Source organism: Chlamydotis macqueenii, chromosome 3, assembly GCF_036417535.1.
Source record: "Chlamydotis macqueenii isolate bChlMac1 chromosome 3, bChlMac1.mat, whole genome shotgun sequence".
NCBI lineage: Eukaryota > Metazoa > Chordata > Aves > Otidiformes > Otididae > Chlamydotis > Chlamydotis macqueenii.
The window spans coordinates 7,286,260-7,773,846 of record NC_141558.1 but is presented as its reverse complement, the minus strand read 5'-3'; the positions used below and the strand labels follow the sequence as shown (position 1 = coordinate 7,773,846).

The window sequence follows — 487,587 nt, the reverse complement described above, 5'->3', positions numbered from 1 at the left end:
GGCTATTTCTTGTCCAGGGGGAAATCGATATCTAAATATCTCTGTGGATCTGAGTTCAGTGCCTTGCTGGAAAAACTGAGATTCAGACTTCATTTTCTCCTTTATTCATGGTAAAATAACTCTTTCTGGGCTAAATCTTGCTTCAAGTTAATTAAATTGATGTTAATATTCCTGGTGACTTCAGAGGAAGACAGATCCAGCTCAATATGTAATAAAAATGTAAGAGTAATATTTTTTTCTAATACTAATTTGACTCAACTTTATAAAATGTCTAATGCTTTGTGATATTTTTACTTCAAAAATATTTCCATTTAAAGTTACTCACCATGATTTCACCAATTCAAGTCAATGTGTCATTTAGTTGAATACTTTCAAAAAGCTTGAGTAATCTATTTCTTTTTCCACACTGACATTTCTTTGCCTTGAGATCTGATTTTAAAAAATAGTTATCTGTCACAAGCTAACTGGAACAGAATGTAAAAATTATGCACAGTTAATAAAGATACAAAATACGTAATCTGTCAGAGCAGATCTACTGATCATGCTATGTAAATCAGCATTATTTTGACAGTGATGTGTCTGTACGCTGTTGCTGCTCTCAAAAGGGGATTTAACCGACTAGCTAGCACGTTTCTGTATGTATGTCATGTAAAGTGGGAAAAATCTAATGGAAGATTGTATTTTTACATGAATATATTTAAGAAAACTGTTAAGAAGTTTCATTAATTAAAAAACACTTATGTGAATTATTATGTAAAGGTAAGGCCCCGATCTTTTCTATGCAGGCTACATTCAAACTAAAGAGACTTCAGGCAGGAAAGTCAGTTTCTTTCTAAGACTATTTCTTTTATACTTGCAGTGCCATGGTCTTAACCTTCTGGAGTGACTGCCTGGGCCATATGTAACAGGGTAGTTTGATCTGTCATCTGCTCAATAGAGGCATCTAGTATGGAGAAACACATGATGGTGGAGACACTGCTAGAGTACAGACAAAAGTTTTATAGAATCGCAGAATGGTTGGGTTGCAAGGGACATTTAAAGACCATCTAGTCCAAACCCCCTGCAAGGAGCAGGGATCTCCAACCAGATCAGGTTGCTCAGAGCCCTGTCCAACCTGGCCTTGAATGTTTCCAAGGATGGGGCATCCTGGGACAGTGTTCCACCACCCTCATTGTAAAAAATTTATCCCTTATATGTAGTCTGAATCTACCCTCCTTTAGTTTAAAACCATTACCCCTTGTTCTATCGCAACAGGCCCTTTTGCGTCTTCTTGCAGAAGTTCAAAAATTCTGTGAACTCACTTCCACACTCAGTGATATGCTGCTGGATGGCAACTTTCCAAATGTATTAAGTATATGACTGACTGCAGCAAGTCCTCTGACATGTCACCTCCAATACTCTGAAATCCCCTTGGATCTCAGGGAAGCCACCAGAGATGCTCCATCACGTTCTTCCAACCTGAGCTATCCATCAGTCTTGGAGGAACATTGTCAACAGACCTCTTGATGTTTATGTTTCTTGGAACTCCTTCTCTTCTGTAATTGCACATACCATGCAATTCTAACACAGCAGTCCAGCAAGTTTGGGGGAGTGGAGTTAGTGGAGCATTTGTTAATTTCCCAAACCTTCCCTTTTCTGGTTTAGAGTGAGAGCTTTGTGCTGCATTGGGGTGGTGAGAAGAGAACCGAATATTTTCAGAAGGCCACTTCATTCTTGCTCCCAGCAAGGCTGCTGGGCTCAATGTTTTTCTGGCTTTCACAATGCAAAAACAAAATGGTGAGGAATTAGGAAGGAAAGTGCATAAAGGGTGGTTATGCAAACATGGCCACAGAGAATGAGACTCATTTCTTAATTGCAAGGGTGGGATTCATCTCACAAATTAGCATTTCTATGTTGAGGGATACACCTATAGCTGCCTACATGAAAGTAGTATCCAAGCTCCCATTGAGCAACCGAGTTGAGCCTCAGCTCTCTAACATATCTCTGGACATACCTGCTATCGTTGTCCAAGTCAGCTCCTACTTACTGATTTGCTTAAAAGTCAGTGATGAGGAAGATATACTTCTAGGGCATGATTCATTCCATCCTAAAGAACTTAAAACAGATAAATGACTCTTGGTTTATGAGCCTAGCTGAAGTACTCAGATAGGACCTGATTATGGACAGACGAATGCCAAGGGATGGTTGCATAGCCGTTACACACGTCTGTTATAATGAGCACATTTATCAATAATCAGCCCACTGACAGCCCTTTCTAGAGGTACATGCTTCCTACCCATATCCTTCTCACTGCTGAAAGCCCTCTCTGTCTCAAACCACTATTTTGTGACTTAATACTCCCATATGTATATGCCAGTGTCTTGTGCTTGCTTTATAAAGCAATCAAATTTCCAGTGGTGTTCTTCAAAAAGAGTATTTCCTGAGCTTGAGCTGGGTTTGTGTGGAATAGAATCTTAAGGAAAGTGACAGAAACTCCAGTACTTAAGTTATGAAAATTAGACTAGGCAGAAGAGTGTGAAATGTTCTTTAGGAAACATTCCTGTCTTGGCAAAGAGAGGGAATGAATGATCTAATAGGTCTTTCCATCTGTAAGTCAACATTCAGCTTCCAAATTATGCCAGTCTTTTTTTTTTTCCATAGGCATTAAATGTATTTGTTTTTGAAGACATCTCTTTCTTTTTTACATGATGAGGTGAATTTATACTTTTGAGGTGATATTTGTATCATTTGCATCAAACACATCAGATAGCTTAGGAACTTCTTGCATGGCTAAACACTCTTTGCTACATTGTGCATGCTCAGGTGGATTATTCTCCTTTGAAAGCCCATTGTGACTCGAAGAACAAAGGATAGTAATATTTTTAGCAGATATGTATTTATCCTAGCTTGATAATCTGTAAAGGTCACTTCAACTCTGTCTGCACTGGGAAAATAAATTATTATTGTAAAGCAACTCAGGACATTATGAGCTGGACATAACCCTTTATTGAAACTGGTTGGTTAACAGTGTAGACAGAGTCAAACTCTTAACATCTATTCTGGAAGCGCGCTAGAAAGCTGATTTCATAAAGTATATCAGAATCTGTTGCTTGTGAATCACGTGGATTCTAGTATCTATTCAATTAGTTAAACCACAGTTGGGAATATTGATTGAGAAAGATTGTGTGCTCTCTCTCTGAATCTAATTTTGCTTGATGTATGGGCTGTGTATGATGATAACACTTCTGATGGACAGGTTGCATGAATAGTTTTGCTGTTGCTGTCACTGGTATAGCTGTTCTACTTTAGGGTTGATTATGGGACAATTTCAGAAGTATCTGAAGAGAGCTGCCTTCCAGCTGTGTTTGGAAACTCTTGAAACAAGGCACTTCTGACTTGGTCTTCCCTAGAAATGTTCTTGTTAGTTAGACTTAGCAGGATCTCCCTGCCTCTCCCACCATGACATAGACAAATATATTGGTCAATGTGTTCTAACACAAACCACAAAACCTGATAATTAAAATGAAACAGTGGGAACACTGTGCTACTGTCCACTTGCTTTTTAAAGTAGTTAGAATCATAGAATCATAGAACGGTTTGGGTTGGAAAGCACTTTTAAAGGCCATCCAGTCCAACCCCCCTGCAAGGAGCAGGGACATCTCCAACCACATCAGGTTGCTCAGAGCCTCATCCAACCTGGCCTTGAACGTTTCCAGGGATGGGGCTTCCACCACCTCTCTGGGCAATCTGTGCCATTGTTCTACAACCCTCACTGTAAAAATTTTTTTCCTAATATCTAATCTAAATCTACCTCCCTCTATTTTAAAACCATTACCCCTCATCCTATCACAACAGGTCCTACTGAACAGTCTCTCCCCTCTTTCTTGTAGTTCACCTATAACTTTCTGTGTAGGCTGAAACAGAGCTATAGTGGATGACTATTTTAATCCATAACCCTTAAGCTAGTTGAAGTGTTAGGTAGAATTTTATTGAAGGTCCTGTGGTGTCTACATTTTTCCTGAAAGGCTGCAATGGTTCTGTTTTGGCCTTCTGTTTTGTCTCAGATAAGGCTTTAACTTAGAAAAAAAAACAAACATACTGTCCTACTTCACTAGTAGGAAGGATTAGAAATTTTTCCACTGAAGGGTCAATTTAAGCCTAATACCTATTGTCCAGGTTTCAGCCACGCTGGCTCCATGGGTGCAAAACCCGGGACAGCTGACTCAGCCTTGCCTTTCTGTAGGAGAGCTAAAGGCCAAATGCTGGGTCAACCCTGACGAGGAGCTGAATACCACAAAGATTAGTGTTTATGTTTGTCCTAGAAATGAATCAAAAAAGCCTGAGATTTTTGGTGGCTGTTGTTGATCTGTTGACACTTACCTAGAGTTAAAGCTGTCCCTGCAGTATCATGCAAAAAAAAAACCAACAACCAACTTTTTACAGTCTTTTTGTGCTCTGCTATTCATAGCTGTCCTGGTGTGTGTACAGCCTGCCTCTCTGCCTGCTGATCTTTTAGTTGTAACTCCACATCGTTTTGGTCAGGAGGTTCTAGAAACTCATTAAATAGTGTTATAATTGCACATGCAGAATGAAGAAAAACAAATACGGCCTTAATTTTCTGATTCCATTACCCAGCTCCCTTGATTAATTCATCTGGAGGACTGAGAATGCCAGTTAATTTCTTTTCCACAGTTACATTTTCCAAAATCATCGAAAGGCTAATCAGAAGCTTGTAGCTAATATTTGCGGTTTGTTTGGTTTTCTCCTGTTGTTTGAACTGCTTCCAATATGTCTTGCCAGTGACATTTCTTCACCAAGCAGAATAAATACTGAAACTATAGAGAAAATAGTTCTACTGGAGAAAGCAGCAAATGTGTTGCACTGTAAATACAAAGTTTCTCAAAGTCACTGACTTCCTTCTGTAACTTCCATGGCAGGGAAATGACAGAGCTGGAGTAATTAGTCTACTATTTATAGATGTCATTCCAGTTCTGTTTTGTTCAATTGGAAACATAGACTTACTTACATTTTTTTAATCCACATTTTGCTATGAAAGATTGGATGGAAGAGAAAATCTAAACCCCTTGGGCTGTCTGCTTATGATATTGTTATTATTGGAAATTTTATTTGTGAAACCACGCTGCATGACCCTGACTTTAGGCTCTGGGCCCCGAGGTGTTACATTTCTTTATAATAAAAGAGGACCTCTGCCCCTGAATTGTTTGCAATCTAAAGAGACAAGGCAGAATGATTATTCTCATTATATACATGAAATACTGAGGTGCAGAGCAATTCAGAGCGTATCTCCAGTTCAGCAAGCTGGCTTCAAAATGGTGGGCAGTGAAGCAGTATTAGCGCAGCGATCTGCATGCGTGCTAATTAGCCTGGGCGGATGCTGCAATCTCTTAGTCACATTGCATCTGAGATGCTAGCTAGTTTTTATGCATACTTTTGTGCAGTGCCCAGTAGATCTATTAGCCACTTTGGAGCATTATGCATTGCAAACAGAACCAAAGTGATTCAGGGTCACGCAGTCTGTTTCAGAAGTGTTGTTAACCTCACTGCCACTTCTTTCTTTCCTTCTCTTCTTCATTCTGTAGGAAAATCCTACAGACTCATAAAGCAGCTTAGGGGAAGGGATCTTTGGAGGCCATACGGTCCGGCTGCTTGCTTGAAACAGGACTGATTTCAAAGTTTGATCAGGTTCCTCAAGGCTTTCTTTGATAACTCATCTTGTGAATCCTTCTTTCACTACATTTAGTCAGAATTTCCCTTGCTGTGACTTGTGTCCATTGCTTCTTGTCCTTTTGTTGGGCATCTCTGAGAAGAGTGTGGCACCAGCATTTCCATCAGCATTGTAGACAGCAACTGAGATCCTTCCTTAGGTTTGTCTTCTGCACGCTGAACAAACCCAGCTCTCTCACCCTGTCCACATTCTCCAGCCACTAACCACATTGGAGCTGGAGTTGCTCCAACTGGAGTTGCTAGTTGGAGTTGCTCCAGTATGTCAGCGTCTTTTCTTACACTAGGGAGACAAAAGCTTGTGAGAGCACGAGTCCATCTGAAGACATTAATCTAAACCCACAGTTTTTTTGCAAGTGGTAGACAGCATTAATCTCTTCTGGAAGTGAGCTCCATTAGTTAGATCCTGGTCTTGTGGAATTTTTGCCTCCATTGCAGAGCATAAGCCACCAGTTTCATGGCTCTAGCAGCTGGTGATGTATATCCCAATGAGCTGGAGATCTTCCCTGTGCACATCTGACGTGACCTCACCTAGTCCTGAAGATCAGGATGCAGACCTTCATCATGACTCACAGGTATGCACTGTGATAGAGAATAAGTGAATAACTGAATTGGGAAGAGCCTGGTGCAGCAGAAGAGAATGCCAGAGAGAGGTGGCAGCTTTTAAGTCAGTTTTAGTGCTACTGAAAAATTCCAGCTGCAGTTTTCCACTCGTAGCTACAGCTACAAGAGGAAACTACGGATACAGATGTGGATAAGGAGTTCCAAGATGAAAATGAGGATTCAGAATAATTGCTTCAGGAGGAAGCTTTAGGCTGTTTTGGGGTGTTTGGGATAAGTATCAGTTGGGAGGAGGCAACTGTGCTACAGACAAGCAGTGGTGAGAAGAGAGACCACGTTCCTATCATAAGCATGTTGACATTTTTGGTATGTTTTGATCCATTCATCAAATAGCTGTCACTGCGGGTACGCTATCAGAATTGCCCTGGGCACTTGCTTTGATGGAAATCACTGATTCTGGCCTCACTCTTTGTTTTTTTTAATCAAGGCTAGTGATGCACAGGAACATTCGCAGTGACATGACCTGCTGAGCTGTGCAGGCTGGTGTTTATTTTGGTCAGGTTTTTTGTCCAGTGTGATGCTAGTTCTGCATCTCCTGTACACTTTTGGATTAAAATGACTTGATGGTGCATGTTGGTTCAGTGAGGGGAAAGGTCAGTATTTGTAAACTATTTTTGTTCATAGAACAGTGATTGGGTTTCAAAGTATTGCTGAGTCCTTCTCCTTGGATGCTGGTGAGGAAAACATGTATTGTCTGAGCTTTTCTGTAGCCTCCATGAATTTATACATTTGCAGAATCTGTGCTTTCCACTTATGAGCAATTTAGTGCTTTGGCCTTCCAGGGATGTTCTTCGTGTGCATATGGAATCGATTACACATGATTTGTAGATCCTTTGGAGATGTAAAAAACAGTGAAGAATGGGAGTTCACAATATAGGAACTATGAATTAAACTATAAATTAAACTAAAACACCCCAAAAATCTGAAAGCTGTTTGTCTTCCTAAAAGTGTAAATGCATAAATAGTTTGTATACAGTGCAGGCTATAGGGTCCTCTTTGTGACCACTGAGGAATCTTAGACATTGGAGTCACATGGTTCCATCACAACATTTGGGAAGGAGGGCTCAGAGAACCCCTACTTTTCGGGGCCACTATTTTTTCTTGCCAGGATAGAAAGATGTCTTGTGGTATAACGCTGTTCAGGAAGGTGAGCTCTACAGAGCCTTGAAAGCTGAGGCTAATGGACTTCATTCTTGATACACTGGGTCCCAGAGTAGGAGGAGGTGGATGTTGTGCAATAGCTTTCAAAGAGCATTCTTTAAAACACTAGTCTCCTGGTCTGCTTCACTAATTTGGCTTTAGCAATTTCCTTGGTCATGGAAGGACCTTCCCTCTTAGCCCTTTTGTCTCTTTGCCTCTCCTCTGCCAACCCTAACAACCCTAAATCACTTTCCCTTGTATTTCAGAGGCTTTCCTGAAGATACGGAACATTCCTTGTTTCAGTGTTCTCTTCCAAGATCTTCATATGCTGTGTAGTTGTTAACAACAGTGTCTTTGAGGACCTTGATGCCTTCAGTGAGTGCTATAAGGTGAAAAATAACGTTATTTGTTGTTCAATATCCGTGGTGACAAAGATTTTTAAAAATATTGACCCAACAATTTTGAGATAACCTCTAGGGATGCTTTTTTTTCTGTCTTTGAATTTGATCTCATCTTTCTTTCTATGTGCTTGGGTACACAAGTGTAGGGGATCTAATTAGCTCATGCCCAAAAGAAGCGTTTAGGGACCCAGCATGGGGCAAGAGGCCATGGGATAGGATGCTTATAAATGCAATAGATTTAGACCTAGATCACTGCTTGGTCCCTCCTTATCCGTTCTTGTGGCTTGCACATTTTGCTGCTGGTGGGTTTTGGTTTTTTGTTATGGCTGTAAGTCTGCCTGAGGATGCTGGGATCTCTGTTTAAGGCTTGTTATTTGTGATGACATTTGGAACAGATATTCTGTGGCCCCTTCTGAACTTTATCTATTATGTGATTGAGTCCAATCTCCTCCTGTCACAAAATGTGACTTGGGAACAGCTATTCTTCCATCATCATGGAGAGATGTGTAGCCCTGATCAAAGGAAGCATGTACTTACAAAGGCTAAAGGGAACCTAGAAAAGTATAAATTGCTTTTATTCATCAGAGTTATGCCTTCTGACTGGGAGGACATCGACATGTGTCTGGAGCCTGGATGAAAGCAGCCCTTTCTTGTAAAGTCAAGGGCCCTATGAGGACATGGTGTACCTAGAATTTCACTTTGTAACTCCCCTTATGCGCTCAGCATTTGCTGTGCCGTCCTTGTTGCTCTGTAATGACTGAGACACATATGGATTTAGCAATGTTCATGCTTCTTAATACTTCTGTGCCACTTATCTTCTGCTTGGCATTTTCCTATTCCACAAATGCATTTTTATTATCTTTCTACCGAACAGAAGTCAAATGACATTCTGAGATTTCCAATGGAAAAAATCCCTTTTCAGAATTTGCACTGGTACAGACCTGTTCTGATGAACTGAGGTAAGTGCCTGCTTATTCTATAGATGCTACACACAGGTGCTGAATTAACTGGGATGGGAGGCAGGCTAAAGGAGTGAGTCTCTGTTCAGTCCTCATTACAGCTTCTGAACTTGTGTGAACTCATGCTTTTTCCTCACTTGCCCACTTTTGAGGAGCTTCAGCCAGCCAGCCCCAGTCATTTCGGAGATTCTGACTCACAATAAAAGACACATACAATAAAGCACGCGGGTGAACAGGCAGTCTGATCAGAATAGTGCGAAAAGCAGCAGGGAGATGGTTGGTACAGTTCAGAGCGGAGATCCAAGGGCCACGTTATCCCAGTTACAAAACACCACAGTAATTCCCCAGTTTGATCATCCTGACAACTGCCCTGTGTAGATGAAGGATCTTTCTTCCTGAATGGAATCCACGTTGTAACAGAGAAAAATCCTGAAAAAGCAATGTCAGAGAAGTGCAGATTGGAATTAGATGGATACAGACATCTTTCAGTTGGAAAACTGATGATGTGGAGGTTCCATTTTCAGTTTTTAACCCCGAACTCACAGCACCGTAAACAGAAGTATTCCTTTAGAGTCAATGGAAATGGTGAGATCCATGTACACAACAAGTTTATGAGGAAATATTATTTTTTCATCTCTTTCCGGTACACTTGTCAGAAGTAGTTGCAGCTCTTGCGCAGGCTTTTGAATTTATCAGCTCCCATCACGGGAGCACCTGAGCAATACACATCTAGATTTTCTGATTTAAAACACGGGCGAGGACAGCAGGTTATAAATGGTGTTGCGCAGTGAAATTCAAGGTACCTCAAAGCGTGGGGGGCCCCACCGGTGGTTAACGCCGCCCCCGCTGCTGCTCGCCCCCCACGCAAACGGGCGCACATTCGCTGCAGCCCGCACACCTACGGTGCGGGTACGGCTGCTTTCCTCCGCGGTTGTTCGTAACCCTGCCCCTCGCCCCCGCCTGCAGCCCCGTCCTGGGCGCTGGGTGGTTTGAGGAGCGCTGCCCGCTTCACCCCCACCCCCGCCCGGCATGGTGGGGGCACACGGCGGCCAGACCCCCGGGGAAAGGGTCCGCCGGGCACCGCGGCGGGGCCTCCCGTTGGCTCAGGCCAGCCGTGCTGGGGGGGAGGGCAGCAGCAGCAGCAGCACCCCCGCACCCCGGGTCCCAGACACCGGCGGGTGGACCCACCACCACCTCTCCCGCCCCGCAGTCGCGGGCGGCCCCCTAGGCGGGGGGGGGCGCCCCCCCCTCGCTCCCCGCCCCTGCCCCGCATTGGCTGCGGGCGGCTGACGGGCAGCCGGGGAGGCCGCTGTCAGCCGGCCGCGGAGGGGAATGCCTGCACTGGGGGTCCGGCCGCGCCGTGCCGAGCTGTGCCGAGCCCAGCCGCGTCGCGACGGTGCCGCCATGGGGGTGGAGATCGAGACCATCTCTCCGGGAGACGGTACGGGACCGGGGCGGGGAGAGCAGCCCTGCGGCACTGGGGGTGAGGGGCGCCCGGCTGCGACCGGCGACCAGACCCGGCGGGGGTCGCACGGAGGGGAGCCCCCCGGGCAGAGGGAGAGCGCGGAGCCCCGGTGCGGGGAGGCGGCGGGGCTCAGGAGGGAAGGCACGGCCGCCCCCGGCCCCGCGGGCGCTTACCTTTGATGCGGGAGAAGGGGAGCGGGGCGAGGCGGGCGGCAGGGGAAGCCGGCGGTTCCCCGGGCGGCGAGGGGGCTGGGGATTTTTCTCTGGCATCCGCTGACAGCTGCACAAACCCGGACGCGGGGAGCAGGATGCGGGGGGGGGTGCAGCGGCGGGGCCAGGCGGGGAGCGCGCCCAGCCCCAAACTTTGCCCCGGTTCCTCGGCTGGGCTCGCCGCGGGCCGCCGGCCGGTTGTGTCGGCATCCCCCGCCGCCGGCCTCCTCGCCCGGTCAAACCCGTGGTGCCGGTGAGGGCCGAGGGGCAGCCCGGGTGGCGATCACCCCTGCTCGGCGCAGGCTCCCCTTCCCTGAGCCGGGTCACAGAGTCACCGAACGGTTTGGGTTGGAGGCGACCTTAAAAATCATCGAGTTCCAGCCCCCCTGTCGTGCGCAGGGACACCTTCCACTAGACCAGGTCGCTCAAAGCCCCGTCCAGCTGCTCTTCTGCAGCCTTATAATACATTTCGTAAGGTTTTGGGGGTTGTTTTTTGGTGGTGGTGGTTTTTTTTTCTTTTTAAGGGAACATAATTTCTAACATATAGCCATATGCATCTATAAAATATGCCAGATTCATTCTTGGCTGATAGACAACTATAAATAATTTGTTCAAGTCGATCTCAGCTTAACTTTCTTGGCCCAGTATCTTTTCTTTGTGTATGCTTTTAAATTGTCTTCTCAGTGCTCTGTAGTGCTGCGGAGCAAATTCTTCCCTTGGTCGTACAGATGTAAAAGCAGAGCAGTTCTGTGGGCATAAGTAATGTTACTGGGTTGAGACTAGAAAGAAGGGTGGAACTTAACCTCATAACAGTACTTTCTAGCTATTAAATAAATTAAGGCTGTCTTTGTAAGCAATGCGCTATTCCAAATAAGGTTATATGGATTGTTTCTCTTGGTTGCAAGTCTTAATGAAAATCAGCTGACTTTAAACACTGCTTAAAACCACAGCTAGTCAGTGGTCTTGAGAATCTGTGTCTAATTCAGCTTTGATGTGAACTTACGGAGCTTCATTGACTTTGCTGGTGTTACACTCGCACAGCAGAATATGCGTCAGTGAGGTCTGATACTCCTTTTTCTCAGATCTCTGTATAATAGTCCATCATTGGAATAATACCTGTTTCACCAAGGGTAGAATTCATCTCACATAACTTTTCTCAGGTTTGGTGGCTAGTTGAAAGGAGTCTTCTAGGTTTTTTTGGTAGTTGTCTCCTGAGAATAATTTGTCTTGCCTCTCTCTGTGTAGGCTGGGTTTCTCTCAAAGCACTAATTCTCCACTGTCAATAGAGGAAGCCCAGGAGACTTGCATAGAGTAACTGCCTGTGTTTTAGGTGGCTGAAGTTAAATGAGATGAATCCCACTTTAGGGTTACACTGGTGCCCTGACTGGGTACCTACTGTACTGTGCTTTGTGCAACCCACGGCCTGAGATACTGCAGCCAAATCCAAGCTGATGAGCAAGGCTGTTCAGATGACACTTGGAAGCACCGTCTTCTCAATTTCATGTAATAAATCTGAGCCATTTACCGCTCATGGTGGTTTTGGCATATAAGCCCTAAGTACATAGCGTATGTGTTACTTGATATTTTATACCCTGCGATGCGCCCTGTAATGCATAACTTCTTGTGCTAATTCAGACTGAAGAGAGCCAGAAAGCCAACTAAGATACGAGCCTCAGTTTCTATCTGAATCCCCAGTTTCTAGCTTTCTGGCAAGGATATTCCTTAATAATTGGTCTCATTCATACATTTAAGTTCTTCTGAGCCCTGGCCCTCCCCTGGTCAACATTACTTGAGAAATCAAGGTTAGCTGCTTCAATACACCATTGGCATCTAATTGAGCCTGGAAAATCTTCCCCTAGCTTTTAGTTCCTTTGGCAGTACCTAGGCCAGGTAAAATGGAAATGGTAATTTCATTTTCCAGTGGCAAGAAAATAATTTAAGCCTTCTTTTCCTTTCAGTGTGAAAATTTTAGGAGGAGCTACTAGGCTCTTACAAGAACTCAGTATATCACTGCTTTACTGTCACCCGAAGCTACAAAATTAAACTGCCTTTGTATGTGAAAATTTTTAAAGCCCTTCCCAGCTAATTAAAGATGCTCTTATTAGAGCTGTCTTGAGTGAAAGGCATTAGAAATATGAATACAAATGGAATTTTTTTCACAATGTCAAACTAAGACTTTATTTGAAAAAATTATAACAAAAGCATTCTGAGAATTTGAAGGTTGTAATCCATGAAGTTTTGACAGTCCTTTTGCACCTACAGAATGTAAATGCATATATAATGCCTACATATATAGGGAAAATTGTATAAGGAAAATATTATTTGGTCTAACAACTAAGTAGGAGCCAAGCTGGGACCTTCTACCCTACACCATACCCATTCCTGTCTTGTGTATTAGTGATTTGATAACGCATAGTCAATACAAATCTCAGTCTGGCATTTTCCTCTTAAAAGATAAACCTGCCTAGCCACAGAGATTAATCAGAGAAAATAAAAGAATAACCTTTTATAATTTTAACAGGACGGACATTTCCAAAGAAGGGTCAGACGTGTGTGGTGCACTACACAGGTAAGGCATGTTCTGAATATTTTCTCGATACCAACTGCTATGTGTTGAAGAGTGATTTGCCATTTCACACGTGGTTGTTGTATTTTTTCAAACTTTGTTCTGTCAATCATGATCCATTTGATTATGTTCTGATGAGTTTCCTAAATACTTCACTTCTAGCTGAGCAGTTCAGGCTACAGTATCTAGATGTGCATGCTGGTAGATTTGCCAAGTGTAGCATTCAATGGTGAGAGGTTAACAGATGAAGCTGTGGACCTGATTCTTTAAGCCATTATACTAGCTAATGAAATCAAGGATGAAACAGTGAAAATGCTGGGTTCATATTTTTCCAGCCTCTGATCTTGACACAGGCAATTAATGACTGGATATATCTTAAAAGCATATGTCTATGTATTGGCAGTAAAATTAATCCTAGATTGAAGAAATCAATACAAGGTCTATTTAACGCCTGCTTTATGGACTTGCATGAATCTTAAGTGGTGAGCTGGTTAATGGAGCTGTTTATGCTGCACCTTTGTGCGGAGGGAAAATGTCATTTAAACTGGCTTGCAACATTATGTTTTGTGTATAGTTATGTAAATTGTCAAAAGAATGCAAAGACCTCTGCAGTTTGAGTCTTCTCAGCTGGGAAGTTCACATCAAGAGCTGCCATTTTATGTGGTCTTTTCCTTAAGAAAGCAAAACTTGGGTGATGTGGGGATTGACAGCTACTGATCTGGGCCTAGGTCTGTGATGTTTTCCTTTAGTGTTCAGTAACCGTTGCTTTCTTTCAGTTTTGTACTTGCTTCTGTAGCTTACAGCTGGAGCAAGGTGGAACCATTTTCCAGTAAACATAACTAATGAAGTAAACCTGTTTGTATTTTCAAGAAGCTTTTTGCTATAGTTTCAATAATATCTCTCCTCAGAAGTTTTTATGGGAGTTAGTGCACTGGCTTGGGATATAGGATGTCTGGGTTTAAGCTCCTATATGTTTTGTATATCCAGAGCATTTTGATCTGATGAGGATTTCTAGTTTGAATTAGAAAAAGTTAAACACATGGGTCTCCCATGCCAGTTTCAGCTCTTACAGATATTCCTCTGTAACTTAGATCTGAAAATAGATGTTTTGAAACTATTTTTGTGAAGATGCTGGAAGATATGTTTCTGTTCCGGTCCAAACTTCAAAACTTTTTATGAAATAAAATTGTCACCTCCCACCCCCAGTTAGTTTGAGATAAATTTAAATGTCAGAACTGAAAGAGGCAAAAAAATTTGAGGCCAGTGGCTCCCACAAAACACATTTTTGCTGGATAACTTCAGAGATAGTGTGAATGGTAAATGTGGAAAGATAACAAGATGCTGCATACTCTCATTGATATTAGATAACATCTTAGATGAGGGTACCATAAGCTGGCTTTGACATAAAAGACTGTGAAAACTCATTAAAACAATCTCCAGCGTAAACTGTGCTTCCTCCATATATCTTGCTGTTGGTGCTATGCAACCTCTAACTCCCAGATGAGAACAGATATAAGAAGCAGCTTATTTTCTCAGTTCCAATGCTGTTGCAATGTCTAAGCAGTTTTTTGGTGGTATTATTTTTGAAGGGACCCTATGGCTAGTGGATAAAGTGTTTTCTTCTAGTGGTCTGTGAAGTATGTGGGAAAGATGACATATGAATGTCCAGTTTTAAATTAAAACTCTTTTTACCTGAATACTGATGCAATTCTGGATATATCTGGCGTTCATCTTGAAATAATCTCTGTCTTATTTATATGCTCTTACTAGGCCTCGCTGTAGTTGGTGCTTATCCTACCTCACTCCTGTGAGTCCTGCTTTAGGAAGCGGGTAGTAAGTTAGAGAGATGGCTGCAGAGATATCCAGAACATCTGTCTTGTCGCCTAAAATGGGAGTTCAGGAAAAATTAAGACACCTAGGGGCAAGGAAGTGATCCAGAAATCCTGCTTTCCAGAGGTGCTTAATGTTGGAAGCGTGTAAAGCTCACGCATCTCCATGTTTGGCCTACGTGCTGCTCTGGAGCTAGGCACAGATAATTGTAGGGAGACATTGCAGTCTGGGAAGCGAAGGAACCATGTGCTGACTGAACTCCACCAAGATCTAGAGATCGTTTGGATCCCCAGAAAAAGCCTCACTTCACTGGAGTGCTCTGAGCACAGCTCTGGATCCAGCATCGAGCATGGCAGAGACGGCCACTTTCAGTCAAAACGAGGGCCTGTGGGAGCCCACTTCATGTAAAATAACCAGTCACTTCAGACATGACAAACCTATGCTCAGTTGCCTTTTCCAACAGAAGAGGGTCATAGCTCTAGTTTACCACATCCTTAACTGCAACCATTACGTTCTTGGGGAGGAGACAGCTGAAATTTCCTGCTCCCTCCAGTTTATCTGGGGACATCCAGCAGTGAAGACTGCAAGATCCATGGGCAAGAAAAGGAGCAGGCAGGAGGGTGAATAGTTGGTTCAGGCACCTTGAAGGAGTTGTATTCCAGACCTTGTCTTCAGGGATTAATTTTGTACTTTTTTTTTTTTTTTAATCCAGTGATTTTCCTGTACGGTGGTGCTTAGTCTTGACAGCTTGGTAGGCCATGTAACTTCTTGCAGTGGCCCTTCCACTTCTCATGTCAATGCACACACTGTGTGGTGAAACAGCTCCTTAGCACAGACGTGCTTGGTCCCGTGATTCCCCGAAGGGCTAGGGTTTTTGCGCAGGCATAGAAAAAAAACCTTACCTGTCCATTAATTATTAATGTCTCTAGAGTTTCCAGCAAGAAGGAAGAGGAGACCAGAAGGGGCTTGCTTCTGCCAGAGCAAGTTACAAATTTTTAAGGAGACTCAAATGAGGAGTGAGCTGTGGGCTCTTTTTTGTTACTTCCCTATCTTGCCTTCCCTCTCCAGGAGTCTCACAGATGTGCATTTACCATGCGATGGGGAGTGATGGCAGAGAGAGCACGGATGGGAGTGGACTGCTGGCACTACAGCAGTAAAAGGCCTGTAGCTTGCTTCTGAAGCATCTTTGGGAAAAAGGTTTTTAGGAGCAAGCTGTCTGCATGAATTGTCCTGGCAGTCCATGCAGAAAAAGTCCAGAGAGGACCAAAGGCTGGTACCCTGGGTATTTGGCAGAACTTCAGAGTCGTGTCTGCTCATCCTCCAGGATGTTGTGATTCATGCCTCGCCAAGGTAGGGCTTCAGCAGGGTAGTTTCTAGTCTGACGACCCTGCATGTTCCAAAGAAGTGGGAAGTGAGAACTGGAATCTCCTCAAGATGAAGGAGAACTGTGATTGAGTTTTACACTTCTGCTGTCAGCATTCCAGCTATTAGGCTGTTATAAGTGGCAGCTTTCCCTCTTTCTCTCCTTGTTTAGAGAATAACCTCAGGAGCAGACTTGGTGTTCTGATTCCCGAATGCATTGTGAGGCCTTAATGACCAGACCTCGGTTTCAGTGGCAGAAGGAGTTAAGGTGCAGCCTCATGAGGGAACAGTTCAGGAGGAACCTCTTAGTTGAAGAAAATCTTTTTCTTTTTTCTTTTTCTTTTTTTTTTCTAAGGAATAGTTCTTGGCTGCTTTACAATTAGAGCAGAATTTTTGTGTTATCCTTCAGAATTATCTAATTGCCCTTTCTGACTACATCAGATGCCTTAGTTTCTAACTTTGGTACTGTAAACCACCTGCTAATTTTTCAGCTTTGCATAACCTGAGTTAAGTACACAAATAGATGCTCTGCGTCTTTGCAGAAGATTAGCTAGGAGGACTGTGATAGAACATGAAACCAAGTCCCGACCTTAATATATGACTGAAGAATATGGTTGGATTCCTATATGTTTTATCTTTGTTAAGAAATATAAGAAAACCAATAATTTATTCTCATCATCCAGCATCTATGTTGTGTCTCAAAAGTTACCTGACACAATATTAATAGATAGGGTAGTGCATTGGCACCGAAATGCATTTCCAGCAGCAGTGGTTTATGTCATGTTTTTGTCAGAGATTTCATTGAACGTGCTTCTGAAAGCCTTTGGCAATCTGCTTACTCCTTCTGTTTTCCATCTGCAAAACGATAGTTCTACTTTGTCTGCCTCGTGTAGATAGATTATAAGCAATTTGGGATATGAACTGCCTCCTTCTTCATGCCTAACGTAATAGTGTCCTAATCTTGATTAGGTCTTCAGGTTACATCATAGTACTGATAGTAATACAAGTAAACAAATTGCAATGTCGTTAGTTCTGGAGTGTATCAATGAAATTGAGGCATTTTCTGCAGTTTTGTTTCCAATTATTTAAATATATTGACTCTGGCAGCGGGAGTTAGCAGTGCAGAATTTTCTAGTATGTATGAAGGTGATACAAAATGGTAATTGCAGTTAGAAATGCCCCTGAACAAAACCTTTGCTGAGGTTGTGAATGCTCTGTCTAGAGACTGTGGGGTAAAGCCTGCACTCTGGGAAGCTGAGTCCCCATTCCTGGCCTTCTGCTGGGTGATGGTGTGCCCTCAAACAAGCTTTGTGTATACACATCCCAAATCTGCTCTTAATAGTGAGAGGGCAACTTTTTTTACAACTTACTCAGAGCTGACATTCTCTTGTGTTGTCCCATGTAGCTTGTGGCAGAACTCCTCAGCCACCTGGAAATCTGTGATAATAATACAATTACCGTTTTTAAGGAGCTGATGATGGTCAGAATTTGTAGTGTGCTGGAACAGACCTGTTTGAGTGAGACTATAAAGGCACATTAAATCATTAATTACTTATTAAACTGGACTTCCATCAGAGAAGATTTTCTGTAGACTTTTTAGGCTAGGGCAATGGCCATGAGATTGCATCGAATACATTAGTGTAGAATATTTCAGTTGGGAGTGCCCTACAACAATCATCTAGTCCGACTGCCCGACCACTTCAGGGCTGACCAAAAGTTAAAGCGTGTTGTTAAGGGCATTGTCCAAATGCTTCTTAAACACTGGCAGGCTTGGGGCATCCACCACCTCTCTAGGAAGCCTGTTCCAGTGTTTACCACCCTCTCTGTAAAGAAATGCTTCCTAATGTCCAGTCTAAACCTCCCCTGGTGTGACTTTGAACTATTTTCATGCATCCTGTCACTGGATACCAGGGAGAAGAGATCAGCACCTCCTGCTCCACTTCAACGTTTCAATACTGAGAAGTTGATTTAAAATTTTTTTTTTTAAATGCTTAAAGTGAAATTCCCTATTGAAATGCGTGAACACTACTCCATTTCTTTCAGATCAGCTGTACAAATTCGTTCTGTTTTAGGAAGCAGGCCTTTATTTAAAGCAGAACAAATGATTAATTGTTCTTTTCCTAGTGATCTCGGGACAAACTCATATCATATTCTTTTCCGTATATTACCAAAATTGCTTTATATTGTTTCTTTAGCTTTGGCAGTGATGTAGGGTTGAGAGTTATGGTTGTGTCTGAAGCTGAAAGCTTTTTTTTTTTTTTTTTTTTTACTTTTTTCTTTGTAACAAAAGCGAACAGCATAGATGCAGATTAACAGTAATTTATAGAATATGCTTGATTTACTATGATTAAAAAATGCATTTGCCATTTAGCACAATACAAATATAATGCAATTCCCTTGAAATAACTCTTGCCAAAAAGAGAACAGATCTGCCTATTTTTCTTGGATGAAAATCAACCCAGTCTTAAGCGTATGTAGTAATAGCCACAGATTTGTCTATACTGACATACTCTCAAAAAGACTAACGTAAATTCAGAAGAACTTTGCAGAATGTCATATAGTTGTCTGTGTAACTCAGTATCTGCATGACTGGATGTATATTAGCGTTGTGTGAAAGTATTTTGTGCCAGGTGAGTACAAGAGTATGTTATTTCTCCAGTCCCACTTTTAGAAACGTCCATACCACTTCAGTGGGAGCTGTGCGTGTGTATCTGAGAGGAAAATTGAACAAAGTAAGGAATTTAATAAAAATTCTTTGTCTCCAGGAAGCTGTCTAGGTGGATTTGGAAGACGATAGTGAACACTGCAATTAGAGTTATCATTAATAAGAATTGTATTGTAACAGACATTATAATTGAGCCTTGAATTATAGCCAGCTAAATCTTGCTTACCTAGAAAGAACTTAATTGTTTTATCGAGCATGTTCCCAAGACACATTGTAACAGAAGAGTGTGATGTCCGTCCATGTTTTGGGGCCTGCCAATTTTCTGTATTTTTTTACTTAAAGTAACCTCTTCAAATTGCCCTTGTTTGAAAGGATGAAAGCCTTTTACTTCTGCAGAGGTCTTTGTGGCAGCTAAGCACTTAGAAGCATCCTTTTTCTTCAGTGAATCATAATTGCAAAAAGTAGTTTTGACTCCTCAATGAAGAACATGGTCTTTTGGTGCCCCACAGACACAATTTGTAAGTCTTAAAATTCTCTTGATAAAACGAGTAAAATTCTTACATTTGCTTATTTAGTGTAGATTGTCTACCTTTGGAAATATTTTAGTGGCAACTTCAGTTCAATAGTGATCAGAGTCCAGAAGCAAAAGTTCGAGGAGAAGAGACTTTTTCTATGCATTTTCCTGACAGCTTAGCGACTGGTTTCAGGTATATTACTTGCTCTTTCATTTTTTAAATTTAACAGAAAAGGAAGCTGTGCCTCTCAAAATTGTCATGCACAGTTTGCAAGTACTGTGAGACTCTCTGTAAGAAGAGGCTATTGACGTGAAAAAAAAAGATTTGATGGATTAAAAAGGTTCAGAGATTTGTAAGAAAAAAAATGTAGCAGCTTCAGCAGCTGAGTTAGTGAGTTTAAATTGAACATACCAGATTGTTGCCTGATGGAAAAGGATCAGCATAATAAACTGCAGCCTCAAGTTTCCCAGTTGCTCCTCTTTTGCACTGAACACTGTCTTGCTGTCTGCTGTGCCCATCAGTTTCACTGAAATTGCGTATGGTACTAGATGCTATTTAATGTGGGTAAGTGAAATGGAGAAGGAGCTTGAAATTATCCAACAGGATTCTTATTGTCAACCTCAGCTGAGAAGTATTGGTTTGACTAAGAATTGGAAATCTCTTCCTTTAAAGGTGGTCCCCATGGTCCCCAGTGTTATTTGGACAGCTGCTAGTATGATTTGTGCAAAGAAAGGCAAGATTTCAGGATTGCCTGTAAACACTGTCTTACATTCATTTAGGAAAAAGACAAGATGGGCTTCTTGCAAAGCAAAGACGTTTATAAAGAGATTTCTTCCAGATAACATACGCGGGGACTTTCTCCCGAGACTTCTCTGGCAGCACGAAATGTGCTGAATGATTTGGTGACTGCTAGCTGTGATTTTGGAGCACCTACTAACCTCTACAGGATTTCCTTTCACAGAGCAATTGTGGCATCATGCTCCCTTCCTGTTGTGCATAGAAATGAAATTGCTAGCCAATAATTAAACTTCCTACTCCTACCTCACAAAAGCCTTGAAGAAAGGGATTTCAAGATACTAAAATAAAGCTCACAAAGCAGATTATGTGAAGTACCAGAGAACTAATAGCCTCTATTCATCAAGTTTTTAAAAGCTCAGAACCGTTCTAAAACGGTGTCATCCTTTAGAAAAATTAGATTGCTATTTTCAAAGAAAATATTTTTTCTGGGTCCTCTTTGCACTTGTTTTCAGTGATCCCGGTGTGCCACTCTGCCTACTTAAATCTTGTCATAGAATAGATTAATAGAATGGTTTGGGGTGGAAGGGACCGTTAAAGGCCATCCAGTCCAACCCCCCTGCAAGGAGCAGGGACATCTCCTGCCAGATCAGGTTGCTCAGAGCCTCGTCCAACCTGGCCTTGAAGGTTTCCAGGGATGGGGCATCAACCACCTCTCTGGGCAACCTGTGCCAGTGTTCCACCACTCTCAGCGTACACAATTTTTTCCTAATATCTAATCTGAATCTACCTCCCTCTATTTTAAAACTATTACCCCTCGTCCTATTGCAACAGGCCCTGCTGAAGAGTTTCTCCCCGAAACTCTTATACGTATGTTTAAGGAGTAGCACCTGAAAGGTTTGCATAAATTCTTGATCATTAGCATTCCAGGTCCTCACAAGAATGACATCGTTTTCTAAGAATTTATGCCCCCTAAAAATCAAAGAATTGCTGAAACAAGTGTGCAGTGAATAGTATTTGTTAGTGTAAAATGTACAAATGGTTACTGCATGAGCTAAATGGGGACCTCTGTCAGCTGGCACCAGTGATATGCTTGTCTCTCTCTATTGACAAAATAGAACCGACATCACCATATTTGCCTAATTAAGAAGTCTAAATTGAGAGCCTAGTACCTTAGGCTACCTAAATAGTTAGCCTTTGAATACACCTCTCTGTCTATTGATTAGATAAAGAGCTTAATATGGTTCCTAAGTCAGGCAACTCAGCTAGGCAGGGTGTGTGGAAAGGGTAGTATTTCCTTAATTAGACAGCCTGTGGTGTCATCTCTCTGCAGTGGATACACAGCAGCCACGTTTCAGGTGTATTTCCCGAGCAGTTGCCGTGTGGCCAGAGATCTCTGCAGCCTTGTGATCTTCAGAGCTCAGGAGGTTGGTCCTAGTGCCGCAGTGATGTGCGTGGGAGATGCCCCGGGGGGACCATTGCCAAGGAGCTCATGCAGCGCTGGTCAGCAATCAAACATGCGACCTCAGAAGAAACGCATACGGCTGCGGGAAGCAGCGATTCGGCGTTGGCATGCGTTCTGCTGAGTCTGGCTGAACCAGTGCCAGGGGGCTGCTAGGGGGCTTTACATTGAAAGCGACATCTCTCAATTGAGATATATTATTTAGCTTTAATTACTCAAGGGCATTGTAAATCTTACTTAATTTTTTTTTTTTCCACAAGACTGCTGGCTGCACAAGTTTGTATGCATTTGCACAGCAGTCAGTGTGAGGGATCTTAAATGTTGTAGCTGTGGTGTCATCAAGCAGAGCCAGTGCATCTTTGTAGCTGAGACAGCAGCAGAACCATGCAGTCATGCAGTGTAGTCTTTCATGTCCCATCCAACATCCTGCATCTTTGGAAACTCAGTGTTACATCAGTGGTTGTGAGGCACTTTTGTTTTGTAGCTCTCCCTCTATCTCTGCTCATGGTATCCCAAGTCTGGTTTCCCTTTCCAGATCTTTTCCATGTAATCCTGCATGTTTATTGGTTCTTAGTTGTCTCTTGCTGCTCTAAATCACTTCCCTTTGTTCATTTAATGATGCAACTACCTTGATTTAGCAAGATTGTCTCCTTCTCAGTGAGAAATTGAAGACTTTCCTCCTGGACAGAGGAAAGGACCTAACACTTAATTGATTCATTTTCCAATCTATGACTGCTACAAACAGTCCACTCCCTGATGCATTGGTTCTGTCTAGTTTTAAATGACCAAACTGATAATGCTATTTTGCTACTTCCAAACCCATTGAAGTTGCTGCTGTTGCAACATTAAAAGTGGCAGCTTTCTGTTGAAATTCTTTACTCTGCATTAGAGAAAAGAAAAAAAAAAACCAAACCGCAAAACAAACAAGTGGTTGTTTGGAAATCACACTATAATACTATATAGCAATCGTAGTTATGGAAACTCATATTTTTGTTTTCCTCTGTGGGTAAGTTTCTATTTATGCTATAAGCAGGGATTTCCAGGAAGAGAGGAGGGCCTCATAGCTTAGGAGGTGAAATCCAGGGCACGTAAAAGAAAATAGAAGGTGAGTCACGTGGTGGACAAATTCCTGAGGCATCCCCATGAAGTGTTGCCATTTCCAGACTGGAATGTACAATTTTCAGCCTGAAGACTTGAAGTAAATTTTTTTGTTCTGAAAGCTGCAATTTTGGTGGAAAAGCCTTTCCCACAGATTTTATTTTGCAGATTGAGGATCTAAGACTGAAGTACATAGGGTAGCTGCCAACTCTATATTGTAGAATCACAGACTGCTTTGAGTTGGAAAATACCCTTAAAGATCATCTGGTTCCAACCCCTCTGCCATGGCCAAGGATATCTTCCACTAGACCAAGTTGCTCAAAGCCCCATCCAGTCAGACCTTGAACACTTCCAATGATGAGCATCCACAACTCTGGGCAACCTGTTCCAGTGTCTCACCAGCCTCATTGTAAAGAGTTTCTCCTCATATGCAATCTAAAATTACCCTTTTCCGGCTTAAAACTGTTGTCCCTTGTCCTGTCACTACAGAATTGGTAAAAGGTTTCTCTTTGTCTTTCTTGTGTATTTATTTCTATTGAAACACTGCTATAAGGTCTCCCCAGAGCCTTCTCTTCTTCAGGCTGAACAACCCCAACCCTTTCAGCATTTCTTCAAAGGAGAGGTGCTCCAGCCCTCTGATCATTTTTGTGGCCTCCTCTGGACCCACTTTGACAGGTCCATGTCTTTCTTTTACTGGAGACCCCAGAGCTGGATGCAGTACTCCATCCAGGTATGGGTCTCATGGTGCAGAGAGGGAGAATCACCTCCCTCAACCTGCTGGCCACACTTCTTTTAATGTAGCCCAGAGACAGAGCTCTCCACGCCCCCCGTGTCCCACAGCAGCCAGCTGGCAACAGCTCTGGAAAAGCTATGGCTGTGTCTGTCCCACCCTGCCAGGTGAGTTTCTGGAGTGCACAGACAGCCCCATCACTAGCTTTTGTTTTATGCTCTGCTTTGAATTATCTTCTGCTGTCATTTTGCACCTTGTCTTCAGTCAAATGAATAGCAGGGCCAGGTTCACAGCTCTTCCTCAGGTCAGTCAGCAGTGCTTCTGCACAGCACAGCTGAGGGCTATCGTCTAATGTGGGTTGAGCCCATTTTGTCATCTTCTACCTTTTCCTGGCTGGAACTCAAAAGTCGTGACTTTTTATCTCTGAACACTGGGGACTTCCAGAGCCTATAACTGTAAGAAGAGGTGCTGAAAGGGCATTGGAACAGGATTGAAATGCCTCATTAAAAAATGGTCCTTACCTGTGCCATTAAGACTTGTTCTGTGTGAACCCATTTATATGGCTCATCTCCATTTCAACATTTATTCCAGTTCCTGGCTGGGAGTGTGGGGGTTTTAAATGCTTATGAGCCAAATGCAAATTCAGGATTGATACAGTCATGAAGAACTGCCATCATTAATCCCCTGTGGACAGCTTAAAAAGTTGAATCTGATCAAAGTGCTGCACCCTTCATTCATAAATCCCTTTGGAAAGGGAAAAGCATTGTTTACTCCCCTTTAAAAGACAGAGAAATTCAGAAGGGAAATTATTTGTTCAGGGAACACAGCAAGCCTCTGATAAAGCTGAGGGTAGAAATTCATGTGCTTTTAAAGTCCTTATCTATTATATTTACCACTGGCTGTATCAACTCGAGGAAGAGCTGTATCTTTTTTTCCAGACCTCAGGGGTATTTAACTTTTGAGAACAACCTATTTAAATTAAGACGAATGGTGGAAAATCACAAAGTGCTTTAGTTTTTATTGGGTTTTCTGTCTTTCTGTAACCAATCATGATTTGATTGGTTATATAAGCATTGTAAACAGATTAAGGGCTCAGTCCTTCCCTGCTGTACAGAACAATAGGGGATTTGATTGTAACGATTCACTTCATTTCAATAAAGTAACTAAAGCTTGCGATACATCGATTCACTAAAACCGCAGCCATTTCTGAAGTGCTTTCCTAAGACTCGCTATCAGCATATTCAAAGCTCCTCTTCAGCTGCAAAAGTTTCTAAAGGCTTTGGGAACACGATATCAGACAAAGTCGGCTGGACCTGAGAGAGCTTGTAGCTATAAGCACAGGCGCCTCAGGTGATGGAGAGCTGAGAAATGGTTTGCCGTGCCGAAAAAGAACAATGAAATCTTGGGCTGGGATTTTTCCCTGCACGAGTGTGGGAGGAAATGCTGACTGACTGCAGAATTCCTCCATACTTTAACGGAGTTATACAACCTGTAATCTTTCTATTATTCAATCTGTCACTGTAGGACTGGCCCATTTGTAGAGTACAGAACATTTACATGATGACGGCTGTATTAGGCAGTAAGGGACGTGGTTTGCCATTGCGTTTATAGAGGGCAGTGAGATAAGAATAGCTCCCAGTCTTCATGCTTGCCACGTTTACTTTAGATTTCAGACACCTCCGTACATTTTGTGGACAAGTAGCTGCGTTGAAAAAGCAAGGGGTACTAGGGCAATAGTTATCTTAGCTCTTCTTTTTCCCTTGAGAAACTGATGTGCCATACAGGCCAAGAGGGTGTCAGCTGATAAAAGGCAGACATATGCGAAGTGTTGTCTGAATTTGATGTCAAGTAGCGTGCCGTCTGAGAGAAACCGTACATTGTCCAGCAGCACCATGAATGAATGAACGAGTATCTTCACCATGCCCTTCCACTGCACCCTCCTGTTACTCTCTTACTACATACAGGAGCACTCTTCCTTTATTTTTTCTTCTATACTTTAACAAGTTGTAATAGACTCCTAGAAAAAATGTTCTGGACTGTTTAGTCATATGCAAGTTTTATGCAGTTTTCAATGTTAGTCATCATGCAGCTTCTAAGCACGTTCGAGCAGTGCATGAAATGATGGGACTTGTTTTCTGATTGGGTAAAGTAGTGAAGAGTTTTAACACATCCAAAAGAGACGTGAGTGCAGCCTGAATTTGCAAGTATTTCTTCTTCTGCAGCATAACTTCCTTTTCAGAGGCACCAAAGGTATAGGGTTGAAACAGGGGGTGCAGGAACGTCCCCAGCTATTTCCTCCTGCCTTTGCACTGCTCCATCCTGCACACAGAAATGTTGCAGTGTCTGCATTGTAAACTGGGCTGAAAATCTGCCTTGAATGAAAAACAAGTTGGGGAAGCAGGGAAGAAGTGGTTGTGAAGGCCAGCAGGATGGAAGTGCAGGGTGATGGAAAAAGCAACGGCAGTGCTTGTAATCCAACACAGTGTTGCAGGCCCAGAGTTTTGCAGGGATGTGGGGAGCCAAGGTGCTGAGGTGAGAAGAGAGAAGACTTGCCTGTAGGAATGAGGGGGAATATTTATTTCTGTTTCCTTCACATTTATGACCTGTCAGACTGCCCAGGAGTGTACAGCTTGGGGACTCCCCATAGCACACTCTCAATCTCTCTATTGCAATAATGTACTGGGACAAATTTCTCTTTTTAGCATGCTTCGTTTATTTAATACTGCTGTGGTGGGGACTATCTAGTGGTGCCATTATAAAGAAGACAAAAAATTTCCTACTTGAATCTCTGGACTAAAGCACATTTTTGGTGCATAGTTGTTTAGCAGGTGGGTGGACAATGATTTCTGGGCTGAGATTGTGGTTCACAATGAGAGAATTTTACCTTGAGTAGGCAGATGTCTATACATGGGGGAAGAATTCCTGTTATTTATACGTTTATTAATGCAGTGTAGATGACTTTGTTTAAAGGAAGTATTGTTGCCCTTCTGCTGAGTGATTGCAGATTTCAAGCTTTCGTAATTAGCTCCTTATCAGAGAAGAAATCAATGTCACTAGCCAAGGTAACTTCTGAACATGAGTGGCATAAACCTGTCACAGAGCAGGATTCATCAGAGCTGCATTTGTTCCTGACCAAGAAGCGGTAACAACTTGGACATGATAAGCCCTGTCAGGGTGGAGTATTTAAAGACCCCCACCTTACCCTGAAATAGTGGCAGTGCTGTACCAGATGATCCACCTACTTTTCCGTCCCCACAAAAGATTCATGGCTCTTGGATTTGAAAGTCAAGAAACTCTGTTTTGCTGAACCTTTTTTTTTTACTGCTTCTCTTGAAGCAGTGTTTGCTATTATTATACTAAATAATTTCAAACTGTAGTGTGTAGCCCATACAACAGAATATTATATTAGCTCAAATATGGGATCAGCATTTATATATTTAGGTGGATTAGTGTGGATTTTTACAATTTGTTGTTGTGCTCTTAGGTAAGACATCTCTAATATAAATGTATGTGTCTGCATGTACTCTTGAAGTATAAAGATCTTGGATCATAATGTTAAAAACTTCTGGTCAAAGTGGGTGGGTTTTTCTTAGCATTCAGAACATTTTAAAATTAATTCTGATTCCTTGTTTTTACTCAGTATTGGAGTTCTGAAATGTATTATGTTGTATCATATCTTGTTCAGCTGGTTTCTCTCAGCTGTGTTTTTGGTCAGTAATAGTGGCAAAATTCCAATTTATGTGAGGAAATAAGAGAAATAGAATAGAATCATTCAGTTCAGTTGGGAGGGCCCTACAACGATCATCTAGTCCAACTGCCTGACCACTTCATGGCTGACCAAAAGTTAAGCATGTTATTAAGGGCATTGTTCAGACGCCTCTGACAGGCAGTTTTGGGGTTCTGGATAGGAAAGGTTGTCAAGCTGTCTCTCCAGGAGTGGGTATATGGATGACTGGACAATGTCTACAGAGGATCATAGGGTTTTCTGTCATGATCTGCAAGGAATTCTTGATACTTTGAGTAAGAAACTAGAAAAGGTACAAAATAAACGCACCAGTGGATGTAAGATTGGCTTTTTGAATGGAGGACTTTCCAGTGGGCCTTAAAATGGACTGGTGTTAGCCCCACTGCAAGTGACATTTTTATCAGGAGAAAGGTATCAAGGTGATAAAAATTAACAAATAAATCCTAAATAAAGTGTCTCATCCTGTAGGTCTCTGATACAGAGTAATAGGGATCACTATGTAAAATGGTCACGAGTCAATAATACATTTCAGTTTCTATAAAACCCTTTACAAGGTCCTAGGTGGAAGAACAAAGAATGAGGCCTGCGCTTACAGGTAAGAGGACTTTTTCACGCAGAGCAGTGACTCTGAAAAAGATGAGGAGTGGTGGTTGACTATCAAATGAACACGAACTCCGGAGATGTCTTCTGCCAAAAAGCTGACTGCAATCCCTGAATTGGAGCGCTGAGGGACAGAGAGGAGGCCCAGAGGCCTCACACTACTATGGCTGTTTCAAAAATAGTGTGCTCAGTTTTGTAGTCTACAGTGCAGAAAAGAGACACGAGGGTGGCAGAAGTGCTGGGAAACCTTCCTAAACATAAACCACTTAATTTATTCAGCAGAGGTTAAGGGATGGTTTGGTACTTACATGGCGGAAAAAAAAAATGATAGGACAACTCAATAGTTCTATTAGTTCACCAAGATACCTTAAGATATCATAGCTGGAAAGTGAAGTTTTACAAGTTCACCTTAAAAAAAGGAATACACTTGAGCTGATTTATAAGTGAACACCAATCAATAATTGCAGTCAGTTCATCACCCTGAGAAATCTTTAAATCAGCTCTAATTCAAACAGGAATTATTTAGTGAAAATCCTACAGCCTGCATTAAAGTAGGAAGTCAGATGAAGAGATTGCAAGGAACACTTCTGGCACATAAGGGCATTAATTAATAGTTTTGTTGTGTATTTTGGAAGCTTTGGTTGCATTCTCGTTCAATGGTCTTTTCCTCATGTAGACTAGTCCTAGAGGCTTTGGATCTTTCATAGATTCATAGCTTTTAGCGCTGGGCTGGCAATTAGTCTGACTCCCCGAATACCAACATTTGAACTTGAACTTCCCTAGGTTTAATCATGTCAATTATTTTTCTTCTTTTGCATTTCATTTTTTTTGTGTGTCTGTATCTTTGATGTGTTTGCCTGATTAGGTATGGATGACAACTACAAAATGGAATTGAACAAAACGTTATCTGCTTTTAAAACTTTTTTGTTTTATGATGGTCAAATAAATGCTCTGCCACGCGTGGAACTCACTGACATCAGAGGACAGTCAGCGTTTTGTGGGAGATGCTCCAAATTATGAAAAATGAGCTGGTACAGAGCTCTGGAACCATTTGCATCCACTTGCATTCTGATTACCAGCTTGCATTGGGCATCCTTAGAATTGGTCACTCCTTGAAAAAGTAATTGGAGCGTATTAAAAGGTGATTAACAAAATAAGTAATCAATTATGGAATGTAATAGCATGTTTCACTCAAAGTCATTTTCCATACTTAGCCAGAGGCCTTAATTATGTTTTTACACTGCTTTGGTTGATATGATTTTTATTAGCTAATGCTTATTGCATATGAAGAACAAAATAGTTGCGTTAAAGCAGATAGGTATTTGACTCAAGATACGTCTTTGATGTGGAGATTACTGGGCAGAAACCTTTGATTGGAGCTGTGAATCTGACCAGATAGCTGTAATGGCTCTTTCTATAAAAACAGATATCAAAAATCCCTAGCAGAAGACTGCAGTATCTACGAGAAGCGAGGCTTTCTGTCGTGATCTGCAATGCACGGAAATATTTGCAGCTCAGAAAGATTGACAAGCCAGCGTGCTGTTCAGGGTAGCAAAAGCTGTTTGCATAAATCCCCTGGCAGTCATTGCGTCTCATTTAATTGACATTCCACTAGTTTGCCTTTCTCTAAAAACTTTATTTGACTGAATATTCTGGAAAAACCTACTTTATCAATTCATATGGGCAAAGCAAGTTTCTGCAGCAGCTCTTTCCAGGAGCTCATGTTGGCCATTTGAAGCCCTGTCCCGCAGCTCTGCCCTGGTTTGCAGCAGGACTGCTTGACTCTCGTTCTGCTGCGTGCTCCCACTCACGGGACGTGCGGTTCTGTATGTCACACGCATCAGAACTGTATCGTGTTACAGGAAAACCCCACGTTGGCAAGCAGCGTTCGCAGTTTGTGCTTGGAGCATACCTCAAGGACATCTGCGTATAGTAAAAATAAAAATAGCCACACTGGAAAGAACATGGAAAAATTCTCTAGAGTGACTGTAAAATAAAATGATCCCATCTAAAAATATGATTCATACCTAGCACAGGAGTTCACCTTGATTTTAAAGTCCTGCGCACACTGAAGGTGATTTGAGGAGAAATCCCGGGGCCACTGGAGGACCTGCGGTGTGACTGCAGTGAGCAGTGCCGGCAGAGGTGGATGGAGTCACAGCACGGTTGGAGGCTCTGCGGACACACCGGGAGCCTGGGATTGCCTGCGCATCTGCAGGAGTGCAAGTGGCAAGCGGTGCAGCCTGTGCATGACGGTGCTGAGCACCTTGATGTCTTTCCCAGCATAGACCTGCGTCATAGATGTTACAAGAAATAACAGAGGCACGGATGGCTTCGCAGCCTATGTTTTGGTAAAATACAGCCTCATCCCATAGGTGTTTCAGTGTAAGACTTTTTACTTGATTTTGTAATAGTTTTGTTCTGTTTAAGTAGAAAATTGTATCTACTTTGTGTATTTTCTGGACCTAGTGATCAAACCAAATACACAACAAAACCTTTGTGAAAGACTTTAAAATTATCTTCTCTGTTAGCATCACACAGCAATAACTCTCAAATGCAATTCCACCTGTAGCCCTGATTTTGCTGTGCACCAGTCACGATATGAATTTTATTCTTGAACTATATATTCATCATTATTTTCAATACAGCACAACTGTTCTTTCCTTGTGTCACAGTAACCCCTAGGTCCCACTGAGGGTTTCATCATGCTACACATAACTGACATAATGAGGTTAATGTTATTGAGTGTATTTGGTTCCCTGTACCCCCATGTTCATGATTCATCATTTCTTTTGTCAGTAAATAGTGAGATAATGAGATAGCAGGTTCACAAAGGCAGAAATAAATTTAGATTTAAAACGACTGATGTGCCTTGTGAGCAAGTTCAGCCAAGTAGGACCTCAGTCTGTTCCATGGGAATTGCCTGGTCAAAACTGACTCAGAATTAGTATTTATGATACTCTATCAACATGTAAGCATGAATAATTATAAATGTCTTATTAATACACATACTAACTGATATTTTCCGCTACTTAGTATTTCTTAAAATATCTACACACCAAAGTTTAGAAGAACAATACTTTAAATATCATCAGATCAGAATTATGGCTGCCTGTTGTGATGCAGTGTGTGTTCTTCATACCAGATAATAAAAATACATGGGGTTTTTTTTTACTATGTAGGCATGATAAACTTTGCAATGTTCTTGCCTGTCCGTTTCCTCACTTGAAAGAGTTGGGTCTTTCTAAGTGATAAATGTCATGTATGTTTTCACATAACATTGCCACTTAGGAAGTTGAACTTTTTAAATTATATGGTTAGGTTTTGGAGTGATGGTAAGTACTGTAACTTTGTGTTAGTTACACTTTATGTCTGGGGAAAAACTATGAAAATATTTAGAGTTGGAAAGGTTGTAAAATAATTTAGTTGAAATGGAAGGAGTTAGATGCCTAGATGCATTTGAAATGTCCACAGTATGTCTACTGCATCTTTAGACACCTAATTGTCTTCAAATATCTGCCCTTTATGCTGTGTTTACATGCAAAACCTGTGCCATTTGTAGGTAGTGTTGTTTTTTCTGGCATGAATGTGTTGAGATATATATCACGTGAGCATTGCAGAGGTATTGAGAGAAACTTATATCTTCGACCAACGTTTTTATAGACTAGAAAGTGTCTGAGAGACCAGATATTACATTCTTTTATCCTGGTAGGCATGACATTTTTAATCTCATTAATACATACTGCATTTTGTATGTACATTTGCAGTTAGAAGATTGTGTGCTGCTATATAGCAGGCACTGAGTGTTCCTTGGCTTTTACTGGGCTTTTGATGTTATGAGTCATGGAGACAGGGAATTATTAAACATTTCTGGCCACATTAAATGAAGATTGGTCCCATTTGGCTTGCAATTTTAAGTGCTTATTAGTTTATTTAATACAGATTTTGACTGCTTTTTATTATGTATATGTGTGATTCACAGGCTTAGGAGATGTGGCACGTTCAGCCTCTAGCTCGAGAGGATCTGCTATGTTGGAGACAAGCACGTTCTCGTTCTCGAACACCACCCCAGGCCGTGTCTGCATTACATCTGATGAGGGCTGGGAGCGGGACGGTTGTGTGAGCCACCGCTTCTGATCACAGCCTTGCCCTGCAGGCACTCTCCAGACTGCCTGCTCGGGTGGGCTGAGGTGCCTGGCGGAATATTAAACTGCCAGACAGGCTTAGACATAGCGTCCCTTGGGCTGTGCCTGGGGTTGCACTTGTAGTTTCGCTGTCTGAATATAGAGTAAGTCTGATCCCGAGGGCAGCCTTTGGATGACCCTGGCATGAAATACCCATAGTCTCAGAGCATAGCCAGCTCTCTGAGCTGGAAAGTTAGGTCGAAGATACATGGCTGCGAAGGCAAGAGAGAGAGAGAGCAATTTCAGCGGAGGAAACATCCATGACCTCGACATGCCCCGGCCATGATTTTGTAGCTCTCCACTGGTGATAATCCATGTTGGCTCAGACCCCAGCTGGGATCAGACAGGTCAGCTCCCGCTTAGAGATTTCTGACTGGGGAACAGAAACAGATCTCTAAACAGAAGGAAAAGAATGAGAAGTTTTAGGATTAGACTGAGAACGATTACGTTTGGCTTGGCAGTAGCAATGCCACACAGGGATGCAGCGTTTGAGAGCTGCTTCCTCGTGGCAGCATATAAGATGCTTGTGAAGCAACATCCAGGCTGCATATCAGAGCATTCGCTCAGCTTGCTCTGGAGCCAACCACTGAGCTTGCTGCTGGCCTCACTGGGCAGATTATCACTTCTTTTATTTACTCTTACTTTGGGCAAACCAAGAGCCTGATGACAAGAATGTCCAATGCATGATTTAGCTTCTGCAGGTGGTCAGGACATGCTCGTCTAATTTCTTGCATGTAGGGGCCAGAGGGAGAGAAAGCAAGGAATTTCATGGCCACTGTAGAGTAGTCACAAGGAACACCTTCCTGGTACTCTGCAGTGTAATGTGAGAGTCGCACAAGGTGAACAGACTTTTATCTGTGGGGACACCGGGTTGTATTTGCTTTGTAGGTCTCCCTAGGGCTGTGCAGGAAGAATGTTTCTCTGTCTCCTGGAGGCTGCATGTTGCTGCAGTTTGTGAGGTTTTTGGGGTTACATTGTTGATTTTATTTCTTTAGGAGAAAAGGTAAATAGAAAATTATTCATTTGCACAGCCTGGCATGAGTTGGACCTCAGGACTCCTGTGTTAAAGCAGAAGGTGCCTGAGAAACAGAAGATACATCATTATTTAACCTCCCAGTGAAGAGATGTGTTTCATTCTTTATTACATAACTGCTTTTTCAGAAAAATGCTGTATTTTTCCATGCACCTCTGACTCTTGTTTCCAGTTATTCTAGTAAACATGAGTGTGTAGGAAGAAGGGGAATAATTGCTTTTTAAATGGTTGAACATAATGCAGTTAAACTCCTGTAATCAGATGCTGCAGGATGTGGCTATCTATTTCAAGGTCCTTCTTGCTAAAGGTCTGTCCTGCAGTCATCAACCAGTGGCAGTTCGTGGGCTTCAGACATAAATATTCAGGAAGGAGAAGCTGAGGAGATCTTCAGATTGAATTTATCCACCACAATTTTAAGGGTGGAGTGACAAGTTCAGCTCTGGAAAAGTAAGGAATGAGCTAGATAGTTATCACAACTAAACAACCGTTTTAATGGTTTATTTCAATGCAAGTGCTTTTGGACAAAGTTCTGCTCTCAAACACCCCCCTCCTACTATAGATATCCCCACCATTATTTTTTAATAGCATCATCGTCGTTTCTGGGAACAGAGAAGAGAGAATTTGATTATGTTTGTATCACAGCATCGTTCAAGAGCTCCATTGTGCTTAACTGTGCAAAAAACAGATGAAGAGACACTCTCATTCCCAGACAGCTAAGGGAGATGAACAACAAAGAACAGAGGAGGACGGGGCATGGTCAGATACACACATAGATATTACTATTGTATTTACTTTCTGTTTTCAAAGGTAAATAAAATAAGAGACATCTCTCAGCCAAATAATCCATTTAATAACTCCATTTTCTGTAATGTTAGGACACGTTGAGGTGTTGAGGAAAGACGCTTACGGAGGGAGGTGGCTTCAGCATGATGCTCAGAGAGAAAGAGAGCATTCAGGGCATGGAGCACAAGAGTCAACGCCTCCTCCAGGTCTCCAAGACCATTTTGTTTGTTTTGAACATGTTTTAGGCTACTGGCAGCCTTGCCTGCACTCACTTCAGAGAGAGGTGGTTATGCTGTAGTGTGTACAGTATGACTACGCGGCTATTAATACACCCCCAGGGAAAGGGAGGACGGCATGGTACAGTATGTGTGAAAAGACATCTTGTGCTGGCGGCATCGCCGTTGGGTCATTCCATCCCGTCTGCGGCTGTGGGGAGCAGTCGCTTCAGGGCCGTAAGGCCGCCACGGGCTAATCGTTATAATAAGCACTTCAGGCAGAGTCTGGCTCCCCCCATTTAGTCTCCCTCCACTTTAGTTCTGTAAATATTTGTCCTGTCCACATCTATTGTTGGCACAGAGGCATCAGAAGAAGGTTCTCTTAAGCCTTTGCTTGCATATTTTGCTTTGGGCCAGCGAAAGTTAAACCCGATCATCTTAGCCTCTGACTGCTCCTGCTAACTCTTTTTTTTCAGTAGTAAGTGATGACTCTCTTCAAGATGGGCTGGAATTTCCTGGGGGTAGGTCGGCACTTCCCGAAGGCATACACATTTAATGGCATGTGCCGATGCAAGTAAACAGCAGGATAGAGGATTTTTTCTTCCTTTTGTACACACCATCCAATTTGTTCCCTGGCACTTGCCCCACTCGTAGGGAAGGATGGCTGTCTCTGTGTACAAGCCACAGTTTGATTTATTTATTTTTTGCCTTCCTCTATCTGTCCATAGTAGGCACACCAAATTTCCAAAAATGAAGGTGTTAATACAAGTATCGCTTACTGCCCCTCCTGTGACATCTATGCCACTGTTATTTCCAAGTTACCCAAAATGAGAAAAGCAATTTGGATGAGTCAGGGAGTCTGCCCTGACTCAGACTGTTTAATGTAGGATGTCTCAGGATCATGCATGTTTCTATTAATATTGGGTCAAACTTGAGTAGGGAGCTCTGGTTTGATCTGCCTATTTTTGGCAAAGTCACACCAAAGTAGCAAAACCAGCCAAACTAAACCTGGCTTAGTTTGCTTTGATTTTGTGTGAACAAAAAAATACCCCAAAACCAAAACAGCCATTATCTTAACGTAATGAAACGTACTCATTTTATTCCATGCTCAGCCAACACACTGGTCTTTATGTCTGTGAAAATTTGTACAAGGTCCTCCTTTATTCTTGCAGTCCCCGACTGATACAACTATCTAGCATCAGATGTTCTGCTTTTGCAGAGAAAAGTGATGAAATCTGACTATTTTCATGTCTCATACATAGGTTGGTTTTTTTTTTCTTCACACAAATTAAACCACAAAGACCTCTCTTGAATTATGGTCATTTCAAAGTTTGTATGCAGGGACGCAGGGGGGTTGGACTAGATGACCTTTGAAGGTCCCTTCCAACCCAAACCATTCTATGATTCTATGACACTGAGAGAGATTATATTATTTCTCTTTCCTGCCCTCTCAGAAGGCTCCTGATGCAAGGACAAGTGAAGAAATAGTTTGGATCCATGTGTGCTGTTTATTACCGTTAAGAGTAAAAGGAGGTGGTTGGTGACAGCCAGACAGCCAGACAGTTGGTGACAGCCAGAGTAAGAAGGTGGTGGTTGGTGACAGCCAACATGGCTTCACCAAGGGCAGATCGTGCCTGACCAATTTGGTGGCCTTCTATGACGGGGTGACGGCATCGGTGGACAAGGGACGAGCAACTGACATCATCTACCTGGACTTGTGCAAAGCTTTTGACACTGTCCCGCACGACGTCCTTCTCTCTAAACTAGAGAGACATGGGTTTGATGGACGGACCACTCGGTGGATAAGGAGTTGGCTGGATGGCCGCACTCAGAGAGTGGTGGTCAATGGCTCAATGTCCATGTGGAGACCGGTCACGAGTGGCGTCCCCCAGGGGTCCGTGCTGGGCCCGGCCCTGTTCAACATCTTTGTCGGCGACATGGACAGTGGGATAGAGTGCACCCTCAGCAAGTTCGCTGACGACACCAAGTTGTGTGGTGCCGTTGACACGCTGGAAGGGAGGGATGCCATCCAGAGGGACCTTGACAGGCTGGAGAGGTGGGCCCGTGCCAACCTCATGAAATTCAGCCAGGCCAAGTGCAAGGTCCTGCACCTGGGTCATGGCAATCCCAGGCACAAATACAGGCTGGGCGGGGAATGGATTGAGAGCAGCCCTGAGGAGAAGGACTTGGGAGTGCTGGTGGATGAGAAGCTTAACATGAGCAGGCAATGCGCCCTCGCGGCCCAGAAGGCCAACCGCATCCTGGGCTGCATCAAGAGGAGCGTGGCCAGCAGGTCGAGGGAGGTGATTCTCCCCCTCTACTCTGCCCTGGTGAGACCCCACCTGGAGTACTGTGTCCATTTCTAGAGCCCCGAGCACAAGAAGGACATGGACCAGTTGGAGAAGGTCCAGAGGAGGCCACGAAGATGATAAAAGGGCTGGAGCACCTCTCTTATGAGGACAGGCTGAGACAGTTGGGGCTGTTCAGCCTGGAGAAGAGGAGGCTCCGGGGAGACCTTATAGCGGTCTTCCAGTACCTCAAAGGGGCCTACAAGAAAGATGGGGAAAGGCTGTTTAGTAGGGCCTGTTGCGATAGGACGAGAGGTAATGGTTTTAAAATAGAGGGGGGTAGATTTAGATTAGAAATTAGGAAAACATTTTTTATGATGCGAGTTATAGAACACTGGAACAGGTTGCCCAGAAAGGTGGTGGAGGCCCCATCTCTGGAAACGTTCAAGGCCAGGCTGGATGAGGCTCTGAGCAACCTGACCTAGTCAGGGATGTCCCTGCTCCTTGCAGGGGGGTTGGACTAGATGGCCTTTGAAGGTCCCTTCCAACCCAAACCATTCTGTGATTCTATGATTCTAAGAAGTTGTGAGTAAATATTCTCACTGTATCTTTTGTGATCTCACCAAAGTTTACTAACCCTGAGTCCAGCAGAATAAATCCATGTTAGAAAAAGTAACTGGTGCAAGGATTAGAACATATTGATTTTCTGGCTTCCGGGAAGGCAAATTGTCTTTAAATACAGGTAGTGAGAAGAAAAAAAAAAAAAAGTATAGGAAGAAATTGAACAGAATACCTGGGGAGCTAGGTGTCGTAGTTCAGCCCTGATCAGGACCAGACTACGCAGTCTCTCTCTCACTCCCCCCACCTTCCGAGAGAACAGGGAGAGAAAATATAAGGAAAAACGGCTCGAGGTTTGAGATAAGGACAGGGAGAAATCCTTAAAGTTACCGTCATGGGCAAAACAGACTCGACCTGGGGAAAACTATTCATTTATTACTACAAACAGCAGGATAATGAGACAGAGAACAAGATAACCTCCTCCCACCCCTCCCTCTTCCCAAGCTTAACATTATCTCTACCACCTTCCCCCCCTGAGCGGCACAGGGGGGAAGATGGAATGGGGGTCGCGGTCAGTTCATCATACGTTGTTTCACGCCGCTGCTTCATGGTCAGGGGAAGAACTCCTCACATTCCTCTCCTGCTCTGTTGTGGGGTCCCACCCCTACGCCACAGACCTTCGTGGAACTGCTCCGGCGTGGGTCATCTCTTCCACAGGGTACAGTCTCTCCAGAACGGCTGTCCCAGCGGGCCCTCCACGGGCCCCGGCGTGGGGTCGTTCACGGGCTGCAGGTGGATCTCTGCCCCTCCGTGGACCTCCATGGGCTGCAGGGGGACAACCTGCTCCACTATGGTCGTCACCACGAGTTGCAGAGGAATCTTGGCCAGGAGCCGCATTACTCCTCCCCCTCCTTCTGAACTGACCTTGGCGTCTGCAGCCGTTCCTCACAACAGGCTGGTAGATGTCTCTCAGGATCCTTTTTTTACATCTTATTCACTTCTCATCTCCTCTCCACTTCTTGCAGCCGGGCTGGACTGAGTCGGGCCCAGTCGGCTGCCTGGCGAGAGGCCAGAGGGTGAGGCCTGCAAGGCCCATGAGGCCTGCACCTCCCCCTCTGCGCCTCTGCCCCCACTCAGCTTCTTCCCATCTTCTCTTCTCTCTCTTTTTTTTTTCTGTTTTTTCCATTCTTAAATACGTTATCGCAGAGGCGTTATCACGGGACATTCTGCTACCAATCGGCTCGGCCTTGGCCAGCAGTGGGTCCGCCCTAGGCCTGGCCAAGTCCACTGAACAAAGGGGAGCAACTTCTAGCAGTTTCCTACAGAAGCTACTGCCTTAGCCCCCCCCCCCACTAAACAAAACCACGACACTAGGGAAACTGTGCAGGAGATTATAAAATGGTTATAGGGAAGTGTGTGGTGGGAAAACCTCTGTATCCCAAGTCTCATATCTCTGGAATGGCTCAGTGAGAATTTCTCCTCTGCTGGGACAAGCTAGCGTTGCTCTATTGACTTTTTTGAGGCTCAACGGATTTACCCCAGCTTAAAATCTGACCTTTTGTGTCCAGATAGCAAGGTGGCATAGAACTGGGAGAGATCAGAGCAACACTTCCTAATCTCCGTGAAGGCTTCTGAAGCAGATAAAAAGGTAGCGCTCCTGCTTTGCATTCTTTAACACTTTAGCAGAGCAAGCAGGATGTTGAAGTTGCTCTGAACGAGTTCAGAACAAGGTTTAGAAGGTCTTAAAAATGCAGGTGACACTGATTTGTGTTCTGAGAGCTTAAATGATTGAGATATAAGCAACCCAAGTGAGACGTGGCCCAATGCACTGAGTCTGGTAGCACTGTCACCACAAAGACAGAAATGGAGATCATATCTGGGCACCAGCCTAAAAAGGTTCTATGGGCTGTTAAACAAATTAGGGGTCAGATAACATGTTCTCCCGGTCACTGGGACAAAGCCTGTCTGCCTCAGGGTAAAAACATACATTGTGCCATAGCTAGAAATGCTCACTCAACTTCTTGTCGTGTGTGAAAATCTGTGTCATTTTTATGGCTGTGCAAAGCATTAGATCATCTCAAAAAAAAATGACAAAGATTTGTAGTTTAGATTTACCTCCCCTCTTTATTAAGCAATACCAACAGTCAATACAGGCCTTGGAGCTCACCCAGAGGAGGTTTGGTATTTGATTTGAACATGCACAGTGCATCTCTCAAATTCAAACTTGACCAAGACCGATGTGTTCAGACACGCAGCCTGGACCTGCAGTCCGTGTTATGCCACAGCTTGATGTCGTGCTCTTAACCTGGGAAGCGTTTGTAGCAGAGATCATCCTTGCAGCACGGCAAACAAGGCCTTTCTCTTGCTTTTTTTTGCTGCTAGTGCTTCACCTCTAGCCATTATTAGATTACTAAATAGAGAACCTGACACAGAGCTCAAGCTAATGTGAGAAAATAGAATTGTGTGTATCCATGCATGCACCAGTTGTGAAGAATTGATATTGCTTACGTGTTTGTTGGGTATAGGTATCACCCACCTTTAGGCTGTACTACAGCAGTATCGGCAGTATCTGCCTTTCCCAGGGCTATCTGTGATCTTCCTACTTGCAACAGGAAGGCTAAAAAAAATAAACAAAATATAGTATTGTTGGATTTCTAGTCAGCAGTATCCTGGGAGAAGCAGCTTTGGCTGCTCCGCTGAAAAAGTTGCTACGAGATGATGTCACCTGGCAGCAGGCACCAAAACACGACGTGGTATTGCAGCAGCTAAAAATGACAATCTGCAATGCACCAGTACTTGGGTCCTGTAAAGCAGTTCCCTTCAAAGAGACGCAGCTAAACACTCTGAGTTCTGGCTCCTTGCAAGGCGCGCTGTGCCTGTACTATGCACGTAATTTGGTGTAACAGAAGTAGGAAAAGTATTACCCTGAAACAGAAGCAGACTGCCAGGTGTTCAGATCTTTGCAGAAAAGGCTGTTTACTGTAAGGAAACCACCCTGGTACTAACGGCGGATCACAGGAGGGCTTGCTGGTTCATTTGCAAGCTGTGCAAAAATTTAAAGGCGGGTTTTTTTTTCCTAGAGAATTGGCTCCTAAATACCAACCGTACTGAGCTTTGAAACGTGTGACCGCCTCTCGAAGAGGGCCGTGAACAAGTAAAAAAGTGAAGGTCTGTAAGGACAGAAGGCAGTGTGTAATCCTCCTGCTAGTAGGTAAACGGTAGGGCACTTGGTGCAGGAGAAAGGCAGGGTGTTGTTTTGACTTTAAAAGGCGAAGCACCCAAAAATTGCAGATATATGCACGGAACTGAACTACCGGAATTGTTATGGCTGCCTTAGACTTTTGATCCAGCAAATAATATGATAGCTTTAGATACCTCTCCTTCACCAAGTACTCGGGGTGACATTGAGGATGGGGTCCAGGCAGCAGTGCCCTTTATATAAGATATAGAAGATATATAAGATATTCATTCATTACTGCTTACAAAGGCAGAGAAGAGGCTAATATTGCAAACCTGCAGAGAACAGTGGGCTTGTGCTCCATCCATGAAACCTGAGTGGCAGGGCAGACACTGAAGTCACGATTACATGCCACAACCTGCTTGACATGAAGTTCTCCACTGAGCGTTTTCGTAATTGGAAAACTTGCTTGTAGTATAAACAGAGTTTTCCCCAACATACGGGGTGTGATGGACGAGTGAAGTAGCTGTGCAAGACAGCAGAGAGATAGCTTGCGTGGTATTGTTTCAAAGCTGGTGGTCAGGAGGAGCCACAGGTTCATCCTGAGCACCCTCACCACGCCATGATGTCTACGAGAGGAACCACTGATGCCAAACAAGACAAAACCAAAACTCAGCTAAGCCTTTGAGCTTATCGAGAAAATGCAGTCAATGACTGATCTCAGCAAAGGCTCCTGTATCAAAGAAAGACTCAAAAAATTTGAAAGCCATAATTTAGGAGCACATCATAAGCTATAAAGCACAGGTTTATTTGGAGCATTAGCCAAGGTTATGGACATAGAGGAGAAGTCTTCATCTGAATTATATATGGGTGGAGACTGAGTACTGATCATAAAATCATAGAATAGTTTGGGTGGGAAGGGATCTTCAGAGGTCATCTAGTCCAACTCACCTGCAAGGAGCAGGGACATCTCCAACCAGATCAGGTTGCCTAGAGCCTCATCCAACCTGGCCTTGAATGTTTCCAGGAATGGGGTATCCACCACCTCTCTGGGCAACCTGTTCCAGTGTTCTACCACCCTCAGCTTTAAATTTTTTTCCTAATATGAAAAAATGATGATGAGGGGATTCTCATTAATCTAAGTGTCCTGTCTTCAGGGCAGATCATTAAGTTGAAAGCAGTAAAATGATGCCAAAAATGGTAGATGGATTTGGTGAAAGTGGTGTTTTTTACTACACAGTGATACATGTTGTGCTAGGTGGATACTTATAATAGACAAAATAGGAGTGCAGTGTATGGTGCTCTGTGTCTCCAGGATACTGCCTGAGCCCACAGACTGTGCAGAGCACGTGAGATGCGAAATGCGACGCAGAACATGCTTTCATGTGGTTTGGTCCTAAAACGGAGTTGTGGCTTAAGCGTGCCTGGCTGCGTCCTAAGCGGTCTTTGGTCATGTGGGCAGGCAGAAGCTCACAGGTAGACAGTTGTGTTAGAGAACACAGATTAGATATGCCAACAAATTCAAATTCTCTGCATCCTTTTTCTTGAAAAAGCCACAAGTAAACTTGTTCTGCCAGCAGAGAGATTTATACGCATGTCAGTTTTGGGTTGAATCAGCAGAGTTTTTAGAATTTATTTGAAGCTTTGATTGTGTAAGTTCATTGGTTTTATGTGATTTTCCATTTTATTTCCTTTTTTTTTCATGGCAACTGTTTGATGACATGAACAGCCGGAATGCTTACCATTCAGACGAATGATTTCCAGAGACTCAGTAGCCTGGGCGATTGCTGCCCTTGTGAGCGGGACCGCTGAACTCCCTGTGCAGGCAGCCAGTAAATCTGCAGATACGTGTTTGAGCGACAAAATGGTACACAGGACTGAGATAAATTAACTCCCACAAACCTTTTTCTTTGCTGTGCAAAGGGGGAAATGGAAGCAGCAGCCTAAAGGAGTGGAGCTTTTACATGTTCCGTAACATTACGTATTATGGGTTACAGAGTAAGCCGTGTTACCTGGTCAGGGAAAATCTGTTCAACTATTTTTGAAAGTGCTGTAAAATACCTCTGAGTGTCTGGGTGAGTGATTATTTTAGGCCAGATAACTGTATCTCTCTCAATTAAATCTCAGCTTCTTTGATCCAAATTTTAGGTCAGTTCTGCCTTTCTTTTGTCTGGTTTGGTTGTCTGGATACTTGGATTTTATCTGATATGCCTTTGCTTCAGCACACTCCTTATGAATTTTAACTTCTTTCTTTTCCCTTCATGTTTTCTCCTTAATATCTCCAGTGTCTTTTAGTTTGGATGTAGCTAAGGAATACTTGGTGTTAAAGAATTGGAAAGGTGGTAGTGTTCATGAACTCTCTAGACCTCATCAAAGCTGAATTTAAATAGTTAATATTAATATCTGAAATCAAAGCAATGTATTCACAGTAGAATTAAACATATCAGATGGACATAAGGCATATTTTTATTTTCTAAAGCAAAATATTTCACTCTTTTATTCTATTCAACTCTGAATAGTATTTTCCTTAGAATTTTGGATAAAATGGAGCAGAACAATCCTTTATTTGTCAGAAAATATTTTCGTTATTATACAGAAAACCATCCTTTGTTAGTGTGATCATGATGTATGTGTTTTAGCCATTTGATCGTTCGGAACAGATTTTTACTGACTTCATATGTTAAGTTATTCATATAGGATGCTACATTTTCAGTTACAGTTACTGGGATGATAAAAGATAGTGCGACCCGTGACAGAGTTGTCTGGTCTGCAGCAATTCCTCTGAGTTATGCAATGTATTTACTTTTACGGATGATAATATTACACGTTTTACTGTAAAGTCTGAAATCTTCTGGCTTTTTGTTGCTGGTGTAATAATACATTTGTTTATGTAATGCTTCACTGTTTGGTCCACTCTCAGCTTCTGTTATTTTCCACTCTATTGTACTATTGAGGTATTTTTGGCAATGTTTAGCTTTGTTGTTTGTGTCTATGGACTGACTACTATTTCTATTTGCAGTATCTAAACCAGCTTAATTTACAGTGTCTTTGGCTTGCAGCAGTCCTGAGCATGCAAATGCTTTTGCTTTTGGAAAAACATTATGGTCTGTGCAATCCATCCTCAGATTCCTGCTGAAGTCGATGAGGACTTTGTCTAAACAATGCAGGGGCAAACCCTGCACAACATCAGGCACAACTGATCCGACAAATCCTGGGAGCAAGGACTGGGATCCAGGTCTCTGTCCATCCCACTGACCTCCCCAATCACTATGTGCTTAGTTTTCTCCGAACTTCGTCATTCTCCATTTCCAGCTACCATACAGATTCAAGTGGGAGCACAGAGGGTGATGCTGTTGAGTGTTTGGTTGTCCAGTGATGAGAATACCATCAGAAAAGGTGAAGGACATGGGTTTAAATTCAGGCTTGAGGTGGACTTGAACTCCTGGTGCCCTTGGCAAGTGTTTATGATAGAAAAGGTGGGCAGCAGCACCCTCTCTACCAACCACCCTTTAAAAAGGATGAACCTTTCTGAGGCTTGTGTCTGTCCTTAAAATAAGATTCAAAGCTCTACACCCAAAATAGATGATGCTAAATTCTAGGAAGAGATGAAAGAGCCACCTTGTCCTGATGGCTGACTACAGGCTGCACTTGACTCAGTAGAGGCTTTCTGTATCTCACCTTCTGGAAATGCCTGTTCACCTCCATTGCCTCTATAAGAAACTTCTGATTCTTTTTCTGTCTTCCAGTTCAATAAAACTCAAGGGGGAAGTCACTAAGAGGTGATACTCATCTAATTCTCACCTCTTGCTCTGAGATGTTTCTTCTAAAACATTTATTTTGCATTCTCCTTGCTTCTTCCCTTCACTAGTCCAAGACATGAGTGGCTTATTAAGTAGATGAAAATTGATACAGGCACTTGGAAATTCCTATTGTTCTCCAGAGAGACGACTGTCTAACGTCCAGCAGAGCAGTGCCTGAGATCCATCTGTCGAGATAACAGCTGCCACTTTTTCCATAGTTTGTTTATAAGATCACCGAGATCAAAACTCAGAGATGGAAAAGAACTATTTATAATAACAAACTGTGCTGTTAATAACTTCTTTCCACTGTGGCTCTAAGGATACTTTAAAGGCCTACTGAATGAAGCCTTTCAAGGTACCTAAGGTAGAGTATATTAATTAATAATATTATTGCTGGATATGCTGGTGACTCTCTTTCTGACCTTGGTGAAACTGCGGTCTTTGTTTCACAGGGAATAAAATGAAGGTGAGTTATACTTACACAGCTGTCTGGTGACAGAACCTATTCTTTTTGACATCCAGCTTTTTGCTCTGATCACAAATCTATGCTGTTCTGTATTCTTGCAGGATTCTGCTCTGAGGAATAGTCCCGAGTGCATTATTCAACTTAGTTTTAAATTACCGTGATCCAAGTTCTTAAACTGCTACATATATTTTAGTACTTTCATTAGTATCAGGGGGACTGTGCTGGTTTACACCAGTGAGAATCTGCAACACCAGGAACGATGAACAAAAATAAGAAACAAATGTGGCAAAAGAAGAATTTTGTAGCTAATATTATTTTAGAACATGCTCTCAGAGTTTACAGGCAGAGTGATATTTATGACATGGCTAGGGTCTGCCTTGGAGCATGTAAAACACTGTTTACATTGAAAACAATACTGCAAAAATACTCTTTTTTTTTTTTTTTGTGGAAGCAGATGCATTCCTAGTAGGTGGGAAGAACAGACTATACATCTACAGAAAGATTTGTTCCTTTGATGAGAGTATCTCATATATCTTTTAAATAGACAGCCTAGAAAAAATAATGGTATCCAAATAAGACATTCTTCCACTGGAGTGTTGCAGCAAATGATAAAGACCGGTTAGCAAAATGCTGGTTTTATCTGGCCTTAATGGTAGGCTGAACTTCTGACAACATAACTTGTTAATAAACCCTTCTCAGGGTCATTCAGAGACTGGAAGTGGCTTTTATCTGCAGCGTGTTGGCTGTATGTATGACTATACAGTAAGTGACTAGGTAGGATGAGGTAGATCTGTGGTCACTGAGTCTGAAGGACCTTAGGCAACATAATCCACAGGAAGGCATTTGGTACGCAAGTGAAAACCAACTTGGTTTGAAATTGCATTTTTTTTCACTAATCTTTACGGTGATCAAGTCATTTTGGATGGAATTGGTCTCAACTGTCTTGAGCTACCTAGAAGTCTGTGGTCTGTCCCTGTCAATGGAGAGAGCACAGCATCTAGATACCTGTCCTTCTCCACTCTTGAGCAAGGGATTCGTTCCTTGAGTCAAAGAGCAGTGTGCTTCACCTGATTACCCTGGAAACTGTGTGTGGTACACTGAAGTGAGGCCCCCATGGTGGCCCCAAATTGGTGCCAGTGAAGTCATGTCTCATTTTCCCACGTGGAGTCGCAGGCGGGAGGAGACAATTCCGCAGGAATTCTCCAAACGCTTGTGAAGGGAGGGGATATTACATAATGCCGTCTGGGAAGGTTATGCCACGTCTCTAAAATAAGACACGTTACAGGAATGTCTGATCAGTCTGGATCAAAAATTTGGATACCCCGGATAAAAAGCATTTAACTTCTACGTTATGTATGTTGTATGTATGTATGAGATCATGATGGAATGGCAGTGTCTGCCTCTGACTTATTTAGAGTATATGTAATCTTGGCATACTGACTGTGCTTTCTTACATGGCTCAGTCAACACCCATTTTTATAAACCATGTTCTCTGGTTGCATCTTGTATGTGTGTCTCTCTTTTTCGAAGAATGTTTTTCTTTTTCTCCTTATTTGAGAACAGAGTAGTTGTTAAGTCCTTTGCATGATGTTAGACGACTGTTGTGTTTGTCAAGATGAATTTCAGCAAGAACACTCCTCTGCGAAGGAGGAGTGTTTTATGCATTAAAAAAGTTGGATGTGACAAAGGACCGGATAAACAGGGGCCTGTGGGGGAGAGAGAGTATTCATTCACAAGGGATGTGGGAAGAAGTGTTATTTTTCACTTTCAAATGCCCCAAAGGCCAACATACCGTTTTAACATCTTGGTGTGAAGTGGTAACAGGTTAAAAATATACTTTTACATGCTCAAATGTGTTGTCTCTGGGTATGCATAGCCTCCTAATCCAATGCCCTACTAGAAATGGGTAGCTTTATCACAAGACTATTGCTAGCTTAGGCCAAGGGAATCAGAAGTGTTGCCCTGATAAATTAAGATATCCGCACAGATTTTATTCAGAAGGAAATGGAAGCAGTCTAGACAGTTGAAAATCAAAGGATGCCCACTCTGGGAACAGCTCATTATTAAAGCACATCTAACTGCTGATGCACTGTTGTTGTATTGGGTTGGGAAGGTGATTCTTCTGGAGGATCACTCAATATCCCCTTTCCCTGAGCAGAGGAGGAATCAACTACTAGAGAAGCTGGTTCTTTTCTCTCAGCCTCTTTCAGCAAGCACTTGATCCAAAACTCCTCTCTCGTGTGGTCTCAGAGCCATGCTCAGAGAAATGTCTGAAGATCCTTTTCTGCTTTCTGTGGTGTATTTCCTGCACCCAGAACCACCTTGAGAAGCTTTGGTGACCTAGCTTGGGCACTTCTTGTGCCGTACACTGAAAAATAGGTTCACCTAGTTCAGTGGGTTTAACTCCCTACGGAAGTGCGTAACTTCCAGTGGAAGGTCATCTGCGCACTTATATAGTGCTAGAGGCTAAAATGTCAAATCCATACTGCCATTGCATAGGCATCATCAAACAAAAATGGAGGGGAAGGAAATGCATGTGTGCATTGTGGCATAGGATGAGGCTGAGAATGAAACCAAGAACTTAAAAAGTATATTAATTGTGTTGTCCTATTATCTTGGTGCACTAGATGGCCAGAATTCTTTTGTCAAGCTCTGCTGCGTGTGTTCGGGTGGGAAATCTTGCAAGATGACTTCTTTGCATTGCAGCCGTGCTCTTGGTGCTTCTTGGCTGGTACCAGAGGGCAGGGACAGAAAATCCTAGCCCGGTCAGGAGCGCTCCCTCACCCTCTAGAACCTGTGTTACAGGACGTGGTGTTTAGGGGTAGAGATGCAAGAGATGCAAAATATTTCTGTAGTAATACATTCTCTCTAAAATGTTGCTTTAGCCATCTCTTGTCCTGCTCGTTAGCATACCCAGCCTGACCTGATTCTGCCATGCCTATTTAAATGAAATTTGTCTTATACAGAGCATGTATATTTTACAGCTGAACTTTATAATAATAAGAGAATCAAACCCTAAAATAAAACGACTGTTTTAAGGCAACAAGATACCAGAGGAATTGTTTTGGTCTCCTTACAATTCCTGTAGAATATGTTTATTGAGCCTCATATCTGCCTTGAGAGTAAATCTACTTTCTCTTCTCTTTTAAAGATACGCAAATCTATAAATCCGTTAGGACAGAATAATGCCTTTCAGCAGAGTGAACTAGACAATTGCATGTAATTTCCCTGGCTGTGAAGTCAAGCTAAGTGCAGGGCTCTTTCATATTGTCTTGTAGTCGTACACAACGCTGATATATAGTGCGTGGTAATGCATTATTGAATAGTAGTCCGTTGTGTCTTCATTGCATGCTGTCAGCCACGTAATAAATAATTGATTGTGTTGCTCTTACTCCACATTAAAGATATATGAGTAAGTAATACATGAAGAAAATGAAGCGGCAAAGTTGCCTGTGTTGAAAAGATCAACCATTACTGAAGAGCGCTGCGGTAACAGGAACTAAGTGACCACCACCACTATCCATTTCCCATTTCTGTGCTTCGAGGCAGTGATGGTTTGTCATGGCAACAAATGGCACATTCAAATTATTGCTGTTGCTTTTTTAAACAAACAAAAAAAATTGTGGTAAAGAGCTGATATGCTGCAGAGATGCACTCTCCAATCTCTTCAACTATTATCCTTCAAGACTGAAAATTCCCCTAAAAAGATTAATCATTTTTTCCTTAAGTGCCTGTAAACTGGCAGAAAAAATGCAGTCTAAGCCAGAAAGTCCTTTTTTCCTCATAAGGCTATGTTTATATTAAGCAGAGGAAGAGTAAGCAGGGAAAAATTGAGTGGTACTAAACCTCTGTTGATGAACCTTTCCCTTGAAAACCCACTCTTCCCTTCTCGGTTCAGTTGTCAGAGTCCCCGTGCAGGACACAGTGAGATGGCCCACTCTTCAAACATAGAGTAAGGAATGAAAGCATCCTCCAGCTCACGTTCAACACTCTTTATTTCCATTACAAGAATCATCATTTGTGATTGAAACAATTTTCATCCTTAAATTGATGAGCCACCAAATTTCTCACCAAAATAGTTTGCTTTGGAAGTCAAATCAAGGAAATCAAAGAGGGATACGCTACTTACTGCGTGGTTGTTCAGAGGGAGGCTCATGGCCAGGTGTAACTACAGGTTACAGGGAGACATTCTTGTGATGAAAAGGTGTAAAACACTGAACTACATTTTGAGGTAATAATGAAATGGCAAATGAGGCTGTAAGAGGCGTGAGATATCCAGCTTGCGCAGATCTGGATTCTGATGGAATGAACTGGAGAGCTAGAGCCATGTTAGGTCCTCTAGGATTTCCCTGGGAAGAAACATGAGGCACTGACTGTATTTGTCTGGAAAAGTGTTGCTCAGATCTCTCCATTTAACACTAAAACATGTGGGAACTTTTCTTCTTTCTGATGGGAAACTGCAGAGTTTTCAGGTGTGTCAGGCGTGAGGCTCAGCCACGAGCTGGGGAAGAATGCTACTGAATGCAGAGGAGTTGTCCTGCATTACCACAGTCTGTCAGAACTGAGACCTGGAGAGAATGATTCTGTTTTAATGTAAAATGTCGACGAAAAGGCTTTTGTGCAGTTTCTAGAAACTTCCCAATAGTATGTTTTCCAGACTAAAAGTTATATTAGTAATAGTTAGAGGTTATAAAGAGTGGAGGGGAAATCAGAATTTCCAGCCTGTGCGAAATTCTGCCGACAAGCTGCTGACATGTTTTGATAGTAGAAACAATATATTTTAAGGAAAAAAAAGGAAACATTTGAGATCAAAAATTCTTACCCTATAGCAATGCTAGCTGCAGCAAATGCTGCCTCCGAGAGTCCTAGGACCCAAACCAAATGACAAGTCTGTAACAGCACAGATTTATTACAAGGCATAATTGGAAAGGGGATTGCATTAAAGGGCATCAAAATATAGTCCCTGTCCTGATGAACCTCTGGTCTACACAAAATGAAACATGATAGTGTCCTAGAAACACCTTCTGAATATCTGCCCCTTTTTCTGCTGCCAACATATGTTCAGAAGGTAGCTGTCTTCGAGTGTATGTATTGCCTTTATGTTTTGTAGGTAACTACAGTTTGAAAAATAAGGTAATTGAGTACTTTGCAGATGAATGGCACTGGTTTTTGAAAGTCATTCAATTTATCCCCTTGATACTCGTGAAGTGAGTACCATTGTACAGGACAAAAGGAGAGCAACTAGTGAAACCAAGACAAATAATTCAGTAAACACTGAAGCCAGTGAAGCCTAGGATGCAATTTGGTCTACTTCATTTAGGTATGGATGAATGAGTTGATAACTCCTCACTAGGGCCATAAAAAAGCTGGCTGTCTAGCGTTTAAAATTAATGTTGTTAACTTTTTAACTTTTGTAAGTTAGTTAGCTGGGAATGATAAACAATTCTGGGAGGTTATTGCAGTCCTAACATTTAATCTAGGCGGGATGAATCATTCTTGGAGATGCCTCTCTTTCTCCATTAACTGTAGAAATAGCCTAGACAACAGATTGAGACGCAGTTTCCACCTTTGAGGTGGCTAACATTAGCAGTGAAATTTTACAGATAAATTCTCTAGATTCAGGCACGTAAGCTTGACAAGCTATCTGTGAAATGCCATCAGTGTTAGGTCTCTCCATCCATCTTTGGTACAGATAATGGTTTGGGCGTGGGTTGGGGCATGGTTTTACTGGGTCCAGAGGTGTAAGTTAGGTGTCTAAATTGCTGGCTTCTCTGTGGAGTTGTTTTTTGGTTGGTTGAATTCCAAGCTGAATTTTTCTCAGCTGGAAGAACCTCCTTGTAAAAAGAAAACTAGGCTGTGGTCCAGCTGCAGCATTCATGTCTTTCCATTCCTGACCCCTCCTCAGTAATACAGGTTCTCTGATAACAAAGATAGAGCCTTTCTTTTGGTAGAAGTGCTTATGGAGTCTTTTTCCTACACAGATTTCTTTTTGTTAAATGCATAGCGTCTTTATGTCAGTATGAACCCTACTCCTCTGTGAAACTTGGCTGAAATTGGCCAAAAGATCCTGAAGTTGTAAGGCAAGTACAGACAGTGTCGTTAGCCCTCTCCCCTAAGGAAACAGATTTAACTGATGTGATCTTAGCTGAGGTTGACTGACCTCAATTCGGTAATTCATGTTAAAAAAGTAGTGCAGACATACCTGTGTTTTAATAAGAAATAACCACTTGTGTTAAACTAGATCAAAGTTTTGTTTTCACTGCTGGTTTAGCCCAAATGGCGTTGTATTTTTGGCAGTTTGGATGGATCCCTAGTCATGTTCCTTAACAAAATGATTTGTCTACTCTTTGATCTCCAGCTTCAGTGAACTTAACTTCAGTGATTCAGCAGGACCCGTGATCTGAAACGTCTGCTTCCCTACAGCCACCTCATTTTTGACACCTGGTTGTTAACGTAAACACCTTGTAGATCAGAACATTTTCAATTCTGCATAGTAGTCTGATAACTGAGTTTGTACAATTAATTATTTTGATGCAATGGTGGTTATCTTTCAGAATCAAATGTGAGGTTATTATAATGAGTAAGTGCATAGACATCTGGATGTCCGTGCTCAGTCAAATGTCTTATTGATAGTTCTGACTTTGCAAAACAATGCCATTGTTCTGTTACAGATTGTGGTTTTTTTTCCTCCTTGTTAGCTAGACAAATAAAGGTGCTAGCAGGCCAAAGATGGGCATCCATCCTTGTTGAAGAATATTAACCAAATCAATTTTTTCGCAAAAAGAAAATCAATTGATGCATTAGCAAGAGAGAAAACAAAACATTGTGCTGCTTTAGCTCCCAGGAGCCTGAAGAGTCAGCTCTAACTTTCAGAAATAGAGAGATAAAAAGGATCTAAAGTTCAGATCTAAATCCGGATCGGAACTTCTCCAGGGCACACGGGGACTCTGACTCATTTCTAAACTCGATGTGCATTTAAAGGGCAGTCATATAAAAACTGACCCTCTTGCCAGAGCTTCGGCAAGTATGGGCACATCTGACTCTTTGAATCCCAGTTTGTTCTCCAAAACCAGTAAGGTGGGGTGATGACAGTGGAGGTTATATTTCTGAATTCATCGCCTGATGAATTTTCAGCTGGTGCTGAAAATAGGGTGTTGCTGTAAACATAGGAGAAGTCTCTTTTCTTCTACATGGCCTAGCACATCTTTTGTACGCTTTTGATGGACAGTTTTTATCTGATATTTGTCTGATATTTATCTGACTAGCAACCTCATGGGCAGATGGAAACATTATTTTAAATGGGAAACATTGTCCATTAGCTGTTGTCAGGATCTCTGAAGAGTTAATTCTGATTCCGCTGCTGGTTTTGATGTGTGATATTTAGTAAACCATCAGACCTTTTGGCTGAGTATTTTAGTAGGATTTAGTTACAAAATGAAGTGCAAACATACTAAAGTGTTGTGGAACTTTGCATCTGAATCTGAACTTCCAGGCTGAGGTTATTCTGCCTCCTTGGGCTCCTGTGAAGGATGATTAATGTTTGCATATTGCTTTGAACACGCAGATGGTAATGACAGTGCTAAGTTTTAATATTAAAACTATTAAATATTGGGATTCTGTAATAGTCTCCTTCCATTTAATAGAATCATAAGGTTTTATGATGTGTTTAAAAATAAAATTGCTGTGAGGAAGGACTACCATTTAAATTGAAGACCAAATACTTCAAAAAGGATGATATGATATGCCGGAGAGTTCCCCCCGAGCTGCTTCTCCCTGCCTGCCCTCCTCCGTACGCAGGCTCTGGTTGGCTGTAACTGGAAAGCCTTGTGCAGGCCGCTGATCTGACTTCCCAGCCCGCGCGGAGGGGGTTCAGGACATCACTGAGCCGATATGTTGCATAATCTGTGTGCGTACTTGCACTGGAGCATACGTAAAATAATTCACTGTTATACTGTGAAAAACTTCAGGGATATGACAAGCGCTAATGGTGAAGGTTGTGAAACGTACCTTCTGGGCACATTATTCTGTAATTTTCCTCCTAAGGTCTTATACACATGCACACGCGTCTCTGAAGTACCAGCTTGGACAAATGTTGGACTTGATCAACAGCTGATTTGCCTCAATATGGCATTTGGCATTAATGTTGATGGAAAATGTCTAGACACAGAACCCCGCTGGAATGAGCAAATGCTGTGTACTGTGGCCTTGGCACGGTCCCCCACAACATCCTTCACTATAAATTGTAGATATGGATTTGATGGATGGTCTGTTGGGTGGATGAGGAATTGGTTGGATGGTCACATCCAGAGGGCAGTGGTCAAGGGCTCAATGTCCAGATGGAGGTCGGTGACAAGTAGTGCCCCTCAGGGGTCTGTTCTGGGACCAGTACTGTTTAATATCTTCATCAGTGACATGGACAGTGGGATCAAGTGCACCCTCAGCAAGTTTGCAGACAACACCAAGCTGTATGGTGCAGTCGACACACTTGAGGGGCGAGATGCCATCGAGAGGGACCTGAACAAGCTCGAGAAGTGGGCCCATGTGAACCTCATGAGGTTCAACGAGGCCAAGTGCAAGGTCCTGCACATGGGTTGGGCCAGCCCCAGTATCAATACAGGCTGGGGCTGAATGGATTGCGAGCAGCCCTGAGAAGAACTTGATTGTGCTGGTGGATGAGAAACTCAACATGAGCTGGCAGTGTATGCTTGCAGCCCAGAAAGCCAGCTGCATCCTGGGCTGCATCAAGAGAAGCATGGCCAGCAAGTTGAGGAGGGGATTCTGCCCCTCCACTCTGCTCTTGTGAGACCCCACCTGCAGTACTGTGTCCAGCTCTGGTGCCCCCGACATCAGAAGGATGTGGACCTGTTGGAGTGAGTCCAGAGGAGGCCACAAAGATCATCAGAGGGCTGGAGCACCTCTCCTGTGAGGCCAGGCTGAGAGAGTTGGGGCTGTTCAGCCTGGAAAAGAGAAGGCTGTGGGGAAACCTTATAGAGGTCTTCCAGTACCTAAAGTGGGGCTTATAAGAAAGGTGGGGAGAAACTCTTCAGCAGGGCCTGTTGCAATAGGACGAGGGATAACTGTTTTCAAATAGAGAGAGGTAGATTCAGATAGGACATAAGGAAAAAATATTTACGGTCATGGTGGTGGAACACTGGAACAGGTTGCCCAGAGAGGCGGTGGATGCCCCATCCCTGGAAACATTCCAGGCCAGGTTGGACGGGACTCTGAGCAACCTGATCTGGTTGGAGATGGCCCTGCTCCTTGCAGGGGGGTTGGACTAGATGGGCTTTAAAGGTCCCTTCCACCCCAAACCATTCTGTGATTCAGTTCGTTACTAGAAGGCCAGAATGCCATCATTACTGCCTTAACTGCTAATGGATTTGGAGACATCTGTGTCTAAGCTAGTTGTTTGGACTTCCCTTATATTCATTGCGAAGAAATAGGCATTGCTAGGATGCAATTCATTATGTCTTAATGCAGATCCCTAGATTTCATTAGATGAATTTCCCTCTGAAAGTTCATTTTTCTCTGTCTTGATTATAGAGAGGAGCAGAGTAATTAGCTCAAAAGTAGTTGACCACATTTTAGAAGCATAAGGGTTGGTAAGACTGATTCTACCCTTTTAGTCTATGTTTTTCATTCTGGCTCATCTCTTTATACTTACTTTTCATTCATAACACTGACTTTTTAAGCAAGCAAAATACGCCTTTTTTTGTTGTTGTTTGGACAATAACTAATGGTTTTCACTGAAAAATAAAACTTGTGTATCAAGCTGGTCTGTTAATGTATTAACTGGTCTATTCCTTCCAGTGCCTCAAGGGGGCTACAGGAAAGATGGGGAGAGACTCTTCAGCAGGGCCTGTTGTGATAGGACGAGGGGGAATGGTTTCAAAATAGAGGGAGGTAGATTCAGATTGGATATTAGGAAAATATTTTTTACACTGAGGGTGGTGGAACACTGGCACAGGTTGCCCAAAGAGGTGGTGGATGCCCCGTCCCTGGAAACGTTCAAGGCCAGGTTGGAGGAGGCTCTGAGCAACCAGATCTAGTCAGGGATGTCCCTGCCCCTTGCAGGGGGGTTGGACTGGATGGCCTTTAACGGTCCCTTCCAACCCAAACCATTCTGTGATTCTATGAATGTAACTGCTTTTATGAAAATAAACTAGTAAGGCTGTATTTTTCGTGTTCAATCATAAGGAGAATGAGTATTTCTCAGCATTTTCTGTCAAAGCTACGCTTAATAATGTTGTTTTCAACCAGGAACTTCCCCAGGTATTTGCTTATTAATGAACTTTTCTTTGTACAGCACCTTGCACAGGAGAGTCGGGGTATATGCCCAGAACAGTGGCACTACCGCGTTACAAAGAAAGGATTTATTCTGGTATATAAATATCAGCCCCACCTTGCAATATCCTAAGTATAGCATTTTGAAAGAGGAGTTACCAGGTACTTTTAAGTTGAAAGCTACCGTAATTACCCACTGTTCGAAAAGACAATGAGAATACTTAATCACAGAATCACAGAATGGTTTGGGTTGGAAGGGACCTTCAAAGGTCATCTAGTCCTATCGCCCTGCAAGGAGCAGGGACATCCCCAAGCAGATCATGTAGCACTCTGTGAGGTTTTTTCCGTTTGCTGTAGAATCTGGGCGTGTGTTCATAATACATGGGTTGGAACACTCTTGTGCCCACCAGTGAGTAAGCTGTTCTGTGACTGTCTCTTCTGGCTGAGTGAAAATACAAATTAGGATAGTAGATTATTCATACAAATGTCCTTGCTATTTTCATATTTTTGAATGCGGAGTCTTTTCCATTCTGTGTGAGGAGTAGATCCATGCAGTTGTGGTGTTGTGTAGAAGTTTCACACGCGTGGTGTGGAATAGCACGTTATTCTAGTGCTCCTGAGTAAATCAAGGAGGGAAGGTAAACAGTCTAAGGTACCAAATATTCCTTCTCGGTATTCTGGTGTAAATTTGCAGGAATAAGTCAAAGAGCTCCTCTGTACTTGCATACGTAGCAAATTTGCCTCAAGAGTTCCCAAATCTTAATCTACATCTCCACCCAAAGGTGGAAAGCTCCTGACTGTGGTGAGCTTTGGACCACAGGTAGTAGCAGCCCCCGGTTACCTGACGCATACTCGGCAAGGACTGTTCCCTTCAGCTAGTTACACTGTTAAAATAATACCTTAACATAAATGGTAAGTATTTAAAGAGAAGTAAACCTAGTCAAATTTATGTGAAATTTGGTTTCTTTTTCTGTAGGCTTGTTTTAGGGAGCTTTTTGTGTTGAGGAGCAGGCCTGGATCAGGCACCTGTGTTGGGATTCTCTCTTCTGCTGCTTCCCACTTGCTCCTGTCCTGCTTTTATCTCCTTAGCTGGAAAGCTCCAGTGTGTGAGCAACAGCTCTTCTGTACGTCTGTGAAATGTTTGGTGCAATATGAGTTATAACCTGTTGCATTAAGAATAATAAGAATAATGTATTTCCATTTTAGAGCCTAAATCACGAGAAGGCAAAGGTAACAATATGGTACCACTGCGTTTGACTCTCCTGCCTTTTCCGTTTCGAATGAGGCTTCAAAGTGAAAATGGAAATGAGCAGCTGATGGGACCAAGACATTAATTTTTCACTCCTTCCCTCCCCCCCAGCGCCTAAATTTAGATGTACCTCGGATTGAAACTGTGTGTCTTGTTTTGACAGGAATGCTACAGAACGGAAAGAAGTTTGATTCCTCCAGAGACAGAAACAAGCCTTTCAGGTTCAAGATTGGCAGGCAAGAAGTCATTAAAGGATTTGAAGAAGGTGTTACACAGGTACAAATAAATTATTCTGGCTGAACTTCAAGCTGGCTGAAGGGTGTGTGAGCATAGCAATGTCTGGTGCGATGGTGACCAGGCCAAGTGGAAATTACCGTGTAGGATACAGAGTGGTTTTCTGGAGTGGTCCATTCGAGCACAGTATTTCCCTCCGTCCATCCAGGGATCTCCCCTACTCATGATGCTTTCCACATGGCATCGTTTGGGAGGGGAGAGGTGAAGTCCCCTCCCTGGGTGCCAGTGTGCCACATAAGCCCCGTCCCTTTCCCATGGGCAGCTCCACAAATGGACAACAGTGGCCTCTGAAATGTTCCAGGTGGCATTGTTTATGGAGTGGCCTCTGTTCAGCTACTCCATAAAAGTCCAAGCTGCCGTTTTTAATGACATCCATGCCCAAGCTACAGATTTTGACCCTTACTGAATACGGTACCAAGCTGCACTGTTAAACTTTTATGATTTCAGTCTCTTAGCTGTAAAACTTAACATTCACTGACCAACCCTAGGCTGAGAAAAAGGAAACGGCCCTCTATTAATTACAGTTTGAGTGCCAGCACTGTAAAACCCTGACAGAGCCACACAATGCACTTCATGGCCAACTCTTGCTGCTCAGGTAGCCTGATCACACTCCTCGCAGCAATGCAGACAAAAAGCAAGAGTTGGCCGTGAAGCATCAGGCTTCTCAGGTGCAAGAGTGAATGAGATCAGGGTGCAAAGTCCTTGTGACTCCCCATTTCCGGATCCTAGAGCTCAGTGTGGGAGGAACCTTCTCAAAGGAGAAGGAACAACTTATAGGAACAACTGTAACAGGAACAACTTCTTATGCTTAAATAGAGAGAAGGGAAGAATGCAAAATGGGAAACAATCCACTGAGGAATGATGCAACCATGCTTTTCCAGAGAGGGATGTAAGAGAAAATGGTTTCCAGCCCTATGGAGAAGCAATGCAAGCATTCCCTTCTCACCAGCCAAAGAAGTCCATTTGAGGAATCCTACATTCTCTGAAAAATACCCACCTTCCTCTCAAGGATTTAAGCTGGGCTTAAATTTTGCTTTGCAATAAGGGCTAAGAGGAGCTCAGGACCCCAGTGTGCTGTAGAAACCAGAAGCCAGTGCAGATAAAGCAACGACAACAAGTGCTGAGTGAATCAGCTTATCCCTTCCTTGAACGCTCACTCTCCCTGACTCCTGTCCCTCAATTAAAAGTGGCCAAAAGCCATTCCGGTAATCAGCGTGGCAGCACGCTGCCCTCCTGCTCCTGCTAGTGGGTCACTGTCTGAGGTCGAACTTGTGGCTGTATCCTTCCACCTCAGGATTTGCAGGGATTTGGGGAGTGTGGCCCTAACTTGGCTTGATTCTGTAAATCTTCCACATAGTGATTTATTTGTTCTTTATATTCCTCCTAATATTGTTTGGGGTTTTTTTGTCTTCTTTTTTCCTTTCTCCAACATGCTAAACCCAGATGAGCTTAGGACAAAGAGCAAAGTTGACCTGCACGCCTGAGATGGCTTACGGAGCCACAGGCCACCCTGGGGTCATCCCTCCGAATGCTACTCTCCTCTTTGATGTGGAGCTTCTCAGGTTAGAGTGAATCTTCTCGAGGGAGTTGGCTGGAGACATCTGTTAATACCCATCTGTTCTTTCTCGCCTTGCCAGCAGCGGGAGAAATCTTCACTGGAATCCCAATCTTCCCTGCTCAAGCTGTCCTGTCAATAGCGCCTGCCGCGTTCAGTTTCTTACGCCTTCCTTCTCTTTTTTAACTTTGTGGTGTCCGTATTTGCCTTCTGTTAGAAGCTTTGCTTTGGGAAAAATGTCTACGGTTGTAACATTTTCAAGTTGTACATTTTATTTAATTGCATGTAAGAAGAATTCACAGTGATGATTGAAAATATATATAAATATAAATATATATATATATTCCTTATTGAAAAACCACTGCCTTACTGTACACTTAACCAAGAAAAAAAAAAAAAACACAAAAGGTGCTCAAAAAAAATAAATCCAATGTACGCCTTGTACATGAACGGGCATTAGCCAAACAGAGTTACCTGCGCTGCCACTTTTCTCAACTTGTACGTTCTGCTTGCTGCTGTTTTAAAAAATAACTGTCTCATTTAAGAATGAAAAGTATATATATATAAAAAACCCAATAAAATCTTGATACTTTACAGTTTCTGTTTCCTGTTTTTCTGCTTTCCTCTGGCCACTGGAATTCTTTCTGGTGTATAAGAAGTTCTTCAAACAGCCATCAACCCATTTTGTTTATTATTTGTCTTCTTATATGAAATGCACATAATTCCATGCGCTGCTTCTGTTATAGATGGCACAGGGGAAGATCTCTGTGGGACCAGAGGTACCAGGAATGTACAAGTAAGGGCTGCTGTGACGGGGATGTTTCCTGACTCTCCATCTCCCCTGCCCGGCTGGTGGCCCCTCAACTCGGGACAAAATTTGGCTGCTGAAGAGATGGAAAGTGATGCTTCTCAAAGAGATGCACTGCTGGTCCAATTCTATGCCTTTATAATAGTAAAACTCGTGTTGAAGTTTTCTGCTGGAGCTGAGACAGGCTAAAGAAGAGCAGAATTATGTGCCTCCTCCTTACAAAGCAAATCAGACCCGTGGGATGATGTGGCCACTGAACATACTGGGTTTTTTTAGGCTGCATCTTCTGATGCTGTTTACATAACCTGCAAACTTACTTTGCACTGGGCTCCTGGGCACTCAGACCGAGCAGTACTTACTTCATTTGATGGTTGTTTGAATGCAGGAAATGCTGGTTCCTCCCCTGGAGACAGAAGGATGCGTAGACTGTCATTTACCTGGTTTTTAGCAGCAGGACTTGATCAGCAAAGCTGCCTCCATGCTGTTATTTTACTTTGCCTGAATTTGATTTTTCACATTTTGGCTTGCTTTTCCCCTTTGCTGTAGAAAAAAAAGAGCATCATTGGGTCACAGTGTTATTTTTATTTAAATTTACTATAAACTATTTGTATAGTTTTCAACTAATGGATTTTTTGGTGGAAACATTTCGGGCAGGTGGTGAGCTGTCTTGTGTGAGTCTGCGTAAGGAGAACAAACCTAGCAGGAGCAGACAGACCACAAAGCTACACAGGCGTCTCCAAGTGATACCTCCTGCAGATGAGAGAGAAAATGAGCCTGGAAAATCAAGACTGACCATGACTACAGCTCTGGATGGTCGTTTTACCCACAGAGCTGCATTTCAGTTGTTAATTAATAAGCCCATAAACCCCATCTCTCACAGACTTATTCACAGAGGGTTGGTGGAGTAATTTTTTTTCTTGCTCCCCTCTCCATAAAGAAACAAAAGGCTTTTCAGGATTTTTTTTTTTTTGGTGGAAATCTAGGATCACTGCAGCAGCAAGGTTACACATCCACATTTCACTGATAGTTCTTCTGTTTAGGATAGGCTAATTTCCTGTTAATAAATAGAGAATTAGACCTGCTAGGGTTTGATGCCCACTACCTCTCCCAGATTGTGTTAAGTAGTCCTGATCTCCTTTGCCAGTGCCCCGGTCTCTGTCGCTCGTCTTGATTTCAGCAGTGGGTTACAGATGGCAGGGTGTGTTGCAGCAGTTGCAGGTGTGAGCTCCTGTAGACGTCTTGGTTAAACGTAACGTAGCCCTGTCACGCCTGGCAGACGCAGGTCGATTCAGTGCCTGGGTCTAAAGCTGCTCCTACGGATGGCCCAGTTTAAATTAGTTGCTCATTAAAAAAAAAAATTTAAAAAACATAAAGGATCTGGTCTGGAACCTTTCCTGAATGCCTTGAAATTGAACAGCAGTGCGAAGGATTGGCTCATCATACCTGTAAGGGCCGCGTGTTCCCTCCGTCATCTCTTGGTCCTGCCACTGGCAACCTTCTGCTGCGTGTAAAGCAATAGGTAGGGCATCGGTCTGCCCTTCCGCTCCTGCAAGGTTTCTTACCACTGAAAAACACGTTCCTGCTGGGCTTTAAGAGCTGATCACATTCAGTCTTATCGTCTCTATCTGCAGAGCTGCTGTGCCCTTCCCTTTTGCCCTCAGCAGTACAACCCAGCCATTACCGAGTCTGTAAAATCCTTATTACAGCTGGTTGATGAAACTCTCTCCTTCATCACCCTTTCTCTGCAGAGACCTTTGGTGGAAGCAGAGATTATTACATTTTTCATGCCAATTTCATTTAAAAAAATCTGAAAGGAAAACTAATTGTGCTTTGTGATGCTTAGGGAAATAAAGTCTTCAAGGAAATGTAATCTTCAGCTCTTTATTTGACTGCAAATGCGTTAATTTATTTAATTGTATCATCGATCAACACAGTACATATAATTATTACCACTATATAATGGATAGGAAAAAATTACTGTCATTGCCTGTGTAATCAGATATGCTTGTTACTAATTTCTAAACAGCATCGACGGAAAAAAAAAAATGACCTTCCAGGCTTAATTTCATGTCCTACTTCCTGAAAAATTAAATGGGAAGTGAACACACACAAAAACCAGCACAGATGCGGGGTACGAGGCTGGTAACATCTGCCTTATTTGCTGCCCCCTCTGCCATTCATATAACTGAACTAATTTCTCTGTCCTTTGATATTACATTTCAAACAAAATCTTGAGCAGACCTCATCAAAACAATCCTCTGGGCATTCGATTTCCATTCCCTCTGTCTTGCAGGTACAAATTATTATTTCATTTTACATGTGCAGGGACATTGAAAGCCCTGAACAGGCACTAGAATAAGAAGTATGAAATGGAATATTTAATGAAAGGCAGCAGCTGAACTCTCAGAGAAATCAAAAGCTGCTGATCTTGAGGATGCACTGAAGGAATTTTTATTAATCTTATTACCCTAAAGAATTGCTTTTTATATATGTTTTTCAAACAGCATCAAATCCTCATCAAAACAGACACGTAGAGCAAGCACCATGCTCTCCACTATTGACAGAAGCAACACGGTATTTGCGTATGATTTTAAACAAGGCTGGCAGCATATGGCACCGTTATTAGCACTTTGATATTTTATCATCAGTATTCATTATTATTTATTAAAGCATAAATCCAGCATGGTAACAAGCACCTCCAGTTCCTGGTCCAACGAGGGGCCTTCTAAATGCCCAGCAACCGGTGTAAATGGTCGCTGTTACCCTAGTGTTTGACACACATGCATGTATATATAGAGGATATATATATGGGGGCGAGGGGGGCACTTTGTAACCTTTAAAAAGCTATGGATGTTCACATAGAAGCGAGCTCTCCAACAGGATTTCATTCATTTAAACATTTTTTTAAGGAAAGCTGGTTTTTGCCCAAGAAACTTAGGTTTGTATTGATCTGATGGGCAAGACCTGAAAACCAATCTGGTATCGGAGGAGTAACTGCTCAGCTAAGAACAAGGGCAGCAGATCACAGCTGCTTTGTATTTAACGTACATGCATCACAGCTACACCTGATGGTGGGAAAGCTGGCTTCTGTAGTTCAGCGATGCAACCCCAGCTGCTAACAGGCTCGAAGTCTCCCATCGCCTGCTCCTGCCCTCAGGGACGGCTTGCTCTGGCTCCTTGCTGCAAAAAGTAACACCAATTTTAAGGGAAGGGCACAGGTACAGAAGAGCCAGAGTAAGGACAAGGCTTTTTACTTCATGTGCTAAACATCGCTCTTGCTCTTCATGCAGCTACAAGGGACCTCCTATGTTTAAGAGCTGGACACTGGTACCCACAGCTGGGCATCCTGCCCCAGCGCTCACGTGAACGTTCACGTATGGACGGTGACAGATACTCTACAAATTCTTCCCAGTATCACATTCCGGTGACAAATTACTTCTTTTCTAGAGGGAAAGGTTACATGCAGAAGTAGTACAGCATAAAGCAAACCTTGATTTAAAAAAAGCAGAACTATGTAGACACACACTTATTTTTTTACTAAACAGACACAAGAACAGCATGGTTAAGTGACAGATTTCAATGAAAATATAAGGATAAGAAAATTGAAACAGTCCTTTTTGACAGGATAATGCACTGGAAAATAAGTTTAATTTAAATTACAAATGCTCAGGCAAAGTCTGTTTGCATCCACCCACATTCTGCACTGGCTGGAAGCTGTCTGATCAGGGAGTTAAGCATCACATCCAAGCAAATAAATCTCCCGAGGCAGAACTACCACTGTTCACAGGACTTCCAGCTGGTTCAGAACAGAGCTAGAGGTTAATTATTTTCCACTTCCAAAATATACTGGTTATGCATACCCTGTATCACACTAATTTTCATTCATAGGACATAAGTACTGAAAAAAAAAAAAAGACACAGAAAATGTAAATCGGGTTTTCATTCACCAGATGCTACATCTAAAAATGTATGTACATGAAATATGTTACAGCTCAAACACTCTGAGTAGAAAACAACCACACTATGGGTATCTAAAATTGCCACCACCATCTACTGTCTTGTTTTGGTCAGGTGTTCTCTACTTAACATTAGACGGCATGAAGTGCATTCCTGCCGCTCCCACTAACCTCAGCACAAACCTGCTACACATAACAAAGATCTCATCCGACGTTACGTCGGCCCTGTGGCAGTGCACTATTAGAGCGAGGTTATTTTACTGCAGCTTATCTGTTTCGTGTCAATCACCAGGAAAAAAAAGATATTTTGACTGAAGTCACCCAAGGAGTTGGATCATTTTAAAAAAGGCTCTTCATTTTCTATAGTTGGTAAAAGAAACTGTTATAAATATGGATTTGGCCTTGCTTTGTTTCCAGTGAGAAGTAGCCTAACGATCATGTAATGGAGTTAGGCTCCTTCAAACATTCCCAGAGGGAGAAAGGCACAGTAATCTGTGTACAACATACAGGTGGGATGAAGTATCAAGCCATACTTATTTCTTTTTTAAAAGCACAAAACTCCCTGTGGCAGGGGGACTAGTTGCAATACTCCATTTTCAGAAAGCAGCAAGTCAAATTTACCTCCATGGAGGCAGCTCATACAGAGCCCCTTGAGCCCTCTGGATTAACTGGTTGCCGTGCTTAAGATCTGCCCTGGAGACTGGGGGGAACTTCAGGGGGTGTGAAACACTCCATGGGCTCGGTCCCATCATGAAAGGTTCTGTTAGGAAGAGGACTGAGGTTACGCAGCATTTACCAGGTCACCCTTACAACAGAGGGGAGCCACGTCCACTTAGCAGGATTTAATCTTAAAACAGATCTTCCAATGTTTCATATTTATGTAATTCTAATGTGAAGGTCTAAAGAGTCAAATTACAGCTTATCAAATTAAAATGAAAGTTGTACTTCATTAAGAATTCCTACGTTTAGTTCAAGAACTCAACGGCAGGGCTTGAAAACAGTTTAAAAAAAAAAATCAGTTTATTTTGGTGGGTCTGTATTAATTCCGTATTTTTCCTTGAGAAGCTTAAGCTGTTCCTCTTTCTTCTTTGTGTCCATCTTTTGGAATGCCTGTAATTAAGAAAATAAAAGATGTGAGAAGAATTAAAAAAAAAAAAAAAATCTCATATTATGACACTTTATTTCCCAGTAACTGCAACCAACATCACCATGAACTACGTCAACGTCACACACAAACAGCACTGCTTCTCGACCTCAGAGAACGCCACAGGACCCTGGCTACCATCAGTGACAGGCAAATAATCAAGAACGAGATACTTTTGCCTGTAAACAAGATCTCACATCCTGTTGCAACTGTGCAGTTTTAAGGCCCCTGCCTCCTCTTCTCCAAAGTACACTCACCAAAAATGTATTTTTCACACCCTTGGTCCAAAGGTACTTTTTTTTTGCACACAAATTACCAAGTAGAGATGAAATCCTGACAATTTAACCAATCCAGTCCCTCTATTTATTTCTTAAAAGTACCCAAGCAACTGTCTTTTCAAACAGATTTTTTTTTTTTGGTGCTATGCTCACAGGTAACTTAAAAAAACCCCAAGCGCACATACCCTGTTTGCATTATAGTACAAAACAACGAGGTATCTGTTGCAGACGTTGAATCCCGACAGGTGATCACAAGCATTTTTGGCATCAAAGATGTCTTCGTAGACCACATAGGCTGTTCCTCTGGTTTCAGGAGTGTTTCCACTGCACAGCAAGATCAGTTTTAATGTTAAACCAAGTGAACAGGAAATAGTTCTATTAGTCTTTAGCAGTGAGTGAGATTAGAATTATTATTTTTTTTCTAGATGCTAAAATACATCCCTGCTTTCCACACCAACCTCCAGTTACGGTTCAGAGTCAGGGACCACAGAAAAATGTGACAGAGGCTCGTGCTGCATTACGCTCCTTAAGGGAAATTCACGTCTCCACAACAACCATCAGAAGCTGTTGCTGTCAGTAGCTGTCATATTTCTGGAAATACTTTAAAATTTTCATTACAGCCATTAGCTTGTTTTATTTAATATTACAAGACCAGGCTGTCAGTTAACGGCTGTCTGGATCAGACGTCTCCCTAGGATGGAACACAGCTCCTGGCACATCACAAACTCAATTTAAAAAGAGTCAAACCAGCCCTGGTGGTGCAAGAGCCCTTCAGACGCACAGCCATCGCCTATCGGGCCATCAGTTCCATATCCTTCGCCTGAGGGACAGGAGACACGTCCGGGCACATAACGCTAACTAGCCCGGAGAGATTGCAGAGCTTACAAATCCAAAAGATCTCAGCTAAAAGACAGTTATAGCAAACTTAATTATCAGAACAACTGTCTCTAAGGTGCTTGCTTCTAAGAAGATAACTCCCGAGGACAAATGACACCACACGGGGATGCGTACAAAAATGAAGAGAATGAGATAAAAACTTCACAAAGCACAGAAGTCATTACAAAGGGAGTTCCAGGTTATGCCTCGTCGCGTGATGATGCGAGGCTTTCTGTGGAAAACAACGCGAGCCAGGAGTTCTGAGCAATCAGCGGGAATGCTGCCTGCAGCTCCTGCTGGATGCATACGCCAGCGCGTCGCTCTGACGGAAAGCTCCCCTGATTGGGGCACAAAGCATTAAGACCTCTGTCACGCTTTTCCAACCTACACATTTTCAGAAACCTTAAATATTAGTTCTCCTTTGTGGTTATTAGTAAAGAATTCCACCTGTTTAGCCAAGCAGTAAGTTTACGCTGCCCTTTGTTCCTTCAGCCACTTCCCCAGTCCCTGCTGCTGCCCCTCCCCGTATGAGCAGGATCCCACCAGCTACGCCTTTGTCGTAGTTCAGCCCTGATCGGGACCAGACTACGCAGTCTCCCTCTCACTCCCCCCACCTTCCGAGAGAACAGGGAGAGAAAATATAAGGAAAAACGGCTCGAGGTTTGAGATAAGGACAGGGAGAAATCCTTAAAGTTACCGTCATGGGCAAAACAGACTCGACTTGGGGAAAACTATTCATTTATTACTACAAGCAGCAGGATAATGAGACAGAGAACAAGATAACCTCCCCCCACCCCTCCCTCTTCCCAAGCTTAACATTCTCTCTACCACCTTCCCCTCCCTGAGCGGCACAGGGGGGAAGAGGGAACGGGGGTTGCAGTCAGTTCATCACATGTTGTTTCATGCCGCTGCTTCATGGTCAGGGGAAGAACTCCTCGCATTCCTCCCCTGCTCCGTTGTGGGGTCCCACCCCTATGCCACAGTCCTTCGTGGAACTGCTCCGGTGTGGGTCATCTCTTCCACGGGGTGCAGTCTCTCCAGAACAGCTGTCCCAGCGGGCCCTCCACGGGCCACAGCCTCCTTCAGGCATCCACCTCCCCCGGTGTGGGGTCCTTCACGGGCTCCAAGTGGATCTCTGCTCCTCCGTGGACCTCCATGGGCTGCAGGGGACAACCTGCTCCCCCATGGTCGTCACCACAGGCTGCAGGGGAATCTTGGCCAGGAGCCGCATTACTCCTCCCCCTCCTTCTGAACTGACCTTGGCGTCTGCAGCCGTTCCTCACAACAGGCTGGTAGATGTCTCTCAGGATCTTTTTTACATCTTATTCACTTCTCATCTCCTCTCCACTTCTTGCAGCCAGGCCGGACCGAGTCAGGCCCAGTCAGCTGCCTGGCGAGAGGCCAGAGGGTGAGGCCTGCAAGGCCCATGAGGCCTGCACCTCCCCTTCTGCGCCTCTGCCCACGCTCAGCTTCTTCACATCTTCTCTCCTCTCTTTTTTTTTCCCTGTTTTCCCCTTCTTAAATACGTTATCGCAGAGGCGTTATCACGGGACGTTCTGCTACCAATCGGCTTGGCCTTGGCCAGCAGCAGGTCCGCCCTAGGCCCGGCCGAGTCCACTGAACAAAGGGGAGCGACTTCTAGCAGTTTCCTACAGAAGCTGCCACCTTAGGCCCCCCCTCACTAACAAAACCACGACAGCCTTCCAACACAGCACCAGTGCTATGTCCCCCCATCCTCATTTGTTTTCTGAGGGCAACGCTGTATGCAAAACTCACTTTGCTCTAGACACTGAGCAATCATTTTTAATCACTGTGGCTCTGAAATGAGCACTTCTGTTTGGGGTAGTGAAGTTCAGTCTGTTTAACTGTTTACATATTTACACCCCGCATAGTCAAAACAACGAAACGCGATGTGGATTAGTTACACATTCCAGTCTCAGAGCACGGGAAATGGAGAGCGATGTAAATGACAGGGACACATTCTGCCCTACTCCAACAAGCAGCCTAGCTGAGAGCTCAGAGATGCTGCAGGTTATTTTGCCAACATCCAGATAAAAGCAGTACAAAAAAATCTGTATCAAATATAAACTACATTTCCTTTCTACTTGTACATCAATTGAAATGTGACTTGCAACATTTTCTTTTTAAGTATTAAACATTGAGTTTTTCTCCTCTCCCTCAATTTCGTAAATATTTTTCCGAAAAGGAAAAAAAAAACCCCTTTTGATGAGTGCCAGTACTCCAACCAACCTTACCACAGCTGTCAAAAGCTCTTCCTGAATTCCTGCTTCAGCCAACTCTTTCTGCTAGAAACTTAGCAGAACACAGTACTAACCAGATGAAATGGTTTCACCCACGGCACTCAGACAGATCTCAGGATAACAAGAAACATGAGAGCTCAAGTCATCAATATTTGAAATAAATAAAGAAAAGAACTCAGATTTGCTAGAGATAAGAGAAACATCATCACATTCATTTTTGGCACACAAGGATACTGCTAAAGTGCATTTAACTTTTTCAGCTGTAAAATTCAGTTCCTACCTATTGCAATACAAATACTGACACATAACAGATATGCAATAATAATACTGACATATAACAGATATACTAGAGCACATAAAGTCCTGAAGTTTTCAAAGAGAGCTAAAATACTTACACTCTGATTTGTCGAATAGGCCCATATTTGCCAAAAATATCATACATTTCCTCTGCTGTGATTTTATATGGCAGGTTCCTAATATACAGGATCCGATTGACTTCTGGAGGCAGCCGAATCTGATGAAGGAACAAGATACAGTGTGTTAGATCTCGAGTGCTCACCTCAAACCTTAAAACCAGCAGCCTACGTGCTAAATCTTGGGGCTAATATCACTGAGAGAGCCCGTGTGCCTCACTGGTCCTTTTTTAACCCTTCACAGCTACAAATTTGAGGTGTTTCTGTCAAATGAGAGGTTTGCCTGGAGGGGGCCGGGCTGCCGAGGCCGCGGCCGCGGAAGGAGCGCAGGCCGGGTGGGAAGGCCTGCTCCCAGCCCCAGGCCGGGAGATCCTTCCTCACCGCCCCGGGGAGGGCTGAGGCGGGCAGGGGACAGCACTCACGTTGGCTCGTTTCGCCGCTTGCATCGCCATGGCGCCGGTCGGAGGGAAGGGGCTACGGCCTGGCAGAAAAACACCGGCAGGGAACGGGCCGCTTTCCGCAACGCGCCGCTCGCCTCAGCGGAGAACCCGGATGCGATCCCAGCCTGCACCGCGCCGGAAGCGGCAGCCCGCCCTTCCCAGTGCCCGCCACACGTGACCTGCGCGCTGCCCCGCCCATCGCCCCCGGGGCTGCCCCGGGCGGGAGGGGGCGGCGCCGCCGCCGCCATTTTGTTTACGCATTCAAGACACGACGTTAGAGCTGCAACGGGAAGCGTTTTATTACAAGTGCGCTGCAAGGCACAGCTTTACCTCTCCTTTCTGCCATCCCCCTGCAATAAATCATTCCAGATTACGAAGCAGAAATGGCAGATTCTCTGCTTGTCACACACCCCTAACCCTTCTGTCCCTGAAGCAACTACAGCAGGAGGCCTTTCCTCAAGATGAAGCAGGCATTTTGATGACAATTTTGCCAATATTCTTGTTTTCTTCCATCATCCTGTGTGCCTGTGCAATCTCGTGCAGAGGGTAAATGCTGTCCACAAGCGGTTGGAGGTGAGGGGAGGTTCCTCCAGAAAAGTACGGCAGCACATCTTCTGTGAAGGCTTTCACCAGACGTTCCTTATACTGAAGAAAAAAAAAAAGGCATTTTGAAGATGATTTCCAGTCATTTAATTCACAGAGGTATCTCTAAGCACAGTGTACAAAATGTGGACAGTTCTCAAGGAGACACTTTCTGACATTTTCATAGTGAGACAGACATGTAAACACCTGACAGGTGTAAATTACAAACGAGGAAAGCTTTTAGATTTATTCTATTTTATTTGAATTAAATTCTTCAAATGGTGCAAGCTCAGTGCAGAACCACTTAAACTCAAACTGATAAAGTTCCTGAGAATGTTATGTATTAAAACATAGACAGAATCTATTCTAGGGCTCTGCACTGCTGTCTTTTACTGTAGTACTTGAGAATTTTCCGCAGAAATTGATTTTTCCTTGGTAATTTCTGGGTATCCAAATGACCTTGGTCTCCACTTTTAAAAATGATCGAATAGAAGTTTTTCTCCCCGCTGCCCCAGCCCCAACATGATAAAGTTGCCTGATCACTTGAGTTTTGTTTCTTCTTAGGCCAAATCTTTAAATTATGGTACTCATGAAGTACATTAAGAAGTCCTGGGTATCATTCCTCTGATTCAGTAATTCTAAAAGAGAGGCGGCTGATAACAACAGAAAAGGGAAATTAAAACTTAATTTTGCAATGTTTTCCAAAGTATGTAGTAACAGTTCACGGTAGTGCTTTTTTGGTAATATTGTGTTAGATTCTGCTTTAACACTGGTATCAAAAGAAAGCTCTCAAAACTATCATTGTTTCAAGATCAAACTGTATATACGCTGTTGATGGCCATGACTTGCCTCTTTGTCTCGTGATCGTAATAGACTTGTATGGATGCTCCCTCTTTTGGAAAGCAGCCTTGCAAGCAAATCTCCGTGTACTTCACCTCCACTCAGGAGTCCATAAACAATCCACCGGCCATCAGTACTCAGACAGTTGACATTCTTCTCCCAGTATGAGCCACCAACACAATCTAAAATAATATCGACTCCAGAACCTCAAGCAGAAACAGAAAAGTTTTCAGCAACGCAGTTAAGCTGCATTAAAAATAGAATAATTTCAGGAAAAACTAACACCTTGTTCTTCATAGGTACAGAATCAGTCCTGCAATTCTTATTTAAATCTTTCTACTGAAAATAGGAATTGGCACAATGACTTGTAAGGAATTCTAGAATCAGGCACAAGAGAAAAAGAATCATTATAGATATCCAGATGCAGACTCTGTCGTAAACCTTTCCAAAAGCTAAATTTTTCTAACAGTTAGAGAACTAAGTTTTCTTCCCATATTCAGACACTTACAAGTGTGAGGATTTGGTCCCACAGTTCCTTGCAGAGGCAACAGTAACACAGGCACAATATTTATGCCCCAAATGAACACAAAACCACAGAGAGTCCATGCAGAAACCAGCACAATTAAACTAAGGAAAGGTAGATTCTTGGGCTGAACAGGATGTTAGGTTGTGCTAACAGGGTCATTATGGTCTGCTCCTTCACTCTTTAAGGTGACAGTTGAGTTGTGCACATATGTGAGGAGGTACACACTCCTCCTCAGCTGTAACAGGGTCCTTCATATGGATGTTCTTACCTTGGGTGAACGCTAAGACCTTTTCACTAAAATCTTCATTCTTGTAGTTGAACCCTGCAGCTGCTCCGGCATTTGCTGTTGCTTTCAGTTTCTCTTGAGTTCCTGCTGTCACGATGGGAATAGCTTTTGCCAGTTTCACCAGCTGAATGGCCGCCATACCAACTCCGCTAGCTCCAGCGTGGATCAACACCCTCTCGCCCTTCTGTATTTTACCTGAAGGAGGACATAAGGGAGATGTGGGTCCTTCTGGCATCACCTTTGGATTAAAATATGATCAGGGTGGAAAATACTGAAGAGGAAGCTCAAAGAGATGCGCTTGAGTGGACTTTGGTTACATCTTCGTATCCTTCATGAAAGAAACAAATGCAGAAACAACACAGCTCACAGTGTACCGATAGGACTCCATTTTACTGACTTCAGTGGAAAGACTTTAGCTTGGCCCTGTCTAGTTCTGGGCATCCGTGACCAAGCTGCGTAGGTGAGTGCAGTCAGCCTTTTTATATCAGGATTGTCCACTGCTGCCAACAGAAAGCACACTCAGAGGATGTTAATACTGAGAAGTCAGGCACTCAACAATGGAGAAATACCGGAAGTGCTGGGTAAGCAGTTCTGCCTATCATTTTACCATCTACTGGTTGCCCTAACACGTTTGTGTTCCAGTGATTGCTACAGGAAGTAGCACTGAGGCACCGAGTTGTCGCAAGTTGTGGTCCTAATTGACTACAGACCCCCAGGAAGCAACACTGCTTGACATGAGTAACTTTCCTGCAGTGAGAAAAGTTACTTGTGCATAACTCCTGTTCTTTAGTGGAACTTTTAGGTGCTACGGCTGAAGAGGGTAGAAGAAGGATATTTGTCAACTGAGGAAAACCTCGGCAAGTGCTACTGTTCGTGCCTCTGTAACACATTTCAAAATGAAGTTTGAGCTTCTGTCTGTTTTAAATCAGCTCCCAGAGGATTTTACCTGTAATTAGTGTCTCTGTGAAACAAGGTACAAGAAGATGTTGTCTACTGTAGATCCATAGGCAATTAGTGAGAAAGTTTGTTACACAGTTGTGCACGCAGCAAAGTCAAATCTTTAGATTTTATTTTCAGTTGTTTGGAGAACATGTAAATTATTTCAGGGGTTAGGCTTCATAGAAATAGCCATCCAAGCTGAGAAACACAGAAGAAAAGAAAAACTGACCATCTTTCCATATCCATCTTTGTAAATATGCAGTCAGCAGAGTTAAGTTGTGACTGGGGAGATGTGGTCAGGATTTCAGGATTTGGGGCTGGCATAGCAGATTCTGACCCATGTAAATGGAGTGACAGAGAAAAGGCTCTTTGAAGGCAAACAGCATTCAGATAGAGGCAACAGAGAGGATTTCATAACAGAAAGGAAGCTGAGCTGTTTCAGTGTGACAGGTTTGCAAATATGCCTCTCACCTACAAAATGCAGCAGCTGAAAGGCTGTTAACCAGGCTTCGGGAATGGCTGCAGCCTGAATGAAAGTCATACCACTGGGAATGGGCATCAGGTAGCCTTCGGGCACTGTAACGTATTCTGCCTGGCCACCTCCGGAGAGCAGAGCCATCACTGCATCACCGATCTTCCACCAGCCCTTGCAGCCAGGTCCCAGCCCAGCCACACTCCCAGCTGCTTCTAAGCCTAAAATATCACTTGCTCCTTTGGGGGGAGGGTACTTCCCTCTCCTCTAAAACAAAAGAAAAGAGAGGGCAGGGAAGGAAAAGCCACACATCAGTGAGTGTAATGACCTGCAATACTTCATTCACAAGCCTTCAACCTGAATTTCTATTTATTTATTCCTGATTTTGCACTGTGCAAATGTTTCAGTAATTTAAGGATCTTCTATCCTCTGGCAACACTTTTTGTTTCCTAAGTATATTTTATTCTTAAAACACTGTGCAAATTTAATTTGTTGTGAGTCCCCTTTGTCCAGGCCAATCCATGCTGGGGAGGTATTATGGTCTCCTTTTGCAGAGCGTTGCTTTCAGCTCAAATTAAAGCAGCTCAGACGTAACAATTTGAATGTCATTTCTGCAAGCTGGACTTGAGCCAGTGGAACATTTCATGTTCATCTCAAATGCCCAGAGAATGGTCTAAGCATCTAGAAAGACCAGAGCTTTCGTTTTACATCTTTTCTTGAATGGCAGCTGCCTTTCTGTGCCACCTCAGCATTGCAGTGACCCAGATAAAAACATCTATCTGCTGAATCAACAGACATCTCTCCTTTCAGCCCTATGAACTCTCTCATCCAAATGCTCATCAGGACCAATGTCTTTTAACTCTTCAAATTTGTCAAGACTTCAGACAGAGGCTTGAAAAATTGGTGTCATTTTCAGGTGCAGAAATCTGCTGAACATACACATACCTGGAGTAAATCAGCCCTATTCAGAGCGCTGGCAGAGACCTTCACAAGAACTTCTCCCTCTCCTGGATGCGGTTTCATCACTTCTTTCACATAGAGATTTTCTGGGCCTCCTGGGCGATCAAAATAGACTGCCAACATTTTCTCTGAAATAATAAAACAAAACTTAAAAACCCGACATGAATGCAGGCACACCTATGTGCAGCTGGAAAATCTCATAATCGGTAACCGCAGCTCCACAGGCTCCTCTTTATTTCCCTTGCCTCAGCAGGTGATTCCTGTGTGCCTGGTCACTCTGGTAGAGGGTCTCACTGCTGCAGGAGCCTTTCAGGTAACTCGTCAGACACGGTTCCTGGGTTCCTTGCTGTTGGCACCAGCAGTTGTTGAGACGGGCTGAGAAATCAAGCCTCTTTCCACCTGTCAAAATCAAATTTGGAGCAGTCTTCCCTTTGCCCCTGGGTGCTGGGTGGAGGAAGAGGAGAGATTCACAGTGGGAACAATTGTGTTATTTCCCAAGAGCTAGTACTATACTGAACACAGTTTAGGAATGCCACCCAAACACAAGCAAGCCAGAGCCTCTTCCAGTAAACACCACTGTGTGACAAACCACCGTGCCCTCTGTAAAATCACTTGCATTATGGTATCTGCGCAGGAAAAGCTAAGTGCATACTTACTTGTGAGACTGCAAACGTGAAATGATAAACACCTGCAAACCCCAGGAATGTAAATCCCCACGGGGTGGTGCTCTATCGCTATCTACAGTGAATAAACACTTCCATTTATTAATACAAAATGTAACTTGAAGGCTTTTTTTTTCTGAGGTCGGCTGTCTATTTCTTGTTTTCAGCTGAACCATTTAATCCAGTTCCATAAAATTTGTCCGTATTGGCACAAAAATTTAATGGGAAGACCACCAGATACCACCCTGTAACCAAATTTAATCAATTGTAATCCAAATTTAATCAATTAAAAATAAGATACAAAAGAAACTTTTGTCTCTCTTTCAACACAGTTCACGATCTGGCATTTTTATAAATGCTTGTCTTTGTTGCTAGAAGCAGACCCACAAAAATATTTTTAAAAATACAGTGAACATCTGAATGCCTACATTGCTTTCAAACACACAGAAGACCGCAAGAATTGAAAACAAACTTTCCAACCAAGTGCAATAACTTCAAACTGTCAGATCTGCCAGGAGTGGCCCGAAGCAACAATTTAAAGAAGGTATGTGGCTCACGAGCACGATTTGTGGCTCACCTTTGTCCTGTAAAGAAGGGAGGACGTTTTCCGCACCACGAATGAACCCAGCCTGCCAGCGGGAACAGAGTCTGATCCCAATTCCTCCTCTCCCAGCTCTGCCCCTGCTATCAGCCGTTCCCCAGCAAGTCAGGGGGTGGAACAGGATGAGATTGTGTTTTACTTTGGAGGGAAAGACGTAAGCAGAGTCAGAAATGTTAGTACATCTCACCATTTTTTGTACCCACAGACTCGGTTTATTCCACTGATTGAGGCAGAAATCTGCTTTCCGCTTTGGTGTTGAGGAAGAGATCCGCAGCTCCCCCCAAGCATGCAGGGAGGTTTGCTCTAATGCCTTTGCTGAGCCCATCCGCTGGATGCGTGCATATTTGTACGCTCTTAGGCAGAGCAGTGAACTTGTGCCTGTGGATTCTGAACTTTGGGTAGCACAGACCAGATTTGCTTAAGTTGCCTCACGTGAATTGTGACTGTCCTTATGCTATATATCCACCTGAGGAGGCTTTATTGCGCTCTCCTTCCCGTAAGACATCCTGGGTTCACGTCGCTCAGCCTGGTGCGTTTCTACCTGATGTTTTAGCTGCCTGATCGCACCTCTTCCTTGAGTTTTGCTGTTTCCCCCGGAGGAAGAAGGATCAGATCATACCTTTCTCTGTGTCCTAGATACCAGCTCTTGAGTATTTGAGTTGTCAGGGAATAAAACTGGCACTTCAGAGTATTAAAAAAATGATAAATTACATGTCTGTCCGCGTGTGCGATTCTTCTGTGGATTTTTTTCCTATCGATTTTGAGATTTTTGGATTCAGGCTTTTAAACTCTTCTTTGAAACTAAACTAATTTAGAAACAAATATAGCTAAAAATGATTTTGTTCTCCTGTAATTCCAAGAGCTAGTAATTTCTTTGTTTCTTCAGATGAAAAGATCATGGAGCCTAGTCTTCTTGCGCCTGCCCTTCACCTGGTGATGTAGGCGGAGCCTCAGCTGTCCCCTGTACAGTAATGAGTTCACTCAAATGTGGATTCTTTGATGTCTTACAGTCCACACAGTCTTATTGACGCCGGGTAGTGATGTTGTCCCTCCTCGCCAGTCCTCACAGAACTTTGCAATCCACTACAATTTAAAATAACTTTCTGTAGCAGTCAATGACAATGCAAATTGACAGGTTAAAATGTGTTTTATTTGTAATATTCAAAGATGTACAGGATAATCTACAAATCTGTTAATGTAACAGTTTCCTTCATCCCTTGCATCTGTGATGCTACACATAGCTGTAATGCTCTTAGAGAACTTACTTCGCTTAGGGAGAGTAAGAAAATTGGATTAATTAGATGCATAGATTTATTAGATGCATAGAGTGGTCCTCTTCTAAGCAGCAAGCCCGCAAGTGGTTTCGAAAAAACAGAAGGAAACTCAGCAGTTGGGAATGTTCTAAAGCAGCCATTTCTTGCTTAAATTGGATAATGCTTCAAACCTCTATACTTTATTTCCTCCTGAGCAGTCCTGCTGAGGTTGATGAAGTTCAAGTTTTCTGCTGATTCAGCTACCTTTCTCTCTAAAGTAGTCTGCTATAATAACACAAGAAAATAAAAAAGCAAAACAAAACAATTATAAAAACCATATACAGAATTGTTGTAATGGACATGCTTTTTTTTTTCAAGTCAAATCCACCTCAGACTATAGTGTACTCCAAAGAATAAGCAGTTTCTGCTGATTCTGCAGCTGACCTGCGAAGGGCTGGATTTTGCAATATTCCCAAATGGGGAACAAGGAGATGTTACCACAAAGTCTTACAAACACTGAGCCCAAGAGAGAGGAACTTAAAAGGACTCGCACAAAGGAAACTTGTGATGGAGAGGGAAGAAAACGGGCACTTTTGTTAGAGAATAGGTGCTTTGTTGCTGTGAGACAAGGAAACTGGCTTCATGATGTCTCAAGATTCACATGTAGGAAAAGAGACTCCAGGTTTCTTCTAGGGACTAGGCTTTCTAGAGAAAGTTTGAAACCCTTAGAGAGCTCATGTGTCTTGAAGAAGTGGACTGTGAAGCGGAGTATCAAAGCCGGCGCTCTACAAAAGTGTGCTTAAGGCCTCAGCATTAGGTGTATGAGGTCAAGAAAACATGACTGTCAGGTCTGGAGTCCCACAAGGCGGGTAAGCTTCAAACAAGGTCCTGCTCACCCGTGCCTCTTCTCTCCTCCAACCCAGTTACCTGCTTCGGCTACCTCATTCTGGCCTTGGGTGTGCCAGGCCCTCCTGTTACCTGATTAATTCATTAATGTGGCAAGAAATACCCGTCAATGAAACTGAAGTGACAGGTTTTTTTTTGCCGGATTAGGGAAATTAGCTGATTCCAAGGAGAACATAACAAGCCTTGCTGCTGGTGTTAGGGAAATGAGTGGTGTTACCCGTTAAATTTGTATTATACAGCTGGCACTTCTTTGTATTCTGCACCAAAGTCATTCCACTCCTGCTGGGAAGGTGATATGGAGAGAAAGAAAGAAAGAAACGTGAAGGCTTTCTGCTTGTGTTACGGTATTTGCGTAACCAGGCAGCGAGAGATGGAGGTAGGAAGTCTCCAGATTTCTCAGGATGGCCACAGCTCTTATCAGTGTACATTTTGAAGACAGATGGAATGCTCATCTGTGCGGACACACTTATAGTACTTCTCCTTGAAGCAGAGTCCTCCACATTTAAGTTGCAATAAGTTCTTATAGAAAGTGTAGATAAGGTTTAAAGCATTCTCTGGTGGCACCTGTGTTAATACAACACAGTGTTACGGACCAAAAATGGATTTCTTTGCAATGATGAACTGTTTTCCACCCTCCCACTGTCTTTGATAGTTCACTTAAAATTATGATGTTAAAAAAAAAATTAAAAACTCTTCTGGCTTTGAAACTAGACCTAGTTTCTATACAGTCCACTGTATTTTCAAAGTCTCGTTTGAAACAATCTTCTTAGTCTGTGATTACTATCTGTGTAGTCCCATTACTCAGTGACATTTCTCTAGGTAGGCAATACACTCCGTGGTGACTGGACCCTTCTGTTGAAAGGCAGTGTAGGGTAGGACGTAGCCTTCCCTGGGCTTCCGCAGAGCTCACCCAAGGATGACAATTTCAAATATTCTTAGTCTTCAGTGAGGAAGTGTGATTTTTAGCAAGTCCAGACCAGATCATCACACCTCAGTGGAGCAGTCTACACAGGTCACAGATCTGTTCACGTCAATGAGCTCTCGGGCTCCATGTATGTGTGTGTGTGTCACTGGTTTGGCAGATTTATATTCAGCTGGTTGGATGAGATGATTCAGTGATCCCTTCTGGCCCGAAATTCTTTCAAGTTAGTGGAGCTGGTGATAATTTACAGGGGCTGAGGACTTTGCTCTGGACCTCAGCATGTAATCTGCCTTGCTGAAAAGCCAGCAGGCTGGCATGTCTAAAAGCTGTAGCTTTTATTAAAGATCATTTTCACATTGAAGATGATGTCACTATTACCTAGTGGGCTGATGACTCCCTCTGCTGAGCTTCTGCCCCCAGGGATGGGGCTATCTTAACAAGAGCTTCATCTTCTGAACACATTCTTCTGAGAATGCCAATGGTAGCAATATGTACTCCTGGAAAAACTGCTCGGAAATGTTTGAGAGCTCGTATCACGGGGATTAGGAAAGGAAGTGGTATCTCCCGACGACATAAGTATGACTGTAGTGTGGGGAGCGTTTCTGAACTAGAGAGTTCACAGACTGTGTCAGGGAGTGCACATTATCTTTGCCATGTAACAGGATATGAACAGAAGTGCTGTTATTCTGCTCTGTTTATCAGCTGATGGACAATGAAAACAGGTAAGTTACACCTGTACCAGGAAATTTAGGGTGCCAGGGACCACTTCTAGGTTCTGCCACTTTCCCAAACAATTCCCAGGCACAGTTTGCAAAATTAGAATGACCCAGGACTGCTCCCTGTAGGCAACGTGGTACAGCCATTCTGTGGTGGGCATGGGTCCTTCCTCACCAGCACGTCTCAACGGTGGCACCGTTGAGCGCAAAGTGGTTAAAAAAGACTCCTTCAAAATGCTAGTGAAATGGCATCTTTCTTCCAGATATCAAAGCCATGAAATTAGCAGTCAGCTTCACAAGTTAGCCTCCCAGCACAGTAGCTAGGCTGAACCCCTGTAACTCGGGCTCTGAGGCTGAGAGAAGCAAGTGTATTCAGCAGCGTGCAGCGTGCTGGCCATTATCGCTGCTTTGTGCTCTAGATTCCTGCAGTTCCTACCTCTGCTGTCACTTCCCAGGACGCTCTTTGATCACTTACATTAAAGCCAAAGGTTGATGCACAGACTTTTCTTTCCTTTGTGTCAAGGACAGCTGCGTTTTCCACATGCTGTGTTCTGATAAGACTGTCGTTCAGCAAAGCCTGCAGTTGCTTCATTTTTCTTCTGTTCTGTAAAAAGAAATAGATATATAAATGTTCATTCCCCTTCCTTTTTATATGGGGAACCAGATCTTCCATGTGGAATTCAGGAGTTTCAGCAGAAGTAATACCAGCCCTCAGATAAGCAAAATAACAAAATAAAAATCCTAAAAACAAGAGAGGAGTGGAATAGACCAGCAGGAAAATGATTGCCTTTATCAGAAAGGCCATAAAAGTTCAGTTACATTTTTATAGTGTAACTATTTCTGGGTTCTTTTTTTTTTTTCCTGGCATTTAATTTTCCTCTCACTGAGGAAACAGTCCACAGTGAAAACACTAAGAAATGAGACAAAACTCGTCACAACCAGGAGATCAGAGCTGAAATTGGGGTGGAAGGGTGGGAGGGTGTTGCTTTCTGAGGCATATCATACATCAGATTTAGGTTTCAATTTTAGTTTCATGAAGTATTAAACGATAATGTATGAAATCTTGTAATAGAATTTAGTAAACTCACTCTGGATGAACCTTGTGGCTTTATGGCTGCGTAATCTAGAGGGGTTTATTTGACATGAGGGTATTGGAAATGACATTAATATTGCAACTAACTAAAGCTGTCGGGCAGCGTAGTGAACAGCCTGTCGCAGAGCCAGCGGGCTGCAGGCCCGCAGCCCGCTCCGCCCGCTGAGGCGTCTCCACGGCAACCCGCACAGCAGAGAGCCCGACTGCGCCTGCGCGCCGCTCCCGAGCATCCGCTGCCATTCCGAACTACTACTCCCGGCATGCTTTGCCCCAGGAGACGTGCGCGGGGATGCTGGGAGTTGTAGTTTCCTGGCCTCTGCGTCGAGAATGGCGGAAGGCGCTCGGCTCAGTGCTGCCCTGGAGGGTGGCTGTCCTCACTCCTGATTGGCTCACTCACCCAGGCGCTCCCTTTCTGATTGGTGAGAAGACCTTACCCGTGACGTCAGAGCCCGGGGGAGGGTGCCCACGTTCGGGTTGCCACGGCAGCGAGGGACGCTGGTCGGCCGGGCGCGGAGGGATCCGGCCGTGCCTCCGCCGCTCCTCGTCCCGAGAGGCTGGGGGTCGCGGGAGAGGGACTATTTTCTCCAGCGGAAGGACACGCTGTGAGGGGCCTGGAGAAGGGCCGCGATCAGGTTTTGTCATGCGGTGCGGCGGTGGCTTCAACCGCAGCCACTTCCCGCCTTCCCCGCGGCCTCCCGAAGCCTCTCCGGAGCCGGTGAGGGGACCCCAGCGCATGGGTGTGGCGGGAGGGGGGAGCACGGGGCTCTGCTGCCCGCGCTCGCCTCGGGCCCGTGGGGCTGGGCAGGCCCTGAGGGGGCCCGGCAGGCCCTGAGGGGGCCCGGCCTCTCCCTCTGCCTCTCCCCAGTGTTGCCCCCGTCGCTGTCTGCGAGGTGAAGGGGCCAGGCAGGTGCCTGTGGGCCCTCTGGATGTGTGCACCTTATCTGTTAGCTTCACGTTAATGAACTGCCAGGTTCTGTTCACAGAGCTGCCCTGTTTGCCCCGGAGACTGGTTCTCTCCTTATGCTCTGTCCTGGCAGCTGAGAGAATCGGAGGGGACCAAGCCAGCAGTAAAGGTGCTTGCGAAGGGTGACATCCCTGTCTGCTGGGGAGATGGTGACACCTGAGCCTGCGGGCACGGCCTGCGTGAAGGCTTTTCTCTGCGGCTTTTGAGAAGATTGAGGCATGAGTGAGGATACTTACATTTGTCACAGAGATTATTAAAATCTGTCTTCTCAAAGCTGCTGCTAGGACTCATGTTTGGGCAGAGACTGTGTGTGAATTTGAGCAGATGGGCATTTGGGGGAGAACATTCTGCTTTACTGAACAGGAGTTATGAACCAAGAGGAACCTGTCTTTAAAAAAATTACTGATACAAAGCTATACTGCTGGCAGCCAAGTAGGGTGCAGGTATATCTAGCAAGAAATTTTAGGCAGGGTTATTCTCAGGCTTGGTCTTAATAGAACAAACATCCTAATGCAGAACAGCCAGCCTGCTCACAGCGTTTAGCATTTACAAACCGCAACTGTTAGATTAACTTCAAATGTTGTTTCATCTGTTCAGACTTTGGAAATCCTTCACTGTGTTTCTGTCCCAACACATGATTAAACTTTTAAGACCTCTGAAACAGCTGGTGTTTCATGCAAGTGGGCCTGCCTTTGCCAGCCGTGGAGAGCTGGCATCTCATAGCAAGAGTCCAAACAAAACGGAAAAAGAAAGGATTAAGGTTCAGTGGCAGCTTTAGTTATTAAGATCTGCAGCTAGAGACTTTACCATATGTGATTTCTTTAAGGCAGACTGCTACAGCAGGCGAATTTTCTATGTTCGCTCTGTTTTGTCTCTCCTGGGGTCCCAACCCTCTGTGATGAGAGCAAACATCTGCTTTGCTTTGTGCCCAAGAAAGACTGAGCCTTTCTTTGTAAGATGGATGAAGATGGAGTCTTAATACTAGTTACTGAAAACAGATGGAAAGGAGGCTAGTGGGTTTTTTTTTGTGTGTTTTTTAAGCTTAGAAACTATTAAAATATGTATTTTCCTCATCTTAAGCTTGCCCAGGAATTTACAGCATCCCTATCTCAGAAAAACAAAGCTGCTTTGGGTGGAAGGAAATCTGCAGAAGATGGCCTGAAGCAGGAGCCTGTTGCACCTGTGCAGGTAGGTAGGGTATATTGCTCGTAGGGATGTCTGTTGAGTTGCGTAATACCAAATTTGTAACACCTCAGGTATCTGAATGTTCTTCAGTCCTCACTGTTTGCCTGTTTATTTTATATCAGAAATTAGTTCAGTGCTAATCAGGGTGCGCTTGCTATTATTTATCCATGTACGTAATGCAGTGCACAGCCTCCTTTAATTTGTCGTTGTAGGATGAAGCATAAACTGTGAGACTCCTTCCCCTGCTCTTCAGAGACCATGAGGTCAGATGTGCTTTACAGGGTTACCTGGAGACTTGGGCTCTCTGGAAAAAAGGGAGATGACTTTCAGAGCAGGGGACTTCTCACAGGGAATACATGGCAGGCAGGCACAATGCTGTACAGAAGCATGTGCAGACAAAAAAAAAAACAACCTTAACTTTGAGGTGGAGAGAGGCAGGATACCTGCTTTCCAAGTCATATGGTACTGTCCTAATTGTAAGCCCCATTTTACTCTGCGTCTTTTGTCTCCTCTGTACAGAGAAGGCAGGAAATCATCTTAGAGGAAGTGCCCCGTAGCCTGCGGCAATGCTAAGGCTAGTATATATTTCTGGGTTTGGAAGCTGGCTTAGAGTGGCTGAAAATACAGAAGTGTAGTAGAGGACTGGGATGTTGGGAGCTATTCCACTGAGAATCTTTTAGTTGTCCTTGTGTCTGATGAAAGGAGAGAAATCTTGTAAAGTTATGCAGGAGGGAAGGAAAGTCCTTGATACCACGTGCATTACATTGGCTTTTTTCCGTGCTTTGCTTTGTCCTGGATTACATGGCAGAAGCGAGGATTTTTCTTTCATAGAAGCAGGTGGAGTAAAGGACAGGAGCTTGCAAATTTGAGAAAGGAAATTTTCAAAACTTGACTGGGCAAGGCCCTGACCAAACTTGTCCATGAGGTTAGCTGTTCTTCAAGCAGGCAGTGGGACCAGCTGACCTCCAGAGGTCCCTTCCAGTGCGTGGTTTCCTGTGCTTTCAGACTCTTTCAGTCAAAAAAACAAGAAAGCATTTCCATGAGGAGGCAGCAGTATCCAGGCACATGTGTCTGCCAGTGCATAACAGCAAAGAATGTGAAATGAAACAAAGATATAAAGACTTCACCTTGAACCAGTGGTAAGAGATTTCAATCTGCAGTCTAGAGAGGTCCGTTGAGGGTCAGGTAGTACCACTGAAGTGCTGGGTTGGACAGAGTAAACTCTTAGAAGTTGTCTTGAGATCCTGCCTTTTTTTAAGCTTGTCATGGTTTCCCTGAATTTAACTAGATGTTGCAAAAAATAATTGAAAACCCAGATTTTTTTTTTTTTCATAGCTGAAAGACCTGGCTGAAGAATGTGGAGGTCAGTAAGCTTTTATTTTGGGCCACTCTACATAAATAATCTTGTGAATACATTATTTCCCGGAAGCAATGTATTGAGAGTGAATCTGAAATAGGCAGAGGTTTAAATGGAGATTCCCGTAAAGGGCATTTTGTCTCCGTGGCTCTGCTGTCTCTGTGTTACAAATCGACCTGAATATACTGGTGCACATACAATAGAGGAGATGGAATTTCCTGGCTGGAGCTCAGAGTTAGTGCATCAGCATAAGCTTTGTCTGGTAGAACTAACTTTTAAAACCACTGAAATGCAACCATCCCTATGGTGGAATGTAGCAGTTATTTGAAAGTGGCTTTTATGTAATTGAAAAAAGCACAAAGGAAAGAAGTACAAGTCAGGAGGTGAATTTGATAACTCTGAAATGTTTTCAAAGCTGACAAGCATTCTGGAATAATTTGTGAATCACTTTGTTCTTTGAAACAAAATGTGCTATCCGTTGCTCATGGAGATGAGGACAGACAGTTACTATCAGAGGGATTGCCTGACTGTAAACCTGATAGTTCATCTCTCAGTTTAACTTACTGTGCTACGAAAGTGCTGCTGGTATCAGCAGTTAGAATTCCTTTAGATATTGGTTTCATTGGTTGGTGGGAATTATAGGAAAACTAGGTTTTTGCTGTTTATACAATAGTTTTGTATGGTTTTTTTATGTTTTAGTGTTTCTCCCAGACTAATCCAACAATGCGTTCTGTGAATAGCGCAGAGACTCCCTGGCTACTAAGACTTATGCGTCCAAGACCTGTGAGAGAGTGGCATCAGCAAAGGCCTTGGCAGGTGAGTGACTCTCAACATTCCTTCAGCTGTAGATTCTCCTGCGAAGAACCAAAGTTCAGGACACATGAAACCAGTATTTGTAACTGGGATCCCAGGATGTCATTGAGCTCCTGTCTTGGAACTGGCCACCTAATACCACTGGAGTTCTGGGCAGTGACCCGATCTGTCTGTGCTCTCTGGGACTGCTGTCCCCAGCATGTGCCTGAATTGAGATGGTCTGTGTAAAACAGGTTATGTTTTAGTTTCCTGCATTGCAGCTTGCCTCCTGAAATTTTGCATAATGCTGAAAAGCTGGTAATTTTTTAATAGGGGATTCTTCAAGATAAATTTTGCCATGGACTTAAAATTCTTTGTGAACTTGGTGCATGTAAAAGTTGCTGATTGGCTCATGAAGACAAGATTTCTCTGGTTAACCCACAGAGCTGGTGCTACCTGATCGTAGGGAAGATACCCCAACTGCGTGATCTGATCTTGCCTGGAGGGGCTCCGTCCCCAGATGACAGACTAATTTGGTCTGTATTGCTTGTGCTCCTTGGCTGGAGTGCAGGAGTTGCAGTTTATAAGCCATGTGTTACCAGGAATTACCTGTTTAAAAATCAAATTGACAACAGCAGTGCATTGCAGGGTCTGTTGTTCCTAAATCATGTTTTAGTGCCCTGATATTCACGATGCAGGCAACAGTTTCTCCCGATTCTGATCTTCAGAAAGAGTAGGATCAGGAGGATCCTAGAGGAGAACTTGGCTGATGTCACAACAGTAACTGAGATTTCAAATACAGACAAATTCATGTGCAGAGGCAGCAGCAAGGCAGTTTCATGCTTTGGAGGGGTTTTTCTCATTATCTTTCCTCTTACACTTCACTGTTTTCCTCTGCTTTTCCTTTTATACTTTTATGAATCCCTTGACATAATACCTCATCACGCTTTTAATTTATTTGCGCAAATTATTATTATTATTATTATTATCAAGATTGGAAAAGACCTAAAAGATCATCCAGTCCAACCATCACCAATACTTCTCAGCTAAATCATATCCCTCAACACAACATCCAAACGTTTCTTGAACACCCCCATGGTCGGTGACTCCACCACCTCCCTGGGCAGTGCATTCCAGTGCCTGACTACTCTTTCCGAGAAGTAATATTTCCTAATGTCCAGCCTGAATCTCCCCTGGTGCAGCTTGAAACCATTGCCTCTAGTTCTATCACTGTCTACACTAGAGAAAAGGCCGACCCCTAGCTCACTACAACCTCCCTTCAGGAAGTTATAGAGAGCTATAAGGTCTCCCCTGAGCCTCCTCTTTTCCAGACTGAACAATCCCAGCTCCCTCAGCCGCTCCTCATAAGGCCTGTGCTCCAGACCCCTCACCAGCTTCGTAGCCCTCCTCTGAACGCGTTCCAGGGCCTCAATGTCTTTCTTGCAGTGAGGGGCCCAAAACTGAACACAGTACTCGAGGTGCGGCCTCACCAGTGCTGAGTACAGGGGGACAATTACCTCCCTGTTCCTGCTAGTAACACTGTTTTTGATGCAAGCCAGGATGCCGTTGGCCTTCTTGGCCACCCGGGCACACTGTCGGCTCATGCTCAGCCGAGCATCAATCAGTACCCCCAGGTCCGTTTCCTCCACACAGTCCTCCAGCCACTCCGCCCCAAGCCTATATATATTTGATTGCTATTTGTATGGTGTGGCTCTATCTGTATGGAAAATGAAGGTGTGGAGAGATCCCTCTTGCTACCTTAATCGGGCAGATGTGAGCAACAGTGGCAAGGAGCAAGCGGTGGTGCGGTCACAGTGAGGACAACCTAGGAGGTTTATGGTCCGGTCCCGCTGAACATGTACATTCCAGTTCTTCCAACACTCTTCTGTTGCTACGTTTAACCTAACTGTTCAGAGCAAGTCTCACAAAGGTTTGCCTGCCTGTGCTATTCTGACAGCTGAGTTATGGTATAACGTGTCTTTAATCACCACACAAGTAATTACTTAGAATTCAAAGGTGAGTCTAACTCCTACTGTAAGTCTTGTTTTTACTTCATGTGGGATTTTTTTATGTTTTGTTAGGCAACACCTGATGAAAGTCAAGACGTCCTTGCTTCTGTTCAGTGTGTTTTGGACAGAGAAAATAATTTTGTGGGGGTAAGAAGTGGTATCTCTTCTCTCATTTGCTGTGTGCTTTCCTGCATGTCAATGTTTTTTCTCTCCCTCAGTGATTCATGAGAAAATGTCAGTTGCTTCTATTACTGAAAAACTAAATTTAGAAATACAAGTTTCTGGCCTTCTCAGTCTCCTTGGGATAGGACTGAAGTAGTAACGCTAAACATAAGCTTAGAATCATAGAACAGTTTGGTTTGGAAGGGACCTTCAAAGGCCATCTAGTCCAACCCCCCTGCAAGGAGCAGGGACATCTCCAACCAGATCAGGCTGCTCAGAGCCTCATCCAGCCTGGCCTTGAATGTTTCCAGGGATGGGGCATCCACCACCTCTCTGGACAACTCTGGGCAACCTGGGTCTGTGAATAAAGGGCAGGAGGGCTGATGTGACCTAGCAGGTTGCCACTGCTGCAGGGAGAAGGTTCTTCTGCTGCTTGTCTTTGCACAATCTGGTGTTTCAGACCCCCCACTCTGAAGTGATTTCAGCTCATTAACCAGGTGGAGAAAGTTAATTATTTTCTGCCAGTCTTGCACTACAGCTTAAAAAAATAGAGTCTGAATGCCAGAGCTTGTGCAAGGGGGAGCCTGGGAACAAGTGGTAGGAAGCGGAGAGAGGAAGGGGCAGAAAGAAGGGCTGGGAAACAGGGCCCTTGCAGCAGTGACCAGTCAGATCAGGTCAGCCAAGCTACCTAGCTTCACCAGTGGAATCTTTAATGTGGTTACCCAATAGGTTGTGTGGTTTTTATTTTCCAGTTCTTACTTAGGAGGTGGACAGATATTTGAAGCACAATGATTTATTAAATCTGAGAAGGAAGGAGATTCTGTACAAGAAATGGCTTGAGGATGTTTCAGATCCACTGCTGCAGAGAATTGAGGACAAAATGAGCAGCCAGTCAAGCAAAGAAATAGAGAAAAGGAAAGAAGAACAACTCTCTCTCTATTTAAACTACCGTAACAAGAAGGTATCAAAGAAAAGTAAATTTCTGTCATGGAGAGGGTTGCATACAGAGGGCTGTGGATAAGATCAGTGTTTTAGCTCTTTTTTGCTGTTCACTTGAGCAGCCTAGAGTTCAGATATACCTTACCTGTAACCTGTTCTTCCCCAGGACTTCTGGAACGGTGACATATGTTGTTACAGCTGTTTGTTTACGTTCACCATCAGATACAAACAGCAGCATTGTTTGGTGCAGTGAGCATGTGCTGGGGTCTGAATATGGTGAGACACCATATTGTGGTGGGTTTCCCTCTGTGAGCCAGACTATTTAGAGGGAAAACCTTAATCTCTGGCAGCTGAAACCAAAGGCTGAGTCTGTGACCAGGGAGTGGACCGCACTCTCGTGTCTCAGGAGCTCAGCTAGAGCAGTACTGCAATAATGTTGGCAGAGCATGAGTGAAACAATTTCATGGCCTTGGATGTTACTGATCAAGCTTTATAAAATAAAAAAAAAGGTGGGAACAGGGAGACACAAACAATTTTCTTAAGTCTGCATGCAGGTAAACAGACCCAGCTCATGATTCTGTAGTTCCATGTGTTTCAGTACTCATAAAAATTGCAGTCCCTGTAGGAAGTACTTGCTGGTTTTCTTGATTTTGCTCTGAATTTCACACTGCTGTTGAGTATCAGATCCCACGACTCAACTTTCTGCCTCTCAGGAACGGATATATAGAGTAATAAGAGCAGTTACATCATCTGCCACAAATAGAATAGTATTTTATATAGAACAGGCTTTTGTTGTCAGTGGAAACCACTGCAGAGTGGAGTTATGAGACTGTAAACAGGCTTCCCATCCAGAAGTGAAAATGTCACGGGAGCTGTGTTGTTTTAATGAGAGCAAATGATCTCTTTTTCAAAGGTCTGATGTGAAAAAAACATGCATTTAAATTGCATGTTACAACAAAGAATTGAACCAGTCCTGCTGCTGAAGTCCTGGGATTTAGCAGATGTTGGGTGTGCTGTATGTATCTGGTCTGCATCAGTCCATCTTGCAAGCTTCTGTGTCAGGCCAGGACTTTGCTGGGTGTCCTCCAAAAGCAAGGGCTGGTGTACTGGGATGTGTCCTTCTCCCTGAACAAGCACAGCACCACTGATCAGCCTCTACCTTTTCTCCTTGCTCTGTGGTGTCGGCTGTATCACCAGCATGTCTGAAAAGCAGGCTGAAGCCCTTCAGAGTGACAGGACAATTAATTTGCATAAGTTTGCATTAATTGTGGCAGCATATGATAAATTTTGCAGAACTTAAGACACTTCTGTGGATTGGTTAATATACTGACTTCTGGCTGTGCATTTCCCCCTTCCTGCCCCTTAATTTTGTCCATTTTCTCTTGCTCTTTTCCCTGCAGTTAGGCTTCTCCTCATCCTGTTCCCCGGATCTCCTCACCTTCCTGTGTCTCTGTCACTGGTCCTTTCTCCCTTTCCATATCTATTCTTCCTTCTGTCTCTCCTTTCACTGTCTTTCTCTCTTCCCTTTTATTCCATCCCCAGATCTCCCACTGTTTTGCCCTTCTTTCTTCTGTCAGACTCCTCAGTGCTGTGTCTCCCTCTCCTTGTTGCTTCTGATTATTCCTCCAAGTTCTTCACTGTCCTTTGCTTTCCAAAGCTGTGTTCTCCCGCTTTCCTCCATTCTCCTCCTCCCCTGTAACACTCTGTCTCCTCACTGTCAGGTTCCTCCATCTCAGTCTTTCTGTCAGCTTGCTTTTCTGCCTCCTTTTTCAGGCCATCTGAGCCTTCCTCCTTTACCACCCTTCCTCCTTTACCACCCTTCCTTGACTGTTTATTGTTCCAGTGACCTGCTCATATGTAGGTTTTTTGCCTTAAATCTGTCTCCTTTTCACCCCTATTCTCACATCCTACTCACCCGCAGTCCCAGGGACATGGACAGTAGATGCGTGATGAGATGGTTGGTCATGGTTTGAAGATGGCAGCAGCGCTACTTTTTTTCTAGCATTGGCAGAAATGCCATGCTGCGGCCTGCAAGGAGGGGGAATTTTCACCCATCTGGGTTGCCACTGTGTCCACAACTCAGCTTCTGGTAGTCCAGGGTATTGTAGGCATTGTGTGCTGAAGTGCTGCAGAGTAAGAGACCCTTCCAGCTCATTTTTAAGAGCAGGGTGTTGCTCTGCTTGCTGCCAAGGGGCGTGTGAGTGACAATACATCAACCGCGTGAAGGGATCAAACGCGAGTGTGCTGCACAGCGCCTCACACAATCCACTGAGCTCTCAGCACGTGCTGGAATGGGGTGATATGTAATAATAAACCAAGGGGTGGCACTAAAACTCTGCAAATTCAGAGGAGTCACCAGATGGTGAGGAATCACCAGATGGTGGGGAGTGGAGGCCCCTGCAGAGGCAGCAGTGTTCACGCTCAGCAGTAGCTGAAGCTCTGTGGTGCTAGCTGAGTGTCTCACTCACCCACGTGAGCACCCTCAACCTGTTAAACCTACTGCAGATCACACTTTTTTTTTTTTTTTGTTTGGACTCATCTTGCAATGCTCCTTAACTGTTCAGGTTAAAGTATGGTTTTTCCAACTCTCAAGCTGAAATCACATCCACAAATTGCCAAAAATAACTCTGGAGGGCTGAGATCTAGAAGGTCATGGGCTGAATGTTCCCTTCCTTCCTGGGATCCCTGGAGAATCATCTGCACAAGAAAGCTGAAAAACTTAATTTTCAAGGTCTTGGAAGAATGGGTGAGACTATTAGGGAGAAGTATTTTATATGCTTGCTTTGTTCTTGGTATTCTTAGGGCGTCACTTGTGGCCTCTGGGTTGGTTGGTTTTTTTGTTTTTTTTTTTTGTTGTTTTGTTTTGTTTTGTTCTATATTTTGTTTTCTCCCCTGTACAGTTCTTATTTCATGCAATTTAGGGAAATCTTGGCTTATTGGCCATAAACAGTGCATTAGAATAGAGACAAGTGGTTGTAATTCACCTTTCAGCATCAGGCTTGATCAGTGTGTTGACCTCAGTCTCTGTTCAGCTTCTTGATAGCCTGCGTGATGTGGTGTTCGTTGGTCTTGGTATCAATAGCAAACGCCAAGTGGTGGTACTCGCTGTTCCCCAACTAACTCTGGTCATAGGGAGCTTGAACCGCGGAATATCAAGTTTATTGCAGGCAGAGTTCTTGATGAGATGGAGCTGTGGTCTGGACCATCAGGTGTGGTTCAGGTCTTTACTCCTGTATATAGATAGAAAAGCTTGCTCATGCTCACGACCTGGACTTGGAGCTCGCATCTCGCAAACTAGTGACTGCCTAGGGCTGTGGCTGGTCAGGGCTCAATCACCTCGTTCTCTCTTTCTCTCTCTCTCTCTCTCTCTGTGTGTCTCTCTGTCTCTCTCTCTTTCTCTGTCAAAACATTTTCCCTTGAATGAAATTTCCATTTTCTTGACTGCCTGAGTTGTCATTAGCATTTTAGCCTGTAATTATTTCTGGATGCTTCATGCAGTTATTATAATGTATTTGTGCCTATGATAAATCAAAATGGATGGAGGGATTTTCCTGTTAGACTTCAGTTACCTTTTCTCTGAGATGCAGTGTGTGAAAAATTGGGAGTTCTTTTCTCTCCCACCTCTTGTGCTGTGTGCCTGGCTGTGCAATAACCTAGGCTGGCTGCTCTCTCGCTGTTTTATCAATAGCTTCTGAGACCTGACCTGGTACCTGCTTCTCCCGCAGGGCTATGTGGCTTTGGAAGATTATGACCCATCAGAGTACGATCCGCTCTTCCTGAATACGTGTACGGACTGCTGGAAGGTGTGGTGGTTGTTTGTGCCCTGAGGTTTAGAGGCACCCTCTGACCAAAAGGAAGTAGATGGTCAGAGGAGGCAGAGTGTGTTACTGACTGCTGCTGTGGGGCTGCTGTAGAACAACACATTCTGGTTTTATTAATTGAACAGATACGGGTCCCAGCTCCTGCTGCATTTAAGTCCAAGAGGGTTTGACAATTGTTTTCACCAGGAACATGGTTTGGCTCCATACTAAGCCCAGATTTGGAGGCACAGTAGGCAATGGCAGGGGGGAGGTTTGTTTTCCTCATCTCAAATTCATTGTGGCAGTGTGGGAAGTGTCCTGTCTGAAGAGGGTTGATGAGTTTCCAAGTAAGCTGGGTGCTCTGTAGAAGGAAATATCTAACGGTTTAGATGATCTTTACAGATGCTCACTCAAATGCACCAAAGGCTTTGGTACCTAATAGAAGAGTTAGGTGGGACAAATCCATGAAATGCAATTCTCTAAATCCCTTCTGGATGCTATGAGCCCTCAGTGGCTGTGGGGACTGAGCTGGTATGTCACTGCAGTGTGCCACACAGGGTTTTTCAAAATCAACTGCCTCCAGGAGCTCAGATCTCATGTCTACGGTCTAACTTTGCGGCAGAGTTGCGTTAAGGTCTATCTGAGAAGCTGAGCTGCTCAGCATTTCTCAGGCCACTTGAGTCTGTCTCTCATGTTTTTATTCATGAAAAATTAGGTGGTTGCTTTTTCCCTGCTAACCAACAGTATCTTAACATTCACCTCTAACTTTGGTCTTTTGAGACTCTCTGACAAAGTGCTTGTGTTGGTGTGTGAAATAATTGTCTCTGTCACAGGTTTCAGTACCAACTTTCCATGATCCTCTGTTAAGAGATGTTCAAAGAAAGTTTATTGAGACAAGCATTATCAAGCAGTGTGAGACAGGTACTGTAAAAAATTGCTGTCCCTTGGAAATGTTTTATATTGGAGGGGGCCATCCTTGCTTGTGACAGTAGATGCTCACAGGAAGCACTTGTTACTTTCCTGCCAGGAAGACCGTGGTCTACCAGGGAGCTGAACGAACTCAGTAAAGCAGAACTGCCACTGCTTCCTTTGAGCCGGCAACGTATGGATGCAGTTGAGTGGCTGAAGGTACCACACGACTACATTGCTAGTGAGGTCCACCAAATGACCAGGTAAGAGCTGATGTGTCTACTGAGAGGCAGCACAACAGCTACAGTGGAAGAGGCCTCTCCTGCTTCGTTGTGTAGCAGAGTAGTTGCTAAAACTTAAATTTCATGGTGAATTCTGCTTTATTGTGTATTTCTCCTGAGAAAGGAGTGTTGGTGAAGGGAAAGCCTTCAGGTATGGGCAGCAGGATGTATTACAGTAGAGCACTGATGGTCAGGCTGAGCCTTGAGATAAAGTGTCTTTTGGTGGGAATTTCTCACATTTTCTGCACGCAGCCAGTCAGCCAGCCAGCCATACGGGTCAAGCCATGGAATATCTACTGGCTACTTTACTGGAAGATCTGAAAGGATTTAATATTCATACATACTTTGGGTTTTGGGGCTTTTTAAAATTATTAGTTTACTATTAGTTTCTAGATTTTGGGAGCAGAGTGAGGTCATACATACTTATATCACAGAATGGTTAAGGTTGGAAGGGACCTCTGGAAGTCATTTTTGTACAACCTCATGAGGACCAGGGCTTGTGATTGTGAGGCTGTTCCTGTCTGTCTATAGAAGGACTTGTCCAATCGATCCCCTGACCAGGTGGCCTGTAGCAGACCCCCACTGTAATGTCACCTGTCCCTGCTCTCCCTTTAATCCTGACCTGTAAACTTTCTGTCAGCTCCTCCTCCATCCCCAGGCTGAGCTCCACACACTCCAGCTGGTTGCTGACACAGAGGGCAACATCCCCTCTGCATCTCCCCTGCCTGTCCTTCCTAAAGAGCCTATATCCCTCCATTCCAACGCTTTAGTCGTAGGAGCCATCCCACCACGTCTCTGTGATACCAAAAAGATCATAGCCCTGCAGGCATGCACACATCTCTAACTCCTCTTGTTTGTTCCCCATGCTATGTGTGTTGGCATAGAAGCATTTAAGCTGGGCCCCTGCTGAAGCCAAATTGCTGGCTGGAGCAGCTGGAATTCCCTTGAGCTGCACTTTAGGTGCTCTCGTACTTACTTACCTGTGAGCCTTCCCCAGGCTCTGGGCACCTGTTGCTGGCACTGGCTCCGTACTGCCAGTGGTGGGATGGATTGTGGTTCCCTTCCCCCAGCAACGTTAGTTTAAAGCCCTCTTTACCAGTCTGGCAAGCTTTGGCCAAAGAAGCTCTTCCCCCTCTCAGCCAGGTGGACCCATCAGCCCCAGTAGACCAGGCTTGTCAAAGTGAGTCCCATGGTCTAAATAGCCAGATTTTGTGGCAGGTTTGGACAGGTGCAGATCAGATTCTCCCTGAGCCTTCTCTTCTCCAGGCTAAACTGTCCCAGCTCTCTGGGCCTTTCCTCATATTTGCTCAACCGGTGTCTTTTGGCCTTTGTAATAGGGTGTGCGTCCTGCCTCAGGCCATGAGGCTGGTCTGGTAAAGAAGGGGCCTGCGCTGAGGGAGCTACACACCACTCCAGAAAGCTGCATCCTATAGCTAAGCTTGAGAACAGTTTTTTTTCTGTACAGGCTGGTTGGACTCAGAATGCAGCAAAGCTCACTAATGGTGAACTGAACTGGAGCAGTGATGCAGCTGCTTAAGCTGAGAACATTGGAGAGCCCCAGCTCTGATAGAGAAACATTTGGGATCCTCAGAGTATTTTGTGGTTGTTTTTTTTTTAATGATTTTTTTTTTTTTTTTTAAAGCCTCAGTACTCCAGTTCACTGCTTTTGAAAGCTCTCTGGTTCTGCCACTGCAGTACACAGCACTGAAGGGAACTCCTGCTCCCCAGTGACAAGAATGTCAAAACTGAACTGGGAGCCTGATGTCCCTCTGAACCAGGCCCACTGCCCTCAGGTTTGATGCTCTTTACTGGCCCAAGGTTTTACTCCAGGACAGTTTAACAGTTTACAGCTGTTATGGGATAACAGCACATTCTGGAAAGAAAATTGGTCACAAAGACAAACATTTCCTGGAGTGACTTGGGATGGGAAGGAGCTGGTGCAGGAAGCTGTGCTGGGCTGCAGCAGCCTGTGTTGCAGGGCCTGGCAATATTTTTTTACTTCTGTTTAAAGAAGGCGGAAAATCATCTGCCCCCACAAAAGCAGCAGGAGCCGATGATGTCACCTGTCCTCCAGCTGACCGCAGTGGCAGACACAGCCATCAGAAGGTACCGTTTGCAAAAATACACATTACATCTTCTGCCAAAGCAAGTGATACCAGGCCAGGTCTGGCAAACTGCAATAAACTCCTTGTCTTAATCATGTGGTTCTGAAGTATTGTTACCCAGCAGCCAAAGAAATGTTTGAGATGCTGCTCCTGTTATTTCCAGCTCCAGCTCTACAGGCCAAAACCTATTTTAGGTGGTTTAACTTAGGCTCAGCTCTACAAAGGCAGTGCTGATGTTCTCTGGTTTATAGGGTGATGGAGTCCTTGTATTAAAGGAGATGAACTGGTGAGAAAAGTTAAAGCCTGCTAGGCCCCTCTTCTGCACAGTGCAGAATCTAGACGTCATCCCCAGCGCTGCCACAGCTGCAGCTCTGAGGACGCTGTATTCCGTGTTACAAGAAGTGTGAATGTTAGCAGTGGCACCTACAGCTGTTGCAATTTTGCATGAAGCTGGAAAAAGTTACCTTGAGATTTAAGAACAAACTCTCTCTGAAAGAGAAGGAGGTGCTCCTGGACATGTGGGTCGTTAGCAGGCGTGTATGGAAGAGTGGCTTAGAAAGCACTGATAAGGAAATAGTGATTTGATTTTGTTTGTTCAAATGTTTATCAGAACTCTCATAGTGAATGTCTTGCAAATGAATGTTAGGGTACTACCAGAGTTTAAAGACTTTCTCCTTGTGTAGTGCACAAGCAGTAAATCAGACTTACCCATACATACTGAGTGTTCTAAGGCGGCAGGAAATGATTAGGGGAGAGGAGATGGTAAGTGTTCTTGTAAAAAATGCCCAGTGCTTTTCAGAGTCAGCGCTGAGCAACAAATGCTGTCAGTGGCCTACAGCTTGGTTTCTCCCTTGTTCCTGGTCTCTGTCTCCCTGCTAGTGCGACCGCACAGCAGCTCTGGTGTCAAAGCCCGCAAACAGAATTTTCTCTGTGCTTGTTCAGGAAGCTCCAAACTCCCACTGTACAGACACAATCTCTCCAGGGTTGCCAAGATTTAGTTTTATTGAGGATTAGAAATACTGAACCACAGAAAACTGTTAAAAGTAACAGAGGTTGACTCAGCCCTGTAACAGGAGGGTGCAGAGATGGGTGTGAAACTGTCAGACAGCAGGAGGTATTGCTGCACCCATGGAAAACAGGGGCACGCGCTGCTCAGAATTGCATGCAGTGCTTTTTCAACAAAGCATTTAAGGAGGCAGTAAAATGGTTACAACGTATCAAACCCTTTATAAACAAACTTTTTTTTTTAACCATCCCTGATTTTGGTGCCAAGAGAAAGTTTTTGCTTTCAACCAGTCTCGTTTTACAGACTCGTGCTGGGAACTTGTAATAAACTTTTCTTAATTTAATCCTATAAGCTTTTCTCATTATTTCACATTCCCTTGCACAATAAAATATACTTTTTTAAAAAATCACTATGCATCAATAAACATCTGTAGACAAATTACATTAATAAACTTATATTTTACTCTCTATATACATGTTGGCAATGTCAAAGCTTCAAGGTTCACGTGGAGGTCCGCAAGACCAAGGAAATGTACACAAATAACTTACATTTAGGAAAAAAACCAAAAGCTGAAGAGTATTTTTCCACATTATTGTGGGTCACAGTATTTAAAATATTTTTTTTTTCTAGTTATTCTTCACAACCACATTGTCTCAGCAGAGAATGATGAATCAAACTGAAGCAGAAAGAAAAATTAAGTAGCAGTTACTGATTTCAGTGCAGAACTAACTCAAGTGAGGAACTACGCTTGATTCTTAAAAGAACAGACAATGTATCGGAGACTTCTCCAGTGCTAAGGCTTCTTCAGCATTTAATCTTTAAAACTATCATCCTGAGACGGGAAGATTCCAGTGGATATCACTTTTCAGATTTCAAATGGAATGATTCTAGTGCTGAGCTTAAACCATTCCTCAGTCTATATGTCAGACCAAGTGGTAAAATATACATACATCTTGATGCCACATTTCTACTTAATACTTTTTATGGCCCTGAAAATGGAAACATTGGCATCCAAACCCGAGCTATTCCAACATAATAAAAAGGCACTGAGCTCTAGTACTGTATATACAGTAACATTTGTGTTTGCATAGGTCAACAACAACTTGGAACGCTGCAAGGAACTAAACGCAACCAGTAACTAAGAGGAAATATGGAAGCAGCAGGAAATCTTGCTTAATAAGCAGCGTAGGGCAAGGAATCTTTTACAAAAAAAAATGTTCAAGCTGTCAGCTTCGGTTGTCCTTCATACATTAAAAAAAGCGTTCTTAGAGGAGTGTTTTCTGGTCAAAGAGCTGCAGATCAAACCGGACCCAGACTTCGCCTGTTGGAACTTCATGCAGCAGTAAGCGTTTAGTCGTGGGGCCTTTGCTTTCTTGTTCTGTTCTGATTTTTGCTACTGGAACTTCAGTGCGACCCAAAAAATCTGTTGGGCAAATGGATAAGAAATTTCATTAAGCAAAGACGTTAAGCTCAGAAACTCTGAAAGCATCAGGTTAAGCAGCAATGCTGGGCAGTATGTATTCAGTTCCAGAGCACTGCCTGCAAGCTTCCTGTTTGACCAGCCCTGTGTAAATCAGCTAGCAGTGACAAAAAGGGGTCTTTTTAGAAGACAAAAATGCTACGGAATTAGGATGGAAAACATGCCTTTATGTCACGGTTTGTTCTAAGGGCTTTAAAAATACAGTTCCCTTTCAGAAACACAATTTCAATTGTTCTTCTCTCTTAGAGCTGTAAGGTCAGAGTGAAGTGATGGAACCTGTTTACAAGGCAGCTGCAGTGCTACAAAGACAGTAAAAAAAAAGTCAATTATTTTGTCTCAGTCAACACAAGAACAATGACCTTGAACAATTAATGCCACTAGCAGGTTCACAGTCCTATTCAGGAATTATATACCCTCTTTGTGGCCATTTCACGTACAACATTCTTGTGTGTGTGTGTGTGTGTGCATTAAAAGGTTTACCATGAACTGAAAAACCAACAGACTCAGCTGTCCAATGGGGAGAAGCCGCCTAGCGAAGTCACGTTACCTCACAGGAGAAAAGACTGAGCTATAGTTGCACACAGAGCAACTCAGGTCAAGGCCATACCTTGCAGATCTGCAATAATCAACTCTGTGTCAGAGCCGCGAAAAAGCACTTCACCTTTTCAAGAACACTAGGACCTACTGACTGCCAAAACCATGTTCAGTTTCCAAGCAAAAACAGAAAGCTTATCAAGCTGTTGCTGTGCAAATACAACCTAGTACCTTATTTTCAGGCACCTATAGTGAGAGAAAAACTTCTCATTTCAACTTCTCCGTCTCCCCAGTCTGGCAAAAAAATAATTCTGTGTCTGATACAAAAGCCAGAGTGTGGTCAAACCTGACTGCTCAGAGCTGTTGGCTCTGCAAGGCTATTGAGAACCAGTTGAGTAAGGAGGCATCGCTTTTACGCGACATTTCTCGGGAAGCAATCATACCTACAGGCTCTTGGAACTGCTGGTGAGGAACTGTGTACCCCAAGTTACAAAAAAAAGCATTCTTTTCCTAAAACAAATGTTCACGCTTACCATCAGGTGAGAATTGATCCCTGTCAAACATGGTGATACATAGGACATCCTGATACAGATCCTTAATGAAGAACTGGCAGTTGAAGTTCCACTTGGGGTTCAGGGTGTCCTGCAGGGTCCTCGTAGTGTAGCTCTGAGAGCCCATGCTGATTTCACAATACGGATTGCTCTTTCCTAAACACAGAACAAGCAGTGGAACACCTCTGCAGCACAGAAACCTCCCTCCTCGTCGGGAGGCTGCCTGGTCACACATCGATGCCGCTGTCCAGAAGATGTAGGTCAGGCAATCCCTACATCCTAGCGCAGCACACAGCAGGTTCTTCATTCCATCCTCTGAAGCTAAATAATGGCTAATTCATTCAGAAGCTGCAGCTGAAACCACAATGCTTCCCAAATCCCCAAACTCCTCTCAGCAAGCCTTTCTAAACACTGCAGGAAGTGATTTGACATTATTTCCTTCACTTACCATTGGGCTTACAGGCCTTCAGCTCCGTTGCTTCGATCACATGCACCATCAAGCGTCCTATTCCTGAGGTTTTCTGTGAGCGAGCTGGGAACAAAGAAGTCAGAAATAAATGGATTGGTTGCCATAAAAACTGGCAACAGATCTGAAGAGGGAGATCCTACACCGTGGCATCCTCCAGAAAAGGCCCTGCCCACGTGTCCAGGTGGATGAGAGGGAAATACAGAATACAGGAGGTACCTTGATAGGCCTTCTCGCGTTTCTTCTTCTCAGTTTCGATGTACTGCTCTGATGCTGCTTTGATTTTCTGGACCCAGGCAGTGCTGCAAAAAGCAATCCCTATGGTCACGCTCATAGCACAGGCAGGAAATTCCTCAGGATCAGTGACTCTGCCCCAATCTCTTTTGCTATTTTTTCCTCCCACTGGATTTCAGAAGCATCAGGAATGAAGACAGTTTAAGGACTAAAGCAACAGAGTTTTCAGATTTAATCTTATGCCACATTTCCAAATTAGCCTAAATAAATGGAAGTGGAGCCACTGTTTTATTAAAGACTGCTGAGTCACATTAAAGGCTGACCAGGACTGGGGAAGCATCCTATGGGATGCTGGACTTTGCAGCCCTCAACAATGCTTCTATACAACTGTACCATCAAGGAGCAGTAGATGTGACAGGATTCCACTCCAAGAGATGCCACATAAGCAGAATAAAATGAGAGTAAACTTGCAATTCAAACGAGTCAGACAAGTTTACTTCCCAGCTGGGAGACTACACCTTGTTCTTCAGCTTGGAGACCCCCGTATCAGCTCACTGGAAACAGAGCCCACAGCCATGATCAACAAGTTTAAGCTCAGGTCTGCATTTTCACAACTCACCGCTCATTAATGTTGTCAGTTTTCAGTGTGTAAACTCTGTCAATGTGTGATATGTGGAAAACTGGCTCATCACTTGAAGGGTCTGTGGGCAGTTTCACTAGGACTTCATTGAGGAACACAGGCTGAAAGAAAAGCAAACGTCACTGTGGCAGCGTCACCCTGACAATAAGCAGAAACTCAACAAGGCTGTTCAAATGCATTGTTTTACTGTAGGGAAAATGAAAGGCGTAGGACACGGGACAAAAAATCAAATCACCATGTAAAGGATGTGAGAAAGGACTGAGAGAAAAACTGCTCTGGGGATACACTCCATTCTGTCTTCCTAGATTAAGAGCTTTGTGAAAGGGGCAGGACTGCCTAAGCAGAGCTGCAGTGTGGAGCCTGCAAATCCTGGGAATCTCTCAGGTTCCCTGCTGGAAAGCAGCCCTGATACTTAAACTTTGTCTCCCCAGCTCCAGAATCTTGAGAACATGTTCTGGGTGGACACAGAGACTGAAGTTTTGCACCTTTTACTGTTTTCTAAAGAAGGACAGGTATTTTCTTGTGGATGCAGGAACTTGTGCAGACTCAAGTTAAGGCTCCAGCTTCTGAACATCCCACTCAGTTGCTCAGGCACGATGTTATTTCTGCCCTTTCACTCCAAAGTGGATGGAAGAGTTTATTAAACCGAGACACAGAAGCCTGTCCTTTCCGGGCACTAAGCCAATGGCATTTGTGCACGTTGGCTGCCAGTACGCACCCGTATGACGGCAAATGATCAGATGGGGCCAGACGCTAATCCCAGAAGGGAGAACAGCATTCCTCATCAGAAGTCAGGTCCCACTGTAACAACATGACCAGGGGGCACCTCGATTCACTCACCATTTTGTACATTTTGAACTGGGAGTTGGATTTGGGGCTGAACAGTTTATCGGAGCTGGAGGAGACAAACTGTTTAACCATGTAGGTGAGCAGGAGGAAGTCATTGAAAAGGAAGCCGTACAGCTCCTTACTGCTCTTGGCCTTGTACAGCTTGCCGCTGTGCAGGAGTTTCCGTGGTCCCAAGCAGTTTGTGAGGGAGTTGAATACCGGTTGCTAGGAGAGACAAAACCCATTAGCAGCAGCAAGTTAATGCAGACCTCAGTTCCTGCTCCTCTTCACAGTGGAGATTGCTCAAGTTGTTCAAAATGCTCTTCTGTGTTGTTTAATGAATTTAGTTACACATGAAGAGAAGGGAAACTGTCCTACAATCTGTCACGGTATCAGCACTACTCCTGACTTAAAGGAGATTTAAGCTTTACCAACAAGACACATGGGGGTCTGCCTGGATGAAGGCATTTACCTCATGGCCACTTTGCCATTGTCCAGAAGCTGTGTTTAAGAAAAGTCTGGAGAGTCTGCAGTCAGGACACCTCTTATGGGTGCACAATTAGGTGATGGAACTAGGACAGACCTTCTGGGCCTGTCAAGCCCGGGTTCCTTAGGCAGCCAGTGGAGAACTGTCAACACCTCATTTTGAAGGCTGTCCTGAAAGGTACAGGAGCCTGAACCCCACGTATCTTTGAGGATCTGGTATTGAGGGCTTCTGTGCCATTCCTCCTGCGGAGGAAAGCCCTGGGAAACACACACTAAGTGAAATTCCACATCGTAACACCTGACTTAGCCCAGTGGCAGCAGGAGCAGAACTTCAGAGAGGAGAGTTATTTCTGTTCATTTAACGGTTTAAATGGTATCAGTTTTAAGCTAATAAATCAAGATTTCTCCACTGCCAAAATGATGCAAAAACAAGGGCTCATCCCATTATGGCTGTGAGTGGAATTCAATAAAAGATTCTCTGCCAAGCGCTCAGCTTGGCATGCTCAATAACAGATGTGAGCAAGGACCCCCAGACTCCCATTCCCCTCCCTGGCCTTCCTGAAATGCCTTGGAAAAGTCTCCACCGTACAGCGTATCAACACAGTTACCTCAGCAAGACCTTCGCACTGGACATGGGACTGTATCCATTCCAGCCTGTCTGAGTTCTCTTTCTCACGCACCCCTTCGTTCACCTGAGAGCAGAGCTCCTCCGCACGCTCCAAGGCAAGCTTGAGGTTACTGTGATCGGGGTGATTTTCTGGAGTGTTCTCTAGAATCTGGTATGGATCAAAAAGGAGAGAAAACAAGATCAAAACAGAGGTAAGCACAGGTACTACTTTTCTGTGCTCTCAGAGATCATACTCAAAAGCAATCCCCTACAAAACCTCGCTGAGGGTACTCACACTCTTTATGAGCAGAGGGTAGCGGGTTATTCTTTGCATAGGTTTCAGGAGAAAGCTGGAGAGGGGCATTCCTTTGCAGCGAGGGTCCAAGGCGAGTTTCTGTGGTGCAACCCAGAGATTTAACAGAGAGACAGCATTACTCATCAAGAAACAGGTGCCTCACCACACTGAAAACTGTCTGATCAGATTCATTTTTCCAGGCATTCCAAGAATCTTAGATTTTTCAGTAATCAAACAATACTTGTATCTAGAACAAACAGGAAAGCCAGCGCTGCCATTGTACTCGGATGCTTTGCCAGCGTAAGCCGTAGGATCGTTTCGTGCAGAATCCTTACATTCAAACCTGCTTTTATTGTGACATTATAGGCTCCACTCAGGTTGAAAAAAACCAAAGCAATGAAAGAAACAAACACCTGATGTCAACAGTTCTGGCAGTTCTTTCATGGCCCCAAAGCCACCGCATCAGCTGCAGTACAGCGGCAATTCCTTATTTCCTTCTGCAGCGTGGCTGCCTGTGACGCTCGGGGCACACCTCTGGCCTCAGGTGCAACGCCACCGTTCAGACACGCTGCACGCCCCACTGAGTTACAAACAGAGCAGCTTTTTTATTTCAACTCCACAGACCCTTCCCCCTTCTGACAACATGAATTTTTAGGAAGGGGCAGACACCAGCACCGTAGCTTCGTGGGGGTAGCATTACACTGAAGTAACGAGGAACAGAATGGGAAATAGAGTAATAAATTAGCTAGAAAGACAGGTATAGAAATATAAATAAAAAGCATACACAGTGTTAACCTTGGTCAAAATACACCTTGGAAGGTTCTTAGCTGTTTTTGGAAGATTTTACTCTTCTGGGTTATTTTGATCTGGTTGGGCTCCTGTAATTGAGGAAAGGAGAGGGTACAACAGCTACTGAATAAGATACCTTTAAGTAGTCTTTGAAATCAGCATCTTCATCAGTTTTCTGCTGCAGCAGTGACGCTCCATTAAGCTGGCAGCTGCAGAACCGAATGTAGGCCTGCATGTGAGAGAGCTCTGCTGCTAAGATGTCCCCAATCATCTGCACTGGCATTTTTTCTCCTCCTGTTTTCTTACGCACTCGCAAGGCTCTGAAGAGGAAAGAAATCACCATCCAACTTTGCTGCCAAGTCTGTGAGGCTGAAATCAAGATCCTTACAACACCCACCCCCGAAAGGACGCAAGCCTGTGAGGTGAACTCTCTTACACAGCACGGGTGCTTCCAGGCGGTGCAGGGCCCAGCCTGAACCCCCAGAAGTCACTGGCACAACGCACTGAGCTGAATGATCTGCCTGACGGGGTCTGCAGGACTGAGACTCTCCTTTGAGGTTTCTTGGGACAACTGGCATTAATCTCTACGTTCAAGCAGCACCTAATTTCAATGAATTATTAGCCACTTCGTCTCTCCAAAGTTTATTTTCAGAGAATAGAAGGTTGCTTTGCAGAAAACTGGGAAGAAAGCCTCCCGTGCACATGCTTTTGTGCAGGTTCTATTTTTAAGGTATTGTAGCAAGTGTGCGTCTGTTCTTGCTGTTTATTCCCCTCTCTCTCATAATAACTCCTTCTTTGTAAGGTAGTCTGAATGCATTTAGCTATTCTGAATTCATGCATGCACAGGAAATAATCAGCAAGGACATAAATATTTACTGTAAAACCAGAAAACTTCCTGGGGAAAGGAACAAGAGAATAAAGGGATAGAAGCATAAAAATGTGGGTAAGTACTCACTTCAGTAGCTTTGTATTTGACATGATGAGTTCCTTCCAGTTAACAAAGATCATCCCCATTTCTCCTTCTGTGAGACAGCCTGAATCAGCCATCGGTTTTTGGAAAACCTGCACTCAAAAAAATCAGAAAGGTGGCAATTCTTCAGAGACAAAAGCAGCTCAGCCTCTTGTTCAGCCTAGCAGCGATTTTGCTTTTTTTTTGCATGCTCAGTGTCCAATTTCTCAGAAGTTACAAGCAATTCCTTCCCAGCACCTGCGACAGCTGTCGCTATTTTTCCTAAGTGTGTGACCTCATTCTGGCACTGGCATCACTATTTGCAAAGTGGGAACAAGCACTGGCACCTGCAGGCTGACTGTTCAGCAGAAGAGCATTCCCGTGATTCTGGAGTCAGTGGTTACACAAATTACGCTTACGCATCACATCGATCCCCATAGCCAGAGCACTCAGGCAACCTGCATGCAGAACTACAGCTTCTGTCAGGGGCCCTTGGCACAGTGTCTCTGCATAGCAAAAACCTGTGTAACTCAGTCTGTTTAACATCTTTAACACTTCACCACATAGTTGTTTTATAAAGAAAGATCAAATCAGACTCCCAAGACCACCTAAAGCTGGCCAGTTCCTGCCCTGCTTAGTGAGGTGGCCTTACTTCCAGAAATAAAATCAGAGACAAAGGCAGACAATAAACTTTAACGCTGCTTATACAGCTTCTGTCATGAGCCTGCGCAGCTTTGCAGACACCTCAGCCTAGCCCATCACCTTTACACTGAGCCCAAACACCTAAGAGGAGGATTTGGAAAACAGGAAGGTCCTTGTAAGATGATGGCTTTCACAACATGATGTTTTTGCCTGGTGGACATCACATAACATTCACTAGAAAGGGAGGTGCTCACAACCTCTCTTCCTTTAGCATTTCACAAGAAACCCTTTATTGCTATCATTCGGTAGGACAGAGGTGGTGTTTTTTTCCAGATGCTTTTTCCCATTCAAGACGTCTCACCTCTAGGACAAGCTGAAGATCGTCCATATACCTTTCCTCCGTCTGAATGAGTTCGTGAATGTAGCCCTGCCTCTTCCGTTCCATTGGCTGCATAGTGTCAAGGCTTTGGAGATCAGCACACCCTACAAGAAGTAAGCCAGTAGTTTAGATCCCACTCGGGCCATCAGACCTGATGAATTAATAAAATTGCAATAACATACACCAGCCTACGGTTCAGACCATATCACAGTGGTTCTTAAAAATTCTGTCCACAGCAGCAGTGGGTTTCAAAATTGAGTAATGTAATGACTGACCTCCTCCTCACTTCATTTTTTTTTTTTTCAGTGTGTAACCTTTTTATTTTTTCATATATCCCTTGTTCTTGTGCTGTGAAGCTGAATAAGAATTCCTGCCTTCCTGGCACTCTTATTTGTCTCATGATTTTTCTCATCTCTTCTTCTCGTCTGCCATACCATTTCAAAACTGTCATTTTCTCTTACCTTATGCAATGTCTTCTGTGAGGTGAAGTCATCTAGAATGTGTCTGGTTCTGACTTACGACATTGCATCTTTAATCTCTACCCCATTTGTAAAGAACTCTGCCTTGGTTACGAACTGGTGACACAAACCACCAGTACAAATTTGTAAAGTTATAATGCGTATAATCCTATAGTTGCACAACTTTTTTTTTTTTCTCATGTAGAAACAAAACGAGCCTGAAATATGTTAAATTATTTTCATGCACAAAGTATAAATAATCAAAATAATGCACAGGAACAGACAGACATTCAATGACACAAACCCCGAATTTTCTGTAGTAACATACAGACCCTACAGCTTCACACTGCTGCTTCTTTTCCGTATATATGTTAGTAAGCATGACAACAATCTGAAGTTTAGTAACTGAATCAAAAACTGGTAAAACCAAAGTGGTGCATACATTTAGATGGGTAAAGGAGAGCACAGAAAATCAAACTCTGATCCCTCTGTTAGCCATCACGTGCTAGCAGGGTACTGCAAAGTAGCAGGGTGGGAGAAAATAAAAAGAAACAATTACAGAGCATTTGAGAACATACATCTAGCACTTGATGTGACAGCACCAGATTTTAATACAACATGAATTGTGGATTTTGTGGAATAGCAGAAAGCACATTACAGGGACTCATGTAGATCTGACATTTCTAGAGGAACGATACTTTCTGAAAGTTTACAGATGTCGTGAAAGGCAGCGTGACCTACAGCACGAAGGGCTGTGCCTCCCTGGTCACCCTCACACATATAGGACACTGGAATGTGGCTTTATTCTGTTCACTGCCAATTTACAGATCTGTTTATGGGAAGGTTGCTCTAAATAATGAAGTGAAAATGAGTTTGTAATAAATGTGTGGGGAAAAAAACCCCAAGAAACACTAAACCTTTGGCTAAACTCCCAGGCTTGCACGCTTCCTGCTGGACCGGCATCAAGCTGCTTTGAAGGCACAGCATCCTTCAGCAAAAGAGAAACACTTGTCAAATGAAGTTTTATGATCCCATTTGAAGTATTACAGAATCATAGAGTAGTTTGGGTTGGAAGGGACCTTTAAAGGGCATCTAGTCCAACCCCCTGCAAGCACCAGGGACATCTCCAACTAGATCAGATTGCTCCAACAGGAAAACCCTTTGAACCATGCAAAGAGGTAAAACAGTAAAGGCAGTAGCTAGATTTAAAATCAGGACTCTTCAGTTCTGTTTTGTACCCCTAAGTAGGATCACAGATCTTCAACTTTCTAAAAAGATTTGATAAAATGCTACTTTCTGTGACTAGATCTGGGATTGCAGCTGTTCTGACCATGCAGAACGCTGCCTCTGTCCTTAGTTATTCCCAGAGCTACGATCAGGCCACAATTATACGAGAAAGAGGAGCAAAGTTACTGATGAAAGTGATTCCTATGAAGTTTGGTATCTCAAATCCATCATGATGGACTGCAGCCAAGGTGTGCTACTTCTGGATTCTAGAGTCATTCCTTAATCTACACGGGACCACGTTTAAGCCCAACTGGTTCCTAAGACATGAAATTTTGGGGTAGTCAAGAGCCAGACTTTATTTACCCAGACTTGGAAGTCTCGGCTTTGACCACGTGGTTCTCTTTTCTACGGCAAGGTCCACTCCTGCAACAGAAGCAGGGACAGACTGAAGCTCCTGTTGCTGTTTGCTTGTATCACAGCTGTCAGAACAACCCACACGCTGGGATCTGTGACTGTCTCGTGCTACTTAAAGCTGTAGCTAACACTGGAAGGGAGATAGGCCTTTGTTTATGCACCTAAAATAGATTTGGTTTATAAGCTCATTGTCAGATACAAAAGCGCAGTTAAATTAACTGGCTCCTGCACTAACCTTGTATTTAGTCAGCTTTTGGGATGAATGGATGAGTGCTGTTTTATATTTAAATAAGCACCAGTGAAAACGCCCCAAATTTTGATGTGTCTGACAATACTGGCATAAAAACACAGTACATAATCCACACATCTGATATTAGAGGGTGAATTCAGGCATTTGGATCTGAAGGGAAGAAAGGCAAATGAGAGAGAAGAAAAACTCCCTAGTACCTTTGCTGGTATTTTTCCAAAGTGGTCATAGCAACCCATGGGCTCACTGGTATGGAAAGGGAGGACCTGCATCTCTACTCATTCTCCTCCCACGTTCCTGTTCACTCCTTTCCTTGCATCAATTCTGGCACTCACCTGACTCCCCAGCTCACACCCCAGCAGCAAATGAACCCCAAGGGGGGAAAAGAAAACAGTAGTTTTCTGCTAGTTTAGCGGCCAAGAATGTGCCTGGAAGCCATAAAACTGCCTTTTTTTGGCAGCTGGTTCGGCTTCTGTCTTGTGAAGCTTCATCCCAAGCTCCCCATACAATTAATGAAAAGCAGTGAGATTTTTGGGAGCGCTTACAGAGGGGAAATCTCAGCTGCTCACTCGGGGGGCTCACCTCCCTCTGTTGGTAAGAAGTTTACGGTACCTTTGGAGGGCAATCCAGCCTGCCTCTTCCACCCAGAGCAGGGTACTGCCAGGCTGTTCAGAGAATCTGGGGCATCATCTGCCCAGTTCCCTCCCAGAAACATTGAACGGAGCAAGCAGTGGATGCCTGGTACCTTTGAAACTTAGGGCATAGCAAGAGAGTGATGGCTCCTCCAGATGTGGTACCTTTGGAGATGAATCCTGCTCCCCAAGACGAGGAAGCAGCTGTCTCGCAGGGGCAAGGTAAAACAAGCTGGAGAATTCATAAACAGGAAATCCCAGTCTCTAAAGTTATGGTTAAAATTATGCTATCCTCTCCAAATATACCTGAACAAGAAATACTTTCTTCCTACTAACGTAACTAACCCTGCCTGAAAAACGACTGAGTTTCACGTTGTTAGATGTTCTACTCTGCAGGGGATTCAAATGCCTGAAAAACATGGGGTCTGGCAGAGAAAACCTTTCCAATTACTGACATATTTTGCATTTGAATATGTTCAAGTGGAAGAATGACACTTTCTGAAGAAATCCTCCAATGAAAAAAGGATGAATGAGATGTAGCATCATTTAAAAAAAAAAAATCCATTTTTTTCTTTATTAAAAACAGGGAGTGAATTTAAATTCTTCACTTAAAAGCCAGTATCAGAGAATTGAGGTAAAAACCAGATGGATAAAAGGCTTTCAAAGATGCCCAATTCCACTTGAGCACAAAATGCTTTGTCTCCTTCCTCAACAAACTTCCCCACTCAAGGAACAAAGAAAAAGCCTAGTAAAACTGACAGCTCTGGAAAGACACCTTAAGCCTCAAAGAGGAGCCTAGGCGCTGGCCCTGAAGGATCCATCCGTACCAGAGGCACCAGTAATTTGGGTCACTAGCGAAGGCTATTTGGGGGTAGAGGTGGCCTATATAAATGACATTTGTTTTTTAGGATTGTAGGGGTTTTGGAGGCAGGGGGAGGTGTGGCGTTGTTTTTAAATTGTTTGTTTGTTTGTTTTTAGCTCAAGCCAGTTGATATGGCTGGAAAAAGCGGATAAGGCTTGGGGGTTTTTGCCTGCCTCTATTTTCCCAGGCTACCACAGAAAGGCTACAATCTCACCTGAAGTACCATGGGCTGGCATTAGAAGCGTCCCTTTAGCACAGCCAGAGAACAGACCTATGGTATCGTGGGACATCACCCGTGGCCATTTTGCACTCTCTGCTGGCAGACGCAAGGCTGAGTCGCTTGCAATGCGCTCCTGTCACTGCCTGTAGCTGTCAGTAGCCTCTGAGCAAGGAAAACCCATGCAAGGAACTAATCCAAGAAATGTGCCGCCATGGAAATGTTGGTTTCCATCAGGCTCTGAGAAATATAACTTTTATCCAATCTCCCCTAATCAGTAAATGCAGTATATTCTCTTTGCTACAACAGAAGAAATTTATGGTTCAATTTTCAAGCAAAATTAAGTCATTCTGTAACAGAGCCAGGTAACACAATGCTCATACCAAGCTATTCAGATGGAAAAAAAAAAAATAAAAAATCCTCCCCAGATGGACAAAAAACCACAACAGACAAACTAGATCCTTTTATGTGTCCCTTTAATAAAATACATTTGCATAGTTATCTTACAACTTTGTTTAAAAACAAAGATGAACAATTGCCTCATGCCAAGCATAGCCTGCATTTGCATGTCGTAACAATCACCTCCAAACATCAACGCTCTAGCTTGAAAAGAACAACAGAAGAGATTTTAAGGCAGCACACACCATTACGTAGCAGTTTTATTAGTTCATTACATTAAAGCAGCACGACCCTGTAGCAGCTCCCAACACTGCTCCAGGCCAAGGTCTGTCGGCATTCCTACGAGCAGACTTATTTACAGATGTTTTCAACCCGACTCAAGAAAATCACACAGGGATACGATCTGACAAAGCGTCGAGATGGCATAAATATTCAGTGACTGGGAGGAGACATTTCAGTTATTAGCGTGGAGCTTTTCTGATGGAGCTTTATGCCTTCTGCACTCCTAACAGTAACATTATTAACAGTGACATTACGATAGAGCTGTGTATGCTTTCACAGCCCTTCACCAGCACTGACTACTCACACACCCCAGCCCTGCAACCCAGTCTCCGTGGTGGCACAGGACTTTCCTGCACGGATCCGATTGCCGGATCAGGAACTCAGCTCTGTAAACTAAGCTTTTGTAAAACTACGCTTTTGTATGTCGTTAGTCCATTATGCAAACTAGACAGTTACAAAAAATCAGGACGCGTTTCAGTACTCGTTCTTGTGCATTTACAGCATCGTCTACATTCTTACCCCCAGTTACACCATGGCCCCTATTCTCTGCTGGCCCACAGGAAGCAATATCAAGCAAGTATTACGCTGCAGGCAACAGAACTGCTTTCCTGGTTGGCCTCAGTTTTAACTGTTAACCTTGTGTGGATCTGAGCAACGTTTAGACTCTCAGCTCTTGACTGGGGACCACCAGTTCAACAATTAGCTCTGTTTCCCACCCTGTCCTCAGTTCCAAAGCCAACCTTCTTTACCCAAACAAGGGGTGAACACTTTGACGCTAGTTCTACTCAGCTGGCTTGGATGACAGCTGAACCCAACTCTATGGGATTTTATCAATAGGAGAGTGGATTGCACACACAAGCAGAGAAAAAGTAACATTTTTAAAAGAAAAAGCCTGAATTAAACCTAGGTTTTATTAGCTACACCTCTTCATTGATACAGAACATTATTTTAAAATAATCTTGCCTTAAATACATCCTTGGCATAGTCTTTCCTACCAATGATCTGATGTATATATTCAATTCTTTCTGCACCAGCGTGCGACAGGAGAGCAGAGCTCTCAGGTGATTGTGTTTGAGCTGTGTTCGGCAGACTTTTGCAGTAGAGATAAATACCAAAGGCAGGGACTACGTCTCTTTCAATCTGCATTATAAAGTTGTTATTATCATTATTTTCTTTGTTATTACAGTTAGAGAATTTAGAGCACACTCAGGTAATACTGAAACATGAGAAGGTAACCATGAAAGCCCAAAATGCTTCATTTTAATACTCATCAGTTCAAACTGCGGGGCAGCTGTTTCAGTAATTAATCATCAATGCTTGTATCTACAAACCGAACAACAAGGCTGCCTGTGTGAAACTTTACCTAATGCTATCCTCATCTCCAATTGTATCAGGTAAAAAAATGGGTAGAATGCCAGTTGCTTTTGGAAAATGCCATGTAACTATTTCCTACAACATCCCAGGTAGGATGTGAAGTTGATTTTAATTTTTCAAAGACTACTAGTAGCCATTTGGCTCAAATGCCACAGGTTAACAGCGCCTTTTAGAAATGGGATAATTTATAAGATCACCTAATTATTAGACTATAGTAAGTGACTGCTTGATGCCACTGGTGTAGCACAACACACTTTAGCCTCTATTAAATAGGCTTTAAAAGTCAGAAATTCAGAGAAGGCAATTCAGGGTGATTAGTGTATTTTAGTAGAAATACTGAAAACGCAGTTTCATAAGGAAATCAAGTCAGCTAGAATACTTGAGGAATTATCTAGCACATTATTTGCCCACAATAACATGACTACATTCTATAACAAAATATTGGTTTAGACAAAATACATCCGGAATAAAAATCCTTTTGTAGTTTTACGTAGGCACATTGCTGTAGTCCATATTGCACAAGATATATCTCTGAACTAAAGGGCACACATACATTATTTGATCAAGTATATTAAATACATAACATCCCACTCTTTCTATAGAAATTTTGAAGAAAGGCTTTTAAATCTCTGCAACTGGACTAACCTTTTCCTGATAGTACCTTCACAACATTCATATATATATATATATGTATACAGTAAACAAGCAGTGTTTTGTAAACATTTCTGATTGCATAAGTGACCTTTGCTGTTTCGTAACCAAAATCAGGAAACCAACTAAATGAAATACCATGTCTACTAGATCTCTCCTGTTGTTACAGGAGCACAGAACTATTTGATCAGACAAGTAGTCTGCTCTTAAGATAATCCTTTTTTTTGAAGGGGTATCAAGGTTATAGTCCTGTCATCTTGTTCCCTCCCCCCAAACTCATAAAACGTGGGCACCTTTACTGCACCATGCTGCTGACAGGCCGTACCTGTACCTTTAAGTACCACTTTTGAGCTGAGTATAGTTCCATTTTTAAACGCAAATGCTTTGCCTTCAGCTCCAGGTGTCTGTTAAGTGTTTCTTTCCTGATTAGGCTGCTAATTTATTTAATAGAAAAGAGCAGCAGCTTTCAGATAGCTCTTGCTTTAAGTCACTGCAGGCCACAGCCAGACAAAAACACTGTTCAGTACCGTTAACTCTTTAACGAAGAGAAGGGGCAGGGAAAGGGTCTGGTAGCACAGAGGCTGTACAGGTACTCACTGCAGTAACTGGTACATGTTTGCTGTTTGCTAAAACTGAAAGCAAATATGAATTACCAGAATAAAGTATTTAACGGAAGGAGGTTGTTTAGGGATAGGCCATATCGAGCCAAAACAATCTGAATTCCTGCTGTAGTACTACTGTGAAGGAATAAAAAAATTTAAAGTATCCTCCACTCTATGCTTAATAGTTCTTTCCCTAGTTAAAAAGGGCATTAAAAGGCTGGATGGATTGCACCAGATCCAAATCTTAGATCTTGTAACATGTTTGTAATCACAGTGACTATCAGCAGCAGAGACAGGTAGGGTTTGTTTTCTGGATGAGCCTTGTAGGCTGCCAATTTTAAAAGCTCAGTATGGAGGAGATTAAATCAAGTCCATTAGAACAGTAATCAGCAAACATTTTAATTCTGCAAAGTATGTACATTATGACATTAAAAGAACACAACTGCCCGTTCAAAACAGCTCAGATAAACTGTGCAAATAGTGGGTCTTTGTGTGCCTGCAATCCCACCGTGCAAACGATAACTTGATATGCATGCTAATGATCTACGATTATCAATACCAAAGAAAAATACTAAAGGAAACAAGAATGAACAGCAGTGAAAGCCACACAAAGACCCACTATCCTTTCTGATTTTACAAATCAACTGTAACTGTAGATTATAAGAAAACCCACAAAAACCTAATTTCTTGACTGGATCTAACGTTCAAACGAAGCAAAAGGATTGTGTCAGAGCGAGCAGGCCACCCTGCCTCCACGCTACAGTCAAACTTGGATAGTGGGTCTCTGAGGTGCTTTCACACTGGAAGACAACATTGGGTCCTAAAAAAAACAAAAAAAAAATGAAGGATAAAATGAACATAAATTTGAAGAATGAAACATATGAGTTCTATGGACAAAGACAGAACAACACCAAAAAGGTCAGAAAGGAATGACTGACATTCAACTTTCTGAAAACAGACATCATGAGCTTGTGCAATTTCATATTTATAAACACAAACAGTTTTAAGTACTTGCGACCAGCCATCACTGACTCAGAAAAACACTTGTAGCTGATTCACTTGAAGAAGAAAGTTTCTTCCCAGGAAAGACTTCTGTTATGTAGACTCAACAACACAAGGTCAAGTCCTAAAGGTTTTTTTTAAAGGCAATGGCAAAATTCCCTGAGACTTCCACAAAGCCAGGATTTCTCCTGAGAAACTTGTAATAAGACATTAAAAAAAAATCAGATAAAACTAAACTTGTAAAGTCTCATTGGAGTTTATTCATATTGGCACATAAAAATTAACTTGCTCACCACTGTTCAAAGCTTTAAAGGAAATGAAACCTTGTCTCTAGCAATTTGTGTCCATGAAGTAGGAAGTACCGCACCACTCAATACACCCATCAGAAAGCAAGGTCTACACAGACTAGAAGAGGCACTGCAGTCAGGTTAAAGGCAGATGTACGATGTGTCCTGCAGCTGCACACACCTTGCATGCAATCCAGAGACTATTCCAGAGCCCAGGATTTCAACCTGGAAGCTTTATCAAGCCTGACTGACGTTCACCAAATAGTTTCAGAAATACAAAATTACTGGGTCACCATGAACTAAGGAATTGCTTTCGTATTTGATCCTTGGTTAAAAGGGGTGAAATTCTGGACCTGCTGTGTAAAATCTTAGAATAAATTATTAATCTTCATGTGTTAAAAAAATGAATGTGGACCTGCAACATGCAGCACCTCAAAGCCACCATAATCATAAAGAGAAGTTACCTGGCAATAACTAAAGACACTTCAAAATGTGTTGACCATATAAAGACACAGAAATGCACCTGCCACAAGCATGCCAGTTCAGAAGTTGTTTTTTCACTATGAACACCCTTTTTCACTATGAACACCCTTTTTCACTATGAACACCCTTTTTCACTATGAACACCCTTTAAAATTGGTTTGCTTCATTCATTAGACAGTGGTGGACATGAATTACTAATGATCTTTTGTATATGGAGATAAACTACTGGAAATATAGATCCTTGTTGCAAAGGATGTCCTTGAAAGGACGGGACTTGCTTCTGTCTCTAACGTGTCACATCTATAAGTAAGGTTCAGGGGTGGGAAAATTAGAGAGATGTAGTGGTGTAACTACAAAAATCAAGAAATTTACACCGTCGTCATATGTGTGTCAAGAGGATCTGTTCCCAGTCTAACCAACTTTTGTCACTGCACTGGCAGAAGGCAGCGCAGGCAGGTTTCAATCAGGGGAAGGAAGTGCTTATCAGACTATGAGGACTACCTGGCACTCACACCTAAGCACCAGAAGGAGTAACTTAGGTGCCTGGGGAACTGCAGCAATGCTGGGCTATTAAGAGAAAAAACAGCAAACAGAAACAGTAAGTACCTTAGAGTAGAAAGAACTGGTACAAGTTCAAGTCTATGGAAGATCGGTCTCATAAAGGGAGATAAGATACTTCAGACAAGATACCTCAGCCTGGAGAAGAGAAGGGAGACCTTATAGCGGCCTTCCAGTACCTCAAGGGGGCCTACAGGAAAGATGGGGAGAGGCTGTTCAGTAGGGCCTGCTGTGACAGGACCAGGGGTAATGGTTTTAAAATAGAGGGAGGTAGATTTAGATTAGATATTAGGAAAAAAATTTTCACAGTGAGGGTGGTGGAACACTGGGACAGGTTGCCCAGAGAGGTGGTGGATGCCCCACCCCTGGAAACACTCAAGGCCAGGTTGGATGGGGCTCTGAGCAACCTGATCTAGTCAGGGATGTCCCTGCCCCTTGCAGGGGGGTTGGACTAGATGTCCTTTAAAGGTCCCTTCCAACCCAAACTATTCTGTGATTCTATGATCTTATGAGATGAACTAGAAGCCTTTGCACACTGAGCATAGATGTGTCCAGCTGGCTGAGTTGTCCAGCTCTCAGCAACCATGTCTGAGACGAACAGATCTCTAACACTAAGCGACATCCAGCAACCAAGTACGCAGATGTAGCTGGAGCACCTGTCTTGCCTCCACCTGAGGTACGTGAGGGGAGAAAATCTCAACTGAAGAAAATATAAGAACAAGGCTGAGACTGGTCCAACAGATAAGATGAAAAACTGAAAAAAGTTCTCACTGAAAAAGCCAACAAATAAATAGAGAACAAATTTCTAAGACCACCTGTTTAAGGCAGACAAAGACTGGCTGAAATGACAAAATCATCTCCAGACCAGGCCACTGGGAAAATCTGTAAAGTGCATCGTGCCTACTGCACCTTACATACCCCTTGGGAAGAACAGGAAGAAAACCTCATTGAGGTGTCTAGACAGACACTGACAAACAAAAGACCATACCCCAAAATGGTTGAGCAAGCACTCAACAAAGAATAGACAAAATATCCCAGGAAAGACTGTGGGTACAAAGATGGTCCATATAACAGAGTTTAAATTTGCGGGAAAAGCAGAATTTTCCTAAGCTGCAAACCTACACGAGTAAACCAGATCTGTCTACTCCCCCTCAAATACCATTACACTTGACCATCTAGAAGAGACAGTGGGAGAAACTGCTATTCTTCAACATAAGCATTACAGTACTGAGATTAACGATTCTTTAAAATATTAATGCTGCATTTTAAAAATTATATACTGTCATATGTTTAAGTTGGTCCCTAGAGGGCCACATCATCATTTCTTTGGGACACTTTCTTGGTGATTTCTCAATACTAGTGAGAATTTCTGCTCTGTATATAAATAAGAGCAAAAAAAAAAAATTTTAAGGAAACCCAAGGAAGTTGGAAGTTGAATGAGTACATATTTAAATATTTATCTGCTTACAGAAGAATGGCACAGCGCTAACTTAACGCTAACATAACTTATTAGCTCACGGATTTCACACCATGTGAAAATAGCCCAGCTGAAATCTGTGTAACGATATTTGCACGATACTGCATTTGAGCTAACGAGCCACGCTGGTTTAGAGCGGGCTCTGGACTTTATGCAGGATTTTTTCCTGATGTTTCCAAATTCACGTTTTAATATCACAAAAGAGTGGCAAATCCCAGCACAAAACTGATATACAAGCTACCTTATTTGAAATACTTAGGGAATTAAAAAAAAAAATAAAACCAACATATTCTTCATTCATTAATAGGTATATTTTCTGAGGAAATAGACTACTTCTTAGACAAAACTTTAACTAAGTACAGATGACCTGGTGAACATCTGCTCTTTGCTGACTGCCACTGCCTGATCTTTGCCAATATACTTCTGAAGGAAAATTCTGTTCACACAGCCACAGTTCAATGTGGATGGAAGTATTTTTACTCCTTAACGCTGAAATCTGAGAAAAAGAGAGCCTAACAATTTATCAGCAAACAATGAGAAAATCTTAATCATCACATAAAGTGTTTCCAATTACCAGTTGTTTTTAGTGGTGCTTTTGTTGAAAATCAGTGGTATACGTAGTTGTCTTCCACTTATCGCATTCAGCCACATAACTCTAAATGGCAACACACCTCGTGTGATAAGCTGATATCTCTATCATTTTTGATAATTGAGAAAGTTTTAATACTAAGCCAGAATCTTAATTTTATAAAGCCTTTCTGGATTTAGTTTATGCTACTTCTTAAAAATTGACATTCTTGTCTGTATGTAATAAAAAAATCCCAAAACTTTCAAAGGTTCATTTTAATGATTTAGGGATGCCTATCTGAATGAATGTTAAGTCCAGTCTAAATGCAGAAGTTTTTGACATCACAACCACACTGGTCAGAGGCATTAAAAAAAAAAAAAATGTAAGCACAGCTTACGTCTTACAAATGTAAGCGCAGCTAAAAAGAAAACCTCAATGGTGCATACTGTATTTTGCCCAGGTACCGTAACAAGTTACCCAGGGAAAAATATTTTAACTCTCCAATCCAAGCCGTAACTTCATTACCAAGTTTGTGAATTCTTCTGTAAGAAGATCTACTATGTTGATCAAGTCGTAATTGCAAACTGGTCCTACACACTAGCTATAGGCTATTAAGAGCCCACCTCAACCAGATTTCCAGATGCATGTTTTTATACTGAGAAAACTTAAAATTATGCCTAGGGAAGAAATAGTAAGCGAAAGGAGAAGGCTTGTTATGCTAAAGGAGCAACTTTTACACTAAGATATGCTCCCAAACCCGCTAATGTCACAGGTTGATATAAAAGTTGGTTTAATCACAGTGCCCCAAGGTAAAAGGCTGCAGGAGTGAAAATGGTGGTAATTTTCTCTGGAGAGAGTAGCCAAAAAAGTGGGGTGGGGTGAGGGGAAGACACCTTTACTGTGTTTATGTGCAAAAAAGACAGAAAATTTTCACCCTCGAATATTCACTGTGTATATTCCAGCATTCAGCTCTCAGCCTACTGCTGATCATTTTCAGCTTAATGTCAGTTTGGATATGTATCTTGTCTCTCAGAACGGGATCACTGGGAGCCAGGACGCGTATTTACCACAAGACAGATCACTCTCTAACGCTAGAATCTTTTTCCTAACTTTTCTATGGTTATTTTTACTGAATTGATAAATAGTTTAAACGTAAGTTAAAGGTGACTACAACAGACACATTTTCATATTTTGTAAGACTCAAGCAATTTCTATAATTGAGCATGGTATGCCTGCACTGATTCCCAGTCAGCAGCAGTTATCAAACATCAGCATCTTTAATGGAAGGGGAACACCTACAAAATCTAATATTTTTAGCTCACCCTAGCACTCTTACTATCACACACTGGCTGGTTGGTAATGTGCTGGTTTGTAGGTTAAACAGTAAAGTATTTAAACTGCTTAGTACTGCAGTAAAGTATGTAAAGTACCAATAAATTCAGCTGATGCTTGGAACTCCAAATTTCAAACACAAAGCAGAACAGCAATGCATCTTTGAACAAAAGTAACAAAATTAATTAAAAAAAAAAATTAGAAGTTGCTTACACTGCTGACTTGGATCAGAATCTGTGGTCATTTTCACATAGTTTGAGGGGAAGAGACCTGTCACACCATTGATTTCTCCTTGCCACCAGTCAGCATCATCTTTGTTCAGTACATTAATAAGCTGCCCTTTGGAGAAACTGAGCTCATCTTCATTGTTTGCCATGTAATCATACATCGCTATCACTTGACACACTACAAAGAAAAAACAAAAACAGCAGAACACTGTTACATAAGGGGTTTTTTTGTGTGTGTTTTACATAACCACAGGAAAGAAACAACAATTTCACATACATTGTTACATAAAAAAAATGGCACATGATCTTATCTTGATGTGGAACTGTCCTCCCTTTTATTTTACTTTTTTTTTAAATTGGGCCAGGCAATAATCTTTACAGCAAAGTGTAAAAGTGAGTTTGATTATCTTATAGTTGACATTTGTGAGAAAAATGCGACAAAGGCAGAGGAAATGTGTATTAGCTAACCATGAATTGACAAGCTAATCAAAGGGAAGTTTTGTCCAGTAGTACCCAGGAAGTTGCTGTAAAAGCAAATCATTGCTGTGGAAGACAGCACAATTTAAGCATGCAGAACAAAAAAAAGGGTACTTTTCTGTGAAATAATCTCATTTGTACCTGGCCGTTCAAAGGAAAAAACAAAAACCTAGTGGACATTTGCTGCTTAGTCTCCCTCCTTAGAAGGAGCAGCACATGTAATTACAAACTATCGACAAACACCTTGGAGTTTTCGGTAAAAGTTTTGCTAGCATTTGAAGAACGGGAGTTTTCAAATGAGAAGTGTGGCTCTTCAGTACATACAGCATACAGCAAAACATAAAAGCTCTTGCCATAGAAGGTGTACTGTTGATCTTCACAGATTTCTGGATATAAACATCTTTGTATGACTGAGACTTTCTGTTGTAAGGTACGTAGAGGACAGCATGTGCTAGGGAGGGACCCTATGAAGAACTGTTTTGATTAAGAAGTTGTAAGATTTTACTCTTCTTGGACAGAGATAATAGCTGAATGGACATTACAGCTGTTCATACATTCATAATAGCTAAAAAGACCCAGATGCTGACTAGGACTTTACCTTCCATAATGACACCACAATCCATTAAACATAATATGATGCTAGTTACATAATTCAGACTAGAATCTGAACAACTTAAGCAACTACATAAAATACTCTAAATAAAGGAATTTTTTTTCACCTGAGGGAGCAGTAGATGTGTTTCTTTCACTGCTCGGACCCAGTAATTTCACATGGCTGGCAGGGAACCATCCCTTCTGTCTCTTTTTCCCTCTTGCCTGTAAACATTCAAAATGGTTGTTATACAATTAAGAAACCAAATAGTCTAGAGACTGGAAAAAAAAAATGCAAGAAATATGTCACACAGTTTTCCCAACAGCAGAGAAAAAGTCAGGCTTCCAAACACCAACTAAATACTAAACAGATTTCAAAAGGAAAAAATCTGGCTAAAGGATAAAACAACCCAATTCAAATAAAGCAGCACCATAGTATGTTCTGGCAAATATGTTCATACAAAATTTTCAAGTGCAACTAATGATTCAGGTGCACAATTTAATTGTAGGGCCTAAAATTCACTCTACAAACATTCCACTCATATAAGGAGTCTCCAACAAGATACCCGGAACAGAGGTAACATTTACCATAAGCTACTTTTGAAAATCCTGACCTAAGTATTTGATATCACTTCCAATGTCATACAGCAGGTGAGAGTTTGAAAAAAATTTTCCTCATTTTTTAGTCTTTGCTTTTTTAGTCACTCAAGGAAAGATGATCTCTGCACACACTGAAGAAAGAAATATGCTTCATAGTGCGCAAAAAGTCAGGATGTAAAAGTGAGCATAGATTTTAGAAAGTAGTAACGGCACACTGAGCTCTATTGCAACAGAAAAAGAAATTCAAACTAGCAAGAACTGACAATTACATATCTTAGTGTCCCTTTCACACTTTTAAAATTTTTGTTTGTTTGTTTTTTTAATTCTTTGAGGCTTCTTCCTGAACCAGTACTGGGCCTACTTTTCTCAAAACACCAACTATTAATTGCTTACTGTGGGGTTTTTTTTTTTTTGGCACATACTCAGAATACATTTTCTACTGCTGTTAATCCACAGAAATTCAGTGCAGCAATTTGTCAGCTTGCTCACTGTGATCTCTCCTCCTGTATCTGTAAAGCAGGCTGGTTTTAAAACCAGATGCTGACCAGTGAGATCAGCCCTGTTCTAATTGTTGCAGAAGGAAGATAGGTGTTAAAAAGAGTATTCACTCAGAACAGAGTGCGTGCGGCCGTAGAATACCTTGGGAAAGGCCAACTAAGTGATTATTAAGAGGACAGAGCTTTCTATTTTGCTGTTCAATCTTAATACTGGAAATAGCATTCAGTATTGAAGTAATATGTTTGAATTCAGGCTAACACTGCAGATTCAGCTAAAATTCAGCTAAAGAGAAAGGAAATAAAGAGACATAAGATCATGATTTAACTTTCTGCATCGGTTGTAAAGATGAAGGCTATTATGGACAAGATCCACGGGGCTCCAAAAGTCAAGATATCAACTATGATTTAAGAAGAATGTCATGTAACAGTACTTTTAAGTCTTGACACTAGAAATTCATCACTAGATGGGGAAAGGAGAGAAGTGGGAACAGCAGCCTTCACAATAAACTAACTTCGAACTCCAACTTCCAAGAATTTCTGTTCTTTCATTTGAATAATTTTACAATTCAATGTTTTACCAGTTAAATCCTAACCAATTCATCAACATCCCTCTTCTCCCTCCCATGCACATGTTCATCAACAGTTTTACTATTTTCTGTGACTAAAAAAACCCCTTCAAAAACCAAACAAAAATCCCCAGCAAACCACGGTTTAATTAAAAGCTTTTTTCCCCCAACTATGGTTTATACAAGATGAAATAACTTTTTAGTCAGCTTTTACAACACTCAGTTGTTTTCTCAAACTAAACCCAAGATCAGCTCCTTGCCATTCACGAAGTAACAATTATTTCTGCTTCAGTAATTACCTGCAACTCTCCTTGCCACCATCCACTAGCATTCTTCTTCAGAATAAGAATTAGCTGACCTGGAGCAAGACTAAGCTGTTCAGTTCCTGATGCAGCATAGGCAGTAGTAACCTGAGCAATTTCTGAAAAGATAATATATTAATTGCACTTGTTATTTTTTTATTATAGTAAACGCTAAATCCATACAAGTATCCTGGTACACATCTTGCAGCTAAGCACGTTAGCCACCATTAAAACACTGCTATGAACCTAAATGCTCATAGTCACTTCAGAAATAGTCCTAAATGTTAAAAAGTTATCATACACTTACCAGGTTTCTTATTTATTGTTCCAGTTTTGCCAGCATTACTAGAAGCCTACAAAGACACAACAACCATCTTTTAATGTGCAATAAAAAAAAAAAAATCAGTAGAGTTTACACCAACTTTAAGCATGTGGACAGAAAAGTACATGGAGATTTTGATTTTGAGCCTACATTTAACAAAATACCAGCCTATATGAAGAGGACAGTGTGATACTGTGTGGCTAGAGCACCGATTTAGGACTCAAGCTACCTAAGCTTTTATTTTCTGTTGAGCACATTAACCTCTGCTTAAAATCACTATCTAAGAGCCAGATATCAATACTAGTAACACAATAAAATTGAGAGAAAGTATTGTGCATTAATTCTCAGAGTAAGAACTCACTTCTTGATCCTTTGGTCTGACGTAATTGGAGGGGAAGATTCCAGTTCTGCCATCAATGCTCCCAGTCCACCATTCCCCTTCCTTCTGAGTCACCAGAATTTCCTCACCTTCCATGAAAGTCAAGTCACCAGGCTCAGAGCTTGAATATGAATAGAGCGCAACATACTCTGTGCAAACAGCACATATGAAGAGGGAGACAACAGTTTCAGATAGGATGATAAAAGTATGTCAGAAGCAAGTAAAGCTATCTTTGATATCAGCATTCATCAGTGTGCTCATAACATGGATCGTGTCTTCACAAGTTTGTGAATCAACCTACCTACCTGCTTGATTGTAATCACATCTCGTCTCATACTCACAACTCTGAATCACAGGTACACAACTTTGTACAGAGAGATTAATTTGGCACACTGAGAGTTACTATCCTACGATTCTCCTGCGGATCAGCAGAGGCCTGTAGACCACAGCTTGAAAACGCATCTCTTGCATTAAGCATTCCACCCTACCTCTGTGTTTCACAGCAAGCATGTATATTCCACACCTAAACCTGATTAAAGCCATTCTTATCTGACTAACACAGCAAAAATTAAAAAACCACAAGTGGAATGAAAATATAGTTGGGGAAGCATGGAGATACACTAGATTAAAAGGCTTAGAAAGTGCTTCCCACTAATTTTTCTCCAGTAATGTTTGTTTTCTCTACTCCCTACTGATTGAAAAGAGAATGATCCACACTCAGGAGACTAAAAATCCCTTCTCGTGTCGTTACAGTACAGCATGAGAGAGAAGAGAATAGCAGGAAGAGAACTCAGCTTATGAGCATGAGACAAATAAGTCTTCAGAAATAAATTAATGCTTGGGCAAAAGTTTTAAAAACAAAACCGAAACCCAACCTATGCTTAACCTGAGTTAGTTATAAGCTTTGCGTAAGTTCCTGTTTTAGAATTCTTATAACAGTGGCGCAACATTTGCACCGTATATTCTGGACAAGCACTAAAAGGCCTGCTCAGAAACTCTTCACCTATTTAAGCTCATTCACATGCTGTTAAGTAGAAACAAACCGTTATCATTAAGTAGCATATTTCATGCTGTCTTACCCTCTCCTGCTGCATAAGACTGCGTATTAGGCTTTTTGTTTACAGCTGCGTAAATAGCTTCTGGTCTGCAGAAAGAAAAAAAAAAAAATATTTGAGCAACTAAGGAGGCTGATCAAGAACAAATCTCTTTGTTAGGGTGAGACTAAGCTCACTTTGGTTATCTCAAAGTTAGTATTGTCTCTGAAATTACTTGCAAAGACTTCCCTGTCAAATAGCGACAGGTATTACTGATACTTAAGATATAGATGTCATCTAAGGCATACCACTTAAAAATAACATAATCTATGAAAGACAAGAAGATATAGTCACAAATTATGCTATCCAAAAGAAGAACAAACTAAAGATTTTGTTTAAATTCTCTCATTCTAGAGAATTTCTAAGAACCTTTATCATAATGCATGAAAAGAACAACTCACACACAATGGTACAGCCCATCGCAGCAGAAACCAGACTTTGAATGACTACCTGAACAGTTGCCTTGCAGCCTTAGAATAAACATAATGATCTTCTCAAGCAAAGAAAAATACAGTATTTCTGCAAGACATGCCTTACAAGCTTACAATTCTTTGCAGGTCAAACAGAAACTGGCACCTTCAGAGGCAGAAAGCAACTACACTGCAAGAGAGCTGACTCGATAATGAACCAAAACAAAGTCTGGCACTTGATGAATAATCTGACACCACTGGTTCTTCACAGCACTCAGCCATGGAAGACTGTCTGTACAGGCTCACAGCAGTGAGCCCAGCATTACTTGGCTTGCTAGAATGAAATAATAAAAAGCCTAAAATGGCATGGTGTAAACTGTAAACACTATTTATATTCTACACTTTAAAGCACTGCAAGAATTTTGCACTCTAAATCACATTTTTTTTGGTAAACTGTTCAATAAAACAAAACCAAAAATCATACTTACTCCTCTTTCTTGATTTCACTCCCAGGTAACAGCTTGACATAAGATTTTGGAAACCAGCCCCTTCCTCCATGCACCTCTCCAAACCACCAGTTTTCCTGCTGCTCCAGGACAGTAATGATATCATTTTTAGAAAAATTCAAGTGGTTATCTTTTTTTGCAGTCCAAGAGCAAAGTGCTTGTGCTTTTAAGTTCTCGACAGGCTGTCCCTGTTAAGACAGAAGTGGAGATGTTGACTGACCACACTACCTCAAATTGGTCCAAGTATTAAAAAAACGCAACCAACCAAACAGCGATGTATCTTTAATTGCAGGCTAAGCAATTTCATTCCTAAGTGCTGGTTGAATAATTTGTTGTCCAGTCATCAAGATTTTACATTCCTGTATACAAACTGTTGACGCAGGAACAACCTCTCAACTCTGTTTCTTATTTGCTAAAAATATCTTGTGTCTAATTACAGGTGAAAACTAGTATAGAATTATGAAAAATACCGCATGACTTTTCTTGCTCACTGATCCATGGAAATGCATGGAATTACGTCAATGCACACAAATGGAGAATCCAGCCTAGATTTTTTTTCCTCTAGATAGTTCAGTGCACTCAGCATTAGAAAAACAAAACCCCCACAGATGAAAGCAGAGCTTGTTTGTGTTGTTTTACTTTTTTTGTTTGTTTTGTTTTGTTTTGTTTAAAGCAGTTTCATTAACATCAATCTAAAATACTGCAAGTTCTCCATACCTGCCCATGAATGGGTGAAACAGATCCAGGGGACACAGTGCGAGTAAAAGCCGATTTCTGTTGCCAGGCTGTATTAACATTCAGGCTAGAAAAAGGTATGTTTTGGTAATCAGATTCTTCTGCGGATTTACTTGGTGAAAGTGGTCTGGAAATTGAATACACGCATATTTAAGACATCACAGTTTTTATTTCAAAAGTACCTCTAGCAGAATGACTTTTTTTTTTAAGCATATATAAAACAGATACTCTACACAATGTAAAGTAGACTATCAAATACTTTAAATTTCCAAGCTAAGGCTTTGAAGTAGGCTTTTCAGTAAGTTTTCTGCATTTATATTTTAAAAACAAACACTGAATGACATTATACAGCACATTATGCATTAGCTAAATTTAGAAAAAGCAATTTTAAGACAAATGTAACAAAAAAACTCACTCTGCAGCAGCTGAGGTAGTAGATAAAGATACTGTGGGAGGAAGTAAGGCCTTCTTAGGAGATAAAGACTTTTCTCCTTCTGGTATTTTTTCTACATAGTTGCATGGAAACCAACCAAAATGTCCTTGAAAACTCCCATAAAGCCAACCAGGCTCTCCCACAGTTTTTTCATCAACCTGTGGACAGGAAGACAAATACAAAGAAAACACAATTAGCAGTGTGAAACAAACAGGGCATCTAGTGCATCAACCCCCGCTGGCACTCTGAATTGGACAGTGTCAGCAGCACTCGCACAAGCGTCAGCATTTTTATTCTCTTCCCTTTCAGAATTGAGCTGATTTTGCCCTGTTGAAGAAATAGGGTGATGATGCAATTGCACTGTTTTTAGACACAGGCAGAGACAAGCCTCGAAGACATTATATTCCTTCAAACGGGCCCCAAACACACACATATGGGACCATGTACTATACCTGGAACCTCTCTGGCTTTCCAAAAATCATAGTGCACTGTGTTGTATTTTGCTGAACGCACAGCCAAGAGGCAGCAGCTGGTGAGCCACACACAAAAACAACTGCTGCATTTCTGCTTACAGATACAATTGTGTCTTTTGACTGCATATAAAACACACTCAAAAATTCCATTATTTAGTACATGATTAAGTATGAAATAGAATCGTAGAATTATTTAGGTTGGAAGAGACCTTTAAGGTCATCAAGTCCAATTGTAAACCTTACACTGCCAAATCCACCACTAAACCATGTCCCTAAGCTCCACATCTACATGTCTTTTAAACACCTCCAGGGATAGTGACTCAACCACTTCCCTGGGTAGCTCTTCCAATACTTGACAACCCCTTTCAGTGAAGAAATTTTTCCTAATAGCCAATCTGAACCTCCCCTGGTGCAACCTGAAGGCTGTTTCCTCTCATCGTAGCACTTGTTACTTGGGAAAGAGACCAGCACCCAGCCAAGAGCATCCTTAAACATTCATAGCAATAGTGAAGTCTCCATTGTGCTGCAAATTAGAAAATTTGTCAAAATTAGCAACTCAAATACTATCAGCCAGGTAGCTTAGTTGATGTTTGGTGTTTAAGAGGAGGTGGCAGCCATTAGCCTATTTCTAAAATAAGATTTCATCAGTTAAATGACACAGTTCATTATATCTGAGAAGAAAGCCAAAGCAAAACCTACTTCTCTTGATTTCAGAAAGTTTATGTCTAGTTATACTAAAGATTCTCAACACCTCTCTGATGTGTAAGTTCTAAACAAAGATTTTAGCGGAACTAATCCTAATTTTACCTGTTAAAAACCAACCAAACAAAAAAACCCAATCAACTTTAAACTTTTAGTATGTCTCAAAATAATTAAATAATTCAAAATAATTAAAAAAAAAAAATCAAAATAATGCTTTTGACACTTAAGACTTTGATGTATCTCAAGCCTGGGGAAGTGGGCTTGGGTTTTCCAAGTTAAATGTCAATGGCAAATCTTACCTGAATTATATCTCCGGTATTAAAGCTCATCTCATCGTGATTCCTTGCTTCAAATGGATATAAAGCTCTGTAATTTACCAAGGCAACTGAATTCCTAGACTCTGAGACACTAACTGCATTGCCTGAAAGGATTAAGAGAACTAGTTATCATTCTGATACAGCTGGAAGGCATGCACTTCGTTGGAGCCCTACGTTCTAGGCAACAGGTATGAATATGAGAGAACTGTTCTTGCCCCAAAGACACTATGCAAGTATCGACAGGCTAACAGGGTGCATACAATGCAGGATTTTAACATGCTAATCTTAGTAAACGTAACACTAGCAATAAAATGCATTGTCGTCTGAAGCGAAAAAATAACATATTTGTATTCTCATCTTTCCTTATCAAACCGCTCTGGCTAAGCCAGGGCTTTAATATCACCTTGTTTAATACAATTATAATTTTCCTTGTTGAAAAGACACCACTGCTACAACAATAAGTGTTCCGCAGCAGTCGTGAAGATTTTACTTAGAAACCTACAATTATCAGGATTTCTATTTTCTTTGCACCTCTGCTCTCCAAGCCTGTGACTCATGCTGCTAACAGTGAATGTTTTACAAGGTACAGCTGAGGTGTGTAAATATCTTTCAGCACCGCTCTAATTTGTTTCTTGCTGAACTCAGTGATAAAAGTGGCTAATAAAAGATGACAGGAATTAATGAAGGATGGAACTGCCTTTAGTGACATTACTGTTAAACCAGTATTTTTCAAAGTCCCACAACCAGAGGTAAGTTGAAGTTAGTTCTTTGGTTTTTACAGAGGCATTGAGTAATGCAGAAATAAACTAGATTTCAATGTTAATAAATCACTTCACTGAGTGTTACCTGCCCATCCACTCATCACTGAACAAAACTCCTCCATATTAGCACTCTGCTTCTATCAGTTTTCAGTACCTATGACTGACGACAAATCTTCCAGTGACCATGGCTGACAAATCACAGATGCTGGCAACAGTAATATTTTAGCTTTTTCCTAAGGCTTCCACTTTGTCATTAAAGCAATCTAAGTTAATAGGATGACACATAACTAAAGATATGAAACATTGTTGGGTTTTTTTTAAATAATATTTTAGACAATAAGCCTGCCATAGTGTGACATTAACAACAGTACATTTAAAGAATGAAATAATGCTCAGGAAAATAAGAACCATTACAGCAAAAATCTAACAGACTAAGATTACCTTTATTTTTCCAGGGGGGCTTAAGACTTTTACCCTCTGTTGGTTTCAACATATCTGCAAACTTCTCATTTATGTTTAATTTAGAAGTGCATTTCTCCACTTCTTGAGAGTTGGTTGCTTCTTTTATCTTCTTTATTTCTTCATTCTGCTTACGCCTCTCCTCAGCTGCTTTTGCAATTTGTTCTTGCTTTCTTTTATCTTCTTCCAGTTGCCTCTGCCTTTGTTGTTCCATTTCCCTCAAGACCGTGGCTTGCCTATTTTTCTCCTCCTCTGCATGAAGCTGTTGTCTATTTTCCCTTTCTCTCATCAGGGCAACTGCTTCTTCAGCTTTCAGCTTTTCTTGAACTTTTTCCTGCATTCGTTCTTCCTCCAATCGCTTCTTTTTCTCTTCCTCTTCCCTTCGGATATTTTCCTGCCATCGGTTCTCCTTCTCCCGTTTTGCCTTCCTGAAAGAAAAGAATGAGAAAGGAGTGGGAGAACACCGATATAAAAATTAATGAGAGTTCACCGGGTAATTGACTGCATCTGTGAGTAAAACATAGTCCACTATATCAATCACTCTCCTCTCTGGGCAATAAGCTCTTTTCACAGGAGACCATGCTTTGTCTTAACATGAGTGCCAGTATATTTCACATATAAATAACAAATATAATAAAAATCTTGGTATAGAAACACTGCCATGTGGTTATCTGTGCAGTGCTTCCAGGAGCACTTCTGCTCACCTACATCCTGATGAGCAAGAAGGGATCTGTTCATTGAACAAAGGTGGTTTTAAGCTGTTCACCAAGGTAGTAACCAAAATCTCATGTCTGGAAACTAAGATTTCCAAATAGATTAATAACAAAGTTTCACTCCGGTACATACATTAAAAATACCCTTTGCATACGCATCTTTGTGGCTTTAACTTTCTGCCTTCAGCAGTTGTAATCTATTCAATACACTTATCCCAGCTACTGCCACATGCTTCAGCAGACAGAATCTGGAAATCTGACTATATTCTCTGAAATTATTCGTATTTTATCCTGGGCCTCATCTCTTCAAAGAGGTTATTATCCAATTCAACACCCTTAAAATAATTGTATTTTAGCTGTTGAGACTTTTCTTTTGAAAAGAGCAGACCTATCCTTTTGGGCACTTTCTGAAGAGATTGCTGAGAAGGGACCAAGCGTAAAGGAAACTGTGGGAGGTCCACTGATCTGATGTGCCCATCCACCCTTTCTCTGGCACTGTTTCAGTCCAGGGCTGCTAAACAGGCAGCTGATAGCAGAAGGTCTGGAGAGGGGAAAAACGCAGTGGCACCTTAAGACAGCCAGAATCAAACCCTAGATACAGTTTCTTAATCAGTGAAACAAGAGAAAACAAAACTAGTTGGGAACAAGACCATGAGAAACTCAGAGCTGAAGACAGTAAAATTTTGAGTGCTTGATACAAGGTTGGGCTGAGCGAATTGGGACCATACACACGAAGGGATGGTCCCCCCAGACACATATTTGCATTTTCTCATTGTCCTCCTAAAAAAAGGATCCGAAGTTGAAACTCAAAGCTAGCTCACTCATCCAGCTTTCAAGATCAACACAGGAATTAAGCAGCCAATGCTCCTACTATCGTCCTAAGTATCAATCTTACAACTGTGGACACATGTGACAAAAAATTAGTTCCTACTCAGTAAGAAGTGCTTTTATGGAAACAGGTCAGATCTTTTGAACACCAGCAAAATAAGGCAGAAAATAAGGAATTTTAAATGTATAAGAATTACCCATTAAGGGAGCTAAAAATCTTATCAGCAAAAGTGACTACTTGGTTTATCTGAATTATAAGTTATTTTTTTAAAAAAAGATTAAAGCAGATTGGAAAAAGGAAATTCAAATCGTCTTTTATCAATGGTACTCCATTTTCTCTAAGGCAACTCACTAGGATGTATTTTTACTGATTAGACCACCTGCTTATTACAATCAGTGTCTAAAAGTCACCACATATTATTTTGCTTTAAAAACTACAACACTGGTACACAGAGACACGGCACCTTGCAGCCTCATCTTCCAGTCGCTTTTTCTGTGCAAGTTCAGCTCTTCTTTTTTCTACCTCTCTTATTTTGTCCTGTTTGATCCTGTGGAGCTGCTCCAAGGCTAACTGCTGTGTGCTGTAACTTTCTCTCAGGTCCTAATGAGGAAACACAACAAAGTACATCAAAAGGAATAAAGTCAATGTTTCAAGAAAAGCATCCAAGCATTTTAATGCTTTGTGAACCAAGTTTTAATACAAATGGACAAAGTAATATTAAGTTATTAACAGTCCTTGGAGGTCACTGTAATGAAAGTCAAATAAACATAAGTACAAGAGTAGCTGGCCAGTTTACAAAGCCTTTGACATAACTTAGGCTTTCAAAGAGCCCTTCCAGTCACACACCTGCTGTAAACTGCAAATATAGAGTCACAGAATGACAGAGAAGGGAAGATATAAAATTGAGTGTTCAAACACAACATTATCTAAGAACATAGAAGGCAATGAAGCATATTTTAAATAACTACAAACACATTTGCTAAGGAAGCAGACTTCAACTGAAAGCCAACACAATACCATCAATCTGAGAATGCATCCCTTCATTAGGGTGTTTGCCTTTGCGATGCTGTCTGAATGATCAGTCTCATAGTTAAATCAGAACTTCATAAAAACATCCAGCAAGCTTACCACTGTGGGAAACCATAGCCTAAAGACACTAACTCAGACTGGAGTTTTCCTGTATTTGTAAACTTCACAATTTTACTCTCTTTTGAACACATCCTTCAATTCCTATTCCATCTCCCTCTGATAAACTTTTTCACAGCAGAAATCCAGCATGAATCTTTGGGATAATTACAGAATCACAGAAACAATTAATAAATTTACAGAATAAAAATATATTTAAAAAATCAACAAAAAATCAACAACAGAATTAATTCAGATTGTACTTCACCATGTAACAAACCATCTGTAAGATACATTATGTTTTCTTAGGAATCCTACTGATACAGACTGAGCAATGCAACAGGTATAGCCTGACTTTTTGTATCTGATCTCTAAACGCAAATAAAGCAATCAGGAATGATCTGTTCCCACCACAATACACACGTCTGCCAATAAGCATGTTGCCTAAGAGATACTGTGCAATTTATAGGAAAAGGGCAAGATAGCAAGATTTCTGGTCAGTGGAAGTCTCTGTAGCAACAAACTAAACCAAACAATTGACTACTATTTTCTCCCAATCGTATTCAGCTGAAAATATTTTTTCTTCTCATCTTTCATAGAAACTGAGGATCACTATGGAAACAAACCTGCATTATAAAAACTCTTGTCTCTTTATTTTAAGGACAGAAAAATCCTTATGCAAAATGAAAAGGTTGGTCAAGTAATTCTGAGAATAATTTATGAGGGAAAAAAAGAAGAAATTAAAGTCAGATTTTTGACCCCAGCAGACAAAAGCAGTGTTGAGGAAGAACAGCAAGTAGGTTTTAGTACTGGTTAATCTTGAAGCTTAATAGCATTGTGTTTGCCATGTGTGTCATATTCTGGGCACTGAGGCTATTTCTAGACTCTTAAACTCGAATGAGAATTTTTTAACCTGACTCACAGCTTAAGATACATGGATACAGGCACAGCTAGATAGGTAGAGAGCAACAGATGGAAAGGTGGCAGAAGGCACTGTTTCCATCTAAGACAGTCTTTTTTTGGTTGATGTTACCATAACTAAACATAAAAACATCTGGGTAAAACCACTGAGTGAACATAGTCTGTTAAGAAATAAAATAGATACCAGTATTTTGCAGTTTGGCTTTCTAAACAGGTAAGCAAATTTTAAGAGCTTTTAAAAGCTAGCAGAAAGAAAAAGAGCCTATCAATTTTCTTTTAGGAAAATTTATTTAATAGAAATTGTACATCCAAACAGAAAGGGTAAGCAGAGAAAAATTGCAAAATAATTAAAAACTAAAAGAGCCAAAGATTAGAAAATAACCTTAAGTAAGAGGAAGAGGTTGTTGAGACAGCTTAGCAGAGACAAAAGGCACTGAAGAACAGAATCATCCATATTCTCACACTGTAAGATAAGGCAGATAAAAAGCCAATTAATCTTTGCACTGTATTTTGAAAAACATATTTTAGGGAAGATTAAATGGTAGGTGCAGCCACTGAACACAGCAAGCCATGCAATAAACAAGTAACTAAAAATGCATGTTACATATAGCCAGATTTTAAAAAGAAAATAAACTCCTAACATGTTTACAAATTTTTCTTTGTGTTCTTTTTATTGGAGAGTGCAGCACCCTCACACTGGGCCAAGCATAAATGCATTTCTTAAGAATAAAGTTCACATCAGTGCCAATGGGAGTAAGCTGGTAAATGAAGTTAAGTGGATACATGCTACCCTGCCTGGGAGTTGCATGCGTTTTTAGGCAAGTCAAGAGTTGCCCCTGAAACAAAAATGTCTTCAGGGCTAGCGGTCAGTATTTCTTAACTTCTACACAAAAAAGTGGCTTATGCTTACTTGTAGGACAGTATCTAAGTCTGCTATCACAACTTGTACGATGTACTATGAAACCCTGTATTTCTTTCAAGAAAAGGAAAATGTTCAGCCCACAATTCAAAAATTGTAGCAAATATAACCTCAGTTCCATAAGAATGGAATTTGTCAGGGCCTGAGATACTTCAATTCTAAATCAAAATGAATTCTAAAAGGTGAAAGTTGAGAGTGAGCAACAGTTGATTCATGCAAAGCAATGATTAGCAAGAGATTTGTATTTTAGTACATTAGCAATAGTTTTAAGTGCATTTTATTACATTATTTACTCCAAGACTTCTGGTAATTCTTATTTGACATTGGAAGCTGGGGAAAGCTTTTTGGAAGCCTGATAGAAGTGCCACCGATCTTTAAGATTGGATGGAGAAATAAAGATACTGCTTACTGGTGTAAGACTAATGATTTAGATAATGCATGTACCTTCAGCTGACTGTTAAATGCATCCATTTCAGCAAGTTTAGAAGCAGTTTCTTTCTCAAGGGCATCTAGCTGTTCCTTAAGTCTTTGGCATAATTCTTCCTTTTCTAGGGACTTCTTGTGCACTGAACTGATTCCTGTGCCTGCACAAGGAAAGAAGAGGAATTTTACACAGGGATTCCTTTTTCCACTGATTATTTTATTATTTTCCTAAAATACACACATTCCCAACCTCTTTCATCACAAAAATTCCTTGATTTACCTTTCTATTTGCACACAGCACAAAGAAATGGTCCCAACACCTAACTGAGACATACAGGCATTAGATGTAATATATACAGAATAATTTGCAAGTTGCTTTTTTTAAATAGCACACCAATTCATAGCAAGCTTCTCTAGACAGGGACGTCTAGTGTGATTTGACGTAAAGACTGCTGTGTATTTTACATAAATTAACTCCCTTGAGTTTACACTACAAAAAAAAGACAATATGTAATAGTGTCTGTGGGCTGCACAGTCTGTGTAAAAAAAGTTTCAAGCAAAATCTGTGCTTTCTCACAAAAATGTGTTTGTTTGTCCTTATTTACTACATGAAGGAAATAACGGAATGCAGATGCAACAATGCTAAGATGGCACTACCTGAAAAGATACAAAAAATGAAGGTGTGATTAACACCCCTGCATCCTTCAGCCTTTTTTTACAAGTGATGAAAAGCCAGTAATGCAAATGCAGGCACTTACTCTGAGTGTTTTCCAGTTGAGTGTTTTTAATTCTTTCATTTAGCAATTGCTTTTCAGGAACTAAATAGATGAGTTTATTCTGATACTCCTATAGACATTGAAGAGAACATAATAAATGTTTAATATTGTTTATAAAACAAGTAAAAATGGGTGAGTTTTCAAACATAACTTCAACTCATGTTAATGGGACATAGATGCTTATCTTAATGTAGAAGTTATCATTATGGGGTAGAGGAAAAAGTGACTTCTATACTCTCAGCATAAACACTATTAAAATGGAATGCTTTTTTACCCAAAAACTGCTGGAAGAAAAAATGAACAGACATGCTAAAAGTGTAAACAGTATCATGAGAACATTTAAGTTGACTAACCCAAGCCTAACATAGAACAGTAACTTTCCATGACACACAGGAACATGCAAAGAAGTTTCCCTGACATGCAGCAGCATTACAGAAAACTACAGTAAAGGATGATTTATGGTCGTTGACTGATTTGAAATAAATTGATGTCCTGCTATTCAGAGAGAAAAGAAGAAAAAAAAGAGCAGCAAGGTAATTCAACCCAAAGACCAACTTGCTCTCCATACAGGAAAACATTCTTCATAAAAATCTGAGTCTGGAGCCATAAAAGAATTCATAATTAAAAAGTTCACAAAAGAACAGCTGAGGCTTTGACAACTGTCCTCATTCAACTATCAGCTTGTTGTAGTACATTTCTTTAACACCACAAATAAAACTAAAAACCTCTGCAATGCTGATGGCCTTGCCAATTTCCTCTCTCCACTATAATCAAACTGATTCACTATCCCTCCCTATGGCGATGTATTATCAATAGCATTACATAAACACAGAACAGGAAGTAAAGGAAAACTACAAGCTTACAGAAAGTTATATACCTGAAGCTGTTGCTGTAGCTGCTTCACTTCCATGATTCCTTGGTCATATTTCTTATCTAAAGCCTCCAGTTCAGTTTTTCGAATTTGCTTTTTGCTTCGAATATCTTGCAATCTGCCCGAGATTTGCTGATGTTTGTCCGTCTGAAAAGAAATCAAAGATAAATTTACCACGTACAGCAAAAATCACTTCTACACTAAATCTGCGGGCAGGTTAGTTCATGATCAATTCTTTAAAACAAGCCAAAACATCTGCTTTAGATTCCTCATCTAAAACAGAGTGAAACTCCTAGTCATCCATTAACAGAGCTTCTAAGATTTGCATAGTTTAAAATACTTTATTTCAAGATGTGTAGTGAAATTTGTCTTACCAGGGCTTCTAATTCAAGATTAAGGCTCTTCTTTTTAGAGGTCAACTTGACAATTTCCTCTTGTTCCCTGTTACGCTGATTGAGAAGTTCTTGGCGACGAATTCTCTCCCATTCTAAACGTCGCTGGCGCTCAAGTTCTTGCTTCGCTGCCTGCAGAAAAGTTACACTACCTTAAATTACAGCAGAGATGCAGAACTTGCAGACCACAATTTAATAAACAGTGCTCTATTTCTAAATAGCATTACAGCATCACAACATATTTTATTTTGTAAAGTGCTGTTCAGCATCAATGAATGTAGGAAGTGATCCTGTAAGATTCTTCATGCCATGCTCCTACCTCTGGATGAAGAAAAGCTACATAATTCAGAGACAAAATCTGTTTATCTTGTAATACTGCCCATAACCTCCTTTGAGTATTTCACAGAACTACATAAAATTTGTAAGCCTTATACATGTGCTGAGACACCAAGTCGAAGCAAATGTCAACTGTCTCAAGTTCAACTGTCAAAATATTATCAATTATTAATTCAGTAAAATCTTGTTTCGTACACAGGTTTTTGCATAAATCCAAGATATCTGTCCAAGAAAATCTCATCTCTCCTATGAAGTATCTGAAAATATTCAGCCTATACCAAAACTTGATTCATTTATAACAGACAAAATGTTTTCAGACAGAAATTATATTCTCTCTCAAAGACAACCTGCCAATGGCCATGCGAGGCGACAGAACCAAAGGCAGCATTCAAATCCTGAATGCTGTCAAGTGGATGCTGTATGCATGTACCTATTCCTTAAAGCATTAAAAAAATAAATTTCAAGAAAACAACCTCCCGCCTTTCTATTTCTTTCCTCCTTTCTTCTTCCCTTTGTCTTTCCAGCTCTCGTTGTCTCTCCAGCTGCCTTTCCATTTCGAGTTGTTTTTTTCGTTCCTGTTCCTGACGTTCTCTCTCTCTTCGCTCTTGTTCTTCTCTTTCTTTCTGAGCCTTACGTTCAGCTTCTCTCTGCTGCTGTTCCAGCAGGACCTGACGGCGTTTTTCCAGCTCCATATTTCCCCTCTCATAGTTGGCTTTCCTTTTGTCCTCAAATGTCACTGAAATAAGGAAAGGTAGTTATTTCTCTCCTGTGCAGAACACTGCTCTCAAACAAGTACCTCTGTTATGCCACTAAAGATAGATGCCTTCATACTGGCAAGCTCAGGTTGTTGGGTCATGGATGACATAAGCATCTTGCATTTGTTAAAGTATTATTTTTCTTTCCAAAAATACCTTTAAATTTTCCTAAGTCTATTCCAATTTTTAAAAAAATGTAGTTAAGTTAAAACTGTCCACAAAAATGACTTGAATTTTAGAAGAAACGTTAGAAAATAGCTTTTAAAGCTAGGAGAAGACTATCTTCTGTTAAAAAAAAAAGTTTTCCACTGTGTGAGAAACATTAACACACAGAGAAAGAGCTTAGTTTTTAAGGGTGTTCCGTGTAAGAACTTCTGGAGGTAAAAGCAGCAGAAAACAAAACAGGATCAAGCTCAGTTACTGCAGTATACAACAAAAAGATACACAAAGGAATGGGGGTTAGGCTCCCAGCAACCACTCTTCCAAAAAGAGAGGCAATCTCGCAATGTGCATGTAAGAGACTTTTGCTGGTAGCATCAGGGAGTCAATAGCAGAATCTACGCTACATGCAAATGGCATCTAGTTTTCAGATAATTAAATTACATTGGAACTCCTTGCTTTCAAAATGTCCAGAACAAAATAATGCCAGGAACTTTCAACCGAAAACAAATTTGCAGTAGCATGGCAGTGTTTGGCAATGAAGGATTTATTTTCTAAAATATATTATTAATCAGCACACTTTCCCTTTCTTACAGCTAAAAATAGCCCCTATCTCTGCCTTCTCAGTTCTATTAGTTGTAATAGACTAGACTACATCCACTTAACAAGCATCCTGCCATCCAAGTTAAAAGGGATCTCACTCCCGAAATGAAGCTCCCTAGGAATCTGATTATGTCTTCCACTTTCTAAAGGTTTCAGTGCCCTTCAAAGACAGCCCTATACATCAAGAATGTGAACTCTATTTTACCTGGCTGTTTTTTCTGTGGCTCCTCCTCTTGCACAGGCTGGTAAGATGGCAGAGTTCCATTTATATTCTCAGTATATTTTCCACTCCTGGAAGGGAAAAAAAAACAAACAAACCACCATTGTTAGAGAAATAACACAGATATTTTCTTTGCTTAAAACACTTCCATTGAAAATATATTATGTTTCATTGTCCTCAGTGATACCTGAAAGAAGGCGGTACCAGCTCAAGAGGCAGAGTTAGTGGCAGAGGTTGTCCGGCTTTGGCCATATCGGTTAGGTGCATGGCTAACACAAATTCATCAGCTTTCAGCTGACCATCTCCATCAATATCAGCTAGTGACCTGCACAGTTTTAACAATAATAATAATTAGAACTGAACATCACAATCACTTGGAAATAACAGTTGAAACGATTTACTGTAAAACTAATTTTAAAAATACAGAATTCCTGTGAAATGTTCTAGTACAAAGAATTACAATAAATAACATGAATAGTTGATGAAAGGAGGTATTACTCTGTTTAATAATGCACTGCTATTCAGATGTTTTCTTAAAATTCAGCAAAAAAGATAGGAAAGGTTAAGAGACATCTCTTGATCTATAGCATCAAGAGAAGAACTGGGAAGAGAATGCAGGACTGTTCTTAACCAGCTCAAAATGCTAGAAAGCACTTTTTCAATTATTTTTTAAAGCAAAACAAAACATTATATAAAATTACAACAAATTCTACAACAGGAACCTTTGCACAGAATTCTCTTTTCCCCTTGGATCTCCTTGACAGTGCAGGGAAGATGTGAGCTGCCCCAGGGTACCTCGCAATGGGTAGAAAAAGATCACCTACCCCCTCTACGGAGAAGGCAAACCACACAATTGTATCATTAGCCTACAAAATTCTTCCCACACAACTGGGGCAGGGAGTTGAGGGGTGGGAAACAGTGAAACTTTTCCAGAGATGCAGCCAAGAAAGTAGGAGCCTTTTTCAAAAAACTGTCTATGTAGAGACAATTGCAGAAGTGTGTCCTTAGACTATACTTAAGTGAAATCTTTATTAAAATAGCTCGTTAAAAAAAAAAAAAAAAAAAGGCAGTTAAAAACCCACTAAAACCAAAAAGGAAACAACAAAACAAAACAATCACCCCCCTCCCACACACCACAGTGAAAAACAAAAGCAGGAGATGATGAAATGAGATTTTTATTCTGTTCACAGACCAGCACTACTCCTACATAACACAACAGTACTGTTATTACAGCAATTACCATGAATACAGTATCCCAGTAGAAATACTGGTAACTCTTTATTTTGGGCAAAACAAACTTTGGCTGTTAATCTTCCACATGGGTACACAGACCTCCCTGCACTGGCTACTGGTATCTTCAGGCTAGGCATCCAGAAGGAAAACAGTCACTATATGCCTGCTTTATTTCCCCATGCTCCAGAGTGGGGGAATATAGCCCGACATTCCCCTTTTCACCTCCACAGCATGCAATCAAACAAGCTGAATTCATATGAGGAATATTTCAGCTTGCTGCTGCTAGAGACAAATGATTGCCCTGGGATAAAGAGAAGAAAGGGAATTCAGAAAGAGCTGTAAAGCACCAAGCTATTGTGAATTCTGCTGGGACAGTAAATTTTATGTATAACATCCGAGTTAGGCCTGTAGGCGTAATCCAAACTACCATATCTGGCAGGGTAAAGGCAGATTATTCAAGCCTTCAGACAACTGTAACCATTCCGTCACCACAGTAAGGGCAAGTCTTAACAAGTGCGTAACATGCAGATATTTTTATGGGAAGTAAAACTCTAAAAATATGAAGGGTTACTCCATCTTCAATCTTTCTCCACATTTTAAAACTAACAAGTTGGACTTCAGAATCCCACTTTTAAAATGAATGAGCCCTCATATCAGCTTAACTACTGCATCACTGAATGAGAAACCAAAATCAATGTCTGAACTATTACACAGAGTTTAACACATAAACACAAGGTGAAAAAATGTATTATGTCAAGGTGTCTTTTCCAAATGGGCTAATGAATGAGTACTCTAAGTAGCAGCTTAGTTTCAGTTTATTATTTTAGATCTAGAGTATCCCTTTATAATTTCTTATTAAATAGAAGTACATTTCCTCTCTTAACACCATAAACACACTGAATTAGTAATCAGTAACTACACTTACCAAATAGTAGCCAATTGAGTTTGTGAAAGGTTTGATTGCAGAAGGGCATTCCTGGCTTGAAATCCTTAGCAAAAGTGTAGAAGATTTTAATAAAAATAAACACTTTGAACAAAGATTCACATGTAGCAAAAAATGGGTCATGTATTAATCTAATCTATTTACATCAGTGGCTGACAGTTGGCTTTACTTCCAGGCTTAACAACAGGCAGTACAACCTGAATACAATAAAGATTTAAAGTACTCTTGTGTACTTTTTTTCATTCAGAGCACCTAACAGGAAAATGGATGAAAAATGGATATTTATGGTAATCCCCACAGCTGTTGCAAAAGCACAGCTGACTGTCTACCTACACCTTGGGCCAGCGTGCTGGAAAGTTGTTAGCTTGCTTTTGATAGCAAAGAACCTTTTAAGGTAGGTCAAGGAAACCTTCAGCCCAAAATCAACTGAACAAGATAAAAAGCACTGACTCCCTTTCTTTAAAGAAAGAACAGTCCTCCTTTTTTTGTAGGCTAGGAAACTGAGTCAAAGGCTTGGTAACTGTGTATTCAAAATGAGAAATCTAGTAAACTACAGACATACATACTTGACTTTACATCTACTAACTGCTTGGCCAGCATTCTACCTGTTGCATTACAGCGAGTAATCCAGTTTCATAAGAATTTTCATAAAACTCTACTTCAAGTCATCATAATGCTGTGGCACAACACAAATGTCTCTGAAAGACAACAAGGAATGACTCCCTTAAATTAGTTTTGAAAAATTCCAATCAACAGTTGCAGTACTGCAGTGTCTTTCCTGAACTTTCTTTGAAAAGACAAAGCCCAAATATCTACGTAATTACTAATATATATACACACACATAGGACCACACGGCACAAAAATGACTGTGACATGTCCCCCACTTTACAAAGTCATAAGAAAGAGTCTCAGTTCAAACAGTGATGCTTGAAAAACAACTGCTGACTTTACGGAGCTAACTTCCCCAGCCTTATGGTTCTCAGGCTCTTCTAGTTAGATCCCACCACAGCCACTCCTCTTCTTCCCCTTGACTGCTGCTGTAGCTTCCCCAGTCTACCTGGAGAGACTGCTGCCTCCTCAGGCCCATCCAGGTCTAACACAGAGCTCAAGCTGATAAACTGATGGCTATTTCCATCTCTTCGCTGACTGGAACCAGTAGCTGAAACCCGCTCTCCCCTGCATAGGTGTGAATGTCAATAATTTCAGCTTTCATTTCATATGGAAGTCAAATCCCAAGCTGGGACTCCATCCCTCAGCATGCAATGTGCCAGAATCAGAAAACACTGCTGGTTTTCCCCCTCCATATCAAATGCCATACTCACCTGATAAATATCCACTCATACTTTTATCAAGACTGTTAAATTTCTGTCTGTATTTTAATCTGGAGGCCTGAGGAACTGCCCAGTCTGAGGATACAATCTTTGGTGAATTCCCAGCTAGTGACGCACTGGAGGAAGAATTTGAACTGTAATACAATTAAGAGAGAGAGAGAGAGAGAGAGAGAGAGAGAGAGAGAGAGAGAGAGAGAGAGATAAAGAAAGAACTCAATGGAACAGAAGATATATGGTAACATGAAACAACTTTAATGAAGTTTTACCTCTGCTAACTTGCTACAAATATTTTCATCACTAATATGGAATTTTACTATGCTAGTAGGTACACATATCTAAGAGGAAACTCTAAAATTCAATATACTGTTCCCTTGCTATCACAGGCACTTATGCCACATAATTCCTTCAGTCCACCACTGTGAAATAATACTATAGGAAAACATCTCAATTCCAAGGGCTATGAAGCACTGGGCAGATGTCTAACCAACTTTAAGAGGTATGCAAATGAATAACCACGAGCATAAACATTTATCTGAAAAGTTCAAAACCAAAACCAACTTCAAAAGCTGCTAAAGCCACTATATTCCACCTCTACCTATTATTTTTATTTGTGACAATGGCAGGCTGAATGGAGTTTTCCCAACTCACTCAGTTTCTGCAGGTATTATAGTACTTGATGGAGTGTTTAGTTATAACTATAAAACTTCTGGCTGCAACTCCCAGCATTTTCACAACACCCCATCTTTGAAGATCAGACAAAACCAGGTGCATCCAGTCTGCTTTGTTTAAGGTAATTCCCTACTCTGTCAAGTAAAAAACTATTTGCAGTCTTATCCAAAGCAATAAAGTAAAGAATGCTGATATAAACAAAGCCTTTCAGGCATGATGTTGGATAAGCATCCTTCGCATGGAACTAGATAACATGACAGTGAAAATGCTGTCACTAGTAACACTGAAGAAGAGCTACTCTGCAACACTACAACATCAGGAAAAGAAAGCTTTCCAATAAAAATAAAATAAAATAAAATAAAAGATGATAGACACCACCTGTACAATCATTACAGAACATCTGCTAGCATCAGGTGTCTGCCTGTATAAGGAGCACAAAGTTAGAAATGCTCTCACCCTAGATGCCTTGTATCAGCAGCAAAGATGTGCAAGCACTTCTAAGGCACATTCTGGAACTGAGCTGGGCTGCAATGCTCTCTGGATTGTCTTTTGGGAGACTGTTTCCTGGATGCTGAACTGGATAGATAAGCCTAGTCCCTCATTTTGTGTATGGCAAAGCTCTAAAATCAGTGAAGCAGCTGTTTACGAAGATTCATCATCTTCTATTATTCATAAAACAAATTCACACATGAATATTTATAACAAATACTGTTCTTACATGCCTGGTAATTACATGGTGCCCTCCATAATGAATGAGCACATCAATCCATAAACACTGCTTTTATAACCACTTAGTAAGTTTTACTCCTGTTTACTAATGAGATACATTCTCTTCTTTTTAGCACTGCTTTCTCCCATTTGAGCTCCTCATATTGGATAGTTTTCTCAAATTTACTGAAAATATTATTTATTGTGCATATCAAAACAATTGACTTTCAGACTTGGTAGGTCATATTAGATAGACTAATGTTTAATGAACATACTTTGAAAACAGAAATGCTCCTTTAAGTTTTGGAAGGCTTACTTCTCAAGTTTAAGATACAACCATTTTAAACTTAACTTTCATACCTGCTAGATCCTAAATCGATTAGTGACTGTGCCTTCTGTATACTAGTACCACCGAACCCTCCTGCCATGGGACCTAAAGAACCAGTATGAGGCAGCGCTGAAACAAACAAAACAAAACAAAACCAAGAACTGGGTATAAGGTAATGCTTTGTAATAAACAGTCAAGGGTTTGACAGAAGTAAGAAAAGCTAATCAGTGACTTGCTGTTAACTAGTTAGAACCAATTTGATGAATTTGGAAAAAAAGAATGTGGTGGTTTTTTGTTTTTTGTTTTTTTTTTTTTACCTCACATGCAAATATTGGCACTCCTGTCTGAAATAGGCCATAGAGAAAAATAAGACACACAAGTCCGAAAGAGAGTACTGGGCTGTACTATACTTACTTGAAGAGAAAGGTACGGACAAAGGCTGCAGAAGGCTGGATGTTCCATTTGGCAACGAGGAGGTACTGACAGAAGGCACCAGGGGAGCAGGGATAACCAAAGGAGGAACGGAAGTCATGGAAGTCAGAGACATAGGAGCTAACGGTGTGATCGCAGACATAGACGTTGGCATGGACAGATTTGGCATACTACCCATTCCTAGAGCAAAAACCAACAATTCATGATTTAATATTGCAGAGGTTCCAGCAAGAAATTGGCTCCATTGTGCTAGGCAGAAACTACACAAAGCAACCTGCATCCAGAGATACAATGAATTAAAATAGATGCTTGTGTGTAATATTTACTTTTTCTCTAAAGTGTAGACAAGACAGCTCACAGAAGAAAATACACTGAAGAACATGAATTAAGAAAAAATAAATCCTTACAAGCAATTAATCCTCAAGGTAGATTTAGCTAGTATTTAATAAAATAATATTGAGTTTTCTGTAACTGCAGCTATAACTATTTCTTCAACAAGCCTTTCCACGTGTGGCCCCTGAGACAGACTTATAACGCACCTCAAAATTTGTGACAATCCTCTACAGGGAAAAGCTGATACTGTTTCTGAACTAAGACTCTTCCAAGTGTCGGCCTTGGAAGAACCCATAGGGGTGAAGAGTCCACACTTAGGGACCTATGCCCAGCAAATGGTTTCTTTAAGGCAGTTGCCTGAAGTAAATAAGGGCACTTGAATTCCTGTCTCAGTCTCGTGGAAGACAGCAGTATGGAGATCTTGTGATGGAAATTTAATAGGAAGTAATTGTATGCCCACCACAGCTATCCATAAATGCATCCATTGTATGCAAACACACAAGATTTACTGATGGGCAGATATTTTAAGTCATTAATATATGCATATATTTAATTTCAGCACAGAACTATGCAGTGATTTTGTAATCCAGCTGAAATAGTGATCTATATTTGGTTTCACAAGACAACAAAATAAAAACTAACAGGCATGCAATGAATCCCAAAACAATGTCAGAAAAGGAAAAAAAACTTAAAATAATTATATTCAATTGATCATACCACCAAAACAGGCAATTAATTTCAGAAAAAATATTTAAAATAAGTTTCTACCAAAACTTTGACCTTTACTAAGTTTTATTTTAAAAACCCCAAGTATAAATAGGTGAATGAGTAGGAAGGAGACAAAAAAAAGACCTTCAGTACAAGATGACAGCCTGCAAGTCAGATAGCAGATGTGAATGGCCTTCTTGCACCTCACGTCAAAATTCAATAGAAGTTTCTTCTCTATTATTAAATGCCTTCAAAGAATGAAATTATCAAAAATGTCAAGAAAGTGACTTTGTGAATTTCCTAAATCAGAATATCTTTTTCTTTAACTGATTCTTAAAACTGTAATGATCAAATTAATGCTTGTATTTGGCTGCAATTAACTGTGGATTTTTTACCTCTGAACACTAAGTAATTATATATTCATAAGTACCAAAGCGAGCTGACATTAGTGGTGAAAACACTGGAGTTTGTTTCATGACAGGAGGGAGAACCGTAGGCAAGTGCTGTCCTTGCAATTTTAGCTTGATGAGTTTCATGGCTATAGAGAATTCCTGTTGATCCATTTTTCCATCTTTGTTCAGGTCTGATAGTGTCCTTAAAAATAAAATAAAATAAATTTTTAAAAGCTCACAAGGAAGAAATTTAAATTTAACTTTTTCACTTAATGAGAAGCTTTTTATCAAACTTATTTACTGGTTTTGTACAAAAACAAACTTATTCCAACCATTTGTGGATTTTCTACTTTTGACAGCATTCAAACCTCCTGAAGTCTGCAGATTGTAACTTTTCTAGCTTGCCAGCCTACAGCTATTGAAGGTCACCCAGGACTTCCAAACACAATGTTCATCCAGCTGCATCAAGAATAATTCACTTGGTAGTCTTCTGTAGAGTTCAGTTTTAAAGTTGATGTATATTTAATATTTAACACCTGAGAAAGTTGGAAGACGCTTAGAGAAGCCGCAATCTCCTGCTCAGTAGACACATTTGTTGCTACAGATACGCCTCTGCTATGCTTCTTTCTATGCTGCTAGCCAGACTAATTAATTTAAAAAAATAATGTCTGGTATTGTAAGGAATTAATGCAAAAATGTGAAACAGGAGGTTGCAGAAACCTGTTAAAGGCACTACATACCACTATGAAAACTGCATTAATTTATAAACAGCATGGGGTTTTTTTTTAAGCCTGATATCCACACTGTCTTCCTTTGACACTTTTCCAAAAAAATCTAAATACAACAGGAAATAGATGCAACAGTATAAACATAAAAAGAAAAATTTCTAGTGAGACAGAAATTCTGAAATCTTGTTAATACTTAAGCATGGCAGGACCAGGCACAGGAATGTAAATAATATTGAGGGGAAAAATCCCCCAGAATTAATATTATACTATGTTTTCCCTCTCATAGCTTTATTCAGTAAAAAAAAAAAAAAAAAAAAAAAAAAAAAAAAAAAAAAAAAGCCAAGATCCTATGCAAAAATTTCCTTTCTGCTCTTTTCTATGCACCTTAAGTTTCTGCAGAAGAAACTAAATTTCCATTCAATTAGTTTCTTTAGTACTCTTTCACAAGTGAGTTGTTCCTAATTATTGTGAGCCTCTGTTCTACGTCTTTTAGCATGTGTACATCTTGATAATAACCAAGCACCCCAAAATGAACACAGTATTCTGGTGAAAACGGGAGTTACAAAGAAGAAAACGTCTGTTTCAAGTGTTGCAACCAACACATATACACTGCGAAGAACAGCACTTCTGCCAGTTCCGGTATTACAGCATTGGTCAGTGTATTATAACTGACCTTCTCCTAACATCTTCTGTGGCTTTAGGCTTTTTTCCTGTTTTCTACTTTCAGTGTATTTTCCACTCCCAGTTTAGTAGCATATAATTTTTCCCACACGTAATCTTATTGCCGTTTTTTAGTGGTTACTAGTATTTCAAACATCATTCAATTTAGTATCTCCAGGAATTCATTAACCCACTATTTACCTCTTTTTCCATATTATTAAAGTATTACTTTTAAAATCTTTTTTTCCTATATTATTAGTTAGAATTGTAAGACAAGGCTTAACAATGACTTTTGTGGCAGTCCAACAGGCACTTCCTTCTACGCATGCCTTGCCATTTCTCATCGCTGTTTGTTTCAAGCATTTACTATAGTTTAAAAAGGCTGTGTTCAGTATGATCTAATATGAATTAACATAATAAGATTTAAAAATATATTGCTTTTTAATTAAGTGTTGATACACAAATGGGCTCAATTAAATAATAATTAAAAGAATGATGTGGACAACACTCTTATTTTGATGAAAGCCTCTTTGAGACAACACAACATACCAAAGATAGCATTTGAATGCTACGCATCTCCTATCTTAAAAAAGTTAAGAATAACTTACCATATTTCAGCAAGGATTGAAGCTGGTAGACCTGATCGCAAAAAAAAGGTACGTGCTTGATCACCTATGATAAACAAGACAGACAGATAAACTTTTAGACTAGAGACATGCATTTTCAGAAGACCTCAGCACTCTCTTGTGTGACCGGATTTGCAAAAGTAACCAGCATGCTGGATGCCAAGCTTCCCAGTTTCATACCACCAAACTCCTTCCCTGGTGACAGCGATTGTCAGATACTCACATATTCTGTAATCCTGAATCTTGGCCCTGAGAAGTGATCTCATATAGCTATAAAAAGCTTTTAACTTTTAAGGTCACAAATAACAGCTGCCAAGAGTTTAATAGATGCAAGATTTAAAGAAAAATGACTGAAAATTTAGTCCTGACCCAATTATTGTTACAGGAATGGATGAGCATGCTATTTCCTTCTTTCTCTTTCATCCAAGCTAACTTGAGGCAGTATTGCCTCTCTAGAAAAACTAGAAAAAATATCATGTTCGAAATAATATTCTGTTCCATCAGAGAACATTCAGTATTTCAGGAAGGGAACGGGAACTGTTGTCTAATTCCACACCAAGTTCCACATGAATTGGTACCTACCGTGCTGTTAAACAAAGGCATAATGAAAAACTGATAGTGGTGTTTATACTTACGTAGGAGTGAATTACAGGTGCTTTAGGCTAAGACTTCAGCTTATTTTTTCAGCTCTTCTTCCCTTATATTCAAACACCACCTTTCATTTCAAGTACTTGCCAAATAAATAATGAAGCCTGCAGACCTATGTGCAGTAACAGCCCAGATGTGGCCTACAGGCAGTCTCCAGACTGCATACTTGTCAGCTGGTGGTAAGGTAAACACCAGCCTCCCAGTGCTGTTTGGCTAAAGCAGGAGTTATGGATCACTTAGCCAGAAGACATGAATGTTCCAAATAGACAACTTCCCATTCTCTCCTCAGTCCTTTTTGGACTAAAAAGAGGAAAAGCAAGGGCAATGTAATCACCAGCTAGGGTATCAGCAGATAGTTAGGGAGGTAGGGCTGATCTTTAATGCTCACCTGCACACAAAAGAATGGGGCATTCTTAAATTAAGTCATCTTTGCCATTGAAATAGAGCGTTTTCTTGATGTCATAAGCAGATTCTTGAATTTAAAACCTGCAAATTCTGAGACGCACAGCAACACGACCCAGTTGTTTCAGAGGAGAAGCAGCTGAATGCAACTGGAACTGACAGCAGGCCACTGCAAAATGCCATTAGCCTATCCAGAACTTGCTGAAGGCCCAAGGGTTAATAAATTTCAAGTAGTCATTAACAAGGACAAGCTGTCAGCATCTCTCTCCCTGTCTCCTCCTCCAAAACAAAGCTATCTAACAGCACAGTATTCTCTAACACTGTTCAGACATAAGAGAGCCACTTCTGCTGTCTCTGGCATCACTTGCTACAATAGCTACTGTAAGTGCTCCCTGGCAACCTCCCATCCAAGCACAGATTTCGCCTGATGCTCTTTGGTTTTTGAAACTAGACAGAATGACAGCACATAACTGCTAGCTGCAGAAGTGACGGGGTTAATAAAAGAGCGTTCCTGTGCCAGACTTCAGCCCAAAGCTTCTACAAGTTTAGTAATAATCCATGGCTGTTTGCCCAAAGAGTATGGTTGTTAGTCACACAATACAGGGCTAGAAATAGGATGTAGTTTTCAAACTGTTTTACAGAGATACTTATGTGTACACAGAAGTTAATGTGTAATATAGAATCTCAGACTAACCTGTAATGTAGCCTCCTGTGGGTTTAAGGCTATCAAACTGCTTGTCATGCTTGGCCCGCTCTTCAGAGGTGATGGCCCATATGTTTGGACCTCCTGAAAAAAAAAAACACAAACCCAAAACAAACCTGAACAGTGTGAAGACTTTGAAAAATAAAGCACATAACTTACAAAATTAAAGCTTGGCTTCCGGAGAGACAAAGTTAGATCTAGACACACCCAGCTCCTACCAGTTTGGCAAGGACGTTATGAAACACAAACCTACTTCCCAGATGTGCATGAGCTGAGACAATTCCTCAGCCAGGCTGCTTTACACTCAGCTCTCAAACAAGCTCTGTCGTCCTTCAAAGCTGGTGCAGAGCAGTTTCCTGTTGCTGCGGATTGTTTGTAGCCTGGGCAGGATGCTTGCTGCTCACCATACTCTGTGTGAACCAAACACTCCTCTGGTTCACCAGTAAACAAATGGGATTCAACGTCACTTAAAGGGTCTCACACAGAAGGCGAACACCCTACAGCTGCCAAAAAGACATGTGCTCCGTCTTGCCAATACTCTAAAAATCAAAATTGGGGCTGGTAACAAAACTATGTTGGTTTTGTCTGATAAAGGCGTAACATTATGGGTTGGGGTTGTTTTTTTTTTTTTTTTTTTTTTTTAAATAGCATACTATTTCAAGGTATCATTTTTCAATGCTTAAAAAAAAAAAAAAAAAAAAAAAGAAGGAGAAGTATAAAATATTACAGCCTCAAAGTAACAAAGAGAAGTTGCAGGGAATAACAATGTTTACAGAGCTATGCTGATATACCAGGCAAAACCAGAGTGACTTTCAGAAACGCTCCAACCTGCTGTATAAAGGCCAGGGTGTGTGCCCTTCGCAGGAAAAGCAGTTTGCCAGAAATAATTGGGTTTGGTTTTTAAGTAGGAGGAAGTTTTAGTTGGGAAGCTCTTGACAAGTACCTAATTTGTCAAATCAATGAATACAAGAATTAGCCAAAATTCTGAGTGGAAACCCTCAAGACACCATTAAAAGGTTATTAAAAACATTTTAAAAATACATTCTTTTGAGAATTACCACTTCCAAAGAACTGTTAATCTGTTCAAGATTTGTATTGTTCACTAAAAGACAGTCAAGGGACTAAATAATTCTTCTAACAAGATATTAACAGGTTGCTTTAAATGCAACTGCAATGCAATTGCACTTTGAAAGAAACACTATAAAATGCTTCCCCTTTTTCTACATAAACCTAATTTCAAAGCTTTGAAGTTAAATTTCAACAGCTCTTTTCTGTTTTTCAGAGAGTAATAACAAAGCAAACAGACTGCAAGCTGACATACCTGCCAATACACAGCTATTAACCACGTTAACCACCTCTCCCCTGTGCTTATCCATACATGCAAACATATTTTCCAAAAAGACCTGATCTAGCCCCTTAAGAAGGTCCTGCTAAGACCATCATTCTCCTCACTTAACGTACAAATTGAATTCTTACCCCTGCTGCTTAATAGGGAAATACAAATAGTTAAAAAATTGAGCCAAACCAGAAACTCACTGGGGCTATAAACGACAAAAATAGTGGGAGGGCGTTAGGATACAACCTTTAAGCACCTGATTTTGGAGTTTTGCTTCCCCCTCTTGAGGATTCACCTTTTTTTTTTTTTTGGTGTGGCCTCAATGAAAGGGTCTTCTTGCAGGCTGTGTGTAAAACCGCACTTCAAGAACTCATCTTATTTCTCTCTTTTAATTAAAGGAGTCTAAATAAATCTAGATTAGATGCCGATAATAAATGTAAATAAATCTAAATCAGATGCCTAGAAGTTGATGGGCAGTACAAGTATTGCCATAATATACAAATGAGGACAACTTGTGCACAATGGCAAAAATGTGAGCAGCACTTAAATCTTTACAAAATGTTGGCTTTAAGATACAAACTGAAAGTGCATAATGTGGTTAATGCTTATAGAAATTATCTTCACGAGATGAAGAAATGCTCCTAAAGCTGTCAGCAGCAACTTCAGAAAATCCGCTCAGTTTTTTCTCATTTATGGAAAACAAAATATTAGCAACATCACATTGTCCTATATAGGAAGCATCGTGCTTTGATCATATTTAGAAGCAGGTAGGTACAACACTCTTCAGTGTTTTATAATCAACAACAGAAGGATTAAAACCATCACAATACATTCACGTGGTCAGTGGCTGCAAAGTGCCAAAAATACAGAAAAACCCCTTGACTGGAGTTACCAGCACCACAGTAGCTTCTCTAAAGAATCAAGATCTGCATTCACTCGTCATTCTCTTTTTTTCCCCTCACAAACACTCCCCAAGAATCTCAGTGTAATTTGGGCATTAAACATTTCGCGCACTTTTGCTCAGGGTAATTGTGATCGCTCCTCTCCAACACGCAGAGGTGCTGGGCGCAGGAGTGCTGCCGCCGCCCCGACAGCCTCGGGACCCGCACAGAGCCCTCTAAAAGGCAGAGCACGTGGGGTGCACTACTGCTCACTGCACCCCAGCCCCAGCTTTGCTGACTCTTACCACCATGTACTTCACACCGCTGATCCTTGCCTAGGCAGATAAATAAGTAAAGAAATTTAAAATAAAATTAAAAAAAAAAAAAAAAAAAAAAAAAAAAAAATCAGTGCAGCCATAGTGGAAAGCCTTCAGATGTGCAGTCTACTGCTAAAATTATGCTGTTAGTATAGTTTATTCATTCTCAAATTAAATATGCAAAAGAATTTCTTCAGCAACTATCTCCATGACAGTTTCTTGTAAGTATAAATTTAATTTATGGAAAAAAAAAAATCTTTGACTACAAAGATTATTTTAGCACCAATTGCTTCTAGCGTAGTCCTAGCAAGTCAGTGCGAGCAGCGACTGTCTCAGCAAAGTGATAATTATGAACACACATGGTATCAAAAGTACATTCTGTGAATGTTGAATATATATCCTGAAGAAGCCAACCTGCTAATAATTTCTTTTCATAGGCAAAAATTCCAGATTTCCCCTGTCCGTGAGGACAGGGACTGAAAATATTTTTATTCTGGTGACTAATTCCATAAAGATGTGGTCTCCACCAAGGATTTTTTATAGACATAGAAGAGAGTAATGTGGTAAGTCTTAAAATCCAAAGCACACCTCTCCCCACATAATTGGACTGTTTCATTTAAAAGTAATATATAAAAATACAAAATACAAAAGAGGTTACTTTGCAATCTCACAACTTCACGCATGATGCAAGATCCACTTGGATGAAGCCAACTCTGTATTTGACTACATTCCTTTTTTAGGAATCAAAAATCAAGAAATGCTGAACTTGGGAGACTTCCCCCACAAAGGTTTTTCCCTAGAATACACTATTGCCTTCACTTGCTTTTTCTGTTCATGGAAAAACATATTTCTACATTAGTAACACCTTTGGAAGCCAGATATCAAACTATCTTTCTTTTCTAAAGAAGGTCAGTACTTTCAGAGAAGAATGGATAAACGTTAGGACTGGCAAGTGTTCTTGAGATCCAACATGGGAAACCTGGACTCAAGGTCCAGAAAAGTCTCAGCAAATTCCTTATACCCGATCAGAAAATCCACAGGCAAAGCTCCTTTACTTGCCCACTCCACAGCTCCACAACACATTCAAGAGTTCAAAGTCACATTCTGTCCACGCGGAAAGTCTGTACAGAATGATAAAGACCCATACAACCAACCTGGTGCTACACATCATTTTAACGTACATCTTCTCTAAAGATGGCAACATACATATCAACCTCACCTTCATGTAACAGTATTGTATCTGTAATTCTGTAATTCAATGTGGTAGCACTCACAATTTTACAGTGTTGGAAACAAGCGACTGTGCTGGGGATTAAACAACATTTTCTGCTCCTTTAAGCTCATTTTAAATAAAAGACATCTTTCTGCGAGGGAGTACGACGGTCTGTTTATGGCAGGATCACAGCATTCAGTAGAACAGCTCCAGAAACGTCTTTACAACACTGCATCAGACAGACAATCTTCTGAAGAAAACAAAGGACTTGCTTTGATGGGCTGCCAGCATCAGAAACTGAAACACAGGCTGTTCTTTCCTCAAAGTGGTAAGCTGCCATTGAAAAAGAGCGGAGAAAAGAAAGCGCAATTCTAGAAGAAAAATTCTGCTCTGTAAGAACTCTGCCACTGTTCAGTTCTACCTGTAGGCAAAAGGCAGTTGTACCGAGAGTGGTACTGTTAGTGAAAAGGACAAAGGTAACTTTTCACTGTGAGAAATGCTCATGATTTTCCACAGTTCTCTAAAGAGCTGTGTTTGTTTTCCACTGACAGGCGTTGCTTGTTTTTCTCTAATAAAAACTATGCTCCTACGACCTACAAAGTTCATTAACTACACAGAGATAATAAACCTAAATTGAAAGAGCATTCTTGTACACATAAGTCATGAGGATGAGTGACTATACCATCCCAAAAACCACCATTAGGCTTCATAATGACCCTAAATAAATATTTATCCCTCTGTTTAAAGACAGGGACATTTCAACAATGACATGCAGCAGCATGCCTCAAGCTGCACAACATGGGGTTTTCCTTAATGCAACGAGCAATCACATTACTGTCTCCCATCAGAAGCCTCGATAGAGTTGTTTGGTGTAAGACATATTGGGGTAAATCTAATAATTCCAGTCTTTCTCTGTGTTTGTAGGTAAGTTTACCACAGAATTATTTATTACAGATCAGATTTAATGCTCTCAACTGAGATGTTGAGTCACACTTCTAATTTTTCCTCAGTGGTGAGTAAAGACTCCAGGAGTCTGAAAATATACAGAACACTTTACCATTAGTCTGAATTTCCAGATTCCTTATCAGTGTTGTTGCTATTTTCAATATTTGCTTCATTGTTGATTCTTTATTTCAAACATAGGAGAAAATGCTGACCGATAATAAGCATTTATTCCTATTTAGGTGTGCAAACATGTTGTGAACTACTACTGTGGTGGCTTTGGGTCCATCCCAAAGTACCATCTGCTCTACCTTGAAGAACGTACCTCCTATTCCCAGCTCCCATGTTCTCGGGCCATGGCAGGAGCCACATGCAACCTCCTTTCACAATGCACACACTAATTCCCCTACTACTTGTCCTACCAGAAATCCTTCATGAGGCTCTCAGCATATTAAGCAACGCTGCGGCAACTGCCAGAAGAAAAGGGTATGGCTATGCTTAACAGCAACTTCAGTAGCTTAATGTATATGCAGTAAAAAGGAAACATCTGTGGCTAAACTACTATAAGAGGGAAACATGTTTCTCCTTTGATTTTGTATTTTTGCTAAAATTGCAAGAATTGAAGCCAGGAGAATTTTTAAAGATTTTCAAGTGTCTCTGATATGCTATCCAAAAATAACTGTTACCTGCAGACAGGCTGTTAAACAGCATCAGGCAAGTGCAGAGCTACACAGAGTTGGCCAAAAATGCTTGCTTAACTGAAGAGTACACTTACAGAACTGAGGACAAAGCAGCAGCAGACACATTGTATTTTAGGGTACAATTCATATTATCTACATTATGTACAAGATTTCTAGATATTTTGGTATCTTGAGAATCCTTAGGTTCAGCAGTTCACTAAAATCAAAGATTGGGCTGGTTTGAACTAACCACCTGCTCCTACAAAATAGGCGCAGAACTCCGTATGATGCAGTATTTTGCCTGACTGGTCACTGGCATGCCCCCACTTCAACGCACAAAATCTGTAACGGGAGAACATGAAAATTTCCATGCCATGCGATGATCTCAATGTAGAAACATAATCCTTGCTTTCAGAATTAGTATAATCCCTAAAACAATTTAGGGATACATTACTGTTTGCATGGACTAGACTGTTAAGATCCACTTTTTTTTTTCTGAATTTTACAGCACAACTCAACAATTCCAAAGCACTTAAACTACCAGTTTATAATAGTAGGATTACTTTATAAAAATCACAGAATCATTTAGCTCATTATGGCTATCCATTTTCAGAAGCTCCTTTTTAATTAAGTTATTGCCAACCTCCACTGAAACATAAAAGCAACACACCAAGCAAGCAAAATATATTAAAAAAAAAAAAAAAGCAAAACCACAGACATAGCAAGTTACAGCAATCTTACTTGAAGATGCTTAAACAAAAGTTTTGTTAGAACTCCACTAATGTAAAAAATGTATTAGGAAATGTGTATAAACATGACAGTACTCTCAACTGCACATTATCATGCTACCTTTTACACCAGTTCTCTGTAGAATTGGTGACAACTCATTTAATAGTATTTTCCGAAGTTTTAATGAAACAAGTTTTCTATTTCTCATCAGAAAGTGCAATTGCTGTAACCTACAATGCTGCTAAACTCTTACTTTATTCTTGAAAGCTAATATAACTTTTCCTTTTCTTACAGGAAAGAGTTGGCATACAGACTTGGCTTAACCTAACCCTTTCCTGTATCTAGATTCAATACTAGCAATAAATATAAAAGTATTTTCTGCCTAATTCTGGGAAAACAATGCCCTTGAAATCACCTGCAGTTGTTGAGTTACTAACACGGATGCAGCACACAGAGCAAGCCCATTATTCTGTCCAATGACATAGCCATGTCTTTGCCCAGAATCATTGAATCATTTAGGTTGGAAAAGACTTTTAAGATCATCAAGTCCAATCATTAACCAAACACTGCCAAGTCCACCACTAAACCATGTCCCTAAGTGTCACATCAACACATCTTTTAAATACCTCCAGGGATGGTGACTCAATCACTTCCCTGAGCAACCTGTTCTAATGTTTGACAGCCCTTTAGCTGAAGAAATTTTTCCTAATATCAATCTAAATCTCCCCTGGTGCAACTCGAGGCCGTTTCCTCTCATCCTATCACTAGTTCCTTGTGAGAAGAGACCAACACGCGCCTCCCTACAACCAGTTTTCAGGCAGTTGTAGAGAGCAACGTGGTCTCCCCTCAGCCTCCTCCAGGCTAAACAACCCCAATTCGCTCAGCCGCTCCTCATAAGACTTGCTCTCCAGACCCTTCACCAGCTTCACTGGTCTTCCTTGGACACGCTCCAGCACCTCACTTTCTTTCTTGTAGTGAGGGGCCCAAAACTGAACACAGTATGCAAGATGCAGCCTCACCAGTCCCGAGTACTGGGGGGGTGACCGCTTCCCTAATCCTGCAATTAATACTTTTGGATGGATTTTAGAGACTGAAAAGAAGAGAGAAGGAAAAAAGTCACACCAACAAGAATCTTTCCAATGGAAGGTATGAAAAAATTCAAAGTAAGCAATATTATCAAGGCATAAAATACGCACACTTTGCCCAATTCTGCCCTACCAGCTGCAAGACCTATCTCCATTTGTTGTTAAAGTAAGCATACCTCCAGCTGAGAGACTCCATAGCCTTCCTTCCCAGCATGACACAGATGGAAGATCGGCTTACCCTTCAGTTTAGGACAAGTCAGAAGCTTTTTTTCATTAAACTCCTGACAACCTATATAGTATCAAAGTCTTCAATGAGGAAAATAAAAAGTTTTTACTCACCATGCTTGAGGAGAAGGCCCACCAGAGCTTAGTCTAAACTGTTCTAATTCTGAAAATGGATTTTGTACACTGTTGCTGCTCACCAGCATTCACAAAAAACCCCAATAACTTAATAAAAAATTTACAAAAGGATAGTTTGTTTAATTATTGTCTAGCAAATCTCTGTGGAATGCAGAAAAACTAATAAGATTCAGCTGAGTTTCCATCTGGAGTAGCTAGTAAATCTTTCCGCACTGGGAGAAACGCAGGCAGTAAAAATACCAGGCAAGAGAATGCAAAATGAACCTTGAAATTAGGTGGAGTAAAGGAAATTATTCTCCTACAAAAACATTTGCTGACATAAAATCAGAGCAGAACTCTGTTCAAGGAATATTAGATCTTTTATAGCAATTTTTGTAATTCTTTTTATTATCTGGTCATTAGAGTAAAAAAGACATTTCCAGGTTCTCAGACTTGAGGAGAAAGTCTTGGATCAGGAGGAAAGCCGATAGGGTATATTTACAACAGAGAGTTGGAATGCAGACTTGAAAGGAAAGAGGAAAACAAAAGGAAAAAAAAATTACACAGGAAAGGTGAGAGAGAAGGAAAATGGAGAAGCAATCCCCAAATGATCTGTGGAATAAAATTGAATTAGGAGATACTTTAGGAAACAAAACACAGTAATGACCCTGTCAGCTCAGACCAAACATCCACGAAGCTCAGCTCCTTGCACAGAGTGATAGGCTGAGGCAAGCAGGCAGCGGTACTTCCCTAGGATGTCTTCTCAGTCCCCAGTGTAGCTCCTGAACCAGGGGTGGTACCTCATTAACAGAAAGAAAATCCACCTCTCTCTAATTGTTTAAGGAATCCAAGTAACCTTTTGGCATCCACAGCTTCCTACGGCTTTCACTGTTTATTTGACACTGTGCTAAGTGCTCTTCTTGATATCTGCCAAGAGTATTTTCATTCCATACTGGTTAATTCTTGTGTTATCAGAGATTAATTACCATTCCCTTGCCTATAAAATGACGAACGACTTTCAGAAGTTGACATCTACTGTATCCACCATCTCCATTTCTTTTCCAAGCTGAAATGTCCTAGTCAATGTAATTATTCCTCATACAGAAGCTGTTCTGCGTCTTTGATCATTCTTGTTACCCTCCTTTTTGTAATTTCTAGTCCTGACAAAAAGAAAACATGCCAGGAAACCCGGAAGAAAACAAAGGTACCAACAGCAAGAGTAAGACAGCTTGCTTAAACTCCTTATAATGTTCAGTAACTAATTAGCAGAACCTGCCAACTATACCCAGTACATAGAATCATAGAACTGTTAGAGTTGGAAGGGACCTTCAAAGGTCATCTAGTCCAACCCTCCTGCAAGGAGCAGGGACATCCCCAACTAGATCAGGTTGCTCAGAGCCCCGGCCAACCTGGCCTTGAACGTTTCCAGGGATGGGGCTTCCACCACCTCTCTGGGAAACTTGTTTCCTCATTGTAAAAAATTTTTTCCTAATTTCCAATCTAAATCCACCTCCTTCTATTTTAAAACCATTACCCCTTGTCCTATTGCAACAGGCCCTACTGAACAACCGCTCTCCATCTTTATTGTAGGCCCCTTTGAGGTACTGGAAGGCCGCTATAAGGTCTCCCTGGAGCCTCCTCTTCTCCAGGCTGAACAGCCCCAACTCTCTCAACCTGTCCTCATAGGAAAGGTGCTCCAGCCCTTTTATCATCTTCATGGCCCTCCTCTGGACCTTCTCCAACTGGTCCATGTCCTTTTTATGTTGGGGGCTCCAGAACTGGACACAGTACTCCAAGTGGGGTCTCACCAGGGCAGAGTAGAGGAGGAGAATCACCTCCCTTGACCTGCTGGCCACGCCAAGATGAGTGTAGTGGATGCCGAGTTACCTTCAGGTTAGGTTAGAAAGTATTGTCCATGTATTTCTTAATCCAGTCCGAATAGAGAGAATGTGAGAAATAAGAGGAGTAATTCTGCCTTCTAACTCACATTATCTATATCAGAAACAGTTTATACATTAACTCAGAGCTGTATTTTTCATCCCCTCAAGCTGGAAGATTTCTTGTGAAATACAGCGCTATGAAAGCACTACCAACTGTTGCATAGCAAATTTTACCTGTAGCTCTTGAGAAAATATTAGTATACTCTTTTCCATTCTGTTATACAAGTATCAACACACACTGTAACAAGTGCAGAGTTCTTCGATTGTGGTGAAACTGTGACACTCAGGAAATACACGTTTCCTAAAGAAACAGAACCTGTACTATAGCGATCACTGTTAAACACAAAATCACGGTTACGAGAAAAAATGCAGGGGAAAATGTTGGTATACGGCTTAAAATACACCAAATATAAAATACACCAAATATAAATATAAAAACTATATATATACACACACACCTTTAAACAGATTACTTCAATAAACAGCACTAAGACAGCTTTTGATATTCAGTTAATCTTACCTGTTCTTGAGACTTGCACGCAGAGAACTTCACATCCAACTAAACCATAAATGTTTTAAAGTTATTAAAACACCTTCTGTGAAAGTACCTGATAAGAATGCTAGTCACATGAACACCGATATTCTTTCAGCTGTCCAGGGTTTTACCCCTTCTAGCTAGCTCAGTTATGATTTAAGGTTACTGTTCCACTGCAAGAAAAACAACAGATGTCCTAAAGAATTGATGCGGTATATTGAAAAGCCTGAACATACAAGATTTCTCATTAAAGGAACACAGCATTACACAAATAGATTTGAGAGACCACAATGTCTAAAAATGTTTTTATTCTTGCCATGACAATTAGTGGGCTAAATCTGAACTCATTCTGCCAATACCAATTAATATCGTCTCTGGTCAGTTTGAAGTGGCCATGATGATCACAGACAACATGGAATTCAGTAGATGTTAAGATGGTACCATTTCACACAATGCTCATCAACCCTAAACTACAACAACCACATGAAGTGGTTTATCAGAGTAGTACATTTCTCAAAATTTCAAGGAAATCCAAGTTTTAACAGTCAAAGCCCTTTGAAGCTCAGCCACATGAGAGATTAATGTTTTTGCGTCCCTTCATAAGCCTTCAGGCTCTGGCACCATTTGGGGGAAGTATTTGTAGATCCTGTCATTTTTCAACTTGGTTTTTAAATGCTTTGAAGAAAAATCACCAGGAAGTCTCGTGGACATCCAAAATTAATAAGGTAGCTTGCACTATAGTATTATTAGCCCAAATAAAATACAGCCCGGGTTCTTCACTCAGTGTTATCTTACCTTATAAAAGCCAACACATGACACTAACAAAGTAAAATCTTAGCAAGAAAAAGCAGCTATAGGCTTAAATTAAGTTAATGGATTAAGATCTAACACTAATCTTCACTAGGTATTATCGATTCCCCCCCTGGTGGTTTGGGTTTTTTTTGTTTGTTTGTTTTTGTTTTGTTTTGTTTTTTTAAACACACATTTTAAGAGTCTAAGATTGGAAGTGACTTCCCAGGTCACCGTGCCCAGACTGCTACTATTCCAAGAAACTCCAACACATTAATTCCTTCCTAAAATGTGAGCTCTGCCTCGAGGCAATCAGACTTTTTCCTTGACCATGGTCCAGAACGTCACTGCTGACAGAACCCTTCCCATTTCCAGACCAACTGAACCAACAGCTGATTCATCCCTATTTAACCTTGTGCTAACACTGCACTTGAAGAAAAGTTGTTTTCCCTCCTTAATGTTTATCTTCCTACTAAGAAAAAAATAGAGAGTAAATTTATTTACTGTAAAGTAAATACAGTGAAATAAAAAAAACAATAAGCTTTTATTTTGGTAGGTTAACGACGACAATCTCTTTAGTCCTTCTCAACACTTAATTCATTTCTCCTGGATAACACTGAAGCCTAACTCTATCTATTACACTTTCTGGGTTTCATTCCCTCCTAAGCAGATAGCCCAAATTCTACCCTATATTCCAAAAGATGTCTCACCAGTGCCTTAAACAATAGCACACAGCACTCCTTATTTCACCTACCACATTTTAGGATGCATTTCCTTTCCCTCAAGTCACGTAATTATTACGTGATCATCTAATACATCCGGTTGTCTTCCTCCTTAGTCACAGTCAACTGCTGAGTTCCCAGCATACAGTAAAAATTATTCAAGCCCATACTGGTATGACTAAAAAGCTATTTGAAGATAGCACAACAGAAATGTGATGAAATTTAACCAATGATATGCAGTTCATACTGTATAATTCTGGCTGGAAAAATGACTCCTAAGTTTGTGCCATCAAGCAATTTAACCAGCATACGTTTGCTTTTTACTGAGGATGTTGCCGTAAGTGATAACAAGTAAGACTGGTCTTGGAATAAAAATCCATGAAGAATATCATTGTCACAACATCCTAGTCTAATACTTGCACTTTCTCTCCCTTTTTAGCCAGTTATTTATCTAACAAAGTGCAAGCATGGGATCTGTTACACTTTGTCTACAAAATTCAGTTACTGAAAAAAGTGTAAGATGCAACCTTCTTCGTTAAAACCTAGTTCCATTTACTCCATTTAACATTTACTTCCATGTCTAATTATTTCTTCTTCCAAGATTTCTTCTTACACCTTTCACGTGAATCTTATTATTCTCATAATTAAATATGAATACAAGACTTTGTATTCCACAATCCTATAGTGCTGTTTCTGACTTCTTAGGGTTAAAGAAAACAGATAATATGGCATACAAAATTGGAAATTTTATTTTTTTTGCAGAGTGTGATGGTGAAAGATATACGCCCCTCTGACTCGAGCGTATGAATTTTACTCCATATCAACTGACACCACTGTCCTTACTGAAAAGTGAGAGGAAGTATTAATTTATAAGGACACAGAAAATACGTGTCCTTGTCTTAGAATTTCTTTTCTTTCCTTTCTTGTACAGGGGAGAACAAGTTCTGATATTTTCTTTGCAAGATCTAACTCAGCTTAATACCTTTATCTACACTTGCTGATATCCAAGTTTACAGTTTCCATATCTACAGTGCACACAAGGTTAAGAGTCAGGTTGCATTCAAGTAGTTTTTAATGGAACTCTGATGCCCAGGGTTTCTCCTAATCAAAAAAAAAATTCAGACCATGTATCCTGAGACAGACTTTTTTAAATAGAGAAGATGCAGCAGAACTTAGCATCAGTGAGTGTTTTACTCTTGACATCAGTGGAACCAGCACCTCACCCAACCCATCCATGTCTGCTCTAGTCTCCGATACACTTATGTGCAGGGACACAAAATTCAGTTCTATTTACAGCAGCATAAAATTCAGTTTGACTTATGAAACTTGGGAAGCATGTGAAATCAGTTATGAATATTACTTTTTCCACTTCAGTTTATCAGAGGTACTTTCCTGCTAGACCTTAAAAAATTATATCAAAAGGAAACAGGTGGTAGGAGGGAAGAGGAAGGACAAATAAAAACATAAACAAAAAGAAGCACAGCCCAAAAATTCCAACGGCAGTTAAGGAAACAATGTGAGAGAGACCGACTGGCAAATACCGCTTTCCTTGTTCCGGCCGAACTGTCAAGATTAAATCTCCCCAAACCAAGATCCAGCATCAGCTGAATCTAAATCCTGAAAATATCTAGCCTAGGAAGAAGTGGAATTAGAACAGCAACATCTTGCAACTGCTCCCCAGCTGTAAAAAAGGCATCCTGTGGCAGTGAAGGCTACTTCGTCCTGCTCTGTGATAAAGCCAGCAATCACAGAGATGAATTAAGTGGAAGTGCATTTTAACCTGTTAAAGCCTTTATCCTTTTAACCATTGTTTGTGGTTAGTATATTAACTCTTTCTTTAGAAATATAAGTGTTATTTGTTATTTAGTGTAACTAAATGCCATTTCCAAAAGCTTTTGCAAGACTTGGGATGAATTCCTAAAAAAGATTTATCCACATGGAAAAATACTGGTAAGGAGAACAAACTATTGGAAACCGAATTGGTTTTATCATTGTCACAGATATAATGATGAATTAGACAGCTACAGGATAAAATGAAATCCTCAAAAGAGAATCCTTCATCTCATTTGCACACTGGGGAGATGGATATGCCTGGAGTGGCGCTTTGATAGAACTGGACTCCACAGAGATAAATGTCTGTTATCCATCTGGTGCTGCATGTATATTTTGTAATTTGCAGTCTTTGTACATAAGAAGAAATGTGTTACTCAATCTTGCCTGTTCATATAAAACATCACCACAACGTTCACATTTTGCATCACAAACTGGCAAGTCTGCCCTGAGTTCCAGAAAAATCAACAGGCACTCTAACTCCTGCTTTTCCTCTTTGAATTTCCAGTCTGTTAGTAAGGCATCCACAAAAGTCACCTTGGACAGAAATGAAGAGTCAAAGGGAACTCCTTTCTCTTCACTGCATCCTTTCATGACTTTAGAGAAGACAGATAAGCGGTATAGCAAGAGCCTGTGCCCCTGGAGCACACAATGCCGCAACAAGCTGAAGTTTACACGCCACCACAATTAAAAAAAGAATATGTCAGTTGTCAGTATAACACACAGTTTGGCCATCAGCCACATGCTGAGGCTGGACAGTCTTGGGAGCCTGCTCTGGTGGAGCTCTACTCTGAGCAACAGCTCAAGGTGCCCTCAATAAAGTCGAGTCTCTCAACTGGAACTCAAGCACACAACTCAGTTGCCCTTCCTTCTCAAGGTCCTGCGCAGACTTCTCTTTCTCTGCTTAGGTAGGTAAATAAAGTGTTGCAACATCTTTTACTTGTATGTGTTTGAGACTGAGTATCGTGCTTTGTCATTTGAACCACACCGTTCTCAAACTCGTTGTCACTCTGTGTCATAATCACACACTTGTACACACACCCATGCCACACTATCCACTCACTTTTCTGTAACACTGAATGCCAAAAATAATCCTGGAACAGAACAGTACTTCATGCCTTAAACTACTAATGAACTAAAAGCCAAGTCTATTGTACCTTGATAAGAGGTTTTTTTGCTAGAAGATATAGTTTTCCCCTAGCAGGACACAAAAGGAAAGGGCCAATGCTCTGCTAAGACGAAGGTGTGGCAGGCAGCCGGTGCTCTCAGGCCGCAGCAATGCCTAATGGTTTAATGCCCCATGCATAACCTCATTCTTCATCTCCTCCTTCAAGTCGCTACCAAGGTCTAACAACGTAATTAGACGTTTCCACTGAGCAATGAGTGGTAAATGCAGGTGATTTACTTTGAATGTAACCTGCAGTGGTAGCAAGCAGCAGGGAAGAGGAACACAGATTAGAGAAGAACAACTTCAACCGCAAAGGTTACTCAGTATTTACCCAGAAATCACATTAAAACTATTCTTTTCCCACACGACTTGTTTGACATTTCATCAACTCTATACAACTGCAAAACTACACACAGTCAAATATTGTCTGAGAAGCAATAGTTTAACTACTGCCTGGTATCTCTCTTACTCACGATCTCTAACTATGTTTTTCAACACAGTAAAATTCTTTGAGGGGAAAGGTTGCATCCTGTGGCACCATTGCTTTTTGAGAGTGGCAGACAGTGCTGCCCAAGGGGTGTCAGACCAAGGAAAGGGTCTCTCTCCCAACTAAGACTTCTGAGATCAAGGCATGTACTTGCTCAGTGCTGTCAAAGTATCTGCAATCCTCCAACAGAACCAAGGAGTAAAAAGCCAAACCAAGAAGACATCAAATAGGTTATGCATAAATCAACCACGATCAATCAAGCCAACAACATAAATCTGTATCCTCCCTGAAAAGAGCTTCTGTTTTGTTTACTTTAAATTGAGGAGCAAAAAGCATAGGGGAATAAGAAAAAAAAGTTTTTTTCATTATGTCCAAAAAAGTGGAAAAAAATTCTGGTATTTAGTTTTTTCCCTATTATATACAATATATTGACTCCTTTTACTTCTCTCTTATTGGTAGGTTTTTGAAACAAAGTCTGAAACAAACTGTAGCTGACTATAAAAGAAAAAATAAAAGGTGTTGATCACACCAATTACTTTTTCACAAAATGGTTTATGCACACGTGAAACAGATACATAAAACAGAGGTTTAATTTTAAATCTGAATGTTCTGCAAAAAACCACTTCCCTTTACTCATTCAATTTATCTCTGTGGTGATGATTTTCTAAATTAGTTAAATAAAGACCTCCCAGTCCTGCAGAACCTTCACAGATAAATTAGATAAGAAATACTTTTTTTTTAATACGTATTTCTCTATTTTTATCAGGAGAAATACTCCCTTTCTGGAATATCTGGAGTGCAAAGCATTGTTCCTATGCTTATCTTTTCATTTTGGCCACCTCTGTAAAGAACAACACATAAACATCAAATTTCTCAGCAGGTATTTGCAAACTGTGGTTCACAAATAAACTTGCTCTAGAAATGAAGAGCTCCAACACATATATACATGCACAAACAATTTCTAAGTTTCAATTCTCATATGTCTTTGAAAGGAAATCAAGAAACAAATCCAAAAGTTTCTGTAGTAGATGGAGCACAGAACCAAGAGGAAAACTCTTTAACATTTTTTTTAAGAAAGACTGATTATTTTAGTCAATGTAACAAATTGCTTAACACATTCAAATATTTTGGTTTAAAATAAATAGCATAATATATTTACAATGAAACAAATTTTGTGCTGAATTATGTAACGGAAAAGGTATGCAAATTTAATCAACTATTACTTAGCATATTCTCCACTTGAAGTCAGACAGTATTCACACCACATGTCACACGTTCCTCAGCCCTTTAAAAGATCTGAGATTCCCAGATGCTCCAGGCATATCTGTACTCCCAATTACACTGCAGTAACGGTTGTACTGAATTTCTCCCAGTCTTACAGCACAAGTTCGCCTACAGGAAATGATCTGCAGCAAACTGAGCAGAATGCTGCTGCAGGTAACAAAGTCAGCGTTACAAAAGAAATAATAATAATTTTTAAAAAAAAAAAAAAAGACAAACGCTCCCACCCCGACCTGAACAAGCCGAACTGAGATACTCACCATTCAGGGCTGTGGGAAACTGAGCCATCATGGTCCCGAAAATGCCTTGCTAGCTCTTAGCCATCTGCAACAGAAAAACACCGTGCCATTAATAATGCAACAAGGGCAAAACGCAGCCCTGCGCTCCCGCTGAGCAGGGGAATGTCTGTCCCCTCTAGCTCACACTTCCGATAGAAACAATACCGGGCTTCAGGCTGCTGCTGAACAAGCTGAATTTACATTGGGAGGGGGTGGGGGATCTTTTTTTTTTTTTGGACAGGGTGTGCAGTGCAGTCCTGAACCTAGTGGCACATTCTTAAAGGCAAACGGTACCAACTGTTAGCAACTGCTGCAGAACGTACACAACCAGTTGACAACTGGACATATGGCATGGGGAATGGCCCTCTCCTGGCAGCAGGACAAACTTGGGGTCCTAGCAGACCTTTTCCAGCTCTCCCTGGTAAATACTTATGTACATCACAAAAATAAAAGAAACTACTGTTCAGGATGAAGCTAAAAAAAAAAAAAATTAATTTTAATATTAAAAAAAAAAAAAAAATCACATCTCAGGTCCCTCTGTCACTCTCTCTTAAGACACCAAACAGTCTCTCTTCACCAAAAAAACCCTTCACCTCTCAATACAACCACAGATTTTAATATTCAGTACAGAAATATAACTTCACTCACACTCCCCTCCCCTGCAAGGAAACGCCTGTACATCTCACCACAAAAAAAAAAACCAAAAACAAAAACAAACAAACAAAACCAAAAAATCACACAAGTGGAAAGCACTCCGGTTTCACATGCAGACAGGAGAGCATTTTTTGTATCTATTGCACATTTCTGCAATAAAAATAAAAATGTCTGGGATTAGTTGTTAACAGTCCTCTCTCTATATATTTTACATCTCCATTATATATCTTATAAATAACATAAAATCATGCTACTGTAATGGGCCATAAATCATTCATTCTCATGGGTCATTTGTAAACCTCATGAGCACACATGCATCTGGTTCCCCAAACTAATGAAGAACAGTTTTATTTGACGTTATCTTTCTCTGTGTTGCTTATGTAACTGCTCAGTAAGAAATCAACAATTTTAGGTTGGTTTTTTTTTTTTTAAATCTAACACATAACAGACCATTGCATTAAGACAGGAAGTTTTAAAATTATATATACACACACATTTACATTACACATAAACATACACATATTTATTAAAAAAAAGTAAATGGAATGATTGGCGAGTCCAAATGATCTCTTAGAACAATGTCGGCTATCAGCTGCAGAAAGATGAAAAAAGGAAGCATGGATCTATTCCAAGACACAAATTCTAAAAGAAACTGGAGTATTTTTAGGTTGCTTCCAGCATCCCTTCCTAGGCCTTACCAGCAACCTACCAAGAAACACTTGAAACCTATAAATAGCCTTCCCAACAAATGCCTCCAGTGTTGTTAAACATTTCTACAGCACATGTTTCTCTGTGGAAGCTGTTCTGTCAAGGAGGGCTAAAAGAGAACCTGAAACCATGACACAGAAGTGTGATGCTGGAGAAAATCCCCAGAACCAACAGACCAAAGCTCAGTAGAGCTTTATTCTCTTACTTTCAGATTCCTTTAGAGATTTTTTTTAAAAGTACTTAGAATAGAATCACAGAACCACACAACATCCCAAGCTGGAAGGGACCCACGAGGATCACCGAGTCCAACTCCTGACTGCACAAAGCACAACCTAAAAGTTAAACCATGTATCTAAGAGCACTGTACAAACACTTCATGGACACTGACTGGCTTGGGGCCACGACCACTTCCCTGGGGAACTTGTTCCAGCACGTGACTACCTTCTTAGTGGAGAACTTTTTCCTTTATCCTATCTGAACTTCCTCTGACACAGCTTTAAACCATTCTCTCCTGTCCTATCACCAGACAGGAGAGACCAGCATCTCCCTCTCATGGGAAAGCAGTAGACAGCAATGAGGTCATCCCTTGGTCTCTTCTCCAAGTTGAAGAAACCTAGTGTCCTCACCTGCTCCTTGGAAGCCATGCCCTCAAGTCCTTTCACCATCTTTGTTGCCCTCTTTTAGACACATTCTGGTATTTTTCACATTCTTCTTACACTGTGGAGCCCAAAACTGCACCCAGTACTCAAAGTGAGGCCTCATGATACAAGTCAGACAACAATCACACAATACAAGTCTGATGGTACACTGGTTCACTCCTAAAGCCTCAATTCTTAAGAAACATTTTAAAAATACTTTATACAACTTACAGCTATAGAGAAAGTCAGACTTTGCCTTCCTTGGTCTTGCTGAAGTGGTTCGTGTACATCGAGCTTTCTAGACTCCAAACTGCTGACCATGTGAATAAGAAAAGTAACCCAAGCAGCTTCATACACACAAAATACGTAAATCCTGTCTCCCTCACTTTGATGTCCCTAGAGTCTCAACTGTACCATATTCCAAAAGCAATTTCAAATGAAAAATCTTGACGTCAAAGCCCTCACATCAGTTTGGTGAGGGTTTTTCCTACTTACAAAAGCTCTGCATCTAAGGAGCCCAGGTGTTCCTGGTTCATTTTCATCAGCCAGGATAACTCCAGCCCACTGTTACCAACAGCTACGTATGCATGTAACTATCACTGATCCGTAAGACAAGTGATCTGTATCCTGGTCTGCATCAAAAGAAGCGTGGCCAGCAGGTCAAGGGAGGGGATTCTGCCCCTCTGCTCTCGTGAGGCCCCACATGGAGTATTGTGTCCAGCTCTGGAGCCCCCAACATCAGAAGGACATGGACCAGTTGGAGCAAGTCCAGAGGAGGCCACAGAGATGATCAAAGGGCTGGAGCACCTCTCCTGTGAGGACAGGCTGAGAGAGTTGGGGCTGCTCAGCCTGGAGAAGATGAAGCTCCAGGGAGACCTCATAGCGGCCTTCCAGAACCTAAAGAGGGCCTACAGGAAAGAAGGGGAAAAACTCTTCAGTATGGCCTGCTGTGATAGGATGAGGGGTAATGGTTTTAAACTGAAAGAGGGTAGATTTTGATTAGACATAAAGAAGAAATTATTTACCATGAGGGTGGTGAGGCACCCGAACAGATTGCCCAAAGAAGCTGTGCATGCCCCATCACTGGAAGTGTTCAAGGCCAGGTTGGATGGGGCTTTGAGCAATCCTCTTGGACATCAGGGTAGCACCAAATGCACATGCTTCCCTGGTGACAGATTCAGAAGTTGTACTGAGGGTAAAAAAAAAAAAAAAAAAAAAAAAAAAAAAAATCGCTGCAACCTTATTTCCCCTCACTCAATTTTTTAGGGAAGGAGAAAATAGCCCCGTAAACTCAAAGCCTACACACATTTTTCAAAGGGCTGTGGAAACAATCCTTCCCAAAGAATGGAGCTTGTCCTCAGTGAGTATTCTGTCTTACATGTTTCCACAGCATAGCCCAAAGGCTTGGATATTATCAAAGTTAAAAGCAGTTTATTTTCACAAATTCCAAATAAAGTTGCTCTAGTCACTGTGTGTAAAAGTACCTTTCATCTTCATGACACAGGTGTGCACCACTTATTTAACAAGGGAAATCTCAGCAAAATATTCTTGCTTTAGGTCAAAATTACTTTTTTTTTTTTTACTTTTTTTCAAAATTACTCTGATAACTTGCAATCATTAATTGCAGTGAAAGCTTTAAATTTTCAAAGAACCTTATTACACAATACTACAGAGAAACCCCATGTCATATAAAAACGCCTACTGAAGAAAAAAAACTCAGTGAAGGATTATAACCAGTACCCCAAATAGATGATAAAGATAGAAAAAAAAATGTCCATCACAGCCAGAATATCTCACAGAAAATCATTTGTTTCTGCAAAATATTCTAAAAGAGGTGCTTGGTGAACTCAGTTCTATCAGTCACAAGAAACCATGGCAGCCACAGTATGAAATGCAGGTTGTAACAAAACAGGATCAAACATCCCTCAGAACGCTGTGGATGACATTAAGCCCTGCTGCCTTTTAGGGTGAAAACAGGAAAACTCGGATGTTACGTTTAAACAGCAGAACGGCAAGTTCTTGTAAACAGACTGACTAGTCCCAGAGTTTAAAGCACTAATTGTTTCCACAAACTGACCTGCCAAACTGCAACTTCTGCCCCCTCAGTGTTCGTTATAGTTGATACAAGATGAAATTAGGAGATTGCGAGAAGCAGGGGGGACCTTATGACCATGCTGAAAGCATTAGGAAACATTAGAGCTGGGCAGACTGCAGGAGAAAGGGAAAAGAAAAAGCTTCTTTTCCATCATAGGCATAATGCCATTTTATGAAGAACAGCTTTACCACAATCATTGTTAATATAAATATTTGAATCATTTTTTTTTCCAACAAATTTCTCAGAAAAACCACAGCCACATAGTTTTAGTAGGAATTAAGGTCTGGTGCATCAGGCTCTGTCCCAGTTTTAACTGGAAGAAAGCAAATACCGTAGAAGCGGCATGTGTGAACACACTCTTCTGCTTTTCTCAAGGACAGAAAGAAGATAAATTGCAGATTTTTGCTGTAAGAACTAGTTAGGACAGACAGAGATTAAAATCCCAGTCTACACCTGTAGATCTGGACACCACAAAAATAACTCATCAGTATTGGCAAAGCCAACAGTAACAGCGTAATAGCCCATGTACTTCTGTGGGTTGTTTTTTTTTTAATCCTCCTCTTGAAAATCAGAGAATAATAAGCATTAGTAAGGCACTGTAAACCAGCACAGTCTAGAATTTCTCTTTGTTCAATACATACTGGTAGAAAAGTCTACTGATTAAAAAAAAGAAAAGAAAAATAACACATTTTGTCAGGCCAAGAATTTACCTCCTTTATACAGTGGAGTTATATACAGTGACATGGCCTTTTCAAAATGCACTGTGGCCTGCTTCACAAAGTCCACCCACGCTGATAAGAAATGAATGCCATCAATAACAAAATGAAGAAGTCGATCCCGGGTAGCTAGCAGATCGCTAGCTCTTATGCTCCCCTCTGTTACTGTAGATAAGAGTTCCGCAAGCCTTAGATAATATTTTGACATTTCAAGGGGGAAAAAAAAAAAAAAAAAGTGCTAAATACTTTACTTCTTAACCCTACGGTACAAAGTCCCTTCCTTGCTCACTGTTATCAAGCAACTTGCTTCCAAACAGTGATTAAGACAGAATACACAAAAATATTTTTTTCTGATAAATATCCTTCTGCCCATCTTGCCCAGTTAGCAGGCTTTCTGAATATACTGACCATGCTAAATGGATGCCGTGCAAAAGACGAGAATCTCTGTTTCTGTTTAAAAACATAATTGTGTGGTCAGTATCCGTGGGTTCATGCCATTTATTACACCACTATTCAGCTGCGAAAGCACCCATTCAAAATATCAAGACCCAGTCCAACTCTCTCCTCTGTCTCTCGAGATTGAAACCAATCTTTCTTTTCTCCTAGGAGAAGGTTTTCCTGCCTTTTATTGTGCAGTCATTTAAGGAAACCCATGCAGAGTGTTTGGAATAGTAATGTCAGCTCAGGACTTCAGCCTCCTACATGAAATTCTTTACCATTAAGCCAGAGAGCTGCAGATCCCTCTCCATCCATGCTCCACCAACTTTGATTCTTCTTTGCAAAGAAGAATAAATTCTGAAGGAGGGAATGACAATCCCACTTCAGGAAGTTCACTATTTAAATCCCTGGCCCTTCTCCCAAGAGACGTGTACCTCAACTTCCTCAGGAAAAGAAGGAAAATGAACCCAGCTCTGTCACGCCCTGGAAGAATACATTCACTAACCTTATCCCAGACATGAACAGACATCACCACCTCTGCTTGCTTTGCTTAAAAAGGAAAAGAAAAAAAAAAGAGAAATAACAGAGGGTAGATTATTTATAAGATTTTTTTTTTTTTAAAGGCTCTGAGCTTATACTTTGAGAAAGAACTCCAGGCTGCATATCATAACCTTTCCAGAGAGCCAAGTGAGATACACTTGTTCCTGATCGGGTGGTAACTTAAAATACACTCTTGTCTTTTTTGCTTCCTACTTTCTAATTTACATGACTCCCTACTCCATATGCTGTTTCTTCTAGATCCTGCTCTCAGACACATCAATTTTCACATCTAATTATTTGCAAGCATTGTCCAAGAGCACTAAGATGCTGGTCAGTGAGGTCCACACACCTTGAAACCTGCAGTTTTCCACTTCCACATTGTGTCTGCTAATTTATATTTTGCCTAAGTCCTGATTGACATAAATCTTTCATGAGTTTTCTCTTCTTTTTGTTATTTTCTTACTTCAATCATGACTGAAAACATTCAGAGAATATTACTTAAGAGCTTATCCGCTTGAAATCTTGCTTAGAGGAAACTTCCGAGCCCCCTCTGCTCCTTCCATCAAAAGCACAAGTGAAATCCGCCTCCTAAAAGAGCAAATAAAACTAACAGAAGAATTCCTACCTTATCTTCTCCTTGTGACACAAGAGCTGCTACTTAACTTGTTGCTCGGCTTTCAGTCCCAGATAACAGTGCAAAACATACCGAACATCTAATGGACTGCTACAGCTAAGCACAAAACAAAATATACAGAATACATGGGCAGTCTTCTATGCTCAGCAATCTTTCACTGTTTGTAAAACTAATGAAGGTAAAACATTCAGCCAGACTTCAATTTACATTTCAGGTATCTGCTTTCAAGCGAGGCAGGTGCACAAACCCATCTCAGGCTTTCCTTCTTAAAAGTGAGAGAGACAACAAGCACAGAGGAGACAGGCCGTGAGAGGCCTCTAAAGGAAAGAGGCACAATTTATCTTCGATGAAACAAAAACCAGGGAAATCTCACAGGAGAAAAAGCAAAGATCAGCATAAGGCAGTAAAACAAGAAAAATTAACTATGTAGTATTATTTTGGATGGGCAACGGATGGTTAAAAATGCATTCCCCAAAGCAAGATAGAAGAGTGCACATGTAATGGACGTCCAAGAGATCCCACTCAGTATGGGAGCCTTGGGAGGCACGCTGGTCCTGAGCTGGACCCAGGTAGCGTGGCCACAGCACCTCTTACTTGCCCCAGCTGAAGCCTCCTGCCCCTGCCCCTGCTCCCAGCCACAAGTGCCATCCAAGCTATACTACCAAGAACTGTCATTCAGAACATCCAGTTGAAATTTGGTCTCTTTAACTCCAAGCTCTACGGCATGCACTAATAACATTTTGACCCCCACAAATTAATTGCATGAGCTTAGGGAATCAATTATCACCTGGGTTACGCACACATCTCAACGTCACATGAAGTCCCCATGAGCAAAAGAATACCTCAGTTAGAAAGATGTTTGTCCTACCTTGAGAAACTCATAATATTACAACTACACTAAGACTGTAGTGGAAAAAGCAAGAGAGTTTTTGATTTTGGCTAGTAAAATTATTGCACTTTGAAAGATAAGACTAAAAGTATTATTTAAACCATCCCTGATTTTTAATACATTTATTAGTATAGCCATAATAGGTCATTTTTTTTGCATTCCAATCGTAATATTTTTAGAAACAAAGAAGAGTAACTCCCATTTCCTGTTCTTCCCTTACTTCATGTGTATGTGAATTACTAACTGCAGATAGCACTCATGACTGATGCCACAGCATTTCACAAGCTCCACTTGCATCAGCCTTGAAAATTTTTCACTGAAGAGCCAGCTCAGAATTATTATCTGCTCCTTCTGAAGCAACAACATCCTGTATCAAAATGTGTCAGGTTAGACTGGCTGCTCTCAGAACTGCAGTTCCAAAGAAGCTGGATCAACCCTGTTTTTTCAACTATCTGTAACTGCAAAAATGTTTGAAAATAGTTCTCAGGTAATTGTCTTCTATTAGGTAATTCCAATGTGTTGTGCTGCTACTGTCATCATGTTACATCATTTAAATTTCATGTCGTGTCCTGAAAATAGGAGTTACACAACACTGTGCTCATTTATACATTAATGTTCAATCCATTACTTTAACTCTAGGATCCAAGCAACCAACCTGGCCAGGCTGCGTTTCTATACTTTAAAAGTCTTAAACATTCTGAACTTGAAGAAAAAATGAAATTCCATCAGCTCCACTTTTATTTTATTATTTTTACATAACCTAATCCTCACGTTTCAAGCATTTGGTGCTAATGGCACCACAGTACCAGGAAAAAAAAAAAGTTACTACAGTCTCTCTAGTCTTGCAATAGGCCATAAAGCAAAGTATGCGTGGATGTAAGAAGAATCAAAGATGTCTCATGAAATAAAATAACTTATCTTGTTTTCTAGAGGAAGATTTAACCTTAAATAAAAGGGAGAATTTAAAAAAAAACATCCTGATAAACAAGTTAATCAATGAAAGGAGTAACCAGGTAAACCAGCATGCTTAAATTCTTAGCTTGGCTTTAAAAGGGTATGAGAAATGAGTAGTTAATATGTACTTCAATGAATCCCAACATCCAACATGAATAAAACTTAACAGGTAAGGCGCCTTTGCAAAAAACTTAACTGCCTACAACATTGATGAAAACAAGCAATCAGACAGAGAAGACACTACCAAATTTAGTCCCTCCATTAATGGGAAACACTGCTGTACATTTGAGTACCAATACTAGACACCAGAGAATCCACACCGACCATGAGAAAAACTTCAACAACAGCTCAGATTTAATCAGATTCAGACAGCCAGCACCACAGAAAACAACGCTTTACCAGTGGCACTGCTCACAGTTGGCTTAAAGTTTCAGCTTACGTTGGTCCATCACTGGAAGGAACGTCAACTTCCACGATAAGCCTCCCAGTTCTATACTGACCAGGATTCAAAAACACATTTCCAGAGGTAATTCAGGCATCTGCAACTAAGCATTTGAAAACTTCAGGATGACTTAGAACAGCTGCTTAGCAGTTCCAAAAATCCAATCAAGCACTCTAAGAAGAGTACACTTTGTGTTAAGTGTTTTACTGACAAGGGACTGTGTTTGAAATAAGTCAGTCCATTATAAAAAAAGAGAATTCTCCAATTAGCTCTACATTATCTTTGTTATCTTTATAACCACCAATCATCACTTAAGACGGGAAAGGTAGAGCAAGGTCACTGACTTTCCCACATCATACAGCCACATGAAATGAGCCCTCCAATCTAAAAGCAATACCACAAATTCATAAAGTCAACAAGCTACTGCTCTCACAATTTTCACAAAAGGAAAGCAAGGAAGCAAGGAAGGCAAGCTCCCCCCCAAAACTTAAAAACATAGCAGGATCCACCATCTAATACCTTGCCAAGAGATGTGGCATTACAGTGAACTGAAAGCAGCTTTCAGAAGTCAAAGTAACTTGAAAACAAGGAGGTATAGCAGTTGCATACATAAGTAGAACAGATTACAGCACCATCTCTGCCAGGAACCGAGGTCTCGGTGACTGGTCAAGGATCTTGATGACTGGAAAAAGGGAAACATCACAACCATCTTCTGGAAGGGCAAGAGGGACAATTCAACAATACAAAAGGCTGCTAAGTTTGACTTCAGCCCCTGGAAAGGTTATGGAGTAAATCCTGCTGGGAGCCACCTACAGATGCTAGAATAACAAGAAGGTGATGGAAAACTGCCAGCGTGCATCTACCCAGGATGAACCACGTCGGACAAATCTCATAGCTTTCTGTATTGAGATGACCAGCTCTGAAGATGAGGGCAGAGCAGCTTGTTTTGGCTTTATGAATGCTTTCAACAAGGTCTCCCACAGTATCCTTAGAGTAGAGCCAAACTGGTGAAATACAGTTTGAATGGGCTGACTGTAAACTGGGTGGGAAATTAGCTTTACCACTGGACTCGAAGGGCTGTGATCAGTAGTCCAAAATCCATTTGGTTGGAACTAATGATGTTCCCCTGGCGTTGATACCATGGCCAATACTGTTCAATGTCTTCACTGACAATCCAAGCAATGGGACGGGATGCACTCTGAGCAAGTGTGGATATCGAACTGGTGAGGGCTGCCCAAAATCTTTTGAGGTAAGCGCAGAAATTTCACTTGTAAACTGTTAATTGACAGGTTATGTCTCAGACCAGAGACCTCTGTCTCAATTTGCAACAGGAACTAGTTATCTGGATTACGCTGCTCTTCAGGAACTAATCACGAAGTCTTTTCCTGACAGTCACCTGTCTTCAAGGTGTGTGAAGTGTTGTGCTAATCATAGAATAGTTTGACTCAAGCAAAGCACATACATCACCTTTCACTTTCCAAATGCTGCCCCATTTTCCCCACCAGCTCCAGATGAGCAGATGAATTAAAAAAAAAAAAAAAAAACCAAACCATAACCTAAAGAACTTAACTTCAATTTTGATAGCTGCTATTTTGCTATGCCATGTAATTAATTAACTTTTCAATACTAAAGATGACAACAGATGCATTTGTAAATAAATCTACTGTAAGAACTATCGTGGTCCCCACCACTGTAATACCTGAATCTCAATAAATAAAATCTTCTCAATAACACACTGCAAAATCATCCATGGGTTACTTCCGCCTTGATCTATCTTGCCCACTTGCCCACAACAAGAACGGTGGGGAAAAAAAAAACGACAAAACAACAAAACAAAACAAACAAAACCAGCACATAAAGCTCTGACAGCAGAACACCACCTACTGTAGATAATTCCATACGGCGATGAGCACAAGTGAGCCATAGGTACAGCATTTTTGTTATTGTTACTGCTACAGGAACATACTCTTTGTTTATGTTACAGTAGCAGCTAACTACTCAGTCAGAGACACATCCCATACCCTACACCTTGTATAGACGGGGGCGGGGGAAGTAAATGCAATTCCCTCAGGACAGTAATTAAAATGAGAAGCATATTGACTTGATCTAAATAATTCTTATGTTTAAGGCAATATTTTAGATTTAATGAGAAGCCTGTGCGGTATGCTTATGATTTGACTAAAATTTCTGTATAAAAGAGAGGGGGAGCTGCCTAAATCCACGTTGGTGGGATGCATGCAATTTTCTTAACATCATATAAAGCCTAGAGTCTGAACTAAGATTTCTCTAAATATCTGGGGGTACAGTGGTGTGAATCCCCCTCCCAGCTTAGTCAGAATAAAAAAAAATACAGACAAACGAAACAGGGAAGGTAGAGCAGAAACATGAGAACAAAAATGAACAAAGTTTAGTAAAAGAATGAAGCCTACCTAGGTATTTATCCAATTAGTTCCTAATACTCATTATTTCTAAGCATTACTGTTGCCAACAGTGGCCATAGATGTTTATTACAGCTACAGTCTTGGAACAGCAATCGATTTTCAGATAACAATTTAAAATTCTTGAAAGCAAACTGCATTTTATGTATCACTGATGTTATCCACACCGCGGCAAAGCCACACTTACTGCTTCATACGCTTTGTATGTTCTCTTGTGTACATACAAGCATGGGAGCTGCTGCCACCACAGGCAAGCATGAACAAAAACAAGTTTAAAAAAATACCATGTCCCCAAAAGAGAGATGCATACGATGGGGCAGCCTGAATGCAAGGACAAGCAGCTTGTAACTTCTCATTCCAGCATTTTAGACGGGGAATTTCCAACTGATGTTCAAGAGAACAGCTATAAGCATAACTTAAAGATCACAGGTACTATTTAAAGCACAATCTACTTTCAAGTTCTGCTAAGTGACAGATATCAAAGCATCAACTGCTATGAAAATAATTTTAGTGTATTCAAAATAGTATCTTTGTGTTTAAGGAACTGAATCAAGTATCTCAGTCTCGTTTTATTTTCTGAATTACTCCATGCTGCGGTGCGAAGTCAAGACCAAGGAAAGCCAGCCAATTCACAGACAACACAGTTTACAAACTAACTGCAGAAACCAGTCCAATTTCTCCAAACTCTAGGTTTACGCAGTAACTACAGGAAACAAAATCACCATCATCATAATGAACATGGGTCTCAGCACATCCGAGTGACCTCACCTCGCCAGAGTAGAGAGCGAGCTGTCTGGGTACCGAAACCGGTAGGTGTTCCCCTGGGAGAGCGGTAACAGAGTAAAGGCGAACAGCAGCAGCAGCAGCAGCGCAGGCAGCAGGAGCCACCGCCGCTACCGGCAGCTCTGCCCGGGCTGCCGCCTCCCCCACGCCGCGGACAGGCAGGAGCTCACCGGGCAAACTTCACGGCCCGGCGATGGAGCCGGCTCCCGGGAAGAGCAGCTCCCGCAGAAAGGCTGAGGCGGGGGAGCCCAGCCCGGCTCCTTGACCCGCCCGGGGAGGGGACTCTCTCGGCCTCCCTGGGGAACGGGGCAAATCAGCCGCTCTCCGGCTAGCCGAAACGCACGCAAAACACCATTTTAAAGAGAAAACCCCCGTCAAAGCCAGAAACAAAATATAAATAAACCTGCCTGGCGCAACAGAAACCTCGACGGTTCCTCCCCACGCCTGCCCCCCGTGCTTACAGGACGGCAAGAATCGCCGCTTCCCCGCACGGCAGCGCCGAGGCCGGCCGTCCCCCGCCGCCCCGGGCCCGCAGCGAGGCCCCGCGGGGCGGCCGGGCTGACAGCTCCGCGCCGCCGGAGCTCGCCCCCCAACTCCCCTCACCTCCCTTCCCTCGGCGGAGCCCAAGCCCTGGGGACGAGACCTTCCCGCAGATCGGGTCGAGACGTGACCCCACTGCTTCGGCCGCGGAGGAGCCGCAGGCCGCCCGGCGCTTGTACCTGTTGCGCGACCCGTGCGCGCCTGCTCCGCACGGACCGCGGCCGCCTCCGCCCCCTCTGCCTCCCGCGACGGCGGCGTCAGCGCCACAACATGGCGGCAGAAGGCGGGGGCCGCCCGGGAAGGAAGAGGGGGAGGGAGCTGGGGCCGGCGGTCGCGGGCCGAGAATGCTAGCTCGGCGCCCTGCAGCTGTGGGTGAGGGTGTGGGGTGGGCAGCGGAGCTCGACCGCACCCCGAGGGGCGGGCGGGCAGGCAGCCCCGAGCGAGGTGGGTCTCAGTACTAAGGATGCAAGGCTGGAGCCTAAATGAGGGGCTGGGGTGCTGCCTGCTTACTCCTGGCCCGAAAGCATGCTTTCTATTTTTGTTCCTATGTGCAGCCAGCAGCCTCCCCTTTGATGCATAGATATTGCTATGTAGGTGGATTAAAACACACGTTGTTCAAGGGGCACTCGCTGATTTTGTGGTGTAAATCACTCGGTGGCCACCCGCCCCAGGTGGCCTTCGACCTTGGACTGTTTTGAAGTCATCTGCAGATTTCATGAGCAGTGCTTCATTTAATTCTAAATAATTGACTGAGATAACAGAGCAGCCGTGGGACAAGAACAGGCTATTTGGAACTCATTTGACGTTTTTCATTTGAATTACTTATTAATGTCTCTTAAAACGTAGCCTTTAATCTGTTTAGTATGTTTTCCTGGTTTCAGCTGGGATGGAGTTAATTTTCCTCTCCGTAGTAGTATGTGAAGAATGTTGATAAACACACTGGTGTTATGAGTTGTTGCTAATGAAACCAAGGACATTGTCCGGCTTTCCAGGTCTCGCTAATGTGCAGGTGCAGGAAGCTGGGAGGGATGCAGCCAGAATAATTGTCCCAGAGTGGCCAAAGAGAGTATTCCATGCCATAAACGTCATGCTCAGTATGTAAGTGGGGTTTGCCCAGGGGGCATCTCTCCCCCTCTTGCTCCTTTGCTTGCTGCTTGGTTTCATTTCCATGGTCACTGCCTGGGATGGGCTGTATCGGTCATTGGGACATTGGGTGGTGAGAAAACTTACATTGTTCATTTTGTATATTTTAGTATCCTTATATTCTGTTGTTATTGTAATTTTCCTTTACTATTCCAGTAAACTGTCTTCATCTCAACCCACGGGTTTTCATTTCTTCCGAATTCTCTCCCCCATCCCACTTGGGAGGGGGAGGGAGAGTGAGAAACTGTGTGGTGACCAGGGCTAAACCACAACATATGTATTACAGTGGAGCAGCGTAGTTCTAAACGTGACTTTGTTGTGTAGGCAATACCTACAGCCTGCTTTGGAGGGAAGGTAAGTTCTTGTGCTGGACATAACAGTCTACAGGTTCATAAAGGCTAGAGAGGATTAAGATAACAATAAACCAGATAAACATGTTTCTTCTCACAGGAAGAAAAATATCAAGTTACTGATTACAGTAGTTAAGCATTGGGAAGGGCAGTGGAAAAATCTATCAATAACAATCTCTAAGAACAGGTTAGGTATCTGTGAGGAGTTAGGTAAATACAGTTCATCCTGCCTTGAACATTGAACTAGGTGTCTTCTCGAGGAACCTCATGGCTCTTTTATTTTTCCTGTAATTAATGTGTTACCGCCAGGTCCTGCCAAGCCAATGGACTTGGGCCGTGCACTGTGTGCCTTTTGTCCAGTGGGACAAATGTCCATGCAGAAAACCATGGAGGAGAGTTGGGAAGTGGTGCTGGGGACTGGATATGTGGTAAGGCATGCATTTTGAGCACATGATCCAAGGGAAGAGTAATCATATGAAAGCTGAGTTTTAATGTATATTTAGTTGATTTAAATTTTATATACAGTTCTGCAACTACTTTAGCTTATGGCTAGGCTAGAATATGATCTTTAGTGACTGTCATTACCTGCTTTGTTCCCTCTGTTGCAAACTCCAGCAGAAAGAAGGGAGACACCTGGAAGCTGTAACATCTTGGCTTTGAATACCACCTTAGAAGACTACGTGCAATTTTGTACCCTAACAATGTTTACAACCACTGATTATATATTTTGATATTTTGTGTTCTTACTGTTAAACATTCCTCTCTCCCCACACTAGATAATTCATATGCTAAATAAAGCAAATAGTGGCTTTTTGGGTTTTTTAATAAGCAGATTTGCCAAATCCGTGCATATGAAAGAAGATAGATGTGTTTTCTTCACTACTGCGAATGAGACTCCTTATGTGATATCGAAAAAAAACCCCAAATTGCTCCTCTACTCGTGTCTGAAAATATACTGCCATCTGAAGATAATTAAAAAATTGTAATTGTAATTAAAAAATTACAAGCAAACAGAGTGCTTAACCATTGCCTTTGAGGTGACAAAGTGCACAAAGCAGGAACTGTGTACAGGACATTGAGATACTTGATTCTGTGAATATGACAGATGGGGCAAGGACGCACCCATTGTTAATGTTCTGTGAGATTCCTATAGAAAAGCAGCAGTGTAGCTAATTTTGAGATAACTACAGGTGTTGCCTCCTCTGATACGAAACTGAAGCCAAGAAAACCTGCAGTACTGTGAGCTTTGTTGCCTGGGAAGAAAGAAGTCAGAGAGAATGCAAAATTCAACTGACTCCCTAGAGAGAAAACCTTGTGTAAGCAATTAGCATATCAAAGCTTTATGTATTTATATTCTAGCCAAGCTGAATGCTGTTTTCATCTGCATTACCACAAACAACCGGACCTAATCAGAGGTATTAGAACAATCAATACCTGTAAGATTCATTAATTATCAGGAGGAGGAGCAGGACTCAGAGGCTGCTGTGAAGACACATTTGAATGTAGCAGCCCCTCTGTTTGCTCTTCCTTGTAGCTGGAGCATGGAGACTGTACAGAGTTTAGTGTGAGCTATAAAAAAAATGCATCCTTAAAGTAAGGCAGAACTAACTCATGCCCAACCCGAGAAGAGTCTTACAGAGATGTTTTTTAGTGGTATCTGAGGCATAAGCTAGTATTACTTCTACTTTGACTATTTTTTAAATTTTGTTTTAATTAGTAACTGCATTATCATGCATTTAAAATGAAAAATACTGTCCTGATTTGCTAGAATGAAATTTGTTTCCATTCAGAGTTTGACTGCTGCTTAAAGTAGGTTCAAAAGAAAAACTGTCTACTTTTATGAAGGTCGAGTTTCTAAAGGTACCGTTGCAGATGCTGCCTTTGAGCATCTCAGGGTTTGGGGAGAATGTATTTTGCAAGCTTCAATATGCAGTTTTGGGGGCCGATGTCAAGCACTAGGTGACATAAAAGTCCCTTCTGGTGTACCCTTCTAGCAAGGAGTAAACAATGGCAAAGCAAAACTACAGGAATGAATTTGTTTGTCTCAGTAAGCCATTAAGGTAAGGGAAATTACTTAATAATAACTGATGAGTAATAGAAAAGACAGCTGAAAGGAGAAGAAACTGATAGTATGATAGCAGAGGCTTGTTCCAGACTTTGGGGCAGGGTTGTGGTACAGCAGCTACCCAGAAGAGACCAATTAAGATGAAATGTGTGGGAGAAGCAGAAAAAAATAGGATTTACTATAAGCAATGTCTCATCCTCTAGTATTACTATGTTATATTTACTATCCTGCAAGTCCTTGTCATATCTGAGCCAAAAGCAACCTACAACAGCAAAAGCTACCAAGTTACAGTGAAGGTGGAAAAACTAGAAATTTTAAAAGCAACTCAGTTTTCACATTGAAGCTTTACTTTTTAAGCATTATCTGTACTCTATCCTCAATTTGCTGTGACAGGCAATTTTGCTATCTTTAGAGTACTAAGGTGTTTGATAGCAAAAGAGATCATGAATAAAGTTGCTTAGCCTGAACTGAGTGGCCGTAGGTAATATGCCTTCTTCCCTGCTCTCAGTTTACTCCATAATATTGCTTATTTTCTCTGCTATTCACCAGCAGTGAATGCTTTATTCTCTTTGTCCAAGCCCTCTGACCAGGCAGTGTCTATGCTTGCTGACTTACATATTTCTGCAAGCATATTTAAAACATTTAAAGTTAAGCAAAGAACATAAATGAACACCAGGAATCAGTTACTGCCAAGAATAAGCCGTGTTTTGTGGACATTTACTAATCAGAGATCGAGGAATGCAAAGCAACAACTATTTCTGAATGGTCAAAAAGCAGTAATCGTAGCATAGTGATCTGCACGGGTTCCTCGTGTGGTATTCTGTTTAATTTTGCTTGCTAATGAGAGGCATTTCCTCATCTGGAGAGTCCAGCTTGTCCCAGCTATAAAGAACTACTCAGAAACTGCCACACCTGCCTGATGAGTGACAGTTCTGGCCCTTTTATTAGATTCAACTCTATTATTCATTCTAAATTTCCTTTTGTGCTTCCTATTTTTCCCCTCAGCTAATACAGAAGCAATAAGGCCTTGCTTAACGCTGCTGCTAGGTTTCATTTTTACATCAGGATTAGACTATTTTCTTCCTTTCGAGCAAATGCTAGATATTGTCTTCAGCGTAGGTCTTTTTTTAAACCTGGAGGTGCAAAACACAATGGAATAAACAAAAAGACAAGTTAATATTTACTTTCCACACCTAATACAACAGGGGATGCATTTCTGATGTTGATTCTGAGTAATGATCTATCAAAAAGGTATAGAAGGCACAAAGCATGCGCTGCGTTAAAAATAGTACTTCTAGAGACGCTGGTTTGGTTTCTGAACCAGAAACCCACACAGTTTTTAAACCAACAAATGGTACACGCTGCCTATTCATCTGCGGGATTTTCTGCTACCTAATAGCTGTGTGAAATAAAATATTAATGTCTCAGCTTTGCTCCCTGCCAAGCACAGATATTATTTTGTAGGGGATGGAGAGCTGGACTGTATTTGTTTAAAGAGTGCAAAGGCTCCTTTGGCCAACCACACTGAAATTATTCTGAGATTTTAGAACATCTATGTAACATAGAGAAAGTAGATTTCCAGACAGGCCAGAATGTGTTGTGAAGGAAGACAGCGCTGACTCATGCAGACTGAATTACAGCAAATAAAATTTTGCCGACTGCTGAGTAGACACAGAAGTTCTACTTGCAAAACCTAGCTGCAGCACAGGGAGTCAGAAACATTCCAGTACAAATTAATTTCCTAAGTTTCAAGTGCTGGCAATAACCCATTAGTGGTGTTCAGCAAGGTTATTTGTGGCAATTTGCAATCCTTATGCTATAATTAGTAAATAATACCTTAGTAAGCCAGAGCTGCAAGTTCATTTCAGATGCATTTGTTTCTCCACACTCATGCTTTAACGCAAACCAAGAAGCCCATCTAATCCCAACAGGCTGGTATCCCTACCGCATTTGCTATGATTGGATTTTTTCCCAAAGTTTTAAGTTTTAGATGCTAGAAACATGTAATTGGGTACATATTGTTAGGTTACGTGACAAAAGCTCATCATCCACAGGGAGACAATGGTGAGGAAGATCAAATAATACCCAGCCTAGCTACTCAGCACAGGGACCATCAGCCCATCCAAGATCCATCTCCACAAGCCCAGAGGAGCACGGGGCAGGCGACAACTCTGGAGGAGTGAACACCTTGTCTGCTTTTCCCAGGACTGTCCCAGCAGAGCCATCGGCCCCAGGGTCCAGGTGCAAAACTCATCAAGGTGAGGCTTGGGAGCAGTTCTTTAGGGCTGTGGGGGTTACTGCCTTGGGTGTGTGCTGCATATTATGGGATGCAGGGGAAGAGCATTTTAGGATTGCACAGGACTTACTATGGAGTGTTTAGGTGAGGAACCAAAGGTGGGGAAAGGTAGGGATTTAGGCAATTTAGAGAGGAACAAGTGTGGGAAATAGAGGGGCCTTGGTATGTCCAGGAACCAGTACTACTCTGAAGTAGCATACCTCATGGTGCACCTCTTACATGAACTTTGTGAGGTTCTCTGGAATTACATGTTGCTTTTAAAGGTTGAATGATATAAGAATAAACTTTGAAATAAATCTCAGATCTTTGAGAATGTTTTGTGAGTTGCTGTGAAAAGGAAAGTTTTCACCTATTTCTGGAAAGATTCAGGTGTGCTACAGAGGAAATAAGTACTATGATAAAGACAGGCCAAACAGTGTAAGACTGTAAAGTAAATTTATGATTAATACCATAATTAACAGAGTCAGGGATTCATTGACAGGGCAAACAGATCACTCTGCTTTTAAGCCAGCTTATGGAAGTCTACACAAAAGGTCTGTGTTGATGAAACACAGACGTTTTCCCTGGCTATGACTCCTGTTTGCCAGATGCAATGCTGACAGTTTGAGGTGCTACTGCCCTCCTCTGCCTGACATTCTGCTGGACTTTTCTGTGACACGCAACAGAAGCAAAGACAAACAGCTGCTGCAGAGAACAGCATCGTGCAGTACCTCCAATCAGTGGCTTAAAGTTGTTGCATTCAGAGGGTTGGATCTAGTTTTGCAATCTTTTGCCAAAATTGGGCTGATCTTTTAGATTTAGGGTTTTTCTGCACTTGACAGTTGTTTTTGAAGAGCACTAAGTCCTTCAGAGCAAGTAACTTTGTAACTTACATTGACATTAAAGTTTAACAGAGTTCAAGTCGGAGCTGAAATCAATGGAGTGTGAAAAGAGCCAGTACTATCAGCCTTTCATACTTCACTTGAATTTTCATGTAAAGTTTGTCTTGCTTCCATGCTGCTTCTTGCTTTGGTAAGGGAAATCTATAACAATTTGCTGATCTATTTCACTGATCTTCTTTCTTAAAGGAAGCCTTTAAGAAAGAGCTTTTCTTAAAATTAATTTGCCTGAAGAATGTTATAATGGTTAGACTGCAGAGTCACTAAAACAGCATCAGTTGTCTAACAACTAATGATTCTAATATTTCTGCTCTCACCTGTCTATCTGCTACCTTTAACCTTCAACTCTAAATAGTTTAAGGCAAAATTACCTTTTTGTCATATCTCAGCAGTGTCAAGAAAAGGGCTTTTACTGCCTAATAAAATAAATCCGTTGGCACATGCCCCTGGCAGTCCTTCCAAAGAGATACTGTGCTGCGTTGCTGCAGTTTAATTTGCTTTTCCTCTTCTCCCCTGGGATCATCTTGATTGATACCACTGCCTAGATTACTGTCTTGGCACTTAGTGTGCACATTAACTGGAGTGACAACTGCAAACATGGCAGTTGCAACCCGCTAGAAATACCAAGTGTACAATAGTTGTGTCCCACGTTTCTGCCACGCTGAAGTCCTGGACCGTTTTGTCTTACAAGGAGACAGCTCAGTCCCGCGTAAGTAGCACTCACTACATTGAGAGGATTTTAAATCAGATGAAAGAGAAGAAACTCTCAAGAGTTAATACAGAATCACAGCAAAGAAAAGGAGCTTTGTCACTGTTACAAGGATGTCAGAATAACAATAGGTCCCTGGGAAAAATTGCAAGATCTACATTTAGCCTTCATCAGTGCTGGAGTGGTAAACAAGAAACACATTAACTTCATCAGCATGATTCCAGATCAGTCTACATCAGCAAACTCCAGCATTGTCCAGGTTACAATGGATAAATTCAACATACCTGTGCATCCCCAGACTATCCTTGACTTCATCCCTCAGTCACAGAAACCACCCAGCCCAGTAATTCCACAGCTATAAGGCAGCTTTGAGTCAGAGCTTAGTGAAGTCAATTTTAGGCACAAATCTATAGAAAAGTTTAGTTCCAGTGCTTGCAGAACTACTTTGTTCACAAGACTCCCGACATGTTTCAGTATAGAAGATGAACAACGCTTGCAAGATGAATGGTGCTTATTGAATTGTTACTTTAAAGTTTTCATAACCCTCATTATTCATTCTGTAGCCTTGGGCTTTATGTAATATATTCCATTCAGAACCAGTGTTGAATAAAAATATGTTTTAGTTGCTTTTCTCTTGGGTTTTTATGTTGTTCTTGCTGTAATGGGTGCTACTTCTTCACAAGATTCCTGAGGCAAGTTAATATTAGCATCTTCAACTTACAGATGAAGGACAGAAAGGTGGAGCAATTTAAGCAAGAACATTTCAAACATCCGCTATTTTGGGATATTTCTCTTGAGACACAAAGGCCTTACTTGGGGGACGTGCTCTGTGTAGCTGTCATGGTTTCATTTGAAGCTGGATGTGTTTTCTTTCCACATAGCCCATCACGCATAGCTCAAGTCAGCACCGCAGAAATGAAAGGCTGGTACAAGCTGCAGCACAGCACTTCACCATGCAAAGCATTTTAAACCATCACTTGCCACAGTCCCACCTTCCTTCTGTTCCCAGCCATATGTTCCCCTCCCCTCGCACCAGCGCTGGCACCTGCCTGACTCCTTCAGTGAGCTAAACCTAGAGAAAGGGACAAAAATGTGCAATTAGTTTTTGACAACAAGTTATGGAATAAGCTTTGTATTTATAATAATGTATTATTATCATAGAATTATAGGATGGTTTGGGTTGAAAGGGACCTTCAAAGGTCATCCAGTTCCAACCCCCCTGCAAGGAGCGGGGACACCTTCCACCAGACCAGGTGGCTCAAAGCCCTGTCCAACCTGGCCTTGAACACTTCCAGGGATCCACAACTTATCTGGGCAACCTGTTCCAGTGTTCTACCACCTTCATTGTAAAAAATTCTTTCCTTATGTCCAGTCTGAATCTGCTTCCTTCTATTTTAAAACCATTACCCCCTGGCCTGTCGCAACAGGCCCTGCTGAAGGGTTTCTCCCCGTCTTTCCTGTAGGCCTCTTTAGGCACCCCTCTTCTCTTCTCCAGGCTGAACAGCCCCAACTCCTCAGCCTGTCTTCATGGCAGAGGTGCTCCAGCCCTCTGATCAACATTAGAAAGTGTATTTATTTACTATTAGTTTATATTATTAATAAGTCTGAAATAGATATTTTACTTATGAATAGTCATTTTCATTATATAGCTATTATTGACATTATTTAGAATGTATTTGAAATTATCTATAATTTTGAAAGTTATTTATAGGTTTTATAAACCAGATATATAATAACCAAACTGGGTAAGTTTTTGATGACCTAGGAACAGGCAGGGAAGCACCCACCGTGGCAGCCCCTGCCACAGACATGCCCACGGCCCTTCAAACAAATTTCATTTTTACGCATCAGTGATCAATTAATTACCAGCAAAATGCCTTCCACTTTCTCCCTACGGATCCTTCCCACGTTCCCCTCAGACCACATTCCACGCCCTTCGCCCCTTTACCTTTGCCCCCTCCCCCCCGGCTCCTCAACGGTTAACCGCGGGGACACGCCCCCTCACCCTCATTGGACAGCCGTTCTCACGCCCCGCCCACCCTCCCGGGGAGGTCCGCGCCCTGGGGCGGGGTTTGCGCTAGGTCGGGGGTGGAGGCTTGGAGGGGCGGTCGTCGCGCATGCGCGCTGAAGCGGCGGTGCGCGGCGGCGGTGGGGGTTCCGCGGCTTGTCGCCATGTTCCGGCGGCCCCCGCGTAACTTCCGCGGCCGGCGACGCGTGGCCTCCAGCGGCAGCAGCGAGGAGGAAGACGCGGAGGCAGCCGCCGCCCCTCCACCGGTCCCCAACCCTGGCTCCCACTCCAGCTCCGACTCCGAGCGGGAAGCGGAGCCTGAGGAGGGCGAGGGGGGCGCTGGAGCCGCCGCCGCGCAGGGGCCGCTGCCCTCAGAGGAGCCGGCGGGCAGCCCCGGGGGCCGGGAGGGGCGTGGAAGGGCGGTTGCGAGCCGAGAGCCGCGCCTCGCCGGAACCGGGCCTGCGCGGGGAGGAAAGGCGCTGCTGAGCTTCGGCAGCGAGGAGGAGCGGGAAGGTGAGGGTTCGGCGGCGCCCTCCGCTCCCGAGAACCGGCGGAGCCTCGCCCGCCTCGGGGCTGCAGCCGGCACCCGCGCACCCCGCCGGTTTGGGGAGCGGGGGCCGGGCCGGGAGCTTGGATGAAGGGGCTGCGCTTCCACATCCCGCGTACCGGGGGTTTCCTGGCTCGCTGAGCGCCGGGGGCGCAGCCGGTCACCTCCGTGCCTCTGTGCGTGACCAAAAATAGGAATAGTGTGTTAGGGACAGGGCTGCTGTGAGGGTTTGTAAGAGAAATGCCTATAAAGGCACTTTGAAGGTGATGCATGTCCGTGTGCTTCTGAGTGGGAAGCATTTAAAAGCTTCTTAGGGCTGCAGAAAACCCGAGAAGACAAGGAGATAGTACGTGATTTTGTGAGTATCACAGTTTATGACGAACTAGCTTAAATAACTGAAATTTAGACGTTTGATTGACTCTTCTGGGCTGTTTCTTTGTGGCTGGTGACACAAAGCTGCTCGGGGCAGCTTACAGGAGTCGCTTTGTGATGGCTGCAGTCTGCAAAAGAAACCAAATACATTTCAACGCTACAGTGTTGCTGTATCCAGGAGGCTGAGCTGCACAGATTTGGATTAAGAAGGGATGAATCTTGAGTGATAAAGCCGTAGAACTAGTTAGTTAGACTTAATGCAACCAGAACTTCAAAAAATACGCTGTGCACACGTAGAGATTACATGCATTTTATATATAATGCATATATATGTGCACATATACTGTTTTTCTTCTTAATGTTACTCAGAATAATTTTGTTTTATCTGGATAGATGAAGAATCTTTTAAAATTAAAAAGCCGTCCTTCAATGAAGTAACCTTTAGAATTCAGAAGAAGGAAAGCCTGCTGCCTGCACAGACAGAAATTGAAGAAGGCAAAAGTAAGTACTTTTTTCAGTTAAATATTTTATGGATACAAAATCAGTAAGTGAAGAGTGATCTACAAATACTGCTGTTAGATGTCTTTTACTTGTTAATAGAATGGAATAATGTTACCTTACAGATTTATAGTTTTAATCTATTTGTGCATAATCTATGTATTTAAGCTATTTATACATAAACTTTTGTAATTTAAACAAGTACTCCCTGTTCTAAATACAATTTGTAATGTCAAGGAAGGTGAATCCAAACATGCTGTGAGCTATCAGGATATTAATCAGTTGTCTGGGAGCTGGTATAATTGCTTTTGCGCATGTAAAAGTGCTCTGTGTCTCTGGAGGACATTAGTTTAGGACTATCCCACAGCTTTGACCCAAGACAGGAGCTATCTTGTAAATGAACATCTTGAAGTGTAGTAAGATCTGACACTTTTTTATGAGGACAGGTGGAGATAAATAACCGACCAGTCTTTGCTGCAGCAAGGTGTAAGTAGTTACTGGTAACCACTTATGGCACATCAGATTCCAGCAGCTGAAACTGAAATAATGAATCTTACTTCACACCCCCCCCCCCCACCCCCAGAAATCTGTCAGTTGGAGCCTAGAACTGGCAACACCAAAAGCACTTGTGAAGAAGAAGAGGAGAAGGAGGATGAAAGTTATTCTTCACTAAGTGAGGATTACAACAGCTCAAACTCTGAAAATGAATCCAGCTCTTCACAGAGGAGGAAGGATTTATCACCAGGTTAGTTTCCTGGAATTTTTTTTAAAGGAAGTTTTTTTATAGGAATTTTTTTTAAAGGAAGTTATTTTACAACATTCTTTGTTTGATGTATATGACAAGATAGGTGAGATGAATCTCACTCTGCTTAAATCGTAGGCATCTTGTTTCTGTTGAATCAGAGCTACCCTTCTGAAAGTATAGTGACAATTCCCTGATACTTTTGGTTGCAGATATTTGTTTTATTTTTGGAAATGTATCAGAAATTCTGACCATTGGTTTCAAAAGAAAGGTAGCAAAAAAAGTCTGGTGTAGTGATGCATGATTGCCTTCATGAGATTAAAATTTAAGCTGATTTGTGCTGTCTGATTTGTAAACCTTGGGTTCTTCTGTAAACTCAGTAAGTTTAGTAACCCATATCTTTTGAGGAGGTGGAAAAGAGGACAGGTTAATGGCAATTTATTTAAAAGAAAAAAAAAAAATTCTGAACTTTTAGACTGAATGCCACTTTTTAAGGATACATTTCCATCTCCTTATGTTCACCATGGTAAGCCTAATTGAAAAATATGCTGTATTCTATATTCAGAATTGTACAGTTATCCTGAAGGTGGTGATTATTGACATTAGGGGTGATACAGTGTCGCTTTTAGTCTTTTGCTTAGATTTTCTTTCTCTTCAATGCAGGTAATATCCCCAGTGCAGCTTGTATTGATGCTGCTCGGAGGAAACGTCACTTAGCCAGGACACAGGCCGATTATCTTCCACTGGATGTTTCAAACAGTCGTCAGGTGTCTCGGAGAAGAGAAAGCAGTGATTTGGAGAGTGAAGATGAGTCTGATATGAAGAATCTGAACTTTGTTCCTAAAATGAGACCTCTTAGGCAGAGGATGACTGAACACATGGGTGAGTTTGTGCCATTTCTCCCAGTGGTTTGTGGTTTTACTGATGTTTGGAAGAATGTGGGACTTGCCCAGCGACGAGTGAGTGCAGTGCAAGGCTTTGCTCCTCAGAGGTCTTGGTAGCAGGCTGTACAGCTGATGCTGGATGTTTATATGGGATGTTAATCTGGTTTGTATCTCACTAATGTGGTGGTGCAGAATGCTTTGAGAAACACTTAAAAAATGATTTTTAGCACTGTTGACTGAAAAAAATTGCCTTGTAGGAGGCACAGCATTTAACCTAAATAAAGTTGCTGTGGTGCAAGATAAACTGTCCCACTGAAGTTTTCTGAATTCTGCCTCCTACTTCTGGTCTGTTCTTCCTGGTGCTCTCCTTGCATTGATATTATGGCTGTTCTTGAAAAGGGAAGACAAGACCCAACAACCTGGCGCTTCATGAGTGAATAAACCTATTGCGTGCAAAGCATATGTGCCTTTTCCATTTTTTTTTTCCTCTTATAGCTGCTTACAGTTTTGTTTATGAAACACTGTATTACCAGAGTTGTAAACTGGTTTTCATTATTATTTGAATAAGAGTTACAAGAAACATGTAACTATGAGCTGATCCTGCAGTTCTAATTAATACTAAAGAGGTATTTTTGTATCTGTAATATAGTGTATATTTTAGAGCACTCAGTAATTTGCTGTGTATGCTGTGTTATAGTCTAACTGTACTTACACTCTTATTTATATGTACTGTACACAGCTTTGCTTTGAGACATAAAAATGAGATGTTTGTGCTTCTCATACTGCACTAGTAGTTCTCTGAGAAGCAGTATGTTGGGGAAATCAATATTGGTGTGAATTCTACAGATGCAACTAGCCATTTCCAAATCTTCCTTGCCTTTCAGTTTGGAAGTCCTTCATCTAGTTTTTTAATCTGCTGGTTTTTGAGTATATCACTTCCCAGTAATGGTTAGAAGGACCATTGTTGCTTTAGAGGGAGGAGAACATGGGAGTAGAAAAATAGATAAAGGATGTAATTACACTTAATGATTGTTTTCACTTCCAGTGTCTGTGAGTGATGAATCAAGTGAAGATGAAGCACAAATGAAGTGGGAAGAACAGCAAATAAAGAAAGCTGTTAAACTCTCCCAGGTGACACATGCTTTCGTAACCATTGAAAGGTGCTTTTTGCTTGTTGCAGGAGAGCTTGTTCTGGAGTACTGTTGTATCTCCTACCTGCCCTTTCGGTAGAGGGGTTTTTAGAAGTTATGCCCTAATTCTTCAGAGAAGAGGCAATTAGAGATAGGGGAAGATGGTAATGAAAATCTGTGATCTTTGTCTAGCTGTTCAGAAATAGAATATTGTCTACCTGTTGTGATGGAAGATTGTGAAAAGCAGAGAATAAAATTCTGAACCTTGATTTTTTTTTTTTTGCTGCCATGCAAGAGATCTTGAAAGCGAGAGTATGCAAATGCTACAAATGTCAAAAGCAAAAATTATTCTTTTATTATGCTGAATTTATTTTATGTGGCAAGCTCTTTTTACAGTGCAGCAGAATTCAGGTTTTGTTTTTGGTTTTTTTTTTTTTTTTTTTTCTTCTAGTAAATAACTGGTAAAAATAAACTATGTATCTTCTGATGAGCTGAAAGTTTTTTTTCTGGCTTGACCACTCTGGGTCAGACTAGGAAAATCTGAGTAACCAGTTCTTTATTTCAGGATAGACAGTTGTTGATGTTTCTGCCTGTTAAATGGGAGTAGTTAGAGGACAGGGAGAAAATTACATCTTTCTGTTGCTGAATTTCAAATCCAGTATAATTAGTGTTCTTAGGTACTCATACTCATTTCTGGAAAACTGTTAATTTCTGCTGTTCAGGAATCCGCAACAATTTTTAGTCATGGACTTGATTGCTTCAACTGATTCTGTTTTGGCCTTTAGAATGCAAAATGTCTTTTAATTTATAAGCTGAAATTCAGTGGAATCCTTTTTTAGTTATAATTACAGTTAACGTGAATTGTTGGAATGAAAAATCTCTTTTGGCCACTTTGTCAGAAGGTAGCATCCGTATTTATTAGGCAGGACGAAATCAAAGTTTACTATGAGAAAATAGAATATTAAGTGACTCTTATGGCAAATAATTTATCATAAATATATTCAAATAGTTTTTAAAAAGTGAAATATGAATAAAATGAGATCATCTCCACTTGGCTGTAGTTTATTTCTACATTTTATATTCAGAATCTTGGTACTAGTGAAGTCTCAGCTGTGAGTAGAGAAGCATTATATATCACTGCAAGCTATTAATATTTGCAGACCAAGACAGCCACTTGTGTACTCTAAATTATTAATTACTTTGTGCCATTTATGTGTGTATGTACTACATATTTTTATACAACACATACATGCATTTTGTAATACTTTATTTCCCTTGCTTTTGTGTTGTATTTTTCTATACAACGCTTTCTGTATTTGATTTGATGATTGAAATATGTGTCTTTGTGTATTGAATGATACATCTTGTTGATCTGTGGAGGGAAAACTTGTGTAAATAGCATTTTAAACATTAACACTTAATTCCTGTAGGAAACTTACGATGATGCTTCCCTGCATAAATCTCAACCAGCTAAACCCAAGTTTGATCCCTCTGTTTCTCTGCCACCTGTGGACTTGGAAATTGTGAAGAAGCGGCTGACTGAAAGGTAAATCCTGCTCTTATGAACTTTAACTTTTGAGATGTCTGAATTTTTGTCACAGAATGAGACATGACAACTTTGAAGTGTTACTCTGTTTCCAGAGTATTTGAGGATTTTGGGGTTGTTATTTCATGTGTAATATGCCTGTTACAAAGTCCATTAGAGTACTACAAATTTTTAACTTTACCTGGCAATGCTTTGTTGTAGGGGAGCATTTGGGAGGAAGGAGAAGTGTGATACGTGTAAATGTTCTTGTGCTACCTGTCTAATAGTTAGTGACAGCTGTAGACATGAGTTCCTAGGTTTTATCACCTGGTAGCAGCAAGAGTCCTTATTTAGTTTGCATTTAGTAGTGAGCGCAGGATGAGTGCTTATAGGAACTGCTGTCCAGGGAACTTAGGTTAAACTAGTATGGGCGTACTGACATGAGCTGTAGGTTTCCCCAGATTATGTTGGGTAGAATCCATTTAATGTGATACCACAAAATTTGGCTTTTTATATTTTTGGGAAGCATGGTATATTGAGAGATCTAGGTAAAATGTCAGTGGTGCTTTCAAAACTAGCACCACATAAGTGACGTTTGAGCCTCCAAAGCATAATGCTTGTCCACACCCCATGCTTCTGCAAATATTGGCACGGATAAATCTTTCAACGCTGCTTAGGTCAAATGGATGTACTATTATTAGCACAGGCAAAGATTTTATGTGGGTTTATAATGCGAAAAATGTTTTGGAATGCATCAGCTGTTAACTTGGCAATAGATTTAGTTGTCTGCGTTCCTCTTCTTTTTTTTTTTTTTAGGATAACATCATTACAAGATGTGCACCGTGCCCACCAGAGGGAGTATGAAAAATATATGGAGGACATTGAAAGTTCAAAGATGACTGTCCAGGAGTTAGAGAAGTCTTCGGATGCAGCTCTGAATTACAAATTCTACAGGGCCATGAAAACTTATGTAGAAAACTTGATAAACTGTTTGAATGAAAAAGTATGTATATTTTCCTTTTTTTTTTTTTTAAGATTATAAAGGTGCATTCTGTCAATGAAAGATTAGGGGTTTTTGTTTGGAAATGATGAGGGACAGCACTCAGTTAAAAATCAGTTCTATCAAATTTTAATGTAACAGGAACCAAAATATAGGGAAAACAAATCAATCCTCACCTGAAGTGATGATTGAGCTAGTTAGGTATACTGACTTCAGCTGTGAACTCACCTAGATTCTGTTGGATGAAAACAAAATGTTACTGGTGAGAGTTTTCTGCATGTCTAGTTACCAGACTGCACTGAAGTTGCATGAGAGGTGGCACTTAAATTCACTTTTGGAATCTCTCAAAGTGTTTTTACTCAGGGTTACCTAACCTTGTGTTAGGTTTGAGCTGGGGTTGAGTTAGCAGGGCTCTGTGAGAATTTGTCTGTTATCAGCTGCATCTGTTTCTTGAACGGCAAACCTTGTGTATTTAAAAAGATGAAGACTGGCAGAAGTGGAGGAGCTGCCTAAAGTTTGGCCTCAGTGAAAGTAAACTGCTTTTATCCTATATAGATAGTCCTATCAAGTCTAATTTATGTCACTTAATTGCACTGCAATTGTGAATTTCTTTATGTAACTTCAAAGAGAACAAATGTTAGTTAATGAGTACATTTTCTTTAATGGCTAGTGGCTCAAAAGCAAACTGAGTGCACCAGTAGTGTCCCGTTGAACACTTTTACATGAAGTCTTAGGTAGTCCTGGGATGAGCAACTGTTAGTTTGTGTTTTTCAGCTTACAGAAAAGACTGAAAAGCTCCAATGATCAGGAACGTACTTTTCAATCTGTAATACTTTGATTCTAATTTCACAACTATACTGAAAACCCATGGAAACTTTTTTATTCATTCCTTTGGGATTTTAATTAACTGAAAAACTGATTGCTGTTTACTGTATTTCAGCTGAAATACATTAACGATCTAGAACTGGCTGTACATGTACTACTTCAGCGACGAGCCATGAGAATACTGGAACGAAGGCAAGATGAGCTGAAAAATGAATCTGCTTATATTCAGCATCTGACAAGTTAGTATGAAGTTGGAAGTTATTTTCTTATGGAATCATTCACTCTTTGAGCAGAAATATGCAGTTACTTTTTGGATGAAGTTTTTTATTTTCTCCTTTTGATCTCCCTTCCCCTTCCCATTGTCAGTAGGTGTGCTCTGTTATACCTCAGCTGAAATGCTTACCTCAGTAAGGCCCATGATACTGTTTTTCTCTGGTTTAATAGTGAACGTAACATGACGAAGGACTTTGTCAATTTTTAGTTATTCAACTCAGCAATTTTTCATCAATGTTTAAAAAGAGAGTTGATTTTTTAGCACATCTTAAGTTGGAGAAAGCTTGCTGATGGGAGGATTCTGTGAATACATGAAAAAGCAATGTGTTTACTTGGCAACACCACTTTTACGTGAGTGTCCTTAAGGCTATGTGCATGCTCAGGATGGAGATTTCAGACTGGGAGATGACACTTACATGAAGGGAAGGGCATGAAGAAGCAAGCCTCTTTGTGTGAGGGTTTTGTCTAAAACAAAACTCTAGCTTTTTAGTTACTGGAGGAAAAATAATTAAAATTTTCTTATCTCATATTTTCTTTCTACAGCAATGTATTGTTCATATGCCACGTGTATCTTAGCTGCTACTGTTAAAAAAAAAAACTAAACCAAAACAACCCAAACCTTCAAACCCTTTAGAACAGTTTAGGCAAAACTAAGAACAATATGCTTGGAGCTGCTGGGTGCAGATGGAGGCCAGATGTACCAGTTTCTGGTAACATGGGTTTGGTCGTCTCACTGCACAGGTTAAGCTGCTAGTTAGAGAAGGCTAGCAGCCTGCCTGATTTTGTAAAATGGTGTAGTAGACTGACAGCAGGTGTTATGAAGAAAAGAGTAGTGCCATAATAGTTGTCATGAAGATTATTTTTACTTCCAGCTCATTACAAATGAAACTGTACTTGGGTATTTAACAGCACTTTTAATTGCTTCTTATGTTCCCAGTTGTATTTAATATACTGGAAAGGCTGTTTTTTCCTCTGATAACACTTCAGTAGTAGTACACTTTTTGGCATGTTGTGCACGTATCAGCCAGCTAATAGTGATACAAGTGAATGGCCCAACTAGAAAATGCTTCTAGTTTCTACTTCTGTGTTGGATTCAAGAATCAGAGTAGGGGTAATTGGGGTCATGCAATCCGTGACCTCTTGGATAGCAAGAGACAGTGAGGAGCTGACTGGTCTTGAAATCTGAATGCAATGATTTTGAATAGCGTAAATCAAGGATTTAACTTCTGTTACAATGTTGGAAGCAAACCTCCAAAGTTATTCTAATTTATTGCATGGTTTCATTTTTGACATCCAGATGAAGGTAGTTTTTTACACTTGCCTTTCACACTGCTAAGAACCTATTGTGGAAGGCACTAACTTCCTTTTCCAGGATTGGGAAGCAGTGGATGTTGGCTGGAGTGTCATCAAACTCACCTTTTCATCGACTGCTACAAGGGAAGCAAGCACATCGAACTATATGCAGTTAACAAGTAATATTTACTGTGCATTATTCCAGAGACTGTTAGAGTTTTGATTAGGAGATTTGAGTTTTCTTTGACTATTTTCCAAATGAAGAACAATAGAAGGAGAATCAGTGTTTCCTTATTAAGAAAATAGGAGCTTAAAAATCATACAATTTTATTTTTGTCTATTTCTATCTTCTAATAGGCGAGAATGACAAACCAACTAATGGTGGATTGGACGGTGATGAGAAGACACAGCTTCTGGAAATGTGTGAGCATCGAAGGTAGGTACTTTGTGTGTGTACACTTGACTGTGATAAATGTACTGTACACTGGCTTTCTGTTGTTTATGCAGTGATGAATGTAAACCTGTAGGATTACTAAATGAGATTATACAAAAAACAGGTGTTTGCTTTCCAAAACTCAAAGTACTTGGAAACCGTCTATTTGTTGATGACATTCTCTTTCTGTTGGTTTAAGTCTGAATGCTAATAGATCTTGTTATTTTAAATTAACAAGTCTTAAGTGAGGCTATTCACAGAATTATGACAGAAGCTTTTTCTTATCTATAAATTCTTACAGAATTATGACCTTATACAGAAATATGTTTTTGTGTTATTGTATAGATAGCAAAAAAAGGCAGTATTGTTGGTAGTGTGGGTGGTGGTGCCAGCAAGTGAAGCAAAGCAGTATCTTACCTCTCCCCTGCTATCAGTGTAGGCTAGATACTACATTTTGGGTATTCTAGTGGTCAGAAACTGCTGCTGATTTTTTTTTCTTCCCCCCCCCCCCCCCCCCGAGTTATTGGGAGCTTTGAAACTTTTTCAGTTGCATTGGTGCCTTACTTCATAACTGTACTTTGAAGTGGCAAGAACTTTGGCATTTTTAGTGGATGAAAAATGATACAATAAAAAATTTCATTTGAAGCAGTTAACCTTTATGCTAGTTGATGCAGATAACTGTATGAAATTATTTATACATATAATTTTCATCTCATATATCATTTTTTTTCTGTGGCAGAGATGCAAGCTATTGATTTTGCAGCCTGTTATGATTCTTGGTGTCATGGCAATAGTTTTTTTGAGCCTGACTGGCACTTGGGTGCTATCATGATTTTTATGTGGGTTGTTGCCCGGGTGATCCAGAGCTGAGATGTCAAAGACTGTTGAAAGCTCAGCAGTTTACTGTATACTAAAAGTGTCGGAAAAGGTGTCCAGTACCATAGTAGATGTTCAGTGTTCCAGGTGGGATGAATTATTAGTCTCATCAGCAGGAATGAGGTGAAATGAAGGTTATTACATGATTCGCAGGGGAGATCAGAGACATACTTTAACCTCTTTTATGTCAGTTCCCAAAGCCCCTCCTTCTTCCACAATTTTTGTGTCCTTATGGTTACACAATTACTGTTGATCCCTGATTGCGTTTCCTTAGGCTGTTGCTCTCACAACTTGCTATTAGTACTTTTTTTGAAGTCAGATTATTTCTCATTAAGCTTCCTTCTGCATACAAGGGGAGGATAACTTAACTGAGTTAATTACAAAACACAGGACTTGCAGACGGCAGGTGAGAGAGTGTTCAGGAGACACTGATCACCATGAAGGCATGTCCAGTGACGACGAGCTGACTCCTACAGAGGTGGCTGAGTTCCAGAAGAGCAAAGGTTGGTGACAGTCTTATTGTGCAGTCCTAAAACAAAATCTTTCTGATATTTTTAATGAGATTTTTCTTTTAGGAAAGATGAAGAGATACTTAGTTACATATTCTTAGTTACACACTGTAGAAAATAAATGCATTCAGACAGTTCTGACAAACGACTTGGGAAGAATAGGTGTATGGTGGTAGATTTCTTTTGGTTTGAGTTATGTGGTGGTGGCTTTACATGTGACTGTTTCAACTAGAAGTAAGCCCTTTTAGAATATGCCAAAGCTGATCTGAGAGTACTCAGATCTGTACTCAATGCTATAATGTTTTGTATAATCAGTTTGGTTTTTTGAAGATTGAGTGAGTGAGTTAAAGGTTGGTGTTTTAATTGTCTTGAATGAACGGATGGAGAGGAGCAGGGAAAGACCAAATACCTTTTCTCCACATAACAGCAGAAGAGTGTTCAGATCTGAAACTTTATCGCTGTGGTATAAAGTTTGAAACATAGTGGTTGTATGAATCTGTGGAATAGATAATGAAGAAACTTGGCTTTTTTGTTCTTTTGACAGTATTTTTTTTTAAACGATTTTTCAGGGAGACTATTTTGAAAGCTTTTTCAGTGTCAGGTGTGTCAAAGAAAAATGACAAATACAATTATCATACAGATATTTCTTATGTCCTATAGATGCATAAACTCTACAGCTTATGCCTCAATAAGTTCTGTGATTGTTTCTCTTTATTTCCAATGAATATTATCCATAGATAACGTTTTAGAGGATAGTAGGAAAATCTTTGAAGATGTACATGCAGATTTTTGTGACATCAGAAAAATCCTGTTGAAATTCCAGGAATGGAAAGAGAAGTTTCCTGACTCTTACTGTGATGCTTATATCAGTTTCTGCCTGCCTAAACTATTAAATCCATTGATCAGAGTTCAGTTAATAAATTGGAATCCTCTGGAGGTAGGTGCATCAGCTGACTTTTTCTTCAAAAATTGTATGTGTTTGTGTATTAATTACTGGTGACCCCTATGCTTCCGGGTATTACAATGAAGCAGTAGGCTGCAGTTGGTAAAGTCTGTTATGTTTCTGGACTGTACCATCTTTGTGAACATGCCTTTTCTGCCTTATTTGTCTTTGTTAATTGGTGATACGGGTATTTCTGGCAGCCCAAAGTATGTCTGAGCAGAGGCACGCTGTTTGCAGGGAAGACTTCTGCATGAGAACTTTGTTACGTGTGTTTTAGGGATGTTCCTGAGCCCAGGATAAGTACGTTAAACTAGAATGAGAAGGTCCATTTCTTCTTGTCAAGTCACTTTTTGGATATGAATCATGTTAGTTTGTGTTAATATGAAAAATGAGATTTTTTTTTTTTCTATGCATAACGCATAGAAATGAATAGGAAGATACTGTGTTGATCTCAGAAATTGAAGCACGTGGTTAGAGTCTTAACTTGCTCCTTTCCCCTTACCTCCAGTCACTTTTGCCACACTCTCTGTAAGAATTCTCCCAGGTTCTTTGAAAACATTTTGACAATGTCATCCATTAAATTGTAGCTTTAAACGTAGTTTTCCTGATTGGCTGCTTTGGTCTGTTCAGTGATGAGGGGGCATGGGAAATTAGGTGAGAATCTTTGTGGTATCATTGGATATATTTTTATGTGGAGCGTTTTCTCTTGATCCTGACCAGCTGACCCAACTAATAAGAATGATTTCCGCCCCCCCCCCCTCCCCCCCCCCAGCAGAATTTTACAGAGTTGGAAGAGATGCCCTGGTTCAGAGCTATACAAGAATTCAGTGATGCCAAAAATGGATCTGAACCAAAAGGGGATGATGATCCCGATCAAGAAGTTTTGCCTAGAGTGATTGAAAAAACTATTCTTCCAAAAATCACAGGTATAGTAAGATTGTCTTGAAAATGTTTGCTGCAGTTAGGTAATCAAACCTTAAATAAGTGATGGCTATCAAATTATGTTAGTTATGTAATGGTGCTCCAAGATTACCTTGTTACACAGAGTGAGGCTAAGGTAGCCTCTTTCTAAGTGAGAAATTTTTGTGTCTAGTTCTGCTACATCATGATGCCTTGAAACTAGAGCAGATGAATGCTCACATGTCACAAATTAAATATTTTTTTTTTTTTTTTCCCCCAGCATTTGTAAAGAATGTGTGGGATCCTTTATCTACTTCACAGACAAACAACCTCATACACCTTTGCAATAACATGTTTGGAAAACAAGTCCTTTCCAAAAGTGAACGCAGTCGAGCAAAAGAGGTAAAGAGCTCGTGTGGTGCTGGGGGAGAGAGAACTTCAGCCGCTGTGTGAGCTTTCTCTGCATGCTCCTGTGGGCGCTTAAAACATTGTCCTGAACCTGTTCAGTTCTGATTACTTGTTTCTTTTATCACTTTATGTTAAGGAGATTTAACAGTTAAACTTCCATCCCTGTCGTGCTCTCATTATTGAAGATATAGGAGATGGGACACCCTTGAGGCAGAAATTAGCTTCTATTCCTAGAAAATCTCTGCCTGTACCTGTCAGGAATATGATTGTAGATCTAATCTTGCTTCACTGCAATAACAATGGTTAGAATTTAGATTTACATTTAATTATCTTTCAAAATTTGAGCTTTAAATGTTAATAGTGCTCCAGCAGTCAACTGCTTAAACTTTTATTTATAAAGTAGCTCTAGAAATTTAAAATTTGAAAATACCCAGAGGTTAATTAATTGGCTAAGAGAGTAGTTAATAATCTTGGAAATCTTTTAATAATTACTTTTATACACATAGTCACTCTAGCATGCCCTTCTTCAGCCTGATTCTGGTTTTATTCTGATGTAAATCTGGAGGTTTATCTAGTATAAAACTAGTGAAATGAGTGGATGTTTAGGCCCTCAATATGAAAAGAAATACTTTTTAGAAAATATTTGTGCCTTACAGCTGAGCATTCCAAAGGCTGCTGATTTGAAACCGTGACTTGAAATGGTACAACTGACTTTACTTTCTGTACAAATGGTACTTTGGCTAAAGTAAGCCAGAAATTTAAATAAATAAATAAATAGGCTTCACAAAAAAGGCAGGTGGCAATCTATGGCACTGAAAAGTATCTTGCCTAAAAATGCGTACTATCCTAGCTATTGTGATTTTTTTAATATAGAATTTCACAGCTTTTTATGGACATCCTATGTGGATAATTTATTTTGTTATTGTGTACAATTTTCTGCTGTCTTGCAAATTGGTATGCAAAAAAAAAAAAGGCCTCACTTAAGAAAATAACTTAACCTTAAAAAAAAAAAAATCCTTTAGGTTGACCCCACAGATAATTACAGCTGTGATTTGTCTACTGTTCTTAATATATTCATGGTCTAAGTGCGTATTATAGACAAGTGGCAACTGTGCTTAGGTCTAATTAACATATTGCACTTCTAGAGCAACAAAATAACCATTGAAGTTGTTGTAAATGGAAGATGAAATCTTTCTTGTGAGTACACATTAATAATTCTTTTTTAATAGGATTTGGTGAACGCAATTGTCTTAAGAATGAAGAAATCTGTAGAGGAAGATGTCTTTATTCCTTTGTATCCTAAAAGGTAAGCTGACTCTGGCACTCTAAACTTAAAAAGGAGGGGAAAAAAAAAAGGGAGAAAAAATTCCTGTACCCTTCTCCCCAACAGATGTAGAGGAAATATTGTTCCTTATTACACATCCATTAACAGCTTGTGGAATAAACATACCTTTGACCGTTTTATTACTGGAAAGGATATACAGCCTTACTCCTGTTCACAAAGTCTTTCTAATAAGAGCAGCCCTGCTGATGGAATGCTTTTTTGGTTCTGTAATGAAAAGCTTTCCAGTATATGAGATCCACAATCTGGGTTTAGCATAGCAACTTATATCTGGGGGCCTGTGTTAGTTTAGGTGGTCTGTTGTGTGTGTGTGTCCCCTGATTCTTCCTGTCGTTTCTAAAATAGTTTAGTTTTCTCATTACTGGACACTCTTTGCAAGATGGGAATGAGGAGTCTGGGAGATGTGGGGTTAAGATACAGCTAGGAGAGAAGCTTTGCTAAAGCTGGTGTAGGATGTTTGATTCTAAGCAATGCCGTTCTGATCTGAATCCATTAAATGTATTGTGCGGAAACACAAGTGTTTCCAATTGGTAATTTTATTGGAAATTATTTCATAGTAGTTGTATTATAATGGGTTCAGACTGACAGCTGTTTCCCCAGACCTTTATTCTGGCTATGGCTGTCACTGCTGAAAGAGATACTGATGAATGTCAATTTTGGTGTTTGGAGATCAATAGTCTGTTTATCTTTTGAAAGCAAACAAACAAACAAACAAAATCCTTATTTTACCTTTTTTCTTCTTTCCATGACTAGCACTGTGGAAGACAAATCATCACTATGTTCAAAATTTCAAGACAGACGATTTTGGTCAGCTGTTAAGGTAGAGAAAATATACTTCTCTTTTTTTTTTTCTTCTTTCTTGGAAATTCATTATAGTGAAAAAATATTTTGCAGTCAATCAGGAAATATATCTTCAGGCAGGTCTGATTCCTGAGAGATAAATACATTTTTATTAGGATGGAAAACCATTTCTCTCTGTGAAGGATGTGTTCTTTGTGGAACCTGCATGTGATGATTTAAGAATGAACTATGAATGAACACTTTCTCTGTTTACCCAAGTGGTACATCTTCTGCAAGAGACTTTATCTGACCATTTGTTCCTGCTGGTTCATTTTTTTTCCCTTGACTGGGTCAGCGAGGCCGGTTGACCTTAGATCATGTTAGTTAGTCATTGTCACTCAACAGTATGGAGAACGGCAGGTTCTTCTGGGGATCCTGGGCAGCGTGGTGATGACACTAAGTTGTGGGTACAACTAAAGCTTTATTCTTTTTAACATAATTTTATGATCAGCTTAGCACTTTATGGTCAGAGTAGCACAATATTTTCATAATCAGAATAAGTGCAGCACAATTTTGTAAGTACCATAGCACAGCTTGGCTTACGGTTCATAATCACCTGGACCCTTTGCAGATCGGGTCAAATCTTAGCATTTGGCTTGCAGTATCAATAATAAAACAGTCATAATCTAGAGTCAAATCACATAAAAGAATGAGTTATTCAATCCTCAGAGGAAACAGAGGATGATGGAGGAATCTGTGACCACCAGGTGGGCTCATGATTCTTGCTGTCCGGCAGCAGTTCTGGTGCAGGTTCCCCTGAGGACTTGTAACAGCTGGATTTTATTGACAGTGCTCTGTGTGCTGTTACGCTTCCCTGTTCTGTGACAGGGTCATCACCACCAGTTGGCTGGGTGCCTGGGACCTTCCGGGCTGGTAAGGAGGGGAGTAGTCAGCCTGGCACCCAGGAATTTTGAGGCTGGGAGGGAGGGGAAGAAGAAATCTGAGGTTTTTTTTTTTTTTTCTCTGCTCTGTGCACAGGACCTTCGTGGCCTGATAATGAGGGGAAAAGGAGCTAGTATGTGACCAGCTCATTCACAGAAAATGGCCATTTGCCTTATAAAATGACATTGGTTGTGCTAACCCTTGTTGTGGAGTATGATCTCTGCATGTTCCTGTAGGCACATCAGTATAGTTTTACTTTTGGGGTGCTGAGTTGGGAATTTCTGAATGCCTATGGTTCAGTTCCTGCTTAAGATGTTTCCTTTAGGCGTAGATTTGGATTCTTAGTAAAGATGAGATTTGGATGCATAAAACCCCATTAAAATCCCAGACAATATTCCAGTTTCCCTGCTATTCGTGATGCCTAGCCCTGCACAGGCTTCCTGGGGTTGTGATGCAGAGCTTCCGTTCTGTTGAAAAGCCTGGGAAGTTGGATGTGTTGAGGTCTGCTTGGTAAAAGACTTCCTACCTCTGCTCCTGGAGTCAGCTGCTGGGCAGGAATCTGTTGTGGACAGAGAAAGAGAAAGCAAGAGGGAGCTTAACACTCAGGTCTTAGGTTTAGGTGTAGGCTTATCCTCGGTAGATGTAGTAACTTTTTTTACTTCAGTCTTGGATTCTCTGAAGTTTTGCTTAGAATTGGATGCCACTTGTTCTTGGTCTGTGTTACTGGTGAGGAGAACGGTAAAATGCTTTTCCTAACCTTGGGAGATCATATATACACGTACTAGGGTACAGTTCATATACACATGCCAAATTAATTATCCTACTTGGTAAGATTATTTACCATATGCAGCTTATTAGTGGGTAACTGACAGTTTGGAGAGCGTGAATCCTGGTTTTGGAGTACTTAAATTGATGAACATAATCCTATCTTATATAAAACTTGTAATATTGTGGTTTAGCACACTTCCAGCCACCAGGTGTACGTATTCTCTGTTTCTTCATTCCTGCAGCTGCTCTCCAATGTTCTTCTTTGGGATGGGATTCTACAAGAAGATACAGTCCGTGATTTGGGATTGAGCAAGTTGCTGAATCGTTACCTTCTTCTCAACCTCTTAAACACGCCACCGGGGCCAGATAATATAGAGAAGTGTAGTAAGGTAAAAGATAATGTGTACATTGAAAGAGGGTCTGTGCTTTTAAGCTGCTTTTTTTTTTTTTTCCTTCCTTTCCATGAAGAGAGGGGTCTAAACTGAAGATGAAATATTTAAAAAAAAAAAAAAAATTAACATTTAAACAACACTTTTAAAATTTTTTTCTATGTTTAAAGTTTTTATTACCTTGGTGCATAAAAGCATTTTAGAGCAAATACTGGTCCATCCATAGGTTCTAAAGAATAACTACTTGTAGGGATAACCAGTTTTGATTTCAAAGAAAAACCACACTACTGTAATGATGAACCTGCTAAAAATAACTATCTATCAGAAGTGATGTGACTTAGTTATATTGAAAGATTTTTTTCTTTTTAAACTTTTTCCAAATATTCTTTGGGTGAACAGGTGGTTGCGTGCCTCCCAGAAAGATGGTTCCAAGATCTTAAAAGTGGATCAACTCTCTCTGAGTTACGGAACTTCTGCCAGCACTTGCTGCAGTGTGCCCGTACGCTACACAAGAATGACCACAGGTAATAAATAAGGCTTTCCTTGCGATTCAAGCATGTCCTTGTACGCTTTGTGTTAAATATTTCTTAAATTCCTTAAGTCTCATGTATTTGACACTTTCAAGGATGTTCTCATCACATAAATACATAAAACAAAAGATGGAGTGTACCAGGTAAAGGAGTTTAATGTGGTAGTTTGAGGTGCTCTACGTTGGGTGCTGCTACTGATCAGTGCAGCCAAGGTCACCTGATGACAAGTGGCCAAGGAGAGATACTTGACTCTTTCTAAAATTAAGAAACGTAAAGTGTACTTCAGTCAGGTACATAGAAGTGCTGCTATAGAAATGTCTGCTTTTTTTTTCTGTTTTTTTTTTTTTTTTTTTTAATAGTCATGAAACAAAACAAGTTATTCTCCTGCTGGTGAAACTCAAAGCTCTGCATATTGTTGAAGACTTCATTGAAGAGTACAAACTTGAACACCTTAAATTGATGATTGGGAAATAGAAATTTTTGAAGCAACATTCATGTTACTGGAACAAGCCTGATACTCACACTAAACCAGTTCTAATATGCAATTTAATTAGTGGATCCTGCCTACTCAAAGCTGTAGTGGTAATCACTGTCTTACTGTTAAATACCTGAGGTTTCTTTTCCAGATGTCTCTTACTGCTGTCTACTCCTAGGTTAAGCAGTCTTTTTAGGAGTTACAGTTGTCAAAGTAAAGTGATGGTTCAGGCATTCTAAAACTTAGAGCAGTGCTTTATTGCTTTAATCTTTTGTAAAGAGTCCTGGAAAGACAGTGCCTGTAAGCTTTATCACTGCTAGCAACAGACAGCTTTACAAGCTGTTCTCAGTATTAATTGCTGAATATTACTCTGACTCAGGAGTCATTGAGCTCTTCTAACTTGTGGTCCACGGTGACTTTTCGGCAGGGTTTGTGTTAAGCCATCCCTAGTGAAACAAATTCATCATGTTACAGGGGTTTTGACCCTGTTACAGAAACCGGGGAAGTCGATATGCAGATCAGGAGTTTTTCTGATGAATGTGTATCGATGGTAAACGTGGGTTCAGTGAGGTAAGAAGTTGCACAAGAAAACATCTGGGGGAAGAGCAAATGCGTAGTGAAGATCATGACTTATGTGCGTAGTTTTGTACTTGAGTGATAGGACTGAGCTCATGTGCAGAGAGCTCTGGAGTTGTCACACCTTGCTTTATCAGACTTTTAATAACACATGGCTTGATGGGAAGCACAAGAACAACTTCAGTCACTTCAGTAATTTAAAACTCCTTTTGCTTCCCAGTAAGACCTACTGAACCTTACTTTATCATACCCTTATTAGATTTCTGATGTTTTATAACTTTGTATATTTGCAATAAATAATTAAAGAATAACAAGGATGCTTTATTGTAGAAACTGTAGTGCATCACAGACTCTCTCTGTTTACTTGTGACTTCTGGGACTAGAATTTAACTCTTGCAGACTTAATGCCTGCAGTTTCTTTTATGTTTTTAAAGTTAAAAATATATTTTTGTGGAATATTTTAATTGTAAATAAATTTGTTCAGTGTTACAGACAAAAGGTGACTTAAAATTTTTATTTTGAAAATAAAAAATATTTTGCTGTGTTAATGACTCCTGCAGTTCAATTCTTTAACATGTGACAAGAATGTTATTACAAGTATGAAAACATCTCAGATAGCATTAGCCTTCATTACCTTCAGGAGTTATGAGTTATGTTGCATTTTTGTTGGCATTCTGAGGAAAAGCAACAGAAACTCACCATTATTGGAAAGCAGGATTTGCACTCACCACCATCTCATTATCTCATTGCTTTTCTATTGTTCTCCCCTTGATGCAACCAGCCTTGTGTTGTTATAACAGTGTAACAAATACCAGAGTTTAGCTCTGTAAATCTTTCTGGAAGAAAGATTACTTGTAGTGACTTCTAAGCATGGGAAGGCAGTTAACGCTTGAGCTCAGAACCCCTCTGTGTTTCTATTACAGAAATACAATTTTATGAAGCCAGCTGTCCCAGTTTTGAGAACCTAACTGGCACCTTGTGAGCACTTTATCATGACCCTTACACTCATTCACATGATTTGGCTTAAACACCTTAGCTGAGGATGCTGGTTTCAGAACACTTGTATTTGCTCTATCAGAAACAGATAATTTTTTTTAAATGGGAAAAATAAACAGCACTTGCTCTGAGGGTATGATTGGCTCAGACATGTCTGCTTCCCTGTATAGCCCATTTCTGAAGCTGAGTCAGGCAGTTCTACAACCGGCCACGACCTAGGCTGTGGAGAGAGAAGTAACAGTATCTGGAGCTGACAACAATTAACTTGACTGGGTGATGCAAAGCCCTTTTCTTAACAGTAATTTAAGAGAGGCTTCTCATTTCTGGAAGAGGGGTGAACATAGCATTACACTCCTCAGAAAAGGGAATGGCTGTTTCCAGGTATAGAAAGTGTTCAACCAAAAAAGTCTGTACACTTCAAAATTTTCTGGAAAAGTTAACTTTATTGTGTACTTTGCCTACGTGTATATACACACAACAGGTAGTAATCCATATAGTAAATATTAATTTTCTTTAATTCCTGGACTGCGAAAGCTGTTATTTTTTAAGCTCTTCACTCACTTCTTTCCAAATTTTTTCCTCTATTTTTGAAGTATCATATTCTCGCAGCATATCAAACTCTAGCCACGGCTGGCTCCACTTCTGTGCTGCTTTCATTTTTTTTTCAGGTAGCTCAAACTTTATTCCTTTTATATTGTATTTTGGCCTTTCCCACCGTTTTGACCATGGTTTAGGTTTCATTCTTACCTGCAGCTAGGGAGAGAGATTTAAATAAATAAAGTGTTAAGTAATCAGAATTTTGATTGTGAGCTTCTTAGCAAAAGCTGCTCTAACAGAAGGAAAGTAAAAGAGAACAGACTAATTTGTCAGTATGGGAAGGAACTACTACTTTGCACTGCTGGGGGAAAAGGAATTTTTTTGTGTCCACATGACTGTTGTCCTAGTATCTTTTAAGACTTTAATTAAATGCTGTCTTGATTTATTATACCGTCCTTACACACATAAAGTGAAGTTAACTCCTCTTTTGTAGTACTTCTCCTGTTCCTTACTAAGGGAAAATAAAACCAGCATGATAGGGAAAGGGAGAAACGATCAGTGTAAGTTACTGAGTTACTAGACAACAGTCTGTGACAAGGTCTGCTGGTTGCTGGATCTGCTCCGAGACGTGGATTTTAGCTGACACCTACCACTCCCAACTTGGAAACAACATTAACAACAACATTTCTGTAGGAAAAGCTTTCCTCTGCACAGTGTTATATATAAAGGCATGCGGAGGCTGCTACTCCTTGCATGTCTTCAAGATGCACTGCTGGGGGTGGTAGATATTTACATTCTCAACGTTCTTTTGCTATAGAAATGGCATAATTGCCTGATTTTTGTATAGTTTTGTCACCCTGGTAACTAATGCAATGGAGAGCTGTTTAACGGCTTTTGAGCACATCAGTCAGATATGAAAGTTATCCTCCACTTTCCCTCTGAAACATGCAGCTCCTACCTTGTTTACAGGAATTTCTTCATGGTCTAAACGAGACACAGGTTTCATATTCACATCAAAAGTACTGTACTCAGGGAGGGCATCTCGCAGGTACATCAAGTTGTCATCCAGCCTCTTCTCTAGCCTCAGAACCTCGATCGCTTGGATTCGAGGATTGTACAGTTCATAACATATTTCAACACCTTAGAGAGAGAAAGGCTGGTTTAATGAACGAAATTCATTACAAATGCTAACACCAAATTACTGTTTCTTCAGAGTGAGTTATACCTTCCTGTTTTATTAAAGAAGAGCTTTTTACTTATACAGAGCACTACAATAGACAGTGCTCTATGCACATGTGATCGTACACGTGCACTGTGTCTGCACAGGCAAATGCAGATTTCTTTTTTAAGTCAAATCTTTGATAACAGAATGGCTTAAAAGGCATTGAACGGCTTGAATTTAAAGAAAACTATTTTAGGATTTAAACTTTCCTCCCTTTTGGTTACAAGGGCTGTTACTATCTATCTCATTGTATGTAAGATACACACACAACCCTCCCATATTTGCTCTCAGAACATCAGTGTTGGCATCGCCCCCCATTTTGTCATAAAACAGAATACAAACCTATTATAAAACTCTGTAAATCTGTTGCTTGTTAAACAGTTGATGCGTATGTCCCCAGTTAATGCAAATAACACGGCACTCAAGCTGGGCTAGTATTTACATGGCTAGCAGTAGAGTGCCCAGACTCAAATACAAGCACAACCACAGTGGATGCCACTCAGTCTCCTCCGAATACAGATCTAAAAATCATTAAGTATACAGACAAAAAACTACTAAGCAGTCCCATGCCTTCAAATACATGGCACAGCAGCAGCTCTGTATACAGTTTTAAACCTGCAGCATTCCCTAGCAGGTAGGCTCATGATTTCACTTTAATCTGCTCTCATCCTCTCCACCAGATATCCCTTCACATACAACTTCCAACACTTCTTGCTTAACATTTCTAGCGTCATTACTACAGTTAAAACCCAACCTTGGTCTTCTATAACATTCCGAAGGACAAAGGTAGCGCCAAGTCCTTTTCCCCCTCTCTGAATGCAGATGCCTACAAACCGGCTGGCTTTGTCATTGGCATACGGATCTGCAGTAGTAACAGCGAGTATACTGCCTGCCAAAAAAAAAAAAAAAAAAAAAAAAAGTTAAAATAAATAGTGTTCAGGTCAATACATCCCGAAGTGTGGGAAGAGAGTCAGACAAAGTGCATGCATCTAGGTACATGTTGAAAATGTTTTGTTTTCCGTGAAAACTGCCAGAAACAGAATAAACTTCTAACGTGCCCTGAATTAACGTAAGTTAAAGTGATTCTACAGGTTAACTATGAAGCTTTTTCACCTTTACACCCTTATTTTTGACTCTTCATTATCCAAGTTGAAGACAAATAATCTAAAGTATTTTCGTTTCTTCAGTGTTACTGATAAACCGTATGTGAAAGTGCCAGAATTGAAAAAACCACATAAGAAACACATTCATATTATACTTTTAATGGAAACCGGATGTAAATACGAAATTAAAATACGAAATAGTACGTACAGAAACACATGCTAGCTGATCTAACACACCCGATACTGTCACGTTCTATGCTATCCTACAATGTGCAACCATACCTTGTAACACCCCACCCATGTAAAATACTGACGGAATTATGGAAGTTTTAGTGCTGTTACTGACCAACATAGAACTCCGGGATGTTGAACACTTTTCTTCTCTGTATCATGTCCTTTCTTTCTATATAGAACTTCAGAGGATCTGTTCTCCCTCTAGGAGGTATAAATTCAGGGCTCAGGAACCTGTAAGAAAATCAAAACTTTAAAAAGTATAAACCAAAACCATTTGCATAAAAAATGCTAGAGAAGTCCAAGTATTTGGCCTAAAAATTGCCCCTGTTAACCACCAATACCAGCTGCCTTTTCGGAGATATGAACTGCAGTTCATTAAATTACTAATTTTTTTTTTGTTATCCAGAAGATTTTTTGTGGATTTTTGTTGGGTTTGTTTTTTTTTTGTTTGTTTGTTTTGTTCTTCTAAACAGATTATTTCAAAAGCAATAATAAATGCTGGTCTCAGAGCAGCTGACCGAAAGAGGACAGTTCAGTTACCGCTGTCACAGCTCAGGAACAGGTTATTTCATGGTTTAGTTGTAATCCGTGTGACAGAACACTTACTATTTGATGACTTTATAGTAACACATACAGAACAATCTATTACCAGTTTTTACAAATTGAGTCTACAGGAAACACCACATAATTGTTCTTTTGTCTTAGAGAACCTTAAAGGGATTCTTAAAACTATTTTCTGCTCTGATAAATTAAACCATGTCGAAGAATTTGCTCACGTCCCGGAACTCAGTTATCTGACTGCTGAGTTAAAGGCACATTTCCTGACACGATACTGGCCTGTGCCGAGGACCATTTCCAAGACCATTTGCACGTGGTCAGTCTGGTTTGGATGGTAAGACCGTTTGGCCTTAGAGCTTGAGGATGAAGCTGGACGCATTTAATTCACTAGAACAGATGTATCTTAAAAGTCCCGGATCTAGCCATGAGAGAAGTGCTCAACACAGAAAAAGAGGACAAATGCAAACCTGCCTCGAAACCTTATAGAGGCTGTGGGGGCAGAACAGGACAACGCATGCAACAGCACAAAGCTTCTGGTTCAGGAGAATGAAATGTTGAAATGTAGCTCCCTGTTCTGTCCAGCTGCTGCATCACACTGCAGAAACTGCATTTCTTAGAAGAGCCACGCAGACTCTTCACTTCTTAGAGACACTCTAAAGACAGAGTGGCATTTTTTTATAGCCTGATTTTTAATACCTTCCCCAATCCTAGGCTGCCTACATGCTACAGAGTTTGGTTTTTTTTGGGGGGGGGGGGGGGGGTGGGGAGATGAACAAAACAGTACTATCACTCCCCTTCCAGACTCAGCACTGCAGTTCTAACCACCGCATCATTTAAAGCGATGGAAATGGGTTGAGGGAAGGTTACCAGTGATGACATCAGCTCCATTTCACAAACAGTAATCTATGTGATCACAGCTGATCTCAAAGTCTAAGGCAAAAGCAGACACAGCACCCATGTCTCTGTCACCCTGTGCCATAGTGAAGAGATGCACGCCTTTAACTGAGAGAATCACAGAATGGTTTGGGTTGGAAGGGACCTTTAAAGCCCATCCAGTCCAACCCCTCTGCAAGAAGTAGGGACATCTCCAACCAGATCAGGTTGCTCAGAGTCCCGTCCAACCTGGCCTTGAATGTTTCCAGGGATGGGGCATCCACCACCTCTCTGGGCAACCTGTTCCAGTGCTCTACAACCCTCGTTGTAAAAAAAATTTTCCTAATATCCAATCTAAATCCACCTCCCTCTATTTTAAAGCCATTACCCCTCATCCTATCACAACAGGCCCTACTGAACAGCCTCTCCCCATCTTTCCTGTAGGCCCCTTTGAGGCACTGGAAGGCTGCTATAAGGTCTCCCCGGAGCCTTCTCTTCTCCAGACTGAACAGCCCCAACTCTCTCAGCCTGTCCTCATAGGAGAGGTGCTCCAGCCCTCTCATCATATTCGTGGCCTCCTCTGGACCTTCTCCAGAATCTCACACATTAACACCAGATTTCCAAATGTTTACTGCTACACATTTTTTTTCATGTTTCACTGCTTTCAGGAACTCCAGAGCACACTATTTTAAAGTGTTTTAAACATATTTCAACATAAATGGTCTTTGCTAGAACTTTGCAAATGCTTTTTGTGCAATAATGCCTCGGAGCTTTAAGGAGGTGCTCACAAAATTACCAACCCACCAGCAGACCTGAACACAAGCCCACTGCGATAAGCACCAGGACACCCTACCTCCTCTCCTCTCTCTGCTTCTGCTTGTCAATAATGACGGGCTTTGGAGGCGGCTGAAATTTTGCTGGCTTTCCATCGCTGTTAACTCGATTCCCCGAGGAACAAAAACACCCTGCAGAAATAAAAAGCCATCCGCGTTTTCAAGCTGAACTGCCTCCAAGAGCCGCCCAGTTCGAGATCCCATCCCCGCAGAGCGGGCCCGGGGCACCCCCCACCGAGGACACCGCCACCCGCCCCCGCTCCCTGGGCAAAGGCACCGGGGCGTGCAGACGGCCAGGGCCAAGCCGCAGGCAGCCGCTCCCCGCCGCGGGCAGGTGAGAGGCTGCGGGCTGAAAGAGGGGATAAAGGGCACAGGGGGGTCCTCACTGCCGGGCAGGGCGGGCCGGGCGGCGGCGAGGCCTAGCAGCCCCGCGGTGGCACTCCGGGGCCACAGCCTCCCGCAGGCGGCTGCCATGGCGACTGCGGCCGCTTCCGGCCTAGCCAGAGCATGCGCACAGCGCCTGCTATGGCGAGTGTAGCGGGCCAAAGTAGTCCCAAGCGCGAAGCAGAGCTGTGTCTGCCTCGGCCCCCGCGGAGCTTTCCCGCACCAAAACCTGGCAGTGGGGCGGCTGGGTTTGTACCTGAGGAAAGGGCCCTGGTCCGTGGGGCTGTGGCACCCCCGGCCACTCCCGTGGCAGGGGAGAGGGCCAGGTGCTGTGGCACTGGGTTCAAAGCTGGAGCTCCTCACCGGTGGTGAGCTGCCACGCTCATGGCAGCTCCTTGGGGGGTCAGGAGGACCCACCACAGTTTATTAATGCTGGCTTCGCTGCACAAAAGTGGTTACATGATTTCCAGAAACACGTGCCTGTGTGTTTTCATGATAGAAAGACACTGATAATAATTTTTTTTTTCCTGGACTATTGATATCTCTGTCCATAACTCAGATAACTTGCAGTGATTTCACAACGGTTAGTTTACAAATGAGCATATACATTGGTATTGTTGAGCTGCTTTGAATGTCTTTGTTTCAGTCAGATTTCCTCAGGCATCAGTAGCAGCCTGGATTCAATTAGCAGCTACGCAGGCAGGAGAGAGGCACAGTTTAAATGCAGAGTGTGGAGCTGTTAAATGACACCCCACTGTTTAAACTTTGCAGAGATTCACTTCAAAATCTGCCTGACCCCATCAAGTAATTAGATCGATCACCTTCCCGGTGATGCTTCCCCAGCCCCTTTTATTGGTGGCAGCTGACTTTGTAGCCTCGCTGAGCCCCCACATCCACAAGAGTTATTTTCTAATTTGTGATCAGCTGTTTGGTTTCTTAACTGTTGCTTAGAAGATGATACTGTGTGCAGAAGACAAGCCACAGCATTTCTTGATAACCTGATCTGACAGAGAAGCAAGTTAATAATTAGACATGCAAGGGACAGAAGAGGGCACTCCGACCCTTAAAAAAAAAAAAAAAATCACTACCAACACAGCACACCACTTGAAGCAAAGATTCCTTCTCAAGATTATTCCTTTTTAAAGTTCTTGTCACTACCTAAGCATTATTAAAAAGTGAGAAGAATATATCTCGAGGGGGATGAGGAACAGAGCAAAAAGGGGTAATTCCAATAATTTAATGGTGAGTGAGGAGGTCCCAAAACAGCTCTAAGGACATGTGTAGTTTGTGACTTGAAAACTGCAGGTTTGTGGCTCACAGCTGTCTTTGAAGAAAAGAATTGCATGTTTCAATGTAAGGGAGCCATTTCTAGCTCCTTGGCTGACCACTGTTGATTGCAGCCTACCAAGACCATTTTGACAGCCTGGTACTGCATGGAGCTCAGGGATTCCCGAGTTATTCTAGGTGGTTGTCACTTCACTTGAGGTGAAGTGAGGAGGAGGGCCCTGGACCCTGTGTCTAGTTCCTTTGTGGCCTATTGTGGCACCCTGACATCAAGGCACCACTGATTTGCTTGGTGAAGCTGGTCAAGTGTGCCCCAGCTTTCCATTTTTAAGGAGCGCAAATGCAGGATATCAAAGTTGACTTGCAGATAGCTGTTTCCTTAAGTTCTTCTGTTGTACTGTGTGAACTTCTTAGTCTCAGTCCTGTTCTTGAGTCTCTTTTTTCAGGGACAGCTTTCTTGAGTTTGAAATACAGGTACAAGGGCTTCAGCTTGAGTTTCTCCACTAAACAGGTCAAATAGAGTAGAGGAAGGGCTGCCTTCCTACTTATCTTAAGTATAGAAAAAAAATCTGTGAAAACATGAGTCACTTTACAATCACATGAGTTTATAATTTCTGTAAAATGCTTCTGGGAGTAGGATTAAATTCATAAAGACATCACTGTGCTCAGGTGACCTGGCAAGGATTAAACAGACTTTGGGACTTTTCTGAATTAATTCTGTTTGAGTTGAGCATATTTCTAGTCCCCTCTGTCAAGTCCTGGGGAAGCCCACCTGTGGTTCCTTACTACTGCCGTACAAAATGTATTTGTGACTGCTTGCCCAACCTCAGTTACGACCCCCTATTATTAAATTTGTGTCTTCTTCTCAGGTAGTCACTGCTTATGTTCTTTTTGATAAAAAGTTTTGCCCAAATCTGCCCTGGAGGAGCAGGGATGTCTCATGGAGCACCCTAAAGGTGTGTTTCCACAATGCCTAGGCAGCTGTGACTCAATCTAGGGATGCTATGCCCTGCAGGAATTTTTTATTCTCACCAAAATGCACTGCAATTTCCTATCAGAGCATCTGAGTTTCCCTGGGAAGAAAACCCAGACAGGAAGAAAATATATAGTGCTTAGCCTGGTCCCCTCTCATCTATGGAAGCAGGATGGGACTAAGGTCTTCCATTAAATGTCATCCCCATGTTACTGTCTTTGAAGTTTCTTCCAGTATTTCGAGATCCTTCTTAAACTGTTTGTTTCAAAACTGAACGTGGCAGTTCAGTAGTGCTAAGAGTCATCCCAAATATGGAGATAACAGTAGCTCACAGTCTTCAGCTGTGTTTATATCCAGTACCTTTTGGCCACAGCATTGCATTGAGAGGTCGGGTTCAGTTATCCAGCTGGATATGCTCCCACCTCCAGCCTATTTCAAAATCAAATCTCTTTTGGCATAGATGTTGCAGTGACCTGTCTTCCTCCCCTGATGTTTGTGTCCTTGCAGATGTATCAATAAAGACAATGTATTCTCTCTCAGGTGACCAGTATAAATGATCCCTCTTGGACCTACATAGAAACACATTTCCTGAATGATGGGTCTGCTCATTAGTGGAAAAAAGTCAGATGTTTAGGGACTTCCCTGGGATGAAGGAGTTTTTCTTTGTGTTTTCCTCCACCCTTTTTTTTGACTCTGAGCCATTCATTTTTGTTTTCTGTGCTTTAGCTCAATTTTTTTTTTTTTTTTTGTAAGCAAAGCCCAAAGAATGGACCTTCTCAGACCATATGCTGCTTTTGGCCAGATAGGGAAGGCGTATACATTTCTGATGTGGAAATGCCCAACTGTGCTGGTGTTGGCTCAAAACGAGTTTAGAGACAGCTACTTGAGGTCTAGGACACATCTGGGTTTGTATGATACTGAATGTGTGTTAAGAAATCCCAAAACTTGTTAGTAACGTTGGGGCAGCGCTTTTACTTTGAGTTGTGTGAACATGGGCAGGCTACTTCCCAGCTTGAGCTGACCTGCCTACCTGCATCTAACACGTGCTGTCTGTATTTAACCTTCTCATCTCCCCATAAGGCCAGGAACGCGATGCTTCGGTCCCAGCGTATATATGTGCATCAATCTCTGCAGCAACAGGATAAGCCATCACCTTCTGAAACAGGCTGTGGTGCAGTCTGAAATCCCAGGTATTTCTTCTAAACACCTGAGGCCACGCTGTAGCAGCCCCAACACAGCTGTCTGTGGAGTGTCAGAGGGTGTGAAGAAGGGAGGGAATTTTCACGTTCCCTGAGGGGACTTGGCTGTCTTTTTAGAGGAAACACAGCAAAAGGTGATAACACCTGCTGTTATTGTTATTATGTCTCCAAACAGAAAAAGATGTCTATAAAGGACTGAGCTGCTCTGGAGATGTGGTCTGTTGTGCATTCAGGGTTGAGAATAGACAGTTGGATGGCCCCAGATTACAAAAGAAATGACAGTGGCTCATGGAGGGCCTTCCCCACCTCATCCTCACTGGGTGTACAGAAAACACCCATGGTCACCTTCTTCATGTATGGGAGTGAGGACCACTGTCCTGGTTTCAGCAGGGATGGAGTTAATTTTCCTCTCAGTAGCTGATGTGTTTTGGCTTAATATAGACCTCAAGGCTTAGCACAGTTTGGTTTCGGTTGGATTTGAAAGTGGAAACATTGCTTTGAATAATTCATTTTTAAAACCTTACTTTGGCATTTGTCACCTCAGGAGTGATGCTCTTTCCCCTGCCAGTTATGGAACAGTGTGGCACAAATGTGTCTCTCATCCTTTCATCTATGTTTCGTTGGTTTGTACAGTTGTAACACCAGGTACGGAGCCTGGAAGCGATCTCTGCTCATAGAAGCACCACCCAAATGTCAGAGTGGGAGGAAGAAAGGTTAAAGGGTGAATCCCCTCAAGCATTCAGTACGCCCATATTGCTCGGAGATGCTGGGCTGTTATCTGGCACTCCTGAGATGTTTTTCCAGTGGAAAAGTGGGGGGCCAAGGAAGCTAACTGGAAGGACAAGGACAGACTCTGTGGTGTGGAGTAGCTGCAATGTTCCATGGCTTGCATGATGATGTCTTCCTGAGAAATGTGGTCCAGAGTCTGCTTTTGTCCTAGCTAAATCCTGCCCTTTACAGAGCAACTGTGAAGTCATTTATAGTTGCTGTAGCCTTACCAGTGACTGGTGGAGCAGACATAGCTCCCTTTAGACTGAAGGGACACGTATATCCCATAGTCCAGGAGTATCTGAGTCCCTCAGGTTCTCTCACAAAACCTTGCCGGCATGGGCACAAGGCAATGGATTGTTCTGTGTCCTGTTTAGCCCAGGTATCAAACCAGCTCTATAAAACACTCTAGAAAGGTTTGAGTATAGTGGATTTTATTAGAATATTTAAGCAATCTGATGGCAGGTCTAGTCTTTCTGGAAGGTTCCCTTTAAAGAGACATGAGTTGTTGGTTAGCTTAAGGTGAGTTGACCTTAATTAAAATTAATAATTGAAGATATCCCAAAATGTTGCTTAAAATAACCTAAGGTGACAGACCCTTCTGGCTTGAACAGCTGTTCATTAAGGTGGCCATCAAGCACTCACAATTACATTTTTCATCTTAGTGTAGAGCAAGTGAGGAGCAGAGGGAGAACTGTTCTTCAGACACAGTGTCCTAGCACTGAGCTTGGAGAAGCGATGGACTGGAAAATATTCAGCTTGTTCAGTCAAAACACTCCCAGGCCTCAATCATTTTGGAGCGCACATCCTGTTGGAGCCACGCGTGGTTAACCCTGCCAGACCAGCTGCATGTTCTTCCCTTCTCATGCAGCTGCTGGAGAAGTGATTACACCTGCTCCCCTGAGCCCAAGGCTCCTGGAGGGCCTCTGTCAACGGGCATGGCTTCCATGGCACATCACCAGTGTGTTCGTACATACCTATTTTCTTCCATTTCCTTTTCCCTTTGTTGCATTCCAGCCCTGAAGGATATATTGTTGTTGTATAACCTTTATGGGAGAAGAAAAGAAGCAGATGCTGATGACTTCTATCAGGGTGCAGGCAAGAAGTGAAATATAAGCTGGTCTGTTGGCAGTTTTGCCAGTGCCTCGGTAGATACTGACCCTATGTTCAGAGTCAGAAGTGTCTTTAAATTCCTCTTGGAATCTGGTGTTTTCAGATCATCGAGAATAATAGAATCATAGAATGGTTTGGGTTGGAAAAGACCTTTAAAGTTCATCCAGTTCCAACCTCCCTACCGTGGGCAGGGACACCTTACACAAGACCAGGTTGCTCAAAGCCACATCCAAGCTGGCCTGGAACACTTCCAGGGATGGGGCATCCACCGCCTCTCTGGGCAACCTGTTCCAGTGCCTCGTAGTCAAGAGAATTTAAGATGTGACTGGCTTTGCCGGTTCTTTTGGGCTTTTGGCTCTCAGCTGTGTCCCCACTCTGTTTCCTATGGGATGCCTGGCACTCTTAGAGGATACAGAAGGTACAGCAACACTGGCTTATCTCAGCATTCATGAAACACTCGATTCTCCTTTTTCTGATTCAGAAAGAAATTTTTAAGAGGAATTGAATGTAATGTGGAAGCCAATGTTGAAATTAATCTAAAGTAGACTCCAGTAGTCTGTGTAGAAGACAAGTATAGCATTGCATCAGAACTTAGAGCAGTGAGACATTATGAGTTTGGAGGAGGATGAAGAGTGTGTGACAAAATAAGCTTAGGTTCAGTAAATGGTGCCAGAGGCCTTTCCCTTAGGCAGTGAATTCTTGGGTCCTCTTGAGCCCTGTATGGGTCCAGATGCCAAGGGGTATCTGTCCCTGCGTTTCCACAGTGTAAGTGATGGAGAGCCAGTCTCTGGAGCCATCTTACAGAAAGAAGCACAAGAAACGCCATCAAACAAAGAACTCACTGAGCAGTACTTATGTCAAACTGAAAGACAACTCTTGGGTTCGAACCTCATTCCAGAAATCACAGGTAATGTCCTTCAGAAACAGTCAGGAACATCTTGAAAACATAAAAAGAAAGTCCCCATCCTATTTACTGAGATGCTTAAAAAAAATTGTCAAAATGGATTATGAAAGAAATCCCATTCATCTTGAATAGCAAGTGTAATATAAAGACTGATGGGTGAACTCCCAAGTACCTTTACATTTCATAGAGTCAATATTTGTTCTTCCTCCATTTATAACCCCATTACTCTCTCTAGGTGGGCAGGAGATTTCAAAGGGGGACAATTTGTTTTTCTTGATGAATGCATTAATGCTAGTGGTTTGTCATAGTAAGTTATACCTACTATCACAACCTGCTCATGCAGGAGAAAAAGCAAGACAAAAATTTGTGATCAAATTGCTCAAAGTCACAGCTTCTCATTATTTTAAACAAAGCAAGCCAACTTCTGCTCTTCATTACTGTGTGAACAGTGAGTAAACTGAGGAGAAAATGCGATCCAATATCCTTTGTTTTGCAAAACCCCTTTAGAAATCATAACTCTATTTTCCATTACACTGGTTCAACTGCATGCAGTATTATTGCATTAAGACAGGTGGGAGAGAGAAATTGCTGCTTTGTTTTACGTCTCATTTAGCTTCCCCTGGATTCACAGCAAGGCTTTCACCTGAGAACTGGGCTTTATGAGCTTTGTGTCTCTTCCTCCTCCACCACAGAAGGAAAAACAGTTATGGACACTGGCTTTCTAAACCAGCTGAAGAAGCCCTCAGCTCTCCTAGCTATTCCTAACACCATTTATGACCATCTTCTTTTGGTGAAAACCAAACTGCCTCAAATCAGCACTTGGGAATGGGAGTCCTTTTAATGAATACAGCTGCTTTTCTTTTAATGTCGGAAGGTGCATTTTGCAGCAGGAGGGTTGTGTGGAGGCTAGTTGGTGTGGTGTGTTGGGGTAGGTTTATTAGGCTGAAAATATTTTGCCTGTCACTGCAGGAAAGAAGGTGGTTTGGCTAGTTATGTATGTCCAAGATGGTGTTGGCAAGTGAAGCAAGAAATTATCAGCAGTGTAGTAGTAAATTGAAAAGGTTCTCCATGGGGAGCAACATCTTGGGTTGGGAACAGCAAGGGAAAGGCTGTGCATGAAATAGCACCCAGGGGATAACTGCAGGACAGGGCAGAGAGCAAGCACCGGAGTGGTGGGCAGGGGAGGGCTGGGAGGGTGATGCTGGCTTCTCAATCTATCACAAAGGGCTGGTCTAGCAAAAATCAAAAAGGGGTTGGGAGCTGAGTGGGCTCTAGTCCCTTTTTACCTCACCTGAGGAATTTCTGATGCAAGTTACTTGCATATAGAAATGGCATCTTTTATACTGGTCCCAGGCAGTTCCCCGTTGCATGCAACCACTAAAGCAGCGATTAGTGCACCCAGAGCTCTGCGTGTACCACCGCTGTCAGTCCGGACAGGGCCTAGCCTGGTGAGCTCAGACATTCGCAAATCTCTTGTAAGCCAGCTGTGTAGTCTCCTTCCTTTCTCTGCATTCTTTGTAGCTGGTCCAGTAAGTAACGTTACTGTATTAGGTATCAGCGATGTGTCTTCCAGACAGGTGCCCAGAGAGAACAAATGAAGTAAGATTTCAGAATGAGCTTCTGCAGTGGGAAAGGTCTCTCACCCTAGAAGCAAGTTAACTGGAGTTGCCTAATGCCAGTGTTGTGGCTACAGAGTGCAAAGGTTTGAGTGGCTTGAACTTCAATGCTATTGTAAGTTCCTTAGGCTGTTTTAGATGACATAGTCCAGCACTGTCTGAAATGCCCAGCACACCTGGACTTTGTCACTGGATAGTCTCTTGAGACCATTGTAAAGCAAATAACTGGCAATATTATTGTCCTGAGTACTTAATTGCATGTGGAAGCATACAGTTACTCTTGAAACAGTCCTTTCAAATAGAAAAGATTAAAAAGGGGGAAAGAAAATGTATTTTAAGCACTTGTGAAAGGAGAACATAAACCTGTTCTTGCAAATGGCCAACCTAGTCCATTGTTGAATTTGCACTGATGCCAGTGAAATTGCACTTGAGATTAATTTTACTCGTTCAGCAAAAAGGCATTTCCTCTGATTCCCCTTGATTCCTTACCAGTTTGTGATCTGTGAGCCAAAGGGTTTTTTTGTGTAATTTGCTGTCTGTACAAAAACAAGGGAAATACCCTGTGCCCCTAGGCAATGATAAGCCTGAGGCGAAAGCTTATCTGTCCAAGTTATGCTGGTAAGAGATTTGCTCACTCTATGTTCCTCACACGTTCTTCAGCTCTGCCTTCCATTAGACCTGTCCTTTAATAAAGAGAGTGTTATAAAGTGTTAAGTTTCAATTACATTGCTTTTCTGCAAATTAGAATTGTTCAAATCCATCCATGATCAAAGATGTGAGGATGTGAGGGACTGAGAGAGCTGTGTTGTTGGTTCACTCTCACAGGAGAGGACAGTCCCAGCCCTGAACCAGGGAAACCAATAAGATTTTTTCATTGACTTTACCAGCTCAAACTTGAGCCCAGTCTATGCTGAAAGTTCCCTGTAGGAACGGTCTGTCCTGCTAACCACTGTAAGTAGGTGGGAGCACGGCAGGTAGCGGCCTGGGCTGTAGCTGTGCTGGAGTCTGGAGGTGGGACTGCAGGATGCACTGTCGTTTCTGGGCAGCTCTAATCAGGCCTGCTGAGGTAGTAAGATGGAGAAGGTGCTTTGGCTTTAGCAGACAGTGCCAGTCTGTCCTGGTACAGGGATATTTATTAAATTCTTAGCCCATGCCACTGTGTCTTCGCCACAGCTATTAAGAACCCCTGAAACACTGCTGGGGCTTTTAGCACGCATCCTCTGGCCATGTTCATGCTATCAAACTCCAAAGTAGGATTCTTTCCTGCCTGTTGGGAATGGCCACAGTCCTTGCTGACTCCCAAGCCATGCTCAGGAACTGTCTGGATGCCAGGTGGCCTGGGTCAAAATTGTACTGTAGGCAGATGAGCTGCAGTGCCTGGGTCCAGATCCTTGTTTGGTTCAGCTTATCACTACAGATGTGGATGTTATGCAAATGCTTCATGGCTATGCTTGGAAACAATCAGTCTTGTGGGAAAGAAGGTCTCTGGCCACGAAAATTGGCTTTCCCAGTGTTAGTGTCCAATGTCAGTTATAACAGTAGTTGCAATAAGGATGGGGTGCGATCATGTGTAGAGAATGTGTGCCCATGAGGGACAGGAGGATCTGGGGGAGCACTGAAGGACTCTTTTGTTGTCCCTCATGCTACTGCATTTGGGTGCCCTCAAGGTGGAGTCCACAGTAGTCGTGAGGTTTGGGATGGGTGCTTGTGGTATCATGTTGAGAATCATTTTAAGGATGAATGTTGAGATGATTCCCAGTTTGTATCAAATTGCATCATGGCATGTTTCTCCCACAGGACAAGCAGAGAACTTCCAGACAAGTAAATCTGAGCAAGAATTCTGGTTCCCGTGGAAATGAATGACAACGCAAGTTATCTGTGAGGGTCGCTAGTAAAACAGGACATAAACCTGAGCAACCTGATCTGGTTGGGGATGTCCCTGCTCCTTGCAGGGGCGTTGGACTAGATGACCTTTGAAGGTTCCTTCCAACCCTAACCATTCTATGATTCTATGATTCTATAAAAGGGAAAAAAAAATGTGTAGATCAAATTAAAAGAGGTCTTTCATAACATGTGAGAAATATTCGGAACCATTGTAACCCGAAGTGACTCACACCTACGTAGCAGCAGGATAGAGGCACTTCTCCCTCGGTTACCATAGGTGAGATAATGGAAAAACCATACTGCTGCTCGGATTGAATCAGCTGGGATGTCTTTGCTCTTCAAAGCAAAAACCATCTAGGTCAGAGATAGATACCATCAGGTGTACAGTTCAGCCTCATACCTAACAAGCACTCCCAGAGAGCTATAGGTAATACTAAAGGAAAAATAGCTGTGGCAAAAAAAAAAAAAAAAGCCAGTACATACCATCATTCAATTGATGGAGAAATCTTCACAGAAAACCTGTTAGGAGAGGACTAATGAGTTAGGTCAGGTGGAGGAATAGTTTGACATTACAGATATAAGAAAACAGTGCAAGTCCAGAAGGTCTCAGTGAACTTCAGGGTCTCAGTGAACTTCAGGGTCTCAGCTGGGTGCTGTATGCCCACATAGCAAAAAATCTCAGGGAACAACATGCAAACAGGTAGGACAGATGAAACACAGGGAAAATGAAGGATCCAACTCGCAGCTGAGGAACTCTGATCCTTGAAATCCTTGTCTTTTGAAATCCTCATCTCTTGAAATCCTTATGTCACTTGCAATGGAGCACAAAGATGAAGTATGATGATGATGCCAAGTCCCTGTAGTTCTAGTACAGTGATTAACCCAAGAACATCCTGTACACAACGCACCAACAAAACCCAGTCGGTTATGCTGGTCCCAGATGAAGCACCAGACTGGACAGTATCCTCTCACATAGAACATGGCATCAGTATCCTAAGAAGAATACCAGCTAAGAGAGGTTTCCACATGGATTACTTGGTGCAGACATGAGGAGAAAGTTTTCAGCTTTGTTGTTGATGACTTTGTGGTCTCCAAATATATTATTTTGGACATTTTTGCATATGGGAGGATTTTGCATCACTCTGTACAACATCTCCCAACGTTTTAGTGAGATAAGTGCATCACTTGGGGCCTTTGCTCTACACAGAATTATGTTAAAGCAACACTCTCATTCCAAACCTGTCCCAGTATGTAGCAAAGTCCCCCAGGATTTATATTTGTTTTGTAAACTGAGGTGATTGAGTGACACAAAATGTGAAAACTTCAAAGGCTTATCAGTTTGAATATTCTGCACAGCTGTTGTTTAACATTGAATATGGAGACAGGGGAAGATTTTACATGTGAGATACTTGGTGTTGTATTGCAAAACTGCATTATGTGAAGTCCTGTGCCTTCACATTGATGAAAGCACACAGCACTTACTTCCATGAGTAACCCCATCTGTTTCCATAAGACACTCTTAGAGGAAAGATCAAAAAAAAAAAAAAAAAAAAAGAACAAAGAGCTGTACTATGCTGGGAAGCTCTGCTATTTTATATTTGAAGCTCTGTCCACTCAGTTTAGATATATTTCTATAGGTATAAATGCAGATATACTTTGTCATTAATTTACATTCATTTATAAGGAGGCAATGTGGCCAAATGGAAAGAGCTGTAACTACACTTGAAGATTAAAAGTGTTTAATCTTTTCGCATCTCTGACAGTTTCCCCTGGCTGACCTTGAAAACGTAGTGACCTCAAGGGTATGACAGTGCTTTGTCCATGTGTGAAATGGCAGAATGCAACAGTGGTCTTTTGGAGAGTGCTTTGAGACCTTCCGGAAAACACAGTGAGAAGTAAGTAATGTTACTGAGGTTCAGACAGCAAGACTTGTCCTAGCACATTCCTACCAGTAAACTTGCTTGTGACTGTGTAAACAAACATGGCTTCAACCCTACATATGGTCCTCTGGCTGTCTTCTAGAGGTAGGAAATGTGTTTAAGTATACAGAAACATCATATCTAAGAGCAGTCATTCTCCACAGTTACTCTCTGAAGAGAAAGAGAGCAAACAATTATTCCTCCAAGCGAAGCTGTAATGCTGAACTGCATCAGTACTGGCCTTTTCCTGCTTCTGGGTGGCTTTTGGGACAAAGGATGCAAGAGATTGTGTATCATCATATGCGTTATTACATATTCCCAGGAGACATATTTAAAGGCATGGTTGGATTTCAAGGACTGTTGTTCCATTCGTGTCCTCTTGATTCATGTTTACCCCATGAGATGATCCATGACAGAGGGACCATCCTTTGTCTGTGCTGCAGTTGGGACAGGTGGCCTCTTCCCATTTGAAACACACAGCTGATGTTCCCACATGCCCTAAGGAATAAAGGCATTATGGAGATGGGCTTTGGCTGAATTGCCTGTTTCTCAAAGGCTGAGATATCTTCTTTTTTTTTTTTAAGCAAGAGCTGCTTTCTGCTTTCCTTCTGGAAAGCATCTTTACAAACTTGCTTAAAAACACTGCCCTCACGTGACACTGATGTAAACTTTCTCCTCTCTGGTTTAACTTTATTAACAATAACCTAAAGAGCTGCTCAAGCACACTTCCCATGTTTAGCCTTAAACCCTTTGTCACCAGAGTTGGTTTTTTTTTTTTTTTTTTTTTCCATATACTGAGTCAGCCAAACCTAATTACTCTTTAATCAGTAAAATCAACACCTGCTAACAGGGCGGGCTCTTTTCAGTAAACAGTGCTTTCCTCTTCCACAGCACTGATAAATTTCCAGAGGCCCTATTATTTCTTTGTCCTGCTGATAAGGAGCTTTGACTGATAATCTGGTAATGGCTATGGTTATCTCATGCCTATAAGGCAATAGTGGTGAATCTTCCTCTCGGCAAGGGCAGCAGAACTAGGTGAAGCAAGAATTATAGGTAGATGCTAGGAGCAAAATGTCCTGATCTTTTCTCTTTAAAACTTAAGTCAACCCTAGAAACTATGGCATGTGGGATTAAAATCTCAGGTGAAATAAAGAGTAAGGCAGCTCATAGAAGTTCCTGGTCTTTGATCTTGCTTAGGCAGCCCTTTGCAAAAAAAGTAAAGTGGCAGGATTGTCTGCAGAGAGCAGGGACCGGGACTGGATTGTACGGAGCCTGCTGGGCCTCAGGGTATGTCTGTGCTGTCAGGTCAACCCAGAGCCACCGCTGCCCTTGAGAGGTGACTCCTCTGCACCTTCACTATAGATCCTCAGTGTGTGAAGAGCGAGGGTTGCTTAGGTGCAATTCAGGTCAGACCATCCTCTTATTCACATGGGCTGGGTGGATGGGGTGTGGAGAGGATTCAAGCTCAAAGTCAAGATTTCCCACCCTACCCTCATCCTCAGTGTGTCTGGTTGGAACTTGAGCAAGTGGAAGCATGGACAGAAAGCAAATGAGGCCACGGGACTTGCAGCTCCCCTTGCTTTTAGCACACAGATCATCCCAGGACAGATTTCTGGTGGAAACAATGACTGTGGTATTCATGGCAGCACTCTTGAAAATGTCTTTCATATATAATCTGACAGCCAGTCTGATTTTCATCTGAGAACAGATGAAACGTTGGAAATTTCAGCAGAAGAAACTCCTTGCAAATGTGCTCAGCTCTGCAAAAAAGCCAGAGCGGTTTGGGTTGAAGTCTCTTATGCTTATTTTCAGCTCTAAGGTGAGTGTTTTTGGAAAGTTTTACTTATTTCTGTGTAGATGAACAGGACAGAGGAGTGAAAAACAGTTGTGGTTTTCCTTGGATGTTCGTAGTCAGGTTATTTTTGCCGGATAGATGCTGTGGCTTTGTTCAGCAGCTGTGTGTGTGCCTGTCTTCATTTCCCCTTTCCTGGCAGCGCCACGCAGTCTGCTCTGTAGGTTTGTGGAGATCTATACACAGGTTGCTGAACGGCTGGTTTTGGCTTTGCCTGTGAAAGCTATCCCCCAGCTCTCTGCACCATCACTCAGCCTCTGCTCTAGCCTAGGTATGTTGGTTATGTCCGTTATTTATATGCAAATCTGTGCCTGAGCTGCAGCTAATGCTGATGACCAAAGCCTATGATCTCCTTCTTGTACCCGAAGAGAAAAGGGTCCACCAGCCCAGTCCACCTCTGTGTCCCCAGAGCTCAGGGGGAACTTGATCAGGTAGGATCAAGTACTGGATGTGTTTCCAGGTGAGCTGGAACCCTTCAGCTCTGCAGGGTGAGCAGTGCTCAAGTTAGCAGCTAATGCCATGCTAGTTGGAGGTTAAAGCCATTGCTGTGGAAGGAGACAAGTCTCCTGGGTCTGAACACCTCAGGTTATGATTGCATGAAAATCCTCTGTTGAGCTTGATGGAGGGGAGAGGGGTCCAGTGGGATGGAGGGAGTGTGGCACGCCTGGCTGCTGTCAAAAGGAACGAGGATTTTGGAGATGTGTGCTGACACCAGTCCCAGTCCTACAATGAGGTCCGGGACGGTTTGATTCCTGGGCCTTTGCAAAGTCGTCTCCATTGCAGGATTACTCTCAGTGGTGGACATAGCTGAAGAATTGTCCTGTCACCAGCCTAGCAGGACACCACTGCTCACACTGATTTCAGCAGCAGCTACAAATACCCATGGCTCCAAGAATCCCTGGGAATTCAGGCATTTGTTTTGGGCTCCCTCCTTTGAAAACACTGCCCATCCTTCTGTCTGTCCGCACCGGAGAGACAACATCCCTGGGTATGTAAACCAACAGCAAGCAGGCTTCTCCAAACCAGCCCCCGCAGGGCATCCCCCCTCAGACTCCCCCCTGACAGCTTGCAGTGCCGCTGCAGGACAGCTGCACGGTCATAGCCCGCCGCAAATTTGGGGGAAGCGATGGCTTTTAGGACCCTGGGACCGCCGCCAAGGCTCAGGTAGGTCCGTCTCATTCGTCCGCCTCCCTCAGCCGGATCCATTCACTCCCAGGGATGTGTGTGAGTGTGTGCCGAGTGCTTTTCCTTCCCCACCGCTGGCTGTGAGCCTTCCAAGCCATGGGAATAACACTGTTCTCCTGGCAATGAGGAGCGCCGGATTGGGGCAGAAAGGGCTTTCCTTTTCTCTGGAAGAAAACAAGCCGTGAGGATACTTGAGGATGTGCTGCCCAGATGTGTCTCCCACCTCCGCCTTCCTCCTAGGACTCGTGTGCTTGACAGCTTTCAGCAACTTTGCTAAGACTTCTGCAGACTTCTCAGGTAGGGCAGAAAACACAAATCCTTCCGTATGCTGGACGGCTGCTTGTGGATGGGAACTTTAAATCAGTGCTCAGGAGCAGCTCAGGGCAAGAGGATGTGAGCGGGGCTGGGATAGTTCTGTTGGGAGTAATTTTAATCTTTTTAAAATAAGCTGATAAACAGCATCTTCTGTAAGAGGATTTTGAGTTTGCTAAAAGCCTCTCTCAATGAGCCTTTAGCGAAACTATTCCAGCAGAGTCAGTCTGGGAAACTTTGGGAACAAGTAAAGGAATAGTGTTAACTTGTTTGTAGCAGGTTTTGTGCTTTCTCTGAGAAGTGAAAAGAACTAGATGGGGAGACTGGGAAGGTCTAGGACATAAATTAAAGCTAACAACATAGCAAGACCAATTATTTTTTAATGGGCCAGATTCCCCTCCTCTTGACGTCCACCTCTTGATGGCTGCAAAAGCCCCCTGCATGGAGATAAAGGAGATGTTACATGCACAGAATGAATTATATTCTGAGCCTATGTTTGCTTAAGCCAGGAGAAGTGTCTCATTTCTATATAATTTCTGAGTCTAAAAATGTTCATAGCAGTTGTTTTGAGTTGTGCACAGCAGGTAAGTACATAGCACTTTGAAGGTATGGAGTCTCGTGTAAGTTTTACAGCTACGTGCAGCTGCATCAGTCACTTTAAAATCACTGTTCTGCTTCTGTTCTTTGTGGATGTGTGTGTCGATCAGATATAACAGGTCTCATTTTACACTTTGCTTTTGGGTTATTGGTTTTAACGTTGGGTCTCAGAGTGAAGGTCTAGTCTGGCATATTCTTTAGGTGTGTGTTGCAAACCTCTTGCAGCAGGTAAGAGCTGCCAGTTACAGTTTGCTGATGAAAAAGTGTCATTTGCAGGAGCTGAATCTCACCGGATTCTGGTTTCAACACATCCCAATGCTGCTGCTCGCTGCCTGGGAGTGCGTGTGTCTGTGTGCTGTGAGAGATTTGTGTTAGAAAGGAGGAGCTTGTGGTGGAGGGGGCGAGAATATATACAGTAGCTTGAAGTCTTAACGGGAATTGAAGGGGGCTGACTTGCTTGTGATTCAGCCTCCTTTGGAGGCAGGTCAGTCCTGGGGGCTGCCATTCAAGGCAGATCTGCCTCTGAATGGAAAGGACTGAGGCATTTCCTTGTTTCTAGTGTGTTTTTATCTCTTTCTTGGCATTGAACTTTCTTTGTGCTCCTCCTTGCAAGCAAGTTAATGCAGAAGGGGTGCATGGAGTGGGCACAACAGGATTAAAAGCTGCAATGGGGAAAGTACTGGTCCTTGTTAAGATATAGACACAAAGTTTGTCCCAGCTAGGCCAAACCGCTAAGCATTAAAATATGCAAAAGTGTCCCAGAGCAAGGGTACTTCGTACTGTGTGTGTGTGCAACAAAGCCAGAGCAGGGGAAGCAAATTCAATAGGTTTTGGTGATGCTGGCAGCATAGGCAGAAATTGTCCTTTTTGGAAAAAAAAAAAACCAAGATAAGAATGTTGCTGGTAACAAAATCATGTGTTCTGCAACATCCAGCTGTGCTGTCACACTTTGGGAGAAGAGGGGTGGCTTAAAACCCTGTGTACGTGTGTGGCGAGGCTGTACTCTGAAGCAGGGTCCGTAATCCCAAAAGCACAACCTCCCGTGTGTTTCCACAACTGTTAAAATCTTCCGCCAGATTCAAGCTATGTTTTCTGATAGCAGGCTTGGCAAATGTTCCCAGTCTTGTTGGACTGACTGTACCTTGCAGGACAGGAAACACAGTTTGCTGCAGGAAAGGGCTGTACCCAGTGTGTAGCAGCTCAGATATGATTTTGGAAGTTCTGGAGCTGGGTGGCCACAAGAAGAAAGGGAGTAGGAAAAGGTATGGTATTTCCCAATGCTCTGCCAATGCATTTTGCAAAGACCCTGTTTGTCTCTCTCCAATGCTTGAGGGCATGAACCATATGCCTCTGTGAAGGAGTAGGGGCCCAGATAACTCTTTCTACCTGATGGAGCATCTTCTTTGTCACTGTTACCCCTATATATGAATTGTCAGCTGGCCTGAGGAATGAAAGGGGTGGAATGAAAGGGGTGGGGGTAACCTTTTAACATAACCTGACCATAATGGTTTCTGGCCACTTACATACTTTTTCTGTACTTCGATGTGTTCTGGGTTCTTCTCTGGCATGGCTGGAATTGAGCAGGTGAATATCTTTGGGGAAGCCTTACCTTATAACTTTAGCATATGCCATCCCAGCTAGAGGTGGTGCATCCGAAACATGAATTGTCTGCATCCTAAGGAGATGAATGGATTTGTATTGATTATTGCTGCTGAGGAATGCAAGGCTTGCTGTGATCCCATGAGAGGCTTCTGCAGCAGTTCCACTGCTGCCCGCATACTGGAAGGAGATGACACAGCTCACTGGAATGGAAGGTGGCAAATAGCAGTATTGTCCAGAGACAGCAGCTGATGCTCTTTGGAGAAGAATGCTCTTTTTTTAAACTCAATCCTATAGACCTTGTTTAGCAACAAATCTCCAGCTTCTTAGCTTGGTTTTACTCAGTGCTGCCAAGGAGGTGCTGCTGTTAGTAACAGGCCATGACTTTTTTGTAATGGGTCAGACGGAATGCATAGATCCAGCCCGGGAAAGAAACAGCTCAGAGATGGCCAGTCTTGGGCTCTAAGCAGATCACAAGCAGCACTGATCTGACTCACACACTACAACTATGCAGCAGGACTGGCTGAAGGACTTACCAAGAATTGCACACGCACCCATGTCCCGCTCTCCCGCTGGCTGGGTCTTCAAGATGTGTGTCACTTGGCTGCAGGAAGATTTCTTCTTTACACAGGTCATGAGAAAGCACCCTGAAAAGGTAAGCAGAGGTATGGGTATCCGGGTCACACAAGGAAAGCACAGGTAGAGCTGGTGGAGATCTCCATCACCTTGGCTCCCAGGCCTCTGAGGGCATGGTCTCACATTGTGGCTCCATCCCTCTTGCTTGAACAGCTCAAATGCCACAACGTGAACGTGATGAGTGCATGTCCTGCTGGGGACTGGTGCAATCTGAGATGTAAGAATTAAAATTCCTTTTAAGTGAAGTATTTGAACTATGTGAAGAGTTTTGAAGTTGTTTTCTTTAATAGTTCTTTAAACATCGATGTTTGCAGGAGGGCATGGGGGTAGGAAGGAGGTCCTTGGGGAGAGAGTGGAGTTATCAGGCACTTTGCAGCCACTTCCTAAGAAGGCCTGGACTTTTTCCTCTGTGGCTGCTCATAGTATGGGCTCTTGAGCTAATCTCATTCTGTGATCCGTTCTTGTGCTCAGGACTGTTTGAAGGCTCGGGACCTGGTGTCATGATGTGTCACATACCCCTTATGTTCAAGGTGATGCTTGAAGACTGTGATGAGGTGTGGGGTAAGAGGCTGGTCTTTTGAGTCTCTGTGCTTTAACTATAAACCCTTAATCCTAATCTTAATCCTGGCAAGGAACTCCCCAAAATCTCTCCTTGTTGATAAAACTTCAGCTTTGCTTTAGCCCTTTTCTATTTGTGGTGGGAGTCTAAGGCAAAGCAATGGCTTGTGCTGCCAGAGGAGGCTATGCCATATCTCCTCTGCGTAGGCTCTGGGATGCAGGGATCCGTGTGCAGTGCACAGAGCTTGCTCCGTTAATGAAAATGGACCAAAATCAGTCTTTGGTGCTAACTTAAAATGCATGCATTGAAAACTTAGTTGAAAGCTTCGTCAACAGCTGTTGCTCCTATCCCGTGTGCTGTCTCTAGCTCCAGCCGTGGGATTCCTGCCTCTGAAGTTAATACGTGCAAACGCATGTTGATTTCTGCTCTGCCCACTGCCAGCTAAGGTGACCATTTAATTTCCAGCTGCATACCTGCAGGGCGTTAGGCTTATGTAATTATGATGCTGTGCTCCAATTCTATCCCCTCCCTCAATAACTTTCCCATTCATTAGCTAATTTCAGGCACGTTGAACAGAAAAGTAGTGGCATCAGACCTACAGAATTGCTGCGAATTTCATGTTAGTGGAGACAGATCCCTTCACTTCTACTGCAACACAGAAAAGGCTGGGCTGTGAACTTAACCATTTGCAAACATCAGAGAATCCACTGCAGGGACCTATGCCAAAACCTGAGGTTTCTAGGCATGGAAATAGCTTTGATGGGAGCTCCTGCCTTTTCTGACAGAGAACCCAGCTGCAGGACGTAAAGCTGTAGGAATAACAGCCCCAGTAGTGCCGCTCCCCCTGGGCCTGCTTTAACATTTATGTTCTTTGCCTTACGTTTGGCACGAGCTGGATGTGAGCAGCACTTTGCTTAAGGGAGCTGATCCGGCATCGAGCCAGAAGAACGCCAATAACTCCCATCCACACCCTGCGGCTGAGCCCAGAGTGGCTTTCGGGAGCTCTTCTTGGCTTTGAAAGCACAAATATTTTTTTTTTGGTGGTGGTGTTTTTTTTCCACTCCCTGCTCCCCCCTGCCCCCCAAGAATGGCAGGTTTCAAGTGAAAGCTGCTTTTGCCGCCTCCCTGCTAATTGGCTCGGGGTGTTTGTTTGAGCTGATGAGGGCTGGAGTTGGGAGGGGAAAGGCACTTCTTCCTGATTGCATTTAATCAGTCCATAATAAAGGCAATTTGTTTGACAAGTCCATTCACCAAATTATCACCAAAATCTACATGTTAACAGCTTCTGAATGGCTTTAGTGAGACTTTGATACTGATTTTGGAGCCCTGAATGGGTTGATGGTGTCAAGGGGGGCCCAGGATTTCAATGTGTTGAAAGCTGCAGGCCGTGAAAGGGAGATTTTTCAAGAGAAAGGCAGATACAATTTCTTTTCCAATGCTGTGGTGTAGCTCAGTAATGGGGTTTGTGCTTTTGACCCCAGGGGCAAACAGACATGCTTTAGACTTCCTTTGAAGACTGGGCCAAACCCGGGCCACCTCCATACCTTCTCTTGGTGAAGGGCTGTGAGTGATGAGGTTGGATGGACCTCAGGCTGCTGCTTGAAGAGGTCCTTACCCCAGTGGATGTTTTTCTCCTCAGCTGGAGGTCGTATGTGCCAACCTATCCATCATAACTGTGTGGGCTGCAGTTTGGCTTACTGAGGAAGGTCTGTGCGGGGGTAGAGAAATTCTCCTTTGCAGAGGTGACAAAAATCCAAAACCTCATCAAAGTCAGTCATAAACCACTGGTGGCCTCTTCTGGTCATGTTCTGGTGATGTGGCTGCATGGTGAGCTATAGAGAATGGGTCTGCAGAACTGGAGGACAATGGCTGGATCTGGCAGCCATGGCTGAGTGGTTCTTGCAAGGAGGAGCTGCATTTGGTTTTGTGTCACGAATCTCTGTCAGTGGGCAGCAGTAAGACCTCAGAGAGCTGAGAGGTGTTGGAGGAGGAAATCAATGGGGGGATATCAAATACCAGTTCTGCTGCTGTTGGGAGAGGAGAAGAAGAAGCAGCACAGAAGCTGGGGCTATTTTGGTGCCTTGGAGAGTTGTTCTGGTTTGTCAGCAAGGATGCAGCTTTGTGGGCATCAATATAGCGTTTGTCTGTGCACTCCTGTCCTGAGGCCTGGTCCGGAAAACACCGTGGGTTTTCCAACAGTTGTGATGATAATGCTGTGAGGGAGGACTCAGCGCTTGCTGACTCTTAAAATGTTCAGAGTTTACTTTTACTGGCAGCTGAGAGGACCAAACTAAGCTTCAGGAAGAGAAACACGTGTTTCCAATTCCGTGTGTTTGTGGTCCTGGGCTGCGACCGGAGGCGCTGCTGTTACTGCTGCGAAAAACCAGCTGTGGGTCTGGATTTGCGGTGCCAGGGAAAGGAGGCACCACTGGGGAGGGATGGATGGGGTTATTGTGGGTGCCAGGATGTCTCGTGAGTGGTCCGTGTGAAACCTCATGTAGGCGATGACTTCAAGCTCAAGAGCCATATGTGTGTATCTGGCTCGCGTCATGTGGAAATCCACTGTTTTAGCCATCAGAGCTGTCAGCAAGAGCCAAGAGACCCCAGGGATCCCAACGTCTGTGTGATGCTTGGCAATGTTTATATAGTATCTGCTAATTGCTGTGGCCAGGAAACTGATTCACTGATGCACACTTTTGTCAGGACCAGGAATACTTTATTTAAGTAGTATTATTAAAAAAAAAAATCCACTGTGGTAATTTTAATTACTTCAAAGTATCCCAGGTTATCAGTACCCACTAGATTCACAGTCTATTTGAGGAAAACATCCTTGCAGCATTCTTTCTACGTCTGTGTGTTGTTAGGGATATGAATGCTGCAGAATTAAAGAAAGCATCTGTTTATGTCCTCAGGTAAAACTTGTTCCTTGATTTAAGAGTCTGTGAGAGCAGATTTTATGTAACACAAATAGTCTGGTCAATTAAAAAAGTAGTGGGAATTTTAACATATCTTTTCTCAAATGAAATGCTTAGATGCTAAAAATCATAATTTAAGCTGGGGGGGGGGGGGGGGGGGGGGCAGGGGGAGCAGAATAAGCTTAGTCCCTGCAGGAAGAGAAAAGCGATGTATTTACACTTGGCACTTTCACTGATCCTGTTGTTGATACTAATTTAAACATGGCGTGATCTCCCAAAGTGCTTGGTGTTCAGAACTGAGAATTGGACTGTGCTGCGTTTAGGTGGGTGTGCAGTGATTTATGTGGCCGACACCAGGGCTGTTTACATGTCCTATTTTAGATTGGCTGCTTGTGCTTGGCACGTTTGTGTGTGTGAAGATTGAGCTTTCTGCTTTCTGTTCCAAGATAGCAATCCCAGTCCCTCTGGGGAACCATTTTTTTTTTTTTTTATTTTATTTTTTTTTTCCTTTCGTGCTCTTGTCATTCCTTTTTATCCACATACGCAAGACCTTCGAAGATTTGATCTGTTTCTGTCCTTTGAAAGGTATGTGGCTGCCTGCAGGAGCAGACTTAATGCCCTGCTCAAAGTAGTTCAGAGGAGTTTTGGTCAGGTTCGTTTGGTGCAATGCCACAAGGTTCCCCATGTCCTTGCCAGTGCTGTGCCTCACTGATCTGGTACTACTGTTTTCTGAGATTTTTGTGCTTTTTCCAAGAAACAGGCAAGGGACAAATTCTGCTCAGCTGTGAGGCAATTTTGCTGACTTGCTGGGATGCACAGAAATTAATCCCAACTCCTCTTCTTGATGATTAAATCTGATATAGAAGTAATAATTGTGAACTTTTAAAATAAAACTGCTTGGATTACCTATTATTACTATTATTATTAACCTAGCTGCTCCTTTTGCCTGAGGAAAGATAGTGAGTTGTGTGTCTTTGTCTGGGTTTGGGCTGGTCCAAGTATGCCTGGCTCAGCTCCCTAGCTGAGGATATAAGCTCGTTTGTAGTAATTAAAGTGTGTATGTCTGCTCTTTTGGGGGTGCTTAATGCTTGGCTGCCTGGAACCTAGTGCGTGTCTTTTCATGTCAGAGAGACAATGATGGTTTGGCAGTTCTGAGTTGCACAGTGAAATAAATCTTGGCTGGGTCTCTTCAAATATGCCGTGTTCTGTTGAATAGATGCTGTCGTATGAGTGTTAATGGGGCTCCTCTGGATAGTAAGGTGTCCTGTACAGTAATCACTCTTGGATCCACCTGGATCCTTGCATGAAGATGGAGCAGCATGTGTGGGATCTGCAGTTTGGGCAAACTCTCTGAGTGGTCAGGTTTCAGAAGTGTACTTGCATTCACAGATGGACGTAGCATACCGCAGAAGAATTTGAAGGAGGTATTGTCCAAACCCTTCAGTTGTAGGGCTGTCACATCCACCTGCTGGCAAAGTATCCCACATCATTAACCACCTTGCCAGTGCTGCGCCTCACTGGTGTGGAAGAAAAGATTATCTTTTTCAGAAATATTACCTTTTTTTTTTTTTTTTTTTTAATGTTACCTCAACAGGAAAAGGCCTAGAGAGGTACAAGAAATTTTATCGGACACTTAAAATCAAAGAACTTCATTATATACTTTTGTGTGTCATCTTTTGACCTGGTATCAATGCACTGGTTGCCAGCAGAGACACCTGTCACTCCTCCATAAAAGCACCAGAATAATCAGGGTGTAAGAGGGCTGTCTTCAGGTAAGTTATACTAAGCCCTCAATAGATTAGGTACCTGCTGGTGCTGCTTGTCGAAAAGGGACCATTCAGACCACCTACTCTGAGACCCCCTATGTGATTGTGTTGTTTTATTTTCATCTGCTATCAGATGCCTGTGGTTTTGCTGCTATGATATTATTGACATGTGTTGTATTGGCCTCAAGGGTTGAAAATGAGCTGTTACTCCAAGAAGTAAATATAAAAACAAACACAGCAGTGAAGGGATTTTCTGCTGATTTTTTTTTTTTTTTTTCTTCCCCCCTCTGTGATTTTTCTATCACTCTGTGGGCTGGAGTGACCTGCATCCTGTGCCTGGAACATGCCCGTGAGATGTTATGGGACAAAATTCTGCGTTTTCGTTTTGAAAATGTTTAGCCTTTGTGTGGAACATTCAAAGAACAGCATTAAGGTTGCAAATCAAACCTTTGGAAGTTAAGAAATGTTAAAATTAAGGTAGTTCTAACTACTTGTAAAAATCCAAATGACTGGATTCATTATGGGTTGTTACTCTCTGATGAGAACATGCTACTTTTTCTCTGCTTCTTTGAGACTCCTGTATTGTCCAGTGCACAGGACAGCTGCCTCACCATCGTTTTCTTTATCCTTCTGGTTCATTATGGCCCTAGAGCCTTATTTGCCATGTGTTACTTAAACTCTATTGCTTGTTGTGAGTGCCCTATACAACTTCTTCCCTTACCCTTCTGGAAGGAGAGTCTGGAGTGTTACCTGCATTGCCCAGATGAGGATCCAAGGCAGAGAGATTAGCATCAGGAGCTCTAACTGCCCCATATTTCCGAGGTTGTTCAATATCTTTCTTTTTCTCCAAGAGCAGCCCCTTAGCCATCCTCTCAAGCTGTGATAGCCAGGAAGAAATACATGGTACTCAATACATAATTCCTTTTCCAGTACTGTAATGAATGTATGCAAATGGACTACACAGCTTAAAATGAGCATTACAGTTGCAAAGTCAAGTGCATGTAACTACGTGTTGTGGGTTGACCCCCATAGGCAGCGAAGCACCACACAGCCGCTTGCTTGCCTCCCCTTGCCACCCCAAGTAGGACAGGACAAGAAGAAAAACAGAGTAAAAGCAAGAACATTCATGAGTTGAGATAAAAATAGTTTCATAACTATTAAAGGAGAAGTGGAAGAAAAAAAGAAAGAGAAAAAAATAAGTGATGCAAAGTCGCTCACTGCCTCCCTCAGGTAAACCAATGCCCAGCCAGTTCCCAAGCAAAAGATGGCTGGCTTACCTAAACCCCACTCCACTCTGGTTTATTGCTGAGCACAATGTTACATGGCACGGAATATTCCTTTGGTTAGGTGGGGTCATCTGCCTGGTTGTGTCCCCTCCCAACCTCTTGCGCACCCTCCGATCTATTCACTGTTACAGCTGTATTTTTTATGTAATACGAGCTAGAGGTGGATATGATAGCAAGCTTTCAGTTGGCAGATATGATCTGAGCCCGTAAAATGCAGTTGTAAGAAAAGTCTTGTTTTGCCTTTTTTTTTTCTTTTCTTTTTCCTTAGGGCAGTCATGCTTTAAAGTTTACTTTATTTGGGATAAGATAAGAGTACTTAAAGTTGGGTTACAAATTTGGGGTCAGACCTTGGAACATATTTCAAGAGATATTTAAAAATTAATTTGGAAGACATTTCCCCTCCAAATTTTTTTTTTTTTTGTTTGTTTCTGTCTCTTTATAGGAGAAAAAAATGTAAACGTGTCTATTCAAAGGCACAGATTTAGATCCTCTGGTGCAAGTGATATGACTAAAAATAGAGCCCCTGGGATTTGTCTAGTTTAGTTTCTCTCTAGATTTTTATTTTGTGGGTAACCTCTTGGAAACTGAGGTTGTTGATCTGCCTGTTTCCAAAGCACGCCTGTCTTTTCATCCATCTTTTGTGCAGGGGCCGCTTCTGTTGTGTTAACCCTGTTTGCCTCCTGGTTTATGTGCTCAAGCCGAATTCCAGCTCAAAGAGGTTAAAGCTTTATAAAAGTCAGTTGAGCAGGGAAGTGGCTCCACAGTTGACGATGAAGCGCGCACATCTGTGACCCACGCTGTGCTCACATGTTAGTTTATTGTTAGCCTCACAATGCAGGATAGCACTGGTTTTTGTTCAGCTAAACAACTTTGATAGAATGAATTGTATGGAAAAAAAGAATAGATGAAGCCTGGCTGTTATTTGCCAAAATGTTCTTTGTTTTAGCTGCATCGTGTGGGACGCAGAACTCCCAGAAGAGGATGGTCTCTCTTCTATGGCAGCCAAGGGGTGCTGATAGATTGAATAGGGAAGCAGAGACAGAGGTTCAGCAAGAAGGGGTGAAGAATTTTTCTGATTCTTCCTGCCCTCTGAGTTTGTTTGTCTTTAGCTGACAGGCCCAGGCTTTCACTTTGGTTATGCTGCGAGAGTAGAGGCTCTCCTATACCAATAAGTTGCACTGTAAATGTGGTTGGTGCCATTTGGCTTGGATTTGGTTCAGAGCTAGCATGCACAGATAGTACTTAGTGCATTTTGGCAATGCTATAGCCAGTGGCTGGTGTGTAAAATTTTACCAGCAGCTGTGGGAAGCTGAATGCGTGGTGTTAGACAATCCAGTTTTCTTGCTGGATTAATGAAAATCACTTTTTCTTTATCTCTCTTTTCTTAAACATTGTCCATGTAATTGGAGGGCAGGGTTCAAGTTCAAACTGATAAGATTATTTTGCTTCCCTAAGCTGCATGACAATGGTCCCCTTGGCAAATTAAGCCATGGACCTCCTTTTGCTGTAATGGGAACCAATCTCATTAGAAACAGAGCTGGATTAGTGAAGAGTCCAACCTACCGTACGGATCCGCGTTCTGACCCCAGCAGGCCTGAGGTGCCTTTTGTTCACTCCGGCCTCCTCTGCATTTTCCCATCGCTTACACATCTGTGTGGTGGAGCTGGTGGTGATTATTTCTGCTCAAGAAAAGCCTGCTAGGGGGTGGAAAGGAAGTTGATTTGCCAGCGTGATATCACAATATGAATAACAAAGTGATTTTTAAATGTTTCCCTTGATTTAAGTCGTTGGAATACAAGACTGATTAAGACGCCTGTTGCAGCATATTGAAGATAAAGGGCCACTCTTCACTGGTTTGACCCGTGAGACAGAAAACGATCCCTATCTGCCTGTCAGCATTACTCTCTTCTACAGATCAGAAAATCTGGACCTATTTACATCAAACTCTTCAATGTCTGGACACAGGAAGCTCTTTCTGTTAGGGGAAAAGAAAGGCAAACCTTTTCACCTGTGTTGGTTCTGTCTGTCCTTCTTGGTGATGGTTATTGGCCCTTGATGAGTTATGTGTAGACTGTCCAAGCTGCTTTATTGAGCAGTTGGGACCAAGAAACTTGAGCTGGCTCGGGGCAAACCAGTGCCAGCAAGGGAGCAGCATGGCTGTGCTGGCAGCACGCTCATGGGGAGAGGTTGTGCTCAGGAGCAGCGCTGAGCTGTGTGGGTACTGCTTCTGGAGATGCTCACATGCATGCACATCTTGGCCCTAGCTCAGTACTGGTGTTGTATGCACTGCTGTTGTCTTGTTGTTTGCTTGCTTCCCTTTGTACCTTCATGTTCTGCTTTTGGGACCCACCCTATCTATCCATTTATCTATGTATTTGTATAGTCTGCAATTTTTCCTCTTTCTGAGGTTCCTCTGCTCTGGGAGATTAGAGGTACAGCCTTGGCTGATTCCAGCTGCTCCCATGAGATTAAGCCATGCTAAGGAATCATAGCTGACTTGATGGTTGGACTTGATGATCTTGGAGGTCTTTTCCAACCTTAAAGATTCTATGAATCTATGATTCTAAGGATGCTAAGAAGGGCAAATCCCACAGCTTCCTGGGTTAACACCTATTTTCTGGTCCTTAACAAAATCCTTGTGCCCTTGCATCTCTCCTGTGTCCTACTTCTGACTGATCTTGGAGGTATTGCCTGGACTCCTGGCTGGAAGTTTGTGCTTGAAGCAACCTGGCAAGGAGGGCAGACTGTGGACAGTGTTTGAAAATGGCACCAATGAAAGAATGAGCCTGGCCAGTTATTGTAGTAATTCGTTGCTATTGATTAACCTGGAGGCTAATACTTAAGTGGTGAGGAGTCCTGACTTGGTGAGTAATTCGGTTTAAAGCATTGGGGCTATTCACATCAGGGAGAGCTGGCGTCTCTTTACGCCCACTCCTGATGGATATGAAGCAGGTTTTTTTTTTTTTGTAAATAAATGTCATTAGCAAGGACAAGGGTTAACCAAGGTAATTAACACTGCTAAGCTATAGACACTCTCTCACCAGCCAAGCTCCAAATAGGCAGCTCAGGAAACAGATCTGTTTTCTGTTCTTGGTACATTTCTGGATGTATTTTAAGATTTCTCAGAAAGAACAGAACAATGAAACACCCTTTGACAATAGCAATCATTTTTCTTCATGGCGTAGCCTGAGCAAGCATTCAGATCCTTTCCTTCTGGGATTGCTCATTTCCTTTTTTTCTCCTGAAACAAAAACAATAGTCCCCAAAAGTATGACTTCTGCGGTGCTGTGGCAGAGCCAGCCCCAGTCACTCTATCAGGCAGGCATCGGATGGGACATTGTCTTCTGTTTCTTGGGGGGGGGGGGGGGGGCAGGGAATAGAAAGCAACAAATAAACCCTTCTCATATGTTGTTTTAGTGCTGTCAAAACCAATAACTGATGGCCACCCTGAATTTCCCTCAGTGCTTTTTTAGAGGCTCCCATCCTTTATGAGCACAGGGGAGAATGAGGCATGTGGGAAAGAAGTCACACTGAGTGAAATAAAATATTGTCAAGCCCATTGGAGGCACAACCCTTGGGTCTCCTGAAGTCTGAGGCTGTAACCTTAGGCCTGGCTCAAGTGTGTGATTGCAGAGAGAGTCACAGACCTGCTGTGTGTCCCTGCCTGCACAGCCCTGAAGCTCACTGCGAGAGCCTGGGGTCTGTGGGACTCAGCCTCTGTTTCCCTGCCTGTCCCTTTTGATTACATGTTTCCTGAATGTCTGCGTGTCTTTTACTGTAGCTTGATTCCTTGCTGGAATTTTTTTTTTTTTTTTGAGCCCAAATCACATAGGTACCTGGATTATGATGACTTTTACATAGTTTTGGGGAAGTTGAAGGGTATGTGTACTGCCCCATTAATAGTGATGCCTCTCTGAAGAATTTCTGATATAGAAGGGTCTCCCAAAGTAGATGAGAACATGGTTAGATAGACAGTCCTGTCTATCTGCTGCTTTCAAATGAATGTTTTCACTTGATCCCATCTGTGACTAGTTAGATGAAGCTACTCCTGCAACGAATGCCTTTATTTGCACTTCAGCAGTCCAAAGCATCAGAGCAAGTTCAAAAGGAGCATACAGAGGGTTAACGCACATCTGTGAAGTTTGCCAGTGAATGCTTTTCGTGAAACACTGCTTCAGCAAGTTGCTAGCCTGTAAGACCTATGGTGCCTAAGCCAGGCAGCAGGTAAAGATGCAGCTGTGCCCGGTGGGAACATTTTTACCATGAGAGTGGTGGAATGCTGGCACAAGTTGCTCAGAGAGGTGGTAGATGCCCCATCCCTGGAAACATTCAAGGCCAGGTTGGACAGGACTCTGAGCAACCTGATCTGGTTGGAGATGTCCCTGCTCCTTGCAGGGGGGTTGGACAATGACCTTTAAAGGTCTGTTCAAACCCTAACTATTCTATGATTCTATAATTCTGTTTTCTTTGCCAGCTTGGCCTGAAAATGGAGGGCTCTAATATTACCTCATGAAGTTCAACCAGGCCAAGTGCAAGGTCCTGCAAGGTCCTGGTGGCAACCCCAGGCACCAATATAGGCTGGGCGGGGAATGGATTGCGAGCAGCCCTGAGGAGAAGGACTTGGGAGTGCTGGTGGACGAGAAGCTCAACATGAGCAGGCAATGCGCCCTTGCAGCCCAGAAGGCCAACTGCATCCTGGGCTGCATCAAGAGAAGCGTGGCCAGCAGGTCGAGGGAGGTGATTCTGCCCTTCTACTCTGCCCTGGTGAGACCCCACCTGCAGTACTGTGTCCAGTTCTGGAGCCCCCAACACAAGAAGGACATGGACCAGTTGGAGAAGGTCCAGAGGAGGGCCACAAAGATGATGAGAGGGCTGGAGCACCTCTCCTGTGAGGACAGGCTGAGAGAGTTGGGGCTGTTCAGCCTGGAGAAGAGGAGGCTCCGGGGAGACCTGATAGCGGTCTTCCAGTACCTCAAGGGGGCCTCCAGAAAAGATGGGGAGCGACTCTTCAATAGGGCCTGTTGTGACAGGACTAGAGGTAATGGTTTTAAAATAGAGGGAGGTAGATTTAGGTCCATCATTATAATCTGTAATAGTAAGGTAAGATTGCAGGTGAAACAGCTTGGTAGCTGCTTGTGCCTCCAAGACAAGACAGGCCAGGAGTTTTTTGCTCCTGACTTAACTCTAACTCTTCTAGCTTTACTTGAAAGTTGTTTCCTCCGTCTTCTCTCTCTCGTTCTGAATTTCCAGCAGGTCTCCAGCTAACATGTTCAAGTACACTCAATAAATCTATCAAGAGTAATGTAGCAATTATGTAGCATTGATCATTCATGGCTGTAAAAGCAATCTACTGTAGAGAATAAACACTGATAGCACTATCTTGCAGATGAAGAAACGGAGGCACAGATTGTACCATCAGCAGTATGATTCCATTTTCTTTAACTGTGCCAAAGACGCCTTCATCTCACCTAAGCCTTTCCTTTGGACTTCTAGGGGATGCATCATCTGACTTGCATTACATCTACATCTAGAGATCACTGGCATCCCATGATTGCTGGTTCCTCTCCATTGACCTGAAGAAGGTCCAGGCAGCTAGTTTAAGCTAGATGGATCCTGCTAAATATCACTAAACTGGAGAGCAGTAAAGATGACAACCTGACTTCCAGCCCATCTCCTGTGCTTTTTTAGTTCTTGGCACTTTGATGATATACGATGGATATAAGGTTACTCTTTAATTTCTTCTTTCTGTCTTTTTAAGATTTTTTTTTTTTTTTTTTCAGGAAACTTCCTCTTAGGGTGGTGAGGCATGGAATTGCAATACTACCCTTTGTTAGTGTCCTTGAAAGTCATGTCTGTGTAGTGCCTTGCAGTTGCTCCCTTACCATGAGGACTGCTAGGTAATACTCCTTGCACTGCTCTGGTAGAGCTGAACAAGCCCAAGGAGCAAGGAGACTGGCCTCCGCGGTTTGCGATTAGAGCATTTGTCTTTGTATTTTCTGTTTTTCACTTTCCGAACTAAGGACATTAATTAATTGTTTTGATGTATGTACCATCTCCTATTCTTACAAATGCTGTGCTTGTTCTATGAGCAGAACGACTGTTCATTCGCTCTGAAACAACCTAGGGATTTGTTTTCTTGGGTGTTGTAAAACAGAGTAGGTATAAATGCTGCAATTAGGAGGTGATGGGCTAATCTCATTAGTCAATGGGAGAAAACACTGGGGTCAGTGGACTGGATAATGAGATCTGAAGGTAAATTTTGATGTGCCAGATGGCCTCACATAGAGGTTCCACTAATGTGGAACCTTCCTCCTCTCCTTCCAGGAAGGAGAGCCAATAGTAGCTTTGAAGAACAAAAGCTGTGGCAAGAGGTGGCATGTTTCTCTGAGCTAAAAACCTGTTTATGTGATGTCTCAGTTGAGTGCAGGCCTGTGGGATTCATCCAGGCCTGCTGTCTTTTTTTGGCCTCTTTGAACAGTTTTGGGCACTAAGAGACAGACCTCCAGCAAAAGTTAACGAGGCACTGGTTATATATTGCTGTGCTTCTGTGACCAGTGGCTCAGCAAGAAGAAATAATCCTGACATCTCATTCTCTTGGAAGCGGCTGATAACTGAAATGTCTTTGTTCTGTAGGGAAGGTTGTGTTTATGGTGTCCCCTTATCCACAAACATGTAAGACTTAAGATTCAGAAACCCTGATACTTGTTTTCAGGATGAGATTGCAGACTCTTTCAACATAATGCTTTGTATGGGCTTAACTCTTCATTTTCTGGGATCAATCCTTTCATCCCCGGTGAAGGAGGCGCGAAATAGCAGTTTGGGGGCTAAAATAGAGGGGAAAAAATTTGCAGTTTTAAAAGTGATAGCAACACCTTGATTTTGGCTTGGCCCAAACTGAGGTACTGTCACCAGCTTTTGCTTTCACAGAAAATCCGCTGGCTTCTTTCGTTTCTGTTCGTTTTTAGCATGTTTGACACCAGCACACACTGATGCATCAGCACACGCTGAGGCATTTCCCATCCGGAGTCTCTCTGCAGGGTTGTGGCCCAAGAGATACCTCAGATGGTTAAGTGGGAAGAAGTTGGATATAGTCCTCCTCCTTTCCACTTTACTTCATGCTCAACACAAGCACTCATTCCTTATCCCTCTCACCTACCACACCAATATTTTTCCAGGAAACAAACAATGAGCAGGGTTTGCCAGCTTGGCTGTATTGCCTAAAACAAGAGCCGAGGAAATCCAATTGCACACTCTGGCCACCTTACCTGGCAGCACCCAGGTGCTATTTTCTTTTAGTGAGCATCCAGTGCAGACAAAAGCTTGTCCTGGGCTCTGGGCCATTGTAGCAGCTCTACTGATGAGTGCCCAAGCTTGGAACAGTCTGATAAAAGCTCTTAGTCTTTAAAGCAGTGTCCAGAATAGTAGCCAGATTTCATCTGGCTGTGAAATAATTAAAAGTGTATTTACGATAAGAAGCCTTGTTGAAAAATGTGCTTGTAACTAGGATGCAGCGAGTCAGTGCTCTCTATCTCCTGACAGACGGGAAAAGAGGAACTTTTTTGTAGTAGTTTAGCGTGTTTGGTATTATGAAAGCTCAATGGGCTGGATCTTCAGTGAGTGTACATAGGTCTGACGGCAGTGGTGCTGCAATGATAACGATCTGTATACGGATTAAACATAGCTGGACCATTCTCCTAGGATCCTTCACCATCCCCACAGAGTAATATAAGCTCTAGTTTCTTAGCCCCAATCTTGAGTCATATTTACATTATCATGGTTCAAAACCAATGCTATACACATGAGTCAGTCACTTCCTAAGAGCCCACCATGGGCTTGAAGTAGAATTTAATGTGGAAAACGTTAATCTGGCAAGTGTCCTCCTCCTGCAAAGGGTCCAGCTTCTGCTGCTGGAAGAGAACCTGACTGCCAGGCAGCCCAGTGAGTGGAGGCACTTAGCAGTGGCAGGGAAAGTCCCAGAGGAGACACAGCTGTGGGGGAGGCTGTTATAAATCACAGTGGCCCTGGTTGTTGGGCAGGGCAGTGGGGAGATTGATGGGGTGGGTGGGGAAGCTGAGGCAAGGAGAGTTCAAGCATCACCCTGACCCAGGAGAGGGGAAAATAGCCCCAACCCTCAGCAAGGATTGATGGAAGGCTGCTGTTCCCCGGAGGGGGAAAGGTCAGCCTCTGCTTTGTTAGGCACCCTCAAACAAAAAAAACCTGTTTATACAGGACCCACCCCTTTACCTTGTGAGGTAGAGGGTAAATGGGCCTGGAGACATTCAATGCTCCTCTCTCTGGTAACATTTGTGTCAATGAACAGTAGACGTTCAGATTGGGCTGGTAGTAAAAGCCTGGAATCAAGTGGGCAGGTTAAAATCCTACATAAACATTAACTGGAGTTAGCCTCCAGAAGCATTACATTGGTGGTCCGGGGACCATGCTCCTCAGCACCTTGGTTCCCCTGCAGAGGTGATGGGATGTGTTAGAGGGTGGTCCTTGTTGCCAGTATGAGCTCAAAATTGTGCCTGAAGCTGTGCACCGCTGTACATATCCCTGCACCCTTGCATCCCAAGTGTGGTTCAGGGTTCTGCTGGCACCTGGGCAGAGGAGGGTTTCCACACTTCATTGCTAGTTCCATGCCACAGGTACCTCAATGACCCAGCATAAAATTTTGCCAGCCCTGATGGTTCAGCTGGAATTGAGATGTAAATATACTATGCGTCTGGGGACCCGCAGTCAGGAGGACAGTCGTTTAGAGGTGTCTTGAATTCCCAGCAATGGAGATCTCGGCCAGAAAAATTGACCTTCTCTGCTCCCAAGCATCCTCTTTCCTGAGTCCCCCCAACACGTGGGTGGGGAATAGCTTCTGGCCATCTGAACGGTTATTGTGACCTGCTCCCTGTTGCAGTCTTTCAGGGAAACTCTGTGGGTTCTGTGTAATGTGATGGGTACTTGTCCAGCATCATATAATACAAACACCTCTGTCACATACATATTAATGACAGAAACGTTATGGATATTGGGAATCAGATATGACTTCCATGTCATATGCTGCAACTGGTTTGTGCTCATATTGTAAAGAAAGCGGTTTGAAACAGAGGGCCTGTGTGACTTGCCCTAGCCAATGGCTGGGCACCTTTTCAGCTAGCCAAAGTAAGAACTGGCAGTTCAGGTGCCAAGTTCTGTGTGAATGGGATGTTTCCATCAAAAGAGAGGAGGCTTGAAAACAACTTCAGCCATCTGATTTTAATGTACCGCCATACGTCTGTCGGAGCCCTCCCAGCCGCTCTCCAACCTCTCCCCTCCCCTTCTGCCCTTACACAGGGGAGAAGCTGAACCAAGTACAGCTCAGCCAAGCATGGGCAATCTGGCATCTCTGCTCTGGTCCTGCATGGCTTTTATCTGTGTGAAAGTTACCGGTATAGAATACATTGATTAATGGCCCAGTAAATTAATTGGCAACCTCTGCAGGCTGCTTTGCAACTGATGGCTGCCGAGAGCTGTTGGAGTGGAAAAGCATAACAAAGTGCCAACGTACTTGGCTGTGACGGTGCCACGCTGTATGGCGGGCGTTTTCCTAACAGGAAAGGAAACAAAGGCATTTCACTGGGGAATGTTGCAGGCAGAGACTGACTCACAAGCAGGGTGGGGGCATGGACTTTTAAAAAGCCCAAAATCAGGAGGGGAAAAATCCCAAATGTGTAGTTCAAACACAAAGTTGGCGCTCTTTGGATAGTGGAGTCTTTGCCACACAATTGTAGCTCAAAACTGACCTTGATTTGACTTTATAGCGTGCTTGATTATATAGTGTTTTGTGTGTTGAAGGGAAGATCAAATTCTACCCAAATCAGAGGCTGTGAAGGTCTCTCTCCTGGTCGTTCTTTCCGAGGCCGCATAGACATAACTGAAGAGGGAAGTACAGGCTGCATCTCTGGCAGCTGCTACTGAGGCACCGGCTTTTCCCAGCTCTCCAGAGTCACTTTTTGATCAGTGAGCAGAGCAGTGACTGGGAAATACGGCCTTAAAATGCTCCTTATGTGGGCCAAACAAACTGCTGATACTAAATATCAAAGGAAAAACATTCTGTGGTCCTGTAACAAATTGAGATTCTGGCTGCGTGGGGGGCAAAAAGTGCCACCGAGAAAGAAAACAAATGAGAGTAGTTATGACACATGAAATAAAAGGTCATTTTAAAATGTCATCCACTCGTCTGCCTGATGCATTCACTCAGCTCTTTTGCGTGAGCCCTGTTCTTTTTTTTCTCCAGTTTTGTAAAAGATGCTATTGAGGGTTATCTGAGTTGTCACGATATGACGGGAAATACAGCAAAACACTTTGCTCTGCCCTGGTCTGAGGTGGCCGCTTGTGTGAAAAGCCTGCTTTGCAATGATCTTTCCTTACCTGAGGGACTGGGGTTTAGCTCCTTCCACCTTCAGTGTTGTTAGTGTTCCCTTAATAGGCAACAGGGAGTGAGATGCAGCTCCAGAAGTCAGTTTCTCCAAACAGTCTTTGAAATACCATGATTTAAGTAGGATCTTTGTGAAGTAGGATCTTAGCTCCTGTTCTGACTCCCGGCTTTTTGGTTGATTTTTGGTGGGAAGTAAGGTTTTTAAGCAGGAGTCGAGAGCTAAATCTTGTATCGAATCTGGATCTGAGCCCGTGTCACTTAAAGTCGCTAGATGGTTTTCCTTTGGAATAACTAACAGAACAAAACTTCACTGTGGGAGTCTAAGCTTACCAAAGAGGAAATCTGGCTTTAGGGCTTCTGCAATCAAAAATGCTGCAGCATTGTAATACAAGAACTTCCTCTGCTGGTTCAAAGTTGTTAAAACAGAGTTTGATGAGTTTAATTTTATATTCATTTGGAAGTGTGGTCTTGTTCTGCAGTCGAGATGGGGGAAAATGCGTACAGGAGTTGTGGAAGGGAACGTAGCAGAGAGCAGATTTCCAGCTGTTGCCTGGCACCGTGGCTTTTTCCCCACCACTTGCCTTGCTGTCACTCTGCCTACCATGTGAGAAGGCTTCTGTATGGGGATATACGAACAGTCTGACCAAAATAAAATAGAGCAGATGGTTTGGAGGTGAGAGCTAGGGAGTGAGGCAAGTGTCTTCTCACTTGATGGGTGCTAGGGATTCTTCAAAGACTAACGAAAGACCAAGAATATTTTACCTGAAAGACCTCACTGTGACTTTCTGCACATCATACATCCAAGGTGGCTGGTCAATAGGATGCATTATAGGAAAATAATGTTAACTTTACTATTTTAGTTGGTTTGATTAGTCTGAGGCCACCGCCCTGCTTCCAGACTTGGCTGTCTGACCCCAAATGGCTTTGGCTGGAAGAGTGGGAGTGTGTCTGCTCAGAGATGATGCTCATTGGCAGTGCTAGTTGTGTGTTCAGTATTTGCAGGTCCTTTTCTCCCCCTGGGGAAGGAGAAGAGCACCTTAGTGCACCTATCCCAGCAGATCTTTACTTAAACACAGTCATGCCTCACACCAGTTTATGTGAAAATAGACTCGCAGCCCTTGTGTTTTGCCTTGTCTTTGCATAATGAGACACCAAAGTATTGCTTGTCTTGGCTAAACCACAGAAATTGGCTGTGATGAATTGCATTTGTGCCTGTTTCTGATGGGTTGAAGGTACTTATTTCAAGTGGCCGGGAAGAAAGATGAGTGTTTACATTTTCCGTAAATGGCTGGCGCAGGCTCTTTGCCCCTAAGTAGTCCCGATTAGCGCATAGCCAAGAGTTCTGGCGTAGGGCCACAAGGACAGATTATTCACTGTACTTTGAAAGGGTGTTGGGTTTCTGGGTCTGACCTTTTGGGTGGATAAGTGGGAGGATTAGCTGCTAAGGAAGCAATTATCCACTCTCTATAATTAATATCTCCTTCTTATTCTCTGCTGTTATTTGACCTGGAACCAGAACCTGTCGGTGTTGCCAGTTTTGTGTGATTACCACCTTTAAAATGAGGGCTGGAGTCCCAGACCTTTTGAAGCCAGTGCAGTGGAAGTGGGGAGTAAGAACACAAGGGTGAAGTTAGTGAATCGAGCTCCAGTGTCCAAAACAATGAAGACTGGGATGATGAAAGATGGTAGTTTTGTCCCTGAGGTAACCCTCTACTCTTTAATGCCAGTGTGTCTTTTGACATGAAGATTAAATATGCTGACTATTCTTCTTCAACAAAGCCTTCCCTGTCAATAAAGCAAACAGATGCCTAATGCTTCTGCATATGCCTTTTTAGAGGTTGCCTTTCCCATCAATTCTGCTGTGTTTTCAGCTGTCACCATTTAAAATGCCATCTTGATCAGGCGCAGCTAGAAATTGTCATTCTGCACTATCATTTCCTATTTACAAACCCAGGCAGATGTGGCCAGATGTTGATAGCATCTGACAGTTTGAGGAGGAGGATATATTCGTTTTGCTCTACTTTAAAAAGCAATCCTGGATTCCTTATTTATCTCTCTGTCTATTTTGAGGTATTTATAGTGTCCGTTGCCATTGTAAAGGAGACTGAGACTCAAAAAACATTTTATTGATTCTCTGGAAATGTCTAGTTTTGGCGTGTATCCGGTATTTTTTAAAGGACTATAATTTTAAGAAGAACAAAGCAGTAGCTCAGCCAAATCAAGTCAGATTCCCCTCTTTGAAAGCATTTCTTGTTAAACTTTCACACACAAAAATAACTTTAGGAACAAAAAGCCAAAGGAGAATAAACTTTTAAAACATGTAGATATAAAGTTAAATATTAACTTCTTTTTAAACTTCTAACAGGATTAAGTGGAGCTTTTAAAATGTACTTGTAAGTTAGAGATTTATTGTTGACTCTTTTTTGATGCTATTGCTGAAGCAGCACCATAGGTGGGAGTCAGTTATTTTTCCCCTGCACTGTATTTTGAGATAAAGGGAAATCAGATTTAATAAATTAAGGACAATTACGCCTTTTATAGGATACGTATTTTAGACTATGCTATCTGAATACTGAAAATTATCATGGGGATTGTCAGTTGAATGAAAAGTCAGTGGGGAAATGCTGCTGGATTTTAGGGATTGATGAGGTTTCACCAGGCAAGGTGGGACTTTGTACAATGCATAGGTAAATGGGGAAATCACATAAATACATAGTGAGATTATGCACTTCAACCTAGCTGTCGGATTATCTTCTTGCCTACCGCACACTGAAAGCAAAAACAAACAAAAAGGATTAAGCTGAACAGCAGCGTTTTACTCAGAGGAGATCTCCTAAGTTGTCTCCTGGGGACCACATCTAAGGAAGAGCTAATCTATCAAATGGTGTTCTGCAGACCACTAACTCCAGTAAAAAAGCACCCAATAATCTGTTTACCTTGAGTGAATAGAATTTTTCACTGAACAGTCAAAAATAAAGCAGAAATTTGCTACTTGTGAACTAAGATCTTTCTCTGACTGAGCAAGGGAGGCTGAATTGCTGGAGAAAACCCCTTCCATGGTTCCTGCAGATACTAGAAAATGTAATTTTCTTGATAGAAGTGGGTCTCAAGTGCTTTTGATACTACAGAGTCATTCTCAGAGTTTGGGTTCCCCCCCGCCTTGGGAGGAATATGTGGGCTTGTTTGTCTGAGCTTAGTGGGAGACTGACCGAATTAGCCTCACTTAACCCTGCGCAGTGCGAGAACCTGGGGGCTGTTCTGTTACCCTTAAGGCAAATTGAACTTGGAGACAAACATTGACCGTGCAGATTCAGAAGAAGAAAAAGGTGTGGGGAATGTGAAAGCTGAACATCCTGTATGCTCCTGCAGCTTAGTGCGATGCTGCCTTTTATTGAATCCAGGAGGTTGTTTTTTGTTGTTGTTTTAAAAGATGTTTGTCTTGATTTTCAGAATACACAAGGACCAGCCTGCAGGGAAACTTCAATTAGATCTCTGTTGCCTTCAGTTAAAGTTACTAGTTCAATTCAAATAATAAATTAAAATAATAGAAAAACAGAAGTCATCTTCAATTAATGGATCATCACTAAGTAGTAGTAGCGATAGTTTATAGTAGCCACCATTTCTCAATTGGTGTGTAGGACTTGCATGTCCTGGGCCAACACTTGTTTTTTTTTTCTATCAGGACAACTGCAGGAGGTGCAGGTGACATGTTCAGATCAGGAACATGCTGGTTTTTCTGTGTCTCACTTGATATTGCATATGGGTATCTTTGTAGGTCTTCTTGGCCAGAGAAGATTTCTGTTGGCAAATAAAACTTTGGATTTTTCCAGTGATGAGAGTTGATACTTGATCTCCCAAAGTTACCAGTACAGCCAGCATCAGCCTTGGTGCCTGCACCATTTCTGCTGGTGGTGACTGCCCAAACCTCAAAACTCTTGTGATCATCTCTTTCCCTCTCAGCCCCAGGAGAAGGACTTTCTGGTTTCTTTTGACATTCTCAGCCTTTATTTGTCTCAAAGATAACTTAGCAGTCTCTCTCCCTGCAAACATTCAACAGTTGCAAATCGTGACGTCTGCTATGACACTAATCATTATTTTGAATGAGAAATAAATAAAGTTAATTCAGTCTGTCTTTTTTTTTTTGTACCCCTGCATCTGTTAGGGGTTCTCAAGGCACTTGTAGATTTTTTCCACAGTGTTTAAAATGTACTTTTAAAGTAAGTAAGGTAGGGATTCTCCCATGATCACCTGTCTCCAGGAGATGGAGCTCCAAGAAAAACACTAATTACTATTGAGTTTGTAATTTAAATTATGAAGGTTAGCAACACTAATTCCATGTCCCTGGCTGGGAAAACTTGTCAACAGCTCAATTGCTATCAGTGAATCTCATTTTGTATTCCAGAAGTGTAGTGAAAGGAACCGAGAGAAGAAAAACATGTTCATTTACCTCAGCTAGAGAGCCTGGGCTGGTATCCAGTTGTGAGTAACACTTGCTGGAAACAAGACATGAGCATTAACAAGGAAAGTAATTAACTATTAGTGTAGCTTGTGAAGATATGCCACAGATTTTTGCTTGGTTGGAACTTTTCAATCCAAAATGCAGGGTTTTACTCAGTGAATACTTCTTTTTGAAGTGATTGAGCTTTAGCGAAAGGTCCGTTGTGTGAACACCTAAGACCTGTGTTATGGTGAAGGGCTGGCTAAACAGGCTTAATAGCACCGCTTGGCTTTGAAATCTCGGTAATTGGGTTGCACACATGGATGTGAGGCTAGGATTTGGTCTTTACTGATTAAGAATATTTGTACCAAAGAGACCTTATGCATTTGGAACTTGAATAGACCGCTCTCTTTTGGCTCTGACAGTGTCAATTATTATTGTGGTGGAGGAAAAACATCTCACTTGAAAATGAGTAACACTCATCACCGAGTAACACTCACAGTTTTTATTTTAAATTAAAATGAAATCAAGTTCTACATGTTCTTTTTTCTATGAGATATTCTTTCCCCAGTTTTTGAACCTGAAAATTCCAAATAAGATGAGAATTTTCAAAGAACTAACAACACAAAAACTTCTGCTCAAAAAGCCTGGGTTTTTTTTTTTTTTTTTCAGTTTGGGAAGGAAACCGGCATGAGAAAAATCAATAGTGAGGTGCACAGTTGCGTTTTTTCATTTCTTTCATTTCTAATAATCTAAGACAGGTAGAGGCCTTTGGTCACATGGGATTTTTAAGTCGTTTAGGAGTTTTTTAACCAACACTAAAATCAATAGTGAAGATTATAAAAGATGGCACTTCAGCCTGAAAAATAGCTGTCACTTGTGTAGTAGAAATGTTCACATATACCCAGCTAGAGCCCTGATTTTTTTTAAATGAGTTTAGATCGAACATCTACCCCAATAATAATCCATCTATGAGATGAAATCAAATTAATGCACAGCTTCATGCTGTTGGAAATGCTCAGAGCCCTTTTTCTGAAGATGAGTAATACAGAAATCAAGATGTACCTTCAGACAAAGAAACAGAGACCTGCTTTTGTGAGTGCCAATATCACAGGTTTTAATGTTATTTCCTGACACGTGGGAATGTTTTAGTGTGCAGGTGATGCTTTGAAGTGTTGAGTTCTGTCTTTGTAAGCTGTAACTCTCTCTGGATTTTATTATTCGCCATAGATTTTTGAAAATGATATATTCTCATCACTTTTAGGCTCTGCTTGGAGTACAGTAATGATTGAAGAGTGCACCTGAGAGGTTCATTCTGGGCCATAGTTTTTGGTATGGGTTATATCCTCTCTCTGACTTCTTTTTCCTTGTGATTTATGGAAGAAACGGATTGTGACCATAGTGCCAGGATGTCTTGATAATCTGTCATACTCTTAGACTGGTCTCCCAGCACTTTCCCAAACAGTTTGTGTGCAATTTCTGGAGTTAGGGGTGGACATGTGAGGTTCAACAGTCCTGATTTGGAGGCTACAAGGGACTAACTGTCTAGCCAATGCCAGACGATGCCTGTTGTCTCAGGGACAGAGAAGAGAACCTGCCACTAGCTACTATTTTTGAGGACATACAAGAAAAATGGGTGATCAGGCCATCCCTTCTTCTCTTATGATCAGAAGACCTGTAAGCTCCAAAGAGGGCAGGAAATTATCTGGGTGAGCTGAAGATGACGGAATCACCAGTATGGCCTATACATACCTGAGCAGGGTGACTGCATACTGTGGTGCGTGGAGCATATATTTCTGTGGTGGGTATGCTGAAACACTGGTGGCTATGGATCTCAGCAACTCTTGCAGGAGGCAGTGATAGCTCCCTTTTAGGAAGGTCTCCAGGCAGTACCATGATAAGGCATGATGTCAAAGGAAGATGGGTAGAAGGGCAGAAGTGAAAAAGTTGTGAGATAAGTATGGCCTTGAGCACAATCTAAAATTTAGGATGCCATTGGCGCTGCCTCCAACAGCACCAGCTCCTCTGGTCCTGCTATTGCAGAGTGTGAAGTTCTGTGAACAGCCTCAAATTTGGCCTCAAGCACAGCACCAAGGCTGCCCTTGTGTGACAGTGCGCACACGAACAGTGATAATGTGTTAATGACCACTAAGGTGTTATTCTCTTCAGGTGCTGAGGGCTTGGGTTAGCTTTATGTAGCCATCAGCTCTGATGTGTGTGTCCTTTCTGGAAGGAAGAGCGGTTGCTCTGGCCCCTCTGTCATAAGCCGAGGGCAGCCCAAGGTGGAATAGTCCTCTGATAGTCACTTATTCACAGAGCCAGGCTGCTCAGGAACCAACTCAGTGCCACCTCAAAGCTTGGAGCAGGTGTGTCCAGAGAGTCAGAAGCCCTAATAGCTGCTATCCCTAGTCCCACGGTGCAAGTGCTTGCAAGAACCAGCTTCTGCTGTGTTCATGGTTGGCAAGAGGATGGTTTGCTTTGCCCCTTCTCATTTAGCGTGCTAGTGCTTGGCCCCTTGTGAATTACTGCTCCACATTATTTATTACTGGGGAGAACTATCACAGGCTTGGGGGTCTGGAAAAAAGTGGTCCAAGTGCCTGCCTTTCTCCCTGATTTCCCATGGCAAATTCTAGATAAGCGTGCAGGTCCCTCTCTGCTTGTGAATGTGGAATGGAGAACTGGGCTTTCTATGCACCTAGTGCTTCTTGGCAGCCTCCTTACGTGGGCTGACTATGCCTGCAGGAAATAGGATGTGTTTCTGCATGCAGAGTTTCCTGGGATATTTCAGGGGTGATTCAATGACTCATGCAGAGGTTTCATTTCTCTCCCCACTGGACTGTCTCCCCTACTTCTCCCACCGAAGTGGCAGAGCTGCTGCTAATTGGCCTGACAAGTGGAACAGCTCCTTTCTGAGGGAACCCCATACTCCATTGCAGAGAGGAATTTCCTTTGAAGTCCTTTCCCTGCCCTGTATTGTCTACACACCTTGCTTTGGATGAGTGTGATGAATAGAAATCAAACAGTCCCAGACCAAGGAAAGGACTGCTAAGTCCTGCCTGTCATCCTAAAACATTGGCTGTGTTTATAATAAAGCTGTCAGCGTTGCGCTGAGCAGCCAGATTAAAAGCAGCCAGAATGCTGAGTAGCCAAATGCTACTCTCCTCCCTCTGATTCATTTTTTTGGGGGTAAGAACACATCAAAGCTGATGGGAGTGGGTTGAAGTGAGCTTGTTATTATCAATGTCCATGTGTGAGGTGGTGTCAGAAACACTGACCCAGCACAGCGATGCCGTTGCAGTAAGAAGCCCAACACAAAGTTTGTAATTAGGATACTCAAACGGATTGTTTCCACAGTGTTATTACTGCTTAAAGCTCTCATGCTTTTCTCACCATTGTAAAAAGGGTGATTTCGTAGTCTAATGGTTAGAAGAGTAGAGCAGTATCAGCAGGGCACAAGGCTGGGTCTGTTCCCCGGTACTCTCACTGAATTGCAGTGTGACTCAGTAAGTGGTTTCATCTCTCTGTCTCTCCTCTTCCTCTCTTCCTTTGCATCTGTCATCTGCTCTGTGTCAGATGGTAGGACTGAATTAGACCCCGTACTTACAGGGGTAATAAATCTCTCCATTTTGTTTATCTGATGCATCTGGATGGGGAAAAAGGAGGCCATGTTCCCTAGGAAAAAAATTCAGCTGCTACTCAAAACAGATAAAGTGATTCTGTGGCTTGAGAGGGAACCTGGAACAGAAGGGGAAAGGCAGCATTTTTCAAAGAAACGAGCCTGCTCCATGTTCCTCAGAGTCTGGTGTGGAAGTGCCCCGTGACAGCTGCATGGTGGGATCAGGTTAAGGGACCTTTGCTTCTTTGGTGTACTCGGAGATACTGGTTAATTGCCAAAGTGATTTGAGGGGACAGATCCAGACAGATTCAACAATGCTATGGTTTTCTAGCTTCATGTGAAAACTGCTTGCAAAAGACTTGTGCCAGGATGATGTGCTTGGCATCTCAAAGATCTAGAGCGACAGGGATTTATTAGTCTTTTAGAAGTTATTTAGAGCAGCCTGAACCCCTTGTTGCTGCTGTTGATTAACTCACATGACGGATGCGATTACCATGTCACTTCCTACGCAATGTGGCGTGTGGTGAGACGAAACTCCAAAATTAAGTGAAGTCCTCATCTGGTGTTGTATCAGAGGCCGCGTACGCAGCAGACCCCTTTTCCCTATGGAAGCACCCCAGGCCTGACTGCAATACAAGGGGACTGCATACCTCCACAGAGCGGTTGGCAGCTGTGAGATTCAGTGTGACAGCAGGGTTATACCAAATGACAAGGGTTATATTGACTTGGCAGAGTGTTTGCTCCTCACCTAAGGGACTTCTCTTTCCCACCATAGACGTAAAATATGTAAACTGGGCAGGGAGGAAAAGCACGTAGCTGTTCAGCCTGTCTCACCACTCTGGAAGTGGTGCTAGCTGGAGGATCTCTCCCCGCTGAAGAGCTGAGTGGCATGGGGAGGGGTGCAGTGGCTTTGAATGCCAGCAGGAATAGCTGTGTAATCCAAACTTTCTTGTTTCCTGAATAATTCAGCCTGCGAGCACAATTGGGCTTCAGTGATGTGGGGGGAATCTTATTAGGAGGCTGCAATGAAGAAAGAAGACTGGCTTTTGTAAGTAGTAAATGAAGTAGTTATTAAAAAGGAAAGACAAAGCTACCAAAAGCCTCATTCATGTTACAGGTTTGGGCATGGGACAGAGGAGAAATCCACAAAAATCTGCCTTTCAGCTTTTTCTATTGCCTGTGTTTGAATGGGAAATTGGATATCCCCAGGATCCTAGGAGACAGCACACATGAAAACAGCACCAAATTCCTTCAGGGGTATGCAAGGAGGAAGTGACATCTGTTTTGCATCCAAACATTACTTGAAGTCTGGTTAAAAATGTTGTTGTGACAGGGGGGTGAAAAAACACTGAGAAAATCCTCCTTCCCTTTCGGTTGGGAATCAGTACAGCCAGGCGGGCAGAATACTAATAGAGGTCTCTGATCTTTCCTCCACTTACAAATCACTGCCATCCCCAGTTTGAACAAGCCACTTAGTCACTCATGGTCTAGTCTTTGGTAAATGTGAAACAACTTGCTAGTGATCATTCACGTTTGGCTATCCTGGCCTCTGTGTATGAGGGAAAGAGCAGTATTAATCTAAGCAGGTATTTTTTCACCCTTCTTCAGTTAATTATCTTCGCTTAATTTGGTGTATTGAAAACAGTAAGTTAAGGCTGGTATTTCAAAAGAAACATGGGGGATTTGGGGTATTTAATAGGGCCTGCAAGAACAGGACAAGGGCTACTGGTTTTAACCTGAAGGAGGTAGATTTAGACTAGATGTAAGGAAGACATTTTTTACAATGCGGGTGCTGAAACACTGGCACAGGTTGCCCAGAGAGTTGGTGGATGCCCCATCCCTGGAAACATTCAAGGCCAGGTTGGACTGGGCTCTGAGCAACCTGATCCGGTTGGAGATGTCCCTGCTCCTTGCAGGGGGGTTGGACTGGATGGCCTTTTAAAGATTGCTTCCCGAATGTTTGCCTGTATTGAGACCTAAATGACCATTCTATGATTCTATCACTCTATTGAGCCCTCTTGGATGGTGCTGGACAGAAAACAAATCTATGTGTCATGAAACGTTTTGAGGTTTTTGACTTTGAAGATCCTTAGGCATTTTTCATATTGAGAGACATCAGCTATTTCCCCTTACTCCTTTTTCTAGAATACACTTTCTCTTCGGACGCTCACCTGGGAGCTGGGAGACCCACATTCAAGTGCCCGAAGGTCCAATCTATAGACATCATTTATCTTCGAATCTCCTCAGTTGAAGCTCTTCTATCCTGTGGTATATTCCTTTTGTGAATGAGATATTAGCTGATCTCCATCATAAGAGTGCAGTAGTTATAGCAGTTGCCTGAGATAGGGAATTCATGGATAAGTACCTGACCTATCTGGGACAGCCCAAGGACTTCTGTATCAGCTCATTTATCTGTCCTATGGTTGTGCTGGTCTAGAGTCTTGCTTTGGGAGTCAGGAAGCATCCCCATAAAAACAAGATCAGAATGAAAACAAGTTTAGAAATGTGGAAATATTGCATTTTTCTTTGAATCCTTACCCACAGAAGTAGCTTTGTTCTTTTAAAAAGTGTTCTAGACCTTTCAGCCCATAGCCGGGTGGGTAGGCAGGCCTGTCATAAAGAATATCCCCACATTTTGCATGAACCCCGCACTGTGGCTGCCTTTGAGCCTATGTGGAAGACTACGGCAAAACAAGAGAACGGCTGAACTGCTGCATGGGAACGGCTCCCCAGTGAGATTGCGCCAGAGCCCAGGCTCATCAGCGGGTAGGGCAGCACGTCTTTCACCGTGCTTGCGAGGGGGACTTGAGCTGCTGCTGGCTGAGCTGAGATGCTTTTAAGCACCCATGTAAAGAAGGCTGAAAGCTGAATTGTTTCTTTTTGTTAGGCAGAAGGATCAAGCAGACAAGTTCGGGCTAAAGATTTCTCTACTTTATGAGACCACACAGCCAATCTCACCTGCTCTCTGCTAGACAAAACACAGAGCCCGGAGGTGGGAACAAATGCTGGAGGAGGCCAGTACGGGGAGGGACTGCTGCGATTCAGTCAGGGAGATTTTACCTGTGTGGTACGATAAACAAGACAGCTGTGCTGGGTTTCCTCTTCTTTATACTTGGAAATGAATAATCAGCGTATTAGCTGTCTGGCGTTTAACCTATTTCATACCCCAGTTTTGAACACACTTCTAATTAGCACAAGACTGAAACAACCTGATGCTATAAATCTAATAATGAGATGCACATTCCCTGTTGGTCCGTGCCTAGGATGGTTGATGAATTTGTCTGATAAAATCCTACTATCTTTTTCCCTTTTTAATCCTTCTTGGTCCCGTTTCACAGTCTCCCTGTGTAGCCTTGAACTCTTCGCTGTGGAAAGCAGAGAGGGAAGATGGAACACCAGAGGTATCCCAGCGTGTGTGGGACTGTGAGTGCTACCAGTCAGGTGATGTTAGTATGAAAATTACACAGAAGAAGACAATGCAGTGCGGTTATATTTGGCTATGGAAAAACTTTGCCAATCTTGTAATAAACGAGTGGCATTTTTTGACTGACACGGGTAGTGGGTACACCTGCACGGACCCCTCCCTGGGTTGTAGAAGCAGCAGAGTTCCTCTTGCTTAGCGTGGCAGCGATGGGAGTTTAATGCCCCAGACCACTGTAGGTCTGCACAGACCACGGCCCCTGGTCTACTGAGACACGTGAATGAAAGCACGCTTAGTTTTTAAAAGCAGGTTAATATTTCCCTGTATCTTGCCTGAGTTGAAGGTCAAGTATATAAAACATTTGCCTGGATTGAGACCTAAATGACCTAATAGCAGTAGGTCCTGACTGAGATAGTGCCCAGTGCTGGGAATGACAGCAGGTCTTGAACTTAGCACTTGATCAATCTTTGAATGTCCCTTTAGTCCAGCAATTAGAACTTGTAAGGCTCTGGAAGTGAATAGCTCTGTTAAGTTTTAGATCCTCAAACTGCTCTGCTGTGGTTTTGTTCTCCCAGGGTGACTCAGGGGGCCTGATGTACTCCAGTGGCTGCTCTTGCAAAAAGCTGGATTATAAAAGTCTCTTGATTATTCCCTTGTTAGAAGCTTATGGTTTATGAGGTTAGAAACCTTTCTGGGTTAAGCTTTCGCTTTGTGATTATAAGCTCTTTTACAAGAGTGCAGTGAATTTCTCTGAGGTTAATTTCAATTAAATAGGCCCTTTTTGCTGTACCTACAGCAGAAGAGACCATCTTTGGGGTTTTGAAAGAAAGTCTTGCAAATGAGCAAGACAAAGACAAACAGTGGGTAGCTGTACCAGCACAGAAAAGCAGGGGAAGTTTATTGAAACCAAGAGACTTTGTTGGACTTAGGAATTTATTTTATGAACTAGGGATCTAGCAACCTGATCTAGTTGGGGATGTCCCTGCTTCTTACAGGGGGGTTGGACTAGATGACCTTTGAAGATCCCTTCCAACTCTAACCATTCTATGATTCTATGATTTTTCCCTGTACATAAGGCCTTTGCTAAGAAGGCAGTGCCTGGCACAGACTTCTTGCAAAGAGTGGATGGATAGTGAGAGACTGGATTTCTCTGGGTGACTCCCCTAGCTCACCTTTTCTCCAAAACCTGCATAATAGTTTTCGGTATCTAAGTGTTGGTCTTCCTGTAGAAGCATAGAATCTTTAAGGTTGGAAGAGACCTCCAAGATCATCGAGTCCAACCGTCAACCTAACACCACCATGCCTACTAAACCATGTCCTTGTGGTTGTGTTCTTTGTCCTATAGGACTGTAAAAGCAACTGCAGCAGAAAGTGGATTAAAAAATTATTGATGTTCGTGCTGAGGTGTTGGTATTCTAATACAGGAGGCAAAATAGGGACTGTAGGAGCACCTAGTGACTGAGAGAATTTCAGGGACAAAATCTGGGGTGTAAAGGGAAAGGACAGAATGGGAAGTAATGTGTATGACAGGAAAGGAAGATGACTTCCAGGAAACCACAAAGCAGTTCAGTGACGTGGCTGGAACCCCAGAAACGCAGTCTAGTGCTCTATCCGTTAGACAGTGGCCCATTCTCAGCACATTCATGATTGGATTTTTTAAAAGTTGCAGTCATCGCATTTCACTTAACCTAAAAGCAGTATGTGTGAAATGATGTGGAGTGAGCTTTGTCCCATGCAAAACTGGGACGGTCTCTCTTGAGCTTCAGTGGTCTCTTTGACCATGTTCAAGGGACTCTGTGCAGATCTTTGCACACAAGTGGTGGAGGTTGGTCTTGATTTCTCCCTTAGCCTCAAAATGTTCTTGCTCTGAGTGTTATCCAGAACTATTCTCTACCCCTTGGATTCCTGCCTGGATGGTTGCATAGGGAGACTCCAAGAGGGTTTTTTCTCCACCTGTGTTACACTCATTCAGGCAGTGTGTGGCCCTGTTGGCTGCAGAAGGTCCAGCTTCTTACTTCTGTCTCTGTAGCATGCTCTGAAGTTTGGTAGTGAAAGACATAAGCAAAAGAAAGCCAAATAATTAGCTATCCAAGCCCTAATTCCCTGGGCAGAAGTTCACTTTTCAGTAACTGAAACTGGCTTAATCCTAATCCCCTGCAAATTCCCCTTCCTAAGAGTCTTTGTGAGGCTCCCTTATTGGTGAGAGCTTCCAAAAAGACCAGTGCTGCTGTTGTTATGAATTTTCCTAAGGCCTGTAAATGTTGTACCTGCAGTGTGATACAATACAAGGATAGTGAATCTCTGAAGCCACAAACCCCTTAATATGTGGGTGGGGTTATTAATGCACAAGACAAACTGGAAGAACAACTCCAACATTCCAGACACAAGTCTTCTCCCACTCCATTATCAATAGAAACCTAATTTCTTGCGTCTCATGCAAGCTGGTCATTTTTTGGGAGAAGCCTTTCTTTGAAACAGCTGCCACTGCCTTTTATGTTTTGTTGACTGACAGAGGTGGATATGATGGAGTAAACTGGGATCACCTATCATTGCTGCCTAATTTAGCTAGTGGAGAGACATTGCCACAAGTGATACATTTGGCACTTGCTGCTAGTGATCCGAGTGATGGGCTCTACTTCTCTGTGTGGTCTGTGCAAGGAGCCAGAGCCTGACTGTTCAGATCAGCTCCTTGTGCCCTCGACTTTAGATGACTCGCTAGTCAGGGCACTGAGTTAGCCTGTCTGAATTGTAGTTTATAAACTGCATGTCTGAGGCATAGATGGGAGTTAAAAAAGGTGGAGATCACAGCTGTGAATCCTCCTGCATCTTCGTGGAGAGGAGAGAGAAATATTAGAGAGAAAATTAGATGTTCCTGTCCTTTGCCTTTGCCTACAATGGGGAATCAGTCTGCTCATGAAACTTACAGCTTTTTTTTTTTTTTTTTTTTTTTTTTTTTTGGCTAACGAATGGGTCGGTTTTCCCTGTTGCCTCACATCCCTCCTTTACCTCTTAGTTCTCATCTCTATTTGCTATTCCAGTTTTCATTTTGGGAAAGGTCTGGGTGAAAGACTGTGCAGTGAGTGGTACAGGTACTGCCCACCCTTCCTCTGCTGCTGCCTCCTCCTTTCTCTGCCACAGGGATCAGCTGGGAAAAGGACAATTATTTATCTTGACAACTTGGTAGGTGAGCATCCTTCTTTGAATAGATATGCTAATTGGAGGCAGGTTATGTGTTAATTACTTTGTTCCCATTGTAACCAAGAACTCCAGGGAACTTTGCTACCCTCATCGATAAAACAAAGAGATGATGATTTGCGGAAATTTATGGTGTAAATGCTAAGTGAACTTTCCCTTGTTATCTCTATGGATTTAAGGAATGGTTTCTTTCTCCCATCACTTTTACTTACTTCCTTCATAAACCTTTGGACTAATTAGCTTGGATGACTTCTCTCCTGAAAAAGGATTGAAGAGAAAGAAGTAGGAGATAAATGAACCTTGTGTTTTGACAGTGTTACTGGTATTATTATTATTATTATTTTTATTTTGTAAAATCTGAAACTGGATCAATCTCCTTTACCCTGTGCACTTCTGGTGAAGTGTCAAGGGTCTGATATAATCTTTCTGAGGCTCCATCCATGCTTTCGGATTCCCCATGCTTTGTGACAGAGTTGTTTGACAATTGCTTCTCCTCCTCCATGAGCTACCCCTCACCCCAGTTCAGTACATACAGCTCCGAGGAGCAGGGACATAGCGGCTTGGCCCTAGCTAGGTCCTAGATCAGTGGCAGCTGCTTAGGAATACTTGTGCGGGATTTAAAACTGTCACAGCTCAGATCTGGAAAGCTGTTATTCAGACACTGACAGGATGTTTCTTATCTTTAGAGGGACTCACATCTGTCAAAGGTTCAAAGAACCACTAAGGGAGGTAACTGTTGTACTCCTACGTGCAAAAGTGATGTCAGGAATGCATGTGGCCTGGGCACACCCTGTGATCCATGGAGGGACTCAGGCACCTCAAGGCCAATTTGTATCCCAGGCTGGCTGAATTGCCCTGCTGACCTGCCCTCCCATGTCTGTGGATGGCAGAGGGATCTTAGAATCATAGAATCATTACGGTTGGAAAAGACCTATAAGGTCAAGTCCAACGGTCAACACCACACCACCATGTCTACTAAACCATGTCCTGAGGTGCCACATCTACACGTTTTTTGAACACGTCCAGTGATGGTGACTCCACCACTTCCCTGGACAGCCTGTTTCAATGCTTGAGGCGATGGTGCTCCTGCATAGCTCACTAAGTGGACTAAAATTAAGTGGGTGACCCTGAACACATTTGCTATAGCCTGGTCAGGACTGCAGTGCTGGTTTTAGTGATAGTATACAACCACCTAAAAAGTGCCTCTCCTGAACCTCAAGTGAGCATTAAGTCCTAGATTGCAAACTGTCTGCTGCCATGGCGGAAGGACCCGTTCCCTTGGCTTGCTCTCAGAGGAAAAGGCAGTAATTGCTAGGCTGGGATTGCCACCGCCACCCCTTGTTGCCAAGCTGCCTCATGCAAGGGGACCAAGTGTGGGCATCGGGATGTGTCCAGAGCCTGAAGTAATCCAAATAGCTCAGCTTAGTGAAAAGAGAGAGATGCAGGTAACACTGGCTTTGGTATCCTTGAGGACTTTCTAGATGACTGGCTTTTGCTACTCTAGCTAAATCTACCAGCCCTTACTCTTCTGCAAAGTGTGCGTTGGTAGAGGTTGGCTGTCCTAAAGTGAGGGAGTCCCGGCAGTGACTTTGATGAGGGAACTGACTTCAAAGCACTGATGTGCAAACAAAGGCTTCTTGAGAGGACCTGTATTTCTGAATGTAATCCTCTGTGCTTCACTGCTCAGAGAGACACTTGTCTCAGGGACTGGGAGAGCTGCGTGTCGTTATACTTAATTTTCGGAGCTGTCTAGGAAATACCGTTCCCTAGCCTCCAGGCTGAATGGGACTTGCACCAGTCTCTCCTTGTGTCTGTGGGTCATTTACATTTTATGGCTAAGAGACAGCATAGCTCAAATCATGGTGCTTTTCAGAGAAAGGCGATAGTTTCACTATCGGCTGAGATTTAATACTTCCACAGCAGGCAAAGCCTGTCATATCAATTTGTTGTTCTGGCCCATTCCCAGGCAAAGTGCCATCACCCGGTACAAAAGCACCTATTGTTGCCACTGAGCCGGTTCCAATGTAACATGCTATATGCCTACTTCCTCAAAGAAGTGCAAGGTGCAATACGAAATACAATTTTGAGGATTATAGATTAGAACTAATTCTCACTGGTTCAAGAGAGCAGACTGTGATAATTATGAAAGTCTTATGAGCTGCCTGAAGATAAGCAGGAGATAGAATGTTACAATGTGTAGGATGGACAAATTAACCTAATATTACAAGCGTTCATTCTCCAAATTATTCAAAACACATTTAATAAAAGATTCTAGCTTTTGGCAAGAGGCACCTTGTTTAAAATTGGTTGGGGGAACAGAAGATAAAGGAAGAGATCTCTGACTCAGGAAATCATACCTGTCCTGTGTACAGCAGTTGTACTATGTGGCTATGGCTCTACCAGAAAATTAAACACTGTCAAGGGACACCAAGGGACTGGAACTCAGTCACAGAATCTTAAATGGATTTAGGGTTGAAGGAACCATTGGAGTCCATCTACTTCAAACCCCTGCTTAAAGCAAGATGGACCTCAAGGTTGTGTTAGGGTGCTTGTGACCTTGCGCAGTTGAGTCTGAAAATATCCCAAAGATGGAGCTTCCACAGGCTCTCTGGGCAACCTATTCCAGGACTTAACCTCTCTGATGGTAAAAAATTGTTAAGTTTGGTTGACTTTTCCCTTGTTGCAACATGTGACCTTTGCTTCTTGCCGTCTCTGTGCACTTCTGGGAAGGATCTGGCTTTATTTTCAATAACCAGCCCCATTAGGAAGTGTAAGTCTTGCAATTAGGTCCTCCCCTTAACCTTTGCCAGGCTAAACAAACATACTTTTAGAGCCTTATATGTTATGTGCTCCAGCCCTTTAATAATCTTGGTGGTCCTCTTGGTGAAGTCTCTCCAGTATCTCATCTCTCTTTTGCTGGGATTTTCATGAGTGCTCTGTAGAGAGGAGTTATCGATCCTTTGGCCGCTAGAGTGAGGAGGATCTCAGTACATGCTTTAAAGTATCTCTAAGTGCTTTCCTGGAGCTGGAACAAAATTATGACCACAGCAGTTTTGAAGTTGCACAGTGTCTTGTTCAGCTGAGTTTTGAGTATCACCAAGAACAGAGGTTACATATCTTGAAAGGATACGGAGCAACCCACAAATTATCCTTGGGAGGGTGCCTGTTTCTCACTATTGACTTTAAAGAGATGCAAACGTTGGTAGTTCAGATTTTGATGTGAATTTAAAGGCCCTAATATCAGGTGGATGCCTATCTGATGCATCCTTACACAAATTGTCTATCTCAGCTTAGATCTATTTCTGCAGGGGTGGGTGGCCAGTCAGGTGTGAAGAGGATAGAGCAGATACATTCTCATCTGCTCAGTGGTGTGGGAGTTTGAGTTTGAATGAGAATGTTGTATGGCTGTTACAGTGATAAATTTGTTTAGTATTCAAGGTAGGGAAGAGAGAGGTGGGTAAGCTGTATTACCCACATTAGAACTGGCTAAATTCTCATTTCCTGTGTTTACTCTGGAGAACACCAATTTGCAGAAGTATGGATGTTTTGCCAGCTGACCAAAACTTTTGAAAAAGGGGATTTTGAGAAGTGTGACGTAGGTGTTATATAGGGATTTTTGTGGTTTTTTTTAAAGCTCAAGGTCACCTGAATATATCAAACTGGGTTTGAGTTATAACCATCTTCAGCTTCTGGGTTGAATTTAGGGTAAAAAGAACAAAAAACCAGCTACACTGTTTTGATCAAATTGGTTGGTCAAAGATCCTTCTTTCCCTTGATTCATATTAGCTCTGGTGGAAAATGAGTCCGTGTTGCTCTTTTCAGCCATGGGCCTATTAGTTAAGCACTTAAAAAGTTCCAGCCAGCACAAGCCTTCCTTCTAGCTTTGGAAGGGTTGCTGTGGATCACCTACCTCCAGCACTCTTTGGGAAGACTGTACCCTTCAATCTTCCCTTGTGATTTTGTTTGAGAACTGGGTGATAGGTTGGCATGACCAGTAGAACCTGATGATGGCTATGTGTCCTATCTACACATGAGCTCTGCTGACACTGCTGAGAGCTACTTGTACCTGAATGTTAATGATCCTGTCCCTCTCTGTCCCGTCTGAAAAACATCTTGATATCCAGGCTGGGTCAAGCATGAATGAAGTAAAATTCCATGTTGTTAGATCTAGTGCTTTGATAGAAGGAAACAAATGTAAATATTCTTCCAACTGGCCCTTCTGCCTGGGGTTGAACCAGTTGTCCAAAGACTCTTCAAATTGCTGTTGATTTTGGAAATCCCTGGGTCAATGAGTTCTATATGAGGGTCTGAGTAGCATATCAGTCTCTTTTAGTGGTTTGTCCCAGATGGATCTGCTGAGTTAAGTATCTCAGGAGCCTCCCATTTTTGCCTTTTCCTATGGGGAACAAGAAGTGCTGGGAGGAATTATTTCAGTCTCATGAGATCTTAGAGTCACTAAGCTCTGAAAGCTACTCTTTGGAATTGTTAGTTTGTTTTTGGCAATTATTCCTTGCTGTCCTACCCTTTCCATTCCTGAGGAAGGTTTCCATCCTACCTAAATGCTCTGTTTTCCTTTGGAGAATAATTCTGCTTGACCCCTATGCCTTTACAAACAACACGTAGGAGGGTTTTGGTGCTGTTTCCCACTGCTTAACCAAGATACAACAATTCTGTTGTTTCTCAATGCAGGGAAAGTAATGTCTACACTGAAATTGTATCCAAGAAGTTTCTCTCCTTGGTAAGGTGCAGATTGTGGAAACCGAAGCTTTGTGCCCTTGGTTTATCCTCTGGAAGGGACAGTTCTGCTCCACAGAACCGGAGGCATTCTGCCAACTCCCCACTGTTGTTTTTATCCCCTGACCTTTCTCCTGGCTTACCCCCCTCTCACCTCAAAGGCGAGGGACAGTGAAGGGAAGATGGAGTTACAGCTTCCTAGACATTTGGCTATTTCATCTTTTGTACATCACTTTGTGGCTGACAGGACTTTTTTTTTTTCAGAAAATACCTTGCATGCTAATCTCTGTGCATTAGCCGATCACAACATAAATGCTTGTCCATTAATCCAGTGCCTTCCTGTGTGTCTTTCATCTCCGTGCTCTCCAGCATTCTCCTGTTTCACTTTTCTCCCTCCTTTGTCTCTAACTCTGCTTAATACAATCCACCTGAGTAGCACAGCTCCGGGCTATGGAAACAGGGACACATACTGTAAGTAGAGTGATAGACTCAGTTAATAAACATGCCACCCAATGCTGAAGGCTATGCTTTCTGCAAAGGCCAATCTTCATGTGACTTTGACAGACACGTCCCCTTCCACTGTTTCTTTATCTCCTGATAAGTGTAGCCTACCAACTTTTCTGCTGGACTAACATGTTGACTAAGATGCTACAGCTTATTTCTGGAGAATTCAGATTATTAGTGCTATTTTATCTTTTAATAGATTGGGTGGTTTGAGATCAAAACTCAATACAAAGCAAGGCTTAGCACTGTGTCTTAACTTCTGAGTCAACCATGCAGGTTTCTATATCTGAGGTACTCATTCGTGGATCCCTGTATAGGCACTGCAGAGATATAGACACTTTAAACATCATGCAAGAGGGGCTGTACCAGCTTGAACCAAAGGGCCACCCATAGCCACTCTGGGCAACCTGTTCTAGTGTTAAATCACCCTCACAGCTCAAAAGCTTTGTAAATCAAGAGTTACGTGCAAGTTCACTGGTTCTGGATGGATTTTTCTTCCATTCATTGATGTTATGGTGTTTTTACTCCATGTAAATGTTTGAGACCTGCAGAGGGGCAGTGACAATAAGTGCCACAGCTCAGCTTTGCAGAAGGTAAGGAAATGACTCCTTTTGTTTATCTCACTTGATGCCCCTACACCAATCTTTTTTTTTTTTTTTTTTTTATTGAAAGGAACAACACTTTCAATCCCTTTACTTCCCTTCCAGTTTTTGTGTGGTCTGTGGCACCTCTCAGTTGTCTGTCTTCCAGGCAGAAGAGGGCTAGTTGCAACTTAACACCTTTCTTTTAACCAGCTCTAAGTCCTCTGCATGATTTCTAAGTGGGGATGGAGGTGCAAGCAGGACCCAGGAATGCAGACAGTCTTCTGGATCTGAGTTTTTGAAAGTATTTATTTATTTTACTGATTATTAGTAGATATTGATTTTTATATTTTCACAGGACGGTTACTACTCCAAAACTTCTATTGTGTGTTAATTTGCATTTATTTACTTTGACTTTTATCTGTGACTTCTCACCAAACATCTCAGTATCAGGCGATCTTTCTGCTTTTCACCCTGCAGTACGCTCTGCAGTACTTTCCGTGTGTGACACTTCAGACCCGGTCTGGCTACCTGGTTTAGGATAAGACATTACAGAAATGCCTACTTCTCTTCACTTGCCCTAAGGAGAAGCTGAACGTGTCACTCACTTATGGAGCCCTTTTGCTGGACAGTGTGCGAGGATAGATCTCAAAGTACTGAGTTTCCTGCCAGCACGGCATGTGCTCACAAGTAGGTTGTCCTTCCTTTTAGGGAAGTACCTGGGGGAAAAACAGAGATCAAGGTGGCTTGCATCTGCTGGTATATTTTCTGTAGCACCCTTGGCATGACCTTTTCTCCTGGACACGGAAAGCAGCTCTCTCTGTGGAGGGTGGTGCTTCTGGTGGGAGCAGTAGCCAGTTTCCAGAGACTATGTCTCATTATCTCTTCACCTGTGAGGTGATTTTCTGCTCTTTGTTGAGACATTGCTTCTGATGATCTGGGGAGGCATTTGTTGAGAATTGGAGAACCACCTTCAGCAGGAGTAATCAAGCAGGCTACAAGGGAATGCTGTTGGTTGTGTAAAATCTGAGCATAAAGTCATCATGTAAAATTTATAACAAATTTTTCAAATTTCCTTACTTAAAACTGTGTCCTGTAGCACTCTCCAGGTTTGCATCAGAGTAAATCTAATTAATAAACTGTCGTAGTTCAGCCCCGATCGGACCAGACTACGCAGTCTCTCTCTCACTCCCCCCACCTTCTGAGAGAACAGGGAGAGAAAATATAAGAAAAACAGCTTGAGGTTTGAGATAAGGACAGGGAGAAATCCTTAAAGTTACCGTCACGGGCAAAACAGACTCGACTTGGGGAAAACTATTCATTTATTACTACAAACAGCAGGATAATGAGACAGAGAACAAGATAACCTCCCCCCACCCCTCCCTCTTCCCAAGCTTAACATTATCTCTACTACCTTCCCCCCCCCCCACCCCGAGCGGCACGGGGGGGAAAAGGGAATGGGGGTTGTGGTCAGTTCATCACATGTTGTTTCACGCCGCTGCTTCATGGTTGGGGGAAGAACTCCTCACATTCCTCCCCTGCTCCATCGTGGAGTCCCTCCCATGGGCCACAGTCCTTTGTGGAACTGCTCCGGCGTGGGTCATCTCTTCCACAGGGTGCAGTCCCTCTAGAACAGCTGTCCCAGCGGGCCCTCCACGGGCCACAGCTGCCTTCAGGCATCCACCTCCCCCGGTGTGGGGTACTTCACGGGCTCCAAGTGGATCTCTGCTCCTCCGTGGGTCTCCATGGGCTGCAGGGGGACAACCCGCTCCACCATGGTCGTCACCACAGGCTGCAGGGGAATCTTGGCCAGGAGCCGCATTACTCCTCCCCCTCCTTCTGAACTGACCTTGGCGCCTACAGCCGTTCCTCACAACAGGCTGGTAGATGTCTCTCAGGATCTTTTTTACATCTTATTCACTTCTCATCTCCTTTCCGCTTCTTGCAGCTGGGCTGGACCGAGTCGGGCCCAGTCGGCTGCTTGGCGAGAGGCCAGAGGGTGAGGCCTGCAAGGCCCATGAGGCCTGCACCTCCCCCTCTGCACCTCTGCCCCCGCTCAGCTTCTTCACATCTTCTCTTCTCTCTCTTTTTTTTCCTTTTTTCCCCTTCTTAAATATGTTATGGCAGAGGCGTTATCACGAGACATTCTGCTACCAATCAGCTCGGCCTTGGCCAGCAGTGGATCCGCCCTAGGCCTGGCCAAGTCCACTGAACAAAGGGGAGCGACTTCTAGCAGTTTCCTACAGAAGCTACCACCTTAGCCCCCCCCCTCACTAAACAAAACCACGACATAAACATAAATGTGAAGGCAAAAAAAAATCCTGAAACGTGATCTTGTTACAGCGCTTACTCAGCAGACGGCGAGTGCCAAGTGTCATTTCCATTGTCTGGAGCAGCAGTTTGTTTGAATGATAATGTTGTTTATAAAGGTCAGTGGTGCTGCTTGTCCAGGAGACGTACCTGGGAAAGCCATTTCTTACTTCCTTGAACTCTGTTGCAGGACAATTTGAGTCTAATAGGCATCTCTACATGAGTAGAGCTGAGATGATACTAAAATGCTACCTGAGGTCATGACAAACAGAACTCCAACTCTGAATGAAGGTTTTTTCCAGGGTGTTTTGAAGGAAACTAGGCCTTGTCAATGCATCCTGAGAAGTGATTTGATATCACAGAATAGCTGAGGTTGGAAGGTGCTTTTGAGATTGTTTAGTCCAACCTACCTGCTTAGAGGAGGGTCACCTACAGGAGGTTGCTCAGAGATGTGTCTAGTTGGGTTTTGAATGTCTGCCATGTTGAAGACTCCACAACCTCTCTGGGCAACCCATTCCAGTGTTTGACCATCCTCACACTTCAATGTTTAAATGGACTTTCCTGTATTTCAGTTTGTGCCCATTGCCTCTTGTTCATTCACTGGACACGATTGAGAAGAGTCTGTCTCTGCTCTCGTTACTCCCCCTTATATCAGTTGTTTATAAATATTGACAAAGTGCCCCTGAACCTTCTCTTCTCTGGTGCAAGCACTCACAGCTCTTGCAGCCTCTCCTCACATGACAGCTGCTCCAGTCCCTTGATCTTCTTTGGTGGCCCTTCGCTGACTCGCACCAGTATGTCCATATCTCTCTTGTACTGAGGAATCCAGAACTGGACGCAATACTCCGGATGGGTCTCACCAGTGCTGAGGGGTAGGCTTACCTATCTTGACCTCCTGGTGATACTCCTACCAAAGGCTGCCTTTGCTGTGAGGGCACAGTACTGGCTCATGGTCAGCTTGAGGTCTACCAGGATGCCCTGGTCCTTTTCTACAAAGCTGCTTTCCAGCCTGTTGGTCCCCAGCGTGGTGATACTCCTCCTCATGAGCAGGACGTGGCATTTTCCCTTAGTTAAAATTAATGAGATTCCTGTTTGCTCATTTCTGCAGATTGTCAAGGTCTCTCTGAATGATGGAACAACCATCTGCTCTATCAACTGCTCCTTCCAGTTCTGTATCATCTGCAAAATATGCAGATGACATACATTGGTTCAGAAGTGTTTCTTAATGTAACAGAAAAGCATAACATTAGACTCAACAGCAGAATAACTGGGTGCAATTCCCTGTCATGTCCCAAACCAGGATAATATGGGAGAGGATATTCATCAATCTAAGCTATCTGAAGATTAAAAAAAAAAAAAAATCATCTTTAATGGGGAAGGATGATGCGTCTGGTTCCAGCATGGGGTTGGGATACAGCTGAGATGTGCACTCGGATCCAAAGACCGGGAAATGCTCCCAGGTTTTGTAGTTTAATCCCAGCTTTTAGCTGTAATGCTGTCCATATACGAGCACAATTCTCACTGAGTCTAGCCGCAGCCGACCCCGAAACTGTTCTGGCCCGTGCTGTGTTTTGGAATGTAATACAATAGGTAGGAGGAAAACGTGTGCTGTGGATGCTGTTGCTGTTACAGCTGTGAGGCAAAGAGCCCTTCAAAGTGTTACTCTGCCAAAGAAATCCCCTTCTGCAGCCTATTAGTCAAAACAACTGCTCTGTGTCAAAGCGGTGCAAAGAGCTTTTAGCCAAAAAGCTTTTCGAGCTGCTGTTACGCTGGGGCCGCTCTGCTCTGCCCGATGGCTGTCCCCATACAAGGGGTTAGTGTAGTATGCGGCTTCATAAATTCCACTGGCGGGTTTCTATTGTCTCTTTGTTCTTCGTTGCCAAGGAAGCAAAATATTATTTCTGTCCTTGAAAGAAGCTGCAAATATGGGGAATGGCCTCAGTGAGAAGTGGGGGAGAAAAGGGACCCCATGGAAAAATATCTTTTATGCTTGCCCTTATTGCCTTTGTAGAGATGATTGTGGTGATGGGGTAGAACAAGGCTGTTCTGTCTTTTCTCTGTTAGTCAAATGTCTTCATCATTACTATTAACTTATATTCCAGGCTAAGCAGTTCTCTGTTTATCCTTTCATCCTCTTTGTCATGCCCTGAAGTGCTACTGAGTGCTCCTGATTACAAATCAGTACGCAGTTATATCTCTTTTAATCCCTCGTCTTTCTGTGGCTCATGTTACTTCACATTCACAGGTCCTTATTTTTTTCCTGGCCTGCCCATGGATATAGAAATGGAACCATCTTTAGCTGATATTTGGGAAAATGAGGTGCAGGGGTGATACCAGATGAAGTGTGCTGGGAACTGATGAAAACCAATTTCAGACCTCTACTCCTGTTCTCAGTCGGACATCTACTTCAAAATAAAATGTTTCACACTTGACAGGGCTTGTTTCTTTCTACTGACTGTATGGAGAGAGCTCAAATGACAGCTAAACCCCATGGGTGATGGGGTCTAAGGGTAAGTCTTCTAATCAAAGTTTTCCTCCACACTATGGCTTTGCCTAGCTGGGAAACAAAGCTACCTTCCCACCAATGCAAAAAAAAGGAAAAATCTGAGGACAGAGATCGAATAGGTCTTGACAATGAAGCCTAAACCAAGGTAAGATAATTTAGCCAGTAATTTTTAAAGTCCCAACAAGAATACTACAAGTTCTGTGATGGAGTGACATGATTCCTCAGGAAAAATAAAACGACAGTTAAATTGATGAAATATTTTGAGACAGGCAAGGTTTTTCACTTGAGCAGAGGAAGGTATAGCTTGTTTAACAGGCAGAAATGAAGCTCCTGCATTAGTACTTGGTCTTCAGCCCAGGTACGGAGACCATCCTGCCTTTACTCCCAAGTGCTAATTTCCTGTGCGTTCCTGCAATGTCTTTTCCAGGAGGAGCATGTGGGTGGGAAGTTTAGGTTAGTTAGCTTCTAGCTGGTTGGGCAGCATGACAGCTCCAACTGGTGATGCTCAGGATGCCTGTTTCTTGTTAGTATTGTTTATATCAATCTAAAAGAAAACCATTCACCTGTGAAATCATCATTCCTGCTACCCTGACAAAATTTGTTGTTGCTTTATGTTGCCCAGTTACTGGTGAATAATAAATTCCCTCTTGGCTGAAGTCAATGGCTTAAACAGAAGATGCTGATCCGGCAATTTTGCGTGGTTGTTGCAAACGCCACACACTGCACGTTCTGTAAGGCAATATCTAAGGTTTGTAGCCAAGTCATCAGAGATAGGGTATATCAGAAATTAAAGGAGACTCATGCAAACCTACTTTTTTATCATCTTCTTTTTTTTTTTTCTTTTTACAGCCAATCTGAGCTTCCTTTTCTCCTGAATAATTGTTACCTCTGGATAACACAGTCCTTTCTGCAAGCAGATATGATTGAGCTCAACCACACAAAGAGAGGTCACTTACAAATGCATATTCTTGCTCAGAGTCTTTCTCCTTTTTAGTATCTTAAGGCTGCTCTGTGTTTCTCCAGTTTCAAGTGATCCAGCCTCCGCAATGCTTCCAGCTGATTCTTGCTGGCAGGATAAGCTCCTGGGACCATGCTTCTAACTGACAAATGAGAATTATTATTATTTTTTTTTAACATGTCTACTCTACCCTGTGTTGTCTTTTGCTTTCCGTTTTTTATTTCTTTCTTTTTCCCCTACTCTGCTTCTTCCTTTCACTGTTTAGCCTTTTCTATCTTGTCTCAGTCTCTCCTCATTTCCTTTCATCTCTTGAGGTTCATAAAGCTGCCAAGGCCTGGCCAAAGCAAAGAGAAATATGCATTTCACAAGCGAAGGTCATGCAGAGGGCAGCATCATAGTTCTTATTGCAGGTCCTGGGGAAAAGGATGAGGGTTCATTCCAGAGCTGTTGCTATCATTAAGTTTGTCAAATCTACTGTGAATAAGAATAAATAAATAAAATATGGAATTTGAAGCAGAAGGAAAAGGGAGATGTTAAAATCCCAGTGCTGGAAACAAGCTTTTGCCTAATTTCTGAATTTTCTTGGGAGATGAGTTCTGGGAAAATTAAGCACAAGGTCTCTAGTGTGGAGGGGAACCACAAGTGTGGATTCTCCACAGTGTCTCAGCAGGGCTCACACCGTATGGCTGTGAGCAGTAGCTGCCCTTCCCACCACAGACAGCAATTTGTCATTCTCCCAAAAAATCTCCTGCTTCTTCAGTGGAAAAATTGCTAGGTGGCAAAGCAATCCAGAGTGATTTGATCTACTTGAGCATGAAAATTGCCTGTCCCCTACCCTTATTACAAAGCGTCAAATGAGGAAGGCCTTGAATTTCACAGTTTGCAATGCAAAAAAAAAATTTTTCTAATAAAAATGACCATTGGAGCATTGAAGTGCTTGTTAAAGTCAGTGAGAGAGACTACAGCTTAACTGGAACTGTTTTCCTGTAGGAGAAACCTTCGCTGCTAAGATGGTATTTGCACATGTAAGTCACGCTGTATTACTTCACGCAAGGTAACAGGATTTCAGATTTGCTCTCCGGGATCACAGGAATGGTTCAACATTTTGTCCTGCCAGTTGAAATATGCTTTTTTTTCAGGGATGTGTAGGTCACGTGAGAGCCCTAGAGCTGGCTTCTAGCGCTGTGTGCAAAGCATTCACGTCTGCCTGTGATGGCTTTAGCAGCAGCTCCCGGAGGGTTACGCACTTTTGCCTTCACTCCTGCCATTTGCCCTAATCTAAACAAAGCTGCCATCTCTCTGTGCTCATAGTCTCGTCAGAATAAGTTCTCCCAAGTGGGCAGAAACCTGTTTATTGAGTGTTGGTGTTGCTTTGCCCTTGTCAGATTGTCATGGCTTAGTTCTTGATTTGCTTAAATAATTGGTCACTGCGCATAACGTCTTGTCTGTCACTTGTGTGGTCAAATAACTGTTTTCGTTGTCCCAGTGTGATATGCTGTGCAAAAGCTTTCTTTTAATCTGAGTGGTAATGGGATAATTCCCTGCCATTCCCAGTAAAGCTGTGGGCAAAGGCCAGGCTGCCTTTAGGCACTGCTGCTGCTGTAGCTCTGCAGAGGTGCATGGTTATAGCAAAGCTGATTTGTATTTCCCCTGCTGCATGTTTTAATACAGAAACAAACCCTTCCCCCTGTGTTTGCAATGGTGAAAGTCTGTGTTTTGGTCAAATTGGACAGTCCCCAGCCTTCCCAGGTTGGTGCTCTGTCTCCCACTGTCAAGCTGCATGGGGACAAGAAGGAGCTGTCACAGACCTTACCAGAGACCTGATATATGGCAGCTGCTTTCATGACAGATGCAGAATATTTCCTATTTCCAGAGAAGATTTGGGGCTCTGAGCAACCTGATCTGGTTGGAGATGTCCCTACTCCTTGCAAGGAAGTTGGACTAGATGGCCTTTAAAGGTCCTTTCCAACCCAAACTGTTCTATGATTCTATGACTGAATTTTCTTTAGTATGTGGTTAACTGGTAAATCCTACACTTTCAAAATAGAGGAAAAACCAGAAAGTGCATTTACAGGGCATGAGGGTGCACCAGAAGAAGACTGCTGTTGGGCACTCTGCTCACCAGCATTGACTTCTCTGTGGGTGATATGGCTAAGGACATCCCAAGAAGGGAGTTGATGGAGATAAAGAGGTGACTTGCAGAGGCTTATAGGGTGCTTCTCCTCCGGGCATAGAGAAAGTGTGACAGTGATTGTTTGCAGATTGACCACACAAGTCATAGAAGTGAAATTCTATGCTATGCTATGCTATTCTGTTCTATATCATGGGTTAGGTGGAGGTAGACTAAGATTTTGATCACCATAAATGTCCTTAAAATCATAGAATCGTAGTTAGGGTTGGAAGGGATCTTTAAAGGCCATCCAGTCCAACCCCCCTGCAAGAAGCAGGGACATCTCCAACCAGATCAGGTTGCTCAGAGTCTCAACCAACCTGGCCTGGAATGTTTCCAGGGATGGACCATCCACCACCTCTCTGGGCAACCTGTTCAGGTGTTTCACCACTCTTATTGTAAAAAAATTCTTCCTTATGTCTAGTCTAAATCTCTCCTTTTTTTTTTTTAGTTTAAAACTATTATCCCTTGTCCTATTGCAACAGGCCCTGTAAAAAGTCTGTCTCCATCTTTCTTATAAGCTCCCTTCAATGAGTAGTGAAAGGTTCATTGAGCTCAAAGCAGGTCCCTGGCCCTTGAGAAATGGCACAGGTTTGATTTCAGTGATTTTAGTGACTGGACCAGAATGTGCAGAAGGGCTGTTGGTCTCTTGCCATAAGACCCAGTGATGCTTGAAGGAAAGGCTGATCATCAGCTTGCCCTGGGATCAGGCTGAGTATAGGTAGAGACCCTGTTTGAGCTTTTAAACTTCACTGCAGGAAGACACCAAGCTTTGAGATTGGTTTTTCATTGCTAGAGTCTTTCCATTTACATGTTAGATTAATAATGATGTTGATTTCCAAGGTCAATTTTGTTTTCCATAAGAGCTGTCACAGGAAGGAGTGGGATCAAAAGGACTTTATTGTGGAACTGGAGGTCAAAATGAACACCAGGGAAGTTTATCTGCATGAAGAAGTTTACCAGAAAGGTGCATTGGTCGTTATGCAAGTGTATCCCGGTGTGACTGCATTTACTATGGAAAATTATATGGGTATCATTTTGGCAACCTAAGTATATCACTGTAGTTTTGTGGTTAAAAATCTCTTGTATATGAGCCATCTAGAGAAAACTGTCCTTTCAATAAAATAAACCTTTTATAACTTAATTTAGAAGAGCTACATGACTCCCTGTGGTGCGAGCTCTTTATCACTACTTAGAATGCCACAGTGATTAGAATGCTGTGATTTATTTGTGTGATGGCTGTGTTTTGGAAAGGACTTGTTTGGGAGCCAAGGAGAAAGGGCCAATTGAAGCTGCTCAGGAAGTGTCACCCATGTAGCTCCTTCAGCTGTAAAGTGATGACCTTAACACCTACTGCAGCTGTATCTCTAGAATGAAGCCTAGCTTCTCTGTAGTGCGTAGAATTGGCCTTTTTGGGCTGTAGGAACTGTACACTACATGTCTTTCAAAATTACAGCTCTCATTCTCTGAGTACTGAACAAACCCCATAAGGCTTCCCAAGGCGACCTGGTAATTATCTGTAGGTTATGCTATAAGATATATTTTATAAATATGATTGTGCTATGTGCAATATACTTTATATAATTGACACATAATGCATACTAATGCATGCTAAGTTATACTTTTTACAATTAATGGAAGACATTAATGTCTATTAATATTTATAATACTGTAACACTAACATATTAATTATATAATATATTAATATTTATAATGCTATGACATTATTTTAAGAAAGTGCTCTAAGAAATTTAGTGCTGCAAAAAATGAACTCCACAGTTATAGTGGGGTTCAGGCTTCTCCTGCAAGTTAAACTAGGTAAAATATTCTGCAAAGATGTTTGTTTTTTTTTTAATGTGTGTGTGCATGTGTGTATGTCTGCGTATTAATATATTGTATATATACACACATGCACACACACACACATGGAATTTTTTGTGGGAAGTGTTAGGAGTTGCCAAATCTTGTAGCCTGATAGAGGCAAGGCAGCGACAGCCCCGTGTTCCCAGGTCCAGGCAGCAGCGATGCTGAGCATCTGTTCCTGATAGAGAGATGTGTGTGTCTGGCCACACAGATCAACACTGAGCATTCATGCAAACACAGCCAGCACCAGTGGCCTCATCCTGTTCCTCTCTCTGGTTTATCAGGATGAAAGCCTGTTAGTGGAAAATATACATGGATACAGTGGGATCCCCTAGTAACTGGCCTTAGACAGCCCACATCATAGCTGACTCATGGTTTGGGACTGGAGCATGTGGCATAGGAGGGGAGGCTGGAGAAGAGAAGGCTGAGGGGGTATCCAGATGCTTCCTCCTTCTTCCTAAAAATGATTATACATAAACCAAAGCTAGGATCCTCTTGGAGGTGCAAAATAAAAAGGCAAGAAGCAACAGACACAAGTTGTGACAGGGGAAATTCTGATCACTTATTTGAAAAAAATTGTAATCAGAAGGGTGGTGAAGCACTGGCACGGGTGCTGCAGAGGCTGGGGAATAGAATCACAGAGTAATTTGGGTTGGAAGGGGCCATTAAAGGTCATCTGGTCCAACCCCCCTGCAAGGAACGGGGACATCTCCAACCAGATCAGGTTGCTCAGAGTCCTGTCCAACCTGGCCTTGAATATTTCCAGGTATGGGGCATCCACCACCTCTCTGGGTAACCTGTTCCAGTGTTCTACCACCCTCAGTGTAAAAAATTATTCCTTATATCTAGTCTAAATCTACCCTCTTTTAGTTTAAAACTCTTACTCCTTGTCCTATCACAACAGGCTCTGCCAAAAAGTTTCTCACGGTGTTTCTTATAAGCCCCCTTTAGATATGGGAAGGCTGCTGTAAGGTCTCCTCGGAGCCTCCTCTTCTCCAGGCTGAACAGCCCCAACTCTCTCAGCCTGTCCTCATAGGAGAAGTGCTCCAGCCCTCTGATCATCTTTGTGGCCCTCCTCTGAACTTGCTCCAACAGGTCCACGTCCTTCTTATGTTGGGGGCTCCAGAGCTAGATGCAGTACTGCAGGTGGGGTCTCATGAGAGTGGAGTAGAGGGGCAGAATCACCTCCCTCAACCTAATGGTCACACTGCTTTTGATGCAGGCCAGGATTCGTTTGGCTTTCTGGGCTACAAGCACACATTGCTGGCTCATGGGAATTCTGGACAGGGAATCCCTGTCCTTGGCAGTCCTGGCTCAGGGCTGAACAAAGTGCAGAGCAGCTTGATCTCACTTTGATATTGGCCCTATTCTGAGCAGCTGTTTGGACTGGATGACCTGCAGGAGGCCCTTCCAGGCTAAATTTCCCTGATTCTGCAAAGATAAATTTAAAAAAAGAGACATTTTAAAATCTGTTCCTTTGCCTTTTCAAAACATAAACAATTTTTTTTTTAACAACCACTCTATCACCATAACAGCTTTAAAAACTTACTTTAAAAAAAAAAAAAAAGTTCTGAAAAAACCATAGACTTATGGGACATTCAAAGAAAATAATCTAAAGTGATGTTCAAATAGCAAACAAGATTTTTTGTATTGAATTTTTAGAGCAATTCTTCAAAGTTCTAGACCCAAAATACTTGCAGTTGGAGTTGCTTCTTAAATTCTCCAGAGTTATTCCAGCAGTCTGTGGAAGGGCTGTAGTGTTTTGTTAAACTTTATAGGAGTTTACAGTTAGGAAGCTTAAGCAAATAATTATAGAATCATTTAGGTTGGAAAAGACCTTTAAGATGATTGAGTCCAACTGTAAGATCTGTTAGCAATATTATTAGCAATAATCCTCACTAGTATCTGAGTCAGATTCAAGCCTGCAGAGTTGACAACCACCATGTTTTCATTCCTGTCACCTCTAGCTTTCACCATTCTACTTTTCACTAGCTTTTCATTCTTACAGAAACCCAGGAGACCTATGAAATGCTATTCAGCGTTTACAAAACTTTACCTTGTTTAGCCTTGAAATGCTGGCGGTCAGCTGCACTTCTAAATTCACTCTCGTTTCAAAGACGTTTTTCTAAGTTAACACTAGATAGTGTTTGGAGCTGCAACTGTGGCACAGAAGATCAGCTAGTGGGCAAGGAACTGTTGACTTAAAATAAAAATATTTTCCTGAGTAGGTTTACAAGATGTTCAAGTTTTTCCAGCACTGTATGGTATCTGAAAGGTGAAAGGGTTGGGGAGTAGCTGAAGTGAAAGCAAATCTCTCTGTAGAAGGTTTGTAATAGCAAGTTTTAATCTGCAGTATTAGTAACAAAGCAAAACAAACCCCACTTGTCCATACTAGGCTGCTCTGTGATTTGAGAGAGCTGCTTTTACTAGTGCAACCACAGGATTATCAGTAATGCCTGGTATGAAATGCGTTCATTGAGTTACTTGCTCTGGCTTCAAGCCTTGCCTGGGGTCATGTTTCAGCCCCGTTTGCCTCTCCTCGTGGCATGTTATTCTGTGCCACTGGCCTAGCGCTGTTCCTCTGAGATGTTATGGGTATCGGTGTTCTACGTATAAAGAATAAGCTGAGATTCTCCAGTCCTGAAAAACAGTGTGGTATAGGGGTAGTCCGAGCTCCAGAAAAGTACCTGATTAAGGTCTCTCCTGGAAGAAAGTTCTCTTTCACCTTCAGAGTCTCAAAAACATCTACAAGGAAGCTGAGGAAACTAAAAGAAGGTAACAGTGGATACTGAAAAAAACAGTGTAGGTTTGGAAAATAAGAGGATTAAAATTAAAAGAATTGGTGTTAATCAGGAGTAAGGCAATGTTGTGTTCACTAACACAGTTAATTGCACCAACTTCATGTGTTTCATACAATGGGAAATTGCTTATTTCTAAGTATGATTTTCTTTTTTCATTATGTTGATTTATCTCAATTGTATGTATACACTTCTATATTTGTAACCACAAAAGCTCAGAATGGGATATTTTAAGAAGACATTACTGTATCTTACATATAGCTCAATGCAGATATTAATGAAACTCTGTCTTAAATTATGTGTGGTAGTTCATTAACCTTTAAAATGCTTTGAGCTTCCTTGTAATTTATTAGAAGTTTCATATTATATCCAAACTGTACAAAGAGTTAGTTTTATCGTGATTGTCTCTCTTAATCCAGCACCGACCCACAGAGATGTTTCCTGGTGAAAGGTGAAATCTGTCTTCTGATGACTGGCGAGCTGGTGTATTCCTATGTGTGCCGTTAAGCAAAACTAGAACTTTATTTAGCAGAAGCAGGAGAAGAGGGCTTACTGCTTTTAGACAACCATGGTTAAACAAGATATATGGATGTGTGTTTGTATAATCTGCTATAATCCTACATGTAGATGGGATGGAAGCTCTTATATCATCTGTGCTTTTGGGAACCACTCCATCAGTTGCTTTGGTTTCAAAAATGCAGGGTTGTAGCTCTATAAGAGTAAGCAAAGGATGACGTTTAGATTTACAGTACCTGTAAAATGATGACGTTCTGTATGAAACTGCTATTTTTTCTCTAGTCTGCATATGTGTTAAGGATTAGAACTGGCTGTTGGATGAGAACTGAGCAACAGTTCCCTGGAGAGGCAGTGGTGAAAATGATTCTTGGGAACTGATGTTACTGGGTGGGATAGAGTTACAGTCAGCATTAAGGGTTGTGTCTGGAGTGGCGGAGAGTAATTGCTGATGATTGATGGGAGTCAAACTCTGGACTTCGGAAAAATAAATTGCCAGTGGTGTTTGAAAGGAACATTTCCTTCTCATTAGAGGGAAAAATGATCTATCATTTTTTTTTTTGTGCAGCGCTTCTTTTGTTTGTTTATTCTGCCTTCAGAGTGTAAATCCCTGCTTTGGTAATGACATTGGTCTTTTGAATTGAGGAGATATTTAGCACTTGACTCCTGTACATTGGTTTAATTTGGGAGTACGGATGCCCACCAGCAAAGTTTCCATGTCCTTGACACAATCTTTAAAAAAAAAGAATTGCAAAACCCAAAAGTTTTGACATTATTTTTTGACAGATTTTTGAAACATACAGCATTTGGAAAAGGTTTACTGGGCTTAATGCTCTGGATTTCTTTTATGCTTTTAGCTTACTTTCAAGCTGAAATATGTGTTTTTAAAGAAGAACTCGACTTACCACATGCTCCAACATCGTCTTCCCTAGATAGGCTAATGAGTGAACCACCAAAAAATTTCTTAATAAAGTAATGAGAATTTTTGTCACTTCCACTCCAAGACAAACCATGACAGAATAGAGTAGATTTGACTGTGGCAATACAGCTGGGGTGTTTTCATCAGATAATTGCTTGCCTTCAGTTCCTGCATTGACAATGGTGATTTCACATCCCAGAATTTGAGGACGAAGAAAGGAGTGGCAAATGTCTTTGGCCACCTTTAATGACAGCCCGACTTGTCTTTGTTTGGAGTGAATGCTTATAAGGCTTTAGCTTATATCCCAGATAATAATGCAGATAAAGATACTCAATGAGGAGTGATAAAATCATTTGATAATACCTTTATCATCTCAGTTCCTTACCTGTCATATTCTGTGGTCTATGAATAGCTAATTGGTGATCTGCTGTATCATTTTACTTAACTAAAGTAGTTTCTTGCAGCCATCCAAAAAAGATTTTTTTTTGTGCTTGCAAGGAAGGAGTCAAAGAGCTCTGTGACCTAATCCTTGTATACTTATGAAGTGCTTCTTGCCTTGATATACAAGTGCTATTGAAGTCCTCAAACATCTGCTGTTGGCTGCATGTTTATACATTTCGTTCAGTAAAAAGCATTTCAGTAGTTCCCTCCCTGGTACCACGTGTAGTGTGGTACAAAAAGTCACTGGAGATTTGTTACAGAGAATTCGGCAAGAATGCTGAAAACAATTCAGATTTTGGGTTACTGAACCGTGAATCAATGGCTAAAGAAATGCTAACACTTTCAAAAGAACTACCAATGAATGTAGTGCAAATTTGGCACACTTTAGAGAAAAAAAAAAGAGCGTTAATTCTCTACAGCCACTTCCTTTGCTCTTTGAAGAATATCATGTCATCCCTGATCATGCCCATGCCTAATCCAGTATCTTCTCTCTGACAGTGGTCAATGACAGATGTTTCAGACATTGTGCTTTGTTTATTATTAGCCAGTCACCATCAAGGTGTTCAATCACTTCAATATCTTGAGCTTGAATGAACTCAAGTTATTTTGAGATTGCTCATGGAAGACAAGAGGAAGGAGTTGTTTCAACAAGTGATCTGCGCTAATTGCAGGGGTTGAAACCTTCCCTGATCCTGAATTGGTAATATGAAAGGCATGCTCTAGGATGGCTGTTCTGACAGAATAATTGAATATTCAGAGGAGACAGTAGAGTCTTGACTGCACTTTGTTTGTATTTCTCTGGCTCCCTAATAGGACAGAGAAAGTCCTAATGCAATGGCGTAACAGCGTGGAAAGTTGGGTTTAATATTTTGTGTTATAATCTGGTTTTGTTTGTAGTTTGCTTTTGCTGATTCCCATTTTGTATGATTGCCTTACTTTTGAGGGAGAAGAGCTGATCTGAGTCCAGGACTAGGTGTCCAACATCACACAGAGCATGTATTCTACTGGCTAGGAAAGGAGATGCATTCCAGTAGTTAATTTTATCCCAGAGCACTTCCTTGAACAAGTGAGCTAAATTACACAGTGCTGTTCCCTGATCTGATGCAGCCCTGTCACTTACTCTAATTATTTGGGCTGTGTCACAAGCCTTTTCCTTATAAGCAAAGACTGCCTTGGGGACTTGGAAATTAATATGTTGATTTGAGTAAATATCTATTTGGCACACACCTTGAGGCACTGCAGACAGAACTGCTAAATATAGGCCGTACTATTTTGGAGAGTAAGAGGAAGATGCTGGATATGGCCTTAGGGACAGAGAACAGGCTCTGGGAGTGTTTAGCTCCATGAAGTAAATACATCCTACAAATGTGTCTACTAGGACAGCTAGAGTTGATGTTGAAATGATTCTGAGCAAGCCACGTGAATTATCTCAAAACACATGAATTGTGCTCCCCTGTGTGCATTATTGTGTCTTGGATGATGAATGTGAGGAAGCAGTGCACCTTGCAGTGATGAAGGGTAACTGCATACCAGGCTGACCCCTCAGTACAGCAAAGATGCTGAGAATTTAGAAAGAGTCCCTTTGGCTGCCAAGAAGGGTACTGGAACAGATGATAAATAATAAGAGACTGAAGAAGCTGGTCTGTTAATCTAGTAAAGTAAAGAATAAGGAGAATGGGATCTAATTACTATCTTGCAATACCTAAAGGTATAGAGGAAATGGAACCACTCTTTTCTCTGAAATGTACGATGAAAGAACCAGAAGGAACCAAAAAGAGTCCTAACATGGGAAATTCCAATTGCACGTAATGAAAAAATGTTTCACTGTGAAAGCTGTTAAGTATTGACACAGGTTGCTCAGAGAGTTTGTGAGGCTCCATCCTTGGAGATATTCAGAAATGGACAGGGCCCTGGGAAACCTGATCAAGATTTAGATGACTTGCAGAGGTACCAGCCTAAATTATTCTATGATTATGAGCCACCAAGAGAATAGTCACATTTAAGCAATTTTTTTAGAAACTAGTCTAAGATATACCTCAGGTTCCTTTTAGGAATTTGTCTAGGGATTATTTGTTTCTCTTGATGGTTTTGTCTTTCTTTCTATTCTACCTCCTAATAAAAGAGTTTACCATCAACAATTCAACGGTGCCCTGTCCCTATTTTCCTTTACCTTTTCTTAAAAGGACTGTGGGATTGCTGTGGGTAGACTTGTGTTGGTGGCCAGCAGTGGGAAAGGGACTTCCAAAATCATTACAGAAGGAAGTCTGTAGGGTTGAATGGGACTTTGTCTGACACTGATGTGGGACATTCTATAGATGCTCTATATCACCACCACAGTGTTTTCCCCTCATGTGTGAGGGTGGCAAAGTCAGGATTTGTTTGGCAGTTGCCATGGTAACCTGACTGCACTCAACCCTTTAAACTCTGTGTAACTTTAATGAGACTTTGTCCCCATGCTTTGTTATTGTTAACAACTTTATTATTGTGGATAACGGCATCCTCTAACAAACAAGGAGAGATTTGGTTCTGCATACTGTTTTCCTTCTAAAAGGATTGAAACTTTGCAGAATTGGAGAGAAAACAAAGCTTTTGTGTCTGCACCTAGAACAGAAAGTGCAACCAGAAGAATTAAAATATTATATTGTGAAGGGAGATCAAAGATGTGACTGATGTACCATGATGGAATGTGACCTCATACAACCAACTGTAACCCCAGCTTTCCCCTTAGTAGCTCTGTGTCTGGCCCTTTCTTGCCCATGGTAATAAGTTCACAGAAAAAGTGATGTCGGAAGGAACTTCAGTTATGCAGTCTAACCTTTTGCTCCAAACAGGGTCAACTAGAAGGTCAGGCCAGGATTCTCAGGGCTTTATCCAGTAAGGTCTTGAAAACCTCCAAGGATGTAGACTGCACAACAACTCTGAGCTACCTGCTCCACTGCTTCACTGCCCTCAGAGTGAAAAAGTTGTTCCGTATACTCAGTCTAAACTCTCCTGTTTAATCTTGTGCCTGATAGCTCTCATTCTCCTACCATGCACCACTGTGAAGAGCCTGGCTCCATCTCCTTCATAAGCTACCTGTAGGTACTGGCAGGCTACTATTAGTTTCCCTGAAAGCTCTCACTTCTCCAGGCCGAACAAGCCACTTCTTACAGGGCAAGTGCTCCAGCTCCCAACAATCTTGATGGCCCTCTGTTGAACTCACTCCACTTTATTGAAGTCTGTCTTGTACTGGGGGGCCAAAAATTGCATGCGGTATCTAGATGTGGTCTAAATGATGAGTCTGGCTCAGCTGTGTTTCCCATAAACTTAACAGATGTGCCAATGTAAATAAGTGGTATGATTGGACTAAGATTTTGGAGCATCTGAATATTGCTTCCAGTAAGGATATATAACATGGCTGAAGGCCAAATCACCAAGCCTCCCCCCCCACCCATGTCATTGTCTCTCTTCTTTGCACGTGTATGAGATGAGTAATAAAATCTGCATCCCTCATTGCTATTTAGTTGTGTGTTTGTTAGACTGTACTGCTGTAAATTACCTAAATATTAGCTACCTTTCACTAATGATGGTTTTTGTCATGGATTTTGCAGGTTACATATCACAAGTACTAAAGAATTACACTGACCATGCCTGCGATGGAGAATATGTCTCCCTGAGATGTCCTCACAGAACCACCATCAGCATCCAGTCTTCTTTTTACGGCCGAATTGTACCAAGTCATCAGATGTGTCCTTCTCGCTATCCTCACTCCTATGCCACTTTAATTAAAGAAGATGTTGCCTGTTCAGTTGGCACTTCCCTTCAGGTATCGCATGTTAAACTGGATCTGTTCATTTTGGACTTCATCTTTCCTTGGCCAGACAGCAGCTGTCTGTGCTGGTGCTGCATCGACCTGTATTAAGCAGTGCTACCCAGCATGGGAACACTAATGTCTCACACAGCTTGGTGGATAATTCGTCTTTGTTGTTTAGACAAGACTGAATTAGATTTTGCTGATGAATTTCTTAGTTTTACAGCAACTCTAGACAATAATACAGGAATGTGGTTGAAACAGAATTACACTGCAAGACCACATTATGTTTGACTGGATTTGAAGATTTTTTTTTTTATGGTTTTCTTTCCCAATGGTTAGTTTTTTCAACACATTCAGAAGTTGCTGTGGTGTTCTTTTTACTTCAGAACTGATCCTATTTCAAGAGGCTTTTACTTTGGTAACTTGAAACCCAGAGAGAATCCTTGACTTTATTTCTGTCTCATTTGGCTCTTAGGCCACTGTAAGTGATCATGAATCACTTAAGCATCATGCATCACTTAACCATCATACATCACTAACTTCCCAAGCATCAGTAGTTAATCAGCCCTGTCCATTTGTGTAGGGGCTGCTGACTATATGTATCCTCCCAAGAGTGCATGTGACATCAGCAAATCAAAGGATTACTTGGAAGGTGCCAGTGTTACTCAACTGCCAGTAGGAACAATTAAAATTAGAAACACGAGTTGGCTGATGTTGTTGAGATGAATGGGGTCTGCTCCTGTGCTCGAAGTAAGCACAAGTCTTTCCATGTGCAGGATTTGAGACTGTGAAAATTTTTGGGCAAGGATCTCAAGCATTTAGTGTGTTTATGGCTATGAATCAATAATAACTCATAATATAAATTTATAGTAGAACTAGATTAATGAACCCTACAGGGCTAGTGAATAATTTCTTTTATAATTTGGCTAAAGGGCAGAGTTTCCCACATCACTTCTCATTCTGGCATCCAGGGTTTTTAAGAGGAATTTACAGCTTTTTTTTTTTTTTTTTTTTTTAAAGTTGATATGAATGCTTTGGCTTCCAAATGTCAGTGGTAAATTCTCAAGAAATTGCATAGGGTTGGTGTTTGCCTGTAGCATAACCCTTAAGCTGACAGAACGTGGACCGAAGATTTTGGCAGAGGCTAGCCTTTCCTTCTTTCTTTTATTGATTTACTGCAACATTTACTTGAAACATTTCATTTACCAGAACGATTGATAGCTACGTGTGTAGCCTCGTCCCTTGTGGGTGAGTGGCCCACTTAAGGCATCTGGAAGAACTTGAGAACAGGGAAGATATAACCTTTGGCTTTCCATGCCATGGTTTTATGTGCAGGAGGGATTTAAAAGAAATCCTTCGCTGCCTGGCTTAGCTAATCATGTTCTCAGAGCTGTTACCCATTAGCTTTCCCTCCAACACATACAATGGCTGTAATTCCCTGGAAACATTCAAGGCCAGGTTGGATGGGGCACTGAGCAACCTGATCTGGTTGGAGATGTCCCTGCTCCTTGCAGGGGGCTTGGACTAGATGATCTTTGAAGGTCCCTTCCAACCCAAACCATTCTGTGATTCTATGATAATTACAGCTCCCCTGTTTATCAGTGAGAATTGTGTTCCCTTTAGGCAGTCTTGCAGCAGATCTCTTGTAGAGTACATTTGTTACATGACTGAGACCAGAACACTCTTATTCACTCAATTTTGGGGATGCAGATGTGCTAGGGAAGTAGCTCACATTCTCTGTTCTGCCACAAATTTCTTGAGGGACCTTGGGCAAGTTCCTGCGTCTCTTTGGAGAAGATCCACAGTACCTCTTTGGTGTCCCCAAATGTGGCTTTGATACCTCAGTGTGCTGTGCTTGGCCAGGGCAGCTTGACTCTGAATGCCAGAGATGAATCTTGTTTTCTTTCTCAATCCTGGAGTGGGTGAGGCCTCTCTGAAGGGTAAGCCAAAAACTCCGCAAGCTCAATGGCGAGCTGCCTGTGGCTCCCTGATTGGAAATGCATATATGTAGGAAAATTGGAAAGTTGTAGACAAGAAAATTGCATGTATTTTTGTGGTTTTGAAACTCAGCTATATGGCTGCTATAGACTGGATCAATTGTGTGTGTATTCTCATTGTCAGTAATTTAAAAAGTCAGCCAAACCAAACCTTTCAAAATTAAGTACGTAAAAATCACTGTGGCTAATCAAACCCGTGACTGTATAAATTTGCTGCTTCTCTGGAGAGAGGTCTGGAGGGAGTGTAAGGGGCAGTTATTAATACCATTCCCTGCAAAAACTACCTGTGAGTAGCAGCTAATTCCCATTTAGAAGCTCTCTCCCCTGTAAATGTCCAGTTCAGACATTGTTTCTATGTTAAAAAGGGAAAAGAAAGGGTTGATTACACTGAGACAATCACTACTAATCCAGCCTTATGTGTTTGGCTGCCAGGATCCCTTGCTTTAGTCATCTGTTTTTGTTTGAAATTAAATGCAGACCACTTGGGAGAACGTGTCCCAGACATTAAGGCAGTGACCCCAAACTACACATTTTTGTTTTTCTAACACTGTAATGTCAGATTCAGTGGGAGATTTCCAAATGCACAAAGAATTTGGACATTCAGACTGGGATTTCAGTTTTGATGTGGTTGGTCTCTTATTAACTTTTACAGCAAGTCACACGAATATGGAGAGATCAGAACAGCAAAATAAAGTTATATTGAAAACCAGACATTATTTGCTTTTCAAACAGCTCCTCCCACTCCCCCCACTCCACTCAGTTTCATGGGGGAGCTCAGAGTTAGCACAAGTCACATGAGATATGTGGCAGGATGGAAACAGAGATTTGTGCTGTATTCGTGAAGCACCTTTGAGATATTTTGAAGATGGAAGTGTAGAAAATTCCCACTCATCCTTTAATAACAGAAGCTCATTTAGGGCACTAGTGCTGTTAATTAACCGTCTGGTCTGGTATTTGCTCTTCTGTACTTTCCTTGTGGAGTCCTGCAGAGGTTATTCCTGACTGGGAAGTGATGGAGAGAAATATCCTTGCCCCAGCCAGAAGGGGTGGATGTGGGATGGAGAAGAGGAACATCTGGAGCCCTGGTGGCTTTAGTAAAAAGGACCCATGCAGTGCAAACTGTCCTGCCTTGGCAGAAGACATCTATGTGGAGGAGCTTTATGGTGGCTGAACCATCTCTTCTCTTGCTTGTGGATGAGGAAGAGCAGCTGCCAGGACCAAAATCTATTCATCTTTCACCCAGAAAAGTAAATCCTTGAACATTAAGGATCATTTAGGCGTATTGAAGTCATGCCACTGACAATGATTGGCAGTATGTAAGAGGGTGTTTATCCACACTGCATAATTTATGCAAAAAGATGAGTTGTATGCCCACTAGAAAGTCCATACTGTCAAAACAGGATGTTAATTTGGGTCCTGAAGAGCAGAGCTGCGTTAGCATGGTCATGTGTCTGTTGGTGTCTTTGTGTTTGGAGCAATTGTGCAGGTGCAGTTGGTCTGAGCATGCAACATAAGAATTTTGAGAGTTTGAAGCTTTTTGGTACATCTGTGCATTGTGCTTTCACAGCATTTTTCTCTTGTCTGTGTCACCCAGATAGGGTTGGTCAAGCCCATTTTTAATCTGCCCAGTTTTTGATTTTTTAGTGTGAGACTATGGAGAAGAAGCTAAATTACATTGCTGCACAGCAGGGGGTGATGCAGGAACATCCCGAGACAACTGTTACTCCAAGGAGATCTGCTGGGGACCATCCTCATCTTTATCCTCTCCCTTATGCAGTGTTTCTCTCACCTGTCACACTACTGCCAACATTTGCACTTTCCTTCCATGGGGACATCTCATGAGATCTTGCCTCTGGGGAAATAAGGAAGCTGACAAACAGATAGAGCAGCAGTGTATGTTTCTTCAGATGAACACATAAATGCTGGCACAGAGGACAAAGGAGAAATAGAAGTGTTAAGTATTCTGTGTTGCCTAATGATAAGTGCCTCCTGATAAATTAATCTATTTAGTAAGAAACCTAGACACTCCTAGCTGAGCTCACAATGCCCAACTTGTGTCTGCAAAAATACATGCAGGCAAGTTTATATTTGAAGGAGGCTGCTCAGCTGAAGAGGAGGAGGTTTGAAGTAGCTTACTTATAAAACTTTCCATAGCTGCCCATTCCTGGATCAGTATTCCTGAATGTCACTTGTTTTCAGCAATAAAACACTCAAGGTCTATATGGAAAACTGTTCAATAGTTGGCCTAAAATTATGGCTTATTACCAGAAAACTGGATTACACTTTACAGCAGATTACCTGCGATATTCTCATTTTGGTAAATTGACAGAAAAGTAAAACCACAGCTTATTTGGAAGGAAAACAGGAAGCCCTGGAGCAAAGCTTATTTAGAAGGAAAATAAAAAGCCCTGGAGAGGCACTTGCCCATTGTGTTTCTGCTCCCAGATATTTGTCAAAGACATTGTGGGCTAACTTCTGTCTTCATATATGCACGTACTGAAATCAGCAGGAAACTGCTCTTTGGCGGGCAGTGTTTTGTTGTGTGACTTATTTCCCTGAGAGGAGCTGTGCTTAGAAGATGCTCTGGAGCCAAGTCGCACCTCTCCTTAGAAAGATTAGCTCATCTGGGGAGGGAGCGTAGGTAGGGCCATTGGCCTGGGTCTCTTTCAACACTCTCCAGGACAACCCGTTGTTGGTGACAAGAATCACTAGTGCTGCTGGTGTGGTATTTCCTTTTGTCCTTTAGGCAAGATACAGGACACCTTTGCTGCCAGCGACTCGACTTGCTGTCACTCCAGCAGCATGAGGCCGCCATACAAAAGGGCAGCAGATTCCTTGCGTGCTAACCACAGGATTCCCTGAGCCCTTCTTACCCCTTTTTTATTTGCACCTACCAGGAAGGTTTCTGTGACAAAGAGGAGCTGATCTCTTTGGTGACAGAAAGATGAGATAAACTTTCCAGTAGCTTCACAACTTTCAAAGTGTGGGCCACTCATTGATGACAAAATGAGGGGGCTGGAAAGTAGGGGTGTGTGTTATGTTTCTGAAGAGGGTTTTATTTTCCCCAAGTGTTCTGGATTGGCAGTGTGGCAGAGTAAAATGCAAAGTAGAAGAAAATAATCCAACTGCTCTAGCTTTCTTGGTAAGCCAGGGACAGTGGCTCCTGCCATGCTGAGTCACAGGATAGTGCATGGTCCCACTGATGTAACAGCTGTGAGTGGCCTCAGCAGGAATGAGGGTCCCACTGTGTTGGCACTGTACATGCTCAGAGAAAAATTATCATGGTCAAGGGGAAAGAGGCAGGAAAATCATAGAAAGGAAGAATAATGGTCATCAGTACCACATTATTACCACTGGTCATCAGAACCCACTGTTTGTCATGTTAGAAGGTCTCCACAGCTTACAGACAGTTTGAACAAGGGAAGTTTCAGTCGCAGAATGTCAGTGAATTAAAGAGCAGTTTGGGCAACTCAGACTATGTTAACTGATTTGCAGAGGATGGTGAGCAGTAAGCTCAGGGTCCAGAAGAGGTTACTGCAGTGCCGAAAATACTCTTAAAAATCACAGAACTAGTGCAGCTTCATTCGTGAATCTTGCCCAGGACAAAATATAACTCTGGCAAGCAGGTCCCCCAGCTAATTATTTGCAAGCAGAAGAACTGCTTGATGCAGAGGTCATAGATAATCTCTAAACTGCTGTATCTTTGAAATCTTTGGCTTGACTGAAGTAGCTCATCAGAGCAGTGTGGTTATGTAGCGCAGAAGAGGAGACACTGGAGGCAGAGGTGGCCAGTGCAGCCTGTCTCCCTGATGAGGCAGCACAGCTCCCCTGGGTGTAAGCCTCCTAATGCTTTGTTTACTCTAAATTTAAACTTTCCAAGTCATGGGGCTTCCATCATTGCCACTAAGACCCTGCTTGACAGTATAAGGGTTTGCTCTCAATGATTTTTTTTTTCCACTTTGTGTTTTAAGCTTTCCCTTTCTTTAATCCCATGACTTTTGGTTATGCATCCTTTTGTATTTCTTCAGCCTAGACCTCCTCTCCCTTTGAAGTTGACCCCACATACAGATTAAGTTTCCCACCATTAGGAAATGTAGGTAATGGTTAATTAGGTGATATTTGTAATGCAGCTTTTATCAGGTCCTTCTATTTGCTGAGCATATTCCTGCTCTTTGTGAATCACTGTCTCTGGACTCTTTCAAGGCTCTGACAGAGAAGCTCTGGTGAATCTTGCTGTTTTGTTTTAACATCCAAGCCCACTGCTACTTGCCCTACTGCCCTGCTGGCGTTTACTGCTCCCATTGCAGAGCTGGTGAAAGGGAAAGTGTGCCCGGTTTTCAGCTCTTTATTTCACAGTCTGGTGTGTTAATGTGAGTCACCAAGTGTGTGGGCATAGTTCCCTCCGGCTGACCCTGCTGTGAGTGTTGCAAGGACCATGGGAGAGTGATAAGAGATAGATAGCTAGTATCCAAAAGCTGCCATAGATCAGCAGTCAGGATTCAGGGCCTTTGATCTCTTCTTCATGTGATGCACAGATTGAATGTGGTAATTTGGGCAATGCTGAATTACTTTCTGGAGGAGCAGGCTGGGAAGATTGCTTGATGAAGCCATAGGCAGGTGACCATCAACAAGGATTTCCACTTCCTCATGTAGTCTGTCTTTCCCTGATGCTGATCCTTGGAAAATCCTCTTGCTCCATGGGCTTCAGTAATTTACGTGAATGAATAGAGATGAATGGGCAATCTCCAGATAATTGTAAAAGGGACCTGTAAATAAGTTTGCAACTTAAAATTACTAAGTTTATAGTATGGTTTAAAGTAAGACCAGCATTCAGGGGTATATAAAACAATATCGAAATTCAAATAAAATGGGACCCATAACTATTATGAATGCATTGTGGTGTGTGGCTTCATGTGGAGAATTCATGCTGCCTTGTTTGTTGTATTTACTTCTTCTCATTGCAAAACTCATGGAGGTGCACCAAATATAATCATTGATATAACTTCATCATAACGGCTATCTGGGTTGAATTTGGCCTAAAAATGCTTAATCATATTTTAAAAAATTACTAGTATCTTCTTGTGTAAAATTCTTAGTACAAATCCCTGCCCACCTTCATTTGACTGCATGCAACTCTGATCCATTCATGAAGTTTGCTCTCTGAGTTATTCAACTCAGCAACATACAATTTGGGCAATTATTTAGTGGGGTTCCTCTGTGTAATTTCATGCCTGACTGACATGCCCTGCAGTCATCGTTATGTTCCTTTGATGATGGAGGCTGTACAGAGAGCAGCCCTGTGGCAAAATCCTAGTTCCCGTTGCGTTTCACCATCGGCTTCTATGGGTCCGAAGTTTCACTCTAAGTGTGTTGAATCTATGAACTACTACAAGGGACTAAGAACTGAGATAAGTTTAATTGCCTTGAGTGTTAAGCTCAGTTGTGGTTTAAGTGTGCAAGCGAAGCACTTCTTGAAGAGTGATTTGAAGAGACAGAATAAAAATGAGTGCACCCTGGGGAATGGCTGAGGACAGCCTTCTTGCAGAGCTCGCATCAAGTTCCAGATTTAAAAGGTTGTTATCTAATGAGCACAAGCAATTACTTAGCTAATGAGCACAACAAAATGAGCACGAGAAATGTGTTTCATCTGCAATGCCCACTAGAAAGATATGGTTTTGAGCTTGAGGCTGCCCTTGCTTTAAGACCTGGGTCACTGCAGTGAGATTAATCCAGGGCATAAATCACAGGGGTTAGATTAGTGTTTGTTTTACTTGAATTCACATTTCTTGCTTTCTTATCTCCTCTAAATCTTGGAGCTTCTTAACTCAATCATGAACCAGAGAATGGAATGGGTTTAAACAGCCACAGCTTCCCTCCTGGGCACTTGTCAACCCTCAGGCTTGATTTACCACTGGAACGCAATTATAAAATCGCACAATGCAATTAATGTGTCTTCCCTTCTCTTTCATGCCAGACAGGAATTCCTCCTCCTTCTTAATTTGGAGTGCTTTTGATAATACAATCTAATCCAACGTGACTTTATTTTGCTTTAGTCAGGGGTCTACAAGACGACAATGATATAAACAGCTGATTATATATCCCAGTTAGGGATGATTCTGTGTGCCTACAACTACTTCTATGCAAGTTCAGATTGTTCATGTTTGGTTTTGTGGTTGCATTTTCCTGCCTTTACAGCTGACCGTGACAGAATGATTTGCCTGAGTTTTTCAAGCTATTAATCAAAAGCCATGTGAGCTTGGGACATTCCCTCACAACCAAGTAAACCCACAGCCTTTCTGGTGTCAGTCTAGCTGATCACCGGCAAATATTTCAGAAGCGACATCTGACATCTGCCAGAGCTCTGGTATTGCCTAGAAGTGTGATTTTTGAGAGCAAGACCAGAAAGCCAAGGTCTTGGTTTGTAAGGGCCCCTGCAGACACCAGATACACTGGACCCGCAGGGAAGGTGCACCTGTAGAGGATCATCTTGTCACACATGTTCTGAGGCTGAGGTTTTCAAAGAGGCTTCTTGTTGGCTCTGTTGCATGGTGTTCAAGAAGATGCTGGTATATAGCGCATATTGATGAAAGCAGTGGTGAAGAAGATTTCTGTATATGCAAGGATAGGTAAAAATTGTATGTACAAGTTTTTAAGTTAATGTTAGGGCTGGTGTAACATCTTCATTCTTTATTTTTAGTCAAGAATGTGGCACAGTCCACCTTTTCTAATTTTCATTCAGTTTTTCCTGATGTATTTCACTGAGCCTTGAACATATTTTTTTTAATTTTACTCTTAATGGATCTATTTAATTATGTCTAAGACTTTACTCAAACAGTCTGAAGGAAATAAGAAATCTTAATGATTTTTTATATTTTCAGGAAAATTGTTGCTCTTCGGGGGAGGCACATTAGAATTACATGAATGAAAAGGAAATATTGATTTCTCTCTCCCCATGAAATAACATCTCAGAGTTATGGCTATTGTCAATTTAAGTTTAAACTGTAGCTAAACATGAAAACCAATTAGTAGAAGGCATATTGAGCCTCAAGAACACTTCCCATTTTCTACAGTCTCACAATGGCATAGATAACTTTTGCTCCTTAATTTAGGTACAAACTTCTCCCTAGGGCTCTACATTGCTTTGCGTACTGCAGAAAGTAAACTTGGAAGGTTTCATTTATGTGGAATATATGGATGAAGGAAGAGCTGCCAAAGGTTAGAGCAGAACAAGATGAGGTGGCAGTACCTGTAGGCTGCGCATGTTCATCGTTCTCTGAGGTTGGTAATTGCCTTCGCTCCTGGTGCTGAGCTTAGGGACAGATGAACAAGTGCTGCTTAGACATAGAAGCTGAGGTTTTCAAAGAGACTTTTTGTTGGCCTAACTCAGTGTCTACTGAAATCCAAGGTGTTTTTCCCACCAGTTTTAGTAGCACCTGTTATGCAATACTGAAGGCTTTTAAAGTCTCACTCCTCTGCTATGAACAAGTTTGTTGACCAAAAACCTGAGTCTGCTGCATTTGAGGGGAGAAAACTTCCTTTGTTGTAAAGAAAACGTTCAGGGTGCTGCTTCTTTCCCTTTGCTCCATATTCTTAACACTAGTTGGGTGTAAACACAGCCGTGGCTGTCCAGTACAAGCAAATCCTTTCAGGTCCGCAGTGATTTGGAGAGGATTTTTCTCTACGTGAAGCACTCAAGAGTTGTTCGAGTTGTTCCTTGCCTTTTGAGATCAAAAGAGGTATCTGTGTAGAGGCCTCGCTTAAATTCCTTTGCAACTCATTGGATTTTACATTAAATTAAATTTCACATGCTGAGTAAGCAGTCAACCCTTATGAGTCTAGAGGAAAGAATATGCTCTTTCTATGCATTTTAATGTGATGGTCAAGTTGGGGCTAACGCTCCCAGGCACCTCCTTCAGTGTTCACCTTTCAACCTTTCCATCCTAAGCCCTGTATTTTGAAATGAGATGCCTGCATTTTATTACCTTTGTAAGTGGAAAACAACAGCATATGTTCTCAGCTTGCTAGGAAAGGCCTGAATTGTCTTGATTTGAACTTTAAAATAAAGGTCAGGACTTGAGGCAGACATGAATTCTTGCATGTGTCAGCCCAAAAGGTGAAAGCTTTAGGAAGTTATGAGCAAGCTCAAATGAGGCAGTTTCAAATTGCACTAGAAACTGGAACAGCTGTTGTTCCTGTTGTTCAAAGGGTGACATTCAGAATTAGAATGCTAAGATCTTAGATATTATGTTCAGGGAGAACTCAGAAATAGACAGTAGTCACTGAGGCAGTGAGAATTGGTTTGGGTGGCATGTGCTACATGGAGCGGCCTTTATGTTAGTAAGAGGGATAAGATTGTGGGAAAACCCATCGAGGTGGGTGTAAGAAAAGGGAACAGGGAGAAGACAAAAGAGACCGGGGGAGTCTAGGGGAATTTCTGGGACAGGATTTCCCAACACCTCCTTGCAAGTGAAAATTAATTGTTTTGGGACTGGAATTCGCAGCTCTTGGTCGCAGGGACTTAGTGAGGCTGGTGGATTACCTCGCTCTGTGGTCTCAAAATGCTCTGACAGGTTCATGTGTGTCAGGCAAACATTATGGTAATTTTAGCGCTTTAGGGGCTCTACAGGAGTACATAAATACGACCTTATCCATCCAGCTGAATTTAAAACTTAATTACTGCCCCACTTAATAATATTCCCTCCCCCCACTACTGCTTTAGAGGATCATAGTGTTAAAAGAAATCATTAATCTTCCTTAATGAAGCTGTTTTCTAGCAGGAGACAGAATGTCTTGCCCCTGTGGATTCCTAGATGGAGTTTTTATGAGTGTTATGAATGGGGAAGTGGGGAGCAAACGCTAGAGGAAAAGCAGTGCAGAAAAGGGGATAAGTCCCAAAATGTTGGTGGTGGGAGGACCCTCCGACTTGCAGGCCCATGCTGAGTTTAGCTAAATGGAATGTGATAGTCATGGGGGAAGAGGAGCGAGCCCTATTAAAAACTGACTAAGTTGGCTGTGTAACAGCGTTCCTGCTGCAACGACTAATTATTGGAATACCAGCAATTGCCAAAGCTTTTATACAACTGAGACAAGAGCTCTCTTGAAAGCTGCGGTTGGAATTGTGCATCTCCAGAGAAATGTAAAGCAGAATGGTGGTGGCAGAGTTTGGGTCTCTGCTTTTAACTCTCAAGGCTGATCCACGTCCTCGAAGTTGCTTTTCCTGGGACACTACTGCCTTATACTATGATTAAATTGCATGCAAAGGTTTCAAAATCTCTGCAGCCATCCCAGTGCAAATCCCTCCTTTTGAATTCATGAAAGGGAAAGAAATCATGCTCCTTAAAACCGTGCAAGGTTTAGTCCTCTCCTAGCCCATGGCTCCTGTGGTACCCACTGCATTGAGCGCCGTGGCCTGTCTCATGCCGGAGTCGGCTGAGGAGGCAAGGATGGCCTTGCTGTTCTTCATCTTGTCTCCATTTGACGATCCTTTTAGTAGATATACTGAAGTGCTTTTGTTTTTCTCTTTCTCGTGCATGTCTGTGTGCATCCCCGGCTATAGAAGATGCTGGACGAGTGCCAGGACAGGCGGAGCTGCCAGTTTCTCGTCAACAGCCGGCTGTTCGGCACAGATCCGTGCCCTGGAACTGGCAAATACCTCATTGTGTGGTACAAGTGCAGGCCAAGTAAGTATCTCGCTATCGAATCCGTTTGCTCTGGCGAGACCAAAGCATTTTCATACTTAATGCTCTCCAGAGAGGCCTCCTAGGACTTGTTCCCTTCCACCTTTCTTTTTGGTCTAACATAACCCCTTGGATGTCGAGCACTTCCCTTCTCCCCTTCGCTTGCTGCCTTGCTGGGATGCTGCTGTGCTGGCTTCTTCCTCCTTGCTGGCAGCCTGCATTGCAGACTGTTTTTGCAGGTGCCAGCGAAAGTCTTTGCCAACGCTGAGCTCACGCTGTTGGTGGTGGGTGGGCTGCTCCCGCTCCCATCTGCAGCCACCCTCCTGTCCCGATGGGCGAGTGGGACTTGTCCCCTCTCTGCCTGCCCCTCCAGAGAGAGTAGGAGCTTTTTGCATGGGCAAAGACTTCAGACCTGGGTGCCTAAGGCAGGCACTGAAGATGATGGTGCAATGGGAAGCTCACCTGCCTACGCCATGCCATAAGCCAGCTTCTAATTGCTCCCAGATCAGGCTGAGAAATGTAAACCTGTGTTTTGGGTGATCTCATTAGCTGTGTTTAAATTAAATGGGGCCAGAGCCTGGATACTCGGAGTGCAATCATGCATGCTGTGGAGGAGTGAGCCTGTTGTGGTTTTGGCCCAGGACAACCAATACCCTCTTGGCCAATTCCTGGCCCCGCCGGGGGAGTTAGAGCAGCCTGGGCACTGTTCTCCATCAGCACTTCAGAAGCAGGCACATTCGTTTGGAGACAGAAAGGATTTGATGGTGGCCAAACTGCGCCAATCTGTTTCAGACAGAGAACAGGCCCTGACTCTGTTTGGATTAATAGTCTGGAACACAGCATTTCAGATCAGTCTAATCTCAAGCTTTTTTAGGTGGCATAACTAACATGGTTCCAGCATCATGTCAGCAAATCTTTTGGGGAAGAAATAAAAACAATTTTTGCACAGGGAGGAAAAACATACCTGATTCCAGAAAAGGTTTGAAAAAAAAGCAGAAACATTCAGGCTCTGTCAGCTGCACAGAAGAAGTCTTTTTGCCCCAGCATGTAGAGACCTGTGCTAATGAAGTGAAGGGATCTGGCAAGATCTGTGAGGAATTCAGATGAAAAGTAGGTAATGAAGCACCTGCATTTTTTGTGGGGTTTTCGTGAGTGATTGTAACATCCCTTTTTGGGATAGAAATGCATCCTTGAGAGAGGGGTGATTAGCAGGGTGTTCTGACAAGTCCTCCTGAACCTGCAGGTTTTGTATCAAAGCTCATTTGAGAAATCTGACTATTGAGGCCTATGCTGAGCTTCTGAAGGTGTTTCAGGATCCCATCTGCACATAAATATTTATGGCTTGGCATTCTTCGCTAATTATAGATATGCCAGCAAAGAAGGAGGTTGCATGTGTGCTGGGTAAGTGATTTTCCTGAAAAAGAGCAGAGGAAGTTGCTTGAAAACATTTCCCCAGGACATTTTTCAGGCAACTCCAATTTTGCAGGGTGAAGCAAGGTAACCTGACACAAATTATTGTTTCTGAGTCACTGGGCAAACTTTTAATCAGAACCCACTGGATTAATAACAAAGTTTGAAGCATTTGAGGATTAGCCTTGCACAGAGACATCAGAACACGGTCAACCTTTCCTTGATTATTCAAGACATGAATTTTGACTCTCAGAAACAGAATCTAGTGCTTGTGTGAGTTTGGTAACTGTTCAGTCAGCCTTTTCAGCATGCTGTAGGGAGAAGATTAATGAGGGAACTGAAGAAATGGATCCACAGAATGAAAAATGCAGGACTACCATAAATTTTGGTGGGCTTTTTGGGTTATCGAGTATTTGAGTATTGTTTATGAGCTGTAAATGAGTCCAGTGCAAGGCCTTCATGTTTAAGAGTTGACCCCAAATACTGTGGTCCTGTGAAGTGTTGATGTGCTCCAGAAAGTCTGAGCACGCGTAATTGTAACCTGCTCTGAATTGTCCTCTAGAGACATCTATTTCTTTCCTTTGCCTGTGTATGAGAAGTGCTTTGGGAAGTGGCCTGCAGAGTTTGGACAGGACATCTTTAATATAAAATAAGGGTGCCCAAGCCCTCCCACTCTCAGAGTCATGCTGGAGCCTCAAAAGGCCCCTAAAGAGAGGTGGTATCTAAAAAGAAAAACTTCCTTGAAAGAAAGCAAAACTGAAGTTAGTGGCATTTGCTTGTACCTTTTAAGTAGAATGTGCAGTCATCCCCTCCAGCCACTGTCACTGCCATTATGCCTCTCTGACAGTACACTGTGTTTGAAATCTAGTGGTTTCGATGCTCGCTGGCTGTATGGGGTTCACTGACAAGGCAAGGTGCTATTTTGGTTTCTCATGGCCAGAATTTCAAGGAGATGGAGGACAGTGAATCATGCTGAAACTAAAAGCTCTAGATTTTCCAAATGGTAGGGCTCCAGGGAGCAGGGCAATTGGAACAGTCTCTGCGATGGCTTTTGCTGAAAGCAGGGAAGATTCCTGGAATGGTTTGGTGCTGAAGTGTTGTGGTCCACTTTGTCTAGAAGTAAAAAAAAAATATTTCAGAAAAGTGATTACTTAACTAGAAACAGTGATAAATCCAATGACTTGTGTGTTTTGGGAAAGTCTTGGGCTAATCATGGTCCCCTCTGATTTGATGACTGGATCTGGGGTCTAGTGAACACTCATCTGCCTGTACAGGACTGAAATATGCACATGGGACTGCTTTGAAATGTCAGGTGTTTGGCAGTCCTGAGTATTGTCTGTGCCTCTAAATAAATAAATACACTATGTGTGTGTATACTTTTAATTTTAAGGTACAGAACATTTAAGGAGATTGGAAACAATCAATATTCTATTCTGCCTCAGTTTGGGGTGAGACTTATTTATTGCTGCTATGTGGTTTGAAGGCCAAGGTTCATCAAAGTGTATAGGGGCTTCGCTTTTGTTTTCTTTTCCCATTGCATGATGGCCTTAGTTTCTAATATGCACCAACATTTTGGAAGATGTTCAAAAACACGGTACAGATCTCAGCAGAGCACAGCTATGACTTGTGCTTCTCAACTTGGAGGTGCCTTTGCAAATCATTCTGCTATCAACCGCTTCAACAGAGAACTCCCAGAGGGTCCCATCCCTGCGGGTCAAGGTTGGGACCTGTTGCTGTGGCAGTGAAACCTGGAGTTGTTCTCTGCTAGGATAGACGTAGCCTGACATTTAGTACTGCCCAGGGATTTTCCAGGTTTCCAGTGGGAAGTTTGGATATGGCCACCTTGTTTTAGAGGCTAAAGAAGTTGATGAGAATGGCTGTGGGCCATTGTCCCACGCCAGTTGGCCTCAGTGCCAGAGAACTGGCACATTTGATTTATCAGGACCAACGTAGCCTGAGATCTACCTCCAAAGCACACTGAAGCCTCAGATCAGTCCCCGAACACACAGAGGACTTCGATCTCCGGGCTGCCTTTCAAGATCATTAAAAAATTGCGTGCAAATCCAATTATTTCTCAGGTAACATGCTGATTTGATTTAGACCCATTAAGTATAATTACCAGGTAGGCTGCAGGAACATATAATTAGAGGGAATTGACATACTATTTAATTGGCCTAACATTAATTCCTTCTAACTGAATCCTTGATTCACCAATATTATTCAAACAATTTGGTGGTTGTTCATCCTCCTCATTTCAGAGACAGAGAACCGTGTAAGATCGTGTCTTATTGTAAGCTAGGAAATATTTGCTGTACGTGCCAGACTTTCCAGAGGGGCTGCCTGGTCTAATCCTGGCTGAGAACGGGATCTGTGGGGCTGCCCAAGTCATGCTGAAGAAATAACTTCACCTCTCTGCATCCCAGCTGATTTTACTGGGGTTGGTTGCTGCTCTGGGCATTGTACAAGCAGGGATTGATCTGCCCCCATGGTGGCTTTTTGGTTGGTTGAATTTTTTTTTTGGCTTTGCTACTTTAAATGTTCCAATGTTGCTGAACAAATTGGGACATTGGTGCTTGCATGTCTCTGTGAAGGGATTACTTAGGATGAGATGTGTTGTCTGAGTGACCATGTGCTGGCAATGCTGTTGAGAAAGGAGAGACTCCTCCCCTCCTTTGTGTGGCTTTTCATAGAATCATAGAATAGTTTGGGTTGGAAGGGACCTTCAAAGGTCATCTGGTCCAACCCCCTTGCAAGGAGCAGGGACATCTCCAACGAGATCAGGTTGCTCAGAACCTCATCCAACCTGGCCTTGAGTGTTTCCAGGGATGGGGCATCCACCACATTTCTGGGAAACCTGTTCCTGTGTTCTACCCTCCTCAGTGTAAAAATTTTTTTCCTAATATCTAATCTAAATCTTCCTCCCTCTATTTTGAAACCATTACCCCTCATCCTGTCACAACAGGCCCTGCTGAAGAATTTCTCCCCATCTTTCCTGTAGGCCCCCTTGAGGTACTGGAAGGCCGCTATAAGGTCTCCTTGGAGCCTCCTCTTCTCCAGGCTGAACAGCCCCAACTCTCTCAGCCTGTGGTTTTCTCGTGAGTCCCCAAAGTAGTGCCTTTATCCTGTCTCTTCTCACCTGTATGCTGCCATTGCCACACTATCCTTCATGCACCGTCCCCTTCTCAGCTCTGAGCAGCCTGAGCTGCAGCCTGCTGTGATGCTGTAGTGATAATTTCCTTCTTTCCTATCAGGCAATTGCTATTTTAGCTTGTGACTTCAAGGACACTGGCTGAGATAATCTCCAGCCAATGTTTTTTTTTTTTTAAATTATTATTATCATTTTTATTTTATTTTAAATGCTGTGTGGAGCAGCTGGATGCTGGTGGGTGTGAAGCCTCCTGGTATTAATCATCCCAGCAGTGTAACAAAGTGTAAACCCAAACTTTGCTGGTCTCCCTTCTATTCACAAATGTAAGCCTAAAACCTTTGAAGTCTCAGAAAGCCTGGATTGTGGCCTGGGCTCCAACTGCAGCTCGAATCCGTGTGTAACAATACAAAAACGTATTTATGAAAGGCACATCAAGGCTCTGAGAAATGCATCTGGGAAGGAAACTTATGTTTGTTGGCAAAGGGTGAAGTGCCAAAAGTTTGTGTAGGGAGAGGAGAGTGGGGGAGGTCACTTTGTTCTGGCTCAGAACCTGTAGCTTTGATTTATGAGAAAACTTTTGTGGTAAGAATTGACCTGGACACATGTTTTGAAGAGAGCAAGCAGTTGTTCTCTCCGTCATAGACTGAATTCTGATCTAAGAGGCCCAGGTAGTTCTTGTGAAATGTCAGTGACTTTTTTGCAAGCATGGGAGTGCCTATCCTGATGTCCTTGCCAAATCTTACTCAGGTAACTTTATTTTTAGCAATCCTAGGCAATTTTATTTAGAAAGCAACTGAATTTTTAAATTAATTGGGAATTAATTCCAATTAGACCATCTTCTGATAAAAATGTCATCCTCAAATTTTCAGTTTTTATCATACAGTGATGGAGCTGCCATGCTGTGTCCCATGAGTGCCTGCCTTTTGGAGAGGATGTGTGATTTTTTTTTTGCCAGTGGTACTTCCAAACCTGTACAAACAGCAGGATGCCATTACTTGTGGTAGAGCTTTTCCAGCTATCAAAGAATTGCAAAGAGTCATTCCCTGTGCTGGCAATCCCCAATTGCTGGTGAATGTGAAGCTGCCTTGTGTGTCTTGGGAAATTGGTCGGGTCTGCTCATCAGATTTCAATCAGATTGGCTGATATGTGTGGAAAGGACATTTTGTAAGGACTGCCTGGGCTTGCAGTGAGTGATCATTCATCTTTTCACTTCCCTACAATTCCTTCCTTCAATATTGTCTCTATTGTGGGCTTTGCCATTGATTTTTGCCTCAGCTGGGCTGAGGATTGCACCTTTTCTGTTAAACTCAGTAAACGTGGCATGAAAAGTCTGGTGCCGTCACTTCCTCAAGGCTTTCACTCCCAAGGCAGAATTTGCAAAATGCTGTGAGCAAGAGCAGAGGGCTATAGAAAGAGCAGAGTTTTTGTAGAAATTTCAGGCGAGAGCAAAGAGGGACCTAAATTTATTCCTGGTCCCTTTGAGGCTGGTGATTGATTTTAGTGCTGAGATAGATTGGTAATTCAGTAGTTATCAACCCTTTCAGAAAAGCATTAATCTCCTTCGTAAGACAGGTTTATTGGTGGCAGGAGAAGTTCACTGTATTGTTTGCCGCATTGCTTTTTGGGGAGCCAGGCTTTCCAAAGCAGGGCCATGGAATGAGGGCTGTTAAATGGGCACATCCTTCTGGTCCAGCCGCCAGGGCAGCAGAATAAGCCTTTTACCTCCTGCATTCATCAGCTTGCTTATCTGTATTATTTCAAGACTGTTAAGATGGTTCAGGGAGTGGAAATTTATAAGGGCAATAAAACCTCAGGCAGCCAACGCTGTGGCAATGAAAAGGTGTAAAGGAACGCTATAAATAACACAGGGCAGATCCATCAGCCTGCAATTGGGGTCAGAGAAACTTTAATGCTAACGATTAATATTGTTTTAATCCGTTGATGCAGAGAGATTTTCAGGAGCTGTCAAATAGCCCTATCTCTGTAGCGCACTAATCACTTGGCTGTCAGGAGCGGGATTAAGAGGAACGCATGATTTCATTGTCAGCGAATGCGGAGATTATTGTCAGCCCCTGCCCCCACAGGGAAAGAAACTGCTGCTGACCCAGGAGAGTTAAAAAAGAAAAAAAAAAAAATCCCAGTTTTCTTTCTAACCTCACCAGTCAGCTATTATTGACATAATAAGGAGCCAAGGAAGACCAGGGTGCTTCCTACTGATGTAGGTGGAAAGATTCCCTTTGCTGGATCAGCTCTCCAGTATCCAGATGTAAACCACTAAAAAAGACAAATTCTGAAATATCCTAAAATTGTATAAATCATAGAGCTGTGACTTTTATAGATCCCCTTTGTCAATTGATATTTAAGTTTTCAGTGGGTTCCTAGGGAAAAAATAAGGATAAAAAACCCTTTTAAGCCACAAATTTTCAGTGAAGGACAAAGAAGGGATACACTGCAGTCTTTCTATACTGGGACAGGTGTGTCAGTAGCGTTGCCAGAAGGAACTAGGAGCCTTTGCCCTCAGGTACAACAGATTTCAGGAGATCCAGCCTATCCTTAGGTGTTGTGGGCACCTGTGATACCTTTCTGTGCTGATGATGGAGGCTGCGTTCTGGATGGTGTTTCAGGTGTCATGAATGGCTTTGGCTGCTGCCAGAGACAAAGTGATCTGGGAGCCTTCTCCCCAGAAGAGCAAGAGAGTGTCCTTAGGGCAACTAACCAGGATAAACACAAGGAAGCCAAGTTTTTAAAAATGAAACCCATAAATCTAAATCTCAACACGGTCCAACTGTGGTAGAGGTTTGCAGGCTCTGTATGACAGATTTCAAAATTTTCTGGCATACTGGTGAAGATCTGTGAAAAGAAAAGCGTGTCCCAGAAACCATATGGTTATAAAAAAAATTGAGATGCTACAAAGGGTTTACTTTTGTGAAAGTTTGGATCTGTTGTATTGAACCCACAGTTTAAACCATGCATGTAGCCTTCACAGAATAGGGAAGTAAATTTATACAGTACTTCTGCAGGAGGTCCTGTATGTGGACTTATTAAGGACAGAAAATATAGATCAATTGCTCTCCTCAAATAAATGTCTCTTGCGAAAAAAGCAGAGACAAGTAAATCTTCTCTGGGGTAGAGGCATGGTGATGAACTCTTTCCAATGCTGTGAATTTCTTCAATATTTTTTCAATATCAGTCCCACATTTGGTTTTAAAATGAATTCTACATTTTAAAACCAGATATGTCCTGATATTTTCAGCTTTTCATCATACTAATGGTGCCTCAAGCTCTTCTCAGTAATACACTTATTTTTCTGACTACTTGAAAGGCACTGGAGCTTGTCACCTAATCATGTCTCCAGGAACTGGGACTTCTAAAGCATCCATGATGAATTTGGGAGATGTGGTAACTGTCTTTCTCCCAGCTACATTTTTTCTTCTCACGCAAAGCCATTGAGGGAATAGTCTGTGTTTAATTATCTAGGACAGTAGTGAACTAGCTTTTAATCTAGTGGACTCATTTTCCCGTATTTTGTGCTCTAGGCAACCCCATGGATTATATGCAAAAATATCAATCTGATATCCTTTTAATGTTCCTGTGTCAGAATTATTATTGCCATTGTTTTAACACTTGGAGAAGACTGTTTTAATGATGTAAGACTAATTTCTCCCTTTCAGCTATTTTATTATTAACTTTAAGCAGCATTACTTCAGATTTACACCATCACTGGAACAGAAGAACAAAAGTGGTACTAATGAAGTCTTTTTCCTTACACATTCAAGTAATTTTTTCCTTAGTGCATTCCTCCCATCTTTTCATTGCAGTAACAAGTTTTCACCATACTTCCTATGTTGCCTCCTATGGTGTAGCTGGTCCAGATTTATATCCATGCTAATTGTCCAGGTGTTACATCCATGCTTGTTGGCTGGTGGGACAGTGCAACAATTACAACCAGCTCTGGCACTGATTTGGCTCTCTTCTGTAATTGGCTACCGCTTCTTATAAAACATATAGGGACTTAACTACATTTTTCATCTCAATGTTTCTGACAAATGTCACAGAAATTTATGCAGCAGATTCTCAGGTCATTGGAAGGAGGACTAATAAAAGGTAAGGCAGAGGCTCAGGCAGCAGAGTGCCAGTAAGTCACACTTGCTTCAGAAAATCAGCCCAAATTAATTTAGTTTACCCCTTGTCCTATCACAACAGGCCCTGCCAAAAAGTTTCTCCTGATGTTTCTTATAAGCTCCATTTAGGTACCGGAAGGCTGCTGTAAGGTCTTCCCAGAGCTTTTTTTCTCCAGGCTGAACAACCCCAGTTCTCTCAGCCTGTCTTCATAGGAAAGGTGCTCCAGCCCTCTAATCATCTTTGTGGCCCTCCTCTGGACCCTCTCCAACAGGTCCATGTCCTTCTTGTGTTGGGGGCTCCAGAGCTGGATGCAGTGCTGCAGGTGGGGTCTCATGAGTGTGGAGCAGAGGGGCAGAATCACCTCCCTCAACCTGCTGGCCATGCTCCTTTGGATGCAGCCCAGGATTCATTTGGCTTTCTAGGCTACAAGCACACATTACTGGCTCGTGTTGAGCTTCTCCTCCACCAGCACCCCCAAGTCCTTCTCCTCAAGGCTGCTCTCCATCCATTTTCTGCCCAGCCTGTATTTGTGCCTGGGATTGCCCCAACCCATGTGCAGGACCTTGCACTTGGCCTGGCTGAACTTCATGAGGTTTGCACAGGCCCACCTCTCCAGCCTGACAAGGTCAATTCATTAATGGAAGAAGTAGGATGAGAATTAAATTTGTTTCTGGTCCCTAAGTATTTTGTTTAACTCTCATCTTGCAGTCCAGCATATATATTTTTATACTGTTCTCTTTCCTTTACTTAGAGATAACCATATACCTCTGTTTGTCCAACAGGAAAGTGCAAGTAGGTGCATCTGAACTCAACTTTGGAAATGAAATGTAGCAGTTAATTTGCGACACTGCCAGCCTTTTCAGAGCAGAATATAAAAAGACAACTACTTCAGACTAATGAAAGTGACAGTGGGGAAAGGCACCTTTTAAACATTGTAAATTGGATGGGTGCATTAGGAGTCTAATTTTAAAGGAATGTGACAAGGTCGTTTGCAAAGAACAATTTTCTTACTTGTCGAAATGGTTTCAGAACTCCAGAACTTGACACTCTGGAGTTTTCAGGGTACTTCTGAAGTTGGCAAACTGCCTATTTGATATAGCGCTGGGCTGTCACACAAGCTGTATCTTTCAGAGTTTCAGATTAACTTCTGCAGAAGTAAGTGGTGCATTCCATGCCATTGAGGGTAGCAAACTTCAATTTTTAAAAGTTAATTTACAGCATCTTCACAAAAACTTTCGCAAAGGGAAAACTGAACTGAAATAATGTTAAAAAGTATTTCTGTGCAAATGTATGATTTTGTGACATTCTCAGTTATTTATGCTCCAAATGAAAGGAGACAATCCTTTTTAGATCCTGGCTGTTGAAATGAGGGAATGACCAGGTAGCCCACAGTGTAACTGCTTGTGGTGGAGTCAGAGGAAAGGCTGTACTTGAGAACTCTGGAGACCTTGACTGTCCTGGAAGGGTTTCCTCCGCCCCATCCTGCCTAAGGGAATGCTGACTTGATTGAGAATGGATTTATTCAAATCCTGAGATGAACGGAGAGTTCTCATTAGTAGCACGTTCACACAGATGAGGAGGAAGCTCTGGAACTCAGGATATGAGCTGCATGTCAGAAGTGAAAGGAAATTGGAAGAAAACAAAAAGCGAGAAGCCATAGCAGACATTTGCCACTGTGAGGAATTTCTGATCTATGTCATCTTATTTGCATTTGGGGACTTGGAGGCCAGACTCTGTTTATATCTTCCAAAGGGCAAAAGAGGACGCAAAACTCAGATAACAAATGCTTACTTGAAATGAAGAGTAAGTATAGGAATATAGGAATGGGAGTGTGGGGAAAAGGTTTGAAGGGGAGCACTAACTGGAAAATATACTTTTAGTCCAATTACCTTCTTCACAGAAGAGTGCAGAAGTCAGTGAAAGCTGTCCAAGGCACATCTGCTCAGTCTTTGCTCGGTGCTTGAAAGCTGTCCAAGGCACCTCTGCTCGGTGCTTTGAGGTGTACTCATCTAGTTTAATTTTGGGAGGATGGACTTAGATCTACATGCACTAAAAAAAAATTTCTCTATATCTTACAGAAGGCCCTGGGAATCAGCTGGTCATTAGGGAAAATAAACGTATATATAAATGAGCGTCACAGGTTACAAGGAAGGGTACTGGATGTTGTCTCCAAGATGAGCTGTTCATGGGCAGTCCTGGTGCACAGGCACTGCTCAAAGGTGCTGCTTAGAGTTGTCTGTTCTAGTGTTTGATAGGTTTCCTGTCTTGGAGACTCATCTTCCTAATTCCCTTGGAAGAGATAGTAACAGGTGCTCACTATGCTAATGTCTCACACGTTTAACAAGATCACTGGGACAGGTTGCCAAGCAAGTTTTGGAGTCTTAATCCCTGGAGGTGTTAAAACCTTGAGTGGACATGGCCCTCAGCAACCTGCTGCTCTATCTGACTCTGGTATGAACATAGGGGTTGGCCTAGACAGTCTCCAGAGGTGTCTTCTGTCCTCTGTGACTCTGTGAATTATGATCTGGAGTGACTACATCCATAGTAAAGAGTTGATCTTTCCATGATTAACCCTTATTTTAGCTTTTCTCTTTAGGTTGACACAAAAAAAAATTGCTATGTGGTGACTTTTGCAATATAAGTATTCTGGCTAGACATGTGCTGAAATGAGCAAAATTTCACCACATGTGAGATTATAATCTTTATTATTTAGTGATGACTTCCAGTGTCCATAAAAGTTTGTTGAATTTTAACTTGTGACTAAAAGGTTGCACATTCCACCTGAGCCATCTGTCCCACTGTGCGTCTCAGCTGTTCAACATTGCAACCAACCTGTATCTGGTAGTTGCAGTACAAGGTGGAGGTAGGAAAAGAGACACAGAGCGTTGGAGATGCATCTGCCATTTACAAGTTCTTCTGGAGAGAGTGACTGGGTGAGAAAGTGAATTGTCCCTATGCCTTTTTTCACAGACCAACATTAACCACCGCCCAATAGTTAAACACCTTCATTTATCAGCTAAAGGAAAATAGGTGTTGGTGGCTATAATGAAGAGTTATGAATTTCAAGGCAAGAAATGTTCTTTGTTTTGGGTGGTATGCAGTGGAACAGCTAACAAAGGTGGGATGAAGGCAAGCAAGGCAAAAAATCGTCTAAAGCTAACATGGAGTGCAGTTTGTTCTGAAGTGGCATCTTGGGTGCAGTCTCGTTAATTGAACAGTTATAAACTAGATAAGATAGTCTTCTATGGAAAACAATCCTGACCTGATAAGGAAGTGGGCAAAACCATCTCTTTTTCCTTCTAAATATCTTTCTTTGTTCAGATCCCCAATTCTAAGATGTAAATCCTTTAGGATTTTGTGAGGAAGACAGATTTCTCTTTACATGCATTTCCAGCTCTTTGATCTGGAAATAGGGTCAACTATTATGCATTGATTATGTGAAACATGTATATTTTAATTAGCAAAATTTCATAAATTTTTCCACAAGTTCTGTTGAAAAATACAATTTTAGACAAGGTAGACCTCTGGCATTAATGCATTCCATCACTTCGTTAGCCACAAAATCATGTTGGTAGCTTTTATCTCTAAGGCCTTGCAGAGATTGAGGCAATTTACATTTAGTTTTGACGTTCCCAGTCATGACCATTCAGAAAATTGTTGCGGACCATAGGTGAAAATGTTCTTAAGACACTGGGTAAATGTATTTCCTACAGGTCAATACTTTAATATTCTTGTGCACATCCTGTAATTACAAAGGGTCTTTTTGTTCACTTTACTGTTAAAGAGAGCCATTTTTTCCAGTAGAAACATTTATAATTGTTTTCCCTTAATTGTTGTAGCTCTGTTATAATCATGTCATATAATGACCTTTAAAAAAGTGTCTAGAAAAGCCTGCAGCTGTTCCCTCCTTGGTTTCTCTCTACTGAGTTGTGTTTAAGCCAGTGTCTCTGAAAACAGGCAGTAATAAAAGGGATATTATCCTTAGCAAATATCTTAATCACGGTAAATCTCTGTTGCCCTACAAATGACTGCATAGGGGATTAGAGTTGAGTAAGCCATTTGCTGAATATCACTGCCACCTTTCCTAGGCCATTTAAGCGTGTTTAATTTTTCAGGGTGAAACGTGAAACCCACTAATACAAATGTTTGCATTTGGACTGAGTTATATCCAGACTGTAACAGTTATAGCAGGCTTAGGACCAGATTGTGACTGATCTGTAGGAGGCCAGTTCTTTTTGGGAGAGTGAGAGAGAAAAATGCAGATTCATTCCCAGTCCCAGCTCTCTTCTGCCACTTACGCTGCCTTGGTTCTTTTCAATATTTATATAAGGCTATTACGGGTTGAAGCACCAGTAAATACGTGGATGATGCTTAGCTCTGTCTTTTTATCTGTATCAGTCACAGTCCTTACCATCATCCAGTGCCTGGGAGCCATCAGTGTCTGGATGAAAGACAGCTGGCTTTGGTTCACTCTGCCTGAGATGGAGGTGGCAATGCTATGAAGCAGAAAATACTTCCAGGGACTTGTGTCCACTGTAACATCACTGTCTGTCTGTTTGTTTATCCAGATGTCTATCAGGTTGCCCAGAAACACTAAGAGTATCTGTTCTCCAGTGACCAAGCTTAAGGGAACTTTTTGGGAGTCTGAAGTACTACTGTGTATTTCATCCTTTCTTTTTTCTTCTTTTTTTTTAATTCCTTTTAAGAAAACAATGTCTTCTATTTGTGCCAGCTCAGGGAACTGCAGCCCTAACCAGTTTGGGCTCAGCAAGAGCCTTGGGAACTGGCAGCTCCTGTAGGTATTTAGGGACCATGAGGAGGTGGCATCTGTTTCAGGTGACACAGCCCTCTCACTCCATACTGCAGCGTGCCAGGAACACATCACCCATAAACTGCGCTGATTCCCGAGGAGTGTGCACTCAGATTCACCTCCCCGCTCTATTGTCTTAAGCCATCCATCAGGCACTTTCCTCCATAAGGCCTGAACGTGACTTCCCAGAGCAGCTACAAGGGTAAGAACTGCAAATATGAGAGGTAGAGTTTTGTTGCCGACTGCCTCAGGACTGCTGGACTGACTTCCAGCTCATGTCTGTGCATCCCAGTGTCTCCTGGACTAAATGCAACACTCACTGTGTTTAAATCCTAGTCAAGTTTCTAAATGACAAGCTCTGACTTTGAAAGGTCAATAGAATTTAATAAATATTCTAAGGACTGTAAATGGGTCCACAGGACATGAGATTAAGTGATTAGTTATACTTGTTAATTGGGAGATGTAGCTAATAATAACCAAATCAGAAGAGGAAATTGAGTTAGTGCCTTGCAAGAAAGAAGACCTTCGCAGTGGACCCTGGCACTCACTCATTAGAGGCTTCAAAATTGATGCTTTTCTAAAGTTAAATAAGCTATTTCATATTTCAACAGCTTCAGCCAGTCACAAGTACTCTCCCTTTCCAGGTATTGTTTTATTAACTATATATAGCTTGTCTTGTTGCAGAGCTTTATGCCTTCGTGCTTCTAACTTGAATTCGTGGTTTTTTTCCTAAGAAAAAAACCCCAGCATATTAAGTCTATAAGTTCTATTATACTCTGTCAGGTTTTACACTGCATAGCCAGGCTAAAGATTTTGTTACATTTCCCTCCCAGAAGAAACAAAAATCCTATTGGAGAAAATTATATGTGAAGATAACAACCCTTAGTATGTTCAGAGTATTATTCAGATGCCTATGTGGTGATTGTAGATGAAATACCCACATAGATAAAAAGATTATTGATTCTTCACAGCTGTATGAGGTTCCTCTCCTCTGCGTACTCTGATGTGGAAAAGAGCCTCTATTCCTGATTCCTCTCCCTGTTTTACACACTCAGCTGCTCGTGGGTTTATCCCTGTGGGTATTGCTAAAGGATGTGTGTTCTTCAGCAATATTCTTCCATGAATGAGTTAGGTCTTCATCTACAGGGATGGATGAGAAAGTGTTTTCCCATTCAATAAATATTTTAGAGGTTTGAAAGTTTCCCTGCAGTGGGATTAAAACTAGAATCTTTCAGAGGTTTCTGTAAAAAGGCTGCAGAGTGAGAAGGAAGAATACGTACCAGAACAGTGTATAGGGGTTGGATTCTCACCTGGACTGTGAGGGTTTTCACACTCCAGGTGGATGCTCTAATTGCCAGGTAATAGATTATTTTGAGGGGGCTATTTTTTTTACTTTCAATAGGAATTTTCAAGTTAAGTATGAGCAGTCATTTGTTTTTCAGACATTTCTTTTAAATCAGCATATGCATGTTTTGGTACACGTTTTCTCTGTGCAGTTTCTTCTGAAAAAAAACTAATCTAATGTAGAAATTAGCCCTGATTTGAGCAGGCATTTAACCAGATGACCTCCTGAGGAGTCTTCCAACCTAAATTATTTTATAATGCAACTTTGGTGGAAAATATCTCTCCATCTCCAATAAGGAAAAATTATTATTGAGCCTATATTTACAAAACAGTTAAAAAAAGTCACATTAAGTGCTAGCTACCGTGAGGTAAAGACTTAAGTATTAAATGACGAAGTAATTGTTAGCTAGTGTTCTCAGTTACTGAGTAGTTTGATGCATATGGACTTTTCATAAGTTCTCATATGTGTGTATATGTGTGATATTAGGCATAGAGAACCAGTGATGGGGAGAGGCAAAAGTCATATCTGTGGAGTAAATGATACAGGGCTAAGGGCAACCCCAGGCACTGGCTGATGATTATCCACACTGTTTGGTGCTTAGTGTGCTCTGTGGCACAATTTTGACCTGGTACAACTAAGAGTATTTCAGATGAAATGACTGATCATGCTTGGGAGGTTACCATGGGTCAGGGACTCTTCCCATTAAGCAATTTGGATGCTTGTGGATACATTTCTAATGGTAAATAACATAATCCAATGGAAGGTCACCCTAGAGAGGCTGGGGAGGTTGAGGTTGTATTCCTGGCTGTGCCCTGGATTGGTTGGGGTGACCATAGATGTGCCGCTTCAGTTTGCTTCATCTCTTTCTTTCACACTTGTAGTTGTCTAGCTGTAAAGATTCAGCTGTTCAAAATAGTGTTTGTCTTCTGTGGTGTGTTGGCAGACATACATGGGGAGGGCCTGTTCTAGGTTGGGACCTCTAGGGGTTCCCATAATACAAATAATAATAGTAAAGGGAAGGGAATGACATGTGATTTCTTATGAAATAATTGCCCGGTCTCCTTGACAGATGTAAACTGCATGACTGTTCTGCGTGCACCAGCCTGACAAAAGCAAGAGTGTATTTAGCATTCTTGAACTGACCGTTTCAAGAAGGATTTGAGGAGCAGTTTTGCATATCTGTATTTGCAACAGGCAAGAGCAGCTTCCATAATTTACAAATTTAGTATAGTTCCTATTGAACTGCCAAGGGATAGCTGCTGTGAAAAAAAGCCATTGAGCATATTTATGTTTGCATTTGAGCTGCTGTGATGTAGAATAAATGCTTGGCACATAAAGAGCTGATTTGTGAATGAGAAAGGTGCCTAAAGATGGGCTTTCACCTTCCCCTACCACAGGCTTCTAATATCACCGTGTGGGAATCACTCAATTGCCATGCCTCGCTTACTTGTCTACAAAATGAAATTATGAGCTATTTTCTGGAACTGACATGTGCTAGGTTAAAATATGTTCATTACATGTGCTGATAATGCCAGAGAGAGAATGCAGAATGAAAACCATCACCGCTACTCTAGCAAACGCTGTCGTAAGGCTGGGATGGTGCTGGCACCTGATGCACAGCTCTGGGCATATGCCCAGAACTGCTGCTGCCTCTGGCAAGCCCATGCCGTGGGGAGGTGAGGGGGCTCCCTTCGTGCTGAGTGCTCGTCTCTGGATCAAATGAGTAATTAAGTGTTTGTTTCCTTCCAGATGAGTACAAGAGTAAAGTAGCCTGTGAAGATGACAAGCTGAGGCTAAGCTGTAAGAAGAGCATGGTGATAGCCATTTACTCTGCTGTCTTTGGAAGGACACAAGGAGGCAGCCTGGAGTGCCCATACCAAACCCTAGGGATGCCCATGATTGGTAAGCGGGGAAAGGGCTTGACAGAACGCACTGATCTGGGCAGGGTGATTTCATTTACTGCCATCATGGCTGAGCTGGCACAGTTCCTGATTAGGAACAGCAGGACCAGGACATGCAACCTGCCATGTTAGTGCTCCTGATGTGTGGTACCTTGTTAACCAGTGGTGAGCTTCATCGCAAGCAACAAAGTGTGGTTCAGCTAGATGCCCTAGGCAAGTTACTAAGCCATCGACTTTTAACAGATTTATGAGATTATATGCTTGAAAACACTCCTTGAATTTCTTCTTCAATTTTCTGTCCTCCTGGTAATTCATACACTGAGCTTCTGTCCATCATCTGAGGAACCTAAAGATCATCTGAGGAACCTAAAGGAACCTAAAAGATGCACAAGTCCATGGGACCTCATGAGATCCATCCGCGGGTCCTGAGGGAACTGGCGGATGAAGTTGCCAAGCCACTGGACATTGTATTTGAGAAGTCGTGGCGGTCTGGTGAGGTCCCCGATGAGTGGAAGAGAGGGAACATAACCCCAATTTTTAAAAAAGGGAATAAAGAAGACCCGGGTAACTACAGGCTGGTCAGCCTCACCTCTGTGCCTGGCAAGGTCATGGAGCAGATTCTCCTGGAAACCATGCTAAGGCACATGGAGAGCAAGGAGGTGGTTGGTGACAGCCAACATGGCTTCACCAAGGGCAGATCGTGCCTGACCAATTTGGTGGCCTTCTATGACGGGGTGAGGGCATCGGTGGACAATGGACGAGCAATTGACATCATCTACCTGGACTTGTGCAAAGCTTTTGACACAGTCCCACACGACATCCTTCTCCCTAAACTAGAGAGACATGGGTTTGATGGACGGACCACTCGGTGGATAAGGAGTTGGCTGGATGGCCGCACTCAGAGAGTGGTGGTCAACGGCTCAATGTCCATGTGGAGACCGGTCACGAGTGGCGTCCCCCAGGGGTCCATGCTGGGCCCAGCCCTGTTCAACATCTTTGTCGGCGACATGGACAGTGGGATAGAGTGCACCCTCAGCAAGTTCGCCGACGACACCAAGTTGTGTGGTGCCATCGACATGCTGGAAGGGAGGGCTGCCATCCAGAGGGACCTTGACAGGCTGGAGAGGTGGGCCCGTGCCAACCTCATGAAGTTCAGCCAGGCCAAGTGCAAGGTCCTGCACCTGGGTCATGGCAATCCCAGGCACAAATACAGGCTGGGCGGGGAATGGATTGAGAGCAGCCCTGAGGAGAAGGACTTGGGAGTGCTGGTGGATGAGAAGCTTAACATGAGCAGGCAATGCGCCCTTGCGGCCCAGAAGGCCAACCGCATCCTGGGCTGCATCAAGAGGAGCGTGGCCAGCAGGTCGAGGGAGGTGATTCTCCCCCTCTACTCTGTCCTGGTGAGACCCCACCTGGAGTACTGTGTCCAGTTCTGGAGCCACCAACACAAGAAGGACATGGACCAGTTGGAGAAGGTCCAGAGGAGGGCCACGAAGATGATAAAAGGGCTGGAGCACCTCTCTTATGAGGACAGGCTGAGAGAGTTGGGGCTGTTCAGCCTGGAGAAGAGGAGGCTCTGGGGAGACCTGATAGCGGTCTTCCAGTACCTCAAGGGGGCCTCCAGGAAAGATGGGGAAAGGCTGTTTAGTAGGGCCTGTTGCAATAGGACGAGGGGTAATGGTTTTAAAATAGAGGGGGGTAGATTTAGATTAGAAATTAGGAAAACATTTTTTACGATGCGAGTTATAGAACACTGGAACAGGTTGCCCAGAAAGGTGGCGGAGGCCCCATCCCTGGAAAAGTTCAAGGCCAGGCTGGATGAGGCTCTGAGCAACCTGATCTAGTCAGGGATGTCCCTGCTCCTTGCAGGGGGGTTGGACTAGATGACCTTTGAAGGTCCCTTCCAACCCTAATCATTCTATGATTCTATGATTAATATGGAGGAGCATATTACTGGTGGATGTCATGATGGTGGTCCATGACTCAAGCCTTGACATTGCATTTAAACTTTTACTGAAGTTAAAGCAAGGGGTGCAAATTCAAAAAGCAAGTTGTTAAGTTGCATCATGTTAGGCTTGACTTACAGTCAAGTAGCTTCTTTACTCTCAGGCTATCGTAGTCTCTTACATCTATGTGTTAAAGATCAATAAATTTAAAAACATTCACTAGAACTGTCTGTTCTTGAGCCAGTGTGGAATGACTTTGAATATTTTAGACTGTGGCAGAGAGAGCAATGGTCTGTAGTGCAAAATCCTGTGGTCAGCATTCCTCATCATCCTTCTCTGCAGAAGTGAAAGGGAATTAACTGGTTTCACAAAGGAATTGTCTTCAGAGGGGGAAAGGCTTCAGAAAGGGCTGTACATCAGAGCTTGAGCTGCTACTATTACCTGCGCTGGTACCTGTTCAGCTGTATCTGGGGGTCTTTGGCTTCACAGCTGCTGATCCAGTGCCCTTAAGGAGCTAAATTCTATTCAAATGGAAGCATGTGAAGTGACTGCTTGGAAATATGATACGCAGATGATGGATGTCAGTGGGAAACCACAGGTGGAATCAGGCCAGTCAGGTTATTTGCGCAGCGTGGGAATGCCTTAGTTGTGTAGCTGTGAAAATCTGAGTGCTTGCAGCACAGCTGAGTAGTTCAGGGTCTCTTACCCAGTCCCATGGTTCAGATGTGTGGCAGGAGAGTCACCGTCCTTTAACAAGTTACCTTGTGTCTCCTGAGGTGACCTATGTCCCTGGATGTGTTCCTGTTGTTTCCTAGTTGTCAGGGAGCAGAAACTGAAACAGATATGTGTAACAGATTAGCCTAGACCTCTTTGATGTGGTGTTTGGGATGGGCTATGAGTGTGCATGTTGGTGCTGTGGTGGTGCAGCTGCTGGGTGATAACTTGCCGAGTCAGCGAAACTCGATGGGTTTCTAGCGTATACCTGAGCACACCGCTCCTTTGTCCTTGCTGAGAGAGCAGAAACAGGCACGTACCATGACAAAGTACATTCACCTGCTCGTGAATGTCAGTGTGAAGCAAAACTATGTGAAGCCACAAAGGATGATGTTTTACTCTTCTTTGCCCAGATGCAAAATCCTGAAACTTGTACTGGCTGGGAGCAGGGTGTGTGGTACTAGAAAACGGGACGGGAGGCAGTGGAGCTGGGAGAGCAAAGCTGTAGGTAAGAGAGCAAGCAGTGAGGTGTGACAGCAGGGCTGCTCGTGCTATACCATCTACAGTGCTTGCATGCCCTGTTGTTTTCAAACTGACCTTGTGATCTCTACAAATTGAGATGTTTGCCCAAGGAAATAAGGTGTTGAATCCTAGGATGTAGCATGCAGTCTGCTGCTGGGACAAGGCAGGACCTTCCTCCAGTGTCAGCTCTTAAAGGAAATCAGTCACACGAGCAGGGTCAGGACAAGACAGTGTAGTGCCAAGCCAGCGGTGGGAATGCTGAGGTAGCTTTACACTGACATCCAGTGCAAGGTTTTAAGCTGTGGACTGATGCTAGAAATGACTGAGTTGTGGGCAGGAGCAAATATCTGCATGTTTGGAGTTGCTGCAGTCTCAGGTGTCTGTTAAGTCAGCCTGGTGATGCTGGGATGCTGCGGGGGCAGGTATGTCCTGCCTGCGTAATGGCAAAGAAAGGGTGGGAAGTGTTTCTGGGAAGGTGGCTGGCTGCATGCCCTGTGGGCCTGGGGATGAAGTGATGCACTCACCATGGAGCAATGCCCTCCCCAGGCTTTCGCCGGCATTTGGGCACTGTGTGTGTAGTGTGAAAGACAGACAGTATAGCTGTTGGTGCTGATGTTCCCCTGCCTGCTGTAATCCTCAGAGTGGAAGCTGGGTGTGAATGATCTTAGATAAACAGATATGAGTGAGCAGGTGGTCTTTCAACCCCATCCCTCAAATTCCAGCTATATCTGAGAGTGTTTGTCCAGGTCTGCTAAGTGTGTTCTGCAACAGCTTGCCGATTCCCCTTGGCATGATGATGCCAATGCTACAGGCAGTCTCTGCTTATCATGAGCTCGTCCTACCTTCCCTTCATCTATTTTGTGTGAGCTGACCCAATGGGATAAAGATCTAGTGATGCAGAAAAAGGAGAGGTGAGTTGTGGCTGGGGTTATCACTTGCCCACAGGAGAAGCCAATGTAGGATCCATCTGCAACACAAATCGGCAAAAAGCATATTCACACTGTGCTCCTCTACGGCACGCTGCAAGAAACAATAGTCATGCATATGTTTGCAGCTCTGAAATGAGGGAGCTGTGCTCCCAGATGCCACTAGCAAACGTGGGAGCAGCACGCAGAGTCCCCCAACCTGCTCCAGAAGCCACACTCCTGCCTAGCCCAGCAGGCAACTCTGTTCCTTCAGGAGCAGGTGAAAACATCACGGCTTATAAATCAAAGCTTTATCTAGTGAAAGAACATTTCCCTGCACGTTTCCACAGCCCGGCGATACTGGGAGGGCTGCTCCATGACAGCCTTTGATCCCAGACGTTTGCAACGAGCTGATGTTACAAACACGACTGTATGACTCAGACTTCGCAGTAGGATCCTGTTCCCATAAGGCAGAACTCAGCTATGTTCTGCACATGGAAAATTTATTCTCTTTGAATTTCACAGGACTGATGGTTTGTGTCAAGTCTGAGCCTTGGCAAATGGCCTTTTTCTGGGAATAGGTTCTGGACAACTTTGCCATGATAATTTTTATCCAGGCAGCGTGAGTTACTTGATGAGTGAAGAACTCATGCTTGCCCCAAAGGTGGGAAAGGGTATCTTTTCTTCCTCTCCTAATGAAAAACAGTTCATAAAATATTATTACCTTTTTTTTTGGTGAACAAAATGCAGATTTGGGTTGAATTTAGAAATCTACAGCTTCTACAGATGAGGATTTTAAAGAACTGAGGTCTAAGATGGGGAGAAGGGGTGGCCTAATAGAGCGTTGTATGTATTTCTGACTCTGCCATAAGGGAAGGGAACAAATAATTTAATTTGTGTTGTTTCTGCCTTGAAAGACCTTGCACTCCTGTGGGAGTGTTGAGGAGATAAAGTCCACTCTCTGGATTCTGCAGAGACACAAGGTACATTAGATGCTTAGGTGGAGGGATCTGAGGTGTCATGACATTGCAGTCTTTTATCACCTGCATAACCCAGCCATTGTTGTGCTGCTTTTGGGTGCTGTAAGACAGCAAGTCAGACTTCATGTACCATGCCTTGCCAGACGCATGCTTTCTCTCTGCCTAACATCTATACGAATGTGCTTAGCATCTGTGAAGGGAAAGTTGTTGTCAAGAACTCCATCCTATCCCCATTCTGTTAAAGAGAAAATCTGTCAGGATCATCTTTTAACTGAAAACATGCTGAAACTTGTGTCTCTGACCATAATGGGAAACCCCTGCAAACAGCTGGACCCCTCCTTGAATGCCTTGGGAACTCTGAAAAGCTCCTAAAGGAATTTGACCTTATTTGTAACTCTCTTAATAAAGCCTCTACTTTCCTGCCAGCATGTGCAGAGAGAATACACAGAGCATAGAGAGGTCTCTGGGGAAAGGGTTATTTGCAAGCAACAAACCATTAATATCCCTCAGCCCAGTGAGCCCTTTGCCCCTTATCGTGCTGTTTACAGCTGCCTCTGCCTGCATCTCTGAGTGACTTGTTTATACCAAGAGAAGCCGATTTAAAAAAATGGCCTTTTCCTACTTGTATCTGAGTGGAAGGTAATGATCTAATTAGGAGACTGAGGAGGAAGAACTTGGATGTAAAACAATTACCATTTTTATCATTTAGTGGAGCAATACCCTTGATCATATCAGGCCACCTGACATGTTCACATACGCGTTTTTACAATAGCTGCCTCCCTGAACCCTAGGGAGTGAGATGGGCATGTTCAGTGACCTCTAACATCAGGATTCAGGTCTCTTTCTCAAGGACCCTGTCTCTCTGCATCGCATATACAAAGAGCTTACAGCAATTTAGCTCCTCATCCTGGGTAGACAGAATCTGGCCTTGGTTTTGGAGTTGGCGCAAGATCATGGGAACTGTGGCTCCAAAGCCCGGCTTTGGGTTGTGGTGTGTGTGTTAAGCTGAATAGTCTGTTGGGAAGTGAAATGTTCTTATTACTTAGCATAGAAGTTCTCTCCTGTGCCTCTCTAGGGGGAAAATGGATGTGTTTACAAAGCCCGGAAGAAACTCAGATGGTCAGTGGCACTCTCTAACTCATTGGATCTGATAACGAAAGAGCGGAGGAATGAGTTCAGCAAAGGAGCCTGTGCTTTAGGTGCTTGTTCCCTGGCATTTTTCATTTTAATGCAGTGACAGAAGGTGATCCAGCCCAGTTTGTTTTGATTTCCTCCTCTTAATGCAGATGTATATATGACTCGAAGCAGAGCCCTCACAGTCCCTCATATAAATATTTATTACACCATATAAATAATGGACCCTTCTGGTTTGTTTATCTGTGATCAGATCTAGCATATGAATAAGTATGAAACACACGCAGTAAAAAAATCCATTTTATTCCACGGTACATGTTTCTGTTCCTGCTAACACAAGAGCTGGTTTTAAGAGCCTGCTGCCCCTCCAGCCATGTGTTTCTGGCTCTATTCCACTTCACCATCCATGACCGTTTTCTGTCCTGCATTTCCATCAGTACAAGTTTGTGGCTGTACTGTAGTCTTGGTCCTAAGTGAAATACTTAAAAATAAAAGACCTCCAAACTGTGGAGGTGGAGCGATGAGGGGTTGTTACCTCTGGTAGTGACGGGGGAGGCAGCAGGGAACTGGGGTGGCAGGAGGAGACAGGGTATCAGCTGAAATCTGTGCTGATCAGATAATGCCACGTAGCATGGCTGCCCTTTGGCAGATCCAAGTGCCTGTGGCTGAAACGCTCTCATGCCTCATCCTGGTTTCACCATAAGGGAGATGATGGCTGCAAGGCTGGGTTTGTGCGATGGGCAGCAGACGTAGCAGGGAGTTAAACTGCCTCTTTCTTCTCTAATGTGCACACCAGGCTTCCAGAGTGCGCCTGCCCGTAGGTGTGACTCTATGTACATTTGATTTACATTCAGTGCGGAAACCACTTTACTATGTGTATAGCTCATGATTAAGAACATATTTTTAGAGGCCAATCTGTTTGTACGCAATAAAACCCACAAATGTCCAAGTTTGAAGGCTAAATAAATATCAGTTGCTGTTTAATTCACATATAATACCTTATTAAATTTAAATTGAAATGAAATTCCCATTTAGAATGCTAAGTTAAAGTGAGACAAAGCCTGCTTTCAGAAAGTTGTTTTTCAATTTTAGATACTTCACGTTTCACTTTTTGTCTCAAAACACGAGGAGGTAATTAAAATCACTTTACAGCTGTTTCTAGAAAACTCAAACTATTGTTGGATTCCATATAGTCATAAAAATGATTTATATGAAGTTGTTTTTATAGACACACAATTGCTATTTAAAAAAAAAAAAAAAAGGAAAAATCCATCCAAATTTGCTTCTGGGCAAGATCTTTCTCAATGCCAAAGTTCTACTTGGTTTTAAAAAAAAGATGTTTACAGTGGAGTATGACCCCATGCAGTGGTTGTTAATAAAAATTGTGAAAGTAGTAATTTAAATAGCACTAGCAGGCTCTGTGATGATATTGGTATGATATCAACTTCTTTAGCAGCCAATCTTATAAAAGATTCCTATTTCCCAACGATTATCCAGAAGATAATCCTAATAATAAAAGGGGAGAACTTAAGAGATTTGAATCTATAGCATCTCAGCTTATTTCATGGAGTTACTCTGAAGGAAAACCAGTGTAACTTGTTCAGAACTGATAAAGTTCCTCTTAAAATAATTCAGATGTCACTCAAGAATATTACAAAATTACCATGATCGTGAATGCTGAGCCTGAGAAACAAAGGTAATGTGAAACTTATGAGGTTGCAAGCACACCATGCTTTATTTTAGGAACCAGGGGCAAGAAGTGACTTGCAGATTGTGTCAGCTGCGTAATCTCTTCAAAAACTGTAGTCCCACAGCTTCCAAAGCTCAGACCTTGCTTCAGCCTAGGTGTAGATACTTGTTGAACTATAACTCTGTTCAGGAAAGTACTTTTGTTGGGCTGTAATGAATAGGAAGGACAAATGAACTCAGGGAATTCACAGAGCAGTAGATGCATTGAATACACCATCCCTATCTTCTACTGAGTAAAGCAAAAGCTGCTAGCTTCTTTACTTTTTTATCATCTTGAATGCCTTACAGCCCACAATCAACTCTTCTCTGCTGCAAAATAAATAATAAAATTTTACTGTCTTTGCCAGACCAAAACTACTTTGTTCTCTGAGACTCCTTGGAGCCAAGTTTGAAGCTGTCCTCTGATTCTCACTTTAGCCCCCAAACCTGCAAAATGTTATTAATTTGCTCAACTCTGCACACTCTGAGTCAGTATCTGCAAGATTGGAGCCTCATATGTTTTACATGAGTTGTGGTTCCAGATACAAAGGTGATAAGATGATTTGAGTTCACGTTGATAAACCAAGTGTTTCTAAATGTAACTATAGCATTTGTAATTAAACCTGCAATCGATCCTTCAGTTGCAGTCTCTAGATGTGTTTAGTTTCTTTTAAGCTCATTTTCTCTTTTCTGGCCTCCTGCTGAAGTTTCCAAAGTTTTATGAAGTGTGTTGTGAGTAATTTTTCTCTCTCTTTCATTAAAACATAGTTTTTAATGTGAAGCTAGCCTTTTCTGTACATCCTTCTAGTACTTGTGTGTAGATTCCTCTTTTAGCCAGCTGTTTTCAGTGACATTGTGCAAGACATAGATGCTATATCCAGCTGCACCAATGTGAAGTTCCCTGCTGCTCTTTGTAATAATAATGATGGAAATTTATATCAGAAACCCGGCTCAACGTGATACCAAAGTACCCAACATTGCCAAAGCAAAAACCAAATAGAAAGTGCCTCCAACATAAAAGCTCACAGAAAAGGAAACAGCATGCTGGGTCTGATGCTGTTGTGGAGGAGGTAGACTTTTCTTGGCCTCAACATTGACCATAAGATGTTGGAGCGTCTCTCTGACTCTGTTCTGCACAGCATCAGATAGTGCTCGTACCACAGCCGGGGGGCAGGGACCCAGGAAACCAGAGCTGATGTGTGGGTCAAAGCCCCGGTGATACTTTCCCACCAGTTCTGACTGTAAACCCTGCTCCGCAGCCCAGTAACTTGTCAAGCAAAAATTCTCCTGAGCCCATGCTTGCAGCTCAGAAGTGCTTTGAACAATCTCTTCTAATGAATTTATTTTATTTCCCTACTTGAAGAGGGTTTTCTTGTACTTGGAACACATTGACTGTGGAGGTTTTCTGAAACCCGTTCTGTTCTGGCTTCCAAACCAGCAGCCTTTTAGTTGTTTTGGGTCTCTGTTCCTGAGCTTTCCTCTTCACACATCTGCTTCTGCATCTTTTCTTGTTTAAAGCAAGTCTTTTGTTTTTCCTAGTTGGTTCCAAACCCAACTCACTTCTGATGTCCTCTATAGAGGCTTGTATGCCATGGCAAGGAATAGAAATCCAGTATGTTTCTGTTGACCCCATCTGAAACCATGTGGCAGTGCTACACTGATAAATTATCTTCCCAGGGTGCTTACTGTAGAGATAAAATGGACAAAGCCTATCTTTATTAACTATCTTCTGCACTGGCTTTTAAAGAGAACATCAAACTTAATGGGCATGGGCTAAGCTGAAAGTTCTTGGGATTTGATATACTGCTCGTGGTGCAGACTGGCTCATCAGCACCCTATGAAGACATCCTTCACAGGCTGGTAGGATGGCTGATTCTGGCTAATTTACAGCAGAAGCAGAGGCTTAGATGCCTCCAGCAGCTGTCGCTTTATGAAGGAGCTGAACTTTGTATCAACCAGAGCTAATGGAGCATCTTTTAAATAAATGAGAAACTGTCCAAGAGCAGAGGAAGAACTTCCTTCTCTCCTGTTTATGATAGAGATTCTCTTGCAGAATGAAGCAGTTTTGAGTCACTCCTACATAAAACATGAAGGAATTCAGGCAGCTGCCTCACCTGCAAGGTTGGAGTTACTTTCTTCCTGCTCATGTCCTTCTTGCCATTCAGTGAAAGTTTGCTTTCTCTTTTGGCAGATGAGTAGATAAACACAGCACTGATTCAGGCATCTGTCAGCTTTCTTTGCAAGAACTAAATTTCTATCCTCTTAGTTAATTGACTCCTACATCTTCCATCTTTCATTCTGTTCTCTCTGCTTCATAGCTCTTGGCAAGTAACTTTTCCTGTTTTATTCTTTAGCAAGAAATCATGCTGCGTGTTTCAGAGAAAACCCTGTCCTCTGCTTCGGAGGAGATTCCTCCTAGAGCTGTCAATTGTTTGTAAATGACTTCCCTCAAGGGAATATTTATCTTAGGTTGTTCATTTCACCTGCTCCTCAAAAGACAGCAAGGAAAGCTAGGGTTCTGCTGACTGTTTTAATTCAAGATATAGGTCTGCTCCTGATGCCTTTACACTGAGCCAAAGTATGCCACAGAATTCGTCTCCTGATCAGGTACCACCAGTCCTGTTCCAGTTCCTAATCCCTTACCTCACAGGCACTGCTGGAAATAGTATTTTAGTCAGTGATTCTTTTTCTGAAGCCAATCATTTGGTCCTTTTGATACTTAAGGTCTTATACTGTGTTGGTTCAAAAAGTAGAATGAGTGCTCCAACTTTTTTTTTTTTTCTAAATTCACAGACTCTGATGAGTGAGTGGAGTTTTCTTTTCAGGCTCTACTTTTCTTTTTATTTAAGTACATACATGTTGATATTGGGGTGTGCTCCATGCCCTGCTGCCTTTCCAGATCCACGGACAGCCTGTGGAAAACTACTGCCTGACAGCCTTACAGCGTGCTAACGTATTCATGTGTTCAGGTGTACATGGCCCTGCTTGCTCTGGACAGCCTGCCTCATCTATGCAGGAACCTGTCCTTGCAGGCTGAATGTGGATTGTGCAGGTAAGTCCCATCATGAAGTTAACAGATGCACAGATGTTCTTGAGCATATGGCATAAGCCCAGCTTCACTGTGGGATTAGTCACCCATCTGGGTGTCTAAGTCTGTTTGTGGATCCATCTGTGACGACTGCTGCCTTGGAAGAGGCTCCCATCTCCACCAGAGCATCTAAGAGTTACCGTAATGCAAAATTTAAACTGTTTGGAAACATTCTTTCAAACCCACATAGGTTTTGCAATCAAAAGCAGCAACGTATGGCTTGGATTTCAGATTTGGATGTGTCACCCTTCTTGGAGAAAAACAAGTAACAGTGAGTAACCAAAGTAACGGATGTGATTAATAGGCATTGGCTCCAATTTCTTTTCTTCACCAGGAAGAGGTAATAACGAAACAGTCGTGCTGGGAAGCAGCCTTAAACTGACTAAAACCCATTCATTGTGGTGAGCTTGATGATATGGACATTACATCACTGAGACTGATTCCAGTTTTAAAGCCAATGCTGTCTGCAAGCTGCAGATGGTAAAGTCCTCCAGCGTGGCTTTTTCGCCATCTGATTTGGGTTTTTACCTTGTCACAGGTTGGGCTGATAAAGATAGTAGATCAGGGAGTATTATCATACTAAATGCAACTGGTAAGATTAATTACCTACTAAGGACTTAGACTAAGAGTTATAAATGAAACTGTGCAGCAGTTTCCACATTTGTGGAGTGATCCTGCAAAAGGGAATTCACCTTGTACCAGGAGCAAGGCTGGAGGGACGTGCAACTTCTAGAAAGTGGGGCCAGGAGTAAAGGGGATAAAGAGAACTGATCCCACTCTCCCCTAACCTCAAACTTTTGTTTGAAATACCATATTCCAAAAGCACAGCTGATATCTTTAAACACTTTCACATGTGGAAGTTTTGTCATAGTCAGAGTTTGTATTTGCTCTTCAGCAGCGTACTGAAGCAATTCAAGACTAATGAAAGCCAAGGGTAACTTTGTCCCAACCTGTGTAAGTGAGTTCTCTGTCATCTGTGAGGTCTTAAAATTGTTTTTATTGCTCTGCTGTAGGATTTGAGCTTTGTGGGCTTTCAAAGGTTCTTGGCAGGGGCCTGGCTCTGCTTAGCAGTACTTACCTCAGACTTAGTGATATGGTGTTGGCATTTGTGAGTGTTCTTCCCGTATCTCTGACACGTGGGATCACTTGTTTGTCACTGATGTCAGGGTGCTATTTCATACAACATCTGCAGTTTGCATTTAGCAAGCAAACAAGCAGCAAAAGAAAGGAGATGTTGCCTTGAATGAGCATGCCATCTGGTGCAATGAATGCCACATCTAGTCTCCTGCTTTTGAACACCTGGAAAATGTGAATTTGGCCAGCTGAAGGGGACCAGAGCCCAACTCTGCTCTACCACATTGCTGGGCTTGGCTTCCCTGCATCTTTTTGAGAGGCTAACCACATGATTTATGGATAAAAGAGCCTCTGTTTTCTTGCCTCTTGAGCTCTCAGAATGGACACCTGAAGCTGAAGACTTCTGACCTGGAATCACCTCCTGAAGAGCTGATATACTTGGAGATCTCACTTCAACCCAGCTTCCCGAGGCCTTGTTTAACTTGGTAGTTAAATTACCTACATGCACTTCATAACAGCCAATGGGAGTGATGTTGAGTGTTTTTATACTCCTGAGACATGGAGGTAAAAGAAAATACCATGTCACTGCTAGAGCTCTGAATGACGTGGTGACTGTGATTTACGAGGGTGCTGTAACCTCATCTATCACTCAGCCATCTCTCAGATGTATTATTGACATCTTCAGTGCTAGTTAGTGAGGGAATAAAGATGCTTGAATATGACATTTTGGCATCCAGCTAAATGACCTCCTTATCACAAATTCTTTGAAGTGTATAAGGGTGATGGTCCCGTTTGGAGGTTTTGATGCTGCTCTTATGTTTTTACATTTACATTGACAGATCACAAAAACCTAGAGGGGAGGCCAAGCTAATTTCACTGTTAATGTAGTCCTTACTCAAAGTATTACTGGCTGCTTACCTTGGCATTTACAGGAATGCACAAGGCATTTGTGCTTAGAAATTGTGTGGAGGGAAAAAAAGGGAAAATTCCCTGTTTTTGTCACCAAAAAGAAGTATTTGAAGTGAACACTTTGTCAAATTTTGTCCATAGAGTCCATTTCTTTTTTTTCAAGCCTGGAAGAATATGATTGATTCCAAGAGAATGGCTCAGGCCTTACCACAGGCAAAATGAGAAGAGTATTTGGATTTACCACGTGGGAGCCCGGTGTTGTCAGTAGAGTTTAGCTGGATCTTGTAACATGGATACCTCAGATGACTTTCTGCTACTTCTGCATTCACCAAATTTTGGTGCTCATTATAGTTTGGAGGTCAATGGCAGCAGTAAAGACTTGCCTAAATTGTGGCTATTTGCTACAAGACCTAAGGAAAAGGAATACTACAAGAAACCGCCACAGTGCTATGTTGAAGTCAAACTGACAGCCACTTACAAGCAATCAGAGATCAATATTGCTTAACATCTTTGTTAATGACCTGGATAATGGGATGGAGTTTGTAGGTGGTACCAAATTGGACAAGACAGTGGTTACAGCAGGGGATAGGGACCTCGAGGAACCTCAGTGAGCTGGAGAAACCTTATGAAACCTTGTGGAATTCAGCCAAGGCAAATGCAAAGTTCTGCACCTGGATAGCACTCTGTTTTGAAGGGTAAGAGGATTTAATAGCATGGATGTGGGTTGTTCCACCACAGTTGGCCTCAGGGCCAAGGAGAGTTTTAATTTACCAGTGAACATGTAGTCAGTGTAGGCTGGACCTGGGCACTGTTAGAATACAAGTAGAGATGCAGTATTAGGACATGGTCTGGCAGATGGAGCTACACAGAAGAGGCTCTTGCAACTCAAGCTGATATCTGCATCAGTAGTGGGGCTGGTGAAGGGGCTAGAGCAGGGCCCCACAGCTGCCCGTAGGTAGCATGGCATGTTGTTTTCAGCGGGTAGCATGGGCAAGACTGTCCTCTCTTGGGGGAAAAAATGCAGCTACTACCTGATAAAGCACATCAAGACTGTGCTCACCTACCGTGCACACGTCAGATACTCTGTACTGAATACAGTGAGAAAGAGCCTGTTGCCTGGCCCTGTGGCTGGCTGACCTCACAGCCGCGCAACTGAACCCTCTACCACATATTCCTGCTCCTCTACTTTCCATCCAAAATATCTGGAGGGCCTGCAAATTGATTATTGGGACTAACCCTGTTATATCTCAGACTCTATTACCTGTTTGGGAGTAATGCCCCCAAAAATCATTCTAAGGAACAGGGTAGGTTTTAAACAAGGGGGATAATGGTGTGTCTGGATTTGAACCCTATTTGATTTCCTAGTGTGAATGATGCTGCTAAAGTCAGTATGGATGGAGATCGTAGCCTGCTCAGAACTGTGTGGAAGGAAGGAGGTCATTGATACCAAGACATCCCTGATGATGGCTAGAAAAGCTGGTGATGTTAGTGTGAGGGTCTATGATAGATGCAACTCTAGAAGTGTTTTCAATGTGCTGAATCTACAGATCTGACACCTGAAGAGTCAGTCCAGTTTGTTAAGGTGGAGGGCAGAGTCTGTAGTTTGTTACTACTCATTCCTACAAGAGGAGCTTCCTAAAGGCTGACCAGCTGCAGTGACAATGTATGCAAAAGACTTGTCATGCCTCTCACAGGACCAGTAATGGGTAATTCCTCATCCTTCCGCAGAGGTCGTGTGCTCCAGTGCCGAGGGGCGAGGCCCCTGTGCTAACAACCATGGGATGCCGTCTATTTTGCGTGAGAACAATAACAAATAAAAAGAATAGGCACCCTCCATGAAATCCCATGCAATACTTAGATTTGATGAGTTTCTCTAACTGGACATTTGACAAAAAGACAATAAAGCAGCATTACAGTGTGCCAGATGTTTCCACTGGAGTCTCTGACACTCATTGGATCAAAAATCCCCTAAGGAAGTTTGGGTGGTTCAGTGTGAAAATGCTCCCATGAGGCCCTGTTCTTTTGTCATTTGTAGCATGCAAAATAAAATACTGCCTTTGATTTGAGAAAAAAGACACGTTGCCTTCTAGGCTTGGTTTTCTGTGGCTTTCCTGTGTCTCATGGCTTTTGTTGTTGTGCTGGTTCTAGCATTCAGTACCTTTTGGGGTTCATTTTCCCTTCCCCTGTTTCCTGATTAGTGACCAAAAGGGGTTCGTATTCCTTTCTCTGTAGTTTTCCTGTTGCTTTCAGCAACACCTTAATGTTGAAGAAATGTCATCTTGTCACCTTCCCCTTGTTCTTGGCACTGGCTGAACAGTGAAAATAAACTATCAGTCCAGCACCTACAAGTTTGAGAGCTTGTCTGTACAAATCATTGTCACTTTAGCTGAGAAAACAGGTAAAAACCATCTGATAGAAAATAATACATGGGAAAATATTGACTTTTGGAGCTTTCCATGTTCAAAATTCCTATTATGACAAGCATTTCTACTTGCATGGAGTAAACACGCTTAACAGAATATTTCTGCTTAGATGGTAGATGGTAACATAATTATTAAAGCTCGTAGTAACCTTCATTAGACTTCTTAGAAATACAACATCTACGAGCAGACAGGGACACTGATCACCTCTGTCTGCAGAAGAAGGCCAGAGATGGTGACTTGAGACAACTCTCGTGGATGTAACAAAGGCTAAAGAGGCCTGTCCAAACTCTTCCTATGCCTTCCCCTCGAACTAAAACAAGCAAAACCTGGAAAAAATCAACTCCCAAATCAAATCAGAGTTTTACCCTTCCCCAAGCAAGATCACAATGTCCATCTCCCTTACACCTGTGAGGTGGGAATTTGCTAGGAACTTTACATGTTACTGTGATCAATTGCATTATCAGACAGGTAAATAAATCTACAGGAATTCTATATGAATATTATAACTGTAGTATTAATGTATTTTCTGTTCCTATGACAGTCTCTTAGTTTATGGGGAACCTTGTAGTATTTCTGGATAAAAACACTGGAGTGAGACTCCTAAGATCTGAGTCTTTTTCTGTGCTCCTCACTGATTTACTGTTGTTAGTCTTTTTACTTTTCTACAACTCTGTTTCTCCAGCTGTTAAAAATGGGGATACTGATACCTGTATTAGAGTCCTTTAGACCTTTATTGAATAAATGCCATGTGAGATGGAATTATTTTTATTACTGATAGCCTTTTCCCTTTGGGAACAAACCATCTTTTATTTGCAACCTTCTTTCTATGGATGTATGGGGGTTTCTGATTCTTCACCCTTCTTTCTGATAATTTCCTTTCATCAGTTTACAATTTATTAGAGATGTTTGAGAGTCAGATACACCTTCCCATGTAAACACAAAGATATGTAAATACTCATGGAAAGCTTGGATGTATGTGCTCTCACAGTCTGCATCTGGTAATTTTTTTAAAGCAATTTCTGAAGCGAATGGACAAATATTCACAAGTAGGTATCCCTTTTCCCTTTTAGAGTGTCAGTCGGCTACTGCTCTCCAACTTATGATCAAGCGCTGTCATGGGAAAAGAAGCTGCAGCATATATGCCAGCACCTATGAATTTGGAGATCCTTGTTACCCAGGCATCCGAAAGCATCTTAATGTCATCTACACCTGTGGTGAGCCACAAAAATTCTCTTACTTTAACTCTCATTGGAGTATGTGTTTGATGAACAGTGGTGTGTGAAGAATGACAAGACTTGTAATTGTACATAAAGAGTTGTTGAACTTCCAGATGGTGATTCTTTGGTCAAAAAAGGAAAGCTATGTGGATCACCCAGTGGTTTAACTCTGTCTCCTTTTCTACTCATTGGCTTGATAGAAAAAGCAGAACACATGGAAATGATATTTTGTTAACCCATTCAACACTGCTTCTGCAAGGCAGGAAAATCTGGCAGTGAAATCAATCCACTCAGTGGATGCTTACATCCTAAATGTTAGCATCCTGCTGTTTCATTTGACTGCAGCAAAGTTGTGGTTATCAAGACGATCCTAATTGTTCTATATTTCATTTTGCACAGTAGAATAACCCTATCACCAATCCATACTCATCCACGGTGTTAGGAGAAAATCACTCCCAAAATCTTCAACTGAATATTGCAACATTTTCCTAACAAAATATTGTGATTTTAAAAAAAAAAAAACCCAACAGTTGCAGCTCTCAGTTGGGAGCTGAAGTCATAATGTTGAGCAGACAATACTCCTACTTGACTAGTCATCTTATTTTGCAATAGAGAGAAAAATGTTCCTCTCTGAGCTCTGTATTATGAAAACAATATCAGGTCTGTCTTCTTCCACTGATGACATTTTGGCCACTTGTAGCTAATATATTTGAAAACATTTGCTTGAGGGTTGTGCTTATATAGTTGTTGCTAGGATTAGCTCATTCTTATTATGATTCTATGATTATCTCCATTCCTTTCTATGCCCACATGGAAGAGGAAATTCTGGTGCTATTCTGAATCTGATAAGTAGATGTCTGAGCAGGTGGTAGAGGAGATGCTGGCTGTATCCCCTTGATCTGTGGGTCAATCTCTGTGTGTAACTGCAGCATGCTGAATCTGATAGATGGTATTTGAGATGGAGTCACTATGGTGTTTTGTATAGGTGCTGTAGCATGGCTGATGTACAGCAACTTGAAGAGCAGAGGGAGATATACAGGAGCACCAGACTCTGAGCTCCTGACTGGCTGCTGTTTCATTTGGCAGACATGGCAGGAAGGTTTAATTATTTTCCTCTTGGTTTATTTGTTTTTATTTGAAATGATGTAGTGAAAAGTAGCAAGGCTATCCTTGTGAATTTTCTAACCAGGAAGGTGATGTTGTTATATCGCTTTTCATGTAAAGAGACTGGAGAGAAGCTTATCCTCGTGAGGATTTGATAGAAAACAAAGCAATGCAATGAAACAGGAGCTTCATAACTCAAAAATCCAATGACAAACCAAACAGAGCCCCATGATGTATTTCCAAGAGGATATCTCCTTCAAAGGCCTATGCAGCTTTATTCTGGCATTGTGGTCCTGGTTCCAAAGTCCACTACAAAAGACATTAATGATCTCTTAATCTGACGTTAGCTTTCCTAGTCATAGCCTAACTGCATCAGGAAATGAGTCACGCTTGAGAGCTCAAAATGGCATATTTTGCTTTTTAGTGAGTGAAATCTGCCTCATCCTTTGAAGGTGGCCATGGCTCCTTTTCAAAATCATGATCTCAGACATGTCTCTGAGACTGATTTTGTGATCATCAGACTCATATTTCTCCCCTCAAACAGTGAAATCCTTCAAAATGTGAAAACCAAATAAACAAGAAATCAAATTCCAGTCCCATGTGGTCATGCTGGACAGAAGTAAATCCTGGCATTATTTTAAAAGAAATGATAAAACCACGCAATCTAATGTCTTTAGAGTTTAGAGAACAATTGCAATGTAGAAAACCTCCTGTTGGATATCTCTTTGTTTCAGGTTTCCATAAAGATGGAATTGCTCCTGGTATGGTGTTCTCCTACTTTCACAAAGTGAAAGGGTTTGACTGACGAATGTGACTGCACTTTCCTATGTCCTGTATACAGATCCCCATTCCCCACCTCTTGCAGTTGGAAACACTCGATCCCTGGAGCGCAGGATGTGACTTTGCTGCTGTTGACTGGAGTGAAAAGATGGAGGGTGACCCTGGCATATCTTGGGAAACATAACAGATGTGCAAAATGGGTTTCTCTGAGCATCACTTCAGCCTTGTTGCCTTTCTTGTTTTGAAGTCACAAATAGGTGACTTCACCACTTCCTGAGATAAAGCAGTGCAGTCATTCTACTCTTTTCTGTCACTCTCCACCTGCCAGGCTGTGGCAGAAATGTCCTGCCAAGGTTCAGCAGTTTGGACCATGTCACTGGTCTTAGCTAGGAGAAAAACTGTGATGTGTCCTTGGCCAGTGTTACTGGCCCACTGTGCTGTTTCAGAAGAGGTGGTGAGAGCAAGCATACTGATTGATGTGGTAGCGTGGGTTGGAGGGCCTTCATGCAGACATTTCCCATGTGAGAAACTTCAACAATTGTGGAGACAGGGCAACTGAACTCTGCTCTTGGTGCTAAAGTGTGAGGCGAGCTGGAAAGAGAAAAATATATCTTCTTCTGATAGCAATTCATGGGAAAAAAAAAAGCTGTTGAGGGAGTAATTTATGAGGTGACAAAAGGTAATATTAATTGAAAATTCATGTCGTGTTAGCAGAAATCACGGCCCTTGTGCTGAGATGGACTTTGTGACAGGCATTAATGCTGGTGTTGTCTATGTAGACATGACTTGTGAAGAGCTAGTGAGGTGAGTTATCTCTCAGTTCTGGCAGGAGAATATCTGCAAGCATCTCTCAGGTTAGTCCATGCAGACTGTTCTTCTCTGGCTTGACAGCAGGAGCTGAGCCCTATCCCAGGTCTCCAAGAGGTAAACGGATGAGGCAACAGCTTTGCTTTCTTTAAGCCATGTCCAAATTTCTTAGAGGTTTGTTCCTCCAGTCTTCATGTTTTATTGGACATAAGAATTCCTGCCAGACATACACAATTTTGTTGATTAATCTGGTTTTAAGTAAAGGTGTCATATAACTTTTTACCAAGCTGTATTTTTAAAAAATGTTTGTTGTAATTACTCCAGCCAGTGGGAGTGTCTCAAGTCAGTGGTTCTCTATATTATATTACATCCCTTCGCCTCTTGCGTTAAGCGCCTGTTGGCATCACTTGGCTGAGAGGGAAATGCTACAAGTTAATGTGGATGTACAAGATGATTGAAACAAGCAAGCAACTCGCAGCCCAACGCGATAGCGATCTCTCATATGCATTAGGGTCCCATTAGCCAGCCAAGGAAACAGGTGAAAAATCCTCCAATGTAAAAACATTCCAAACCTGAACCTTGACAGGAGCTAAAATACTGAATTTTGGCCCCAAGCCAGATTTAGCTGATGGGATGGTGTGGAAGGCGGGATTTCCTAGTATGTGGGTCCTATTACCGTGTTAATAAATACATTAATTACTTTTTTTTTAAAAAGCAAAAGGGAAGTTAACTCTGGGAAAGCACATAGCACTTGGTGAGGTTGCTTTGAGTGTGGCAGCTGTAACTAGAGGAACATATAAGAATTTTAGCTCTACCTTTTCTTTTCACTATCCTGAAACTGTTAGAAGGTAACAGCAAATAAAAGAGGGTTAATGCAACAGAGAAAAACAATAGTGCAATAAAGACTTAATAGAAGTCTTTCTCTCTTTCTTTCTCTTCCCTCCCCATCTCCCTGATTCCCTGTCTCTCTGTCTTTCTTTGGTATAGAGCACTGTGTTTGTAATCTCTTCTCCTTTTTCTTAATTGTCCACTTCCTACCTTCAAAGACTCCCTTTAACTCTCTAGATCTTTTTCCTCTCTAATATGTTAGACTTGTTTTTTTGGCCTCTGCTGTAGTCCTAACTCAGCAATATATTAAAACCTGTTGAATTTTTTCATGCACATAATGCCACTTGGATTCAAGGAAGTGTTTAACTGTGTGCTTTATTTTAAGACCTATGCATAAATACAATGAAAGTGAAATATTTTCTCAAATGTTTCCTTGAGTGGGGATGAGGGGCTTGTCTGTGTGTAAAAAGAAACCTTATTCTTAGCACTGAAAGTCAAGGGAGCAATCCAGAGTGGCTACTGTCCCGACTGCCAGACTTGCCTCCCTGTACTGTCAATGGAGGCTGCAAATGTAAACCCTCTGCTAAGTACCTGCTATTCTTTAAATACAGGCATTGGTCAGAAATGCCCTGATGAGGAAAAAAAAAAAAAACAAAAGAAAAAGATGGGGATTGTGAATTTCTTTGTGTCTAGACGTGTATCAGTGGGTTGGCTATCAGTCCTGATAACTGGTGACTTTTTAGTGCCTTTCTTAGACATAGGTTGGACAAAATGGAGGAAATGTATTTTTGATGTGGATATCCATCATGCGTTTAGATGTGTGTGTGCCTCCTTCTTGATTCACGCTAGACAGAAAGCGGTCATTGGGCTGAGAGCTAATGAACTGCCATGGTAACTCATAAATTGCTTGGAAAATCCTGCAGTTCTGCCACATTAATAATCCTGCCATCCTGCTTTATGAGACAATAAGCTGAGTCCGAGAGGCCAAGCACTTCACATCCCAATGAGAGAACTGGACAGGTAAAGGATAAAACATGAGCGCAAGGACGGCAGCTACTCTTGTTTTGCAGTGGCTGGTGCTGCTGGGAGACCAAATGGGGCCCATGAAAGGTGGTAGAGATGCTCTGGGGCCATGTGGGTGTGCTGACCTTTGCTTTCTCTGGGTACTTGGGAGAGCAGTCTGGCTTTCTCCAAAGTGTTGTATTTAAATAAATATTCTATCGAGTTGGACTAGAGGCAGGGTCTGTGTTAGACAAGAGAGCTCTGAGGTGGTTGCCCTCATAATGGTGATGAGGAGGGAGGCTAAAGAGCTGCACAAATTCTCTCTTCTCATGTCAAAGGGACTGTGCTCTAGTCCATTAGCTCCTGTGCAGTAAACCTACGAATGCCTCAGGCTGGATGAATGTAATGGTCCCTTTTGCTCTTAAAATTTATGAATTGATGAATGTAGAAAATGTATTTTTATCACAGCAAAACCACTTTATGTGGCTATAAAAACCAATGTCCAAAATCTGCAAAAAATAGAAAATGAGAAATTCCAGACTTCCAAGAAAAAAAAAAAAAAGCCTTTTAGACTTTTTGAAACAGGACTATGCTAACAGAGTCTTGCTAGAGAAAGACAGACACGGAATATATAATGTAGACTTCGTTTATGCTAAAGTTAGAATAAAATTGATGTTTACAAACAAGTGAAAACATTTTAGGCAACCTACCTCTATGGATCTTAAACAATGTATAATGTTTGATAATGTCTGTTTAACTGGGATTATTGTGTCATACTGTAAAGCAGATCTCACAGACATGTAGATTTAAAACTCATGGCCACATGGTTTGACCTACAAAATAAATAAAGAACAGAATAATGATATAATGTAGTCCTGCTATCTGTCTACTTTCAGTGTCAAGACACTAGGTTCAGAGACGGTTTGGGACATCTGTTCAAATCCTCTGTCTTATTTTCCTAAGATAATAGAAACTTGTCCAGTAATTTTTGTATCAAGCCTGTGCTTCTCTTCAAGCTGTAGTGTATTTTTTAAAAAAAGCTATCCAATTATCATGTAATGACTGCAATAATGAAAAATTCATGAAGTGGGATTCATCTGACCAAGTGCAGACACATAAGCCAGAGATTTATAGTGTAGACATTCCCATCTGAGAAAAATACCTTTTACAGGTAATAGAGAGAAACTGCTGCTTTTGAGGCACAAATAATCTGATCCTGAAGTAGATATCTGAAAGAGACGAACTGTGCATTTAAAGTGACCGTTCTCCTGGGCTGACTATAAATGGAGCTTCTGGTGCTTAGCTGAGGTATTGCTGTGTACATGTAGGACCTCTACAATGCAGATATCTACATCTGGTTAGAAGGCTTTCAACAACCATGTTTTAAAGCAAATATTCCTTTTGGTCAAAATTATCACTGCCACATAATGATCATTATAAAACCAGTGTTTTCTCCTTACATGTATTGGTTTCTACTCCCAGTGTTTGACTGGGTCTCCAATTATCATAAATTTATCCAGGTAAGAGATGAATATGATGCTTATTTAAGTTCTTAAGTGGGATTTCTTTCTCTGAACCTTGATAAATTACCTGTAGCCAGACAGAGGTTCTAGTGCTGAAAAAGTTCTTAAACAGCAGCTCGATGTCTTGCCCCCCATCTCAGGGTTATATCAGTCTCCAGACTTGTGTTTGGGGAAGGATTTTCCTGTTAATTAAATTTGCGTGGGACTGAGGTCCACTTTCTACTTTTCACCTTTACAAACTCCCCTGGTGTTTCTAGAAGCTAGGATGGGGTTGACAGCTTTACTGTCTTTTTTGACTGGCTTTCAGTGTTCAAGGCCAAGTTGGACCGGGCTTTTAGCAACCTGGTCTAGTGGAAGGTCCCTGCCCATGGCAGGGGGGTTGGATCTTTAAGGTCCCTTCCAACTCAAACCATTCTGTGTTTCTAGGATTCTTTTGTTCTCAAGGTCAGATTTGTTGTAGACTGTCAGGGACTGAGGCTGGTGGTAAGGGAGAGGGAGCAGAGTAGATTGTCATTGGTGATGTAGCATCTGCTGCCTGTTCCTGCAAGTGAATGGACTTGTTGAACCTCCTTCTAGCCTTTTACACACTTCCATCCAGTGGAAGGAAAAGCAAGGAGCTTGTTGCTCCTTTCAGAAAATTAGAGCTTACTTTCAGAAATACTCATACTTCACAGAACCTGTTAAAAAAAAAAAAAAAACACAAAACCAAAACTGGCAGTGTATCTAAAGACTGCACCACGATGGGTAAACACAAAATTTAAGGCTGATATTTTCCAGCTTCTGAGGCTGTGACTTTGTAATCTTTGGTGATGTTGTCTTAACAATTTTTGTGGATGCGGTTTCATGGATCTTAGAGAGAAGCAAAGAAGGAAACTCCTCAGTCAGCAAGACTTATATAATTTGGATTCACAGCACAGATCTGTTGGAGATCATGGATTACCTGAGGGCAAAGGGGAGATGCCATCTCTTTCGCTGACCAGTGTGAAAGTGAGTAGGGCATGCGCTTTACTAATGGACTTGGAGGTACCTGCTAGTAACAGAGGCTACACTATCTCTGCCATCCTACATCAAGGAGAAATATATTGTAGAGGCAAAGAACTGTTTAGGTTTCATGTTAGTGACTGTACAAGTCATGTGAAATGTGAGTGACATGGCACAAACAGCCTGATTATTTTTCAGATGAAGCTTGGTAAAATAGGCAATTGGAAGCTGTCACTGTGCTGCTCCTGTTTGTCTTTGCTTAATGTTCAACTCACTGTAGCTTGATCTGAATCACACGTCCAGAAGAGTCTGGACACGTCTGGCCTGGCTGGACCAGACACAGCAACTCTTCATTACGAGGGCAGAAAGAGCCTGTGTTTGACATAGATTAGGGTAAACTAATATTCTGAGGAAGGTGAGCTTTGCAGCTCAGGTGGAGGAGGAACAAGTAATACTGTCACCTCAAAGGAAAGGCTTGAAAGCCCTTTGATTGTTGCAGGGAAGAAATGGAGACCTGAAGATAAAAATCATTGCCTTGGGGATGGGAAGGAAGATGGGGCTGGAGGAAGCAGAGAGGGAGTTCAAAGGACAACTTTTACGATGATCCTAAGCAGAATGAGCTGTAAGACAAGTGCTGCCTTACAATTAGGCAAGCTTTGCAGACCCGCTGTCCTCCATCTCTGCCATTACTGGGAAACATTTAGAGCTTCTACTATGGAAAAAAAGAAGAGTCCCGTAAAGAGTTAGTTAAAGTACTCTGCAACCCCTGGCACCTGCTGTTCACAGTTTTAGTTGATAAGGACCATCGTCCGAAAGTCACAGTGGAGTGCATCAGGCCTTGCTGCGAAGTTCCCGTGGAGTGTAAGGAGCTGCTGGAGTTATAGTGGTGGCTGGATGCAGGGAAGGGTGGTGGGACTACCATGATGGAGTGGGTGATGGCAAGGATGGGAAGGAGGCAGATGGGACTTTTTTTCAGTCTGGTATTACCCATATATTTCAGAAACTGTAATGCTAAACAGTAATGTAACCAAGACTTTATGGTGGCTGGCAAACCTCTGAGGTTTCTAAACAGATTTGCTCATTGAATGATTTCCTCTGGCATAAATATGCGTATGTCCTGGGGGTTGAACGGCAATCTGCCAACAGGAGAACTGATTTCAGGATGGGGATAGATCTGGGGGTCTGCCTGGCTGTCCTGAGACCTCCCTGCTTGAATAGGGAGGCCACAGCTTTGAATGCAGTTGTGATCCATCCATGATTTCACCCCAGAAAAGCAGGTCTACCTGAGGATGATTGTGCAAGATGACATCTGAATATATATCTAAAGGAAATATTCCAGGAAGTTTGGAGAGAGATAACTGGAGCAGAATTACAGTTACATGGATTATCTATAGGGTGATTTTTTTTTTTTCTGTAAGCATAATCCTGCTGTCCAGACTCTTTTTTTTTCCTTTGACATACTGACTCCCTTACTGACTGTTCTTTTAAAAGTTCTGACCATGAATAAGTGGTAGATATTTACCATTTTATTGTCACAGGCTATTTTTTTTTAACCTGGAAACCTCATTGAATAGCCTCATTAAGTAGAGTTACTGTTGATTCTCCATGCCTGTCAAGACCTGCAGAGGTTTCAAATATAGTAATTAACAGTAATGTTGCCATGTCTGAGTCTTCTTTACTTGAGAAGGCGGTAGGCAGCCAGTCTGCCAGCCCCTTTCAGGCAGGAGACTGCAGGCTATAGCCAGAGGAATGTCTCAGCAATGAACGGCTGACCCTTCCTTCAGTGATCATCCTAACTCCTCCTAATTGAGGTTAATACCAAAAGCATTGACACCTTGATGCTAACTCATTCGTGCCTGGAGGCTACTGGAGATTGCTGACAGCTCAGCGAAACACTCATTAGATTAAATTTAAAGGGAGGATTTGACACCATGATCAATTAAGATATATTTGCATAGATCAGATGTATATTTGCCTTTTCTTTTTGAAAATGTATCGAGACAATGCCATTTCCCTCCACCATTCATAGAAGGATTCACAGCTGGTGTCTTTCTGCGAGCATGTACACATTTCTCTGCTATGCACATACCACTGCCCTGCTGTTTTCTAGCTGCCCTCTCTTCTCTTTCTCCACTTTAATGCGAAGAACTGGAAGAGCAGGACAGAGAGGGGCAATAAATAGCAATTTTGAGAAAGCCACCAAAGATGCAAAGAGATGCGACCTCTGTGATGGAGTCCCTTGGTACAGTTGGGGTTTGTGAGCTGCTGCTGAATCAGAATAGCAGTAACAGCCACTCAGAGGCATCTGCAGCCCATTGATGAAAGGTACATGGGCATCAAATGTGTGTTTAATTGCTGGGAAGTGCACTAACGATTTACACAGTGTTGCCACGCCTACAGGCCTCAGCAAGGACTGTCCTGTTGTGCTATGCACTCACTCATTAAGAAGCAGTCCCTGCTATGAGTAGTTTAGTAGTTACATAGGCAGGGCCAGGCAGACTTTGGGAGAAAGTATTAGTCTCATTTCATGTGTGGAGACAACATTTACACAAGAGTTTGTGTCACAGGAGCTGAACCTAAGATCTATCAACATAATGCCTTACTTGTGCACGCGTCCTCCCTACCTAGTAAGGTATTGATGTATATTCTGTGATGACTTTGTTAGATGAGTAGATCCATGCATTGTTCTCCAGGTGGACTTTTCACCATGCAGTATTTCCTGCCTAATCCTTTCTTACATGAGATGAAAAGAAAGCAGCAGGATGTGGCAAGATAATTTCTGGGTTTTTTTTTCCTGTTTTGAAGCTGAGCTGTGGCTCTCCATGGCCAAACCAACTAGGGAGGGACCTCGGTAGCAGGCCATGGTTAACACCCCTTGCTTTGTGCCCTGTATGACTTATATGATTTATAACAGCTGAATGATGGCCAACCTAGGTCTCTTTACCCATGTGACACTAAAGAGCATTTCTCGTGTTCCAGTTTAAAATCTCGGCTGGGAGAGGCAAAGTGATGGTAGGGCGTAGAGGCTGAAATTTCTATGCTTTCCCACTACCCAGGAACGTGCCTAGCCCCATTTCATCCTTCAGTGGTATAAGAGAATTCCAGAGAACCACTTTTTTTTTCCCTCACTTCGGACATTTTCTTGCATTCCTATTTGATCTCTGAGGCCCAAGGCATGGATATTTTATCTTCTGGCTCTATGGGAGGTCTTGGAATGGGCTTTTACAGTCTTGGTGTCTGGTCATCCCTGCACTGGTGCTTAGTGATGGAGATGTCAGTAAGGCATTTAAGATGAGAGACTTCCCAAAAGTTCCTTAGGTAATGTCTGCTCAGTGCAGATGACCTTTTAAGGGCACCCCACCTTACAGTGGGGAGGAGATTGCCATGGCAGTTACAATCCGGCACTCTTGTTCTTCAAGAATCTTTCCTATACATTCATCTGGCATCTATTTTTTTCTACCTCCATTTCATGACCTCCTTTTGTTCAAAGTGTATGTACCCAAATGGTTAATGCCCCTTCAGACAGACACTTCAAGTACTGTTGACAGTGGCTACTTTTCATGTCCTGTTTTAGTCATTGTTTAGCTAAGCCATTCATGTTCAGCTCCTTTAATCTTTCCTCGTAAATCAACCTGTCCAGTCGTTCAATTATCTTTTTGTTGCTCTTTTCCACAATTACCTATAACTTTTAACAAACACTGAGCAGGCTTATGATTATTTTTCCCCTGGGGGCCAGCAGAGACTTACAATTTCTTTGCCATTTATTAGCAATGGTTGTTGTTTCAGCATCATGCAGTATGAGCACCACTACTTGGGAAGAAAAGACTTTCTCTGTCGAGTTTCAGTCCCAAGTATCCTTCTGCTCAGTATTTCACTTATTTTCCCTCATTTAGGTGAACTGAGCCAAAGAAAGTAACAATTTCTGAATGTCAGAGTAGGGAAGCATTTCTGCATGGGGAAAACAGGATCATGGGGGACAGTATCAGCATCTGTTGCTGACTAGTTGTATTCCCAGCCTTGCTAATACAAAGGCCTGGGGCCTTAAGGATAACTGATACTGCATAATATAAACAATGAAGCAAATCCTACTAAATCCCTTTAGAAGATATTTAACTAAATTCCTAACCCATGAGGCCACCCTGGGCCATCTCTTATCTTTGAAAGCCATCTCACAGCTGCCAAGAAAGGCTCTGGAGGCTGGTTAATCCAAGCAGATGGACCCTTGGTGTCGGTGCCTTCAGGGGAAGGAGCAAAGGAGGGAGGGCAGAGACTTGGAGGTCTCTTTTTTGAATGGGTGTCATTGCATTTCCATCCAAGCCAGAGCCTCAGGGAGAGGAAGGTACCTGGTATGCAGCTCCATCTGGAGTCCAACAGGTCTGTTCCCTAGCTGGTCAAAAGTTGCCTCAGCCTGCATGCTCATAGCTTGCAGTGACCCAGGGAGTATGTGTAAGGACCAGTCTGTAGATAAGATTCGCACTATCTAGTCCTTAGATCATACTTACTTATTTAGTCCAAGCTTTGATGAAATTCTTGTAGTATTTACTTTAGAAGAAAAAAACACGCCTTGGAATAGACAAGAAATGCCTTTTTTACAAGGGTACATGAAAAATTAGAAAGAAAATAGATCAGCTCTTAAAAGGGCAAAACCCTACCATATTTCTTTCCCCTTCTCCTTATCAACAAGTGCTGCCTCTTTATTTTTGGAAAAGCGTGGTAGTTAGTGTGGCCCACTGGACAGGCACTAAGGCCAAGGGTCTTTCTTCTTAACCTTGATTTGTCACCAGCTCTCTGGTACTGGGCAGTTGCTTGGCTTCCTCCTGCCTTGTGTGGTTAGGCTCCATGTCTTAGGGCTGTTTGCTCAGGATCTGGCACAAGAAAACAGCAGCCTCACTGCCTCCCTTGGGGTTTCAGTTTATGCATCTAGTGGAGGCATGATCGTACAGATATGGTGAGTCTCTACTTTCAGTGCCTATAGTTGCTGTTGAACTTTATTGACATCAAGCTTTGGAAAGATCAGGTGTTAAGCTCCTGCCTGACGTATCCGTTGTTGTAATGATAATTCACTCAGTCATGGATTCAGTGACTGTAACATATTTCTCTTTCATTTTTTTTTGTTTCTTCTGAAGTATTGTTATAATTCTTATTACTATGAAAAGCTTTTGCAGATGCCTTGGGTATTGGTGAAAAATGAAATATAGGATGTCAGTGCTGTGTTGTGACGCTCTTTTGAGAGGATCGAACCACCTAGTGAAATGGAGTTGGAACGTGTGTAACGTAAATTTTCTGTCAGATGTTTCTTAGTCTATTATAGCATTAACAAACAAATGGATTTTCTTTCCTTCCTCACCTCATCATTATCTGTCCCCTAAGTTGTGCTTAATTAAATATGAGGGTACCTCTAACAGTAAAGAGTATGCAACAGGGAAGGCACAGATATTGGGTTGTATTTTTTGTTTTTCTTTCCTTCCTGTTCCTGGTCAGTGTTGTCAGGGTGGTGATTTTCTCTTAAGCAACACTTAGGCATATGCATATGTTTGCATTTAATTTCCAGATGGGGAGGCAGGATTCTAATAACAGTGCAAGTTACTGCTTTATAGATCTGGATGACTGACTGACCTTCCTTTTGCAGTTCGCCAATAAACTGCACCCCATACCCTGGGATGGCGACACACTCATGGCTGAGCCAGGCTTTTTGACTTTCAAGCTAGACTGGTGCAAGAAATGATTTACCTGTCCCAGATGGCAAAAATAAAGTTCACCAGCTCTTTACATATGTGAGGCTCTTGAATTCAGGATCATACGAGCTGCTTTACTTTTTGGCATGACGGCTCTTTTTAAATGTGTTTCCTGAAGTCTTGAGCAGATTTTGTTCAAGGAAATGTATTTAATCATTAGCACTGACATTTTAGTTAGGGCAAAAATATTTTCCTAAGTGACAGGACTTGTAATGATTCCTCTCTGTTTCTCTGTAAGTGGTCCACTGCAGGCTTCTTGGAGGGAAGGTTGTGTCTCAAGCTGTGTCTCGGGAGTCTTATCCTGGCTTGGTGAGTTGTGTTTTCCTGAGAGACCTTACTGAATGAGTTGTGGATCTCAGTGTAGCCGAGTCCAGCCTATAGATGCTTTTGAAGTTCAAGACTAAAGGTTTGGACTAGCAGTGGATGCAACCTTGAGTTTAAGTAGAGGGATCGAGTACTGAGTGCATAGACACATTGATCTGAACAGGAATGCAGTTGCAAATAGGTGTGTTATTAAACATGCTCTAATGCTGACCAGATGTAGCCGTCTACAGCGTAATCAGCTACATATGGACTGGATACCCTGGCCTCTCTTTGTAGTCAGTATATGAAAAGAAATAGGCATTTCTAGGTTGCAGTCCACCTCATTTACAAGTAGATATCTCAGGTACCTTACAAGTGCTTATTTCTGTCTTTTGTTTTTAAAGGAACCCATGGTGACTGGATCAAGTGTGAGTGTCTGCATTACTGACATCTAAAGTTAGGACAGAGATTTCTTAACTTGAATGTGTTTTCTACAAAGTTACATGTCTTCAACAACTATTTGTCATAATTTTCCTGCGTTTATCATTTTACTCATGATACTTAAATGCAGTTGTAGCATCTTGTTGATTATAAATTTACTAGCTTGCTTCAGATCTTTTTTTTTAAACTTACTAGTCCCTGACAGTTTCATATCTTGTTATCAGAAAAGACAAAAATTAGGTATGTAGTTCAATAATATCTGCTTTTTGGAAATAATGTCTATTCTGAAGGGTTCTTATTGTTCCATGGATTTGTACCCAGTTTTGTAGGATGGGATTCAGGTTTTGTTTCTGATACTGAATGCAGCTGTCTAGAGGTATCAAAACTCCTGCTGTAGCCAGTGAGCAAAGGAAACTTGGTTTTGTATTGGCTAGATACCTAGAGCTGCGTAGCCCTTACATACACACATAATGATATTCTAGACAATTTGTTTTATTTATAGGTCCTGCCTAATATTTGCACGTTCTGTCTTTGATGTTTCAGCCTAGGGCCTTTCAAAAGCACTGGACACTCATGTTTAACTGGGTTGTGGGTATTTGACCAGCTGAATTGTTCTCAGACTGTAAAGACCAGATCAGTGCTGATAATAATGGAAACTCACACACCAAATACCCATGTGGTCGCTTACACTGCAGACACCAAAATATGGGTGTCTGAGTCCAGTGCTGATGCCCCACTTCTTGACACTGAGGAAGGATGAAGCCCTGGGAAGGGTTTATCTTTTTCTAAGGGTTGCAGTGGTCCTAATATAGTTTCATTACTCTGGCAGCTGTCCATGTGGAGGACAGCAAGAATGTGAGAAGGCTAGTGTTGCTATTTATTTCTTGGTTTTAGCCATCTTTGAAAACAACGGATCCCAAAAATGGCCATGACAGTGTTATCCTTCTTATGGCACAGAAGAGCAAAGAGCCTCTTCTCTGTTTTGAGACATTGAAGGAATCCATGTCCTTCCAGAGGGCATTTCCTTTCCCAGTTAGTGATAAAAGAAAAACTTTCCCATTCTTTTTCTTTCAGTGGAAACTTACCCAGCTCAGAAGCAAGGGTTTGGGGTTAGAGCTAGAGTCTATAACATGAAAATTTGCAACCAGAAATGCTTTGTACCAACCTAAGAATAACAACTTGTCCCACAGCCAAAACCTCCTGGTGATACTTACGCACTGCAGTAATGCAAAGTGCTCCAGCAGGTCCATATTTTGCACACTAGCTCTATGGAATGTTTGTCCACACCAAAGCAGCTGGGGTGAAACCAGCAGAATCATGAGCACCTCCATAACCCTCCTGGTTTCTGACTACCTGGCTATCCTGTGTGTACCCTGCGCTGCCAGAACGCAGCTGACCACGGCACAACCTCACGTGCCTGGAGGTGTGTTACCCAGACAGCCTGATTCAAGCATGGGAGGTCCTGCCTGATTTGGAGGACATGCTCTGGCCAAGCCTACAAGGAGCTTCTTCCTTGGGCAACCTGTGTCACCTGGAGAAAGGACCAGGGCCCCTCCAGTGGAGTGAACAGTCTTCTCTCCAGTGAAGGAGAGAGTTTAGCCCATGCAGCTTTCAGCTAGACCCTGCAGCCTGGGAGACTCTGCAAGGACTACCCAGCCTTGATCTTGGCAGAAGCCAGTACAGCCTAGTTAGAGCCCTTTCCAGCTGGCCCTGAGCCCATCAGTACCATCTGCCAGTGAACATGTTGCAGCATGCGACAGCTTGGCCAATCCACTGTCCCTGCGCCATGGAGGTATCCTGGGAAATACTGGAGTTGGTTTGGTGCCCACCGGTAGGAAATCCCCATGCTGAGGGAATGCTCCCGACTTGTAGCCCCCAGCATCTTCTGCTCCTTTTGTGTCTCCCAGGCAGCAGAGAGGGCAGGGGAAGAATTTGAACACATCAAGGAGGCAGCTACGACTTGCCAGGCATCCCCTACGCACCACAACAGCCACTCTGTGGCAGTTTAGACAACTAATTGTGTTTAGGAGAGAGTCCCTGTGGGCTACACTCATGCAGTAAAAATGTTCTTTGGCCCTAAGGGCAAGTGGCACGGCATGGCTCACATTTGAATAGAAAAACCATCTATACCCAAACTACCTGCAGTGAAAAGTCCCCTGGCTGGGCTGTCCCCTGGACTGTACTAGGGTGCTCTTCGGGTGGGCACAGGCCAAAATATCTCTGGGAATTGTATACAATTACAAGTGCTTGAGCCCTTTAGTTTATTAACATAGATATGCCCAGGATTTGACCTCCAGTTCAAGGAAATTTATTGATCATTATTCTTCCAGTCCCTCTTTGTTTATTCCTCAGTCTTTCTGGGATAACAGGCTACTGCATGCAGCAGCCTGGCATACAGATCAAGCCAGCTTTCCTGCCAGAAAGGGCTACGGGGCTGCAAAACATTCTCTTCCAGGGGAAGCGCTGAGATCGTCTGGCCCTTGTGTGATGGAGAATGGCCAGGGAATGGCCAGTGAACCCTGAACTTGGGAGCATTTTCTGCCTTGGCTCCCGTGATAGTGGGAGAGCAAGAGAGGGATAGAGGAGAGAGGGCTGTGCCCTGCTGCTCTGGGGCAAGCTGCCCCATTTTTAGGCTGTTCTCAAATATTTTTGTGCAGTTCCTTGTCTTGTTTTTGTTGCCATAAGATTGGCAAAGAAATACCTGCTTATGCCAGTTGTTCCTTCCACACACAACACAAAGACACTCGGCTGCTAAACAAGTCTCCTCTTCTTCTTTTCCTGGGCTTCTCTTCTCAGAGAGCAGCAGCCACTCCCTGTACCTCTGTCTGGTACGTTCAGGGCAGGAGGATGTCCCCTTTCTGACACTAATGACTTTGTCTGTGATTTCTCACCCTGTTTGGAAGGAAAAGGAAGTTACTGGACCACATCCATCGTTATTTAGGTTGGTGGTGGAAATAAAGCTGGGCTAATTTGATAACTTTGAAAAATACAGACTCCTTAGACCAGTGTTTCTTTTGGACATGTATATTCAAGTAGCATTTAATTTATTTCTTTAATAAAAAACAAAAAAACCACTCTGATACTCTTCATTAAATGTTCCCAGTTCAGTCTGAACTCTGATTTGCTTTAAAGGTGCTTGGGATCATATCCTGTAGCCAGAAGAAGCTGGAGCATTTCTAGTATTAACCAAGAATGAATCTGAAAGGGGCTTTGGGACTCAGAAATGAGAAGATGTTCGAGTAACCTTTCTAGTCAAGGTTTGAATCCCTTCTTAGACAACAGCTATTGCAGGGAGAAAGGACAAACTCCTCGAACATGCTTGGCAAAACAGGTCAGTCAGGGATGATGTCTTGTCCGAGCGAGTCCTAGGACCTGTTGCAAAATTTTTCAGTGGAGTGAACAGCTTTTGAGTCAGGTCTCAGATGAATCTGTTCTGCAAAAAACACAGAGGAACGGCAGTAATTGTAGACCATGGTGTTCATTTTGGTCACTACGATGTTATTATAACTGATTCCCAGTCCACAAACACACCCTGTTTCCTCTGCTTGCCTAGCAGCTCTTATGAACCAAATGTGCTGTTGAAAGGGAGCTGCAGATAATGTGGTTTCCCTGAGCATTTCAAACACATTATAAAACCAGTGGAGCCAAGGTAATCATCACTATTAGTAAGCAGACTTGGAGCCTGAATCTGAATCCGCTGTGAGTACAAACAACCTGCGTTCGTGTGCATCCTCCCTGCCTTTGGTGACTAAGGTTTCACTGTGAGATTAGGGGCTGAAGGCTCTGAGATAGTAATTCCAGCTGTGTGCTTCTTAGTGCTATAAAGTCCATAGAATATCAGAAAATTTATTGCTGTGACTTAGTCGCAAGGTCCCTGGGGTACATGAGGGTTGTGGACCTCATGATAAATAGCACGTGCTAATATTTAGCAAATGATAATACAGACCACAGAAAAATCTGGAGAGAGGAAAATATATTCCCAAGGGCTGATAACTAATGTAAAGAGCCAAGAAACTGTTTAGACCGGGAGGGAATTTCCCCAGCTTCCCTCCTCCACAGATAAGTCGCTGCCTTACTGATGCGCTGCACAGGGCCCAGCATTGATCCCTCCAGCACCAAAGTTACTCCTGGCCGGAGTTCAGAATATACAAATTCACAAAGCCCCACAGGCAGAGCAGACCTGACGTTTTCCAGCCCGAGCTGGAAGGTGATAGAGGCTATATTTGAAGCAGCTTGAAGCAGCTTGTGGCTAAAGCTTAACTGGTTGTTTACAGGGCTTCTCCAATGCCTCTGTGCCATCTGCTCCACGCAGAGGGCAGGTATTCTACAGGACTGTTTTCCTGTCACCACTTCCTAGCTAGTCTCTTTCCAGAGAGCTAAAAAATCCTCTGTCCTCTTGCATCCAACCAGTGAGGGCATATCCCTGCTAGAAATCCCCCCATGCCTGGGGTATGCCCTTCTGGAAGAGTCATGTTCCCTGACCACAAACAGAAATGTGCCATTGGAGAGGATGAGGTGCGTGTAACCTGATGTCAGATGGCAGCAGGTGAGCCCCACTTGGATCAGGATCACCTGGTGAGGTATTAAACACATGTGTGCACAGACAGCACCGTTCTGGTGAGCGCTGTGCCAAATTCTGTCAGTCCTCGAGGCTGGAGGGTTTGCACATCTGGTAGGTGCTTGCAGTAAGCCAGGGCTGGGGTGACCCGCAGCCTCAGGGCCTTGAGGCCTTAAGGCCTTTTTCCTTTTTGTGGCCTTAAACAGAGGCAGCTGGAAGGTAGATGATGCTGATCAACTGTGTTTGCCGCTTGCGGCTGGGGATGGAGAAGGGGCCAGGCATGGTGAATTCCTGATGAATGAGTAGAAGAGGATGAGAGGGAGGAATGAGAGGGGCAAGTCTCAACCTTGAGCCATGATTGATCTGCAGTGGATGGAGCTGCTTCCCCTTGATGCCTGTGGGAAATCTGTACTTACTTCACCACCATATTCTGACCTGTGTTAAAGGTTGGTCTTTTTGCTTAAAATATTATACACAGAGAACCTGATTATTCATCCCCAACCCTGGCCCAGTGCAACCCAAGCTTGCTGTGGGTCATTACAGAGTGATACATGCCTTTGCAGAGCTGGCTGCACTACAGTGATGGAAAGTGGCCACCTCGTGCACCAGCCCTGTGCTTAATCCACAGCTGAAAGGAGGAGAGCTCAGAAACAGAGGGCAGCAGTTGCCTAATGACTTTAGGTGTCACTCTGGGGTAGGAGGTGGAAAATGATGCAGGTAAACAACTGATCATGAAGGGTAAGGCTTTGCTTGCAATGGAACTTGATTCATATATTTTTCCATCAGTTGTCAGAAATACAGCCTGTCGGTGATCAGAGACAGAGTCATGACACTTCTGAAAGGCAAGGATTAGAACTGCAGCCTGTGTCCAGTGTTACGCGTTCGTGCTTGGCCTCCTAGGTGAGAATTAAAGTTTCCTGTGTGATTACGTGGAAACTGCAGTAAAACATACATAAAACCAAACTGTGGATCATGCATTTCAGATGCTGGAAAGGGAGAAATGATAGATAGCCTGTGGCAAAATCTGATGTGTGTATGTGTGACTGCAAAAGATCAGAAGAAGGCATAAGCATCTGATTTAGAATACTTGTACTGCAGAGGCAGATTCATAGCATATGTTGAGAGCTTATAGGGAACAGACCATGCAGTATGTGATACCACACGCAGAGAGAGCTAGCACACTGGAAACTTCATTCTCCTGGGAAAAAGATCACGGAGCAACATTTATTTCTAAGAGGCACCCTTATGTTTTATTTGTTCATGCTTTCTGTCATGATACTTGATAGCATTGCATTTCATCACTTGGGGACACACTGCCTGGGAAGGCAGGCTTGGAGTCTACCTGTGCTCTGCTCAAACCCATTTTCCTGTGATTGTGGACCATACTAGTCCATTATCTGACCATTGTGTGTCCTGAGAGCAAATTGTGTGTTGTTAGGTTTAGCTAATGAGGTATATCTTGGGAGACATGCACTGGAGGAGGACATCATAGATTAATAGACCCAAGGAGCAAGTCAGTAACATGCTCACAAATAGTAAGTCCAACCCTTCTTCCTGAGTTTAAGAATATATTAGCATGAAAACTGTACACTTGTAAACCCCTGTGTGCTCAAATCAGGGCAGCAGTGCCAGAAAGAGACCTGCTCCTCATCCTCGTTCCTGCCACATAACACAAGGCCTGTGCCCTCCCTCTGCTCTACCTGACAGCCCTTTTTAGTGAGCAAACTCAAATACTGTACATTCAACCTCTGTCTGTGGGTGAGCAGGAGCCTCGGATAGTTGTCTACCCTCTTGCTGGAGTGGAGGTGGCGGGTGGAGGCACATCACTACCAGCCAAGAATCTCTCATCTGTGGTGACACACAGACCCTTCTGTCAACATCTCCTTCATGCCAGATGAAATATCATTTGGGTGAGGCCTTTCTCCTTCAGATCCCTTTTCCAGTGGCTAGGGGCTGCTTCCAGGGTATTGAACAGGCAGCCAAGGCTTCCTACTGCTGACTCTGCCGATGTTGTCACTCAGCATCCTCCTGCAGCATAGCCAGGGGGAATGGGGAGTCTGCTGGCTACTTTCCAGCCACCAACAGCTGCACTTTCCCCTCCTGAGAAGCACCTCTTGTCCTAGGGACCTGGCTTGGTGCAGTGAAATTTAGGGAAAGATCTGAGGCAAAGCTGCAGTACTGGGAGGAAGGGATCATTGCTGGGAGAGTAACAGTGGGAGACACTATAAGAAGGAAAATGACAATAGCAGAGGGTGAAGTGATAGGCAATCAGAGGAAGGTGGGGCTGATGGAGAAGGAATGGAAGATAAAACTCTGAGAGGAGTGGTTCAATCACTTTGTAGATAATACAGGATACTTGAGCCAGGACTTTTTTTTTTTTTTTTTTTTAATTCTAGCTGTGATCTGTGAGTTACTGAAGAAGAATTGTTTTATTGTTGTGTGCCTGACTTTCCCCATTTATGAAACAAGGATAAAGGCCGTTGGCAACCCTATAGCAGGTGAGGGCATCTTAAGATCCTAGCCTGGAAGTGTTGACACTTGAGCATTATTGATAGACATGTGGAGACTGGCTGTCTCTGTGAATATTTCTATGAAAAATCTTCTTGAGTGTCTTTAAATTTGGCAGCTTCTAGAGCACATACACCAAACCTGAAGTACCTTCACAAGGTCTGATGCTGGTACTTATGACCTTAACTATTCTGCCTCCTCATGACAGGTTTTGCAATAACTGGTGATGCAGAGGCTGTCATGAGGGGAGGGAGCAGCAGAGCTCTGAGCACATCCTTAAGGACCAATCAGCCATAAGATTTGTCTGCAGCTCCCAAAGTGCAAGTGATGAAGATCTCTGCCTATACCAGTGCTGGAGGCCTGGGCAGACCTGGGTGATCTTAGACAAGTCATTTATTCCTTCTCTGCTTTAGCTATGTATTAAAAAAAACCAAATATGAGGATACTTGCCAGGAGAGTGATGAAGCTAAGTGAGGTAAAGACTAGGATGTGGTGAGGTGTACTGAGAGTCCATGGAAGTGCACAGACAGAAGTTCATTAGAAAGATGGATGTTTGTCATCTGCCATACATCATGCCATTCACCTTGCTGCACTCCACCCTCAGTCCGTGATCGTTAACATCACTCAGAGACTTGAAGTGATTTTAACAAATTGCCTGAGATGTACTGTTTCTCATTTCAATAGGTCTTAGTCAAGACAATAGAGGCAAATAATTCAGTGTCACAATGCTGATAGCAAAAGAGTCACAGATGCTGATATCAAGAGACTTATCTAGTCCGTTTTGATCTTTTTTATCTTGCTTTTCTTATCTCATCAAACAATCACTACTGGACTCCACAATTGGGTCTCTTTGAGATCCTTCCTTAGGATCCACAGCCCAAGCCTGAAGCTCCCTAAAGGACTGGTCGTTTTGAAGATCATACTTTCAGATGTGCTCAGTTCTCTTTTCAGAGCTCAAGTAAGTGATGAATTTTTCAGATATAAGTATTTCAGATACAGCTGTGATCATTAGGCTCCTACTTGTTTCCCATAATCTCTGTGATCTGGCTTCATTTGCATATGTGTACAGTAGAGATGTTGACTGGTGGGACGTAGTAGGGAGCCAGAGATGTTCCATAGCCTGGTGTTCAGTTACTTGAAAGTTTCACACCTTCTGAACCAAGGCAGTATTTGGCCTTTATTTTCTCTCCGCTTTGGTGTCCCAGGACTGCCCTGGCCAGTTATTACATTTATGCCAGTCTGAGTCACAGGGCAGCTGGAACAAGCTGTTCTCTTCATCACTCTTTGGAGAAGTCTGTCTGCTTTAAAAGGGTAGGGCATCTTGTAGAGGATGCTTCATTTTCTTCAGTTTATGTCATTTTCCTGCTCAGATGTTTGGTGGGTTTTTTTTGGGTGTGTGCATGTCTCTAAACCTCAGGAACTGTGTTGAAACAGCTATTTCATTTCTGCTGATGGAAATTCACATTTATGTTTAATGGAATGACATGAAGAAATGAAGAGCTCTTTCTTTGTGACCCTGATCCTCTGCTGTAATCACAAAAAATTGTTAATTCAGATATGAAACGGATTCAGAATCCCATTCTTATTACTGGGGTGACCCCCATTATATGTGGTGGAAAAAAGAGTTCTGATCTCTGCAAAGAGTTGCTCTAGACACTAACTTTTTCATGTGCTAGTGTACTTTATTGCTGTTCTTATGGGTTAGCTGACTTTCACCAATTTGGGAAACATCCATAAGCAGAGCTGTGAGTGGAAGTGACATATTTACCTCGCCTTGTCTCCTTTCATCCCATTTTAGACCTCAGACTGTCTAACAGCATTAGGAAGCCCCACAGAATGAAAACTTGAAGTCAGTATTGCTGGATTTACTGAACCTCTGTGCTATCTCCTGACATTAACATTAACTGAATACGTTGGGAATGAGGCAGAATACAACCTCTGTGTGATGAGTTTCAGGGATGTGGGAAACAGGAAAATCTTAGAAGTAAAACTTGGGAAAAGAGATGTGCCTGCTATGTTTTTATTGCAATTAGTCAAGGAGCTGGCTCACATACAGTTATCTTGAAAAAACGGAAGAATCAAACAAGATCCAGAAGTCAGAGGAAAATAAGTTGTATTGAACTTTACGAATAAACAGCATTCATTAAAAGAGCTAGTGACTATCCAGTAACTTTGGCTTCCTTCTCTAGTAAAACAGTCTAAATAAAGAAAGAAGAATTTGCTGTGCCATACATTCACATGGAACCATGTGTATGTTGGCTAACCCTCAAGATAGTTGCTAAAACAGAAAATAAATTATGGAAAAAGAAAAGGGTGAATTTTGTTGTAACAGAGTAATGGAGAAAATACTAAACAAAGTAAATCTGTAAACAGTTAAAGCAAACCTCATCCCTGGTGAAGAAGAGTTTATTGAGTTTTCTCTTTGACTCAGAGCACACTTTAGTTATTAAATCAATTCCTTTAGTGGCATGTAGGAAGTATGCAGATCCTCTACACAAGTCAACTTTACCATTGAAAAGGAACATGAATGACACACACACAGATTTGTAAGAAGCAAATCCAGACATAGCTTAATCACTTAGTTTGATCCAAGTGCAGGCCAAGTACGTGAGGATAATGTGGTCATTTAATTTGTGTAAATAAGATGTCTGTTCATGTACTGAGGCAATTAACGTATTGTTTCATGAAGACTGAGCTGAAAAATTAATTTAAATTGACTAAAGATGAAGATTATAAAACAGACTGAAAAGAGACTTGAGGGACCAGACACATATAGTGATGAATAAATGCCAACACTTTGTGGGAGATACCTCAGGGGAGCAGTAGGGAACAATGTTAAACTGTTTTTGCTTAAGATCCTTATTAATGATTTGGAAGGATGATTGACTATGATGTAAACTCAGTGCTGGGATGGTGCTCATCTTGGGAGAGATCATACTTTCCAAATCACTAATACTAAGAACTTTTGATCTGGGAAATTTTGGATAAATCAGAATAACAGAAAACAGTACCACAAAGTTCAATCTGGAGGCCCTGCCTAGATTCCTAATGATTGTACCTGTCTTTAAATGCTTCACTTTGAAATCTAGGTCCACGAGGTCCACCATTTAGAGCATTCGTAAGTTCTCATTTTCCACTATGATCCAGCCTCTCCCACTTATTTATCTAATGTTTGTCCAACTTTGTCTACAGTGGAGTCTCCATACCAGAGCCTCCTGGCTGATCACATAAACATATTCTTTCATTCCACTAGTATTTGAACATGTATTGTGATTCTAGCAGGTATCTTGATACTGTTAAACATTTCAGACAGAGAGCTGGTGAAGCTATAGGGAGTTGTAGGGTCTTCCCAGCCTGTTTCCAGAGGCCTGGGATTTACTCAGTGAAAGTTACACTTCCAGATTGTCCTTTGGGGACTATCATCACTTCGAGAATGGAGATTCAGTCCCCTGGGTCATCTTCTGGCTTTGATCATGGGTGTTCAGCAGTCCTGCTGAAGGGAGAACGGCATGGTGCTAGCTGGGAAAAGGGACGGGGCAATGCAGTTTGCCTTGCTGCACACATCTGGGCAAAAGGAGCTAGACAGGTAACCCCAACTCAGGGAGAGAGACACAGCGGGGCCAGGAAATGCAGAGCAATTTTGTTATCATTTTGCAGTGCATATATTGGCACTGCCCATCACTATATGTAAGGCCCAGTAGAAGTTACTCATCTGTTGGGCATTGCTGTGCTACCCTAGGAGCTGCTCCGTCACCATGAGTGTCTTCTGCAAGACTTAGGAAGAAATATGGTGGGATTGTCTGTGCTGGATTCAGTTTGCAGGCCACCAGTTTGACAAGACTGGTTTATATTCTGTATTGTGAACTCCCTGGGGCAGGGAATGTCTTAATGGGTTTCATTTACATATTGCTTCTTTGTGGTCTTAAGGAAACATGCAGAGCGCTTAGACACTGAATAGCAGGATTGAGATTAGGAGGCAAATTAAAGCATGAGTGACAAAAGGGACAAGCTGCCGCCAAAAAGCAGGTGAGGATGGAGGGAGAAATACAGACAGTGCATTAACCACAGAGCACATTTATGTCAGCCCCTGCAAGAATCTCAGTTTTCTCTGTGGAGTCTTCTGCTTTGGGTAGATATCATAAAATACAGCAGTCTGAGGGTCACAAATGCCAAATTTACTTGTTCTCCTTCTCTGGTGCTTGACTGAAGGAAGCATTCATCACATATTCCAGTGCTTAAGTCAACATTGGTTTGAGACTTGAGTAGGAGGAACGACTAAGAACTAGGAATTAATTGCTTGAGTCATTCTCTGATCATTCTTTAAAAGTATTAGAAAAGGTGTTATTATCTATTGCTGCTGAAAGACCATTATTTTAATTTCCCTTTGATGAGAACAGAAAACAAGGAAATCAGTTACTTAGTGTGGTCCATTAGTAGAGTTAAAGAAAAAAGCAGAATCCCATGAAGCTTTTCCCAAAGATGACATTTATTAGGTTGTAAAACAGCCTCCCACAGAAGCATTTGAAGCCCTGTCAATTGATAGGCTACTAAGACCAAGATGCCATAAGACCTCCCTCAACTAATTGCTCTTTGAACTGAAGTAAAACTTAAAAAAAGTTGATTTGAAGATTCCCAGTGACTGTACGTATCCCACAACCAAAATTGTCAAAGAAACTGGATTTATTTCTGTTCTGAATGTCTAGATAGTTATTGACCATTGCTAGATCTTTTAAGTCTGAAGAAACCTTGTTAGCTAATTTTTATTATCTCTTTAAATACTTACACTCTGTGATTAAGAAACCTCTCAGCCTTTTCTTTGTAGCATTAAAGAGGTAAATTTTCTCATGTCTTTTTCCGGAATGAAGTTTCCCAATTCTTTATTCATTCTTGTGGTTTTCCCCTGAATTCTTTCCCATTTCTCAGTATCTACAGCCTCTGAAATAGGCTCTGGATATCAGCAGCAGTTGCGCCAATGACAAATTGGGATGATATATAATTTCTTTGCTTCTTCTACTTGCTATTATATCTCCACTACATGCATTACCTCACTGAAGATGTCAGACTGGTAGTCCATATTAAATCAATTACTTTCTATAACTTGCTAGGCTTTTTCCAGTTTGCTTCTGGCCTCCTTCCTCTTGTCTGAGAAGCAAGATCTCCACTGTTTAATCTTACATTCAGGACTTTGCATATGTCTGTACTGAAATTCACTGTTGGCTTGTGCGCAGTTTACTGGATTGCTCTCTGGATTGCTTTGCTTTATTGTCCTCTTTATTCCATACCACTTCCCAAACTTTCACAAACTTACTAAGTAATAATTTAACTTTTTCTTCCGTGTCAGTAATAAAAATATTAAATAGCAACTGGTACGCTAGGATCTCCATGGGACCAAAAGTTCGATTTCTGAGCGAGCATATGCCATTTGCTATTTAATTTGGAAAGATATCAGTTAGCTGGTCTCCAGTTCATCTATACTGTACTATGTTGATTTTAAACCAGTCAAGTTTATTACTCAATAATTCAAGTCTGGTGCTTTTCAGAAGCCCATTACATCAACCCTATTACTTTTATCAACCCCATTTGTAGGCTTATCAAAATGTGAGACTGGATTAATTTCAGAAGATTCCTTTTCCATTACACATTGTTGATGGATATTAATTATTTATTCCTTAAGTCTCATCACAGCTATTCTGTGTTTTTTGCCTGGGATTGATGTGCAGCAGACAAGCCTATGAGGATAGACTTATTTACCTCTTTTTCATGTATGTGGTGTATGGAGAGCATCAACTTATTCACCATTTTCTAAAATTTTCCAGAAGTTACAGAAAAGCATTATCTTGCAGTGAGCTGGAGGCATACATACAAGACCTCCTGGATTTCACTAAGTGCTTTTAATTTTTAATATTATTCTAAATGTGTCTATTGGTTTTTGTTATTGTAGCATACTCCTTTCTGAGTAGCAGTTTGGATACAGAATCTCTTGGGTACGTGCTTCTTTAGAAAATGGACTGGAGGAATCTTTGGGAATATCACTTGACCTGGCTTGAACTGAACTATTTTATTTTCTGTTCTATTCCTGCATCCATCAGATGAGCATTTGAACGTCTTCCAGCAGTGCATTAAGCAAAATGCTTAATACGTCTTTCAACTATTGTTTTCACAACCTCCCCTCTGGGGAGGTGTGTTTGAAGTGCAGTGTATTATTTTGATAGGATTTTAAGGCAGTTTGATTGTTGGGAAATGTGTATTCTCTTATGTATTTTGAAATCATAGAATCATAGAATCATTTAGGTTGGACCTTTAAGATCATCAAGTCCAACCATTAACCTAGCACTGTCAAGTCCACCACTAAATCATGCCCCTAACCACTACATCTACATATCTTTTAAATATCTCCAGCCATGGTGACTCAACCACTTCCCTGAGCAGCCTGTTCCAATGCTAGATAACCTTTTTGGTGAATTTTTTTTTTCCTAATATCCATTCTAAACCTCCCCTGGTGCAACTTGAGGCCATTTCCTCTAGTCCTATGACTTGTTACTTCGGAGAAGAGACTGACACCCACCTGACTACAATCTCCTTTCAGGTAGTTGTAGAAAGTGATAGGGCTGTAGATAAGGGTTCCTCTCAGCCTCCTCCAGGCTAAACAACCCCACTTCCCTCAGCTGCTCTTCATAAGATTTGTGCTCCAGACCCTTCACCAGCTTCATTGCTCTTCTTTGGATCCTCTCCAGCACCTCAATGTCTTTCTTGTCGTGAGGGGCCCAAAACTGACAACGGTATTTGAGGTCTGGCCTCACCAGTGCTGAGTATAGGGGCACAATCACTTCCCTGTTTCTGCTGGACACACTGTTTCTGATGCAAGCCAGGACACTGTTGGCTTTCTTTGCCACCTGGGCACACTGCTGGCTCATACTAAGCCGACTGTTGACCAATACCTCCAGGTGCTTCTCTGTCAGGCTGCTTTCCTGCCACTCTTCCCAAGCCTATAACATTGCATGGGGTTGTTGTGACCCAAATGCAGGACCTGACACTTGGCCTTGTTGAACCTCATACAACTGACCTCAGCCCATCAATCCAGCCTGTCATCCCTCTGTTGAGCCTTCCTGTGCTCAAGCAGATCAACACTCCTGCCCAACTTGGTGTCGTCTGGGAACTTACTGAGAGTGCACTCAATCCCCTTGTCCAGATCATTGATAAAAATATTAAACAGAGCTGGCTTCAGCACTGAGCCCTGGGCAACACTGCTTGTTACTGGCCGCCAACTGGATTAAACTCCGTTCACCACAACTCTCTGGGCTCAGCCATCCAGCCAGTTTTTTACCCAGCGAAGAGTATGCCCTTCCAAGCCATGAGCAGCCAGTTTCTCCAGGAGAATGCTATGGGAAATGGTGTCAAAGGCTTTACTGAAGTCTAGGTAGACAACATCTACAACCTTTCCTTCATCCACTAAACAGGTTAGTCAAGTAGGATCTGCCTTTCACAAATCCGTGCTGACTGGGCCTGATCACCTGGTTGTCCTGTATGTGCCGTGTGATGGTGCTCAAGATGATCTGCTCCATAACCTTCCCCAGCACTGAGGCCAGGCTGCCAGGCCTGTAGTTCCCTGGATCCTCCTTCTGGCCCTTCTTGTAGATGGGCATCACATTTGCTAACCTCCAGTCAACTGAGATGTCCCCAGTTAGCCAGGACTGCTGATAACTGATGGGAAGTGGCTTGGTGAGCACTTCTGCCAGCTCCCTCAGTACCTTTGGGTGGACCCCATCCGGTCCCATAGACTTGTGTGCATCCAAGTGGTGTAGCAGGTAGCTAATGATTTCCCCTTGGATTATGAGGGCTTCATTCTGCTCCCCATCCTTGTCTTCCAGCTCAGGGGGCTAGGTATCCCAAAAACAAGTGGTCTTACTATTAAAAACTGAGGCAAAGAAGTCATTAAGTACCTCAGCCTTTTCCTCATCCTTTGCCACTGTTTCCCCCCACATCCAATAAAGGATGGAAATTCTCCTTAGCCCTCCCTCTGTAGATAATGTCTTTATAGAAACAGGTTTTATTCCATTTTATGGCAGTAGCCATGTTTTTATTTCACATAGGAGATGTTAAAGAATTGCACGTCTTTTTAGTAAAAGAGGATGAGAGTTGAAGTAGTCTGCAGTTCCTAAAGGAATTAATTTCACCATTTTGATGAGACTCCTTTTTCTCTTTGCGTCAAGACAGAGGATCATAGTTGCTTAACATTTTCTTCTTCTGGACCTTTAGTATGTCTTGGAGGTGTCCTGGATCCAGATGACAAAGGTGAGGATCAGGGCACAGAGGTAATTTCAGAGTTCTTCTAGACTAGAAGGGTGGAGGAGAGATTTGATGTGCAGTGATGTTCTCAGCTGGCTGAGTTTCTTGTATTGCAGTATCTCCAAGCTCATGTCTGTCCTGTAGTTATATTCATCTAGCCAGCCCAACCTGAAAAGCATTACTCAAAACCAGCAGTATATGGGAGCTTAGCATCGGCGTTCATCGTCAGCCATACTACTGTATGTTGGAAAGAAAGATTCCTTCTCTGAGGCACAGGGGATTTCAAGTTGAAATGTTATCATGGCACAAGTCAAGGAGAAGGGATATTTGATTTAGAAATCTTCGCTCAGAGTCCAGAACGTGTTGGCAAGTCTGAGACCTGGATATACAGATGGGCCAATGATTAATGGCTGAAAACCAAAAAAGCTGTGTTATGAAGACAGAGATATATTATATTTCTCACAGGGGATGACCATGCTTCTTTGAAATGATCAGTTTTGACGCACGTTGTAGTTACTGAGAAGGGTTTGCCATCCGATAACAAGTTGGGGCAGAATTTATAAGCTCCAGGGAGGGCAGATAGGTTTTATTTGTCCTGTTTTTCTCTGACAGCTTGCTTATATAGCAAGCTTCTTGCTCAAATTCATGACCTTCCTAAGGACAGAAATGCAACTCTGAGATATTTAATACAATTAACTTTTAAAAAGACATGACTAAAAGCATCTAATGAAAACCTTTAAGACCAGCAGTTCAGAAAGGTTCCTATTTGTGAAGCCCCTTTTGGTGCTATGGTACAGTTTTCCTGTGTACTACCAGGACCATAAGCATTTCTAGTTCTGGACTTGGTATGCAGCCCCTGCTCCTACCCTGTGGTTTCCCAACAAAGCAAAAACTCTCCTTGCTGAGCCCCTTGAGTCTTGAAGTCTGCACTTTCATGGAACTCTCTGTTTCTCTCTCCTCTGTAATGTCTGTTAGAAATGAGAAAGCATCAGCAGTGCTACACAGGTGGGATGAAGGCTTTCATCACTCCTTTGTGTATTATTGCCCTTTTAATTTTTAAGAACAAGATCCTTGATCTCACATTTTCTTCTCTAGCACATGGAACACGCTCATGGACAAGTAGCTACTGAGCTGATTTGGATTTGGGAACAGATCTTTGGCCTCAAGAACATGGAGGTTTCCACAGAAAGTCTCCCACTGAGTTGTGTGCCTTAGTTTAAGTAACCGTTCATTGAAAATTTATGTCACTTTCATCAACTTAGTGCAGCAAAGGTGGTGTTGGTGTCAGTGGTGCAAACTGGCTGCAAAGCCATCCTGCTATTAATAAATGGTGTTTGCAGCCACAGTAGTGTTTTACTGCTTTTGGCTGTGCTGTGGAAAAATAATGCCTACTGGAGTGCTTCTGCCTCTGACCGTCTTCTGATTGTGACCTGACATGAACTCATTTATGTAATGCTTCCTAGCAGCAGTACTGCTGTTGGGGATGCGGCTGTTCCTGTGACTAGAGGTAGCTTCACCTTGGATTTTAAAGGTCTTTCTAGCTATTCGACTCAACAAATGCCATGCCAGGAAGGAGGAGGTTTCTTCACGATCATCACAACAGTGGCGCTGGAAGCCAGCAGTGTTTTCTCCACGCCTACTGTGCCAGGTGAGCGTGCTGAGAAGAGCTGTGTTTGTTCTTTTGTCTCATAGTATATTGCCGAGGATGACTCCTTTTCTTGTGTTGCAATACTTTCCCTCTTGCAGGTAAGGGATACTGGGGGATACTGGTTGAGTATTGCGGTGAGGTGACTACTGGTTGATATGTGTAATTTTTTTTCTGTAGTGCCAAATGCAGACCAACCATGTGTTTTGGGAAGACTTTGATGTCTTAGCTCAGGGATGGATTTTGAAACAGTTGATTTCATGGAGGCATTGCTATGGCAGTCTGAGGCTCTGCAGCTGACACTTATGGCTTTGGTATCAGCAGCTTTTAAGGAGTCAATCTCAATGTAACATAATAAAAATAATATTTAGTTTCAGGCCAGGAATTTTCTTCATCATCTGTGATATTTGTGGAGGTCATTATTTCTTTACTGTAGCACAAATCTAATGTATGCAAGGATAGACACTTCCAGATGTGCTTCCAGGCCTGAATCCAGAGCTAGAAATCTATACCATACTTCATTCAAGAGCAATGGAAAGAGGGCCTGGATACCCCTTTATATCTTTGAGTTGCCTCCATATTTCAAGAGCAGAGGCTTAGTAGCATGAAGGTGTAATTTAAGGTAATTCCTATGCTGATCGCAAGCACTCAATTCTTTGCATTTTAAGAATTAAGTGCTCTCGAGGTGGAAGTGGTGTGTCTCAGGTGAAGAATATCTTAAGATAGTCTGCTAGTGATCAGTTGTCTGTAGCCAGACATCTGGCAAGAATCATGTGGCAAGAATCAGATCTGTAAGTCTTACATATCCCCGTGAGATGAGTTAGACTGCTCCAGCAAAGTGTGTTCCCTGGGACAAGGATTCTGACTTATCTCCATGCCACAGATTCCTGTATCCATTCACAGCAGACCTCAGATTGCAACACTGGCCACCAGGTATTCTACTTCCTTTTTCTCAGATGCTAGAGCTTATTTATAGGGCTTTTTTTTTTTTTTTTTTTTTTTTTTTGTCTTTTGTTCTTAGTTTTCCCTCTTCTCCACTCTTTCAGTTTCTATATGGGTAAAATGACACATCTCAGCTTAGAATTTATGTTAACATGTACTTGTCTTCTGTTGTTCCTCATGACGACTTAGAAAGCCTGGAGGGAAATTCTGTAATTTAATGTCCATTCATGTGTGTTTTCAGTACTTCCTTTTAAACATAGCTACATACAGAAACCTTGGCAAGAACAGAAATAACAGAAATGCCATCCCCACTATTCCATGGAGGACAAAGCAGTTACAAGGATAATGTGTCCTTATTTTCTGTGGGAATATCTCATAACTCCAAAGGCTGTCCCTTTGGCTGCCCAGCTGATCTGTCTCCCTCTTAGCTGCTACAACCTAGAATTGAAGTGTTTGGGTAGATGGTGCCAGAGACACCTCAGCTATAGTCCTAGCAAGGGAAGCTCTGAGGACTATGGTGAAACTCAGCTGTAATCCCCAATTTATATCATTGCAGAATAGAGTACGGTGTGGAGATGATTGGGCTGGCTCCACATAATACCCACAGTGCATCCAAGCTAATGTGCTGTGTCGGTAGGGCTTATCAGTTCAAGAAGCAATGTCCCTTACATAGCTTCCCTGTATGTGGACCAAGCCGTTGCATTTACCTACCAAGTGCTGTCCTGCAGCATGAGGTAGCATTGCCAGCTTGGGAGGACATCAATTAAATGACTGAAACCTATATAGGAAACACCCACATTTGTATTTCAGTTGAAAGAATCCTCAAAGGCATCCAGTGCACTTCTGTCCTTTCTCTCCTAGGTGTCTAGTACACCTCTGGCTTTGATTGTTCAAGGCAAAATTTGCCTTACTTGGCAAACTGCCTCATTTTAGTAACCTTTCATTTTGAATTTGCAGTATATAAGCATGGCTTTGGTTTGCTTCAGATGCATTGTGCAGCATAAAACCCACTAGAAGAAGGCAGAGAATAGAATTGATTCATCAATAATAGCATCTCAAATGCACTTATTTACTTCTAAAGTGCTCTGGGAAATGCTTTCCTTGAAAAGCGCAAACTGTGATACATGTAGATTGATAGCTGGGTGGTTTTGCTGAATATAGAAACCGACAGCTCTGTATACAGACTAATTGGAGGAGCAGAGACCTTGCTGACACCTCTGTGACATAGGATCATTCAGGCAGGATAAGGTCATACTAGAAAACTTGCTGGAATCTCAAAGCAGAATCTGACAAACCTTGCAAGGTCAAAACCATCAGTGTTTTGCCTGGATTCTCTGTTTCTGCTGCTGGACCCTACTTCCTCTGAAAAAAAAGTTAAAAGAAGAAAGGTACTTTTAAGTTCCTCTTTGTAAATGAAATCATAATTGATGGAAAAATAAAGCAATTGATGTAATGTAAACCTCCTGGCGTAACTGGAGAAGGTGCTACAGAGGCTTCCCAGCAGTTATCCATTGAGAAACATTCTTAATCTCCTAGATAATGTGGAAAAGGAATGACATTTAGTATCTACAAGTCCTCACAAGCTGAGGATGCAGTTTATAAAACTGTATTTGGCTCCCTTTCCTTTTCCTCCTTTTTTTTGGTAATCCTTCACCATGGATCATTTTACTTCCAAACTCACCTTCATCTGTTATCATACTTCAGTGATTTATTGACATCACAAACTTCTGATTCATAAGGCTAGAAGAACATCCATCAGAAGAACTGAGACTGTGTGATCATTTCCTCTCAGGCTCTCATTAGCTGTGGCTGTCCTTATGGGAGTTTTATCTTTGTCCTTCTATTTCCAGACTAAAGCATATGATGTTTAAAAATAATTTACTACAATTAATCTTTTTTTTTTCTCTAGGCTTTGAAAAACTTTGGTCAGGATGGAATATGATCTCTATATTGTCAGCTGAAACAAGTAGAAAACAACCCAAACTGTCCATGTACACTCTTAATGAACGAGCAGGCAAGTCAGAATTAATAGATGGCTTGAATCAGATTCCTTCATTCAAGATGGATAATACAAAGCTTTACAGATAATCCTATGATCATATAAAATGTTTACAGGATAGATAGGAATTATACTCATGATGTCTTTTCTAAAAGAATTTCCTTTTTCTTTACATTGCTTTGGTTTTAAATGACATGAGTTGTGGTGAAATACACGTCTGGTATTTTCAGATTGCTACACCAAGTAAAGTGGGAAAGGTTTTGTTTTAGAGTTTCCATACTAAGTTTTGCTTTTAATGAGACACTCCTAGGTTAAAAATACCCCTCAAAAGTGACTTCCCACGTCTTTTCTACATTGGTGACAGATTGGAGAAGAAAATGTGGAGTACGCCTGAAAGTGATAAGTTGAGGTTAGAGGTCTAGCCAAAGTCAAGTGCTAGGGAGTTTCAGCTGTAGAGAGCTGATGCTTTGAATTACAATCAAGTGATTAATGTTTCTAACATAAGTGGGTTTGGGAGTTACAAGGACTTGCAGCAACAGCTTGGATAAGTATGGTGAAACCTGCTTTTAGAGATATTTTATTTATAGCACATTCATTAGGTCGGACAGAATGGACAACATGCTTATGTGGTTAATGATAAATCCATCTGAGGACTAAACTAGTCTGCTGAGTTATGAGAAAGCCATTTGCAGGTCAGATTTTTCTGGAGAGGGACAGACTTGGGAAAAACAATTATTATTTGTTTGGGGGGGAGTGGGGAGAAGCTGAAACTAGCTTTTCTCCTGCTGTAAAATACTTAGGATGTAAATGTTGCAGATCTTCGTTCATTTTTAAAGGTCATTTGCCTGTGAAGTCTGTTTGACTGGCTTCGTAAATACCAAAAATAGTATGGGAAGGAGCAGGCACCTCTGTAAAGCTATAAGAATATATTTTTTTTATAAAATAGCAGGTGATCTCCTGTTAACATGTGAAAACTGCAGTGACCTCTATGAAATGGCAAGAGCCAGAGAAGGCTTCATCTTTGTGGCATTATAGTTTTGCTTGTGGGATTCAGGCATTCTAGTATGAAATGAAAGAAATTGTATGTAAGACTGTTCCTTCTGTGTGAATTCACCAGATCTTAATCCTGCTGCTGTAAGTCATTTAAGATAGTCTTTCAAATAGAAATAATTTCCCCTGAATGATAAAACAAGGTGAGAGCATAGCTAATAAAAACAATGTTTTGGCACATGGTTAGTCCTGTGGTTTTAGTTATAGATCTACCAATAGGATAAAAAAAGATTTTCCCTCTTCTAACCCTAATCCAGGGTAGTGCAGGTTATTCATCCACAGGTCTCACTGGATTCCACTGTGGACTGTGATGCCATTGGATTTCAAATTGAGCTCTGGACAGTTCTCATAAAAAAAAAAAAAAAGAAAAAAAAAGGAGAGAGAGAGAGGGGGAGAGAAAAAGGTAAGACAAACAAAGACAAACAAGTAAAACAAAACCCTTATTCATTCCCTTTATATACCACCCAAATGCAAAGGTGTGTTACTTCTCTCTGGAATCTCACTAGTTGCTTGTCTGGATAGGACAGCTAAAACCTGTAGACCTAAACACCTCACGGGTGAATAACTATCAGAAAAGGATTGCATGCTGCACATCCTTACAAAGAAACAAGCAAAACCTGTCCTTTTGGGACATGCCTTTTTTTTTCTGCCTCTAGTCTTATTTTTAGGTAAAAATGGAAATGTGATGTTCATTGTCAAGTAAGCTAATTGCATAGTGACTACTCTTAAATATGTCACCCATACCTTTTCCAGGTGTTGCTGCAGGTGCTATTTGTGAGCCAGCTTAGTTTATCAGAAGTTTGAAAGCTGACTGATTACACTGAATATTTTTAGAGGCACCCAGTGAAGAGGTATTAATTATATACATAAATGTACAACAAAACAAAGTACATGCAGCTACCCTAGATTAATTCACATTGAGAACTCATTTATCACTCTCAGGATAATGAACTAATGAAAGACATGGGGGCTTCTCCCTTCTCTTGACACCTTGCAATCCAGAGTGGATGTCCTGCTGAGAAGATACACTTCAGTGCCACACAGCTCAGTGGGCTGCAGTGGAAACTGCATGAAATGTAATGGCCTGATCAGAGTCTACCTCATTCAGAGGCTACACAAGATTACTTGTTTCTGGCATCAAAAGGCATGATGATAGTATTATCATGTTTATTTTATAGATATGAAATAATCTGCGCTCTGTTATGCCAGGCAAACACGTATCTTGCTTTTGGCCCCCATGTTAGACAGTGAAAAACTAGATGCAGGGATTGTAAGAATTAGGTAGGCTTCCTCCATCATCCCTGGAGCAGGAGGGGCAGCTCCGGAGATGTTCCATCTCACTTGTCTTAACTATGTTTGGATAAGTCAAAGTATCCTGCACAAGTGCCTGTTTCTCTTTAGTAATTACAGAGAGGGCGCACAGGTATTTGGTTCAGATCTACCTTTGAGATGGCTAAGCTGAGCGGAGATACATCCCACCCCATGGATTTAAGGAGTCGCACTTGTGCTTTGAACTGCAAGGGCAAAGCTTTAGGGGTAGACGTGCTCCTTGCCTTGGACATCTTACGGACAAAAATCAGAGGGTCTGAAGTGCAAGGAATAAGGATGTTAAAACTGTGTAGAAAAGTGTGAGACTCACGGGGCCAAGCTTGCACTTATCCAAGGCTTTGGGACAAAGAAAAACTCTTGTGGGGCTTTTGGATAATGTGTCATTCTGAGACTAGCTATATATTAGTTAATTTGTTAAGTTAATTAAGTAGTGCCAGGGCCTTGCCACTGGAAAAATTTTATCCATGGTGTTAAATTTTATTGTGGTTCCTGTTTATTCCAGTCCAGCGGCAGCTCTCTTGCATGGCTTGAACATTAACATTGCCTAGAGCTCGTACCCAACAAGCGGTCTGGATAGGGCTGTTCTTTTTTGGAGGTGAAGGGTGTTTAGCCTCCAGTCTGTGTATGGCTGGACTGTGCCTCATGGCCCCACCGCCAAAGACCAGCCCTGACCCTGTTTAGTTCATTACAAAGTGCAGCAACAGTCTCTTACAGTCTCTTCATCTTCTGTTTTTATTATTTTACCTTGTCAGGATCAGAGCCATGGGGAAACAGGTACAGTATGCTGAGCTTGATAATAGGGCTGTCCTTACTTTGAAATAGTACGGTGCTATCTAGTTGCCTTCTGTTGTTCTCTCTAATCTAACCTTGCAAATCTGATTTTGGCCTGGATACCCTAATTTGCATCACGGGCTGCCCCATTCCCTTACTTCAGTGGGCCACACTGGAGTATGTCAGGGTTTGGAGCTGATAGTAGTTTTTTGAGCTGGTTGAGCGAACAGATCTGCAAGACGACTTCTTGACAGTACACCATCTCTGATCTGACAGGTCACACAGCCTTAGACATCTGTTTTAAGGGCATAATTATTCTGAGCTTATTTGAACTCAATACAAGGCTCTGTTTATATTTCTTTGATTAATTGAAAATAACCTCTTGTTAAAGGAGTGACAACCGATACCTTAAGATTGTGCTCAAATCATTCACAAGAGTGCAAAAAATACACCAGAGGTTAGGCAGGTCAAAGCCCTTGTTTGGATCAAAGCAGATGTTGAACACTGTATAAATGCCAAATCCTGAAGTGTTTTGTATTTGAGGTTGAAGTTTGGAGTAAAACGATACTCTAACAATAAATCCCTAATTCAGCTTGTTAACATGCTACCGCATTCACAAAGGCACAGCACAGAGAGAGATGCTTCTGATGGAGCAACTGGATACCAGTCTAAGTGTGTTAAAAATTTACAGCAGAGGTGAGATCATTGCTGTGATACCACATCCAGTTCTGGTAGGCACATTTCAGAAAGGACTTTAATGCAATGGAAATGGATCTCAAAAGAGTGACAGGCACGATTTGTGGTCTGGCCGTAAAATCTGCCTTACTGTGAGAGACTAAAAAAACTCAGCTAATTTTATTTATTCAAGACAAGGTTACAAGATAACTTGTCTGTGGTTTTGTAAGGTTGAGCCTACATGGTGAGGGAACAGCGGGCTCCAGTTTCCACTTGGAGCTGCATGGTCTGGGTGCTTTCAACTAAAATACTGGAGGAACCCCAGCTATGCCTGGGCTTGAAATATTCCTGCTGTGCTGAGGGTAAACTGAGGCTGGGCTGTGCCTTGGTGGGCTGCAGCTCTTCTCTGTCCGTGCCTGATCTGTAGCTTCCTGGCGTGGATTGATGAGTGATGGCCAGGATTGAGGGTAGAGAGTAAGGCCAGACAAATAAAGATTAAAAAGGCATCCTTTCTTCTTAACAGGGTGATAGCCACCGAAATATCTGAGGCAGATCATCCTTCACTGAAAGTCTCTCATTCAAAGTGGGATGTCTCCTGGAAAGATGTGCCATAGGTCATAGCCCTTCTGGTGTTGGTTTGGGACACCGCTCTGTGGCTTCAGCTGTGCAGGAAATCAGACCAAGTGACTGTAGTGATTAAATGAGTGATCTCACCTGGCCTTAAGATATCTCTTTTAAATAGGAATATTTTTAAATTCTTATTTAATTAGGAATATTATATTCCTATTAAACTGATTGGGGAGTGGAGAGGTCTCAGTGACACCATCTTTAACCCAAGAAATCTCAATTTTAAGGAAAAATATCTCTCACCACTTTCACATTTGTGGCCAGAATGACTATTTTCTTTCCAGGAAAGAGTTGAACCTGAGCTTAAGCCTGAGTTCCAGCTGTTCCTATAGCTTACTGTATCTGATGGGACATCTTTGAGCAGGATGTGAGGTGGTTCACCTACTTCCAAGTGGAAAGTTTCCATCTGACCTGCTCCTCAGTGGACATCTCCACCCTACAGCAGTGGTGTGGGTCCTGAATCAGGAAGACAAGAGGACTCCTTAGAAAGTCCCATGGGCTCCTACCAAAGGGTTTCTGGTGCTGCCTACTGCAAAGGCAGGTGGGATTTGCATAGACCCTACAGTCAAGCTAGGTCTGGGCTGCCTGCAAGGACACATGCATGCAAGTTGTTAGGTCTGAAGGATGCTTTGAAAACCGTCACCCTATTCAACAGCCATTGTCCCCTTGTACCCAGCAGGTATAGAGGTGTTTGGAGGATTTGTCTTGCCTGAAGATACCCATCCAGCTTTGTTCAGATAAAGCAATATATTGTATCCGTCAAGGCAAAGGTTTGACCACACACCCAGTGTGATTTTCTGCTTCTGTGCGTCATGCCATCGTCACGCCTTGCCAGAGCTTGGGCTGCTGCCTGCCTTGTCCCCAAGGCATGTGGAGCTGTGTGCTCCTCGCTGGGCTGGGTGCAGGACCCCAGCAGCCCTGGGCCGTCTCCTCTGCCGTCCCCATGCATCAGGAGTTGCGGGAGCCACTGCCTGCAACCCCAGGCAGAATTAGCCGGGCTCTTGCTGGCAGCAACTGACCCACGGGGTGCAAGGGGGATGTTGCTTCCTGCCTGCTGCCCTCAGGCACAAGCATTTGAGGAGTTTAGAAAAGCCAGAAAGCTGCTGAAAATGGCATTTTGCTCTCGGTGTCTAACATCATCACACCACTCCTCCTCAAACAAATAAACTCTGACGGGAATCCCCCGCTTTGACCCCCCCCCTTCATTCCTCTCTTTAATAAAATTTGTCACAGTGCTGTTTTTTTTTTTTCCAGTCAGCAGATTTTTCGGCTGGTTAATGAGGGGGAAAAATTTCTCTTCTCCCCCTCACCCCCCAAATTGCCTCCCCTTTCTTTCATGTCAGGGGCCAAGTTTGGATTGGAGCCTGGTGAAGTTTCTGTGTCATTTCCTGTTGCTGCCCTCCTCGACACTCGCTCCCGCGCTCCGCTCCGCTCTCCTCTCCTCCTGCAGACGCACAAGGCGTCCGCCCTCCCGGCTGGTGGCTTTTGGGGAGGACGTGAGAGGGCAGGGGCATACCTCAATGCTCTTGCTGTCACACCGCATTCCTGCTCTCGCCGTCCCCAGGGGCTCAGCTCGCTCAGCTCCCAGTTCATCGCCGGCAACGCTGAAGAACTGAACGGTAAAACAACTTTCTTTTCTCCAAGCAGCTCAGCTGTACTTCCCAGGCTGCTGCGAAGCTAAGGCGGTGAGAACAAAAATGTCATTCTCTCTTGCAAACTTCTCCACCGTGGTCCTGTCCGTGCAGGTGGTCAAGAGCCAGGTGGCTACAGGATGCTGGTGCTGCGTGGTTGGGTGGCGGGTGGGAGAGGGGCTGCAGTGCGGTCCTGCGGCGTGCGGAAGGATCGGGGAAGGGACCGTGGCTGGGGACCGTGGGAGCCCAGTGTGGGTCTCACTCCATAGGAGAGGTCAGCATCTGTGAGGGCTCTGGCTTTGATGCTGTTTTGCAGACGCTGGTGGCTTGATATGACTGATGGTAAAAAAGAGCTATTTAAGGGAGGGAGAAACCAGCGCAGGCTGTACAGAAACTGGAAAGGCAGTGAACAGAGGTGAGGGAAAGAGCAGGAGGTGCTCAGCATTTTCACTTACGTGTTTGTCTTTCATCCTCAGTCTAGTGTTTATGGGTTTTTTCCTAGGAATTGTTTGCGGTAGCGTTCACAGGGTTGGTGGGTGTGTACGGTCCCGGTGATTGCTTTTCTGACCAGAAAGAACTGATACTTGCGGGAATCTGTATTACACTCGCTTGGAAGAGCAGGCACAAATCAGCTGGCATCTGTAAAAACCTGCCTGTAATGCCTTTCCTCTGCCATTTCCTTATTTGCTCGCTAAACGCACATAGATTTATTTATTTGGTAGGAAAATGACACAAATGCTTGTGCTTTAAAGTGGAGTGACTGTGACTTCATGTACTATTTCTGTCATTCCTGACTCGTTCGGTCTTGACTGTTTCTTGGACAAACAAGGCGTAACGAACTGACGGATAAATCCTGAAGCATGTGCTGGAGCCGGTTCCCGGAGCTTTCGGAGTTAAATGCTTTCTTGAACTCACTGACACGGGGTAGTAAATTTCAATGTGTCAGTAAACGAGGGAAAAAAGTGTTTGCAGAGCGTTACACACCGGCAGGTAGAGTCAGCGCTGCACAATCCCAGGGTCTTCACAGGCAGGATTAGTTCCCAACACCACCAGCTCCAGCATTTAGAAAGGTCAATTACATGGACGGTATTTACCAGCCAATTACAAGTGGGGGAAAAAAGCCTTGAAGTTGGCCCTGGGAAAAAAATGATCCTAAGGCTTTGTGTACAATGTGTTTACCTCCAAGTCATTGCTCGATTTGTGTTGCTCTCTCAACTCCTCCTTGTTTTAGGTCAGTTTTGCAGTAGAGTCCTCTCTGTACTCCCCATCACCAACGGGAATGTAGTGGAAGAAGGGACAAGATGGGGAACGTAGGAAGGGGGCTTTGGGCACACCCTGAGCACATCAGTCCTTCACCCCAGCCTCCAGCCGAGGCACATCACCTCCCATGGCCGGGGAAAGTTCAAGCTCCCTGCTCAGCCTTGGCATCCCTTGTTGTGCTGCCATGAGCAATGGGCGACCCAGGGGACCTTGCTGGCAGCTTTGCCTGGAGCTGGTTTCTAGGTAAAAGCTCAAAGTTTGTTTCGTGGTTCCTAAATGAAAACCCCATTTGAAAAAAAATTGAGTAGGAAATGCTTTTTTTTTGGGTCTTCCCTTGGACTCTCTGAGTACTATGCTATTCCTTACTGATTTTTCAAAAAGTATTCTTCACTTTCAGCATTCCTTACAGCTTATACTTGTACTAGTGAGCTGGTCCTCATGCTCCATACTACTACACTGATGATACACATGGATTGCTCTGAGACAACTTCTGGGTGTTGCTGGGAGTTAGGATGGGCCAGGACACTCCAGAAAGGCAGTTTGGATCTGGCCACCTTGTTTCAGAGTGTAAGAGGGTTTAATAATACGTAGGCGTTAGGCTGTGCCAGTTGGCTTCAGGGCTGAAGCATGGGCTCTGGCATGGTTTAGTTTACTAGCAGAGACGTAGCCAAAAGGCTAATGAGCTCATATAGTAGAGGGAGAAGAGAAGCTGTAGCAGGAGTCACTCCCAGCACCTCTGAGGTGTTGAAAAACAGTATTTACCTGAAACTGTGCTCTGTATTTCTTCATACGAAAGGAAACGGAGTGACAGACTGACATTTTTTTGCAGGGGTCCAACAGGCAACTTGGCTCTGAGGTGAACTGAATCATTGCTTGTGCAAGGTGACTGGCGGGGCTAACTGTGCTTCAGGTGCTACTTTTGGGTGCTTGAAGGGTGGACAGGACCTGAAGTCCTTTAGAAATCCGTCCTTACTTATAGGTGTTGAGAGATGAGCCTCAAATGCAGGTTTTTTTTTCATTCTAAACTATCCTAAAACTTTACCTAAAGGTGCTACAGTGGGAGATGAACATAATTTAATCCTTAATTATTTCAGACCTAAACGTGAAGCCACTTCATTTTAAGCTGACATCACTCCACTGATTTCAGTGAGGTTCTTCCCCATTTACAGCAGTTGGGGGCAGATAAGAATTAGTCCCCTCATATCTGTTTTTTTCCATGACTTGCAAAGGAGAAAGCAAGACAAGAGAAATCCACTCAGGGTGAGATCGTGATGGGAACTCAAGGGAACTCAAGGTCTTGAGTACCACCAAGACCTTTCTGGCTTTTTAGGCTTTCTTGCTTGCCCTACATCTCAGCTTTTTGTTCTGTTAATGAAATCTTATTCTATGTAAAAGCAAATGCTGAAGACCAGAGTCCCTGTCCCATCTCTCTCCTTGTGCCAGCATGTTCTCTGGGCCACAGTTTCAATGCTTGTATAGCCTTGACAGATGAGTCAAGGGATGGAGATTCCAGTTTTGCTGCTTACCTTGGGAAAGCGCTCTGGAGCCCAACAGACTTTACTGTCTGGAAATATTTCCTGTTGCACAACACAAATTGTCTGTTTCAGTTTAATTCTGTTGTCTTAGATTACCTCATCAAAGTACTGCCTTGAGAAAGTCTCTCTTAAAGGCCACTTCATTGCAGTGGAGGAATCAGTAAGAGGCCTCCGGTAGTGAAGATTCTCTGCAAGAAGGTGGAGTGAGCACTTGCTTCCTTTCCCCCTTCCACCGTCTTGCACAAGGGCAAGGTGGGTGAACAAGCCTCACTTTGCAACAACGGACCTGTGCTACTTCTAGACCCTGAGCCAGACCCTTTGCTGCTTTCTAAGCCCACGGTGGCCACTGAGATCTCCAGGAGAGAGCTCTCATCACTGGTGGCTTCTCATGGCTCTGGTGGTCCTTTTCTCTGAATTGCTTTTCCCTGCTTCAGTGCTTAGTGTGGTGCTCCCTGTCCTGCCTGAGGTTCCTCAAGGATGCTCTGCTGCTGCCCTGGCCATCTGCTTGTTTCTGCTGAGGTTCACCCGGAGAATAGCAGCAGCATTTGGGGTAGCCTTGGCCCACTAATGCTTGTTGGGGCTTACGGGTCCTAGCTGTCTCCCCAGGCTGAATCAGACTCACTGTGTTCATCTGCTCTGCTCTTGTGTAGCTCCAGCTTCAGTTCTTGTGGTATTTAAGTGCTGATGCACAAATTAAGATAACATTAACATGCTCTAGTGAGTCTTCAGCTCACCTGCACAAATCTCTTGTTTTCCTCCTTCTAAAGCAGTGCCACTACCTGAGGACAGTCCTTGCCTCCTTGCTCCGGGGAGCTGTTGGTCCCTGCTCTGTTTGTGGAACACTGCCATAGCAATGAGGACATGTAGTGGAGATGATCAGGATCAACCAGACGATATCCTCACTGCTGGCCAAACTGAGCCAAAAAGGTGCATTCCTCCTTCCCTCTCCAAACAGTATCCTGTTTGTTTTGGCTATTTTTAAGCATATTTGCTGCTGGAGACTGAAGCTCGCTACTAGTCTGAGCCTTGCCACCGTGAAACTCACAGCTATTTAATTAATACTGAGGCTGGAAGGACAGATTTTGCTCTTCTGTCCGCTCCTTAGGGCTGCCTGACGTGTTGGTGGTTGTGGCAGAGTTGCTTGCTGCCCAGTAAATCAGCTAAGGGCACTGAAGAGCTAAAAGGCAGAGGCTTTTCCTCCTTACTCCTGACTTCTTTTGGAGTCAAACTGGTGAGAAGGAGGTGAGAGGCCTCTGTATCCCATCAGCAATCCCTTCAGCCATCCTCTCCCTCCCTGGAAGTGTTATTTTTGATTAATTCATACAAGTCTGGGCCTCCTTGGTCTATCCTGTGGGAGGAAGCTCAAGGCTGGGATTCTGTAATAAAAGACAGATTTTTCTCTGGAGGCAGAGTGGAGGAGGTCAGTCTTGTTGCTGCTCCAGTTCTTGTTAGTTCTTGATCGGCATAATTTGGTAACTGTGAAAGGTTTTCTTTCCCCACTGAGAATAAATTTGGCCTCTGAGGAGGGTCAGCGTTGGGATGTTCGCCCTGGGATACCTGATTTCTGCAGAGCCACTGATGGGAATCCTGGCTCGAGGTACTTGGACCTCATCTTCTTGATCCAAGTTCCCAGCAGTTTACTGGGGGCGAGTCTCTCTGAATGCACCCCAGGCCATTTGCAGCATTGCAGAACTGCAGTGTTGCTAAAAACAAGGAGTTGTCCTCCACCGTCCTTGGCCAGAGTATGTTCTTACCCTGAGGAGCACAGAGCAGTCTGTCCCCTCCTGCACCAGTAGCAGCTGGTTTTCACTGGAGCAAGAACATTTTTGTACCTGCAGTTTGGTACAGAGGGCTTGCTAATTAAATCTGAGTTTGCTTCTTGGTCATCAGTCACTGTACTAAGGACAGATAACAACAGATGAAACCCGTATCCCATCCTGAGCGGTACCTAACACGCTACCTGTAAGATACTCTTCTGGAGTTTCCCAGTTGGACTTAATTTCAGTAGCTTAACAACGTACGTCCTGTGCTCCTTTTATTTTACTAGTCACCGTGATTCTCCTCTGACATAGCCTAAAATTATGCAAATTATGCTTGGATTCCTTTTTTTTTCCCCCTTCTTCTTTATTAAGACATACATGGGCTGTATAGTCCTCAGAGGTTTATTTTTCTCATAAAATCAGCCTCCTTTTCCTGGCTAGTGTAGTGCATGAATGTCACATTTAAATATGTGCTTTCAGTTTCAGGCTTTTACCTCGGACATATTACTTTACACTACATTTGGCTGCGTTAAACTGCAGTGCTGATTTACTACATCACTGACCATGAAAGACTTGGATTCCTCTGACTCCTGTTTTGTTGCTTCTCTCTATTTACTGTCCACAATGCTCTGGTTTTTGGAATAGTTAACAGATTGTAAACTTCAATAAAAGTACAAAAAGCTCTGCAGAGAACAATGATGCCATGAATGTCACAGCAGTGTGTGGAGCCAGGTACGAGGTGTGCACAGGAAAGAAGAGGTAAAGATCTGCCCAAAGTACAGGGAAGATCCCTTATCTCACTTCCATAAGCAGGAGCTGGAATGGGAATGATCAGCTGCTGGTGACAATCCTCCTTGCTTCCTTTTTTCTTTTCTGGAAGAAGTCTGTAAGTGTTTTCTGTTATCTGCTGCAATTCAGAAGTGAGAAGGATGCTCTTCAGCCAGCTAAGGAGGCTTGAACAGCACGGACTGTGCAAGGAGAGTTTCTGTCTCCTCTTGAGTTTTCTGCCCCAAAGATTGTCACCTCTCTACTCTTTCCAAAGCCTGCAACCATTGGCCTGTATAGAAGCTCTGGATATGAGATTTGGTCAGTCAGCATCTACATAGCTTTCATTATTGTGTCTTACTGTTTAAAAAGCAAACAAATGGAAAATTGGGAATTCCCTCCTTTTTGTTTGCATGCTTGAAGAAGCCCTGGCTAGGCAAACCTGCTAGGCATACTGACTCTTCCTGAACAACTGCTTTAAAACAGATTTTGCACATAGTGACAGCAACAATGACAGCAGAAATCCTTCCCAGGGAAGAAGTAGTCCACCACGGGTACTGTGACAGTAGTCAAGTCAACCTTCATCTTCTGCTTGCACCTTCCTGCATGAGTCTGCATCACCCCTCCTCCAAGTGGATGCTATGTCAGGCGATGGGCATCTTGTGCACCTCTAGTGAGAACTGATATTTAGGAAAGGCTTCTCTGCCATGTCAGCCACCTTCTGAGAAGACCAAGGTGGGAGGTAGGTGCCTATTCAACTATACCTCTAGGCTTGATGTTTCCAGCTGGCTGGCTCTCAGCAGTTTCTCTCTCAGCATGCAGGAACATCTAATTGCCCTGCACAGACACCCTGTCTCCCTGGACCGTACATGTACGCTTACAGGTTCTGAGTCACCCCTCAGAAATTCAGCGCTCTCGTTTTGACTGTGTTGGGTGCCTGAATAACTTAAGGTAGGTGCTCTGGGTCATGCTGCTGGGTGGGATGTCTACAGGTTCATTAGTGTGACACCAAGGTAAGATTTTTATAAAATGTGGCCTGAAGTCAATTTTTCATTGCTCAACTTTTGCAGGTGCAAAGGACAGGCTACAATCCAGAGAAGTATTGTTGGCCTTAGTCAGTATTTGCAAAGCAGCATGCAAGGCACTGCCTATTGTTACTAAGAGAAATTATGCATGTTAGGACTATCATGCCATGCAATCTGACTTTATTTTCTAACAACACTAAATACTCACTGAATTTGTCCAGACCTTGCCTGTTCTGTAATTTTCTAGAGTTGTCTCTGTGAAGCAGCAGCTTACTTGCAAAAAATACCCCAAACCAACCTATCCATCCAGGGCCCCGGTTTGTTCTCTGCACAGCTTTAACTGTGCAGCTCGCTGCCAAGCATCACACAGCAGAGCAGAACAAGGCAGAGAAGTGCTTATGCATCACCATGGAACAACATCAGACGAGCCAAGCAGACCCATGTGATTTTAGGCAGGGTTCAAGAATTTCACTCCTTTAGCTCAACCCTGGGGGCAAATTTGTTCATTTCGCTGGCATTGCAACGACGTTAAAGACTTTGCACCCATTTGCCCTGAACTGGTAGGATTTATCCTCTGAAACATTTGCTATTTTGTGTGATAATAGCAGTCAAAGGAAAGGTGGAGGTTCAGTGGGATCAATTCTCATGTACGCTAAGCTGCTGTTACCTCCTCCTGAGTATATAAATATCCTTAAAGCAAATCTAAATGGTGTAGTCAAAGTAGTACAAGTGGATTCCAGAATCAGACGAATAGGTTCCTTACTCTAAAGTGAGTATGTTTTGCAAACATTTGTGGCGGGATGGATACCAGCTCAAAGATATAGTCAAAGCATACAGAAAATGGCAAAAGACAACCTCAGCTGGGGAGGAAGGAATAAAGGTAATTTCTGGGAAATGCAGGACTGCAGGCAAAGATAGGAAGAAAAAACTTCCTAACTTGCCTTTCCATGTCTCCCGGACAGCCTGGAGTTATTTCACAACAGCATATTTTGAAGCAGGCACCCTAAATTATAGCTCCATTCCAGTGGCGCTTTGGGGCCTAATGTGCTCCTGCAGCCCTCAGGACCACTATAGATCTGAGAGGGAGACTAAGTGCAGCTGGAGAAGCTGAGAAGCCTGTGTCCTCCACCAGTCCACCATTCATGACGATAGGGAGATCATTTTATCCAACTGCAAAATGGGAGAGATACCTCAAAGCCACCTGTCAGAGGTGTCATTCCATCTTGCTTGCAGCATACTGGAAAAATGAAAAGCTCTAAGTGGCTACTCTGTGTTATTAGTGAGGGAAGGTTGGAAAAAATCCCCGTGACTTTCTGTTGTACATGTTGCTTGAGAAAAGACATATTATCTGTGGTGAGACCCCACAGCATGCCAATCCTCAAAACATATATGCAAAAGTTTGAAACTGGAGGTTTTGTTGATGCTGGAAGAAAAAGCAGATTCCAAACTGAAGCTCAGAGAAAAAAAAAACAAACTCCTATTTAATCAATATTTGCTCTTGCTTTATTGATGAATGGATGCAGCTTGCCTGTGTTGTGGTTTTTGTCCTGCTTGTTGTCTGAATTTGCACACATTTTATTTCTGGGCAATTATAGTTTCAAGAGCTGGCTGCAAGGTAGGCAACTGAAGAGCCACATCATCTTTTCCATCCTGTCTTTTGCTGATTTTCTGAACTTGGGGTCTTGCTTTCGAGCAGAAATTTTGTGAAGGGGACTGTAGGGACTAGATTACTACAGGAAAAATGTGAACCTCCATCAGTGTTTGAACTTTGATCTACAGAAAACAACCTGATGTTTCAATCTGCAAAATCACTTTGGGGCATGAGGACCTACAGATAAAACCTTCTAGTACAGGAAAACTTAACATAAAATTTCTATGGCTTTTAAGAAAATTTGTTCTACCTAGTTTTAACCATATGACCTAGAGAAGTATGAAGTAAACTTGCTCAGAAATCCTCAGAAGGACACATGGGGTGCTTGAGGGTATCTGTGGGGTTGTTTCCCCCTTGTGCATGGCTGGGTAGTTGATTCATCTGTTGTGCTGCCATGGTGCAGGATACAGTGATAAGTCTTTCTTATGAGGTTCAAAGGACAAAGAGAAGAAATCAGTGCTAAGGCAGGCTGCAGTTTTTATGGGGGAACATCTGCGATCCCTTGTTCCTTCTTAGAATCATCGAATAGTTTGGGTTGGAAGGGACCTTTCATCTAAGTATTTAATCTGTTATATCAATATGCAGGGTCTGGATAATACCAAATTGTTCCGTTTGACTTCAGTTCAGATTTTTTGGCCCTTTCAGTCTGAACATAGGCTCATTATGGCTGCTATTTACCAGGAGGCATTGTAGAAAAATCCTAGCATGCATTTATTTAAATAACATCTGATATATTCTGGAGGATAGACAGCATGGAGTAGCTATAGTGTTGTTTCCAAAGAGTTTAAATGACATCCTTGGCAAGAAAATAGAGGAAGGAAAGATCTGTTACATGTGCCTATGTATGGCCCCTAGAACAGGATCAAAGTTACAAAAAGAAACTGTGGGTTTTTTTTTCTTCACAGTTATTAGAGTTCACAAACTTCCCAGGATCTACATTTCAAGGCTTTCATCAATCAGATTTTATACATTTACATTTGTTCAAAATAGTTTCCAAGCAGTGGGTGATTAGTGGTTAGAAATGGCTTGCAGTTTGGTGATAATTTGATTAAGTGAAATCCTTAGGAAAATGAGCATTCCAGATCTTTCATGGTTCCCTGCTTCACCTGTGGACCACAACTCCTTCCCCACCCAGTCTCACAGGAGGCATCTCCTTTATCTCCTGCATTTCAGAATGGAACAGATGAATGCTAGTTGGGAAAGACAGGAGGATGCCTCCAGCCAGAATGAGCAGCAGGGAAAGACATTAACTCCAAAAAAAAAAAACACTTGTACAATTTTCCGGGAGAACTTAAAATGCAGTATTTATATCCCTCTTCCCAAGAACTCCATGTACTCTAGTTCTTTTGAATTCATTCAGCATTAAGGACTGCACTGTGCTGATAGTGGGGGGCTGAGTAGGTGCACTGCAGAGTTATAGTGTCTCTAGAGGTGGAGGAAGCACAAGATTCATGGTATCTTGAGAAGACTCTCACCTCCTTGACATGTGAAGGGCAGCATCCCCCAGTAGCATCCTCTGGAACAGCATTCCTTCATCTGTGGGTCTGAGGCAATCTGCAAACAAATGAAGGTGACCCATTACCTGTACATTCCATGCTGGCCAGTGAGCCAATGAAGGATAATGGGGAAAATAAAAAATAAGAGGTAAATATTCAAAATTTAGCCAATTTTTAAATTAAGTGTAAATGTAAACAATTTTCTAATGTTGCACAAGCTGAGCCATGGGATTTTTTTTATAAGAAGGAGGTGAAGTGGTATAAGAGTATAGCCTGACCTATTAGTCCTTGCTAGTAGAAGGACCATCTTGTGTCCCACTCCTTCGTTAAGAAATTGAGAGAGTGGAAAGGAAACTTAAGTACTTAAGTAGGTACTTTTACAAAAATATTTTCTTTACAGATTTACTTCAGGAATTTTGGTTAAAAATATTGATTTGAAAAGGGATGATGTCTTTCTGCCTTCCTGTAAAAGCTGAGGGTATATGCCTGTCATAGTCGCTGATTCATTTATTTCCAGTTGGTGGGAATGGATTTACAAATGTTTGGACTTACAAACACACATGGATTTACAAACACTTGCTTGAAGTGGTTTTGCAGATCTCTTGTGATAATTACACATTGTTCATGTCTCCAACCCATAGGCTTAATACTGACACAGACCTACCTGAGATGGCAGAAGGAGAGAAACAGTCTCGCCTCCTCTGTGTCCTGGAGATTCTTCCAGCACTTGACAAGCCAGCATGGCTCTGTGTGGAGCATCCATCGCTGGCCACCATCACACATCCTTCTGGCCACCATCTCTCAAAGTAGACCAACCCAACTGTTTTCATAGGTACCTAAAGAAAAGGTGAAAAATGACTGGTGAGACCATTCAGTCCATCTTCCTGGATAATGGCAGCCATAGATCTTCCCTGAATTAACTGCCAGTGCAATTACAGCAGGCATCCCACCTTTCTTTTCCACCATCTCCAGCAGCTGACATGGCTACCATTACTGTCTTTCTTCTTGGCCCTGATTCCCTCTGAAGCAGTGTATGTGGCATAGTGATCCATATATCTTTGTTTGGGACATATTAAGCCATAGCAGACTCTTAGGGAGTGCATCAACTTCATTTACAGGACCTGTGTATGGAGAACATGTGAAATCCCTCAGGAATATTTTCAGTCTAAACCTACTTAAAAACTTTATATGGAAAAAGAAAGGTCTGGAAGTTCACACTCAGCAATATAGCACGCATGAGACTTGGTTAATTCACCTTGAAAGAGGCCTTTAAGAGAACTTGCACATGCGTGCTGCGTTAGGGATAGGACATGGGTGAGCGCGCAAGAGCAGCACCCGATAAACAGAAAACATTGCTGCAACCTAGCAGGGAGGTCATGGGATCCACGTAGCTGGCAACATCGCTAGGGAGATCGGTTTGCGCAGTGGCCATTTTTTTTCTCACAGACGGGATACAAATAAGATAGATTAAGTATATCCCAGAAAAAATAGTTTTGCAAAGGCTTGAGCAAGCTGCCAATGTCAGCAAAGAAAGCCAGTAATGTAAGCAAACTTCAGAGAAGGAAAGCTGCAGAGAGTCCTGCCGGAGAGAGCAAAGGGGACCCGCTCCACACACTGGCTGGATGTGGGGTGAGGGGTTGGCTGGGAGATTAGGTTGATTTGTGTCTTCTGTGTTTACCCGGTGGAGAGGGAGGTTTTTCTTTTAGATCGTAAATATTCCTGCCTCTGATTTAAAATGTTTTTCCTCCCTTCTGTGGTCCTTCGAGTTAACCTCTGCCATGCCAAGTCATTCAGGCTGATAGGAAGGTGCTGAGGTCCCTACAGAAATTTGGAGCTCTTAATGTCTGTTCTGCTTGTCCAAGGTTAGATCTACATTTGGCTGTGATTTAGCACCCAGCTTTCCAGCAGATCCTTAGAAATGGTCCATTTAGTCATGGTGAGGACCTGCTCCCTTAAACTGGATCTTGTATCGACAGAGTGAGCAGCAATGCCTCAGCCACCTGTGCTGTAGGATGCTTCCCAGTAAGCATGAAACTGCAGTTAGGATGTATGATGGACCAAAGCTGATGGTGTACCAGGGTTTTGGGAGGCTCAGATGAGCAATAATTACTGCTTCTTGGTGTCTCCGTAGTAACTGGCTGTGAGCTTGGTCTCAGGCAGTGGCAGATCATCTGCCTTCATTTAGTCAGCTGTGAAAACCAACTGTTGATTTCTGCTTTTCCTTTCCTTGTTTTTTTTTGGACAGTCACTACATCTGGGTCAAGGCTAACGATGTACTGGGGCTGCATACATTAAGTCTTCAGGGCTGCTGATGCATAGAAAAACCCCTTACCTGGCAATAAGAGGGAGAAACCAAGTCTGAAACTGTGCTCGTCTGATTTGGGAGTACTTATTCTGCTTTGGGGAGGTGTAAATGGTAAGGGGCACGGCCAGAGGGAGCAAAGGCCAGAGGATATCATTCTCCACTAAGTAACAGTTATTTGTTGGTTTCTGGAGTAGTTACTTCAGAGAGGTTTTTAAATGCACTTAATTCAGACAGAAATAATCTTTGTGAAAGGCGGGTTGGGATTGTGTCAGGAACATTCTTGGGATAAACATCTGCCTCCTTTGGTTAACAACCATATTTGTTACATGAAAACAAATACCACTGTGTGACCTAGAGAGCTTGGGGAAAGGGGCCAGAAAACAAGCTGTGTTGCTACTGATGAGATAGTAAATCAGAAAAAAAACAAAGATTACAGCATTTAAAAAAAAATCAAGTCAAAAAGCTATTTCTCGCTTCTTTTTACATTGCCCTGCAAATTAAGACAAGTGTAGTTTTTCAACTCAGCCTCACTTTGTAGAGTTGGTGAATGTTACACTTGGAGAAAGAGAATTATAACTTTCCTTCCCCATGTTGTTCGAGAACCGCGTTAGAAATGTGTTTGAGTGGCAAAGTTCACTCTCCTCCGTGTGTGAGGATGGTTAGGGCAAGGGGTTTGATGAGCTTTATATGAGAAATAGGAACCAGATACAAAAATTGCATCAAGACTCTCGGATGGCCAAGAGGAAGGTGGATCTAGGCATTCACTGTGGCCATCTCCTCTATAGCTGGTGTTTGTCTGGGTCTGTGGAAGTGATGCCATTAATGCCAATGCCCCCATCCCTCTGTCTGGCCAGCCACATTGGTCGCCCATCTGGGTATGACGCAATTTCCTTTGCTTCTTTATTGGGAGATTAAACCAGCTGCCTCTTCTCCCTTTTCCTTGTAAATAATTTATTGCTTCTGGATTTAATAAGTTTTAGTGTTTGAAGGTTTCCTGCAGATGGATTAGGAGCAAATGCACATGTTGGAATGACAACATTTTTAAGGCAAGTACCTATAGTATAGGCTACCAGTTTCCTGATCCCCCTATTCTATAGATCGAGATTCACACATATACCCTAGCTGTCACTTCAAGGGTGGCTTTGGCTAATAGGTGTTGTTTCTTATAGTAAATTTAAGACGGAAAGTATCTTAAAAGTCTTTCTGGTAGCTGTTGGTAAGTTCGATGGTGACATTAAAAACTGCTTCACAAAGTTCAGAATTCTCCTCCTGCAGGTGTTTGGCCTATTGGGTAACACATGTGCTCTCAAAACAGTGGGACATCACTCCTCATCACCAAATTTTGTGTCTGCAGGTCCCTCCTACCCAGAAGCTTCCTTTGCCTGTCTTGTAAGCAGCAAATGATGTCTGCCATAATGAGTCCGCGTTATGTTGAGATTTACTTTAAGAAGACATTGAGCTGGAGATTTGGCTGGAGTCGTTAGCTCCAGCCTACCTGCTGTAGGGGCCAGATGTAATTCCATAAGGTCACACAGGGCTATACTGTCTTAGCATGTGCCATTCTGTCTCCTGGGAACTGACCCCGCAACTGTGAGTTGAGCTGTGCTGAGCTGACGGTGCACAGGTTGGCTCAGCTGAAGCCGTTCTGTCACCTCAGCCATCTGCCCCATGGATTAACTCTGCTTGTGGGACCAAAAGGGACTGCTTGCTCTTCAGCCCAAGCGTTGAAGTTCCTGCCCTTTCAGGCTCTCTAGGGCCCAGTTTCAGTCTTGGAACCTTGGGGGACTTGCCACCTGATGTGGCTGTTCTTTAGGACAGAGCTAACTAAAGCCATTTATTTATTTTTGTAGTTAAGCACAGGAATAGCATGGAGGAATACAGATGTCTGTCAGTTTTGCAGCAAGCTGCAGAGACCACTTCGTGGCAGCTTTGTGTTGCTTCCATATTTCCAGTTGTCCCGTTTTTCTCAGTTGTAGAAGGCTCCCTTGAGTCTGAAACTCTGGCCTCAAAGTTTCCAAGGGCTGTTGTTTTGTTTTGTTTTTTTTTTTTTTTCTGCAATGTTTCTGATGGATTTTTTCCTGTTTTTCTAAGCAAATGTCTGCATGGGAACGCTCTTTCCAATTGTACCTCCACTGTGGTGTCAGCCCTGTTGGTGATACATTTCCAGGTCCCTGGGCTGCCATAGACTGGCAATGTGGGTGAGCATCTCAGACAGAGTTTTGTGAAATGAGACTCAAAGCAGTGCCCTGCTTCACTACAAGGTTGTGAAGAGAAGTGTTTTGGAGATTGCAGTAGATGGCCGCTGCATTAAGTACATCCTCACAACTCACGTTAAAGGGGGTCTCGTGCCAGTTTCAGCAGAGACTCCAAAGAGAAGTCTGTGAAGACATCTATGAGAAGTCTCTCTTTTCTGGAGCCAAGACACAGAGGAGAAGCAGCTGACACAGCCACCATTGCTCTGCTTATCTTGTGCATTACCATTGAGGGCTGAGCTTCAGCCAAGTATGTCTTCTGTCTCCATGCAGACACTCTGCCACGACTCTGTCTGGGCATGCACTCTGGCTGGGAGGCAGCAGGTAACAGATACGCGACGTAGCTGAGGCTGACTCCTGCCCAAGGAGGTCTTCTCCTCCCATGTGACGCTGGGAAGCATGGGCTGGGTTTAGCTGATCTGTGATGCTGGAGGAAAGGAGACTTTCTGGAGTCTTCCTCCCTCCTTGGCTCCTGGGAAGAAGCATGCAGGTCTAGTCATGTTACAGGTGGCTTCAGACTAAGATTTGCCAGGACTGGCTCATTGCAGAAGGTCTAGGAGGGCGCTCTTCTCAGGGTTAGGTGGTTAGGAACATGCATGGGCAGTGGATTATGGCTTGAACCCATGCTTGTGTCCTCAGCCTAAAGTGCTGTGTAGTCTTGTGGCACTCCTGTTCTGCATCTGAACTGAAGATGGTCGGTCAGAATGTACAGGAGGCATGTTTGCAGGTTTAAAGGTCTGTTAAGCAATCTGGTTGCTTTGCTTAATTAAGGCAGTGTTGGAGAGGGATTTTGTCATCCATGGCAGAGGGACAGTCTTTCTGCACCCAGCCGCAGGTATTTCCAGTGCTCTGTGGGTCAGTACATTCCCACTCCATTTTCTGTCTGCTGTAACTGAATAATTAGTAATTCTCCCCTTGAGAAACCCCAAATCTGTCTGTATTACTGGCCAACTGATGAAGAGTATTTATCAATGAGCAGCTACTAACACTGCAGAAACAGCCCCTATCGGAGGCAGCTCAGCAGCTGATAATTATCTCCTTCAGGAGAAGCTTTGCAGGGGGAGTTCCCACCTCCCTAGATATTTGCTTCACTGGAAATTATTTTGGTTGTGTATCTTGGTTCAACATGCCTCCGGTCCTTTTAGTTGGTATGAAGATTCACAGCTGGAGTCTTCCTGTGCAGGGGCTTGCAAAGCCTTCTCTTTGGACGTGCTGGCACTTCTCCCTGTGGTAGGACACTGAGTGATAGGCACTCGCCATAAGCCCCTGGACGGGGTGGGAAGGCACTTGGACTATGTCACACAGAGGATTTTCAGGCTTCCCTCTGGTAGAAAGGTGGATCCACCTCTAGTGACTGTTCACAGCCCTGCAATGAGCACTATGTAGCCTTTGTAATGACACCTTGTTTTCCCCTCCTCGAATAAACATTTGCTTTATTTTCCTAGATTTACAACTCCATCAACCAAGCTCTATTAATAAACTGCCCAGTAAAGACATAGTTAATCTCTGCCAAAAAGTGTTTTTGCCCACATAGTTTAACTCCACTGCTTGGAAGGAGAACCTAAGCAGCAGAGTTCCTGGCCCCAGCATGAGGCACATTGCTTGCATAGCCATGTCAGGTACATGTGTGTGATTTTTCACACTTCTCACTGACAAAGTGTTACTGGCAAAAGGTTTATTTACAAAATGAGCCAATGTCACTTACCTTTTCCATCCGCTGGAGAAGGTCCCGTCCCACCCAACCACCTTCTACCAAAAGCTTGATGGAGAGAGCTGCAGAGCTGGTGGCATGGTGACAGACACAGTAGAGAACAGAAAGAGTTAAAAGCCAAGTTTTACCACAGAGCTTTTCATTATCACAAATGGGGAAAGGGGAAACACAGACTGAATAAGTGACTCTGATGATGCTTTGCTGTGAACAGGATTTGACCCCACAGTCTCCCCAGCACACCAGCACTCAGCCCTCAGTCTCCGGAGTTATACAACATTACACAGCCCTCTTAAATGGGCCAATTATTTTCCTATGCAAGAGCGACCCGAGAGAGATTTTCCTGTCTGTTGACTATGAAATATATATTTCATTTTCCTCAAGAAAGCCCATTTTTATTTGCAATTCAAGTGAAATCGATATTCCAAACTGACATTTCAATACAATCAAGGTTGTAAAGTAAACAGGGTAATGAGAAGACAAGCGCTGTGAATAGATTTTCAAATATTGGACAGTTTATATATAGAATCATAGAATCATGAATCATAGAATGGTTAGAGTTGGAAGGGACCTTCAAAGGTCATCTGGTCCAACCCCCCTGCAAGGAGCAGGGACATTCCCGACTAGATCAGGTTGCTCAGAGCCTCATCCAGCCTGGCCTTGAACGTTTCCAGGGATGGGGCTTCCAGCACATCTCTGGGCAACCTGTTCCAGTGTTCTACAACCCTCATTGTAAAAAAATTTTTCCTAATATCCAATCTAAATCCACCTCCCTCTTTTTTAAAACCATTACCCCTTGTCCTATCACAACAGGCCCTACTGAACAGCCTCTCCCCATCTTTCTTGTAGGCCCCCTTAAGGTACTGGAAGACCGCTATCAGGTCTCCCCGGAGCCTCCTCTTCTCCAGGCTGAACAGCCCCAACTCTCTCAGCCTGTCCTCATAGGAGAGGTGCTCCAGCCCTTTTATCATCTTCATGGCCCTCCTCTGGACCTTCTCCAACTGGTCCATGTCCTTCTTATGTTGGGGGCTCCAGAACTGGACACAGTACTCCAGGTGGGGTCTCACCAGGGCAGAGTAGAGGGGAGAATCACCTCCCTCGACCTGCTGGCCACGCTCCTCTTGATGCAACCCAGGATGCGGTTGGCCTTCTGGACTGCAAGGGCGCATCGCCTGCTCATGTTGAGCTTCTCGTCCACCAGCACTCCCAAGTCCTTCTCCTCAGGGCTGCTCTCAATCCATTCACCGCCCAGCCTGGATTTGTGCCTGGGATTGCCACAAATATATAACTTGATTTCGCAGTGACAAAGAGGGGAGGCTGATAGGAGGTGAACAAGAACAACAGAAGGAGAGGAACGATGGGAAACTGGCTGTTTTTCTGCTTAGCTAGTGCCAACCTGGAGGCACGTATGGGATTTCCTAGGGCTGAAGGAGGAAGACAAGTATTGATTTTATGTATAGTCTACGCTGGAAAATGGCAACTTTACACTGTACCTAGAGCCTCTAGTGTTGCAGCAAGCCAGCTTCTGGATTTTTTACCTCAACAGTGGGATACATAGGAGCTAAAGGAGGAAGAGGGTATTAGGGAAGGGCTGCAGGGGGTCACCGCATCAGTCTGTGTTGCATGGATGCCCAAGTTGATGGTGCTGGAATTGCCATCTCTCCTATGTTGGTGCAGATCCCCCAGCTTTACCTAACCTCTCACATGCTACACAAATGACTCCCTCTTGCTCTTCCCAGGAACGCAGGCTGTGTTTCTGCTCTCCTAAGCAGTGGCCACGTTCCAAGCAGCAGCGGCTGCATTTTTATACTCTTGTATCGGGACAGGACTCGGCATAGTTTGAATCATCACTTGCAGTCACCGGCAGCAGAAACACTTGTGAGCAGAAACTCATGAAGTCATCCCTGTAGCTTGCAAAAAAAGCTTGGCATCTTTCTGGGGGAGAAAAGCAACTGGAAGGCTGAAGAAATTCCATGCCCCCAGCTGTGAAAGCTGACACAAAGGAGGCAAATGTAGAAGTGTCACATTACCCCCAAACAGCTTTGAGGTGGTGAAAGAAAGGCAAACAATGCTATATAGTTTTTGTATTTTCTTAATTGCAGTAACCCTCCCTGAAATGTCATCCTGATTTCCCAAGGGATTGTAACAGTCAAAGCTGGTTGATTTGCAGGCCACATAGAGGGGTAAATGGCCCCAACTCACCTGTGCATCAAGCTTTTTAAACTAATTTTGATTAGAAAGAAACTTTGGGAACACTTTAACATCAAATGCAAGAAGCTTACAAGAAAGTAATTGAAAGAAGAATCTGTTTGAGAGGAGAATTGAGATATGATTTCAAATTGGTTAAAAAAAAAAAAGACAAGACATGAAGGCTGAGAATTAATACAACCGACATCTCCTATCTTTGCAGAGCTGGTGAGCAGGGATGTGACATTTAGTGGATGAAGAGAGCATTGCTTTGGGTCTAAAGGTGGAGTGTTGTGTCTATCTGAAATATCTGGCTGCTGATAAGCAATAACAGCCTGGAGTTCTCCATCATGGTTCATTTTTTCAGGCTTGTCACCACCTGCGCATGCTTTTTTGAGAGTGGGACTTCCAGCTGTCGGTGAGAGATCCAGGGGCTCGGTGCATCTATGTGATGTCCATGGAGTCCAGCAATGGGCTGAGCTTTGCTGAGCTGCCATTTGTCACCTCAAATGACGTGACAGGTGCTCTGGATTTCTGAATAATGGTGATTTTTTTTTTAAATTTGGGAAATTGCTGTTGACATCACCTTGCAAGTGGGCTTGGGCATTTTCTTTGGTGGAGAAAGCAGATGTGGTGCTGCCACACTTTGCTGCCAGGAGTCTAAGGTAAGATTTGGACCTCCCGAACCTTCCTGTTGTTTTGTCTTAATCCAGGAAGTCAAACTGACTTATATCTTATTCCTGCTGGTTAGAGAGACTTAGAGCTTACATTAGATGCTGGGTTTTGATCTTTGCTAATAAAAAGCAAAGAAAAATCATGCACACAGTCTGGCAGGGGGATTGAATATTTGTGCACAGGAAAGGTCCTCTCAGGTGTGGCTTGTGCTGCATGGTTTGTGTAGTATTCAGCAAAGCCTTGTCAGTGCTGGGGTTTCCTGTTGCTCATAGCATTCCTTTACTATTACTTTTCTTTCTTCTGTCTTACTTTGTAGAATTTGATCTCTGCTTTAAATTACATCTCCGGTAACGTGTGTGCTCTGATTATTGCAATGTGCCTCGCTGAATAGGGATCATTCCCTTCCTCAGTCTCAATTCGCTTCACCTTGGCTTGTAACTTTATTTTCTGGGGAAAGGAAAGGTTTGTTTTCCTTTGGGATTGCCAGAGATGATGGTCTTTGATTTCTATGTCCGCAGCCTGAAATCGTTCTCAAATCCAGCCTGTCATATTGAAATGATTTACTTCTTTCATTGTTTGAATCTCCCCATTACTTCTTGCCAATTCTGTGTGCGAGAACATCCATTCCTGCATTTACCAGGGCTTTCTGCATCTGACTGAACTGGCAGGTTCACATCTGTCTTTCATAAGGAGGATTTTGCAGGCATGAACTCCCTGGAAAGGGATTAAGCCGTTTTGTTGTTGTTGTTGTTCCTGAGTTTGTTGCTGCTGAGAGGATGATAAATGCTGTGCACGAGACACACCACAACGAACGCATGTCCACGTCCTTTTCAGGGGATAGATGTAATTATCTCTCTGCCCGTCGCCATCTATGTTACAATTTATGTTAATGAAAAGCCAGCAAATGTTCGTATCACAACAATCCGTGCAGTGCAGAGCAGCTCTGAGGATGTGGCAGAGGGCTGCTCAGTAATTATGAGGAAGTGTCCAAAATGGATAAAGCAGGACTTTGAGGGGCTGCATATTAGTATTTTCCCATCTTAAACCTGTTTGTATGCTAATTGCCTATGGATCAGGCATCTCCATTCAATATATATTTGGTAGTGGTGGATAACACAAGAAAAGTTCTGTCTGTGCACTGAACTAGCTTTTCTTTTGTTTCTAGGGGTCTGCTAATTTTTTTTTTTTAGATAGATAGATATATAGATAAAGTGTTAGATGGATAGAGTTTTTAGTATCTATATTTTCCCACCTGGCATGGCTGAAGTGCCTAAGCCCAGACCTCCAGGTAGTTACCCTCAGTGCTGATGTGATATCTGCAGGTAAAATGGTGTCTGAACACCTTGAATGGGTTTGTTGAAAGCTCTGTGAAGCAGAGAAGCCCTGTTCCCCCAGCATACAGGTCCTTCAGGCCTTGGATCACATAGGCAACTGTGGAGCAGAGCAAGGAAGCAACTTTGCTGTCTTTAGTTTACTCTGACATAGATTTGCCTTGGTGACCTTGGGCAAGTCAACTAACTTCCACGGTATAGCTTTCTCATTTGTGTAAGGTAAATGCCGTGCTGGTTTTACAACGTAGATGATGTTTTTGAGAGTTAATTAGTTGGTATTTGAGGCACAATATTTTTATGTAGGGGTTATTCATCAAGTCCTTGGTCCTTTTGCTCAAGAGGGTGTTAATTGCTCTCTGCTTATGGGGTGGCTCTGATGAGATGAGAGTAAAGGCATATGGAGGTGAGTGTATGATTAACAAAGCAACTGTGGAGTAAAACAGATTTCCCCAGGTGAGAAATTGAGTTGCTGTTGGCTGCAAGGCTTTCCTTTTGGCATGTGTTCCTGAAAAGGCCCCAGTTCAGGGAGCACCCCGTGATGACCCCATGCTCGTCTTGGGGCTTTCAGGGTGCTTACCCGCTTTCAGAGGTGCTCAACCACATAAGAACAGGAAGGATCTGAAATTCCCTCCCCTTCCTATCTGTGTGCCCAGGTGAGGAAGTCAGGAACATAATTTCATGCACCATAAATACTAATAGTTCCAGGTACTTACGATTCGAGCATGCACATTAATGTGGTGTGAGCTCTCTCCCCTGGCTGGAGTCGGTGTAATCACACTTAGGACCTGTTTGTCTTGGCGGAGCTGTGCTTATGAATGAGGTAACTTAGAAAAAGACATTCCTTCACTCATGGCAAACAGCTAAAAATATCTGAACTTCCACAGGCCTGGGGAGGAGAGCAGGAGTCGGGGTAAAGCTCAGAGCATGGACCTCTGGAGATGCGATTTTGAGTTCCCTTACAGAGCTGAGCAGGGGCTGCAGGTCCCTGTCACCGTGCGCACACCAGCTTTGTTGGACTGGGCTTTACCACGGAGCGTGTCTCGGGGCTCAAAATGCTTTGCTCGCATTTGGCCACTCAGAGCATACAAGTTACGGTAAGTGACCTCTGTTCTTGCTCAAAACCCTGTTTTGTGTGTCAGTGACTTACATATTGCATTTACAAGAGTGATGCAAGAGCTCCTGCTCTGCAAATAGCTGTGAGAGCATCTTGGAAGATGCACAGCACTATCGTTAGCCAAAGATGGGTTCAAGAGTAATACACTTTTCTTCTGCCTTTTAAAATGAAAATTAAGCACCCTTTCTCTTTGGTGATGGGAAGAGATGCTCATAAAGGCTTAAAGCTAGGGCTGTTAAACTATTTGGACATGCAGGGGTGGCCTGGTTTGAACTGACCAAGGGCTGATAGTTGCATTTTGTCTGTGTCTGTGTTTAAGAGAAATTTTTCACAATGAAACAAAAAAAGCATCATTTCACAACCCGAAGGAAGCTCATGAAGAGATGCAGTTATGCATCCCCACAAAGATCTGGCCCCAAGCCTTCACAGACAAAGAGAAGGGCTTGCTCAGGTAGTGTTTATTATGCAGTGAGAGTTCCTGCTGCCGCTTTTCCCGTGCAGCTGGAACCACAGCCCTGTGTGTTTTTATGTGTGCATGCATGTGCTTACTTAGAGGCACTTCATAAATCACATTTGAAAAGTGCATTTTGTTTTGTTTTGTTTTGGAATTTGGCAGTAAACAAGTCCACTAAGGGAAAAAATCAAACCTGGGATTGGTTCAGTCACCAGCTCTGGGAGAAGGGGGTTCCAGAGATCAACATATTTATAAATGTGCAGTAGCTGGAATGGGCGTATCGGCTACTTTTTGGCAAGGTTGAAGTTGCTTGATTATTAAGAATGATTCTTTATTATTTATGTCACCCATCTGAGACTGCTGTATCTCTGCAGATGTGTCCTGAAGCAGGGAAGCAAAGCACAGGCAGTGTAGCTGGGCTGCTTAAGTTTTATTGGAAAGCACTGCTTTCATTGTGAAAACAGCTTTTTACGGCCAGCCAGCTCCATCTGTCCTTGTTTTCCTTCCAGGAATGCAAGGGGCTGGGGAGAATTAGAACTGGGGAAATGTAACTTTGATTGAAACTCTGGGGGACCGTGAGGGAGAGCAGAAAGGAAAGCAAGAAAACCATAAAAACACTGTAGTGGGGACCAGAGAAAGAATGACACAGTCCTGGGAGCGTGACACGGCAGTAGGAGCTGTGACTCCTCTTTTCTCAGGATGCTTTTTGACTCTTGCTATGAAGAGTCCCCCAGTTTGCAACCTTCACTACAGAAGCTGGATTGAGATTTGGTTCTTTTTGAAGTCCAAGGATCATGGATGTGTTTTCACTCATTTCTTCTTGCAGTGCCTGAAATGGAAAACACTATACCTGTCTATGGGAGCGACTTAAGGGTCCCTCTTGCTGTCACTCAAAAACTTTACATTCGCCTTCAGTACCCCACAGGGTGCTGGGGAATGCTGTGTGGAGAACTGAGGCCAGGAGGGATGTAAAGTGTGATCCTCATGAGCATAGATGTATCAGCCAAATCAGGACCAGATACCAGTTCTCCCAGTCCCATCTTGAAGGCTGCAGGAGCCAAACACCATGCTGCCAGCAATTTTTCTGCCTCTGTGATCAGGGCCCAGTTGGGACACCCAGTAAGTGTTTGCCTTGTGTGCCTGATGACTGAAGCCAGGAAATGTTTGTGGTTTTCTTTACCTCGATGGCTGGGCTGGGTAGGATTTGTCACTATTGCTCATGAGAGAAGAGCAGCATCAGGGCTGCTCTAAGGGACATAGCCTTTCCTCAACTGGGTCGCAAAACAAGGCTCTGCCCTGTGGGTTTTGGGCTCAGGGCCGTGCAGCTGCTGAGCTTCCTCAGGAAGAGAAGCCAACTCCTTCACTGGGGCTCTCTGGTCCCTTTAGGAAGTGGAAATTATTAGTCCCTCCTGAGGCTGAGCTGGGGTTTGGATGTGCATCTCTTGTTTCCTGAGCTCCACTGACAAGGTTGTAGAAGGTGGCCGTTGCGTGCACTTTTTTGATGAAGAGTGGCTATGACTGCTGGGCTTTGCGCCAACGCCGGTGCTGTCAGTGTGGCAAGAGACTGCTGGAGGAGATGGGTCCTTCAGGGGTGCTTAGCCGAGCTGGTGGCATTCCTGAGCATGTGCAGCGGATGCCAACCTTAGATGTCAAAGTAAGTCTAGGTGTGAAGGAATTTAGTGAGGTGCTGGGCAGGAAATCAGTATTTTTTTTTTGTGACTCATTTTGTTACTGTTAAGCACTTACCTTCTCCCTGAAGTGAAATTCATGTGCCTGGTTGCTGTGTCATGAATCCTACCTTAAGTGGTAAGCCCAGGGTGAGAAATAAAATGAGGGCAAAGAAAAAGCAGACTGAGCCCAAGCTGCAGCAGCGAGGTTTTCCTTCTCCTCTACACCTGGGACCAACCTTATGGCTTTTTCTTTGCTACGGCTGGTGTGGTAACACCAGCAAAGTCCTTCATGCCAGTGCTCACAGCTGTGATGCTCTCCTCTATCTGTGCAGTGACTGCAGAGAAAGGCTGCCTTGTCTGCATCTTTTCTGTTTCTCTTTGCTTTGCCAGGATGATGCATTTATTTGAGTTAGGTGTCAGGCAACAGCCACTGCTAGAACAACACCGCTGACTGCCAGAATCAGGTCACTGCTGGTCACTTGCTGAATGCTTGGTTATTTCAGGCTTTGGCACTCTGCAACACGTTGATGATGATTTCAAACATCACATCGTGGAAGCTCTCATCCAAATCACACTCTGCTTTATAAAACACATTGGATGGGCTTTGGGCAGGAGTGAGACAAGTCAGGATGCATCCCTCAGTAAACGCATCAATGTACTTCTCTGAAACAAAAAGCAAGAAGAAAGGGAAGGAAATACAGATTGAGCAGCTCCGAAGACACAGAGAGAAGACGTGGATGTAGGTGTTGGGGTCATTTAATCCTGTTAAGAAGAAATGACAGTTTATTGTTCCAAGGCAGAAGTGCAAAACGTAAATAGAAATACCTTCTTCCTTCAAGGATGAAACCTGTCAGCCTGCTGACTGGTGACTTTTAGACTGCTTAAAAATGGTAATCAAACACTTAACTGTCTCACAAATAAGAGATGCTAATGATGCGTCTTCTGTTTCAAATCACAGTCCTAGATAATTTATGGAAGAGAGGGGATGGGACTTTTAATAATGCAGAGGTGACTCTTGGGTGCTTTGCCTTCCTCATGTTCAGGGTCTTGGAGGTCTGATCCTGCTGAGGTGTGTTTTGGGGCATGGCAAGGAATTTCCTACAGTCCTCTGCACATGCACACCCCCCAAAATCCCCAGTGGTACTTGGAGAGTGTTTCTGGTCTTTCTCGCCTTTTTTTTTTCTGTCATGCTGTAGGTTTGAAACATCTTCTCTTTGCTGATAATGGTTGGCTTCATGGGGGAGTGTGGAGGAAATTCATTTGTACTAAATTTCTAGTACACAGTTTGTCATGTCTGTAAGGACTTGAAAACCCAGTTCACCTCTCCCAGTCCTTTGCTCACTGGATCTTTGGCTTGTGTGGCCGACCTGCATAGATGATCTAGAGGTTCACCTTTTATTTAGCTCCCACTGGAAAGACTTGAGTTTTCTATCTGCTTCCCTCACTTATATGGTTTTCTGCCATCCTTATAATGTTAAAAGTGTTTTGGTAAGAGCTGCTGGTCAGTTGGCAACATGATGCCTCTGTGACTTAATATAAGCTTTATCACTGCCACCTTGGAGAATAGAGGTGATCAAAGTTCCGTTCTCATATCCAGGTAAAGGGGATTTGATGATGGAGCAAACAACTGGGACTGAATTAGTCTGGATTAAGTCTGGAAGGCTCTGGAGATTTGGGGAAAGTGACTGGGAAACCAAGAATGATTTGTAATAGTACTGTGTCTATGGCTAACAAGCAATTTAAAGTTTCTAACACAGGCTGGCTTTGTGAAGATCTTGTACACGTGGAGAGGCAACTGCTTCACTCCTGAGTCATGCAACTGCAAGCTCCTTTCAAGAGCTCATTAGTCACTAAGCAGGATGGACACTCCTGAAATATTTGGTCAGGGGACAGTCTTCTGGCAATGCACTTTCATGCTTTCCTTTCCATTGGAAGTGTTTTCCTAGTGACTAATTAAAATTTTTTTGGTGCAATGTCTCTTAGCCCATTACTTCTCCTGTGTCCAAATGAGCATAGAAACCAGATTATTTCTTTCTGCTGTCTAGAAACCTTTATATTTTTGAAGCCTGTTTTCATGTCTCCCAGGTTCCTTTTCAGTCTTTTGCTGTTTATGGTGACAGTATCAGTATTGCCTAAATTAGTGATTGTTCTTTTCCTTTCCTCTGGGTTCTCTCCTGGAGGTTCATGTTTTGCTTGCAACTAAGAGCCCCAGGCCAGGCACAGTACTTTAGCTGAGACCTTACTATTGTTGAGCAAAAGGCACGGGTTTAGATCTTTTGGTCTGAGGAACATCAGCTGCTTGACACCACTGGTTGATGTTCACCCTTGTGATCTGCAGGACTGCTATGTGGAAAGCTGATTTTCACCCTGTATTTGCCTAGTGGATTGTTTCTGGCTGGCTTTGGTATCTTGGACTTCTCTGTGTCTCCACACAGAGGCTGTGTCTCCAGCCTCTCAAGATCATGATGGACTCTCTCCCTTTCCCTTTATTGCAGTCCTTCCTAGCTTGGTATCATCTGCAAATGCAATAAACATTATTTATATTCCAGCATCTTGATGATCATCCAGGTAATCTACATCCAAGAAAATGAAAATATTTTCATTAGAACCGGATCTAGGACTGACCTCTGCAAAACCCCACTCGATGTATCCTTTCACTGTGAAAAATGAATCATTGATAACTACACTCTAAACACTTTTCCAGCTAGTTTAGTTCCTGCCCTAACAGCACACCGTCTATCTGTAGTTTGATTATGAGAAGGTCCTGAGAGACACTAGTCTTTCCAAGACACTGCTGATGTGGAGCCTCTGAATAGGGAGGGTTAGGATTAACAGCAAATTAATCCTCTGGTGAAAGCAAACCGTAAATGAAATGCTAGAACACACAGTGGTCACACTGAAGGCTACTGCTCATTTTTCTTTCCTCATTTTCTGAGAAGCAGCATAGCTCTGTTTCTCAAGACCACATGGCATTTGACTCTAATTCTGCAAGGCAAACAGTGCATCTTTCAGAATATTTCATTTTGACTTTCGTGCTAGAGGCCTTCCCTCTCCAAAACACCTTTCCCAGGACAGGGGGATACTGTGTAGAATGAGTGTTGGTGTTCCCACACCTTTCTGAATAGCTGCACAGTAGAAAGCTAGCCTTGCCTGGAAAACAGATTTTGTCTGTGGAATTGGTAAGTCATGGTTTGTGATGACATTTTTGTAGATTAAAACATAGGAGTCAGATTACTTATCACCAATAATAAGTGAGATCCAGCCAGGAAGAATGTATAATACTGCATATAAATAGGTGCTAAGTATGAATGCGCCGTTAGGATAATTTTATAGTGCAACTGCATTAGCTGTGAAGGCAGCAAGAATTAATTTTCTTTCTATGATGTTTGCATCACAGATTCTGACTTTAGCTCACCTCTGATAAACTCTATTTATATTAAATATACAGACACATGACTTCTTGTCTGCATCTCTGACTGCTCTCATCAGCTGCATCCATACAGGCAAACCGCACAGGTTCAAGGTGTGGGGTGGACTTAAGCACTGCCCTGCACCATCCAAACTGTTTGATTGTTCCTGTGCTCTTTGCTCTGGCTTTGTCTCCTGCTAACTTGGGAGCTAGTGTGGGCCAGTGACTTTTCCCAGCAAGCCATATGAATGAAGCCATGCTGTGTGGAAGGGTGTGAGGGAGAAATCTTAGCCATATGGACACAAGCTGTACTGTGTGTATTGTCCTGAGGGCCAGGGAATGAGCCTTGACCTATCTTATTTATAAGCATAGACATAGTGACTGCAGCGCCCTTACAATTGTAAAAAAAGGTAAAAAACCACTTAGATATACATTTTAAATGATTTTGAAAGTTCTCCTTCCCCTCATGCATCCACCAGGGTTGTTTCTAAGTCCAGATGCACATAGGTGACTTTTATTGCTGTTCACTTGTGTCGATTTTGTTTGGACAAAAGTTCTTTCATGCTTGAGGCTTAGTGTTTCATGAGCCATAGGCTTGTCTTCAAAATTGTTATTAATATCTAATTTATGGTGTGGAGGAGGAGAAAGGAAAGTTTGTTTAGATTTTTGACTCATTACCTTTATTCTGTGAGCAGATGAGTAACTGTGTGTACAAGGATGCTTACACATACGGTTCATGACATGACTGGAGCTGAATTATAAGCTCTTTGCCACCAAAGCAGGGCAAACCTGGCTGCTTGCTTCTGCCAATTATTTGATAAATTGGTTCATTCCATTCACTGAAATGACAGAAAACTAAAAAGGCAAAAATGTGACTGTTTGGATTTGTAAGTGAAATCAGCTTACTTTTGACTAGGCAAGCTGGGAGAGATCAAGTTGAAGGGTATGTGTGTGGGGATAGCTAGAAGTAGGGAAAGAAGGGGAATCAGGGTCAGAAGGAGAGAAAAGCAGGGAAGAAGAAAGGGGAACCGAAAACCTCCCCTTCTTGGCAACAGTAAACTTTTAATTTGGCTTAGCTGTTTGGTGAAATCTTGCTTTTCTAGGTGATGGTGAGAGGTGGATGACTTCAAAGAATAGGTCAGTCCAAGAATCCAGCAGACCTATTGAAGGATGGGCTGAGTTGCCTTGGGAAGGTGATTGTCTCCACCTGCTAGTGGCACAGGGAATTTCTTCATCTAGTTTAAACTAATATCCTAAGTTTTAGACTAAGTCTGACGTTAGCTGTAGGGTGATATTGGACCAGTGCATGTAACATTATCGGTGTATGAGCAGGACTGATGCTTCAACATTAAAAAGTCAAGATAAAGATGAAGTGAGACATTCCTGTATGTTTAGTCTCAAAGTTTCTCTTCCTTCTCTTAGCAAAGCTAATATTTGGTATCTTGAATGATATAAAAACTTATTAGCAGAAGCATTTCTTCATTCTAAAATCCATTGGTCACCACATACTCCCACACCAGCCATGTTTGATGTTGTGCCTCATTTGTGTCAGCAAGTTTGCAGATGACATCAAGATGAGTGATGCAGCTGATTCGTTTGAATCATCCCATCCAGGGGGATCTTGACAACCTGGCGGAAAGGGCCCGTGTGAACCTCATGAAGTTCAACAAAGCTAAGTGCAACGTCCTTCATCTGGGCAATCTCCAGTATCAATACAGACTGGAGGGTGAATGGATTGAGAGCAGCCCTACAGAGAGTTAGATCAGGTCCAGAGGATGGCTGTGAATGGTTAGAGCTGAAACACCTCTCTGATGAAGAAAGGTTGAGTTGGTGTTGTTCAGCCTGGAGAAGAGAAGGTTCCGGGGAGACCTGATAGCAGTGTCCCAGTACATAAAGGGGGCCTACAAGAAAGCTGGAGAGGGACTTTTGACAAGGACAGGTAGTGATAGTGCAAGGGGTAATGGCTTTAAACTGAAAGATTAGTTTTAAATTAGATATCAAGAAGAAATTCTTTACTATGAGGATGGTGAGGCACTGGAAGAGGTTGCCCAGAGAAGTTGTGGATGTCCCATCATTGAAAGTGTTCAAGGCTAGGTTGGATGGGGCTATAAGTGACCTAATGTAGCTGAAGATGTTCTTGCCCATGGCAAGTGGGTTGGACTAGATGATCTTAGAAGGCCCCTTTCAACCCAAACCATCCTATGATTCTATGATTTGGGCTCCTGTTAGCATGTCTCGAGACTTGTTTTCAGTTTATTTTCTATGTCACATCTCTTTGCAATTCTCTTTCACAGATTTAAGGCTTGCTGTTCTTAAGTGTCTCTGTTAGGTCAGAAAGACAGTCTGGGAAAGCATGCAAAGTCAAAAAGTGAAATAAAGAATAACCCACTCTAAGCTATAAAGGATTCCTCAGTGGAAACATTTCATCAGAAGAGTGGTTTCTGTTTGGAGTTCAGGTGCTTTAATGGTAACCTTAGCCACTGGCCTGCCCTTCCCAGGCAATCATTTATTGTACTGGAGCTTTCAGCATTGCCTGTCAGTTCTTGACTTGAGAGGCCATTTCAGGTCTTCAGACTAGTGATGATATTGCGTTTCTTCTGATGTTGTGTACATAACAGTCCTTAAATGGCCTTATGCACTAGGACCGGCTATGTCACACCAGCACCTTTAATGAGGCACATAAAATCCCATGGTAATTACATAATGGGTCAGAGTAGAAATGTACTGGGATATTTGCTTTTTGCACAGGATACTTCTAAAAGTTCACTGACAGGTCTTGCTTAAGTCCCCAGTTTGATCATTGCCTTTGGACAAACCTTCTGAAATGTCCTTAGTAGATCCTGCAGGAATTGGTCCACCTTCAAGATTTACCAGCTCAGTGATGTTTATTAAGCATTGATTTTTTTCAAATTTCTACTTAATTGGCAATTATGATGTCTGCCCGTTACAGGTTTCCAGCATAGAATCAGTGATTATTTTTCTTTGTTGATGATGTTACAACCCAAGCTCTGAGCCTTCGGAAGTTCTCTGAATTGCTTATCATCATCTTGAATCTTGATTTCATGATTATTAGGGTGCCCCAGCTGCTTTCATGGCAAGACCCAAGCCCTGCTCCAGTGCAGCGTGAGCTGGTTTACTCCCTGTACCATTCTTGGTCCTCAGTGCTTTCAGATGCCTTGGGAGAAAAGGAACCTCAAACCAAAATGGGGCACTACTCACAACCAGACGTTGGGCTGCCTTGTGTGCCGGGAAGTGGAGGGTCATAAGTCACAGACAGCCATGTGTTGGGGTGTGACACCCTCTGCACATGTGATTGCCATTAACGATTTGCTTTGCAAGTGCAAGCGAGAGTGAAGGAAAATAACAAGGCAGTAAACAAAGAGGGGCTCAACGTCTGGGGGCTGTGTGCTGATTTTCAAAGGTGATGGGGTAAGACACACTAACTGACATGTTGTCTCCATGGGACAAAGGCAAGCACAGAAAGGGCATAGCTAGGCTTCAAGAGTCAGGGACTGAGAAAAGAGCATCAACATGAAATAAAAAGACAGGCAAATGCCTTAATTTAGGTTAAAGGGTCTTCTTAGCTCGTCTTAGAGAGAGGATTGTGCATAAAATACTCCATTGCCTGCTTAATATACTATTTATGGTCAGGTGAACCTGCCTCCCTTTTTTTTTTTTTTTTTTTTTTTTTTTTTTTTTTCCCCAAGTGTGTGATCTACATTGTTGAGAGCAGTAACATACCCAGATCCAAACCAGGTAAACCTGGCCCCTGGAGGACTTGATTCTTGCAAGGGGGTCCAGGCACAACTCCATCACAGACAGGCAATGAAACAGGATCGCAGGATTGTAGGGCACAGGGTAATTCAGGTTGAGAGGGAGCTCTGAAGGGCTCTAGTCCATCCCCCTGCTCAAAGCTATAAGGGCAGATTGAGTTGCTCGGGGTTTTACAGCAGGTAGCACATAGGATGTTGGAAAACAGGACAAATGCTGAGATGGTAGATATAGCTCTTGTGCCTCCTGCTACTTTCAAATTGTAAAGGAAAGGAGGTGAACTTTTTACTCTTTGAATTGTCCCTCACACAGGGACAGTTTTGGCTCAGTCTTAAGGGGAGTGCAGTGAAAGTGTACATGGAGAGATGTCATCGTCACTGAGAGCGAAGACAGGCCAGGCTTGGGGTTGCCCAGCTGTTGGTGCAAGCCTGGTCTGCAGTATGCTTCCAAGCATTTACAGGATATCTGTAGGAATCAGACATGGGCTGGTCTTTCTGTGTGCATGCGGAGAATCTTAGCCTTTAGCTTTGGCCCAATCTAGTTTTAAATTAGATTTAAATCCAATTTAAATTGAACCACAATTAAAGAGTTTTGAGCTAAGTCCCCTCACCATACATTCATACTCAGCTAATACTGCACACGTAGACATGGATACAGCACAACTGGTGCAAAGTGCCTTAAATTTGTGTGGTAATGTGTTGGTAATGCAGGGTCTCGAATGGGAGGAGAGGATTAAAAACAAGGGAAGGGGCGTGTGTCTGTATACTGGGAGAAAGCTGGCTCCTGAAGGACTGGCCCAAAGCAAGACAGAGAATTTAAGAAGCTTAATTTGAACGATCCCTTAGAGACAGCGGGGTGGGACAGCAAGAGGGACACCAGTTGGGGGAAACAGGTGAAGGAAGAGTGTTGGCTGTGTGAGTACATGGGGAAGAGCTGGGAGCACACCAGACAATTTTGGTGGAACAGAAAGGAGTTTGGTGGGGCTGAAATCACAGGACATGCTACCTTAGTGTGCAAATAAATAGTAATAGTAATGCCAGAGCTGATAGTATAGGAGTATAGGCCATGTTTGGAAAAACATGAAGTTAAGTTTTCTTAGAAACAGAGTTGAAGATGCATGCTTTAGCATAATGGGAAATTCATTACACATACATTTAAATATCTTCTCCAGTGCTGCCAGTTTTTTTATAAAGGTCATAGGTTCATTCACAGAGTTTAAAAGCCAGAAGGGACCATGGGATCATCCAGCATGATCTAATATGTGTTATTACATATTGTACTCAGCTCAGTACAATAAACACATCCTGCCTTGGGGTTCAGGCCTGATTTGGAGAATGCATAAGAAGGACAAGTCACCCATGGCTGTGATAGTAAAGATTAGTGATCCTGACTGTCCAAGACTTGCACTATGTCTTTAATCTGGGATGTGTCCAGCTAGTGGTTCTTGTCATGACTCCCTCTGCTAGACTGTTCACTGGAAGCTGGTAGTTTCTTTCTCTTAATACATCAAGTCAAGTCATCTTTCACAGGCTCCTTGTTGATACACTAAACATTGTGTTCTTTCCATTTTCCAGCATAAAGCGTTTTTTCAGGTCTTAAGTCACACCACTGCCTCATCTCTGCTTCTTCTCTTGTCTTTTTTCAAGTTAAAACAAATGGACAGCCTGAATTATAAATGATGTTCCAGTTTCAGTCTCACTCATGCACGTAGGAGAGGTAACATGCCCTATGCCTAAAATTCTCCTCCCTTTTATGTCTTCAAGTAGCATGCCATAGTCAGAGCATTGCACTGCGTATTCTTTATCCGCTGTGACCTCTGTGTGTTTTTCCAGGGCTGCTGTTCCCAATGCACTACAGCTTCTCCATCTTTTAGGTACAATTTGACTCCTGCCCTGCTGCCATGCTGAGGGACGGTTTTCTGCCATAGCTACATGGGCACAAACAGATTGAGGTCATCAACCCAAGCACGCTCTGTGGCTAACTGCCCCCAAACAGATTTTCCAGTTGGAGGATGTGTTTTGTATCTGAACAATTCAAGATTTATTGCTTCCCCGATGTTGTTTTAGGACCAGATTTTTTCATAAAATTGTTTGTCTAACTCCATCCTCACGTGCAACTTCCTACCCTGACACAAAATCAAACTATGTAGTGTTTACATTTATTTAGAGGCGTTCTGTTCTCAAGGGGATTCAGAGATAATTAATTTATTACACTATATTCAGGGTCCTCTAATTTTCCAACATTGTAGTCCTTCAGATTGGCATAAGATGCCGGATATTCTGTGGATATACTAGAACTATGCTCACCTCTACTGTGTGAGTTATTTTAAATCTGAAACTATGGCACTGCATGGCATATGAAATGTTGCTAAAGCATAAAATTCCAGCAAGCAGGGAATTTATGTGTGTGCTAACGTCAAAAAGAATGAATTAAAATGGTGAGTGATTGCTCAGTGAAGCATATGGGTGCTAAGGAACGCACAAACAAACTCAGAAGGCATTTTTAGAAAATCATAAATTTGACCATTCAGGCAATTAATAATGGTTCTGTCTGAAGGAAATTTTCATGTACAGTAAATTTGATGTGCAGAATCCTTTAAACTTGTGTTCATTGTTATGATTTGCCCTGCAAGGGAGGGTGCATGTAAGTGTTTCAGGCAAGTAATGATCATTTTGTCTCAAGCTCCTGTAGGAAAAAATACGATCTTCGGAGAGCTTTGAAAAATATCATTAATCATCACTGCTTCCCCTACAGGGAAGAATGGTTTTGAGATTAAGGCTTTTGAGAGGGACTTAGAGGATCTGGTTTGTGTTTCCCAGCTCTGTCACAACCATTCATACATCTTTAGGTTGTATTTCAAAATAGTTTATCTAGCAGGTCAGTAGAAGCAGAAATAACCACATTTTCAAATGCAATAATTTTGTTAGGTACTAAGCCCTCTGTAAACTCCTTTGCAGCTATGGGAGTTCTTGAAAAGACTAAACATGTGTCTATCTGTACCAAGTTCCAACATTTAAAATAAGAACAATTTCTTTCTTTGACCAATTTACTTTCATTTTCCTTTTCATTTCTGTGTCTTACAAGCATTTTGGAGCAGGGACACTCTTAAACTACATTTGTGTGGTTCCTGACCTCAGCCATGTTTTTGCCTCTGGGTACACTTGTAATATGAATCCTGATTTGAAGTTGTTTAGCCCAAAAAGAAAAGTCTAGGAAGAGAGCAGGTTAGTAGTTTTCAGATACATACAAGGCTGCGGCAGAGGTGGAGAGGTCTGCCTATTGTTAACGGCCTTGCTGGAGAGGATACGAACATAAATTGTAGCAAAGGAAATTTGGGTTCTATAGTAAAAAAATACTGTAGTGGTGAAAAGAGGGAAGTTCTGGAAGAATCTGGTAATTGTAAGGTCTGCATCATCAACGGTCTTTAAAAGCAAGCTAGACTGGATCCTGCTACAGGACCAGAGGTAGACTAGATGACCCTGCAAAGTAATTTTTAGCCCTATGTGACACTCAAGTTTATTTTGCAGTTGCCTCAGGTTGATCTAGTGACTTACCTAAAACCAGGTAGTGTGTTGGTTATAGGACCAGGATTTGCTGTGCTTCTCCTATGACTGTTTGCTAGGAGATCTCTCCTTGGGCTTCTCTTCAGCAGTGCCAGAAGCTAATGCTGCTCTTTCACTTTGGGATATTTTTTTCCTGAAGCACAAAATTCTACCTTGAAATATGAGTTTTCCAATCGTGAAGATGGTCGTTTGTTTTCACACAGAACTTGAGGCAGGGCAGGATAAGGTGTTTGGTTTTGGGCAATGCTACCCGCATGTGATTTTTGGCTGAGTATGCACAGCGTGGAGTGGAAAGGCTTACTTTCCAGCTGGCTTCACTCTACAGCATAAGACTCCCAGCCAGATTTCTCAGGACAATTTAAATCAGCTCAGACTCTGGCTTGCTCTTTCTTGTGCAAATGGGAAGGTGTGAGCACTTGTGCTGGGGATCTTACTCCTTACCAAAACTTCTTGGGTTAGGTGCTAATGAATGGTGATGAAAGGGCGCTGCTCAGAGCACAGGGGCTGCACCTGTGCTGGGGAATAAAGCATGCCAAAGCCTCTCTGGTCTTGGGGGTGAGTGGCACAGCAGGACGTGCATTTAGCCAGATGTTTTTCCTTCAGAACAGGACAGTCACACGTATCCCAACTGCCTGAGGGCAATGATCCAGGCTATGGCCAGCCATGACTGGGGAGAGTGCTAGTTGACATGGGCCAAGTTTCTGTCGAGAACTATGTGAACATTTAAAGAGTACAAATGATCATTTGCCAGTGCTTGGACCAGTGCCCCGGGCTCCTTAGTTTGCAAGGAGAAGTGTAGCTCATGGATCTACAGCAGCAGTGCCAGAAGACCAGGGAGCTCAGTGCTGGGAGGTCCATGCAGCTGAGCTCTGTAGGATGCTCTGGAGCTTCATTCTAGGGAGATGGCACGTCACCCAGGTTAAACCTGTACTGATGCAGCAATTAGTGGCTCACACTAGAAATCTGGTGTTCAAATCTTCTTCTAAACTCGTGACAAAAGCTCTCTGCAGTGGTCCTGGGACTTTGACCAGATGTCCAGCCACTCAGTTTGGAGCACCCAGGCAGGCTGGGTGCCAGCTCTAACCCCATCTCCCTTTGTGTTGCGTTTGCTCTGATTGATGGCAGGGCTTGCTATATGAGCCCAGTGCACCCTTAAGGCCTCATGGCTGGGCTGGACATGCCCATGTACGTAATGTACTGTGCTGCTTGGGAAACAGTATGGTAGGGTTCACTTTTGAGGAGAAACAGATGGTAATTGTCAGCTATGGATCAAGGCTGTTTGAAAACTTTAAAAGGAAATGTTTTCTTCTTGACAAAAGATTGCTTTCAATCAATCAGATTGGATGGCAATACTTGTATGGCTCTGGAATATTTGAATCTGATATGCCAAACAAATTTACTTTGTTTTTTATAGTCACTAAGTTACCTCTGCTATACTCTTCAGTTCTGTTGCAGGCAGACACATACGACCAGTCTCTAAACTGTTCATTGTCTTCAGCATTTGGCTTACAAGTGGGGACTGATGAGGGCGGTGGAGCTGACAGCCCTGGAGTTTGGGGTGGGGATGTGCTCTGGTTATCTGCAGGAATGATGCAGGCTCGGCCATGTAGCTTCCTGCACATGTCATCTGCTTGCCAGGAGCTTGTTTTGGAGGGACCATCTCTGAACATGAGAGTCATGCTGTCCCAGGGTAGAGGTATCATTCATTATATCTTTGGCATGTAAGTGTGACAGCCAACAAGTCTTCCCATCAGCATTGTTTGTCATTATGACTTTTCCTACTGAATTACTGGAACAAGGGTAGCACATTCATTTCACATAGTTCATCACTCAGACATAATCTTTTGCCTTTTCTGCATAATTTTTGACGGACATCTGTGCTTGAACCTCAATCTGTTGATGCCTGTTGTAAGGCCAGCTGGTTTTGCCCACCCAGGGAAAAGAGCAATTCTTGTGTCCAAACATTCCTCCCAAGAGGCCAGGACATGGTCTGGCTTCTGCTGGCCTGGCAGTCAGAAACCTCAGCTAGCTCCGTCCAAATTTCACAGGGGTTACTTCCACACTATGAAAGCAGAAGGGCACAATTGTTTTGAATTTTCTCTATATTTGTAAAAATAAAATAATTCTTAATCAAATAATTATGAGTGCTTTGTTTGATTAAGCCCCACATTTATCGGTAGCATTTTTGCAGCTCTTTGCTGCAACGAGTGTTAAAGCTGGAGCACAGAATAAAGGAAGTAGAAGGCGGCTGGGTTCGGGACTAGTTGCACAGGCAGCTTTTAATCCCTCTCCTGAGAGTCCATCTTTCATGGTGGCTGGTGTCCATCTGTTTGCATGTGCCAGCACTAGCAAAAGCCAGTGTAAGACCTCCTATTGAGCTGTATATCAAGGTGTCTCGGGACAGGACTTCTGCTAATAATTACTTGTAGGAGGAGTTTGTGATCTCCAGAGTTTGAGACAGACCTGGGAGCACAGCTGTGGTAAGCTTGTCACCGAGGGAAGGGAAATACCTGTATTTAGGTTAGATGGAATGTTTTTGTCTCAAGAGAGCTGGAGTGCTTGTAGATCTCTGGCTGTTGTGGAAGTGGGGAGATGCAGATTGTCCTGTCTATGGGCGATCAACTAGCCAGAGCTATGTCTCTGGCTCCGCATGTTCAATGTTGATGTGGACTTATTTCTCTAGGATTGTTTCTTTAGTTGGCTTTCCTGATAGTGCAATCAGGGTCTTCCTTGCTGGAAAAACTGGTAAATACCAATAGGAGAACAAGAAAATAAATAAATGCAAAACATGTCTGTAAGAGACATTCTTGTTTAAACAGCTGGAGATACTGGTCTGATGGAGCTCCATCACAAAATGTACTCTAGTTTTAGTCAAACTGAGAGGGAAAAGGAGTTCTAATATCAGACTATACCATCATATTTTTTCCAAAATGCAGTGATGATCACTTGCTTACAAGTGTGTCTTTAAAGCCTTGCTTAGATGGGAATGGATGGGGCATGGGAATTTCCACGTAGGAAGTTATCTTTTATCTCTGCAGTTGGTTCTAGCGCAGCCACAACTGGAGAAAAGCACCGATGGGAAACAGTCTTCGGATAGCTCATTAAATCAAATGATTGATACGAGCATGGCTTAAGAATAAGTTCCACTGTAATTTTACAGAGTGGCTGTAATGGTATTTAAGAGAGAAATCTCAGGAACCCAAGAACATGGGGGAGGTTAGCTGTGCATCTATCATCTATTTTAGCTTTCTGTCATTTGCATCATTTAATTGAAATATGGAAAGATTAAAAGTCAAAGACTTCCCTTTGACATAAAAAGGAGCAACATTTATGACTTGAATTTGGCCCAGGAGACTATTTTATCCCAACATCTCTCCCTTAAAACCTGCTGGTTTCTTTGATGGATGAGGTGCCCCATATAACATCTTTTTACAATCACATGAGCCTACTGAACTCTCTAACACAACCCCTTTTTGTTCTTTGTTTTTAAAGGGGAAGGAGGAGCATTAGGGAAAGATAGGGTAATATGTTTTCTTCCTGTTTCTGGGCAGTAGCAGCTCTATGCTGTGCTGATAAAGAGTGTTCAGCTTGGGCTGGCTGAGTTCAGACTCTTCATTCTCGGTGGAGGCTGAGCACTGCTCTCCATGTAGCTCTGACAAGTCGAGGGGACGTGCACTGCTCCACGAGGGCAGATTGTGCAGCACAGATGGTTCATCAGGGGCAGGTACCTCTGTATAAATGAGGGGTTTTTTTGTTACAGGCATGGCTGGAGCATGCATGCGGGGACAGTATTTCTAAAGAGCTCTCAATTCGTATAACACATAGCTGATAACATCCTGAGCTGAATATGTGTCACGATGTTGTGTTTGGGTACCATCCCACAGGGCTATCTCAGCTTCCTTTACTGTAGATGGGCAGCAGATCCAGCTCTTTTCTTGGCCTGACACATTATCAGATCCCATGTCTGCTGTGCTGCTACAGACCTGTGATTTCATGCCCCAGATGCTTCGAGGCATGAGGAGTGCTGACCTCCCAAGCTAGGACAGATGCTTAGTCTTCTGCATTTGATCTCTGGACTTAACTGAGTATGTCTGTACTGATGGACAGAATAGTGACAAAGCTCAGGATCTCCTGACACTGGAACTCCATGGACCATCCTGCTAAGTTGCAGAAATGATATTTGGTATTGCGTAGTCCTGACATGGCTTAGAAGTTAACATGGGCCACGCGCTATTCCCAGCAGGCATTTTGGATGGAGTCACTCTGTTTTGAATGCTAAGAGAGTTTAATGGCACGAAGGATGTCAGACTGTGCCAGGTGAATGGCGCGTTTAATTTCCTCGCATTACAGCAACCACAGTTTACTTTTTCCAGGATGTGTAAGAGTGGAGGTTAATGCTCCTTGTGTCTTTGTAATGGTTTCAAAGATCAGGCTATCTTTACTTTATCTATCACAAAATCTTCATGGGTCTAAACAGAACACTGGAAGGACCACACACATTTACCTTCTTGCGTTTCCTCATCACTTGAGGTACCCTTTGCGTGAAGGTCAGGGTCTGCTGACGAAGCTAGGGTCATCCCTCCTACGCATGGATTCCTTTCCAGATCACTGCCTCCCCCTTCCTCTACAGCCAGGTGCTTGTTGCCTGCAGATAGCTGTGGATATTGTATATTTAGTCTCTGACCTTTCAGAAGAAGGTAAACAAAACAAAACATCCTCAGATACCATCAAGTCCCCACTGAGGTAGAAGAATCCTTTCTGCCTCTGAAGATGAGGGCCACAAAGATGATAAAAGGGCTGGAGCAACTCTCTCTTATGTCCTCTCTTATGAGGACAGGCTGAGAGAGTTGGGGCTGTTCAGCCTGGAGAAGAGGAGGCTCCGGGGAGACCTGATAGTGGTCTTCCAGTACCTCAAGGGGGCCTACAAGAAAGATGGGGAGAGGCTGTTCAGTAGGGCCTGTTGTGATAGGACAAGGAGTAATGGTTTTAAAATAGAGGGGGCTAGATTTAGATTAGATATTAGGAAAAAATTTTTTACAATGCGAGTTATAGAACACTGGAACAGGTTGCCCAGAGAGGTGGTGGAAGCCCCATCCCTGGAAACGTTCAAGGCCAGGCTGGATGAGGCTCTGAGCAACCTGATCTAGTCAGGGATGTCCCTGCTCCTTGCAGGGGGGTTGGACCAGATGACCTTTGAAGGTCCCTTCCAACCCTAACCATTGTATGATTCTATGATGATCAGTGGAAATACAAAATCTGAGGGTAGACATCGTCCTCATGCACAGCAAGCAGCACTAACCACTCCATTGCCTGCTTGGCCTGCAGGGAAGCAAGCAGTCTAGGTCTCAGACTCGGAGGCCAGGAAGAGCCAATCTTCCTCCATTCGTCTCACCTCTGTCCTTTGTGTCTTGTGACAGTAGATTTGCAGGGTGGCACAATCTGTGTGAGGAATGGTGCAAGACTTTGCAAACTTCTGTGATTCCCCTTGAAAAAGTCTGGGAAGCTGTTTACGGGTGATATAGCAGAGTTACCACTCATACGTTTCATTAGATCCCTGAGTTTGGGTAAAGCCGTAGACATTTCACTCCTTTTATCAGTCAACTATATGGAGACTAGACTCATGATGGGTTTTGATTTCCAACTCTGTGAAACTTGGCTGAGAATCTGTACGTAGGTGCCTCCAAAGCTTGTATTACTCTTGGGAAACTGGGCAGACAGCTCTTTGCACCGACTGTTGTACAAGCACAAAGATGACATTTCTTCTACGTGCTACATTTTTAATTACAGGGTGCCTCTTTCACAATGTGCCTTACTTTGAACTCTATTTGTCTTAGACTTTCCATTACCTGGGACATAATTGGAAGTGAATTATTTGCTCAAGGGTGAAGAAAATAGCTGTCATGCAAGATTGTTTTAAATACAGATTTTTCAGATAGGTTCTTTATTTTTCACAGAGAAGAGTCTGAAGCAACTCAAAGATGGAAAGCTCTGACTAAGCAGAATGCTGGGCCAGTTCTCACCCTCCACTGCAACAATAATTTTAACAGGATGGTAGAGGTGTAAACAAGGTGGCGAAGTAACGGATTTCTACACTGGACTTGCTGAAGTTCCTGCTGAACTGGGAGAAAGTTAGGAAGGAGGTTTACCTGAGAGCAAATGAGAGATTACTCTCCTGCCTTATTCCACTGAGACAGCTGATGCTTTGATCCTTGTTCAATTATTTGTTTGTACTCCCACCGTGCCTAGGAGTCACAGGCATGAATCACAACCCTCTCCTGCCAGGCTGAGGTTGGTTTTAATACTTTAATATCTGATCTATCTCCTACCAGCAGTCTGCATCTGGCAGTCAACAAGTTAACGACTATTTTTCTCCTCTAACTGTTATGATCCCATGAAGTTATTAGAGTTAGGGTAATTAAGATGTATTACTTCAGATTTTAAGTAACCTGGATGGTTATTGAAACTGAAATGAGTAACATCTTGTCACTATAACCCCAGCAGGTTGTGAGGTAGATTTCACCCTGTGCAGTTGTGTTGATAAGGATTCATTTTCCTTTAGAGGACCAGCCACTCTTATTTGTGAGCTGAGCGAATTCTGCAGCATGTGTCTTTACAGAGATGGGCAGTCTCTCCATTGATATGAACAGGGGTCATCCCAGCATGGGAGAGAAATACTTTGAAGGACTGTATTTACTAGCTTTTTGCTGTTTATGGAGTCTCATAAACCATCTCTCTCTATACTACCTGGAAATTTGTTTGGTAAATGTTTACTTGTTCAAAAGATGTTCACAGCCTCCTTGTGTTGGATTAATCCTTTTATCTGATGATAAAATATCAGAGTTAGTGGGCTCAAGATAGCCAAGAAGTGGAAACTTAGATTGAGTGCATGCCAGATAAAGGATCTGCACTGGGTTCATGTTACTAGCAGCAAAGGTATGCGTTAAAGTCTTAGGTTGTTTTTTTTTTAAGAGTCTCCAAAAGGAAGCCTAAAAATAGAGGTCCTATAGCGTGAAGTGAGTTCTTTCACTATGAATTAGCAACCTGCATTTCCTAGGGAGTATGTAATAAGAAACACTTTTAAACACACGGCAGATTAAGATGTGTCTCCATTTACACTTTTTAACTGATTCAGTTCAGTCATTTTGAAAAGTGAGGTGGGAGAAAAGGCAGTTGATGCGCCTTGCTACCCAAACAGGCAGGAACTGGACCATGTTTGGCGAAGGCTACTGGAAAGGAAGTGTTGCTGGCCTTCTCAGAATGACCGCCCCCAGTCATACATGAATCAAGTATTACGAGTAGCTAGGATGTGTCAGAGACTTGCTAGTCTGTTAGAGAGGTCTCAAAGGAGTCCCAAGTATTCCTGGAATAATTTCTGCACTGCTTAGTGGGCAGGATTTGATTCAGGAACGTTTAGCTCTGTTAACTTTTGAATAAATGAGATAAGCCTTTGCCCAGCAATGTCCTATACCTCTATATGTGTATTGAACTTGCGTACTTGCCACTCGGTCTTGCAAAGCCTTACTTGCACTAACGCAGGTATTTAACTGGAGTGGTTAAACTGAGAGATTAGTCAGCCTGTCTATACAATCGATGGAGGGATGAATTAGCCATCTCCCATCCCAGTAAAGTGCCTTCAATTAGGTGGCATGAATCCAGGTATCATTTGAGAAAGTGATTTTCATATAAATTAATCTCAATTACATGTCTGATGAGTGGAAAAGAGCAGACTGGTGTGCATGAAATATTGTCCTTGCTGAACATTTCATGAAGCCTAATAGAAACAAACATTTAGCTGTAAAAACCTTGTGTTGTCTTAAAAAAAAAAATCATTATGAAGTACTGGAAAGTTTCCACAATCATCCAGCACTGAGTATTCCCACAGTTTTTTCCCGTGCTCCTAGACTGTGCTGGTGGACGTAGCTGCAGGGCAAGTTGCATAACAGCGTAGGGTAGGTGCCCAGTAACATCCTCACTGGGCTAAAACAAAACCCTGGCATTGTTTTCCATGGTGTGTATCTGCTTTTATGTGGCGTCAGGAAAGTGACTGTAATTTGCTGTTCCACAAAGCTGGCAGTTACTCACAGTAGCAATTGTAGTAACACTTGAGCTCGTAGTCCTTACTGCTCCCTCGGGATACGTATAGAAGCAAGATGATGCGTGCTACGTGTTTTTCTACCAGAAAAAAAAAAATACATAAACCATGTAAAGAACTTTTAACAGTCTACAAGCCAGATAGTTTAAGGCTGATGCTGTGCGTTAGAGAGGTTCTGCCAGTTAAATGTACTTTAAAAACCAACGGAGATTTAATACTCTCATAATTGAAAAACATCCATAGGGTTTTTCCTCAAACTTTCCACTGCGCTCAGGAAGTTTCAGCCCCAAAGGAGGATGTCTCGCAGGTTATGACCGTGTGAACAGAAGGATTTATACTGAAAACAGTTTTGCCACTTTGTTAAGCGAGCCTTGGATTTCAAGTTTTTTAGTGTATCCTGGCTTCTCACACAAGCCAAGTCCTGAACAACAGAAGCCAATGATCCCTGCGTCAAGTTCTGGATCTCGAAATAAATTGTATTTTTGTTCAGTAAATATTAATCTGTGTTCGTCTGTATATAACTGAAGAGCATTTAGCACTGTAGCTACATTATATAGTTTTATTCACTCCTACTCTTTATTCCAATGCTGTTGATAGCCTTTGCTTGTGCAGGGTTTCCAGTTTGGGCATCTCATGGGATCCTGGGAACTGCCACACTAAGTCAATCATGTGACTGTGACCAAAGTCACTGCCTTTAATAAGCAGAGGTTACCGCTGCTTTCTGATGCTATTCCTTAGCTCACGTTATCAAGGCACCGCTATCTTTTTGGAGAAAAAAAAATTTCTAGCCCCTTGTCGAGTTCTCTGCTGTTTGATTACCCAGAGGAAAAGATGATGAACTGATAAAAAACTAGTATGCGCTGTTGGATAAGTAGCACTTAGATAAAAAGAAAATATTTTTTTTACTGAACATAGTTTTACTGCTGTAATTACAAACATTTTTAATTAGACAAGGAGAGCAGATGGGAAGCATCTCCTGGCTGTGCTTGCCAGCAGACACTGAGACAAACCATGGGGGAACATCCAGCGATATGCTGTTTTGCTTTTTTTTTGGAATGAGTGTTTTTCTGGGTTGCTTTTCTGATGCCTTACAGGTCACCAGTGGCCTGTGGACTACAGGATGGGTAACATTGCTTCAGAGACAGGCACAGGAAATTCCCTAAATATCTGTCTTGGTTGGTAGTCTCAGATGATAAATTATATTCCCAATTCTCAGAATATAATGGTTGGAATGTATCAGGCTACTTGTTGTCTCACGTGCTGAAGGATGTGGCTTCTTAGTCTTTATTCAAATATTTGGGCAGTGCAGTGTGTCTGTGGATGTTCATACTTTCCCTGGTACCTTCCTTTCCTTCCTGGGCTCCATCCTTCTCCTGTCCCTAGTAGAGGTTGGCATGGCTTCCCATCAGCTCCAGAGTGTCTCAGGGCCTCTGACCCTTTCCTGCATCCCTTTCTCCTGACTTTATCTTGGATATCCTTGCCCTGGCTGTCATTTAAGTGTCTGTCAGTGATATATAGTACTCACTCAGCCACTGCCTTCGGGTATATAATAGCGAAGACCTCCAAGGTCCTCTTTCACTGACAGTGCTTGTGTACCTTTCACTGAAATTTTAGGAAGTATCTTTTGCCCCAAGGTTTACAGAATTGGTTGCTGTGACTCAGCTGATTCCTGGTAACTTGCAGGGCTGCAACCACTTGGGTTGCATGTGTTGGCATCCTGAGCACAGAGACTATCCTCCCTTGCTGGCACGCAATTCTTCGCATGAGCAGTGCCCTGGCTCCGGATCAGCCACACTCGAACACACAATGCTTACTGCTCCGTAAGCATCCTCCCGGGAACCACATATGCGTCACATATTTTCCTGAAAAATAGGTAAGCCGTGCAAAAGATTTTCTGCCAAGCTCTATAGCCTAAATAAGTCAAGGACAACAATTCCATACTATAAAAGTAATTTAAAATAGTAAACTCTTTCAGTGTTAAATGTTTGATTAAAATGACTGAACATGATGAGAAAAAATAGGAATTGTGTCAAAATCTGAAATTTAGCATTACGCTGCTTTGATCCAAGATGGGGTGGATATATTTAGAGCATTGCAAAAAATTACAGTCTGCAATAAAAGTCTCCTCTGAAGAGACCAACAAACTAGTGTTCTCTATAATGCCTAAGAAATCCATACATGAGTGGGCTGGTTTGCAAAGTACTAATGCAAGTCTGTTATGCAGTCCAAATAGGGGGAACAGGGAAGACTAGAAGAATGATTCTGACTTCCTTATTAATCTTATTCTCCTTTTTGTGCCATTCTCTGTGTTGTATTTTCCTCTTCAGTGACAAAGAGCCCAGGCCTCCAATACAGACATCCTGTGGACTGCAAAAAAGGAAATTGAAAATTGAGTCTCGCACTGTCTTGCTGTAGCCTTCCTAGTCTGGGAGACTGGCAGCTTCTCCCAGGTGCTGTCAGTCCTTGCTTAGCACCCTCAAAACTATTAGAGCTTTTTTCATCCCTGTCAGCTGCCACTTCTGGAATGGAGGCTACATAATTGAAAGGTCAGATTCCAACCAAGCTCACCGTGTAAATAAAGGGAAATTTGCTTAATTCAGCAGAGTTGAACTCACTCCACAAGTGAGTGCTGAGTCAAATTTCTATTCCTGCAGTGACCTTGGTGATGGTAGTTACCCATGCTTCTAGCAGTAGCACCTGGAAATGACATTAATGGTTCGAGCTAGATCCATCTCTCAATGTCCTAAAATACACTACTGCTGCTCAGCTGTATAAACATACTGTCATAGTCTCTGGGCCTGGTGATTAGATGGAGATTAGGACTGCCAGAGAGGTCCTACAGCTACTGCTGGCAGAAGGTCCCATGGTGGGGTGTAGCTGAGCATGCTGGAATTTGGACAAGCCGCAGCTCGAGCCTCATCCTCCTAAAGATGTGTTATCTTGTGAAAATGCAGAAGTCTCCTGACTTTGGGAGCAGGCAGAAACCTACCAGATGAAAGTAACTCTTTGTATCTGCAGGTATTTCTTACAAGACTTTTTTTCCTTTTGATCCATTTTTCTTTCCAAATAGAACGTGTAGGGAGCAGACTGGTGCATGCGATGCTTTCCACTGTGCCCTTTGGAGACCAAAAGCCACATCAAGCAGGAGATTTATGACTTGTTGGCAATAGATGCTTCATATTCTGTTATTACATTTAAGATGATGAAAGAAGAACAACTGACTTTCATGGCTATGAAAGCAGGAGGAAAACTGCCTGTGGATAGATCAAGCACATGCATCGTTGGCTAGAAATTAAGGTGTTTGTAGCTTCAAATCCTGATTTGAAAAGTTCAAGATAGAAGAAAAATACCTGAGTAAAAGATGTGAAGCAGTTTGTAAGATTTTAACTCAGATACACTCAGGAGAATAAATCCAAATGTAATGTTATGATTCATCAGCTATCCCTAATTAGGCTCCTAAATTTAAGTAGACAGAATTTCCCCTGGAGGCTTTCAAAGGCACTCACCTTTCACTGTTGACGATACAGGGAGTTTAGGAATGTTGCTTGTTTAAGGAGGACTTCTTCATTAGGTACCTAGAGGGCATGCATGGGTTGGGTTCCTAGATTAGGTGAACTAGATCCTTTAATAAGCTTATTGCATTTCTGGACAGGCAGAAATAGGAGGAATCAGGGGAAGGTGTTCTGCAGCCCTGTGCAAGAGGCGGAGAGGCTGGGAGGGAGCAGTGCTTGTGTCCATCTCTGCCCTGTGGAGTCTCACCATTTCTAAAATCTCCTTCATCTCCTAAAGCCTCTCCCATCACAGGGCCATATACCTGCATGAGATTTACCGGGGAGGAACAGTGAGACTGAGCTAATTTTTGTTGGACGGGGTTTGTTTCTGGACTGGAATCACTTCCACCTCTGAAGTTCTGATTCTGATTGCAGCTGCATGAGGAAAGGATGAACATCTCCTTTTCCGTGGAGGGCAAACAAGATAAAAGATTGTCTGTATTATATTTATGTTCTTATTGCACAGCCTGTCTGTGGTTAGCTGCTGTAAGAAGATGCAGTAAAGGGTGAAGCATCTGGGCTGCTTCAGGAGCAGTCTTGGCAGAGTGCTCTGAAAGCTTGTATGAGTTGTGTCAGGCATCCCAGCTTGTACCGCTTCCCACCAGCCCAAAAATCACCAGCAGAAGGGATGGATTTCTGCTTCGGGCAGTGTCTGAAGGGAGGGGCAGGGGAGGAGGGCCCTGCTGCAGACCGTGGTCTTGGGGAGGTGTAGGTGACTTTGGTTATGACAGGGCTATTTTCCCAGACAGTCTCACTTGATTTCAGTGTGGTGCTTGGAAGTGGACTTACTGTAATTGGCATGAGTCATTTCCTTGTTATTGGTGGTTTGGAACCACCGCACATGGAAAACACGCCTGCGGCAGGCAGGGTAACTCCCTCTTTCTCCTGGATTTTGCATTCAGCTTCAGGATTGCAGATTGTATTGATATTGGGGGAAAAAATTCCCTTTTTAAAATGACTGAAGGAGAGGGAAACCTGAGGTCTTGACCACTTGTGTTTGTTAAGCCTCTGCTCTGTTTTTTTTTTTTTTTTGTGAGAGTGAAGATTTTATGTGGCAGCCTGTTGATGAAATCCCAGCTTTCAGATTTATGTTCTGTTGCACAAAGTCCCTTCATATCTCCTGCTGTCTTCTGGGACACTTTACACTTTCTATGTAAACTGTATTGTACTCTTACTCTAAATATGATATAGGATGCCCAGAGGTACAATATGGCTTTGCAGCCAAGGCATGGAATTTATGTTCAGTGCACTCAGCCTTTTACATGGGGATGGCCATCCAGCCATGGTGACATTTGAAAGCTGTGGGATCTGACGGTTTTCTATCAAGTGATTTCAAGTGATTATACCTCTATCTGACTGAAAAGCTGTCCTGTCAGATGAAGAGGCAATGCCTGGTGGCAGGACAGGAATTGAAGGTAGGCTTTGGATGTCTAACTTGCCACTCGTGATCACGAGAAGAGGCAAAACCTCTTGCAGTGTGATCCCAGTGGGCTTTTATTCACTGGAAAGGGGCACATCCAGCACTGAGCTGGATGAGGCACAGGCAGATGGAAAAGATTTCGACTTGCTCCTCGGCCATGTCTGAGACCCCTGGGAAAAAGCCAGGGGCGTAGACTGTGCCTCACTTTACTTTTGTTAATCAAACTAGCGTCTTCCACCACAATGTTTCTAGCTACACAGTGGCATCACTGTTGTCACTAGGTGCGGGATCTTCTTACATATGGGCCTTTTCCTTCTTGCTCCGTGAATGTATTGTGATATTTTGTGCTCTGACGCAGCCAAAATCCATTATTTTAATAGATATTGTTGACTGACTGCTTAGTGAATTTAAGTTTTACAGCACATAAACCACTTTAATTCTGCAATCTGAGAGCCGTATACTTTAAATATGTGCTAAGGGATTGTTTCTTGTAATAGTTCAGAAACATGAATGGTCCCATTTCTGGATGAATGCTGTGCATTTTCAAGTCTCAAACAAAAATCCTTCAGAGCTGCTACCTCTAAAAACCTGCAGGAGTTTGTACTGGGTGTTTACTCACAGTAGGATTTTTTTTTTCGTTTAAAAAGTATGATGTTGAACGTCAACAGTTCCTGGCCCCAACCTGCCCAGATAAAAGGCTTAGTTGTAATTTTCAACAGTAAGGGAGTCATGTTTTGTTCAAATTGCACTCCACTTCAAGCATTCACAGGAGGATTTGCTGAAGGTCCTGCAGATCTGCTTTAATCATACTGAGCTCTCAGAGTAGACCTTATGGACTGGAAATGCACAAGCAAATACTTAGCAGAGGACCGGAGAACGACAAATCCCCTGTCTGTATGTTTTTAAGATTGAGCTCTCATTGATCTCCCCTCCAGCTGACTGATGTGTATATACAGTGAAGATGGAGGTCAGGGGATAATTGAACCTGGGAGTGGAAGTCTTAAAGCATGTTTAGGACTGAGCAAGCATCAGGAAACACTGAATGATCAAATTAGCAAAGAGAAGGGATGGTTTGAGTGCAAGGCTGAAATACAGGGAGCCCAAGTTTTTTTCCTTTCTATGGCACAGACTCCCTCTGTGAGATCTGACAAATCATTTTGACATTTAAACACTTTCAAAACTCTGTCCCTAAACATATCTGTAAAATTTGAGGGCTATAGCAGTCAAATGTTTTGATTAGAGGAATAATATATGTGCTTACATTGAAACACTCAGCAGCGTATTGGAAAATCAGTCAGAAAGAACAATATTCCTCTGCAAAATAATCTCTTATGGCAACTGGTTTAAGCCCCAGGACTGGAGTGTTTAAAACCAGATAGATCAAAACAGTAGAAAACACAGCAAAGTTTCTTGATGAACAGGGGTGAACAGCTGGCATTTTCCAACTCTTAGCACTGCAATTTGGAATTTTGCTGCTTGTAGGCACAGTAAACGTTTCTTTTCATCAGCTCCCAGTTTTCTGGCCACACAAGAGAGTGCTTGTGTGAAAATCCCAGCAGAAGGAGTCTCCACCAAGTACAAATAAGGACACTGTCAGCAGCACCAGCATGTGCCTTTTCACACCGTCCTGCTGGTTGCTTGTCGCTGAATCGGATGCATCTGCTCTGCACACTCCAGCTTTGACTTTCCTTTGCCCCGCAAAGGGGGAAGCTGGCAGGCAGCAGTGGTGAGGTTTTGTTGTGGGATTGATACCATTAGTTCATTGCAAATAGGATGCTGGTCTTGGGTACTGCTATAAGTTATTGCTAGCATGATGTTTGTTCAGATGTATGAGCAGTGGGAGCTGGTAGCCGGGATTGCTTTTTAAACAGTTGCAGAGAGATTTTATAAAGCCTTGAAAGCCTGTAACGGCAGAGAGGTGAATCTGCTGATCCAAGAGGTCCCTTGCAGGTTTGTAACCTAGAACCACCTTCTGCAGGTGCCTTCACAGAGTGTCACAGTGATGGTGACGCTTTGCTCTCCAGAACGAGACCTGTCTCATGTGGGGTCCATGCGGTGATGCCTGAATTGGACCCTGAGGTGGGTGGCAGAGCACGGCTTGCCAGCCTGAAAGTTACACCTCTGCCTGTGCTGTTCAGCTGCTCAGCCCAAGTTCCTGGATAATTTTACCATTTGGATAAATACCCACATATCAATGCTGACTGCTGCCTCCTGAGAGACCAAAGGTCCCCAGAGGTCCCCAGAACAAGTCATCTCCTCTTTTCCAGATGATCCCAGCTCATTTCTCATGTGCTTTTTAAGGTGCGGGGCTCCTGACTGTCAGGCTTGTTAACACTTCGACTGAAGGCTCTGTTTCTTCCACTCTTGTTCACATACATCACTTGTTCTGCTGACTGAGTTGCTTTAACTTCTCCGCTTGATTGAATGGAGCAGGCCAAGTGCCAGCCCTTCCCTGCCAGGACTTCTGTGCTTAATGCTGAGATAAGAATAAAATCCTAGGTACTTTTTTTCTGGTGGTTTTAATCATAAATAGCTTTTGACACCTTGGTTCAGTTCATGCCATGTTTTGTGTCAGATGCACTCCCCTCTGGAGAATTTAAGGAGGGTATTTCAAAGGAACCAGATGTTTAATCTTTTTTTTTTTTTTGTGGAGTTGGCTGCCACACAGAAGCTAACTTGAAATTGTGAGGTATTTTGCATTTGAGAAAGTCTTTCCATTTTACTGCCTTTCTAAATCAAGCTATATCTAAGCTGTGTATTGGTTTAGCATCATATAAACTAGAAAAAGAACAGGCTTTCTGCGTGCTGTCACTTTGTTTACTCTTTGCCAAGACAGGCCCTTCCTAGCAAAATGTCCTCAAGATGTTTAAGGAGTCCACAGAGAAAAATGGTCCCTTGAAACAGAAAAGTCCTAGGTTCATGTGCAGTAGACATCCTGTGTTGCACTAAGTTGCTTCCAGAGTTTTAAAGGCATTTAGCTGCTGAAATGAAGACAAGGATTTTTTAAAGTACCAAAGTGCACGCTAATCACAGATGTTAAGCACATGCCTGCTTTTGGGATTGTCTCTTCATACCCACCTGCTTTTTTAGGCACCAAATGCCTACTTGGTAGTCATCTGACTTCCTCAGCCATCCCAAAGGGATAACAGGAGTACTCTCCCCATTAAGGTGCTGGGACAATAACAGGTCTGTATGAATGCTTCCCCCTGAATACTTCCCCATCTCCACTCTTCCTTGGGATGCTGTTGACCAGTTCCTGATTGATGTAGCTTTACCCTGACTCCTGTCCTGGTTCCGTAGGTAGCATTCATAGCAGTGGTGGCACAGATGCGGAGATGGGAAAGCCATGGCTCTGTTCCCTGGGTGCACTTAGGAAAATATGATGTTTCTTCCCCTCATTTGGCTCAAATGTTTAAGTGGCTGCTGTGTCACCTTTTCAAAGAAAGATGCAGGTCCACCCAGTCTGTATTGTAACCCAGAGATGGCTGTGAATACTGGGAGGTGAAAGGAGATGTTTATGAAGAAGAGCCAGACTGAAACATGAAAGATTAGCCTGAATCTGCTAAAAACGTGTTCCTGTGTTCCTTTTGTTTCATTTTCTTCATTGGAGGCATATCAACAGGGGTGGCACAACAACTGGGGTGCAGTTTGGATGAAAAGTGTGCAAGGGAAAACTGACTCATGTATTTTGAATGCCTTTCTAGTTCTCAGCCTGAGACGTGGCAAAAAGTGTCTTTATTTTTGGAGGGTGCTGAGCCCTATGCCCTCTGAATTTCGGGTACCTTTGGGTGCCTCAAATTAGGTACCCAGACTTGCAATTCTCCCTGACTGCATAATTTGCAGGATAATCTCTGTTTTCTACCCACCTCCTCCCCAGACTTTCTGAGATTTCTCTGGCACAGGTATCCCTTTTGCTTCTGTCTAGTTCCTGACAGGAGATGTGTTTCTTTTGCTGCCTTCCCATCCGAGGACAGTTGCCAATGCAGCTTTCACTAGAAATTGCTGTGCCAGCTCTTTGATATTCAGAAACTGTGGGGTTTTATGTCTGTTTCCTGACCTAGCATGACTCTACTAATAATGCAAGAACTTCAGTACCGATATCTTGGCAGCCTAGTATAGGAGGTCAGTCAGTAAATATAGTTACAATTTTCTTTGCCTCAGCAAAGACAGTAAGTCAAACACAATGTAAACAAGGTGGTTGGATCACTTCCCCCACCAGTAATATTTGTATTTGTGCAGGAAAATTAAATGGGCGTGATTAAATCTCATGCTCCAGCTTGGCAGCTGATTAGCTGCAGGGGGCAGGCAGGAATTTTCTTTCTGTTCCAGGGTTGCACTCTTTCCAAGTCCTCCTTCATGCTTGTGCCAAGCATCTCAAAGTGCTTTGCATTTTTAATTACGCTGCTTCACGCCCCTGTGAAGAGTGGAGATGAGAGATAGCCCGATCGGCAACAGAGCAGTGGGGAAACGGAGGCACGAGGAGGTGGCAGCCTGCTTGAGACAGGAGAGGCAGTTGCCGTTAGACTTGGAGAAATGAGAGCTGAGCATCTCAGAAATCTTGTCTTGGGGTTTCTGTGGGTCTAATGAACTTGTGCCTACTTCTCAGTGGTCTGTGTCATTAACACAATGAAGTCTTGGCTGTCTGCAGGGACAAAATGGTGCTTTTGTGTATATATGAGTATACGGTCACTGATGGGAAAAATATATCTTTCTCCTCTGGAAATTTTAATTTCTTTATTTTTGTCTTGCATCACTCTATTCTCTAATTTCTGAGCAGAACGGCTTGTATATGCATTTCTTCTCTTTGTATGGAAAAGCACTTTGCTCTAAAATAGCCTCAGGTGTTGGCCATGGCTGAGGCAGAGAACTGGTTCAGCTCTATAAATGACATGCTGCTTTGTCCCTACAGGGCAAATTAGTGAATTTACTGTGTGGATTCACCTTCAGTGGGCGTACACCAAGGTAGCTACGCTAACTTTGATTTATTTACCTGGATATACAGCTGAAGAGCTGGCCTTGCAACATCAAGGAGGAGAAAATACTCTTCTTCCTAAGGCATGCTTTGGTCCAAAGAAAAGACCGTGGATGTACTGACACAACTGTCACATATTAACCTACCTCACCTGCATATTGCTGGTGCTATGGCTGACAAAATACGGAGAGCAGCAGGGATTAGCTGAGTCCTCACCCTCCTTCTCAGGATGGTGGGAATGGAGAATGGACCTTTCCCAGCTTAGTTAAAGTATTTTGGATCTCATAGAGTGGGGAGAGTTTCTTACATACAGGGTTTCTTACTTCTGTGGTGGATCATTTAAGCTTTATGGTTTCACATGAGCAGCATCCTCCAGAGTCTGGTTTTGTGAATCCTGAGTGGACAGAAACTTCTGATGTGCAGTCTTGAGCCAGAAACTTGGCTGGAGAGAGGCAGCGATTCAGGCATACCCTATAGACATTGTTACGGGGCATCTTGCACAGCCTGCTATCATGGTAGGATCAGGGGTGTTTAGCTGGAGTGCTCTCAAGCTTAAGGCTGAGGTCAAAGCCTGGCTTACCAGGCATTTCGTTTTCTAAGATGGTGTCTAAATGAGCTGTCTGAATCTAACCCTTAGTCTAGTCTCAAAGCTTACTTACAAATAAACAATATCTTAATCACTTTGTAGTTCCCAGCGTTCTTTCATTGAATGTCTCTGTGCTGGCATTTGGAGAGCATTCATCACAGTGGTAAATGAGTGTCTGTTTGGTCTGCACATGGTATAATTAAGTACCAGCTGAGCCCATAGCATAATGAGATAATTCTCATTCTGACCAGCTGAAATAACTCACTCTAACAACTGTGCTCTTCTTACTCCTCTCTTTCAGTTCCCAAGAAGCTTCTGCATGAAACCCAGCCAAGACCAACCAATTACCACGGATTTCAGAAGCCACATTTTCCACTGCGGCCAAGAGCACTTGATCCCAATGTTATAGGGGATGACGTGTTCCTTTCTGATGTCTCTCCTTCCAACATAGGGCGTGCTCTCCCAGGTAGCTATGACTATTGTGACGTTAGCCCAAACCTGATTGTGTTGTGGTAACTGTTCCCTTCTAACACCCCTTGTCTGGGTTTCTGTATTGTTCCCAAATCCCTTCCATGTCACCGTCAGAAAGAGAAGCTTCAAGGCATGACCAGCGGTGGACTAAAGTGAACTGTGAAGCTCACACTGAGTTTCTTGAAATAGCAGTCATGGCCGTGTGTGTCAAAACCCATCACAGAAATACTTTGCAGACCTGTCTCATACAGCAGCAAAGAAAAAAAACAAGGCAGAGACAGTAGATCTGCCTCACTGGGGACAGAGAAGTTTTCAACTGAACTTTGAAATATGATGCTATTTTCATAAAATGCAAAGTTGAGATGTGAATGAAGTAAAATCTTAGCTGTCTGTAGGGATAGGTGAGTAGGAGGAAGGGATGGTATACAAATAAAGGAAAAGCACAGGTGAGCACGTATTGGGTTTGTCGGTAGTTTTCTATTGTGTTTCCCAACACGCAGGAGATGGTATATGACTTAACTCCTGAGATTCCTACTCTGTGCTCCCAAAGATTCAGCTCTAGGGTGGCTATGGGCAGAGCTACCTTGTCTCTATCTACACTCCTGGCAAAGTTAATCCACAGCCTGGATAAAAAATTCACAGATAATTTAGAGTTGCCAATAACAGATTTGTCATTTTGGAGGCTTTACTGAAAAATTGTCTAGGAAAATAATTTTGAGTTAGCCTGAAATAAATTTTATGATCCTGGTGATTCTTTTTAGCAAGAACAACACAAAAAGCTGAAATAATTTTCATCAATCTAAACATTTAACTTCTACAAGTGACACCTTTTATTTTTTCATTCATTTTTAAAATATGCACCACTTTTCAAACAAAGATGTCATTTTGAAATTAAAAGCTAAAAGAATGTTTCAAAAATAGCAAAAGGAAATATTTGGACATTTCTATAATCTCGCTTCCCATTTTATTTATTTTATTGAACTATTTGCTGAATTCAGGCTGGCATCACGAGTAACGTCTCCTATCCTAAAACTGGATTGTTGGGCAAATTTACTGCTAGGTGAAATAATTTTACTCAACTTTCGTGTAAAGTCAGAGGGAACAGCTAAGAAAGGATGGTGAAGAGAAAATCAGTAGTAGGTGAGGTGATGAGGCATAGACAAGGTCTTCAAAGCTAGCAAGGAGGAAAGGGGATGTCTTTTAGTACGATCCTGCAATGAATGGCAGACCAGGGAACTGCATAGCGTAGCAACACATGGCCCTTGTGAAATTATGTTTGTTTGTTTTTTTTCCCTCCTGCATAACTCCAGTCATTTTCTCTTTTCCCTGTCTATGCTTGTACAATCCTGCAGATGACAAAACCAGTTTTGTGGTTTCGTGGTGCTCTTTGCCAGAGTATAGTGTATGCAGACGAGTATTCATTTAAAAAACTCGTTTGATTGCATCTGTTTTTTGGCTAAGTAAGAAGAAAAAAAAATATTCTTCTTGCATCTCACATGAGAGGAGTTATGCCTTACTGTCTCTCCTAAAAGACACTATTATTGCACAGCATGGTTTACAAGGGATGTCCAAACCCCAGCAGAACTGCTGTCCATCTGAGGCTTTCCTGGCTGATGTAGCACGTGCACACAGGGAAGTCCCCACTGCGAGTATGATTGAAACCTTAGTCCTAGTGAGGTCCTGTGAATGTATCAACAGTGAGGGGCGGGTGGGTTGTCACTAACCCAGAACTGGACATGTGAGCAAGCGTGGCGCAGAGGCCCCGGGTTCATGTCCTACCAGCTCTGTGCAGCTGCAGTCCAGCCAAGTTAAGTGGACTTTAATGGAGAGTTGTAGAAAACTCTCAAAGACCTAGCAGGAACCTGGAGCAACCTAACCCAGCAGTCCTCTTTATGATGAGATATATGGGTATGGAATATATATGAGGTTATAACCTGGTGGTGCCCTTAATTTTCATTGATTGTAAAGGGATTTTAGATTCACTGGTTCAGAGCCAGCCTCAGTATGCAGACATCCTGGGAAGGATTCAATTACCCCTATATAAATGTGTCTTTTGAGATGACCTGAGGTCTTCACTTGGCTTCTAGATGCTGCCCTAGAAGAGTAAGAGTTTTCCCTATATCCCTTCTCATACCTGCCATCTCTCTGTGGGTGTCCTGCTGACTCTGGGGTGTCTTAGACGTCTGTGTTATGAGCAAATACATCAAGCTTTAAGTGTCTGCTACAGGGAGAGCTGAATGACTAGGATCTGTCAACAAATGGCAGAATTCAACTGCCTCAGTTTAGATGCGTAGTGCTACTTGAGATGCTCTGAAGTATCCAGGACATCTTCAGGAGGGCAGTGGTTCAGTTTTTAGAAATGAAAAATTCCCCCCACTTCCAAGGATTTCTTTGCAGGAACAATGGCAGAGAAAAATCCAACCACTTGTATGGACATAGATTTACTGGACAGGGAGGAAAAAAAGAAAGATCTGAGGGTGCGCTGGTATTTCTTTGCCTACATCGGAATGAAAAGATTTTCCAAAGCTTTGCTATTGATTTCCTGCCGAATGTGCCCTTGCCCCTCTGTGCCCCAGTGCCTCCAGTTGTACAACTGATTTTCTCTGTTCTCCTAAAGCAGGAGACTCTTGGGATACTTTTCTCTTTTGGATCTGCCACTCAGGTACCCATGTTTGAAAACTCTGCTTGAGGGCCAGTCATTAACACCTTGGTAGCTTGTAACGTGTGGCTTTCCCAAGGCCATGCAGCTATTCAGTGGCAAAGACAACTGTGCCCGCATTCCTTGGAGCTGATGCCTTGCAGCGACACTGGGACATCCATCCTGGCTGCTTCTCCTCCAAGACAGATTAGGAGTTGGCATTGCTGCACGCATATTCATGCACTCAGTCCCTCTCTATCCAGTATTACCTGTTCTCTTTGACACTCCTCAATTTCTGTTACTGCTTCCCTGGGCTGAGCCGCTTCCTGGCACGCGGAGCAGGAAGCTGAACGTGATGTCTCACGTTGCGGAGTTTGCAGGGAAAGGAGATGGAACAGGCAGCCGATGAACACAGACCATCTGGCATTGTGGCTGCTCTCTGAGTGCCTTTGCTTGCATGGCACTGATGGCATTATTGGAGATGGACCTGCCAGTTTCCTGAATTTGATACCTACAGATAAGTGGAAGCCAGGTCCAAGCCTGTGATTTTACGGTGCACTACTTGCTTCTGGCCAGAACCAGATACCCAGGGAAAGGAGCCTGAAAAACTGTAATCTGTAATAGCTACAGTTAAACAATCACATGGGTGATGGAGCTGGATCCTGTGCACCGACTTTTTCAGACAATTAGTTTTTTGTGAGTAGTGGGGGTGTCTGCCGGCAGATCAAGGTGCAGGGAGCACTCAGCAGTGAGCTGATAAGGTCTGAAAGGGTCTCTTTGAGCCTCCTGGAATTAGCTGCCTCCTTAGCTCCACTCTTCAACAAATAAAATCAAATCATTAACCCATGCTCACTCACCTCTCCAAAGGGGAAATGGTGTCTGGGTGAAACACAATACGAGCGGGCTTCTAAAGGAAGTCATAAACTCAGGTCCGCCTTTCCCCGCGAAGGCTGGAGAGAAAGCCCGTCTGTTTGCCAGGTGTGGATGGGTCACTACAGCACGACACCGGCAGAGAGTTGCTGGCTCTGCCTGTGTTTTCCAGTCCTTATTACAAGCTTAGCTGAACCCACTGTTGATAAAGGCTCCTTTGATTTACATAAGAGAAAAGAAACCTGATTATATATTTGCTGTAGCGTAGGTAGGTGTGTCTAAGTGGCGACATGAAAGAGCAGGAGACGGGGAGAGAAGATGCTGCCTGAATGCAGACAGGGTATGTGCTCAGCTGAAGCTACCTGAGAAGGTTTAGTTGTCCCCGAAAAAGGGGCAAATTTGGGTGGCGTGCTGTTGAGCAACTCTAGATTCCTGAACGCAGATGCTGACCTGGTGGGGATAGCGCAGGGTAGGGCTGGACACATGCCTCATTCCTCATTCCCTTTCTCTTTCAAAGCAGAGAAGAAGAAAGGGAGATCGGCCACCTTCTACCCTCTAGACAACACCCCCTTCCTGCTTCCTGTGGATGAGACACAACCACCAGCACTCAACAGCAGCATGGAGCCTGTGGGCGTTAGCACGGAGATGGCACTGCTCAGCAACATCCTAGCAGCATACGCTTTTATCACAGGTAGGTCTTGCGGCTGCCATCTCTCTGGGCTCTCACAAGCTCTTTGTAGACCCTCAATTGAGCCTACATTTCAGTCACCTCGGGCTAAATCTGCCTCTTTGAACTGTTTATGTTTTTCGTTCGTCTCTCAGCAAATTCTCCCTTGCAAAATCTGACCACTATATAACATGGTTTATTGTGCTGTGCTTTCCCCTGGATTTATTCTCATCTGGAGTTAAATACAATGTAATCTTACATGTGGTATTATTCCTAATGCTCCATTTTCCTGGAGATCAAAGCCTGGCTCATTAGAGAGGCAAGCTTGTTGTCTTATAATTTGGAAAATAAGCAGCACTCAGATCATTACCCTGCTTAACAGAATTTGGCTTATCTTCAGTAGAAGTGTGAAGATGAAGTAACTTGACAGTCTGCTTAATTGCATATTTAAATCTAGTTTAGAGTAAGATTTCCTTGGATCACAGTTTATCTTTCACCCACGTGTATCTTTCAATTAGCAGACGAGCAGTCTTCTAATAAGATTAACTTTAAAAGTTGAAATACAGATTGTGTACCCTGCTGAGTGCTTGGGTCAATATCATTGGTAGCAAAAAGTACAGTGCAGGCAGGTGATATAGTGCAAATATTTCCCATCCCACAGCTGCATGAGGTACGTTGTCAGCAGTAGGGATTGCCTACTTGGAGGACCTAACCCAAAGAAAGGAGGAATGCTGGCTGAAAGGCATCAGATGCACTAATTCAGCATATTTTAGGCCAATCTCTGCTGTTTTCCCCAGAAGGAAGGCCCTGGTTTCTGTGTAACTAGCCTCCTGAGGTTGGACATACTCTTTGTGGTCACTTTTTTTTTTCTATGAGTGTTCTCCAGTTTTTTGGTGAAAGGTTTGTATCCTTATTACCTCACAATGCTTAGTACCAAGTAATATTACCTTTCTGGTGATATTACTGTGTTGCTCTTTTACTACATTCTGGTAATAATTCTGTGTACTGCAGCCAGTCTGCTAGCACCACTGTAATGCAGTTATGCTGTTCTGAAACACTGAGGTCTGTGTAACTAAAACTCCAATATTTGTGAGCTAGTTTTTCATGTCTGTGTGCCGTTCAGTCTTGCTAATTCATTAAATACTGACACATTCTTGGTGCCATGCTCTTGCTCTTGCTAAGAGACCACCATGCTACTACAGACAAGTATTTGGATTTGAAGCAACTAACTTAGGCTTTACATTTTGGAATCACTGAGTAGATTAGTCTGCACATTTCATGGAGAATCCTTCTAAAAGGACCATGAATTATGAATCCAAAGTTCTGCCCTTCTGCATGTCCAGTGGTGGCATCAGGATCCATCTTTTTGGGACACCTTTAAGAAGCAGGCAGCTTAAGAGGAATTAGTAGTGTTCTCCACAAAAGATAGCTGAGTAGGATATATTTCTTCTTGCACGGGCTTTTCTAAGGAAAGATTAGGAAAAGCAAACTTTAAAGGAATCTTCTATCACACTTCTCCCCACCTTTTACTTACAGCTGCCATTTTTTTAACATGAAAATACCTGCATTCCCAACCTTACTATGAAATAAAATGCTGTTAATATTATTTTCCCCATCTGAAGAGTAACTGGTAGCAGAAGGTTGTAGGATTTATGGTCAGGGATAGCAGGGACTATGGTTCAGAGTGGCTGCTGATCCCCCATGGACTTTACTTCCATTGACCACAGCAGAACTCTTTGACCCTGCATTCATTTTGTAGGACACAAGGCCCCGATTCAGCCCCTTCACGAGGTGTCAATCTTGGCACGAGCCTCTAGATTTTACTGTACCGCAAAAAATAAATAAGGATGATTTTAACTCTCTTGTTGCTGTGGGATTTGCTTGCCCTCTCATGATGTGGTATCCTTGTGATGTATTCACATCCACTGGATGTCGAATAGGTAAAACTCAGACCTTGCAACTTTGGTTTCCAGTGATGAGTTCAGGACCTTGTTGCTCATATTTTCCAGTCCACTTAACCATGGCTGTTAGATGGGTTTTAGTCTCAGTGATATATATGTTCAGTTTGTTATTTATTACAAAAATAGTGGATGGCTGCCCCATGGATTGAAACAGCAGATGCCCTAAACCATCTTTATCTGCTGCATGTAATTTAGCCCTCTGCTTTTAGCAGAAAGGATGGATTTGGCATGATTTATTCTGTTATATGTGAATGAGGAGAGGTTTTAGATTATGAGTTCAAAGACAAGCTGTGTCACAGAGAACAAATATAATTTGCATAAAGCTAGAGCACTGCAAAGCCATCCCTCTTCATATTGCAGATTTTGAGCAGCAGAACAGTTGGAAATTTTTGTGCTTGCTTGAGTTTGGGGCCCTGAAGGCTGCTTAAGCCACCACAGCTGTTGATATTCATAGAGGAGCCATTATAGTGGCTCAGGAGAGGCAGGGTATTGGGTGAGCTGGGAGGGCTGGTGACGGTTCACACATCTTCCCACCGCTCCTGACCACAGCCTTGGTACCAAAGGGAAGCTCTGTTTCAAAACACTGAAAATGTCTCTCAGGTAAACTCTGCAGACTGAAAGTGCTGTATACAGGGCTTCCCTGTGCTGATGAGTTGGCTCAAAACAGGACTTTGCAAGAGAAAATTGTAAATAGGCGGGGGCAACATACAAAGATGTTTTTTTCTGTTGGGGCAGAGGGTGATGTATATCCTCAGAGCCACTCCAGGAAAAAGAAGCTATGGGCACTTGGGATTTCATGGGTACATTTTGTGCTTGAAAGGATGATCCACTCTACTTCTTTTCCTACCTCCTCGTAGTGGGGTGTCTTTTAGCCTGAGGAGAGCATCCACAAATCAGTGGGATCCCCTCTGTGCACATTGTCTGCACAAAATTGGAGGTTTGGGTGGGCAGCTGCAGATGAAGGGTCTTCAGGCTCGGTCACTCACACACGCACAGCCTTGCAGTGCACAGAGGGGAGAAGTGCCAGTATTAGCAAAAGCCTCTTCCCTCATTTCCACTCTCTTTTTGACTGATCTCCCCATACAAAAGTTGGGAATGTTCCTATTGACAACTGAGGAGTGAAAAATCATAGCACAGCAGGTAGCAAAGCCTCTTTGTAGGACTGTTGGTTTTCACCATCAAATCAGTTTGCAACTATCATCGTGGTCTAATAGTATCAAAGCCAGTGAGGTGTTAGTCTTATCCTAGCTTGCAGAACCTTGAAAACAACATTTCTTCAGAATTAGGAAGAAGGAGTGAACTATGTCAATGAGGAGTGAATTTATCTGCTGATCAAACAAGTAAATCTCATTCAGAGCATGGTCCTGCAAAAGACTTAAGGATGCCCTTCATTTGAAAGCTGATTTTCTTCATAGAATTAGGTTTTTAATTATATGCAATCTTTACCTGCAAACCTCATTTCTGTTATTTGTCATGGGCCTATTACAAAACCTGAGTGTTTTGAAAGACTTCACCAGTCTCAGTGACAACTGTCACTGTCTTTGTAGTCACAGTCTACCAGCAAGACCCGAACTGTCCCCTGTGGCTATATAAATATTAAATGTTCAAATTGTATCAGAGCACTTCCAATGCCTCCCTTTGGACAAGGGACTTACTCCAGTTTTGTTGTTGCATTCAGGCTGAAGCGGTTGGAGGGAAACCTCCACAAATCCCTGTTTTATTCTTCTTCCACAAGCAAAGCTTTGCTGCCAAGTTATTAACAAGGGGTTTCCAAAAAACAACCCGGGGAAGATCATTCCAATTTTTAGACCGCTTGGCCTGAGCCTTATTAATAAGGGGCTCCTGGAGAGCTTCCTCTGTTCTACCAGGGGATTTTGGCAGCCTGTGGAGCTAACTGTAAATTCCCTGGAAGATATTGCTCCTACTGTTCGTCTGGCCGTGCTTAATGTCGACCCTTTTACTGGGGGCCTCTGAAATTTTCCTCCCCACTGAGGTTTCTGAATGCATGAAGCCATCACAGGAAGCCAGCAGCATTAATGCCTAGATTGTTTTTTATTTATTGAAACAATTTATTATAATAGCAATAACAACCTTGGCCTGGGGCATTTCCTGGGGAATTAATGGCAGTCTGGGCCGATGCTCCCAGCAGATTGTTAGCCCTCAGGAAACAGGCTCCGTAATTGCTGCTGGTTTGGTTGGAAAAACAAAATAAAATGTGTTTCTAATTTTTGGCCAGTTTGAGCGCCTAGAAAATGGTGGCTTTTGTGTAGAGGGTTATAAAGACCATGTATCTTTTGTCTGCATGGATTAAATTCAGGCTTGAATCAGTGACATTTTCAACAATGCTTTTGGTCTGGAAAGAGAAATGCCAGGAAGAGAAAAGGTAATTCCAGCTAAAGAGATTGACAGCAACTGGGTCATGCTACAAGTTTAGGAGAAAAACATAGCTCTGAGCTGTCATCCACAGCAGCGGAAGAAGCAGCAATACTGGTCAAAATCCATGTGTTAATAGGTGTACTCAAAATTGTGCTAACTCTGGCTACTGATGTCCATACATTGTTAAAGAGGTTTTTTTTTTTTCCAAATATAATGAGTGTTTTGAGGAGCCTCACTGTTGGTATGATGAATCTGAGCCACCTTCAAATTTTTGGAAGATGCTGAGGATCCATTTGCTGAAGAGGATGCCCCTTCTTGGTCTTTGCAAGTAGAACATGCAGCAAGGGAGGCTCTCAAAATCACAAATCAACTGCTAAACCCTCAAATCTAGGCTATCACTGACTTGGTTACTTCAACTGAGAAAAAGCAGAGCCCGTGGTTTTTAGCTTAAGTCGCTTTTTCTGCTGTGAAAAAAAAAAAGAGATGTTGCTGTGCAAGTGGATTGTATGTATGATAAATGTCAAGACTGCAGTTGAACACAGGGTTACAGCTCACTGAGGAAGTCCAGACAGTGTCTCAGATGTTGACAGAGTAGCTGTAGGAGCTCATAAATGCCACTGGAGCCCAAAGATTCAATTACAGCCATCGTGCTGCATGAAGGGCTATACATTCAGGCAGAAGCAGGGGCTGAAAAATGGTTGCTTAAGTAGCAATCAAGGTGCAGCTTGCTCATGAGCTGGATGCAGTAGCATGGAAAAAGGAGTGCAGAGGAGAAAGGCAAAGCAGGACATGGCAAAAATGGGGGAAGAGAAAACCATATGTCTGTGTCTCAGGCTCCACTCTATGTTTTTTTATGAGCTGCTTTAAAAGAGTGAGCAGTGGAACTAATGCAACAAAATCAAGCCCATGTGTGTGCAGGAACGTGGTGCTTGGGGAACTGTGCCTGGCATCCTGTGAGCCAGGCGGAGCGGAGGCAGGCTGGACCAAGCATCTTCCAGGACAAACAGATCAGTCCTGCTCATTTGTTCTTCCCACGCTCCCACACTCTATCCGTCCTCTTAGGCCTACTTGCAAAGAAAGGTTTGCAATTACAGTCCTGAGTGATACTGCACATGGAAGTAAAAGTGATATCGGGTGACGATTCTGCTTTTCCTGGGGTTTTTGAATCCCTGGAATAACACCACTTCCTTACTGTTCACATAGTATCAGATGGGCAGCGGCTTTGCTACTGCTCAAGCAGGGCTGTTGTTTTGAGTTCTCGCCCTTGAGTTCAGAATTGCCGGTAACGTAATTGGAGCCAGGACTTCACTCAGCCACGCTGCTACAAGAGCCATTGGTACATCCTTCATCCGTGCTCTGGTATCTTCTCCTTTACCTCTGGATTTTTGCTGTCTCACTTTTGTGAAAATATCTTATTTTAAAACCTCTGGCTTTGGTCTCACTTGACTTTCCAGCTACTGCTGCATTTCTCTCCTCTTTCTTTTTTTTGGGGCTTGTTGAATGCATCTGCTGCAGTTCTCTCTTCCTTCTTTTTTTTTGGAGTCTTTCTTCAGCCTGTTTTTTTTTCTATACTATCCACACCTACAACTCTAGCAAGTCTCATGTTTTATTAGCCAAATTTCAGACTGTCATGACATCTTACTCCACCTTGGCTTGTCAGTCACTCTTGAGAGTTGTTTGATAGGAGAGAAGTGAAGAGCACAAAGATGTTTCATCCCTCTAACTGTTCCATGAGCTTCCCCAGGCATTGCCTTGAACCACACACGAGTCAGTGTTTTGGGCTATGACTGCAGAATCAGAGAATAATTTAGGCTGGAAGGGGTCTCCAGGGGTCACTGGGTCCAACGCCCTACCCAGAACTTGGCTAACTTCAAATTTACAGCCAGCTTTGAAGTTAGAGCAGAGTCTTGCCCTGTTGAGTTTTGAATACCTCCAAATGGTTGCCAGTTCATTGTTTGCAAACTTTGCTTTAAGGAAATCGGCTGGAGAAGGCAGTTTATAAAAGCGCAGTGGGGGGCAGTGAAGGTAGAGCAGAGCCTTTTAGTTACAGATATCTTTTGGGGCCGAATGTCAGGCTCTCAGCTGGTGGGAACTGTTACAACTCAATCACTGAGTTCAAGGGAATAAGAGTCATCTGAGGAACTGACTCCATCCTTGAACTCAGGACTTCCAGTAGACACAGCGGAACAGAGCTGGCCTTGACACTTCTGCTCGGTTCACCTTTGCCCATTCAGCGTACCTATAAACCAAGATGGTTCACCCCAAGGGAACTGCAGTAACAACATTTATCATAATTATGCTTCTAAGTAGCACCATGAACTAAAAAAAAAAAGGTAGTAAATAAACAAGATGACCTAGTTTAAAAAGCATTCTGGATCCTTTGGAGTCTTGTTATATCATCTCTGAAATGCGGCTGTGCAGGATTCATCCTGTTAGTGCACTGACTCCAGCACAGGTATACATTTTGGTGGTCTGGGCAGAAAGCCAGCACACTTGCCTTAGATAAGCAAATGAAACCTATGAATAAATAATATGCATTTTTCTATGCTGCAAGGCTTCCCATTTCAGCTGGGCCACAGCACAGGGAGCACATAAAGCTTTGCAATCTTCTTTATTCCTGGTGCGATGATAATGGATGTGACAGCAAGATGCGCTGAGCTGCTGCTGGGCGTGCGGCACCCTGGTGCCGACCCTGCTTGCGCAGCCCCTGGAATTAGCATCTGATTCTGCGGGCTGCTCCTTCCCCTGCCAGACAACTCCAAGACACAACTGCAGAGAACCCACATTCTGCATGCGGGCAAATGCCTTGGCAGCACATCCAGCGTTTAAATTCCCCTTCCTGATTTCTCTGGGGAGAGGAGGCAAAGGAGGGCTTGGAAGTAAAAGCAGCCATTAGAAATTCTGCCCCTCCAGAGACCGTGGCTGGTATCTGCACAAAGGAGCTGTGTGTGTTTTGTTCTTTTAAGGGTTGTTCTTAAGAATAATTTCCTTTCTCCTTTCAGAAAACCCCGAGCGAGCTGCTCTGTATTTTGTTTCCGGAGTGTGCATTGGACTCGTCTTGACCCTGCTAGCCCTGGTGCTAAGGGTGTCCTGCCGAACTGACTGCAAGCGCTCCCCTGCGAAAAAACCTCCTCGGGAGCGGGAGAGCGACAGTGACAGCAGCGACAGCGATGACGATTCAGACACCACTTCAGACTTGTCTGCCCGCAGGCACCGCAGGTTCGAGAGGACTTTGAACATGAACGTCTTCACTTCAGCGGAGGAGCTGGAGCGAGCTCAGCGGCTGGAGGAGCGGGAGCGCATCATCCGGGAGATCTGGATGAATGGCCAGCCGGACATCCCAGGGACCAGGAGCCTCAACCGTTACTACTAAGCGATGGGGAGTCCAACCATCCTGCCCTGCACCCTGGGGCTCCTCCACACATGACAGAGGAGAGGGAGAAGAGGAATATTACGTGGGTGTCTTCTCTTTTCCTTTCAGGCATGCTACTTGGAGCAGCATGGATGGACAGCAATAAAGCTTTCCCTGTTTCCTTCTCCCTGACATATTACTATCAGCCCTCTTCATGGACACTTTCTGGTTACAACAGAGGTGACTGCCAACTTCACTTCTTAGTAGCAGGCAGTAAGGTGACAATTATGATCCTCCCGTGTGGGACATGGAATTTGGCATGCTGCGGTACACGTGTTCCTCTCTTGGCTGGGGAGAGAAGTCATCCAGGTTTTGGTGTTCCAACATTCAGGATTTTTTGGTTTCCCTTTCCTGAGGACTGTGGGAGAATTGTGAAAAAATGACAAATCTGGAAAGATGATTTGACAAGGGAGGGGGAGGTGCATCCCAACTGATTGTCTTGTGACTTCAGAAGCCATGAGATTAACCTAATTAAAACCCAACAGCAAATATGACTTGTTAAGAACTGGCGGATAAGGGGGAGGGAGATTCTTCTATTGTGAAATCATCTCGGTGCTTGGATGTTTGCCATAGTGTATTCAGTTATTTATGGCTGTCTTTTAATCTTCCTTTTCAATGGGAACATTTTGTTTTTTTACTGACACCTCAGGGATAAAATCCTATTTTTTTTTGAGTCTATTCTCCTTGCTGGCCCCTGTCAAACACAACCCAACCCACCTCCAACAGTGAAATTATGGTAATATAAGAGATGTGTCAGTGACTGTTGAGAAGTTAACAGCCTCAAAGAGGTTGAAAAGGGTTTTCTTTTTGTTTTGTTTTAAATATATATATATATATATTTGAAGATGCTGCACAGGAATGTGCCTTATTCTTTGGTTTTTTTTTTTTGTTGTTAAACTACAGTTTTCCTATGGATAGCAATGCACAATGTTTTATATATTTTATTAAAAAAATAAAAAAGTAAAAGGTCTATGTTTGCCAGAGGAAAATGGAGACAGAAGAAGCTGCATATGACAACAGAATGGGTAATAAATGCTAAATAAACTCTGGTTTGCTTCAATACATTTGAATTTACATCCTCACTTTTGACATAGATGTTGCTCAAGGGAGATGCTTTGGAAGAGTAGCACACCTCTGCAGATAATCAAGGCTGATGTCTTCTGCATGCAGGAACCTGGAGGCACTTTCTCTTTTGACTGGAGGCCCTCAGTCTACTTCTGCAGTACACATGGGCAGGAGCAGCTGAGCAATGTGTTGATTCTCAAGGGGCCATACCAAAGCCTACCCACAACAATGGAAAGAGCCCCTAGTGATCTCATGATGCTTTGAGCCTGTCCCCCAGACCCAAATCATACCTAGGGCAGAAGCAAATGTTAAATAAACCAGAAAATACATGGCAAAAAAATGTGAAATATATTTTAGTACTTCTTCAGTTGTCCCATGGAGTGTTCAATGGGATATCTCCACCCTACTCTATCTAGGTGCTTATTAGTCACTCTCAAGCACCAGTTCAGATCACTTCAGCCATAAAACCTGGTGGTTTTCAAGTCTGTGTGACACTGCTTTAGCCTGCATCGTTTTGCGATGTGCTTCTCTGTCACTTAGATATGCTCATGTCTTAAGAGTTCACAAAATGCCAGGAAAGCAAATAACAACCAAAAGCCCTGAATGCCCAGAGCTTTCCCTTAGCTTCAAGGAGACATGAACATGGGTGGACCTGCCCACGAGGTGACTGAGGACATTAGAGTGGGGCTGTTCATGTGCTGCACTGAACAACTGCATGGTGGGACAGCCCTCTGACTCCAGGGGCCTTCTTGCCACTCTATGGGGTCTCTGCGCGAGTCCTCCTCTGGCTGAGGAAAGCTGCATTTGAAGTGCCCACGACGACTTCTCCTGCTCATGCAGGGTGAGAGCAAAGTTGAGTAACTGCAACTGGTGGTACTGGTAACGTCAGCGATCAGGCCGGCCAGCGAGAGATGGCTTCACCTGGGAAGGCAATACCAGTACTGCAGAGAGATTCCTGTTTCTGGGCCTCTGAGAGTTCAAGCAGAAAGGCTCAATATGGACCTGGGATATAATTTCGCAGTTGATATTTAGAAATAAAGCAGAAGGCAGGTCCCAAACCCTGGATGCATTACCAGGTGCTGTGCTGTAGCTGGAATGTTGAATGCACTCTGCTGAGAGTGTCGAGGAGAAAAACGACAGGATGAGGTCAGCGGGATTTGTTTTGTTGGCCGTGTGTTTTCCCCTATAGCAAGATGCAGTCCCTCAACCTTGGTGATTAAGGGACAGCCAATTTTCAGATTTAGAGTGCTGTGTCCTGGGATATAGACTGCAAAACTGATAACATATAAAATGCTATAAATGAATGGATTTATGTATATGATTTTCCCAAATGAACTTTCAGGAAAGAGCAAGTGCGGTAAGTCTGAGTGCACTTCATATGCAACTAAGGGATTAAAGTATCTGCTTCAAACGTAAATCACGGCTGAACCCCAGCTATAAATGGATGAACAATCCTCCCCTAGCATTGCTAGCGCTGCTGTAAATCTTCCAGCCAAAGCTTGCAAGAGAAAGGAGCAGGTTGCACGTGTCGCTTTTCAGAGCTGAGCAGACAAGCCCAGCTCAGCCTTGCCCTAGGTAACAAGCTGTAACAAAAGTAGACTCGCCGTCTTCACAGCACATGCAATACTCTCAGGGCCATGAATTCTAAAAAGGCTTTGACTAAAGAAAAAAGAAAAAAAAATACAATCCTTTGAGCTACCATAAGTAAAAGACTTTAAGTCATTCTGTAACTATGTCTGGATTTGTCCCAAAAGTGCTGAACACTTTGTCTGGCGGAAAAAAACAGAATCAAGATTCATGGGGCAGGAGTTGGTGGTTTGCCTTTAAGTCTATAAACTGATGGGGCAAAGACACTCACCTGCAGTACAGAAAAGCTGAATTCGCAGCAAGAGGGGTCAAATCCGTATTTCTCACCCCAGAAAAGAGTATCCTAAGCACGTAGAGCTCTGGAGCCTGGTTTCAATCTTTTGCGTTGTACTCACAGTGTCATGTGAAACATTTAAACACGCATAGAGCCAGAGAGCAGAGAACACATACTTCTCTACACCTAGCTCTGCTCTCTTACTTCCATGCTCGTTTAATTTTTTACATTAAAGTGATATATTGTTTCCAGAGTAACACTATACAAATTCCCCAAGACAGATAAAGGAGTTGAAATCACCTTTTCCTGTTTCGTGAATGAATTTCCTAATCAGTGGCTTTTTGGATGAAAAGATGCTGAGGTCATTTTCCATATGAATCTATTCTTTATGCCTCAGCTTGCTTTTATAATTTTATAGTGGAGGATAACAGAACAATCCTGGACTCTGAGTTGCTTGGCCAGTTGGTAATGCAAGGAACCAGATGATGTTGTATTTGAAGAAAACAGCATTGGTGTTGCCGTGTACTGTCTGCTGGGGTGCAGGCTGGTGGCAGGTGAGTCATGGGAAGTGAAGTGACTGTGCTACGTACCTGGGTGCTTTCATGCTTCTGCAAATTACAGGACACTTGGATTAATATCCACAGAGTAATTCAGTTACGGTTTGATAACTCGTACCATGTTAGCTTTGTAAATGAATGTGATGGGTTGGAAAATTAAGGGTCCTTCTGGGAGAAGCTGAACACATGGAAATGATGGGTCAGACTTCCAAAGAGTTAACTGCATATTCGTTATCCTCTTGTTTGGTGGGACACATGGGACTGGTGACAGAAGTCACAGTTGTGTATGGAGGAACTGCAGAGAGGTAAGTTCTTCCAGCTAGATACCCATTATGCTCTCCTACTTGCTCCTCATTGCCCTTGACTTCTCAGGGCCATTTTCACCTCCAGCTATCATCCAGTCCATCAGCACTGACCTCTTTTGAGGACCTGTGCTCAATGTACCCTGAAAATCTCAGTAATATGGAGTTTTCTGCTTTTCCCATGTCCACCCTGGTGTTCGTATCCTTGATGAATTCCAACCACTTAATGAAGCGTGCTTTTCCCTTCCAGAAACCGCAGTACCACTACTTAACCCCTTGCCTGCCATCTTTCCCAGCACCCCAGGGGCTACACAAATAAAGCAAGCTCGCTTAGCCATTCTACTGCTGGGATGTAAAGCGTATGCTCACAGTGATGTGGGGAATCTGAATTTCCTCTTGTGCTGCATAGGCTCTCTTGAGTTTCTGAAGGCATCACAAGCAATTAATCACCTTAGACTGGCCCAGAAATCCTTCTGCTCATAACCATTAGTGAGATCTCCATTATAGTGAAGTTTCAATAATCTGATCTGAGTTTGTAGTGTCCTCAGATACTTGCCCCTCAAAAATTCTCAGTGTTGCTTGGCTTTCCTTGTCCACTCATTATAACTGGTTCAGCTTGTGTCTTCATGTCATTTCCTCCCTTTTCTCTTTGTCTCCTAGTCTGTTTCTGTGGTTTTCTCAAGGACTGTCACAGTTAAGCATAATTCACCCAAAAGACGTCAATGGTTTTGGTTCATTACACTGCAGCTCACCTTTATGGTGCAATAAGTGTGCATTTGCTGCACCCCTGGTCTGAAGGTGCTCGCTTTCTCTAAGTGAATGTGGTGGTTTAGTAGTGTTAAGCAAATCAGTTCCTTTGGAGGTTTTCAGTTAACCACTACTGAATGGACCTATTCCAGCAACAGTGGTGTAATTGTCACCATTTGAGTATTGCATCAGGGACCCCTGGGTCACTGGTGCAATGTCATTGGGAGTTATGTGTTGACTAACTGTGACCATCGGAAAGCTGCTCAGAGATGTATGTACAATAGATGCTTTGGGAAGTATGTTCTGCTGGACACTTGCTCATATCATGAAAGCCTATCATTTCCCATGTGGGCCTCTCCAGAAGGATAGGTGGACTTGGCTTTGTCCTCAAGGCTAAAAAAGTGCAGCTGGCCCATGATTTCCCTTGGGAGATGTCTACTTGCTGAGGGGAGGTACAAGATACATTCCCCAGTTAAATGCCTCGAAATACGGCCAGCACCACTCCAGAAGCAGGTTTGATGGATGTCAACACTGATTCTCTTTTCCCTCTGTCTGCACACAAGTGGGCAGCTCAGGAAAGTCCCTAGAAGGAGAGGAGGTACTGGAACAATGTGCTGCACACTGAACTTCTGATAAGAGCCCTTGGAGGGTTGGGGATGAGGGACAGGGGATTCCTGCTGCCAGGCCTGTCCTCACCAAATAAGGTTTCCTAGTGCTGAAGCTTCAACAAGAACCAAGGGAACGGAGCCACCCTCTGTAACCAAAAGGTTGTTGACATCATACTGTGTTCAAGACCATGAGCATGGCCAGGTGTCTGTGATCTCCATCTCTATTATTACAACCTGTAAAAAATGGCAAGATTTGCTGGCCTGCTCTACTGGAACCCATTCCTGAGGGATAGTCTGATTTTTCAGTACTGGAGAAGTCATTGATATGGGACATGGGAAGGAACTGGTGGTAAATTACTCACCTACATGCATGTGTCAGTGACGGCTTCACAGTGCACTAGTATGCTTGCAAACACATGGTTGCTTCCCAAACCACTCAGTACTGTCAGAATGATCCAGAAAACATTTCAAAATATGGATGTATTTTTAATTCAAGAAAATCACTACCTGATTTTATGTTTTATTTCACCTCCTTTCTCTTTTTCCCTTCCATACCAATGACAAAACACATTGGTAAAACTAAAGCCTTGGCATCCCCTCCCAAGACCTAAGCAAATTCAAGTATGTTTTATTTTTTTCCCATTCTACAATAAGAGAGTCTAAATAAAATGCTTTGCAAAAATATTCAGTTCAGGACTCTTTTTTTTTTTTTTTTCAACTTAAATAAATAATTTTTAAAAGTGAGTTCTCCAAAGAGTATGTAATGTTTTCCTATCAGCTGTCTTTCTAGATGAACTTCTGATGAATGAAGGGGGCGGGATATAACATTGTGATAATGCCCAATCCGTCATTCTTCGGAAGCATTTTTCTTCGAGATGTCCCAGTCCCTCCTACATCCCTGTGTTGCTGATTAATCTCTGAGATTAATCTCTGAGAGTTCTTCTGTTTCCTCTCCTAGATTGCCCAGCTATGACCAGGACTGTAAACTGCGGCAGACCACATTCCTGTGGCTGATCTTCACTCCTTCTCTGTTTCTTCTAGCTGGCTGGGGATGTGTGCTACCTGTTTTCCACTTACTGCTGCGGAAACTCAGAATGGATCGAGACCAGCCCTAAGGAGAAGGACTTGGGGGTACTGGTGGATGAGAAGCTCAACATGAGCTGGCAATGTGCACTTGCATCCCAGAAGGCCAACCGCATCCTGGGCTGCATCAAAAGAAGTGTGGCCAGCAGGTCCAGGGAATGGATTCTGCCCTTCTACTCTGCTCTGGTGAGACCCTACCTGCAGTACTGTGTCCAGTTCTGGAGCCCCCAACATAAGAAGGATGTGGAGCAGTTGGAGTGAGTCCAGAGGAGGACACAAAGGTGATCAGAGGGCTGGAGCACCTCTCCTATGAGGACAGGCTGAGACAGTTGGGGCTGTTCAGCCTGGAGAAGAGGAGGCTCTGTGGAGACATTATAGTGGCCTTCCAGTACCTGAAAGGGGCTTATAAGAAAGCCAGAGAGGGACTTTTTACAAGGGTAGGTAGTGACAGGATGACAGGAAATGGCTTATTCTGAAAGAGGGCAGATTTACATTAGATATGAGGAAGAAATAATTTACTGTGAAGAGCAGTGAGGCACTGGAACATGTTTTTTTTCCTGTTGAAATACATTGTTCCCAGCAAAGCTGGGTGACTGAAGGAAAGCAAATCCTTATGTTGAGACTGAGCTTGAACAGGGCAAATGCAGTCCTGAGGGGAACGTATATCTACCAAGGCTTTGTGTCCTTTGCCAGATGCAAACATTGCCACTTTGACATCTCCTGAGAACTTCAATTATTTATCCTGCATAATAAGCTTATGTTTTTGGAGCAAACACTTTCTGAGGACAAATATCGACAGCAGATAGGAACAAAGTAAACTTCCTTTCTTTGAGCTATGAGAAAACACCTTTTCCTTTCTATTACAACTTCATGAAGAAATATAAGCTGTAATGATGTGATGGAAAGTGGCATTAAAAAAACCCTGAAATGGGACATGTAGGTGAAAACGCATCTTTCTTTACAGTTTCTGGCAGGGCACTGACTTGGCTTGTTTATTTTCTGGTTTTGTTTGGAGTCTGACGTTAGTCTGTATCATGAGTGAAAGATAAGCTCCCAGCAGCACTTTTCTGGGGATGTGCTGCCATGCTGGAAAAACATCCTTTGGCTTTTAAAAAGGCCATAATTTGTACATTCCATTTCTTGAAAAGATCTTTAAAATCCCCTTTTATGTGGAAGGGTCCTCACCTCATTCTTGGTGTAAGGGGACTTTTGTTTAAACAAATGAATTGTTTAGAAGGGATGGAAGTAGCTCTCCTTTCTCCAGCTCCTGCGTTTTCGGAGCCTCTAGACCACCCAGGAACAGCAGAGCTCAGAGGCGTCCAATGCTTTTTCTGAACTGTTCTTTATATGAATTGCTTTCCTTTCTGGAAATCCCACTGCACTGCTCGGAAGTAACAGACACAGCAGTATGTTGGTGTTTCTTTTTCAGCCCATAGCTGTCCTAGGTGTCCAAGTTCCAGTGTGATTACAATACCAGCAAAGCATCTGTGTATTTCTGGCATCTTTTAAAAGGACAATTTAAGACAGAACGTTTGAGAGGGTTCAAGCAAACCAATAGGAATCAGAACTGGTGACTTCGCATCCAAAACCAGTGCAGGATTTTTCTGCTGCAACTGGAAGTGGTCTGGCAGTGACAAGCTTGCTTCTGAGAACTGATTGAAAAATGAGAAAAAGTGATTGCTAATGATGGACCCTGAAGACTAAGGAGCTCACCGGATAGCACTTCCAGAGGATGCTTTGCTGGGAAGTAAGGTTGAATGCTGTCTGACAAGATGCTGAAAGGTGCCACCCACAATTTTGGCATACTTTTGAGACTTCCTTGATGCTTCCTCTACTATAGCAGCATCTCAGCAGGCTTCCCCATCTAGGTCTATGTCAGGGTTTACAGAACCAGTGATGCTCGATTGCCTTAGCAAATTTCCTTGTGGACCAGGAGAAGACCAACACCACCAGCACAAGAAGGGATGAGGCTGGTGAAGCTGAGCCTCTTCCCAGCCCAGTTGCTGAGGGCTGGAGTCCACCAGGGAATGGGTTCCTACTCCTTGTTGACTCCCTCCTGCCTCAAACATGTTTCTCTACAGACCCTATGTCCCTCCCTGCCCCAGACATGGGGGGCAGCCAGGAGACCAAACCTCCTGCTCCCTCTGAAATTGCCTTCCCACCTCCAGCTCTGCCTCCTCCCTGGTGGCAGGATCCTGACTTCGCTGCATGAGGGGACCTGCATAGGAGGAAAAGGGCTGACCGCAGTGATGGGACAGGCAGTAGCATGGGAGGGCTGAGGGAATATAGATGTGGTCATCATCTGGGGTTCTTGATGGACAGGAGAAGCTGTCAGGAACAATCCCTCTCCCCAATCTCAAGGCCTTCTGAAATCCTTCCCAGTTGTAGTCCTTCTGGAGGCTGGTTTGGCTGAAGCATGTAGGTCATGACACAGTCTCCAGGAGGCTACATTGTCCTTTTAGATGAAAGCCCAAGCCTTAAAAATTTTATTTACAGTACATGACCCACTTTCATCAGTGAACCCTTCTTCTGGTGCAGAATAAGTTCTCTCTATCTTCCACAGAAGAAATATCTCATTTCTTCTTGTTGTTCACAACTTACACAGCTTAGCATGGCTGGTGCTGTATGGCCAATTCAGTTCACTGATGGGCAGTGATTTACCACAGGCATATTTATACACCGGCTGTAAAACACACTCAGTCTTCCAGGATGGAAAAGTGCCATTTGAATGTGAACTAATTATATTTACTTCCTTATTGTAAATTGCTCTTCAAAAGCAAAAGCAGCAGTGACAGCAGTCAATGTTTATGCTTTACACACCCACACAGACCTCTTCCAGAGAAAGGAGGAAGGAGTAAATAATTTCTGAATGTGTCATTTTGATTTGGACTATTTCTATTTTGTATCAAATTATTAAAGTGCCAGAAAAAAACCCATAGTTTTTGGCTGGTAACATGGAATGTTTCAGTTAAAAATTACCTAACAGGGGTGAGTGAGAAGCCCCATCACAATTAACCCTTTTCCACAAAATAGTCCTTTTTTTTTTTTTTTTCTAAACAAATAAATGTTTTGCTGAAAACTTCTTGGCTAATTCTACTAACCAAGAACCAGTCAAGCTGAAGCTGAAGCCAGACTGGACATAAAACAGACTTTTAAATAACGGCAATAATTTGAGATTGGAAGAACTTAACACGTGATTGTTTCTATGTGACTGGGGAATATATAATGAGGGTAGGGGGTTTCTGAATGACATACTTCATTCTGGATCAGATGTAAGTTCAGATAAGGCCTTGACATATGCAGTAAAGAACTGATATTAGATGGTCTGAACAGATCCTGCCAACCATATAATATATGGCATGGACACCCTCTCCCACATGCGATACTCTGCCTCCAGCTCAATGCAGGGATGTTCTGGGGCCCTTGTACTGATAATAAAGCAACCCAACAATAGCACAGAGCTATTGAACACCTTCTGCTAGCTGATTGTCCTGCTCAGGGTGGCAGACTTTTGTCCCTAAGCAGCAGTTGGCCCAGTTAAGGGAAACTGGTTTGTTATAGAAGTAGTCACTGGAGATTTTCCTTTTATGTATACAGTTGAGGAGCTGAATGTCCTGGGTTTTTTTTTCTTGGGATCACGTTGACGTGCTCACTGGGAGCCCCTGATGTACCATGAGTCTCACCAGACTGATGAGAACTTGCCAGGATTTGCAGCCAGCATTCACATAGCTCAGAGGGGAAGAAATTACATTTTGTATTCAAAGCATATCTTTGGGCTGAGAGAGAGGAAAGAGGGAGAGGGAGAAGTTGGGGTATGTGGGACACTTCTTCTACCACCACTCAGAGGCTAAGACCTCTCCAGCCATTCTTCTCCCATGAAGATTCATGGTATGGCAGAAATAGGTTGTTAGTGAGGACATGTCCCCTCTCCTCCAACCTCTCTGAGAGCCCTCCAGGCTGTTGGGATCAGCCACTTGGAAACTAAACAAAAGTCAGAATGAAGGGTGACAGCTCCCTTCTAGTCCCTCTGTGAACAATATCATTAATAACATGGTTACCCGTTCTGGTTTCATTTCTGGTTTGCAGATGCTGCTCCTTCAGGCTTCACTTCCTGGAGTCATGTGCTAACTACCTGTAAAACTCTATCGTGGTTTGCAGTGACTCCTCCTCCCTCTTTGCAGTGTCACAGGAGTGTTGGGGTGCTTTGCAAAGAGCATAACATTTCTGCGAGGACAAAAATGTGTTGTTTTGTTTAACATGCCCGTCTCAGAACCATGGAGCAGGGAAAAAGTGAGGTAAAAATATCTCTTTACCTTAGTCATGTCACGGCACCATGCAATGGCAGTGTGTCTAGTGCTTGGCCACCACCCAAAGAGGTTGATCATCTCTGGATATCTACTTAGTTCAGCAGATAAGACAAATATTATAATATACACAAAAGGAGTGTGAGATCTGCTCTGGCTTTTGGGTGTTGGGAATGCAACTTCTGAGGAATTCAGGTATGCAGGCGCTGTTCCTGGTGTTAAGCCCCTCTGAGATTCATAAACTAAGGGAATAACTAATGTCAACCTTTAGCGTATAGGAGGGTCAGTAATAGAATTTCCTGTTTATGGAGATTATGAATTTCCTGTTTATACATTTGGAATATTCCTTTAGAGACACTTACATCTCTCTCAAGTATATATATAGCCAAAATAAGACATTTAAGATTAGCCACTGAATAACTCTGAGCAATACTGTGCATCTAAATGCTCTATGAGATCTGCTGTACTAAGCACAATCACAGCATAGTCAATACAATGAGAACACTGTGCTCATTCATAAAAATAGAGTAGTCTGAGCACTTGCCTCAGGTAAGGTAGATACAGGCTGTTTTAGCTCTGCTCTCAGTCTAGTCAACCACTAATAGTTGCCAAGGACCAAACTCAGATCTCTGTGGTATCACAACACTGCTTGAGATGTCCAAGCTAAACCAGTGTCTAAATACAAGAGGGTAGCACGATACTTAGATTAAAGTCAGTGGAGCAACCATGAGACTAAATATAGATCCCTTTTGGGTCATCTAAACATGACATTTATGTTTCATCAAGGAAATTTTTCCCCAATTTTACTTGGGTGGAAAAGTAGTGCATACTACTCAGATAAGAAGAAATCCAGAGAGGTTTCAAGAAGATTCAAATCGCATTCCCCTTGTGATGAGTGTGAGCTATTTCCTGAATATATTAATGATGTGGAAGAATGCCTTTTTTTTGTTTTTTTTTATTTCTATGCGGAGATCTGAATTTGTTGCTGGCCCCAGCAGAAGTACAGGTGCATTCCTGTGTAAAACCGAACTACTTAGGAAACAGGTTAAAAAGCTGGTAGAGCTTCCATTTGTATGTATGAAATATTGATAAACCCAAGGTCTGAAGAAGAGACTTGCATTGATTAGCTCAATGCAGGGCACTAAATATTGCTTTGGAGTAATTTGTCTCAGAACCAACTATCTCTTCTGAGAGACAAATCTTCACAACATGATTTATAATTGCAAATTTCTGAAGGCAAAGTTTCCTTGGTTGCGACTTTTTTTCATCTTTCAGCCCAATTCCATATGTCATGTGGTTTTAGTGTCATATTTTATCTTTGGTTTTATTCATAACATGACTGTAGCAATAAAAATAATTTGTTTGCTGACCTTCTATCACTGCATTCATCCTGTTTCAAAGGGCCCATTGTTCTTCATTGCCTTATAACTGCAGAGGCAAAAGAACTTAATGATGGTGTGCGTTTTGAGCAATCATTGGGCCTGTGGCAAAGATGCTTTATAAACGCAAGACAGTGCACAGTGCAGCTACACATCATGCCTTGAAACTAGTAAGTATCCATGATTCTGCAGTCTACAAATTATTTTGTGACTTGTGTTAGAAAGATCTTCCTGAGAATTAAGCAAGTTTTGGATGGCTTTCATCTCGAAAGGCCTCATCTTGATCGCTTCTATAGAAGTTACTTCTATCCTTTTGCATGTGAATCTTTCTAGCACTGAAAAGTTCAGCATCTCAAATGCAGGCCAGCCTTTGCTAGTGCCCAAAGCCTGACGGTTGCTCTTCCTGAGTGAGAGTTGAGGTGATCTATTAATAATTGAAGTCATAGAGGTCTGAAGAGCACAACTCAACTCCTGCTGTGACTGCTTGAGCCTTCCATTCACAAAGCTGAGAGACGTTTTCAAGGTTCCTGGTTTCTGGCCCAGAAAGTACTTTGTTATCTACTTTGTTAGAAAGGAAAGTTTCAGCTGGAAAACTGGAAGCACATTAAGATGCATATATATGTATATATTCCTACACACAAACACACATAAGTGAGCACACTCAGACCTTTATCCTAATGATTAGGCACTCCTTTGATAATGGGCACTGTGCAGTCATCAACAATAATATCTTAATTTTACTTTGCAGGGATCCACCTCAAAGAATTCCTAAGCTTTTTTTGCACCTCTGTATAAATTATACCTTAGAATTTTGAACTTAGCACTGGAAAGTTATGAAATTTAGCGAGGAAGAGTTTGGCACCAAAATTCAAGAGCAAAGGTGATTTTGGGTAGGGCAGTTGTGGTGCAGCAGGACTGTGCACCTCAACATCCTTTGTGGCAGCAGCGAAAACCAACTTTCTTCTCACAAAGGCAGTTGAGGGTTGTCTTTGGCCACATAAACCTGCAGCTTTTGAGAATGTGACTCTGCGTTTATAGAAAAAAAAAAGATATATCCAAATCAGAGCTTAACTAATGGTCTCTGTGAGCCATCTGCCCCCATGTTTAACATTGCAGTCTTCCCAATGACTCTTTTGTCATTGTTCATTCAACTGTCCTTGTCATTTGTCCATGAATTTCAGGCTCAACCCTCCTAACATGTATGGTGATGTATGCAAATGCTTCTTCATTCAGGTAAAGCATCTGTGTGTGCAGTAGATCTTTCGATTAAAGAACAAGTAGGAGAACAGATGGTTAAGGGTCTGATTTTCATGTCATGCTGCTTTTTTACATCACATTGTTTTTAGTGGTTGACATTCATCTGTTTTGTGAATGTATACATAAGAGGTGAAGAAGGTCTTTACAATTGACTTGCTAATTAAAAACAAATGAACTACAGACAAGCTTCTCCTTTGATATACTGTAAGATGTAACAGCAAGGGCTTCAGCAGTTATGCTAGTTTAAATTGTATGAGAGAGAAGATAATCAATAAATGTGTCGATTAAATAATCTAAACATCCATTGCAATCAATGAACCTGCAGAAGTGAAACGTGTAATGTTCTGTTTTTACTAAAGAGAAACTCACCTCTGTGTCCAAAGCAGACCTAGATTTCTCAGATACCTAAAGTACAATATGGGTCTGTTCCACTGACTTGTGGCTTTGCAAACAGGAGGCAGGAAGCAGGGATGTGACTAGCACCCCGCCAGTGCATACAAACAGGAGAACGGGGGTCTCTGACTACAGCAACCTTTGGGTGGCTGGAGATAGCAACCATTTGTTTTGATATCTTTGTCCTTCGCTGTCTGAATGATGCAAAGTTTGGATTCAGACCAAGCTTCTCCTTGGTCATCTGTGGTTTCTGGGTCTTGATCCTCATCGGATCTTCTTACCGGTGTTAAGTGAGAGATTCGGTGCTAAATGTCTAGTGGGATACTTCAGAGTTGGTATGCAGTGCTTGAAATAACAGTTATGCTGTATATTTTCTTTCTTGGTGTCCTACTAGAGCTACAAGGAAAGGACAGATATTATCCAAGACCCAGCAGTTGTGAATCTGGCACTGATTCATTTGGGAATGGATTGCTTGGTTGTGGAAGTAGATAGGCTTTGGCTGAAATACATCCTCCAAGTCTTACTCATCAACAGCAAGCTGATTCCCAGATGTCATTGGTACATTTCTGCAGCTTTGTACCACATCTGGGCTCTGTCTGCCCCCGACTGCTGTCAGCTCAGTATCACTGGCTTCTCACAATGAAGCTTGAAGCTGGGCAGGCTGCATTCCAGTAATGGGCTGCTGAAAAATTAATCCACTCTGACAAATTAACAAAAAGAAGCTTTGGATCCTTCCCAGGTCTGCGCTGAAAACACAATTTGAGCTAAGCAATGTCAGCTCTCCGGTGTCAATCATAACCAGGAAAACATGGCATGGCCATCATTAAGTAGGCTGGTTTCCTGAGAGTTTTCTCATAAACTCTGTTCCAGCTTTTCCAAAGGAAAGCCGTGTACACAACTTAGTGCTCATTTCCTCGTGTGCAGCAAGCAATTTCTAATGCTCATTTTGAGCTCTGGGGGAAAAAAAAAAAAAAAATATTTTAAAGACAGAAGCGTAAAAACAGAACTAAGGAATCATGGGCACTAGTAAAAGAAATCAGTGCTTTTATTTAGACTGAAAGAAGTGAAGTGCTCTGAATAAGAACCTTGAAATTGAGCTGGTGCTGGGAAAATAATTTACCACAGAGTTACTCTCACTCTGTAACTATTCAGTCAGAGTACGTCAGGATTCAGCTTTGGCTTGGAGCGATGTCTTGGAAAGTTCTCATTGTTTTTTTCACTCCCCTCTTCTGAAGGGTCTAGAAGATGTGCCCACAATGAGCTTTAGGCTTTGCAATGCCTAACTCTTAGCTGAGTTATATAACCTGGAGAAATTCACAGCCCCAGATAAAAGTCTAGGTATCTAATACAATGTCTGTCTGCGGCATTGTCTCCTCATCCCTAACTTGCTCCAGGCATCCATGTTCAAAACACTGTTTATATACTCTGAGTATTGGCTGATTGCCTGCCTTATACTCGGTGTGGGGCAGATTGTGGCACCATCTAGCAAGGCCTCAGACTCAAAAGAAGGTGGTTGCTGTGGTCCTTCCCCTGTTGCACCATGCTACGAGCATGTGTGTGCCAACCATATAAGAGCAAACACAAGGCACTACTAGACAAGGCCCACTGTCATGAGACCACTGTATGAGGTAGCCTAAGAGATGTGGACAACAGAAGTACCACTCCCAAGCAAGCAGAATGAGATTTTGAAAACAAACCACCCGTCTTGTGGATAAGTACGCAGGTTCTAGGCAAAATTATCTAGTGTCATGGGCTGGATTTTATAGAAGGTTCAATGTGGTCAGTAAACTCTGGAAATAATAAAAATAGATAAAATACCCTGACTCAGGTCCCACTGATAAAACAAGGAAATCTACGGTTAAAGCTGTTATTGGATTTTAGGCAAGAGTTAGGGCTCTGGGTGTCTTGGCGGTGTCAGGACAAAGATGGTCATATGTGTGCAGTTTTGGAGAACCACAGACACTATGGTCTTTGGGCGTTTAATTCAAGGAGTTCAGCAAAGTGTTGTGAAGGAAATATCTAATTGTTAGGCATGGCCTACCCAAGGCTGGGAGTCATCTGCCCTTGGTTAAGCCAAAAATAAGATGTTTAAGTGTGAGTTAGTCTTTGCTGGATCCGTGAACATATAGAAGTCAGAACCTCTGGAAGGTGATTTGATTAATCCTGAGATAGATATCTAACACGGAACAGATTAACTGTTCTCTGGGGGCTTTTTTAACTGTTTTCTGGGGGCACCATCCACATCCTCTGTTCAGTCACCACACCATGTCATAGAGTGTTACAAGAGGCAAGTTACCTAAATCTTGATGCTGCTCAGAACTGCATCCTGAGGCCTACAGCAATAAGGCTATTAGCCATCAGGGCTGATTTTGTAGCCAGGCTCTGTGAAAGGACATGTGCAGCTTTGGCTCAAGTCTACCTAAGAAGACATTAGTAGTTAGTGTTCACCATCAATATAGGAACATTTTTCCAATTCTCACTTGGCTTGGTTGTGAGTCTTTCCACAAAGAAAGGAGATTCTGGGGTCTGTAGGGTGCTCTAAGGCAAGTGTCTCTAGGTCTTCTCCATGTAAGGTCTTCTGCCAATATGTCCATGCTCATTCTCTCATAGCTTTGATAATCAGACACCCCTCCATTCCCACATTCCAGGTCCATATCATAAACTAGTGAGGTGTAATATTCTTCTCCTCTTATGCATCTGTGTTCATAAACTGAGCATTCAGTATAGCAGAAACAGTGGCACAACACAGTTGACACAAGAACATGGATAGTGCCAGCTGTCAGGGGACACTTAGGCCTTTTCCCATGCTTGTAATTGGGTACTTTGTCCCCTCTGGCCTGTGGGGTCTGGAGCAATGTGTTTCCTATATGCTTTTTGGTGGCGTGAAGAAAAAGTAGGGGAATGTCTCTTTGGGACCTATGGGCTTCAGAGACTTTAAGGTCTGATTTGCCCCCATCCAAGTACTGGAAGGTGTTGTAATGTCTCAGTGATTTTGCTTAGGGGTAGTGGGGAAAATTTGAGGCTGTGGAGAGCTTTGGATGGAGGTGGTTCAGAGACAGCCCTGGTGGGTCCTGAGGACTGCAGCACAGTTAAATGTTCAGGGTAGGAACCTACTTCTCTAGAACTCCTTTACATCATATTTTGTAGCATGTTACCTCAGAGGACAGTGAATCCAAAGCCTTTGACAAATGCTGTGTTTACATTAATAATTTAGCAAATAAAAGAGAGAAAAAGCTTCATAGTTGTTGCACTGAATCACCAGGCTGGTGTAGCAACATGGAGTTTCTACATAAGTGACAAGATTAATTTTGAGTAAATGAAACTACATTTCTGATTAGATTTGGTTTTCTCAGTAGCTCATCTAGGCCAGGGCTTTTGGAGCAAGACTCTACCATCATCTTAATCCTGCAGGAGAGGCTCAGACTGTGATCTCTTCACAAGACTTTGTTTTGGTTCATCTTTTATGCTTTTGATTTTTTTTTTAAATACTTTTTTTTTATTTAAAGAAATGAAGAAAAGATGTAAAAAAAGCAGTAAAGCAAAAAAAAAAATTGAACACAACTGTCTGGATGAGAAAGCACAGCTTGTGCGTCTGCTCTGAGAAGAAGTGTAGGGTTAGACATCTGCCTTGTAATAGGCTGCATCTGGACACAAAATGCCAGTTTTCACCAGTAAGCCTCAAGAAAGGCAAAAAGTCAAAGCGTAATTTTTTTTAAGTTCTAGTGTAAATCATGCATTTTATTTCCAGGTGCTTTTAGTCTTGAAAACAGATCTTCCCTCTCCTTTGGGAAAGAAACAAAACAAGACAAAACAAAACTCCAGAACATTCCTGTGGAGATTAAAAAAATAACAGTCTTTATGAAAAAATAAAAATGTTATGAGCAAAACTGATTATTTCTGGTGACCTCTGGCACTGCAATTTCATAGCTCATTTTATCTAACGGACAAAAAATATTTTACCTTTGGAGGACTTCTTGGCTCTCAGCATTAGTTTCTTCTGAGTTACCTCCAAGTAAGTAGCCTTATTCCTTATCCCAAAACAACAGGCATGCACTGCAACTTATGGAGTAAAATGAATTTTTTTTTTTTGCAGACAGATCCTTTCTTTATGGCCAACAGGGAGGTGAACCTCCTCTCCCTGGCTCCCAGCAGTGTTAACTGTCCCCTCCTCAGCATCTCTGTTCCCTCGAGAAATTCCTGAACTGTCCTGTTACATCATTAGTTTGCCATTAGCAGCTCCATCTATACGAGCAAATAAAATGGGTGAGGAGCTGCCTTTGGCTCTGAGGCCAATTTGTGCAATTTATGCTTCTATTAATCCCTCTAATCCCCAAACCAGGATGGCTGTATCCAAATTGCCTACTGGGCCTTGTGCTAACATGTGAGTTGTGCCCGTGCATTGCAAGTTGGCCTAGGTCTGACCAGTGCCAAGGGGGATGCAAATACTTTAACAGTGTGGATGGCTGTGTGACATTTTTTGGGCTTGTGTCCCTGTTTCATTTAATTTACTAGTGTAGGCATAGACAATGAGTCCTGACAGGTCTAGAGGTAAGGACCAGCAGCAGAACTGCTCTGGGTGTTCATATATAATTCAAGGCTTGTTCTGATTACTGGGTAGTCTCTAAGGAGACAGGTGGACCCAGGCCCCCCTTCCCCTTGAAGGACTTGCATGTCAGCCCAAGGCAGCAGCCGCATGGCTGACTCCCCATCGTTCGGCTTCTCCAGTGACCTGGCAAATTGAGTGCAACTCGGATCAGCTTTTTTACCACCAGACCATAGGGAGAGGAAATCACAACCAGATGGGAATGGATGGGGAGAAGTTCCCGCATCTTGATTTTTCCAGCTCTTTACAGTGAAAAAAAGGAAAGAGGTGATATGATGAGGAGCCATCTGCAGAGTGAGCAGACATGGAGGAGAAGGGCAGGAGAACCCCCAGATGAGGTTCATCTTAATCCCCAAAGGGTAAAGCTCCTACAGCTTGGGGCACTGGGGATACATTTAGCTGTGAAAGTGTTTAAATAAGTTAATCGTGTCTAAGCTGCTTGTTTAGGATTCAAAATCTTTTCACTAAAAAGCAGATCAAGTTAATCCAAATCAATTTCTCAAATCCATTATCATCAAACTTTACAGCACATTAACCATTCTCTAGCACATATGTGCAGGCTACATGGCAGCTCTCCCCTTGTTAAATCTTTTATGCATGTGGATTGAGGGATAAAGCAGTGTTTGGATTAACTGGACTTTTAACTCTCTTCTTTCCACGCTCCCACTTTTTTTTTTGGGGGGGGAGGTGATTTTATGTGCAGTTATGAGAATGGCCCTGGCACTGTACCCTTTGGAGTTGTTTTTGGCAGAGAGGGGGATAAATCACCTCCACTTAAAGAAGCTGTGAATTCGTAACCTACTTCAAGCTTCATTTTTGCAATCACAGCAAATCCTGCAAGGCACATAATCCTGTTGAGCTGAGAATGGGCACTCAAACCCAGGCTATTTTAGATATGATTCTAGATGACTGTCTTCTGGAACAGATAACGTTTGAAACAGCTTAACATCATGATGAAAAGTCTTGCATAGTTGGAAGAAATATCTGATTTACTGGTTTTTTTGAGGTAAATTTCATATTGATTGGAAGTAGTTTGGCTTCTCTTGACACACAAGTCCTGTAGACTAAGGGAGAAGGACTAAAAATTTTCTTACTAGCTAATAGGCTTTAACCAACTTAAAAGCCAAGGTTCAGACATGTTAAGTAATGCAATGTGCTTGTCTGAAGCTCCTGTTTCTAAAACCTGCATGAATAAGTAATACATACTAAAACAAAATGGACGAGAATTTGTAAGTTTGTTTTGAACTGAATTATGTGATTGCCAATAAATTAACAAACATACTTTTCAGTGTTGGTTTGGAAACTGAATTATTCCTAGACACCAAACAAAGCAAATTGCAAACATGCATGTCCTGAAAGAAGCATCTGCAAAATGTCTACATTAGCATTATGGGTTTAACCTGAAGAGATTTTCAAGCTGGAAGGGACCACTAGATCATCCACTTGACTATCTGCATAACCCAGGGTGTAGAATTACACTGAATAATTCCTGTCTTGAGTCTTCAGGTCCTGGCTGAGCCTAAGCAAGGGGAGGAGAAAAAGAAAAGAGGAATATTTGCAGTGGCTTGGATGAGAATAGAGAAAGGAAAACTTGAACAGTGGAGAGAGATGAAAGGCGAGGCTCCAGATCAGCATCCGAAGGTCAATCACCATATGTTTTTTTAAGGTCTAAGGTGCAGCAGTTGACCTGCAAAACAGTGAGGGAAGTATTTCTGTCTGTGGCCATCAGTCACATTGCTCAGGCAACTGTCTCTTCCCATCTCTGACTTACTGCTATGGCGCCAATTCCTTTCCCATGAGCCATCAAATGGGAGCAGTAAATCTGAACTGCTTCTGGGATCAATTGACAACCACATGCTGGGAGAGGGAAATCCTCTTAATTTCCCTTTCACTAAAGTTGCATAGCCCAGATTACTAGAAGTTAAAATTAAGGATGGGACTAGACTAGAGAGTTCAGAGTAGGGTCTGTGTTCCTCCAAGAAATGGGAGTGTTTGGAGACAGGCTGAGCCAGAGATGTGAGACGTGAACATGTCAGTAAAAATATTCTGGATGCCTGCTTTGGAAAAATCTTCATTGGCATTGCAAATTGCCAGAATGGACAAATCCTGTTGGTTTCCCAGGATGTCCCTGCAAACATATCTCAGAAACGCCCAGTCAATTTTTCTTTTTTTTTGTTGGGAGTACCCCTCCTGCTGTGTTCCTCCCTGGAGGTCTTCTCAGACAGCTGGGAATGGAAAGGAAATTTTTGTGTTGTAGATACCAGTCTAAGACCTCAAGGTCAAACCATTAAACTAAATCATCAAGCAGCAGATCTCTTCTCTGCATCACTCAACAGGCTCAATTATGCTTGATGTTTCGTTGAAAACCACGAATGAAAAATGGAGATTAAAAAAAAAAAGAAGGCAGAAAATAGACATTTTTTTTTTTGCAGAGGCAGAACTTAAGGAGATCTGTTGTTTGGTTTCTTCTGAGTCTTTTTCAGAAAATGATTTGAGACAATTTCTTTATCCTCGCATTGTGTAAGTGGTCCAAATCCAGCTGCTATTGGTGCCAGACTGGTATTCTGACTAGTTTTCTCCCTGCCTGGGCAAAAAAGCGATCTGGCAGCTATGGGAGTGTCTGGTGTCATACTCCTGGGTCATTAGTTAATCCTACTACTACATGGTCTGAACAGGGCCTTGTAGTGGGAGACAATCTCCACGTAGTGAGACCAGCAACATGAACAGCCAAGGCAGGCAAGGAGAACAATTCCTGTCCTATGGATAGGGAACGGAGACATACAACATAAATACAAGAAATCCAAATGACTGGGAGGACTCGGAAAGATGGAGATGTACATTCCCAGTTGAAAACCAACACCTGACTCCCCACTGGCATGTGTGGAAAATCAGTACATAGATGTTATAGAAAATAATGTGCTGAAATATGCCCTGACCTGAGCTAGCCTACAAAGCCTTGGCCCAGGGCCCTCACCGCAGGGTCACTGTCTGCCCTTTGGTTAAGTGCCACTTCTCTGCGTACACAAACTCATTGCCGCAGATGCTCAGACACAGGCATGCCAAGACGCAGGTGCGTATCAGCTCAAACCTTTCATTCCACTGGGCTTCATCCTCGTATAATACCAAACCTCCTCAAGGACCTTGCTTACAAGCAGGTTCTTTTTTTTTTTTTTTCTGCAAGAAACTTCTGTTCAGTGTTTTGCCCTCTCGAGCCGGCGTCCTGCAGCACAGATTCTGTTTAATTTCAAAAGCCAGCTAAGAAACATCTCTCTGGTCTCCTGTTCATGCCTACGACAATTTATAAAGTTATGCTTCAAACACTTCAGATCACAGTTGGGCTGCAAGGCATTACACAAAATAGGAGCTTTTTGCTTGCTGAGTGCACAAAATGTTTCCTTGCTTTCAGGATTCTTTGTGATGTTTGGTGTGTCTCTCATTTCGCTTATACTGATGGGCAAATATCCTGGTTCTTTTATTTTGATGTATATTGTTTCCTGGACCAACCCCATATTTCAACTCCATAATGGGAGAGTGGGTGGGAGCAGAGAAACTGATAAAATCTCCCTTTGCTGCCATTGCATTTCTGAGATGTTTTCTTCAGCTAAGATTTATTTATTTTTTTTTTTAATTTTTTTTTTTTTAATGTTGTGGTTAGGTTTAGTTCTGAGGGCAAACAGCCACACCATCTGGTGTTGAAGAAACCCTGGCTGGGGGCTGGTTTGATTAGAGACAGAAGGTTTTACTGAAGTTCATGGGTATGCCCAGCGTGCTGGGACCATTCATTCATCTGGACACATCAGAATAGCAGGGAGCTCCCAGGTGCGTGCAAAAATTATCCATCTCTAGGTTTGTGTTGGGATTTAGAGGATCCTTCCCTGAAAGCTGGAGAGCTTGCACTGGGGTGGTTGCGGTGGATTTGTCCCTCCCTGTGTTGAAGCCCCTTTGCACAAACATCTTGGTTGCTCGTCTGGCCATGCCTGGACATCCCCTGCATCACAAAATCCTGACTTTGAGGGTACAGCAGCAGCAAATTCAGCTTACTTTGAACACAAGGCTATGATGTTACAGAGGCAGCTTGGCCGTGCAGGAGAACAAGGCAGATAGCACGGGGTGGCAGAAGTGTCAGCTGGCCTCAGTCACACTGCTTTGGCATTTGTTACTCCAGGAACACTGCAGAGTGGAAGCCAAAATACACTCAGTTTCTTGAGGTTGTGCTCAAATGTAGATGCACCACATCTTGCAAACATCTGCCTTGGATGCAGGCAGCATGCATCTCCCAAATCTTGCACTGCCCACCCAGGCTCAGGGGATCGTGTCCAAAAGTCCTTGCCACGTGGGAGAAAAGAGGACAGTGCACACAAGCTCTGTCCAGACCTGGTGGTCTTTCCACAGGCTGCTCTTTCAGAGCTGGTGAGGTTCAGAAAGCTCTTCTCGGGGGAAGTAGAAGAGAGGGGGAGGAAAGCAAGGCTGCCATATGGGAATTTGTAATCCTAAACATGTGCACTGATTCTTCTAGTTATTCACTGGAGAGAAGAAATGTCGGGCTCCTTGTGAGCTGGGGCAGGAGGGGCCCCCCGTCTGAACTGGAAGCAGAGCCAGGGACCGTAATGGAGTCCAGAAGACGAACTTCCGTGAATCAAAGGCACGCATGTTTATTTACAGTACAGTCAGCAGCGGGGAAGCCGCCCCAACAAGCTCATAAACATATTTACAGGGATTTCACAGCAAGGTTTGTAAGAAACAATAAAGCAATCACTCAGCACCTCCTCTTAGGAGCTCTTTATAACATGGTGTCTCACCCAGAATCGCTAGACGCTGGCTGAATCACTCTTTAAAAGGCCTCCAACTCAGTCTGCTTCGTTGAGGTTTATTGCTTTTCTCTCCCAGAAGTTCTCCTAATTCCCTTTGCTCCTGTAAGGAGCTGATCTGTTCTTTAACCCACTCGGAACCAAGCTAATTTGGCTGCCCTTCCTTCTCCAAGGAGTGGACACGTAGCCACCCCTTACATTCACCATCTTTGATGTTCCGCATTTTCATAGATGTGTGGGGACCACATTCAATCTGGGTGCTAGCGCTACTGTAACCAGCTGGACCCAACAAGGAATCCTGAGAAAACCCAAGCTGTCCTCCCAAAACCTATAAATTCAAGGCCCTTGATGTTTGCATTGGTGCTTTACCAAACATGTTATACCCACAGCACGTTACACCCACCTCTGGGCCCATCAAAGGAGCCAGCTTTGACTATTCTAGTCAGGTTTTCCAGTTTAGGGGATGCTTTCTCTCTCCGTTAACTGTTTTTCTGACTCTGGGAACAGTTCATGAGAGGGAGGCCATGCCAGATGCAGCCAAGATGAAGGAAGCAGACAGCAGAGCTGTGTCTGCTCTGGTGGGAGGCCCTGGTGAGAGGTCGGACTTATCACTAAGTCATGCAGCTCCACATCTAACGTAGACACTTTGAAGCGTCTTTCAAAACTCCCACCCTTCCCAGACCCTGTACTGGAAATCTCATCCTCTACCCTAGGTCTTACGGAGCCTGAAGAGATCCCCAGACTTGAGGAGAGTAGTGGCCAAATGAAGAGGGAAGAGATGGCAGCCCTTCTTCTTCCCAGCTGTAGGTCTGTTAGAAAGTTTTCAAGTAATCACAGGTTTGTAAATTTGACAGGAAGTTGTGGAGCTTCCCCCATTGCAGGAGCTGTGGTTGTCATCCCATATCCTCCTGGTGTTCTTCAAAGAGGGGAACTGACAATATCCTTTGAAACACTGGAAAAAAACCCCAGGACTTGGCACCATCGGGCCAGGAGAAGTAGATTAAAACAATGCAGTACTGCAAAGGATGGGAAGAAGAACCAAGAGGGAGAATTGCCTTTCTCCTTCATCCATCCTTGAGCTGCTGGCCATCAAAGCACATATTGTGCTGTCCCCTGGCTTGGCCAGCACCCTCTGCTATGGCATGGAGGCTGGTGCATGGTGCTCCTTCCTCCGGTACGGCATGTGAGTCGAAAAGGACAGTGGTATTTTTAGCAAAGAGCACAAATGTATATGGGAAGGGTCATGACACGAGTTGACCTGCGAAACAGCAGCTGTTTCTCAGGACATCATGTAGGAGGACTGCTGATTTGGAAGAGGAACGCTGCCAAGCTCTGACATGGATGAAACCCCCAGGGAAGGGCTGGTCTCTCTGCTGTCTTTGAGGACAAGTGTTCAGGATAAAAACAAACTGAAGCATTTTAGTGGTCCCAAGCAAAAGGCAAGTTGTGCCCATTGCGCTTGGGATATCCTCCTTTACTGAAACAGTTCAGTCCCATTTTATTTCATTTGCTTTACAGAACATCCAGCTAGTAGCATAACCTTCCTAGACCTTTAAAAATGGTCTGTGTGTGAAAGGGAAGAAAGGGTTTTGGCTAAGCTTGTTATTCAGACTGCAAGTTGGAGAATTGTTTGGGATTATTGGATAAGTGCCTGATTTCCTATGCTGGGTATTGCTGCTCTTTTCTTTTTGGAGAAGAACATGGTGGTGGCAATTCGTGTACATAAGGCTGGGAGCAGGGCAGAGAATGAGCAGTTAAGTGCAGCATGGAGGCTCCAGATGGTCTCTTAAGCAAGACCAGTCCTGGCTTTCTGAGTCGTGACCCTGCTGGGGGTTTGGGTTCAAGCTCTGGGTACTCTCCTCCAGTGTCCATGTTTGTCTGCAGAGTCAGCATATGCCATACTTGAGTCTAAGCATGAGCCATCCCATAGGCAGTGAGGCCAATGGACAAGTCAGGGATGGAAGGTAAGCTGGAGCAGTTCTTCATATAGAGGCAACTCAACGTGTCAGAGGCCAGTATCAATGTGTCTGCAGTCTTGTTAACTTTGATGACGTGTTGCTTCCAGTCACCGTGAAGTCACTTACAACCCTCAAGGTGCTAATCCACAGCCTCTGCGGTTTTAAAGCAGCTTGGTAGCAGGCTGTGGATGGACAGGGTCTAGGGTCCTCCTCTAAGGTCTAGCTGTGCAACTGCAGATCTTCAGGGCTCTGCAGGCCTGACACCATTGTACAAAGCTACCAAGCATCCCCCGGCTTGAGCAGTAACATTTAGAGTTTCTGAAGATACATCTCATAGCAGGCCAGTGTCTGGGATGGCCAGAGTAGCAGCAAGCTTTGGTTTCCCAACATAGCTGGTGGCTCTTGTGCTTCATGTGTTTTAGCGATGTGCAAAATTGTTGAGGGCTTTTTCATGCTGCATTTTGTGCCTGTTATTCTAGTTTCTAGCTAACAGTTCTTAGCTGACCACTAGCATGCACATAGTCATGTATCGAAAAGTTTGGGGAATGCAAAAAAACCGCCCTGTTTTGAAGGTCTTTTTCTGTCTTGGCTTCAGGGTTTGAGGACATCTGTTGGTATAGGTGTCTGTGTATGTGGTTCCCAGTTTCTAAGTATCTAAGCAATCTGAGCAAACTCATAGTGAATCATTAGTAAAATACTATTGGAGCCACATCTATTGTCCTTCCTCATTGCAGGGGGGTTGGACTAGATGACCTTCAGAGGTCCGTTCCAACCCAAACAATTTTATTATTCTATGAGTGTATGAGTCTATAAGTCTATGAATTCAGATGCCCATAAATAAGGCAAATGTGCCAGGAGTTCTAAGATGGATGTTGATTACAAGCAACTGTCTTACATGTCGTATGAATGTGTGCTCTTCAGGAAGACAATTTCTTATTAAATCCTCCTGAGGCTGTCTGAAGGATTATCAGTATTAAGAAACAGTACAATCATGTTTGGAAGAATTTGTGGAAATCCAGTTACTTTTTTAAACACATTGCCTTTATTTTGAGTTATTACTGGTGTGTTTGATTCAGGGGTTTTGTCTCCATTTTCCTGTTTCCCATGTTTTCCTGCATGATTTTTCATTGGTTGGGTGCCAGTGAAGTGAGGAGTAAAGAAAACAAGACCCATTATGAAATGCTTCTGTGTTACTAATGTGCAGTGTATCAGAGAGTATCAGCTTCAAAGCTCTTCAAAGGGAAACAACTTGGGTAATTTCTTTTCCATTATGAAATTTGGAGCATTGTATTTTCAACCCAGAAGGGACTGAGGAAAAATGAAAAGGACATAGTGAGAGATTTTGCTAGAGAAAAATGTCTTGTCAGCTGCTCCACCCTCTGCTGAGGATTCAGTTCACTTCTGAAAGAGGAAGCATCGTCTATTGAATGTCCTCAGTCAAGGATTTCCTTCCCTGAAGGCTGCTTATGTCTCCTTTAGCATTTGAGAGCCTCTAAGAAGACAGTTCTGCAGATACTGTTGAACTGAAGGGTCACATCTTGCAACCATTTTTCTTGCTCTGAGAACACTTGCAAATACTTTAGGAGCAAGAAGATGTTTGGCCAAGCAGCCAAAAACACATGGCTGCATGGAGGCTGTGACCCCTCAGGTAGCAGCTCATTCACTCCAGGGTTGTATGAACTGTGATTTAAAGGAAAAAAAAAAAACAAACCAACTTGCTTCCCCAGGTCTGCTGAAGCACTGGTGCATCCTCTCTCCTCCCTCAGAATGAGACCGCAAGCCACACAAAGGTGAGAAAATGCAATCCCTCCCTGTGTGGCTTTTCCGCAGAGGAAAAGAATTGTTGCTTAAATTCAGTTTAATCTGCATTCCATCCCTCGGTCCCAGGCTTTACCCTGTATCAGCCAACCGTAAAACACTAAAGAGCAGGGAAAGAAGTTATTTTTGGCTTTTGAATTGCATAATCTTTTAGGTGAGGTGTTTAGCAGATGACCGTGCAATAAGGGAAAGCGGTGGAGCTGGCTGTGGAGCTCATTGCCGCTACAGAGCTGGATGTGCTGAGGTCTGGAGAGGAGTGGTGTTAATGGGCTGTAGCACATAGGAAGTGAGCTGGGTGAGTGATAAGGTCTGGATCTGGGGTTTGACAATTCCCTCAGGTGCCTGAAAGATCCAGTGTTTCTGCCTGAGCTGCTAAAGGGTCTACTGCAGAAGACAGACTGCACGATGAATAAAACCATCTGTTTTTCTCTCTTGACACAACAAATTCAATATTAAGGAGCTGCAGGGGTTCCAGCTGGGTCCAAAACACCCTCTTTGCTAATGTATACCACATGCAGTAGCCGTATGGAACCGGCCTTCTCTGGCAGCCTGTTGGTGGCTTTGGGGACATACCAGACAAGGAGGACCTTAATGTGCTCCACCAGTGTGTCTCAGGCTACCAAATAGCACCAGGATGCTGCACAAGCCCTGGAGGTTATGGGTTGTGTTGCTCTGCCCAAATTCACTAAATTCTTTGGATAATATAATTCATGGCTGGAGCACTTCTTGCTTATTTCCATCACAAGAGGGAGCCCATGGTGCGTTGCTTGCTCATGGCCAAGGAAACAAGGTACCACCTGGGAAATCAATTTCCACGTTTGACTATGAGGGCTAGAAAGATGGGAGAGGGCCGTCTCTCTGTTTCCCAGTCTCGCATGTCAGGCTAATCACAAGTTACTGTGTTTTGCCTCCTCTATTTAAAAAAAAAAAAAAAAAAGTAAGGGGAAATTGGCTCAAGGTGTCTGATTTTTTTTTTGGCTGCAGGAGGCAGCACATCCGTTAGCCTGGCTTTGACCGTGCACCATCATGGTTCCTTCCACTCGCTGCCAACTTCAGCTGGTCCCCACTGGTGGCACCACCAGGACCTGTGCAACCCCCAAGAGCTTTTCCACATTTTGTGTTTACACGCCTGCTGTAAAAGCACTTTCTGCTTCTGAATTGTTGTCTTTGCCATCCTTCTTCAGCGATTCCCTGATAGGCGTGTCCAAATGGAAATGCATTATGCCCCATGTAATAGATAGCTCCTGACCAGCTTGCAGAATAGCAGCCGCTCAAGAGAAAATCCTGCTCTCAGATGCATAAATGTGGATTATCCGCAGTCCAGAGGGAATAAAAGGCTGTTGCTCTGCGCTGTGCGTCATGGCAACGTCCCCCAGAAGCCATCCTGGACACCCAGAGGTCCAAAGCATGGAAACCACTGCTGCAGTGAAATGATGCCAAGGAGATTAGAAAAATGTTAGAAAATATCAAAATCCAGTGTTTAAAGGCAGGCGCTGAGACCCATATGCAGGCATCATCTAAGTCAATGTGATTTCACAGTAAAAGGTACTGAGCATCGAAGTGGCCGTGTGCAGATTCAGACAGACTCAAATACCTACCTGATTGTGCTCTTATCTGCTAAATCGCAGCTTCTGTTACAAAAGAATTATTGTCCCTCCAGTTAATGCGTGTTAATCAACACAGCAAATTACTCAGTTCCCTCAGGTCTTATTAAGAGCCAACAGCAATTTTCAGCAAGTTACCCGATTGTGAAGGCTGCGACTTTGACAGCACGTGTGAGAAACTGTTTCCTAGCTTATACAGAAAAACATCCATGATTTTAATTGTTAAATTTTATCTGTTGCACTAGTTTGTATAGTTCAGTAATTTAACAATAAATCCTCTGTTTGGTGATACATGCTGGGCACTGAGAAGTGGGTGAGATTGAAAATCTGTGATCTCTAGTCACATCTGAGCATCTTCCAGCCCATCCTGGGCTTTTTACTGACTTACTGATTTAAGAAACTCAGTCATTCATGATGGATTCTAGATTCAGCAAGAATTACTAACTACACCTCTAAAGCAATGTGTTAAAACAGGTATCTTTAGGGACAGCTAATGGCTGTGAGCACTCATTTTCCTGGTAAATAGGATTTTCCCACTCCACACTTTTTCTGCCCAGCTGCTTTGAATTAAAGCCAACTCTGCAAGGGCCCATTTTTCTTTCACTTACACCAGCATAAATAAAAAGCTAACCAAGTTAATGTCACTGGTGTGAAATTGGAGGAAATGAGAGAAGAATTAGCCTGGGTAAAATCTAATTTGCTTTTTGCTCTGTATATTTCCAAGTTGCAATCTAAATTAAAAATATTCACCAATGTATACAAATGGGAAACTGACACAACACACCATCTGTCCAGGAGAGAAAAATTCTGTTTTTTTTCTCCTCGACTCCCAGTAAAGCAAACAAAAACAGATAAGGCACTTCACCAGTTTCATACTAAGAAAACACAAGAAGAAAGCTGCACAATACCTACTGCTTACAGTTCAAGGCATCCGTTGCGAGCCAGGCTTTGGAATTCAGCTGAAACCCTGGACACACAGGGTTAATGTGTGTTTATACAAGCACCACAAGCTGTCATTTCAGTTCTCCTCCATCCATATTTGCCATGGCCCACATGTACAAGAGAGCTCTTTTCAGAGATGACATAATGTAGTGTTTTGAAAAAAAAATGGGGTGAAAGTTTTCTTTTCATCCTGCCAATGGGAAATGTGTCTGATGTGCTTCGGCAAATTACTGCCTTGAGGCAGAAAAAGCTCTTTGTAACACTCTGGTGCTAAAACAGGTACCCAGTCATCTATCCAGCAGGGTCTAACATAGCTGTATTCTCTGGAGAGAGCTGGATGCCTTTGAACTTGCTTTCTGGGCAGGGCTGCTACAGCGAGGTCCACTTTCAGATGCCTTTTGTCTCTAAGGAGGTCTGGTACAGCTGCGGTACACATTTTATGGGTTCTGCAGAAAGAAATAGTCCCTCAGAAAATACAGTAGCTACATTCAGGTGTGTATTTTGATAGCCTGCCTATTCTTCTGACAAATGTTGACAAATGTGAATGGTTGTAATGTGGCACACTCGGTGCATCTTTCTGCTTATGAAAACGTGGGGAAGCTGGGCTGTAATAAGTCATATTTTCAGACAGAGTTTTGGGCAAGCTGGAGAGGGGAGAACAACAACCACCATAAAGAGTCTAATGCCTTCTGTGAGGTTAAATGAAGGGAACCCTCAAGGTGGGATACATATATCTAACACCACATGTCTGCAGGGCAAAGTGGTGCACCGAGCTGCTCATCCTAGTGACCAAAAATGCACTGAAAAAAACGAGGTTGGACCCAGGGACTTCTAGGCTCTGAGTCACCCACGCTGTTTATGACGTGCCTGGTTCACAGAAAGGTGAATTGCCTGCAAAGCAGTTATTCAGGCATCTTCTCTGAACTTCGTGGCTGGGCTGCTCCCCAGCCAGCTCTGGGGTGCTCCTGCCTTCGCTCTCTGGCTCGACTTTGAGTTGCACATGGTGGATACAGTCAGAGGGAGTGGGATGCATTTGCCAGAGCAAAGCCAAGCTGTGTAAACATGTTGAGGGGTTCATATCACAATGGGGGAAAAAAATGGGTATTTCTGGAGATTTGTGTAAATAAATACCTAACTGGGAATAAAAAGAGTCTGGATGAAGTGAAAAAGGCCTTTAAAGTCTCCAAGGTTGGAGCTGTTTTAGCCATCATGATCTAAGGACACAACTGAGACAGAGTTTGTGGATAGAAATAATATTTTTAAGCTGATCAGGTGCTATAGCTGGTAAAAAGAGACAAGCTCTGTGCTTATCCTTGAAGAAGTATCTCTCTGCCTGAACATCCAACTAATTTTTGCAGCTATACTTGTTGATCTCATAAAAGATCTTAACTCTCCCCACAAGCCTTGTCTCAAAAATTGCAGCACTTAACATTCCCGTCAGCAAACCAGCCCTGCTCTCTTTACCGGGTCACAATGTGGGAAGGAAAATCCTTTCATCTTGCTGCGGCTCAACTTGATTTTCCGAGTTTCCCGTGGATTACTGAAGCAACCAATTGTGCAGGTTTAATGATTTCCACAAGCCTTCCCTCTATGCAGCACCAGTTACATGGGAATTGGCTTGCCACTGAGGATAGTTACTGGATAACTTGAGTTTCTCTTTGTCCCACTGCATCCTACAGGAGAACATATTTCTCAGGGGTGGAAAACTGGGCTTCTGTTTCTTAACTTTAAAATTGCATTTTCTTAACCCAGCCTGGATTCAGGAAAGCAGGTTGTTTAAGGCCAGGGCCAATCTTGAGTTCAGCTAATCTGATCTCTGCTATGCCCAAACTTTACATTTCAGCCTGTGAGGCTGACAGCAAGTCCAGAGCACACCTGTGACCTGTGTTTGGCTGATGCACAAGACTCCCAAGTGCTGTTCTGAAGATCTACAGCGCGGGATGCTCACTGCTTCTCCTGTTAGCTTGCACAGCGGTTAGACATATTCACTGTTAGCAGACATCCCAGCTTCTCATTTGTAATTCTTCAGCTTTGGTTTCCACATACTGGTCCTTATGATGACCTTCTTAAGAGCTCCAAAAATTCTATCAGTGTTTTCTGCTATTTTCTCATAAATGTGTTTGTACTGTCAAATGCTGTCCAGCACGTTACACAGAATAAATTCTTAAAGGCTTCCCAGTGTAAGGCATTTTTTCCTAGCTCTTGAATCCGTGGATCTTTTCTGTGCTTACTGCCATTGCTTTTTCAACATGGTTTTAAAAACAAGCTGTGTCAGGACTGTATGCAGTGCTCTATTAGCGGTCTCCAGATGGCTCTGTTTTAACACTTGCCTATCAGATGAACATACTTCCACTCTGCTGATCGGAGCTTTCTCGAGTTTTACAAGACCACCTAATTAAATATCACAAGACTTCTACTAAACCAGTTCATGTTAAAAGCCTGGTTTTCATGTGGGTAAAATAAAATCTGGGCGAGTAAATGAGCTGCCCAAGGCAGAGATCAGACCAGTGCCTAGCGGTCCCCTCCTGTATGGGTTAGGGAGCTGTGCTGCCCACATGACCTTTTGCTTTGAACTCCAGCCAAGTGTCTTTTGCTTGGTTCAGAAACAATCAATTTTATGGCTTTCCCATGTAAATAAAAGCTGCATATCGCAACTGGGTGACAAGCAATTTCCTCCCACTCCCCCATAGAGGAGAAATATTACAGATGATATTGCATCAGAATGACACAGAAAAGACCAATTCATGCATTTCCCAGGGAAAAAGAAAGAGCAGGATAGACTGTGCTTCCCCGTTAAAACTTCAGCTGCAGGTTGCCAGTGCAATGGTACACTTACAAATCCTTTCCTGGGAAGGTATATTTATTTTTGTTGCCCCACGACACCTATAGGAGGAAGAGAGAGGAAAAAATGTGATGGCAAAATGCACCTCTTAGTGGGACTTTTGGCAATCGCCATGCCAGGCTTTCCTGGGAGCTCGGGATGGTTTTGTCCTGCTCCCTACCCACAGCTGTGCTCCCTCCTGCTCACTGTGACACCCAGGCGTGAAAAGCTGCAAACCTCAGGCCTGATGCTCTGTCATCTCCCCTAGCTTTAGGTATCAACCACGCAGACACACACCTGAAGTACTTAAGTCCCTGGAGAGAAATTAGACTTCTCTGGTGGTGACAGCACTGCCTTATTTCCAGCACGTACTTTAGGCCACGAGGGACCACCTCTATTTCCTTCCTTTGGCTATAAAAAGTCTTTGATAAGTTCAGATAGCATTATCTACAGGCAAATTCTGCTCCCTGGGTCTCAAAGGTCAGTTCAATGCTCTCATGTAATTAATTTAATTTTCCACCAAGAGGTGCCACTCTTGGCAATAAAGAAAGGATAGTGAGAAATTGAAATTCAATGAAAAAAGAAAGGAAGAGATGAAAGATCTTACACCAGAGAAGGGCATCCAATTGTCTCAGACTGCACTTGCTTTAAAGAAAAAACTTTAAACCTTCTATTATGTTTCCTATCCACATACTGTCCCTCAACCATAAGGCAGCACAGCCTCTGCCAGAACAGCCTCTGAGGTCTCCCTGCAGTTGGGTAAATCCCACTCCACTGCAGCCTCGACTTTTAGGAGATGCTGATTAACGCAGGGAAAGCCCACGGCACCATCTAGAGGGAGGAGGAAAATACTGTAACTTCTGAGTTGTGGTGTTTCTCTCCTTCTGTGAGGAGTGCTCTCACCTGAAGGATCAGATGGAGGTGGAAACAGGCTGGAAGGAAATCAGAGGAGAGGCTTTTTGAAGTGACAGAGAGGGAGAGGAGACTGTGAGAGGAATGAGATAGATCCAATTACTTTCTCTGTGGCTGCCTGCAATCAATAGCGCAGTGGTTCAAGGATTAGATTTGAAACAATCTGTCTGGAGATGATGGAAATGTCTCAGACAATAAAGTATTCATAAAAGTCACCCTCTAAAGATGTGTTAACTTCTTGCAGAGTCTGGAAAGTCTCTCTGTTTTGTCCAGCTCTTTCACCTCCAAAAACTTAGTGAAAGACAAATGATTTACTCCAGTAATCCTTCCCACCTCCACTTTGGTATCACCATTATCTCAGCATGGCCCTTTTCCTGACGTGTATGCTTGTCACTGTATTAAACAGGGTGGATGCCCCATCCCTGGAAACATTCAAGGCCAGGTTGGACGGGACTCCAAGAAACCTGGTCTGTGTGGAAATGTCCCTGCTCCCTGCAGGGGGGGTTGGACTAGATGACCTTTAAAGGTCCCTTCCAACCCAAACTATTCTATGATTCTATGATTATCAACATCGGATAATATCTTGTGGTTGTATCTACTTTTCTAATGAGTAATAGTCGTCTGAACTTCGTTGGTTCTCAAATTTTGTTTGTTACGGAGTTATCCTTCTGGTAGTGGAATGCAACATCAGTCGTCCTCATAGCCCAGTTTTGCTTGGCTATTGCACTTAAAACTACTGTGGGGTGCTGTGCATCCCCGTGCAGGTTCTGTCTGCAGCTGCTTCTCCACTGCAATGCCCTTGCTCTGCCGTGCCCTTTCAGAAAGGACCCTATATGGGCACCAGCTATTCTGGAGAAGCACAGATCAAGTAGGGCGCAGCCACTTGTGAGTAAGTTCAAGGCATTCCAGCCCCACATCCACAGCCAAAGTGAGCCTGGCAAGATTGACTTTGCCAAGAGCTTCTCAGCAGAACCGTATTGGTGAAGCTGGTATCTCCCATCTCTGTGACGGCTAAGACACATCAGAAAGGGTTTTTGCAGAGGGCAGAACATTGCCCGGCTCCACCTCCATGTGCTAGCCCAGATCCAAGCAGATGCAGCGGAGATGAGAAAGCCAACAGGCCATGCCTGTGAATAGACTTGGACTCCCTAATGCTGGCCAGGCTTGTGGCATGGCACCCTCATCATGGGGGGTGGGGGGGTGAGGGGGTGGGGGGTGAGAAGGCTATTAAAGCTCAGAAAGGATGTTAGCAATTCTAGGGATCTTCCCTGCATCACAGGGGACCAAGTCAGCTCTTCATGGTGGCACCTCAGCTTTCAGCCTGGTGGTGGCTTCCAAAAGCTCTAGTCAAGTAGAACAGTACTGCAGACAAAGAAATAAACTTGAAGTGTCTTCCAGTGAATTAGTGGGAGCAGGAAAATTGGTGGGATCTGGAGGATCCTCCCTCACTACACATTTATCTTCGGTTACATCTATATGGTGGTGAAATATTACAGTGATGTGGTGAGGCTGTATCACCACACGATGGCATGCTCTCTCTTCAGCAGATGCTGGTGACTACGTTGCAGCACGGGAACTGGACATTTCCCTGCCCGGGTCCAGCAGCCCAGAGCACCTATGTGTCTCTTGAAAAGCAAGGATGAGCTTTGAAAGACATAGTGGGCTGTTTCTCTGATCAGAACTGCAACTCTATTTACACAGGACTTCAGAGGATGATCGCGACTCCAGCTCCGGCTGGAAGAAAATACTGAAGACCACAGAAATACTGCTGAGCTGACATGAGATGTTCTGGTGTGCGTTTACGGTCAGGTCTTTCTAGCACCTGCTAGTCAATGATGTGTTAAACACTAGGAGAATTGTGAATGCCCTCATTCCAATCCTACATTCGTTTGTTTTGATTTCAAACTCCTGCGGTCCCTCTGATGCAGGCAAAATAATGTCTTTTGAATCGGTACAATACAGTGCTTCGCACAAAGGATTTTTGGCTGTTTGGTCCCACTGCATTGTATGTGCTAAATGAAAAGACAGAGATGCTGAAGCACAAGCTGCTAAAGGCTGTTGCGAAACTTTTAATGCTGGAGATAGTACTGATCTCTGACATCTGTCCACTGGGTGGGAAGATCATTTAGAGATAATAACATCTAGCATTTTCTTTTGAGATACTGCAAAAACTTAACTCCATGTGCTCAGTACTAGACCTGGCATTTTTTTTTTTAATGAGAAAATTCAATTTCATCAATATAAAATTTTTCCATAGGAACATGTCAATTCAATTATGTTATATTCAGAAAAAGCATACCAAAGCCAGTATTCTCAACTCCAGATATTATTGGCAATGTCCTTGGAATGGAACCTTGTGATTTTTTCTATTCCCAAATTTCTAAATAAATTTCATTTAATGGTTAAGTTATAATTTTAACAATAGCCCCTATTTGCCTTTCTAGGTAGACTGGGATGAAAAAAAAAGTGACTTTAAAAGCTTTAGTTCCTGAGGAAAAAAAGAGGGAATAGATTTTTTATTTTACAGGAGAGGAAAATCTGTATTTCTAAAGGTCTTTTTAATTCTGAAACTGAAACTGTGTTGAAAAGTGTTTGCTAGGGATTGGATGTATATTACAGGGCCTGTTATCTTGAACTCAACAGTAGCAGAATGAAACACAGCAGGTTTCAAGACTGTGACCACAGACCACTTCTTACTGCAAGCAAAGGCAGCCTCAGCAGACCTGGAGAGTTGCAAAGTCCTTGTTTTTCCAACTGTGTAACCACAAGGGATGTTTAAGCAGAGTTAGCTCTATTCTTCATTTTATTAGGAAGTGTCTGACTCTTTTCTACTTTCACTTTGCATTAGCCATGATGCTGAATCCAAGTCTAGCCAACCATCATCACCTTCCTCCTTGCACTCTTACAAAGCTGCATCACGTGAAAAAAAGAGTAAACATCCATGCATTTGCTGACTCTCCAGAGATGATGACTTGGAAGAAATTGCCTGTGGGTGAATACACTGAAAGAAGCAATTAGAAGGCAGTTCAGCACCACTGCAGAACTTCTTCCAAGTGGAATTCTTCCCACATAAAAATCCTGTGATGAGTGGATTGTAGAAATGTCATCATGTTATACTACTGCACAATAATGAGAAGTTCAACAGTCACCTGTGGAGTGGTTTAGGTGATGCTGATCTTGCTTTGGAACAAGTATAAAGTAGGTAGCACATAAGAGCCCATTTCATCCCTATTTTTCATGATTCTACAGACTTGTAGAAGTTTAAAATGTAAGAACAACCATTTTGAGTCAAGCCAAATACCTATCAGCCATAGCTACAGCTAGTAAATTAACTGGAGACTGTTCTTTTGCACAAATATGACTAATGCTTCTAGCTCACTGCTTTCCAAAAACAGTGGCCACATTCAAAACTCGGAACATCAGGAATGGTCCCTGGTCTATGCTAATTCATGCACAATACAATCATATATTGTCTGTAGTAGGGATAAATAGGAAATGCTTAGGAAGGGAAAGTAAAAAGAGAGGAAATACGGAGGGTATTTCCCCAGAAGAACTCACTCAAGGTCTGGTAATTTGTGTTTTAGTGGTTTAAGGAACAAAATGGATGCTGTATCTGCTTCGTGTCTGTGAGTCCTAAACAGACCTGCAGGTGCTGAAAATTGTATAATTAAATGCTGAGTTTTTAATTACAAACTTTTTGTCATGATTAAAAGATGTTATTTTCCTATTCACTGAGACCTGTTGGCTGCGTGTCGCTTTCACCACTGTTCCTTCTATAACCTCTGGCCACAGCTGTGTCTTATGTAATCCAGATGTTTTCCTTGGCAGAACTGCTGTCTAGACTGTCATCACAGCTTGTCAAGATTACTATGCTATGCTTGTTCAGGAAGTCCTAATCCAACTGCACCATTCAGCTCTGTTCAATGAGCTGTAGCAAACATATTTTTTTTGGAGACTATTGTTTCTGTTACAACGCTTGATTTCTCTTTGTGTTCCTCTTCTAAGTGCAGGTCTTTCCTCCCCTGTAATGCAGTATGCATGTAGGACAATTAAGGCAATGTGTGAGATTTGTTTGCAAACAGGGAAAAGCCAAATACAGAAAGGGGAATGGAGTCACTGACTCTAAAGGTCTGCTGCCACCTTATTTATGTACCCCAACTCCCAGTTCAATGGAAGGCATTACACGGACGCTTCACACTAGTATGTTGATGTGAAAGATATTTATCAGGAAATATTGATGAGAATAGTGTTTCTAAAGTCGTCCTTCTCTTTTGGATTCAGGCAACTGAATTCTGCTTTTGAATACGGATGTCTGGCTCATTTTCCATTTGAACAGAGAGGAGCTGGAGAGGAAGCTGCCTTTTCTATAGGAACTGTGATGGTTATTGTTTTCAACAAGGACGGAGGACATCTGAGCTCCTCAGCCTGAAGGTGGGGGACAATGGCCAGGATCATTGGGGAATGCATGGGAACCCTCTGAGAAACTTGAGTGTTCCTGCTGCTGCCAGGTAAGGACAAGGTAAAGGGAACCGTGAGGGTCTGGAATTGAGGAAGATCTGTCAGCGTCTAACAAGCGTGGTCAGCTGCCCCTGACCCAGAGTGCCTGGAGGCTTTGTTTCTGCTGCCCCTGAGTAGGGATGATCAAGCAGCCTTTGACCATCAAATGCTCAAATACTCTGCTCTTCAGTGAGAAGAAATGTCTACAAAACAACATTGCTGACTTTAGCAGATGTGCATGTTTTGTAGTTGTTCTAGAGATAGCATCTCTCATATTCAGGAGAACTCGGTTCACATAGTGAATTAGTGATGCTTTATATTTTAGATAATTAAACGTGACGATACCATTTGATATGGGCAATTAAGCTTGTAGTTGTGAGCAAAGTATAATTAACAGTGTAGATATTGTGCCATTTTGGAATTTGCTCTCAATGAGTCTAATAACATCACACAGCTAAAAACGCAATTGAAAGTTTATCTTTAATTTGGTTCTATCATTTTCAATTAAACTTTTTAAAGACAGATTAGAAACAGGATGTTCAAACATAATGACTTCAACCAGACTGCCTACCCAAAACTCCCAATTTTTAGACTATTTCAATAACAGATATCGTAAAGAAATTATACTCCTTGCAAAAAATGCATTTTATGACTTTATAGATAAGATTTTTTCCTTGGAAGATCCTGGGGAAATGAACTTCCTGATAGAAATTCTATGCATCTAACTGCTTCTCTGTACAACTAAATATTTCATTGAAATTACTGAAAGATTTGGATGAAGCTGTACACCAAGACTTGCCTTCATAACTACAAAGATAAAAGGAAAGTGACATAGATCTAAAAAAATCAGCAATATTGTCTGCAGGTGCAATGATAATTCGTGGATGAAACCTTGGGGTATTTTACAGTTATACCTAGACTGCTAATTTAAACACCGTCAGTGGCTGAACTTTGGAGGTTGAATGTCCAGTAGTCTTAATGAGGACTTCTATTCCTGTGTATGCTGAGGAGCTGACATGTACCATAGACTATCCCTAATACATAGTTTGGGTGCATTTACTCATCTTTTGATTAAATGAGAATTTAGTAGCATGGTTCTGGTCCTACTGGGCCAGTTAAAACAATGTTACTAATCAGTTCACTTAGTACAGATGTCAGCTCCCTCTCACATCAGCAAACTTCATTATGTAGTCAGCTGATGCCAAAGGATTTGGTAGGTTGAGATATCAGACTATGTCAGGAAATGGAGAGCCATTGAATCACCTTCACCTCTACTTTCAGTTTCAATATTTTGAACTTAGGGGATAGGTGGGAATGTAAATAGTAAAAAAAAACCAAACAACAAATCTGTTACTTTTATCTTTATATAATATTATTAAAGTATCCAGACCAGAGTCTTTCAAATTGCATTGGTCATAAACAGAGGATCAGACAGTTAGAATATCACCTCTGCATCCTCTCCTCCAAACAATGCCTGTAGGAGTTTGCTAATCAAATGAAGGCATTTTCAATTTAAAAGTATACAGCCAAGCTGATACTTTAGACTTCTTTTATAGCTAATGGAGAAAAGCTAGTGTTTTTAAGGTCCTTCCTTCTAACCTAGATATTCAAAACAGCTCAGATGAGTCACAGACCATTAATTGTATATTTATGAGAAAAAAAACCCAGAAAAATTAACTGAGGAAAAATTAGGTGGGAGCTGAAGTCTGGATGTCATCTAGAGCAGCCCTCTGCTCAAAGCAAGACTAACTGCAATGTTAGATCTGGCTGCCAAGGGGCTCTCTAGAAACTGTTTTTCCCTGGCCTAGAAAAGGAAGCGATTAGCTCAGACGTGGATGCTCATATTGCATGTGTCTGTATATAGGCAGATGAACTCTTTCCCCTCTAGCCTGTTTTTCTGTATGTTTGCTGAGTGTTCAGATGGCAAATTCTTCTGACAGCTGTTAGAAACATCTGGAGCACAATTTCGACAATTAAAAGTAAAAGAAAAACTATGGTGCTTAATGAAGGAAAACTGTATATCAGACCACCAGAAATAGGCACAAAGTTGAAGGAGTTTGTATTAGACACAGTGTGGTCAGTAGGATTAGCAAAGTGTTCATCCCCCTGTACTCAGCACCGGTGAGGCTGCACCTTAAATACTGGCTTCAGTTTTGGGCCCTTCCTACAAGAAAGACACTGAGGTGCTGGAGAGGATCCAAAGAAGAGCAACAAAGCTGGTGAAGGGCCTGGAGCACAAATCTTATGAGGAATGGCTGACAGATCCAGGGTTGTTTACTCTGGAGAAAAGGAGGCTGAGGGGAGACCTTATCGCTTTCTACAACTACCTGAAAGGAGGTTGTAGCAAGGTGGATATCAATCTCTTCTCCCAAGTAGCAAGTGTCAGGAGAAGAGGAAACAGCCTTAAGTTGTGCCAGGGGATGTTTAGATTGATATTAGGAAAAATTACTTCACTGAAAGTGAAGTGTCAAGCATTGGAACAGGCTGCCCAGGGAAGTGGTTGAGTCACTATGGCTGGAGATATTTAAAAGATGTATAGATGTGGCACTTCAGCATATGGTTTGGTGGTGGACTTGGCAGTGTTAGGTTTACAGTTGAACTCAATGATCTTAAAGGTCTTTTCCAACCTAAATGATTCTATGATTCTAGTTCCATGATCATTGCCAAAGAAACACGTTTCTCTAGGAAAGTCACATTTAGACCTTTTGCAAATGCAGTTGGTGTGCCAAATTGTGCTGGTTTTGGCTGGAAGAGAGTTAATTTTCTTCATAGTAGCTGGTATGGGGCTGTGTTTTGGATTTCTGCTGAAAACAGTGTTGCTAATACAGGGATGTTTTAGTTACTGCTGAGCACTGCTTACATGAAGTCAAGGTCTTTCCTGCATCTCACCCCACCCCACCAGCTAGGATGCTAGGGGTGCCCAAGAAGTTGTGAGGGGACACAGCCAGGACAGCTGACTCCAACTGACCAAAGGGATATTCCATGCCATATGGCGTCATGTTCAGCATATAAAGTGAGGGAAAGAAGAAGGAAGTGAGGCACATTCGAAGTGATGCTGTTTGTCTTCTCAAGTAACTGTTACGTGTGATGGAGCCCTGCTTTCCTAGAGATGACTGAAAACTTGCCTGCTGATGGGAAGTGGAGAAACATAGAATAGAATCATAGAACAGCTTGGGTTGGAAGGGATCTTTAAGGGTCATCTAGTCCAACCCCCTTGCAAGGAGCAGGGACATCTCCAACTGGATCAGGTTGCTCAGAGCCCTATCCAACCTGGCCTTGAGCGTTTCCAGGGATGGGACATCTACCACCTCTCTGGGCAACCTGTTCCAGGTATGAATTCCTTGTTTTGCTTTGCTCGTGTGCCCAGCTTTTGCTTTACCTATTAAACTGTCTTTATCTCAACTCAAGAGTTTTCTCACTTTTGCCCTTCCAATTCTCTCCTCCGTCTCTGCAGGGGGGAGTAAGCGAGCCGCTATGTGGTACTTAGTTGCTGGCTGGAGTTAAACCATGAAACAAGTGAAATGGTTTGTATAAGAGGTTGCATTGTCTTCACTAGATCTGAGATACAAGTACAGAGGAGCAACTGTCATTGACTTCATGGGTGGGATTCAGTTAGAAGGTTAAACTGAATTTAGACATTTTGCAGTTGAACACCTAAATTTAGCTACTTGTGTACAGGTGTATATAGGCTTCTAGTGTATTAGCTGTGCCATAGTCAGTGGAGAGCTAGTCAGTGCAGTCAGTAGAGCCTAGAGAGATTTAGGCCACTAGTGTCTGGGGCTGTGGTACAGATGTCTAAACACAGGTGTCTTTTGTCGTTTAGGATGCCCTAAGGTATTCTATCTGACCCCATCTGTTGTTCCAGAAGGAGAAGGCTTTCCTGTAGGTCTTGTCTTGTGCCACATATGCCAACTATGCATTGGTTGGTGTCTTGCATGGCTTTGCATGACACTGGGTGTCTTTGAAGGCCACCTAAGTTGTCTTAATCTTGAATTGTGTTCATTTATATCTACCTGCCAGGCTTTTTTAGGTAGCATCTCTCATAAGTAATGTCCTCTCACTGAAAAATGAAAACTGATCCTGAAACATGTGCCATCTGAATTACCCCCAGTTCTCATCCAAGCTGCAGGAAAGTACACAGAACACAAAATCTTCTGTCCTGAGACCAACACAGCTAAGCAGGGCCATCATAATAATATAGCTGAAGTCCTTAGAGGCCATCCACTATTCCTTGGGAATTTAAAAATAGTGAAAGGTTTAGTAAAAGTGTCTGTGCAATGAAATATAGCAGAATTGGGTGCTGTTGCTGGCTTTGCCACAGACCTACTGGTTAGTGTGAGTCCACTTACTTTACTGCTTTGTGTCTCCGTTCACCTGTAAATTAAACTGAGATGACACAATTTCTAAAGGCTTTGAGATTCTTGAATGGCAGTGATGTGTAAGAGCTAAGCAAAATTATTTAATGTTTAAAATAATTAATAAAGATTTTGATTCAAAGTGTTGCTGAATATTTTGAGCCCCGGAGAAAGAAATGCTGGGGAAGTGAAAGAAAATTATGCTACAAAAGTTTTAGCAATAAATAATTAGAAAATTATCAACTAAGCAGGAGAGCAGAGGCAGTTATATTACTCTAAGTAAATAATTGATGCAGTTGAGTAAAAAAAAAATTAGTCCATCACTTAGCTCAAAGTTTTGCTTGTCTGATAAAGAAATAATGTCTTTTTTCATTTATTACAATATTGATAGGCATGGATTGCAGAAATGGCATTCCAATGCTGACTTCTTGTGGCAATATTTATGAATGTGAACACAGCTGGAATTTTCACACACTTAGATCAACAGGATCACCTTTGAATTTTGTCTGATAAGCTTATAGTGTGAAGATGATATTTGAGTCATTCCTGACTATGAGGTTTTCAGATAGAGCGGGTTACTATTTAATTAACTGTAATTAAATAATTATAATGAATCTGAGATTCCACATAATAAAATACAATGAATAAAAATGTCAAGATAGAATAGCAAGATAGACTAGCAAAATGTTTCAACTTTTTTTTTCTTTTTTGACATTAGGACCTCCAGTAGACTCAAATATGCAAAGTAACTAATTAGTTTTGAAAGCCTGATTCTTCTCCATGAAATTCAGGAGTAATTTTACAGATGTTAATGGAATTAGATGATATTCCATTCTCATCAGTTGAGCTATGAGACCAGTTCCTTATATATAAAACTCTCTCCCAGTTTCTTCATTCACATAATGTCATCTACCAAAAGATGGTAAGATCCTCACAGACAAGCTGCTGATGTATAAGGTGCATGAAAGCAGTGGACCAAATTCTACTTGGAGGCCAGCAACTTGTGACATATCCCAGGAGTCAATACTGCCTCCAGTCCTGTTTATCTTCTTCATCAATGGTCTGGATGACAGGCCAGAATATACTCTCAGCAAGTCTGCAAATGACAAAAAAAACTGAGAGGAATGGCTGATATACCAGAGGATCATGCTGCTGTCCAGGAGGACCTCAACAGGCTGGAGAAATGGGCTGACAAGAACCTCATGAAGTTCAACAAGGAGAAGTTCAAAGTCCTGCACCTGAGGAGGAACAACACCATGCACTAACACGTGTTGTGGGCCACCCATCAGGAAAGCAGTTGGCAGAAAAGGACTTGGGGGACCTGGTGGACACCAAATTGAACATGACCCAGCAACAAGCCAGGATTTTTTTCTGGTGGCAAAGAAGGCTGCATCAGACAAAGTATTGCCAGGAGTCTGAGGGAGGTGATCCTTGCCTTTATTCAGCACTGGTGAGGCCACACCTGAGTGCTGTATCCAGTTCTGGGCTCCTCAGTACAAGAGAGACATAGACATACTGGAAAGAGTCCAATGAAGAGTCTCTCCACGAAGATGATGGAGAGACTGGAATATCTCCCCTATGAGGAAAGGCTAAGACAGCTGGGGCTTGTTTGGCCTGTAGAAGAGAAGGTTCAGGAAGGCTTTCATCAATGTATAGAAACAGCTGAATGGAGATTGCAAAGAGGATGGAGCCAAGCCCTTTTCAGCAGTGCAATGACAGGACCAGAGGCAATGGGCACAAACAAAGACACAGAAAGTGCCATCTGAACATCAGGAAACACTTCTTTTACTGTGAGGCTAACCAAGCACTGGAACAGGTTGCTTGGTTAGCAAGAGAGATGGTGGACTCTCCATCCTTGGAGATATTCGTAACCCATCTGGAAATGGTCCTTAGCAACTGTCTCTGCTTGAGCAGGGTGGTTGGACTGGATGACTTCCACAGTTCCCTTCCAACCTCAGGAATTCTATGATACCATGATAGTAGCTGAAAGAAGTAAAAATTTTACAGACAAAATGAAACAGAAAAAAAAGGCATTTTTCCATTAACATTGATTGTAAAAAAACAATGGATGAGATCCTGCCTTCATAATGTCTGTTTCATAAAATAAATGACACTACAGTTGTTCATTAAAACATTACTACGGTTTGATTTGCAGTTGCACTTCTGGTAGGTTTATCTTCAAGAGAGAAATATTTCATCATATTGTGGCTGAGAATCATAGAATCGTAGAATGGTGAGGGTTGGAAGGGACCTTCAAAAGTCGTCTAGTCCAACCCCCCTGCAAGGAGCAGGGATATCCCCGACTAGATCAGGTTGCTCAGAGCCTCATCCAGCCTTGCCTTGAATTTTTCAGGCTTATTTTTAACCTCCCATCTGAACATGAAAACTTGGAGAGAATGGGTCACAACCATAGAAAATCTTTGTAAGGAAGTCATATTTGCTTTGCTGCAAATTAAGGCAGTTACAGGCTGTGACACAATAGATAGGTAATTGGGGTTGTATTACTTAAAAGGAAAGGTTGTGCCCAAACCCAAGAAACTGAGAAAATGCTGCTTATTTATTCATGCCAGACTTGTGTTGTGATTATGAGTAACGTACAGAACTAATAGGAGACTAATATAGAAAAGGTAAAGAATTGTTGCTTTTAAATAAATTTCCTGGCCTAATTAATACTTAATAATGCTTAATAACACTAAGAAATGGCAGACATGCTTTCTCAAGTGTGGTGGTAGCAGGTTTTCGTAATATGACAAAGACTGTGAATAGTAGGCTGGAGATAAACGGATTAAAAGTGTGAGCAGAGGAAAAATATGGCCCATGGTAAAATATGGAATTATGGTCCGCAGGCAAAAGAATGCTAGTGCAGGACATTTTGCCCTATTTTCAACAAAGTGTTTCAACACAAACATGATTTTAAACATATTAAAAATCCTACTGAAATCAGTGAATATTCCTCAGTATTTAAAATTATACACTTGTTTAAGTGTTTTGGATGAAAGCATTTCCAGATTATGGATCGATAAAGCTCAGCTGCACAGTGGTAGTCACTTGGACAGGATAGGGAAAATATACATAATGAATTTATTGTGGAACAGAATATACTGGAATATCTGAATAAGGAAATAAAATTTCATGACTGCCACAGAATTTGAGGCTGCTTATGAAGTTCTAAAACAGAGTGCATTTGAAATGCAGTAATTTTCCTTTTTAATTGAATACCAGGAAGTGAGTTTTGCTGAAAATGAGCCAGTTATTGGCATGCTTTTTCAGCAAGTTGTGACAGCTTTACAACTTTATTTTCTTTTACAGCACAAGATATAAAAAGAGAGCAAATACATTTAATCACCTCCAGTACATCCAAGGTGTGTGCTTTCAAGCAGGGGGCAAAACTATGAGCAAGTGGGACTGGTGTAGATCACAATCAGACTCAAGGGTATATCTACACCAGAAAATTAAAAGGCTTCAGGTCACAATCCTGCCCAGTAGAGTGTGTTGGTCTGTACTACTCAATTGTTGGTCACTGATGCGTTGTGATGGAGATGACTGGAGATGACTACCTGACTTTGGAAGTAAGATAGTTTAGTACTGTTAAGAAGATAGCTTAATACTGTTCTGGTATTTAATAGTATTTGTTACTACTACATGGAGAGAGTGTGTCCATTGTCATCACAGAGTAGGGGACAGGCTCTGCTAGGTTTATCAGGGTTTGAGTGAATATCAAGGAATGTGAGTGGCATAAAACAGAATGAATGCCTGATCTGTTGAGTATGGCTAATTTCATTGAACTCTAGGAGAGAGATCCAACTCAGCTTAAATTGATAGTTTGAGGGCTAGACACCTAAGGCTTGGTCACGTTGGTTGCATGGTGTCTAGTACTAGTTGAAATGCCCTAGTTCAGCTACTGGTGCGGAAGGACTCAGGTCTGTCACAGATCCTGTCACACCTGTGTGGACATTTCATTTCTATAGTCAGTGAAAAGAGGCACCTCTGGAAGTTTCATGCCCTCCTCGTGCACTTATGGTGACCTGCCTTCTGAAGAGAACATCCCCTAAACTTTTGGTTTATAAACTTGGTGCCTACACGAGTGTCTGCAGCTGTGCTAGGACTTGTCTCAACTGCCCGCACACCAGTACTTCAGGGTAAAAGCAAAATCTCCAGACAGCCTTCAGTCTCCTTTGTGTCCTTTCACATAACTGGCAGATCTGTGGGAATGTCTTAGATACCCACACATGTCTCAAATGGTGCTAGACAGCTGTGTTTAAGCAATGGAGCTGAGATCTGTGTTGATGACAAAAGTTGCTTAGACACTTCCAATGATAGTAGACAGCTACCAGTCTTGATGCCCACCCAAGCTATCCTATGCTTCTTCCTTCATTTGTAAGTTCTCCAAAACGAGCACCTACCTTTCCAGTGAAAGTGGGAGTCCTTGGTCTTAGTTGCATTATTTACACAAATTCTCAAGGAGAGCTCCTAAATCCCTGTATTCAAATCCTCATGTCAGCTAATCTATTTTCAGGATTTCAGCCAGGGATGTTTCTAAAGCAATGGTTTGTTTGAGAGCTCCTGTGATATTCAGGAGCAGACTTTCAGTTGCTGCAAGTCTCTAGAAAGCTTGAACTGGTTGGAGTTACGTAGTTTTCCCCACTGCTCATCCTTTTTGGGGAGTAGAAACTCTGAAGTTACAAGGCAGTGTTTCTGAGGAACCTTTCAGGTTACTGGACTAACATTTCGCTCCTTGATTTCAGGTACTTGTACCAATCACCTTCGTGTTACCATGCTTATTTGGTCCTGCTTCTTATAATACCTCTTTTCAGTTTTTCACTTGAAATAAGATGAAATTTTCTATGCTGATTCCTGCTTTAGAATTACGGCATTACATCCTGTAAATGGAACTAGGTCACGGAGCTTGTCAATATTTTAAGCATGTTAAGATACGAAGGGATTAAAGCATTTAAAAAATGCCTTACAAACAAGAACACAATGAATTATAATAAACTTACTCTGAAATGTAATTTGCTTAAAAATGCATTTCTTAACCTCTAGATGCACATAGCTTTCAAGAGAAACTTTTTTTTTTTTTTCCTACAAGCTACCCCAGTGAATTGAAATAGTGATCTTTTACTTGAAAACCTCCACCAAATACGCTTTCAGTATGGACGTAAGTGGTGAGACTGTTACGTGATGACAACAAATGCAATTCTGGTTGCATTTCCTGAGGAATGAAGACTCAGAAGGCTACACTCTCGTATCAAGTGAACTTGGCAGTTAACTTGCTTGGTTTTGTTCTGTCCTTGGCTTGCCTTTCTGTATGAAAGGGAAACAGAAAGAATTAGCAGAAGACAAGAGTGATGTGAAGAAACTAGATGGATGGAAACCTGCTCCACCTTGCTTCAGACTATTCAGTTCTTCGGCACTACAGAAAATGAAAGAAGTGTGACTCAAAGCAGAGAGGTAATTTTCCAGAAATAACAACATACATATTCTAAACTGTTGCAGTAGCTAGTGAAAGTACCTTACTTCCTTAAGGTATTTTTGTATTGGCATTTGTTCATTACCTCATCAGTTTTCAGGTGCATAACTTGACACAAGAGTAAATTTTTAGTGCAGAAATTGAAGTTATTGGTCTTTTGTCCCAACCTATGCTGCTTTCTCCAAGTGGATCATATCTAAGTAATCAAGATCGCATTTGGATGGCTGCTTTTATCTAGAAAGTTTCCACGGCTGAAATTTGTATTTTCTTCCTTGGATTGCAGAGGTAGTCTTAGTTATGAACTCCCTTTTTTGCTTTGCTTTCCTATGCAGCACATCTACTCAGGCCTCCTGGGGTTTTTCCAGTGGGAATATCATCCTTGGGGCTGAATAGAAAATATTTCCATTTCAAGAAGGAAGAGTTTGTTAAGTGTCTTTCTGTTCATGAAATCCTAGCTCCATTTAAGTCAGTGTTAAAAATATCTCTACCCCTACTGGGGTCAGAATTTTACTCTTCACCAACAGCAAAGTGAAGACAGATCTCAGCACATCTGCCTACTAGTTTGTTTTTGTTAGTGTCAGGGGAATGGATGGCAGCTCATATCCAAACTGTCAACCTTACACTGGGACTAATGTAGAGATCCCATTCCAAAAGTATTTCAATAAGTCAATTAGGTGACACTGGGGAAGACGTTAATTTGTATCACTTAATAAAGAGTCTAAAGACAGCAATGGCAGTTAGTCACCTAATCCTTTATTTTGGGGAGGTGTGGGGTGTATAAATTGTCACAAGAGAACATTAGAGCTTGGCTTTGGGCTGGTTTGTAGAAAAGCCTTGTATTGCAGGAAACAGTTTGGACTTGGAGCTTAATTTCATCTTTTTACTATTCAAAGGAGCTTTTAGCTGCTCTTTGAGTGCACCACTGAGATATATTGCTGATAAAAATGCTTTTTAACTTCCCCATTGATGCATAATAGAAAGACACAGTTTCTAAAGGATTCATTCTGCTGTGAAAATGACAGCAATGTAAGAAGACACAGGCAAGGTCTCCTTTGCTACATGCTTTATTTTTCTCCCCCTCTTCTGGCCTGTTCCTATTCTTACTGACTTCATGATTTTCAGGTGATTTTGCAACTTTACCTCTCTGGCATAAGAACTTTCTTCTTCTTCTTCTGCTTCTTAACTTTTAAAGGAACTACCAAAAAGTCACAGTATTTTTGGGTGCCTGAGGATGAACCCTGAAATTTAAGTTACCCAGATCTTGACTTGGTTCTGTTTACTAAAATTACTAAAATGCTCAGAGTGTATTAAAGTATCCACAGTGCGACATCATGTTCCCTAATCTGCACAAGCACTATACAAGTAGGCTTTACTTTGTTTCTTAAAAAGGCTTCCTAGGTACAGTTTTGATAGGGCCATAAGGACTTCTAGCATTCCTCTGGTGGGTTTCAAGTCTCATTGGCCATGTAGGGCTCAAAGGTGACTAATGGCACTTTGCTTGAAAAGTGAGAAAGATATAAACTGTCCCATGTACAGGCTGTCTGTGAAGAAGATTTATAAATCCTTGAGAGTCAAAATATTAGGATCAGCGTAACCTGACTTTGACTACATGAAAATCAACTGGTCCAAGCCCAGCTGTCTCTATAGCTGGTGGAGAAAGGCAGGCACTGGCACAGGGGTTATTAATGTCACCTAAGGTAGGGATGTGAGCTAGGTCTTCCCATTGTCTTCTAAACACAGAAGGTTGTTTGCTGAGACTAGATACTTAACTTTGAGACCCGTAACAGTAGATGAGAATCTCATGCAAAACCACTATTTCATAGCTGACTTGAGGTCATCTGCCACAAGAATGTGCTGGGAAATCTAACAAATGTGAAATATGAGGCACAGAGTTCAGAAGGAGCCAGACAACCAGAACGAATAGAACCGAAGTTATAAACAGGATAGCCGGGTTTTTAATTTTATTTAACCCATTAAATAATATTTTTTTTATAAAATTACAGTTTTAGTGCATGAGAATGGTGTTTATACTGAATTGGTTTTGTCCCAGCCTAAGTGACACCTCCAAACTAGTAATGTGGTTGCCTGCATGATCTCACACCTGGGCTCTCTTTACAGTCAGTGAAAGGCACTTTTAGAGTATGGGTCACGCTGCTTCAAGTATGAATTGCTCTCTAGAAGTGCTTCTGTGTCATCACTGACACAGAACTGAGGACAACTGCTTCTCTGTGATGCGTCTCATTTCAATGCCTAAAGTGAGATGGGATGAAACTGGACTGGTAAAGCCAACACCTTTTCTGGCAATGTGATCCAATGTCTAATCACTGCCAAAGCAGGAAAATGTCATCTTATTCTAAAGTGAAACTTCTCTAGCTTCCTCTTTTAGCCTCTTGATCGGCTTTTTTTTTTTTTTCCCCAGCAAAAAATGCAGAACTTCCCCTTTACTAGCTATGTATCTTCCCCAGGTGTGTCTACACCGAATGAGCAAGCCACTTCCTGAATTCATCAATGAAGTGAATAAGTTAAATGTTCTGGTGGGGTTAAAGCCTCACATTCTCTGAAGCTCTGTAGCATTTATTTCAGAACTGGGAAATAGCTTTGGCTTACTTTCCAGGGTAATTTAGAGATCTATCAGAAGATTGTTCTCATTCTGCTCCAACAGAACACAGTAAGACCTTGTTGCTGATTTCAAGTAGAGCAAATTTAGATTGTGATGTTTAAACAATTTCAAGATGAAAAATGCTTCTGTGAAGGTTAGCATTTATTTTCACTTTGGAGCATTTACTGTGGGACTAGTTCATGGTCTGTCCAAAGCCAACATCCTGTCTCCAACAATTGCTCTTAACAAATTCTGAAGTAAATAAGTTTGGTGATAATCACTCATGCTTTATATTTATCTTAACTCCTTATAGATAGAGCTGAGGTACCAAAGCATGATCTTTTATACCCCAAATTTTTGCATCACAGTGGGTGAATTCCAGTCTCCTCCAGCTTCACCAGCCTGTGGACTGATGTAGCTCACTTGAGCTGATTGGTGGATGGATAGATGGGTGGATCAAGAAAGCCCTGTTTTCTTTTACAAATACCTTGTAAACTGCATTCTTCTCCTTATCACTTATCTACAGCTTACCCTTTTGGCTCTCTAGAAGCTCAATCCTGATCTGTGTGTTACTGTTCAAAGTCATATGCTGTAACAATTCCCAAACTGATTTAATTCATTACTGATTAAAAACATCCTGCTCCTGCATGGTAATGTTAAAAGCCTTGGGATTTATGGTGAACTGAGACATTGTGCAGCGTAGGAAAGCCTGGCAAACTCCGAAGTGATTTCTGTACACATGCAAGAGAAACCTATCCTAGACAGTGTGTTTCTGTTGTTTTCAGAAACTGAGATAGAAAGAGGTTGCTTGTATAGGCAGTGTTGACTTTCAGGAATTCAAGGCAAGTTAAAGAAGAGGTGTTAGAATTAAGTGTGCAGTACTCAGAGGCAACAAGATTGATTTAAGATTTAGGCAGGAAGTAAAAGCCTTTAAATAAAAGGGTCATGAATTCCTTTTTTTTTTGTGAATAACAAGGCATCAAGCCAAGTAAGACAGAAGAATTTCCCTGGGTTTCTTAAGATGACTCTGCAGAACTGCTAATCCAATAAATACATAGCCCAATACACTGACCATCCAGATCCTTATCCTCTGATCTAGGAAGTCAAATGTCTTTCTCCGTATTTCTGAAATAGAATGAATGTGTGCTGAATTCAGACCAGAAGTATGAGATCTGTGCTGTGGAGACTTACATTAGGATATTAAGATAGTAAATACGGACATCACTGACCAGAAAGCTCCCAAATGAGGCAGTTGTTTGGATCCCATATCTATCAATTATATCTAATAATAACAATTCAGTGCGATTTTGTGTCCATGGAAGGCTCCAGCATGGGCTAAGACGATAGCAGTGTTTATTTTCATATAAATTAGATCTCCCTTTCTGATTTAGAAGTGAACCACATATTGTTGAGCAAGGCCAAATAGAAGATGCAAAGATAGAGATCTACAGTTGAGCTCAAGGTCTTATGCACTAAATGCTGTGATAGCAAAAGTGTCCTTCACCATACCTTGCCCATGACCCTTAAAGATACATTGAATCACCTTTGTTGTAGAAGCAGCTCCTTAAACTTGTCAACCAACAAAGATAACAAGGGTACAATTTTCTTCTAAATAAAGTAATCTTTTGTGGTGCCATAGAAATGGACTGTATTGTCCAGTTGTTATCTCAAAAAACACCTAGTCAAGATTAATTCATATATATATTAAGATTTCACTAAAGGCTTAGCTGTGGAGGAGGAATGTGCAGAATTTGTGGAGAAAACCCTCACCTAGACACGTGCACACATACATTTCTATAAACACGGGAAGGTGTTTATGAAGCATCCAGAGGGGAATTTAATCTGCCTGAATTAGGGACTTCAACTTAGTCAGACAGATGATTTTTGTGGAGATGTCAAAGTTCAACAAGGTTTGTATCATTTCTTTTGCTATGTAATGTCTCAATGAGTTGTGCCTCTTCGAAGGTGTACCACACTACACACGGTCTCTCTCTGCTCCTGACTTCTGGCACGTCTCTAATGCAGAGGATAAGGACAGAATGTACACTTCTTGACAGATTCTACTGAGGTCAAACAGTTTAGCACATTCTACTTGGAAAACAGAAGTGAGAATTAGTATATCCTAAGTATTTGTGCCTGGGTTTTAACATAGTTTGATGTATTTATTACGTCAGCCTATTGCAGAATTTTCAGTTTAAGCAATGATATTAACACACAGATACTATTTTAAATCTCAGTTTTATAATAACTAATTTTCTTGAAACTCACACTTCTTTGGAGAAAATATATTAACATCTTAAAAAATACATTCAATGGGGAAGATGAAAGGCTTTCATTGCTCATACAGGCATTATTCTTAATTAAACTTGTCTCTCACCTCTCCTCAGAAATCTCACCTGTTTCTGCCTATCTGTTCCAGTAAAGCTGTCAGCAAATGCCAGTCAACTGCTAAATGGAAACAGTGCACATGGTGAAAAAACCCTAACATAAAGTGGGAGATTCCAACCCCAGTCATTCAGAAGGTCCTTCACTTCAGGTTCAACTTTGCTCCATGGTTGCTGGGCTGTAACCTGGCTCCTGGCATCTGTTTTTGATTTCACATCACAAGGTAAATGCCCAGGTCATATACTGAATTGTCTTAGAAGCAATACTACAGCTGTGCTTCCAAGCACTCATTCTTGCATGGAATTAATCCTTTTGAAACCAAAAAAGTGAATTGACTTAGAGGTTTAAAAGATTAAAGTATGTATTCTGACGAAGTAGGGAATTGATCTGTCATTACTTGATAAAAGTGATAACTTTTTTTCCCTCCTGTACATGTTGAATCAGATCTTCAAATTGGAATTGTGATATTTGGATTTTTTTAGAAAAAAAAAAACCACAACAAAAATATAAGTTTTTATGTGAAAAAAAATCAGTAAATTGGAAAAAGTTAAGATTACGAGATTTGATGAGAATTTTTTTTTGTTTGCTTTGCAGCAAAAGTTTCCTTTGCACTTAGCATGACTTCAGATTTTACTGATTTGAAAACATTTGAAACAAATGTCAAGTAAATATAAAATGTAAATTTCTCATATTAGAAAAAAGTTGAAAGGCCTTGACTTTCTCAGACAATATCCCTTCACCCAAAGTAATTCAGAACTGGGATAAAAACAGTTTAACAGAACACCAGAGGAAGGAGAAAGCAGAGATAGAAAACAAAACCCATAGCAGAAAATACTAAAGCACATAATTTACAGAACAATAGCTCACAGTGATCCTGATGCCCAGTTTCCTCCCAAGTAGCAGAAACTTGTCCCTCAGCACCGTCTTCACTTTATATACTGAGCATGATGTCACAAGCCATCCCAGCTGCTGACTAACCAGTAAACCATCCCAGATGTGTCCTCTAACCACAGGTGCCAGCCAGCTCCAGGTCCTCTCCCAGCTCAGGTGAACATTAACTCTATCCTGGCTGGAACGAGGACAGTTGTGCAGTCTGGGCAGCAGCACAAAAGTCAGAGTGCTGTGCTTGGGCTCACCCTGCTCCTGGGGCTGAATGCTCATTGTAGACCTCAATGAAGTGAGGGGATGGAGGTTATGCTGGGCTCTCTCAAGGCAGAACAGGAGCCTGTGATCCCACGTTGGTGTGGACAGTTGGATGTGACCAAAACAGGGTCCTGACAGGGTGACATTTTCCTGATCTTTGTCAGTAGCCAATTTTTGTGCTTTTTAAATAGAAAGATCCTGCAAATGCACTAAAAGTGATGCTTTGGGATGCAACATTTTCAGTGTTGATTTAGAGTGTCATACCTGCTCTCCTTCTGAGGCTATCGAGAACACTGGGATGCGTGGACACTCACCAGCTCTGGTGCTCACCCAGCCACGTCCTTCTTAATCACTTGCAGGACCATTCAGGATGGTGATGTATCAGTCAGGTAAGTATCGATCTTGCTGCCCAGAGAAATCCAGATGTTTCCTCTTTGTGAGGAACTTATTTTGTTGCTCTCCACCATTGTGTGTCTTTGGTCAGACACTGAAGCAGGAGACGGGGAACAGGCTGTGGCTGGAGATTGCCGGGCAGGTTTCACTGGTACCTGCAAGTATGAATGAAGCCGGTAACATCTAACTTTGCAGTTCAATGAGGGGCCTATTAGTGCTTCCAGTCAAATGCATTCTCCTCTTGACTACTACTTACCTTATTTGACTATTACTTACCTTATTTATTAAATTAATCAGGCCAAAGCTAAAAGCATCCCACAGGAAACCTTTCAGAACCTACAATTTCAGTTATGGGAGAATTTATAGGTCAATAACACAGTGTTTTAAAAATATGACTACTAAGAGAACCACACAGGCACCAGTTAATATGTATTTGTAATGTCCTTCATGAATCTGTGCATGGCAATCACAAACAAGGATGTTCATTCAAAAAGTATGATTTATGTGTGTGATATGTTGGAATTAACATAGAACCAGCAGACAGGTGAAATCAATGTGAAGAAATATATGCAATGTACCTCATGTTAAACACCATTTCTAGCAGAAATCTGTGTTAAAATACCACAACACAGAAAGATTATTATAAGGTATC

General features: G+C 42.5%; 9 protein-coding genes across 18 annotated transcripts; 4 read left to right on the top strand and 5 right to left on the bottom strand.

The window, feature by feature from the left end:
* Positions 1–10,084: 10,084 nt before the first annotated feature.
* FKBP1B (FKBP prolyl isomerase 1B) lies at positions 10,085–58,307 on the top strand. Its single transcript, XM_086744713.1, has 4 exons — positions 10,085–10,283; positions 13,038–13,085; positions 56,026–56,138; positions 57,600–58,307. Exons 1-4 carry the CDS (start codon positions 10,175–10,177, stop codon positions 57,726–57,728), a joined length of 399 nt encoding a protein of 132 aa, XP_086600839.1. The 5' UTR covers positions 10,085–10,174; the 3' UTR covers positions 57,729–58,307.
* Positions 58,308–62,013: 3,706 nt separating this feature from the next.
* On the bottom strand, positions 62,014–68,014 carry SF3B6 (splicing factor 3b subunit 6). Its single transcript, XM_086744714.1, has 4 exons — positions 67,870–68,014; positions 67,430–67,548; positions 64,083–64,221; positions 62,014–63,585 (listed from the first exon to the last, which is right to left on the bottom strand). Exons 1-4 carry the CDS (start codon positions 67,897–67,899, stop codon positions 63,496–63,498), a joined length of 378 nt encoding a protein of 125 aa, XP_086600840.1. The 5' UTR covers positions 67,900–68,014; the 3' UTR covers positions 62,014–63,495.
* A 154-nt stretch (positions 68,015–68,168) lies between these two features.
* Positions 68,169–73,801, bottom strand: TP53I3 (tumor protein p53 inducible protein 3). Its single transcript, XM_086745095.1, has 7 exons — positions 73,732–73,801; positions 72,738–72,936; positions 72,478–72,620; positions 71,532–71,799; positions 70,104–70,316; positions 69,319–69,515; positions 68,169–68,532 (listed from the first exon to the last, which is right to left on the bottom strand). The coding sequence occupies exons 3-7, from the start codon at positions 72,613–72,615 to the stop codon at positions 68,344–68,346; spliced, it is 1,005 nt and encodes a 334-aa protein (XP_086601221.1). The 5' UTR covers positions 72,616–72,620; positions 72,738–72,936; positions 73,732–73,801; the 3' UTR covers positions 68,169–68,343.
* Positions 73,802–74,916: 1,115 nt separating this feature from the next.
* PFN4 (profilin family member 4) lies at positions 74,917–78,144 on the bottom strand. Its single transcript, XM_086743474.1, has 3 exons — positions 78,028–78,144; positions 76,341–76,478; positions 74,917–75,024 (listed from the first exon to the last, which is right to left on the bottom strand). The coding sequence occupies exons 1-3, from the start codon at positions 78,142–78,144 to the stop codon at positions 74,917–74,919; spliced, it is 363 nt and encodes a 120-aa protein (XP_086599600.1).
* Positions 78,145–79,173: 1,029 nt separating this feature from the next.
* FAM228B (family with sequence similarity 228 member B) lies at positions 79,174–93,241 on the top strand. 3 transcript variants are annotated; one of them, XM_086745635.1, is made up of 9 exons: positions 79,174–79,360; positions 80,690–80,797; positions 82,851–82,967; positions 85,025–85,099; positions 85,878–86,075; positions 89,779–89,856; positions 90,687–90,774; positions 90,881–91,025; positions 93,055–93,241. In XM_086745635.1, the coding sequence occupies exons 1-9, from the start codon at positions 79,286–79,288 to the stop codon at positions 93,098–93,100; spliced, it is 930 nt and encodes a 309-aa protein (XP_086601761.1). In that variant the 5' UTR covers positions 79,174–79,285; the 3' UTR covers positions 93,101–93,241. The 3 variants fall into 3 exon arrangements, with proteins under 3 accessions (XP_086601761.1, XP_086601762.1, XP_086601764.1); XM_086745636.1 differs by having other exon boundaries at positions 92,739–93,241; XM_086745638.1 differs by lacking the exon at positions 85,878–86,075.
* Positions 93,242–94,592: 1,351 nt separating this feature from the next.
* ITSN2 (intersectin 2) lies at positions 94,593–175,170 on the bottom strand. 3 transcript variants are annotated; one of them, XM_086745632.1, is made up of 39 exons: positions 175,045–175,170; positions 162,379–162,442; positions 145,836–145,928; positions 144,074–144,137; positions 142,116–142,279; positions 140,627–140,824; positions 140,245–140,341; positions 138,499–138,641; positions 137,158–137,221; positions 135,187–135,324; positions 134,985–135,070; positions 133,736–133,998; positions 132,909–133,058; positions 132,541–132,681; positions 131,646–131,733; positions 130,909–131,048; positions 127,963–128,099; positions 125,940–126,385; positions 124,720–124,841; positions 123,228–123,403; positions 122,795–122,939; positions 122,060–122,265; positions 121,147–121,211; positions 120,050–120,216; positions 119,674–119,719; positions 119,364–119,485; positions 117,530–117,626; positions 116,320–116,511; positions 103,017–103,138; positions 102,020–102,126; positions 101,201–101,384; positions 100,276–100,374; positions 99,982–100,149; positions 98,900–99,112; positions 98,039–98,160; positions 97,405–97,487; positions 97,168–97,251; positions 96,702–96,875; positions 94,593–95,577 (listed from the first exon to the last, which is right to left on the bottom strand). In XM_086745632.1, exons 2-39 carry the CDS (start codon positions 162,407–162,409, stop codon positions 95,420–95,422), a joined length of 5,295 nt encoding a protein of 1,764 aa, XP_086601758.1. In that variant the 5' UTR covers positions 162,410–162,442; positions 175,045–175,170; the 3' UTR covers positions 94,593–95,419. The 3 variants fall into 3 exon arrangements, with proteins under 3 accessions (XP_086601758.1, XP_086601759.1, XP_086601760.1); XM_086745633.1 differs by lacking the exon at positions 175,045–175,170 and adding an exon at positions 174,929–175,015; XM_086745634.1 differs by lacking the exon at positions 175,045–175,170 and adding an exon at positions 174,787–174,806.
* A 9,292-nt stretch (positions 175,171–184,462) lies between these two features.
* On the top strand, positions 184,463–203,825 carry GCFC2 (GC-rich sequence DNA-binding factor 2). 3 transcript variants are annotated; one of them, XM_086744928.1, is made up of 18 exons: positions 184,463–184,827; positions 185,627–185,734; positions 186,315–186,476; positions 187,137–187,355; positions 188,403–188,488; positions 189,918–190,033; positions 190,829–191,015; positions 191,953–192,076; positions 193,761–193,839; positions 195,103–195,215; positions 195,959–196,158; positions 196,937–197,090; positions 197,345–197,466; positions 198,702–198,778; positions 199,568–199,634; positions 201,547–201,693; positions 202,093–202,217; positions 202,583–203,825. In XM_086744928.1, the coding sequence occupies exons 1-18, from the start codon at positions 184,479–184,481 to the stop codon at positions 202,695–202,697; spliced, it is 2,550 nt and encodes an 849-aa protein (XP_086601054.1). In that variant the 5' UTR covers positions 184,463–184,478; the 3' UTR covers positions 202,698–203,825. The 3 variants fall into 3 exon arrangements, 2 of the variants coding, with proteins under 2 accessions (XP_086601054.1, XP_086601055.1); XR_015258153.1 differs by lacking the exons at positions 199,568–199,634; positions 202,583–203,825; XM_086744929.1 differs by lacking the exons at positions 199,568–199,634; positions 201,547–201,693.
* A 927-nt stretch (positions 203,826–204,752) lies between these two features.
* MRPL19 (mitochondrial ribosomal protein L19) lies at positions 204,753–210,122 on the bottom strand. The gene is made up of 6 exons (XM_086744964.1): positions 210,017–210,122; positions 209,651–209,762; positions 207,479–207,597; positions 206,784–206,918; positions 205,766–205,947; positions 204,753–205,023 (listed from the first exon to the last, which is right to left on the bottom strand). Exons 1-6 carry the CDS (start codon positions 210,102–210,104, stop codon positions 204,808–204,810), a joined length of 852 nt encoding a protein of 283 aa, XP_086601090.1. The 5' UTR covers positions 210,105–210,122; the 3' UTR covers positions 204,753–204,807.
* A 14,605-nt stretch (positions 210,123–224,727) lies between these two features.
* On the top strand, positions 224,728–434,133 carry EVA1A (eva-1 homolog A, regulator of programmed cell death). 4 transcript variants are annotated; one of them, XM_086745806.1, is made up of 8 exons: positions 224,728–225,008; positions 283,347–283,561; positions 295,103–295,226; positions 311,808–311,960; positions 328,453–328,596; positions 420,978–421,142; positions 425,176–425,346; positions 432,662–434,133. In XM_086745806.1, exons 1-8 carry the CDS (start codon positions 224,909–224,911, stop codon positions 433,030–433,032), a joined length of 1,443 nt encoding a protein of 480 aa, XP_086601932.1. In that variant the 5' UTR covers positions 224,728–224,908; the 3' UTR covers positions 433,033–434,133. The 4 variants fall into 4 exon arrangements, with proteins under 4 accessions (XP_086601932.1, XP_086601931.1, XP_086601934.1 ...); XM_086745805.1 differs by having other exon boundaries at positions 425,173–425,346; XM_086745808.1 differs by lacking the exons at positions 224,728–225,008; positions 283,347–283,561; positions 295,103–295,226; positions 311,808–311,960; positions 328,453–328,596 and adding an exon at positions 367,921–368,112 and having other exon boundaries at positions 425,173–425,346.
* The last annotated feature ends 53,454 nt before the right edge of the window (positions 434,134–487,587 follow it).

Bases quoted from the DNA above. Each gene is read 5' to 3' on its own strand.
- SF3B6 (XM_086744714.1), bottom strand. From the start codon at position 67,899: ATGGCGATGCAAGCGGCGAAACGAGCCAAC. The intron at 67,549-67,869 runs GTGAGTGCTGTC...TTCCTTCATCAG, and splicing joins AAGCGGCGAAACGAGCCAAC to ATTCGGCTGCCTCCAGAAGT. The intron at 63,586-64,082 runs GTATGTGCGCTT...TCTTAATTACAG, and splicing joins TGTACTATAATGCAAACAGG to GCATTCCAAAAGATGGACAC.
- EVA1A (XM_086745805.1), top strand. From the start codon at position 224,909: ATGTGCTGCCCAGATGTGTCTCCCACCTCCGCCTTCCTCCTAGGACTC. The intron at 311,961-328,452 runs GTAAGCGGGGAA...TTTCCCTTTTAG, and splicing joins CCTAGGGATGCCCATGATTG to AGTGTCAGTCGGCTACTGCT. The intron at 421,143-425,172 runs GTAGCTATGACT...TCTCTTTCAAAG, and splicing joins CATAGGGCGTGCTCTCCCAG to CAGAGAAGAAGAAAGGGAGA.
- PFN4 (XM_086743474.1), bottom strand. From the start codon at position 78,144: ATGAAGCAACTGCAGGCTTTGCTGAACGACAGTCTTATCAGAACACAG. The intron at 76,479-78,027 runs GTAAGTGATCAA...GTATTAACACAG, and splicing joins CATCAACCTTTGGCTTTAAT to GTGCCACCAGAGAATGCTTT. The intron at 75,025-76,340 runs GTACACTGATAA...ACTCTCCCTAAG, and splicing joins ATTCCATCTGTCTTCAAAAT to CGAAGTAAGTTCTCTAAGAG.
- TP53I3 (XM_086745095.1), bottom strand. From the start codon at position 72,615: ATGTTGGCAGTCTATTTTGATCGCCCAGGAGGCCCAGAAAATCTCTAT. The intron at 70,317-71,531 runs GTGAGAGGCATA...GTCCTCCTTCAG, and splicing joins TCAGCTGCTGCATTTTGTAG to GTAAAATACAGAAGGGCGAG. The intron at 69,516-70,103 runs GTAAGAACATCC...TTTCTGCTTGAG, and splicing joins GGTCTTAGCGTTCACCCAAG to GTTCTGGAGTCGATATTATT.
- ITSN2 (XM_086745632.1), bottom strand. From the start codon at position 162,409: ATGATGGCTCAGTTTCCCACAGCCCTGAATG. The intron at 135,071-135,186 runs GTATCACTGAGG...TTTCCCTTCCAG, and splicing joins CTGGTACCGCCTTCTTTCAG to GAGTGGAAAATATACTGAGA. The intron at 131,049-131,645 runs GTAAGTGCCTGC...TTCCTTGTGCAG, and splicing joins TCAACTGGAAAACACTCAGA to GCACAGGAATCAGTTCAGTG.
- GCFC2 (XM_086744928.1), top strand. From the start codon at position 184,479: ATGTTCCGGCGGCCCCCGCGTAACTTCCGCGGCCGGCGACGCGTGGCC. The intron at 187,356-188,402 runs GTGAGTTTGTGC...TTTCACTTCCAG, and splicing joins GAGGATGACTGAACACATGG to TGTCTGTGAGTGATGAATCA. The intron at 197,467-198,701 runs GTAAAGAGCTCG...CTTTTTTAATAG, and splicing joins AACGCAGTCGAGCAAAAGAG to GATTTGGTGAACGCAATTGT.
- FKBP1B (XM_086744713.1), top strand. From the start codon at position 10,175: ATGCCTGCACTGGGGGTCCGGCCGCGCCGTGCCGAGCTGTGCCGAGCC. The intron at 10,284-13,037 runs GTACGGGACCGG...TAATTTTAACAG, and splicing joins GACCATCTCTCCGGGAGACG to GACGGACATTTCCAAAGAAG. The intron at 13,086-56,025 runs GTAAGGCATGTT...TTGTTTTGACAG, and splicing joins GTGTGTGGTGCACTACACAG to GAATGCTACAGAACGGAAAG.
- MRPL19 (XM_086744964.1), bottom strand. From the start codon at position 210,104: ATGGCAGCCGCCTGCGGGAGGCTGTGGCCCCGGAGTGCCACCGCGGGG. The intron at 209,763-210,016 runs GTGAGGACCCCC...TTATTTCTGCAG, and splicing joins CCGGCCCGCCCTGCCCGGCA to GGTGTTTTTGTTCCTCGGGG. The intron at 206,919-207,478 runs GTCAGTAACAGC...TTTTTTTGGCAG, and splicing joins CATCCCGGAGTTCTATGTTG to GCAGTATACTCGCTGTTACT.
- FAM228B (XM_086745635.1), top strand. From the start codon at position 79,286: ATGCGGTGCGGCGGTGGCTTCAACCGCAGCCACTTCCCGCCTTCCCCG. The intron at 89,857-90,686 runs GTGTGGTGGTTG...TCTCTGTCACAG, and splicing joins CGTGTACGGACTGCTGGAAG to GTTTCAGTACCAACTTTCCA. The intron at 90,775-90,880 runs GTACTGTAAAAA...CTTTCCTGCCAG, and splicing joins TATCAAGCAGTGTGAGACAG to GAAGACCGTGGTCTACCAGG.